Source organism: Ostrinia nubilalis, chromosome 3 (genome assembly GCF_963855985.1).
Source record: "Ostrinia nubilalis chromosome 3, ilOstNubi1.1, whole genome shotgun sequence".
Taxonomy (NCBI): domain Eukaryota; kingdom Metazoa; phylum Arthropoda; class Insecta; order Lepidoptera; family Crambidae; genus Ostrinia; species Ostrinia nubilalis.
The window spans coordinates 7,714,907-8,291,622 of NC_087090.1; the positions used below are offsets into that span (position 1 = coordinate 7,714,907).

General features: G+C 37.2%; 13 protein-coding genes across 27 annotated transcripts; 5 read left to right on the plus strand and 8 right to left on the minus strand.

Annotated features, from left to right (window-relative positions):
• The first annotated feature begins 288 nt into the window (after nt 1-288).
• On the plus strand, nt 289-10,377 carry LOC135088156 (LIM/homeobox protein Lhx3). The gene is made up of 7 exons (XM_063983042.1): nt 289-380; nt 2,238-2,412; nt 3,312-3,514; nt 4,007-4,190; nt 8,912-9,066; nt 9,503-9,688; nt 9,976-10,377. Exons 1-7 carry the CDS (start codon nt 290-292, stop codon nt 10,137-10,139), a joined length of 1,158 nt encoding a protein of 385 aa, XP_063839112.1. The 5' UTR covers nt 289; the 3' UTR covers nt 10,140-10,377.
• Nucleotides 10,378-10,410: 33 nt separating this feature from the next.
• On the minus strand, nt 10,411-34,568 carry LOC135087827 (protein phosphatase PHLPP-like protein). Of its 2 annotated transcripts, XM_063982636.1 has the most exons (8): nt 34,308-34,568; nt 32,282-32,873; nt 31,986-32,179; nt 24,116-24,357; nt 15,893-16,004; nt 15,698-15,817; nt 13,867-14,020; nt 10,411-13,497 (listed from the first exon to the last, which is right to left on the minus strand). In XM_063982636.1, exons 2-8 carry the CDS (start codon nt 32,805-32,807, stop codon nt 11,138-11,140), a joined length of 3,708 nt encoding a protein of 1,235 aa, XP_063838706.1. In that variant the 5' UTR covers nt 32,808-32,873; nt 34,308-34,568; the 3' UTR covers nt 10,411-11,137. The 2 variants fall into 2 exon arrangements, with proteins under 2 accessions (XP_063838706.1, XP_063838705.1); XM_063982635.1 differs by lacking the exon at nt 34,308-34,568 and having other exon boundaries at nt 32,282-33,109.
• Nucleotides 34,569-35,119: 551 nt separating this feature from the next.
• Nucleotides 35,120-41,104, minus strand: LOC135088294 (serotriflin-like). The gene is made up of 6 exons (XM_063983162.1): nt 40,937-41,104; nt 40,369-40,538; nt 39,841-39,974; nt 37,992-38,137; nt 36,239-36,433; nt 35,120-35,366 (listed from the first exon to the last, which is right to left on the minus strand). Exons 2-6 carry the CDS (start codon nt 40,451-40,453, stop codon nt 35,135-35,137), a joined length of 792 nt encoding a protein of 263 aa, XP_063839232.1. The 5' UTR covers nt 40,454-40,538; nt 40,937-41,104; the 3' UTR covers nt 35,120-35,134.
• A 3,518-nt stretch (nt 41,105-44,622) lies between these two features.
• LOC135088295 (dynein axonemal assembly factor 6) lies at nt 44,623-46,243 on the minus strand. Its single transcript, XM_063983163.1, has 3 exons — nt 46,002-46,243; nt 45,617-45,822; nt 44,623-45,208 (listed from the first exon to the last, which is right to left on the minus strand). The coding sequence occupies exons 1-3, from the start codon at nt 46,096-46,098 to the stop codon at nt 44,951-44,953; spliced, it is 561 nt and encodes a 186-aa protein (XP_063839233.1). The 5' UTR covers nt 46,099-46,243; the 3' UTR covers nt 44,623-44,950.
• A 1,159-nt stretch (nt 46,244-47,402) lies between these two features.
• Nucleotides 47,403-49,084, minus strand: LOC135087812 (probable 26S proteasome non-ATPase regulatory subunit 3). Its single transcript, XM_063982611.1, has one exon. It carries the CDS (start codon nt 48,986-48,988, stop codon nt 47,501-47,503), a length of 1,488 nt encoding a protein of 495 aa, XP_063838681.1. The 5' UTR covers nt 48,989-49,084; the 3' UTR covers nt 47,403-47,500.
• A 6,123-nt stretch (nt 49,085-55,207) lies between these two features.
• LOC135087813 (uncharacterized) lies at nt 55,208-65,028 on the plus strand. Of its 4 annotated transcripts, none has more exons than XM_063982615.1 (4): nt 55,208-55,489; nt 56,776-56,976; nt 57,816-58,010; nt 61,321-65,028. In XM_063982615.1, the coding sequence occupies exons 2-4, from the start codon at nt 56,851-56,853 to the stop codon at nt 61,819-61,821; spliced, it is 822 nt and encodes a 273-aa protein (XP_063838685.1). In that variant the 5' UTR covers nt 55,208-55,489; nt 56,776-56,850; the 3' UTR covers nt 61,822-65,028. The 4 variants fall into 4 exon arrangements, with proteins under 4 accessions (XP_063838685.1, XP_063838684.1, XP_063838683.1 ...); XM_063982614.1 differs by having other exon boundaries at nt 55,231-56,045; XM_063982613.1 differs by having other exon boundaries at nt 55,249-56,162.
• An 18,025-nt stretch (nt 65,029-83,053) lies between these two features.
• Nucleotides 83,054-452,030, minus strand: LOC135087825 (neural-cadherin). Of its 7 annotated transcripts, none has more exons than XM_063982629.1 (22): nt 451,945-452,030; nt 448,963-450,288; nt 398,617-398,628; nt 397,412-397,713; nt 396,448-396,584; nt 395,077-395,293; nt 394,158-394,326; nt 392,607-393,457; nt 392,295-392,486; nt 390,579-390,769; nt 386,378-386,567; nt 384,347-384,529; nt 377,890-378,079; nt 180,650-180,793; nt 107,276-107,391; nt 100,933-101,094; nt 97,311-97,448; nt 93,198-96,994; nt 92,194-92,432; nt 90,463-90,666; nt 88,656-88,883; nt 83,054-86,133 (listed from the first exon to the last, which is right to left on the minus strand). In XM_063982629.1, the coding sequence occupies exons 2-22, from the start codon at nt 450,245-450,247 to the stop codon at nt 86,030-86,032; spliced, it is 9,051 nt and encodes a 3,016-aa protein (XP_063838699.1). In that variant the 5' UTR covers nt 450,248-450,288; nt 451,945-452,030; the 3' UTR covers nt 83,054-86,029. The 7 variants fall into 7 exon arrangements, with proteins under 7 accessions (XP_063838699.1, XP_063838700.1, XP_063838697.1 ...); XM_063982630.1 differs by lacking the exon at nt 92,194-92,432 and adding an exon at nt 92,597-92,832; XM_063982627.1 differs by lacking the exon at nt 100,933-101,094 and adding an exon at nt 103,680-103,844.
• On the plus strand, nt 343,144-346,826 carry LOC135087582 (uncharacterized). Its single transcript, XM_063982310.1, has 3 exons — nt 343,144-343,198; nt 345,650-345,796; nt 346,656-346,826. The coding sequence occupies exons 1-3, from the start codon at nt 343,145-343,147 to the stop codon at nt 346,824-346,826; spliced, it is 372 nt and encodes a 123-aa protein (XP_063838380.1). The 5' UTR covers nt 343,144.
• Nucleotides 452,031-456,820: 4,790 nt separating the features above from the next.
• Nucleotides 456,821-458,461, minus strand: LOC135087829 (transcription activator GAGA-like). The gene is made up of 2 exons (XM_063982643.1): nt 457,696-458,461; nt 456,821-457,341 (listed from the first exon to the last, which is right to left on the minus strand). Exons 1-2 carry the CDS (start codon nt 458,384-458,386, stop codon nt 457,088-457,090), a joined length of 945 nt encoding a protein of 314 aa, XP_063838713.1. The 5' UTR covers nt 458,387-458,461; the 3' UTR covers nt 456,821-457,087.
• Nucleotides 458,462-458,944: 483 nt separating this feature from the next.
• Nucleotides 458,945-463,250, plus strand: LOC135087815 (geranylgeranyl transferase type-2 subunit alpha). Its single transcript, XM_063982617.1, has 10 exons — nt 458,945-459,056; nt 459,131-459,241; nt 459,391-459,506; nt 459,597-459,796; nt 460,124-460,285; nt 460,432-460,545; nt 460,638-460,864; nt 460,977-461,157; nt 461,256-461,581; nt 461,813-463,250. The coding sequence occupies exons 1-10, from the start codon at nt 459,054-459,056 to the stop codon at nt 461,957-461,959; spliced, it is 1,587 nt and encodes a 528-aa protein (XP_063838687.1). The 5' UTR covers nt 458,945-459,053; the 3' UTR covers nt 461,960-463,250.
• Nucleotides 463,251-463,288: 38 nt separating this feature from the next.
• On the minus strand, nt 463,289-466,044 carry LOC135087814 (exonuclease mut-7 homolog). Its single transcript, XM_063982616.1, has one exon. It carries the CDS (start codon nt 465,823-465,825, stop codon nt 463,291-463,293), a length of 2,535 nt encoding a protein of 844 aa, XP_063838686.1. The 5' UTR covers nt 465,826-466,044; the 3' UTR covers nt 463,289-463,290.
• Nucleotides 466,045-466,756: 712 nt separating this feature from the next.
• On the plus strand, nt 466,757-472,090 carry LOC135087817 (26S proteasome non-ATPase regulatory subunit 6). The gene is made up of 6 exons (XM_063982618.1): nt 466,757-467,184; nt 467,276-467,450; nt 467,663-467,822; nt 468,281-468,465; nt 468,773-468,948; nt 471,094-472,090. The coding sequence occupies exons 1-6, from the start codon at nt 466,907-466,909 to the stop codon at nt 471,266-471,268; spliced, it is 1,149 nt and encodes a 382-aa protein (XP_063838688.1). The 5' UTR covers nt 466,757-466,906; the 3' UTR covers nt 471,269-472,090.
• A 475-nt stretch (nt 472,091-472,565) lies between these two features.
• Nucleotides 472,566-497,529, minus strand: LOC135087828 (homeotic protein spalt-major-like). 5 transcript variants are annotated; one of them, XM_063982638.1, is made up of 9 exons: nt 497,385-497,529; nt 490,593-492,350; nt 489,525-489,704; nt 489,137-489,270; nt 478,730-478,825; nt 476,444-476,666; nt 475,405-475,583; nt 474,481-474,648; nt 472,566-474,351 (listed from the first exon to the last, which is right to left on the minus strand). In XM_063982638.1, exons 1-9 carry the CDS (start codon nt 497,425-497,427, stop codon nt 473,989-473,991), a joined length of 3,144 nt encoding a protein of 1,047 aa, XP_063838708.1. In that variant the 5' UTR covers nt 497,428-497,529; the 3' UTR covers nt 472,566-473,988. The 5 variants fall into 5 exon arrangements, with proteins under 5 accessions (XP_063838708.1, XP_063838707.1, XP_063838709.1 ...); XM_063982637.1 differs by lacking the exon at nt 497,385-497,529 and adding an exon at nt 497,254-497,363; XM_063982639.1 differs by lacking the exon at nt 497,385-497,529 and adding an exon at nt 497,063-497,138.
• Between the last annotated feature and the right edge of the window lie 79,187 nt (nt 497,530-576,716).

The following is a 576,716-nucleotide window of genomic DNA, read 5'->3' on the forward strand; positions in this document are numbered from 1 at the left end:
AGCGCACAAAAGATTTCAGATCTGAAATCATTCTGAAAAAAGGCTGAAAGATAAAAAAAGCGATCAGCGTCGCAGCCGGCGTAAGCGTTCAATAGGCTCGCGTGGAAATGCGAAAATCGCTTCGATCGATCTTAGGGTGGCACGCGTTGGGGATTGGTCGATGGGCGTGGTGGATTTATCGGCTAGTCTACGGCGACCAATGGCGGCGGCGGCAAAATGAGGGGTTGGGGGTGTGGGGTTCGGGGTGGTCTCAGTGCGCTAGTCGAATCGGGCCGGGGCGGTCGCCATCATGCTCGGCACCATGATGTACCCTGGCGCGGAGGAAGAGGACTTGCGAGTGCCCCCCATCCAGCTCGAACATCTACCCGAAGTGTTCCTATGTACGTAAAGTTTGTTGTGTGCCGTGTTAGTGTTGTGCTCCCAAGCCTTATGGGGCAAGTTTCAGTGATTTTAGACTATCGTCTGGGTGTTTACGAGTAGTACAGAAGGAATTCTTCAGATATGTTTAAAAAACGTTAAACTGGTATTTTTGGTCAAAGCAACAATCAACTATGACGGTGTTTCTCCATTAAACGCCTGTTAAGCTTAGTGCACATTAACTTTCTAAAAGTTTTTAGTCATAGTAATTGATGTAAAATACACTTAATGAACGTTAAAAAAGTATTCAAAACATGTAAAACTTTGTAAAAGTAGCAAAGCAATACAACCAAAATAGCAATAATTAATGTATAGACACATTTGTATGGTACATCAAGCAAATACAACTTTTTCGTACCTCATTTTAGAATTTTCTTTGTTTTTCTTAATCCCAGCTTCAAAAGTCGACCACTGTGCGGTTTTTGCACGACTATACGAGTACGAATTTTCTCTCGTTTGTCTTCTGTTTTGTCATCAATCCAGATTCCAGCCCATGAGCTGTGTAAAAAATAAAAAAATACTTTTTAGTTTGTTATGTTAGTTAGGTATTTTGCTGACACGGCGATAGGTATTTGCATTGAGATTTATTTAGACTGCATACATGACATGCCAGTTACCTACTTAAAACAATGTATAAGAATAATAAGCAACAAATTAACAATAATCACACTTTCTTCATTCGCGTTAAACTGTTAAAGCTACAGGACTTGTTCAATCAATGCAAATGGCGCGTTTCAGTAATTAGGATGTTAAGTTGGACTGAAAGATACCAAACTTAAATACCTACTTAATTTTATTTGAATAAATTTATAAAAAAACCTACTGAAACTGGGCAGCGCAGGACCGGTCGTTGTGGAAATCCTCGGGGAGGCCTTTTTCCAGACAGCAGACGTCATTTGGCTGAAACGATACAAATTATTTAAAAATATTTTATTTAGGAGATAGAGATTACGTCGTTTTATAATGTTTTGTTCTATTGAATAAACCGAACTTATTTACTTATTTATAACCAGTTTTGGATTTCATTGGGAAACTTATTTATTATTATTATTGGTTTTTGGGCCTTCATTCATTTGCGCCAGCTCGACCAGGTTTGATCTATTGTGGCAGCCCTTGTCTTTAGAGTTCACTGCTTAGTCCCGTTGAGTCTATAAATTTCCAGATTCTTTGGAGCGTGATATCTGCTATCTCATTCGGGTGCATGATGTGGCGCCCGAGATAGATACTTCTTTTGCTCATAAGCGGGCCGCATGAGCAAAGAACATGCGTGGCCGTTTCTTCTTCTTTGGGAAACTTCATAAAATTGATAATTTACGTAAAATGAACACAGTTTCCATTTACTATCTAACTGAAAAGATTTTGGACCATTTTAACCGCCTCTGTGGTCTAGTGGTAAGACCACCTGCTTCAGACGCAGAGGTCCCGGGTCCGATTCCCAGTGGGGGCAGATTTTTCTGTTCGGTTTGGTTGATTGTAGGGCTTGTTCTAAGACCACCATCTTACCTAAGTCTGTCGCCATAACAACAATGTTAACAGCATTGTTGTGTTCCGGCAGTTAGAGGTAAGATAGTCAGTTCCTCCGTGGTTTGAGGATTCCGGGTGAAACTCGCTTCCACCTTCGGCCTGATCATCACTTACCAGCAGGTGAGATACAGCCAAGAGCTTCCTCGTTGTGGATTAAAAAAAGTTTCATTGAATAATAGCTGTACCTAAGCTTCGCCATTTAATAAAATATCAATGTTTAATAATAATAATTTGTTTTATCATTTGAGTTTCCAAAACGTTTTCTTTCAATACAACAACATGTAAACATGTTGCAGCTAGTATCCCGAAGTGTGGCGGCTGTCATGAGATGATAGTGGACCGGTACGTGCTGAAGGTGTCCGACCGGACGTGGCACGCGGGCTGCCTGCGGTGCGTCGAGTGCCGCGCCATGCTGTCCGGGAAATGCTTCGCGAGGAATAACCAGCTGTACTGTACGGACGATTTCTTCAAGTAAGCCGCTTTAATAATATCGCCAATTAAAGATTTAGTGCATGGAGTAGTACCTAAGTAGGTACTGCTGAGATAGCGAGACACAGAGCCACGCTGGCCAGGAAATGCCTTGCACGGAAAAACCAGTACCTAGGTACTCACGGACGATTTCTTCAAGTAAGACGCTTTAATAATATCGACAAATGTAGACTTAAGCGCATGACTGGAGCTAACCGACTACTAAAGGTTTGGTGCTGCGTAGAGTGCCGCGCCATGCTGTCCGGGAAATGCTTCGCGAGGAATAACCAGCTGTACTGCACGGACGATTTCTTCAAGTAAGCCGCGTTAATATGAAGCTGGTACTACCTACCAGATGCAGATCTGCGGTCTTGAGATTTAAAGCCACCTTTCAACCTCAACCATAAGCAGTATTTTATTGAATCTCATAAAGAGCCATCCTGACTAAATAAATGTAATATCGGACTCACGTCATAAGCTAAATTCGAATGTTTGTTTGCGATAAACATCGCTCTGAAAATGTTTTACCTACATTGGAAAGCTCTCACAGTAGCTACGAATGACATGATCAATTCGCAAAATAAGTACTTAGAACAACACCGCTCCGCTGCACATTATTTATACTTACCTAACGTAGTGTAGCTGCGTAGGTAGTAGCGAATGCTAAATGATTCATTGTTGACAAATTCTGAATCCAGTTCTATTACCTATCTGCCTACTTATATTTAAGTTCAAAACACGTTGATAATGTTGGTTGTCCCAGACGAATCTAATGATTCAATGTCGTCTACCCCACAAACTCTAATGTTCTCATGCGTTAGATACCTGCACTCCTAAGTCCTACGTATATTTAAGTTCAAAACACGTTGATAATGTTGTTGTTATTGCGGCTGTTGTCCCAGGCGGTTCGGCACCAAGTGCGCGGGCTGCGGGCAGGGCATCCCTCCGACGCAGGTGGTGCGCCGCGCCCAGTCCCACGTGTACCACCTACGCTGCTTCGCCTGTGCAGCCTGTGCTAGAACCCTCAATACTGGCGACGAGTTCTACCTGATGGAGGACGGGAAACTGGTCTGCAAGCCGGACTATGAAGCGGCGAGAGCGAAAGGTGAGGTATTAAATTGAACTGGAACTTCTTGGGTGATGCGATGTTGAAACTATTGAAATATTAGCTTAGGTACATCTTACATAGAGGTTTTTTAGCGAGATATTGCGATCTTATTCCCGACATACAGAACTTTTCTTTCACCCTTTCGTCATTTTACAATCTTTTTATTTGACTTGCAATGTTCTTATTCCTTACTTAATTTTGCCAACTTTTTATGACCCTTTGTTATTTAACCCTCGCTGCAGGATTAAGGTGACGTGTACACTGATTTTTTGCACCTTCTTTCTTTCCAGTCAAATATTTTTTTCAGAAAGTTGTTAAATATCAAATAGACCGATAGACCTTATAAAATCACAAACCATACCTTATAGCACAACCATCAGATCTATGTGATATCCAGCGCCTTTCTCTTTTGCACCCTAGCGTTTCCAAAGGAAAGGTAGCCCGCACCAAAAAGGTCTTCTAAGGCTAAACTGAATTCCACGACAGGAGGCGAGGGTTCCCTGGACGGGGACGCGGCTAGCAAGCGGCCCCGGACCACCATCACAGCGAAGCAACTGGAGACCCTGAAGAGTGCCTACAGCAGTAGTCCGAAGCCTGCGAGGCATGTCAGGGAACAGCTGGCCCATGATACAGGGCTCGACATGCGGGTGGTTCAAGTCTGGTTTCAAAACAGGTGAGAAATAAATCCACTTATTACCTTTAACTATAACAAACAACAATGTTTTTTGTGTTTGACTGCCTTTTACCAGATGATAAAGGTATAAACTTGCCCAGGAAAATATCTTTAGTAGGCTCTCTCATGTGTTAAAGATTTAACCAAAACTTCGTATGGTAACGTGTCAAATTAAGCATAAAGTTTTCGTATAGTTTATGCTACACATATCGCTATTTTATTTTGTAAACCTGCCTCGTAGTTTAAGTACCCGTACACGGTGTCGAATTAACTTCTTCTTATCAGATTTGACACGAATTAGATATGCAAGGTATAAAAATCGTTACTTCAACCATAAAGAATGAATAAAGCGAGACATTCGAATCAATTTTGCATACATCGAGAATATATGGGAAGCGAGTTAGCACAAATGATTTTGAAATGGTCACTGACTTAACAAGACGTAAACAGAGATTAGAAGTTTTATGACCAACTAGAACTAAACAGTAAAACTTTAGAAAGAAAATATCAACTGGCACTGCCAATAAAAATTACATAAAAATTGTTCATGTGGAACTCCATAAATTAACAAACATATTATTTTTATTTTAGTTTCTAAGAAAGATTCTTTTAATTTATAATTTATTATCGAATAGGTTATTGCGTAGGCATTTCATTACAAATTATAATCGTGGTCATTTTAATTATTGAAAAACTTTTCAGTTTTGGTACCTACTGAAATTGCTTAGGGACACCGGAAATACTTCACTGAAAGATATCTAATATCTATAGCCATCTGAAAATGAGACAGATATAAGTAGACTTGTCGTAAAAATATTATTAATTTGAATAGCAGTAACAAAATGCTGGCAAATTTTTGCAATAGGCAATTCCTGGAGGTCATCTATTGATCGAATTTATGAATACTTCAGCGTCAATCGGTAGGTCACTAAAGCGTTCAATAGCGACAATGACACGGCCTTGCTGCAATGATGACCTTTGTCCAGCGTGTTCCTCTTGTTGAATAAGTACAACGGTTTTGCATAAAACATAGTCAACGCAGGTACTTACATATTTTTTGTTATGTTCTATACTAGGAGCAGTTATGATTTTCAAAATATAAATGGCACTAATCACAACGAGCTTCGTGTTAAAGACAGACTATCGTCAACTGTGCAACTACGAATACTGAAGTTCTTTGGTCACGTCTCTAGAAATGAGAACTCGATGGAGAGACTGGTAGTTCAGGGCCAGGTTGAAGGCAAGAGAGCACGCGGTCGATTGCCAACCCGCTGGATAGACGCCATCACAAAGGCCACTGAGTCCACCATGGTCCAGTGTACTCGCGACGCCTCTAATCGTCAGAAATGGAAGCACATCGCCAGGAGAGCTACCCTCAGAGATGAAATTACCACCATGTACCTCGTGAGCGCAACCACGACCACTCTGACAAGAGTGCCCGACTAAGAAGAGAGAATCACAACGTTGCGGCATGGCTGTCTCGTGTTGCAACTTCTATTCTCGGTCGCGTTGGTTAATCTTAAACTTTTAACTTAGGTACAATTGAATGTGTTGCTAGACGCTTCATCATGTGGTTTCACGTTATATTGAGACCAGGAACACCTTCCTGCTATGGAGACTCATTGACTATAACTTTTTCGTATAACAGCTATGTATAATACTTTAAAATACGAAATTAAATTAATTGGATATGAAGTATTTTTGTAACATTCACAACAACACATCATCACAAAAAAAAAGGCTTTTCGATCACTTTTCGACTGGTTTGCGATTATAATGTGCACTTTGCTAGACCTCCTGTACCTATTCAATTCGTAGGCATAGGGTAGAGTCACAGTCACGGCAGCGGTCACGGCATGCTCCGCCTCGCCTCGTAAACCAGCTCGTATAGCTCGTATCGACGGCCATTTTACGGGAAACCAAACCTATCGCATAAACTATGAATATACCAACTAAAGTCCTTATTGCTACGTCTAAATGTTTGTCATGGAACATTATTGCCAAAGCTAACTTAAGTGCTATAAAAATAACTTCTAGCTACAACTTTAGTTTCTAAGTGCACGTGGTGTCACAGTAGCGGGTACGGTATGCACGCGGCTTCGCCTCGTAAACCAGCTCGTATCGACGGCCATTTTACATGGAACGAAACCTATTGTGCGTTCACTGATATAAGAAAACTAACAGCTGTGGCTAACGGAGTTTTATGCTTTATGACTGAGTTTTTTTTAACAAAATTGTATTTTTAAAGATCTAAGTTAAAATGTTAAAGTGGGGCCTAGTACTACAACGAAGTACGTACGGCGATAATATTGTATAAGCTGTAAATATTTTCAGGAGAACGTTTTGAACTGTGTAAAACGGTGTTATCATTTTGCGTAAAAAAGCTCAACATAGAATTTTCAGTACACACTTAGTCCAGTAGAATTAGCTTTTAAATCGGAAATAATTCCTACAAAAGATTTTATTGTTTTAATGGCTTCATTGGTTGCCCATTAAGACTCTCCTAAGTTTTCGACTTCGACGGAGTTGTGCTTAAGTGGTGGGGGCCCCCGAAAGGGGCATTTTTTCGGTTTTCCGGTTATACCGCGTAAAGGACTTACCCTATCAAAAAGTGGTCTTCATGACGGTTGAAGGGCACTTAATCCTGCATTGAATAAGAACAAATTCATATGTTTTGGACAAACCGTTCTCGCGCTAAAGTTCGGCAAAGTAGAAAATATACGTATATTTAATGACCCTCTCCACGTCCAATGGTTTGTTACCCACAGGCTTCCAAGTCTTGAAAAGGGCCACCTCAACCAGTGTAACCCTATCAAGGCTTACGAGCTTGATGCACCTATCCTTGTTCGTCCCAGCCGTTCCTTAACTGCGGTTGCTACACCTCTTCCTGGCACTCACCTGAACGACTCTGTGTTACCTACTGTGGCTGCCCCTCTTCCTTGTGTCCTCCTGCATGACTACGTTGCCTAGCCGTATGCCTGGTCTAAGGTTCGACGCCAAAAATCAACAACAACAAGTTCATATTAAAACGCTGGAGAGTTTTTTGTTTGTTTGTTTGAACGCGCTAATCTTAAGAATTACTAGTTTGATTGAAATCATTATTTTTGTGTTGAATAGCTCATACATTGAGGAAGGCTATAGGATATATACAATCACTCTACAACTAATAGAGGCGAATCAGTAAAGAAAAATGTTGCAAGCACGGGAAATAGTATTTAAACTATTTTCACTCGTACGAAGTTGATTTTGTGGCGTCGAACCTTGGACCAGGCATATGGCTAAGCAATGAAATCGTACAGGAGGGTACAAGGAAGAGGGGCAGCCACATTAGGTAACACAGAGTCGTTCAGGAGAGTGCCAGGAAGAGGTGCAGCAACCGCAGTTAAGGAACGGCTGGGACGAACAAGGATAAGCGAATCAAACTCGTGAGCCTTGTTAGGGTTACACTGGTTAAGGCGACCCTTTACAAGGCTTGGAAGCATGTGGGTAACAAGCCATTGGACGTGGAGAGGGTCATTAATTATACGTATATTTTCTACTTTGCCGAACTTTAGCGCGAGAACGGTTTGTCCAAAACATATGAATTTGGTCTTATTCAATGCAGGATTAAGTGCCCTTTAACCGTCATGAAGACCACTTTTCGATAGGGTAAGTCCTTTACAAGGTGTAACCGGAAAACCGAAAAAACGCCCCTTTCGGGGGCCCCCACCACTTAAGAACAACTCCGTCGAAGTCGAAAACTTAGGAGAGTCTTAATGGGCAACCAATGAAGCCATTAAAGCAAAAAAATCTTTTGTAGGAATTATTTCCGATTTAATCATTTTTTGTGTTTAATTCTACTGGCCTAACTCAAAAATTTTTGATCTAAAACATACAAATAACTAGGCAAATAAAACTAGTAGTAACAAAATATCTTAAGTCTAAGTCTTACAGTATCTTATAGGTGTAAGCATGTTTAAGAAAGTGGTACACTCGCATTATTAAGTTTTTTTTGGTAAGGTAGAAAAAATTCAAGAAAACTTACCATGTCGATATTTGTTTAGCTTTAAAAAACTACTAGAACATGGATTACGAAAGAGGCGATTACCCCATTCCAATCATCCGGCGCGGCTATATCGCCGCACGCGCTCCCTACGGCTGGGCGGGGGCACTTAAATTAATCAGCCTCTTTGTCGGCCCCCGCTGCGTTAATAACAACACGCAAAACACACTGGGAGCTGTTTGCACTACATATTATATGATTATTTGTTTTAATCGAAAGCAATCGGAGCGGCAAATGTTGAGTAATGAAAAACGAGAGCTCGCGTAGCAGGTTGAGATAATATTTTTCTGCTCGTTATAATTTCATGAAGGTTTGCTTGTTTATTTTGGAGTTTGACGACACTCGTTTCTTACTTGATATAAATATTTGTATCAATCTAATTATCAACCTACGGCGACTCAATATTTACTTATTTGTTCGCTTTTCCTGGCTCATATTTTCATGGTGTACGTGTTTTTAGAACTGAATAGGTAATAATCTTGAACTTGGCTATTCTGTTCATCTATGCCTAATAATGCAGAACTTGGTAACTGCAATATGGTTCTCCATCAGACAGATTTCAAATATGCTCATTGCTCAATCTTTTCTAGGTAGAAGCAAGATAAGAGATAGTAAGACTTTTTAATTGAATAGAACAACAGGACAGGAAAAAACTAATTCCATTTCCTTTTTTTACCAGACGAGCGAAAGAAAAGCGTCTAAAGAAAGACGCCGGGCGAACGCGCTGGTCCCAGTACTTCAGGTCCATGAAGAGCGGCGGAGGATCACCAAGACACGACCGATTGCTCGACAAGGACGAACTCAAGATTGATCTTGACTCTTTCAGTCATCATGGTGAGTGAAATCTTGAACTTGACTGAATTTAACATAGACCAAGATATTGTTAGTTGGTGCTGTTTTCATATAAGACTCAGTCGACGCAAAAGAACTTTAATTGAATTTTTAAAAGATTTGTATTGGCTCCTGAAAATTATTGAAAGTTAATTGACCAGTTGACAAAAATCTATTAAGTATTACCTATACTTTGTAAGGGCTTTTAAAAGCTTTTGCCATAAATTCGGCTTATGAATTGAAACTTAATATGATGTCACTTGTCCGCCAATGGTTTTTTTTTTAAATACAACAATAAAACACAACTAATTAATATTCTATCGGGAAACACCTGGAGGCAGCACAGGGCCAGTCGTTGTGGAAATCCTTGATCCCTTTGTCCATCACTGGACGTCATTTGACTGAAGCGAACGAATTAACATAATATTCTATCACACAGAACTCAGCAACGACAGCTACAGTACGGTGGCTTTGGGCGGCGAGGAAGGCTCCCCGGCGGGCGGGGGCGGCGCGGGCGCTACGGGGGGCGCGCGCTATGCCGCTACGCCGCCCTACCTGCGAACGCATTCGCCACCGCACCCGCATTACCACTACCCTCCAGATCACCTCGTTTACACCAATATCGGTAAGTAAATGATAGATGAAAAAATACTTCTTTCAAGTACTCTGTTACTCTTAAACAATCAAAGACATGCGAATTGCGAACCTGCTGCTTGTAAAAAATATCAAATACCTAAGTAACTGAAAATTCTTAAAATAATAAATTATACTTTTGTACGCATAGTTAGTGCTTCTTTACCCGTAATCTGAACGGTCGAGGCAAGCCACCCATATTCGTAGTTATTTGATTGCAACATTTGTCCAGTAAGGCACGTTTTAATGACATTTCTTCATCAGCCTCATTTTTGCCAGGCCAAGCGATGAGCGGCGCCGGCATCGGCGGAGCGGGAACGGGCGGAGCATCCGACCTCAGCAGTTCCTCATCTCCCGCTGCCGGGGGTTATCCCGATTTCCCACCGTCCCCTGACTCGTGGTTAGGAGAGCCTCACCACTACTCGCCTAGGGGATTCCCCTAGCGGCGGCCGCCGCCGGCGCACGCGCCGCCTGTGGCTCCACTCCAAGCGCCCTACCCGCTCGCGCAACCGCTGGAACTAGTGGTCAAGAGGGAGCTGTGATCGCTCCACAGTGAGCAGTTACGGATGTAAATAAATGGAAACAATATGTGTATAGGAGAATGACCAATGCGAACGCCGCGCATGGACAATCGGTAAAGTAGGGTATGGTTATGATGTGTTCGCAGGTGAAATCCTCTAACAGTCGCTAGTCGTGAGAAGGAATGAGGGCATTTAGATTTCAAGTCAATTCAGCCGGTATATTCTGTAAAACCTGAAAATCTGACATGAGTAAATTATGTAATTACCCAAACATGTAGATAGAAGTGTAACTTCGTTTGTCTATGTTTTTTGTGTGCTACTGTGTTCATCTAATTTAATCTTTAGTGTCATCAAAGATATTTCATAACTTCTCAAGGTAATTAACACTTTCTGTTTTAGTGCAATGTAATGAGCGTTTTAATTTTTTGAGAATAATCATGAGCAGTGTGTACAGTTTCTTCCCACCTTAGATTGATTATTCACTTCCTGTAAATAAAATAATATGTGTATATGCGTGGTTTTAAGCACAAATAGTTATGTTTTAAACGCCTTAAAGTAATCAAGGTACACATTTTGTAAATAAATTATAGTATAAGCATCATGAATGTAAGAGACCTCTTACGTAATGTATAAAATAACTCTAGAAATAAAACCAAAGTGTTTTACTTGCTGAATTTTACTGTCATTTAAAATGTATTAATTCGACAAAGATTTATCACGATAACTGTACATAGAATTTTATTATGTGATAAAAATATAGTAACATACTAATTTATTTCCAAGTCCATCATAGTGATAAAATACTTTGTGCAAAAGATCTAGTCGACAGATGAATGGTATATAAATAATAATTATACATACTTACTATGCTAATTTAGTGGAAGTTTTATTTACAGAATTCATAAAAACTAACTTACTATTTACAGTTCCGTTGTGGCAACTCCCCAGTACTGTTGCATGCGGCCTTCAAGGTCTAGTGAGTCCTCAGAATGTGTACTTTTTTCTTGTATTACAGCGAAGTCGTACTCCAAATGATATGGCATAAGCCTTTGTAAGGAACCAAAGTACGCAGCGTTTGGTCCTCCATTGGGTAACCTGCCAGATCCAAATCTGAAATCTGGTTTTAGTGTCGTTCCAAAAGACCTCGCGCTACCAAAGTGTTTGGACAAAAACGGTACACCTTTAGATTGCTTTCCTGTCAAATGTAGCTGAGGACTGCTTCCCGATAAGCCCTTTAAATTCCTCAAACTGCTTACATTAGACTTGATACCTTTCGACAAATTGTCAAGTTCTTTATCAAAGAGCATTTGTGTATTTTGCTCTAACATGTACTCCCAGCATTTAAACTGTTCTTCTGAGTTGGGGTGTTCTTCTAACCTAGTATCATCTTCTTTATCTTCTTCAACACGCACTCGTATTGCTCTGGCCACTCCTCCTCGACAGCTCCTTCGTTCTGATGGTCTGTTTTGCGAACGAACGCTGGCATAGTGTTGATGGCTGATCGCTTCACTTGGCGGGCGATCGCTCTGTCCACTAGGAGAAGAACGGTCACTGCTAGGTTTTGGAGGAGAAGCCGAGTGACAACACGCGTCTAGCCGGGAACAGCAGCAGTCTGGCCTGCATACAGATTTATTGCCATTAGTTATTGTCTGCCTCAACTCGCGCATTAGCAAGTCAACATCCGACCTGTTGGTATCAAAGCGGACAATCATCACTGATATGCAATCTTCGACGCCATAGCTTTGCGCTAGATCTTGTAATCTCTTCGCTGCAAGAACAGGGTTTCGTTCAGCTCTGACTTCAGACACAGCTGCGTCTATACTCACTGCGTTCCAGAATCTACCATTGCCCATTATAAGGAATTCGTCATCTTCTTTTATAACTGTCTGGACGACATCTGGATCTGGCACCGTGCTAGGATACCGCGTGGAATATCCAAGACGTTTATTATTTTCGATTCCCAAACTCAAAGGCCCATTCCGTCTACTCAATACAGCTTTTGTATCGCCTACGTTTGCCAGCCTTAAGGTGTACCGTCTGGCGACATGGCCAAAACCATTTTCTGGTGGGTTCATAGGAGACAAGTGGCACATAATAAGACAAGCACCTTTCCTCTGGCCTTTTTCCTTCAATTCTCTATGAGCTGAGAGTACAACGTATTTCATATATTCATTAACAGTCTCTTTGATGGACTTTTCTTCTAGAAGTAAGCCCGGTAAACTTGATTGCAATATCTTTGGTACTTCCATATCAGTTTCACCATCGATGAGAGCAAAAAAGCCCTCTTTGTTGCAGAATGACGGTAGCCTGATTTGTGCACAACAAAGCTGGAGTGATTTGTTGGGGCACTCTGAGAATCCCGTCGCCCACGGAGTTCCCCCAGTCATTTCTTCATGGTAGCCGCTTTTCTGTGTCCACGGCAGAGAATTCTTTCCAGTCACATCTACTAAACTAAGTGGCCGTTGACACCTGTATGCATTAAATTGAGTGGGGTCTACTTGTAACTTTTTGTTACACGAAATATCTAAGAACTTCAACTGTTTTGGGGCTAGCAGTCTTAAATCTATACTGTCGAGTTCGTTGTGAGCGAAATCTAATATTTTTACAGAAGCGCTGCAAGCAAACATTGGCACTGAGCGTAATCTATTTGAGTGTGCTCGTACAACTCGTATGTGGTTTAACTGCGGCAGACTTTCAGGGAGTCGAGAAAACGAGTTTCCAGATAAAACAAGTTCTTCAATATCTGGCCAAAAGTTTATGCAACTATCTGGTAATATGGTGAGGCAGTTATATGCAATGTGTAAGATCTTGAGACCACGAAAAGCTGTGATGACTTCAGCTACGTCATCGGTTAAACAATTGGCTGTTAAATAAAGGCGTTCTAAGGAATACGATGATGCGCCTCTCGCAACTGGTAAACGGCTTAATCTATTGTTTGATAGGTTGAGTATGGATAATCTGTCACAGACTGAGAAGAAGTTTTCTGGTAGAGATTGTATACAATTATCGTGAAGTAGAAGTTCTTTTAATGGGGCTCTTAACCTTGGCATTGAGGGTATTTTTGAAATTTTGTTATGAGCTAGGTGTAACTTTGACAGGCTTGATAGTTCACTGCAGAATAAGTGGTCAGGTAGAGCGGTGAGTTGATTATTGCTGGCAAGAAGCGACGTGAGATCTGAGCAGCCACTCAGCCATTGTGGTAACGCTGTAAGTTTGTTGTGCGACACGTCGATTTCAACTAAATTAATAGGCGGTACCGTCGTTGTGAGGCTCTCGAGTTCTGTAATAGATGAATATGGATATGTTAGAGTCATGTACCTATTAGTGAAATGTACATACTATGCGTTTTTTATCCAATTTTTAACGAAGAAACGTAAAGAAATCATTCATTTAACACAGTTTTGTTCGCGCTAATTCTACTAGCACATTGAATCACATATCGCAGATATAAATACAAATTATGTAATTAACATTTTCTGAGACACAGTAGGTAACATCAAAAGTGTAGAGTTTGTAGAATCAGAATTCATTATATCATCGTTACATTTTCATCAGAAAATAACATTTAAAGTCATAGTTAGTTAACTATCTTTTTCTAGGTCGTGAATTATAATACTTATCTATTTATTATAACATGTGGTTGACTTACGATTGTGTGGAGCCTTCAGGGTCCTAAGACAAGCTCCATGCAGAGACAGATGCTGTAGCACGTTGTTCGCAGCGTAAAGCTCTCGGAGCCCTCGCAGAGCTGATACCACCAGCACTTCCACTGCATTGTGGGATACATCCAGTGATACTAGATGCTGAAACGATATTAAATTCTACTTAACAGGAGAAATTTTATTAAACACTTTGTGTACCTACACCTTTTTTGGATTTATTAAGTAATTGACTTGACGTAAAACGTTGATGTCTTTTGTACTAGAATAATAAATGTGGTGAAAAATACTCTGAACGAAGCTAGAAACTATACTTAAAGCTGTGAAGAAGTTTCATTTAAGGAACTGTACTGTACATCTCAATGGATATGAGCTATGTGTAGGTATGTAGTAGGTACAAGACGGAGAAGCGCGAGCAAAATGATTTTCAAAATTAATCTTTAAAACTGATATGGGGCCGTCCATATATTACGTCATTCTAAATTAGGGGGGGGGGGTGGTCTGCGGATGACGGTAAATGATAGATAGGGGGGGGGGGTGTTTCGAAATTGACGTCATTCTTATTTATTTATTTATAGTTTATTGTTCACGTACAAAAAGATTATTTCTAAAAAGAAATTTCTTCCAGCACACCTAGTAAGTGAGACTGCAAATGTGAGAGGCGGCTAAGGCGCGTACAATACTAAAATAACTCATAATAAACATACAATGCAACATAGATGTACACAAATACAGTAATAACTACAGATAAAATACTCTAACAATAATATTACATATAATACTACCTGCCCGCCCCGGCTTCGCCCGTGGTATTACATGTATTATACATATAAACCTTCCTTAAGAATCACTCTATCTATTAAAAAAACCGGCCAAGTGCGAGTCGGACTCGCGCACCGAGCGGCGGAGTAAGCGGTTTACGATTTACGAGGTATTAAAAAAAACTACTTACTAGATCTCGTTCAAAACAATTTTCGTTGGTAGTTTTTATAGTAATGTACATCATAAAATATGTTTTTTTTAGATTTTTCATTTTCTTATTTTAGAAGTTAGAGGGGGGGGGGGGGGGGGCAACTTTTTTCCACTTTGGAAGCGTCTGTCACGCAAACTATTCGGTTTAGAAAAAAAATGTTTTAGAAACCTCGATATCATTTTTGAAGACCTATCCATAGATACCCCACACGTATGTGTTTGATGAAAAAAAATTTTTGAGTTTTAGTTTTAAGTATGGGGAGCCCCCAATATTTATTATTATTTTTTTATTTTTGCATCAAAATCTTAATGCGGTTCACAGAATACATCTACTTACCAAGTTTCAACAGTATAGCTCTTATAGTTTCGGAAAAAAATGGCTGTGACATACGGACGGACAGACGGACGGACGGACAGACAGACATGACGAATCTATAAGGGTTCCGTTTTTTGCCATTTGGCTACGGAACCCTAAAAATAAATAAAAGGTGATTCTATAACCTTTATAAGTGTTTTAATTTTTTCAAACTGGTAATGACGTCAATTTTGGGAGAAGGGGGGGGGGGGGGGGGGTCATTAAGAAATGACGATAGGATGATTGTAGGGGGGGGGGGGTCTAAAATCTGAAAAAATCGATGACGTAATTTATGGACGGCCCCTATGCGCAAATATGCGTGCACTATACTGAGAATGATTTGAGTACTGATTGATTTAAATGAAATACAGCAGATGTGTGTGTATAAGTATGCGTTATAATGTACATTTTCCTTTGGTATTAAAATGATTTGGAAGAACCAAACAAAAAAACTTAAACACTAGTGGTAATCAAATAACATTTAGGTAACTTACTTCGTAGTTTCCTAGAATGATGCTTCCCTTGAGCCTGTTGTGCCTAAGATCAACGCTTGTGAGTGGTGCCCGATATTCCGTCTTCTGTTCTTCGTCCGGCGCCATTTGTGAGTTACTCAACTGAAAATCACACACACAAAATGTTAGCAACCGGCAATAACAAAAAAAGATTTCATTTATTTATAAACTACTTACTGCAAAACTACTGATTAAATTATTTGCAGCAACAAGGGTTCTGAGGCGGGGAAGCCTCAACACGCAATCGAGTGACCGAAGCTCGTTGTCACTCAGTCGTAGTTCCTCCAGCCTGTAAATAAATTATCAAAGGATTTAGTTAGTATACGGAAGAAGGAAACACCTTACCTGACCTTGCATATCATCTAAAATAGCATAAGTCAGAAAACAAGCGCTTCCCGATGACTCAAGTGCTTAATACAAACGGTTGAGTTAATTGAAATACTTTCATAGGATTTTAATTGGCTTTACGTTTCCGAATTGGAGAAAATATTTGAATCGGTACGGTGCCACTAAAACATTAAAATGAAATAAAATCCTTTAGACCGATTTATTAATGGTTAAAGCGTTTAATATATTCCCTTATTCACATAAAAGATATTTCAGCATTTTGGCTGCTAATGATTGCTTCGTTAGTTTTATTGATTTTGTGATGAACAAAAAACAGTAGTTATTTTAGTTAGAACGGTGTAGAAACCAAGTATTTTATACGTAATTTTTGAGAGTTCACTTTTTCATTTTGGTAAACATAGCAACCAATATAAAACTAGGGTAAACTGATTGGGCGCACTATTTCAGAGCTTGTTCTAACTTAAACTACGTAGTGTGCTTGAACCCCTGCATAGAACAAACATTTATATGGAAGTTCATCATCAAACAAGTTTTGCTAAGTTTGCTAGCTATTACCAAGCTGTTTAAACAATTCGTAATAAAATTGGAAATGTATTCGTAAGTTGATATACTTTGCTCCGCTAGAAACAATTGCATAAGTTTTATTTAACAATAGGGTTTCGAAGTATCGCACCGCTCTCGGACGAGACTGGCCATATGTTAATCCGTGGCCCACAAGCCCAGCCACCGTGACTGACGAAATTAAGAGTTTGAAAAGCATATTACTTTGCAATTACTTTTAATAAGTCCGGTGTTGAGAAAGCAAAAATAACAAAACATAGCTTCACGGAGTCATGGCCGTTTATGTATACGAGTATGTATGTAGATACTTATGTTAGATACTTAAGTACTATCCGTTAGTTGGTGCCATGGTTTTGCTAATTTTGGGGTCAGGTAATTTGCGTCATTGTTAATTAGAATAGTTTAAATATTACTCTGAAATATGGCTTTACCTCGCCTCAAACTTAATTAAGCTTCTACTTTAACATCTAGTTGACGCATAAACGCAGGTATGCATAAGTTAGTAATTTCTTGAAATCCTGTTTTACCCGGGGCAAGCCTTGCAACATGCGCGGTGTGCGCGGGAGAATTGTCTTGCAATAACAGATTTCCTTTCGCCAGTTTGCCTCTTAATATTTCAACAACCACTTGACGTATTCTTATCAACAGTACAGCATAATAATCCCCGTTTATTGTAATTTTTTTTAAGTAGGTAGTCAATGAATAAAATTCCTCCACAATCCCAAAAATAGTGGCTATGAGCTTGGGTGTCGATCGCTCCACTTTGAATTTCCGCGGCGGCGTTTTCCCTTTTGAATCGATTGCATTGACTCTTATTTTGACTCTAGATCATACTGCCGGATCTATTATTTATCAATAGTGACAATGTGAGAAAAAAAATTGTTAGGATTATGGTCAAAGACGTCCTAAAACTCCTGCGAAGTTGTGACTCGACGCTGGTTGTCGAGCGGCGTGAGCATTTTTGGCACCCATCGCGTGCTCCCCTATTTCATGTGCAAATGAGTATGAAAAATATCGCCGATACGTTCCTAGCTAATGCCTATGGCTTCAGCTATCTGTCACAGCTTAATTCGCTGATCTCTAAAGCAAGATTCTTGAAATTTTCATTATTTTATTCGTTAATGGCGAAATCTGGCCGCCATGACTTGAGGTCATCTTTTAGCGACTCCCTGCCATGCTTGAACTATCGGATCCAATCTTTCATGATGGCAAATGAAGGCTCAGACTCCCCATAAACTGTAGACATCTCTTCAAATGTTACCGTCAGCGTTTTGTTCCTCTTTTTGAGGAATTTTATGACAACTGTGTACTTCAATTTCGTACATTGCGCGGATGACTGAGACATGATGATGTTTACGAATTAATTACTAAAAGCGTGATGACGCTACTGAAATGAAACTTTGTACATATACTAATTAGGTTATTGGCAAATTAATTAAAATTAGCGCCAGTCAATAATAACACTTGAAGATACTTAGGCTCAAAACTTTTCAGCCGCCCCTCGTACTATACGGAGATGACTTCATGATTGTTTTACTAATTTCCTACACTTTTCCACTAAATTTGACAGCCGAAAAATCGTAAACTTTGATATTTTTTATTGCAAGCTATTTCAGAGCAGATCTTTAGTCAATGGTTTTTTACAACCATTGGATGGTCAAATAAAAAATGCCCTTTTTTGATTAAAATAATAAAGCATCTTAAAGGATCATCATTACTTTTAGAATTGTTATTGTTTTGTGTCAATGAAAATAAAAAATACAAAACGATTCAGTACCGTACCGTATCGTGACTAGCATTAAATGCTGCCCAGTTTTAAAACCGCTATACTAACATTGTTAAGCCCCAAATAATTCTATTGTTTTTTGCGATGGTATCCAATAAAAAAGTAGAATTATGATGATTCCTCATTATTTTTTTACAATTATATGTAGGCTATACTTATTGTTTTGTTCACGTTCTTGATAGCAACAAAGTGCCGCAACCCGCGTTTAAGCGATGTCACGCATCACACATAGTTGTAACAAGTTACTCTACATCCAGTGACAACATGTCACTTATCAAATTAACAACCCCGCAATTATCACGGGCATGAACCATTGAAACAGTCGCTCTTTTCAGCCTATTTACGTCTTACTGTACTACACTACATTACATGTAGTTCAAGTTAACTTAAGTTGTTAACCTCTTTCGCTTATTCAAATCTAAAAGAGAAGGCCTAACTCATCGCAGAATTGCTAAAATCAAGTGGCAGTGGGCGGAGCACATAGCTCGTAGAGACGATGGCCCTTGGGGCAGAAAAGTTCTCGAGTGGCGACCACGGGCTGGAAGACGTAGCGTGAGCAGGCCTCCTACTAGGTGGACCGACGATCTGGTAAAGGTCGCGGGAAGAGCCTGGATGCGGGCAGCGCAGGACAGTGCATGTGGAAAACCTTGGAGGAGGCCTTTGACCAGCAGTGGACGTCATTTGGTTGAAACGAGCGAACGAACTCATCTACGGCCAGCCTAAACCTTGGTCCTGGGAAACTATTTTTTTTCACAGTGGTACTTTCAAGACGATGATGATGAATGAATGTTTTTTCGAAATCCAGCCCTTATAGAGGGTGAAAAGGGTTGACTGTCCCCATCAGCCAGTGGGCATGCGCAAAGCATTTCCCGACGCAAAAAAAAGTAGGGATTGAAAGACTATATTTTATGAGTCCGGCATTTTGCCGCGAGAAAATGCTAGATCAGCAATTCAGCATATTAAATTTTTGATAGTTTAATGAAAGCTTCATGAATTTCCTTGGAAATCGTTACATTACCGTTATTATTAAAAAAAAACCACTCACTTTAAATCATACAATCTATTATCACGATTTCGTTTATGATACGCTAACCACAGTCACATTTGTGTATCACAGTTCCACAACACCATAAATTGCTTCCCGAACTCACCAAAACACAAAGTTTTTAAACCCAAAACTAAATATTATGTAATCCATTAGTCATCACATCAAGTCAGTAGACTTGCAATAGTTCAATAACCACATAAACCGGGTGTAATCTTTTATCCTCGTCGTGACCACTTGCATGTTCTTGGGCCATTATGGTTTTCGGCGCGTGCGATACAAAGCAAGCTGGTAGAGTAGCCCGAGTGCGCGCCTAGACTGACCGCGCTGCGCCCGCGCCGCCCCACTGGCCATGCGTCTTAGGACGCTTGCACATATATCCCAAAAAGCCGAATAATGTAGGTATTTTTGCACCAACTTATAAAAGTAGAGCTGATGATACGTGTCAGATAAAGTAATAGCTGTGCAAAACGCCAAGCGTCTCACAGCGAAATAAAAATAAATCTTAAGGCGGTGATACGGCAATCTTGATTTCTAAATGTCTTCTCCACTCATAGAAGAAGACTTCACTTCAACATGCAACGCAACGGTTTAACGACAGATTTATTGAAAAAAAAAAGGTACCAAAAGAGTGCAGCCTAAAAAATATTAGTCAAGGAACCCATAACGTCTAGTGTAAAAGGGTCTGTATAGCGCAACTTGGCGGTGTTACATACACACGCATTGTTGTCCATCTTATCATTCCCCGTATCTATGCAATACCGCTTATACCTATCGTTTGCCGTAACAAACCACCAATTTCCCTTTCAACTATTTTTCAATGTTTCGTCACAAGTTTAGCAACACGATGATAAGGTACCCTTTCAATTTTAAATAAAGAGTTAAAGACAACCCAATCAAATTCCTCATAAATCGTTCATTTGTATATTACCATAGTTTTCAGCTATGTGTTTGATAACTACGGGTTGCTTTATGTTTTCGTGCAGTAAAGGTTTTAAAACCAAACCAAAAATAAATCTTTCGAAGAAATCTTCATGAAGAATTTTGGGACAACATGTATGTATCTATTCTTTGATTCGTCACACTGACACTGGTGGTAGCTGGGCCTAAGACACATCCCAACAAGGCTATAGAAAAGTTTCATAAATGAGTTATGACCAATTTGGTTATTATTGTCCATAGAAAAGTTTGATGAGATAAATAACTAAATAGTTATATTTTTAAAATGGACTTAATAGACTTGTTCGATGCGCTCATCTACTCATTCTAGGTTCACACTAACGTGTGAAGTGCTAATTTTGGGACACCCTGTATAACGATGCAAGATGTTGCATCTCCATAGCGGATATGATGAGTAGGTAAGTGCGAGTACATACATACATTACTATTCATTGTTTATTAGATATTGTACCTACGGAAGCAGTAAAGGACGTCCAAACTACCACTGGTTGATTGATAAAATCTAATAATTACTCTGTGGCCATTCACTTTAAGGGATATGCCTTGTAGGATACCAATTAAACATGCTATAGCATGCTGTTTATGTAGGTAGGTAGGCAGATGAATGGTTGGATACTTATCTTTGTATCTACTTGGCTTTAAGTAGGTACAAATAAACGGTTCATAATAACTTTAGTACATATACCTACTTTATCGTAGGGAGTAGTGGCAGTTTTACCTCAGAAAAAAGAGTAATGTAGGATTGTAGGTACTCTACATTATATTCTAAAATTTTGCCTAAGTCCCACTCACATAACATAAGTAAAGTTAGTAAATTTGGCTTAAAGCCTCATGAAAATCACGAAAAATACTTTCCTTAAATTGTTTTGATATTTTTAAATTATTTATCAAATATAACAAATGTAAACAATAAATATAAACAGCAAATGGGAAATGTATATTAACGAATTTATTTTATTAATTGCAAACAGGGTTAGCTCATAGGGGTTGCGCGTGCGACGCGAAGTGAACGTAACGCGTCGCGCTCCGGCGCACTGATGTAGATAGCCGCGCCCGTTCGTACGTCTACGCAAGCACTCACTTATAAAATTAGCACACAACGGAAACGTATCTACTGGCGAACGCTAAGTTTCGTGATAAAACACCTACCGTGCTAAGTTAAAATATCGTAAGCAATTTTATTTGCTTGAAAAACCCTCTACTTAGAGCTACTACGCAATATACCTAGCATTCGTTGATTCGTGATTACTTTGATTTTAGGCTTTTTTAGGAACCTGAACTTCTCTCTATTTAAAGCCGCTGAAAATTGTTCAGTCAATTTGGTGGAAATGAGCGCCGCTTCTTTCTTTATCGTTCAGTCGTATACCTACTTCATATCTACCAAACAACCTGTATAGTAAACTTTTATATCAACTAAAAGTGGTACAGAATTCCTAGAACTACGGAATTGGAAAATTACACTGATTCAACCATGAAACTTTGAAAAAAGACTTCAACTTCTATAAATGTAGAGCTTTTTCGGGATACGCTTAACCAACCTCTGAGGCGGGCAAACGTACTCGTAGCATTGAACAAAATAAAGTACCTACAACAGCTATTCAGAGACAGTCCGGGCACAAGCAGAAGATACAACTAAGAGCAAAGCGCCACGCTCCGCCGGCCGTGCGTTACCGAATGGAATAAGTGATGGCCACATACGAATGTACGCCGGTATTTTAACTACAAGTTTAGGCGGATCGAATATTCTCGTATGTTATTTCAGTCAGGTATTTATAAGACGTTTCATTTTAATTTTATTGAGGATTAAGACATAAAGAGAGGTGGTAGAGTCAATATCATATGGATCATCGTTCGTTTCAGCCGAAAGACGTCCACTGCTGGACAAAGTCCTCCCAGGTTTTCCACAAAGACTAGCCCTGCACCGCCCGCATCCAGGCACCTCCCGCGACCTTCACCAGATCGTCGGTTCATCTAGTGCGAGGCCTGTCCACACTGCGTCTTCCGGCTCGTGGTCGCCACTCGAGAACTTTGCTGCCACAGCGGCCATCAGCTCTACGAGCTATGTGCCCCGCCCACTGCCACTTGATTTTAATGATTCTGCGGGCTACAGTCACTTTAGTTCTCCTGCGTATCTCCTCATTCATGATTCGATCACGCAGGGAAACTTCGAGCATAGAACGCTCCATCGCCCTTTGGGTGACCTTGAGCCTTCTTATGAGGCCCGTAGTAAGCGACTATGTCCCAGATCCGAATACCATCACCGGTTAACACACACTGGTCAAAGACAAAGATGGATCATCATGGAGGTGACAATAACACAAGTGTCGGTGACGACTGACTAACTAGCTGACTCGAGATTCGAGGAACACGGGATCGAACCCCGTCTCCGATAGACTATTGTGGTGAAGCACTCGTACATAAGCATAACAAACAAGGAGTTCCGTTACTAATTTGTATTACACAAATTCTTAAAAAAAAACACAAACATAGATACATCTGAAATGTATTTTGAGAACATTTTTATTCTAAAGTTGGATTAAACAGAACTATCAGTAATTGGAGTGTGTCATTGTACAAGTAGTATCATTAAGTTTTAATGTTATGATGACTAATAAGGATAATTTTGTATTAAAGGACGACATAACTCGCCGCAATCAAAATCGTTTATTTTAGCAATTAGAAATAATAGTTCAACATAAGCTTATTTATTACGTAGTTTATTTTACAGAATTCATTTTATACGCTAACTCGTATAAGTTTGCAACATAAAATGGTATAATTGGGCTTATATATTTTTTTTATGAGCACCACAAAATGACAATGAATTTATTCTTATTAATTAAATATTTAATTGCGCACATTAGCAAGTTTCAGACAAAAAGAAAGTATAATTATTATTATGAATGAATGTAGAGTCAAGAGGAACTCAAGGGGAAAAGAGCTCCTTCAGTTACTCGAAATACGTATGATCTACGATTATTTCTAGTATCGTATTGTTGTTATGTTTTTATTAGCAATTTAACATTTTCCAAAAGAATATGAAAACATTAATAACCAGAAAACAATAAATCCTAGAAATTAAATTAAGTAAGTGATTAAATTAAGTTAGGTGAAGGTGCCCTAACATCTGGTTTGAAAGTGGTTTTCTAAAGTTCGTTGAATTATGTTTTCTTATCGCATAATAAAAACATGCTCTTGTTGACAGGGAATCACTAAATGTTTTTACCAACATCAGAGTTTGTCTCTCCATTACGGAGTGGCCTAGGGCTATATTCAAAGATACCAACTCTATAACTTCAGACCATTTGACATTCCTTAGCTGGCCCATTGAAAAACCCCTCAAGGGTTTAAGTTAAATCGAATAAAATTATTTCATTTTATTCATCGTCAGAAAATGTCTGCACAGAAAGCAGTTCTTAAAGTAAGTCAATGTACTCACTGCGTCAGCTGGCATATTTCTTCAGGCAGATCAGTGATGCGATTGTCACTGATGTCCAGATGCATCAGTGCGTGCATGGACCACAGCTGGGATGGTAACGAGGAGAGCGCGTTGGTGCGCATTGACAGCACCCTGATGGCAAAGTCTCCTGCTGCGTGTTGCGCCAGCGCAGCGCCGAGGGTGGCCCGGCCACCAACGCCGCTGAGGTTCAGTACATTTGGTGCACAGAAAGCAGTTCTTAAAGTAAGTCAATGTACTCACTGCGTCAGCTGGCATATCTCTTCAGGCAGATCAGTGATGCGATTGTCACTGATGTCCAGATGCGTCAGTGCGTGCATAGACCACAGCTGAGGCGGGAGTGAGGAAAGCGCGTTGGTACGCATCGATAGCACCCTGATGGAGAAGTCTCCCGCTGCGTGTTGCGCCAGCGCAGCGCCGAGAGTGGCCCGGCCACCACCGCCGCTGAGGTCCAGTACATTTGGTGGTTGTGAGCTTTGGGTTGCCTGTAAGAAAATTGCCGATATACAATATTCCATCTTCAAGTTTTTAAATTAATTTACTCTCTGCTGTAATAAAGTGTGCCTACCTATGTTCCAATCAAAATTGTATTTTAAAACTTTTTTTCTGCTTATCACAAAAGTACCTTTTGAAACTTTTAAGAAAGGTCAAGGACAAATAAAACTTCACACACTTCTCCATCAATCGAAAGTGTATTCACGTATTGCCATGTGCGTTCATAATATGCGCTTGTTCATAACATACAGGGTATGATTATCATTCAATTACGTCGCTCATTCAATTATGTTGTGGTGAAAAGGAAAATGCTTTGTGCACTCCTTTTTACGAAGCACATAATCGATATGAGTAACTAAATAATTCATATCTATTCTCTATCTAAATTGACGCGTGAAGCGATAAGTTAAATAATTATTATGAACTGCAAAATATTCGAATTCTCTTGCAGTTTTAGCCTTCTTGCTCTCCTATACATGGGACCGTGACATGGGTGTCAAAACCATCAAATAGGCATTTAGGGACTGAATGAGGCTGTATCAAGACTCAAGAGCTCAAAATGGACAACACGCATAAGTTGTAATATTAAGTTAAATTATGACTTAATTTAAAGTTTAGATCACACACATTACGCTAGTTTTTATTTCACCTCAATCCATCCAGTATTACCGAAGATAGAGCCTCGAGAAGTTTACGGACTTTTTAAAATTTTCAAAAATTTCCAATATTCGCGCGTGACGTCACAACATGATTTTGCAGCCCCCGCACGTTAACCCATTTACCACTTTTTGTCTTTTTCCAACTAAACTAAAATTTTACCTAACTGACAACTGTTGTTAGTTGTCATCGTTCAATCACATTTCAAACTAGGCGCTATAAAAGTAACCATTATTATGCCACCTATTGCCAATTTTGTGCACTATGAAGCCATTTTTACATTTATGCACTTAAATATAAATTTTCTGGAAAAATAACCAAGTTTGTGTCTCTGTGCTAAATAACGAGTAAATAGTCCAGTTATTTGTTAATTTTACTTGGAAAGTTTTCCGGAATTTTGAAAATTGGTGAATAAATAGATTTCGCTATTGTTCTTTCCGAATTTTGTGACCTCGTTTATAGCCGCGCGCGCGCCCTCCTTATTGAAAAAAATCCGCCTTAAAAAATGTTTTTGACAACTACTTTTTTCATTTTATAATTTTTGGGACATAGACAAGCTAAGAAGCTTTGATAAAATGTGATAAATTTCATGTAATGTAAGTTAAATAGATTTAGAGTTGCGAAACAGTCAAATTAATGTACCTGCTAAATTGCTTCTTTTTTCTTTGATCATGGCAGGACACGCTGCCTGGTGTCCTAATTATGCTGAAGTATAAAAAAATCCGCGTTGCTGAAATATACATCTTTTTTGTCTTGTTTGTTTCTACATTACATAATTGTATCCTACTAATATTATAAATGCGAAAGTTTGGATGTCTGGAAGTTTAAAATAAAGTAAAGTAATGTTTATTTCTCACCAACATAACAGATAATATTATTATAACAAACAATCAGGAAAAACAAAAAGTAAGAATGTTGGTGGGTTGATACCTGAACTAGGAAGATTCCTGTGTCTCAGGTTTGTTACTCTTTCACGCAAAAAGTACTCAATATTATTGTTTGTAACCCAGATTAACATATAGGCTATAATTTATGCCGATCTGTGACACTAAATTTCACGCGAGTGAAGCCGCAGGCAAAAGCTAGTCGTGAAATAAATAGGAAAGTTTAAGGTTCTGAAACGTGGTCGCTTACTATGGGCCTCATAAGAAGGCTCAAGGTCACCCAAAGGGTAATGGAGCGGGGTATGCTCGGGGTTTCCCTGCGTGATCGAATCAGAAATGAGGAGATCCGCAGGAGAACCAAAGTGACCGACATAGCACGCAGAATTGCTAAAATCAAGTGGCAGTGGGCGGGACACATAGCTCGTAGAGACGATGCATGGCCATTGGGGCAGAAAATTTCTTGAGTGGCGACCACGGGCTGGAAGACGTAGCGTGGGCAGGCCTCCTACTAGGTGGACCGACGATCTGGTAAAGGTCGCGGAAAGAACCTGAATGCGGGCAGCGCAGGACTGTTCATTATGAAAAACCTATGGAAAACTCAAAGGTCTCTAGCCTTTGTCCAGCAGTGAACGTCATTTGGAACGACGAAATAGGAAAAATTTAACTATCAAAAATCTTCTCTAAGGCAGCATTTTTCCAATTTCGCAACGAGCGCGGCAATCACACTTAACTAACAGACTAACAGAGAGCATAGCGAAATCTATTTTAATTACCAATTTTCAAAACTCACGGAACACTTTCCAGGTAACCACGTTAATTTGTACCAAACGACTGGACTATAATTAAATTGATATAAAAATTTGGGTACATCTTCTCAAAAACAAAAGAACTGGTGCTAAAAGGGTTAAGTGACGTTTTGACATTTGTAGAGGGCCTTGTAGAAGGGGAGGCTATGGTGCTGAATGTGGATTAACTCGAGTGTCATAGTAACTTATTAGACTGCTAAGCTTGATGATAAAAAGAAAAATATTTTATTCAATGTACATAGTCTGGTCATAAGTTCTGTCATATGATAATAACTTTTGAATTTTGAATGAAGGTTTCAAAAACATTTTTTACTGAATTAGAATTAAAAAGAAAAAATGTGCTACAGTTCGAATTTTATTTTATGTGTAGTGGACGCATAAAGAAGTTCTAACTGCAGTTGTCACGTTGCATTGCTACGCGCCAAAGGAGATTTTCGTTGTGCTGAAAAAATTTAGTTTATCTTTTCATTAAATGATAGGTATAGGTGTACCAGAATCTCATGGCAAACAAAAATATTCTTCTTCTTTGGTTTATGGCGATGAACTTGCGTTTTTTCGCCACTGAGGGCACACTATTGGAAAAGTGTGTCTTTCATATGGCAAATATCTATGGCTTTATTGTCACCTGTCAAAGTAAATCAAGTGAACTGTCAGTCGCTGCAGAAATTTTGTAATCTCTTCATGCCTATTTGTTATTTTTGTGAAAAAGTCGAAAAAGCTCAAGCAAGTCATATTGTTTTCAATGTGTATTGTAAAATAAGGCATAATTCAAAGTCAATCTTTGATTTTAAAGCGCGTCGTTGAGTTGACAGTAAGTTGGATTGAAATTGGATACATTTAGTTTATTACCTAACTGCGTCAGAAGGAGGGTTTTTTTTAAATATTATTCTTATAATAGCTGCTTTATCGGGGGTTTCAGGTGTACCTCACAAATTGGTGCAGAGGAATGGTGAAAAAGTTATGACCATGTAAATAAAATTGAAAAAGATTTCATCAACTAAGATGTAAGATGCAATTTATAATAAATAACTCTTTATCTTGATCATCTATTAAAGAAAAGTGGAATCCTTGGAATCGTTTTCTAGTTCTGAATGAAGTGATTAGTTATAAGTATGATACATAATAAAATTAGTTACATAAAGTAATATACGATTTACTTATTTTTCAAGACATTTTCCTATTATATTACTGACGGGATTAGGTATGGTAAATGATAAGTCTTTATCAATGAAGAAGCAGAAGTTCAATTTCATGTGACCTCCATCTAGGCTAGTTTCCATCGTCACTCAAAGTTTGGCTGCGATCTCAAATTTGGGCTTAATTGAGGTATTTTTTGGGTGAGAGGCATAAGAACTAATGCCGTTTTATATCAAAAATTCATACTTAGAGGTAATCAACCAGGTACAAAGTATTTCCTTGTATGTTAGTCTGCCACTCTTTAGTAAGTCCCGAAATCCCCGCTTCGGCTCCCCTACTAACCATTCTAACCATTGTACACAGATAATATCTTACATGCAGCTTTTCATGTTACTACGTCACATTTTTAAAATCCGCGCGGAAAATCGCTCCTAGCGGAAGAGCGCACTTTGAGCTTGAATATTTCAGTCATTTTTGAAGATATCAAAAAAGTAAAAATACAGTATTCATTCTAATTTTTTGTAGTTTTTTTTGGCATCTTCAACAAAAATTGTGCGCCATGTCCATTAAGGTAGAAAAATAAAGTCTATCTACGTTGTCTCTCAACATAATGAAATTCCGTGAGTAGCCCGGCAAATAATCTGGGGCATGAGATTCCCTATTCATACCATGCATTCACAAACGTTGAGTGGTTAGTTTAAAAAAGTATTACACTATTTACTGGGACAATAGCACATGCTCGTAACCTTTTCATGGTTCTCATTACAAATGTTACGCAATTAAATAGCGTATTGTAGGTATGCATCTAAACGTAAACATGTCATGATACCACTACCTATTTACGCATTGTAAAGTTTGGTGGTGGAAATTAATTTGGTTTGTTTATTATTCTGGTCTCACAAGATACCTGAAATAAACACCTTATGACCAAAAAATATTAAAAGTAATATCTTTATTAGAGGTTGATACTTATTGAATTTATATTTTGCGTTCGAGATTAATAATGAAAATACTATATTATTTAGATAAAAGATAAAATGAACACTCTAGCTAGAGTGCAATGGGAGAGAGAGTACCGCAAAAGAAAAGATAAAATAATCTCTATAAAATCATTCTAATTTTAGTGCCCTAAAATTCTAACACTTAATATAGCAATGTTATATGATTTGTAATCTTTGTAAACATCTTTGTGGTTTTTTGACTAAACCTACTGATTGGACTGTGGCACGCGATTGTCTGAGACTGCGGTAAATTTTATGCTCCTATTTCATTGAAAAACAACGCAAGCGAATCACCGGTCTCAAAGGATGGTAATATTATTGCAGGTTTGTTGTTTGGATGTAAATATACTTTATGGTGTGGAGAATAAATAGTACCAGACATCGTCGAGTGATAGTGTGACTTTTCTTCTGGGGTTGAATAATTGAGCAATAGTATTTTTCATTAACGATCTTTAAAAAGTAGGAAATAAAATGTAACGATATCACCATAAAAACATTCACTGAAACATACCACAATATCATATCGTCAGTTGCAGGTTCACTTGGGGTAACTGACAAAATACAGTTTTTCAGTAGAGCCGTTTAAAGTTTTTTTTCGTCTTAAATCGGACATAACTTTTTTCCTATTTAACCTTTTTTGGATCTGTTTTTACAGAAATGCTTAGAATTCTACGCGGTTTTAGTTTAAATAAAAATAATTATCTAATATGTCTTAGTTAAGGAAATAAATTGCAGTTACACCAATGTATTTTTGTACTTTTGACAGTTACACTAATTTTACACCATACTTTTGGAAAAAACATAGGTCAAATTGGTGTAAGTACTGCCCAAATTAAAATAATTTGATGTTTTTGCTGGGTTTTGTTTACTTAGTTGCTGTATAATTTATGTAAAAGTATTAAAAAATAAGAGAATTCATGAAAAACATAACATTTTGTCGTTTTCTTTGTTTTTTTTTAATTTTATTAGAAGTAACTTTTATTTTATTCATTAAAAAATGTTAAAAAAGCCATGGGAATCAAGAATATATGTGTATTTAAGTTTTTTAAGACAGAAATATTGAAATAACTAAAGTATTACTGTGAAACTAAGTAATTTCAATATTTTTTTAAGCTTTGACTTACCAATACCGTATTTAGCTCTACGGGGCAACTTAAACTGAAACCAAAATGGATTTAATTTCCCACCTCTTTATAGCAATGTTGAATTAAGGTCATGAGTACTACAACAGTAAAAGTAACAGAGTAACAACAGGTTAATGTTAGCAACGCGCAGTGACGCCTAGTTGGCTGGATAGTTGCTCAATTTCAATTTTTTTTTGTTGAGCTAACTTTAACTTCTTTAACTGATACTGCTGGTATAATAATAATGTAATATGCCTTAAAACTTTCTAAATTCCAATTTATTTCATGTTATAAACCTTAGCAAATCAGTGTAATTGCAAAGTTTTGTAGCAAAATTTTTACATTATTACAGATACACCAATTCAACCTGGTAAAATTATTACAATGTCAGTTACATCAAAATTGTGAAGGAAATCTGAAAAGTTCACACCTGAAAATGTCCGTGTAATTGTATTTTTTTTAAAGCTAGAATTTTTTTACGTATACCATTCGAAAGAGCAGAAAAAACTAAGAAAAACTGTATATTTAACTCAAAAACCGTATTTTGTCAGTTACCCCAAGTGAACCTGCAACTGACGATATTTATCCTTCAAAAGCACGTTAGGTTCCAAGCTATCCAAAAAATCTTCACTTGCATCCTGACTAAACACGTCCAAACTATCCGCTTCTTCATCATCCATGTTCACTGTATTCCTTTCCACCATCACTGACACTGCACTAGTCACTGTGGATTTCTTACATCAGGTGACATATCAAAGGTAAGAAAGCTGGCTGTTTCGGTGCGTAACCACGGGGCCGACGAACTGCGATCAGCATTGTTATTATTCCCAAACACAGGGACCTGTCTGCGTCTTCAATATTCCGGTCACGGGTGTCGTGGCTTGCACAAATGGCATTATCTAAACGTCCTTGATAGACTCTGTAGAAGTCACGATTGTAGATGGTGAAGTTGTTTGCTAGCTTTCTGATTTATTCACATTTTTCGTGTTCTACAGCTTTGAAAATAACGTTTTGCATGTTTATAAGAGTGCTGCCGATTCGAGTGACTTTTCACTAATGCGAGTGACGACTGCAGTGCCTGTCTCCGCCCCGCTATCCACGGCGCCCGCGCACTTGGACATCTCGACCGTGACATTTCTTCAGGGTGATGCGCACAATTTCTAATTAACACACTTTTTCATACGATAATCGTTTATTTTGGTAGAGTCTAATAGAATAGCTCCTTAATCATCTACATTAGATCATAAATGTATCTTTCTCAAATGCAACCAAAATGAACATTATTGCTTGTAATTAACAATGCTTCTTACAATTATTAGAAGACTTTTCTGTCAGTTATTTCTCATTAATTGTAGATTAGAAACGGCAGAAAATAATCTTAATTTAATGCACTTTTACAGTGTGAAATGTACTAATGATTCGACTAGGTGTAAACATCAAGATGCGATTGTAAAAATTCTGATAAAATCTAGACGAATTTTAATTTCTAAATCAATTGGAGCTATTTTATGCGTTGGACCAATAAACTGTGAGATAATAACGATTGCCCCAAATCGCTGTTAAACTAATGACATTTTTATGAAAGTAACGATGAATCTATAGACTTTGTGACCGAAATATTTAGCAATTTCTCATATTATGATTAAAGTTTCACTTTTCACTGTTAGACAGCCCTATCTAAATGACGTAAAATTGCACATTGAAATGTCAAAGCTTAAACCTTCAGAAGATTTCCATCAATTTGTCGCTATTATGTTTACGGTTCGTTAGTTTAAGAAGTGTTCCGGAATCAAATCCCCAATCATCTGCAGTTTACACATACCGCGGAGCGCTTTGATCAAACGCAGATGCACCTACCTACATATCTAGTACCCTAGAAACTAGATCAATTGCATTATCTGAGCATTTTGAAAACGGTACATTAATATTCTTGTGTTAACATGCATTCTACGTAATCATTCTCTACACTCTAAGTACACGCTAACAACATAAACAATAGAAGGCCTTACCTCCTTCAACCAGCAGAACCACATGTTTCTTTCCCAAGCAGCGTTGAATCCAAGGAATATGTGATTCAGAGCAGCATCTCCAAGCGTGTTGTTGCCTAGGCAACGGGGTTTCACGCACAGCACAAGTTTTTGAGCTTTCGGAGGGCAAAGCTCGATACTTCCACCGCTTAACTCCAACATCTCCCATGAAGAGCCTGAAATTGTTAGAATACCAAGTAAGCACAAAATCTCATTTGTATGTAAATATATTTATTTATGGAGATTCTATATATTCAAAATATAAAAACTCAACATACCATAAGAATGTAATCGAGAACCGATTACATGGGCTGGCCTTGGTTTCCATTGCGGAAACACGTGTCCTTTCAAAATGTGAATGGTCCCAGATCTCAAGACACCACCGGAGCGATCGGCCGGGCCGGCACACCATTGCAGAGAATGCCGAAGCTCAGGATCGACTGCTAATCTCTGTCTTCTAGCTTCGGAGCTCCAGCCGAAAGTCACTAAGAAATGCTCCTGAATCCTTAGGGGATATTCATCTTGTTCCAATCGTCTTGATTTTTCTCCACCGATCTGGAGCCACAGGGTCAGTTCTTCTCCAAGTCCCAGTTTCTTATTGACTTCTTCGACGGTGGTGTTGAGGGAGACCTTGACGAGTTTGCTTGGAGCGTCAACAGCGAAGGGTTGGAGGCCGTCAAAAACGCGTATCCATCCGTATTCGTTTGGGTTTCTCGGTTTGAAACCGCGCGTGGATGCGAGCCGGCGTAGCGATTTGCGGCGGGCGTGGGGCGATGAGGTGTGCAAGCCGTCGTCGCAGACCATGGCGGCAGATGGTCGCGGGGACGGAGGCCGGCGCCGCAATGCCCGCGCGCCGGACCCGCGCCCGCGCTGCATTACAATTGGGTCGGAAAAGTGGTGGGGGTGGGAAACATGTTGCTCGGTCAATCGGGAACACGGTGGAATACAAATTGTCTCCGATAATGACATGTAAGGTTATTTTACACATCCGTTTCGGGATGCACGTTTTGGTGAAGAATACATTTTGCAAAAGGAATAAAGCAAATTATAAAATAAAATGTCTATTAACTTAACGTTCATAACTAGATTAGTCCAGTCATTATAGTAATTTCACCTCGGAATTCGAGATACCCAGCTGTAAGTCTGTAAATACTTGTATATTGACACCCTAAAAGTTGTCTCAAACCTACATATCAATATTGTAGAATACAAAATATTGATAATAGTTAAATACAAATAGCAAAAAATCCATAGGAAATGAGATATTTCCAAAAAAAGCGCAAAAAAAACGATTTTTGTGACCTTTGACCTTAAAATTTAATAGTTGCTTACACCCTACCATATGTAGGTTTTGAGACAACTTTTAGGGTGTCAATCAGCGTTGCCAGTTTTTTTTTTCGCTAAGTCGGGACTGTGGTACTTTTTGAGTGAAAATAGCGGGATTCTTCCGTCAGAAGCGGGACATAGTAAAAAAACGTATATAATCAAAGGTTTTCAAATATTTATCTTTTTATTTGACTTAAAATTACGTTTTCGTGACAAATAGATAGCAAAAGTACCCATAGAAAATGTATTTTAACAAAAAAATAATATTTTAAATCAGATTTACTTTATAGTTAAATTCGTCTTTAGAATAAAAAAATTAAAAAAGTTTTATTCTTTAGAATAATATGGCGTTTCATACAATAGTCTGGTGAAGTGAGTGTCTCTCTCCGAAAAGCGGGACCGAGCCTGTCCCGCGCGGGACATTTAAATTTGATTCAAAAATCGGGACGTCCCGCTAAAATCGGGACGTCTGGCAACGCTGGTGTCAATATACAAGTATTTACAGGCTTACAGCTGGGTATCTCGAATTCCGAGATTCTTACCTAATTTAAGCTTAAATGACTGGACTAGATATGTATTTTTGCAAAAGTCTTCATTTCTATTTTATCACAGCTATCATTTTAGCACATCTAGGCTACCCCTTTGATTATCAATCACATTTGGAGAAATTAAGAAAAAAAAAAACAAACAAAAAATAATAGAGGTGCCTCAACATAACTGACTTTAACTTCATTTGAAATAATGGTAGCCCACGCATAAATAGGGCAAGGAGTATCAGACATGGTTCCGCGCCAGCAAGCACCCCACCTGCTGACTCACCTGCCGCGTCCGTGCTGTTCACCCTCGACGACGTAAACAAAGTACAGACGACACGGCACATCCAACTAAACACAGTAGCATCTTAACTAGTAGGAATAAGTGTGATTTTGCAATAAAATGTATCTAGACTGACGTGCTGTCGATTGTACAAATGCTCACCTCCTAAGTCCCACGCTGGTTGTAGCAAACCTGTAACTTTATTGTCTTATTTACGGAAGGATGTGCTAGATGACGATTCCCAAAACATGATTTCAAAGGGCGACTCATAAGAAAGTTCTCGCACTCGACGCACACGCCATAGTCAACTCTTCGTTCCATTTTTCGCCAATGTAGAGCGAATTATTTCAAGGAAAATCTGCGATATTTTTCACTCGGATTCCTTATAACTTAAAACTTATCACGTATCTGTCTGTCTCAGTATTTATTTATCTCCGTTATCAACTTACGAAGTATCTGTCTGCTAATCTCACCATCTCACCACACACATAGTTCTTTTTCTGTACAGAATACCTAGCATTCCCTGCGTTCTTAGATCACAGATCAGCCGTACAAAAACAGTCTATATACGGAATCCATACTGATTCAGCGCTCTCTACAAGTTTAACAGAGACGAATTGATTCAATCATCATTTTATTTCTTAATACTCATAGTTAACTGCATATCAAACATTTTTATTGTTTTATGATGGTTCTGATTTATGTGCATATTAGAACTGGGCTTACATGCTGCTAAACCACGCAATTTGTCTTCAATATTAATAATTCATATAAGATTTGAAATATTTTAATAGGGAAAGTTAATATTACTTTCATTAATATCAAATGTCTCATAAATAGAGTCGCTCATAAATTAGGTATTATTATTATTAAATATTTTAGATAATTCTTTAAAAACATGATTTCAGTATGTCTCGTTTTAAAAAACTTACTTACTTTTTTTTCAATTTAGAGAAAGTTAAACAAAACGATGATCATTTTTAATCAATTTATTTCCAAGGGTAATTCTTATGTATCCTGTTATTGCCGCACAGACAAGTCGCGTTGCAGAATCCTTGAGGGCATACGTCAGCTAGCCCGACCAGTTCCTCGCAGTTGGAGTAAAAGTCACGGTGGAAACACGGGTTGGTGCAGAGTTTGTCAGCTACGCAGCTTTGTGGGCAGTCCTGGCATGGCATACCCGCTTTGTACGGGAACTCGGGGGTGGGGATAATGTTGCCACTGAAAAATATATGAACTGATAAAGCTGACGTAAAAGAGTTGAAAAAATCGAATGTCTCCGATTCAAATTGGCCATAAATAAATCTTATTAGACACAAGTAGACATCTATTACATACGACTCACTCGAGTCATTGATCATTGATCAAAGAGTAAAACTATAGCCTATGTATTTAGGTAATGTAAGATCTAAACGAAAGAAAAATCTTTTGATGTTCATTTCCCTAGCTAGAGAAGTAAAAACTAAACTAAGTGCGTATTAACGCACATAATTTCTATTTTAGTAGGTCAAAATTAGATAACTGAATTAACTAATTTATGCAAATTAAATGATCAAGTTACGTGATAATTTATTTTATTTCACTTGACAATGGTGCGTGAAATTTTTAACGTTGGCACGTGGGAAATAGTAGTTGCATTGATGATTTCAACCACATCTGCTTGTAGCTTCAAACAAGGCGCTACATAGGTCGATCTTAGTAACGCATTAGTTACAAAATTTTTAAAATAAAAAGAAAGATACAAAGGTGTACAATGTACACACGACAGCACATCAGGCTACCCATTTTTGTTGCTAATTCGCTCTTATTACAACTGCACAAGAACCCGCAGTGGTTACCTTGACGTGCCGTCGTCTGTACATTGTAAGCAAAAAGGTGCAAAATTTTGTCATTTGCTACGAAGTGATAGAATAAAATCTTGAATAGTTGACCAAAGTTTCAAAAAGTGAAAGCTTTGTTTAATCATAAAACTGATTTAATTGTTAACTAACTGAAACAGTAAATATACGAGAAGGTAAACGAATATTGGCAACTTCGGAACTTGATTTGAACACAACGTGATTTTATAAGTTTAAAAAGAAAAATATACTCACTGTGGACAATAGTGACAAACGTAGTTGTAAAACTGTCCCCATGGTCCCCCTGCACAATGCGCTATGCCGCAGCCCAGTTTATGGCTTGTGGCCCACACCATCTGTGTGTAGTGCCCTACAGCTTTCAGGTCGCGTATTGGCAACCCATACGTGAAGTTCTGGTATTCGAGGAACCAGCTCTTGAGAGCGAAGAACCTAAAAATGTAAAGACAGATTTGAAAAAACGCAGCATTTTAAAATTCTTCCGTAAGTATCTCTGTCAGACTAATAATGATAGAGGATCATTCGTCATCAGTCATATATACGAGTATATCATTATCTAGAGAGGAACTTACATGTCCCCTCTTAGGTAAACTATGTAGGTGTTTCACGTTGGTAGTGTCTAAAGTAGATATTTCTTAGCAGGCAGTGGCAGTAAATGAAACAAATGCAAGGGCATTTGTTTACATCTCAGAAGAACATCAGCCCCCCTAGACAAAACGCACTTTTTGATCGAATCGAAAATCGAATCCGTCAAAACTCCATACAAAAAAGGGGCTTTTCGACCACTTTTCGACTGGTTTGCGATTATAATTTGCACTTTGTCTAAACCCCCAGAAGTAACTTCATCTGTCACAGGATAAAAATTACCTACTAATTTTCAAGAATCTTTGAATGTTCGTAGCGTTTAAGCTTGGTGTGCCTTTAGATTGACACGACATCGTATCATCAACCATGCATTATCCTTGTTAATTATTTTTACATTTGTATAAACTTTACTGCATAATAACACAACAAAGGATTTTTTCATACGGTTAATTGTGTAATACGTTGATCACGTTTCATTATTTTGTTTTTCAAACAAGCACAATAATTGTTACTATTATTACGTTTAGAGCTTTAAGGTCACGTTAACTTGGCTTATTATATTGCTATCGGGATTGAATTGCGACATAATAACAGCCTTTATTTACATACGATGTCTATCTCACGCTTGATCAAGTCCGTTAATTTTCTTTTCAACTTGGACACATTAATGCCTTCAATTAAACTCGAGTCATATTGATAAAGTTGATCTATAGGAAAAAAAACTACCCATTCTATTCACTTTTATAACCTGTGAAATCTATAATTACTTTATCACGAATTTGAGCACTGTGTTTTTAAAATCGAAACATCGTGACGAGTTCTTACTACACAGGAAATCGAGTCAAACCTGACAAAAAACAGAGAAACAGGCCCGATAATTTATCTTTCGATTTATGGACTTAACTGAACCTTGGCTCATATTGACTCTTCATTGAATTTTTATTGTTCCTTTATGTTCTATTGATTGAAGCAAAAAATATAGCTGATACACGATGAACAGTTAGGTTCAACTCTATCATAGATGTAAACATTATGTTTTTACAATACTTAGGATGTTTCTTTTGTCAATCACCGTATTACGCGATATTAAAATTTACTTAGCTAATCTATTATTTACCTAGTCGTCTGATAGAAACTGTCACAAAACGGTAGCTATTGGATAATCTGTGACCATAGGATTTGGTCCTTTTCCTTTTTTTAGACGCGACGGAAATGCTTTGCGCACTATCAAGGGATTACAGCCGGGGGGCAGGTTGGGTTTATGTAGAGCAAACTTTCAACTTTAAAACGGTTTGATTATGTAGGTTTGAGCATATTCTTTAAAAGTACCGCGAATCAATTTATTTAATTGCACGACTCAAATGAATTTATCAATATACGCACATACTTATTAAAACTATCTTACCAAGGAGTTTTTTGGCTAGAGACGAACAAATTTTGTCCACAACTGCCAAGTTGCGGGATAGTGTTCTCTCTGGCGTCGTTGTGTTTCAGAAACACGCATCTGTCCGCATATTGTTGCGCTTGCTTCGCGGCCAATGGGTGCCATGACTGAAAATGAAAATAACTAAGAAATAAATTTTTACTAAGTTATTCTGCGATTAAGTAAAAAGCTTGTTAATGCCTCCTAAAGTCCTAACCAAGTTGTCGCATACGCCTGTTGAATACTGATAGGATTTATAAAAATCAAATTCAAATAGTTACCTAGTCGTCTGGTAGAAAGACACCTTGAGATTCGTATAGAATTTCGAACATTACATACCTACCTAGCATCTTTATGGTCGTCTATCAAAGATTTGAAAAAACCCTGAGCTGGAAAAGCTCCGCGTCAACGTAACTTATTTGAAGCCTATCTAGCATTCGGTTAGCATTAACAAAGATGTTAAAATTAATTAAGCGTTTTTATTTAGTTTTTTTAATTAAAATAATCAAGTAAATTAAAAACTAAATAAACAAATGAAAAACGTGGAGTTAATTAATGTTTACGGTTGAAGATTAATGTTCAGATTTTTATACTTAAATCTGCACTTTATACACGCGACCTTTTTACTGCTTAATCAGGATCAGAAAATTATTTATGATAAGGTTTAATTAAATTAAGGGCCGATTTTTCAATCGTCAGATAACTTTTAACTGAAGAATAAACTTGTTATTTTGACATATTTTCCATACTGGAACTGTCAATGTGCCAAACTTAATCTTCAGATAAAAGTTATCGGACGATTGAAAAATCAGCCCTAAGTTTAATTACTCTTACAAGTTATCATTTTCATTTTTCTAATATTCAAGATAGAGCAAATTACTGATTTATCTCACAGCTGAAACAGCGGGGATAGAAATAGACCCGTATCGATAATTGTATTATTTCCGTATTCGAGACTCTATTTGTATTATTATTGATTTTTATCACGTCTGTGTACCGCTTTCAATCAAGCCAGCCATTTTTAATGGAATATTAAGTTACTTTTGCACATAACTATTTACCCTGCCCTGCCCAATTGATTCGGCTTGCCCAAGAAAAGCATGCGGTTTACCCGTTACTAATTAACTAGAAAGTTAATATTGTAGATGTCGACAATAAGTAAGTAGTAAAATTAACTTGCAACATGTTGGCCAATGTTTAACCAAATCATTAAATCATAGGCAACTACTTTTATACAAACTGAATTATTGAAATATTATTTTATTGAGCGATAAAATAAATTTTATCGCTCAATAAAATAAGTAGAGTCATTGGACTTATTTTCCTAAGGAGTCTCGTCGTTTCTAAATGTTTCTGAAATATGATAAAGATACAAAAATAGGTACACTCAACATCAAATAAATCGCACCTTCCGCGACGTGAACTTTAAAGTTTTTCTTCTGACACAATCATGGTGCCCCAACGATATTGGTGTATACCTACCATAATTATGCGACTTGAAAAAAGACCTCACTTGGGGCTCACCTTTGGGATCAATTAGACCAATTTTTATGGTATTAAACCAAATAATGATCTCACGTGTCCTCTTTAACAGATGGATAGCGATTAATTTTAACTTAACAGTTTTATAGCCATAAAAGTTTGCTCAAGCGTCCTTTCTTCTAAAGACACATTTTTGGGGTAAGTAAAAACCTTTCCATTAATGAAATGAAGTTTAGAACTAGGCTTTTAAATGGTGCCATTATTGGTTGGAAGTGGGGATGCATACGTTTGAAAGTGCTTGTCGCGGGAGGTGCGATTTATTTGATGTCGAGTGTAGTTTGTTTCTTACCATCATCAACATGTTTGCTGCAGGAGGCTGGACTTTGGTTCGCAAGAAGTTATGGTAGAGCACGATTTTTCTTCGGACTATGGACCGTTTCGGATTCAAAGCGTTATCAGGAATTTTACTTGCTGGAAAAAGCTCTGAAAGAGTAATTAATTCACTTTAGCGTCGTGATCTTTTAATTTTTAAAATACAACGAATGATGGCGGGTTTGAATCCCGCTGGGGACAAAATTAAATGAGTGTTATGAATACGAGCATTTAAGTCATGGCCGTTTGTCAGTAAAGAGACTCGATAAATAATAAAATTGATGTGATAAAAGTTTGCACATCTTTCTTTGTTTTTTTTTTCTAGATGTTTAAGAAGAAACTGCTCTCTATGCAGAGCAAGTAACTATTTATTTAAGTTCAAGTAGGTACATTGTATTTTCGAAAACTATAATTTAAATGTGCAAAATCTAAGATTGAAACTGAAATTATAGCAAACGAGTATTAAGCATTAGTCAAGTCACGATAAGTTAATTAAGTTACTCACGTATATTATCCCATGTTCGTGAACTCTGCAGTACTACCATCACATGGAATAGTAGGACAATGAAGAACCACGTAGCACACGACATAATCAATCACTTTTTACAGTCGAAATGTTGACTGCGCAGTATATTTCCGATTTACTATAGGTACACCGAATCTAAATAAATATTTCTGTAAGTGTAAATTAGATTAAGGTTTAAAACTAAATTATTCGCATAATGGCACGATAAAATGATTGACAGCCGTGGATTTGAAAGGCCGTTAGTATAAAATTAAATGGGGAATGAATTCATCAATCAAGAGTCACCTTGCGGAATCAAAATCCATAAAATAACGATTCGTTGGTCTTCTATTGTAATTTCAAGCGGGAAGTCTTTAGGTAGAAATATGAATTTATTTACCATAGCGTGTCTAAATTATTATTGGCTATTTTATTAAAATGTAGCTCGTTGGTAGCTGCATTTTAAACATATTTAACTAATCATATTTTATTGTAAGTAGCTAGGTAGATTTATAACATATTACTAAAACTTTTTCAAAGAAAATTTAAACAGTAGCTATAAACTTACCTTCAGCACTTTTGTAAAATCATTAAAATTCAGAACAGTTAACTCGACATCTCGATCTCACAATGTAGCTTTAACCATTGAACCAGACTGTGCGTGTTTGTAATTTAAGTAGCGTCAGTTCTGCGTCCCGCGACCGTCTGATTTGGACTACACGACCGGACCAATGCTCCGGCTGCCAAATGATCCTTGATATTAATTTACTTAACGTAAACAAAAAATCTCGCGAAGAAAAACTGCGCGAAGAACGTAAGAGTACCTTACCTTATTATATAAATTGCAACTTTTTCACGCCACATTTTACCCTCTGTAAATGGCTACTACTTGCTTGTGGTTAGAAACTTAGAAACATATCGTAATGAGATAATTACTTACCTACCGTGTTTTTCTTTCAAACTTCTCGTAAACCGTTCTGCGGCAAAAAGTCATTACTAAAAACAATGCTTACTTGACGAAGGTATTTCTTAATTACTCTAAAATAATTTTAATTGCCGCATTTTATATTCACTCACTGCGTAATGCGTACAAATAAAACTTTTAACGGACGACGCTTTTTGTACAACTTTTTTCACCTCTTCCCGCCATAATTTTCTTTTTTTCTCTATGGCATTTTATTTTTTATTTTCTGAAAAATAAAATTTCTTTTTTCCAGCCAGTCCTATTGCTTTCTTTTCAGCCAGTTCTTCGCTTTACAGTTCTTTTTCATGAGATCACAACTCAAACCGTAATGAGCTGATTTTTTGGCGCCTGAAATGATTCAACCTAGTACTTAATATTAAATTTGATTGATCACGAACTGTTGATTGGTAAAACTCCATATCTGTGGCTAAAACAAATCCACTTAGGGCTTTGGACATCTATTAGGTACACGTGTGGATATAAAAATTGGTCTGTCCGGATGTAAACTTGTCCTGTTAAACCTATTTAAAATCATCAAAAAACCGGTACTTAGTTACATTTAAATACCTACGGAATACTAATGACGGAGAAAAAATCTTGAGGCTATAATAATTATAAGTGACCTTTAAATTGATGAACAGCCTCCTCTTAAAAGGAAAGTGACATAAAGATTGTAAATATCGAGCGATTACTATTAGGGACAAAAAAAGCTTAATATGGTCTACAAAACACTTTAAAAATAAACGATACAAAATACTTTATACAATACATAAGAGTAGGCGCACACCGTTGATTTTTAGTTGGCCGATAGTTGTGCCCGATTTTAATTTGTATGAAGAATCGGCCAAATCGAATCGGCGTAGTGTGCGCACTCCCATAAATGCCCATACTGATCAACTGCCCGACTAAACTATCGGCCGACGAAAAATCAACGGTGTGCGCCTACTCTAAGTGTTTACCTACCTACCTACTTATGTAGCCGAACTACATTGTAGCGACACATTTTAAAAGATCAGTAGATTACTTTTAAAACCTTATGTATTACATTTTAATCATTTTCCCGTTTTAAATACCGTTAAGACTAGACCTATTGAATAATTGAGAACAAGCTCCGTTAGCTTAAATACAATAATTTTGAGAATTCAACATAACATTTTCACTTTTGGGGCATTTCACGCGAAGCGGACAACGAAAATCAAGTCAGGTTTTGGATTTTGTTCATATTTGGATTAAATGTACTGCTACATGACCTGAATGGATGTGCATCATTATAATTTTTTTATGAAGCTTAGTTTATTTTTTATGAGCGTTCAAAAAATTGGTAAAATTTTAGGAAAAGATTTTTCAGAAGCTATTATGTACTGCTATTATTACATTTGATTAAAAATAAACTAACTGTTGGACTTTTGAGAATAAATAACTGTGTTTCTTACTGTTTACTACAAATTTGAAATTTCTTTTTTGTTCACATAGAAAACCGGAAGTAAAGTTTTAAAATCGAATTTTACAAAACTTCGGTATTTTTTAAATTTTAAATTTTTATTTTAAAATATACCTAGTAGTCTATAAATAACATGTGTAAAGTTGTAGAATGGAGTCTGTATTGGTTTTTGATTTAGACGCAGTACAGTGCGAGCGCGCCGCAATGAGCGTCATACTGGCTATCGACATTTGGCTACTGTATAAAAAATATTTGTTCGAAAATAACTGAAACATTAATATTGTTGCATGCATACTCTTAAATAATTATAATTTTGACTCGGTGAACTTTGTACCGCCTAAAAACAATGATTGTTGGCATTGAGATGGTATTACGTCGCAGACCACCCACAACTTATTGGATAATATTCTTAAAACATTACCCTTCTTTTTGGGTAGTCGGGATATATTAGTCCAGGGTGCCAGCTATCTCCATGCCAAATATCATTAAAATCTGTTCAGCCGTTCTTTGTTTTATACATAAAACAAAGTCGTGTTAGTTACACGATTTATAAGTCAATAACGGCTGGGCAGATTTTGATAAAATTTGATATGGAGGTAGCTAGCCAACTACCTAAAAAAGAAGATTAATATTTTTAGTGTAGGTATTATTCAATAAGATGTGGATAGTCCGCGACGTAATACGCACCATCTCAATGCCAACAATCATTGTCTGTTAGATGGTACGAAGTTCGCCGAGTCAAAATTATAATTGTTTAAGGGTATGCATGCAACAATATTAACGTTTCAGTTATTTTTGAACAAATATTTTTTATACAGTAGCCAAATTTTAATGTCGATAGCCAGTATGACGCTCATTGCGGCGCGCTCGCACTGTACTGCGTCTAAATCAAAAACCAATACAGACTCCATTCTACAACTTTACACACGTTATTTATAGACTACTAGGTAGGATATTCTAAAATATAAATTTTAAATTTAAAAAATCCCGAAGTTTTGTAAAATTCGATTTTAAAACTTTACTTCCGGTTTTCTATGTGAACAAATAAGAAATTTCAAATTTGTAGTAAATAGTAAGAAACACAGTTATCTATTCTCAAAAGTACAATGTTTAGTTTATTTTTAATCAAATGTAATAATAGCATTAATAGCCTCTGAAAAATCAGTTCCTAAAATTTTACCAATTTTTTGAACGCTCATAAAAAATAAACTAAGCTTCATAAAAAAATTATAATGATGCACATCCATTCAGATCATATAGCAGTACATTAGATCCAAATATGAACAAAATCCAAAACCTGACTTGATTTTCGCTGTCCGCTTCGCGTGAAATGCCCCTTTTATCAGATGAATCTGTGTCTCTACCATTTTGTTGCCTGATAAGTAAGTTCTTTTTTAGAAGAAAGCAAAGCTAGGCGTCAATTGCCAAGCTCCATCTGTTAATTTAAAATAGGTTAGGTAGTTGGGTCTCTCTACCAACTACTTAAATGTCATTAAACAATCTCCCCGACTAGGTAATAATGGTAATAGGTACAAATGGGCTTCTAGGAGATACATTAGATCATTATCGTCACAAACTAATATTGCGAATGTCAAATGCATTAAGTAGCGACGGCCTATTTCAATTCAAAACATGAATCTCATATTCAGAGATGTTCAATTGACACTGACTGACTAATGTAGAGTACAGTATCGTCTTCCCAGCAAATTGGCGCCTTGGCGCTTTGCCTGTTACGTACCTACAACTGACCTATACAATTGAAGCTTAATCGATTTTTAATCAAACATGAACAATTTGAACTGAAGAAAGCATTAGCTACAGAATAACTCAAAGTAGCTTTAATTTTTTATTGAATAACTAGGTAAGGTAAGTATACAATAGATTCTATCTACTAATTAACTAAATAATGTCACATACATAAATCATTAGATATTATAACGTATTAATTAGTACTTAATTGGTTTCAAAACGAATAATAAAACTGAAACACAAAGCTTCAGCATTGAGTCGTAAAAGAGATAATAACAGATAACAAGCTTCAGATCCGTAGATATCGAACATAATGTGAACTCATCCTGCCTTGGATACGCGATCTTGAACCGTATGTAGATTTGGCTATTACAATCTTTTTTCCCTAAATAAGTAGTTTTAATAACCTCCTCCTTTTTTGAAGTCGGTTAAAAATTAATAAAGTCAAACTCCCTGTCCAGTTTCAAGGTCAATACCAAGGTATCTTGAGACGAGTCCCAGGAAGCATTGGACGTGTCTGGGTTTATCTCGTGAGGGAGGGGCAGCTTGAGGTAGTACTGAGATGACGTCACCGTAACGCTGGTGGTGTCCACCGCTAGGTCCACGTTTTCTTTCTTATCGCCCGGCATTTTGATCCGCACTATAAGGTTCTCGCAACTGGCTGACGAAGGGGTCTTTGGGCCTATCTGCAAAATGAAGAAATAGACGTCAGTAAAATTCTTGCCTGCTTTTACCTATGTAAAAATCTCGATACCCTCATGGTTTGGTTTCAATCAGGAATACTCTGTAAGGAGTAGTAGGTAGGACTTCGTCTGAGATGTTCAAAGTTTATGTACCTACCTACTCATTCAGATAGAGTAGGTACTTAGTTAGGCATCAATAAAAGTAAAATAACACAATCATGTGGTCAATCACGATGGTGGTTCGTAGTTTAACAGTTTGACACTCTACAAAAAGCGACTACACAAGAAAAGATCGTCGTCACCAACGTAATCGTCTTAGGGTATAAGTAGGTACCTACCTATAATTAAGGCTTAAGCAAAGTCTACGACTACTTACATAAGTTACTAATAAATTGGAAAGGTAAAGCCTACCTGAAGAAAGACGTCCTCTGCGCTGACGGCTTGTTGATAATTCATTTTATATTCAGGCGTCTTTCGGTCAGTCACTCCTCCTCCGACGAAACTCAACTCCTCCGCCTCCTTCTCCTGCTGTAATTCGAACTCTTCAATGTTTTTTGGTGTGTTTTTGGCTACATCAGCGGGCGGTAGCTTTCCTCTGTTGGAAGTTATCTCGTAGTCTGTTGAGAAAAAAAACGTAAATGTATCATAATCGTTACAGCAGGATATTTGTTGTTTTAGATAGAAAACATACACTTCAACATCAAACCAAACAAGAAACTAGAAAGCTAATTTAGGCGGTCCTATCGCATAAAGCGATCTCTTCCAGACATCCTTTAGATATAGAGCGTTCTCTTACCTGTACTATTTAGGTCATTCCCTTGAAGTACCTCAGGTTCTGGTGGTCGCAGTAATTCTGCCAACTTTTCCATAGCAGCTGGTGAGAAGTCTGCCATTTTGGTTGGTAGGGTTTAGGAAATGCAATAGGTATACCTATGTATTTACTCGAGTATCGACTCTACTTAGTTTCAAGTATTGCTGATATCAATACAATAGCGGGAGTCTCAGGGAGTCTACTACGGGATTGTTTTGACTGTTTGATTGATCAATATGACATTACATTCGTACATGGTAACATGTTGCTATAGTTACCGCTTACCGCAGTCGCCTTCTCTTTTTGAACCGCCTAGCGAATGGCGATTAGACGCCATGAACGCTCAGCATGAACGTGGCATAAACCCAGTGGGTTGTAGTAGTTGTAGGTTCAATTCCAGATTCCAGACCAGACTAAAGCCTGGTCCGTGAGCACGTAGAATTTTGTCCAATGACCCCAAGCTACCCATCCTTATCACTCGCGCGTAATTATATTGCTGTCGCGACTGTGCGACGCGCGCCCGCAGTGAGTGTGCGAGCGCAACAGCAACATAATTACGCGCGAGCGATAAGGATGGGTAGCTTGGGGTCATTGGACAAAATTCTACGTGCTCACGGACCAGAGGTGGAATTGTGTAAAGCAATCGTTATCATTTGACAGTTCATAACGTACGATTATTTCAAACGCTTTGTTTAACTGACTCTAACGTACGTTATGAACTGTCAAATGATTACGATTGCTTTACACAATTCCACCTCAGGCTTTACACAAAATAATTATTTTTATTGGCGGAATTAAAGTCTACTAAACAATTATTTACTCTCTGGCTTATAAAAATTATTGTAATTATTTATCTTCTGAGACCAGAGGGCAACAGGAGAATAACAGTGAATATAAAAGTACTAACTTTCAATTCAATACGAAAGTGATAGGAACAGTACTGCTGTTCAGTCTATCATTGGGACCCTGCTGTCACATAACCTGATGTGAGGACTTGCAAATAATGAAAAAATGCCATGTCACATTACAATTTGGTTCAAGTTTGGATACCAACCTAACTCAATTCTTAACATACTAGTTTTAACTTGAGACTACGTTTTAACTTGAGTCCAAGCCAGTTTTTCCTTACATGTCAAATATGGTTACAGTTAACTGATTATGCTATACATGGGAATTGGTATCAATTTTAGCCCATACAAAACTGACTAATTTGGCCTAGGTAAAGCTGATAAGTCCTAAAATTACTTGGTTTGGCTGCAACCTTAACACTGAGTCCTTAAATATTAATTAATCAATCTAACTTAAATTCTAATTTGACCATTAGGTGTTTTGTTTGCAGTAGGTATAATTAATACAGTAAAGTAAATTAAAATAAAGAAATTACAATTAATTAGTAGCACAATAGTATATTTGCATATTCAGAATTAGATTGACAAACAATGTAAGTATGCACTAAAGAATTTCAGTTACAGACTAAATATGATTCAAGGGAAACCATCATCATCTTCTTCAGCCATTTCCTTAGCAAGCTCTAGGTCTTGCTGTTCTCTCTCCCTGCGTTCTTCAGCACTTTCCAATTCCTTGCCATAAGACTTGGGAGGGTATCTCATAGCCTTCACACTCTGGTTATGTAAATCCAAGCAAAATGATATGCGCTGATGGAAAGCCAGCTGAGGTTCCCTTGTGCAATAAATATCAGAGCTCTCCTTGTTGCTCATATATCCCTTTTCTGGGTCAAGAGTAGCCTCAATAACACCATCTCTAATTGCCTTAGCAACAATGAACTCTGCATCCTCAGCAGAATCCAGACCAAGTTTCCTTGCAATATCTTTTGGTGATATTCTTGAGTAGGACAAACCAATTGAGCGAATTGCAGTCTTGATGACATTCTGTCTGAGACGTAGAATCAGAGTAAAGGTATGGTCAACGCGGAACTGTGGGCCATAGTTCTCGAGGACTTCACCAAATCTTTGTAGATTACCAAGTCTCACAGCTTGAGTGAGCTGGAAGTAGGGGGCCAATGCCTTTCTGAGTGGTGCTTGTCGGAAAATAGCACGCTCAGGAATATCACCCAACAAAAGTTCCACAACAATGGCCAGTTTCTGAACTGTCTGACGGAAACCAACAGCTGCAGTTTGAGGGGCCTTCCGTAGGGCTTGCACTAAATGTTTATGAGCATCACTGTACTCTAGACGCGCTGCTTTAATTCTGCCCAAATAATACAAAAATCTTGCCCACTCATTGTTACTGGCATTTTCCGGGAATACAGACTTGCTTACTAGCTTATCGGCTTGATCGTACAAGGAGTAATGTAAATAATTTCTTAGTAAGCAATTTATAAGCACAGCTTGTCCTTCATAATCGTTTCTCAAGGTAGATGTACGTAGACGGGCATGCAGCAGCCCTCTGATCAAATCCAATTTATTGGTAAGTTCAAAAACACGAGAATGATAGAAATAGCACTTGGCGGCGATCAAGTCGAGGGTTCTGCGATTTTGAGCAGTCACTTTGCTCATCAATTGCTGTGAGCATTCAGTAGCTTCTTCTAGCTTGTTTGTATCCAGCAAACGTAGCAACACTAAAAGATGGATGTATACATCCACTTCAGGCGCAGGTGTTTTGGGCGCACTTCTGGAGCGAGGTGGTTCGATTTCTACCGCACCTGCAGCAGGGCTTTCAACAAAGGCGAGTAGGGTTTCCTTGTCAGAACTTGATGGATATAGTTGACTGATAATTGCCCGCAAAACATTTCCATTCAACTTCCTTCTTGTGCTCGGAAGAGAACGAAGAACTCTCATCGCAAATCTAGGCTCCTTCGATGTTACGGCTTTGTCAATTTGTCTTACATGTTCTCTCAAATCCTGAACACTGAGCACATCAGCATCTTTCTTGACTTCGCTCATTTCAACATCACTTGCTGCTGCAGGACTCTCCACGCTTTTCATTTCAACATCTTGCTCCACGGGGGCCATTTTCGTCGACAATTTCTCAAAATTTTTATTTTCGAGACAAAACAACCCGAATCACTAAAATTCAATTGTCATCCTACTGTCAAAAATATGCCGAGTAACGTCAGTCAAGTTTGTCTGTGGATAATTATTTTGTCTATGGTTTTTCTTTATGGTGGAGTAGTGATGTTGTAAACAAATAATGTTGAGCTCGAAAATGTCGATAAATTTTATGGCCTCATGGATAGCTTGTCCAAACATTGGAATCCAATCCAATAGCAATGGTCATTGATCGAAACAAACATTAAACGGCATAATGTTCTACTTTGAAATAATTATATATTGATTTATAATATTCCTTCGGAAAGGTATATTATCTTTATGATTATTTTTCCTCCTAGGGAATTCCCTGATTATAATGTTCTCACAACTTAAGATAATAAAGGTTCATACACATTTACACATAGGGTTGTCCTACCTCCATAGACAAGAGGCAAAACGTGACTTTACGTGACAGTTGTAATTTCGAAATCCAGCGAAGACGACACGAAGCGATGGGATTTTGAAATTACTACTGTCACGTTTTGCCACTTTTCAAGGGAAGCGGGAATTATCTATGCCCTGTGTATGGGTATTTCGCCAAAAATGGTCAATTTTGCCTAATTTCCTTGGCACGAATTTTATTTTTGTTTTTAACTATTTTTAGTTTCCCATTGCATTAAGTAGTAAAAACTAAGCTAATATATCTAGAAGGGGTGTCATAATTCGTTTTAGAAACAAAGTTATGAGGTCATACATTTTTGGTAGCCAAGGAAATTATTATAAATATTTTTTTCTCTAAGTTTTCTTCTGTGGTTTGCTTTTTTTTTGTTCGATCCATTTTTGTGTACTTTCGCAAGCAAACATGCCAATGAATATTATATCATTACGACCTTTTTACACAACTAAGGAAGATAAATGCAGTAGATTGAGTTAAAAGTTAAAAACAAGTTTTTCTATATCTATTCTGATACCTATTTCTTAAAATGTAAATTTTAAACTTATTCCAATAAAGAAATACTCAAAATTTGACTTTACGCCGAATTATTAATGGTCTTTTATAATTTCCTAGGTCATTTTATGCCACGGAAAACAAGGAAATTAGGACCAAAGAAATTAGATTTATGCCTAAAAGACACCACAGACAAAAACCTATTTACCCTATGCATTTACTATTTAAATCATGGGTTTACCCCTACAGACACTACATTTGTGTAAATAAACAATAAAATTAATCCATTGTTTAGTTGCAAAAAACCGTCCAAAGAAATTGACTTTTTAGTAAACAAAAACCCAAGGAGGGACCTATTTATGCGATTTGTCGCGAAACTGATCAACGACGTACTGTCCTGCCTCAATGGCCTCTTGGGACGAAATGGCCGAGTGTAGTGGTGCAGTGCGTTACATTCTAAGTTTTTTCGTTTCGTTACAACAATGGTCGAAACGAAGACCCAGGGAAATTATACTTTTGACCTGGACAAGAACTTAACTTCACTTTATTTTCTTCCTATAAGTATTTGACATTTAAAGTTTTTATTTTCCGATAGCCAAACGTTTCTCAAATGTAAAGAGAGTGCTATTAGAATTAAATTACGCTTCAATTTGTTATAATGAGCCTTCATTTTGGCAAACAACAGTAATGGACATAACAAGGAAATTAGAAAAACGACTTTTGATTAAGTTTTTCTACGGTATTATTTGTAGTTTCTGCTATTGTAATAGCAAAAACAAATAAAACTGTTGATGAACTTTCCCATTAAAATAGTTTTATACAGATAGATATAAAAAAACATGTGTTCGCCTGCCCGGACACAGAAAATTTACTGTTTCGGCGAAATACCCGTATGCTGCGTGCAAAGAATAAATGGGGGTATATAAAACCAATATGTTTCAGCGGGACTACTCGCCCGAAGTAGGTAGATAGTGTGGAGTCGCACTTCACTTCACTTCGTGCAACCTCGCTTCGCCTTGCCTGACATTCGAATTTTTTTTGCGCCTATGTCGAAGGGGAAGGAGAAAGTAACCGAGACGGTGTTCACACTACTATGTCTTGGCCAATTTCCCGCATAGTGTACTTGCGCCATAACATAAGTGCTCCGAAGTTAACTTGAGTTCACGTCGAGATATTCATCTATAGGAATTCAAACTTCGTTATAATTAATGAGAGAGCACAGCACATTTGCAGTGCAATGACAACCGCGTCGCCACTTGCACATCCTTGATTCCCACATCATTATTGCCTATCTATCATACTCTCTCTCATCCTCTCATCTGTGCTATCCATTGCGCGGCATAATATGGAAGAATGGGATAATGACGTGTTCCTCGCGAGGTTGCACGAATGTGTGGATACGCGCTTCGAACTTCGGACATCCCCAAAGTTTTTCTTGAAACGCCGAAGCAGTGAGGTGTTAAAATCGGTGGGTCTAGTAGAGCTAAACAAAGTGCACATTATAATCGCAAACCAGTCGATAAGTGGTCGAAAGGCCTTTTTTAGTATGGAGTTATGACGGATTGATTCGATTTTCGATTCAATCAATTAGTGCAACTTGTAAGGGGGGCGGTACAGTACAAAGGTAGGTTGTAGGTCTAAACAAGTGGCACTTTTTGATCGAATCAAAACCAAAAAAAGGGCCTTTCGACCATCTTTCGACATTACAACTGTCATATTTAACATTTAACCGCCTCTTTGGTCTAGTGGTAAGACCACCTGCTTCAGACGCAGAGGTCCCGGGTTCGATTCCCAGTGGGGGCAGATTTTTCTGTTCGGTTTGGTTGGTGGTAGGGCTTGTTCTAAGTCCGCCTGGCTAGCTACCACCATCTTACCTAAGTCTGTCGCCATAACAACAATGTTAACAGCATTGTTGTGTTCCGGCAGAGGTAAGATAGCCAGTTCCTCCGTGGTTGAGGATTCCAGGGTCGGACTGGGCCGGAAGGGCCCGGGTGGCTGATCGCAATCCCGAGGCCCGAGACTAGATCATGGTGATGGGATACTATCGAAAAATACTGAGATACACAAATTGAATTAAACAAACTATAAAAATTGATTACAGTACTAAAATAAAGTAAAATAATAAGTAGGTATTTACTAATCTATACTTATAATAAATCTGTAGAGAAGTCAATTCTGTACATGAAATATATTTTCAAAATAACTATTAGGGGGTGATTAGTGATCGATACTGATGGCAAAAATGCAATCAGTAAATTTTTGTCTGTCTGTCCGTCTGTATGTTCCTTATAGAAACAAAAACTAAAACTGCGATTGTGGTCAAATACCAGCCTTGTTATGCATTAAAAAAAAAAAAAAAAAAAAAACTAATCGACGAATTGTAATTATTCTTCATACTCCTGGGTAGGTTATAGTATACTTAGGAATTCCCACGGGAACAGGAATTACAGAGAAAATCCTTTTGTATGAAAAACCTAAACCGCTTAAGTTAGACGCTTGAAATTTGGCAGGCAGGTACCTTAGTAAACTTAAAGCTTAGTTACAACAGGATATTGCAAAATTCCCACGGTAACGGGAGTTAGCGGTATAAAACATTTGTATGAAAAAATCTAAACCGCGTAAGATAGATGAAGGGGGTAAAACGGGATCCACGCGTACGTATATAGTCGCGGGCGGCCGCTAGTAACAAATAATAATATAAAGCTAGCCAAACAATTTTTTTTAAAACAGTAGAACTTTCAGCTAAGCAGTTAATGACTCGATCGTAAAAGCGGCTGTTTTCGTCATCCTTGATTAGATCCGATTCTGTATTTAATACAGTGTGAGTCACGATAAAGTGCACATTATGAAATTAGGTGAAACTAGATCTATTTTTATCGACAAAAAAGAGGTCAAACATTTTTTCAGATTTTTTTTTAATTTTTTATAGAATTTTTTTTCTTCCAATTACTTATTGTAAAGAAAACGTAATAACTTTTAAACTAAGAGGTATATCCTGATAAAAGATGATACTAAAAAAATACATAAAATACTCAGAAAATGCCAACAAATAATAAAAACTAAACTGTTGAAACTAAGCTTTAAGTTTACTAAGGTACCTGCATGCCAAATTTCAAGCATCTATCTTACTTACGCGGTTTAGATTTTTTCATACAAATATTTTTTCCCGCTAACTCCCGTTTCCGTGGGAATTTTGCAATATCCTGTTGTAATTAAGCTAAGAAGTTTACTAAGGTACCTGCATGCCAAATTTCAAGCGTCTAACTTAAGCGGTTTAGATTTTTCATACAAAAGGGTTTTCCCGCTAATTCCCGTGCCCGTGGGAATTTAGAGAATTCCTTTCACCTCTACGGTACCTAAGCTACGTCCCTTCCAAATTTCAAGTGCCTACGTTTAGCCGTTTAGGCTGTGCGTTGATATGTCACTAAGTCAGTCAGTTTCTCCTTTTATATACAGTGTGAGTCACGTTAAAGTACATATGAAAATGAATTAAACTAGACCTATTTTTATCGACAAAAAATAGGTCAAAATTTTTTGAGATTTAAAAAAAAATACAGATTTTTTTTCTTCTGATTACTTATTGTAAAGAAAACGTAATAACTTTTAAACTAAGAGGTATATTCTGATAAAATAAAAACAGCAATAATGATAAATAACAGGCAATACTAAAAAAATACATAAAATACTCAGAAAATGCCAACAAATAATAAAAATTTATACTTTTTGAAAAAAATCTGCTTTGAAATTCGTGTTTTTTTTGGTTATTTGATAAATTTCTCCAAAAAATGCCCCTATAACCGGTGATTTTTATTACTTTGTATTATTCTCTATCGTATTACCTTTGTAAAACCAAAAATCGCATCTCTCTATCCCTATCACAACATTTGCTATGATCGTTTGAACTAAGCCTCTCTGGGCGCGCCATTCAACGCTTCGTTAACAGCGAAACTGAAAGTGGCTCTGGATTTGTAATTTTGATAAAGACAAGTTAGATTTCAAATAAAAAGATTTCGAAGTAAAATAGGCATTTTAGTTAAAATTAAAAACTTAAAAAAAAAACCCGGAGAGGCTTAGTTCAAACGATCATTGCAAACGTTGTGATAGGGATAGAGACATGCGATTTTTGGTTTTACAAAGGTAATACGATAAAGAATAACACAAAGTAATAAAAACCACCTGTTATGGGGTTTTATTTGGAGAAATTTATCAAATAACCAAAAAAACACGAAGTAAAATGCATATTTTTCTCAAAATGTATCATTTTTTAATATGTGTTGCCATTTTCTGAGTATTTTATGTATTTTTTTAGTATAGCCTGTTATTTAGTATAGCCTGTTCAGCATTATTACTGTTTTTATTTTATCAGGATATACCTCTTAGTTTAAAATTTATTACGTTTTCTTTACAATAAGTAATTGGAAGAAAAAAAATTGAATAAAAAACAAAAAAAACTTAAAAAAAAATTGATCCCTTTTTTGTCGATAAAAATAGGTCTAGTTTCACCTATTTTCATATGTGCACTTTATCGTGACTCACACTGTATTTAGATAACTTTTTGTCCTAAATTAAAAATTAGAGAAGTTATACATAAGCAAAAAGGATTTTTTATTTTTTGCTTATAACTTCTTTAATCTTTAATTTAGGGCAAAAAGTTATATTAACATATTTGTAGGCAAAGCAATTTTCTACAAATTATGACTGTACAATTTTTTTGTACGACGCATAGTTTCCGAGACGCACGCGGGCAACCGTAGCACAGGGGCCACGCTGCGCGGGCCCCCTGTGCTACGGTTGCCGCATGCCCCGCAACCCAGGCCCGTGGGGGGCCCGCGCAGGCTGGGGCCCGGCTGGCAAATGCCACCCCGACTGTATGGCCAGTCCGACGCTGGAGGATTCCAGGTGAAGTTCGCTTCCACCTTCGGCCTGATCATCACTTACCATCAGGTGAGATACAGGCCAAGAGCTTCCTCGCTGTGGATAAAAAAAAAATGCCACTAGTCTAGGGGAGCAGAAGAAACAAGGGACAAAGTATAAAAAGAATAAATATTTAGATTAAAAATGAGATCGAGTGGAGATATCGTTTTAGATTGTTTAGTTTAAAATTGTGAGCTCAAATTTGAAGCTCAGTGTATGAAACACATGTTTAGCAACGCGATCGTCACTGTCGTCTATGAAAACCATAGTAAAATACTATTGTCAAAATTTGTGCCAATGTGCAGCAACAGAACAAGGAATATTAAGTTCCATTCCGTTGTAATACGTCGTAGTTTTGAATAAAAGGTGTTTTATGTATGTAAGACCTTTTAGTGTGAAATCGTATTTTGGTTCACTGCTCCATAGATAAGAGAAGAGACAAAACTACTAGCATTGCCTGTAGTTGCTTAACCAATACTGTACTTGGGAAATACTGATAAAAAGCTTCTAATCACTAATGTTACAGTCGAAAATTATTGGATTACAACCATCGTATTTTCACAGAAATTGTGTGTGCCAAAAATTATAAGAAACGGACAAGCTTCGGCTGAAGGGGACCGGTTGATTCTTTACATAAAATTTCAATGTGTTCTGGAAATGGTTTGCAAAGAGGACGTGGTATCATGGTTTAAAGAATTGGAAAGCTATAAACGCATAGATGCAATGTGTACGTTACTAAACATGTGCTTGCCATTCGAATTGCGCTTTATTGGCACCTACCTGGAGGAGCTCGGTAAGCGGGACTTCCAGGAGTTGCGTGGTGCCGAACTGAGAGCCAACAACCCAACAGACCTTGCCGCCGACATCGGGGGCGCCAACACAGACTCCAGAACCCGACGGAAAATGGCCTTGTATGTGTCTTTGTTGCGCTCATGTAATTTTGCCTGTGCTACCACATTGTACAATGCCATGGTTAGCTTGGAGCAAAGTGGTCTGTTGAAAGATCTCTATGGAGAGCTATTGGAGGAGATTTTACTTCTGTATACTATGGCATTACATCATCCAGCATTCACGTTTGACCAGAAATCACATTTTGGTGAAATATTAGATAAATTGAAACTAGAAGACCAGAGGATAAATTTTCCAGAGCAGCAAGAGCATATAAATTTAGTGCCTGTGAGTGTATGCCATACACAGCCTAGTGTCACAGCCAACATGTCTGTCCCACCGCCTAACTTGTCTAGCTTGGGACCGCCACCTGGCTTAGTGTTTGTAAAAACACCTGGGGTGCAGGTCAGTGTCAATATTGTAAGTAGCTTTTCATCCCATTATTATGTCATTGATGTTTTTGAAGCTATGTCTATGTGATATCTAATTTAGTGGTCACATTCAGTAAATAAATGTTTTCCAAGGCTATTCATTTATCATTTCAATGTATCAAACTTCAGTTAGTTATTATGAAATCATAGTTATTTATTATTTAGTTACAGGACAAATAAAGACTATTTACTATAGAACATAATAAATAACCTCAAAATTGAAAATTGTCTTCAACCAATTTTGTTAAAATAGGATAGAGAAAACGCAATCCAATAATTTTTAGCTTCATTATTAGTTGTTTTAGTTCAATTTTGTTGGTTATGCTATAGTGCTGTATAAAGTCAATATTATTTATTAGCAAAATACACTTTCATATAGCATTTTCAACTCATCAATATTGAATAAAATCACAATACTTACATTTTTGTAACAGAAGGAAAGATGACAGATTAGGACAATATTTGAATTAGTGTTGTGGCCCTTTTATCAGGGTTTCATCTAACAGAAAAATGTTGTAATATTGTTATTACGAAATACCCTTATTATCTTATTCCCCTCACTAAATTGTTTATCTACATTATTTCAGCCGCCCAGTTCAGACGCAGTGCCTCAAGAGCTCAGTTCTCCACCAGTATTGACCGGGGCTGGGGGTGTAGTGCCTATGCTCGGGGAAGTCCCTCATGCACCCCCCGGCTTACCGATGCCACAGTACAACATGGGAGAATACATAGGACAACACGGGTGGCCTGCAAATATTATAGTCTCACCAATCAATCAGCCTTTAGAGGTAAATAAAAATATATGAAGCAATTGGTCAACGTTGAAAAATGTCTATGAAAAAATATCCAATTGGAATCTTGTTGGGAAAATAGCAGTTACTTGGACACTCATGATATAATATTGTTATGAAATAGTCTTATGTTATAGTGAGATGTTGTATTGCTTTAAAATGCTTATTGATTACTTAAATATTTTGCCCAACAATGTTGTAAATAAATAATCTAGTAATTGACACCATAGCATTGTGTTCATAAACATTTCACATATTGCTGTGAATAAGACCATGTAAACTGAGTGAATACTGCTGTTTGGATGGTCAAATAGAGGTCTAAGTTAAAAACATCATCTGTTAGTTTAGAGCTCTAATATTGGCTTGATAATGTCAAGCAGCCTGAACACCGTCGCTGCCAGAAACACTTATTTTTAAATACCTACATCGGTGACACTAAAATAATATTAGAACATGCCTCACTGCAACAATCTTTATTTTGTTGAATATAATTATCATGGATTTCGTAAGAGGCTAATAAGGGAGAAATGTGAACATCAGGTTACCCTAACTATGACCATCTCAGGAATATTTTATTTATGTAGAAAAAGGCAGGTATAACACTACAATCGCACCTGATGTTAATTGAATATAGCCCAAATCCTCCATTTGCCTTTAGTAAATTAGAGAAAGGTTGCTCTCTTGCAGTGAAGACAATCCGCTAGTTTAGGATGCGTGGCACGATATAATCTCATCGTCGAATAAAGATGACAGATAAAACGATATAATAGCCCGCATCCAAGGCTAGGCGATGATTATTTAATCAACTAGTAATGAAATTATTCAACCAACTTCAGGTAATAAACTACCCTCCGCCGCCGGGTCCGGGCGGGCCGACGTCGCCTCTGGTGTCCTCGCCTGGCGACAGCCGCGCCGCCTCGCCGCGCTCCCGGCGCCGCCTGTCGAGGGACCGCTCGCCGCCGCTGCCGCCCGGGCCGCCGGAGCCTCTGCCTCACCTTGCCGCCAACTTCGAAAACATGACTGTTGCCGAGGTAATTATTAAAGAACAACGCGGTCGACTTCACTGCGCACCTGGCGATCGTGACGTTACATCGAGGCTCTGGTACGGACGGGGCTAAAGGTACAAGTCCAAGATGAACTGCAGACCGCAGACTGCAACCGCAAACTGCAAACCTCTATGAAATCGCATGGCGGCGCGCGCCGTAGCTGCAAGCCGCTGTGGGGATTTCATAGAGATTTGCTGTCTGCGGTCTGCAGTCCATCTTAGACTTGTACCTTTACGCGAGTTGATGCGCGGGTAGGTGCGAGAAAGAGTCGCATTCCAGCAAGTTGCGCAGTTAACTCGTTCGAGTAATACCCCCCGCCCCCGAATCCGGGCGGGCCTGCAGGTTACTCAGAAAAACGTTTTCCGAAGCTTCGAATGTTGCCATTCCTTTTACGCAAAGCGAGATGCCAGCATGAACGACGGTGACAGATAGACGCGAAACTACGTAAACGGCGTTTCGGAGTAGTCTTCCTGGTGTCCTCAACTGGTGACCGCCGCTGCCGCCCGGGCCGCCCGAGGCGCTGCCGCATCTTGCCGCCAACTTTGAGAACATGACTGTATCTGAGGTAACTATAAACTACCCATCGCCTCCGGGTCCTGGTGGCCCGACTTAGCTTCAGAGGGGTTACTCCGAAAAACGTTTTCCGAAGCTTCGAATGTTGCTATCCCCCTCACGCAAAGTGAGATGCCAGCATGAACGACGGTGACAGATAGACGCGAAACTACGTAGACAGCGATTCGGAGTAGCCTTCCTGATGTCATCTCCGGGCGACAGCAGCGCCGCCTGTCGTGGGACCGCTCGCCGCCGCTGCCGCATCTTGCCGCCAACTTTGAGAACATGACTGTAGCTGAGGTAACTATAAACTACCCATCGCCTCCGGGTCCTGGTGGCCCGACGTAGCTTCAGAGGGGTTACTCCGAAAAACGTTTTCCGAAGCTTCGAATGTTGCTATCCCCCTCACGCAAAGTGAGATGCCAGCATGAACGACGGTGACAGATAGACGCGAAACTACGTAGACAGCGATTCGGAGTAGCCCTCCTGGTATGGTCGCCTGGTGACAGCCGCGCCACCTCGCCGCGCTCCCGGCGCCGCCTGTCGCGGGACCGCTCGCCGCCGCTGCCGCCCGGGCCGCCCGAGCCGCTGCCTCACCTTGCCGCCAACTTTGAGAACATGACTGTAGCCGAGGTAACTATAAACTCCCCCCCGTCCCTGGTCCGGAAAGGTCACTCCGAAAAACGTTTTCTGAAGCTTCGAATGTTGCCATCCCTCTCACGCAAAGGGAGATGCCAGCATGAAGGACAGTGACAGATAGACTCGACGAAACTACGTAAACAGCGTTTCGGAGTAGCCCTCCTGATGTCATCTCCGGGCGACAGCAGCGCCGCCTGTCGAGGGACCGCTCACCGTCGCTGCCACCCGGGCCGCCGGAGCCTCTGCCTCACCTTGCCGCCAACTTTAGAACATGACTGTGGCTGAGGTAATTATAAACTACCCGCCGCTCCCGGGTCCGGGCGGGCCGACGTCGCCTCTGGTGTCCTCGCCTGGCGACAGCCGCGCCGCCTCGCCGCGCTCTCGGCGCCGCCTGTCGAGGGACCGCTCGCCGCGGCTGCCGCCCGGGCCGCCCGAGCCGCTGCCGCATCTTGCCGCCAACTTTGAGAACAAGACTGTAGCCGAGGTAACTATAAACTCCCCCCCGTCCCTGGTCCGGGAAGGTTACTCCGAAAAACGTTTTCCGAAGCTTCGAATGTTGCCATCCCTCTCACGCAAAGGGAGATGCCAGCATGAACGACAGTGACAGATAGACTCGACGAAACTACGTAAACAGCGTTTCGGAGTAGCCCTCCTGATGTCATCTCCGGGCGACAGCAGCGCCGCCTGTCGATGGATCGCTCGCCGCCGCTGCCGCCCGGGCCGCCGGAGCCTCTGCCTCACCTTGCCGCCAACTTGAGAACATGACTGTAGCTGAGGTAATTATAAACTACCCGTCGCTCTCGGGTCCTGGTGGCCCGACGTCGCCTCTGGTGTCTTCACCAGGTGACAGCCGCGCCGCTTCGCCGCGCTCCCGGCGCCGCCTGTCGCGGGACCGCTCGCCGCCATTGCCGCCCGGGCCGCCCGAGCCGCTGCCTTGAGATCATGACTGTGGCTGAGGTAATAATAAACTACAACGCGGTCGAGTTAACTGCGCACCACCTGGTGGCCTTGACGTCACATCGACGCTCTGATACAAAACGGGGCGAACGTGGGATGCAGTTAACTCGACCGGGTTATACCCTCTGTCCCTAGAGATGGGTTTCCACCCGGGTAAAAACCCACATGAGGGTAAAAACCCAATAAAAACCCGTTTCATTCCACCCGTGGGTGTTTACACCGGGTGAAAACAAATAATTTTATAATTATTTCAATTGGTATCTTTTCTTTATTTTTATTGAATTTTTCTCATTTAAGTTTATTGATTAATAAGTAATAAGTCAAATTTAACACTAATATGCATTTATATCGTGGCCAAATCGTAAAATTGATCACGTTATGATGATGTGACCAATTATTTTATAAAATGGTGTTATTTTAAGAATCGTTGAACCAATTTAGAAGAAATTTAGTAGGAACACAATAATTTGTGATCATGGCAAGGACATGGAGGGGGGGGGGGGGATGCCAAAGATGCCAAACTCTCTCTTTGATGACATTACGGTATAAAGTTACAAATAACAACACCAACTACAAAGTACTTCTGCTTAAAAACTTGAAATCGAACCGCCCTTCCGCCACTGTAACGCATTGTAGCGTTTTTCAAGACCTCCTCTCCCTCCAGATTGCATTACGTAACACTAGAAAGCCCCCTTAGCAACAAATACCACTTCTCACTTTAAAAAAACGCTATTTTTGTTTTCACCCACCAGAATGGGTGTTAATGGGTAAAAACCGGGTTTTTACCCAAATCACCCAGTTTTAACCCAATCGGGTGAAATGGGTTTTTACCCACTACCCATCTCTATCTGTCCCTGGGTCCGGTGTCTTCACCGGGTGACAGCCGCGCCGCCTCGCCGTGCTATAGGCGAAGCTCAAAACTGCGTAGATGTGCAATAGTCGATCCCGACCACATGCAGGTACTGAGACACCTGACTAGTTAAAAGCATGGCAGCTGAACTAGCACAATCTCTTTAAATGGTAAGGTTTGAGTGGAAAGTGGCCGTGGATATGTGGTGTTTATATTTGCATAGACCCCGCCTCATTTGAGCACAGTGCTAAGCTCCGTATGCACAAACATGCTCCAACGTTTCAATTTCCACTTCAGATGCGACATAACATCGGCGACGAGAGGTTACGCGAGATCACAGCCGCCCACCACTACCGTTCGCTGGAGAAGCTGAACGGGGTGCGGCGGCGGGCCGGCGGGCCTGCCTACGGCCTGCCGCGCTCCTCCTCCGACTCGGGCTCCTCCGCCGCCTCCTCCCCGCCCGGCACCCCCGCCCCGCTGCGCCGCGCCGCGCCCGCGCAGCCGCTCGCCTTCCTGCAGTACCCGCGGCCCTACGCCTACCCCACCCCGCCGCCCGCCTACCGCCCGCCGCCGCCGCCCTTCGCCAACGGCGAGGCGCCGCCCTACGCCGCCGGGCCCGCGCCCTACGGCGGCTTCGTGCCCGTGCTCTACGCGCCCGCCAAGCTCTCCTGCTACAACTGCGGCGCCGCCGGCCACGCGGGCCACGAGTGCAAGGAGCCCAGCATGGAGGAGATGACGCGCGCCGGCGGCTACCAGCTCGACTTCGGCGGCGCCCCGCCCGACCCCGCCGACAAGTAAGCGCCGCGGCTCGGCCGATGTACCAAAGTGTCGGGTCTGTTGTGCGTAGCGACCCAGCCGGCGCGGCCGCGACCGGCGATCGAACCCCTCGGAATCGAAACTCGCGCTCGGACGATCGTAGGTCGAAGCGTTCGGTCGACCTATGATAAAGTTTCAACGTGCGCTTATTGGACTAACCGATGGACACTGGTGATTTTATGTTTAAGAATAATTGCATTTTCGATTTGTCTTTACGGCTGATTGACCTTTTACTGACGTTTTAGCCATCCAGTGTCGTGGGTAGGAAAAATTGAAGAGTAAATTTTATCGATTCGACAGGCAATATTCAAAATATTTTCTGATACTGTTCCTCCCTAGATCTGAAACTTATAATATTATAGAAGAAATTGTAATGATAATACTATACTTGAATACATATTATGTCATTAAAGTTATACATATTCTGCATAATAACATACTAACTAATCGTCGTACAAAATAAATATACTATCATAAGTCTAGTGGTTCCAGTTGCCTAGTTTGATTATTTATTTATTAACGTAATGTTATAAGCATAAATTAGTTATAGTCAATCAAAGTGAGACAAGTGAATTACAGCAATAATTTTACTCAGAACTAGAGCATAAATCGGAACTGCAATTATCTTGCGAACATACTATGGCTGCTAGCTGTTAGAATTTGGAGGGAATTCCATCTAAATTGACTTATTATGCTGACAATAACAGCAGCAGGTTGTTAGAATTGTACAAATGTTCAAATGAGCTTCGACGCGTAACACAGTACATAGATTAAATATGCTTATTTGCTGTTTTGTTTAAATATCATTTATTATTCTTGCCTTTTTATCTGATAAGCAATGAAAATGTTGAAAGAGAACAGTTGTTAAGTAAAATCTTTAGAAAATCGCGGACTCATTCAGACGTAAGTCATACATTGTAACAATTAGTGTGCCATATGCGTTAAAAGTTAGATTACGGCATTATTTGATCAGCGCTTTAACCGAGTGATTGACAAATAATGGTACTTTAATGATATTGTAATGGATTTTGGTATAAAATGTAAAAAAAAAGTTTTTCAAATTAACACTATAATACAGTGTGGGTTAGATATCTCGTATTGACTAAGTTTGATTGAAATGTAACATGATCAAACATTTAGTACATTTTGATTAGTACAAGAGACATATTTAAAGGTTTTCAAATAGTGTGATAAGTTTAGATATTGTTTAACTTAATTATAAAACTTGTGTTCAGTTATCGCTACAGTAGGGACATGAATGTTATTTGATCATGTAGCTTTCTATTGTGAAGGCGTATTTAAAGCTCTGCGTTTAAATATCTGCTGCTGTTGGGAAGGAAAAAGTAAAAAAAAAAATCTTACACTTACTTTATAAATAATTTTGAGACACTTAAATTTATTGGGGTACTCTAACTGAAGAGAGGAATGGAATTCCCTAAAATTCTGTGTTCTCCTATAAAAATAATCCACACAACTGTATGTTAAGACAATCTAAGAGATCATACCAAACTTGTACTATAGCCATGTGACTAACTTTAATGAACAGTTCAATTTGAAAATGAGACGAACTTTGTATAAAAGTAATACTGATTGTTTCCTTTGACCCAAGACTGATTTCTAACGTTAGTTAATGATTGGGCTTCTAAAATTTGTAATTATATCGTTTGAAAGTGACTAATGACTAGGAAGCCCCATACAATCTTGAATCACGGGACTGTCTACCCAAAAAAATACGTCAATATTGTCATTCGAGAGATCGCATCGCACGCGGCGTGATCCGTTTATGATGTTGAACAAGGGATTATTTTGATCAAGCTCACATGCAATGCTCTTTAAAATTAATGTTAAAATAGTCATTGTAAATAACAACATCTTTGTAAGTTTGGACACGTCACATTTGACGTGTTCATATTTGTAAATAATTCAGTTTATATTATGATTAGTTAATATTTAGAGATTGAGTATATTTGTAAATTTACTTTGTAACGATTCGAGTGTCCCTATAGAGTATATTCAATTGTTTCTCTATGATCACTGTCACAAATCACAATTTTGCATTTTTTAAAGTCCCCGTTTTGAGAAAGTTCAAATTAGAAGGGTTGTATAATTGTTTTTTGCATAATTATAATAAAAAATATGTTTTTGATTCGGGTCAGATGCGTCACGCGCATGGGTGGGAGTATTCGCGGCCGATCATTCGCTTGTCGCGCTGTCTCTTTCAGTTCCGGCCCGCCGCTCGCACGGTGGGGCGTGGCTTCTCTTTTGTATGCATTTAAGTGTGTCTACACACGCACCCTTTTGATTCTGTATTTATTGTATTTACATATCAATCTAAAAACACATCATCTCATTTTTAAAAGTTTCTACTTACTCCTACTAATAGCTACGATTTGGGTTGCCAAATCTAGAGTATCAAATATTCATGTTACTATAATAAATTCTGTCATAAGTTCAAAATGTTTTTAACAGAGAAATCACCCCCTCACCGTGAATCTATACTAAATCCATAACTATAATAGCATATAGAGTCTGTTAGTGTAATCAAGGGACTACTATAATTTTACACATGAAATGTCACTCCTTATGAAGGTTGTAAGTCCACGTAACGTAATTATTGTGTTATTTATATCTTAACAATTCTATTATGATATTTAAAACGAGTTGAATTTAGATTAAACCTAGAGGGAATAACTTAATAGTTGTATGTGTAAGTGCGCCTACGTAGCCCGCGGTGGTCCGGCAGTCGCCGCAGCGATCGCCGAAGCGAACGCGACGGATCATCCACGTAAAGTTAATCGTTGCAAACTTTCATGCAGCTTTATTTTTACTAGTGGAAGTATGAAAATATTTTTTTACTTTGTACAGAATGTTATAAATGTGATAAAATAATTTTTGACATAATTAGAAATTGTGATTTAGTAAGGTGTGTAGTTATTATAAAATTATATAAAAAAGAGAACTCGCTTTACTAAATAAATAAATTGTACTATCCTACAGCTATTGTATAACGTTGTTTTCCCACATTTTTATATTTGGGTACTTATGTATTCTAAGCTGTTGTACTACTAATAAATTTGAAGATCAACGAGCTCAGGAAAAAGAATGTTTCGGCCCAGTATTGTAAGACCTTTGTATCCCACCAATGCTGTGAATCATTTGCTTCCTGACAAATAAACAACCAAAATCTGATCTTTTTTTAATTAATTTCCTTTTTTTTTTACAAAAATACTTACCCCTAGACAAGCTTGAGTATCTAAACTTTTAATAATAGATATCGATTTGGAAATTACTTACTCAAGGTAGGTAGGTACTATCGCGGTCACCAACGCGTTAACACCCAGAGCTACTATCATTTTCACACACACTCCTTTATCGGGGCCTTCTATTTTTTTTAGTTACCTACCTAGTATCTACCTAATAGTTACTGAATGTATTCGTAATCATAAGTTATTTATTTATTTAAGTTCTATGTTATATCAATTCAATACAAACTAGTTGGTTGGTTATCTGTCTTCGTGTCCTTCAGGAAGGAACGTGCCGATATTTATTTTTATTCTACGCGATACTAAACTTCAAAAAAACAACAGGAAAGAGGATGTTATTTTTTTCTGCTGAATCTGTTCATCTTTAGTTTTACGATAGCTAGAAACTTGTAAATCAATTTTATTTCTAAGTGGAAGGACACGTTCGGACCGATGTGGAAATAATAGGTAGAAAAGAAAAAATATATTTTCACAGGAATTTAGGATCTACTTACTTGCATGTCTGCATAGCAGATAAGTCTCTGTATCAATTAAGTACGATTTGATTTTTTTATGTAACAAATCAATCCCTACCCGTTTTCAGTTTGTACTCAATACATTTTTCCTATCATGGAATCATTTCACTGAAACCCCTTTGACGCAAGTTCTGTTCTATACCTACTCAGTTGGGTCATCATAACTTACTTAGCACTAACAAATTATGACTTACCTAGGTGGCTACTTACTTTCAGGCAAAGTGGACTCAAGTTAAATTAGTATAATTAAGTAGGTACACATTTACAGAATACTTAGGTACAGTCGAGTTCATAAATATATTGGCAATGCCCAATGTTTCAAAATATTGTAGTGCAGTCAATACTGCGCTATCGCAACATGTTAATGAACAGTTTATATGATTAAATTTAATCGATGTTTGAGTTTGTATTGAAATATTTGATCGTTAAAATTCTAACAATATTTTGAAACATTGGCAGTGCCAATATGAACTCGACTGTACCTATTGCTAGGCAAGGCACGTGTTGTGGGACGTTTAGATATAGGTAGGTACTTCTTAAACGTACTAAATAACGTTATTTACTTACCTATCTTTTTTGCAGTAGGCCTACGTAAATGAGACAATTTTTCACAAAAAACAAAATGTATAATTTTACTGTAGGTACTTAATATAAGTAAGTAGAACTTTTAATTGTAATGTAGGTTACATAAAGTAATTTACCTGCACTCGTCGGTGTTTGTAGAAAAACTTTAATAAATTGCAGACAGTTTGCTAATTGAATAGTTAACCACTTTTGGGATCTCTATCTCGGGTAGGATCAAAGGGTAGAGTTCTCAGAATTTTACACTTTATCTGAAGCTTAGGTACTTACTTAACTACGCTGTCTGAAGTTTTTTGTGAACAACCTACAAAAGGATAGTGCCAGGGTCTGGACCAAGTGCTGCCCAGAATCAACCCATAGTGCATTTTGTTCCTCAGGCCAATACTAATGTGTAAACCGAAGCGCACTGCAATCTATCCCTGGAGTTAAGAGAAAAAAAGAGTTTTGTTTTGAAATATTTACATACAAAATATCATCGATATATACGTACTACGCAGAAGATTTCGTGATTTTGGCATTAAATAACACTCGCTATGTTGAATTTAACCATACTGCATCCGTACGCCTTACTTTAGTGCGACTTAGACATTCTTTATTAGCGATCTAGCGCTGTTGCAACAGTTTGGTTAGTTGACAGAAATCATTATAATTTCCAAAATGAAGCAAGAAGTTTTAGTTTTCTATCCTTGCGAAAAATCAATTTATTGGTGTATTACAATCGATTATTGAAGTTATTGTAAGCTAAAACTTCTTAATTCGACTTCTTAAATTAATTTCGGTCAACTAACCAAACTACTGCAACAGCGCTTGATCGCTTATAAATAATGTCGAAGTCGTACTAAATTAAGGTGTACGGACGCAGTATGGTTAAGTTCAACACAGCGAGTGTTATTTAATGCTAAAATTGCGAAATCTTATGCGTAGTAGGTATACATCGATGATATTTTGTATGTAAATAATTCCAAACAAAACTCTTTTTTTCTCTTAACTCCAGGGATAGATTTCAGTGCGCTCCGGTTTAAAAATTAGTATTGGCCTGAGGAACAAAATGCACTATGGTTTCATTCTGGGCAGCACTTGGTCCAACTTCCATACATGGATTGGCACTGTCCTTTACTGCGATTAATTAAACTAGGTAGGTAAAGACAAATAGGTAAATGATAAAATTTCAATATTAAGGTAAGGCACGTGATGGTGACAGCCAGACTCTATAATCAAGAATTTCTGTCAATAAAAGCAATTATTAATTTTCTGAAAATGCTAATTAACTACATAGTTAATTGCACCTTAGCGCGAAACGCGCGATTGCATGTGGATGTGGACCTCTATCGCGCGATTCGCAACTCGCGAGTAAAAACGCACGTCATGGACAGGCCCTGTAAACACTGAAAGTAATAGATAGCAGCGCCAGAACCATTAACAATGGTCGAGCCATCAGAAAATATCGAAAAGTGACCCACAACGAATTTATATCAATTTTATGGTACGGACAAAAAGTAACAATACACCGGCATAATCACTCATTTCGCTCAGATACCTTATCGTGTCGCCTCCCGGTCCCAAACAGCCATCAATCTTGGCGGGCACGTGAGCGCGTTACTGCGACATCGGCCAAATTGTATCGGTATTCTATTGTTGTTGAATCAAAAATATAACCTTGGTTTTAGACTGTTTGTAACCGTTGTTATTGTGTATACGACCCGATTTAAATTCAGAGTTTGCGGACATTCAACCACCAAACAGTTTTGCAACAAAAAATAAACTTAACTAGCTTTCGCCCGCGTGGAATTTAGTTTGTCACAGATCATTACAAATTAAAACCTATAAAATATCTTATTCTGATGTAAACAATAATACTGTAAAATTTCATCGAAATCTGATCAGTTTTTGCGTGAAAGAGTACCAAACATACATCCTTAGATTTTTTTTTTAAATATTAGTAGCAATAAGTAAAGTACCTACCTAGGTACTTAGTCTGATGCTGTCTACGATACTTAACTAGGCTTTTGGTCGCGCACTGAATTTAGTTAGACCTACATACGAGTTTCCCTCGGGAACTGTTAAAAGTGTCTCGCGATATAAAGTGGCTAAGGCTAGTTGCAATGTTTCATGAAAGATTTTACAGAATTGGGCCATTACTTAGTTCCTGAGATTACCTGTAGACCTGCCCTTAACTTAATATGGCTCGTGTATTGAAAATTAAGTGCAAAAAGATTAATAGTTAGGTAAGTACTTTACGAGCGGCACAGGACCGGTCTTTGTGGAAATCCTTGGGGGAGGCCTTTGTCCAGCAGTGGACGTCTTTCGGCTGAAACGAACGAACGAAGTAGGTACTTTACTTAGGTAAGTACTATCTTCATTAAGTTGTTTCAGAAGACAACTCATATAGGGTAGATTCTTTTGTTGGACCTAGACCAATTACCTACGACTCTATGCATGAGCTTATAAATGTAGAGTTTTGAGAATTTGCATCGTTTCGTGATAAGTAGCGGGCTTTAAACCTTTATATTTCAATAGTGCATGAAATAAAAATGTAATTTATACATAAGGCATTTATAAAGCGTTTTGTAATTGATACCTAAGTAAGTATACCGGATCCCGAAACGCTTGTAAACAGATAAACACCAAATTGCGAAGGCGGTGAGTGCGCCACATGCGACCTTCTTCACAATAAATTAAAAATTTAATTAAACTAGGTACCGAGTGGTCGCAACTGCTTGATAAACGCTTTTTACTTCGCTTGACTTTATTCATTAACGGGGGAAATTGTCTCTGGATTTTTGGCGGATGTTTTAGCAGTTTTAACTGTAATGTTTGTTTTTGTGAAGAAAACACTGTAATTATCTCTTTACAGGCCTTATTGGATTACCTACTCAATTACTTATTGTAACAAAACAAAAACAATGTTAACAAAATAATTCCTATAAAATGTAACTTACGCCGGTATTCACAAACATTACTATGAGGTCTCACAGTGCGCGTGGACGCACAGGGTCACACACGAACCAATCACAAGGCTCTATTCAACGCTGTGCGTTCGATTTGCTGCTTCACTTAAGCAAACATCGTTTGTGAATACTGGCGCTAGACTTAAATAGTGATTTTAGTGGAAAACTGGTGGAAATTCCTCCGGGAAATCACGACATTGTTACATTTTTAAAATAATTAATTTACTTTAATGTTTATTGTAGGTACTTACTTGGTAAATCTGGCCAAAAATACATCACAAACAAAGATATTTTTGTTAATATCATCTATGATACAGTGCTTACCTTGACGTGCCTACGTCCATCCATACACAGGTAATACTCGTACATGCGGCATTTACTTAGTCTGAAAAGTTTTTCTGAAGAGCGGCAAAGTTACAGGAGGCAGTTTGTATGCGAATCTTCTTATTTCGGGAGATGAGACGTCTGAAAGATTTAACGGAAAACTTATTCAAGAAAGTGATTAATGAGGGTTGAAATATACCTACGAGCTACGTTAGATGGAATTCTGGTGTGTCAAAAAGACATTTATTAGACACCATTTACTTATTACATAATTGACAGAAATTATGATTATTAATTTGAAACATTATTAATCTAAAGCTGCTTTATGCATTAAATCATTAGCTAAATAAATAATAAAATTGTCTACCTATTATTATTTCAGTCCGACATGCCACTGGATGTCGAAACTGCAACAGATTTGTAAATTATTAATTGTACAAATATTGTTTCAATGTTGTTTTTGGTTTGGCTGTTTATTTGTGGTTAACCAGCTATAAATCGTACTAAACTACGGCATAGGGATAGAATTAATATCTAAATATAGGTATGAGTATTTAGCATTATGTTTACACATACAAATCTGGTAGAAAATCAGGCTTTAGTTTTTATTTTCGTATCGTACCTATTTATGTAGATACGATTTGGTGTAATTTTTTAACTAGTACTTAGGTGGTTTTATGGGACATATTTTTTAAATTCCCTCCCTCAATCTTCACATAATATTCTACGAGGAGTTCGTGCTTTAATCTTTTGAACATGTTAATTTATTTAATGAAAAAATGTTTCGCTGTTTCCGCTTTTAACATTTTAAAACAAAAACAAGGTAAGTAAACTCAGGTTTCACAGATACATTCCCACAAATGTTTACTTCAAAGCGCTTCCATTCCTTTTTCGTCGTGTTACCCTAAAACCGCGAAAATTATGTGGCCGGACTAGAGTGCTCGCGTAGTGCTTGTAGTAAACCTGAAGAAATCTACTTTACTAGTGGCTCTAAGTGTATAAGCTGCAATAATATGAAATAGCTTGGAGCACCTAAATATATTGCCCTCGAGTTCAAAAATATTTCTATAGGTCATTCAAGGAATTCACTGTGCAGTAGTGCATTAAGTAAGTAACATTGTAAAAATAATTTGAATTTAAAAATCCTGAAGTAGCGTGAAGAAGTTATATTTAGTTTCTTAAGCCCTTATGACGAAAACGATGCTTGCTTATGTGCAAATCGAACGCACAGCGTTGAATAGAGTTCTGTGATTGGTTCATGTGTCACCCTGTGCGTCCACTCGCACTGTGAGACCTCATAGTAATGTTTGTGAATACGGGCGTTAGTCTCTACATCTCCTTCTTTCTATTGGACAGGAATACAAACAAACGTGCAGTATATTTTTTTTCATAAAAATAAATGCAAACTTTTTTAAAGAACGGGACGTAATCTACTCTACACACGTTTTACATTAAAAGTGTACTTTGTGTTACAGCAGATAGTACGGACTTAAATCTGTTAGGTAAATGAATTTAAGAGCGTTTACGCCGTTTGGCGCAAAAACAGTACTTTTTCAACTCGTTACAATCATTAACCAGTAATACTACAAATATGTTATAGGCATAAATAGTTAGGCAATTTCGTCGTCTAAATAGTTAATTGAGAAAATATTGCGATTAGTTTAGTATTTAAGAATTCTATCAAGATATGTCCACACAGGTTTTGTAAATTTCCACTTTAGCGTCAGTTTACAAGCTGAAATGTTTATAAAAATACTGTGAAAACGATTTAACAAACATTTACATCCTATAGCATAGATCCTTGGGCAAATAGTTATCTGAGAAAATTTTTAGATTTAAGCATTTTACAATAAGAAATCACAAATTAAAAGAACGTGAAATACCCAAAAATCAAAGTGATTTTTTCACCAATATTCTTCCTTTATTCAACATAAAAATAGCTTAATATAATAAAACAACATCTTCTTTAAAATATTTACTTTGAAACGATATTTAATTCATTGTTATTGTTTTGCTATAAACATTTGAAAACTATTAAAAAACGCCGCGCGCGAATCATTTCCAATGATGCCCCTTGAAACGCCGCGCTTCGCGTAAACGCTCTTAACACACTTCTCTTACCACGGTCTTATCAAATCTAGTTCCATATCGCGAGCGTTCAGTGTACGTGAGACTTGCGCTGAACTTCGTGTTATTTCAGGAAACGTAGTCGCGAAGTTCGCATCTAAATCACACCCAACTTATGACTGCAACTCGAAAGACAGCGTCGAGTGTTGTCAGGCTAACAGTTAAATATCGCTTGCTTACGAAAAATGTAGTGTAATATTGGTATTGATTGAGAAAGCTAGCCAGTTTTTACTGCTGAAACTTACTTGAACTTACTTACTGCTCTATTGAATTTGGCATCCGTGAGAACTGTTTTTTTCATTTGTTGGGATTCATTCCTATAAGCGTCAGATAGCAGCATATCTAATGACTGCCTCTTTTATCAACTACATAATTGTAAATATAAACGGATTTTTACCAATTGCCTCAATCAGGCATAGAATCCTGAACCTTAACTTTCTCTCCGTACCTACCACTACTCTATCGGGTTAATACTTAATACTGAATCATCTATGGCTTTCTTTTGATCAGTGACAAGCTCACTACGTGTTCTTGCTTCAGATAATGAAGCAATAACACGTATCTACCTAAGTAATTAAATTTTAATTAAAGTAAAACGCAGTGCTAGCTGCAGACTTGTGAGAAAAGTAGGTACCTAAGTTAAAACAAACAACTATTAGAAGATGAGCTTCGAAATACCCAAACAGACGGAGCCCGCAATTTCCGAACACTTTTAGTTGAAGATTCTTAAGTCTATAGCCGCACTCTGAATTAAATGCATCATTTTGAAGTAGATGCTAGTAGTTGAAGTTACTTTTAACTTAATATTAATGTATTTTTTCTAAATTCTAACCGCTTCTCATTTGCTTTGCTCAAATTCCATTTGTAAAGCAATTATGGTAATCTCTTGGTAGAGAATTTTAACAGTTTAGCTCGAATCTTCCAATTAAAAGTTTTCTGGTTTCAATTATAACATTACCTTTGCTCACTGACATAATGAAACAATGCACCATTTGCATTTTTTCAAAGATTAGTTTCTCCCACCTACTGCTTCTACATGAGATAATATTGTTGATATGAAATAATCGGTAGCAAAAGTTAAGATCGAAGTAAGATGTTTGGTTGATCGGGGAATTAAGTATAAAACCACCGTTATTAGGAATTGTAGATTTTTTGATAATAATAGGACGAAAGAAATATCGCACGAATAAAAGGAGATCGTAGTAAGTAAAGCACCAGATTGACAATGTAGAATTTTGTTTTCAATTTGTTCAGTCCTTAATACGTTTTCCTTTTACCTACATGTTTGCAAGGTTGACTTCATTTCACTTGGGGCATGCCAAAATACCAGTGTGTTGCCCAAAGTGCACTACCCGGAGGCTTTTACGGTAATACATAGTCAACTACCCCGACACTATGTGGTAAAGAAGCTGGAACATTTTCTTGGTTTCATTCCTAACCTAACGCCTAGTGAACCGATGCCTTAAGGCTGCGGGAGGTCATTGAAAATAACTTAGTCCACCCAGAAGTCCTGAGCTGTCCGCTGTTACACTCTATAGTAGGTCTGAGAAGTCCAGCAGTAGACTTCAAGATACATGATGATGATGATTGATATTGTATCCTACTATCAATAATAACCCACTTGAGCATTAATTATCCAAATGGAATTAATGCAATTTCAATTTGGATTGACAATTTAGGTAGGCAGTGTAAGTGCCGACCGAATCCACCATTATCCGTTCAATATCTTGAGCAATAGACCGATAGGACTTAGCTTTGTGTAATTCCATCCAGTTTGTAATCAATCTGTCAACAACGTGAGAGATAATTCCCATTCATTACTCTGATCGGTGGCCATCAATTACTACAAAGTACAAACCGATGCAAACCACCAGCAACCATATTGAGTGTGATTAAAAAATAATGGCAGATTACCAGATTATATAGGTATCTGACCGCGGTTGGTTCCGCGTGAAACAAGCGCGTTTGTTTGTTATGATATTATTATACAAATACCATAGTGGATTACCTATAACATAATTATTGCAGTAGGTAAGTATTGACTTGAGTAATAGATTACGAGTACAACTACAATGCTTTTAAAGCTAATCTTCAAAAAGTAACTAAAACGCTCTCTTTTACGAACCTTCTAGTAAACCTTACGTATTCTAATATCCTTGCTTTTGTTAAGGCATTTATAATTTTTTTTATGTACTATGTAAGTATGTACTAACTAAGTATTCTGTCTGATAAAATGATGCACGTGTCAAAAACGATATTTGTATAAGTAGGTACTTAGGTATCTATGTGAAGAATGTAGAAACCAGTGAGTAAGTAATTCCATTATTAAATAATCTTCATAGTTACTTTTGTTGACTCGTGCCTACATTTACGAATGAAATGATTATTGCTAATTTACCAAGATGAAATACTCGTAAAACTCTTGGACAAGTTTTATTACAAACCAAGTTTTGGCATCAATATGTATGGCAACGTTTACTATAGTTACTTACGTAGGTATAGTCTGTGCCAAGAGGCTAGCAATTTGGTTCATAGAATATGATACAACTCGACTGAAACTGATCAGGACTGTCTCAGTCATCTCAAGATTGCTAATAACGAGAAGCTTACAGACCTACTTCAATTATTATGGTTAAGTAAAGTACAGCCAGGCTTATTGATTTGCAAATTAGCATTTATCGCTGTACCTTAAGATAACATTCCGCAGACTCCTAGATTTTTTGTCGGCCGATGGTTTGGTCAGGCTGTTAATCAGTATGAACATGTATGGAATGGAAGTGCGCACACTATGCACGCCCGAAGTCAACCGGGCTAGGATGCGCGCCGTGATAAAATCTTATCGATACGACTTATCACGTAAAATCGATAAAATGTCGTGATAAACGCTTATCGCGGCGCGCATCCTAGGCCTACAAGAAACTATAGACTGACTAAAAATCTGTAGTCTTCAGGTTGTCTAAAAAGCAAATGCAGAATTCAATATAATACAACAACCTATACTTAGTTCAAACTTTATAGCTTACCGTTTTTATAATCTTAATATTAAAGTACCTATACTATAAAGACAGCAATATCGACTTCACAAGGTAGAGTTTCACACGTATATTGTGTTCGGTTTCCTCATAAGTGCAGGTCAGGAGGTTCTGACAGATTGTAATAATACCGCCTTTTGTCTAAGCTAAAGGGCTCCAAGACTATCCAGCTGCGGGCGAGTCTGTAGTATAATAAATAATTGAATTCCAAGAGCTGGCTGGCTGATAGAGATAAATTACCCGGGAACCACGACAATTTACTTTTAGGGGCCTCACCTACGGCCTACCACAAAATTGGGAAGGCTTATAAATAGCAAAATGGTTTTGTCTGAGGCTATGTGCACGCACAGTTTAGATAATATAATAGGGTAGGTTGTGCCTATTTAATTAATGTGGTATAGTAGGGATTCTTCAGATTCTATTATCCTACATTCCCTATTTTTGGAGGTATCTTTGAGATCTATTTCGATTTTAAATATAGCGGCTTAGTTAAGTAACCTTAGCAGTAAATTATCTCAATTTTGTGCTATTCTCTGAGACTTTAATCAACGATAATCAAACAATGGTACCTAGGCACCTACTTAGTACCACCCGTAAATTAAAATAAAAAGCAGTAAAGCTCTGTCTGTAGTGAAATGAGAAAAAAGTAAGTTACTTACCTATTATAGTTACAATGCTTACAATATCTTCCCAGTTCTTGTTGGTTATTTACCTAGCTACTTAAGTCTATCAACTATTCGCGTTTTGAATCCGGCCAAAATTCACGAGAAACGCTCGAATGTTACACTGGCAATTTTCACAAAACTCTTTGTTCACTCACCGCGCGAACATTTCAAAGGCCATTTAGCTAAACATGAGTGACCGATAAACAATGCCGGCTGATGCACTTGAAAGCTCTCGCCTTTATGTCCTTCAAAAACGCATTCTACCCGCGTACCTGCTATTAGGCGCCTAAAAACACTGTTACACTAGTTCTGGGATCACCAACGTTGTAACAAAGAGTGGTTTTGGGTTGCGATGACGAACTATATCGATAAAAACATCGATTTAAAAGTAGCTACCCCCAAATATTTCAGTAAGTAAATACTCACATAAGATATCTCGTTTTATTTTCTTTGCCTAATAAACCCAGTAGATAAACTTTTAAAGGTAAACTCATCTCTTTTGATGGAGTAATTTTCCTGCATTAAGTAGTTAGGTACATGTTTGTTTATTCAATCTTCCTTTTATCATAATAATTACCTGCCGAAAAAGAAGTTTGAAATGCGAAAAAAACCTTTAATTAATAATTAATTAATCGAATGAAAAAGCTGTATGATATTGTGAGCTCAGAAACGTCAATTACTTTTTAATTTTCAATTGTGTAGGTATTCGTAGTGAATAAACTTACATTAATAATAGAGTAGGTGGGTCTCGCTCGTTTCAGTCGAATGACGTCCACTGCTGGACAAAGGCCTCCCCCAAGGATTTCCACAAAGTCCGGTCCTGCGCCGCTCACATCCAGGCACCTCCCGCGACCTTCACCAGATCGTCGGTCCACCTAGTGGGAGGCCTAATTAAATACTTTTATTCATAATAAATATTATGTAAACAAGTCTAAGAAAATAAAATAACGAAGTAAGTAATAATAATATCTTTTCGAAGTGTACGGTCACCTCAGTTGCTGTCTGCTCTGTCTGTCAGTAGTCACGGTTATGATTTTTTAGTTTTCTTGCGATTGTCTCAAGATTTTGATTATCTACGACGATGATGAAAGGAGATGACGACTGTGTCCACTGCACAACCAAATAAATTATTTTAAAATCATTAATAGGTACACCGTTAATGTTATTTTAGGTCACACTAATTATCATGATTTTCCTAACATCCCTTTTCGATATGAGAGAGATTACCTTGATTTATATAATTCCAGTCATGATTCCAGTTTACAGTCAATCTGCTGGAGTAAAAAACCTCGATAAAACTTGACTTGTCCCGTCACTGGCCTTTAGTGCATGCACCACAGCTAGTGCGTTTTGTAGATAGGTAGGGGAGACCTAGGAGAGTTGTGACAATTTTTACTTTAGGGGCCATATCTCGCTCAAAAAACATACCACAGCTATAAATCATACAAATTAATGAAGCGCCGTTCCTTCTGTTTTCAAAACAATCACCAAAGTTAACTAAAGTATTAGGGTTTCTAAGCAAATCACCAAAATCTTCGACCACTCCCTCTGTCACAACTCTCCTAGCACCGAGGTAAGTTGTGACAGGTACCGAGGTGAGTTGTGACAGCATTGTATTTCATCTATTAGATATAAAAAATACCATAATACTCAATCAAGTATGATTTTTTAGCAAAAAAATACTTTAATCATCCTTTAGTACCAGTTAAAACAAATAGTTATAGGATGTCGTTACACAGATTGAGCCACATTTCTCCAGCTTTCATTTTTCTCCCACGACCCTGGATTTTTTTAATTATATTTTTTAGCTAATATTATAGTCGCTTAATACCTATAGTATTTTCTTTCTCTTCTATAAAAATAAAATAGTCGCGGTGGTATAATCCATCGACGGAGCTTCGCCTTCTGGGTTTACTTGATAAGCCTCTTTCTTCTTAATATATCTCGACAAGTTTAGATTGTAAGAGGTCGCAGCACATCTTAAACTTTAACCCTTTAACCTAATCACTTCATAAGCTTGGTCCTAGATTTCGACTTTAGCAAGCAGTTCCACTATATGGCTTTCATGTATAGTTATTAGGCATTCTGAATCAAAAAAGTAACAGCATGCAATTATACAAATTATGAACCTACTAACACACAAAAAACATCTAAAAACATCGTGGAAATGGCCCAGCAGAAAAATTAAGTAAGCTAGGAGAGTTGTGACAGCCTGTCACAACTCTCCTAGGTGTTTAAAATGACGACTTGGTTCGAATAATAATCTGGGGGCACGGCAGTGCCCCCACCAAGTCGAGCAAAAAAGCGGCACGGCCGTACCATCCTTTTCTCGAAGCAATTCAGGCCATTTTCGACCCCCTGTAACTTCGTTGTGGATAAAACTAGAAGACTGAATTTTCAGTAACCATGTAGGCATTGTAAAGACACGGTATATTTCAAATTTCATTCAATTTGAACCAGTAGTTTAAGAATTATAACGGGTCAAAGTTTCTTAATTTTGTCACTCACTGACTCACCGATCATCAAAACTCTAAGGCACTTCTAGCAAACCTAGAAGCTTCAAATTTGGAATATAAGTAGTGTTTGGTGTATGAATCAAGGAAAAACTAAAATATTTGGGGGCACGGTAGTGCAACCGCCAAGTCGAGTAAAATTTTTCAATTTCGGTCCAGTTTTCTAGATACATAACTGCTGTCTACAAAATACAAAAAGAAATGAGATCCCATCAAAAACAATACTTGTCAAAAAAACCAAGTCTCGCAACTCAGTTGTTCTACGGTAAAAAGTTGTGAGATCACAGCATGAAAACACGTGTAAATTAAATTATTTAGTGCGATGGCCAAGTCAATAATTTATGTAAAACGTTAAAGATTTCCTGGCCTGGACTTGGTATTACATGGATCTCACAACTTTTTACCGTAGAACAACTGAGTTGCGAGACTTGGTTTTTTTGACAAGTATTGTTTTTGATGGGATTTTTATTTTCTAAACACGATGCGCACACAAAAGATCAGTGCTACATTTTGAGACCTGAATAACCATGCAACTTGAGAAAAAATAACACAACAGTGCACATATACTAAAACATGATATAAATTGAAATAAAATTTTGAAGAAAAACTTACTTTTCGCATTTTTTTGTACACAGACGTCATATTTACGTAACCATGTCACATGCTCCGCCCGCAGGTACTTAGTCAAAAAGAGCGTCTTAAAAGCGACAAACAAGCATTTTTACCAGCTTCCTAACTATATTAAGTAAGGAGAAATCGGCCTTGTCACAACTCACCTCTGTCACAACTCTCCTAGGTCTCCCCTACTCGTGCGGTTGTACGCCATTGCCGCCTAAAATGCTGCGCAAAATTCAAAATCAATGGTGCTTTGTAGGTATTCGCTATCTAAAGACAGTAGGTATGTGTACCTATAGGCAGACAAAACTGAGGCTATTTGTAAGGCTTTGTGTGTCAAGATCAGATAATACACGTTGTATCTAAGGGACAGGTAACACCAACTTACAGTCTATAAGTAGGGGGAGTCCGGGAGAGTTTACCCGTCTTCCACTAAAATGCTCATAAATATTTCTATACTTACAAATTGCTAATTTTTATTAATTGTATCTTAAGCTACATTATTTAGCTATATTTTCTTCTAAGAAAGTTTAATACATCATTGTTAGTTTAAAAGTAATTAACAATTTTAACCAAAGTGATATTTGGCTAATATCTCCCGCCTGGGTGGGAGACTTGACCCCCCAAGTAGGGAGCCTTTACCCGGGTTTAAAAATAAGCAAAATAATCACTACAAATTATAATTCTATAAAGAAATTTAATCTTCTGGAATGAAAATGTGTAACAATTAATTCTTTAAAGTTTTCAAAAAAATCAGCGACGTTTTTTCTATTAAAACTGGTTGATCTGGATAAACTGGTTTCTACTGGGGCAACACCTGTAATAAATTTCCTTTATCAATGTTTCATACCTATATCATTTCTTATTACTGACAGATCTAAATTGCTACTGTTTATAGATGTTCCTTTTTATATTTGAAGCCTTTCAAATAATTTTGGATGATTATCTGCAATAAAAGTACCAGATTACCCTGGGTAAAGTCTCCTCCCGATGCCAGGGTAATGTCTCCCACCCCAGGCCAAGCTGTCCATTATTACATTTTTATAAAAAACTATAACACTTAAGTAAAAACTGTGTACCGTAAATGGTACTAGGATAATTACATTTACGATGTATATAAATTACATGCTGGAATCTATTCATAGTAAACAACTAAAATCAAATATCGAAAATTGAAAAAAGTTACTTTTCGGGCTCGAAAATGTGTTATCACTTGTCACTCCTAAACCAAACTGCCAATCACAACGGCAATGCGTGGGCGAGGTGGGACGCGCCTATGGAGTCTAAGAAGTGTAGCTACGTCGCAATATTTAGTTCCACAAAAATTCTATGAGCAGTGGCTATTGTCTCCCACCTGCTAAACTCTCCCGGACTCCCCCTAAGTAAATACTTTGTTCCAAATTAAGCTATTTATAGGTAATATTTCCTGATTGGGTACGCTTCCTACAATTTAGATGAGAACGTCAATAGCAATGCTAATGATAAACTGAATTATATTGGATTAAGCATTTATCGTAATAAGTGGGCGTGTTTCTATTAACTTAATTCCATCATCATACCATCTATTGAACGTTTATGATTAGGTATGCATTAATAAAATAAAAATAAATTATACCTAATATGTATTTCGGTTGGTGAGAATGTTTAATTTATAGATGCTAATTTATCAAGAAACTAAAAACTGAATGGGGAAAAAAAAAGGAAAGTTTCTATAGCGGCTAAATTGTTTGTGATAGAACTTTTCCCGGCTGATAGCTGATATTAAGTATAAAAAAGTGACTTAAAAAAAATAAGATAAAACTTATTTAAGCACAAACAATCCGTGACAAAAACCAAATATGTATGTACTGTCGACTGTGTGTCAGAGTATTCTTGATATAGTATTCGACTGAAAACGAAAATTCTTCATGCATGGTCCAATATTGCTTGATAAATTTTGCAAACGAGTAGAGTGCCAGATTTCTCGAACACGGGTGGTGCAGTGTTGTTTGTACCTATCTGAATTTCACAAGTAAAATGAATTGTATAACCTACCAAATTAAATAACACGTAACTTACTTACCTATTCCTTGTACAAAAAATAAGCTATAAGTAATTATCACAGGTCTTCATGATAGGTATTTGTAGGGCTTCATAATAAATAATTACTACTACGTATCTACTTAATTCAAGAAAACAACACTGAACAGAAGAATAGTTTAACCACAATGTGCTAAAATAAGATAATAATGGGCTATTCAATTTGCAATGTCTTTTGTTCGTAGTTCGTCTAGATTACCTAGAAAACTTGAAAAGGATTGTTTTCAACTTTTTCTTGTTCAGTGAATTCAGCAGCGTGAAGCGACAACGTTTTTTTTCTTCAAAACTGGAAAGGATGCTTTTTATTTACTTTTATTTTGCATAAGATGAAATACTTGCTTAATACTTTACTTACCTAATAGGCAGGTGTATGTGTTGGTCTACGATACAAATACAAGGAATTTTAAGAATAAAAGAAGAAGAAGAAGAAGAATATAAAAGTTTAGATGAAATCCAAATCCCGAAGTTTTATTTCAGAAGCTTTAAAAAGTTGCACCATTTATCGCTTTCAATTTTGACTTAATTTTTTGAAATGACCAGATATCGTAAAACGAAAATGTCCAAAGGCTTTTTGTATATATATAAACAGTCATTCCCAGCTTAGGGCATCAATCAATCTTAACTAAGTATCTCCTACTAAGGGTTTCAGAGTGGGATTAGGTAGTATCTTTAACTTTTTCCTACTCTAAATGAAACTTTTTTATACTCAAGAGATACTTTCCTTTTTCTCACACGAAAGCAAATAAATAAACCAGTACATTTTCCTTACCATTCCGGTATCAAACTGAACGCTGGTGTAACTCATAATAAAAATTATCTTGTACGTGACCCGAATATCGTTTTCCTAGTAGAATCTTGATTGGCTTGTCTATCCACCTATAATATCTACGTAAACCGATGAATATTTACCAAACTAAGGGAAACCTTATTCTTTGCACGTGCCAAGAGAAAAAGTTAGATGTAACGCTCTCCATGGGCTGTTAAATAACAATTCAATTCAACTTCAAGATAAACGTTGAAAGAGCTATTGAATAACCGGTATTTTATATCATAAAACATTTTTGATCGGAAAATTATTTCGCATTGTACAGCAGCAGCATTCGCAGGTACAATTCCTTCTGTTTTTTGTAATAATAAGCATAGGTAATAAAAGTGTAAGGCTGAGTTGCACCACCTAACGTTAACGGTAACTATAACGATAACCGGTGATTTTTGTATGGAGTTTGACAGATTTTTGATGTTTATCAAAATTAAAGTAAGTTGGTGGAACCCAGTGGTACAAGGTTTCCTACCGTAGGTAAGTAGTTCAATAACCTATGTAAAGGAACCCACCACAGGTGGGTCAAAGTAAACAAACAAACAAAATAGGCCTCAGAACATACATATTAAATTACGTGTGCCAGAAACCTTAAATTTTAATAGCATCTTGAAGCGATGGCAGAACAACCTGCCATGAAATGCTATAGGTAAATTCTACAAGGCAAGGTTTGGCATGTCAGCCCTTATCAAAACTTCATTAACTGGTTTTAAATCTACATAGTAGTACCTAATTAGTTCATTACAGTATTATGTAGTGGTTTAGGTGTAATTTATCAACCCTTTCACACCTCAATTTCGGAAGTTGGAGGTAAGTCCTTCTCAGGTTGAGGATTCCGGATGAAGCTCGCTGTCACTTGAGGCCTGATCATCCTTTTTCATCAACCGAGGTATTGACCAAGATCTTCCTCATTCTAACGAAAATAAATATCACTAACCCCACGTTCGCTATCGGCCTACTTAAACAAGAAACCATGCATTATTTACGGTGCGGGGTTTTTTCTTATAACGTTTCAAATTTCCATAATGATAGATCATAATTATTGCTTGTGTTAAATTGACTATTAATGACCACCGAATTAATCGACAAACTGTAGTTAATGCGGTGTGCATTATATTAGGGAGCGGCTAATACATAAGTGGGAATATTAATTTGGGTTAATAGACGATGCTAAGCTAATTTATGAAGGCATTAAGCCTTGTCTGCAATGCTGGGTAGTTGCTGACTGGCACATCACTCAAGTCGTAGCAACCGTAGCTCGTAGCATGTTAGTTCGTAGATAGCTCGTAGTAAATGGAAATTATTTTTTTGTTAGAAGTTCCAATTTTAATACAAGTTATTTGATTTATGCGTGTCTTTGAGTTATATCGATCATTAATTCGAATTCGAATCGAAGTATCTATCTTTAATTGTCTTTGTAATAAATAATTTGACTTAGCTGTCATTTCTCTACGTCCCTTAATTAAATATTAGGTATTTGATGTGACTCTATCGCATAAAAAATAATATCTAGAGGCCCTGGTAAAGGTACGATTGTTTGGAGATTAATATTAAACCTGTAGTGTGGATAAGACCTTATTGTTATTACAGAATCAATACTTACTTGAATGCTGGCCAAGGTTTGCAGATTTTAATATTTAGAATCCTTTATATCTTGCTTACATTATTCTAGTTTTGCATAGTTATGTAGGTACACGGGAAGAAGGAAATTCTAAATACAATAAAACCATCAAAATTTTTACATATTTTTATTCATTCTTTTATGTAATCATCAGAGTTGTACAACTAAATAATCACAGTTGAAACCAAACATAACTATATATAGATAATATTAATGTCTAAAATAAAACTTGAGTGCACCGGCAGGCGCGTGTTAGCACCCGCATACATTGTCTTTGTACTGGCGTTGTGTGCTCTGCGGGTTTTGTTTGCGAACAATTTCGATCTTATCCGTCTCTCTCACGCATGCCTGCATTCCTTTTGGTGTGAACGAGTCGAATATATCGAAATAGTTCCGCGGAGTATTGCCTCTGCTTTGCAAACGTGCGTAGAAGCACTTTACGACGCGGCGTGAAAGCCTTGGAAAATACAGAAATGCGTTCGAAAAATTACATTTGATTTGACGCTGCTTAACAACCTAGGTTGCCTAGAGAAATATCATAACTATTAGGGCTTAATATGGATAGAGATTAACAGCATTCTTACATGCTAGTAGTATTATTATACTCCCAAATGTCTAACTGTCATATCTCTGGCAATTTTCACGCCCTGCTCTATTACGCAGCTGCGAGTCTAGGTCTTAATATAATATCTTATTGTTATGTCATTGTTTTATCTATAATAAGGGTTTGACTTTGCATATGCTAATAGTTAAAAATCAACCGGCAACCGTCCGAAGTTATCACTGGAATATAAAGTCAGGCGCCGCCGCCACAGCTGTTGCTCGCGTTAATCACGAGAATAACTCGCGGGTATCGCTTTTTTCCCTTGTGACCATTTATAACGCGGTGTAAATAAATGAACAACCACGACGGCGACTTACGATAAAGGAGGCTTTTGGGAGTTTGTAAAAAAATGCGCCTGGACCTCCGCGGCGCTGCGGCACAAAATTGTACACGACGAAATTATATTTTTACTATCTTCGTCGTCGCCAACCGGTTTATTACATGAAATTTTCGCACAGGAATCCCTTTACGTAGAAGCGTCATGTATGTTGCGATTTTTATGCTGCAGCACCGACGGAATTAACTCTAGACACACGCTTAAACACTGCAGAGCTTTAAGACAGAACGAACCGAGCATAGTGTGCCGCATAGCACTTCCAAGGGAAAATGTCATTTATAAAATAGTCCAAAACTTACAATATAAATGTGTTGTATAAGACTGAAATACAAAATCGGACTGAAATCACTATAGTAGTTGTCTAAAATATATGTACGATATTGGCAGTGTAATGATATTAATTAACATAAAATAATGAAAACGTGATGTTCTTCCTCAGTCTAACTAGTATCAATGCCTACTTACGAATAGTAATTAACGAGAATTGCTTTAATATGGATGTATCTTAATGCTTATATATTTGTCCAGTGCAAACTAGAGGGTGACCTTACAGTAAGGTATTCAAAGTCTATAATTAAACAACCGAATTTACTAAATCTTAGGCTTTCAAACGCATAATAAAATCAGTCATTTTAACGCAATTCAGTATATTCTATAATGTACACTGATCGTAATTCGATGTCGATGTGACACAGTTGCTAGAACCACTTTTATTTTATTAAATTATTTAAATATAAATTCTTAAAAATTAATCTATAAATTAGTGACTTCTAACGGTTTCGAACAACTATCTCACGTCAAAATCGATAGGGTAATACTCTAGCACAACACTCTTATTAAGATATTGATATTTTCCTAGGTGCGACTAAATTTATATGTAAACATACGAATAAATAAAGTGCAAACACTTAAGACTACCGACATAGCTGCATCGATAATGCTTTAAATTGGCACAGTCCCATTCATACCGACACCGGCGCTCGCGCAGCTTGTTCATGAGATTCTTTCCTGAGTGGGACACAGGACCGTGTCGCGATGTAAAATTATTTTAAGTCTCGATAAAGGTGCATTTTCTTATAACTATAAACGCGTTTGATGAGATCATAATTCCAAACAAGTCAAATTTATCAGAGTATTAAATTATAATAAACTTATGTTGATCGATACGAGATTTTTATAAGTAACAACGCTCTGAAGCTGCAGTGCCGTCTATTTCTCTCGCCCATTCAATCTTCCCTGACACGCGTCACCCTCGCTGTCGTCAGTACTCACACGAACATAACTTACATCCATACACATTCAGTCCAACTGAAAACTTTCCACGACCCATGACTTTATAATTATCTACCGTAGATTAGTCATTTCCAGGTAATCTATATCTAACACTACACGGAGACATTAGGAGAGGAACACCAGTTACTGTACAGTTCACTTACAATTTAGAGTTGAATTATTTCAATAGGTTCATATTTAGATAAAGACAGGGGTTAGTGTCAGTTATTATTGTATTTACATCCCCCTGTCACATTTCAAATGAGCACTATAAACTCGATGTCCGAATGGACCGCTTTATCTATTTTTATTGTTATTATAAAATATAACCATATTCTCTTAACCTAGATTAATATTGATTTAATGCTTAAGGGCCATATGTTAAGTGATATCACGTAAAGCTGTGGACTTACAAAATACTCGTATAAATTATTCACATTTATAGCACACTATCTACAAACACCCACGATCAGATTCACGACTGGCCCTCCAGCAGAAATCCGCTTAACTCAGTAACTTCCAATAAAATACTGACTCATAATATGGCTAAATCGAATAATAACTTATATCAAATATTTGGTGAAGATATACGTTTAAACTTTATAAAAACGACGCAATTAAATAGTTACCTTAAACGAGTACTTAAGCTAAACATTCTACTACAAATAAAGTCGTATAAAATTGATAAGAGTTACAAGTCGCGGCCGTAGTTGAGTTGGGCTCGCTGGTTTATTTACAAAATGAAAGTCCGCGGTAAGTGGGAGTCGAGGAAGGAGTGTGGCTCCCGAGATAGCAGCTTTATGGCGGTTTAGTGGGAACGATAGTGGGAGACAATTGACTAAATGTGCGCGGGCGGCGCGGGGCGGGGCGCGGGGCCTACAGCTGCTCGTCCATGTCGGGCCCGTACAGGTCGGCCAGCTTGTCGAAGCGCGGGCCCCACGCGCCCAGGTAGTCGTAGTCGTGCACCTCGTCGTCAGTACCTATGGAAAACTCACCAGTTAATTCTACACATCTATCTGTTGCAATAACTGTACCTCTAGCATGAACAACTTTCGTCTTCGAATCGTTTGCGTATTCGACAAAATTCGATACTCAACCTTCGAATTAAACGATAACGTGACAATTTTGATTCTCAACATAAGTTTCGTGCAACCATTTCTCATACTAAGTTAACTTTACGACACGTTCACAAGGGCGCTGTTGTAGTTTTCGTACTAAATCTTTTGATGGCAATTCGAATACACAAACGATTCGAACTCGAAAGACACGTTATCAGTCGTGGTTTCCAAAGCACATAATCATTGCTTCTAAGCGACAACGGACACTGGGCGACAAGCGACAGCTCGGCGACTTGACGCCTATTCTTGTCAATTTCATATTATTAGCTTGTCGTTGCAACAAAGTCGCGGAGTCGCGACAAGAATAGGCGTCTAGTCGCCGCGACTGTCGCCCAGTGTGCGCAGTCCCTAATGGACAATCAGTCTGATTCAAGACCGCAATGTCATTAACACACATAACTACTGTAACGTCATTTGACTTGAGCGTTCCCTAACCATTGGATTATGAATTTTGGTAAAGATGTCTCACAAGCTTTCTTCTTTGGAGTAATGGTTTATATTATTATTTTATAATTCTATCTGGTAGTATTACTAAGTCGTTATTTTGCAAGATTTTTACAGTAATTTGAGTGTTATTTGCATGAAACAATCAGTGCCATTGTTATTGTTACTATGCCAAATTAAAAAAACTACACTTAATTATTTGATAGTAAATTAGATAACTATTAAAATTAGACCAAAGTTTAAACAGTCAAATTGTTTGTATAAAAGTTATTGATTTTTACAACTTTATTAAACAATAACAAACTAAATTTGTACAGGAGTAATTATTTACTTAGTACTTTTTGTTCGAATGCATGATCTATCAAGTACGCAAATTGTGAACTAAAATTTTGTTGTTCTCAGAAACTTTAGACAGGTCAATAATCAGACAAGTGGAAACATTTGTCTCTCGTGTCCATGCTGAGAACAAGTACGTGGTATCTATCTTTTACAGGACGATGGAATTCCAGCGATGTCTTATCAGTATTCGAAACAGAAGATTTTTTTTAAATGGAGTTTCTCTTTCTTTTTTGTTTCAGGCCAGATCTGGGATATCGTCTTAAAATGTAAGTCTACATACACGCCAGTTTACGCGGCGTCGGACTCCGCCATGTAACACGATTTACGGCGATCTCACCAAAGCACAGCACAGCTTGAGCTCATGCCACCCTCATTTTATATGAATAATTTACACGAAAACTGGGAGAACTTCAATTTTTCGCTTCATACATTGTGAATGAATCGCCTCTGGGCGCTTTCATAAATTTTAAAGCGGAGTCACGATCGAAACCATGCGATGTCGATGACGAAGGAACTTGGCGAGTTCGGCAGACTTTGGTGGCACCGAACTCGTTATTGTTCTTAGTCTACACCGGGTCATTCATTCCTGATAAAGCGGATTAGTGGACAGACGCCCCCAATAATCCTTTCTTGGTAAAGGAATTTGGGAATTGGGTTTTGAAACGGAGTGCAAAGGTTTGTAAGGGCCTTTGGTGACACAGTTTTAAACATTCAATTACGGGTGTCCGATTTCTTCTTATAAAATTATTTGATTTCCTTTTGGTGACCTACCAACTAATCTCCAATTTAAAAATAAGGCTAGTAAACCTTTATTTTAAATTGGAGATCCTTATTTCATATTGTTTATGTATTTTATTTATTTTACTTGGCAATTCATAACCAATTATAATCCTAACAGTACCATCGCCAACAGTGTTTGTTAACTATCAATTGCCTGAAACGGAAATGGATAGTTAACAGTGTGGCCGTGTGTACGTACATGGCAGCAGATATCAATAATGACATGCCTTCCTTCTTCCAATTACTTACTGATTGAGGGGTAATAAAACCCAACCAATTTTCTCAAGGTGGGGTAAAGAAAATCACTTTGTGAAGTTAAGGTAAGCTTGAATCAACTGATTATCCAGTCCAAAAAGTCTATTACAGTCCATATTCAGATAGAAAAATAAAACAATCGAAGTGGTTTGCTAGCTAAATCCAATGGCTAAATCTTGAATCAGATCGCCCAGCCCATAAAGTTATTGTTAGATGAATAAAAGAAATGAAAACGATATAAGATTTTAAATTTTCGCGTTCCATTTCAACTAAACTAAACGTCAAGCCGTAAGTACAGTAGCTAAGCGTCCACTTGTCGGTATCGTACGCAACGGACGCATCGTACAAAACACATCGTATCGGATGTGCGATGCGTACGATACCGACATGTGGACGCTAGCCTTAAGGCTGAGATGCACCACCTAACTTTGACCGTAACTATGACGATAACCGGCGGTTTTTGTATGGAGTTTGACAGATATTTGACGTTTGTCGAAGTTAAAGTAGGGTGGTGCAACCCAGCCTAACTCTATTTTAGTTGAAACAAAAATGATCTTCTTACTCACCAGATGCAAGAGACGACAGAGACCCAGCAGTACTGCCACCGCCCTCATACGCGTAGTTGCGAAGATCGTCAAACGGCGGGGCATTGGGATCGCTGTCGGCGCGTCGCTTGTGCTCCTCGATGAACATGCCCACGTTGGTCTCCCCTGGCAGAGGCACCCCCACGCCTGGGGCCACGCCCACGCCCACGCCCATCGGACCCACGCCGAGGCCAACGCTCATTAATGGATCTGGAGAGAACGAAGTTGGTTAGATTGCAACCCTGGGTAAGTTTAAGACAAAAAGATCCTAAATATCATTTCTTTTTTCTAGAGAGCCTGCTTATCACAATCCCTATCCTATATGAGTGATGAAATTTCTAAATTACTCCCTAGTAGGTTCCTAGTTACTCCGTATTCTACACTAGACTCCATGTTGCTAAATGACAGAAAAAAATACATAAGTACCCAGATCAAGCCAAGGTTATGACCTCAATTGTTCAAACTCACACGAAATAAAACGAATAAGAAGAATTGAAGAGACAGTCTTATATTAGCTAGACAAGATGAATGTTAGAATCATCAACGCAAAGAGAAATTGTGTTTGTTTTTAATTATGACAAAATTAATTCGCCGGCACAGAACGGTAAGTTAATTGTGTAATACGAGTAAATGTATACGTAAGTAAAATATCCGTAGGTTATCTATCTTTCGATATCTCCGTGGAAGTGTCATTACTCACCTCTTAGGGAGACGAGAACGCCGTCAAAACAGATCGTCCTAAATTCTAGGAAAAACGCTATCCATTTAGCGAGTTTCATGAAAACGGCGTTGATTAATGAAACAAAATTAGTTAAGGTACAGCGAATATTTACAAGGAAAATTTAAATCAAGTTCAATTAATTTAAGTGCAATCGATAATTTGGAAACGAAGGTAAACATGTGATTCAATTAAAAAACATTTCAATTAACAAAATGCTGTAAAACTGGAGCAATACACCTATGTCAACCTACTTTAATAAAATATCGCATGTCAGAAATATTCTCTGTTCGATATTCCATGAATGAGGAGCAAAGTATTAAGTTAGGTCATACTGATAAACGGGACCACCAGCCTCTACCTTTCTCGTTCATATCTCTATATTGTTTTTCAAATCACGAAAATATTCACGAAAGAGCAGTTTTCGCCGGGTTGGAGGAATATGAATGCTTATTGGATCCCCGACATTTGCGGTTCACTGACAAAACGTGACGCATCACTTTGTTACAGAAATACTTATTTTTTGAAATAAATGAATCAACATCCACAATAGCTATTTTCTTTGACAGTCAACATTATAGAACGGACATCCCAAGGTATCAACCCTAATGGTAATATAAAAGGATTTATGTATTCTTTTCTAACATAAAGAATTGAAGACATTAATAACTTATGACTAAGTGTTTCTCATATCACTTTAGCGAGAGCGTTATCGTAATGAAACGACTATACTCGGATGGATGATGTTTTACATAAAACACTTTATCTTATTACTGTAATCTTCATCCATACATTTGCCTGAAAATAGGCATTTGAAACCATTCACCAATAATTTCTAAAGCAAAAAAATAAAACACTATTCTGGTGTTAAAAACTCAATTAGGATTTTAAATCAACAATTAAGATTGGTTGCTTTGTAATTGATAAAAGTTAATCAATTGAGGAGGCAAAATAGTGACGTCATCGGCCTCGTATTGCCCTACAAAATCTATGGGAGTCTCGTTTTGACAGTTCATAAAAAGTACGTCAGTTGATTGGACCCTATTATTGAGGTAAATGAGTGATACTTACATGGCAGTTTCGTTGGTGCATGATCAGGCAAGGGTCCACCGATGGGTATCTGGAGCGGGGTGATGTCAAAGGCCGTCATGTCATCCTCGCCGCCGCCCTCGTCATCATAGTTAATGATGTTCTCTCTGACGTCATCGTCCGGGCCTGGGTATTTGATGTGAGCTTCTCGCCGACGGTTGTATACCACGAATACCAGCACCAGAACTGGTTGGGAGAAAAAGTTATTTAGATAATGATAAAATGAGTCAAATGTTTTACAAACTGGGTCAAACTATTGAAATTATTAGGCAGCCAGCTCAAAAAGAAGATTCCGTTATTTCCGTTCCATTCCAATAGCTCTCATCCCAAGAAGTGAAAAACGGACTATACATTTTTGTTTACTTATCCGTAAACGAATATTTTATTCGTCGACAAATAGTAAAATACCCCGTCTAACTGAGCTTTACTCAGTAGTCAGACGTTTTATTTAATATTGAAATATGTATAAAGGACGGAGTAAGCATCTAGCTAGAATGAAAATTACTGATCCGTATTTAATGACATAATAAAAAGGGCTAAAGGTATGTGCCTATGTAATACATAAAGGTAACAAGGTCGGAAAAGGGTGCTTAGTCGGCCTAAGGGGGAAATCTTTGAAGTTAAAAGTTGTTGAGTAGTCGTCGCACGTTCGAGTGTAGGGAATATGATCGATTATCCTGCGAAATGGAAAATCCGCTCTATTTCTCAGACTTAAGTATTAATTTTGTGTTATAAATGATAGATTTATCCAATGTTAAAGGAATTCCAATGTTAAGATCGCTAATTAAGCTGATACATTCATGTTAAATAAAGTTCGGGACTTTCAATTAAATCCTTAGACATTTTACACTGCGCTTCTAGTCCCAAACTAAGCAAATACAAAATATGATATTGCATGAAATACCAATAACACGTGAAAATAAATGATAAGATATTCGTTTCGCAAGTAAAAGTACATCCCAGTTAAACTGAATAAGTAATTGGCACTCTGAATGATGGTATGGTAATTTGAAAGTATGCACTCGTGTGAGTAATTTTATTACGGAAAGCAAATGGAAAAAGTTTATAGTAAAATTAATAAACGTTATTTACAATAATTCTACGAAAACAATTGTTGCAAGGAAATTGGCAATAACTGAGATATAGTTAAGGGCTGCTTCAAATAATTTCAATTTCCGATAGATATTTAATAAAGGAAAGGGCCCAAGGGACACTCAACGGAATAGAGCATAGAATTATGATGAAACAATTATTTAATTGTATCGATATCGGAATATCTCCTAAATTCCATTTCATCTAAACTTCGTAACTCCAATTTATCTACGATGATACTTCAACTAAAGTTACTGTACATACCTATTTATAAAATGAAACATTTAATTCTAGTTACACACAATGGAAATAACTAAAAATGTACGTGATCACTTAATACTTGTGACTAAAATGGGGACGGAACTTTACTATGTTGATTAATGAATATAGATTTTAAAATATTTTATGAAGCTCTATATTCGGTCAGCATCAATAATTTCGGCGAATTGGTTGTATTCAAAAGCGTGGCATAAGAATAATCATAAGCGACTTCATTAGAAACCTTTATAATATCTCTTTGTGTAAAGTATATAAATTTTTTACTGCTAACCAAATACAGCGCTGTTCTGTGAGAATGTTGAGATATATTATGGCATGCAAACAATGAATGGTAGTGCTCACCTAAAAGCAAAAATAAACAGACAATGATAGCTATAATGAAATCTCTGGAGGGCGTGATGATTCCGGAGGCCAGTAGTTCCAGCTCGCAGTCATGGCCGGTGTAGCCAAATGCGCACACGCAGTCGTAGCGGCGCGCCGGCTCGCGGTCCACGCACGAGCCTCCGTTCAGGCAAGGATTCTCCAAGCACTCGTTCACGTTGACGCAAGTCCCGCCGGCGCGGACCGAGCCCCCGGGACACCTACAAATCTTTACCTGTTCAACTGTCCACCGCGCACTGAGCCCCACAAGCATGCTCTACATAACTATACTACATATACACAAATACTATACAATGGAGGTTGGTGTGCGAGAGTGATAGTGCGATGATCTAGCGGACACGCGGAAGCGTGGCTAAGTGCTCACTCATAATAATGAGGAGGCAGACGAGGATCGCAGCCAACGCGCCCATGCTCAGCTTCAGGGTCCGGCCCTCTTGTACGAGCTCGCAATTCTCGCCCCAGAACCCTTCGGGGCAGTGGCAGCGGTAGCCGGGCTCGCGGTTCACGCAAGACCCGCCGTTCCGGCACGGGAAGTAAAGGCATTCGTTCTTGTCTACGCAACCTTTACCGTCGGGCGACAATACCAAACCCTCACCGCAACTAAACACCATTCCAATATTAGTTTATTAAATACACATATAAACATAAGCAGTAGTATTAATATAATATGATAGATACAAGGTCAGAGATAATTATATAAATAATAATGTAGTTAAAATAAAGCCGATTAGTATTTATAAGTACTTAAATAGGCAATAATCAAAATTATAATACTGTGTGGAACTCAGCGCGCACTTAAAAGTAACAATAACAAAATTGATAATTAATGAAGTTATTTATAATTGAGTAGTTTTTCAAGAAATATTATTTTTAACAAAAGCAAAACATTATTTATTTCAAGTATGGACAAAATTGTGGGAATTGTAATTTGAATTTGTCGATACGTAATCAAAAATCATACTTACGTGCATTCGTATTCATTCCAGAGGTCTACACAGACGAACGGCTCAGTACAGTGGACGTTTATGCAGGGGCTATTTGACGGGCAATTACGGTCCAGGTTTCTTGCCATTGTTGCCTGACCCCATTGCGTCCCATTCATAGCAGGAGGTAAAGGTAAGTGCTTGCCTTCTAACCTAATGTCATCTAAGCATCCCTTTTGAAAGTCTGCATAGACTTCAAACGTTCTAACGCCAGTATATTCGGCCTTTCCACCGGCGTATACGCCTTCCTGCTTGTCAACTAATAACCATTGATGACCCTCGAAAGTAAATGTTTCATTGTATCTCCTTCCTTCTCCGCCATCGATTTCTAATGTCGCGGCACTTCCGTATCGGCTGACGCGTGCTATATGCCACTGACCATCATCTACAGCGACTGAATTTAGCCAAACGTCACGCTCTTCGGTACGAAGCGAGTTCAAATTGTAACGGAAATGCAGTCGCGCATCCTTTACTTCTAAGATGCCATATTCTCGATTGTGTTGATCGCTTACTCTGAACAATTCACCATGTGGTTCACGAGTTCTGAATCTAAGTTGGATTTGAGTGCTGAATCGGTCTGGTTCAAAACTTAAAGCAAACTTTACGTAGCTCTGAGGTCTAAAGCTTGTAGGAGTTGTTGGCAAATTGCAGGATGGTCCAGTCCACCCCGGTTGGCACTGGCATCGAGCCTCAGAGAAGCTTCCAACACACGTTCCATGTTCCCAACATCTGGATGTAGTATCTGCTTGGTTGCAAATTTCTTCAGTTTGGGGACACCCGGCCACTGAGTTTCTGGACAAGCCTGGATGAGCTAAGTCATATAATTTGCTGTTATGGATGAGGTTTCGTATACAACCATCAAACCCTTTTCCAATGGGCATGTACTGCCAGTGATAATGAGTTGGATCGAAGTGCTCTATGTATAAACCACCAATTTGCAAAGGCGCATTGACATTCAAATATTCGTTGAAGGGTGGTATAGTACCAGTAGCTTGGCAAGTAGAATCGTCAAATTCTGGTGGTGTTCCATCTTCCATCTCTTGTATATCAGCAGATTTACAGTAATCAACTATCATCCGTACATTTTCAGTATCCCAGAAAATGTCTATCCTATGCCATTCACCATCGTCTAAGGATTTCTTGGTCTTTACTCGAAGCTCTAATGTACCAGATCCAAAGTCAATTAAAAGTCTAGGGTTTCCTCTTTCCAGTTCTACCGATATGAAATCAGAGACCATAATTTCTTCTGGTTCAGGTGGAACGATAGGTCCATTATAAAGTAGAACACCTTCCGATTTCCTAGTTATGAATTCAAAACTTAGATGGGAACTGTCACACATTTCCAAAGCAGGATACCATGCCCATCCGGTGCCACGGAAGCTTCTAGATGTTTGTTGGCACCTTGGTCCAGTATAGCCAGGTGGACACGAGCATGTTAGGCCGTATTTTCCTTCAATACACCTTCCACCATTGTAACATGGTGAGTTGCGACACGTTTCGGCTTGGGTGAAATTCCTGGCTCCACATGTACACTCAGCAATTACATCAACTCTGACGCCAACTAACGCAGTTTTATTCGCGTTAACCATGTAAGGTAAGTTGCTTATATCGAGGACATTAGTGCACGAACCTTCGCACATTTGATTTTCATACAAGCATTCGTCTATTCCAACCATCGTAATATTAATACCCACAGCCCTTTCAATTTCCTCTCTGTGCATGAGCACAATACCATTTAATCTTATCGGTTTATAATAGTGGGCCCCGTGTGCCGAAAACCGAATGTCAGTTACCGGAGGATGTTTCTTCCTCAATTGCACACTGAAAATATCAATATTTTCACGTTCTGTGTTGAGCAGGTCAGCTAATTTATCTTTGAATATATCCAATTTACTTCTTGATACACTAAGAATCTTATAATTCCACACTCTAATGAAATCTTCATCAGATATACCTGATATTCGTATTGATCCTGAGTTTATTAGAGCCTCGTGCGATATTTCTTTGACGTATACCGTAACATTAGCCGGTACATCTGTTTGTGTATGTTTTCTATCATAAACTTTGAATTTTAAGTGGTATCGACCTTCTCTAGTTTTGTGTTTCATTTGTATCATACCTGTTTCTTCGTTCAAAGTAAAGTTCGGATGTTCTGTACTCTCCCAGAAGAATTTCTTATCAGGTAGATCCCAATCATCCAGATCGTATACGTACACTCGTCCAATTTCTGTATCAGGCGCTTGCCCTTGATAGTTGTAGACAAGTATTTCCTTCGACCCTGGCTGCATTTTATTATCATTAACGTCGCCGATGACTACAGTCAGTGTGCTTGTTCCAGTCATCGCGGGATTTCCATGATCCTTGATGATAATGGGAATCAAATACTCTTTTTGTTGTTCACGATCGAATGATCTTAAAGATGACACAATGGCCATACCATCTCCATTGGCGCCTTTTTGGTCTTGTTCTACCTTAAATGAAGCTCTAATGATGTCATCCGCCCCCGGATCTAATCGGAATTGGAAAGGCGGGCCATTGCTCTTTGACCTGTCGTCATCATCAGTGGCCAATATTTCGGCTACCTTCTTAGGTGTAATGTGCTCCGTTAAAACAGGCCTATAGTCTTTTAAGAACGTAGGAGCATTATCATTGATATCTTGAACAATTACAGTCAGAGTAGCTGTTGCAGTCCGCGGTGGTACACCGTCATCAATAGCTAAGATTTTCACCTGATGGCGCGGGGTATCTTCTCTATCTAGAGAACGTTGTATACTGACAGTGCCTTCTTGATTTATTGAGAATTGACGCTTACGATCTGACGATCGGTCAATTGCGTAAGATACTTTACTCTTACCACCCTGATCTGGGTCAGTTGCCTTGAACGTCTCTAAACTTTTACCTACTTCTGCATTTTCATATACAGATACTTCTATGTTAGCTCTTTCAAATTGTGGTTTATTGTCATTTATATCTCTAAGTTTAACTACAACCCAAGAATAAGCTACATGATATTTATCGTTGTCATTATCTTCACCCTTATCATTAACTTGTATTCTAAATCTGAAACCATTACTTTGTAATTGGTCTTCATAATCAAGTGGTTGCACAATCTTAAGTGAACCAGTACCGTCATTATTTCGAACCATAGTAAACTTATCAGCACCATACCCACTGTTTTCGATCACTTTGTATTGGAACTTGTTGGTTTCATCCTCATCGTGAACAGTCACTGTAAGAATCGGCATTTCAGGCAAATTCGTTCCGTCAGTCTCATCGACTTCAGTGAACCATTCATCTTTTGTGAACTGTGGCGGCATATCGTTTATATCTTTAACTCGTATAGATGCTGTCCCCGTTCCTTTTAACCCCCCTCCATCCGATGCTACTATTTGTATAGAATAATCAGGCGTTCGTTCACGATCCAAGCAGCACACTGCAGTTTTAATAACACCAGTTTCAGGTTCAATTTCAAAAATGGGTGATCCAGTTTCTTCTTCTATGACATTTTTCTCAATTGAGTACCAAAGCTTCGCGTTATTACTTTCAGCTGGGTCATCGTAATCTATGGCGGTCATTGTCATAACAACCATGCCGGCGGTGCCGTTTTCTGTGACATTACCGAAATAAACCCCTTGTGGGAAAATGGGCGCATTATCGTTAATATCTTTGAGATTGACTTGGACATCAGCGTATCCGACAAGCCCTTCACCTCCTTCATCTTGGGCAAAAACTGTGAACCTCCATTGCGGTCGTCCATTTGGCTGATCGCGATCTAAAGGCTGTAATAAACATAATTTGGTTACATACAAACCTGGTAAACATTGTTATGAAATGAAATGGTAATTAGCAAAGCGAATTGTTAGGTATTCGACGGTCATTCGGATAGTCTCGTTACAGATATCCCTGTTCAGGTTATGACATAAATGTAACGCAATAAATGTGTGATTGCATTCTGTATGCACGTCACGCTCCCGCTCGCCGGTCGGCTATCTCTATGCGCGAGTGCATGCTCCGTACCGACAACGGGCATATTGTAAACCGCATCTGTGCATAACAGTCACGTTCGCTTGATGTTTTTTATTCAAACTAACTTACCTTCAAAACGAAAATCTCTCCTGTGGTACGATTGATGTCAAATTTGCTGTTTGAAGGATTATCGGGATCGATGCCTTGTCCAGTTAGGAAATATACAATATTTTGCTGTCTATCCTTGTCCCCATCGGTGGCCGTCACCTGTTTATACAAAATATATTAATATATCTGATACTTAACTATATGAAAAAAAAATGAAGTATTTGAAAGCATCTTGAAGGGAGGACTGGAAAATAATAGTATAAATTTTTTAGTCTTTCACATGAACGAGCTTTAGAGCTAGCATTTACTAATTGCCAACGCAATTAAAAAGATTTTACCTTATTCACTTAATCTGAGAGTCTTGGTTTAGATGAAAGGTAGTTGAAGTGTAAGTTAGTAAGTAAGTAGCTAGAAACTTGTGCCTAAACAAAACAGGGAATGCTTTTGTTATGAGCAAGCACACGTTGGCATACAGGTATGTTTATTCCGAGTTGGAAACTTGGCCTTTGTGCTTTGTTTGATTATCCAATTATATAGCAATAGTTAAGAAAGTTATAGGTTAGCCTTCGGCAACAAAAATATTGTTTTCTTGGTAATAATACGAGTAGAGTCAAGACGAGCTGCTCAATAATTTTATTATTATTCTAACTGTAGACTATTTTGATTACTTACTATAGGTATTATTAACGTTATTATATGATTCATCCATATAAATAACATGTTAACATTATACCACTGTCTTTGAAGCGAGGAAGTTCCAGGAAATACAACATAATAAGTACTCGTTATGTAGGTACGTAAACAAACATAAATTTTATTTGTTTCCTAATAAAAATACTGATTTATTTTTACTTCGTCATAGATGTATTATTATGAACCAAAATGATTGATTCTTTCTTTAGTCAGAACTTCGATTTTAGCAATTTAAGCTGAAAATTAATATTAATGAACTCATCTAACTTATCCAATTAATATTTAACTTGCTTGGTGACTTGTTATTTTTGTTTTTATTCATAAAGCAGCTATCGTCGACGAAACTATGCAAATTCATAATTTTAATAGCTGTACATAACGCGTTGAGTTATGAAAACTTGAATATTGTTGACGCCAAACTAAGCTAATTTAAACTGGCCATAACTCTTGAATGGTGTACCAAACACAGAAAAGCCGCCACAAAGTCGTAGTCTAAGCATAATAGAATTACTATTTTATAGTGGGTAGACGCCTCGGAAGTTTTTCAAAGTTATGAACCAGCCAACACTCCAGATTGTTTGCACCGGAGACCGGCGGCGTTGGGCCGTCGGAAGCACCGCAAACTTTCCTCTTTTTAAGGCTTCACACAAAGATAGCTGTGAAAGCGGTAAAAGTTTTAGGACACTATTTAAAGAGGGATAGTGTAAAGGCTCCGCCTAAAATACAGTCAATAACTCCGTGCGACGGGCAAGAGAACAGTAATTGTGAGTTATAGGCGGATTGCGAGTTTTTAAGAGTCTAGCGGAGACATTATTCACCGGGGTATTGATATAACGTGTATGTAGCGCAGGGAAGTCTCCAATTACGGTCCGGACGGGAGATGAAGAGGGTCGACGTTTGCGTAATTACTCGGATCATTTGCGAATCTCTCTCCAATTATAAAAAAAGCTTGTCACTACAAGCGACTTGGGACGAGGGCTTTACACCGATGCTGAATAGACATTTTACTGATTGAACATAAAAGCATCGTGAGGCTAATTTTGCACGAGTGATAATTCCACCTGAAAATACCCGTGAAATCATGTTACGTTTATTTTTTAGAGGAAAATGTGAAATCTTTTTCATCGCAATCCTGACTGGACGAAAAGGAAAATTGAAACATAATATAATTTGAGAATGGTTGTGGGATTTCTTTATGTGTTGTGGGTAATTTTGCGAACAATTGAATGAGAGGAGAGGAGTGTTCCAGCTGAGTGTGGGCGTTTGTTCAGTGGGAAGTTTAATGCGATTTATACTCGTAAGATGCATCTGAGCTAGTTCTGTGATCTCTGGCTTGAGAGCAATCGCGCGTGTTAGTAGTTCTTTGATGTGTAAAATGTGTTAGAGTTAACATATGAAACGTTTTAACATTAATTTGTTTTATTTACCTATAATGATATCTATTATTTAAAAAACAAGTTATTTAACTGTGCACGTACTTACATTAAATAAGTATTACAACATAAAACAAATTGGTACAATAACGATCTACCTAAGACCAAAGCAACGAAAAATGTCTAAATTAGTTTGCAAAAGTTGAGCAGTCTCAAATTGGCCTCAATACATAAACATGATTGTAGGTTTCATTAGAATTCCTAAAGTTTTGAGAGGCTCTTAAAACATAGACGTTTCGGGAAATCAAATGAAACAAATGCCAAGTTTCCAATGTCGTAATGAAAATGAAACACACAAAAAGCAAACCACTAAAAGCATTCAATTTACCTTTGGAGAATAGTAAGATAAACACAACATTAAATATACTCAACGTCAAATAAACCGCACCTTTAAAGATTTTCTTCTGACACAATCATGGTGCCCTAACAATATTGGTGTTATTTGAAAGCTCAATAAATAAACTTAAATAAAAACACATTTAATTTCTTAATAAACGATTAACATATACCATAAATGTGACTTGAAAAAAGACCTCACTGGTTCACTTCTGGGATCAATTAGACCAATTTTTATGGTTATAAAACCAAATAATGATCTCACGTGTGCTCTTTAACAGATGGATAGCGATTAATCCCAACTTAACAGTTTTATAGCCATAAAAGTTGGCTCAAGCGTAACTACCTATTTTTTGAAGAAGTGACTCTGGATCCTTCTAAAGACACATTTTTGGGGTAAAAATCTTTCCTTTAATGAAACGAAGTTTAGAACTAGGCTTTTAAATGGTGCCAATATTGGTGGGAAGTCGGGATGCATACGTTTGAAAATAATTGTCGCAGGAGGTGCAATTTATTTGATGTCAAGTGTAGTTAGTTAAAGCTATCTACAGCACGAAAGACCAACACCAACCACTAATACACCCAAATAAGTTATTCCCAGAACTCTGCTAGTTTAAACATTAGACATATATCTAATAAATTAACGCCATGGGATTTGATTAAAAGGAGTTTGGTAAGGATTTAAAAAACAAAAAGTCAAAATTAAAAAGAAGAATCAAACCATAAAGTCGTAATGTCCAACTAACAGAAAAAATAAAAACAAATGAACGTTGACGTAGACACGCTAGTATCATTGTTGGCACAAACATAGGTATAGGTATAACTATTAATGATTAATTCATGAACCTCTACCTGCGAACAGGGTTTTGGAAAGTCACAATTACCTAATGAAACCCGTCTATGTAACGTAACAGGAAAATTGACTAAACTACAATTAATTAACTTTTGAGTTTCCAATATTTGAAACTTTTTGCAAATAGCTAGTAGTAGTAAGAGTTAATCTGAGCAAGCATAATATTGTCATTCTCAAACAAAAAGAAGAATGTTCAAATTCCAATTCTTGAATTTATGTGAATGTTTTAATAAGCGATATTGACTTTATAACAATAGGTTTAGTATTAAGTATTTAGCCAACTCTCGTGTCTTCGTCAAAAAATAAAACAAAACAAACAAAAAAAAACCTGAATCAAGGAGTGGGGGAAGGGTCCGGTTTCTTCCAGCGCCTGCGTGACGTACACGCTGCGTGAAAACCGCGGTGGTAGATCGTTGACATCCAACACGCGTATGACGACGCGCGTAGAATTCTCGTTGCGCCCATCCGAAGCCACCAGCGTCAGCTCGTACTGTGCACACGCACACATTAACACACACATGCCATGCCACGCTAATACTTACTTAAAAAAATAACGGTCCACCTAAAGTTTATACAACTAAGTGATTTTATACCACTCTTTGATGGTCGCAAAGTTAAATTAAAGACAGACGTAAAATAAACTACGAGTCGTAACTTTGACCTTTTCTGCGAAAAACCTCCATTTTCTATTTGTTGTATTATTGACTGTCGCGTCACCAAGCGGTCGGTTCTCAAGGGGAACAAAAAGTGACGAAGTAATAATTTTAAAGTGCCCCTTTCTTAGGTAAAGATATTTCAGGATCGAATCAAACTATTTGTCTGATAAGAAAGGGTTTTAGGTACTTTGGAGGGCATGTAGAGCTTTTTGTCTTATCACCACGATAGATAAGTATTATTGCCTCTCCGACTATCTGGTATTGATTATTGCATTAAATATGGACCGCAATGGATTAAATTTTGTAGGACCGATTAGTTTGTTGTTAACAGTTTTGAAATAACCCCGTTACATCATATAATATTTATAACCATACGAAGTTAAGTTGTTGAATAACAAATTTGAGGTTTGCCGTTTATGATGGTGACCTAAAAACTACACGTTATTCTGCTGTGTTTCATTTATAATTCCCTCATATATTATGATAATTCACTGGCGAGGTCCGGTCGCTATAAACCAATAATGCCCTTTGGAGCTTTGCCTGTCACCGGCCTTTATGGGCTAACTTTATCTATGGCTGACAATTGTAACATGAACATTAATTCAAATTCCAAATTCAAAATCATTATTAGCTTGTCCCACCACCATTTAATTTTCGGGACAACATATTGGCTGATGAGAAAAAGTGATGTAAGAAACTCAGTTGCTTTAATAAGCCTAAGCTCTTCTTTATTTCAGGCATACCATTTACATGGTTTATAATACGAGTAAGTGCGACCTAGGCAGGTGAAGGTTATATTATCTTTCTAATAGTAATTAGAATTTGTTAAACAGGTAGTCCTACAAGAAATACTTTATTCAACATTATAATACAATTTCTCATAGAATAAAGTAACCTGAAATTTGGAACGTAAGATCACCTATTCGAACCAGGTAAGTAAATTATAAGCTCGAGTACAAGCACGGTCCAGTTTGTAATTTTATTCAGTTCGTGTATTGTCCACCAATTTATTATGTCCCACGCGGCTCACCACCCGCATATTAGCTTTATTTACCGAGGTTCCCGTTAAATATATTTCCTGGAATATAAAATGTATTCAGTTCGCGCCGTAAAATTCCGATTTGCTGCAGATAAGTTACGCTGCAATTTTATCCTCGGTTTTTACGGATACAGTTTTTTTATGTCCCTGTTTTTAATCACCGAAGAAAATAATTATTTATTGGCTAAATTGAGCTTATTTACTCATGAAACACAGGGGAAAATAGTATGTAATGTTTGAACATTTTACTTCCATGTGCGATGATATATCACATTCATGTTTGCGTAAAAATATTTGCTTTGTAAATGATGTCGTCATCAAAAATGTTTCGATGGAAGCCGCAGCGGATTAATCGGAATGAAGAAGTTAATTTACGCCGTGGGAGGAACTTTACGGGTTTTGCGCAATAATTGAAAAGTACAAATTTGAAACGCGCTCCCGGCGAGCCACCCAGCTGCCGAAGTTCCCGTCATTATCGTTATAAAAATGGAGGAAACTCGAGTTTCGTTTCGTAATTGTATTTAAAAATACTTTGGGTATTGACGGCGGCGAACAAATAAATATTAAGACGTTTGGTTGTTTAAAGAACATTATCATGCCGGCACGGCATTACGCGATCCAATGAGCTTCAGACGGTATCTCGAACGGCTCTGCTTCCATTTTCGGTTAGTAATTTCAATATCAAGGCTTCACTGAAACGCGACGAAATTCTAAGAAAGACGGAGAATAAGACATTTCAATTTTATGTCGTTGTAGTCTCCGGCATCTATCATATATCTTTTGGAAGCTATATGGGATATTGTGATTTATTGGTCCATCTAATTTTATTATGATTTATCGATATTAGGACATATCATAATATATTCCCTGGATATAGCTATCTGTATTAAGATACTTATATTGACCTGAAATACATATTTTGTAAACATTTTCCCATTGAATGAATGTACGAAATTGACACAATAATGTGCCAGGAAGATAAGAACAAAAAAAAATTGTTCATAATAAATCAAAAGTTGTAGAAACACGACACGTCGCATTGGTAATATTTCACGACCGCTTTCATCACCCATTGTGAGGTCGCATAAAAGAGGAAAGTAAAAAAATTCAAGAGTGCAAGATACTGTATTCGACGACGACCTCATTCTGGAACCGCAGACGGGCGCAATAAACAAGTTGGATGCAAATAAAACAACAAAAATACAACAACAAGACGGACACTAGCAACGGAACGATTCTACGAAACAAAACAGTGCCACAAACGAAATCCATGCCATGCAAAAATCAAACATCTAAAAAAAAAGTCGAGGCGAAATCTACTGCATCATTTCGATTGTTCATCGATTTGACGCCTACGGCAATCGACGAATCGATTGTGACCTGTAGAACTCGTTTGGGTAGGTTTCTGTCGTCTTCCTCGGTGATCTGAGTGCGGTAGGTGGGCCTCTCGAACACGGGCGGGTTGTCGTTGACATCTTTGACGTGGATAACGACCGTGGTGTAGTTCTCCTTCAGGTTATCCGACGCGGCCAACTTCAGCTCGTACTGTTCCACAATTTAGAACAAATGAACACCCAGAATATGCAATTTGAATTGGATTGGACTGTTTTATAATATGCCTTTGCTTTTGTACTCGCATAGATTTTGGTTCAAAAACCGCACTGTATTGAAATGTACGAAGATTTATTTCAGTGGTAGCGTCTGCATTTTAAGTAAAAAAATGTTAGTGGTAACAGACATCTACAAACCGGGTAAAATTCTAAAAGATGCTAGCAAATAAAATATTTTACTATATTTTTGCGGAACAGACTGTTTTAATCTCGCCGTAAGTAACTATATCATGAAGTAATTTAAAAGAAAAAGTTTAACGAAAGAAGAACGGACTGTAATTAACTTTATTAAAGTATATCCCAAAGAAAAGTCTTTGAACCAAGCACGGAACCACATTTTAACAGCTTAATTACAAAAACGTTTCACAAATATAATTTAGAAGTTGAAAATTAGTTGAGTTCTTTAAATTACTATAAAATTACGTAGCCTGTCTTTATGGCATCTCCCCATTTATTGTCATTTTGAAATAAGGAAATATTAATGGCATAATTTTTCAGTTTGAAAGCTTGTAAAAACATCGTGGTCGCTTGATGGTCGCGAATATCACAAGTTGGACTTCAAGAACCAGGTCGAATATATTAAGTTTTTGTTGTGTGTTAGATGGAATAATATTTTTTCGGTTTTCTACTTCTTGAAAGTATGTCATTTTTTATCAGCACTATAAGCTTCGATATAAAATGTTATACTTTATTCAATTGGACAGATTCTGACTGAATAACTTTTAAAACTAAAATCATTAACTCACAGAGTTACAACGGTAATTATGCCGTGACATTGTTCTCAAAATTTACTGTGACCAAAACTCTGTTTCCAAAATAGAAAGACTATTCAGCGACCCGTGGAAGTTATTGGTGTCATCTGTCAGTGTCGCTAAGTAATTTCCTCGGTCGAGGGGGACGTTAGTACCGAGCTGAATATCTGACGCATAATATCTACACCTAGTTTGAGCGATCTTCATTTGATGCTGATATTGCACACCGGTGGAATCCATCCAATATTAGTGTGATACTCAATTTCGACAATCGAATACCAGCATTATCCATTCAGTTTCTGAAGAGCTATTATCTAGCGAGGCTCAGGTGGACTTGCTCGGCTCTAGCTGCGTATAAAGACCCGCTAGAAGCTAGGAAATAACACAATGCAAGGCTTATGTAGGTATCTCGTACAGGCTAAAGAGATTTACTTATTCTTTTCAGTTTAAGTACGAAACACTGCAGTTAAAGGCTCTTTAAAGCAAATGTTGACCAAGGAAAAATCTCTACGAGTGGACGTTTTCTGTATAATTTTAGAGGAAAATTCAATGCGGAATGTTAAAAGCTTTTGTGGGAACTAAATACACTAATGTACTCAGACGATATACAGTTTTTATGGTTTTCTGTAAACGTTTTCAGTGCTTGTTATGATTGGCTGTAAAATAAGTTATCTCTAGCAACTTCCGTAGTTAGTAGTTTTAACGTAAAAACTATGAATCAAAGTTTTTAGTAACTTGTTCCCGTGAACGCTTTGCGAGTCTTCAGCTGAATAGCGATACAGCCTGGCAGCCACCGCTCACTTAAATAGGTATTAAAGATTAAATTATTTATCTCAGAAAGTTCGGAGGAACTTTGCTGAGGCCGTTACAAAGACTGGCGAGGTACAGTCTGCTCCGCGACGCTCCACCGCGATGTTTTTAAATTGAACCGCCAGGGGCAAAGGAAAAACGTCTCTTGAAACGTTTAAAAGCGTTTATTTTAGCGCGAAATTACGTTCAAAAGACTTCGAATCCTTTTAACTCGACTTACTTCCAAATACTTCCAATAACCGAAAATAGAGATGAGCAAAAAATAGTTTGTAATTTATTTACAAAAGTCTTAAGTAGGTATTATTTTGATGTGCTTAGGTTACCACAAAGAAAATTCAAGTGAATTCTAGATAAATTGGTGAAAGAGACTACTACTGCTCATAAATCAAAGCAATTTATTTACTTTAGCAAATTATTATACTCGAATGTTTATTGAAAACAAGTATTCGTTCGTAGATGTTTCGAGTGCGAGTGTAAAAGTAAAAGCCACCACTGTGTGTCCGCTATTACGTATTCAAGTCGAGCGAGCATAAGTTCCGGGGGTTGAAAACTGTCGAAATACTGTGTTTTCTTTTTGCGAAGTCAAGAGTTAGCACGTACTTTTACGTACCACATACATGAAGACCGATGCACTTTGACAGACCTCGAACTCGATCCTCTAACGCCACTGGTAAGTGGCAAATACAGCACACAAATACGTCCTCGTTTTGGAAAACGACAGGTCCCGCTTACAAGTTCCATTAGTGTTCGCGAACTCGCATCACAGTAATGTTTCCAACAAAATGTATAAAAAACTTTCCTTTTTCACATTCCCAACCCTAGCCGGAGTCGGATATAGATTTATTTCAACATTTATATTCCGAATACACTGGTGGCTCTTATCGCCTCTCTCAGGGACCATTTGTCAATATTAAAAGCTTCTAGTTGTTTTCAATATCTACAACCTAATTTTTTGCGGTTTTTATTAATGTTATATTATACACGATTAAATTTATTTGAATATTTTATCAAAGTCAGTTTTAAGCCTTTGTTAGATCGAATATCGGAATGACAAATTCATTGATCAGTTTTACAAAACGAAATTAATCTTTGTGTCATTTCGATTCGGAGAAAAGTAAATCTGCGAACCCAATTCCGTTGCTTAAATAATAACTCGATATCTGAGAACTGAATGACGATTTAATTTGTCAACAACAAAACAATATCGGTTTGTGCTTTGTTACGTTCCGAAGTAATGAAACATTTGAGTGGTATTCCGTCATTTTCTTTGCAGAAGACTCCGAGTGAGTTTGATTTGTTATTGAGTCGCATCCACTCTGAATTTCCTGTCGTCGACAGACAAAACTTCCTTTAAAATGGGTTGCTTTTGATTAATCGTATTTATATGTAGGTCGTACCTTATCTAATATTATGCAATGTTATGGTTCGGAGTCTTGAACATCCGATGTCATAAAAGTAAATGTAAATATTTACATGTTAATGCAATAAACATAAAGTAACACAGTTTGGATTTTTCATCCATTAAATTAATATGTATGTAAAGACAAACTAATTTAACTATATCTTTATAAGTAGTCCGTGCCAATAAACTTAAGAATTAACTATCGACCAAAAAACATAGAATACCTACTCGTATTTCACTACCAATTAAAGAATAACCAAATCAATAATGACATAGACAGACAGTTGGGTTGATTTCATTTATTTGCAACATTGATAAGTCTATTGGCGCGGACTGCACGTCATATCATTTTCATGAGACATGTAAAAATAAATAAAACCGTGCACACAGACTTAAACTCACCCGTTTCCTAGTTTCGTAGTCGAGCGCGCCGGCCACGTAGATGGCGCCAGTCATGTTCTTGACGGCGAACGCGCCGCCTATGTTCCCGCTCGTGATCTCGTATCGAATACGCGACGCTGCAATGGAATAAACACGTTAAGGTTACGTTACGTTAGCGGACTTTATGCAAACTCACTGTGCGACTCACGGGCATTTTCGAAGTTACATTTACACTTTGGGCACAGATTAGCTAAGTTTCGGGCAGAGAAAGCTTATACACCTTTAAGTGCTAGGGAGTTGTATTGCGAAGACAGTATCAACGCTCAGTTATACACAGTTTAAGTGAGTGTAGATAACTTTTAGTCGTGAAACTTTCAGTGGCAATTGATATTATGAGACAATTATAGGAAGGTATACACCTATCTAAGTATTCTAGATTTCATTATTATAAGCCAGTTGTATGTTACATAAACTTTTCCAAACGTTAGAGGAATATCACCCAATTATTACGTACATAATCACGGAAGACCTTTGCATACTGTCTCCATTATACTGTGGCACACTGTGCGCCGGTTACCGCGGAATAAATACGTTAAGCTGTTAATGGAAACTCACTCTTACTAGGACAATAGCATTTTCAGAATGGAATTTTAGGCAGCAGATACATGGTACCATGTGAAAGGGTAACGACCACACGATGCTTTAACTGTTCACGGCGTGATGCCATTTTGTCTAAAATATTATCGTAGCAAGACAGTAGGAAGTAGGTAGGTACAAACTGAATATCATTATTTTTTGAATAATGATGTGTATGGCACAATGTAATTAATAACATTATCCAAATTAATTATATTGTGCCATACCTCCACGATTGGGAAATTTGATTCTGCGAAATGCAAGTGGTTACTTAACATGAAATACAAGTGAAATGGTATTTCCATCAAAATTAGGATTACTAATGTTTGGCCAAAAAACGTTTCCCAAATTATCACATCGCAAACAACGTTTCGCAAATTTTCATTTGGCAAATTCTTATTTGGCAAAACAAACTTATTGCAAACTTTTAATTCGCAAATGTCGTTTTTGGCATATTATTGTTTAGCAAATTATTGTTTGGCAAAGTATGTTTTGCCAAATGTTTCATTTGGCAAAAATATTTCACGATAAACTATTTACAAAATAATTTGATTGGTGCATAGAATGGAATACAAATTAGCTTGTGGTTATTATTTTGTTTAGTGAGTAGTTAATATAAAATTTGTTCTAAATTAGTTTTCATATTTCATTCTTTTTATCGAAATTTCCAAATGATTTATTAACAATAGAGGTGATTCCCACCTCTATTGTTAATAAATCAATGGCCGCTGCCGCGGCACGCTCACTTCGCGCGTTAAGGGTCACTGTTCTAACCTAACCTAACCTACTATTTGTGCAATACCTACTTTCTGCAACCATACTATTTTCTGCAATCTCTTTGTTTTACATAAAAATCTCGTGAAAACCATGATCATCTATCTATCTGCCTTATGCTTTGATTAGTGGGTAACGGTGGGTAAGTAAGTATATGAAGTGTCAATTTGACCAAACAAATTATTTGGGATAGAATATTTGGCAAAATGAAACATTTGCTAGATAAACATTTGCCAAGTAAAATTTTTGCCAAGTAAAATTTTTGCCAAATGATAATTTGACCAAATGAATTAGTTGCGAAAAGTACAGTTGCTAAAAGTTCATTTGGGAAATGAAACTTTGGCGATAAGTTGTTTGCGAAGTGAAATTTGGCGAAAAGTAATTTGGCCAAACGGAAGGATACCTCAAAATTAATGTACTCGTATTTTCGAGTATTTGATATGCAAACATCGAAAATTACTCTGATATTAAGCATTTAAATCCACGAGAATTTCGAGATTATCAGGTAGGAATTTTGCAATGTTGTTAATATGAATTTACTGCTTGAATAAATGACTTTTATTAAAAAAATACAGATCATAATTGATTATATTGAAGTGATTTTTATTTAAAATAATAGGTACTTTGTTGCAAAATAAATTAACCTGCATTAGTATTCCAAACTGGAATAGGCAATCATAATTATATACGCCTGTGTTTGAATATTAACTTAACCAATCCGAGGGGATATGGCCGAAAGTTGGGCCGAAGCCGAAAGTTCAAGGGTCGATCGCGTTGATGGCACGCCACTATATCATAGCTCCTTCTTTAACATGCGCAGGTAGGTACTTTAACGAATTGGTTGGAGAAAAAATTAGGGAGATTTACCTAACAGATTTTTAGCAACGTCGCGTCGTTTGTATTCAATCTTGTTCAAGGTGTTCACGTTTTAACGTTAAATAAAATTACGGCTATTAAATATGTTCGATGGAGCTCTTTGTACAACGGTCAACTGTGTTTATTCGTTTGATATAACGATCAAAACTCCAAGGAGCAATCCTCAGCTGGGATTATCATTTTATCAGCAAGTTTTGTTTATGTAGAAAGTTCAATTTGTATCTAATATCTTCAGTTACACAAAGGAGTCATTTCAAAGGGTTCAAATTTATAATCTATATTTATGTTTGGGCCCCAATATTGCCTGTGGAAATTGTTTGTGGAGTCCGAAGTTTAAATTTTCGTGTGTGACATTGGGTGGTTCGGATGACGGTCGGCAGCGCACGTTCTGAGTTTATCTTGCTTAAATAATAATTGGATTTCCATTACTAGTAATGTTCAGGGTTTGTAGATAAGGGCCGCAAGTTGGAAAGGACTGCCCGGGCCATGATTGTCGGAAGATTGCTTTCATTTCAGCCAGAGTAATGTAAGGACGTATTTTTGTACGCCGCAAGTTACGGCCGGGCAGGTTGACCAATTTTTCAATTAATAGCCAATATTACCTCAGAATGTTGCAAATATTTTATGAGGAAACATTATTAGTGTTCAATATTCCAAACTGTAATGTATTATACTCGTAGCAAAATTGATTCCAAGGAAATTGTAGTCAGAGCACACTCGATCAATTACGACACATTGGATTGCCATTAATTAAAGGTGTTTTATCTGAAGCTCAAGTAAATACTTACAATCGGATTAGTATTGGGATAAGTATTAGGGGTTTGGATTGATTCAAAATGGGATCGAGATTAATGTGACTCTTTCAGAATGAAGATCTATTGTTTCGATTTCAGTATTCTTCGCTGAGCGTATAAGAATAACAGTGTTACCTATATGTACTTATTAACTAAAGTTATGGGAGTTGGTGGACGCAGTTATGGGGGGGTTGATGTGATTGTCTCATTACAACATAAGTAGTCGCTGGCTGAAGACAAACAACTTCCGGCAACTGTTACATAATGAAAGCCTTATAATCCTTCACTGTCAAAGTTGCCGTGGTCCCACAATTTTTTATGTATATTGTGTTTATTCTTGATGAACAGAGGAGAAAGACTGAAGAGTATAAGATTTCTTGAGGATGAAATTACGATAACACTATTTATTTATTTATTTATTTATTTATTTACACTTTTGCACATACAATTGTACAGTGGCGGACTTAATGCCAGGTGGCATTATCTGCCAGTCAACCACAGGTCGAGTAGAGAGACTATCTAGGTTAAGTATTTTTTTTAATAAATCGTTTTACTTTTTTGTTCAACCTCTTGGATGGAATCATTCCCGTAGCAAATAACAAAAATATTTGTTTGAGATACAATAACATTAAAACTTTTGCAATTTAGCACAGAGTAATAATGCATCAACAGATGATATTAATGTTTCTATACATTTTCGCCAGAAGTAAAATAAAAGAACCAAAAAGTTGATAAGGTCCTTACCTTTGAGGCTCCTTAGCCTTCGAACAAATAACTTTCCAAACACCCTCGTAAAGCCTACAGCTATTCATACTTGAAACATTTATCATCCGAGAAAGTAGGTAAAGCGAAAAATACTTAATAAGATAGACTTCAAAGACATTTCCTTTGATATTGGTGTGGTATTTTGAACTGTAGGTACTAATTTCCGCGACTATTTGGAAAAGAAGATTGGACTAGGTCAGAAAATAAGCGTAATTGCTGTTCTGAGCAGATGTCTAAATTTGAGTAAACACAAACCAAACCTTATTAAACTAGTTCCAAATAAGTGTTAACGGTCTACAAAAGCCTACACCTTAAATTGAAATAAATAAAAACTATGGCCTCATTAGTAGAAAAAGTATTGTAAAAGTCTTTGATTCCGAGGGAGCAAAAGTTTTATGCGAAACCTTCCAAAGTTTCACTTAGTTACGATTGATAGGAAAAAGATAAAAGATTTTTTTCGGCGATGGCAGGAATGAAATATACCGTCCTTTTGTTACTAGAACAGAAAGTAAAGAAACAAACTTGCTTTTACGAAACTTACCTTGCGGCACGAAATAACTAATTTAGGTGAATGGTTTTGGATTAGAAGGCCCAGATATGTTTTAATTGATTGACGATGAACCTAATTATTTTTTATTTTGTATCAGTTTCTTTTAGAAGAGCTTCACAAACTAATTACCTACTCAGCTATCAGTATTTTCTGTGGTTCATGCAATCGCCAGTAGCTAAATCAAAAAGTTTGAGAAAAAAATACCAAAAGCAACATTTTTCTGCTCTAGCTTGTCAACTTTTAATAGGTAGGCAATCATGAACCAGAAGTTTTGCTTGTCATCCCTATAACTTTGCTGTACAATTTCGGTCTAAATTATTGTATAGGTCCTAACCATATCAGAATACTATTACATTATTGTAATTACTGCTATTATTAGCATATGCCACTAGATTACAAGTTACAAGTATAACGCAAAGGCAAGTTCTAACAGTACCTAATTTAATTGCACATTATGCCTTCTACACTTTGAGAAATTTGCAAGCTTCCTACAATGTGAACCGCATTATTTCATAATGAGAAGTCATATCACAGAGCTACACAAGCCATAACGTGCGTGATAAAGTTAATATAATTAGGTGTGTTTTATGTGTGTGCTCGCGAGATACCGCGGGCCCTTGAGGCGGCGGCATTTTATTGCAACCCTGTGTTACCTCTACAGCGAATCTCATAATTATGAAGCCTATCATCGACTAGATCAGAGGAACGTATCGCTTAAGCTCACACATTAAGCGAGGATTCCGCGCGCCTCTACACACAGATAGATACAGGTTCTCAGAAAATGAGAGCGCTGCGAGTGAATCGATACGTAAGCAGCAACTTGTGATGATTTAGTCATGTTAAAAAAGGAACTACCCATTTTTGAAATTTGCATACATACAATGTCCACCATATTGTTGCTAATAAGTAATGATGGACTGCAATAGTATCAATGTGTACACATTACAAATTAGAAACAACACAGATTACATTCTAGGTAGGTACCTAAATTCGCGGTACACGCGGGATAATGAACGTATACAATATTCTCTAGCTAATTGGCCTATAAAGAAGGAATACCCCCACCCTCTCCCCTGAAATTCATTTTAGGGAACACGACTGCGTTGAGCGTTGCTACAAGTGAAAGGCTTCTGCTTTGAATTATTTTGTTTATAGCTCTTTAGCTTTTTTTTGCGGCCGTCAGCGTTAAAAAGCTTACGTCCGTTTTTCTTTAAAGCAGCATCCACAATGTACCATTGTAAAACGAAATTGCACCGTAATTTTTATGCACGTAAAAGATACACAAAGAGGCAGCCCACAATATCAGAATCCTGCACCGGTATAAATAAACCATCGAACAAATATATTCAAAAGTCAATCTATTGGCTTTGTGGAATATAAACTACGTATGGACCCAAAGTTTCTAAATTAAGCAAAGTCAAATAAACTCTGCTTGAGGTACCACAACTTGCGGCGGAGTGGGACAACTATCTATACTTATAATAAATCTGTAGAGAGGTCAATTCTGTACATGAAATATATTTTCAAAATAACTATGATTGGGTGATTAGTGATCGATACTGATGCCAAAAATTTAATCAGTAAAATTTTTGTCTGTCTGTCTGTCTGTATGTTCCTCATAGAAACAAAAACTGCTTAACGGATTTTAACGAAATTTGGTACAATTATTCTTCGTACTCCTGGGCAGGTTATAGGATACTTAGGAATTCCCACGGGCACGGGAATTAGCGGGAAAATCCTTTTGTATGAAAAATCTAAACTGCTTAAGTTAGACGCTTGAAATTTGGCATGCAGGTACCTTAGTAAACTTAAAGCTTAGTTACAACAGGATATTGTAAAATTCCCACGGGAACGGGAGTTAGCGGGAAAAAACATTTGTATGAAAAATCTAAACCGCTTAAGTTAGACGCTTGAAATTTGGCATGCAGGTACCTTAGTAAACTCAAAGCTTAGTTACAACAGGATATTGCAAAATTCCCACGGGAACGGGAGTAAGCGGGAAAAAACATTTGTATGAAAAAATCTAAACCGCGTAAGATAGATGAAGGGGGTAAAACGGGATCCACGCGTACGAAGTCGCGGGCGGCCGCTAGTAGACAAATAAATCTCCATCAATAATAGAAAAGAGGAATAAACGAGTACTTTTACTTAAAATTTGGACTTAAATAAACAAAGAAATAAAACATGTCATTAAAAACATTATTCAAGTTAAAATATTAACAAACAGACTTTTTAAATGAATATACAGGGTGTAAGGTAAATGGGTATATGAGCCGATACTAGCCCATGTTAACATGGGCATATAAATGGTATGGTGAAGTCAGAAAATTGATATTTTCATTTTAATTATTTTAATTTTCATACAAATCGGATTTTATAAAATTTATTTTGTATGAAAATTAAAATAATTAGTAGTGTCGGCTCATATACCCATTTACCTAACATCCTGTAGAAATCAGCTAGTTTTCGTCAGGTGAAAAGTTCTGTCGGTGAATAGTCCGTCTGTCGTCGAAACAGACAAATGCGAACATTCTGTCGGCGAAACGTCCATAGGTGAAACATTCAGTAGATGAATCTCTTAAAAACGAAACGTCCTATTGGTGATCAGTCTGACGGAGAAACGACTGTCGGAGAATGCTTGCAGAATCAAGAGGCGTATGTTCCGTCATAAATCGAGACGGCTTAATGACCAGACTAATGGCGGAGGAGTAAGGGCCTCCTTTGTCACGCGGCGTCCTTCTGATCGCTCGAGGCTACTAAACGCTTGCATTACGATCGCCATTAATATAAAACATACATTTACGTACACTTATCGTATCGGTTTATTTGGAGACGAAGGTCGTGATAGACTTGACGCTAAACATGGCGTGCTATGTTATTGCAGTTTAATACAAATCTAACGAAACAAACGATAATCAACAGCTTCACAATGCTACAAATTACACCAACAAACTAATCACGGATAAAAATTCGTGAATTAAAAAAAAACATTGTATCGTAATAGACTTATAAAAATCTAATTATTAATTGATAAAAAATTGCATACAGAACAAAATTTCTAAAAGTTGTTTACTTATAATCACTATTGAGGAAGGGGTTATACACATAATTGTTTGTATTGGGTTGAATGAGCACTTTCTGACGTGTGGCTTTTTTCTAAGAATCGAAATTTATTTATCTTCCAAAAATAAACATAACATCACAAAGCCAATACTTGAAATAACCGGGTTTGCCAAATAAAAGATCGAAGATGATTCCGGTTAAGAGCTTTTAAGACATTGGCCTTTACAGGTTTCGTGCTTTATGAGGGGAAATAAAAATTTAAAAGTTGGAACGAAACGCTGGAGAGCTTTGGCGTTCAAGGAAACCACCGGTGACTTTTTTTTAATTGCCATTTGTCAGAGAAATAAATGGAAGTCATAAATTCGTGCGGTGGCATGTCAAAAAATACGATTTTTCTTTCAACAGACGGAGTATTCAATAAAGGGATCGACGGTGGACCGCGGTAAATCACGTTGCCCGCGTACGTACGTACCTAGTATTTGTGGAGATTTTCAGCTTGGCGTGATGCGCGTTTTCTTAAGCCCATGATATATGACAGGCATCATTTCCCTCACCGTGATATGGGAATCACAAAAACGAAACTCAAATATTTTTCATATAAACCTGACTAAGTATGTGTCGCTATCAGAAGAATTTGCTTTGTTTGGATTTGGAGAAACATATTGCGAATACTTCAGTATGTGTTCTTAGATAAATATTCTTCAAATCAAATAAATTTTAACCTATCCTACTTTATATTAATGCTGTATAAACATTTAAGAAAATATAAACTTTAGTAGAATCAACACTAGAAACTTATATTTCTCCCCAAAGCATTAAAAAGGTATTACTCCAATATGGCTTATGGAATTTCCTCGGTGCAGTAGCTCTCGTGAAAGCAAAATGATATAGCTATAAATAAAACCGTTTTATAGCCGGATAATACAGCATAAAAGACTAGCGAGTACCCAGCCCAGCTTTGCGAGTACACAATTTGCAATGGCCGTAATAATAATAGTGCCTACCGAGAACAATCGTACGGACTTTCAAACAATGTATGGATTTATTTTAGTATCTAGAATACTTAACTAAATAGACCGCAAAAATTTACAACTTAAGTACAAGTCATTTCATATTCTTAAGCACCAATGGCACTACGAGTATTCAACCCTTTCAACTTTTTACTGAAGGAGATATTAATTTCTTCACCAACGAACCAAAATATTTCTCGGCATGAAAACGCAATGCGGATGACTGTATTATGTAGCGAGATAAGCAGGGTTATAAAAAAGTAAAACGTCGGGATTTCCCGGCATGTTTTCACGGACCAGCCGGAGACAAGGGAGTCATTTGGGGCGGAAATTGCAGGGAGATGGTCGACGAGAGGTGAGTTTAGGCTTACGGAGTCCTCGGTCAAATGTCAACGATGAGTAACGTGACCTCCACTCCCGGGACTCCTCATTTGTCTGCTAAGAAAGCGTCTCGTGATCAGCACATATACACTTAGTTCTGCACGTTCCAACTTCACGTATGGCCAATTGTTCACGACGACAAGGATTAAGCACCCGCGTTACAAGATCGTTACACTCCCAATGACTTAACTTCCCGTTACAAAACGATACTTTGTGTCGCTCTGCCGCGAGTTTATGCCTACGCAACATTTATTTCAAACTGTAAATAAAAAGTGTGTGGTGCGAAGATATTTTATTTCCACGTCTAAATTACGTGTGGATCCGAAGTGAAATAGCCCATCTTACATTGTCACCGCGCTTCTCGGCGCGCAATCGCGCATCACTACCAGCTTTACAAAACGAGCGCGGTAATGTTCCGTATTTTTCATAAGCGCAACGTGTCCTCAAAAAAGATACTCTCGACTGGGATCTAAAATAAAAAGTTTCAGTATACGATGCTCGCATTTCATTAGGCGAGAAATGAATGCGGGGAACGGGTCTCTGTTGTATAGAACGGTCTGTATACGTAAGCGGCCGACATATGCGAAGCTGAGCGCTTAGCGAGCGCTCTCGATATAAACTGGAAGACAGATAGAGCTTGCTCGAAATCTGGGAGACTGGTGGGATCATCTATCACAATTTATCCGAGTCCAAACAGACAATAAAAGATTGTCTCGGGCTCATTACGGGAGTATCGGAGCGGCGAGGGCGGGCGGTGGATTCGCCACGGTTAGTTAGCTCGCGATTATCCGCGCCGCGACTCGCCGCCCGCTTCCGTTGCAGAATTACGTTTTGCCAACAATTTATGGACACTTGCGTACGGTGTATGCAAGCTGCATACTCCCACTCAGCATACTAAAAATTCGCCTGCCAAGAACAATGAATGGGGCGACACAATTCTTTAACTGTTGGTACTAAGATGAAATTTTATATCAGGAAGTACCTACTAAGACTTTTTGGGTCAATTGTGTTTGATCTTAACACTCAAACACAAATCATTTTCACGCACGGAGCTGATTGAGATCTAAGGTAGGAATTAAACCAGCTTTTAAGTAACTCTCAGCACGTACTACCACTTTGTTTTGCTGGAGAGGCGCCAGGCGCGCGTCATTGAAAAACGCACGGTACCAACGAGTTCGTGCTCCTTCCTAGTTACGCAACGCAGTGCTAAATAATGAGTGCCACAAAACCGTACAAGATGCATTAGAGTTATTTTTTGTTGTGTTTTCACCGTACCAACGGATGTATACAACTGTGTTGATGGGTAATATTTGCGTTTACGTAAAAAATGTTACGGTCGTATAAGACCAAATTCCTTGGTAGCGCGCTTGGCTACAAAGAAACTTCTATTTCTTGTTCTGTTTCGATTTGCTTTTGTTTCGGCGATTATGAGCTAACTCCATTAAATGTAACGTATTTAATTATTTACAGTCAAACAAAGTATTGAAATGAAGTCTCCTCGTGGTGTATTTGTTCAAGACCGATACGCAATTATCATTTCGCACAAGTAAGCAACGAAAAAGAGAATGAGTATGAAATTGAGCTCTTAATGTACTCGCTTTTAAAATGTAAAGCAAATATTATATCGACGCAGATTTTGCTTACACGTAAGCTCCAATATTCATATTATAACGTGGATAAAAAATTCAATTTTCTTATCGTTTTCAATAATCTATTAAGATTGAAAAGTTAATAACGTTTTCCAATTAATTTTATAATAAGCCGTCATCAGTAAGAGCTATTGAAGAATCGCTTTCAAAAATAAGTGGTTCCATTATTCACTGTAGGCACAACTCAATGGACGTAGAGACTGAAATAAATGTAGCCATTTATTATTTCGTCGTTTGGTCACGATTCAATCTTATTAACTTTAATAATGATCATATTAGCATTTCGATTTTAACGTTTCTGTTAACGGTATTAGAGTACTAATGCCCGTATGTAACGAAGCTCAGCACTTTGTGCATAGATTCAATACAGATTGATAGAATTTGTAAATGACAGGTTATGCTTGAGCCTACTATTTGGGTATGGATTGAATCATTGACTTTCATAATATGGACCTTATGACTAACTACTAAGATTCTCTTGTGTTTATTTACTATTTCAGTTTTTCCTCTGGACGATGATTAAGTTTTTTCTAACGACTCCATTTGTAGTGAATAACAAATCTCAATTGAATAATGGTTTATGCCATGTTTAAAAGAATTTCATTCGTCACTCTCTTGTTTCGAAATTAAGATAGAAATGGGAATTCGTCTTTGTAAATTGAAGGTTATGCTAAATTGACGGCGCCGGTTCGAAACAACTCAAATCTCGTTAAAATTCGGATTGAAACAATCTATAAACCGAATAATGTATACAGCCGCGGATAACAATCCAAAGAGAAGTTATACTCTTAACATTGTAACGCATTTTGTAAATTCATTAGCTATTGAACGCCCCAAAAATAAATAAAGTACAGAAATCATTAATTCAATATTTTCCGAGGTAGATTGTATAGCGGCTGATAATATTAATTTTAGTTTAAGGTCAAATTGCTTATCCAAATAATTATTTGAAAGGTTTGGACATTAATCTCACCAACTGATGAATATTTGACTTATCTAAGCGACAGTAATTATTTTTATAAAATGTTTTCTCGGTTCTTGTACTCTCTTTTATAAAGTATAGGCAAAGATTTTAGTCCACATCAACGTAGTGCCTATATACTTCAATATTAAATTGAATGTCAGCAGTGGGAAGACAGGATTAACAAGCCTTGTGTAAACAAGGGCACGCTATCGGCCGATCAATGGTTCGTTGATGGAGCCGTTATACATTATGCATGAGCTTTGTCTAACGCGTCGACAAAGACACTCTACTAATGTTGACGCCCGCTGTCTCCGGGGTCCAAACTTGGAGACCCATAAAAACTTCAAAATACATCATACCTCGTTCCATAGTTTTCGACGTCTAATGTTGTTGTTTTTGCACGACGTGAACTGGAAGGAGTCGATGCCGGCAGCTGGAGCTAAAAAAATAACTTCAAGAACCAATACCTAGGTTTCTGCAGCGAATCGGGTCGACGCTGTTTTTATTACGTCACTCTACAAGCATAGTTACTTACACTAGCTGTTGGTAAATGTTTTATTATTCACACTTTGATTTTTATAACATCACTTTTCAGCATTTTTATTTTCTGTTTGGCTTACGTAAAGCGTGCGGATATACACGGATAATAAGTATTTATAAACGCTTATGACTCCCGTGCAATGTTCAATTAAAGTTCTGTATCCATTTAAAACCAATCGTAACAGACAATGGGATAGTTAAGTGGATTACTATCTGTTTAAGTAACCGGCATTTTCTGTAGCAAAATCAAGAGGTTAGTATGAAAATATAACAAACTTACGAGTTGTGGCAGAAATAGGAGAATAGATTAATATTCATTAGAAGTAACTTGCTGTCGATTTATAACACGTTCCATCTAAACGAGTTGCCTAAATTGTTTTCACGTTAAAATTACAAAGTTGTAGCCCAAGTTCTCGTAGTCCAATTATTGTGTACCTACTTAGTTACTCGTTATTTCCCTGTCAAAGTTTATTATAACAAAAAATGTCTTTGGGAAGATTTTATTGCGCATGTAATCCTGGGGTTTCTATGTAAATCTCGACAGGACTCCCGGCGGAGTTTTAATAGTCTCCTAAATACCTCCGAGCCGAGGTGAGCGGTTGGTACCGTCTTGTAATTTACTCGCGAGCGCGACTTCGAAAATATGCCTGCCTCATCCCACTCGCATACACATTTATTTACATTTTAAAATACATATGCTCACGCATAATAATCTCTCGACTTTTACAACGAACGAATTTCTCAAAAAGCTTGCGGTGTGTAATTGGATGGAAAGCGCCTCAAAGGCCCAAGGCGGAGTATGGAGTATACAGATGGTATTTAGTTACTTTAATCGACTTCACTCCGAAGTGGGTAACAAAAGATCGAGCAAGAGTTTAATTTTGAAGATCGGTATATGCCTACATAGTATTAAAGGTAAGCGGGATGGAAAAATGTAAAAACCAGCGGTGTTCAGTAAGTAGGCCCTAAATCAGGGGGATCGAGCATAGGGGCCTATTTAAATTCAGGCGAGATGTGTGAAGGAAGGCTCCGTGATTTATGTGGCCCGGGCTTGCTATTGTAAAAGTTTAAATATGAACGAGCCAGCAGAAGACCGGGGAGCACGCAGCTCACAGACGATTTAGGTAGTGGCCTCATTTAAATATTTCAGCTGTACCTAAACTAAAGAGCTAGACTTTTGTGCTGATAAAGAGATAGGAATTCTTTATCGCCATTATTACTATATACTTGGTTCCCTGAAAGTAATAAATAGCTACAGGGCGCGTAGAGTGGAAGTAATTAATAACTTTCCTGAAAATATCTCGTATTACGTGAAACTACTTTATCGTTTCAATATAAGTAAATCGCTTTTGCTCATGTTTCCGAGATGAGCAGTAAAATAGCAAAAGATATTCATTATAATACAGTTGGTAATGACGACATGATACAAAACAAAGCCTAATAAATACTTTTTTAATTATATCGTCAGAAAACAAAAACCAATCGTAATTTTGCTTGAAGACTTTCAAGCATACTCAACTATAATTATGATGTCCAAATTAATAAATAGTTGGGAAAGTATCATTATTCAACAAATCAAACATCTCAAAGTTGGATGCGCTCCGAATATATTGCACAGTAATATGTAATAAAAGATACGAGGAAGTTAGTTCAAGTTGAACATAACGATTATTGTTTTCGGTTACATTGGTTCCCCAAAATAGGTTATTGTTCGGTATCCGCGTGTAATATATTTTGAGTGGTCGTTACCTCGTAAAACAATTCAGATTAAATGGTTGGGCAATAGGTATCTTTCAACGAGTGAGTAAACAATTGCTCGTGTCGTATACAGGGTGTTTTGAGAAACTTTATCAGCGAATTTCAGACTGCTTCTTATTTGTACTTATTTTTATTAGTCAAATTGTTTATACTCATTTTGCTTTGTCCTACCTGCACCTATTATACCCAATGTCCCTGTGAATAAATTACTACTTGCTTATTCGAAATAAATACTTAAACAGTTGCTGAACTTAATAGTAATTACATATTCCATTCTGTAAAAATAACGTGCAATAGATGAGAGAAAATAACGTTTCTTGGTATTTTATTAATAAGAATTCACGATAGTGAGCGGAATGAGAATTCCACTGCGAAAGTTTCCACCAATCTCTTACACCCTGTATATTTAGGAAAGCCGTAGGTATGAGCCGCGTGGCACTTCGCTTCTGAATAATTCACGATTGCAGAAGTGTTGAGGCGTGTACGCAAACACCGTAATATTCGTTTAATATTTATATTATTACGCGCCCCACAAGCAATCCCGGCAAATACAAACATTCCCGTGCTAATGCCGGTAAACAAACTTGTCTCGCTAAGTAACGCACTCTTTTGATTACAATACCGGTATAGGGTTGCCAGGTGTCCGGATTTAGTCGAACAAGTTTGGATTTTTACGGACGTGTCCAGCTAAATATTTTCTCGTCTTTTATTAGGCTTTTTATGAAACTGCAGCGCCAGTCGAAAGTCGAGCGCACAAGTTTAACCACGACGCCACTGTCCTATTTACGAGGAGGTATATGATGTCTTTAAAAAAGCTACGAATAGCTATTAAAAAGGTAATATCCGGCTTTTATGCTAAAGTGTCAGACCAAATTAAGTACCTTTTAGTTTTTGGACCTGGTAACCCTACCGGTAAGACAACAGGATTATTCCGAGCACGAGGCGGGAATACGCGTAACCACGGCGCAAATAAATATTATAATCACCTATAACAATGCACGCATGTTTCGAGCAACAATGGGGATGAGAATAATCGCGTTTATTTACAAAGTGTCATTCACTTAATTCTGCTTTGGGGTTCGTATACGGATACTCGCGCTATAGTATGTTTTATAATCTATAGAAGTCAAGGTAAGTAGGACCTACTTCTTTCTATGTTTTCGGAATAGAATGGTGGTGAATCGGATGGAATAGTTCAGGGCGTTAACATCCCTAGTTATCAAAATCTTCTAGTATACCTACATAATTTACGTCAAGGTGTGACAAACAGCCATTTCAGGTTTGACAAGCGCTTACGTTTTATAATTTTCTAATTTATTGTCATAAGAATATTGTGAAATTCTACGTTGTTCCTACTCTTGTCCTATGTGACCTTTACCTGTATTAAACATGAGTCCTGTAAGTAACAAGACCTTAGCCAAAAAACATGCAAGTTACGATTCTTCAGCCAGACAGCAGGGATTTATTTACGTACATTAATCGTGGGTATGAAACAATGCATCGCGCTCGTCCGCTTATCCGATCGGAATCTGAACGGACACGATTGTTACGCATCATTCCCGAATTATCTCGCCGATACTAAACTCTGCATCCGTGAAATCGAATATGAAATATTCATAATGTATTCCACGTCAACACTGTAACGATTTTATGAATGTGCCAATAAACGCAATGAGCTCTTGCTCGAAAGATACTCTATACCAGGGATGGCAAACCATTATGGCATTTTTGCTAAAAAAAAAAATAAGACGCCAAAGACGTGCCGCCGTCATATAATACTTCCTACTAAATTATATCAAATGAAAACACTATTTGCTACATAACCAAAAAATGTTCCTAATATTTTATTCCATAGTGAACTTTGTGATCGGTGACATGCCCAAAATATTGTATTTATGTCGCGTGCCATCTATGGCATGCGCGTGCCATTGGTTCGCTATCCCTGCCTTAAACATTGAAAATTCACGGAAAATCTCTTAGGCATTCCATGCGAAATTCGTTGATCAAACAAATCAATTCAATTGAAATTGAGTCACTAAAAGAACCTTGTACAATGTTTGAAAGCTTTCCAAAAATTATTCACGGAAAATGAGGAATCGGTGGAAATCGTAATAGAGAGTATTACTTACAGCTAAGTCGACGGCAAGAGCCATTGTTTTTTATTATTGCGCCCGAAACAAAGCGGAGCAAGAGCGCCTTAACATCAAAGATAAAATGAAACCCCCATGTTGTGAGGCTTGGTCACGCCATCTTGAAGTTCCGTATTAATACAAACAGCAATTTTCGCTTGTTGTTGTAGTTAGAAATTTCGTTTCCATTCTGACAACTAAAAATAAATTCTGTCACGTGCGCAACGTTGTTTAACTTATTGTAATTGAACGCAAAATCTGTTACGCGAGCGAGCAAAATTTAGTATAATTAGTTACGGGGCCCTAAAAAGCAGAGTGAGGGGAGTAAAGAAAGTTGCTAAACAAAGCCAATAAAACGATAAAAACAGCGGTGAGTTTGTGAGGGGCAGGCAGCGGTCTTTTGAAACAACCAGGCTAAGCAAGCGACTGGAGTGCCTGATTATGCCACGCGAAAACAATTCCAACAAACAACTACAACTTTGTTATCTCTGGTCACAATTCCATGAAAAATATAACGTTCCGACCGCTCGCCTGATGCTCAGAGATCGAGTTGGTAATTCAAACTCATTTATCTTCAATATTGCACAGTGGACAGTACATCTGACTATAAATTTTATAGCAAATTAACATAAGATAACACAATGTTTACCATGATGTACAATTGTTTGTACAAAGACTTGTTGGTTAATTCTTATTGGGCCTCAATGGGAAGGCCTGTGTTCAGTTTATGTTGAGATAATGGTGATGATGATGAGTGAGGATCATCATCATATTCATCATCTTTTTACCATCGTACGAACCCAGAAAAAAGGCACAAAGGATCGCTGAGATTACAAACGAAGGCAGCAGTAGTAACTTGATGTGTTGTAATATTATAATTGATCATTTACTTGTACGGATTAATGGTCACATTGAAGAATATTAAGATTTTATTTCCATTTCATTAAACTTGATTCGTGCTGTCGAAGCGAGGGAAATGCAATTTAAAGATAAATTCAACAATGGCTCTTTAACACGCCACCGCACTCATTATTAATTTTCGTTATTATTGTTAGCGAATCGTGTAACTGTGAGGCCATCAACGAAATTGCATTAGTACTTTATTATTCATCGTATAATATATGTATAAATGTGTACATTATTACTCTTTGCTTTAATTTTTGGTTTAAAATTATATCGTTTACCATTTAATTGTGTGATGCCTGTTGCTGGCAGTTTTGCTAGCAATATTTTTTGATAGTAAAATTCTTTGAGGTTTTTCACTTTTTGATTGATATTGTTTTTAGTTTACTCTTGTGCTGTCTCTTTAAACTGTCTTGAGTAATAGGTATACATTTTCCTTTGTCTATATTGTCCATATTAAACTAAACTTTTTTAATATGGGTATCACAATTTCCAACAAGATTCAATCCTTGGCAAACTGCGCCGATACAGTAATAGCTTTAAAGTTCCAATTGGTTTTAAATTGCATAGTGATTGGTCTGTGTGGCGATATAGTGTGCGACCGAAATACTTTTAACCATTTAGGTATTCACTTACGGACTGCAAATTGAAACCTGTGCCAGGCCAGACAAATAAAGATCGATCTACACGTGGTTGGATTTGAAATAGGTATTTTATAAGTCGGCTCTTCGGATTAAAATCACTTTCTTTGTTGAGACATAAACAGTCTCATTATTAGTTTTCACATTAAAATCAGACAAGAATTTTTTTTTTACTCGGGATTACCATTAATGGGTAGGGAAATGTATTTTACTACGTACGAGTATTCCAGGAAAGTAGTAATTAAAATGAATATTATGTACTTTACAGCTATTGAAATAATTTTTGAGTTTGATTTAGTTACTACTCGTAACGCATATTTATCTAAGTAAGTACCTATATTACATCAGTATTAAAATCCTTTCTGCGAAGCGACTTCCACTTCTGCATTAAAGTTGATTAACGTAGATAACTAATCCCAACTAATATTATAAATGCGAAAGTAACTCTGTCTGTCTGTCTGTCTGTCTGTCTGTCTGTCTGTCTGTCTGTCTGTCTGTTACGCTTTCCCGCTTAAACCTCGCAACCGATTTTGATGAAATTTGGCATAGAGATAGTTTGAGTCCCGGGAAAGAACATAGGATAGTTTTTATCCCGGTTTTTGAAACAGGGACGCGCGCGATAAAGTTTTTCTGTGACAGACAAAATTCCACGCGGGCGAAGCCGCGGGCGGAAAGCTAGTTAGTTATAAATTATCATGATTATATTATTTATTGAAACAAACGTAGATTTTTGCAACGACTGTGTTTTATTTCTTTCACATGCTACCATAAACAATATTTAATACATATTTTGTTACAAAGAAGTTCTAATATCAATACCCCCACTTAACAAAATAAACATATTAAATTTAAACTGTGTTTCATTTAATTATTCATGACAAAACCTATTACATTAGTCAGTTGTAACGCCTAATAAATGAAGAAACCTATAATGCTTACACGACATTAATCCCTTTGTCAACAAGTCAGCAGGCATCTCATTTGAACACAAATATTTAATTTCAATAATCTCATCTTTAATATAATCTCTAATAAAATGATGTCTGACATCAATATGCTTTGACCTATTATGACATTGGTGACTTGTTGCCAAACTTAAAGCACTTTTGTTATCACAATACAAAGTTATTACATCTAACTTGCCTGTAAACTCATAAATATATAGCCTCTCTAGCAGCCTATCTATATCTATAGTTTTACAATCTGACATTTGGAACTTAGACAATAACTGCTCTTTATATTGAAGCTGATCTACAGTTATTACAATGTTTTCTCTATCAACATTAACATTCATGCCCAAATAACGTTTGACAGGTCCTAAGTCTTTCAACTTAAATTCTGAACCCAACATTTTTTTTAATTGTTCAGTTTGCAAGCTATTATTAGAAAATATAAGAAAATCATCAACATACAAGCAAATTATGATCTTAACATCATCATCAAATTTTGTAAACAAGCAAGATTCAAACTTACTAATCTTGAAACCTATGTTAACTAAACAATCTAAGTAAACTCTTTCATACCATGCTAATGAAGATTATGACTTATGGCTTCCACAAAACCTATCTCCTCCATATCTGCTGCACTGCTAGTGCATAGATTTGTGAAACCATACTTTTGTGGTGGTCTCCTCTGTCTCTTCGGCCTGGTATTTGGAGTCTGAGTAACTGGATTCACATCTGAAGTACTTGTTGCTTCTCCACCATCTGCACTTTCTGAAGATTGTGAGACTGTAGTTACTGTGGTTGGACAGTTCAGGGATTCTTGTTGTTTCACATCCCCCACTGAATCCCTATCCTCTGCACACACCACAGCTTCATCATTATTCAGGACCCAGATATTGTTGGAATCTTCATCTGAAACTGTCAGTCCTGTCTCTCCTTCCATCACAATAATATCTCTGCTGGTGGTTACTGCATTCCTTTTTGGATCATAGATGCGGTATCCTTTCACATTCTCGGAAAAACCCACAAGTATCTGTCTCTCCGCTTTTCTATCCCATTTCAATCTGCGTTCTTTTGGGATGTGGACCATTACGGGACTTCCAAATAAACGAATGTGACTTAAGTCAGGTTTTTTGCCATGCCACGCTTCATACGGTGTCATATTTTTCAAGCTAGAAGTTACACATCTGTTCTTCAAGTAAACAGCTGTGTTAGCTGCTTCAGCCCAGTACTTTTTCTCAAGTTTTGCATCAAACAACATGCACCTGGCCTTTTCAATGATGGTTCTGTTGGCTCTCTCACTCACTCCATTTTGTTCTGGCGAGTAGGCATTCGTTCTTTGATGAACTATTCCATGGGTCTTCAAATAGTTTTCAAATTCTCTACTACAAAACTCACCACCATTGTCTGTGCGTAGTACTTTTATCTTTCTGTTTTGCTGATTTTCTGCAAATGCTTTGAACTCTTGAAAATACTTGAACACTTCATTCTTATTTTTCATGAAATATATGAATGTCATACGGCTGTAATCATCTATGAACAACACAAAATATCTGGCACCTCCTATGGATTTCGTTTCCATTGCACCACAGACATCTGCATGTACTATCTGTAGAGGTTCTGCACTTGTGTTACTTGAATGAGGAAAAGGTAGTCTCATTTGTTTACCTTCACAACAGGTTATACACTTCTCCTTTGTCATGTCACTAATGGTTGGGTAAGAAAAACCATTGACTAAGCCGTGCTTCATTTTGTTCATGTCACTACCGTTGATATGAGCTAGTCGCCTGTGCCATAACTCTGCGTCTACTACTGCTGATGCCGCTAATCCACAATCTTCTTCCTTTGTCTTAAGCTTGTAGACTCCATTAGTCAATTCTGCAGTTGCAACCAGTACATTTTTCTTGTTTCTGATGTAACAATGGATTTCATTGAAGTTAACTTTGTTCCCATTGTTAATCAATGCACTTACTGATAGCAAATTTGTATTTAAACTTGGCACACATAGCACATCTTTGATTGTCACATCGTAGTCATAACTGGTAGTTATCTGTACATCTCCGGAGCACACAACTGGCACTTTCGTATCATTTGCAACAGTTATTTCTGATAAACTTGGAGAAAAATTCGCGTTGTTTATCCAATTCTTGTTAGCTGTCATATGTGCGCTGGCACCAGAGTCAACGTACCATTCAGTTTTATAGTATGTACCATTCAGAAATACCACACTGAATGCATTGGTTTCCTTTTTCTTTAACAACGGACACTGATTTCGATAATGCCCCTCTTGCTTGCATTTGTAACAAGTGATTTTCTTAGTTGATGAATTATTAACTGTCACTGTCTTTCTGTTGACACATGACGGACCTCCATATTTTTCCGGCTTAGTGTTGCCAGCGAAAATTTTGTTTTTCGCTGCAAATGCTGTTCCACTAGTACTGCCTTCAAAGTCACTTGCAACTTCCATGTCGAGCAATTTTGTTTTGATGACATCTGCAGTTATCGAAATCCCCGAATGTTCAATTGCCATAATCATTGGAGTATAACGTTCAGACAATCCTGCCATTAATAATGACCCAACCCATTCATCAGTAATTGTAAAACCCGTGCCATTTAACCGTTGAGCCGTTTCGACTATTTGCGTTATGTAGGTAGCCATTGAGTCGCAATTTTCGAGTCGTATGGATATCAAATGTCGAAGTAGGGTTATTTTCCTTGAGAAACCAGAGTCATCGAACATGGTCTTCAGTGTATTCCATAATTCTGCCGAGCTCTTAGTGTTCTTTATGTGCACGTACAATGCTGGGTCAATCGTCAATATTAGCTTTGCCTTCGTTTTTGCGTCGTCTATCGGTTTTAGTTCAAAGTCATCCGTTGGCTTTATATACATAACCATGCCTTCTAAAACCAGTAGGTTTTCTGCCGCAAAACACCACTCGTCGTAATTCTCCCTGCCTTTCAATTTTGGCACATTTGCAATATAGTTCGTAGCCATTCTGTTTCCGCAAAAATAACGTAACACAATTTATCTATTTTGTACTAAAATAAATCTGATAAAATTGTTTAGGCCCATAACCTATTGAAACAAACGTAGATTTTTGCAACGACTGTGTTTTATTTCTTTCACATGCTACCATAAACAATATTTAATACATATTTTGTTACAAAGAAGTTCTAATATCAATATTATTATGTAGTTACCATGTAATAGCAGTAATAGTGCTTAATAGAACTCTCATTTACAATGCCAAAAAAATTCACAAACTTGACATTTCACTAGAAGAAATCGATCTACTATTAGTGAAAAATGAGAAGCCAAAGGCAAGTTTCATTTGAGGATTTTTTATGTACCTAATCATGTATTATTCATGGTCTTTATTGGAGTCTGTTTCGATTGCTCTTTCCATTCTTTTATGGTACCTATCAAGTGACTAGTGACTAGGTTTAGCACCTCTAGGTTTAGTACATGCTTAGTTTAGTGTTCTATGTTGGTTCTAAGCTATAACTTCAACTACATCGACTATTAAGAGATCATCAAGTCAAACATATTCATTATTGATAGTATTTTTTTTTATCCACAACGATATTTAATTAAACTAAATTATTGACTTACATGTGAATTCACGCTCTCATACGGTATTAATATATCATTACATAATATACTTAGTAGGTATAGGGTTCTCAACTGAGCTGAGCAGCCATACAAGACCATTAGTACTATGAGTATCTACGTATTGTATTTCCTTGATTTTAACATAATGCTGATATTATCCTCCCAATTATTGCCATACGATACAACAAACGTACTTGCTTAAGTGAAGCAGCAAATCGAACGCACAGCGTTGAATAGAGCTCTGTGATAGGTTCATGTGTCACCCTGGTGCGTCCGCGCGCTCTCATAGTAATGTTTGTAAATACGGGCGTAATATTGTGTGTCGAAAAGTGCGTAGTTTCCAGATGCGGCACTCATTGATAAGAAGTTTGGATTGTGAATTATCTGGATCTTTTGAAAGAATTTGAATTAAGAATCCTTGTGGACATGTATTAGTTGCTTTCCTAGACGTGCACGTGTGTGTGTGTAATATCGGCGCTAAGTATGGAGCCGTTGTATTCCCTTTTACTACGTCATAGTGGCTCGGAGCAGGTGAGTGAAATTACCTAAATTAGGTAGGTTAGTACCTATAAAGAATTTGAGTTTGAATTATGAATCCATGTGGACATGTAGGTATTGGTAGCGTTCCTACACGTGCACGTGTGTGTGTGTAATATCGGCGCTAAGTATGAAGCCGTTGTATTCCCTTTTACTACGTCATAGTGGCTCGGAGCAGGTGAGTGAAATTGTCTAAATACTAATAAAGAATTTGAATTTGAATTATGAATCCATGTGGACATGTAGGTATTGGTTGCGTTCCTACACGTGCACGTGTGTGTGTGTAATATCGGCGCTAAGTATGGAGCCGTTGTATTCCCTTTTACTACGTCATAGTGGCTCGGAGCAGGTGAGTGAAATGGTCTAAATACTAATAAAGAATTTGAATTTGAATTATGAATCCATGTGGACATGTAGGTATTGGTTGCGTTCCTACACGTGCACGTGTGTGTGTGTAATATCGGCGCTAAGTATGAAGCCGTTGTATTCTCTTTTACTACGTCATAGTGGCGGAGCAGGTGAGTGAAATGGTCTCTGGCGGAGTGTCGGGCGGTTTCCGGCAATGTACTAAGTGCACCTTAGAGCTGGGATCGACGCTGTCTCGCCTAATGTCTATTTTCGTTTGGACGCTAATAGACACTCAAAACAGGCGTTGGTACATAATTTTTATGTAAATAAACTCCTACTTGAACAACGAGAGAAAGTTAAATTTTATTAATTCGTCTGTAAGTCTTTTAGGCAAATTAAAAATTGAAATACTTTATTTACAGTAATTGAATTAAAAGATTGCAATAAACATCGTTCAAAAATCATCGTTTCAGAAATGTTTGCTTAACAAAACATATAGTAAGTAACTAAGAACCTACTAGGAATATTTTAATAGTACAAGCTTTTGCGTTGCACATTTGATTACTTCAGAACCAAAATATTTCAGTTAGAATTTAATCTGTTAATAAATTGTGAAATTGTTACAGTCCGAGCCTTTTTACAAGCATTGTTACAGTACAAAATAGCACATAATTACAACTAACATAAAGTAAGTACCTGCTAGTGTTGAGATTAATATGCTAGTATGTAGATAAACCTCGTTACGTAGATTATATTAATATTGTTACTAAATTAATATCTAATAATGATTTAATGTAATCTCAACATTCTAATTCAGAGATTGAAACTGTAAAGAGGCTTTCGAAGTATATTAACATATTATATCATAATACTATTGAGAATTGTAAAGAGTTTCTGATTGAGCGTAATTTTATTATTGATTTTTTTTGGTACTTGGCTGTTACTCTGTAAGAGTGTGAGATTTTATGGCAGAACTTAATGTAACATGGTTTTAGCATTACGTACTCGTTCCTAACTTTCACTTAAACGCTGACGTATGTGATGGATGGTGTTTCAGATGTATTTTTGAAACTAAAATCGTAAAAAATGGTAATTGATCAAAAGCAATGAGATGAACGACGACTACGAGATGACGACTACTTGATATTTTAGGGAAAAAGGTTTTTTATTAAAAAATCATTGATTTCCAAAGTAAGATAAGAAGTTTGATTGAATAGGCGCCCTGATTTTGGGTTATTTATAATTTATCGACTTTTATCGTTTCATGTTGTCATACTTAAAACTACCAGCTCTTTATTTTCTTTCACGATATCTAATAGAAACAAGGACGCAATAAAAGCGCTTTATTAAGGAAATATAGCATTTGCGTATCCACTTTACGACTTTGCTCCCCACCACATTATTCAGAAACACCCAACCAACAGCAAAATAAAACGTCACGAAAAGTGAAATAAAAAACTGAGTGAAACCAGTGTGATATGTTCCGGCCCAATCGACTATGTTATATGACATATCGCGCAAATAATGTTTGCGAAACTGTTCTGTAGTTTCACGATTTTTACACGTCACTCGAGTGAGATTCAAAAAAGGTTATCACTGATTTATGTAATGTTCACTCGTTCGTGTGGGATTCAGACTAGGTACTACAATTAGATTAGATTAAAACATAACAAATGACGGTACGGTTTTTATAACAATTTTTTTATTACATATTATCCACAACGAGGAAGCTTTTGGCCTGTATCTCACCTGATTATTGAGATGGATAAGACCGCCTAAATGTACCTTGTGTGTTCCTTTGTGTGTTTATTTGTTTGGTGTGCAATAAAGTGTATTTATTATTATTATTATATTTGTACGCTTTGGAGCTCACGGGTCAAAAGTGGCCCGGTCCTTTATAAGGCTTGCGTGGGGTACAGATCCAACACGTAGAGGCCGTTTTAAGCGCAAAATAATCGACAAAAGTGAAAATGGTGCACATGCTGGATCTAGTCTCTGACTATATCATGGGATGTAGCCAGAGACCATCCCCAGCCTGTGCACAGGAGCTATTGCAGCTATTGGAGAATGGACTAGGGTTATGGATGAAGGATGGATGGACTGGTTTCTGGGCTATGGATGGAGACTACGGGACACCTGCCTGGTTCATAGTCTCGGACTGAAAAAATGGCAGGCGGTGACTAGCCAACGACTAAATGCCCCCCCCCCTGGCGTCATGGGTCGTATAGACCGGACTGAGGGGCAACACTGGCGTCTGCCAGCTCAGGGGTGTAGTGAGGTGTGCTGCGCTTTCTCCGAAGTTACTCGCGGCGTTATGCCCTTTAACACTTCCACCCCTGGAGCATATAGCTCTAGCGACTCCACTCTGGCCGGCCGGTTAAGGCAAGCCAGAGGTGAAAGTCCTGCAGACCCTCTCGGATTTCACTTCGGCAAGCCGAAGACGAGGGTCTTGACCGACTCTCGGGAGCACTCGGATTAACAACTGGCCCCGTGGTGTCGCTACTCACCAACAGCTCGCCACAAAGCTGCCCTGCCCTTATTATTATTATTATTATTATTGAGAATGGGCTTGAGAATCATTACCTATTCGAACTTTTACAGGTACATAGTATGATATACCTGCTATGTATGTATAGTTCAGTCCTTAGAGGGATCTATTAATATAACAGCAACACATTATGAACGTTATCTATCGCTATTTGCAGTTTGTCTTAGACCCCATATAAAACATAGCTAAACGGTTATTTCGGCACCAGGTAAGCTTTGGTTGTAATAATGACCCGCAAAGAATAGTATGTTTTTTTGGGCAGTCTGTTGTTTCATAAATATATACCTAACGTTCGTGTGGGATTTCCATAAATTGAGGCAAAGATCGGACACTTAGATTTTCTTTTGGACCATTTTTCAGGAAAAATCTATTAAAAACACTTTGCATTTTAATGAAACTTGAAATAGTCTTTTGAATACAAAAATAGCACCCGTATAGCGTTAAACCTCTTTTAATGTCTGGCTCCTCGATTGGTATTAAAGAAACTGATGAATTGTTTTTTGGCGCATAGAAAGAAAGAGTGAGTGATCGGAAAACGTGCTGAAACTGCACAAGATGCAAAACGTGAGTAACGAGCTACTGTGACAGAAAAAAGAAATCAAAACCATGTTGTCAGTCTAGGTTATTTAATATTAGTCACATCTACGAAGATCCCCTTCCCTGGGCTTCGAGTGAGCCCGCCTGATTGCACTATGTCTGCTCTTAATTAGTTTCTGTCGAAGCTATTCCGAGCGATCCGTCCTCAAAGAAATTACCGCAAGGCGCGGTTCTAACGGACTTCAAAAAGGGCTTCGAGCTCTTTAAAATTTCATTCAATAACACAAACAGCGAATCATAAATCTAAGTTTCATTATTAAATCGATTTCCAGATAGTAAGAAACTTACAAAGACTCGATTCTTAGAATCATCCCTTAAAAAATCTTTCTTAAAAATATCGTAGCTACTAATAGTTTGCGAGAGAAACGAATAATGATTTATTGTAAGAATCACAATAACATATTTCCTTAGATTATTCATATCTCTATTTAGGCATGGCTATTGTCGTAAGACAATATATATTGAAAGATACCGAAGTTGTATTCTTCGCCTTGATAAGGGTAAAAATAACAAGTTGTGGCGTTTCCTAAATCAAAGCTGAGTGTAGATGGTCTTTCTATACGCTCGGAGTGCTATATCTTAGGCTATAATTAGGTACTTTAACATGTTTTATGAGTGATGATTCAGCTTTGCGCTCCATAGCCACGATGCTATGAATTACGGTTTAGCCCCCATTGAAAATAATAAGCGAGTGGAATTTACGACAATCCATGCTGTGTTATTGAACATCCAGCATGAATATAATCCCATTATAATCCCATTCAACAGGGATTCGCTATCCGAAAACTATTAAATTATACCACTCATTAAATCACGTCAATAAATCATCTTGATCCACGGTAGATCTCGTATTCGATACAATAATAATTCAAACAATTAATTTGACTAGTGAAATGCGAGATTGACCCACTGTAATACCATATTAGTCTTCGAGATAGACGTAATATTCTAGATTGTGTTGCGATAATTGTTTTGATTGTATGGAATTGATTTAGGATTAGTAATAGGTAGTTATTGTATAACCTAATAAACTACAGATAAATTGGAACTTCTAAAAGATTGATCATATCATCCATCATACACATGACGACTATGTCAAATAAATCGGTAAAGCTTCTAAAAAGAGGTCAGATTTCAAAATACGTTTTTCAGTTTTATATTTTTCCCAGAAAACCCGTGAATGTTCAATAGCCCACTCATGCGTCTACAAATGCCATCTGCATTGGATTGCGGCGTGACATCACTTTGTTTTGACGCGCGACAGCTAAGCACAATACCTACATATTTTATTTCACCGGGACGGGCGTGTATTCCACAATTTGCATTTCATATTTGTTACAATTATTCTTTCTGCGTGCTTGACATAAACATTTCTGCTTTGTATTTTCGAGATAAAGCTACCCAAAATTAGCGTGCGCTCGTGAATATGTTCGAAAAAAAAAAGAAACTATCACAATGAAGCAATTTTCATCCCCGCATTCGGCTTAAACAACGAATCCGTTTCGTGTGTCGCAGTCGGTTAGTACTGGCAGTCACATTATAGCCACCTGTGTGAAAATGTATGGGTCGGACACTACAACCGAATGCACAGGACTATAAATCTAGTAGACACCGCGGTAACTGGTTCACGTTAACGTTTAAATATAGTCGCTGTGCTATAGCTAATAGTATTCTCGAAGATATGTTATGAACTCTAGTCTATCTAGGCGCTATATTTCGAGACGAAGCCTATCCCCGGGGAGAGACAAATGATATTTCATGCCGTAGGCTGTAAAAGTTCATATATTCGGGTTGGCAGAATTGTTTGAAAGAACGAACGTAAACTTCCAGACTGAAAAGGAGTATGTTAGGGTGGGCCGTTGGTTAACTTATTGATTTAAGTTTTTAAAATGCTTTTGAAAAATTCACAATGTTTTAATAGCAAGGCAAGCTCTCATAAACGTAAATTGAGGCCATTGGAATTATGAACGAGCGTTCCTAGTGCTAATATAGTTAATTTTGTATCAAACAGGTTAACAAATTGAAACTGGAGTATATTTTCAGTTTAACATTATAAAGCACAGTTCCTGGAAGCTTTTCCATTGAATCAAGCAAGCGACAAAAACGTAATTATTCTGAGAAAGGTGACGGTTCTTTCATTATTGGACATTGCTTTAATGCATTGTAAATTTCCTCGATGACATAATATAACGAATTGTAATATTTTTATGTTACCAGTTAGAGTTTTACATATTTTTATGGGAATTCGTTGTTGTTGATATTCAAACTGTTAGCAACAAAAGTGTTTCTATAAAAATGAAACTTATAACCAATAATGGCAATTAATGTATGTTTCCGTGGAATATTGTTGCAACAAAAAAAACCTTTTAGTTGCAATTTTATTTATATTTCTATTCTTGTTTAATTAAAAAAGGTATTGATGTAGTAAAATATTACTGGTTTCTAAGTTTTTACTGTACATCTATAATAACGAAATTCGGTAGGCCATCATAATAAACCTTTGATCGTAAACGTTGAATGAATCTGATGTAGTTTTATTGCACGTCACTGTCAGTAAAGTTGGAGGTTAATTAACCCCATTTTAATGTAGGTACACAATAATGTATATCGGTGTTGGATGTAAAACGCTTCAATGTCAGAATATACAGAAAAGAGAAGAGCGTTTCATGTGTACGTTGATATACGGGCCACTTAGGCCAATGTCCCTTGTAGGCGCTCGAGTGTTTTAAAACGGGCCCAACAGACATTTTATTTGATATATGAGGTGATAACAAATACGTGATAATGATCTCATCTAAAGCACGGTAGCGATGCACTATAAATATTGGTTAGTCAGCCCTAACGGCCTTTAGGGCAGCGAGGGTTGAAAATATGACCCAACCTGCATAGAAATATGCTCTGCTTAGTTATTACAGGACCACAACTCTATGTTTTCGTTTATTTTCCAACCATTGTGTGAATGCAGTTAAAATACGTCAGTCCACTGTTTAAGTAGCAATCAATTCTATGTTGCAAATAGAAACATAAACGATTTATGAACGACGCACCATATTTTATGTCAGAAATCACAAATGATTTATCTCTGCTGTGTACATACCAATTACGGTAAACCAATGTGAAATCCCAAAGTACAATCGAGTAACTGCAAACATTGAATGTACGTTCGTACAAATTGGTTCAAGTGGTCGTTCGGGTGTGATCGAATAATTTCACGTTCCATTGAAATAGTGCGGTGGTTGGAGGCAAGAGGTTTTATAGCAAAGAAACGAAAATGGACAATGTAGCGGGTCCGGTGTCGGATCGGTATGCAAATTAATACGCGCCTCGGAAGGGCATGAATATGCATGCGCTCGCTGCGAATAATATCCGGGCGGCGAGCGCGTGCGCCTCTGCTCGCCCTTCGACTTGTATGGCGAAATTAGCTAAATTGAGCACTACTGTCGAATGTGAATACGTGGGATTAGGACGAAGCGGCTTAGATAAATAATTAGTCGCGGCTGCCTCCGACAAGATATCAGTGGTATTAATTATATGGAACACTCTCAAAGCTCTAATTTATGGATGAAAGTTTCGTTGGAAAGAGTTTATTACAGCGTAATTTTTTACACAAAAGTCCTATGGGATCAAAACACACCATGTTTGAAGAGCTCATAACATTTTTGGGAAAAATTAACTGTTTTCAGTTCCTCATTTCTAAAATAAATATTTTGCTCCGTGCAATACGACTTCACTTTGTTTTATATTCCACTAATTTCGTATAACGTACTGAATACAATATTAATAACATAGACTATAATAAGTACAAAAGAAAAAATGAAATAAGATCTCCCAAAGGACTATTTACTAATAGATCATCCTTAATGGCTAATATTATATGTAAGACAACATTCTCAGAAATGTAATGGAGTAATAATAATTAACAAAATAATTAACAAATTGTAACTTTTATAAACGAAAGTTACAGGACTTACAGGTCAACTAACACAATGTTATATGTCTCGTAAAATGTGTAGTCTGAAAATAAAGTTAAAAACCTAGACCTTTTATTTTCTCCATCAATATTTGCTCATCTTACATTTATTTTTATTTCTGTGGCTCTCAAGTACGATGGTAGATTTGAAGTATAATGATAATATCGCTGACGAAACCTACTTTGCGAACTAATGCCGGCCTATGTCAATATTTGAAGTAATTTATGCCCAGTTAAGATACACCCAAAACTTTATAGGCGGGTCAATAACGTTATTGCTGTATTACAGACGACAGCATGTGAAGCTAAACATTGTGGCCTCTTATGTAGTAGGATTAAGTGCTGTTTTGCAATAATATTGTGTAACCTAATGTGCTGTCGACGGTACATAATAATTCATAATTGTTATTACAGCTATCATCTGTTTTCTGAGTGGCACAGCTCTTAATACCTAAGAAAATCTGAACTAAGATCTTACGCTGTTAGTTTTTTGTTAAGATAATAAATTACTGAACTTCTAATGTGTTATTAAGTGAATAGACTACAAGAAACTAAATAAATTAATACTGAGGACCAATACAACACTTATTTTAGTGTTTTGTTATTACATAACTACTCATTTACTCGTTATTCAATGTTGGCAAAGGTCCATCCCCTCTAAATATTACTGCTTTCAGCTTTAGCTAATAAAACATAAAGCGTTATAAGTGTTTCAACTGAAATTATTTTAAACCTTTGTAACAAATAATTAAAAGAAGTCAGTGTTTGTGCTTCAAATCTGCCGAGTCAACACAAATGAACCTTTCATTTTTTATGTACAAATCTCCGAGCCAAAAAAAATTGTTCCAAGTGAAATGTGTTGTAGAGTGCCAGCGGCTGAAATAGGTCGGCATTTAGTAGAGCGTCAAGGGTATTAGGTGGCTGAGTAAAAATTTATTGAGAATAACCGTAGAAGCATGCGGGAGTGGAATGTTTGAGGCTTAATTGGGGTCGGAGTAACGTCTTAGGACATCGCCCGCTGAGTGTGCGGGTCGCGGCGAGGCTGCGTCAGCGAATATGCCGCCCGCCTATGCGACTCGCCTTTTGCGCGATACTGCCATATACATATACACACACACGCGAGAAAAACTATAGAATCACCCTACTTGTTCCGAGCGATTGTAAGAACAAAAATTGTACCATTTTAAAGGTAATAATACTTTAAATTAATATCATAGATAATTACATAGTCAATCAGTTCTTAAGATAGCTCATAACAAAACACAACGGGGTGATTCCATACTTTTGCTCGTAAGTAATAGTTCATGGTTATCAAAACTGTCAATTTTTTGAGTATTTGTGGTATGAAATTGACTTAATCTGAGGTTTAACTACAGTATCATTAACGTAAGTTACTTATTTATTCACATACAGAGCTTGCGTTAATGTTATTCAGCTTTATTAGACAGAAAAATTTACAGTTTCGGATACTAGCATACAGGAATACTCATAGTATTCCTCTAGATCTGTTTTGTTAGTGTTTTACTATTCTCTTTCACTATGACCAAACGAATTCGGTTCTCGCTAGCAGAGGGAGATGAAAGAGATTTGCCAATACGTTCTCTTACTTTGTTTTATGTACCCAGAACTTCCAAGCATTACTTACAAGCAAAGCGCTATTTGAAAGGAATGAAATGAAAAGACTCTCACCTATCCTTTTTTCCGTCTTCATCAACATTCTTACTTCTCACCTTTCTTCATCCTTTCATCTCTACGCTGACGACCTCCAACTCTACGTGCAGGCTGACCCTTCTGAGATATCTGATGCGGTTTCGCGGCTAAATGCTGATCTACACAATATCGCCGATTGGTCCGGGAAGTTCGGTGTGAGGGTCAATCCTGGCAAGTGTCAGGCGATAGTGCTGGGGAGCTCCAGGCAACTGGCTAAACTGGATCTGGGATCGGTCCCTAGTGTTGTCTTTGACGGAGTTGTCGTTAACTTCTCTCCATACGTAAAAAATCTCGGACTCTTCATTGACAGCACTCTGAGTTGGTCCCAGCATGTCAGGGAAGTCAGTAGGAAGGTGATCGGCTCAATGCGGGCACTCTACCGCTTTAAAAATTTCCTCCCTTCCAGCACTAAGACCTTACTTGCTCAGTCTCTGATCCTGCCTATCCTCGACTATGGTGATGTATGCTGTACGGACATCTCACAGGAACTTTTAAACAAGCTGGACCGCCTCTTGAACAACTGCATCAGATTTATCTTCGGTCTCCGCAAGTTTGACCACATCTCACCTTTTCGCTCGCAGCTTGGTTGGCTTCCCATCAGACAGCGTAGATATCTTCGTTCCCTTTGTATGCTTCATTCAATTCTTTTCAATCCTGACTCTCCATCTTATTTAAAAGATAAATTTCAGTACCTCCACTCCACTCACAATAGAAATCTTCGCTCTAGTCAGTCTCTTCAGCTTGCCACCCCTCATCATAGCACCGGCTTCATGTCCAACTCTTTCTTAGTCTCCGCTGTACGGCTCTGGAACGGCCTTCCGGCCAATTTACGCAAACCTTCTTCCAAATTTACTTTCAAAAAGGCTCTGCGCAAACATTTCAAGGAATGACCTTTTTCTCCATTTTCTCGCTATCTCAGACATGAGTGATGTGTACATCTATAATATTATTATGTTTATGTATTTATGTGTATGTCTATTACATTTATTTGTATTATGTTATTTATTTTATGTAATCTTATGTAAGTAGGTTTATTATCAAAAATGTAAATTTTTTTGCACCGCCTTACTCTTTCTGCATGACCCGTGGTTGACTGGCAGAGAATGCCATCCGGCATTAAGTCCGCCACAGTGCATTTGTTACTTTGTGTGCTGAAGTATAAATAAATAAATAAATAAATAAAAGAAAAGCTTAATTCTGGTGGTGACTTTTCCAAGTAAATAAATCAATTTACTTATTTCTTAAATGCATACACATTAAGTGTCAATCAAGGGACACAATATGTAGGTATAAATAACTGCAATTAATTAAAAAATAAATTAAAATGCGTATTGAAACATCAGAATCTTGATTTATTCTCCAATTAATATAGATTTCGTTGAAATTTATTTCGGCTGGAATTATAACTATGTATTTTTAAAGCCTGTAAACCTTTTAAAAAGAGGCTGATAATAGTGTCTGAGTTTCTTGCGTTGCTTCTTCTCAGCACTGGCCCATTTATTGTCCTGAAGCAGTGGTAGGGTTAATACTGGGACGCGTAAAAGTTCTTTTTTAAAGCCTATTTACAGAAATAAAAAAATATAGTATAAACGTACGACGTGCTTTTATAGCACGAAAATAACGCATTAAGTATGTTCCTAATTACAGCAAACACGGTTTTACAATCTCAGTGTTGTTGTCAGTTAAATGTCATGTAATTTTAATAACATCTAAGTACCTATTATTTTTAGGAAAAAGTTTTTTTATTTGAAGTTGTGAAAAAGTAGAAAAAAACATTTTTTGTAGTTGACATCAATCTTCATTTATGTTCAAACGTAGATAGACAAATTTTTAACTACGTAGCATACTATTAATGGACAATAGCCGACAAATAATATTTTTTTAACCATTATTCTACAACTAGAAACTTCTTACTGAAAGTGAAAGCGAATACTTTTTTATTTCCAAACCAAACCAATTAGACCCATTAATTGAACGACAAACACGCCACGAAAACACTGGCAGCTTGTATTGTTTGGACACGTGTACGTTTGTGCATCATCTTAGCATTTCCTGGCTTTCGTTTGCTCGGTCCAAGCCGGATGCCGGGCGGTCCCAGCATTCCGTGTGAACGATGCAGGTGCCGTCTCGGCTTTAAACGTGTTTACACAATTCATTACTTACGACGCTCCCGGCAAATAGTTTCAACGCCATCTCCTGAGGCATCCGCTTTTACTTTTAAAACTGGTGCACAGAACACTGTTTCATTTTCGCCGGGAGGTTTACAGATTCCGCGGAATGGGCGGGCGGTTTTTGGTGAATAAATTGTACCTACACAGCGATGAACCTTAACTGAGATTTTATTTTCAAAAGTTTATGCAAAGCAATAGCATTTAAGGTATATAACTTGTATAAATTCAAATGCTTGTCACATACAAAAAGTGGTGTTAATAAACATACAAGTATAAGTAATATGTTTACTTTGAACGCGAGTAATATTATAAATGTATAACGTCACATCGTTAACCGTCAACAATAAAACCGCAACGTACGAGTATACGTCTCGCTGCGGGCCAATATTGAGCTTATTGGTATGAATTTCATAGTAATGTGCCAATCGAATTACATCACAGGGCTTAAGTAAGGTGACCATAATTAAAATACATACAGTATTTGAGTTCTGTTTTTAAAAGAATGCATTGCATATTCCCACATCAATTTTACTGCAGCAAAATCTCGAATCTGACGTTTTTCCTCCATGTTAAAATTTTAGTTTCAATTTTCTGCTGTGTGAGTTTCAATTATACGGACTAAAGTGAGCCAAAAAGTTACTGTTCCAGTTAGGTAAATCCCCATCTAGATTATTCCTGTGGGATCGAGTCCACCGAGAACGCAATTCGACGACGGCCGGTCAATTACGCGCGCGCGCCGATATCTGCCTCCGATTAGAAATCCCTTAATGGCTGACACTTCTCTTTCATTCCAGTAATTTGAAACACGTGATCCGCTTTTCAATTTAGCCGCGAGCTCATCAAAAGTATACAGCAAAACTTTGATTTGGCGTGCAAACGTTCACTTCTTTGCGATGGTGAGGTGTTCACAAAGTTTTTATTCAGCAATGCAATACTTTTTTGATGAAAAAGTTTTGTGCTTTTTCAGTTTGCCTCAAAGCTAGTCTTGTAGTTGTTTATAACGGATCTTATTGAAAATAAAATCTTTTGGTTACAAAAGTTTTCCAAACTCGAAAGCTTTTATTGGTCGCAATTGTTTCAATTTGAGCGAGTTTCAATCAGAGCTTTTAACTGGTAGTCCAGTCAATAAAGCATTATAGATGGAAATCCGTGGAACACAATTTTTGACTTCGGGACTTTATTTAGACTAGTTAGGAGGTGAACATAGCAAAAGTCCCCGCCCTTAGCCCTTGAGCCGGCGGGGTGAGGGGGGTTTAAAGGTACCACTTTTCGGTTTTTCGCTTAATCCTCGGAAACTATGCGACCTAGTGACATGACTACTATGAACCAAAAATAGCTTATTCAATTTGCTACAGGTGAGATAGTCAAGTTTTTCTATATCTTGTATAGTTTTTGCGGCATCTGTTCTAGAAGGTCTGTAATATTGGAAATTTTATTTTTGTCTTACATGTTCCCATCAGGAGAAAATCGACTAAATCAACATTGAGCAAATATTTTAGACGTGCGGAAGCATATTAAGCCTAGTTCCAGGTAGAGGACTGCACTGTGCGTATATTTAGACGAATCAATTGGAGCCACTTTTGACTCCACATCACTCAAAAACTACTGTGCATTAACACTTCAAATTTGGCACATGTGTTGAGACTTGCAAGATAAACATCAGCTTCAAATTTCATAAATATACCTCAAACGGTTCTTTAGGTATTGACGTCCAAAAATCTACATATCTGAACTACAGACCAAATTCTAACAACTTCCAGATGACCTTGAAGGTTCAAATTTGGCATACAGATAGGTAGATGTGTAAATACAAAGGAACAAATAAAAAACCAGTAAATTTTAACATTTTACATTTTTAGATAGATTTTAGTGTTCTAAATGTCGATTCTTGAACGTCAATACCTAAATAACCGTTTGAGGTATATTTATGAAATTTGAAGCTGATGTTTATCTTGCAAGTCTCAACACATGAGCCAAATTTGAAGTGTTAATGCACAGTAGTTTTTCAGTGATGAGGAGTCAAAAGTGGCTCCAATTGGGTCGTTTAAATATACGCACGGTGCAGTCCCCTCCCTGGAACTAGGCTTATCATGCTCCCGCATGTCTAAAATATTTGCTTAATGTTGATTTAGTCGATTTTCTATTGATGGGAACATGTAAGACAAAAATAAAATTTCCAAAATTACAGACCTTCTAGAGCGGATGCCGTGAAAACTATAAAAGATATAGAAAAACTCGACTGTCTCACCTGTAGCAAATTGAATAAGCTATTTTTGGTTCATAGTAGTCATGTCACTAGGACGCATAGTTTCCGAGGATTAAGAGAAAAACCGAAAAGTAGTACCTTTAAACCCCCCCTCTCCCCGGCGGCTCAAGGGCTAAGGGCGGGGACTTTTGCTATGTTCACCTCCTAACTAGTCTAAATAAAGTCCCGAGGTCAGAAATTATGTTCCACGGATTTCTCTCTACACCGTCGTTAAAGCATTCATTGACTGGACTATGGGCCAAAAATGGCACCACCGGGAATAGATTGGCACCAGATCGGCTGTGTCTGTAAGGACACGGGAATTGACGACGGTTAGTCAATTACCGCCGACACCGATCCCGGGGTCCGATTAAAGACCCTTACTCGCTGACAGATCGCGTGCATTTCACTATTTTTAAACTTCGAACCGATTCTTTACAGTGATTTGATCGATTGTTTTTGTTGATTAAGGTAAAAATTTCCGTTTGGTGGAAATTTCCAAAACAAAATCTTTCCCGTGCCGTCCTTGAAACTTCAGTATTTTGCTCATCCAATAGCAAAATGATAAAATCGGTTGGAAATTATTCAAGCATTATGGTGAATTGAAGAGTAAAATACTTTTTCGAAACAAATAATCAACACAACATTTTATCAGAGTTGTAATATAAAGGACAATGTTCGTTCTCCATACATTGTTCGCCTAAAAACCAACAATTTTGACATATTACTACCCGAAAGCGAAATAATACGATTCTGTGTGTAAGAACAATGATTCCTGCTGGACACTTGCCATAAAATTAATGATTAAGAATATTAAATCACAGCGATTTTATAATATGTCGTTTATGACCATTGAGTTATAATGTACTACGTACTAGAGAAGACATATCAACTAGACTGTTTCTGGCACGCAAACAGGTCCATGGACCGAAATTCAATTAGTATGTGCTCAGCGGTTGCTGTGACAACACGCTTGTTGTGCAGTTTTGTTTTTTGAAATATGCCATCCTATAGACGAAAATACTGTTCAAATAACTCCAGATACATATTAAGTAAAAATCAAGGAATGACTTTTTACCATTAATTTGTACATTTATGCACTTTAAAACACTAATTTAATTTTTATTTGTTAATTACAAGGCGTCACCGCGGCGGCAGCCATTTTACGAAAATTTCAAAGAATAAAAATCGCAGACTTGACACTGACGCATAAATTAGTATACGAAAGGAAGGTTAAATACAGCAATAAAAAGATTTTTTTAAAGATTATAAGCACTTTGTATTGCACAAATTACTAATAGTCCCGTCCAGCCCCTTGTGTTAAGCTAAATAAGCTTGGGTTACGGGTGGGCTCACACAATAGTCGTGCGGCATCATGGATCAAACTTGTTTGAATCTCACTGCTGTTGTTCGTATGCGACTGGTTAGTTAGTAAATCACCCTAATTATTGACACCTAGCTCACGAGATAGGCTAAAATTATAATAATTGTACAGTGTGTCTGGTCACCAGTGTCCGACCCGTTAGGGCGCAATAATATGATCAATTTAATCGACAAATCCAGTATTAAAAAAATACAGCTATTTTAATTTTTTTAGTTTCTGAGTCCGGATGGATTCATTTATTTACCAAATCTACCGATGTACAGGACCTATGAGTATAAAAGTGATTCGTTCGACAGCTGAAAAAGTAAGCAATACGTTGTCATCAAAAGCTTCCATTTAAATTTCTTAGAAACACTTGAACTTAAAAAAAATGATGCTTCTTTTTAGATTTTTCAATGTTACAAAAAACATTTTACATTTTTAGATGCACTAAGTCATTACCTGATAACTAATATAACTTGGCTTTAAATCAACTAGTCTAGGTGCTAGCTACACAGGAGATGCAGCGGTGAAAAGGAGAGGTGGGAATAGTCCCGTAACTTCTACCTCACAGCTATTATACGTGTACTCAACCACTGAGATAGTCAACAATAGAGACTGGAATGAAGGCGTGGGTCATCCCTAGCTTTGTTCCTACCAAGACGAGTGGGAATTTTTCTAAAATCTCAAGATGGACTGACTGAAGATAGCAGGAAGACGCTGGGTGCAGGCCACTATCAACTGGGCGATGTGGAAATCATTAGAGGAGGCCTTTGTTCAGCAGTGAACGTCCAGTAGTTAAAATGATGATGACGATGTTTCCTTACAGTATCCAATTCCATAGGCAGAAACTAAACGTAAACGAAGTGTCGCCTCTGTAATGGTATCATTATCTTTAACTCATAATATTTCGTGCGCTGTTGGATGACAGTTTTAAACTAGAGATGGGTAATTTTTTTATCGAATTAGAAAATACCAGTTAACGATTCTCAAGGCGATTATCGATTACATTCGATTTTAATCGGGAAGAAAAATAATTAATGGCTTAAGCATCAGTATGAAGCCCATACTTACGCACTTGTAGCACAAGTAACACGATTAGCCTCAGTCCCCTCAGTTGTGAATTCGGAATCGCCAGTTGTAAATTTCTAATCGCATCACAGAGTGAAGTAACTAACACCAAAAAACGGCAGAGCGAAGTGATTTCGAATGTTTCAACTGCTACGTTTTGTCACTTGTCTAGGAGGGCTAATTTTAGTCTAAGGGAGGGGAGCTTAGATTACATTACAGGAAACGCACAATATAATAAAATAATGTAAGTAGCTGAACCTTTTTGCTATTGAGCACCATGAAAATTTAACACAATTTAGCCGATTTGTTTATTTTCACAATCGATTCACAATGTTTATGATGAGGCGACCGCAGGAAAGTCACTATTCGTGCAATCCTATCAATGAAGTACGACATTTTCTGGTGCAGATTTTATCGCCATAAATTATGAAACTTGATAGTCATGGATTTGACTGACAGCTGTCCGTCAAATTCCCGCCCCGCACCCCGCACTGTACATATTTTGTTCGCGATGTCTGTTCTATACGTAGTAATATTACTTCAATGTTTATGACAACATGGCGTCTAATGTATTGTGTGAATGTATGAACACCGATTCGCGAAAAATGTTTTGTATTGTCGTCACGCCGAGTCGCAGCCAAATAGTATAAAATAATAGAACAAGTTTTAGAAATACAACTCGGCATTCCACTTTTATAATATGCCCACATATTGCACGTAAATAAACAACATGAATCGTAGGTTGTTTCCACCCTTGTCATCTGACACATGAAATAAACTCCTATTGTATTATAGATATCGAAGCCGAATCGTATATAATAATAGAATGGGTTTTGGAGATCACTCGGGGTTCCACTTTTATAAAATACCTACATATTGCATAAAAATAACACGAGTCATGAGTTTTCTTTTCACCATTTACATCTGACACGAGATAACAAACTCCTATCTCCATGACTACCGTCGTAGTCTATGCCAAAGACTACAATATTTTAAGCAAGAAGTTTCAAACCTTAGCGGCTACGGTAACCCCTGGGCCACATACATCATGATAACATTCGGTCGACACCGGAACGAAGTCTTGCGATTATGCAAAAAAGCATCGTATTCTAGTGCGGCTATATCACGTTCAACCGGGGTTTTAATTCGACTAAAGTCCTGACTAAAGACTGGAAGAAAATACGCCGCATTGTATGAGCACTTCGTGTTCGTTAAAGCGGCTTCAGATCTAGAGCCCACATAGTTTTCTTTCCAATAATATCCGCAAGTAGCGCTGCATGATCTTTACAACAAAAACGGCAATAGTTATTAAGGTGCCAAAATTATATGATTACTTTGGCACGGTATTATACACGTTCGAAGATTTGTCATTTTCATTCATTTCATCATCATCATCATCATTTCAGCCACAGGACGTCCACTACTGAACATAGGCCTCCCCCAATGACTTCCACATCGCACGGTTGGTAGCGGCCTGCATCCAGCGCCTTCCCGCTACCTTTATCAGGTCCTCGGTCCACCTTGTGGTGGGTTGACATTGCAGAATATGACTTTTGATAGGTTCATCATAGAATTCGGCGGGGATATCCTCACGGAGGAAGTTCGTAAAAGGGCGGAACAAGATCTTATAATAATGCAAGGCCGAAGCTGTAACGCGCGTGCTCCTACGTGTAATCCGGCGAGTATGCAATAAATAGTAATGTCTGGTAAATAGTGGTAATACGTATCGTTCGTTCGTTCGTTTCAGCCGAAAAGACGTCCACTGCTGGACAAAGGCCTCCCCCAAGGATTTCCACGAAGACCGATCCTGCACCGCTCGCATACAGGCACCTCCCGCGACCTTCACCAGATCGTCGGTCCACCTAGTGGGAGGCCTGCCCACGCTACGTCTTTCGGCTCGTGGTCGCCACTCAAGAACTTTCCTGCCCCAGCGGCCATCAGCTCTACGAGCTATGTGCCCCGCCCCGTCTATGTCTATATGCGCTACGATTACAGGGTATCATTTTGCATAGTCGCAAGACTTCACTCCGCTGCTGTCAAATCAATGTCGCATAATGTTATCGCAATGTGTGTGGCCCTTGGCCAAATCACAGAAGCTTGCGAAGAAAGAGCACTTGAATGACAATGAAAATCAGGGTTACCATTTTGTAAGATCTCCTCACTATTGAGGGTAACAAAGTAACATTAATAATCTAGCCATTAATTACATTTATTACCTTTACGAGAAAGTAAAGCAACATGCGGTTTTATTTTAATTTGTAAAATATTTGTAACAGTTTGTTCCAAGTTTAGTTTTACAACAGTATTGCTGTTTCAGCTGTCACTGTGAAGCTTTGGGAAAATAAATAAATAGAAAAAATATTAACATAAATATTTATTTAAGTTTTTATGTTCATTATCATAATATGCCAATTTAAGTTACACTGTGTGACAGTCTTTGACACTAAACAAACTCTTCAGCTTAATAATACCTACCTACAGGGCGTTTTTATAGTTACTCTTGCTGATGAAACAAGAAGGGTTGATGATTCTACTACTGAAATACAACTACTTTTCTTACAGGACCAATATCAAATTCTCAAAAAAATTCACATCCTCGTGATGGTGATAATTTCTATGGAGAGGTTTTTTTTTATATTCGGTCTCTTGGGATAAGTTATTCCATTTGAGCAGTAGAATTAATCCTTTTTATTTGATCACATATAAAAATAACACAAGTGTTTAGGAAAACTTCTTCTTTGGTATGGTATCACTACGGAGTTATAATGTCGGCAACTCTGTATCACTGACTTGTAACTTTCAAACAGTATGAATAATAAGGGCACCACATTGGTTTTCTTTCTGAAAAAAGGCTTTCACTTTTAGTACTAACCCTTTAGCACTATTTCATTGAAATAAAAATACAATAAACGCACAGAAGACTGAAATTGAGTCAACTGACGTGACATTTATAATTTGTTGACATTATGACAGTTTGACAAGACTAGGGATTGAAAAAGTTTTAATTGAAAAAGTAAAATGACAATTTATTAAAACGATTCACAAGGATATAATCGATTAAAAATATTTATAAAATGTTCTGATACTTGCCTGTAGCGATTATCCAATCCTGGTTTCTACTGAAAAACTACCTCGTGGCAAGATTTTAATAAAATAATAAAATCTTTATCTTCTCTTTCACAATCTATAAAAGTTCATTAAAATTTGGTCTATTATTATACATGTGCTATGAATGAGGGTTTTCGCGATTGAAAAATCCGCGAGATGGCAATACGTAGACGCGAGGTCCAAATGCTGCATGATTGGTGGATTTTGACATATCTGTCAATGTCATGTCAAAAATAACCAATCATGCAGCATTTGGACCTCACGTCTACGTATTGCCATCTGGCGGATTTTTCAATCGCGAAAACCCTCATTGGCATAGATTATGAGAGACTGGCAACTATACTAGGTTATAACAAACCGGTTACTACGTGCCTATCGCGCCGGCATCACGCTACGCTACCCGATATGGGCATAGCTCGAATCCCGCGCGAGCTACACCCCGCGCGCCGTGCCCCGCTAACGGTTACAGCGCTCTAGAATTTTCGATCGGCGTCCCGCCCATAGCCGCGACGCATCGATCGCCAGTACGCGTTCGCGCTCCGCACGTTACACGCGCGCGCGCTGCTCATAAGGTTGATATATGTTTCTCACACTTCAACTGGCATTGGATTCAACATCGGATTCTGACACTTTTACAGTTATGATACCATGAATATCAGTTTATGGTCCTAATTATTTTTATTTTATTTACGACCTTCGACCAGTTGGACACTTTAGATAGCTTCTTGTCAAAGTGTCAATATATTTTTAGCTTTTAACGCAAATCTAGTCTTCAAAGCAGTTTAATCGATTTATTATATTTTCAAAATCGATATTTTATTGTCTATGATGGCCGCAGGAACATCACTATACATGGACTCCCAGCAATAAAGTACGGTAATGCCTCGTACAGATTTTATCGGCAAAAAATATGGAACTTGATAGGTTTTAGACCATGCCACGCACCAAAACGTCCGGAAGTTGTAATAGTATTATAGAATAAACGTTAAAAGACTTATTTATTTAATTTTTCAATGCTTAAGTGTCCATTAGAATGAAAGGGTGCTTAATGTATTAAAAAAAATAGAAAATAATTATGATGGGCTAATGTTTTTGGGCGGTTTTTAGGCGGTTTCTGACAATGTCCTTTGATAAAATACATCTTTTATCTACCCAAGTTTAAATATAGCCTAAGGGTTTTAAAACAATTAAAACATCTAACATCAACACTAATGAGCGGTCGGCCACGTGCAGTAAAAAAGGCCGATATCATAATATGTATCAGTAGAAAACGAGATTTCAATTAGGGGCTTGTTCAGTAAGGTGCTTTAATTAAAGTTGTTTTTTTAGTGGAGCCGGCGGAGCGGGAGCGACCCGGGCCCCACTATTCATTACAATCGGGCTACACATGCCGATGTTAGGTTTAATTAGTTTTTGTTTGAGGGCCGGCTATGTGCTTTAAAAGAAAATTGAAAGTGATAGCGACTTGGATGAAGTGATTGCCTTTGTTCACTTTCGACAAATTAACTAACTCTGTGCTCATCAGAAGTAAGTTACTTACTTACTTTAAAAAAATATTTCCGCACTCGTTTTATTATCACAAAATATAAATAACTCTTATGAAATATAAATAAAATACGGTTGTTTTTTATTTTTAGAGTTATGTTTGTCGTGTCCAGCTGAAAATACTAACGAAGCTTCTGCCGGAATTTTATATTTTCCACGTATTTACTAAATGCTACCTACGTAAAGTTTATCACGTTTTAAGGAGATTAGTTGTTGGGATTTACGCTAAAGCTCCTGTAACCACGAGTAATTTTGCTTGGTGTGCACATACACTTGTATGATCCTCAGGTTGACTGCAAATATTACTTTGATGATATGATATAAGTGGATCTTGAAAATTTTTATGAGATATTTACAAGGTAAAGACGACGTGTTCCCAAGTAATCTTCAAAATTTTATCGTTTCGAAGAAAACAATTTGGTAAAGCAGTAAATTAAATTTAAGCCTACCTGAATTTCATAAGAGATTATTTAGAAAATATTACACTTAAGTTGTCGAAAGCTATAATTCGCTAAAAGAGGCTTGGGGAAGGTAGATTACCGGCGTTATAAAAATAAGGTGTATTTCATATTTTACCGATGCTAGGTTGCGCTCGGTGGTTATCTTGGCATTGCCGTGGTCTCACATGAATAATTAGGCGGCAAGTCGAGCCCACTCGTCGCCGTTAAAAAGAATTATTTCGGCTAATGCTCGTCCCGGCTTTTGGCAGCGCGCTCAGCAATTTGTCAAAGCCCCAAAGGCGATGTTTATTCAAACGAAGAGATTTTATTGCAACGACATAAATCTTCGCGCAAAGACGTGATGGAAGTGACGTGAACTCGTAATCGCGCGACAATGTCACTTTCCTCGACCCTTTTCCTATTCGCTACGAACTACAGCCAACTTTTACGTGTAATATAAAGTTTACAACTCGCATGGCTGTAACATAAATTTTAACGGAGTGTTTTGTGATAGTTTATAGCTAAGATTTGCTTTTGCTGCAATATTTTGTGACATCGTTTCTTAAAACATTGATGTCGACTTCGAAGAAAATTATCTATTCTCTGTTCTCAAGTAACTTTCATTTCTCTGAATTTTATAATTAACCTCTTCAATATAGCCTTTATGCACCACCGATCTTAATTTCTAAGGAAAATTGGTAGAGATAGCTATATTTTTTCTCTTTGTACAAGAACGTAAGTTTTTATAAATAAATAAATTAAAAATATGCCCTGGAATAATCCACACTGCATATCAATATTATGTTTGGTCCATTAACGCTGTATTTGAACGCAGAGCACGCAGATACCCTTATAAAATTAAAATACGTATTGCGAGGTCTGGCGTGCGGGCGCAGTAAGCGAGTTATTAATTCAACCGGCCGGTAATCCAGTCGGGTGCGCGACCGCGCGACATGTCGTTATCATTTCGGACATTAATAAAACTCTATCCCGACGTTTCTAACGAGCGCACGAGCGCGGCAAACTTCGCCCGCGGGGACATATTCGAATTTCGAACGGCAGATGGAGCGCGCGGCGAATATTGACGCGACTAATTGTCGACCGCGCGAGTCGAGCGACTCCAACTCGTTACCCCGCACGATCACTATGAGACACATATGACGCCATCTCGATTAAAAACTGACGGTATAAATGATGCTGTCACGTTTCAGGCGAGCTTACCCTTTTCAACCGAAAACTGTGGTGAATTGTATTCACATTTTATTTTAAGGCAGGAAACATTGTTTTTAAATTTCGGTGTGCCTGTATTTAGCTTTTACTTCCTATCATTTTTGTGGATGATGTTTGTTAGTGTTGTGAATCAATAACGGATTAAAAAAATAGAAGTAACAGTTAAAAGGCCTATAGTGCGTTGATGTTTAGATGCCATTACATACCTAAATCGCTATGTAGTTTACAGTAGGTCTCAAAGATATACTTTATCCCTAATAATATGCCTTATCTACTAATACAGTACCTACATACACATTTTGTAACTGACCACAAGGCTTATTTACATTAATGTAGCAAGGAAGGAACAGAACAAAGGCAGTTTTATAGTAATGACCGTATAATATCCCCGGTTCACATCATGATCAACTTTATGGTCAAAGGGCTTTGAAAAGATTTATTATGCATAAGGTCTCACATCTAGTTGGTAGGATTAAAAGCCTATTCGGTATTTTAAAGCACTGTTCGTAAAGGACAATGTTCGTTCTCCATACATTGTTCGCCTAAAGAACCAACAATTTTGACATATTACTACCCGAAAGCGAAATAATACGATTCTGTGTGTAAGAACAATGATTCCTGATGGACACTTGCCATAAAATTAATGATTAAGAATATTAAATCACAGCGATTTTATAATATGTCGTTTATGACAACATGGCGTCTAATGTATTGTGTGAATGTATGAACACCGATTCGCGAAAAATGTTTTGTATTGTCGTCACGCCGAGTCGCAGCCAAATAGTATAAAATAATAGAACAAGTTTTAGAAATACAACTCGGCATTCCACTTTTACAATATGCCCACATATTGCACGTAAATAAACAACATGAATCGTAGGTTGTTTCCACCCTTGTCATCTGACACATGAAATAAACTCCTATTGTATTATAGATATCGAAGCCGAATCGTATATAATAATAGAATGGGTTTTGGAGATCACTCGGGGTTCCACTTTTATAAAATACCTACATATTACATAAAAATACCACGAATCATGAGTTTTCTTTTCACCATTTACATCTGACACGAGATAACAAACTCCTATCTCCATGACTACCATCGTAGTCTATGCCAAAGACTACAATATTTTAAGCAAGAAGTTTCAAACCTTAGCGGCTACGGTAACCCCTGGGCCACATACATCATGATAACATTCGGTCGACACCGGAACGAAGTCTTGCGATTATGCAAAAAAGCATCGTATTCTAGTGCGGCTATATCACGTTCAACCGGGGTTTTAATTCGACTAAAGTCCTGACTAAAGACTGGAAGAAAATACGCCGCATTGTATGAGCACTTCGTGTTCGTTAAAGCGGCTTCAGATCTAGAGCCCACATAGTTTTCTTTCCAATAATATCCGCAAGTAGCGCTGCATGATCTTTACAACAAAAACGGCAATAGTTATTAAGGTGCCAAAATTATATGATTACTTTGGCACGGTATTATACACGTTCGAAGATTTGTCATTTTCATTCATTTCTTCATCATCATCATCATTTCAGCCACAGGACGTCCACTACTGAACATAGGCCTCCCCCAATGACTTCCACATCGCACGGTTGGTAGCGGCCTGCATCCAGCGCCTTCCCGCTACCTTTATCAGGTCGTCGGTCCCCCTTGTGGTGGGTTGACATTGCAGAATATGACTTTTGATAGGTTCATCATAGAATTCGGCGGGGATATCCTCACGGAGGAAGTTCGTAAAAGGGCGGAACAAGATCTTATAATAATGCAAGGCCGAAGCTGTTACGCGCGTGCTCCTACGTGTAATCCGGCGAGTATGCAATAAATAGTAATGTCTGGTAAATAGTGGTAATACGTATCGTTCGTTCGTTCGTTTCAGCCGAAAAGACGTCCACTGCTGGACAAAGGCCTCCCCCAAGGATTTCCACGAAGACCGATCCTGCACCGCTCGCATACAGGCACCTCCCGCGACCTTCACCAGATCGTCGGTCCACCTAGTGGGAGGCCTGCCCACGCTACGTCTTTCGGCTCGTGGTCGCCACTCAAGAACTTTCCTGCCCCAGCGGCCATCAGCTCTACGAGCTATGTGCCCCGCCCCGTCTATGTCTGTATGCGCTACGATTACAGGGTATCATTTTGCATAGTCGCAAGACTTCACTCCGCTGCTGTCAAATCAATGTCGCATAATGTTATCGCAATGTGTGTGGCCCTTGGCCAAATCACAGAAGCCTATGCGAAGAAAGAGCACTTGAATGACAATAAAAATCAGGGTTACCATTTTATAAGATTTCCTCAATATTGAGGGTAACAAAGTAACATTAATAATCGAGCCATTAATTACATTTATTACCTATACGAGAAAGTAAAGCAACATGCGGTTTTATTTTAATTTGTAAAATATTAAACCCCTCATATTTGTAACAGTTTGTTCCAAGTTTAGTTTTACTGTTTTGTTAACAGTATTGCTGTTTCAGCTGTCACTGTGAAGCTTTGGGAAAATAAATAAATAGAAAAAATATTAACATAAATATTTATTTAAGTTTTTATGTTCATTATCATAATATGCCAATTTAAGTTACACTGTGTGACAGTCTTTGACACTAAACAAACTCTTCAGCTTAATAATACCTACCTACAGGGCGTTTTTATAGTTACTCTTGCTGATGAAACAAGAAGGGTTGATTCTACTACTGAAATACAACTACTTTTCTTACAGGACCAATATCAAATTCTCAAAAAAATTCACATCCTCGTGATGGTGATAATTTCTATGGAGAGGTTTTTTTTATATTCGGTCTCTTGGGATAAGTTATTCCATTTGAGCAGTAGAATTAATCCTTTTTATTCGATCACATATAAAAACAACACAAGTGTTTAGGAAAACTTCTTCTTTGGTATGGTATCACTACGGAGTTATAATGTCGGCAACTCTGTATCACTGACTTGTAACTTTCAAACAGCATGAATAATAAGGGCACCACATTGGTTTTCTTTCTGAAAAAAGGCTTTCAGTTTTAGTACTAACCCTTTAGCACTATTTCATTGAAATAAAAATACAATAAACGCACAGAAGACTGAAATTGAGTCAACTGACGTGACATTTATAATTTGTTGACATTATGACAGTTTGACAAGACTAGGGATTGAAAAAGTTTTAATTGAAAAAGTAAAATGACAATTTATTAAAACGATTCACATGGATATAATCGATTAAAAATATTTATAAAATGTTCTGATACTTGCCTGTAGCGATTATCCAATCCTGGTTTCTACTGAAAAACTACCTCGTGGCAAGATTTTAATAAAATAATAAAATCTTTATCTTCTCTTTCACAATCTATAAAAGTTCATTTGGTCTATTATTATACATGTGCTATGAATGAGGGTTTTCGCGATTGAAAAATCCGCGAGATGGCAATACGTAGACGCGAGGTCCAAATGCTGCATGATTGGTGGATATCTGTCAATGTCATGTCAAAAATAACCAATCATGCAGCATTTGGACCTCACGTCTACGTATTGCCATCTGGCGGATTTTTCAATCGCGAAAACCCTCATTGGCATAGATTATGAGAGACTGGCAATTATACTAGGTTGATATCAGTGGGTCTAGTCAAAATGCCATCGCAAACCAATAGGAAGTTTTCACTAATGTCAGTCGCCGCGTCACCAGTAATTCGATTCGATCGGAAAATGGCAGCCAAAATGCACATTGAACCACCAACGACGCGGCGATATAAAAGTTCATTCAATATCGAATAAAAGTTAAAAAGTGTCTATGACTTTGCGATTGTTTTTACTTTTTTTAGCTTTTTTTTTTTAAATTAGTTTCTTCCTTCTTTCTGCTCTCTGTTTACGTCTATGCTTCGCTGTCAAAATAACTGTCATAACGACATCGCGATACGGATTTGTCAAAACAGCCTTAGGGTGGGTTGCACCATCTTAGTTTAACTTTGACAAACGTCTAAAATCTGTCAAACTCCATACATAAAACACCGGTTAACGTCATAGTTACGGTCAAAGTTAGGTGGTGCAACTCACCCTATTGTTTTTCGATCGAATCGAAGCTTATCACCGGGGTTTTAGTAATCGCAATGAAAATGGCGGGTGTTGCGATTCGATTCGATTTTGATTGAGTCTTAAATGCATGTTGGCTAAGCCTTTGTATGGGAAATTTCAATCCAGTCTTTCGATTATCGATAAGTAGGGCTTTGCGATTCGATTTTTTGCCGTTTGACTAAGCATTTTTTGTTATCGACCTCTTTTGCGATTTGTTTATTTGTTTGCGACTGGTTTGCGATGGGTTTGCGATTTTAAAGTGCGTTTTGACTAGACCCGCAGGTGATCCGTCTGCTCATTTGCCTCCTGTCACATAAAAAAAAAATATATATTATGTTTCTCACACTTCAACTGGCATTGGATTCAACATCGGATTCTGACACTTTTACAGTTATGATACCATGAATATCAGTTTATGGTCCTAATTATTTTTATTTTATTTACGACCTTCGACCAGTTGGACACTTTAGATATCTTCTTGTAATAGTGTCAAACTGTCAATATCTTTTTAGCTTTTAACGCAAATCTAGTCTTCAAAGCAGTTTAATCGATTTATTTTATTTTCAAAATCGATATTTTATTGTCTATGATGGCCGCAGGAACATCACTATACATGGACTCCCAGCAATAAAGTACGGTAATGCCTCGTACAGATTTTATCGGCAAAAATTATGGAACTTGATAGGTTTTAGACCATGCCACGCACCAAAACGTCCGGAAGTTGTAATAGTATTATAGAATAAACGTTAAAAGACTTATTTATTTAATTTTTCAATGCTTAAGTGTCCATTAGAATGAAAGGGTGCTTAATGTATTAAAAAAAATAGAAAATAATTATGATGGGTTAATGTTTTTGGGCGGTTTTTTAGGCGGTTTCTGACAATGTCCTTTACGGTTATAACCGTAAATATTTCGAAAATGTAACAAAGTGAAATCTTTTCGAATATACAGAAAGTGAATTCTATCTGTTTCTAATCTGGCGGATCGGTTAAGACGCTTTTAATAATGTGTTTGCCTTGTACATGATTGTGTCGGGGATAATCCAGCTTACAGATTAATAGGACGACGGTTCGCCGCGGCTCAGCTGAAGCAAAGACCAAGAACACGATTCAAGGCAAAACCACGGTAACAATATACGGGTAGATACGAAACTGCGACTCCGAACACCTTATTCCGCCTCACGAACCCACGCTACGTTTTTATGCTTATCCGTTTCCTACTCAAATATAAATTATACGTAAATATACGTGTAGTAAGGTAAATAAAACTGTTACGACTCATAAAATGAAGATGGGAGTACTTTTTTGTAAAACATACATCGTGTTAGTCATCCTATAAAAGCAACTAATGCTGAGTATACTTAGGCAACGAAGAAGTTACATTGCGTAAAACTTTATATTATTGAAATACACGAGTAAATGGAAATTATTTCCAACTCTTGCCAAATAATGTCAATAATGTCAATAATGCACGCTACGATGCACGATGTAGCAGCTCCTCGTAGCCGCTCCGCTCCGCCACCAGCTCGTATAAATAAACGTAGCAATACGTAGCACCGTAGCGCCCTCGTAGCACTACTATGCTACTTCACTTTTGCGAAGCGCCGACTTTCTTAACGGAAAGTCTTCAATAAGCATCTCCGGAAATATCGGTAGAATTTCGAATTACAAAAGAGACCTATACAAGCGGACGTTTATTATTTATTTGAAAATTGTGAACCATTTTAATGGAAAGCTTAGCAAATGATGTAGGTTTAATATTTCGCGTTCAAAACAGCGATTAAATTATAAGAAACCACCCTGAAATATAGATTTTAAAAGAACGAACAGGTTTCAATAATTATAGACCTATATTGCATGCAAGGAAGAAGTTTATTACTGCACACAATTACCTTCGAGAAACTACATCTGATGTGGGTCTTCAAGAACTAGTTATGCCAGTAATAGAACCACGAGAAAACCGCCTTCAAACTAACAACAAATTTAATCAGAAGAAAATATAGTGGACGTAAAAAATAAAGTTTCCAAGTCGGGACGGCTTGACAGCAAGAGTTGTGGAAGCGAGTGCGGCCGCCGACCCACCACATCGCGCGAGTTAAACTCCTTATTGAGTTCATCATGGAATTACATCGTTCCGCTGATTTCAACAAACTTCAGCTATAAGAAAAAAACAAATTAAATTGAACCACCCTAAAGTTCTTCACTTAGTATAATGCGTAAGTTCAAAATTAAGTTACATTGTTCAGCGAGTCTCAGAACGAAATCATAATGTAATTTGTCAAGTGTCGAGAGGAATGTACTTACAGGGGCTTGGCACATAAGTTGCCACGTTACGGTTTCAAGAGCGGATCCCAAAGCGCAGAAAGGCGGTAATCGCGTAATCCTAGCCTATCGTGTTAAAATATTCTGAGTACATTTTCTAGTGAATTAAAGGACAGAAATCAGTCACCGAATGATCAAAGGAGTTACCGTCACACTAAACGAGTTAAGGTGTGCGATACGTGAGGCGTTTGCGAAGCGTCAAATTTCAATTTCGGAGCCAAGCCAACAAACATGGTATTCAGTATCTGTGGCTTGGCTGTGTGGTCAACCACAATTAGTCTTATATAGTTAGATATCTGGCTCGTCATCCTTGTAAGTGCTCTCAGTATGTTATGGTACGAGTAATTACTCTCAAGCGTTTGAGCATGCTTTGAAACTTGACGAGATACGAGTACGTCATGCATATTACACAATATGCTTTCCTATGAAGTTGAAGATGTAATAAAATGAGCACTCTAACTTACTGAATTTCGTGTTCCATTATGCAGCAATATTAAATATCTTAAGGATTTACATGCACAATGGCGAGTATTAACTAAAGTGCTGTTCGCATCGCCGGTATCCGGTAAATGCGATCGCTGCTTGGAGCTCACACAAGAATGCCCTGAAAGCTGTAAAGCTTATCCACACAAACTGGATCTATCGATGACAACACGGTTTGCATGAATAAACCTGTAAGCGAACGCAGCTTATAATAGATATTTCGCATTTTAATACCGGACGGTACTTGTTATTAATACCGGTATTATGATTTGTTTTGACGCCCGCCGAGCTGTGGGCGAGTATGGTGTGTAGAGTCCTAATACATAGTACTTATTTGTTTACAACTTTACACTATGAAATGAAATAGTCACATCTCTGAAAGCTGGAATTCGCTAGCTTTATTCAATATTCTAATATATAATATATAAGCCGTGTGGTGACGGCAGAGTAGAATACATTTGTCACCAACCCCTACTCTTCCCGCGGGTGTCGTAAGAGGCGACTTAGGGACTACACATCAAACAGAGAACGGGCAGCAGCGCTCTCTGAAAAACATCAATCTTTTAAACTGCGATCTCCAACCCGCCTGCCTAGCGTGGAGATTATGGCAAAACCCTCCACTATAGTGGAGGAGGCTCATAGTCCAGCAGTGGACTGTAAAGGGCTGTTGATGATGATGATGATTCAATATTCTAATGCTAGTGTAGTGCATCCGTAATTATCATTTTGTGGAAAGAAAACAGAACCGAATTTATGGAGGAAATGCGGGCCAGCGAAATTATATTTGTAAAGTAGCGCCAATTTCATTTTCCGAGGAACAATCGTTGTTTTGCGTTGGAATGTCGCCGCTAATAGGAATATCTGCTTTTCTGCGTATTGAATTACTTTGTTAATAATTATTACATACAAATAACAGTAAATTATGGTACACGTGTATAATATAAACGTGAGTATTCTATACTTTAACTGGTTAATTATATCCAGTCTTTTACGTTTACTACGAAAACGACGACTATTTGTATTTGAGAAACACCGCAATTTTCGTGTTACCAATTAAAAGGGACTTGTTAAAGTTTCAATATGCTTACATAATGGCGTCAATTAATAAAGAAATTATGAAATTACCTACTGGTACAAACTGTTTACTTAGATGAGGAACTTAAACAGAAAATAATTTCTTCCTTGTAGTTGGATTTTAGTTAGGTGTAACTGTTTTTAATGAATAGGTACGTAGCGGCGTAGTTTAGCACGCTTCTCTCAATACACTCTATTAAAACTTATGCGAGCATACTCCAACATGTGCAAATTACACAATATGTAGGTACTCTATCAAAACGTTTAACTTCATAAAAAATACCATATCACAACGTGATTGAATATTTTCTCACATTTAAGAACCGCTTAATTTCTTTTTATGACACCGCCATCGTTTCTGCTTGGAAGTTTACTAACGATGTTGTTATCACCCACAATCCATTGGAATTGGTCTCCAGGGGGCTTTCCGGAAACGTTATTATGTTTTGGGTTCCAGGCGGAACCTTCGGAACCTTTTTTCAAGCCATGAATCGTGCCAATCGAAGGCTGTTCTAGGTCAACCATTCTTTATGCCACGATCTAAAGACAGTAGTTTTTTTATACTATTGACTTATCATGTTTTTACGCTTTAGCAGTTCAAACAATTTTTATGCATCAAAGGGGGAGACGTCGCGAACAGAAGCTAATATTGTTTACCCTTTCACACATAATATCAATGGCCAAATGACGGGCATGTCGCGCAAAAACACAAACCTAAACATTTTCAATCCCAAATATGAATAGACCGTTTGTTTTTACGCAAATGCCAAACAGCGACCTTATGATGTTGGCATTATTCTGTACAATAGAAATGTATATTCAGTTGCGTGAACGAACATTGCCATTATTATAATAATATCAATGCTTATTATGTAAATATTATTTGCAAATATTGTATTATTATCCAGCAAAAGATCTTTTATTTTATGAACATTTTATACCGTCCAATTTACTAACGAGTTTATTTATTTGTAATGGCTTGACGACATCGTACCGAAGGTTTAGTAAGCTTCAATAAAATTGCTGTTTTTGTTTCATTAATTAAAATAATGAAGACTCCCCGCTGAGCAATATCGGATAGTTGACGGAGAAACACGACGCTTACACAATAACTTGTCGTGCTCGTGCTACCGCCGGCCAAGTTAAAGTCAATAAGCCACAGAATATTGCATCGGGTTCCTCCAAAGTGGACCTTAGGTATCAGCAACATAGGATATATTGCATTGGTCGGCCTGCCAGTCGCCGGTTCGTAAACATTTGGGATGTAGTTTAGGATGAGGTCGGCAGGATAATTTTCTCGTGCACAATTTTGGCTCGAAGACAGAACGGTAACTGCTATAAGATGGACGACAGTATATTTTATCCTACCAGTTGAACATGTCTGCCCGTGGTTTACTACCGCCATTTTCTTTAGTGCGGGCTATTTATCGGGAGAAACTCAGTTTTATACTCTTGAGTGAAAATAATACTTATTTATTCACGAACAAAAGTAACAAGCATTTTCTTCTAGACACCCACGGTGTAAATGGAGATATACAAATAATAATATGTATTTATAAATTCAAACAAAAAAGCAATGTGGCTGAGAACTGAATCTTATACGGTTTCAAGTTCGAAGTAGCCGGTTAATACACAATTTCAAATCGCAGGTTAAATAAAATACAAAGTTTTTAGACTTACTTACTACGTAAATAATGCGTATATTCGTGTCGATATTTACTTATTGGAATAATATGTCATTACCATTGATAAATCTGAATGTAAAACGTGCTCATGTACAAATAGTTTGCAATCATCGCTGCCGTGGTTTTGAATGAATTGCCCGACATTTAAATTCAAACTTTGAACTCTATCTGAACAGCAAGCTTTTGAAGGCACTATCGATCGAGGCCATTGTCCACAACCTACTTGCCCATGAATACAACTTCAAAATAAAGACATAATCCAAACAAATAATTGACGTCTGAACCTTTACTAAAAATCTACGGGCAAAGTTGTATCATTGTCCTTTATTGATTTTAGCGCCCATTACTTTTATACTTTTGGCTTTATCCACAACATAGTGGCGAAAGGGAATAAGTTAGAAAGACGTATCGCTGTCCCCTGAGAGGTGGTGGTCAACGGGAATAATCGAGTGGGCGCGGACAGGCGCGATCGCGCCGCGTCGCAGCGAATTAGCGCGACAATCACTCACCGTGACGTCGCGGGCCGCTTGACCCCGCCCGATGCAATTAATGGAGAACTATTTACCCTCACACTGATCTCGAACTCAAGCTGACCTGGATGTAAGCTCAAAGCGATTAAACGCCAATGGTAATTAGCCAACTCCGTAAAACAAGACTCTTTTTGCTCATGTGCAGCCAATATAAATGTACTTATACCTATCTAACATTCACTTTGTAAAATCGGAAAAGCTTTTGTTATAAAATTGTGAAGCGAAAGAATTGAAAAAGGAAAGGCAAACATCTGAAAACAAGGACAAAAAACGTTTTTTATTTCATTCGCCTAAAGGTCCCGGGATTATAATTATTAATTGCCACTCTCTGTTAAGCTTTAAAGGACCGGCAAAAAAAGACAAATGGATACATTAAATTACTCCATATAGCTTTTAACGCGCTGGCGACGGCGACGATTTGAGCACATAAGTGGACGGAGGCACTGAGCGATTTATCAAGCATTTTGGGGGAGTTTCCTTAATTTATTCCGTTGTTAGCCGCGGTTGACGTGGTTTTATCTTCCATTAGTGGCGGGCGCGGGCACACTGTACATAATCGCGCAAGTTTAAGACGAAACCAGCTATTACACGAGACACGCTCGCTTGGGCGCTTTTATTGATGAACGTTAGTCACGACCTAAAATGGTTTAACCTCTCAAGTATGGCAAGATTCATGTTTTTTTCACATAGAAACGAAACTAAGTTACTCTAATAACTCTCATAGAAATGTCTACTCAGTATTGGTTAAGACTTAAGACAGCTGGAAATGAACGATTAGACAAGTAGATCTTACTACGCGTGACATGTTTAATATTATGTTTACCAACATGTAATAGTCTTAACGTGAATATTACTAGTCAATCAACGAGACATGTAGCAAAGCGTTAGAATCAATAGACGGTAGTGTCTGCCAAACCGCCGCACTCGATAAATTACGATCTAAGAGTCCCTCTGTAATTGATAGGCTGTGATTGCACGCTGTTCAGAACGCTCCAGGGCAGGGTATGAATGTACAGGCGGCGGCACAGCTACCTTAATACAGTAGCATCTTGTGTACTTGTAATACGAGTCATTTTGCATATTTTATATGTATGTGACGGTGAGTACAATCACTAAAATGATTTCATTCCAAATTTTACGAAGCATCATATTATACAGGAATTTAAAAACTGAATTGTATTTAAATGCCGGATTCGATTTCTGTGACAGAATAAAGCAAACTGAATTTCACCCTTAACCACATAGCTTTTATTTGAATTTTACGCAACAAAGGATATTTTTATACATTTTTAATTAAGAAAATGGTTGGACATATTAATCCATTTTAACATAGTACCTACTGTAGAGTTCACATTCGTGTACACTTATAAGAAAAACGGCTTTTAGGCACGAAATCTAATTAGGATGCTCGATAGTACACGCGCTCCTGATTTATAGCATTAATTTAAAGACACCCGTAGATCAGAAAATCGAGTCGTCTTACGCGCTTTTATTAAAAAAATGATATATTTGCTTTCTCAAGTATGCAAAGACACGTTGATGGATGGGAAGGTACCGTTTTACGGGGAAAATTACAGACTTTTCCTATATTAAAATTCGAGCATACCTCAGCGATAAGTGTACTAAAATGACTCAAGACGGCCTAGTCAGTCAGGTGGAACGCATTAAATAAACTAAAAAGTTCGATTCAGCCTAATAAAAAAGCAAATGAGGTTTTTAAACCTGGATCATTATAGATAAATAAGTGAAATCATCAAAAACATAATAATATCATTAGGCTAATCCCATTTACCGTATGGTGTTAAATCCGCCACGCTTGTGGCTCTACCGGAACCGTTCATCTAGCAAATATAATTTAATCCCCCAGAAATGTAGGTTTATGGTGGCTGTTATATAACTTTTTTTACTACGAGAATAAAGATTCAAATAGAGCTGTTCAATCAAAGTTCCATCATAAAGTTTGTTTATGTTCAATATTATTTATTGTTTATTATCTTCAGATCTATTTAACACATAATAATAGAGACGTGTTTTTGGGTTTTACGCTCACCGTTACCAAGTTGTAAAGCAAGATAAATAGGCCAGTGTGCTTACCATGAGTTTACGTTAGGTGTCAAAAAATCTATGAAGATTTTATTTCTTGAAAGTAGCCGCCAGAGGCGCTGTACAATATGTCATACATTTAATGTAATTTTTTACGCAGTCGCTAGCGAGCACACCTTACGTACTCATGGTAAGCACACAGATCCAAGAATTGTTCATTTGTAACAGAATTCTAATTACTGTAAGCTTAACTGTGATATTGTTATATGAAAAGGCAAAGAAATAAGCGAGAATTTAATCCCGAAGATCGATGTTGGCAGCAATAAGATATAAGAAAGAAAAACGGGTTATCGTTTCACGTGTGACAAGCGGTTCGCGTGCTCCGAGCAGACAGTGGTAATAACCAATTGTACATTTATATTAATTAATTACAGTAGACGTGAGACCATCGGACCCGTGTGCAGTAATTAATGTGCCGGCGATAATGGCAGTTATGCCGGCGGAGATGGTCATCAATAACCCCGCAATCTTGACTCTACTCATTTATTCAAAGCCGCGTCGTTTTTGGGGATCCCATTCCGAATATAACAATTTGCGAGCGCGAGGATTTCAAATGCTTTTAGAATATTGATCGGTCAATCCAATACATTGTTGTTTTATACAACTTAAGCCTTCAAAAAAGAGGATTTAGTGCAGCATTTTTGACAGGTATTTTTGCGTACACCGATTTCACTTTGATAGCTTACTGGCACAATAACGCTAAAAGCAAAGCACTTAGAATAAATATTTCCGTTCCGTATTAGTTATTTCTTCAACAGCCAGTACCAGACCAACCTTGGACGTAAAATTCTCACAAAACGACCTCCTGCTTATTTCGTCCAGTCACTGTCTGTCAGTTTTTACAGTATGGGTCTGGTATGGTCTTTTGTTAAGCATTACAAACTTCTCACGATAAAAAGTCGAATAGAGATCCCTCTTTTTCTTTACTCAGATAAACCAAAAGACTAAAGAACCCTTGGAAAAGGGGCGGATTCGTTCTTGCACTGTATTGTAATTACGATAAGGTTAGCAGTCGACGCTAGTCATTTGTTTTAGCCCATTGTTTACCCGGGAAAATGAAACGTCGCTCGCCTAATAGGCGCGGCTAGACAGAACCAGAGCTAATGCTCGCCTTAACAACATTAGACTTAAGAGAATTTATAATAGTTTCAGTTTTGACAAAGACGTGAATTATGTTAAATGTTCTCAAGTTGCCTACAACGAGGTTCGGGTCGAATGTCGCGACTGTAAATTTGATATCAGCTAATAAAGCGTTAATACAGCTTTACGGTACCTATTCTAAGAACGATTTATTGAGGTGCTTCAACAGGTCGTGGCTTTAATGTAGCGTTAATTTGCGCGTAAAAAGGCTATCGCAGGTATCCAACGGTTGTCAATTACTAATTATCAAGGTGTTCGCAAGATTACGGCTGTGAGCGGTGGGCAATCAATTGTTCAGTGGAAGTAATCTCCATTCGTTAGGCTAACGAGCGCGATGTAACTGCGCGGATCTGCCGATCTAGTCCACTTACTGCCAGACGTCCTGTTAAATGACGCGACACATTGTTGCTTGAGACCGTTATTATCTAATTATTATAAGGCGTCTGCCACTCAGAACCGTTGAATAGCTTATTTATTTCAGAGCCGAAGACTGAAGCAATTTGGGAATTTAGAAGCGCCTGATGGGATCGGTTAATCACTTTCCTAATATTTTCCAAATTGGTGCTTAGGACCACTGACGGACTCTTTATTATCTTTGCCAACGCTTAGAATGAAGTAAATTAGGTACGTAAGTAACTGTAATATATGTTTGGCGTCTCAGATGATCATTTTATTGCTTATCATCAAAATGTATTAATAAACTTTTATTAAAAACAGAATTTACAACATTTTATGACAGTATTCACTGAGCATCGCAAAAAGCTGTATCACACAGCTGGACTAAAAAGCCAACAAAATCCTTCTTTCTTTCTAAGACGAGGTGACATTTTTCATTTCGTGGACCCACTTTTTATCGTGGGACGTTCTGATCCCACCTGTAAGGTGTCAAAGCCGACCGCTGGTCCCTGGGTGTAATCATAAAAAGTTACAGCTCGTGTGTTTATGTTTACAGTAGGTGTATAGGGACACCGTACATGTGTGTACCATTTTTGGGCCCAAAGCCAAAGCAAACACCAGCTCGGATTACATATTATTAGAAAGTAAGTAAATACGATTTTGTATTTTTCTTTTAAATGATATACTTAGATTTAATTCCACCAAGCGCTTTTTGTTTTTATTTGAACTAAAGCGTCGATATTTTTTATGAAAAATAATAACTGAAAGGCGTTTTCGGTCATGGACCTCTAATATCTTAAATATAACCTAAAGCATTTCCAGTTAGTGCGCTATTTCATAAACTTCTGGTAATTTAAAAGGAGGCCTACAAAGGGGAAGTTTTCCCAACTAAAGGGACCTCCAATAGCTCCTGGATTAATGACAGGCAGTTTGGAAATAATCAAATAAAGTCCTTCTAATCCTTTTACTATTTATGAAGCAAATAAACGTCTTTAGTGCCGAAATATCAAACGAGAACTGTTACTAAATATTGTATTTATATTGAGTGAGTAATTAACAAAGTGCTAAGGAATGAGAAAGTTCTTGGAAACGATTTTACTATTACTACGCTGTTGATTAGTCCGACTGAATATACTAGTTTCTTCCCACGGATTCGCTCTTATGTATTTCGTTAGTCACAGAAAGCATTTATCACATATCCTACGATTCAAACCTTCGTTAAGTTAAAAATGAGTTTATCTCATACAAAAAGTATAAGTACACATGCTCGTATAGGGATACCAACATCATCCATCCATTCTTTAACCCTTTTCAGGTTTCTATATTAATAAGGTACCAAATACGTCAAATTAGTTTAGTATAGTAATAAACAAGCATATTCACGAGTTCTTTCGCATTTGTAGTATAAATTACAATATTGTCTGTAGGTATTTTTCACTTTCACTGAGGTAGAAACAATACTCATTTACCCAAAAGGCAGTCAAATTGTAATTTAATAGACAAAGTAGGTATACGTAGGCCATCTTTTATCACAATAACTATGTAACTACGAAAAATATCCAAAGAGAACAACAATGAAAGTTAAAATTACATTAGTGTTAAACAATGTGGTTAATGGCAACCATATTTGCTCAACTAACTTCAGAATACGTTACTAGTTTAACAAGTTCGCAGATAGAACTGAATAATTGTTAATCATAGAACTACGGTATTACGGGTATTGCAGGACGGACGCACTGATTACGATTCCGATGATATTGCCTTCCAATTAACCCTTTATCGGGTGGTGAATCGATGCTACGTTATTGTGAACTTTCAGCAGGTGATATAAGGTTCAAATCGAATGAAAATTATTTTTCGCCATAATGGTTGAACGTGCATACCATCAGAAACACAAAGGTGATTCAGGAAATCGATAATTCAAAAACCGATATACGCTGTTTCAGGCTCTTAAGGATATCGATCACCTCCGAGACCTATGGTCTCTAATGCCACTTGGTGTCCAAACCAATTTAACTCCAAGAATATTAATTACTTGTTTGCTTTTGACAGCACAATAGATTCCATGCAACTTCAGTTAAATGGAAATACATTGTTGCACTAACTATCGAGCGAGAAATCTTTGTTGGTTATAACGCGAAACTAAGTTGCATTTAGTGACACCACCGCGTTATAACCGTTATAAAATATTTATTGTATCACTACACTAACTATGAAAATGAACAGAGAGCGTAATTTATACTGCAACATAAACATTGCTGCAAGATACGGTAGTGGAGTTGGAATACGATAAAAATCTAATTTGTCACGAATTGCGTTGCGGTTGTAGGTGTGCTGTGTTCGCGCTTAATTTTGTTGTGGGATTGAATAGGGGGTTGTTTTAAAACGGGGTTGAATCAGGGTGCTCCAGAGACATCTGTCGACGACGCTTGGAGATTTTAATACGTACGGATAAGAAAATAGCGGCAAAGACCTCGGGGCGCTCGCGCTCGCGCGGAGCACAGACGTTCGCAGCATAACGAATGGCAACGAGTCAAATTAAAAGCGCATTGTGATATTTATGTAGGAATACGCTTTTGTACTTACACAAAATGAACAAAACTGTCTTAATACTAATACTGTCTTAGCTTTAAAATGAATAAAATGCGACTGAGCATTATAGAGTAAAACAGTGATTTAAAAAGACCATTTAGGTAGTTTACTTTCTCATCCTGCCATTATATAAACAGAACTCCATTAATATTAAAATAGAAAACTGGAACATAATATATCTCTCCAGCACGACAAGCGATCATGCCTTCTGGTAATTTATAACGCCGCGGTGCGTACACGACATAACGTCGTATATCCTTCCCGCTATAAAATAATAGAATGTGTAAGGCACTGTTTCATACCCGAAACAGCTGTCACTGTTGTGTTTAGAAGTAAGTACTTGGCCCTTTATGGCCACGTCGGGTCGAACACAATCGTAGGTACACCTTCGAGTTATAAGCGCACGTAGTAAGCTTGTATGATTTCATATTCTGTTTGAGACGAAGTTAAAGGGTCAGGACAAAACGTTTAATTAGATAATGTTTTGTGGGCCATGTTAGGAATTAAAATAGTGTAGAGATACCCCGTTACATGTTAATGGCTGAAGTTAACACGTGCCTCAATTTATAGTTTATTTGATGGCTATTTATATTTGTAATTAGACGCGTAGAAGTAAGAGTATAATAATTTCCGATCGTATTTAACGTGTATATTTTATCCAATCTATCGTTGTCCTGCAAGTCAACATAATTATGTAGTGGATAAAACAGATACTTGAAATAGCTATGAAAGGGCAATGTCATTTACAAAAGGTAATATTAATATTACCCACACAATGAAGACGTTCAGTTTAAATTGTATTTGGATTCCTGAAAGTAATTTTATCTGATCGATTTTTTAATACAATCGTTTATGGGTAAACCATTGACATTTCTTCACAAATTTATTAATAGGGGAGAAAGAAAAAATATATTTGTAGAGGATAAAGGCGGATGAATATAATGGAAGATTGAAAATTCCGACTGGCCGTAACATAAGTGGGGGTGCTCTAGTCGCTTGAACAAGATTCCACCTTTCCATAAGTTCTCCGGCATCGAGTAGAATTTATAACTTCCCTAAAAGGACCCTCTAGCTTGTTCTTACATCAATTATAGCAATAGTAATATCATAAAGCAAGTTTACGATAGTTCACAGATCAATAAATAAACAATGTTTTATTCCAAACAACTGTTCCGGGATAATCAATTTAGACTTAGCCGTTACATTAGTTAACTGAATTCTTGGACCAAATTCGAATTTAATTGATTGATACAAATACTTTAGGCAGATCTCCTTACGGCAGTGGTTGCGATACAAAGGACCCTTTGTTGAACTCAAGTTGGGGAACTAAATATTAGACTAAACTAAAATAGAATTTGAAGAATCTTTTATCTTTTACTTGAAACTTATGTTAAACTTATGAGTAGGTAATTCTATTGAGTGTCTTTGAAGTTTAAATTGATTTAATGATTGTCATAATAATTGTTTTCACAGCATCAATTTATTGCGATTGCAACATATTGCGACATAGGCAAATGTGTAATAGTGTTGTGGGCAAAATGTGAAATTCCTTCTGTATTAAAGTTTGCTTTTTCGAAAACATTTTTGTGCGCTCGTTATGCATTCACCGAAATATATGGCTATCCTGCGTCAAAAAACTCAATTTCATTATCGGGCAGCGGCCGGTAAAAACAAACGGCGGGACAGCTACGACCTAAAAAGATTTACGATGTAGTAAGAGAATATTTTATTACACTTTCCATTTCCAAAATACATAGACCTCGAAATAAAATAAAGTACTAGTTCTCCGAGGTAGCATCTTCAGACGTCCGAGAATTCTCCTTCATAACAGATTGCCGAAGCAAAAGCTTCATTTAAAGTATTACCTACCTTGAGTTAATTACACTCAGCGGCACGGAATTTGGCCCAAGCCTAAACAACCAGATATGAGGCCAAATAGGTATTGTATACCTAAGTTTCGTGTGACATGTTAACAGAACATTTGTTTTTGTTAATTTAAGAGGCTAGATTAATAAAAAATTGCGTCTGTTTAACTTTTTTGACTCTAGAAACGCATTTCGTTGTTGGAGCGTAAAGAGTACGGGTGAGTTTAAATTCGGTATTAAATGTTGTAAGGGTTTGGCGTTTTGTTTTTTGTTTCTAAATTAATCTTAGGGTTATTCTCGTTTCTATAATTTGAGAATAATGTCCATTACTTCAGCTCAAGTTGCTCAAATAGTGTTGCTTAGAAGTCAAGTGTGTATGCAGCGGGAGATGGCTGAAACTTTGAATTTATAGCGTACAAACTTAAGATACACGTTAAAAAGGCATGACCAGATCGCCTTTTACACAAGAAGACCAAGAAGTGGGGAATTAAGGAGTAAATCAGCTCGCGATGACCCGATAATCGTGCTTGCAATATCAAGAAATCGGGTTCTCACTACGTTTGAGATACGCCAGCGTTTACAAACAGCAAGCCCAGTGAATGTTAGTGAGCACACAATAAGAAGAAGTATGGAGGATCATAACCTGCATACTCGAAGACCAGCTCGAGGACCAGAACTTCTCCGATACCTCCGCGAAGTGCGACTTACGTTTTCTAGAGAACATGCAAATTGGGCGCAAGGCTAATGGAGTAAAGTTCTATGGATCGATGATTGCAGAGTCACTTTAAGAGCTCCAGACGGCCGTGTAAGTGTATAGAGAAGGTGCGGAAAAGAGTTTCTACGCAAACAGACAGTTTTCATAAAGAGTTTACTCCATTAGTCTAACGTACAATTTGCATGTTCTCTAGAAAACGTAAGTCGCACTTCGCGAAGGTATCGGAGAAGTTCTGGTCCTCGAGCTGGTCTTCGAGTATGCAGGTTATGATCCTCCATCCTTCTTCTTATTGTGTACTCACTGACATTCACTAGGCTTGTTGTTTGTAAACGCTGGCGTATCTCAAACGTAGTGAGAACCCGATTTCTTGATATTGCAAGCACGATAATCGGGTCATCGCGCGCTGATTTATACCTTAATTCCCCACTTCTTGGTCTTCTTGTGTAAAAGGCGGTATGGTCATGCCTTTTTAACGTGTATCTTAAGTTTGTACGCCATAAATTTAAAGTTTCAGACATCTCCCGCTGTATACGCCCTTGACTTCTAAGCAGCACTATTTGAGCAACTTGAGCTGAAGTAATGGACATTATTCTCAAATTATGGAAACGAGAATAACCCTAAGATTAATTTAAAAACAAAAAACAAAATGCCAAACCCTTACCACATTTAATATCGAATTTAAACTTACCCGTACTCTTTACGCTCCAACAACGAAATGCGTTTCTAGAGTGAAAAAAGTTAAACAGACGCATTTTTTTATTAATCTAGCCTCTCAAATTAACAAAAACAAATGTTCTGTTAACATGTCACACGAAACTTAGGTATACAACACCTATTTGGCCTCATATCTGGTTGTTTAGGCTTGGGCCAAATTCCGTGCCGCTGAGTGTATATTAGAAACTCTGGGAGAATTTGCGACTGTAATGTCATTATGAAAAGGTACAGGAAAGGTTGGGAGTTTAATAAGGCGAAGGTTGAGGGGCGCGTTGGTGGCGGAGGCGAAATTCCCTGATATAATGTATCGTAGCAACTGTGCAAAGTCATCGATCAAGCGCTTAGCACGGCGAGGCACTGGCGTCCATATATCTGTACCACGGCGTCGGGGCGTGTTTCCAACTTTCAATTAACAACCCCAAGAAAAAAGTCGTAGACAACTCCGAGCCAAGGAAATACGGCTTCAAGCTATAACTGGATGGCAAAGTAGTTCTTTTTGATGTTGTTCAGCTGTTTCCTTCCACTTTACCACACAGGAACTCCTAAGGAAATGGTATTTTAAACACGCATACAAAAGGTATATTGAAATGTTACGAGTACCTAAAGCAGTATATCTTAAAGGCCAAAAGTAGAGCGCAAATCATGTTTACAATCAATATTCTCAACCGCAAGCGAGTAACATGAGTGGAAAATTAATAAAAAGCACTGGAAAGTTAAACACGTTTCATACGATATTGCATTTACGCAAGAAAATGATCGCGCGAGTAAAATTGAGCTGACATCATAGACATATTGAGGTTACCGAAGTAAACGAGGTGCAAGATACAGTGACACCGCGCTAAGAGCGTGTGCAATATGTGCTATATTGAAAGTCAACGAGACGTGTAGATGGTCTTTCAATTATGGGAGTGCAGGGTGAAGCTGCAAATCTCGTGTCAGCACAATGGATACACGTTCATTTTCGGCGCTTCGTGTAGCCGTAAAAGTTCTCTGCAACTTGTACATGTGCCAAACTGTTCCTCAAGCTCAAGCCAATGACAATTTGTGAGCTACATTCATAGATAGAATTCATTCAGAAATTTCAAGTAACTTCGAAGTCTCACAACCAACTTTTTTAATAAAACGTCTTTGTCTTTGTATGAAGAAAATTTTAACTGTTTTCTCCTTATTATGAAGCGAAAATTGTTCTACATTTACTTTAGAAAGTAGCCCTAAAGGAGGGAAATGATGCAATCGCACCCAACATAATAAGTAAATCGATTTCGTTTTAACACCCTGTACCAATTTTTGCATAGAAATTAGAATAATTAAAATCACAGCGGAAACTCGAACTACGTCTACAAAGAAAACGGACAAAGCGACTCTATACAAAGGACCCGAACAATGGCATAGAAAATAAATACTCTATACAATACATTTCGCCAATAGCTTTTTGTTGTACATTAATATTTTTGTATCATGAAGATTAGCTTAATTTTCAATTGGAGAACGAAAAAGTAATATCGTCGTATTTTTAAAAGCAATGCAGGGTTGTCCCAACAATTAAATTGTGGGATGTCGACCGTTAATTCTTTTTGTCACGGTTCATACATTATTTTTTGTGGTATGCGAGAATTGTACCATTGCGGTTTTGTCAGCGACGAGTGTTTCGTTAATATACGGCTGGACAGAAATTCTTTGTTTATTTAAAATTTATCACAGGTGCGCCTTGTTATTTGGCGATATTTTATATTACAGATGAAAAATTAAGGTTGAAAGTAAAATACGGCTTTAATTAATTGGGCTAAGCAAGCAACCCGGAACAATCAAAATTTAGTAGTTACATAACTTACTTAAGGCCGGGTAACAGAGAAAATGGCGAAAATGAGGTTTTCATTTTTCATTTTTGAGGTACTAAACAGTAAAATAAAAGGCTAAGATTTTTTTTGGGCATAGTTGAGGATATTTTCTAGGGCTATTAACGGATGGAAACACGATTTGATGAAGTTGACTCGATAGAATAAATTCCCAAAGTTACCTCTATTCGTTCTCTAATAATGGTTTTATTTTTAAAATAAGCGATTTGAGATTCTGAATCTTTTACTAAACTAAAGTTCAGAAATAACTTGAGGGCTTTTAACGGATGAAATTTTTATATTGCGTCTTATTTAGTTACTATGTTAAAAAATGTGGAAAAAATCGCCCATGACGGCTTGGACAATCTCAATCAGTCGCGCGGTGGCGCTTACGGAGGACGGACGCGTGCCAGTTTTTTGGCCGTGACAGTTCTCGATATGTCAATATTTTTGACAATGATGACTTTGATGAGTCACAGTATAATAATACCAGTGTTACTGGAGAAAGCTAAAATTTTTGATAATTAAGAATTCTGAATTTTGTCTACCTATTGAAATTTAAATCGTTGGCATCCTTTTAAACTAAGACTCTACTCATGATACATTCCTCAAATATGAGACAAAACCAATGAGTTAAAATTACATTTTAATAGTACCTACATACAATCGTCTTCACTCTTTAGAAGAGCACACTGACACAAATAAATAATAAAAAATTGGGTCAGTGGGTCAAATATAGGGGCAGCTGCACGTCACTGAAAGACGATTCTGTTTACTCGGCATCTGGACTGGAGAACATGAATCCTTGCTTACAGATGCAGATGTAAATAGAGTTATAATTGGACAAATTTTACATGAAATGTTTAACAGAACTCAGTTAAAAGACACATACATGGAATACCAATAAGGTTGCGGAGGGAAAGCTACCTATTATAAACTAGCGGCCGCCCGCGACTTCGTTCGCGTGGACCTCGTTTTACCCCCGTTAGATATGATGTTTTACCTCATTTTACCCATGTTGATAGATGGCGTTTCACGGTTTCCCCCGAATGAATATTTACGAACGTCATACCGTAGTTTGTCCAGTGCTGTAGATTTTAACCAATGACGATAGATGGCGCTTTTAGACACGACTTATTTATTTATTGAAATTTATTTGCCACATATCGTCATAAGGTTATAAACAATAATACTGTAAAGTTTCAACAAAATCCGTTCAGTAGTTTTTGCGTGAAAGAGTAACAAACATCCAGACATCATGACATCCAGACATCCAAACTTTCGCCTTTATAATATTAGTAGGATATTTCACAATCCAAACTAATATTAACTATTTAGCATTTACTTACAGTAAATATTAGTTTGGATCGTGAAATATTTAAAATAAAAAAAAGAATAAAACAAAATAGGGTTTCAAATTACCTATCTATAATCTAATATTATAAAGAGGTAAAGTTTGTGTGTTTGTATATTTGTTAAATTGTAAGGGGTAATCTCGGGATCTACTGAACTGATTTTAAAAAATCTTTCACCAATAGAAAGCCACATTATATCTGAGTGTAATAAGTTATATAAAAACCAAAAAATTCCACGCGGGCGAAGCGGCGGGCGGAAAGCTAGTTTATTTATAATTATGTAAGAGCATAATTATTAAAGTCGAAGTCAAACATTCTTTATTTGTGTGGACCTATATTAACGAGAGATTACAAGGCGTCAAATATTTCAAGAAAAAAATTAAAAACTATTATAAAGCTAAATTTTGCTCTCATGGAGCCTTTAACTACTCTGACAAATTAAGACTTAGAGAAGAAACTAATAATAAAACTATTTAACTGTCCTGCAATGAAAAGCTTGATCGGGTACAACACCTCAAGTTATTTCAGAACTTGATTTCATTAAAAGACTCCGAATATCAAATCGCTTAGGTATCTAAAGTCAAACGATTCTGAAATGTCAAGTGGACTAATGAATAACCCATTAAGATAGTAGCGCCCTCCTGTCAATGACATACCTGGAACGATAGAGTTTTGAACAACTAATAAAAATGCTTTGTCCTAAATGACTGACGGATATCGTAGAGACCTGAAAGTTGGAAGGTGTGTTCTTTTTATGACGTAGGCATCTCATAAGAAAAGATTTTCCGAAATGGGGTCATGAAATGAAGGGGGTGAAAAAAGGGGGCAAAGTTTGTATGGGACAAAGTGATTCCTTGGTTCAATCTACTTGAAATTTAGTTTAACAATACCTTAATATAATTCATGAAAGACGTGTGGAACGGGTAGAAAGTAATTTTGGCAGTCATTTTCTTCGAAGTTGATATCAATACTACTCAGTGCCTTTGATTTAATAACTTTTTATTTTTACAAGTGTTTGAAAACTCCATTTCAGATTGTGTTCAATGTCAAGTCAAATCTCAAATTGAAATGTCTCAATCTCAATGAGGAGACTCTGTATTTATTCCTAGAATTCCCCAAACACCGTCAAATTACCCTTTCGAATTCAAGACAGTGCAGTTTCCCATCAGTCTGCTTCGTAATGACTATAAACAAAGCTCAAAGTCAAACTCTAGGGACCTCTGCTTAAACTCCCATGAGTGCACAGAGGTACGCAGGTAACCGCGTGTGATGCTTATAGCAATTTTCGATAGGTACAGAACCCCGTACATACGTCATACATATTATAGAAAGAAAACACCCAGGCCAATACAAACAAATATGTTTCTGCAATTTTAGTATGATATTTTAATTTATTAATAAACAAAGAGACTGAACAAAATTGATGCGTACCTATACTGATTAATGTTATTAACCACATTCAAAGCTTCGTGAATTGCAACAACTATAATTAAATTTATTATCCAAGCTCTAAATAATCGCTATTAAGAGTAACTTATCATAAAAAAAAAATCCAATCGCTCAAGCTCCCAAGGGCCTACCGATAGGTCGGGTGACGTAATCTTGAAATTCTTTAAGCCGGCGCAGAACTTCCAGAAGGTCGGGCGACGCCACGGCCACTTTGAACAGTGTTTACTTCTGCAGTTATATTTTATATTTATTCGATTCTAGAATATATTCCCAAAAAGTCTGAAAGGTGTTTTAATTTGTATCACTTGGATATGATTTCTATTAGAAAGTGTTGTGAGTGTGACGCTTGAAGGGAAGGAAGTCAACCTAACCTAACCAACTGCGTATTTCTATACTGTGTAGCTGGAAATTGTGGCGGGAGCTCTTTGACGCGTTGTTTTCGGCGAAGAATTGCGCGCGCAGATTTTGACAGCGCGAAATACCTACTTTAGAAGAAATACCAAGCCTTAATTAGTTTCTACCGCACTTGGTGTCGCCAGTTTGAGATTGAGCTAACACGATAAATACTTCAGCTGACTCCACACACTGCTTGGAATATCTTGGAATTCGCGGTAATTACTTAGAAAATTCTAAAAGCTATGGAATATTATGAATATTTTAGGAGTTACTAAGTGGATGTCGCATAAGAATGGGTTTATGCAATTTTCATGAATATGAATTAAAAATTACATTAAATTCAACTTCTGAAAGCCAGACAAAAATCAATTTAGGTGGCGCCATATTATGATTAAAAGCAACCAGGGAATTTCCTAAATCAGTAAATCTGTCTTCCACTGCTACTTATTGGTTGATTACTTGTCAATATTACGTCATAGTGCTCAAAATCTCTTTACGTTTTTCTTCTGTTTTTTTTTTATCAATAACATCAAAGAAAATAGTGTTTTGGTGTGTTCGATAAACACTAATAAATAACCTAAGTATAGTTTTCATAAACTAGTCGTATAGCTCATTATTAGTTGTATCCATCAAGTTGGAAACTATGCTGTGTGAACTTAGCCGTTACTTTAGCCTGGAGTAGGTCGAGCCTGAGGACCTGCGTAGTATCTCGCCGAGCCAATATTGTTTCAAGATACTAATTAAACGTAATGAGATATTGTGTATGCTTCGAATACACTCCGTTTGAATCCGAGCTAACAATGAGGCTCGAAATTGTAGTAAGCGTTACCATGCATATTTGGCCTGAATTTGTTTTAACTCAATTACAATTCGTAATTATAAAAATATTTTTTAATTCTTTGGTGTAGAAAACGTAGATTGTAAATACAATGAATAAACTAAGTTTTATCAGCATTATTTCACAATTTTTAATTTGATGCTGCATAATGCGCAAATAATGTAAGAAAAAGCAACTAATAGCAAAAAATATCAGGAACTAGTCCAATGTGAAAAAATATTTTTGTGTTGAAATTATCGAGGAACGCTTTAGGGTATATAACATCATCCTACAGCCAATAGGGGCGGAGCAGTGAAGAAAAATGTTGCAAAAACTGGAAATGTTATTCAAACTATTTTCACGCGTAGTCGCGGGCACAACTAGTAAGTATCTAATATGGCTTCTTATGGCTCTTGAAAGCAATCATAGCAAAGTTCCTCAAACTTGGCCACCGCAATATTCAGCAGCAGTGCAGTGCGAGTTTCAAACACCGCGCTATCTCTAATCAATACGATTTGCTAATCGATTTGTGGTCATTATTGTTCTACGATGTGCAGGGTCTAAGTTCTGGATACGACTTCCGTCTAGAAACTATTAACACACATAACACAATAATATTGATTGCTTCATTCCATTCTTCCGTTACGATATTGCTTAGTTACATCTTGCATTATGCTTTCCAGAAGCTATTGATTTGGGTTATTCAATTGTATAAAAATTGCTTTCCATACAATTGGATAATGAGTTGAAAAACATAACCCTCCTTGTTTGTTATTATGATTACCTTACTGAGATTTGTTACTTATGACGTCACCGTGAGCGTATCCATCACTTTAGACTTACTTTTTAATCTAAAGTGAAAAAATATCCGCGCTCTATCGCCGCCATTTCTAATTATTGCAACGAATTATTTTCCCTATGCACTTTAATTACTAGCTATTATCTAGTAGGGCGTCTCCTGAGACTGCAGCTACACAGTTTACTCAGCTATCAAGTCTACGACCGAACAAGTTGTAATTTAGTATGCAAAATGTATGTGATTTCGCGCGTGATGTACTACGACAAGACGAGCGCGAGACGTACTTCATTTGGACTTTCAAAAGCTCGCTGACAAGGCTTTCTCCGCTGTAATAATATTTAGGAAGGTGTCAAAAGACGTATTTGTTGAACGATCGTGTTGAGTTGAGTGGTGTTCAATAAACTACCCGGATATTTTGTGCAGACAAAAGTTGGACACTTCTGACATTTCAATTAATAAATGCGTTTTATATCATACAAAATTAGATGTCGTAAGTATCAAAAGTTAACAAAAATAAGGAAATATCCAAAATAATCTGTTCATGAAAATGTATTTGTTGCGTATTTATAACAACAAGATCGAGGCAATGAAAATGAAAATTATTATTTATTCAATACTAGGAATCTTCTTAAAGCATGTAAATGTTTAAACTTCTACACATATCGCATGGATTCTAACTGTAGTGTCGATTTATAACTCGAAAGAGCATGCCAAGAATATGCAAGCGCATTCTCGCCCTATTCTTCGACAATGGAATACCGATATACCTACTTATATTTCCATTTTATTTTATTTCCCAAAACAGCTTATCGTATCTTACACTTTTTCGTAGACTATTTCATAAAATATTCCTAATCCAGTGAAGCTGAAAATGTGATAAACCGAATTTTAACATCGATTTCAGCTCTAAAACTAAGTTGTAATAAGCTCAAGTAATTCAGGGACATTAAAATAGACGAGTTTCATTCTTATTTAATACAATGACTGATAAATTTGTATTCTGCCCTTTTTATAGTAGCCCATTTACATTTAAATCTGCGAGGGGCTTAAATGGAAACTTTCAGTCTCGCTACATTATCTGCGTGCCTATTCGCTTGTCAGAGTTCTCCAACTTATAATCAGGATAAACTACGATGGATTTGAAAATACCAACTTTACACAAAATTGGAACTTTAATTAATTACGCAACTTATAAAACGACATTGTATTGACAACATCTAATTAAGACGTTAATGCCAACTTATAGAATTAATTAGAGGATCCCATTAGGAAAGAAACGCGCGTTCTTCAGTTGAAAACAAGGTAATGTGATTTCTTGGAAATGAAACGGTAATACTCGTACTTTTCATGATATTCCTACTTTCTCTTACGGTTTCAAGACGCACACGTCTTCATTACTATTACGAGAGGCTATTTGCAGTTTAGTGCCTTTCTTTGTTCCAATGGTCACATTTAGCAAAAACAAATACACAACCTTTGGGTCCGAAACGACGCCGCGACGTTAGAATAATCTCTCTAAAACCGCTACCGTGAGTTACTCGCAGGATCGGGGTTAAGGCGGAACTCGTTATACGTAGTGTTGAACTTAATTGTATACTCCAAAGAATTAGCAGGAGTAATTAATTGAATGCTACTGTTCCAGAACGCCTGGATAACTACGGACACTTTTTTAGATTTCGGATAGCGATAAACTTTATATGCTAATTTAATTTGTACGTTTAAAGCAAATTATGACGAAACTTTTGGTCTAGCATTTGTGCCGTTTTATAAGCCCAGTGAGTCTGCGCTGAAAACCTGTATAGATAGGCACTAAGTTCCAAATATGATTAATTAAGTAATTAGAGGTCTTATCTAAGATAATGTCTATGATTGAAATCTACATCAAACGGCTGCGGTATTTGATCATAGACAGTTATTATTTTATATCTGTTTTGTATTTCGTTCAAGATTTGAAATTAACAAATCCTTTGAGCATTCAGATTACTCACGTCACGTGTATCGCTGTCGTATCAACGCACCGTTTTCTCAGAAACCAGAGCATAAACGTTGTACGAAGATATTATAGCTTGTTCATCAAGCTTCGTTATTGATATAAAGCTTGTTACTTACAGTCGGGATCTAGCTTGAATAAGATACAGCTTAAAGTCATCATATATGGAACGAAGTGATGTAAAGCTAGGTACTTACATTCGTCGTGATCTTTGGCGGTGACGGTGAGGACGGTGTGTTGGATGTCCTCATTCTCGTCGACCTCCGCCTCATACAGCTCCTTGTCAAAGTACGGAGGGTTGTCATTCTTGTCCGCGATGCCGATACGGATGAATTTTGTCACTATAACAAAAAAAAACATAGTTTTAGCTACGATTATAAAATATTTAAAATTAAAACATAATATATCTCACTAGTGCTTCTAACATCGCTAAAATGAACCTCCCCAAGGAGCTAAAGACTTTACCGAAGTTCGCTCCTGTTTCAGCTAAACTGAAGCAGTTTCTAACTTTGAATGCACGATATGTGGGAAATCAACTGTTATATTATCAATATTGTTAGCAATTTCGAGAGAATACCTGCAGAGTTGTTTTATCAAGTGTTAGTCGAGTGCAAACAACAATTTTCAAGATAAAATATCGAGAAGAAAAAGATGTTACGTCTATAAAAATAACTGACACGAACAACGATAATAATTATTAACACAAGAAACGGCAATCTCTTCAATTCGGAAAGATTTATGCTACACAATCTTGAATGAGATGACCCAAATGAGTACTAATCTGAGTGCTTCCGAGGAAGCGTATCGAAAAAAGAAATCTAGACGGAAATTGCTTTCGTTTGAGGCGCTCTTTAACAATGATAAATTAGGGCCCCGCTGGGCTGAATGTCCGGCGACTTTATTAAGTAAGCATACCGTTTATTTTGTACACACTGCGCCAATATAAACCTTCTGCAGTTGACACAAGTCCGTACTAATTTCGCCGCATAGAGGCGGCAGTTCCGCTTTGTGTCGCCTCGGTGGCATCTAAACTACGTTCCCTTATTTCGGCTTCTGTAACGAGTTGGTGACAACAGTCTAGTTCGACGCTAGACTATATTACTACTCAATACTGAACATACTCTGGTTACTAATATTTTCGTAGAAACTGCTTCTACCAACACCAAAGTTCGATTATCAAACTTGTCCATTATCGTCTAGTCTGTAGAGCCTGTCGATGTAAATAGTTACAATTAGAACTGATTGAAGATTGTTCCAGAGTTCACAATTTATCGACTAAGTACTTGTCTTCCAAGTTGTCAGGAGTTTGTAGTTTGTAAAGGATGCTTACAGTAATAAATGTACCCAATTCAATTCGAGAATCTCATCACACAAAAAACATTGATTTGACAGTCTTAAAAGAAATGTTTTTCACCGATAAGGATTCATTATACCTACATTTTGTAAATATTTACATTGTTATTTTTCTTTTCATTTCGCTTAAAGTGGACTTGTTTACTTACTGGAATTTCGTCCGGCTCGTGATAAGTAATGATTTTTTAGTAGGTAGCAAGGTACAGCTAATTTTATCTTATTTTGTTTTTGTTATATTTAGAGGCAGCAAAAACTCAATAGCTTTCTGACGTAATCCTTAGGAGTTTAATAAGAAGTCAACATCAACAAAAAGTGGTAGCATTATCCGGGCTTTAAAGAAGCATTAGCGGCGGCCATTTGAGGCTAACGCATGTCGCCCCTCTCGGATCAATTTTTAACCACATCCTTGACTTTTGTTTTTCGTCGTAACTCCAAAGTTGGGTCGGTACGGCCATAAAAACTAATCAGCGACGTTAAGCGGTGCCCTAACGACACTGGCAGCGAGTTTTGACAAACACGCGGGGGCCAGTCCCTGTAACTTTAGCGGGACAATTTCGTTACAAAACTCTCCCGACGCTCCAAGTCCCATAAAAATACGTCGACATCTCGTTGTTATAATTAAATAATCCCACAGCCCTAAAATCATTCCGCTCGAAGTTAAGAACACGCTAAGCGCTGGAAAAATGTAGCAAAAATTACGGAGATCCGTAATTAATAAAGTTTTAACAACTTTTACAAATGCCCCTGTTTCTATATTATTTTGTGTTTTATTAAGTTAAACATAATGTCTTTGATAATTATGTTCTTTTGTTAAGATAGATAAAAAATTAATACAAGTAGCTGCTACTTTACTTAGTACATTATGTATGTGCCTCTGTTAATAAACAGCAGGACTTGAAGGAAACAAAAGAGTCTTAATTTTTATTGATGTCACAAAGTTAGAAGATGAGGCAATATAAATTGCTTACTTACACATTTTGGCAATTCCATAGGTACAAACAAAAAGTCTTAATAAACGATCTATTACACGAACTGACTTGAAAGTAAAAATAAACAGCAAACGCAAAAATGTGTCGAGATTACGTATAATTTTCCAAACAAACATTGGAAATGCGGGCGTAGTTTTTCATTCAGTAGGTGCCTACGTATGCACTTCGAAAGTTCATTAAAAATTTTCTTTGGAAACAAAGGCTAATTAGCGCGTAACAGAAGCACCGCGCGGCTCTAAAGAAAATTGTTGATTGTATTTGCTTGTTCGCTGTCGGGTGTGCTTACGCGACAAAGTTTCGCTATCGACGACTATATTAGAACGGCAATTTGAAACTTACGTCAAAGAAAGTATTGCTCAATAGCACCATTGAGCTACGCTAAGTACCTTTCCACTTCAATTAAGCACTGGAAGAGTTAAAGCGACTGCTAATTTGAAAGCATCAAAATGAAATAAGACCAAAAAGATTTGGCACTACGTCAGATTCATTATTATTATGGCCAAAAGATCGTGAGATTTGCTTCATTTTGATAGGATTTATGCATTCCAACGAAAATATCATAGCTAAAATTTGAACTGACAAAATAGCTGAAACATTGCCAGGAAAAATATCATAGTCTATAATTCATACGGCGTAATTGTTGTGTGAGATAAGAGATAAAAGCAATAAAATGAATTATTACTATGACCACACATTCTATATTGGGAGAATATGGTTAATAAGCTGTTATTCGATTATTTTAGCCTAATTGTGTAGACGGCGTCTGTGCAGAGTTTGATATGTTTGTGTTTGACCAATCGAGCAAGTATTAACATTAGTATTCCCCGTGCAGGGTAATCAAATACACCGCCACGGCTCCGTAACGAGGCTATGTACAAACATCTATGCCGATCTACGCGATCGAGATACAAAATCAACCAGCTACTCGAAATCGATACATTCTTGTCTAAGCACCTAAGTTGGTAGATAGCATGAGTTATAGTATAAAGTCGACGGAGTTTCATGGAACTTGCAATAGTGATAGGTAAAGCTAGGAAAAGGTCACGGGATACTTTTCATTCCGATTAAACATTGTGCTCCCGAGGGAAGAGCGATAAAAGTATTTTGTGAGCTGAAGGTAGTTGTCAAGTGCGGGATATGTTTTTAAGTTTTAAAAGATACTGCTTCTTGGAATCTTCTTTACCTATATTTTTACACAAGCAAAATAATTGATGGATAGGAGACGACGATGTTTTGTGGAGGAAGACATTTATAAACAACAAAAATACTGTTTCAGGAGTTTGTAGTCGCATTAAAATACATGATGTATTTATAACGTTTTCTGTGTGGGAACACAGGAATTGGGTAATATGTTTGAATGAATAACTCATTATTTTCAAAGAAATACGGAGCTTTGCCGCAAAGAAAATGGAAAATAATATGAAAACTGTCTGCCTGATTGGATTAGGTAGGTACAACGTGTTCGTATCATTTGCTAACAATATTACAACACAAATAATATAGCAGTACATTTCCAATTATATTTCGTTTAATCTGAAGCAAAAATATTTTTGCGGCGAATGATACAGTAGTATTATGTTACTCGAACAAAAAACTTAGGTACTATCATTGTTTTGCGATATTATTTTAGAGATATTATTATATTTAATGAGTAGGTCTACTTCTGCCGAGGCGAGATTTTTAATAGAATTTGGTATAAGTAGTACAGAATTTACGATAATGGACAACTTACGTCATCATCAATCAGTAGCCAAGCGCCATTATGTATAGATGAGACCGCGTGCGGTGACGCCAGTTGTTGGCACGTAGATCATCCCCTAACTTTATGTTACGATCGGAACCTATATTAGAAACCGTATGCCGTGCCATGTTGTACAAATATAACACGACATGACAAGGAACATAGATCATATCATAACATAGTTTAGAACTAAAGGGCAAGTAATGGATAGGTGTTTACTATGGTTTAGAAATAAAACGATATACATAAACACATGCGCAGTTATCTATTTCAACTATGTATTGTGCTATGTACAAAATGTTAATGTAACCCTTCATGTAGGTTTCTAATGTCTGTCTAACATAAATACGTAATATCCAAAAATTACTTTAACTACAATCATATTACGTTATTTTTACGTGCGTGTTTCCGCGGTATGCGCACGACATCCATTATCACTCAAAGTCACGAAGACAAAGTTGGAAGGCCATATAGAGGCTGGTGTTCTAAGATATTGCATAATACAGCGTGCCTATCGGCTCAGGAAACGTTCGGCGATCGGATCTCAGAACACATTCATATAGTCGGCGCTGATAATGAAATTCTTTATCAAGAGGTGCACAGAGTGGCGGGACGTGCCTCGGAGGCGGGGAGTACGCCTAGAAACAATGGGCGCTTTTATGCGGCATTTTTATTTACTGTCCCACTAAATTTTTATCAATTTTTTAAGCGTTCCTGACGCAAATTTAGAGCAAAGATAACGTAAGCTTCAAGTATTTAGATTTAATATGCACCGCGCAAACCGCTAGCGGCTCGAAACAATAAATTTATTAATGCCTCAACTTAGTACGCATGATACAATGTAAAAAAGACTTAATTTCTAAATGGAATATAATGTAAATTAACATAAAAGTTAATAACATTTGTAGTCACGACCTTCGTGAAGATTTATAATACGCGAGTTTTGAGTTAAAGAATAGACGTTAACAAGCGTTTCCATTTAAATACGCTGAAATTATGTTACATTCCAAGGTTAGACAGACGAGACTCATCGTCATTTACGAAATTAAAGTCTAATTGTATCACAAGTACAACTAACAAAGGCACACATTGTTCTTGTGTATTACAATCTCGTTCATCTAGTATCGCTTTAGTATTACACCAACAGCCTACTTTCTTTATCCGATTTAACCCATTCAGGCCTAACAAAGACTTTGTTTAGTCTCCACAGACTAACTACCGGTTCAGCTGATTTTAGTGCGACCAGGCATTAGCCGAGCTTGAAAACAGCACGGGCCCCAGGGGAAATTCGGGACTGTGTTGAAATTTAATCAAACGAAAACACTTTCAAGAGTACACAAAACCATACGCCTCTTCTAACCGAGATGTCTTATTAACGCCGCAAGCTCAACTTCGAGTTCACTCAAGGGTGTGATTTTATGTTAGGAATTGGTATTTTCTATTTGGTGAGAAGATAAATAAAATCATTAATAAAAGTGAACTGAATTCATCTTCACGATTAGCAATATTCCCGGATACAATGCTCCCCGAATAAGGTAGTCTACGCCCTGAATTCTCAGGGAGTAAAAATGAATATTTATATTTGCACATTTATTATTTCCCCTGGCGAATGTACTGGCTTTATTCGCTGATAGGGCTGCAGCATAGACATCTCTCGTCCGATAAACAGGAGCCAGAGCCTCGTGAATTCTCGCCTCGGGTCGGAGCCGAATTCGTGAAATCCAACGCCGCTGATCGTCTTATCTGATCACTCCGAACTACTTCTGAAGATAAATGGGGATTGTTCTCTTTCAGCCGCGATTGAAAACCTAACGTCGGTGTAAAAATCTATTCTGTTCACTGATGGTGAGTTGTGCTTCACACCTGTTATTTTGCTTAACTAGGGAAGCGAAGAGCTCAGTGTTTATGTACCTTCTAGATAGGTAGACTTCAGTAAAACTGACGAGATTCCATTTTGATTTAAGAGGAGAAGGAGAAGCGATGACACGTTATGATAAATTATTTTTATGTTCTTTGACTCAATCAGATGAAAATTGCAAAGCAGCAAAACATGCGACATCCCATCATTATTAAAAGTTAAGGTAAAATTCAGTTACGTTGTCATCAATTGCTTGCCACAAATTGTCATGTTCACGCTTGGCCATTTTTGGCGCCATGCATGAGACCATTCATTACACGTTGAATCCATTTTCAATTATAAGTACGGCGAGCTTTTTTGCTTTTTGGCTTTCGAACGTTTCAGCGTTTCGCTTTTTGCGTTAAACGGTGTGTATCGTAATGGCAACCGAGAACAATAAAACACGCGTCCTGTAATAGATTTTCAGTTTTACACATTCCTGTAAGCTCTATTAAACGTATCTATTTATATTTATGTTCGCCTCTTTGAAGCAATATTATTTTCACCCAATCAAGCTGATTTTTTCAGGAAAATAGTCCATTGTACCAAAATAAACGCATAAAGGTTTTTGTATTGTGTACAGCTCCCATTATATTTTTTTCTGAATGACGGTCTGCTTCTATAAAGCTAAACATCAAGTCCGAGTTGCTGGAATGCACCATTAGCGGGCAGCTGAAAACAATCCGTTTTGTTCGTCTAATTTTGAAGACCGACGTGGGCTCGCGGAATTGGATTACGTCAGCCTGGGCTGCACGAGGCTCCTGCGCGCGTTATTCGACGCTTTACAACTTCCGAAACGGGTCAGCAAAGTTTTAATGGTCGAGTGTAAAATTCCTTAATTGGATTGATGACGAGGTGTGCCGCGACAGCCTGTCACTGCCTATAAACTCCGCAATCGCCCAAATCAGAAGCCGTCTTATCCGCTCTGACACTTGCACCAACTATTTATTCTCAGGAGCTGAACCGACTTTCGGTAATCCTTTTCGTGAAGCGACTAATGACTTTTGAAAGAACCCAATACGCCGGGGATTGGATGGATTATTTACATCTTATTCTTTGTCTCTATTAGCTAAAGACGAAAAGATGTTTTCTTTTGAATAATACCGACTGGAGGCTTAAGGGACCGAAGTAAATCATACTCGGAGATAACAAAAGCGATAGCTGAATATCGCAAATCGCGTGTTGATTTCCCACAGGATTGGTATGGACCTCGGTCATTGCCAATACTCCAAAGAACCGGAGGACAGCATACGAATGTGACTTACACGATAATTTATTCACTTCTTACGTGTACTACATATTACATTGAGCTTCCTTCCAGACAGCTTGCGCGTTTGCGGCTAAATCTACTTATTCCCGCTTTCCCGTATCTAAGGCATTTGAAGATATCAGCGAGGATTTGAATCAATATACACATTTTATGGGAAGAAATACATCACCAAAACATACAAGAATAAGAAAATGCCAACAGTGATTTGAATCCATCCTGTGATATTTGTGTAAAACCTTTTTCTTTTTTTTTTTTATTTGCGTGGGCTGTATTTTTGCAAAAGAGCATTATCTTGATAACTTCCTTAATGAATATTAAAGGAGATAAATGAAGTAATAATTGAGTTAAAAAAGGCACAAAATAAGTTTTCGTCATTCCCTTGTTAAAAATATACTAAACAACCACGGTCCAGCGTCTAGTTGCTTCGGAACTCTTATCACCTATACTAGAAGTTGGAATCTTAGAGCAACTTATGTGTGCTAGACGACTACGGCTTATAAAAGTTAAATACAGTCTTTGGAAAGTTGTCGCTTACTAAACAACGAGGAAAAATTTTATGAGGAAACCACCTTAGTATGGTTTCGGTGGCTTTGTGTAATGAAAGTTACTCAACAGGTTTTGTAAGACTGTTATAATTACACAGGTCTAAATATAGCTCAGTTAATTAAGAATTAGAAGGTATTTTCAACGGAGAATATCTCAACTATTATAACATAAATCAATCTTCGTCTTAGTCGCACAAATAGTAGTAAACAATACTCGGATCTACGAGTACCACCTCGAGGAACGCCTGTCGGCTGACTTAAACAGGGCAAAAGAGCAAGACAAATTTACGGATCTTGTATTCCAGCACTTCAACAGCGAGCGATAAAGCTAGCGCCTTAGATTTCCAATATCCGATTTGGGACATCGGAGAGCGTTGAAAAATAAACTTGTGTACAAACGCAGCCGTTAACACACAAAGAATTCGATTTTTATCGCCACAAACAATGAATCCACAAAACGCGAAATCTTAACATTGACGTTTTAAAGAAAAATAGCCCTCAAATGGGTGGAGAGAATTGGATTATTTAAAAAACAAAACCCCAAAACCAGAGTTTTGGATGTCAACAAGGTGATAAAACACAGGCGGTAACATTTTTGGCAATAAATGGAAAATTGTGGACAATTGAATAGCTTTTTGAAGGAAAAACAATTCCTTTTGAGGATACACTTCTTACGGAACGCAATCGAATAATATTCAGATGAGCAGGAATATGGGAAAATATTATAGAATTTCTGGCACGAGTAGCGCCCCCGGCGTCACGGTTAGGGTTGTTACATTATTATTTTTGCAATAGTACGACGATAATTGCACAATGTTGTTGCGTGGAAAGCACATTATTAAATTATGGAATTTATATGCAACGATTTTCTTTTCCACGAACTGGTAATTGGGTTTACCTACCTTCTTTCAATTCAGAGACTCACGTGACTTCTACTCGCATCATGTGGAAGAGTTTATTTACAATGTTATCATGAATAAATTAGGTAGGTATACCTATTATAATATATTGTTATTAGGCATTTACCCTCGTATACAGTTTCATATAAATCAAACATCTGAAATATTCGTTTAATAATTGTTTCAACCCTATTAGGCTTATAGTAATTGGGAATAAAGTGTGATTATTAAAATTATGTGCGTACTTACGTAATTTATTTCATACATATATAAATCCGCAAAAAATATTATTTTTTTTCATAACAAACAAATTTTAGCATCCAACTCGTATTGCAGAGATGAAAAAAAATTTTAGCTTCATGAAAAACAACTTTTACAAACATAGAAATAGTTCGCAACTCACAAAAATTTGCTGTTCATTTAAATATTAAAAGTACCTCCTGTACTAGAATCCACGCGCAGTGGGTCAACAAGCCAAACTTATCTTGTTATTAGGAGTGGCTAGAGGCTTAAGCTCTAAGTGAGAACAAGGAAAGTATTTTCACCAATTTTCATTCAATTTCCACAAAGCCACTGGAGGGTTCTAGAATATAAAGTCACTGATACAAAGAATATTCGTCCGACCGACTCCGTAACATCGAAGGCTGATTATTTTCCACGTTTTATCAAAATGTATACAGACCTACTTCGACATTATCTTTGGAATGGTAACAGCCAATTTGAAACGTTATTTAGTATTCGACAAGAATTAAAAACAATAACGTTTTAACGTTGTACCAAGTTGCGGTCTTTGTTCGGTGAAATAATTATCCTTTCATCTGAATATCTACTATGAGCGAGGTTCGCCTCTGTCAAGAAATAAATAACAACGGGTAAATTATAAAGATCAAACAAATGCAAATCAAGATGAATGAATTTATAATGTAATCTTGTGCTTATTGGATTATTATGTAGGCGGAAAGTTTGACAAACCTCGGCTTAGTCGGAGGTCTTGGGAGTTTTGAGTGAGCAGTCGGAACTACGACGGAGGCCCGAAGAACTGGATAATCCAATTATACAGTGATCCACGCAGCGTATGGGATTTATGCCACGTATCCACCTCAAGGAAATCTAATTTACGCCGAAAGGGTATTATTTGCGCAAGGTCTGTTCGGGCGACGGCAAATAGTTTTGCTAGTACGACCTTGTTCAAACATTGGTACTACGGCGTGGTACCCTCTTCAATATCTGGACTGGTCATTGTGGTCAGGGTTAGAGAAAACGCGAATTCAAAGCCGTAATTCTGCACAATGAAAGCAAAGGGCAAAGCTACTTGTGTATAACTTGCCTCAACCGCGGGAGCTAATAGTTTAATCCGAGATTTAGTTAAGTTATTAATCTTAGTTTGTGGAATAACGTCTCCCTTATTAATGCATCTCTAGCGTTCACTTAATAAGTCTCAGTTGATGTTTAATCTTAGTAACTGGCTAGACCACAAAAAAGAGGCGTGTGGGTCGCTCTAAAAGGTTCTGACGTCCTCTTGACACGTTTCCATAATGATGATTCAGTAGATTGCAGTAATTACCGCAACTGTACGAAATAATTGCGAAGAGCTCTCATTGTAATGATTTATTAATAACATACGTGCTGTATTTGCTACTCGAAAAACAGGAATGCGGAACATTTTATGGCTTTTGGCGCAGAGTGTGCAGGAGAGATTATGCACTTAGCGTCATAATAATTCAAGATAAGTACGAAGAAAATAATGGAACGGACGTTATTGTAGGAATATTATTAAATTTATTTTATTTTTAAAAAAATACCTGTTTCATTACAACAATTAAAGACCGTCTTGATCAAAATTATATTTTGCGAATTAGCTGCTAAACTTGTACCAGAGAGGAATGAACTTAATAGTTCTTATGAGCTACGTAAAAGTTGTTTGAAGTTTAGCTCTGAATATAAACGAATCAAGGCCCGAGTGAAGAGGCACTAACTAGGCAGGTAGGTACATCTATCACACATTTACACAACATCAGGTAAGAAGAGCGGACAAATACCTGCCTATAGGCGAATAAAAAATCTACTTATTCCACGTCATGTTTACCATTACAAGGGAACAACAAAAAGTACCTTTTTATTGATATTATATTAGAGTGTTCGCCTTGTGCTTATCCACCCGAATGGAAACTCTACGAGATATTGTAAAGGGCAATCGCTGTTTATTGGAAATATTTTTACGTATCCTGTACGATACTTATTACTTACGAATTCAGGTGATATATCATCCGCAAAGGCGTTCACTGCGCAGCTACATGAAACTATTTCAGCCATTTGTCTAACATTTTCTGAACCTGGTAACAGTTCGTTTTAAAATTTTCCACGCTACTAAGAATACGCTTGTGGTATTTGTGAATAATACATATAAGAATACACATTTGCAGTCATGATCCGCCTTCATTCGGTGTTATATTTTATCAGTTATTCAAGAGGTCGTGACTTATTTACGGCGGAGGGTTCGATAGTATCGGCCAAATAAGTGAAGATTCCATACCGCTTATTTATTCATGTTCATTTAGATTTGATCACATTCTCTTATCTTCTTTATAAAATGGCGTATTTTATAGACTACGTAATAACTTTGGCATAAGACGAAAATCGATGAAGTTTATGGACTATAATAAATAATGGGAAATCAAACAGCTTTGTGCAATTTTTGGTTCTAAGCTGTATTATTCCGTTCTCAGAATCGAATAATAGGCGGCGTCTTATTCGGTTTCCCGAGTCAGGGGTCTGCGCAGAAACAATGGCAACACCAAGCTTGTGTTTGTTTCACCGCAGTAATTCTATTTTCGGTGCCCGCCCGCCTGATGAGGCAGGGCGCGCACGCACTTTCGAATAAAACCTCTCGTTAGCGCGTCCCGCAAGCGGTCGCTTTCAATAGCACGTATTAGTATAAGTGGGTTCCGTCGGTCGACGATTGGCCGATTGTGTTAGGGCCCGTGTCGATTACATCGCGAACACCGGTTCCCCTGAATTGAGTTATTGTCCCATCTGAGGCGGGACCCGAGCGCAGGTGCCTCCGACCGTTCCCGTTTTTGACGCGATCAAAATACATGCACAGACCCATTCCGGGCTGTTACGACTGGAATAGTTCCCACGTACGCGTCGTTTTGCACAGTTTGCGTTTATGTGAGCTTGTTATCATAAGTTGGAGATGAGTTGGTCGAGTTTTTTGCTGCAAATGTAACGTAATCCTTTTTCATTTGCGGGGCATGTTCCGAACAACAGCAGCCGAATTTTATCGTCGTTGTTCCAAAATAAAAGAGATTCTTTTCGGCTAAACCAACCACTATGAAAACATCTGTATTACACTCTTGCAGTGATGTCATGAAATATCACAGGTATTTGAATTGCGGACTGTTTTTAGGATATTGTAGGACTTGCACAGTCACCCTACGGAATTTAGTTAGGGATTTAAATATTGATTGCATAAGTATGACTGTCTTATTATTTTCTAAAACTTATAAAAGATTGAAGCTGGTGATTGACCTAAATATTGAAATTCAACTGTTTTTAGTCAATTTAATAGTTACATAAGTTTGAATCGAGTTTTGAGCTTAGTTTCAAAACACAAGATAAACTATTCAAATAAGAATCCCTCTGAAAGTAAATCTATCACATTTAAAATATGAAGATAGCTGAATCAACAAATATTTTTAAGGGCTCTTATTGAGCTAAAAATAAGTCGACCTTCTGCAATGTGAGAATCAATCAAAGAAGATAAATAGGCCATGAAAAATACATTTCAAGTAGAATGTAACAAAATTGATGTAATAATTATATCATAAATATTTCTTTCATTTCTTTAACATCTAATCAGCAAAGGATTTAATATGTGGATTAAACACTTACGTAACTATAAAAGACATTACTTTATTAAAATCTATAGTACTAGTATTATAAATGCGAAAGTAACTCTGTCTGTCTGTCTTGCTTTCACGCCTAAACCACTGAACCGATTTTGATGAAATTTGGCATAGAGATAGTATGAGTCCCGGTAAAGGACATAGGATAGTTTTTATCCCGGTTTTTGAAACAGGGACGCGCGCGATAAAGTTTTTGTGACAGACAAAATTCCACGCTGGCGAAGCCGCGGGCGGAAAGCTAGTTTGTTATATTCTTAGACTCAACATGTAAGAAATAATATTATTACAAAATTAAATGATAACTTCTATCTATAATTTTATAACGAGTAGTTCGTTAATAAAGTTCCAACCAAATTGTAGTGTCTAAAGTGTTGAAAAGTTTGTTTAAAGTTATCTCGAGTTCTGACCAACTTTAAGAAATTAAAGTTTAAAAAATTATTTCACTTCAGATAAAGTGATTTTAGTTAATTTGAACAGTTAACACAACTGTTAAAAGAACAGATGTTATTTTAGACTAATAGAGTTCAAATTCGCATGAAATTCGAAATCAAATCCTACACAAAACCTTGAAGATTAGTGCCAATTCGTTGGGAATTGGTATTCTAATGCTTTAAAAATACGCCTCATTCTTCTTCCTTTCTTTATTTTTGCGTACAGTAAGTAGCAGTGGATAACTGTCACTCGCATACAAATTGAAAATAGGGAAGTGACACCGGTGCGATTACGTGCACGAGTGTACGGTAAAATGTATACGAATTCTATTACGCAGTATCTATTGTTAGCAACAATATTGATTAGGTAGGTACGTAATATTAGGTAAAGTTAGAACCGGCATTATACATTACGTCCCTAATTAATATTGAGATCAAACTCAAATCATATTTCATAAAACTGAGCCGAACGGAAACTTTTAAATTAAACAGTTAATTAAGCTGTTAGTCCCCAAAACTCTTGTCGCGGCACAGCCTCGGTTACTTGCAAATTCGAATCTGTGTTTACATATAAAAGCTGCTTACGCTCCGGAATATTTCAAGACAAATTTATTTTAAAATATACGGATTTCCCGCGGCACCGGTGCTTCGATATTGATAATTTCCGCAATAAATCTAAAGTGTTTTTCCTTATTATGTGGAGACGAGGTCGGCGCTATTCGACGGTAATAAATTTCGGCAGTAATGAGGCCCCACACAGTTGAATGTTAAGAGTTACACCAACAATGGACTTAATGACTGAAATCCTTCAGAAGAACGGCACACAACTTGATGTAATAAATAATTACGAAGCACTTACTTCCTACTTCAATGGTTTTGTTAAATACATTTTTGTATAAGAATTGCTAGAGACTCGTGGGTCACTTAATGGTAAGCGTATTACATTTGTAAACTGAGTAAATAATCCCGGAACTGAAGTAAAATGTAAAGCAATTTTATGTAAAACGAAATACTGTGATTAATTAAATTTAAGCCCGAAAGTTGGGGTGTCTTTGCCTCTGTCATCCTATTTCACATTCCGTTGCAACTCACGACTTCCGCATTAATGGCGAATAAAACCACTTTTATTTGACTTTTTATCTTTCGGGAATTAAAAACGTGAAACGGAATGATATTGACATTTTCAGATTATAAAAAAAGAAACATAAACACAACCAATTAAAACTCTATTCCCGGTTTATATGTAGTTCAGCATTAGTTGTGACCGAGTGTGTTACGACACTGATTTATATCAGTATAATTAATAGTAAAGACATACCAAAAGAAACAATACTATTTAGAAACACTAACAATCCTACATACTAACATTTCCAGAACGGTGAACCATATTCTCGTGTATTATGGCCTATGGGTCAATTGTTTTGTTATTGCTTCTCCTTTGTACATGTGAACTGTATACGAGTATTGTGTCTCTGTGATACACCTAATAGGTTAATTTTCATTCAAGCTTTCAATCCGCTGTATTGATACCTGAGATGATAGCGTTGTGAGAAGGGTCGTCCATTCAATTTAATATCGCAGAGTGAAACATAAGCCGAATCATACTCGTAAATACGTAGTACCAACAGGTGGTGTGAAGACTTGATACATTTTTAAGTAGATACGATATCGGATGCATTACTATCCCCGTTCGCGTGGAGTTGTTTGCCGCAGAAAAACGTTAATGCGCTTCGGTGGGAAACTGTGCGAAAGCTCGTTTCTATGATATGGTCTGCCAAAGTGGTGAATTAAACTTTGCTTTGTGATAGATATCTGTTCGAAATACGCTAATGAAAGTTTAGAATATGATTAAGAAAGAAAAAAGAAAGAGTGAGGATTAAATACTTATTTAGGACCAAAGGAGTCAAAATAAAGTAATAGGAGTCAAAATCCACTAACAGACTTGTTCTTTGCTTCAGTTAGAATCTAGTTTAGAACTTCACTTCAAGACAATGAGTGAAATACTAATTGGGAACCGATCTAGCGCCTACGAAATTGCTAGCACAGCTAGTTGAGCAAAAAATACTCTTACGCACTTTCAAGAATACACGTGAATATTTCTTTTCACATTAAAGTTTTCAGGCACGGTCCTACAGGTAAAAATCAAAGTGCTTTTAGTAATATCAAAGTAAAACAAGAAAAAATAATTTTCTTGAAGTTGTTTACAGTCTTCCATTATGTGTACATCCATCCGAGGACTGTTTTCTTTGGTTATTGTTCCGGACAAAGAACTCTCGTCCTCTCTCTTCTATTTGTAGATTATGACGTGGATCAAGTGCCAATACTGTTCTATACTTAAGCTACTTTAAATTTAAGGAAAACCTTAGAGACTTCAGTTGCTAAAGGTCACTGAAGCGTCATAAAAAAAGGTGGAGATTTTTCTACAAACATAAATACCGGAATTGGTGGCAAACAAATGTTAATGCATTTTCCTTCCCGTAATTATGATAATCGCTCCCTAACGAGATTATTCCATTTCCTCGACGTTGGCGCCTTGTTAATCCATGATTAGATACCTACTTTTTGCCATCCCTACTCTACAGAGTCCAATACGTGTTATTTACATACAGTTTTGGGTAAGACTTACCCTGTAAGAGATAAGTTACAAAAAAAATTAACAGTGAATTCAGTTATTGATCCCGAACTCGATATCATATTTATGTATTTGTTCACAGAAATGAAATTCCACGTAGGTAGGTACTCGTATTTGATCTTTTTCTGCCACTTCAATTTATATCAAAGTGACTTTGCTTAGTTTAAAGGTTCAAGCTTAATTAAGAAGTTATAATTGCTTTTATTAACCAATTAAAATGAAGTTCTATATAGGTATTACTAACTGCAAAATCCCAACTAATATTATAAATGCGAAAGTAACTCTGTCTGTCTGTCTGTCTGTCTGTCTGTCTGTCTGTCTGTCTGTCTGTCTGTCTGTTACGCTTTCCCGCTTAAACCTCGCAACCGATTTTGATGAAATTTGGCATAGAGATAGTTTGAGTCCCGGGAAAGAACATAGGATAGTTTTTATCCCGGTTTTTGAAACAGGGACGCGCGCGATAAAGTTTTTCTGTGACAGACAAAATTCCACGCGGGCGAAGCCGCGGGCGGAAAGCTAGTGAATAAATATAAAAATATAACAATGTGTAGGTTTTTGCAAACCATAAAACACAAATACTCATTTCGATTCTGTTAATTAATATGCTTCCTGCACAATTTAAAAAAATAAATAACATTCGAAATAATTCTCATAGGATTTATTTTCATCGTAACATACGAATAAAACATGCCCAGTTATCGGTGCTTATTGCTTGGGAATTCCCTCAGGAAATAATTGATTGAAACGCACAAGAGCGTTTTCTAGTTACAAATAAAGTACACGCTTCCAGTGCCAAGTTGTATCTCATTTTTTAAACAGCACTGCATCTAGCTTGACCCCATCTTACTCGATACAAAGAGTTGCGAGATAAGAGCGCAGCAAGCTGCTTCGAAAAGCTACTGGCAGATTTTAAAATACATTGGATTTATGCGAAGAATACAGACGAAAGTAGGGCTCTATTTTGTAACCTTGGGTGCCTTTTAAGAGCGGATGTACGTAGAATATAGCACCCAGAAATCATTTGGATAGGATTTGCGAGAGCTCCTAGCAAATCGAATGCGGAATGAACCATAAAAGAGAGTCGTAAACGATCTACACCCCTGTAGTTAGACACTCCTGTTTTGCGGAAAAAACAAATACGACGGATTCGGCGTGGCATGCCGTTTATGCCGCTCCTTTGAGATTTCAGTCACGGTATATTATTTCTTATTAGTAACGGATGTGGCTGTACAAATACGCATATTTATTCGCAGATGTACACCAGATTACTAACTATCCTATAAAGTCCAGAGATAACGTCTCCGTTAGGTTTGATTTAAGATGAAACGAAAGGTTACAATAAAATTTTGCTATATTAAAATTTTGGTTCGTTAAAATTTATAATTTACTTTTAATGATTATACCTACCGTCAGTAGACATTTTTATCCCATTAATATTAATTAATTTCGTACCTTAAAGGGTTTAATAACTTAACACGCCAATTTTCTTAACCATTAATAATCCACCTGGAGTGATTTTGATACTTGCGAACTTAAAACAATTTAGCGAAGAAGAGCCGGGAGCAATTTTAATTGCTTCTAATTTCACCGGAATTCGGGCGACGTTAACGAATTTAGTATTAATTAATTTTTTTACCCAGATAAGTGCTGTTTGTGAGTACCCAAAAGATTTTCAGGGGGTCCACCATATCCGGGCAAGGAGACGTGCCAGCGCTTCACCGCATGGCGCGCTGACTGTCAATGCACACACTTAGCACAACACCACGTGAACTTTGGGCACAATCACTGTTGCACTGGTCATTCCTTGTGCGTGGTAGCCGGCTGGCATGAGAGCGTCACGCGCGGCGCGGGCGGCCGCCTAGACGGTCACGGCGGACTGCCGCGCCAGCCCGCCCTAGCAGCCTCCCCGCCTATCGCTTGCAGACCGAGCGTCACTCTCAAACAAGAAAACACTCCCATCCATTAATCATTGATCATCTACTAATACATCTTCAATTATTACTTTCCCAACAATACTATTTTGCAAAGTTTTTTCAGCTGGGAATTCGTTTGTTTCAGAAATGTCTGCCGATTTAAATGAGATTATTTTTTAAGCTCGGTTTTGATTTAGAATTTTGCAAATGACTTTAAAGTTTCACGAAACTGTAATAATGGGCTTAAATAAAATTTGAGAGCTTTTACTTTACTGAATACTGATTAATATAACGAAACGAATTTGTAGCTACGCATAAATTTCGATGTCGGTAAAGTTGTTTGTAAATGCTCGTATATTTCAAGGGGGTAATATCCGGATCGCTTGTCTGATCCTGAAAATTCTTTTTGCAATAAGTAAACGACGATATTCCCGAGTGTCTTAAGGTACTTTTTATCCCGGGAATACACAAAGTTTCGAGGAAACGCGATAGTCTCTCTGTATTAAATCTACAGACAGCTCAGCGGCAAAAGGTAACCTTTGCTTTTAGTTTAATCAAGGTTTGATATGATCTTGAGTATATGACACCCTAGTTATTTATGACGTTATTAAAAGTATTATTAATGATAAAACTATTCAGCAGTGATAGATTTAGGTAAATGATTTTCCCATTACGAAATCTAACGCGAAATAATTTGGAGTGTTATTCCAACGTATTCCATCTAACGCAGTTTGAGTAGTAAAACGGCATTACAAACGGCACTCTATTTGTCAATTTGGGTGTTCCATTTAAGTGGCGATGTGCCACCGTACCTGCAAATAATCAATTAGTTAGAAATTAATGTACCGTAGAGTTAGAGCTATCAGAGTAATTAATTTACACCTTTCCGGGAGGTCCTCGATTAAGGGTCCTTACGATGGGCCCGGCAAATGTATAGTGCTGGAATCTGATAAGATTGCTATTAATCACCGGGCGAATTCCTATTGCGAGTTCAAAGGGCGTTTATCGTAGGCATTCAATACTTTAAAGGGTTTGAAGATACGAGCATATCTAAAGGGACATCGTTACTGGACATTTGATAATGTAATCAAGTAGTTCGTTGATGTTTAATCGTAAACTAATTTCAGTGACTGAAACACAAATTACGTTGAATATAGATATTTTCATAATCTTTGTGAATCAGTGATTAGGTTTTAAGCCCAAAATATTATTTAAGCTCCATAAAATTAGCTAAATAATTTACTCGACTGCCTGATACAATAAATAATTTTACCAATAAACGGGTATGTTACATATGTACATCTATTGACTAGGTATACATAATTAGCAATAGACACGAATGTTGTACGAATATGAAAATATTGTAACTCACTGAAATTCTCAACTATCTATATTTTAACACGCGATATTCATAAATTATATGATTATTCAATCTGTGGAAATTCAGCAGCCGTCGCAGCGCAGGTGGAGCTGTGAGTTTGCTTAAACGCGAATGCGCTCTTATCAAGTATGCACCAGGTCATCAGACTGCACGGATTATGACAGGTAAGTCATACATTTTAAACCGGTTATTCAATCCAAGCCAAGCCCGTGTTCGCGGGTTCTTGGAATAAAATGGTTCGAGTGAAAAGGGAAGCACATTTTCAGACGAGTTAAACTTGTCACTCCTTGAAGGATAACTAACTAAAATTTAAGCTAAATTTATGACACAATACAACGTAGAATATTTAGGTCATAGAAATCACAAAGCTTGTAATACGTATAAAAACATTGCGCAGTAGTATTCAATGCGAAAATATTTTTGCGGTCAGTATTAAATTCCGAATATATTCGAATCCACTACAGCTAGTAGATCAAGAGCATTCAATGGCATTGTTCTCTTTGTATTTAAACTATTTCGTACGTACGTCCAATATAGCTTCGTATGACGCGACGATATCACCACAGATGCCCACGGAGTCTGGGTTCTGTTAATTTAAAAAATAAAAGCCCCGCCAAGAATGTCCCAGAGCCTGTCTGCATACAAAACGATTAATTAACAAGATCAACAAAATTTCGTAAACGCAGAGACTACAAACAAGCCGGGCGAGTATAAACACAAAGAAAACACCGTCAGGTCCAAAACGAAATATTTGTGTTAATTAATTGTGGTTTTTAATATCATTATGTTGGTTAAATTCGCGGCTTAAATAATGGGTCTTCAAACCCTAATACGATTAGTGAAATTATAGAGACCTTCAAAACAACTGGGTATTAAACAGTAAAATCTGTCGTAGCAACAGTAGCGTCTGTCTTTACGAGTAATTATATTGATTTAGAATAATTTCTTGTTCTTGCTCATCATTCAGTAAATCTTCAGGTTTGCTACTAAATGTAAGTCTTTATAATACAATTTCTCAATTTCTTCTTAAGTTTAAGAAGTAGAAAGCAAAGAGAATGAAGTTACATAATCAAATAAACACTGCAATTAAGCATCATTGGGTAAATCGAAAAGTTACGGCGCTCGGCGTTAAGTTTATATGGAAAGTTGAACGGTACACGTTCAGGGCAACAAATAAATCTAAGCTAACTTTATAAGTTTCCGCTGCAAATCTCGTCCTCCACTTTCGTACTTCTAAAAAGGAAATAATTCAAACTTAGTTTATGGTTACTTCTTTTTTATAGCTGTCCAATCTTCTTAGCGATAAGACCGCGTGCGCCGTAACTACAAGTTGGGTTTTGTGTTTGTTTGTACCGATTTAGTTAGACGGAGCGGTATACGATTTAAGTGCTCTGCATTTGAAGAATAAAACAATAAACTTTGTATCCATCTCTAATCATAAAATAGTATTTTTAGGTATTGTCTGGGATTGAAACTAGACTCTGAGTAGGTAAGTATTGCATTTTAATTATCAAAAAAGATTGATGCTTGTGTAAAGAAGAGTATGATTTTATACTACATAAGTCATTAAAAATGGTCAGTCAGGTTGTTATTTAAAAATACTTACTATATTTTATTGGTATTATTTTCCCATCATACTATGTAATAACCTGGCCTTACATATGCTTAGGTAAAAAGGGCACATGAATACAATACACATTAATAATCATAAGCGTTCATGACTCCGGATATACTCGTAAATGATTCTGCTCATCAAGGTAACACTTGCTCCCGATGGAATTTGAACTGCGAAAAGCGTAGAAACGTGTAGGGAGTCCAGAACGCGAACGTCCAGGCCAGGTAATGAAAGAGTGGAGGATTTTGAATAATGATATTTAAAAATCTCATGTCAGGTTTCCCTTACATTATTCGCGGAACTTTTAAACCTTTCAACAATATTGAGTTACCTACTTCTTTCGCTTCGTTCCCGGGCAGAAACGTGACGACCTTTCATGTAATGGTGTAAATAAATATATTTACTAGAAAAATTTCCAGTATTTGCACAAACCGTTCTTTGTGCCTCGTGCAAATAAAGGCGCTTCTATATTGACTCAGGCTGGCGTTATTGTGTGGCGGCGGCGGTGCGAGTTAGTACTTAAGTTTTTCATAGAATTGACGCAGAACGTGTCTTTTTTATGGTTCCGCAGCCAAAAGTGAACCTTAAAAACTTTTTATGACTCTCTTCTGCTCTTTATTTGTCAAGTCAGAACTTTGGTTGTTTTTTAAAGCTCATATTAAAACAAGCAGCAACAACAATCAAGCACAAACAACAGTTAAGCTAAGCACAGAATCATTCAGTTATAAATTTCTCGTAAAAAATAAAACATTGAAAAGGTTAAGTCATGCGCCCACATGACATGACACATTTATTATAAAATTCCAAGAAAAGTAGAAATAAACGCGTACTCTGATTCACACTTGATAAAATTCCTTGACTTCGCACGAACTCGGGTTTATTAACAGTCGTATAAAACCAAACTCAAAGCAAATAACGGCCTCTTTAAAGAAAATTTACAAAGACTTCATGTACACAAAAAGCTTCTATGTAATGGAGTTTATATTTATTTCTTCGTCATAAAGACTTGAGGCTCAGAGTGAGGACACAATGTCAAGCCTTACTCACTGACGTTTCATTATCACTAAATAGAAACGTTTATTATTTTCATTATACGAGAACAATGTACAAAAGAAATGCACGGATAAAGTTTAGGGGCACTCTCCTAAGGTTGTTACTTGACCCGTACGAAATAAGGGTACGGCACGACTATAAACGTTGTTATATTATACATATAATAATGATATAACGGACCACGCCAGGAGGGTGGTCACTGTCGCAAGTAAGTGTGCAATGGGATTAAAGGGTACGATACTAAGAGCTATTTGCATAATGCGAAATAGGTTATTTTACACAATTTCTTGCGAAATTATAGGCGAAGGTTTTTGCTGCCAAGATTTTAGATCTGACCTGAGCAGTTTTTACTGTTTGTACACTTTTGTTTTTAAAAATTAACATTTCATTAACAATTTTCACTGCGATCTAAACTGTTTGATTTCTAACGTAATTATTTTCGTTTCTGAAATAGATTTCACAAGAAATCATGTTCGATGTTACTAGAGCAAGTTAGTTGTTGGCATAAAATATTGCAGAACTAACTTTACCGAGAAACTGTCAGTCCATTCAAAGTGCATAATAATTATTATAAATGCTCGGATCCGACTCTGGTATAATATATAAATTATAATGGATACCTACCTATTTAAATTGGTTTTATCTAGACACGAGGTAGCGTGTCAAGCCAAGTTCAAGTAACAGAACTAGCGAGCAGCACGGTGTGTAATATTACTCTTTTCCGCAAAAGCAACGTAACGAGTTTTGAATAAAGTAATTAAAATAACATATCAGCGATAGTTTGACGATAATCTGGTTTTTTATAAAATTAAAGTTTTCTTTTCTCGCGAAAGAATCGAGTGTTTGCTTGTTATTTGATATTATACTCAGAAGACGAGAACAAAAAGAGAACAATAACGCCTGCCGCTCCATCGCTTCGCTCTCACAATATCTGTCTACGCAATATTAAGACAGATAATATGCAGAAACACTTAGCTCTGCGCAGTGCCTTTATTAATTTACGTACTAGACAAAGGAGATATTTCGCTTTGTAAAGGACCTGCACAGTGTGGCGAATCGTAATTACTATGTGCATTGTGTACGAGCATTTAACTTGCAGATTTTCCCCGCAACTAAGTACGAAATAAGTTGCCTACTTTGATTCCGTTGCAACAACTGTGGGCGTCTTATGCTAACCGTCAGGTAACTAGACACATTTAAATTAAAACAGAGTGATGAAAAAGGATAGGTATTTTTATACATGACAATTCACTATGTGTAATTTTTATTGTAATTTGCACACTGCCCATCTGACCTTTTTAACTTCGCAACGCGTTAAGTCCTTAGGGTCTTCGAAAAAGTTCTTTTACTTTTCAAGTCTATCCAGGGAACTTTCTATGAACGCCAATAAGGTACATTTAGTCTTTGATGAAGTATTATTCTAAACAACTGTACCTAAACTGTACCTGGCAGTACCTACCTGGCAGTCAAACAGATAAATGAGTGATCTAAAAGAGGTCGTACAGAATCATAAAAAGAAACTATGTATTTGACTAAGATAATAACTATTATACTTATTTGGATACAACTACGTGACGTGACGCGCGCCCCATAATAACGTTATTAGCATAGATGGAACTAACGACATTAACGGCGAATTACTCATTAGTGTAGCTATGTTGCATATTATACAGAAGCAGACCTCGATAATAGCTGTAAATTAATTATGAGACGCACGTGATGGAAAGAAGAAAGCCCAATAGTTAATGTAATAATTACAACAGCAATGAGATTTTATTTTGTATTTATAAACGTTGCGTCTTCAGCCATTATTACTTGTATTAAGCTACCTCAGCAAAATTGCCATGTCTAATGTCTATACATTTGACAGAATAGATTGAAAACTCTTTAAAGTCAATTTTATTTTTAAATATCGTTGCCTTTTTGTCATTAAATCGAGAGAGTCTATAGAGGTGTCAATCAAAGTTACGTTAACATTTTCAACACAGGCAACGAAATTGAACAGCCCCCCTAGACAAAACGCACTTTTTGATCGAATCGAAAATCGAATCCGTCAAATTCCATACAAAAAAGGGGCTTTTCGACCACTTTTCGACTGGTTTGCGATTATTATTGCACTTTGTCTAGACCCACTGTAATTCTTAAATATCTCGTCGAAATATGGCGGCTGGGGCAGAAAAGTTCTCGAGTGGTGACCCCGGGCCGAAAGACGTAGTGTGGGCAGGCCCCCCCACTAGGTGGACCGATGATATGGTGAAGATCGCGGGAGGTTCCTGGATGCGGGCGGAGCAGGACCAGTCGTTTTGGAAATCCTTGGGGCCTTTTTTCGGCAGTGGACGTCATTTGACTGAAACGAAATGAACGAAAGAACGTCGAAATATGGCAACCCTATTTATTATATGCCAAACCGTAAACAGGCATGTCCTCGCAGTAATATAGGTAGTGACGGGCAGCGGCCAGCCGGACACAGCAATTTTCCTCTTCCGCTCACATTTTATCTGAAGCCGGCGAGAGCGAGGCAACGCGCCGCGATTGTAGCCGGAAAATCAATTATTTATCGGTAGTTTCGATAGCGTGAATGATGCGGGGCGCCGAATCGGTATTCCATCGATATTATGAGTGACGATATGTATTCTAAGAATTTGAACATACCAAGTAGCCGTCTTAGCAATGTCTATCACACACAACAACCTCTACAATGTCGGTCTTAATTAACACCTGTTGTGACAGTAAAATTTTACAGAATTCAGGTTCTTTTTTAAGTTCGGTGACTGTATTTGCCTTTATGTAAAAAGTCAGTGACTTCAATAAATTCCTCGATCCCGTGTATTGCAGTATTGTCAAAACTATCTCAACTAGCGTAGCCTAAAGCTGATGAGTCAGTGTATTACAGCGGTGGCCAGCAGCCGGCCAGCCGCATCAATTCGCTTTTCCCGCACATATTTTTTCCGGAAGGCGTTGAAAGCACGCACGAATCCGCCCTTTGCCATTGCACTGTTTGTAACCACCTATTTATTTTCATTAATGTCGGCTATACACTCCTTGTAACATACTATCTTGTAAGTGACCCGTGTTACAAGTGCCTTATAAATACGCTAGCCTTTTGTCTGCAGCCGCGCACGCGCTGATTTCATGACGTCATAAAAATACTATAGCCCATCCCTCGGGGACCGTCCTGGGATGAAAAGTAAATGACGTTTTGTTAAAATGTATCTCCCCATTGGTGTAATAATTTTTGAGATGTACAGACAGACTAGAGACGTAAATTCATTGCATTGTCTTTTGTAGGAGTAATCTACGTTTTCAGAAGGTTTACACATCATTTTTGTATGTTCGCTGATATTTAAAAAGTAATTGCTTTGCTTGCATACATTTCTGTGGCTGGCAGATTAAGCACATGGAGGGAAATTTCGAAACATGGATTTGTAATGTACCAACCCGCATTAGTCTCGCGTGGTGATTACGCCGCCCATCAACAGCACTGCACTGCTAACTCGGTTTCAAATGAAGTCAGCGCTTGTGTTAGTGTGACACATGACGTATTGTGTTACAACGCATGCTACTCTACAAGTTTCGAATATTCACAACTGCTCTTTTCTAGTGTTTGCTAGTCGAAAACTGTGTTCAAAATGTTACTCCAGTTTCAATTGGCAAAAGAATTGAAAATACATCCAACACTGTTAGAGCTAAATACATGTAAGAGTTATAAACATAATACACAATTACGTATGAACTTTAAAGTTCCGTAACTAAGGTCTCTAAGCGGCTGGGTACATAAATCCCAATCCAATTTTAAATTAAATTAGAGTGCAAATATGAAGATTCAAAAACTCAAACAATCAGGTAAGTTACTATGTGCATTCTAGGTAATATAATTAATAATTTCCTGTGCTTTAGTAGAGCTTTAAAGCTCGCTGTAGGAAGCTATTAACAGAACATTTTAGGTGCTTCTCTGATTTTGAACCGCACTTTGAATGCAGTTCAGTTAGCTTTACGCTCGTTCACGTGTTAAATATGTAAAATGCTAGATTGAAACAATTTACGAAAGCTTGCCTTTATTTCAACTGCTAACCGGTATCTAAAATATAAATATTATCATTCGGTAAAGATTTGTGATGGAAGGTTGAAATTTACATTGAGTCAATCGTGTTATTAGAAAAAGACTATGTTGTCTTTAAAACCGTAGTGTTAGGTTCATCAAAGACATTCGAAAGACAAACTAATAAAACGTCACTGTTCAACGAGCGTGTAAGTTTTATTAGTAATGGGGATATTGTATAGGTTGTGGCACGTCTGGTACTAATATATTCTGTGGTGGTAGTTAGGTAGTTTTGATGTCGACTATTCTAGAATATAAGCCGAAAAATATTGCCGAAGGATACGAAGCGTGGATAAGTTTCCCGCGCGCCGGCTCAGCCGCGCTTACGGCTAAATTAGCCAACATCTTATTTGCGCACGAGCGTATTATTCAAATCGGCGCCATATTGAGATGTTGCTTTGGTTTCAGCTCCAGAATAAACAATGAATTCCTCTGCCTTTTGATCCTTCAGCGAATCCGATAGGATTACCATTACAATGTGTGCATGCAAGTATGCGGATCTTACTAAAACACAACACAAGTTCTCTATCCTGTTTACATGACTTTTATGTTAAAACGGTATGTGGCATAAGAGGTATTTAAATGTGATTGTGGTTATTATTTTATAAACGAATCCACAAGTGTCTTTTTAAAATTCAAAAATGTTTTAATAGGTTCGTCCTTTATTTGTTACCAATTGGAAAATAATTATAAGAATTAAAAGTTGGTGCCTATTTTCAGGCTTTTTAAGAAATACAGTTTAAATATAATAATAGCGAAATAAAATTTCTTTATTCTTTCAGGTTAAAAATAGAAAATGAACTTTAAAGAAACCTTGTACAATAAAGTCATAATTAATATATTTAAGCGTATTGTGCTGCCTTTTGGAGCTTTTGGTGAACTCAGCAAGTTTCCTCCCGCGAGATCTCCGACGTTTTATGGTTCACTTATTTCAACCTCCTACAAAGATAATTTTTAGGCAAACATTTTTACTTTCATCCGAACTTGATGAAAGTTGGATCTTGTGAGAATATTTGAATTATTTCTAATTCTTGTTCTATGGGTTCGTGAAATTTAATTTTATAAAAAATATCTTCTCGGAAAATTCTGAGATTGGACTTGATATTTTTACAGGTAGGCCTACTTTGGATCTATTTGAATACCTAAGTAAGAAAATTATTACAGTACACATTTTAGTCGATATTTACCGCAATAAATACTTTCTATTAACACCAGTCCAATGACTAAACTAATGTATTGTTAGAGGGATCATAATATAAAGAGCACATCATAATGTTTCCGGGGCATATTCACGGCTCAATAGCGACTGCATATCACACGATACCATAGCATCGTTACGCAAGATAATGCCAATGTATGATTAATGGTGAGCCGCCGAAGTTTCAGCGGCAAAACGAACCCAAAAAAGGGCATGCTTGCAAACGGATATTATGTAGCCCTACTACATACAAATTACGCGTTACGAAGGATGCGGGTTCTACCCTTCCCTTATCTACATTTTTAGATAGATACCCAACTGACAATCTGTGGGCCTAATATGAGTTATTTACATGCTGCATCGAGCAAATGATAAATTGGACTTGCCGGGTTCCCTAATCGAAATTTCAGCGCATTGCGTCAGAGTGAGACTTCACTTAATTCAAAGTAGAGGAAAAATCGATGGCGTGATAGGAGTTTGTATGAAGTTGGATACGAGATGAGAACACGGCTCATTAAACTTCACCCATCCACATTTGCTTACGTCTCGATCCAAGATATTCAGGGCAACGCAACGACACTTGTTCGTTTTATAGACAACCTTATAGTGTACACTATGTTCTCCCACCTCCAATCACCACTAATTGGTTGTAACCTCTAAATAAAGTTGTGTTTAGTCAGAAGTAAATATCCTATACGAAAAAGGAAAATACTTTCATGAAATATTATTCGGGTTTTATCGCGCCTTTTACTGATCCTTGACACAGAAAGTCCACGTTTCTTTATAAAACATGAGTTTATTGGTTCTGTAAGCAGTAATCGACTAGTAAAAGAATTTTTTGTAACGAGTCAAAACATTCCCAGAGCCGTAGTAATAATGTAAAGAAAATATATTTTATAAGAGAAATGATAATGGAACAAAAATCATGTTCTCTATGAGGATAATTAACTATGGATAAGAAAAGCCCGGGTGACATTTGCTTTATTAAAACAGAGGAGGCGACAACTTTTTTGCTATTTCCTCTCGATTTAAATGCAAATTACAAGAGGGAGGTTGCATTACGTTCCGTCTTCGGCGGTCATGAGCTGTCACGAAGGCTAAATTCATATTTATGAAAATATTACTCTGTCACATTCGCCAGTCACAAGGTGTAAGACAACAATCTTTGTACAGGTGTTACCTTTTACAACAGGAGTTTAAATATTAAAACATGAAATAGGTATGTAATATTCACTTCGTGGTCACAGAAATGTATTAGCGGCCATGGCAAAAGGTACATTTTCAGCACAAACTGTTACTTTCTTGGTATATTTTACTTACTGAAATTGGACCGGTAATTTTTCTTAAAAAGAAATAAAATGTTATTGGATGTTCGGAAACCTTTTTTTAGATTTGGACCCGCATACGAATAAGGCTATAAATGTTGATCAGGACAACAAAAACAATTGACCGAAATGTATTACTGGGAAATTGCTGTTAGCACAAAAGCATTTATCGCCTCGTTTTTTACTATAAGCTCATAGAATATGTTGTTAACGGCTGTCATGAATGGGTAGTGCTTAAAAACTTGTCCAAAAATCACACCTAATACAACCAGTAATCATCAACAGTTGCTATGAAACTGCGTTTATTAAAACTCTGTTTCCTCTGTTTTGTAGCAGAAAAATCTATTCTTGACTGAAAATGGTAAAGTCAGAAGGCAGAGAAGCTGCCTAACTTTTATGAAATAGTCTTTTTAATATGATTAGGTTCCTTATCCACACATGATAGAACTTAATACAATACAGATTGAATTATTATGTTAATCTCATATTATGAAAACAAACAAATACTATCCATTTGCCACAATGTGTTTATTAAGCATCGCTTTTGAACGTGGATATTTGAAATCCTATTGAGAGCGGTACAATGAATGTTGACTCCACCTCAGTATTATTTCTTGTGGCGTTCGGGGGCCAAGGCACTTGAATAAAAGATTCGTAGGTATATTATCCCAGGCCCGCCGGAGCACAATAGGGCAGCGACAACGCACTCACTGTAATTCAGTGAGCGGCCTGGCGAACGCATTGTATTAATACGACAACATGCTATATTATACCGCATAGACCTTCTAATTTAAAGGTGCGCTCGAAATTTTCCGTATTCTCGATTCACAACTTTTGGTTCAATAATCCAAACTTCTGACTACTTTCCGATCCAACCAGAATACCAAATCAGAATCCCCGAAGATTAGGAATCACAAAAGACTCCTCATAGATTCCGCACCGGTCGGGTTTGCCATCACAGAAATCAGGAGTCGTATCTAATTCGATCGACTTGTAGAATTTTAATATGCGAACTGGGAAAACTTTCATGGGAGTTATTCGAGTGTAAACAATGTTAAACGTTTGACTGATTCGATTTCAGTTCCAACTTAACATAACATCAAAGAAAAGTTGAAGTCCGCAGAAAGTTATCGTACTCGTACGTTTCCAAAAGTTGAGGGCTATAGGACGTGGAAAAAAATATATTCCCGTTCTTAAATAGTTGGAGGGTAGTGGAATAAAGGGACGGATACAAACGCCCCCCGAATACACAAAATAAGTCCCCATCCTGATTCCGGAACTGGAGTATAGGCAAATGTGACCGTCACGAAAACGACTAAGGTCACGCGTCAGTGGCCTGACATTATTTGTCAGAGTGGATCGGAAAGCAATTTCGCCTAACTCGAGACTATTTGTCACATATAAAACGTGATCTATGGGGTCGTATCGTCGTACATCAATTGGGCCATATTGTTACTAAAAGAGGTAGTTTTTTAGGTTTAAACCTCTACCACATTTAAGGGTACGGAATCGAATCTCGTTTTGAGTAGATTGATTGTGATGTTTGTATTTCTGTGTCATATAATATTTCATTGTATGCTAGTTGCTCTCTAACTAAATCCGTATTCAACTAGAAACGTAGGAAAAGGTAGCCCAAAATCACAAGTTAAGCTCAGGCTTAAAGCATTGCCCGACTGTTCGAGAATATAGGAACAATTCGAATAACACAGCAACAAGAGTGCCGTCAGATGATGCCACAGCAAATGGATGGGACACAATGCACGTCAGCTCCGCACAATGTCATTCAAGCGCGGGTTCCCGAGCCGACTGAGCCGCCGATTTTGAGAGAATTGGAATACCTCAAAGTCTAAAACAATACCACCTTCTTGGAGAATGGCCACCAAACGGAGTAGTATGCGGTTAGTTTAACCACGGCCCGTCCCCCGAGGACGGCCACCGCAGTACATAGGCAAACTTAAATTGGAAACCTACTTGTTTTTGGCTATCCAAAACAAATGAATCCGAATCGAGAGACAAGTTAATAAACCCTTGTCATACCAGGAATTCGAAATTAAATAATCTATGAATAAAACTTCTCGGTACGAGGAGACTTTGATTTTACTTTAATAAGTTTCATGAAGTAGAAAACTTAATTAAATAATATCCAATCAAGGCAATCGAATAGGTACTGCTTTAAGTAGGTATTATAATCGTCTCATTTCCTTCTTTGACCTTCAAATTTTGATGAGAAGGAATATTAATTTCGTATTACGTAAAATTGTGATGAGTACGGATTAAGTTAAAAAAAAACCGATGTTCATCATCTAATTGTGAAAAACAATGTGTGTAATTTAGGAATCAATTCAAATAGTTGGTTAAATACCTATCATACTTCATTTGCTGAAGTAATAGTATCGCTTTAACTACTGGGTTAGGTATACGAGTATTCTCGTAGTTCCGAATCAACAGAATCGAATTTGCACTGAAATCCAAATCGAACCAAATTGACATCACAACGATTATTGTAACTCCTCAACCAGCAAATGCCAGCGGCGTTATATCTGGATGCACAGATTGTTTCGTTAGTAATTAATTTCAGTCATGAACACGCCGTTCAAAATTTAACGTGAAACATGATAAAATCTAAAATTGAAAGGTTTAATCTTGAATCTTTGTTGATTTTAAACTTTAGATTCTGTTCATCCTTAAAGTTATGATTAGTAGGTACGTAAATATCATAATATAATTCTATAACATACTAGCAAAATACAAGTTATTCATAAAAATATATAGGCTAAAAGAAGGCTGAAAGAAATATTACGTCAAATAAGCAGATTCAACCAACTCTGTTGAATCGAGTAAACTCAAAATGAAACCGTCGATATCTATCCACCGATTTGGATACAACGAGGAAAGTTTTGAATCGTATATGGAACTCTATTCCACGTATCTTACAGAGCACATCCAATTACATCACAGACAAATATTTGTAGGTAAACATGTTCTATAATTGAACTAACACCGCAGCACCTACCAGCAGCCGCGAACGTGTTTTATAAAATACGCGAAATTCAGTATTTACTAATTAATGTTTAGGCTTACTTTGAGCGACTGGAGCTTGAGTGGCTTCCTCGGGCTTAAGTGATATACGCGCAGCCACACTCATTAGACAAGATCAAACAGTAATGTTGCCGAACACTCCTTCATTAATTTCACTGCGTAAAAGCCTTAGCAAAGTATGTTAACTGGAGCATTTAGACGCGCGGCTGACGTGCTGAAGTATTCAGGAGACGTATGGCCGCAACCCTGATATGACGCACGTGAACTATCTCCTAAATATTTACGTGTGCTGCTCATAACTACACATACATTATGGATGACCTTTTAGATGTACGAGCACACAACGAACCTAAATATCTCACCATTAATGTTCATATCAATAAGATGTGACGTAATGAATGGTTACAGAAAGCAGTTGACACACTTTACGACGAGTGAAATCTGAACCAATGCCTTGAAAAACATTTGGCAAGGGATCACCCGACGTTATGTGGATGAACTCGGTCGGTACCTACCTACTAAGCTAGAGGAAAGTAGAAACGCAACCATACGAGGGCAATAATGGCAGACATCGAGATCGTGTTGCATCTCCAGGATCTAGGGGCTGGAGAGGTGCCAGCGTTACCACGCGTAAAACAGAACGACATCGGCCTACTTCAGACGCGGGAACAAGCCCCAAGATTGATAAAACTGCTTCGCGCAGTAGCGCTGCCATAAAAGTTTTTGCATACATTTTTTACTTGCGATTTCACCGTTTAATCGACAGAATGTTGTAGTTACGTATAAAGCGAGTACACAATGAAATTTTAACGACTCACGTGTTTGTGAAAATTACTTGTGATTTTATTACAATTGTTCCCAATTTCAGTTGCGAGCAATATTCCGAGTACAATCATTTCCGACATGAAATCGCATGTTCGTAGTTAACGTAGGTATTACTTATCAATGTTTTCAGATAGGGTTTCGTATGTGTGATACGGAACAAGACCATGTGTAAGGAAAATGAGATTGTCACACGGAGATGAAATTATCAGTCGTGAGTTCAGTGAATTGGATAAGTTTGCCCCCTGGGCAATACGCATTGGAATGGTATTGAAACTGTTCAACGGCAACAACATGCGGTGCTCGCCTGTCCGTAAACGTGTACCGATGTTACGTTACTACGGTAACAAAACAAAACTAATCTATCCAGTCACTTGCTTTTTAGACTCGTGCTACAAGGGTCATTGAGAAAGATGTAGCACAGTGCATATTGAATTCAACGCATACATCTATTAGTCCTAACTCGTTTGCTTAAACAAATAACCCACTGCTTGCATTAAGTTCTTTGTAGAAGCAGGTAACCAACCACCTACGGCACACATCGTGTCAAATCAATTTGCTCGTAGTTTGAACGGGAGATGCTAATCTAATATTGAAATTGTACAAGCCGCGCGGTTCGGGAATAAATCAGGAACGGTACAATTGGCGATAATTTAATATGTCGGAAGAAAGGGCGCGACAGTCGCGTACACACGCGGATATTGAGCGGGCGCGCCCTAACGAGCCACTTATGGGGAAAAATCAAATTATTCTGCATTCAAGTGAGGAAGAATGATACCATTATGCCGGGTGAATAATATTAAACAGTCAAAACGATATTTATATTTTTGAAGGACTTTATAAATTCATCCATGTTGAATTTATACCGAAATAAGTATTTACCAATCTTAATAAAATAATAATGGCTATTCAAATTAGCGTTTATTAAATAAGTAACGCAACTTCTAAAACTTGGAATAAATTTTAAACACTTGCTCATTGTAGATTCGAGAGATACTCTACAAAAGACCAATTTATGCAAATACTACTTCTAAGAAGAGAGCACATGAAAACTTTCAACTGGAAGTAAAATTCCAGGAAATTTAAGTACCTAATAGAAGTTACTTCAAGAAACTGTACCTACGCTAGCTAGATTCCATTATTTGCCCGCGACTAAGCTTCCTTTACGCATGTTCGCGTAGAAACGACGGGTTTTCCCGAAATGCTTTTAAATGGCAAGAAACACAAAACTGAGTTTCCAAGTTTATTGCGATAGCACACGACTGCACCATGCATTTTTAGTTTTAAAGTATTTTCTTTTAAACTTCAGTGAGAAAGAAGATGAAAACATAAATAAAAACTTTACAAGCGAGGGCGTTTCATTGCAAATCACTTGAGAGTAAAGGGAAACGGGCGAGTGCTATTTACTTATGTCTAGCTAGAGGTATTACATAATTACCTACGTATTTTGGTTAAACGGAAACAATTTGCTTCCCAATTATGTGTATTGGGGATCGTATTGATGTGACACGTAAAATATTAGATCTTTATATGATGAAGTGTATGAAATGGCGGCGTATGATTGAGCAAACCGACCCCGAGTAATGGGATAAGGCGAGGCAGAAGAACAAGAAGACAATGTGATGAAGTGTAAACCTAATTAAATAGCGTAAAGATAGTACCCACAAATTATTATAGAAATGGGTCTTAAGTCTAATATAATCAGCCCATTCACACTTAACGAAGTGGGTAAACCTTTTACAATAAGACGTCTTTCCGAGAACAATTTAAGCTGTTCTTGCGAAATAACACAACGTAAGAAAATATGGCTCCAGTGTTCCAACCAAATAATATTAGTGAAGTGTCTTCCGGGCCTTGGGAAATACACGTTGAAGGTATACACTATAGTGTTAATAGATTAAATACGCGAGTTTAGAGGGAATAGTTCGGAAACAATTTAACAGTATCATTAGCGTTTAATTGTGAGTAAACGTGTGCGTTATCGGAGCGAGAGCGCCGCAAGGCAAATGTGCGCGGGCCGCGCCTCATTAACTCTAATAGAGCGACATTAATCTATGTTGATGAAAGTAATAATGAGCTTCATGCTTCTCAAATCGATTCGGATCACAGGTCTTAAGGTTTAGGTTGTGCAAGGTTATCGAGTTCAGAGGTGTAGGTCGATAACGATCGAAGAGTCTTCTTGAGATGAACATTAAATACATTGTTTATTCAAAGTAAACAGAACACCAGACATTTTGTTGCTAAATAGCGCCTATTACAACTAGACGCATATTTAGCTTCATCTCGTAAATATAAAATAGCAATAAAACTTACATGTTAGTCCACTTTGTTAAAAATATCTAATAACTGATAACGTAAGACACTTTGAACGCTATTTCAGACAAGAAAACCTTAACATAGTTTGTAAAGTTGCAGAGAAGTTATCGTGTAATCTATTTCCATGTATAAACAACTAAAACAAGACCCAAAGGCCTGAAACTGTCGAGACTATTCGGACAACATATGGCATTAATATTCCGCGCACTTGTTTTTGCGACAGCGACTCGCCCCATCTGGTCTGAGGACGTTCCAAGCTGTTTTCAGACTTCTTCGCTTGTGTATTGTTTTTCGAGATGTGCAGACTTGTCCGCTATATTGTGATTTATCACTGCAGTTCAGTTGCTCAAGTGTTGCGAGTTCAGAAAGACTCGTACCTAAATAGGTGTATAACTGTAGTAGGCACACAAAATTGTACGATTATTTAAAAGTAAAACAAAAAAGCGCTACTATAGTTTAAATAAACTGGCCAGCTGGTGTTTTAAAAACTGTCGCAAACTTTTTCTGATTTGTAATTTTTGCTGCATTGTCGGGCGCTAGTTTTTCCGACACATTAGTCAGTGTGCACATTGCCTGCAGCCTCTCTTCTCGTATTTCCGACTTTTTCCAGTCCGCTAAAAGAACGTCAACGTCAAAATAAAACTGGCCCATCTGTCCACGGTTCAGTGTTTCATATTCATAGATTAAAATATTCCGCTTTATGCACTCATAACTACCGAACACGAAAGCATTTTTTCATTTTCCAGTTACTAACTTTGCGAACCTCACTAGGTCTGTATAAAACATGTTTATTTAAGTTTAATTCTATACCTTCGTTTCGAAATACCGTTGGTGCGCCGAATAATTTTATGGACCCTATATTCAATAGAATTTCGGACGCTTTCGTATAATTCTTGGTGCACATCTGAAGTATTTCTCAAGATTAAATATCATAGAACTATCAAATAATTTGAGTCGGGGTTACGGCTGTTTAGTTTAACTGGGACGCACCTCTTGGGCAATAAAATTGGATTAATGTTATATTTTATTGCGGATCACTTTCCTATTGTCGTTTTATTACATAATCTGAACCGTCTACAGTTAAACTAATCCTTTTTGTATGTCTCTAGTTATGTTTGTAATACGTTTAATTTATAAATAGTTACCAAGCAGTTGCAGCTTGAGACAATTAATTTTCTATTGTGCTGCTTATTGTCATTGAGACTTACTCATTAATATTATTCAACCAGCAAACTAGATGCTTGTGTTGTGAAATATTTTTTTGATCACAAACATGGAAAATCAAATTTGAAATATAATTCTGGAAGAAGCAATATTATCGACGAAGCAGTATCTAGCTCAAATTCCTGCCTATTATGTAGCAAAGGCGTGCTCGAGTAACCGAGTTTCGCTCGCGTCATCGCGCGACGTACGAAACCACTGTTTTCAGTTAAGTGCTATATCAGTTCCGCCGGTTTTCACATTTTCGCATACCGAACTTGTCGCTAGGGGAATTCTAGTTTCACCCGATATTCATAAATCATTTTACGCCCTAAAACTTATGACGTTCAAATCAAACATTTATTTTTACGTTTTGAAAATGTTTGAATATTTAACTTTTAGAAGAATTAGTCGGGGATTGGAAATTTCCGAAAAACTCACTGTGGTTCGGTAAACCTCACTTTAAATTTAGATTCCACGAATTGCAGAACATCGTTGGCGGTAAATAAAACCAATTCAATATTGGTTAGGCATTCATGAAACGTATGAAGAATGTCGAAATAAATCCACGAATAAGTCATACTCGTATATCATCATATGGGTATTTGGCAGTGTAACGCCCATCTCTGATTTCATCATTAATTAAACGGAAAATCGTAAATTTTGTACGTTTTTAATTATAAGATGAAACAAATCCTCGTCAAAGTAAAATTAATTTCTGTTTTTCATGTTCATGATCATTCATTATGGTAAATAAGTCATTCTCAACAAACAGCAATACCTTTAGTGATTATTTAACAGAATTAATTAAAGTCCCGTCCAGTACAGTAGACGACTTAAACCTTGACCGTGAGAGATAGTGTGCGGTCCCAAAACGAAAGGTATGAAAGTCAAAACTATGCAAATGGTAATGAGTGGCGATGAAAAACAAAGATCCCCATTGGTATGCGGGCCAGATGGTTTATCAGGGGCCACCAGGTGGGACCACTGCGTTAGTATAACGACGTAGGTACCGGTACCTAAGCTCGTCTTACTTTGATAACAGGGATAACAATGGCTCCAAAAAGTAACCGGGCTACTCGATTTCTATAAATAAACGTTGATAATGCACAGAACAATACGGCTATAAGTAACTTATTGTAATTTTTTTTCTTTATTGAATAATAAGAAATAAGAGCTTTGATTATATTCGGTTATTTAAAAACTTACCTAGGCTCCAAAAATAATAATAAATAATTGTAGCGAAAACTTAGACAAGAATTTATTTATGGGGACATTTTCTCAAAGTCAATAGATAATTTTGCTCCTTAGTTATTAAGTCGTTGTTTTTATTTGATCGAGGTGTATTTTATTAACTGCCACGTTCCGAAATTGCCTTTCTTTTTTAGACTTTTACCTCACTATGTGCCTGTGTGCACGACACATTCGCTGAGTGGTAATAGCCGTAATTCTTGGCATACTCCTCTAGTTCTACCCTCTATTTTATTCCCTAGTATTTGTCAGTCACATACGCACAGCGAAATATCACTGGCTATTAAAAGCAAATGTATGATACGGACAGATTCGGTAGAACTTGAAATTCAGTTTACGAAACTCTATGCTAAAAGGTAAAAGCTAAAATTATGCAAAAGTTTGGTCAATTTACTTTCTATTTAGTTTGTATACGATGTACATTTCGCTTTTACTAGGTAAAGAAACCGACTACGGCTGCGGGGGGCAGTCTAATTTTACCTACTGAATTGCTCCACATTTCTCTATTCTACATAGCACCGTAATGTTCAGAGGTGCTAATTGACAAAATTTCCTCTGAATGGGAATAATTTAATTGCTTGTGTAAAAGCACCTATGAACAGATATCCAACAGCAAAACTGTTTCAAATAAATGATTCGGCAAGCGGATGTGCAAGAGTGTACTTACTGTATAACACACAATGAACTGCGTTTTTAATTAAATCTACTGAAGGCCGAGACAGACGTGGCTCTGACGAGGGACTAAATGGACGTAGAACTTTTAAAAGTTACGTGTGAAAAACGTTATAGATCGCCAACCGATAAATTTTTTGTCGCTTACTTTATTTAACATCCACTAGAACGACGGCCAAAGCAACGTGTATCCACAACGTGCAAATAGACAATATGGAACAATGTTAGACAAAGCGGACGACATACAAAAAATCTGACACTTTTTGTAAGCACTGTGGGCGCTACGAATAGTACCCGCGTGAAATATACCTACGTTCCTTTACTTTTTAAATTTAACGAAGCCTTTTACCACTACACTGCAAATAGGAAAAAATCTCGTATAGGCACAAGTTTGGGTACATTTAGGCTGGGTTGCAACATCTTACTTTCACTTTAAAAAACGTCAAATATCTGTCAAACTCTATGAAATACCGGTTATCGTTATATTTATGGTTAAAGTTAGGTGGTGCAACTCAGCTTTAAAAACTAATATTACCGTAGAAAGATATTGACGTGCACACGTACTTTCAATATGCAGTCATTCATTGAATATTCCGCGAGTTAAAAAGTGTACAAACTCAAACCTAATCTATACGATTTCTCGAGCACGGGCCGTCCCGCGCTAACGCCGCGTATCGACAAACGCAAGGAAATTGCTCCCGATGCCGGGAAATTGAGCTCCTCGGGAATACGAAGCCGCACAAAAAGAACCATCTTATCAGGGAATCATAAATCATGTAATTTTTCAATCTTTGGAGCAGTTGGAAAGGGGCGATCATTTACTCCGAATTGAAACTACGTACTATAAAGTTTTGAACAGACTTAAATGATGGTTAGATCCTAACAAACTACCAATTCTAAGAAAAATCAGTTGCCTGTTTGGTGAGCACATTCATAGGCTTCAATCAGACTGTCTGAAAAGAAATAGAATTCTTCTCACAAGTTGTGACGCGCAGACAAAGATAAATACCAATCTTATTCCCTTTTAAATAACATTTCGCATACTACATACAACTAAAGTACGAAGTAAGTATTTATTAAAGATACGTTCTTAGCAGCTTTAGTCTTAAGATCCGCAGGCATTCAGCTTTCGAGTATTGTTTAAGGACTTACCGTCAGACAATTTGTACAATCCGTAGAAATTCCACGTTGTTGTTAAATTTACATAAAGTGACTAAGTTTTCACAATTGCAATTTAGTTTGTCGTCTTCACTGTCGACTAAATTATAGTCAAGGCATAAATAGGCGGGGACTATTTAACAATAAACTATTTGCTCTAAATCGTTTGAGTGCGCCCTAAATTTAATTGTACCGCTATTAAGGGGCTCTCCATTAAAATAAATCACAGTTGTGCAAATTAGTGACACTAAACGCGATACGTCATACAACTTATGCAGTACCCACAGGGATGGTATACTGTGAAGGGTCGAAATGGTAAAATAACCGTTGACCTAAAGTCGGCACACTGGCTGGGTCACAATAAAGGTAAGATACTTACTGCTAATTAACGGGACTTAGTTGCCGCTCTACACCGTAACTTCTAGTCTAACGCAGCCTGGTTATGAACTAAACTTTGAATTTTAATACTCCGATGGGTATTAATAAAAACTTTATTAGTTAATATAAAACATATGGCACTTAACTCAGGTAAGTAGATTAAATTATGTTAAAAGTTATAGTCATTAAACCTCAACAGCGTAAAATAAATGTTTTACTAGATTCATTTAAACGATTTGACAGCCAGGCCATTTGCGAGGGTGGCGTGTGATGTAGCAACCTAATTGTATGACAACTCATCATTTGTGACTTTAAATACAATACAAAAATATTATTATGTACTAATGACACTCAACGCGCACTCACTGTCAAAGCCTCTATCGACAAAATCTCATGTAATGTTACATGAAAGATGTTTTCAAACTTGTTTTTAAGCATAACTAACGTTAATGGAAAATTCCGCATCCTTAAAAGTAAAAAGCAATCGTTCAAAACAAGCTGTGAACAAAACTAAATAGTGTCTGGCAACATAACCCGATTAGCTGGAGGAGACGGCGACGCTAAAATATAATATTTTAAGGGGAAAATTGTGAGACGTGGAATGGCCGTCAAGTGCCACGCAACACAAACAATATTGGATTTGGTAAAACAATGTTACAACAAGGGAATTGAAATCGGTTAGCGGATTGATTAATGGAAACTGGATTGTGTATGACAGCAAGTTTAAAATTATAATTTTTTTAAAATGTCTTTAGAGCGATTGAAATTTGTGACGTCAGCTATCACAAAATTGTTTGGTAGTTAGCTTAGATTAAATATGATTAATAGGTATTAAATATTTGTGGTTATCTAACAATTATGTTTTGCAAATGAATAGAATTTTGCTAATATTGCATTGCATTGCAACCATTCATAGTTTTCGTTTAGTAATCACAAACAGTTGACTCGAACATTAAAGCTTTAATTAATATTGTTAAATCAGCATTTACCTAATTAAACTCTTATTTGTATTATGATTATGTTAATACGTGTCTAAACTGGTAGGTACTAATGCAAATGTGTAACAATTTTAATGAACGACAAACGAAACCTATCCGATAAGTATTGGCGGGAAGTGGTACGTTGGAACAATAATGGATTGGGTGACACAATACGGCAAGAGACCACTCGAACTGAAGTGGGCGGTAAATTGATTAGAGCGATGTTTCATCACATTAACTTGTATCGTACTACAGTAAAATCATTCGGATTCTATAGCTCGTTTCATCCACGAAGACGCGCCCCACCATTCTTCCGCTAATGTTTGAGTGTTATCGGTACACGCTAAATCATCCATGAGTGCACACGCACACTACAATAATGACGCTCGGATTGCTCGGATCAAACTCCCCGCACCTTCGCTTCCCAATTCAAAATTGGTGGGGCGCGTCTTCGTGGATGTAACGATCTATAGCTAAACTTGTAAGTTTATTTTAAAAAGCTTTCTTGTTACTAGACCAAACTTTCTCCTATAAAATGAGTTTCTTAATTAGCTTTAGGCAGTTTCAAACCTACATCAGGTTGACAGAAGGGTTGTGGTTGAGATAAAACTAAGCACAATCTTTGGCCTAAATATCACATCAACATTTGAGCTTCGTGGAATTTTTCCTCTGAACCACTCTGAACCATGTGACGATACATTTTAAACGAGTAGGTACCTGCCATGTTAATTTTGTTTCATATTATATTACGTTTTTTCTATTTACGTGTGTTTTATCGAAGCGTCCCGCCCCATCTTTGCACGGGTACAATGTAATACATAATAAACCTTCGTCTTGAATCACTCCAAGCATATTGCTGAAAACTGCATTAAAATCCGTTGCGGTCTTTTACACTATAAAAGATTCAAAAGCGCACAGAGAGCGGGGGTGTCTTTATAACACTATGTTAGAATAAGTTAATGTTTAGATTATGGACAGCGAATGCCTTCCGTTTTTTTCATTAAACTGTTAAATTTTATATAATCAAAATTAATGTATCAGTCCCGTATAAATATTAAAGGGTGTGAGGATTAAAAAGAAATATGAGCGAAACAGTCTCCACCCGTGGGTCCATATCTTGAGTTATTGCCCCGGACAAGGATTCAACTTTAGGAAACTTAGATGGCAGATAAGATACCCACAAATTTATGGTCCTTGCAAATGGCATAGTAAAAAGCGGAATCAAGTCTTACATATTTATCTACGTGTTATATGTGATATTTTTGCTACTATGTTTTAAGACTTCCCAATATAATCGGCCGTAAATCAATTGTATTTGGGGAAATTTTTATAAGCATGAAAATTACTGAAGACTAACACCCGTATTCACAAACGATGCTTGCTAAGTGAAGCAGCAAATCGAACGCACAGCGTTGAATAGAGCTCTGTGTATGGTTCGTGTGTCACCCTGTGCGTCCATGCGCACTGTGAGACCTCATAGTAATGTTTGTGAATATGGGCGTTAGTTATTAACAAGAATACTGGCAGTAGTTTCTTTGAAGTGAATATAAATCGTGAATGGATATTATAGAGTCAAATAAAACCACTAACCATTATGATATTTACTGACGATCGTACAGTCGATTCGTTAGCTCGACTCTAGGATTCTTTTTGCAATATTTCGAATAAAGGTTACCTATGTGTTCGTTGCTTACGCAAATAGAGTTTTTCAATCGAAAGCCGGTCAGCTCTTTGGTTTACCCAATTAAAACGCTCGTTTTAGGCTCAAAGCGGAAATACCTAAATAATATACACGGGGTTCATTTAACCGGAGCGCGAAGCTATTGATATTAATTATAATATCCACATTAAACGCCTAAAATTACAAATACATTCCAATAGGACAATTGTTTTCAATTTAAACAAGCAGTGAACATTTCAAAAATATTTTGCATTTCACACTCATCGACAACTGTTCAGAGAGACTCGTATTTGAAATTATGCTTGAAATTCGACTTAAACTCAAGCATAAAATTAAATTTGAGTTTTATGTTGAACCTTAATGTTTTTTAAACTTTATTAATCGGCTCAGCCATATTTACATTTCATGATTTCACGTCATTATACACGGATAAAATTAAAATAAGCTTTTAATAAAATTACGAATCATACGCCGACCAAAATGCAAAGACCACGGCCGTAATGTTGTTGTTCGAGATTAATGTAATTGCAGCTTGTACTTTCAATTTAAATTAAATTCCTGATATGAAACGTGCAGCATTACCTACATTCCCAGTGAGGTGTCCAATTAAAAGGCAGCTTTATGACGTCACAGATTGGGCGGTTTGTATGCAAGGAACAAGTGCGCTCGCATGACAATTTTAATTGTAATAAATATCGAAACGTGAAGAAAGGCACATGCATTGGCGACTGACCGGTAGCTGATGCTTGTTCATGAAAGATATACAAACATATCTGAGTGATTAGATGCTCGTAGGAACATATGTATGAGCCACAACATACTTCCTATTGGACTTTCAACCCGGTAGAAGCACTGAAATATCCGTTATTCTATCTCGGGAAAGGCTTCAGTTTGACTGTTATTGGTTTAGTGGTTAGAGTTGTACTTTCTTGACTCGGAGAGTTGGGTTCAATTCCCAATTGTTTTAGTTCCTGGTTTAATAATGAACATCTCATGCTTGAAAGAGTATAGTAAGATTGTGCCATGTGCTTATTTGGACGTTTACCTTATAAGTAACATAAAATTAATTAATATAGAATGACGTCATGACAAAAATATCGCGTGACACAAGAGCGGGATAACCACGTAATCTGCAGCTCTTCGTAAAGCTGGAATGTGAGTGAATAAGGTACTCACACATGCAGAGTAAAAAGCATTTACCAATTAGACTGGAACAACGAACAAATCATCCAGTTTTATTTGCATAATTAAGTAAAATTGGTATTTATTTAATATTTCATGGATGGTACTAATGAATTATATATGATTTATATTATGCCAGTCATTCAATATATGAAATTAAGATTGGTAAAGTAAGATAGAAATTACACTTGAACTAGATATTTGTTTTGAATTCAGTCTCGAAAATCTAATTACTTTTAAATTAACTGCAAATAGGTTTGAAATAAGTACTTAATCAAATGAGTTAGTGAACTAATGATATCAAAATAATGTGCTATTTAAAATCTACTTAATACAAGAACCCTATTTTTAGAGGTCATGAAAAAAATACAATGGTAGTGATAAACTGCCCATTATCCGATGCCCTCTAATTTTAAAAACCTATAAACGTAGTCAATTTTCCTATCGAGCACACTTTTAATCATAGTCTGTGTGGGAAGTATTCGTAAAACATAGCCCTGCATCATGTTATTAACAAAAAGTCGAAACGAAATATTGGTTCGGCTATGGGGTGCGGAACATCTAAACAACGCTCGGCGTCATATATGGCATCCAATTTTACTGGTGTGCCGTTTGATGTAGCTTTGTTTCACACTGGCGCGTCTCTGGGCGTGTATCGATTGGATAATTTTTTTTTTCGTTTTAGTACAACTGCATTTAAGAATAAAAGCTTTTAAATTTTAAATACACTTTAGTTGTATCTCAATCTCAGAGCCTTGGTACTATTACAATACAATTTAGCACCAAAGTGCTCGAAAAGACAAATCCAACAAACCCAAACTCTAAGTTAATAAGTTTCTAATAAAATAAGTTTCCACCGTTTCGTTTAGGAATTCCTATGGCCACCTCTTGGCTCCATCATCAGCGGGACCCTGGACATCATCTAGTACTAAAGTGCTCAAAAAGACAAATCCAACGAACCCAAATTCGATGCGATTCCGCCGTTTCATTTAGGAGTTTCTATGGCCACCTTCTGACTCCATCATCAGAATAGCTCAATGGCACCGTAACATTGCATTGTCATCGTACTTACATAAGTATACCAAATTTCAGCTCAATCGGTTGAGGAAAACTGGTCTTAAATTCAGTTGTAAATAAATAAAAAAACCGGCCAAGTGCGTGTCGGACTCACGCACAAAGGGTTCCGTACCATTGATTTATGATTTTTTTTTTTAATTTAAGTTATTTGTATGAAAGATTACGCGGTAATAAGCGGTTTACGATTTACGAGGTATTAAAAAAAACTACTTACTAGACCTCGTTCAAAACAATTTTCGTTGGTAGTTTTTATAATAATGTACATCATATGTTTTTTTTAGATTTTTCATTTTCTTATTTTAGAAGTTAGAGGGGGCGGGACCAACTTTTGTCCACTTTGGAAGCGTCTGTCACGCAAACTATTCGGTTTAGAAAAAAAGTATTTTAGAAACCTCGATATCATTTTTGAAGACCTATCCATAGATACCCCACACGTATGTGTTTGATGAAAAAAAATTTTTTGAGTTTCAGTTCTAAGTATGGGGAGCCCCCAATATTTATTATTATTTTTTTATTTTTGCATCAAAATCTTAATGCGGTTCACCGAATACATCTACCTACCAAGTTTCAACAGTATAGCTCTTATAGTTTCGGAAAAAAATGGCTGTGACATACGGACGGACAGACGGACAGACAGACATGACGAATCTTTAAGGGTTCCGTTTTTTGCCATTTGGCTATGGAACCCTAAAAATGGATTGTTTATATCGTTGCGTTGGTGATCGATGCGTGCCGTGATAACTTTTATCGACGTCAAAATGTATGGGAAAAATCGATAAAATGGCGTGATAACTTCTTATCGCGGCGCGCATCTTAGGCCTACTTTACAAAGCCCAAAGGCCTAGGTTACAAAAACTGTTGTTTTGGGTTCTGGAAGTTCTGGAAGCCAGAACGTAATTGTCAGAACGCGTTTTTCAGCGTGTCTGCTGTATCTTTTTGGTAAATAGTAGGTCCTGGATTAACGATTAACGGAATTAGGACAATTTAACGGAAGTTAACGAGTCCGTTAACATTTTTTAAAGTTAACTTAAAAGTTAATCCGTTAATAGAAATGTTAACTTCGTTAATTAACGATTAACGGATTAACGAGTTAATGCCCAGCTATGAAAATAAGGATGTCATTTGGAAAACTGTTTCGGAATATTTTAGGTAGATTCCCTTTTTTGTTTTCGTCAGAAGGTAAATAAAGTAATCTTATACTAACGACCGAAGATCAACCTACGCTTTTCTAAAAATATCTGTATAATGACGTTAAATCTAAATGATTAATAAAAGGTCAATTTTTCTAAAGAAATTTCCCACAGTCAATACATCATTCATTATACGGTCACTGCTTCAAAAACAAAAATATACAAGAGTTTCCTTCAAGGAGCCATCCGAAACTTCTTTTATCAATTCTCGGTAGCGGATGAGACGCCCTCGCGTAGGTAGTAAGTAATGTGACAGTTGAAATGCCTAACCGTATCAATATCAGAAAGGAATACGACTCAGTGCTTCGGAGGGCTCATTCGATTGAGCCATGACACACGTGCCGGGTCAAAGCTCTGATAGCTGGTGTTTGCCCTCAATGATGACAGACACACCTTAAAAAAGCCTACATACAGTTCTTTTGATCAAACGAGCATATGATCAGTTTATAAAGTCAATTGATACTTTGACGAACTTTTACGTTCATTCAATCAGTATGAGTATATTCGTGTAAAATTGCCCTGAAAAGGGGCAACATACAAACAAGGGATTCTCGACCGTGTGTCAAAGGTTTAAAACATCGATCACCTGTGATAAATTCTGAAATACCGATGTGTGGTCGCGGTGCGCGTTAAAAGATTAGCTGTGGCAGGCATTGTTAGCTCAAACAGATTCAGTGATTGCTATCACACATCGATTGTGTACTCGATCCACGGATGCCGCAGGCCCATCTGCGCCGAGTGACGGCCATCATGCCGCCATGTAGCGTCATCGCGCACGATTTACACACATACGATCGGCGTGACATAGCCAAAAGAGAAAGAACAGGGCTATTTGAGCCTTTTTCTCTTGCTGAAGCAGAGCCTGCGAAACTACTTAATACAACGTTGTCTCAGTAATCTGTCCATCATTCTCATAAACGAGATGCCGCGACAGCGACGGATACACAAAAATAGCTAAATGGCGTGAGCAGTACCGCCGCGGGGACAGTTTTTACCGATAAATACTTACTGTACTGTACAAGATGTCGCACTTTACAGCTTAATGAACCGTCATACAAATCACAAAAGATGACATGTTGTAATAATATCGACTGATTTATTTGGATTGTGGATTCCGTTTCTCACATTTGAAGCATCACTGTTTTGCCGTCACGTAGGGAATGTATAGAATTCGTTTTCAGTGCTCCGAATATAATACTATGCAAAGGCAAAATAGACGCGTGTTTCCCTTTGTGAGTTTGTAAGCTGTTGAACATGCGCAAAAGAATACTTTGTAGTCATTCATTACTTCGTGTTATGTAGCCAATTTGAAACATTAGTTTGCCACTTAATATTTTCTGGGTATTTAGTCAATGAAATGGATCTGACATCTGCGAGGTCGTCAGTTCCACCCTTCAGGCGTTGTAGACTAAAGATTAAAATTACAGTGAATAACTTAGGCTGAGTTGCACCACCTAACTTAGACCGTAACTATTACGTTAACCGGTGCTTTTTGTATGGAGTTTGACAGATTTTTGACGTTTGTCAAAGTTAAAGTAAGATGGTGCAACCCAGCCTTAATGTGCTTAATATAAACCTCTTCATTAGAATTGACAAGCTAGCTTTCATAACATTTCGTGAGTCTTATACCTACATGTCACAATTTAAGTCTGAGTAAGTATGAAAGTCAATGAGAACTTTATGTAATAAATTACCCCCACTTGGTTGTTTTTAACCTTCATTTTCATCATTCCCATGTTTTGTTATTCTCCGCTTTAGACAATTTATAGTCAAGATATAAAAGTTTATGATATAGTGTCAAAATAGTTCGCACGTTGGTCCAATAAACTCCAGCTCCATTGTATTATGAGGTGGCAGGAAAAGGCACTCCGACGCCAATAACAATCGAAAACCAATAAAAATATTGACAAACACGAAGTTGAAACGTTCACAGGAAAACGCCAGCGTTAAAACGAAGTTCAAGTTATCGATTTAACTGAAAATACTCATTTTATAACTTGTTGCGAGCAATCGCAACGTTAAGGTTGGGATCATAAGTCGAAATTCATAACTTTACAAGACAATAACAAATGTGTAACATTAAGTAATCTTATTTTTAAGGACGCAAATTGTTTATCTACTTATCCCTCAAAAAAATCCAAAAGTCATTTATTGATGATAAAAAAAAACGAAACGATTATAACAGCAAACTTAATATACACGTTCTGGAGTTATTTTAACAGTGGAAAACCATAGAAATGATTCTAAAATAGCAATGAGCAACAAAGTGTTCCCTTTTGATGTTACCTCCATATACGCAAATTGCAGTAAGTGCTCACGTAGGTGCTGCGGGCTCGGCACAATGTATTCCTGTCATTAGAGGATGGCATGCAACTGTGATGTGGCATTTCAAGCATTCAGAATTATTATAACACAGAAGAACAAGAGACAAAGTGTGTGGAAAGCATTATGTACGACAAACAAGTTTCAAAGGAAAGTCAGACTGAAAACGAAAACCTATCAATGTTAAATCAGAAGGTACGTGCCAAAACATTCAACGTATCTTGCATGAAGAAATAAGTAGTCCAAATTCATAACTTTAAAAGAAAACTAAGTGTTTTGGCAAGCGGCACAACCGATAGCCAAGTTTGATAAAAACAAATATTTCACGATAACGAAAAGTGGGATCTGTCCAGAAGTTAAATCATCAAGGTGGGATATTTGCAATTCGCAGATTCTCTTTTGTTTCAACCGATTACGTACGTGAAATGTGACTGCAAAATGTATTTCTATAGCATCCAATGATTTTTATTGAATGAGATTACGCTTCGTGGAGTTTAATCCCAATGGAGCAGATGTACCGTAATAAGATTACGACTTGCCTAGCAAACAGAGGGTAGGTAATAAAATACTTTAGAAGAAAACCAACAAATCCAACAACCGCTACATCAATCAGCAAAGTTGCTGTTTGTTATTCTAAACAAAACAAAGTAACCAAAGTTAGCTTCAACACCGTCCAAATTTCATTAAAACATCAACGTGTGTTTAGCGAGGGTTATTATTTATGCTCCTTATGCGACATTCGATGACGCTCTGTACAACGTGCTTAATACAAGAAAAAAGATAATGTACTTACCTTAAAATATTAAATACTTGCTTTATAAAGCTGTTTTTACAAAAAATAACTCGTAAAGTATTTCTAACAGGCAAGGACGACAATTTACTACGAAACTGTAGGCACTACTTAAGCTTTCGTCCTACTAATATTATAAATGCGAAAGTTTGGATGTCAGGATGTATTTTACATTTTCATGCAAAAACTACTGAACGGATTTTGATGAAACTTTACAGTATTATTGTTTATAACCCAGAATAACATATGGGCTATAATTTATAACGATCTGTGACAAACTAAATTTCACGCGGGTGAAGTCGCGGGCAAAAGCTAGTATTTCATAAAATTAATCGGCATGTTTAGATTTCCAAAACAAACTATCGCTGTTGGTTGGTTAGTTACTAAATCCTTTGTTACGAGCATATTTTACGGGCTATGTTTTCATTGTTGCGATTCAATTTATTAAAAATCGGCTATCAACAGCAGCAAATTGTTTAGGTTGTGAAAATGGCTATTGCCGTTTAGTTTATTTTATGAAGGTTTTAGAAACTCTGAAAAAACTAATTAATCTTTTTAAATTAAGTAAAGATTGTTAATCAAATACACAATCTTTGTATCTCAATTAAAACATAATACTTATTAACAGGACAAGTGACAATCAGTTAGATGTACGCTCACTAAAATGAAATCTTTGAAATGTCCAGAGTCCTTCTGAAATAAGTCGACATTATGATGCCAGAGCTTGGTAGTCTATTAGAGCATGGGTACTTAATGAGCCAACTATATCTATTGTTTCTACTTGGATGAGACTCAAAACCTCCATTAGGTATAATATAATAAAGAAGAGTCATGTAAATGTACCGTATTTTCCATCGTTGCACACTTGTACGTTTGCATTAAAGAGTGTCTAATATAATAAACAAAGTAAGATACAAATGGTGCAAATGAAAAATACCTAGAATTTTGAAATTGTTATTACATACTATAAAGAAATGTGAAATCTAGAGTGGTTCTACATGAGAAATAAATAAATTCTGGGAAATATTTTTCATTTATTCTGCCACATAAGTACTTAGTCTACGCGACAACGAATTCTCAAATACTTGTGTTTAATATCCAAGATGGCGGTTTTTACAGCAAAATAAAGTTAAGTGAGATACACATGAGGGATGAATACTTAAAGCGTGCATGATTAGCAAATCTGAAACATTAACCATTAAGTTGATAAAAAATGTTCTCGAAAAATGAAGGTTCGATTTTATGAAGCTCAAATTCTGCGAAGTAATGGCATACGAGAGACTAAGTTGTAAGCTGTTACTCAGCAAAATTTGATCCCTATAAGTGAGATTATTAAGATTTTTTTGCTAAAAAAGATCTAGGAATCGGTCTCTTGGCTAGGAAATATTAGGTACTTATTATTTTAATGGTGCATTTTTAGCATTAAACCGTAATTGACCGAGACTCTTAAAATATTCTTCTGTCTATACTTTAGGTACTAGCTCTCACCATGAATGACAAAATAAGTAACCGGTAGGTATATCTTTTCGGATAAGCAAGGCTGAAAGACGCAGGATCGGTCGTTGTGGAAATCCTTGGGGGAGACCTTTGTCCAGCAGTGGACGTCATTTGGATGAACAGAATGAACGAACAAAGGCTAAAAGAATCTATCACCATCATGGTACCATTTTGAGATATGAAGAGACGACATTAACAGAAGGTTAAATTCCAGTCATGTCTCAAACTAATTCCAGCTACTTTCCAAGATGGCAACTATTTCTCCATTGTAGATACGTCTTTCACAGTACACTGACTAACTTGATAAATGAGTTACATTAAGAATTTAAAGTACTTAATAAAGTACTAAATAAACAGTTCCCTCAAATGCTCGAACATTTATCATTCTTGTATGTAGTAATGACGAAGACTTACGAGCTCTTTTCAGAGCTACAAAAGTAATATTTTTCTCAGGTAATAAGTAAGTCAGCATATAAATAAGTTGCTTTGTTTTGTAAAGCTTGTTCGAATAATTGTCACAAAATTTATGTTTTTTGATGCTGTATTCTACTTACACTTGTAACTTAATGACTATTCCACGTTAGACTCAATTTTGTTCTTGTACAAAATGTATTTTTAATAGTGTAAGTTAAACATGAACTGTTGGTACACCAACCTTTCCAAATAAATAAATAAATACTTATAAAAACAACTCACGATATGTTCTTTCAACGTATCCAAAACGGGCAAGCAAAATACATATTTTTAAATAAATGCTAGTATAACAGGGCACACAACTGGTTCGCAAAAAATAATTACATCCGCACAATTCCCGCACGCCACCGACATAGTTTCGGCCGGCACTTTAGCACCGCAAAATACAACAAACTTGTTAAAAACCAGGGCCCGTTCAGTGCTGGTGCGTGGATATTACGGTCGTTGGACGACGTGCTTAATTACTTTCGAAAAAAACAGATACTGCACACGAAAACTGTTAATCGTAGAGCTATGTTTTTATGTCATCGACGTGACACGTAATCTTTTTTGGGACACAAAAGGAGCAATTCGGTTGTTATTTAAAAGTTAAACATTATCAAATGATACAAACAAATATCATTAGAAATAAATTCCAGAATTACTTCAAGGGGAAAGCACTCCAAAAGCTGACTAAATCTGTTATCAAAGCGCCCTTTTTCCAGAAATAGAAATAGGTACTTGGTATGTTTTGAAACCGTCTTTGAATTTGCACAGATTATTTTAGATAATAAGATTAAACGCAAACGAAATTATTATGAGAATTTCATATTAATTAACGAACATTATCCGAGAAATGAGCTAATTAATACACAAAAACACTCCACGTTTAAATTGAATAAGTATTTTGTTTTCACGTAAAATAATAAGCAGATTGTAAATAATGTTACCAAGATAAATAAAGTGGTTTTTTGCTTCTTCTCAGTGAATGAAATACGTTACTACACAAAATATTTTATTTATTAATAAGACGCCTATATTTTGAAACAATGTTCAACTATGAATCCACACTGAAGAATAAGATTCAAATCTGTGATTGGTTCAAATATACAAATTAGACTAATTTCAGGCTCAAAAATATGCTTGAGTTTAAACCAAGTTTTGAGCTTTGTTCCCAATACGAGACGTCTAGTCTCTTAACTCTTTCTTTGCATATTAGTGTTTATCTCCAAAACTTTGTCTAACTTTGCAAGAATATGACATTAAAGTAATTAAGAAGTTACCAAAGCAATATCACTACAAAGGCATCAAATATTTTCAATTACGCGATAAATTCACTCTAACTCCTTTCAGCTCTTTGACTGTATGTTTACACATAAAACAACAAAGACAAACATTTCAGAAAGCATTAAAGTGTCAAATGCAGATCTGCCAGAGACTTCATCGATTTCAAAAACGTGAAAAAGAAATTACTGCAAAATAAATATACCCTTGCAAGGTTATTTATTGTTCGTAAAGGCGCGTTCTAATCGAAAACTCGCTGTTGTTTCAGACTCGCGGGCCAAATAGTACTTATTTAGTTTATGTATGAGCCTTAATCACGATTCTCGCACGTAGTTCGCGTTGTGGTACCAATAGGGACATGCATTACAGCTTTGTTTGTTCTAACGCGACTGGGAATACCACGCGTACTAAAAAACCGGGACAGGTTTCGCTTTTAAATCTTTGGTCGATCGAAGTCCGTGCTGATTTACTGACCCGACAAAGGAAAGTTGGTAAAAAATTAAATTTTCACCTTACCGTACAAAATGTCCGGCTACAAGTAGACTTCCGGGCATCGCCGCTGAGCGCGATCGATACAACTACATATTATTGGCGCTCGAACTATCAAACTACGATGTTAAAAAAATCTTTTCTTTTTGACACCTTGTACATAAATGATATCGATTTTGAAAGGTGCGACAGACGCACGCGGCTGAAATTGTACCAGCGTCATACATTTCCATGCTACTGACATCCGACACTTCATCCTTATGTTATTCTGAATGAGAAAGATCCCTAATGAGTAGACAATCTAAATTGTGACGTTCCTTTCTTTCGACTTATTTTTTTTTTGTTTAACGACTTTTGAAGTCTACCTTCATCTGGCTGGCCAGTCCACTTTCCAATTCTAAGCCCTGGCGACCCTAACCGCGACGCACAATCCACACGCGGTCAGCGGCGGCGGATCGTTTCGTTTAATTCTAACGTTCCGCGTGTAACCTAACGTACAAAGCCGTAACTAGACTGTCTCTGTTCTAGTTTTGGTTTAGTAACGCGTGCTTTGCAACTGGCACATTGTTTCATTACAAATGCATTATACGATATTATTGTTTGATATCGCGCGTCGTGCCATCAAAAACACGTCTGCTGAACCTACGAGTAAACCGCAATTTTTTCAGCAATATTATTATGAATTTTGATTATTATCTGTCTTCAATAATTAGATCGTCTAGGATAGATAATACTGTCAAAATTATGATCAAAGAAATATTCTAATTTATTTCTGAAAACATCTAAATCTTTCAGCGCTGTTTATTTTAGCTCTGAAATTCGTTTTGTTGCGAGTTAAGGCCATCAAACAGGTTCGGCTTAAGGAAATCACATTGACACAGACACCTCCGAAACGAAATATTCGATTAGAGGGACTCTTTGTTTGTCCCCTGGCCAGTCCAATCCCCTTATTTTGTAAACTTTTTCTACAAATCTTCTCTTTGAAATGGCGAACGCGAAAAGGGCATTAGATGATTTCCATACCTACTGTCGTCGGTGGCAAAAAGAATTGCCGTGGCCAACCCAGGACTGGTTAAAATAATAATTTGAAAAGATTTTACGAAAAAACTATTTATTGTAAATCATTCTAGGTCTAGCCGAAAACCATTTTTGAGGCCAGAATCCTTGACGTCCTTTTTATATATTTTCATTTTGCCATGAGAGTAATGGAGGATTTCAATCAATTCTACCTCAGTCAACGATCGCTGCTTCGGTCCACTGACTAACGGAGCTTTCCACGCTAGATTTGCTATTGGCAGTCTTTTCGTAAAAGCTCTTTTACTCCACTGGGGATAGGTTCTATAATAGAATAATCATCAGCTCATTTTTCAAGATTAAGAATTTTACGTGTGCTATAAAAGAAATTCTAATCTCAATATTTTCAATTATTAAAGCTAAGTACTTCCAAATATTCCTTTCAAGAAACTCACAAACCATTTATTCACTAAGTGGACGGAATGAGATGTTAAAATATTAAGCAACATTTTACTTTGATTGCCAATGAATTTAAAGGGTATTTTAATTCGTTAACAGCAAAGACACTTAGCGAGTTTATAGCTCGTTAGGAGGGATGACGAATAATGAAAATTTAAAGGTTCTGTAATTACAGACGTACAATAGTATTCCGGGACGAAACGCCTCATTCCTGCGTTCGGCTGAATGGTGGTAGGCGGAAATGGTCACAGCATCCGGCCACAACAATCGGAGGCCGAATGCGCCCGTTGCGTACTTCACGCATAACACAGCCTTACAACAAACAACATAGAGCTCAAAATGGTACAACATCACGTAGCTTGTCAACTCAAAAAGCTACGCGATTTACCTTTGTGCCGATTCCGATATGAATTGGTTCGGAAAGGGAATCAAAGCAACGATACATTTTGATTGAAGTTGCTCCTGACAGTATTATTGTTGAATAATCAAGGTCAGGAAGACAGAAAAAAAATCATAAAATACAAAAATCATCATGCCAAAAAATAATGAAACCAAAAATGAAAGAATCGACTGAGAATATTACACAACAATTGAAATGGTGTGCTAGGGGTTAAAACTTAGTATGTACGGCGGCAAGTCATAGGCCTGTGTGTTATGTTTTCGAAAGCTGTTTTCACAATTCCGACTAGGTAGTTATCAAAATTTTAGCTTAGCTGAAATATTCATAGCTCGGCCATCGTAAGTTTAGTTGGAAGTGGTGTAAGTTGAACGCTTAGGCAAAATACGTGTTTGTTTACGTGACCCACTTTGTAAACAACGGCGACAGGTATCCCCGAGCCAAGATATATGGTTCACGCTCCAATGTATTTTCCTATCGATATGTCATTTGATATTTTTGCAAAAAACACTTGTGATTTCATGAAAAGTGCGGCGAAATTAGGCAGCTGTGAAAAAAGTTTCTATCTTCCGATCAAAACATTTACATGTTGTAAACAGTTTTTACGACTCGTTTCTTAACCCTTAACTTGGTAAAGGTTAAATAGGTAGACCACACGTTAATTTTAAATTTATGCTTGGAAGATACGGTGGAAAACCAATGAAAATATTTTTCTCCAAATACTGGTTAAGGGTTAATAAGACTCTCTCTGCTATCGACATCACGTCCCGTCTTTCTTTGATGCTTCAATGGATTGGCATTTTCAGCGAGATATCAGAATACACAGGATCGATTCTACCATAAGATTCCCGGTAGGTAGCAGGTTGCACTTTATTCCTATAGTACATCTATCACCATAAATACAAGTACAAATACTCAATCCCTATAAATGCATAGCTGGGCACCGTTAATCAAATAGTTAACTTCGTTAATCGTTAAACCGTTAATAAAAAAATTAACTTCGTTAAACGTTAAAACGTTACATTTCGCAAGATTTAACGCAAGTTAACGTTAATCGTTAATCCGTTAACACATGATAATAAAACGAAAAAAATAATTGTACGCAAGGTTCAAATAATTTCGACAGCTTGTATCGCGCATGGAATTTATTCCTCTTTTATGTTTGCGCTACAAGCTTTCGAAATTATTCGAACCTTGCATAAGCACAATGATTTTTTTCGTTTTAGTACAACTGAATTTCAGAATAAAAGCTTTTTAATTACTATAATTTTATTTTACACTTTTTAGTAGTATCTCAATCTCAGAGCCTTGGTTCAATTACAATACAATTTAGCACCAAAGTCCTCGAAAAGACAAATCCAGCAAACCCAAACTCGATTAGTTTCCACCGTTTCGTTTTGGAATTCCTATGGCCACCTCCTGACTCCATCATCATTACCCTGGACATCATCTAGTACTAAAGTGCTCGAAAAGACAAATCTCACGAACCCAAATTTGATGCGATGCCGCCGTTTCATTTAGGAGTTCCTATGGCCACCTCATGACTCCATCATCAGACCAGCTCAATGATACCATAACATTGCATTGTCATCGTAGGTACTTACATAAGTATACCAAATTTCAGCTCAATCGGTTGAGAAAAACTGGTCTTAAATTCAGTTTCAAGAGTTGTCACACACATACTAACAAGATAACACTGACAGTTACAAAAACTGTTGTTTTGGGTTCTGGAAGTTCTGGAAGCCCGAACGTACTTATCAGAACGCGTTTTTCTAGCGTTTTTCAGCGTGCCTGCTGTATCTTTTTGGTAAATAGTAGGTACTGGATTAACGATTAACGGACTTAGGATAATTTAACGGAAGTTAACGAGTCCGTTAACATTTTTTAAAGTTAACTTAAAAGTTAATCCGTTAATAGAAATGTTAACTTCGTTAATTAACGATTAACGGATTAACGAGTTAATGCCCAGCTATGTATAAATGTTAAGAGCATTACATTTTAAAATAAACCTGTTTCATTAGCTTAAGTTTTCAATGTTATTCAGTTGATAATGAACTTCGAAAATACCCGAAAGCGAAAGAGCTTAACAAAATATCGGGACTCGGCAAATAACGGCCCAAGAACAGAAGCGAAACATTCGCAAAATTACCGTACAACAGAGCCATCTACCGACAACGTTGGCACTAGGGATGTTTAATATCAAACAATTCGAAAATCGCCCAAATGAACGAAAGGCGCGCGGCCACTGTGCCACTCCGTTTCGTGTAATGATTTAATCACCTCTTTGATAGAGAATATATTTCATATAGGTACCTACCTGAATAAAATTTTGTTAATTTTGGTGTTTAGGTATTTAGTATATTTTTCAGTTTTCACAATCAAGAAAATCGATTCTTCGTTAAATAATGGTAACTTTGCATGTTAAATACACTTTATCTAAGCTATATTTATATTGAAATCGGTATCGGTATTACTTACTACAATAATCGGTATCAGTATCGTATCGGCAGAACGAATCGTTACATCCCTAGTTGGAACTTAACAATTTGTTCCATTAACTTAATCGGGAAGTATATCGGGTATTTACTGCAAATTAACCGGCACAAAGGGATTTGCATCACAATAACCACTGGCAGTTCACTGATTGTTGCGTATAATTAACTGCACAAATTAATACGCTTGTTTTTGTCGAGTCGAGATCTCTTGGTGCATAATGATGCGGAATGCGGGAATCAATGCGGGAATTTTTACTGACCGGATGTTTGAAACTTGAATGAAATGTGAGATAAATAAAAATATATTTTGAAAAATGGGAATATCATTGACTGAAGAATTGGGGCGCGTATCTCTTATGTTTAAACTAGCACTAGCACTTACTTTCTGATCCAGGCTTAGATCAATAAAACTTTATTTATCTATGAATCTTACTTCATGGCGTACTATTATAAATACTCGTAGTAGCTAGGTATCTTCTAAGTTTCGAAAAAAAGTTCACAAACTACCAACACGCGATGTACGAACTTTATCTATGGTATGTCTGTCCTGAAACCATAACTTGACGTCAAATGGCAAAACTTACCGCAGAATTTTACTACGCAAACAAAATAGCAATTCCGTAATTTTGACCAATACTTTCCCGTTGTGTTTAACTTGTAAGTCAATATCGGATAAAGTTTATCGAGGCAAGCATACCGTCGGCAAACAGAGGGCTCATGGGAGGCCCATGGTTATCGGTCACAGCCGCTCACGGGATTACCCACAATACGTGAACGAACGCCGCTGTGTCGAGGGTATTTCTGTTTTGGGTTCCGCAGACAAAATGATAGTATTATTGACGATAAATCATTTGTATTTTTGTAAATTTTCATGTTTAAGCATCTTTGGACACATTTTTCATGATTTGAAAAATATACTTAGGTACAGCAGAGCAATGATCAGCATCAAATATAGAATTACAATTTGACAAAAATAATATATGAGGATGTTTGTAATGTTATAGACGTAGAGATAGAAAGAAAAATAAACTAATATGAGTTTTTTACGTCTTCAATAAATATGAATTGCTCTTACAATTGGAATGTCTAGAATCTGACATTATTAAGTAGGTACATACAGTCATATTCCTTGCTTGTATAATATTATCAATTTTGGCTACGGAACCCAAGTTATTAAGATGATATCCACTTACTTGTATATGTAGATTAATAGTATTATCCCTCTCGAGTTTTGGTTATTTTACCATTTCCAATCTGATGTCGACGTAGCGAACTCCCTTACCTGAAACAAAATAACAAATCGATCAGTAGGTTAAAGGTGCGTATTCCTATTGAGATAAAGGTTATCTCGATCGACGATAATGAAACACAAATTACACCCTTTGTGTTACTCATGAACAAAATACTATAATTGGATACGAATAAGCCTCGTGAATAAAGGATACAATCTTTTGACGTGACCCTATTAAATTCAAATGAATGTAGATTCGGTGTGTGGAAAAAAGTAATGAAAAAAAAAACTTTAGTGCCTTGTAAACAAACCATAAAGTTGTGGCTATTTTAAACATGTTTGATGTTATAAACATGGTTGTTAAGCAATATTACCACTGTCTATGGTTTTATTAATGTTTTTATTAGTTTTTAACCAGTGAATTAAAAAAAAAGTTGAATAAGATAATTTGGTTTTTTTTAAATAATTTATTTTTCGGGAAAAGCAAGGCCTTTTCTTGAATTTCCTTACATGTGCTGCCATCTAGATCACCTTTTTAGAAACACTTTTCATGAAACGAAGTTAGAACCACAACGAAACGTTGACACATTCTCACCGATAGGGCGCTGAGCGCTGAAATCTAACCATGCTAGATTCAGCAGAGGAATCAAAAAGCAACCCCTTGTTTCACGAAGAGCGCCATCTAGCGCGTGGTGGCGGGAATCGCTCAACACTGTGAAAATGGTTTGGAAAATTCTGTCTGTGAGTGGCGCGTTGTAGTACAGAAACGTTCAAATAGGTGGCGATGTACAGGAAAACTTAGAAAACGCATTTCCACGAAATGGAAAGTGTTCATAAAATTGTTACCAGATAGGTAATTTTTGTTTTTATACATATTTCAAGATTTACCTACATGCAAAGTTTATGTGTACTCTACTAAATCTTAACAGGTAATAATAAAAACTCATTCATTGGTAAGTTATATTCTCCCACCAAATAGGTAGGTACTCTATTTTTATCTGAAGAGTAATGTAGGCAGGCCTGAAGAAATCACGATAATATTACAAACAAAAGAAGAAGTCTAGTCATCTTACAGTAATTAGGTTTATAAAAACCTCCGAACGTTATACTTCGCCTAATCCCATCAAAATCAGACGTTTTTCATTTGCATATAAACAAAACCAATTCCGTAATAATGGAAGCGTACACACGAATTCGACTTGGAAAAATAAAACCTCGTTAAGGAAACAATTCCCATCACAATTGGCTTTATACCGGGCCAATAATGTGTTCGTCAAACAATTTTCAGCAATACAAGAATGCTCCATTTATATTTTAGGCAGAAATTCGTTTGCGACAACAAAAATGTTTACGTTCCACTTTTCTATTGATAAGGCTTATTTATGAGTTATTATTGGAAAGTGAATTTCTCAAGATGGCGGTAACTGTACCTAGTGGATGGGAAAATAAAACTAGCAGTTAATCGAGCGGTAAATAGTCCCAGATACTAGGCCTTCGACGAATACACGAGGTCGGGTTAGTGAGGAAGATACTTAACCGGAGAAAAATATTTTATAAGCGACCATGTAGAGCAGTTTGTATTACAATATTAAACTGGTTGTAATAACTGCGCTGTATTCAGGGACAAAGTGCATAAAGGGCTAGCTTTAACGTAAAAAAAAAAATAACTAATTTTATTTTTGCAACTAGGCTATTAAAAAGCACTTTTACACGTCCAAATACTTCGGCACAATAAATGGGACAGTGCTGAGAAGGATCAACACAAGAAAATCAGTCCCTAAGGGTTTTTCCATCGTCAGATATCTTTTAACTGAAGAATAAGCGTGTCATTTTGACATATTTCCCATACTGAAACCGTCAAAGTGCCAAAGTTATTCTTCAGTTAAGAGATATCCGAAAATTGAAAAATCGGCCCTATTTTAAAGTGATTGTTAACTAAAAATAAGAATACTGATTTAATCCTGAAGAATTGAAAGAATAAGACTCATTAATTTCTCAAAAGATGAAGTTATGAAGTGTGTTTTAGAATTGATTTATGAATTTTCATTTTTTTCAGCTCCCAATTTCAAGATTTGCCCGCTCATTATACAAACAACTATTCAACGTTACTTTGCATTATCATAAAAATATTAGATTCGAATTCTCAGTCTTGTCTACTCTAATTTTAATGAAGTTGTCTACTACAGATCTTGTAAGTTCTTTGAAGAGATTGTTGCTATAATTAACAGACCACAGACAGAAATAGAGTAAATATTACTACAAAACGTTACCATACTATGAAACCTTTTATGAATATAAAGGTTTGCTGGAAGTCTTTGTTTAGAAGACACATTAAGGAAAGTAGATAAGTTTATATAATATATTTTTCTAGCCCTACCAACCACGATCAAAACTTTGATAAATATGTCATGTTATAGTCACGGGAATGACATTTATCTGATAAACGGTTATCATCAACAACACTTCTTCACATAAAAAGTACTGGACGGATTTTGACGAAACTGTACATTGTGGGCTTTTTTTAACCGACTGGGCTGATTTTACCATCTTCGGATAACTTTTAACTGAAGAATAAGTTTGGCACATTGACAGTTTCAGTATGGGAAATATGTCAAAATAGCAAGTTTATTCTTCAGTAAAAGTTATCCGACGATGGTAAAATCAGTTAATTTATGTGAGTCAGTTAAGTTAAAACTAATACGATGGAGTAAATATAGGATTAGATCTTTTTAACACGTTCGCCGTCCACAAATGAAACAATATTTAAGCGTCCATTTGTTCAATATCATGCGGTGGGTACACTAACTGTCAAATCATTTATCATTACAATACGGTCAACATAATTTTCTGCACCATACAAACCGCAAGCCTGGCAATCCAGTCATTTCAGTTGATTATTATTATCATTAGCAAATATTCCACTGGATGTCGAGATTCATTAACGTAACAGGATCGCGTGTAATTAATTGTCCGTGTAATTTCCATCCCGCTCTGATTGGTTGAGGTCGCAATAGTGATTTTCCTGTAATTCCGAGTACAATACATACTTGTTTCGTACAATGAGTAAATTATTAAAACTAAAAGAACGTGTTGCACCTACTAAATACACGTTCGTAATATAAAATGAGTGTCTGAGAAAAAATAGGTACTTACTGAAAAAAACGTTAGATTACTGAACTTTTTTCCATATTTTTTCAAGTTATTTAAAGAAAAATCCGTATTCTATCATAAGGCAAATAAAATATTTGTATTTAAAATATTTAGACTTAGCACAGAAATAAGTTCCACCTACCCTTACTTAATAAAAGTTACACCCTAGTTGAACTTTGGCTTAAGTTGTCATTTAGTATGGAAATGACATTTTAATCCGGAGTTCATCCTAGGTGTAACTTTTTATTAAGAGGGTGTAAGTACGATCATTAGTATTAAGTATAATTACCGTTAAAATTAAGTTTTTACTACATTTAATAGAAATCATTACAAACAGAACCTGAAAAGGCCGGCTCATTTTCAATTATGTGAGATGTTTAATTAATAATTATATTATTAATCGAGTTCCCAGTAAATGTACTTTATGGTAATTTTAAGTTAACAATATTCAGATAAGTATGTGCCATTACTGTGTGGTATTTTCGCTTTTTTTGCTTTCGTCAATGAAATAAAATATATGATCGGGTCAAATAGTTCTATGGTACAGTCAGGGGCAAGTACGATTTTACAAAAAAACATTAATTGCTGCCAAAAAAAAAATAAGACTGTATTTTTTGGAAAATTTATTTTTATAAAAACTTTGCTGTGGCCTCTACTTAACCCATTTAATTACCTCGTATCTCCTGGGAAGAGAGTCGCAGGATTTAAATGGCCACAATGGAAAAAATCAGGTCAAACCAACATCGATTTACAAAAACTTTCATTTTGGAAGAGAAACTTGGGAAGTAGTTAATTCTTCCATAAGTTTATACAGAGTTACGTCAATATTTTATTGCTTTTACATTAAATATTTTTTGGGATTGAAGAATAGAACCTAATTTTCTTTGCTTTTGGTTCTTAGAAAATATTTTTATTGCCTATACCGGTAAATAATGGCGCTTTTATGTAAAATGGTATATGAAAGAGCATAAACGACATTTCGATTAAGCTTCAATAATATTTCAGACCATTTGTGAATTAATAACTAAGAAAAATTGAGGGAAATTACAATTTTCCCACATTTATTTGCAACTAGCCTCCGCCCGCGACTTCGTACGCGTGGATCCCGTTTTACGCCCTTCATCTATCTTACGCGGTTTAGATTTTTTCATACAAATGTTTTTTCCCGCTAACTCCCGTTCCCGTGGGAATTTCGCAATATCCTGTTGCAACTAAGCTTTAAGTTTACTAAGGTACCTGCATGCCAAATTTCAAGCGTCTAACTTAAGCGGTTTAGATTTTTCATACAAAAGGATTTTCCCGCTAATTCCCGTTCCCGTGGGAATTCCTAAGTATCCTATAACCTGCCCAGGAGTATGAAGAATAATTGTACCAAGTTTAGTTAAAATCCGTCAAGTAGTTTTTGTTTCTATAAGGAACAGACAGACAGACAGACAGACAGACAGACAAAAATTTTACTGATTGCATTTTTGGCATCAGTATCGATCACTAATCACCCCCTGATAGTTATTTTGAAAATATATTTCATGTACAGAATTGACCTCTCTACAGATTTATTATAAGTATAGATATTGTTACGTTAATGTGTATTATTATGTAGTTTTTGTTTCACATTAATTTGTTAAAATCACAATAATTATAAAAGCTACCGTAATTAACTTTCGTATAGCGTAAACAGCTCTACAGGGGAATGAAGAAAACAAAATAATAATAATCATTGTGCTTACATGTATGTACTAGTTTTAATCATGTTTAGGTAAATCTTGAATAGGTATTGTTTGCGTAAGACGAACTCATGTACAATAGAGGAAACGATTTACTACAATTCCCAGAATTTCAAATGAGCTGGAATTGATATTTCTACTTCTAAGTACAGAATGGTAAGTCTCAATCAATATTGTATGCCATAGGAATCATATAACAAACATTATGCAATACGTTTCCATTTATATCTGTAATTATGCGAATACAAATAGAAGAGCTAGTGCAGAAATGAAGTAAGATTTTCCCAATTTAATATTGCACTTTAGAGATATTCTCAGCCTACGGTTTTCTATGCGAATACAGGCATCCGATAAACCTGTTTTTTTGTACATTCGCCTCATTTTACTTTTAATATATACTTTATTATACTTCCATCAATGCGTAGGTTTGCTCTAGAATTTTTTGTATTAATTAGTTCGTTTACAAGTTTAATTTTATCTAAGCATTAAAGGGTCCAGAAATAGCACGAACCAATTCTTCAGTTCATAGCACAAAATTATGTTAACAAATTCAGGGAAAACCACTCATTCAATCCATTCCGCGAAGACGCAAGAGAAAAATCCGAGAAAAGTTTAAATTGTGTGTGTAGCGCCGCACCCGGTACTGCGGTGCAGATACATTATTTGAATTAGCATTGCTGGATTACCAGTGAGGAGCGCTCGAAAGCGTTACGGCCCACATTCTGGTTAACAAGCATTCAAACGGCCAATATACAGAGCTACTTAACGTAAAATAAATGGAGGAATGAGTAGAATTGTGCTGGGAGGCCAATTAGGCTCGCTTTTTGTATCAAGAGCAGACGGATGGTAATCGGATTATGGCATGATGCTGCCCGCGACAGGTGGGCAGGCCGCACCGCACTGCAGCGGACGCGGCTGCGGTCCCGCTCGCGTCCAAATTTGATAATTAATTCGCTTGTACGCTGTAAGCACACTTCAACAACGTAACGCTCTGTAAGCTGTTGTACAACCATCTCTCAAAGCGTGTGTTATTTGTTTTACTGTAATCTTTGCATACCTACACATAAACATCAGCTCTACACGTGTACATATTTATCGTTTAAAGATGTAATAATGTCATCTTTCACATACATCTAGGACAAGGTAATAAGATCTAAGAGGTACCAAGTACTGCTGTTCCCGGTAAATAAAATAACACAAAAATAAACTCATCTTCGGGAATAATAACAACATATCTCTTTTATAACAGATGCAGGAAATAGAATGGTTTCCATGCCAACACGCAAATCGTTTCCAATTTATAATAAACAAGAAAATCCCAGGTGATAATGCTTATGTAAAGCGATATCTTCATCGTTGACTATCTCTAGATCCGCTTGCTCGAAGGAAACAAATAAATCTTGGGGATAAGTTATGCGGACAATACTTTATGGGTGAGTCATCTCGGAGAATGAAGTTTGAGTGTAATACAAAGGAGCGCATCAAAATTCCGCATGCGAGCGGTCTGAGGACTAAGGGGAGGGAATGTCTTATTAAATCCCATATTATGTAGGCACCGGCACGCAGATCCGTCATGTTTGGACACTATGACGATTGCCGTGCACACTGGACACGGGCCCGACCTCACAAAGGGCCAAATTACATCTCCCCTGGCCCTTTGTAGCCTCCGCACGGGTGCCCCCGAAGCTTTGTAGTTCACTCGTGTTTATAGATATCGTTAAGCATACCCGATATGTATTTCATTGAGCAATCAACATCTAATATTGCCTTCTCAGCTCAATTACCTCCGCTATTCATTGGACTGATGAGCAGATCGTAAATAACCATAATAAAACGATAGAAATAATGTTCATTAAGTCTATTGAAAATAATATTGATCAGAACAAGGATAATGTGACAAAATCAACAATTTTAATGGGAAATCATATTTTGATATTGTTGATAAACATGGCTTATAATTATAAAAGTAAATTAAAATTTTATACTCAAAATTACTTATTACGCGAATTCATAACCGTTGTGTTTACATAGTTAATCATAATTTTAGCTCCTGCCTTGGATTTCATGGAACGGAGATATTAACGTAGCACAGAGCCGGCAAAATACATCTGTCCGCCTAATTCCTTATATACAAAGGAAAGCAAATTCATAAAGGTGCACAATTATAATGCCCCCCAGAGTCGTGTACGTTTGAAAATTTGCGTTTAAGATTTTCATAGGGCTTGTTTTTGCACGAATTCATTTACTAAACGCTAAAAAGGCGGCTAGAGTCTTGCGGTAGTGTTCGTAGCTTAATGAAAGCCACTGTAGGGTTACGAAAAACTTTAAAAGCTAGGCTCAGGTAGCTCAGGTCGAGTGCGCGTCATAGACCCTTGACCTGGAGCCGCGACATCGCGACCTAACACTCCTACAAATTGACGATTTTTAGCACCTCCCGACCTGAAAGCAAGGCACTAGCGTATCTTAATCTAATATTAAAACACATCTGTTTCCTACATTGTTCTTTTGGAGCGCGACGGGTTTGTCTCCGAAATGCATTTCGGAGGGTACAGTCGCAGCGGAATGCATTTGGGATTTCACGAGATTTGTACAGAGTAGCATGTGTAGAAATCATTACCTCTCCTCGTCTTGTAGCAAATGAATGCACTCTCAAAGCTACTCACATCATTCAGCGCGATAAACATAGTGGTAGATGTTAACATCACTAATCTAGTAACATGTGAAGTCGGTCAGTAATGTATTCCGTATAGCGACAGATATTTCATGAAAACAATAAAAGAGAAACTAAAAGATGGACTATTTGTTTTATTGAGGTCCATCTGGACAGCGGATAAGCGAAGAATTATGGAGAGCGCTGCCCGTATTTATCTTGCTGGCCACCGGGTCCACTGTATTATTGTATGCACAGTTTATCATTATTGGCCGAGAGCAAACATCAATATTTTTGTGTGAGTTACAAAATGCACAGTTCATGAACGACCTTTTTGTGTTAACATCATTTCCACAAATCCATTAGGGTAGCAGACAAATAAAAAATATTGTGACAACGGCTTGGCAGCATCAAAGTTATTATAACCACTTACGAATATTATCACTTCTAGGAATAAAGCTTCAACTTTCCACCCATTTTGCTGCCATACATAAATTCTTTTAGGACTTTGCTTTATCTGGTCGCATTTCGTGATTCACGATTCCAACGAGAATTTGGTATTTTCGCACATCCCTACTTAAATAGGTCGTGAATTTTGATAGTGAGTACTTATTTGTATTTATTATCGGCTCAGGTGAAACCAGACCTGTGGCTGCCAGCCCGGCAGCACAGATATTAATTATCTTCAGAAGTTAATAATTAACTTTAAAGTTCCCCGTGTTCTGAGTTTGGCACTCCATTCGACGCTGTACGAAGTAAATTCACGCTTGCAATTAGGTGTGTAGAATGTGGATGGAGGCTCGGAAACTTATATTAAACTGAACTAATGACTATTAATATCCATAATTAAGGCTTGCTCGGGCCTCCTGTAATTAAATACACAAACGTTTATCTCATCTCTCACCTACATATACATACATAATATAACATAACGCCGCTAGCTTATCTTAGTTATAATCTAATTAGTTATTAAATCTTTAAACCAATCTGACAAAAGTTTTTAATTTTTATAAATGTACAAAACTGCCAGCTTTTACTTTATTAGCTTTCCACATATCAATAAAACGCCTGCAAACAAGAAAAGCACCGCAGTGACATTTCAAAACAAAGGCGCTAGACCAAAGAAAATACTTGACATCAAATTGCGCGCCACAATATGAGGCAAAACAGTTGTTCCTGTCATCCAGATGCGAACAACAATTGCAGCACGGCAACAATTGTAAACCACACAACGGCAGACTAAAAGTATAAATGGAATTTATAAAGGGCAGGCGAATGAACCAGTAAAACAATTTACTCATGACGGAACAGGCTGTGGCACGCTCATTTTGCGCCCAACTTTATTTACGTTGGAGAGTTGTGAAGAATAGTTTAAATTGTCATCTAGGATGCGAGAGAAAATGCAAAATGTTATTCAGAAAGTCTCAAGTTAATCGTCTGTTTAAGATAAAATGTAGGTACTTTGTTGGACATTCTTTCCTTGAAAGTTATTTGTGATTAAATAACTTAAGCGGCTGAGCTGTACCAAAACAATAGAGTTAAAACATAGTTACAATGGCAATAATGCGTAGCATTTTTTAAACTTTGTAACAAAGATGGAATGGATGGTGGCTAAGATGGAATCCGTTGCTGTCTGCAAGTTTTTTAACTTTGAAAAATTATGTTGTTTTCCAAAGAAGTCGTAACTTACGAAGTTAAATGATGGATTCAGCCGTCTATTTTCATTTTAAAAATTGTTTAGTGATTCTTATCCTTTAAGCTTTAAATAACTAATAAAGAATCACGTAGGTAGGTAGTTACTTATTGGAACATATTACTGTGATATTACCTACGAGTAAGTACACTCGTTACGTACGAGCATTAGTGTTTACGTGGGATGAATCTCAGTAATCTCATTATCTCGTCCACGCAAATTAAAATTTTAATTTACAGACACTTAGCAGATTTTGGAGGAAAAACTGCATTCACAGTTCCGCCGACAAATTAAACCATAGTTCCGGTTAGCATAAGCTGGTGCGACCATTTGTAAAGTGTGCGCGCGACGCATTAGGAAGATTAAAAGTTTTAAAAGCAAAGAAGCGGCCTCGCCGACGTACTCGTACATCTACGCTACTATACGAGCTATGGTGTGAATTGGTGTGATACCCAAATGTTGTTCTTAGCGGAATATCTGGCTAACTAATTGTGAGTTTATGGACTCTGGAGGAATGTACTTGGTCGTTATCACGTCTGTGCATATGACAATTTATGTTTATGGGAAATTTGTGATGAGCTACTATTATGGTCGGGGCAGTATATAACCCATAATTATATTATTTGATACTAATCACCTAAGTAGAAGTAGACCAAAGTCATTTACTCGTACAACTATACAATCTATATCTATATATATAAAAGAAAGTCGTGTTAGTTACTCCACTTATAACTCAAGAACGGCTGAACCGATTTAGCTGAAAATTGTCAGGGAGGTAGTTTAGAGCCAGGAGAAGGACATAGGATACTTTTTATCCCGTTCGAAATTAAAAAAAGTCTGCTTATTTATTGCCATTAAGGCGGAACAAAGTTCGCCGGGTCAGCTAGTATATATATAAAAGAAAGTCGTGTTAGTTACTCCACTTATAACTCAAGAACGGCTGAACCGATTTAGCTGAAAATTGTCAGGGAGGTAGTTTAGAGCCAGGAGAAGGACATAGGATACTTTTTCATCATCATCATCATCATCATTTCAGCCATAGGACGTCCACTGCTGAACATAGGCCTCCCCCAATGCTTTCCATGTTGATCGATTGGTAGCGGCCTGCGTCCAGTGGGATACTTTTTATCCCGTTCGAAATAAAAAAAAGTCTGCTTATTTATTGCCATTAAGGCGGAACAAAGTTCGCCGGGTCAGCTAGTACATGATATAAGCGACTCAGAACCATTCAATAACTAATCGATCGAGATGATTGCATGTCTCGAGTGCTGCCAAAGCCGACATTTGAATTATGGCAAGGTTCGAAATTGCGTATCTATTCCATTCCATACCGTTCCCTATGTCTTTCAAGATAAAGTTACAGTTAGATAGTTCTAAAACTCGACTACTAAAGTCTATTCTCAGCCAATGCCTTTGTTTCGGCACTTATCATAACGAACGGCGTCTTGTACGCTGTCTCTGATGATATGTGACCCTGGGCTTGAAGATGGAGCGCGCTTGCCTAGAAATTGCCCATTCGCTCTTGTTTTGCAGAGCCCCAGATTATATATGTACTAGGCGCACAGGCTGAATTCCACTCCTGCTCGTATGAATGATAAAGTGAACGGTTTAGTCCGTACAAATGAAATGCCAACGATATAGAGATGAAATGTCGACCTACGTCTTGCATGGGTAATTTTCGGGCGAATAGTATGTAGATTCCCGATTTCGTATTTAAATGTATTTATGAAATTACTGAGCCATGAATAACGGAGACATTGTCAACCAGACGATGTCAACGATTAAATGTAGAGCCCGGTCTACACAGGAATGATGAAATTGATGCTTTCTCTTTTATAGCGTGGTAAAATATTATATTGTGGATGTATAATAAAACGCATAATAAAATTCGAATGACAGCTGTTTTGACGAAATAAAAAACGCATACATACATAGCCGAAATTGTTTCATTTACATTGGTTAATGAAGTTAGGTACAGTTCAGTCTGGGTAATACATAGTAAAATAAAATAAATAATAAAATTTTAATGTACATTTGACTTTAAATGCGGAATTTATGAAACGTGGCACAGAATAAGCGATAGCGGGGGATAGGGGGACCTGAATAATTAATAAGCACTTTCCAAACATATTCGTAAAATTCATAAGCGCGTGTTAGAAATATTAACAGTTCCGAAAACTCACTTTATTTTAGAAAGTTACTTAATGATTTCTAGGAATAACGGTGTACTGACTTTAAGACGAAAATCATCTTTAGCATCTAATTAGGAAGATATTCGCAAAGTAGCTTAAATTAGACATTTCACAATCTCGTTCATAACTGTTAGACTAGCAAGTACAGTCGACGCAAAAATAATTTGTTATATTACACTAGCTGTTCCGCGACTTCATACGTAAAAATTGTTTTAATAATAATTCCCGTTTTCGCAACATACCTATTCGCTATTGGTCGTAGTGAGATGTTTAATAGATAGGGACCAGACAGACAGACTCTTCAGTTTTATAATATTAGTAGGTACAGATACCTATGATAGTATAGAAACGTTACAGATTCGGAACTTAGTTCCAAATATATTGTTGGCGAACCGAATACGAGGAAATGTATAAATTGAAATTATCACAAAGCGACCGGAGAGCGCGGCAGATTATAAGTTATGGTGCGGCTGACCGCCCCATAAACGTTACTCTGATGTGTCCTCATTGAATAGACCGCTGCTATATCTCATTTGGACAGCCACACGCCTTGGATTGGGATTTTATAACGCCAACGACACATTTATTGGTGCACTTTTTCTGTACTAATATTATAAAGCTGAAGTTTGTTTGGTTGAACGAGTTAATTTCAGGAACAATGGTCTGATTTGAAAAAACTTTTTGTGTTGGACAGCCAATTTATTGAGTAAGGCTACCATCACGCTACGCCCAATAGGAGTAGAGCATCAGTGAAGAATATTGCAAAAAATGGGAAAATTCTCAAAAAATATTCAAAACTATTTTACTACTAAGTCGCGACCACAGCTAGTACTATATTATACAGGACTAAAGGTACTTGCAAATACTAAAATTAAAAGTACTTTTGTTCGTTTACTTCTTTGTTACGTATGCACGCCTAAATAGCTGGTACAATTTTCTTGATCCTTCCTGGTATAGAATATAGAATAGATTGATCCATTGGAAAGAATAGAGGCAAACTTTTGTTTTCATACTCGGAATAGGGGATGAAAGTTAGTATGAGTTAATTTTTTCACAAGGGATTTAGGTATGAATTTCCATTTAAGCTTTGGATTAAATACACTGTGGTTTAAACTGGCTTTTAGGTCTGTTTTATTACAGGACGCGCATTTTTTTAAATTTATCAGTGACAGGCCAAATCTACAGGAACAAATCCGCGTGCAGAAGTTTAAAATATTTCTAATTTTGATACCAAATTGTTCACATACCCCAATATTTACGGCTGTCTGATCTAACGTCGGGTGGCACATTTTAAATTGCATACATTTGAGAGAGCTAAGCGACAGGCAGCTGGTCAATCAATCAATGGCGCAATGAGCACGCGAAAACTGACAGTGCGATCCTGATCTAGAATAAATGTAGAAAGTTACATTTAAAGTAAACAAAAACACTTCGAGGAAAGTTTGCATCAAATATGACTTTGATATCCATTAAGTCACAATATTGAATATTTCATCCAGAATTGAGGGAGCATTCAAGAATATAGAATTATAAAATTAACATATTTTTTGTGCATAATGATCAAAGGGAAGTTTACAAGCCAGGGGAAGAGGATTTTAAATAAGAGTCGCCGATTATACGAATGGAAAAATATCGAGTCTCAACGGAGTTGTTTTTTATCAGAAGCTAAAAGTGTCGATCAGTTAAATCCCACACCAGCGATTGAAGCGATGAAGCTTATATCCGTCTCAATGTATTGTATGCGACCTAAGGAAACTCGGAATATGAAATTTCGCTCATTCATTCGGACCGGTCGGTATATTTTGTTCTCATCAATCTTCTCGATAAACGTTCGAAATTCAGATTTCAAATTGCCCAATCCACGTTTTGATTTTTTAAATTACGAATCGTAAAATTCGTATTCAATGGGTAAACAACTTCCGACTTTTTGATAGGTAATTTGAGCGTTGGATTATAAAAAATAAGGATGCCTGAATTCAATAATAAAAATGTTTTTTGTATTTAGAACGCTTCAACTTTCGATTGTGAATTACCGTTCTATTCAATTATATTGTTTTATTCTTTTAGATATGTAGCGAGAGTAAAAAATATGTTATTCCAGACTACCTACCGAGGCCATTCGAGATTCAACTAGTCAAAATGATGGCCATTACGAGGGCCGAGCGCTCGATGAGCTAACATTTACCGTAATAGAAGACTTACAGTTTTCTGTATATTTTATGAAAACTACACTTTCATATTTTTAAACATCGGTAGGTGTATACCCAATATTGCAGACTAATCCAAATTTCCTTTTTAAATAAATTCATTTTATTCTTCTACTAAACATTTTTTTTATTTGATTAGAAGATATCCGTAACCTTGTTTCATAAAATCGGAATAAAGTATCGCATTACTTAATCACAAAATCAAGGAAGGAAGATAAGGAAAACAAACAACGTTTCTAATGATTTTGATTTTCAATAACAGTTTGTGTTTTCAATTATCTTTTTTATAAAAATCGTAGCCTCAATTTTTTAAGATAAAACGGAATAAATAGCAGGATTTTTATAAGAGATTGAGAGATGAAGCGTAGTGAAATGATGAAGACTCGCGCAAAATAATAATAGTTAAAATAATAGACATATTACTTAATAAACTTACCTATTATGAGCCGAAGGAGGCTGGCGGCTACCAGGCCCAGGTCCGGGGAGTTAGCCATGGATCACACGCGCGCGCACATAGTCCACACCATCAGAGGCCATCACTTCGGCCGCGCCGACCGCTCACGTGTGACCGTGCCCTAACTTATCGCGGTGGTACACATTGGTGACGTATCACTCATGGTTATTTAGTCATTTGTCTTTTTTATGTATCTGCAAAATTGATGTATTGATAAGAGACCGTACCTCGCGCCTCGTGTGACCGTGTCCTAATAAATTGTTAAAATATTGCAGTAGCTCTCATTCTGAACTCAAGATCATGTTTTTCTATGGATTTTTCTTAGTTAAATGTAGCCAAAGGTTTATTTAGTGAATAGGTATTATATCTTTCTCGTTTGTATAATCGCATGTTCATGGGGATGGGAGACTGATGTTTTAAAGAGATACCTTATTTTCTCAAATTGCTGCATACTGATAAGTGTTGCTTCATAAACTTCACATTATAAAGGACGATATTGCCAAGTAGAGCGATTTAATCGCCCCTGCAATGTCGTTCTCTAGCTGTCTACACCGCACCTCCCACCTTAGCGATCGTCACAGTCGTGGAAATTAATTAATTTTCATTTATGAGTGCCTAACGCCCGCATTCACAAACATTACTATGAGGTCTCACAGTGCGCGTGGACGCACAAGTTGACACACGAACCAATCACAGCTCTATTCAACGCTGTGCGTTCACTTAAGCAAGCATCGTTAGTGAATACGTAAAACACACCTTGTATTAGTTGTAATAGGCGTTATTTTACAACAAAACAAAAAATGCTGGATGTTTTATGTACAGACGTCGATACCGTCATATACAGAAATATAGAACAACCATAAATATCAGGAATTGGATATAGTAATTTCAATATTCATACATAAACCGATACATAAATATTTGTAAAACAATGGAATGCAAACTTTATATCCAGCTTTTATGATATATGAAAAGTTTATTAATTACTGGAACTATTATTATCAGGTATCGATATTGCTAAAACAATGTTTATCAATTGATGGCATTCACAATTAAATTTAGGTTTTATAATTTTTTTTCGTTAGTTAAACCCTGTAACTTTGTCAAAGTTGTTTACGTGACATTGGTGAAATCGTGATTCTCAAAACCTAGTCGTTGCCAAAATAAAAGAAGATGTTTCATTGTTATTAAAGTAGGCACTAAAATTAGTACAATAAGGTCTAAAGTCATTAATTGCATTTCAGCAAGACATTGTTTACTCACGAGGATACTCATCCAACCATTCACAGCGAGAAAGTTGGCTAAGTCAATAAATCATTATAAGATAACAGATAAATATTGAAGAAAGCTGCTTAATTGGAATCCGTATTGTTGATTAATACGGGGAACCTAGATTAACGAGCCAACTCAACAGTAACTAAGGATCAAAGATCCTGCCAAGTAAACATGACTTGGGAAAACCGACTGCGTAAAAACATATGAAAAAATACACAACTATTAATGTCTCTGTTGCTTAGTGGTAAACGTAGACGTAAGTCGTGAAATCGACTCCCACTTCAGGATATTTTTTCTTTCAAGCTAAATAATTTTGTCACTTTTGTTGAAGAATGTAAGAAGTAATAAAAAAGTATTTATGTCTGTTAATATCCATTTTCTAGTCCCATATAAGCTATTCTTAGATTGGTACTAGTGGCGCCGCATGAAAGGGAATTAATTTATTTCAACAAGCGCGATTACAAATGTAAAAACCTCTTCAACATACAGGTACTCCAATACTCGCACATATTTAAATTCAACCTTTTATAGCACGTCAAGTGCAAGCAAAAGCATATGGTGCCGCACTGTTTGGAGTATTCCACTGACGGACCGTAATATTGCATAATAACTCATTCAAAATTGGTGAAACTTTTTTAATTTTCGCCTCGGAATAAATGCAAGCTTTCCAGTGATTTATTTGGGGGAGCGTGACGTGAAAGTAGGGTACTATATCTGTGAAAACGTAATCTCCTTGGCATTTATCCTAATTACAAAAGCATTTAGCGCTTATCGCAAAGTTTTATCGTAAACTTTGCGATAAGCGCTAAATGCTTTTGTAGTAACGATGAGAGGTAAAAGTTTGAAAGTTTTAAACACAAAGTTTAGGCCACTGTTATACACGGTAAGTGCACCTACTTGGTAATAAGGTTGATACACGAAAGAAACATTTACTTCTAGATAGTTAAATTTTTTCTTTACATTTTTTCTTTTGTAGTTCTTAAATTATAAGTTAGTGTATTGTACAATTCTTTTTATCACACAAATAGCAGCAAAATAATCTAGAATCTAGGCATTTTAATCCACAATATTTCACCCACTACATCCTTGCCTAAGGGTCCGAATAAACGAAGTACCTAATCACAGTGACAGCAGATAGCAGAATACTAATGTACCCACATAAAATAGTACTGAAAAGAAAAAGTTTTATCTCGTTGTCATGGCAAGAGATAATAGTATTTCTTTATCTGCAAGCTCGAGCAGAAAAAGAAAATTACGTTGTCTCTAGCGGGTCCAAAGGAAATTAGAGGGCGCGGGGTCGAGCTGGTCCAGTTATCAGTTAGTTAAAATGCAAATTGTTGTCTTTTGTCTGGCCGATCGGCAGCGCCGGCGCAAACAGCAAAAATGCTAAACATTCATTTATAAGCGAGAGCGGCCACACAGCGTGGCCCCTCACGCAGCCACGGTTCGCAGCACCAGCTTGTCAACTGACGATCAACATGCCGCGAGTAAGGATGTAACATTGAGGGAATAGATCGATTAATTATAATCGATTTTTCAATAGGGTGCCACGATGTGGTGTCAGCATCACTTAGTCAGCTGGCGCTCTGTTATGCGTACGTTTCCGCGAGTGCGACGAAAATATTTTCCCAGATCTTCACGAGCACACCGGTTTTACAGCCCCATAAGTATTAAAGCTGCAGTTTTCAAAAGCTGGCGTCATAAATATACACTACCAACGTTCTGCTTTCGTACACCTGCCCCTAGTGCTTAATACAGAGCAAATATTTCAGTACAACTCAAAATATAAAGCTGCGTCGCTTTTTGGCGACAAAAAGCAGCAGCAACTTTAGATAATATGGAAATATACGCGTAGTCAAAATATGTATTTGACAATAATGCCTAACAGAGAAGGTGATAATATTTAACTGCATATTATCTACAACTATACCAAACATGTAGATTTTCAGTGTGCTATTTTGCTTCAATAATTGAGGCAGTAATTATTGTTGCCAGATGAATGCACGGCTTAGTTACTGATATAATTATACAGTATTGCACAGAACGGAAATAAACTATAATTGACAACCGTATGATTATATCTGTACCTACAATACATCGGTTTGTCATATCAAAACATGGTCCCGTTTGCATTCTCCTAACTTGCTCAAACTAACATGTTCTCGCTTAACTGATTTTGCCCGTTCAATTATTGTTAGAGCAATATCTGCACGATTTCCTTGTTTGCCCGAACAGCCACAAGGTACTTCGAAACATCTAGTTCACAAGTTCAATAAATAGAAGCATTTGCCGTCAAACTACGGGACCTTAACATAATCCGACAATAGGTAACGCTCGTGCACCCGCGGAGGGACACGAGTGTGGGCGGTAAAGAAATTTTATCCTTTTAGAGCCTATTGAATGGGGGCTCTAAATCAGTTCCTTCCACATCTGAGCGTGGCCCAGCAAAATAATATATTCGGGAAGTTCGTGAACAAAATACAAACAGGCGACCCGCCTGGAGTGGCTGCCGGCGGGAAGGCCGAACAAAGCAGAGGTCGTGACGGGAGCATTACGAACACTTCTGATTTCATTTTCGGTCATTATGCAGATCAGGTACGGGTTTCGTCCCTCATAATTGCAATGAGCGGAAACACGTTTGATAGCTGTGTGTTATAATACAATTACCCACCGTAATTTGAAGAACCGTTTAAATAGTTGTTTACGAAATACAGTCCGGCTCTAAATTATCTGTCAGAAGCATCAAATGAATCTGTTGCGGTTTACAAAGTTACCTAAACTTCGACGAAATAAAACACCAAAAGTAATAGTTTCGACGTGAACCTCTCCTTCCATTTACATAAATCTCGGTATTATTATAAATTGCACCATTCCGCTAAGTGTCTACTAAATAACGGCGATGAAATATTAACGGTCTAGGGTAACATCGATTATAAAATTTAATCTCTCATCTTACGCAGTGGGACATCTGAAATTCTTGGGATTACTTAAGCAGCGCGGCGTTGCAAAACTTTCAGGATAATTCACAGGAGGATCAGAAGTGTGGATAATGCCGCGGCAAAATAAATCAGGGCTTAAAAAGTGTTTAAAGGGGTGCGTCGCGGTGATTTGTGTGGTGGCGGGCGGCCGGCCAGGGACCTACTCGGGGCGGTCGACTAGTAAACATCTAGCTTTTTAAAAATAGTACTCAACCTGCATTCGTTCGAAATTCGAAACATGAATCCATGTTTCGGAGATCGCCTTACGCTAGTCGATCCAATTAAGCCATTTCGGATGCCTGTGGCGAATTATTAGTGTAACATCGGAGTAGTTTATAATGTCTTGTGTGGGCGTGTCCGTGTTTCATACTACCTGTTAGACGAATTTATTGTGATACCAAAGCGCAATTTGTCAAAATTATGTCTAGCCAGAGCTTTTCTTCGCCTCGTTTTTATGTTTTAGTAGAATGCTCCGTTTGTAGAGTCGCCTGATTGTAAAAGAGATTATCCTTGTTCGTTAGACATCTCACTCAGAAAACACAGTAAGCGGGTACTTAAGATGAACTTGGGATTATGTAATTTCTTTTTGAAATTAAAACAATAAAATATCAAGATAACAATACCGCTACCCAGAAAAATATTAATAAAAGATTAGGTTTGGTTTTTAGAAAACGGGCGAGTTATTTAGATACAGCTTCACTGCAGCATACAAAGTGTTCATAAATATAAATCGGCATACCGTAATGTAGTATTTTGAAAATGAAAACGGAATGAGCGCGTAAAATGAGATGAGTAGGTATGTATTTACTCGATATCATAAACTCTTTGTGAACTCCTCGATCATACAAACGAGATTGACTATAAAATTCCCTTTTTATAGAAAATCGATGAACGATAAAAATGAACTAGAATGACAAACGCCTTTAGGAGCAACCAATTACGGACACTCGGGGAAAAGGATAAACAGTTTTGATTATGCTTTGCTTTTTATTTATCACAGGATAGTTAGAGCAAGCCTGGCTGGAAATTAAATGTTACATCAAAAGTTGAAGCTCGAGGAAAAAGATAATTAAAAAGGATGTTGATGCTGGCATAAAAAATGTGTTGAACCGCACCCCACGTGTAATGTCGGACCGTGAATTTACTAAGACAGCGGCGCGCGGTACACTATGTTACAAAAAGATAACACGGGATCTTTTAATATTTACTTATCATTACTACACTAAGTACGTATATGTATACGAGTATATACGGTTTAGTGAAACCTAAACAATGACATTATTTAAATCTTCACTTAACCTCCTTCATACTAGATTCGGTGGTGGTTTCATAATCCAGGGAATTTTAGTTTAATTTAGCCGACTTAAATGTATGCGACCGGTCACGCTCTGAGGGGATTACGGCCGAAAGCTGGTACAAAATTGTGTCCCATCAAAATGCTCAATGTAATATGGGACCAAGTTTTATGGTGTTACCGATATAAATTTCTCCTTCTTATACAAACAACCCTTATTCTCATATCCCATTAATATTCCTTAACATTGTTATGCACGACGTTGACTACGCCTCTATAGTTGGCCATTTTTATAATTGAAATCTCTTCTACAAATGTTGTTAATGTGTACTTTATACTAATTTAATCCAAAAATACCCATACTTACTGTACGGGTACCGTATTGAAAACCTTTAAGGTCATTTTGTTCTTGCTCAATATCTACATTATTTTCGGTCTTTATGTATCACTTTAGTTGATCACTCATCGGTAAGTCAAAATTATCAAAAGCTCTTATATTTACAGATTACAGAGAAAAATGCAAAAATTTATAATGAAACAATTTGTAATATGATCACACTTTTACATCAAAGAGAATAATTTAGCGAATATGAAAGCTTTCTTTCAACTTGAAAGCTCAGTTTGTATTTGAATCCAACTAATATTTAGTTATGATTACATCAATATACAAGTGGATTCAGAAAATTAATACAATAAAGGCTCCCCTACGGAGGCAGAGTAGCAGGATTGAGATGTATCGAGAGGGAATTATTATTACTCTCTTAGGGATTAAATCGGAACCCTTGATGCGCCGACCAACTCACACTGGTGCGGTTTTTTTAAATTAAAATCTCCCTAAATCAAAGTAAACAAACGATTGCGGCGATTTGTTTGGAAAGCCTCGTCCGAATAATCTCTTTAGAGCCTTCCAAATACATTTAGTTTTTTCTAATTTTCCTGGAAAACAGGTCAACTTGGAGAAATACCGCAGTCGCGAAACATCAAAAAATATTTCCGCCACTGTACAATTTTAAACGAAATGTTCACTGGCGGCCGTAAAGTATACGAAAATGTTATTTTTAAGACGTGGAAGCAAATAAACTACAATAGACGATTGTATGATTTAACGTGAAATGCCGATTTTGCGCAAACAAGTATAACGAATACTTACCTTACTTTATCAGAGTGGCATTTACGAGGTTTATTCAGTAGTTCAAGTTACCTATCATGTAAATGAAAAAAATTCAACTAACTGTTAACATTCATTCACGTTTTCAAGCTAAGTAGACGGAATTCCAAATTGGCCTGAATTACATTAACCTAATGAGAGTAAAATTTGAATACAAACTATTCTTGAAGATTATCATTCTAGAAAATAAAAGACATTCTTAGCTACCAATGTAGCAAGTCTATGGTAAATTATACAACGGAATTTATAAAACTGACCCACTTCAAAAATTCTAGCAATTTTAGATCGTATAAGTACTTTGAATGTTAATATTGAGCAAATAAGTAGAGCAAAGCAATACAAATTGGTAAATTGCTTAAATAATTTCCAGTTTCTGTGTATTTCTGTAGTAGGTACTACAGGCGGCTAGAAATACCTACCATGTGTTATTTTTTAGATAAAATATTAAATTCAGAACTAGAATGTAAACCGGAGTATGCCCTCGAGTATACGCTTGCATGCTTGGAGAAATGCACGAAGCGTGCAACGTGTAAGCGCGCAAATACACGTATTCACGTTTACATGCATCCCCAACGCTGTGCATGTAATTTAATATTCCCTATTTTAGTCGGTCTATCGACACAGAGTTAGACTGTAAGATACTATGAAACTTCTTAACATACATATACAGTAGGCAGTTTATTTTATAGTACCTACTTACATTTTACTTGAATTGAATAGCTCAGGATAGAATATAATGCCAGACAGCTACCAGGATCGCTGGGGAAAGAATATATGTGGCATATCTTACTTCTTACTAATATTATAAATGCGAAAGTTTGTGTGGATGTCAGGATGTTTGTTACTCTTTACGCAAAAACTACTGAACGGATTTTGATGAAACCTCACAGTATTATTGTTTACTTGAATAGACATGATTAATATAAGGTGTATTTAACATTAGAAATGCAACTATTCAAGAGTATTATATTTTATGTAAATACATAACTACTTACATAAAAACTTTTCTAAACAATATACATATAACTAAAACAGGTGCATACTTCTATGTATATGTATGTATACGTATACAGGAAAATAAAGGCACTAGTCAGCAGCGAACGCCAGCCATTTTATGACTTCACTCCGTCACTCACTTGTCAAGTTTTATCTCTAAGGAACTCGCATACAGGGTGAAGACGACCATATGATAACAAATGAAAACAGGTTATTCTAAAGGTGTATTTAGAATATTAAATGGCTGAAATGTATTTTCTCGGAAAATAAAAAATAAAAGATAATTGAATATTGAAAACATTGTAGCTTATTTATAACATGCTCACGGCATTGACATAATAATGATGAAATATATTATTATTGCAATGATTTATTAACTGAAAGTAAAAGTAGATACAAATTATGCGAAATTCGGAAACGTGATGTTCCTGTCGAACGTAAATAATGTCTAAACTTATCAATGATAAACATCACTTAAAATATTGTTATTGGTTTTTATAGCGAACAGAAGCGCACCTTCTAGGTAGGTATAATGCGTAGTTCGAAATATCGTCTTGATGTCGTATCCACAAGCTTTAAGTAAAAATTAAGTACAAGCACACTTCCACGTTCTATTTATTCTACAAAATGCGCTTCCACCGCTCCGATGGCGGCCGCCGGAGAACGCTTTGTGTAGCCGCGAAGGGACGACTCCCTTGGCTGCCTTACAAAGGCTCTCGAGTTATCAACCGCCGCAGACGTACGTTGCTTTACACAAACATAAAGAAAAACTGACATAGTTTACTGAATCGAGCTCAAAGTATACGAGTAGCTTAGCTCGACCGCTCCTAACAATAAGCTTCTTAACTTAGGCATTAGCCTGCTACATGTACATATTAAGGCGCGTTACCTACGTTCTGTGTCACACTCGTTAAGCCACTCGGACGTGCGGCAAATCTCGGGAACACCGCAACGAGGTTGACTACTCTACTATTGTTTTTGCCCGACCAGCGTGAAACAAAGGACGTATATAATGAACTCTACACTCTGTGCGTTTGTGCCCATTCGATAAAACGTCCCTACAATACAAATTTTCAATCGATGATTTCAATGGATTGACTGACCTAAAAAAATATTATCCTAACTGAATAAAAACATTATGCTTAAAATCGTGAAGCGACGAAATGATTTACACGAAAAGTAATTAACTCGTAACTTTAAAAGGGAGTTTGAAAGTCGATCCTCGGACGAATGGTCCAAGACTTAATATTGATTTATTATGAAGCAAAAACTGTCTTAAAAAAGATGATAGATATTAATTCTGTGACGGATTATCCGCCATTTTCCCATAAATACAAAGTGTTCTAAATCAAAAATCTAAGATTAGAAAACTCGTCGCATAATTTCATTTTTCTCCTGGCCGGCTTCCAGATTCTAAATTCATGGTGCTTATATGAAATGTCAGTTTCGGTTTTCTTTTGTCTCATCTTGGACGGCTCCTGTTAATATTGGGAGACTATCTCATTCCATTTTACTACTTAGATAAGTAGTGACTTCATGTTGTAAGTCAAGCATCAAGTTTTTATGGCATTAGTATTATTTCTTTTGACGTGAACTTGAAAGTATTACGCAATAACGCTGTGAAGTAAACAAGATACGAATAAAAGTTATCTTATTGACATTATAAGTATTTTTATTTTATAGAAGTCCTTTTAAGGGCGTTAGTGAATCGATCTTAACTGCCCAAGCCTATAAGGAGGGCGTGTCTTGTTTGTGACTGAATTGAGTAATTCTGTCAACACATTGTTGACACGAAACGATTGTCAGGCTATTATTCTGTTGGTTTAATATTATTTCTATTTTAGGCGAAATAAGTTTATATTTACACGTTCTGCGCCGGTTATTATGTATTATAATAATACATAGGTAATTGTAATACCATCAAAACAGCGTAAGCAAACGACCGTGAGGGCTTTGCTTAACCCGTACATAGGCCCGCCAATTGGACTATTGTCGTGGTAATACCCTAGAGCAGGGGAGCTAAACCTGCTCACACATCTCCTAATAGCTAAAATGATTAAAGTCTATTAAAAAAACATAAATATATGCAAAAATCACAATCTGAGTACTGTCAGTCACCACGGATACAAAAGAGTTCCATAATGAACTGACCACATTGCATGCCGTGGCAGCCTTTAATTAAGACAACACTTAGTTCTAAGCACTTTTAGTTATAGTAATTCCATGTATGCGTGTTTGTCCTAATAAATAAAATAAATGAAAATTCTAATAATATCTACTCTACCTATCGAATTCGTTCGAGTTTACTGTCAAAGTATTTGCCAAGTTATCTCTTACACCCTGTATTCAACATGTCAAGGCCACTGATCGAAAAATAGCTTTTTATCTCAGGCATACAGCCGTAAATAGTTTAGGTACCGGATATTGGACCAGGCTTCTCGAGCAATATATTCATTTTCTTTTATTGTATTCGAGTCATTAGTTTTATTCAGGTACTATTACACAGACCTAACGACATACATACATGTAAGTAATATTGGAAACTTAATATAACCGAACATGTAAAAAAAAGTCTATCAGTTAATTCCCCAGAGTATGTTTACTTTTGCGGGGTGGGAGAATGATAAACATACGTATTTTACACATTAATTGTTTTTCTTTGTGTCAAAGTTTATATTTAAGTATTTGAATTTAGGAACTCCGTATTGTTTCTGAGTAATTATCTTTGATAGATTGACAGTTTAACTTAGTAAATTACAGTCTACAACATCAAGATAATGGCAAATGGCAATAATAAATGTTGTTTAATGAATAAAAATATTACTTGAAATAATGAATATTTAAGTAAGCATACGCTCTAGTCTAGTCTATGAGTAGGTACCTAAAATGCAAATAAGATCTTATAATTTAAAACTATACAATACTTACGTAGGTATAATAATAAACTAAATCATGTCATAAAATAAGGATCCGTGCTGACAGGCTCGCCACCCCTGCCTTAGGCGTTAGCATGAACCAGGGCTAGTGCTTAGTCCTTAAGCACTTCTATATCACGAGTGGGCGTTATTACGTGCTTTTGCATATTAAGCACACCAATCACACTTGAGGTGAGCGTTATTCATTTGGTTGAGATTAGTCTTACACAGCAATAATGACCCAAATATTGTTCTATTTTATTTAATATTAAGTTGATTACTTAATTGAAGCAGTTCTTAGTGTTTAAATAGCCTTTCTTCTACTAACTTTCTTGTAATAACTAGTGTCAGTCTTAGGGACCTAGTCAAAGTAACTATTGACATTTTTAATTTCGAAATTACTTCACGGAGCGAATTAATACAAAAAAAGTTGCATGCGAAATACAAATTTCGAAATTTCAACTGCCACGTATCTTTGTCTGGAGTCAAACCCGTACGTCTAACGGCGCTTATTAACTTAAAGCTAATATCAATTTATGTCCTTCGTAGTAGAGCTTAACTTAGCTGTTAACGAACGGTTTTCGCAATTTCGAACGATAAATAAATTGAGTTGAAAAATCCGCGTGGGAATTCAAAGGAAGTCAGTTATCTTAGCGTTTGATAAAGCAATTTTAGTATGCACTGGAACGTTTCAGGGAATTGAAATCTTTATGATTTCCAGTCACGAGTTAAAGTCGAATAATACCTTTTTTATGCTTCACTATTGTTTCAGTCTGTTCGTTATTGGGATTATGAAACATTTTAAATACAAACAATTTATTCGTGGATGATTTTAAATTACGATTTGAAGTATGGGTTAATGATTAATTAATTATAACAATATTTAATCGTGCGCGAAGCTCGTATTATCCTAGCTTACATTTGAAACCTATGAACGCCGCTATATTCGATCCTTTCAACCTTGTTGTTTATTATACATTTTCACATAAAAACAAGATTAGATAACATAACCCAAAAAAACCTATAACAGGTCGTTCTAGGTAAATACAAGAAGCCATGAAAACTACTCGCAAATAATGAAAAAGGTTAAGCAAATTGTATTTATATGGAATCACTGATATCATACGTGTGGAATCGAATGTCATGAAACTAACTGTACCGCTGAAAGTACCGATTTCCATCCAAAATGACGTGAATCAGCCATTTTCGAAACGATGCCACGCTTCCAGTTTTGCAGGCGATCACGATCCGACCGGGCAAATATACCTTGTTAGGAAACAGCTTGTTGCAAAATCCTAAATCCTATCCTTGTTTCTAGTTCGTAATGTATACGAGCAGCACACACGCAGCGTGAAACCACGACAGTTTGGGAACTACGACCGCCACGGTTAGCGAGTTTAAAAGCCGGCTTACAGCTAATGAATACTTTAAATGTCCTAACGAGATTACCTTTTTCATTCTTTGAATGTTCCGCTTTTAGCACAGCATATTAACAGCAACATATTTATATATTTTCACGCACAACATGCGTATTACTTTATATTGGCTCTGTGCACGATTACAGCGCCAACTAGCGTCCACAACTTTGTGGGCTCTGTCACATTGACATTTAGGTCGTCTATTTGTGAAAAAATATCGAAATGAAAAAATAACAAATATTTTCGACTAATATATTGTTGTGATACCACGATTTGGGTGGAAAAAAGGTTTTGTAATCATTTTGGTCATTCAAATCAAATGAGGTAAGTCCAAAAAGTGTGTTTAATTTTGATTGTGTCAGGGTTTGTTTACTTCATTTATAGTTGTAGTTTTACAGTAAAACGAAAAGAAAAAGCTACTTTAACGGTTTCATTATATAACAGTAAATATATTTAAATGTTCCTGTATCGCTAGTAATAAATTAAATATCGTTTTCAGATCGAAATGAGTATTGTTTTGAAGACCGGGTTTGTGAGTGTTACAATATCAAATTCCAACCACAAACCGTATTTAAAGGAAAGTTGTTGGTATTGGCTGGACAAGTCCGAGATGTAGAAGAATTAAGAACAAAACAAGGGCAGAGTTCAATAATTCACGCTCTCATCATAAGGCAAACATCTGTGCACAACAACTACTGTGACTCATTTTTGTACTACCACGTTGTATAGTCTAGTTATTTCCAAATTGTAAACGGCTATTAAACCAGCCCTATCGAAATACAGTCCACTCTTTTATTTAAGTTCCCAGTAGGACCCTTTTCATGCGATTAATGAATGATATTAAAATGTATTAAGAAGAATCGCTTTGCCATTGACAGATACATCTGATGACAGAGCTTACATTATTTCTACTTTTGACCACCATGAGCGCTGCGATAGATTATGTTACCCCCACCTAGTACTTCGCACCCAGCGAATAAGTTCATTTTCCACGGAAAACATAATAAATTCAGTATTCTGGTTTCCACGGAAAACAATTACTAAGACAAAGCTCATTGTAAATGGCGGTCTTTCGTGTTACATCACGAGTACAATTTAGTGATTGCAACCTTCTGACTATTAAGCCACGGTTCTTTATAATACAAGTTTAATTATGGACTCATTATTACATACCCACAAGAGTCATTTTTAACAAATTCGGGGAACTAGGGTCGGCTTTTCAATCGCCGTCGCCAGATAACTTTGATCGTCTGCTCTGAATAAAATTGACACTTTGACATGTTTTATGGAAAAGCTTTCATTTTGTGAATTCTACTAAAAATATAATTTTCGTAACAAAATTTATTTTTAATATCCTATTTCAAATTCAACGCACTTAGTTTCCAAAATGAAATACTAGGAAATGAGAGTTGGTTTTATATTTTTTTAACGAAGAAATGAGTCACTAAAATTTCACAGGTATACCTACCGTGTATACACCTGCAAATGTAGCTCTACCTATAAAAACACGGAATGACAAAACTGGCACGACTCCAGAAACCAACAGCACTGTCGGGTCAAGCCATTTTTTTATCTGTTCCGTTGCGGGTTTCATAATTTGCATAACTTGATCATTCAGGACAATTAGTAACAATTAGCCATGTGTTTGAAGTTTTCGTGTACGTTCTGCACATACGAACTAAATTTTCATCAACAAGACACAGAAAATCAGAATACAGCTCAGATTCAGACTAAATTAATGATTAGGTTACAGAGCCTAGATACGATTTCACCGTTAATATTAAATGTAGGTAGATTAATAACACAATTTAAGGATCATCCATGAGATTCATAACACTCAGTAGGTAAGTAAGTGCTCGTACTTAACTTCTGCTTTCCTTAAATGTCTTCATTAATTTCCATCTAATGCGTCAATTAGTCTACAAAACAAAGACGTAAATCTTCAAATTCAATTAGTCTCATACCCAAAACAACTGTCTAGAAATATGTTCCCTTTTAATTTAATTTATTACAATAATGTTCCTTCAGAAGGCCTCGGAGCTAGATTAATCACTGCCCGCATCGCCCCACTTATCCAAGACCTAGAAGGAATTACTTCCCTCCCCTCATTTATAGGGACTGGCAATATCAACATTGACATTTTTAAAGATTGTAAAGTAATTAAAAAAATAAAAGGTTTTTCTTTTGTTTTCATCATAAAAAGTATTGGGTACACTAAGGCTGGGTTACATCATATTACTTTGACTTTGAAAAACGTCCAAAATCTGTCAAAATCCATACAAAAAGCACCGGTTTATGTTATTATTACGGTTAAAATGTGGTGCAACTCAGCCTTAGCGTATACCATACGAGTATATGTAACATACCTACTTTATTGCGATTGGTGGCAATGCGAGTTTAATCAACTGAAACTACTTACACATTAATTTGTACTTGCTCGTTAATATCAAATCTAACAAGGAAGCAAGCACACAATTGCCACGTCAAATCAACACGGGCTTGTGACGTACCCGCAGGTTACATGCCAAAACACAATTATGTTCTCATCAATCAATATGTACCCACATTCGAGTACATACTTGTACGCGATTCAAATTTTATTACATCTCAATAACTTTATTACAAAACCACTCACGCCCGTATTCACAAACGATGCTTGCTTAGGTGAAGCAGCAAATCGAACACACAGCGTTGAATAGAGCTCTGTGATTAATTCGTGTCACCCTGTGTGTCCACGCGCACTGTGAGACCTCATAGTAGGATGTTTGTGAATACGGGCGTCAGAATCTGAGCAAAATACATACTGTGAAATTAACGAAACATCACGCTATTTTGTAGGTACTCGTACATCAATAAAAGTATTCAAAACAAATATGCATCGAATAATATGAGGTGAATTACGCTGCATTTGTTTATAAAAACTGCTATTTTTTGCATGCAAATACTTCAGTGAATGCTGCGAAACAAGTCCGACGTTGCGTGATCTGAATTTAAAATGAAAAATAATTTACTATAAATGGTATTTCTGATTAGTAAAACTATTGAGTATCATATTGAAATCGGGTTATACAAAATTATTGATTATTTAATTGGTACTTCGTAGAATACAGCAGGTACTATTTCATTTCGTTAATTCATTTGTTCGCTAGCAAAGGAAAAACACCTACCTACCGTTTCTGACAGTGATCCATCGTGACGTGGGAAAAAGCCTTCGCAATGTCGTCCAGACCTACGTAATAATATCGTCACCCGACATTACTTATACTTCATTCGGAAAGATAAAATATGCTTAGTGTTAAAGAATGAACGGGACTCACACACGCATTATTTGATTACGGGAACCAACTCCGATACCGGGATATTTTGGGACAGTTGCCAAATTATATTAAAACAACTGAAATTACCTAAATTCAATACCTATGTGTGTCCTCGCAAACAAAGTACAGGCTTTCACAGGATATGCCTAAGCTGTCGAACATTTACGTAGTGTCAACAACTATGTAAAGTTGGTAGAATAGTTTAGAACTTGGTTTTGCTTTGGTTTAACTGAATCACACTGAATTAATGAAAACAAATGATGATCGTTACTTCGATTAGATTACAATTGATCGATTTGATCCCGTGCGTTGAATTTTAAAATGCCCCGCTGCGGCCGAGCCTTCTTAGCAGTAGCTAAAATCAGGCCCATAGGTCTGCCCTGGGCGATACGGGAACTGATCTCCTCTCTTACATTACGTATATTGTTTCGCAGGACTAAGGCTCCAGGGAGATTTAGAGTACGTATATAGACACATTACATTCACTAGGGATTTAGTACATTCGACCTTACATCCTGTCGAAAGAATTTTCATAAAATCACTACCTTTTCTTCAGCTTATTCAATCATTTCTAATAATAAAAGGCTTTTATTTGTTTGTTGATAATGGCATCCTAATGAAAAAGGAATATTGAATCTACCATCTGAAAAAGCCATTACGAGTGCTAATGCTCGCGAGAATCCGATTGGATTATACTAAATGTATAATCGCAATGTGCTGAAGACCAACCGAAGATGACAAAAAGGGATTTGCACTTCATTTTTCACTTTCTGATATTTTCATTTGAAGAGTGTATTACTTACTTGGAAAAAAGTCAACAAAAACATCACTGAAGATTCAGATGATACAATAGCGAGAATGTTTTAAGGATATTGGTTTGTTTCTTTCATACAGACGGAAGAAAGACATATTTAAGGTGACCACTGAACACAACAGCGACCTCTGGGAATACGCGACACAATAAGGGTTTGGGTAAGAGATTTAAAACGCATTATTTGATTGGTTCTTTCCGTCCCGTGTCGGTTTATAGCTTCATCCCTGAAACCTAAAAGTTTCCCGCCGGTAATAGAAATGGAAATGGAAAACTAACAATATCATAAAGGCTTTAAGACTCCGCGGAACGTTCGCAACACAAACATTATCGATAGCATTTTATGAATTGCAATAATAATTTCGAAATAAAATACGAGTATGAATAATTCCGTAAAACTTCACAAATCTTTATCGATAAAGAAGCATACTTGGTAGTATCAACATGCCTAATAGGCTAGAACTGCGGTGTATTAAGCGTGTAATGACCCATTTTATGCTTAAATATTTGAACAAAGTCTAGTCTAGAAAGGTCAAAGGTCCCCTCTAATTCGGTCGGTTCAATGTAAACAGCGATATTTTCGAAATTGGGCTACCTTTAAAATATTAATCAAGTCTGCTATACTTTACGTTTGATTTATTAATGACGGATCACGGAAATAGGTAAATAAGACCACAGATAATTTGTGTGCCATAAATAATGTAGTGGGGACATCGGGCAGTGGCAGTGCCAGACCCGCCGGCTAGTCAAGTGCCAGTGCGAATGACAAATTAGGCTCTTGTGGACGTCAGCCGTCGAACGTCACGCCCCGTGTGATTAGGATAATGCTCTATTTATACAGGACGAAAATACGAAAATTAACTTCGTATACGCATAATATGTCACTTTCAGTCTCTGTTAGAATATTACATCCAATAGTTTTAGGAGATTTTTTCCGCGTGGTTTATCACAAATATTAGTAAGTTTAACTTGACATTTATACGTGTATTATAGTAAAGCAAAACTTTGCAACATTTCATTTTATTCAGCTCTACAGATGCCAATCATATGCCATATAAGAGACGAGTGTCAAAAATGTGTCGATGCTTGTAAAACAGTATTTTCCTGATGTTTTTTTGTTGGTTGGTGAGTATTTTGGTACTATCAGTCTTTATTTATGGTTTGAAATCTATTCAATGTCATATTGTCATAATCATCCTGTATAAAATCATTCGATCGATTTATAAAAAAATCTTAGGAAACGAACAATAAAATTACAACCAGACAAATGATTTTTGATCGGCAGTTAACAGATATCTAATGAAGCATGTAATTAATGTATGCCGTTGTAAATAATTGACCTTGTTTATGTAACCTAGAAATTTTGGAGGGATGATTAGTAGGTGTAAATAATTTACCTCGTTTATGTAACCTACAAATTTTGAAGGGATGATTAGTAGGTACCTACACAGCTGTAGGTACTTGTATCATACTACAACTTGTACGTAACAAGGCTAAGTTTTTATACAGTAATTCTTATTCTTATTACATTTGAAAAACCACTAAGATTAGCATATGGCAGAGGCCGAAAGCATAAAGTTTCTAATATTACCATTCTCATAACTTCAGCTTAGAGCTCCTGAAAAACATGGTTTTAACGTTACACTGTTCATAAACAGCTTTGATTTACAGCTCTAAAGTTTGAGCTGGTGTACAATTTGGTGTTATAATAATTTCAGAAGTTATGAACCAGCGTATCACTTCAGACATCTCTATTCAGGGAATTCAGTTTAATAAAATTATGGCAAAACTCTGTAACCTGGAGGTAACAAAGAATTAAGGCCAATTTCTATATCACCTTACTTAAAGTAGGTATGAGGTATATTTAACCTAAACCAAATCTTATGTTTAAGTACAGATATTTGCGACACCGTCCTATTTAAATAACGTGTAAAACAGATTTTTAACATAAGCCTACTTACAAAATAATTGAATTTGAATAACTTTGATTTACTGATTTACTGGAAATCCATTTAAAATGCGATTTAAACACGAATGAAATTAGGGTCGTAGCTATTTATTTAAATAATTATAATATAAACTGAAACCTTTTCTTAGAAAATTAAGAAAGGTTTCAAATTAAGTTTACAATTATTTAAAATTAATACGAAATAAAGATGGTTTAACCCACTGAATCTATAAACAGATATTACGAGTAAAAAAGTAAATCTAATCTAGAAGTCCTTCGCGGAATCACAAAATAAAAGCAGTTAATTGGAAATAGTTCATGAGAAAAAGAGACTGTGAATAATTTAATTAAAACAAGGCAAGGTAAAATGCTTTGTTTGAATAATAAAGGAAAATCAGGGTTTTACCATTATTTGTATTTTAATGTTGAAAAAGATTTAGGTATTCACAGTTTTGCATGAATGAAAAAATGATCAAACATACCGCTGTTTGTAACCTCTATAAGTTATTGATATAGAACTAGTAAGTACATAATACTTATTAAGTACCTACCCAAATACACGTATACCAAAATATTTTACATAAACTCTACCAAGCCTACTCTAGTTTTCATCAGAACGAAGACGTCTTTGCGTGAACAGCTGTAGTGGAACGTCTAGGCGGTTAAACATAATAAAATTTTATGTTTCTTATTTCGCAAAAGTCCTTAAGACCTACAATTACAATAAGAGTTTGAAAAACCTACATCATAAAAGTTATGACATAACTACTGTGAGAAATGCTGCTTTGAGTGCCTGTGAAAATTCAAAGAGGCAGGCATTCAAAGTACCTATAGTATCAAATCAATATTTCATTACCCTTATCGGGATTCACATGTCTTCATTTTATGAGCTATAAAGGACTATAATACCTACGTATCTTCCGACTGGGCCTTGAATAGAATCAATGCCAGTCCCTATATGAATACCATTATACACATCACAATATTCTTTAATCATATTGCCTATAACAGAACGATCGATACAACTAAAAAGGCATTGAGCGAAATATAATAATACGCAAGATTATCGTTAGAAATATTATATTTTCTCAAACATTATGTACCCAAACTACATTTATTATTATATTTTGTCCCAATTTTCCTACAAGCATACTCAGAAATTCTAAGGAATTGGCATCTCTAATTGGTATAACAAGTTATTCGGATAAAATTCCTCTTTTCTGCTAACCAAACTCTCTCAATAGGTTTATCGACGAAAAACGTATTTACGTTTATATAAAAATAGGTCTATCGACGTGGATATCCTCTCGGAAATCTCCGCCCTGTCAAGTGAAAGTTCATCGGTTCGGGTGGAAAATGATAGATGGAATCCCGCCGCTCACAAAAGTAACGAGCGGCCGCGGCGAGCGCGAGAAATGCGTGAGGTCAACCGGCTGACGGCGGTCACATGTCGCCCAATGCCCCAGCGCCAACAGATTACGGTCACCGCTTACAACTTTATTCAACCTGCTCCCGTCCATTCTAAAGATCAATAAAAAAAACTCACTTTGATTCCCAACATCCCTAAGACGATTGCGGGCCGTACCTACCCGCCGTAACGCGAGCTCTTTGTACGAACTTTCTTTAATCTCCTCTACCTACCTGCAAACTGTGTATTTCTGTCGGTGTTTCAATTAAAAGTTTCATCAAATTTTTGGTGTCAAACTGCTAAGTACGAAAATGCCGAGGCCAACAAGTTGTTGCCGCAAGTTCTCAACTTTGTTGATAATAGATAACAATGTATACGTAGCTGAGGACTAACACCCATACTCGCATTAGCGTTACTTCAGTACACTATGTGAACTCATGCGGAAGCAAACATTTCGAGTGTGAAAATTTGAATTGGATATGTTTGGTTATTCGCGGTAAACTATAAAGACACCCGACAAACAAGGGGAAAGGGGGTCAAAGAAATATTTTTATTCAAACTTCCGTCAAATAGTCCATAGTTATTCCGCTTAAACCGATTTCCCCGTTTCGAATACGCATTTCCACCTTCAAATAATATTTGAAAAGGAAGGAATGGGGGTTAAATGGCGATATCTAGCACATTTAATGTAAAAGGTGAGAAATAGAATGAGAAAATTACCATCTCCAGTCGAGTGCGCACGGAGCATTTAGGCTCCCTGATATAATCGGCCATATTTAAATTCAACAGAGCCGGTAATAAATTTCCCATTGACGACGAGACGAAGAATTGAACAAAAACGGCTCTTGTTGAATTCGGGGGCCAACAATAGATAATTTATCGTGGTTGGTTCAAGAACGCTGGGTTCTCTATCCGTATCTGCTTAGTGCAGGCAGCCGCTCAGACTTACCCATGATAGCTTTGTTTAGAGTTAAGAAACTAGAACAAGATTGATACCTCCATAAACTACCCTCATTTGACCGCTTTTAGAATCGCATCAAGCCACATGCACATTATTATGAATATTGCATTATACGATTTTTCGCCTTAGTGTTTTTTTAAGTACACATTACGGTATTTCCCATGGGGACTAATAAAGCTTCATGATGCTCTCCGTAAATTAAAATTTCCCGGAAACGCAGTAACTATTATACCAGCGCAATCTTTCTACTTTAATATTACTTATATTATATCGTGTTACTGTTTAAACTGGTTATTACATCCATTTGTACTGAAAATTCGTTTCATTGTTTACTGTAAACAAAATTATATGTACTTAATTAATTGCGTTATTAATGAAATTTTAAAGATATTATGGCGTTCTACAACAGCTACAGTGAAAATTACATCGTGGTAAAACAATTTCCTCGGACAATTTGTTCACTTTATTAGCTTTAACTTCTTTATAGAGAGCTTCTGAACACCCTGCCTCATTTTTGCGCTTATTTCGTTTTGATAGCCTTATAAACACAAATAGAACTGAATAAATCTGTGGAAATCGGAAAAATATTGAGTTTGCCTGTTTCGTATTACGAACTCCATTTGTTGTTATATTTCATTTTGTTGACAATTTCGACGGTGTGTTATCTTTGTTGTCATTCCATCAATTATTATATTATTTTTAACTTTGGTTCAACAGTTTCCTTTGAAATTTTATTTCATAAATTTCATATCGAAATTATTAAATTCGAATGCACTGATCGGAACAATAATAGCCGCCAATATTTAATGCCCGATAACTACACCATTAGAACTAATCAGACACCAAACTGGCATTCGGCGCGATACAATGGGAGCCCGCGACATGACCGCATTTGGTTATCAGCGGGCAATACAGTACCATACAAGCGGCAATAATTACTGCCTTAGAGGCTAAATGGCATACTGATTCGCCTTTATCACCGGCGATTGTTGTGCCGAGTCGCCCATTCAGAGCCCGCCGCAGCTTGAATCCCAGATAACTTTTGACCCGGATCTAGTTTTTCTATGGACGAAGGTAAACGAAATTTTAGTCACGTCCCGACGACATACTAGCGATTTAATAAAGTACTATCAGTTATATTGACTCTGTAGTCCACAGGGAATTTGGTGGGCACTCTATCATCGGGATGTTAAGATGTTTTTTCGGGTGATTGATTGGTTTTCTTGCTTTCATGGACCTACGTTATCTGTACACACATAGCAAGGTAATTCTGTCTTTTACTTATTTACAGTATGGCTTTTTGTAAAGGGTATGATTTTATCTATCTTCAAATAAATAATATGAAACAACCAAGATATGTAGGAGAATCAGAGTGACTGACATAGCCCGCAGAATCGCTAAAATCAAGTGGCAGTGGGCCCCGCCCACATAGCACATAGCTCGTAAAGCTGATGGCCGCTGAGGCAGGAAAGTTCTTGAGTGGCGACCACGAGCCGGAAGACGTAGCGTGGGCAGGCCTCTCACTAGGTGGACCGACGATCTGGTGAAGGTCGCGGGAGGTGCATGGATGCGAGCGGCGCAGGACCGGTCTTTGTGGAAGTCTTTGGGGGAGGCCTTTGTCCAGCAGTGGACGTCTTTCGGCTGAAACGAACGAATGAACCAAGATATGAAACGCTTGTCTGAAAAGTGTTTCATCATTGAATATCAAACAATCACATTGGTAATTGCAACTAATAGGGATACATTTCGGTGGCAAAAATATTGTTTTAAAAAACGTTATTAGAATAAACGTTAATTACACCTCTATGCCATTGAAATTACGTCCCTTTTACAGTCGAGTACACACGTAAAATAACAATTATCATTCACAGACTCACTTGTGTTTGAGGCTCCAACTTAGAGCGTGTTTTAGATAAAGGACCCTTAACTTAATTGGTTCGTCAATTTAATTACTTTTCGTGTTAATAACTCCTCTCACATAAACATCCAAATATATTGAATAATAAACCAATCGTGGGTAAAACTGAACAATTACATTAAACTGGTTTAGTATTAATTACCGTGAAAATTTGAATTATCCGGCATTTACTATTTAAATTATTCGGTGCAATGTCAAACGGTCATTAAAATGGTACAAATAAAGCATCGTTTTAATTAACATTAATGAAGCTATTAACATTAAAAGGCCGATGTAATTGTCGAAAAGAAAATTTATTATTCTCGAAAACAATGGGATTTTGCGAAAAACAAATACATTATCTGGTGTGTTGTCAGTCGCGGGCCGTGGCCCAAGAGCTGGAGAGATATTTTCCGGCTCGAATTTTCACCGGGAGTTGGTTTTTCAATTTATTTCCCCGTTTTAGCCGAGTGACGCCGTAATTACGCGCTGGCGCGGTGCGCCGCATAATCGGCAACCTATCTTTTTTCCCAAAATTTGACTTTACGGTTAGCAACGCGATAGCGGCAAACATGTTAACGTATGTGTATTAAAATTCATCCGATGATACGTATGGCAAACATATTCAGTATTCGTTTTTTGTGTGCATGCTCTGTTGGACTGAAAGTTCACGCTCGAATTACAGACGCGCGAAATAATTAAAATCGCCGAAACTGCAACGACAGGCCATGTTGAGTGTCGAGGAGTTGATGGGTGCATCCGCTACTATTTTGCAGTGTAGGTATTGAGTAACAGAAAAATAGTAAAACTCCAACCTAATTTCAGAAGAATAAGAATAAGAATAAGAATAAGAATGTCTTTATTCAGCATAATTATCATTTAAGGTATACAAAGCAAGAGTAAGTACATAAAAAAACATAAAAACATAACAGACAATAAATAAAAACATATGCTGAATAGGCGCCCGCTCAGCAAAAATCGCGACATGACACAAACGTCATGCCGAGAAGCTGGTTTTCAGCGGGAACCAATTCGTGATGAGGGTTGCGCGCCCTTCTGGTTAAGACCTGTGGCCGAGACGGTTTAATCAGACAGTTATAGACAGGTTAAAGGCAAGCTACAATCTGGTGACACAGTCCCTGTCTCGTCTGTGACACAGTGAGCCAGGTCGGTCTACTGGCCATAAGGGCGCGCAATAGGGGGCGTGGTAGTCGATAAAAATTACAAGTAAATTCAAAACAGACAATGATAAATTTTCGGCTGGTTGTCATGGTCTACCTACATCTTCAACAAGCGCTATTCTCCGCCAAACGCAGCCATGAGAAATAATAAATTAAAATTAAAATAAAAAAATCAAAAAACAAAAAAAGTGTATGTGAACGTTTCCGTTTAAAAATTGATCGAACTGAACACAGTGCCAGTGCCGAGTTGCAAGATTCTTAAAAAAAAAACAAAATTATATAACTCAAACATTTACAAAGTCAGCTAAATTTACAAATAATACATGCGCAAAGACAAGCCAAATCAATTCGCAGTTGCTCCAGAGGATATTATTTAGGAATTTAAAACAAAGAAACAGAAGGACGACAACAAGACTAACACAATTAAATATATTATGTTGTGCTGTGAAATTGGCAACGGTTGCAGGGAGTGTCGTGCTCTGCGGGGTGTGTATCCAAACAAGAAAAAGATGAGAGAAACATAGAAGAAAAAAAAAAAAAAAAAAAAAAAGTGTCATTCTAACATTTCTATTAACCTCACATTTAATTTTCACAAGTTCGCCTCATGCTTTTTATTTTTATTACGCACGTTGTGCCACGTTAAAAAAAAGGGTGATGTGGCGTATTTACTGGTCCCATACAAAATCGAAGAGAGAGAAGTCAGTCATGTAACATAGGTGAGGGCCCAAGCGCGAAATATTGGGCTCGTGGTTTGCGAGAGTTGCGGGGCCGCCGCCAGTAAATTGAGGTGTGAGAGAGGAGCAGACAAGTTCGGCGGGCATGACGCGCATGACCTCTCGGTGAGCATTTGTGCCAATGGATTACGTAATAAATGTTTGTTAGTATTGTGCGCTAAGGACTAACCATGTAATCACGGCAATCCCGTCCACAGGGCGCGCCCGTACGTCGGCTGGTACGATACCATGCTGAAACGGCCCTCGCGAGCCAATGGTCAGCTTATTTGCGATGGGATCGACCTGCCAACCCCTGCGAGCGCGTCGACGACATACAGGTAAACGTTGTACTGCAATCAGCCTTCTGTAGCGTGAGTAATTGGTTTTTAAGTTTTTTCTTAAACGTGTCCTTTATTTGTAGATTGCGCAGTGGAGGTGGCAGGTCATTCCAGCACCGTGTGGCGGCGAATCTGAAAGAGCCGCGAAACGCCATAGTGCGGTGCTTCGGGGTATCAAGGACGTGTGTGCAAGCTCTTCTGGTGCGTCCTTCCCCATTTCTGGCCCAGACAAGCTTTTCGAACAAGTATTTTGGCTTCTGCGTAGCGACGACACCAAACATCATGGTTGCAAGGTGTAATCTCCTACGAGCCGCCATTTTCAACATGTTTGCAGCGTTGAGAAATGGGGTGACGTGTGCTCGAGGCGGCACCGCGAAGCAGAAGCGGGCACAAGCATTTTGCACTCTCTGTACCAGCCTGGCTGACCTAGCCATAAGACAGGGCCCAAACACAGTGTCGCAGTAGTTGAGCTTGCTGAGGACAAGGGACTCACACAGGGTGACTCGCAGGCTCTCACTAAGGTATGGTCTCAGTTTATACAGCACCTTGAGACGGTAAAAGCAGCTCCTAGCACATTCGGCAACATGAGTTTCGAATCTCAACTGACTTTCGACGATGAGTCCCAGGTTTCTAACTTTGTCCACTCTCTCAATTTGTTCTCCGTTTATCTGCACATCCAGAGACCCATTCCCAAGTTTGCCTATGTTCTTAGGAGTCCCTATTAATATGAGCTGGGATTTTTTAGGGTTAAGGCTGAGGCCATTAGAGATACACCAATCAGATATTCTCCCTAGGTCATCGTTTACCCTGATCACAGCTGCATCACACTTGTCTGGCTCATAAGGGAGGTACAACTGCAGATCATCTGCGTATAGGTGATAGTGACAGTGTCTGATGCTATGTATGATGTCTGCACTGTATAAAATGTACAGGATTGGCCCCAGTATGGAGCCCTGGGGGACTCCACAGGTCACCATGTGAGGTTGCGATCGAAGAGAGATACCATCCTCTCGCCTAAGTTCTACGTACTGCTTTCTTCCTGTCAAATAGCTGTGGAACCATTTTACAGAACCGCTATCAAGACCGTAGTAATGCAGTTTGGACAGCAGGAGCGCGATGTTGATAGAGTCGAACGCGCGTGAAAAGTCAAGCAACAGCATGATGGAAACCATACCCCGATCCTGAGCAGCCAGTAGATTGTCAACCACATCGGCGAGAGCAGTTGCTGTACCATGCCCTTTACGGAACCCGGACTGGTAGTGTGGAAGAATGCCCTGTTTTTCAAGATATTGCGTGAGTTGATCACACACTACTCTTTCCAGTATCTTTGATAGGCATGGTAAGATACTAATAGGCCGGAGTTCCTTTATTGTGGTTGGCTGACTAACTTTTGGTAGAGGTCTGACTAGGGCCAACTTCCAGCTCTCAGGAAATGTGCTCTCGAGAATAGAATTATTCACCATGCTGGTTATAGCTTCCAAAGACTGAGGCAGAGTGAGCATTATCATGTCGAGGGATAGGCCGTCATCCCCACGCGCGCTCGATTTAAGTCTTTTGATGGCCTTTAATACCAGGTCCTCACTAACAGTGTGCAAAGTAAAGGTCGATGCGTCAGTGTGACTATGATACTCATAATAGCTTAGCCGAGATATATCCACCTTCCCTCCGCCAGGAATGTTCAAGAAGTGTGTGTTGATTAAGTCAGGGTCATTGAATGATGGTGGAAGTTCGGCCGGTTTTTTATTATCTGGCAAGACAGTACTTTTAAGGTTTTTCCATAGCTTCTTTGAGTCGTGAAGGTTATTATTAATGTTTTTGGTGAAAAAGCATGACTTTTCCCGCTCAATGGCCCCCAGAACTAGGTGTTTCATTGTTTTGTAAGTTGCCTTAAGATCTGAGGAACCAGACTTTTTATATTTTTTGTGGTAAACGTCTCTGATTCGGATCATATCCCCTATGGTGTCAGTTATCCATGGGTGCGGAGGTCGCTTGAAGTTCCGTAACTTCATTGGGGCATGCAAATCTATCAGACCCATAACAGAGTCGGTAAACGCCACGACATAGTCGTTGACATTTTTGGCATGTTTGAGACTATTCCAGTCAATGGCATTAAGGTCCTGATTGAACTGCTCAAGGATTATGTCTTTGAAGGGTCTGTAGGATACCCGCCGCGGCTTGATCTTTTCCTTCTTGATCTTAAACTCTCCCAGAAGCATGGCATGTCCACCCAGATCAGGGGAGTGCCTCACCACCACCTTAAGAGCCTTTACATCGGCGCATATTACGTCGATGAGGGTGCTACTATGATCAGTGTGATGAGTTGGTTCGGTCACCAGTTGGGTTAGGTTGAGGCTCTGGATGCACTGAAGGAGCTGTCTGCACCTGCTGTTGCTTACGTCGAGGAGGTTTATGTTGAAATCGCCCAACAATATTAATCCGTCTGCTTTGGTGAAGGACGTGATGGACTCGGTTATGGCGTCGAGGAATGACTCTACGTCGAGCCAAGGGGGTCTGTAGGCTGTGCCCATGATAATGTTTTGGTTAAGAAGGCGCGTAGAGAGCCACATCTGTTCCACTGACGAAACCGTGCTTGGGTGAGGACACAACCTCACGTTCAAGCCTCTGCGGATGTAGAAACCCACCCCTCCACCACGTCCTCCCTTGACATGGTCCGGCCTAGGAATGTGTCTGAGCCGATAGTCAGCAAGAGTTGGAGCCCTATCCTCTTCCCCCCTCCTCAGCCAAGTTTCATTAATTGCCACTATGTCTGGGTCCAAGTCCTCCATTGCTACTATGAACTCCTCGTGATTGGTACAGAGGGACCCCGCGTTGAAAAATCCAACCAACAGGTTACTTTTCAACCCCTGGCCTGTGACATATTGGAACAGTTGAAACTCAGATACATTTTTATAAGGACAGTATTATTGTGAATAAAGAGAATGCAAATAGTGTAATTAATTTTTTGTAAATAGTGATTGGTACATGTAACATAATATTTTAAAAGTAATAATATAATTAATTGGAACAACTGAGAAAAGTCAAAGCTTGTTATCATTTTGAGCTCACTCAATAGATAAGGATTACAAAAGTAGAGATAGGTAAGCAGTCTTGAACTATTTAAAATAACAATCATTATGTAATTAGGACTGACAATAAATGTGTATATAAGTTCATGGAAGTATTCATTTTTACAGGGACCGACGAGTCATGGCCCCGAGAGACCGAATACTCTTGGGAGGTCGTCGAGTGTTCCGAGCGAGAAGGCCTGGGACCCATCACTCCTGCGAACGTATACACGTCCTCGTCTCGTCCAGGAGTACTTCCACTGTTGCTTACGACACTCCTCACGGGCCCGGTAGAACAGCTGGCGATTGAAGCGAGTCAGGCGCTCGTTGATGTACACCCGGCCGCCACCCTCGCCCGTAGCGCCGCGACGCACGCGCGCGGCCCGCAGCAGGTCGTCGCGCAGCTGGCGGCGCGCCAGGCGCACCACCACGCGGCGCGGGCGGGCCCCGCCGCTCTCGGCCGGGGGCGCACCCACGCGCTCCGCGAACACGACGTCCCGCTCCTCCAGGGTCACCCCGAGGCGGCCGGCGAGCACGGCGACGCTGTGAAAGATGCTCTCGCCCTTCTCGTCCGGGAGGCCGCCGATCTCCAGGTCCGCGAGGAGCGCGTCCTGGTCGCGGTCGTTGAGCTCCAGCTTCAGCTCGGCGACGGTCCGCTCCAGCGCCGCGACGACTCCCGACCCGGCGCCGGTGCCCGCCTCCGTCTGCACGCGCCCCACCGCCTCCAGCCTCTTTTCGACCTCGTCCAGGCGCTCCGCGTTCGCGTGCCCGACGCCCGTGAGGCAGACCTCGATGGTGTCCATCCGCTTGTCCAGTGCGCTCGTGCGGCTCTCGCAGCGGTCCAATCTGCCGGACAGCGCCGACACCTCATCTTTGAGCGCGCCCATCTGCTCCCTCAACGCCTGGAGCTCGGAAGTGAAGACCTCTCTGAAGTGCCTGATCTCCAGAGTGAGCGCCTGGATGTCCGACACCTCGACGGTCATATTAAGCGCAGTGTCGTTTTGGTCGCCGTGCCCCTGCTCCGGCAAGGTGGTGTCCAGCTGCATGGGGCTGAGCTCAGAGGCGCCGCGTCGCTGCGTGATGTACTCGGGCGAAGCTCGGACCGGCGTGTTTGTATTGTCCGTCTTGGGCTGACGACTCCTACATGAGACGCACTTCCAACTGGCCCGGTGGTCCCCGGTCAGCGTGTTGTAGAAGCGCTGCTCGGAAACTCCAGCGCATTCTAAATCGTAGGAGTCCCGGCACAAACTGCATACCAGGAACCTACGGTCCTCAATCTTCTTAAAGCAGCCACTGCAGTTCTTATTGCTTTTCTTCCCCTTTGGCGACATTTTGTTGTATTAAATAATGGGATATAAAAACAAAACAAAAAATAAAAGCAAAAAAAAGAAACAAAAAATATTTAAGTTTTGAGGTTTGAACCCACAGTCCCTGCGACTATTAGTGTTCGCTAGTCCCACGGCTACCCGACCGCGCTACCGTGTCACTTATGTGGCGGGCGAAATTTGACACCTATGTAGACAGTGGCACGGACGGTCGTTGAACCGATCAGCTGTGAGTTCAATGTACCCGCCACAACACATATGATAATTGTTTGCACCGATCACTGTCAATCCATTTAATGTCTCACAGTCGCAATTTCCCTGCACTTCAAGTGTTGCTTCTATGCGTGACGCGACCACAACACCCCGGGGAATGCACTGACACACAGTTTGGGCGATAACTTGCGTTATTTTATTTTTAAAAGGCAAAATGCAGCGGAGCTAACGTAAACGCGGCCGTCACGGATACCGCCCCCCGCGCACCTCTCACCTCAGAAGCTCCATAATGTAAAGGATCGAATTCGTAAATTGGCATAGAACGTAATTGAGATTAACACTAGTGACTAATATGCCGAGAGCCAGTACCAGCAGATGGCAGCCGAGTAGACAAAGCTGTTGCCAAATTTACATAAATTCAGACATCAGCGAATCGTCAAATGTACATTCTCCCTTCACTGAATACGATGCTATCTATAACTGAGAATATAAAGAGTATTTATTACTTTTTAATTCTTCCCTAAGAGGTATAGCCGGTCTACAAAGCTTGATTAAATTGCGCAAAGTGGATGAGAATTAGCGACTCGAGTTTTGACCCCATACCGAAAAATGCTAAGAAGGGGAAATGTTTACATGAAAAGTAGATAAAGAGGCAGCATTAAGTTAATTCGATTTAGGATCGCATTTTCGGGACAAAAAATACGTCTCGCTATCAACATTTATTTCTCGACAACGGTAATGAACTACGTATAGCGAGAATGATAACGTTATAAAAACGCAGCGCAAGTTTAACATAATTTTACGGGAGAGTGGGCTCGTTGGAACTGTTGCCTGCTGGGATACGGGAGACGTTCAATTCTGCCCGCTATAATGCCGCGATAAAGGAGATTGAACTTACTTCGTCTGTAACACTGTAATAAGCACGCCTTGTTCCAACGCGAAATTCGGCCAAGTACCATTTCATTCGGAAACTTCAATGTATTCGATACAACAAAAGAGGAACAACAAGATTCACATTCAAGAAGCGGCTAATCGTAGCATAAAACAAGTAAAGCGCCAATAACCGATATGAATACATTTATATTGACACATCTATATTATTCAGTTATCACATAATAAGGGACGCAAGAAAACACATTTGAGACCGTGAATGCCCATTTAGATTACATCTATGAGTTCTTCGGACTTCCTACCAACACTGGCTTTGGAGCTTACGAGTATTATTCATCCGATATCATTTCGTTTGTCTACCAAAAATCTTCAGCTAGATATTTTCCTACTGTGACAAACTTGGTTATTTTCAAACAACATCGTATTAAAACATTTTACAAATTTTATGCCAGCCATTAACAACGCCTATTTTCTAAATCCTATTTACAAATTAAACATTATAAAACCCAATCTAATAGGCGTCTACCAGAATATTATTTCTTAATGGGAGCATAATTACCCGAGGGACTTAACGTGGCAACAATTTTATGGGGTAATATTTTGCGCGTGGTATCTGAACTTGTATTGGGGGATGATTCATGTCTTGGCAGATACTCGGTCATGATGCATAGCTTACGCATGATCGTTGGGCAAAAACAATAGTCTTGAGTACACGGAGTCCATTAGGGAAAATGTGTTTATGACAAGATCGGTGAATGGGACAGGCAGCCGGGTGCCTTTTGGGTCGAGAGGCCGCCTGAATCGGCCGGGTCACAGGCACAGGTTATTAATAGTCGGATCGTGGCCCGGACTAAATGCCTGCGGAATTATGGCAACTAAATATTGTCCGAATTCACGATCGACGCGACCAGGAGGGCCCTTGTAGAATCGATTCCGAATCGTAATTTCGGTTATTAGCATTCATAAAGTACGGCTGTAATGTTTATGTACCGGTTGCTAACCGGATAATATCCAGTTAAAGCTGGAAGGGGTTGAGATAAACACGGATATTTTCATTAAAAATATGTAGGTAACATTTTTAAAACTATACCAAACAGAACAATTCACGGAAATGAGGCATGTGAGCGCTTTTAAATGACGTTTTCCTGAAATTATGAACAAATTATGATCTGAAATGATAGAACCTATAATTACTGCTGGTTCAATTGCAATAAAAAATATAATCGACATTTGTAAAGTAAAAAGGCTTTTAGTTGAAGCTAAAAATTTTCAACATGAAATAAATTAATTCTGTAAGTACTAGTACTTTGAAGCAAAAACAAATGGAATACAATCAAAACATAAAGCCGTTGTCAGCGAAATAAAAATACAAAATAGCACCATTTACGTAGCTTTAATACTTATTAAAACAGATGGAGAACAGAAACGACAACACTTAAGGTAAGAAGGTTCATATTACGGTAGCGCTTTATAATGTTATGCAAATATTTGACGGAGAATCTCAACTTATTGCGGGCTCAGAAGCCGCGCCAGTGGATTGTCATTCTGCAAACACGGCTAAACTCGCCGCCGAATCAAACCCATCAAAGAAGATCCAATTCAGCCATATCACCCGTCGCGAATTAGTCGTAAACTGGCCGACATTTGCGCTTCTTACTGCCGACGTCGTAGAATGGACATTTTAGCGCCAAAGTCGAATGCATAAAACCGCTCTAATCGAATCGACACCGACCGTTTTGAACAGAATGCTAGCGCATTTTTACCGGCGAATTCCCGTCGTTTGGCACAGACAGTTTCAATCATGAGCACTTAAGGGCGTTAGTTTTCAGTTTTACTATTCCCGCATACCATACAATCCACGCGTAAGTGGAGAGGATCGGTAATATGCAATAAAAGAACTTTGGATTCAATCGAATTCATCGCAACTTTGACTGGTATTCCCATTCTGAAACATTGTATTGCTCGGGAAGAGTGCAGCTGTCCTAAATCTAATTTGGAGCGACCCGGAAAGAGTGCCGCCGTACTGATTCAAAAATCCGTTCGGAATCGGCTGGAGGATAAGGAATAAAGGTTGGAATTTAATTTGTGAAGTACGATGTAAGTTCACCTGTGGGGAATCGTTATCGTTGGTACTTGTCGGCGGAGAAACTTCTGCACATTTATGTGACGCTCGACCTTAACTTGCGTCAACTATCTTAACCACGTAGCCGGTGCGGATGAGCGCGGGCGAAACTAGGTGGAACTTTTCTCCATACGCTACGTTATTGCCTGACGCGTTACGTATATTTCAATACACTATCGCCTGTCCAACATGCAATAAACTCCGGTGCATCCCGTCGCTCCAATATTCAATATGGTACGTCATACACGTTACAATAACGTCTTATAGTAATAAAACTGTTTTTCTTCTAAACTACAGTAACGCTCAAGAAACTTCTTCGAAGCTACCACTTAGGTACACTACGAAAATAGCACAACTGTAGCAAAAATGGCAACTCACGCAATATATCGAGTCCATGAAAGGGGAAAGTAAATGAAATATGTTGTAAATGATTCATGATGTGTCGTTTAATAACGTCGTATTTTCCGTCTAGCCCATGAACAAATGAAAAAAGCAGAGTAAGCAAGGAGATGGAAAATAGCGGATGTTGTACGGTTCTCGCGGCTGCCCATTAAACGGGCTCGGGCGGGACGGGAATTCAAGCTAAAAAGAGAAAATCTACTGAGCGGACTTGAAAGATATAGCCTCGCTGCGTAAATTGCCGCTCGCTGACAACTACTTGAAAGCGGATTAGTGTAGTTAGATTTCACGCTGCCAACAAATAGAAGGTTCGCACTGGATGTGTCATTACCTACTTTAGTATATCGAGACCTTTGTACCTCTGAATTTAAGCAAATATCCATACCAAAGTTTGCCCTTTGTTTTCTGGTTAAATAATTCTGTGATTGTCTCAGCAGAATCTATGAGAGACTCCAGATTTTACAATTTGATAAATACCTTAGATAAGACATAGGCTAAGTCCACGCAAGCGAAGCTACGGGCAGATTCTAGATAGTTTCCATAATTAAAGACCAAAGATCCAGTCACGAATTTCGCACTGGTCAAAATATTTATAAAGTTTCCGATTCACGCTCCAATAAACCGCGACGCTGATGCAATCATCGTGTTGGATAAACCAATTTCGGACAATATAAATCAATGGAAATTAGATTTACAAACAGAGATAATACATTCTAGAAATATACAGTTGCGCTAGTTACTTTATTCTTCGTAACTAACGGAATAATGTTGCTAGTTGAGGTCATGTGTCATGCACAGTCGAAGCTTAGGAAGTTATTTTGCGAGTTGAAATACGCATTAGTAGGAAATCTTAGGGAAGTTTCGACAAGTTGGAATTATGAGAGACGCGGCCGGGAGCGAATATTGCACTCATGCGCTTTGAGCATTTATTTCAGAACTTTGAAGAATAATTTCGTTTACGAAGTTATTCGTTTTAAAGGCTGCGGTATCTCATTGTGAATAGCAAAATGCTTTTCCGAGCGAATATTTGTGTGATTTATTCGAAGTGGGTAAAAAGCGCAGTGCTTGTGTGCTTATATTAAAACTTGAAGCATGCAAACATTGCTCCGGAAATCGTTCACAGTCCGTTTAAAGTCAAACACCAGCAACCGATTGCGAGTGGAGAAAGATCCGAATCGAAAACATGGGAACGAAGTAACCAACACTAGTATAAATCTTATAGTTACCTATCGACGTGCCATTTATTTAGTTTTTCGCCGTTACCTCTTCACAGTCGGAGATTAAGCTCTCCGGTATTTAGTTACCTAAGTGGTCGGTATTTACTATGTTCTTTATTTAAGTGGTTAGTTTGTTATACTCTTACTTGTAGTTAATGCTTCGTTTGAGCTGGAAATAATTTACGAAACTAAGATAAAATACAGGTATTTTATTTTTATATTAGGTCAAAATGACTGAGAAAGAACACGTTAGGTTATCTTCACCAAAAAGCCTTAATACAAAATAGTGTTTTATTAGGAAAAAGAATAATATAAAACGTACCATTCATTGTGTACTTACCATTATTCCACAAAACAAAGAGACTTTCGTATAAAGCTGTATTCTCACTGAGTGCTATTCTTGCAACGAACATAATAATTCAAGCGTTTGATTGATAATGCAGGATGTCATGGTGATTATTGAAAATGTTTCAACAAACGCAATATCGATTGAATAATTAGAATTTGCACTGAAATTCAATGAGATAATAGACAAAAGTGACATAGACTGCTCTATTCTAGTGAAAAATAGATGCTGTAGAATCGTTTTCGAGCATTCTTTATAGTGAACTGTCACTATTTTGTTACTTTTTACAATGATCTTTAAAATAATTACAGTTTTTTTACGAAATAAGAGTATTAAAGAAGATTAGGAAACCTGAAATAATCTGATCGCTACTAAGTACATTCATCATCACACTGTTGTGAATAAAAGACCAATTAAACGAGGTACTTATGGAAACACCTTTAGCATCCAACTGGAGCGCGTTTTGGACAAGGATTCGAGATAAACAATGGAGCATTAGTCACAGAAAAGGGCCAAGGAAAAATGGAAACGGAGTCAACGGTTGTAGATAAAGCGCGTATCGGAAGCCTGCTGGAGAAAACATCCGCTCCCGTCATACCATAGAGGAACCCCATAGGCCAAAAACATATTCGAATTCGCCTATATTTGTCTCTCTCTTACTCGAGAACGCTAGCGTGATTGAGAGAGACAGAGCCGTATATAGAAATCGTTTTCCAGCCACAGGGCTCATTAGAAACTTGCGGGGAAGTTTCGTAATTTAGCCTGGTAATTACACGGTAATACTTTAAGGATAAATTTTGCTCTCCTCAAGAGTGCTACCTACGGTTATTAATCAGTGTAATCCAACACACTCAGACACATATCTCAAATCAGTAATTACAAAACTTAATTATTAAATTAGTCCGTAAGTACGGAAGCGTAACATTGAACAAGACTGACAAGTAATTTTCATATTTCAAGATAATTATGTTAAATTTATTGAACTTGATACTTTCGAGAGACGCTTTATTTCTGGACTACGTAAAATTATCCTTGTTTGACGGGATCATCATATTAAAGGGCTGAAAATCAATAGATATCATTTTACCGCTTTCTACAAAGTTGCAAACAATTAAGTAAATATTAAACATTATAATCGTGACTTATATGTATAAACGATTTCTATTTATTTAAATAACTTGTTTATCTCGAAGTACATACTCGATTCCCAACGATAAGGCTTCTTCAGTTGTCAACTCAACTTATATTTTGTGTAACTTATATTGTAGAATATTATAATTGTAATAATATACGAGTAGCACGAACTCCTACGTAAATTGAACATGTGAACTGACATATTTCAATCAAATTATAGTATTGACATACAGAAAATAATCTTATAACCTTCATATAGCACAGCTAAATCACAAAGCCCCGTAAACTATGGTATTGGAAGTCACGACTCTTTGTTAAAGTATAATAAAGGTCATAGCATTATATAGCATCGCAAACATCACAATACATTATGATAGTTGACATAATTATTATTGTGTGGACTTGAGGCAGTGATGGAGTGTTAGCGATGTTTGGAGTCAACCCAACTTCCTTTTCTTTTTGCCGATAATGTGTGTGGCGATGTAATGTCCGGCTATAGAAATAATATTAAATATCTATTTCGTTCGAGTATAAGTAAGCATAATTTTATCACGTGTCAATCGATAAAAATTTATTACAAAGCTTAAACAGCAGAATGGGATATGGAACATTTTATAAAAATCATATTGGTAAATGCAGCAAATGAGTAATAAATTATTATGATCAATACGAGGATTCTACAATATTGATTTCTCAAATGTAATTTGATTTTATACATTATGTAGGTAGAGGTATACAAAGTCGTTTACATGAAATGGCGTAAGCAGCTAGAGGCAAACGATAAAAAGGTTTTTAGATGAAATTGTTTACGACACTTTCATTATGCCTTTTATTATTATTAATCTCTCTGATAAAGAAAGAAAAATTCCATAATATATCATATTACTTACAAAAGCCCGGATAATAATTTGACTATCAAACCAAACCCGGTGACATGTCTCCACTTAAGCGTCCAATCTCACGCGCCATAATACTTACTCGTAACGCAGAAATATGCATAAATTTCTTTGATCGATGAATTGTTTATCGTCTAACAAGATTTCCGAGAAAAATAAAACAACGTCTGACGTAAACATCCCATTACATTGACAATGTTGACATATCAAGCGGGCAGCGTCGGAAGGAGAGAAGAAAACATCCGCTCGTACGCAAACGCGTGCCATCCCCTTGCTTTGGCAGAACGTTGCTGTGGATACGCCCTTGTCTCTAAATAAATACGTCACGTAATATAGTAATTATTACTCATAAATACGCTTTGAAAACTGTACTTTAATTAAATCGCGTCACATATCTGCCAGCGGTATAAACTTAAGCTGCTTTCTTAAGCTAGAACATAAAAGTGAACAACTTTGGAATCTTAAGAACGCTACAGTTCGCATTTTATTTCAAACCGCATCTTTCATAAATGGCAATCGTTTAGATAATATCACTCGTAAAATCATATCGACTTAAAACAACGTTTCGCTAAAAAGTAACATTAACCACACGTTTCGCAGTGAATATTGAGAGCGTTGTCGTTAGTAAACCGCGCGGCGCCTCTGAAAGTCGTAAGTGTGACCCGTGGGAGAGACCGAAGCGCCGTCGATACTATTTATGAGGCCGCGGACTCAGACGTGCCTAATGGTAAAACTATGTGAGTTGTAAAGAGTATGCAAAAATTGGGAATATTGACACAATATTACGGGGTCTTTAATACAGCGCAGGCCTCAATGTCGTGAGCGTGACCCTCGGGAGCGCCCGGGCGCCACAGATGCTATTTACGACGCCCCATGTTGGAACGTTTGTCTTTAATCGGTCATATCTTTTCAAATCGAAATACAAAGAAGTCGGTTGAATAGTCAACCAAAGTTTTTTTAGGTAGAGATCTAACAAACAAGCATTTTTATTGCGTTGCGATCGTCATTTTTTTATTATTTTGTTTATGGCGTAAATTGGAAGCACAGTCTACTGCACATCAGTACCTCTAGTAGGAAAAACTTTCGAGTTCGTTTCGTTGCGTATTCAAAGTGTCATCGAAAAATTTTGTATGAAAAATTAAACAGCGCCCCCTATATTATAGCCGCCTTAGGGGGCGCTGTTTAATTTTTCATACAAAATTTTTCGATGACACTTTGAATACGCAACGAAACGAACTCGAAAGTTTTTCCTACTAGAGGTACAGACTACAATTTTTCGTTGAACAAGCGCTTTTATCACAACTACATAAAATGCCACAGTGTTTAGATATTTGTCTTGTTGTTAAGAATTAAGAACGTTTCTTGAATATTGGCAATATTCAAACGATTCTTTTAACGTCTTAAGCCGGCTCCAGTATCGTGTTTTATTTGATCGAAATTTCAAAGTAGCCGTTCATTTGGTAAAAATAAAGTACGTTTTTTATTAAAACACCAATTTTGTAAAATACAAAAAGGCCCTTATTAATTGTAATTTAATATCAGCGATCAAAAGGAAGTTACTTTTAATTCCGTAACAAACGCGACAGCTTTTCCATAAAACGTGATGCTTTTATTTAAAATTATTGGTTAATTTACATTCGTGATGAGATTGCCCATAAAAATTATACATTTTCTAGCAAAAATTACAGTCGTTTACGTTACGCTAGTGGTTCAATTTTTTTTCTTACATTGGTTTAAAGTAATTCCAGAATAAATACTTACTTCAACGCTTATTGGATTAATCATTGGCTTCGATATAAAAATAAATGACAATTTACGAGTAGCTCTATTAAATCCTTAGTTTTACGATCGAACGTCTAGGTTAGCTTAATAATAATTCCAAATTCTATCCACCAAAAAGATTTTCATAATATTAGCCAATTAGGTCTGCAAACAAGTAGTCGTAACGACCTAAAAGAATACAATTAAAATCTTATTAATGTAATATCTTAGTAAGGAGAATAAATCACCATCTTGGCAAAAGATTTATCTGATATCTTCAAAAGCTCACGAGTTTTATGGGAATTCTTTGTTTATTTGTCTTGTTCTAATTTACTTATGAAAGTAGACAATTAATGAACGTCATGTTTTCTTAGCGATGTCTGACGTCACAGTGTTACATTATGTTAGTGAGAATTCAGTCGTTACACATAATTAACACTGCTCGTAAGCAAGCAAACGTGTATTCTAAACGTATTCATTAATCAACTTAAGGCCTCACGAAAACTCAGAACGTTACGCATGTTAACACCTTTAAAATGTAATAAAATAATACAAATTAATATCAAAATCATCATTGTAATAAATCACAATGCCCATTGAAGTAAAGATTCCAAATTCAGAAGTAAAAGTACCCTTCAACAGACCATCAGTCAACATAACCGGCATCATAAGGTTCACAATAGGCGCGATAAGTTCGCAGACAACTGAACGCCGACAAAAGTTCGATTTGTACACACAACGATAAACATTAGAGGTGAAGCCACCAAACAGGCATGGCCGCTCCAGCCGAGTTGAACAAATTCCTATCATTTGTTTCCCGAACAAGAGAGTAACTGCTTAATACAGGTCGACCGTGTGAATTATAAAGGTTTACGTGACGCGGCAGCCATGAACGGTTACTCGATAATAATTAGCTCGAGCCCATAAATAATTACGCATGCACAACCCGGCGAAACTCCGCCCGGTTTACAACGTCATATTATAAAAGCGTACGTCTGAGATGAACAAATATAGCAGTCATTATCTCTTAACATTCGTGCGGCGCGGGCGGAATATTTATTTGCGAGATCTGTTGTATCAAATCAAGCCTTTTGCAGTTCGGTTAAGCTTTAACTTTTAATAACTCTAATTTCACGTTGCCAAGTGAAATACATACTCTTGTTTAAAACGCGACATAATACATTCGTCGTGCGGAGTGTGGCATATAATATATTTTGAAATAACTCACCAGGCGGCGGCGTTCACATTTCATAAGGGTTAAGTGGATTGGTGGATTCGACGTTCCTTTTTCCCCGATATATTTCCTGATTTACATTCATCAATTCAAGAGTAGTTGCATAAAATAAAATGAAACTAAGTTTCAAAATGTTTACGTAGCACGATACGTACATTTTCGAGTACCCAAGCTTATACCGATATTTTAAAATTCATATCAGTTTTGTTAGGGTTTTGTGAATACAAAAGTGAGCACTGTACTATTCCACTGTGGAAGGTCTACTTAGGTAAGAACTCAAAGAGATAATCCTATGTAGGCACTTAATTCTGAAGCGAATAAATCTCTCAATGGAGCACTTATTATCTCCGGCATATAATGGTGGTCTCGTTGATAGCACTTGTTTTTACAGGAGAAATAAAGGTTCAGCGATTAAACATTAGCACATTTTTTAAGACAGTGATTTAATTTCATCCAGCTCCGGCTTAAGATTTTTTATGAGAAGCGTTTAGAGATAAGATACTTATCTCCCGCAGCAGCGCAGCAATTCCAACCTTTTGTGCAAACAACAAAAAGATTTCGCCTTTATGATTCGCTATGATTTTCCATAAGTCGTGCGACGTACTAAATAGGCACTTGGCGGAAATTCCCTTTCTGAATTTGAAAAACAACGAGTGCGGCTGAATTCGTGCCTCAGGGTGTCGGTTGGGTGTGTGTGGCGCAAGGAAAAGTTTCGTAATCCAGTCCCTGATGTTAGTCGTTCTCATAAGCCGCAAGTTTCGATCGCCATCTCTATAGTTGCCTCCTAATTAGATTGGGAGAATGAGCTCCGACATTGTGCTACATATGCACACGCTGCGGCACCTAAGTAACTGTTCTCTGCCGGAATAGACGGCGGACTAAGTGTGTCATCTTGAATAAACTCCGCACGAGCGTCTCAACTCTCAGTGCTCGCTGAAAAACTTACATTTACATACATATACGCAAACACTAGGTAACACTGGCTTGTATCTATCTAACTTAGGTACCTACTCTACCTGGGATCAGTTAAGCACCCAATTACATTATATTGACATGTTATTAATTTAGTTCGATATTAATTCCAGATTGGATTATACCAATACAGATCTATTACAGACTAAACCATCCGTGCACAAGAGACCTGTGTTAAATTATGTAAAGGAGATCATCGAAGTCGCTTTAAGAGACATAATTATAGAGCATATCAAGTATATTATAATGATATCAGTGTAACTCTTACATAATGTATTGAACTCTCTTGATGAAGGTATCCTTTGAGATTCATTGCCTCAGAAATACCTAATCATTGTTTTGCAGAAGATGAAATCTCGTCTACTCATAAAATATGTAATGCCAATTTACTTGTGACACAAACTACACTTTTTGTAGTCTATATTCTCAGAGATCTGCAGGTAATAATTTTGGCACTTTCCCAAATTCCTGAGGTTCGATAGATCGTTATAAGGCCACGGCCGCGACGAGAGCCGGGTCCTAAGCGTCATTACGGAGCGTCTTCTTCCTTTTACCTGAGAAACTTCTATGCTAATTAACGGCTGTCTTCCAGTGTTCGGGTCAGTGCATTAGCATACCCACTGCTCGATGAGCCCATTTGTAAGCGCAAACTTCCCATATTTTAAAACTGTCGGAGCTGGAGTTCGGACCACAAAATAAAACAATCCGAAAATTCCTCACTTAGTTATTAAACGTTTTAATATGCACGAGCACAATTCTCGACCCGTTCAAAATGTCACAAATTTGGGACGCGATAAAAAAAATATACAAACGCAAAATGTGTGACGTGCTTAAATGCGATTTTCGTAAAACCCAGTGAGTTGCGACACGCAGCTGACAAACACTGGAAATTGGCGTGCGAAGCATTAGATAAGAAACGTAAACATGCTGACATTATTAACCAAATTAAGCTACATGAGCATACAATCCTGATTAACATTTCTCTAGTATGTGAAACCACAATTAGTCATTATTAAAAAGGTCGGTAAAAATTTGGTAAGTAGATGTATTTCAATTCTGAAAATCTGGTTTCACGCTCTGTATTAACTTAATTATGAGTTTATAAGCTCCACTTTTCAAGGATTTAAATTACCAGGTTAAGTATCGGGATAACGTATACCTACTAATTGCTCCTCACTTTGTTTTCTAATAAAATACTTTTATTTATAGCTGTATCCTATCAAACGAATCCTGGTCATTCAGTGGCCGTCACTTTATTAAATACGTGTGGTGTAAAGTAAATTGGTAGCCATAGTCAATATACAGGGTGACAGGTAAAGCGATACATTCCTTGAAAGGGGTTAAAGTAGAGCTTATTTGCAGTCATTTAAGTCATATGACACCATGTCCGAAACTTGTTCATTTCCAAGTTATTCAAGATTTAAGTATTTTTTAAAAAATCTCCAGTTTTTATGTTAAAATGTACCCTTGTAATGAAGAATACGGAATAATGTTAACTTTTTGGTTGTATTCGTATAGCTAAATAATAAGATTGACATTTTAAATTAAAATTTGCAAGAAAGAACCGTCATTACTCAAGTAAAAGCTAAAAAACTATGTATTATTTTGCAAAAAAAATATGTTTTAGGTAATTAAACGAAGAATTTCCAAGAAAAAATGTATGGAATGTTGTGTACAAATTACAGAATTTAGTTCCTTGATTTATTAGCTATTCAAAAAGGTACAGGTGTTTAACAAACACTACTTAATTATTTTTTTACTAGAATTTAAACGTCTAGTAAGATACTTTCATAAAAAAATTAATAAATAAAAAAGTCACACTAACATTACTATTCTTGGGTCTCAATAAATGAAAAACTTAGTATTTTAATAATAATTGTATCACCTAATTTTATTTAGGTACATTATTTTAAGTCCTGCTCAAACTGTGAGCCCCGTCTTCTAATACAAGCTCGTAGTCTGATTCTCACTTCTGTTTTTGTGACCCTTGTTGTCAAACTTTGCTGAATATCTTGAGGTGCCCTCTGAATGCGCTCACGAAGCTTTCACACACACAGCACACTTTCGGCTCAGTGTACGCCAATGGATGGATCAACAATATCCACTTCGTTGGATTGGGCGATGTGGACCCATTCCTTGGCCAGACAGAAGTCCGGATCTGACCCCTTGCGATTTTTATTTATGGGGTCACATGAAGTATCTCTTGTATGTAACCCCCGTAAACAACGAGCAAGAGCTTCGTGAGCGCATTCAGAGGGCAGCTCAAGATATTCAGCAGTTTGACAACAAGAGTCACAAAAACAAAAGTGAGAAACAGACTACGAGCTTGTATTAGAAGACGGGGCTCACAGTTTGAGCAGGACTTAAAATAATGTACCTAGATAAAATTAGAAGATACAATTATTATTAAAATACTACGTTTTTCATTTATTGAGACCCAAGAACAGTTGTTAGTGTGACTTTTTTATTTATTTATTTTTTTATGAAAGTATCTTACTAAACGTTTAAATTCAAATAAAAAAATAATTAAGTAGTTTTTGTTAAACACCTGTACATTTTTGAATAGCTAATGAATCAAGGAACTAAATTCTGTAATTTGTACACAACATTCCATACATTTTTTCTTGGAAATTCTTCGTTTAATTACCTAAAACATATTTTTTTTGCAAAATAATACATGGTTTTTTAGCTTTTACTTGAGTAATGACGATTCTTTCTTGCAAATTTTAATTTAAAATGTCAATCTTATTATTTAGCTATACGAATACAACAAAAAAGTTAACATTATTCCGTATTCTTCATTACAAGGGTACATTTTAACATAAAAACTGGAGATTTAAAAAAAAATACTTAAATCTTGAATAACTTTGAAATGAACAAGTTTCGGACATGGTGTCATATGACTTAAATGACTGCAAATAAGCTCTACTTTAACCCCTTTCAAGGAATGTATCGCTTTACCTGTCACCCTGTATAACATTCACAGTTAATACTACGCGGTCTATTTGGCTTAGCTATGCGTGCTGTGCGGTCGGAAACTAATGCATGGGTGGTAGGTTTGATAAATTGTTCATATTTATTATATTACATTCGTAGTTTGGCTCATGACCACAAAATCACACACATTGTAATTTACAAATCAAAATGCAAATAAGTCAAGGTGCTAATTACAAAATTAGAATAAACGAATACCTGGAGATGAAATTATAAATCTTCTTGAAAAGCTCTTTTTGTAGTTGCTTTGACGCGAGGGTGTATTATAAAGACTATCATTAACCTTTATAGAACATATTTTAAACCAGGGTTGTGCCCGTCAGCTTTTACCGCCCACACGATGAAAGATGAAGGGAATCGTTAAGTACTTAAAGCAAAATTGCTTGAAAATCTAAACAGGTAACGATTTCAAAGTAGCTTACTTATAGAAAACAGGTTATTGACTACAACTTCCTTAAATATGATAGCTCTGTAGATACCTACTTAAAAATACAAGACTTACTAAATTCATAACCATTCCACTACAAAATTGTTTTAAGTTAATAATAGAAATACCGATTAACAATTCAAGTGCTGCAAGTTGAATTTACGAACTCTTATAAAAGAATAAAGAGTTCAGAGCTGTAGGTAATGAAATCCCTAGTGTGTTGTAACAACATTTGTGTCTCTATCAACCGGACGTATAAGACCAGCTGAACTTTCCCGAAGTCCCGAAGAACAATAAAGCTGTCCACAAGATCCTTCAATAGAGACGGAATTATGATTCCCTCTGAGCACAGATAACGAAAATTTTGTTAAAAACATTTTTTACTGTAAGTACTAAGAAATTTAATTTTCTTCGATTTTCCCGCCCTAATTTGTTTAGACACTTTTTATGGAATGAAGTTTTGTATAAAAAGTGTTTGCTTGAATTATTGCTTAAGTCTGACTAGATTGTCTATAATTAATTGGCCAAACAAGATATTATTTCCACAACCTACTTTGTTACAAATCACTGTCTTCAAGCATCCAATAATAAATATTTTGAAATCCCCATAACACTAATTCTTCGAAATGTTATTGATGGTTGATGGCATTTAACGGTTCGAGTGGGTACTATTCACATTTATTTGTGAGACGTCAAAAGAAAATCCGTTACGGTTTCTCGCAGTTTTTTGCACGATTTCACAGGAGTGCTTGTCAACACCGTGACATAATTACGTAGCCGTGGTAATAGAGGCCCCATAACTTCCAGTGCCCTATTCCCGGAAAATATGTGTATTGAAGATCACTTATTAATGTTAAGAACTTCCTAGTTACTACACACAGTAGCCAGATTTAAAAGTAGGAGCTAGAATAAAAATTGTCACAGAATTGGGTGCGCTGCGGTCCCCGAAAAAAACGTCAAATCGCGCAAACAAAATGCGCATTAAATAATGAAAACGCTATAACGGGATTAAGCGATGTGGGTATTAGTTTGTCCACCGCAAAAATCGCGGGCGTCGCGGATTTGCAAAAAATCCAACTTAGTTGGTAATACAATCACCAAGTTAGCAAGCAATGCAATGAAATAGCAATATACCAACGGAAATTCAGGACATTGAATAGAAGCACTAACAGTAGCAGACAGAAAAGGTTTGGATGATATTTTTGATGAGAATCTGGAGGCACTAAGCCATTTAGTGCCGGCCCTGGTGACATAATGGCCAACCCCAAGCGCATTGTCACCAGATACGCTAGCCTCAGCCAGGCCTATGCTAATAATGCGTGACAAGGTAACACGTGTAATGGCCGAGTGCGACGCCCCATCTTAAGATAATACCCATAACTCGGCGGACTTTGCGCAGTTTCCCAGAGATATCGCATTAGAAGCAGGTATGTGGAGCCTAATATTATACAACAACATTACAGAGTAATCTAATACTCCACGGTTTGAATGTTAAGCATCACGTGATTTCAAAGCAGCTTCAAACGAGACAGAAAATAACAATCTCAGAAGATAACGTCGACTGACTCAATCTGTAAAAACCCTTTGCGAAGTTTATTTTAAATTAGTACTAATAATCTCAAGGGCAAAGAGGTGAAACGGTTCCTGACTCTGAATACAATTAAACTGCCAAACTTTCCTACTATAAATAAATCTAAAGGTTTTTTTAAATTAAGCGCGGCCACTTGGCGACTTTCTCGAGAAAGTGCCGACTGGTGTAGGGCTCACAATAGGCTATTATAAAAGGGCACTTATTTAATACAATATAAACGACAATAACGCTTTGTCAGGCTACTTGTCGGTGAAACGACCCTTCTCAAGATAGCTTCCATAACATACGCAGGGATGTTTTCGTTCATTCATTGGACGTAGTGCCAGCTATTTCTCTCTATTGTTCCGACAGTTCTCCAGCATTTTCCTTATCCATGGCCTCTTCAATATCCCATTCGACTTTCGGCGCGAGGTTCGGTGAGGTATCATTACACCCCATGCAGCTGTTACACTTTACGGTCCAACTTACATTATACTAGCATCATTGTAAACTTCGCCAACGATCTGCAATTACGTTCTAAGCACGTTCATACTTTGAATTTGACCGCAGCTAAATTATACGTCTGTTGCTTTTTTCATAGTCTTTAACCGTTTGAAACACAACTTTTATTTTACGTAGCTAAGAAATGGGTGAAGAATTTAAAGTTTCAAATTCTTTAGAACGAAACGTGCCTTATTTTTCCAATTTTCATTGGATCAAACGTAAACCCCCACTTTGCCTTTATTCTCGTGTCTTATAGTGCGAATCCTACAACGACAAGATAAAAAGGCAGATCTATTTATTCTAAAGATAGGACTTACCAATGTAACTGTCTAAATCCTGCGTAAGCATATGTCTCTTTTATCTGGTTAGAAAGTAACTTAGTCGTAAAATAAAAGGTTTAGAAAAGTATTTTGATACTTAACCAACCTTAAAAACCAACTGAATCAACGAAAAGAAAATGTTTTAATGGAAGAAAAACGCCTAAAATATAGTGAAACTTCAGCAATAAAAATTCCCAGAAGTCTTTGAATTTGCAAACTTAGGTAAAAAGTAAAAAAAATATACCTTACCTATCTACGTTTATATCTACAGACTTTGATACCGGTGCCCTATATTTCTTTGCGTAAGCGTAAAAAAGTGTGCCAAAAAGATATTCTATTTTTCCGTTTACCGGATTATCATAGACCGCAAAAGGAGCTCTTTCATGTCAAAATCCATTATCCTGTGACAGGAGTTCACATTTATGTGGATAACAATACCTTTTGTTTCATTCGACTGGTAATTCGTGTTACAATGTAGGGACAGCGAGGATCAACTACAGTCAAAAGGATAGGTAACGTCTATTTGGGGGATTTACCGAATAAAAATAGACGAGCATCCTTAAAGCAGGGACGGAATATCAATATCGCCATAGTAATAAAGTGATTTAGCCAAGTATGTAAATCGAAGTAGGCACTAGTAAGAAGCCAGATGGGACAGACTTCTAAGGCTATTTTAATATTATCAAAAATCAAAGTGTGCTCGGGTGTTTCATACATTTTGAAACTATGCGAAGATCTTCAGCATAAAATGCGATCGATTACCTATACAAACAAATAGTACTTGTACACTAGTACAACGCTTAAGAACGCTAACTAGCTATTAAAAACGAAACTACGAGTTAAGACGTATTGCAATTTCGTCAAAACAGGAATGCAGCTCACGAAATATAACTACTCTTTGCAACAAATAAACGAAGTCTGCCTTTCCGAGTAAAGTTAAACTGTCTAATTGTTCACTTCATTTTAATCAAAGCATGCAGAGGTAAGGTAAAACACAACATTGTAAAGAGAGGCTTCTCTTTTTGCCGCTGCCAGCAATATTTCCAGTCCATTTATGTTACGTAACTAACAGCGGGCCTGGATTTGTTTTGGTCGCAATTTAAACAAGATAGCCCGTGCTGTGTCGTGACGGTATGAGATTTAACGCCGTCCAACGGTGCGAGTTGTAAAATGGGTATTAAAATATTTTGCTGATTATGCAACTTCCCCGAAATAGGTACTACAGTTTACAAAGTATGATAATTCATTTTATTCAAATTCTGTTACTTACTACTTTGAGATGTGGGTTCTAGCGTTAGGCAAAGGTTGGTTAGTAACATGTTTTTTATTGCATACAAAATTCTGCTCTCGGCTACACTTATAGGCTTATTATAAGATGCTTATTCATACACACTTTCTCCTCGCAATTACAAACAAATAAAATCGTTCGAGCCATCAAAGTTGGCTACTTATTTTCAATCTGAACATTTTTAACTTATAAAATACGAGTATATTTGTAACGATCAAGCACACGAAAAAAAAATATAGCTCTTAGCAAACAGCGCAGAATAAATACACGCATGGATAAGCCAAAATACATATCACTAAGCCCTCAATCACGTGTGCTACATTCGATAGAGGAAATTCAGAGCTTAACTTTAAAGGTATACAGTTTTGGAATAGCTGCACCAAAAATTTATGCATGGAGGCCATATTGGATTCCCGACGTGACCACCGTTAACCGTCAGAGCCGAACTGGCGTTTTTAGAGGCCTATTGACAGCTCCCCCGGCCTTTGACATTCGCATTATTAAATTCCTAGTATAACACAACATAATAACCGTGACAGCTTTTTCATAACCCAATACAAGTAGGTATTGAATATTGAGTGTCTACCGATAGTATATTAAATTCTGTGTGAATCAAACAAAGTTAAATAAAACGTCGATCATTTTACTTTAATCCTTTTCCCATTTTCTTTTATTAGTATAATAACGAAATTAGGTACTTATTTCTATTGTTAATTAGAGGAAAATGTTGATGTATGTTTTGTGCTAGCCAAAACTCAATAAGCAGATACATTTGAATCCAATAAACGAGCAGATGTGCCATCCATATTAAAAGTGATGACGCATAAATTGTAAATTTTCACAATTCAATTACGCCGAGCGGCCATTCATCAATTGGGCGCAATGTCAAAATAATGGCCCATCGATACTACCTACTACTAGTAATCAAGTAATCACATTTCACTCGTATGACGGTTGACAAATAGCTATTAATGTCCCAAGCGAATCCGATTAACTCGATCCGCGCGCGGGACACTCCGAGTGTTCGCTCAATAGCTAGTTTATTAGCAACCCAATAAATCACTTTTCATGTCAAACAAACCACCAATCAACTGAACATCGCTCCTTATCGAGACAATTAATTAAATTCGAGACAAAAGTCGTCACTAACTTTATTACCCGACGCACTATCTCAATAATTTATCACTGATGTATTACGTGAAACGTAGAAGGTTGAGTATTTTCTTTTGTTTAGCTAAAGAGAGCTCCAAGCATTGAGTAGTTAATAGATTGATGCTATTATAACGTAGGTATCATTATTTATTGTTCAGTGGATATTAAAATTATCCGCGAATAATTTATTTAACTGTTCAATATATGCATTCGTATTAATGATAATCACTTAACGCAATAAAACCAATACAACTATTGATTCACGCTTACATAAATTCTCGAAGAAAACTCTCCAAGTCGCAAAGTTTTATAATAACGCCGTTGTAAGAAAGGATTTCACATTCTAATGAAACGGACAAGCTAAATTCATTTGTTCGGAGCGTGCTCTAATTTACTTACAGTTTTCCTCCGCGTCAATTTTTGGAAAGGCTTTCACGTTGTTTATGGAAGTCAACAATTTCTTAGCTCGCATTTGTGTACACTTCGTATGTAATATCGACTTTATCTATCCTTACAAAACACGAGACAGTTCCGTGACTGACAGACAAACAACTCGAATAAGCCGAGGGGGGAAAGTTTGCATCATTTCTTTTTTGCAGGACGCACAATGTCATATCTCGACAACATTTAATAGTGATTCCCCGAATCTTAGTCCGTGTCATATAAAAGAAAATAAAGTTAGTTACTCAGTGACAACTTTGATCTTTATCACATTAGAAAGTACCTTAGTCAAAGTTGTTCCGACTGAGGGACTTACTCAAAGTTGAGATGGGTTGTATTTTCACGGCGTACGAGTCAAAGCGCACAGAGAATTTTCCAGTACTATTACTAAGATTTTTGATAAGAGCCAAATGCAGTCATGTATTTTGCAATCAGGAAAACTAAAAGAAAGAAATAACTAGGTATTGGAAGTTTTCTAGATTTTCTTACATACCAAGTTAAAACCCTTTCTAGTTAATACTAACAGGTAAATGCAGTTAGCACGCTATATCTTTAGAACAAGTTCCTCATTGGCAACAATCTCATTTCCTCGAACAAACAAATTAATTCGTTTAACCGAATTTAACAGGCATTCAACAGTAAAATCCGCTGTGCAAACTCCTTAAGCATCCAAAGCAACAATGCAAGTAACAATTCGTTCAACTTCATCAAAGTGTAGTTGGATGGGCGCCGGACCCAAGACGTTTGGAAAATACAGTGCGCTCTACCATTGTGGCGCAAACTTCTTCACAATAGAGATATACTCTTAGTTAGAGCCAAAACCAACATTTAATGAAGTGCTTTGAGAATGCCATAAAAAGGGCTCTGTTCAATACATCCACCATTTTGAAGGCAGCCGAGCAACTCAATGGATACTTAGTCTTGATAAACGACTGCGCGGGGTATTTGTTTTAATACACTTTATATCTGATAAATACTGAAAGCACTTGATATTATAGCGGGCTTTATGACCTATAAAAGCGATCACTATCTAATTTAACAAAAGACTATTAATATAAATAAGGAATAAGTCAAATGATTAATGATACTGCCTGTTTCAATCATTGATTCGTTTTTCAATTATCGAAATAGCATCAACTAGAGCGTGCACGGCTATTTATTAAACTTGATCCACACTGCAGCTGCAAACAGTGAATCGAAAATAAATAAAATGTATTATATTTGCAAAATACTCGTATATAAACTTTACAGCGCAGGCTCACGCATCAGCAATGTATTTTATAGGACATCCATTCTACTGATTTTGGCACTTATGAATGTGAACGTAAAAGCGAGACTACATTGAAACAAAAATCATATTATTTGAGATATTAAGCCACTGAGTAACGCGTCCTGTAGGTCAAGATAATGAACTTCTAGGACGTCCATAATCTCTTTGTTTGTAATTAAGGACATGAGTTCTTATCAGCGTATAAGCACACAGTCTGCAGGTAAGTAAAACGACTTAGACGTCTTTATCTAAGCTTTCTAAGCTTTTGCTTTTATTTTCTAAGAAATTGGAATAAAGACCAAATGAGCGTCACTTTGAGCATATAAAATTGTATTTTACCAATATACGAATCAAAGTTCCTGAGACCCTAAACAATAGTAAAACTAATAATGGAACTTGAGTATGTGATATCCTAAACAAATGAAAAATTTATATTCGATGTAGAGTCATTTTAGGATAGGCCAGAATCCCTGCGCCAATTTCAAAGTCTATTGGCAATGAAATAAACAAGCATTGATATTACTCTTTGTTGGTTCACTCTGTACAAATTTGATTTCTGTAGATACGTAATTAGTGCTATCGTAACTGTAATACGAGTACTAACTAGCAACATTTAATGTATAATTTCGGTGTTATATCATCAACTTTGTGTTCTAGTTTTTGTAGCCCTGCGTGCTTTAGTGCGGTTTAATTTTCGCTCGGATATATTACAGCAAGGTTTGATAAGTTAACAAACATACATTACCCCCGGGACACCTCGCTTGCCGTCAAAGCATATTCTGATTCATGAATCATCACTTCGCTATACATCTCAATTAGAATATTCCCACGAACAACAGTTGATTGAATAACTTTTATTCATCGTGTAACGTACAAAATTGGCATTTTTGATATATTGTTGATATCGTTTCAATGAAATCGTGAATTCCAGGAATATGGGCGTCTACCTATTTAAATTGAATAATGGACATTGTTAAAATAGTACGTATGATTGTTTTTTTTTTTTCGGAATGTGTGACTGGCAAATCTTATAAGGTCATAATTATTTTTATAGAACGAGCAAAATGTCTTGTGGGACACCTGATGGTAAGTGATTATCAGAGCTTATTGACACGTAGAAGAGTTGCCAATGCTTTTTTACACGAATTAGGTAGGTATAATGCTAGTTTTAAAGCACCCTATGGTGGACTGAAATTAACCTTTGTGGTTTTATAGAAACTAATAATAATTGTATTAAAATGATTCAGCCAAAATGTGAATTAATAAATTGACTGCCACTTGACGTTACCAAGCGGCCTAAATTATTCCAACAAAATAATGAACCTACATTTTGTATGTTCGATCAAGAAGAAGTAATTTAGTTAGTCAGCCTCATAATAATAAAGAACATGTCAAAATGATTTACGTGCTTCAAGTAACAAAAGTAGTAGGTTGACAGGACAATTAATGAGTCAAAAGATGAATATCTCCTGAATGCACTTCTTATTTAGTTCTTTTAAATGGCGACTCAGTGATTCAGAAACTTTTTACGACTACGTGGAATCTTAACCGTGGATTTTCCTCCGCATATTCACTTTTCCATTGTGAAGTATTACTTTGATAAAAGTATTTTTGAAGTGTATACTTTATGAAATGCAGACTGAACGGCATTATACAACAAAAGACCCAAGTTAGCCCCAAAAATCCCTGGCAGCCATTTTGCGTCTATTTCTCTAAGATTTTATCGCAAAATGCTAATTTCTCTTTCTTAGAAACTCAAATGGATCTTGTGAAGTATTTGGAGTGGCCCTTGTTTATTTACTATAAATTCATTTTGAAAGGGTTCATTTTTTGTAGAAACTTTGAAATGTTAACCAAAAAACAGTGAAAATATTTTATAAATCGTGTAAGAAAAGAAAGTACAATTTATGTAGGTAAGTAGGTATATCAACTCTAAAAGAAATATCATGTAGAAGAAACTTGTTTGAAGAAATTTTTATATTTTATTTAATGATAAGTAGGTAGCTTAATTAGGACCGTACGAGTACAAGACTTTAAGACTTGTTTAAAATATCTAATGCAGAATTGTAATTTGATTACCTTAAGGGTTCGAAATTGATAGATGATTTTTATTTATTTATTTTATTTGACAGAATAGCTTAGTAATTTATGTAGATCTAGAGAATTTCTGTAGAACTTAATACCTCTACTGATAGCATATACGAGTAAATTAAGAGTTCTTGGTCTTCATGTAAACTAGTAATCGTGAAAATTAAGATATTATTATAAAAGCATTGTGCGAAGTCGCAGGCCCTACTTATTTTTTTCATAAACGATACGGTCAACGAGGTGTACTTATCCAACTTACTTACACTCTGTTCACGGAATAATCTATCAACACGAGATAATATACTAAAAATATCTCAATATCAATAGTTGTCAAAGTTTTCGTCCACCTTTATCGAAACTTTACCGAACTTTTAGTTGACACGTTAATAATATACGAGCACTATCAAGTGTGATTTTCAGGGAGCTTTTTTATCCACTTCAAGTTAACACTGAATTATCACTGATCACACGCAAATCCAGATTAGGGGGTTATCCAGTGAACGAGGCGCGAGGTTCGGCGGTCGGCTAGGGCGGCACACGCGCTTTCGCTCCGCAGGGCGGCGTGCCACTGGCGGTCCGCGCCGCCCGCCCTCGCGCACCGCCGTCTTACACACTGACATACTGAATTACTATCCCGATTAATTTATACACACTTAATTGAATTGATCCTTGCTCAAGAATAGATAAAATTTAACTGATTTATATTCACGTGTCTGAAACAAACGCGCGAAAGTTTGGTATGACGCGAGCGACGCGCGAAGCTGCGCCTAACAACTTGAAACAACATCTAAACGACATACATACCACTTTTTGAATCTTTTAGTTTTGATATAAAAGTCAGTGAGTTACAAAATTTATATAGGTATTTGTGTTCTAAAATGTGATTTGAAATAAATTGGCCCGTAGTTGTAGACATACAAGTTTTCATTCATTTTACTTTGTTACAAAGACATTGTCTTATTCTTATTTAAAGCTAGCAAAAAGTGTTCGGCAATGAATCGGGAGAAACGTACCGTATAGTTGTTTTTCAGGGACCATGAGGCATAACGAAGAACTACAGGCAGTAAACTGGCACACTGTTTTATGGATATTTGATAGAACATGATTCATAAGAATTGCTAAAACGGGAACAGATAAAATGCCAGATTCGGGTGGTAATTCCTTTACCTACAGATATTATTTCTCTAATATAAAACAAAACATTTTGTACCTACGAATTTAGGAGCTTGAAGTAATGCTTCCAGATTCGATGATTACAATAAAATACCGAAATAACTATTTCTCGACTTTAAGCCCATAGCTTTAAGAATAACAAGCAACTTGTTTCTGCCTCACGTTTGGGTATAACCGTTTGAAAGCTTTGAAGTCATTGATACGCGTCCAAATGCGTACCATCCGACTATTGAACTGAAGCCGAAGATCAGAATACTTTGAGATAAGTAATCCGTTTTATATCCCAAGCTAAACTCTGGTTTTAATCTATATATTATGTACAAAGTCACATAAAATAGGAAAAATCCTTTGGTGTAGTAGGTGGCTTAAAATTGAGATTCATAATATTAACGTTAAACAGAATAAAATATCTTATCCTAATTGGCCAATATTTACAGATTATCAACTTAACAAACAAAAATAAAGTAATTTATATCATGTACCTACGCGTAACATAACGCTTTATATAATTAAACGAATACAAACGGTCAAGTGCGAGTCACACATTCATGCGTGTAGAGTTATCCGTATATTTTCATCCATCCCCATCATAGACTTTTATTCAGTTAAATAAAATTCATTTCCTTAGGTTACCGGCAATAATGAACAATTTTGTTATTATATAAAATACAAAACTATTCAATACCGAGATCGTCTAGGCTTGGATTTTTACAATTGTTATAAAAATATGTATTTCCCAATTTCAAGTGAATCGTAAAGGTAGATTATAAAATAAATAAAAATTGTAAAGACTTATGAACACATAAGTGATCTATAAAGGGTCCCTTTTCAAAACACACTTGGAACCCTAAAAATAAATTAATGAGCTTATTAAATACGAAAAGGAGGCATTTTTCAGGTAGACACAGATGGTTCTGCGAAAAAAAATGTTGGACTGTGTGTGTTATTTACCGCAAGTGATAAATTTACAAAGGCTACTTTCATTCGTACATATTAAAAACGTAAAATGATACTTTGGTCTGAGACGAAATAGGACGAACATAGTTATTTATTTATTTATATATTTATTTATTTGTTTATTTATAATTTATTTATTTATTTAATTTATTTATTTATTATTAACCGGCAGACAGTTGTGACTGAGTTTGTTGCGGCGCTTCTTCTCAGCACTTGCCAAATGTTGGTCTCGAAGCGCTGATAGGGTAAAAAGATTATGAGACATGTAGAGGCTCCTTAAGTGCAAAATATTTGACGATTTGTAAGCACTATATAATAGTCTATTCAAATAAAGAAATTTTGACTTTGACTTTGAACTAGCAAAAAAAATTAAAAAAAAACATACGAACCGAATTGATAAACTCCTCCTTTTGTTAAAGTCGGTTAAAAAGCAGACCGAATTCCATTACCTACCTCATAAATTTCAGTTTAGTTATTGAAGGTAAAAATATGCATATTAGTATGTACTATGTCGATATAACAAAATCCACGAAAATCAATGAATAATAAAGTAGTGTTTTTGGTGAGAAAATATTACGCTTTTACAGCTGTATCTTTTGAAGTGTGTTATCTAACTTGATAAAAAAAAACAATCGGGAAAATGTAAACAATTTCGATAACATTTTAATAGAGTCAGAGCTAAAGTAAATTATCGAAATATTGTAATCAACTCATGTGAGTCGAAGAGATAGTGTAGGTGTTACAATCAACTAAAGTTATTTTTTAAAACTTTACAATGTAATTTTAAATTACAAACGATTACAAGATTTAGCTTGAAAAATCTTAATTCAATAAACAAAGCTTCTAAATAACTAGGTAAATATGTACTTAAAAACTAAAGCAGATGCAATTTTTTATGTTCTTCTTCATTGTCCTTAGTTTTTTTCATATTAAATAATTAATGCAGACCAAAAGGATTACTTTTTGCATCTATTCATTTCCTTAAAGTTTTGAAACGAAATTATTATTATAGATAGACTGCACCTAAAAATCAAAATGTAGGTAAATCTAAATTAAGAAACGCGTTTTATTAACGTTTTATAATTAACGTAGAGGGGCAAATAAATGTCAAAAGAGCAAACAAACCGAGTTAGTATGAGGTCGCAAGTCGCAAGCGTAATATTGTTTTTGTCTCTGAGGCGCCTTTGATCTCGTGCGTACGCTCACGTATACGGTTATTGGAAATTACACACAGGAGTAAGTAAATTTTGGCTTTTAATGACTACATAAAACCGTTTAGGCTCAATATTGTTTCAAAAATATAGGCATTTTAATTCAGAAACACAAATTAAAGATGTAATAGATATTATTTTGTTAACGTGTCGAACAGTTTTGTGTATGTGTTATAGTCAAACCTCGAACTTCCGGCACTCCTAGGTTTGACTAGTCAATCCTCAGGTCTGACTAGAAGTCTTAGTCAAAGCCCAAACATTTCGGCCTTTGACTAAAGAATGTTAGTCAAACCTAGGAGTAACTAATTTGGTCAGGCAAAGGTCGAAACTCAATTTAATGAAATCGGGGTTTGACTAGTCAAACCTCAATTAAGACTTTAAACTAAACTATACTTTATTCTGATCTTGAACTTATTGCATAGGCGTTACGGTCGGTTTTCACGTGCACGCGCAGCTGTCTCTTTAGGTAAAGGTACGAGTAACTAAACTTATTTACTGAGGTTGTTTGTCAGTGTTTCTAGATCGATCTTGAAATTACTAATTTTTAGGGTTCTGTTACCTTAAATTAAAAGATAAAGAGTTAAAACGCAACCCTTAGCGACAACCTTTAGCGAAGTCATAGTAGACTTCGCTAAAGGTTGTCTGTCACCAAGCGCGTATCTCATGAATCATTCTCAAAATATTTAGTTTTTTATTCACCTTAAAAATAAATAGTTTTAGTTATTATCTTGCTGTGTACCTACTTGCATCGAATAAATATAGAGGGGCTCCCATACATCAAACGTGACTTGTTGCAGTTTTCTACTCGATATTAAAACGTAAACAGGTGAACCCTTGAAATATTATTTAGTTGCATATCTATTTTAAAAATAAATCTTAAAATTAAAATAAAATAAATATTTATGGGGGGCTCCCATACAACAACAAAGTCTCACGGAACCCTTCGTGAGCGAATCCGACTCGCACTTGGCCGGTTTTCTATTTGCCGTCTACTTTTGACCGAGTCTGCCAGTCGTTTCTAGGATTGACTAGGCAAAGCCCGAAACAGATTATTTTAGTTTCGACGTTTGACTGAACAGTTTAGGCACTTCTAGGTTTGACTTAGTCAAAGGCCGAAATAAGAATTCACTTCGGGGTTTGCCTGAAGGCCTTGGTCAAACCTAGGATAGACCAGTCATTCCGCGAAGAGACTGCATATCGACCTTTGACTATGACATATGGAATATAGGTTTTGTGAAATCGATAGTGCTAAGGTCAGAAGAACAAAGGAAGAATTAAAAAATTATAATATTTGGTAAAAAAGTGTTACATGTCACTTCCTTTGGATTTGCTGTACCTATGCCTTTTGTCGTTTCCGTCTGGCGTTCAGCCTAAAGTCATCATCATCATCATCATCAACAGCCCTTTACAGTCCACTGCTGGACTATGAGCCTCCTCCACTATAGTGGAGGGTTTTGCCATAATCTCCACGCTTGGCAGGCGGGTTGGAGATCGCAGTTTAAAAGATTGATGTTTTTCAGAGAGCGCTGCTGCCCATTCTCTGTTTGATGTGTAGTCCCTAAGTCGCCTCTTACGACACCCGCGAGAAGAGTAGGGGTTGGTGACAAATGTATTCTACTCTGCCGTCACCACACGGCCGGCCTAAAGTCATAACCGAGCTTATAAGGCTTGGTATTTCTGCTAAAGTAGGTATTTCGCGCTGTCAAAATCTGCGCGCGCAATTCTTCGCCGAAGACAGCGCGCCAAAGAGCTCCCGCCACAATTTCCAGCTACATAGTATAGAAATACGCAGTTGGTTAGGTTAGGTCGACTTCCTTCCCTTCAAGCGTCACACTCACAACACTTTCTAATACAAATCATATCCAAGTGATACAAATTAAAACACCTTACAGACTTTTTGGGAATATATTCTAGAATCGAATAAATATGAAATATAACTGCAGAAGTAAACACGGTTCAAAGTGGCCGTGGCGTCGCCTGACCTTCTGGAAGTTCTGCGCCGGCTTTAAGAATTTCAAGATTACGTCACCCGACCTATCGGTAGGCCCTTGGAAGCTTGAGCGACTGGAAAAACATTTTATGATAAGTTACTCTTAGTAGCGATTATTTAGAGCTTGGATAATAAATTATAGTTGTTGCAATTCACGAAGCTTTGCATGTGGTTAATAACATTAATCAGTACACGCATTAATTTTGTTCAGTCTCTTTGTTTATTAATAAATAAAAATATCATACTAAAATTGCAGAAACATATTTGTTTGTATTGGTCTGGGTGTTTTCTTTCTATAATATGTATGACGTATGTACGGGGTTCTGTATCGAAAATTACTATGAGCATCACACGCGGTTACCTGCTTACCTCTGTGCACTCATGGGAGTTTAAGCAGAGGTCCCTAGAGTTTGACTTTGAGCTTTGTTTATAGTCATTACGAAGCAGACTGATGGGAAACTGCACTGGCTTGAATTCGAAAAGGCAATTTGACGGTGTTAGGGGAATTCTAGGAATAAATACAGAGTCTCCTCATTGAGATTGAGACATTTCAATTTGAGATTTCACTTGACATTGAACACAATCTGACATGGAGTTTTCAAACACTTGTAAAAATAAAAAGTAATTAAATCAAAGGCACTAAGTAGTATTGATATCAACTTCGAAGAAAATGACTGCCAAAAAAATTACTTTCTACCCGTTCCACACGTCTTTCATGAATTATATTAAGGAATTGTTAAGCTAAATTTCAAGTAGATTGAACCAAGGAATCACTTTGTCCCATACAAACTTTGCCCCCTTTTTTCACCCCCTTCATTTCATGACCCCATTTCGGAAAATCTTTTCTTATGAGATGCCTACGTCATACAAAGAACACACCTTCCAACTTTCAGGTCTCTACGATATCCGTCAGTCATTTAGGACAAAGCATTTTCATTAGTTGTCCAATACTCTATCGTTCCAGGTATGTCATTGACAGGAGGGCGCTACTATCTTAATGGGTTATTCATTAGTCCCAACTTTATGCCACTTGACATTTCAGAATCGTTTGACTTTAGATACCTAAGTGATTTGATATTCGGAGTCTTTTAATGAAATCAAGTTCTAAAATAACTTGAGGTGTTGTACCCGATCAAGCTTTTCATTGCAGGACAGTTAAATGGTTTTATTATTAGTTTCTTCTCTAAATCTTAATTTGTCAGAGTAGGTAAAGGCTCCATGAGAGCAAAATTGAGCATTATATAGTTTTTAATTTTTTTCTTGAAATATTTGACGCCTTGTAATCTCTCGTTAATATAGGTCCACACAAATAAATAATGTTTGACTTCGACTTTAATAATTATGCTCTTACATAATTATAAATAAACTAGGTTTCCGCCCGCTGCTTCGCCCGCGTGGAATTTTTCGGTTTTTATATAACCTATTACACTCAGATATAATGTGGCTTTCTATTGGTGAAAGATTTTTTTAAAATCGGTTCAGTAGATCCCGAGATTACCCCTTACAATTTAACAAATATACAAACACACAAACTTTACCTCTTTATAATATTAGATATAGATAGGTAATTTGAAACCCTATTTTGTTTTATTCTTTTTTTTATTTTAAATATTTCACAATCCAAACTAATATTTACTGTAAGTAAATGCTAAATAGTAAATATTAGTTTGGATTGTGAAATATCCTACTAATATTATAAAGGCGAAAGTTTGGGTGTCTAGATGTCATGATGTCTGGATGTTTGTTACTCTTTCACGCAAAAACTACTGAACGGATTTTGTTGAAACTTCACAGTATTATTGTTTATAACCCAGATTAACATTATGACGATATGTGGCAAATAAATTTCAATAAATAAATAAGACGTGTCTAAAAAGCGCCATCTATCGTCATTGGTTAAAATCTACAGCACTGGACAAACTACGGTATGACGTTCGTAAATATTCATTCGGGGGAAGCCGTGAAACGCCATCTATCAACAACGAAGTAAAACATCATATCTAACGGGGGTAAAACGAAGTCGCGGGCTGCCGCTAGTTTATAATAGGTAGCTTTCCCTCCGCAACCTTATTGGTATTCCATGTATGTGTCTTTTAACTGATTTCTGTTAAACATTTCATGTAAAATTTGTCCAGTTATAACTCTATTTACATCTGCATCTGTAAGCAAGGATTCATGTTCTCCAGCCCAGATGCCGAGTACAGAATCGTCTTTCAGTGACGTGCAGCTGCCCCTATATTTGACCTAATTTTTATTATTTATTTGTGTCATTGTGCTCTTCTAAAGAGTGTAAGACGATTATTATGTAGGTAGGTACTATAAAAATGTAATTTTAACTCATTGGTTTTGTCTCATATTTAAGGAATGTACTATGTATCATGAGTAGGGTCTTAGTTTAAAAGGATGCCAACGATTTAAATTTCAATAGGTAGACAAAATTCATAATTCTTAATTATCAAAAATTTTAGCTTTCTCCAGTAACACTGATGTTATTATACTGTGACTCATCAAAGTCATCATTGTCAAAAATATTGACAAATCGCGAACTGTCACGACCAAAAAATTGACACGCGTCCGTCCTCCGTAAGCGCCACCGCGCGACTGATTGAGATTGTCCAAGCCGTCATGGGCGATTTTTTCCACATTTTTTAACATAGTAACTAAATAAGAGCCAATATAAAAATTTCATCCGTTAAAAGCCCTCAAGTTATTTCTGAACTTTAGTTTAGTAAAAGATTCAGAATCTCAAATCGCTTATTTAAAAAATAAAACCATAAATAGAAAACGAATAGAGGTAACTTTGGGAATTTATTCTATCGAGTCAACTTCATCAAATCGTGTTTCCATCCGTTAATAGCCCTAGAAAATATCCTCAACTATGCCCAAATAAAATCTTAGCCTTTAATTTTACTATTTAGTACCTCAAAAATGAAAAATGAAAACCTCATTTTCGCCATTTTCACTGCTACCCGGCCTTAAGAATACGCTCGAAAACCCTACATAGATAATACCTATAGCTAAAATAAATAACATTATATTTATTTTATCTACGTGTATTAAGTTATATATTTTATAAACCAACAAGCATTAAACGGACCCGCGTCGGTGGTCCGGACACAATCTTACGACAACGTGAGGAGCTTAAGTGATCTGCACTACACCTACAAACCGGCACGGGACGCAAGAAACAATACGGACTTTCTAAAACACGATCGATCCTATCACCTCCCGATCTTCCTTTGTTAAACGGAGACAAAATCTGCCAGCTAACGATTGCGATCCAGTCGCTTTACCGTGATATATTTCCCAATAAAATATTCCTTTCAGGTAACCATAAAACAAATACTCCCGTGTTGCCGGACCTCGCCCGCTTCTGCCTTGAAAGCCCTCAGTCAAAGTAAATAGCGGTCCATTAGACCCAGCCGGCGCTGTCAGTGCTGGACGCTTCTCCCAATGCGAAAACAATGCGCTTTACGCTTTTTGTATCACCGGACACTTGGCGCGATTCAAAGGTAGAACGATACGTCCCGATAAATGCTGTATCTACGCTCCAGGTGTTGTTTGCCGCGCTCACAATACCCGCTCGATCGTACACAGCGCCGCCGAACCCGTAGCAAAGTTTTTTTTACGAAATTTAAACAAACGCTCCACTGCTCGCAGCCTATCCTATACCGACAACAATATTTTTCATTTTTAACCGACTTCAAAAAAGGAGGAGGTTATATGTTCGACTGTATGTATGTTTTTTTTTTTCTATGTATGTTCACCGATTACTCCGTCAATTGTGGACCGATTTTCAAAATTCTTTTTTTGTTTGATAGGGTACACTTCTGAGGTGGTCCCATTGTCACCAAGTCAGGATCTGATGATGGGATCCTAGGGAAATCGAGGGCAACCCCCAAATTTTATAGGCACGTATATCGTTTTTCAAACGTTTTCTTAAGTTGTTCAAGTATTTGCTCCTGGAAATCATCATATCATATTGATAAGCTGATGATAGAAGGTAAAACTCTTTAATGTTTAGGAGTTGGAGGGTAATTCTTTTAATTTTATAGATAAGTATAGTTTCTAAAGTTATTCAAGTGTTAGCATTAGATAGTCATCATCTCATCATGATGAACTGGTCATGGTACGTACAACTCCTTAACGCTTAGGAGTTGGAGGATAATTCTTTAAATATTATAGGTACAAATAGACCAACAGTTGTATTTTTTCATGTTTTTAAGGTGGGCTGACGGTTTAAGGTCTTTTTAGGTTGCCGATATGGTAACCTGTATTTTGTAGGGAATATTATTTTACACTTGACATGAAGAATATAGTCTCAATGTACTGCCTACCTTCAGTGGTAATACGTGGTACAATAAGTTAACTAAAAAGCAAGAAATAAGTTAATTTTTATTAAAAAAAATTAAACCGACTCCAAAAAACATACACTAAAAAGTAGAAAAATAATTACTAGGTAATTACTTATTTATTAGGACGAATTAATATTTATGTATACCATTATTGATACTTTTGGAGTCGGTGCAGGCAAACTTCACACGTTTCATAATCTTGGCACCGACTCCAGAAGTATCAATAATGGTATACATAAATATTAATTCGTCCTAATAAATAAGTAATTACCTAGTAATTATTTTTCTACTTTTTAGTGTATGTTTTTTGGAGTCGGTTTTATTTTTTTTAATAATCAATCTAGCTGACGCTGAGTTGGATTACTAACATTTCTTTGGACGCCGATCCTGGCACGTATTAGAAATTTTCACAACTTTCGAGCATATGGCAAGTATTGGCAAGCACGGTTCATACCTGTCCGTTACACAACATATTATAAAGTTTTATTAAACTGAACGCTTTTATTCCTTTTTAAATTAAAACGCTTTGTGAAATTTTTACTTTATCTTAGTAAAATTTCATAAGAGAAAAATTTGTATAAAAATAAAGACAATATATGAGCACAATTTCCCAACATAAAACACTACAATAATGTATAAAACTTTTCACTTGTATGTCTATAATAAAGAAAGATAAATTGGTAACAATATTCCAACAATGCCGCTTACACTTTCGGCAAGGTTTATTGAATTTTTATGGTTATTATTCTACATAAATCATTTTTACGAGTTTACGCCAAAACAAGAAAAAAGTTCATTAAAATGTTAAACCCGATATCAGTCATTATAGAACAAACTTGTGTACCTATATTTAGTTGATAAAGATAATTATATTCCAGGACCCGACGGATGTTAAATGATAAGGGTAACTTTCCTTTCTTTTACACGGATTTTTCCATAATTACAGGCTTTTATCGACAAAGGGGAGCTAACAGTATCATGTGTGTTTCGAACGTCGATATAGCTAACATAGGCTGATAACGATGTATGGTAGAATTTTGATGTAAAATTCACTTTGAAGGGAGCTCCATTCATTTGATCCTTCGGACGGATTCGGCCGAGATGTATTATTAATTCAATAGATTGTACTTACCTCCATGGACACCGTGCTCGTAGCGCAGTAAACACCGCTTCTGATCTCTGACTTCACTTACCTGAAACAATATTTGGGATCCATTAGAATATCTATTTATTTATAATAATATAATATTATGAAATTGGTTTTATTTCAAGAAAGACATTGAAAAGATTTTGACATTCTGGGTAAAAATATTTTGATATAAAATTAATAAGGTAACTCACTTCGGATAAGAGGATTAGAAGAAACGTATACGAGAGAAACGAATAAGAACAATATTTATAATAAAATAGGAAAACTGTTTGCAGTGTGCCCAATATTTGTTAAGTTAACCTGCAGTTTTATCTTTTTTCTATTGAAACTCGAAAATTGAATAAGTAAGCAAACATTTATTTTCTGTGGAAGCAGGTAGACAAGAAGAGAAAGAGCATTGATAACAATAGTACGAAAAATATTTTCGTTAGGTTTTCAAATATTTTCTCATTGTTCTTTCAGGTCACATCCTTCCCAATTAAAAGCTTAATTACTAACAATACGGTCCATTTCGTCCGGATGCAACGACAACGTATTGACAACCAGCGACTGGAATCTAGAGCGATGGCAGCGGCCGACGGAAAATGTGATGGAAGAACAATAGCTGCAATGGAGTCTTCCAAATCATTATTTATTGTTTCGTTAACGAGCTCCAAGAAACGCCCGGATCCGGGCGCTGCCCGCCGGCCCGGAACTCAACTGCTTATGAAACTACGAGACCCACACACTATCGACACAAAATTCGACCCAAACTGATACTTAAACAATTCAAATGTAATTAATGCTTTCGGACAAAATATAAATGGTCTCATTATCCATTCACGTTAGAAGCCTTTAAAACAATACAGTGCAACAACAACGCTAACAGAAGGTGCACAATATTGCTACAGTGAATGTGCAGCCTCATTAATAAAAGATCAAATATATTACGAAATCCATTAAACTTTCTAGTTCTGAACAGTCCAGCCAACTATTCTCTTATGGGAATCAATTACACTTGTAGATTCGCAGATCTGTTGAAAGGGCCCCCAATTTAATACCCACAAGTCCTAAACGTCAGAAGGTTTATATAGGATTTCATTGTCTGTGCAAATACATGAATTCAAAGCTACAATGTGTCCCCGTAAGAGACAATTGTCGAATCAACATTTAACTTTCTGAAGAATATTCGTGAGTATGTAAATGAATGTCAAGTCTATATTACGGGAGCGAAAAGTTAATTCCTGTCGAGATTTAGCCACAATCTAAAGAGTGATCTTCACAAAGCTAATTTGTGTTTGTAAATGGGGAATGTGTAAGCGAATGTACAAACAGCGCACCCCCTATTAGGTCGAGGGAGGCGCTAAAGGAAGTAGGTAGATAACGTTATTAGAGTCTGATAGAATTGCGAGATATTAACCTTGTTATGCAGACGACGGCCGTTTCCTCCCGGTCCTGGTAATGGCGGCCAACAGGCTGTCTCGCCGGCCAGAGCTATGATTACACGCCTAAAGTGACTTTTAAACGATACGCCATTGATGACCGCCACGGAAATTAGTTCGATGCACCGTAATTATAGAACCACAAGTGAACTAAAACACATCTTTTGTCGTTACTCTGGTAACTGGTAAGATGCTTCTAAATTATATACTCAACGTTTCGCAAACGTACTAAAAAGATATAATTGTGTAAATAAAAGTGGAAGGACTTTAATATTGAGTATTTATAAGCAGTTTTAAAAATAAAACAAATGACATTTAGACCATACTTAAAGAATGCCTTAAATATATCTATACAATTTAAACATTGAATATCGCCTTTTCAACTACAAATTACAGGTACGTATCTTATGTTGCTAATGATTCTTAAATTATTACTGAAATTCTCATTAAGTTCTAATTTCTTTCATTAACATTAGTAGGTAAACATTCACTTAAGTAAAAACTATTTCTTAGTAATTATACCTATTTGTTGACCTGTTCAGTAGTTTGCTGTTGATAATGGAGGATTGTTTTGGACAGAAAACTAGGTCAAAACGTTTTTCCGTACCTACCTGAGGCGACAAAACTTCGGCTCCTCCACGCTTCTTCAATGCTCTAAAAGTTTTTCAATTAGCAATTAGTTAATTAAAAAACGAGCGTAACAGTAGGCGACGGTAAATCGCACATTGCACGATTTAGGACGATCGTAAAGACATTTTACACGCATCGGCGACTGAGTGCCGAGTTCGTAATTCGTCGAGGCACCCACCGAGACAGGAATGAGCTAACTTTTCGGAAAGACTACGGGCGAATGAGAAAACATTAGGGAAGTTGCTGCCAAGTGATAGACAAAAACGGCGAAATATATGTGGGGGCTTAGCGTGAAACACATCACTGCACGGTCTCAAGATACGCCGTGAATAACAATATAAACTCCTGCAACTCGGCTGAAACTTGACGTGTGATTTATGTATATAAGGTAAAACTTTATAAATTATACAAATTGTCGTAGTTATACGAGCAATTAGTCAACTTCCACCAAACTTCTATTCGCAACAACTGTTTTGGGTTACGAAGGCATTAGGGCAAAAACATTAATATTTCTGTGTGTCCAACCAAAGAGCTTAGCAGAAAATTTTGAGGAACTCTAGGAAGTAGTATAACTTAATTGCGAATGCTGTGGCCAGGCGTAAAAGCTGTTTCGTGTAAATATCTCAATAAGCCAAGGAAGGGCCATGGGAAAAGCTGGCATATGAAACATGTCTGGCACCCGCAGACGTAATAAGCAGCGCTCAACTGAGTCATAAATAAAAGGAGAGCTGGCATAACAGCCGCTTAAGGCACGTCATCGGCAGCTGTCGCAGGCGAATTCTGACGCGATCCGATAAAAATATCTTCATCGATCGACCTGAGCGTTTCCGACTTAGTATGTAGATGCAGCATTTTCCAGATAAGATTGTACAGAGCTATATTTTTAGACACTCTCAATGCAAAACAAACTTTCTTTCTATAATGGTAAATGGCAGACGCTTCTCCAGGGGAGACTATTTTATTTTAGAATTTCACCTCTTTCGCAGATTTCTTAGCAATTTATCAAAAAGATATGTCGGTGGGAGGAAGAGGCGACGATGACGCCGCGCGCGCCCGGTACACGAGCTCTGATAAATCATCACCCTCGAAATGAATTTATCTCTTATCGAAGCGTTATTCTTTTGTCATTTAACGTACTGGAGTGCTGAACCCGTAATTTGTATGTTTTCTTTAGCCGTTCTACAAAATAATACGCTCTCTTCTGCAAGTGTTACGAAGTAAATATTTACACAAAGACCGAAACACACAAAGGCATTTGCAAAAGCTCATTCATGCAGAAGTTGTTCACAAGAAAATATTTATCGGAAAGAGCTTATGACAAGGATATGATAATGTTTCTAAAGTATTAAAAGTCACTGGACGTCGGGGCCTTCATAAATATTTAAAGAAAACCATAGGGATTTAACTTTCACGACCGAAATATGCTGCGCAAATTAAATATGTATGTAATGTAAATTCAGCGGTTCTAAAATTCATTTCTCTTAAACCCCATAATTATCACGGCTTAATTTGGATGAAGCTTAGATTAAAAGCAAGAAAAAAAATTGTACTTAGGTACCGACATTTATTATTTTCTCGACATGAGTAAGCAACGATAATAATAAAATAGTTCTAATTTCAAGGTTAGTAGTCAATAAGTTTTCGTGCCGGTTGAAGCCCAGATATTATTTGCTTTATTGTGTTCATAGCCTATTGAAAGACCTTTAAATTATATTCATTCATAACATTCCTACACTACTTATTTTCCCACTTTTGCCGTCAAAGGGCGGATCCATTACGTAGTTTTTCAAAATTGATGTTTTAGGAGTACCTACCTACATACGAGGCGAATACCTACTGTATTTTTGTCTATTTCATAAAAGAGAAAGAAATATATCAAATAACATAGTTGTACGCAATATGTGGTTCCTTTATAGATACCGCCAAAGAAACTACCGAAGTAATCGGAATTCATAGCCAACAGTTAAAAAGTTTGTTCCAAGACTAAGCACATCAAAGGGCCGTTAAGTCTGAAGTTAGGCTTACATTGATCACGTTTGCTGGCAACACTGAACTGTCATTCACCAAGCGAGTGTCGAACCTATAGCCTTGAGCAATGTCTACCCGGGTCCCAGAAACACCAATTAAAGAGGTTAATTAAGCTGAGCGAAGACCCTTGTTAGTTGCGAAGTCTTAAATGATAACAGCGCATGTACGTCCGCCAGCCGTTCTGAACTTGAGTAATGGAAGCAAACTTACAAACGCTTCTACCATGGATTACACGCGGACGCACGGATCAAATAAGTATGGTTTCAAAGTTGATTTGACGAGCCAATCAATTAGTCCGATAGGCTCATTCGACGTCAATTTGGTTATGGTACTTTGTAAACTAAGTATGTAATTATAATGTTTTTACCTACCCTGTTTATTAAACTGAACTAAGGCAGAAAAACATCAATAAACTCTCAATAAGATTTGTTTGAACGGTTTTCAAGATAAATTTTACTTTTAGCAAAACATCTTCGTTTCGGGAAATCCTATTGTCATCAAATAAAAATATGACGAATACAGAACTGTATTGATTGTTATGATTATCCTATTCTATTATGTTCAAAGATACACGTGTATTTTTATGACGCGATTCGAGGCTAAAGCTTGTTATTAACTAGTTTTAATTAATAATCAAGTAAACAATACGCGAAGCTAGTTTAAGCGGGCGTTTAAGCCTCAGCACGTTTCAATTTTCGAACTTAGTTGGTAGCACATTGAAAACGCTACAAGAGAACAGTCTTGAGGGGATGATAGAGAACGTAATAATAGATATTTTTATGATCCGATTAATTAAAAAAGAACTCTCAGATTTTCTCAAATTCAAAATGATTCCAGGAATCTTTTCGTTTTCTCTTCTTAAGAAATTTTACGGACTTCAACGAATACCTATTTGAAAAAAAATAGCCAGAAATTCGCAAATGCCAATTTAGAAACTTCCTTACATTTACATTAGGTATTTTTTATTTAAAGACAACGCAATTTTCTCTCATGAGAAATGACTGGAACGTATGGAGACCCGTTGTAGTCATCAATCTATTCAATTTCGAAGACGAACTACGTAAAAAAAATACTCCCACATTAATGATGCTGTGTGATTGCTGGTACAAAGATGTAATTACTTCGTGGCCGTGACATTTAGCTAAGTAAGAATCTGTTTAGCAAGAAATTAAGTTACATCTGTCTTTTCAACCTGTCAAAGGTTACATTTGCCAGAGCTGGTCAAAGCGTATTATTAACAAAACATCATCTCTACCAACCACGCGCTTCAAGCCCTCTGTTTTACCTTTAATATTTAAGTAATCCAAACTCAACCGTGCCATACTTTATAAGTCGTATCGGTTACCTAACATCTAGAATGTTTTACATAATACCAGGCTGAAATGTTGGACGAATTGAGGCCGCGGACTTTTCTTCAAAGGGTACTCGTATTAACTTCAGCAAACTATTGACAACCCCAAATATTATGAAAGCTAACATTCGCCTATCGCTCAATTTATTTGTTTTTGCTACAACTCTCAACTCTCTCAAATGAAGAAAGATATTTATCAATCTGTACTGTTGTTGTTTAATAAATCTAGACTTTATACACCATTTTGATGACAAAAGCTTATCGAAGTTTATAACAAGATCAGTTAAATTGTTACTCTATATTGTTATTTCTAAATACGAAGATTCTTAGTTTAAACATTACTATGGATAAAATTAAAGATGACACTTTGTAAGGCAGCTGTCTTATTTTTTATGTACCGAAGTAAGTAAAGTTTATGAAAATAGGTTTAACAAAATAGAAAGAATGGCACCTTTCTCATTTTCAGAATCTCATTTCTTTAAGGGAACAACGAAGGTTAGTAAAATGAGTTTTCTTATTTTGAAAATTCCCAATGGGCCTTAAATTATAGGACTTTTAATACCTAGATGAATAGGTCTAATATGTCAGCATAGAGATAAGAATCCTCTCATCTCAAGGCATGTGGCATGCGATTATGTTTAAAAGCGTACGCATATGGAACAAATGAAGTCTTAACTCGATATACGCGGCTATAAAAAGCTTTTAAAATCAATATTCCCACGACGAAGTGCCTAAATTAATACGGAACGATCGATGTCTCCACCTTTCTCGGGTAGATACAGGTACCGGTACTGACACGTTGAATCAATGAATGGAAGATTTTCAAATAATTGTGAAGATGTTTCAGAGAATTATTTGGTGTGTTTGTAAAAGGTAATTAATCTTTGAAATTAATTATCCAATTATGAAAATTTTACCAATGAAATATTATTGGCTATGTTGTTGCTGCTAATTGTAAATTGCGTTTGCAACCCTTTTGTGGTGTTTTATAATAAATAATTAAAGAGTTTAAGAGAAAATGTTGTTTAAAAAATCGGAAAATTTGTATTCAGAGCGAATTACGAATTACTGATAAAATGTTTGTCTGTTACTACTTAGGTACGTACTTTTGTTATAAAACCAAGCTGCAACTAAAAGTCGAGTTATTAAGCATCAACAATTTTTCGCAGTGACTATCCGAAGCGGGGAAAAGTCTGATCGAAAATTAAGCAAGATAAGTTACACCCGTGCTGAATCGCCAGTAATAAGGATATATCAACGTAGCTTTCGACACGTAATAAAAAGAATCGAGTCTCGATTCTCGATTGCATTAATTGAATGGACATACAAGCTCACCGCCTCATTGCGGAACCATTTCGCTTCAAATTTTATTGGCTTTTAAAAACAGGCTCATAAAAACGGCTCGGACCAATGGGTGAAATAGTAAGGTAAAATGATTACAGAGCAACGTTTTATATTGGTTTTAATCATTTTACCAAAGAGACATTCCAGTTCTGTGATCAAAGCAGATTTAATTAAAAATCTCGCAATAGAGGGCTGTCTAAATTCCTATCAAGGAAGGACGAGATTTTCCTTTTGTAAGCGAAGATTTAATGAAATCCCATTTGGTTTTAGGTGACCTACAGTTACAAGTTTACTGATTCAATCACACTTTGGGCAAATTAAATTAATGCTGCTCCTGCCGTGTAACTTACAAATCAAATAAGTCAATAACGAGTTAACAGCCAGAATTGACAAGGTAACCCGTTAAAGTTGCCGGTTTTTGAACTTGTTTTTTCCTTTAAAGTTAATTGGTCAGTTACTTAACTAATCCTAATATCATACTCGTACGAATAACGAATGTTATTTGAAATAATATTAACATTAGAACAGCAGCAGTACCTACACAGCAAAACCCCTGATTATACATAATATTTTACATAATATGGTGTTTTCGTAACCCCGTCGAGTTTGGAAGAAATTTTACTGAATGAGCCGTTAACCAATTTCAATATTTTGTATATATGTTTAGAATTAGGGTTGTATTCACCGATTGAATCCAATTTATTCAAGGTATATATAACTTAACAAATACGCATATATTCTCGCAATTTCTTCAACGAAGCCGCATATTAAATTAGTCTGGACTGAAAGGAATGAAATAAAATGTAGGGGTGAATCTGTAAGAAAGTAAAGGCGAAAAAGTCTTGTCTCGCGCGAGCCAGATCTTTAGCCCCGTTACCAAATTTAGATAATTTTTGAAATTATAAATAAATTGTATTTTGTATTTGAATTAGCTGTAAATCCACAAAGCTAGCGAACTTATAATCCGTTACGCTTCTCAGAATAATCAGAATTTCAAACAATAAACCCGAAAGTTTGGTAAAGCTAAATATGTAGGAGGGAACCAAAACCAGTAAATCCAAGTTATAATGGTCATTGTTCTGCCTTTCCTATCTAGTTTCAATCTCACTGGTAGGTACTAATTCTAGGTAAAGATTAAGCCACTTCAATAATTATATCACCCAGAACCCTCCTCAGTATTCTTTGAGTCAGCGCAATTTATTAATTTCAAATCCGAGGACTTCTATTGCTCTGAACATTTTTTCACTCACAAGTCTTATTTTTTTTAAATTAATCTTATAAAGCTTTTCTTAAAGAAAATACACTTCCGAAATTACTGTAGGAAAACACAACTCAATAAACTTTTGCATGGTGTAAGCGTCACGTATAATGTATCCGACTCTTGTAATGACTTCAATGAAACTAATTTTATTGTAGAGACGCATTTACAGAGAAATGTGAACAAATAACAATTCCCAGAAGGGATGAACAATGGCAAATAACTGACGACTATCACCAGGTTTAGTTCCTAACAAAACAGTCAAACTGCTAATAAAACCCCAAAGACCCTTCTAACACATAATTGGCTTAGTGTACCTAGTATAATAGCATGAATATTATCTTTTACGTAGTACTTTGTACTTTTACTGCTAGCTATTTGTATAATTAGATACATTCCAACTTTTACGTATAAGAATCGCAGACTTATCTTTTGTAAAAAAATACATTACACTGTAACACACGTATCTAATAGCTCTGGAACGGCGCTCCACAAAACGACATGCACGAGGTCCATTTTATATTACCCAGCGATCGAGAATAAAAGATAAAACATCGATATCATAAACGATGGCAAAGAAACTATCCATTTGTAATATCGATACATTTTTATTACGAAATATGATAGAGTGAGCTGCATGTGCAAGCACAGGCGTGTCCGTGTAAGATAGGAGGCATTGTGCCTTATTTACGAGGGCCTTTCCTTGGCAGCGATGTCAACCGTTCACGGTTAGACGACGTTAGTGGGCGTGAACTGCCAACGCAAATTTATCGCGTGCACCCATACCGAGTGTTGAACAGCCAGATACTGGTGTCCGAGTAATAAAACACCACTTCAATGCGTACAATACCGTACCAACCTCGAACCAATCTCGAAGATGCGCCGCGAAAACTCGTAAACTTCCCACTTTTAATCGAATAGACAGGTAATGCCGACAGTCTCCCGGGTAATATTGCAGCTTTATGTTTGGGGACAGTAATAAATACCAGCAAGTAATAGTGTTTGGCTTTGGCTTTTCTTTTTTATGCGCTAACGCCCGCAATAATTTACTGCAAACAGCTGCTACTCGAACCTTTATTAGGAGTAAAAGAAATACATTGTTTACTCTCTGTACTAAATCCCTTGAGACTTTTTCCAGGGTAATGGAGTTCAAGCGATTCTTTGAAGATGTAATCTCAAGTTCAAGAGCGTATTCTTTCTTAATCTTTATAGTGGAAATCTTTACGGTTATTTGAGATCACTTTGTAGATGATAAAAAGTGTAAATAAAAGACATGGTGAACTAATACCCTTTAAGATTGGGTTCTTTCCGATCACGCAATGAGGGCTATCGTTTTAGCGCTCACCAGTTTGCGCCACTGTAGAGTAAGGTCCTGTCACTTGGTAGTAGCGAAGACAGTGGCACCAACTGGTGAGCGCTAAAGTGGTAGGAGGACTATCGCATTTGCACTCGTCAAGATGGCGCCACTGTAGAGTAAGGTCCTGTCAATCGCCAGGGGTACCAACTGTAAAGTATAAAAACGATAGCCCTCATTGATTTAATCAGATTCACCTACAGATTAATTTATCCCTCAATAAACTTCAGCTTTAAATCTCTTTAACTTTAAGATCTTTATCGTGCTCTTTAGTAAGCCAATGGCCCGGCTTAAAATTAAGCATTCGCCTAACGGCTAAAGGAGTCCTATTTTACTTAGCTACAAATAAATTAAGAACATATTTAACACAGTTAAGTAAAATACAAAAGCGCCTGCAACGTTTATCTCAGGCTGCGATATACGTCTTCCTTAAGTGTCTTCTATTGCAAATAACTATGGTTCACGCAGAATTGCACTCCTAAGAACCAATTAAACTATGATCTTCAAATTAATTAATGTCTTTCTAAGAGTTTGAGATAATAACCTTCCAGTTGCGCCAGATGTTGACGGGTATAATAGCCAAGTTATGAATTTTAATGTCTGCTCGACGAAAATCGGAATGAATATTGAACACAGTAAAAAAAGGAAATAATTAAGCCAGAAAAGGATGTTTCCGCCACGGAATGGCTCAGCAGCGCTCCAGAGAGAAATTTACGAGGAACACTGAAAAATAATTAAGATAGAATCTCATTAGGGAGGTACAGTGTCCGTGCGCCACGTTAGACGAACGGCATTACAGTAGTCCAACGCATCCTGGGAAATCAATGCAGACTCTATAAATTGCTCCCGTTTCCAACGGAGACAGAAATAAAAATGCAAAATTCCTCTTTTGAAAATTTAATAAATCTACCTAAGACAAATGCAAACACAGCTTTAATGTTATCGGAGAGAAAAAACAGTATATTCCACTTTGGACTTTATCCAAATAGGAAAAAGGAATGAGCACTCGAAACAATAGTAACACTAAGTATAAATGCGGAATGCAATTAATTTTTATTAAGATCTTGAACCGTGAAAAAAAAACTGCTCTATGCGGGTTATTATAATTTACTCGATCAGAGGCCTTGAACACAGGAATTGTACATAAACAGTATTATGTATTTAGACGGTAGGATATGTTTTATTTACTTAAGACGGAATGCTAAGGAGATAATCCTTTGGGACGCAAACTGCCGGAGGGCAGCATCACACGCCCGGGTGACGTTCTCTCAAAGGGACTTCCGAGATCACCAACTAACAGTCAGCATATTCAGAAGGACGCAAGATACCGTCGAATTTCCCTCATGCACGCTTCAACAAATACCTTGTTAGCTCAATGAATGCGCAGTAGGCAACAAACGTATTTGCTACAATCGTTGCAGGTGAGGCATGTGGGCACACAAACAGGCGACCGTGTACCTGTATAGTTCTGCAACACGTTTATACTTTTGTTGAAGGAATTACTAATTTTGAAATAGGTAACGTCCATGTCGTTTTACGTAGAAAAGCCGCACAGAGTATGAATCCATTGTTTGATACAGTAGCACTTAACAAAATCGCCAATGCTCGCGCGAGCACGGTAATTTGACATGTGGGATGCGCGGAATGCACGTAACAAAGTACCCTCCCCCGAGTGCGCCGGTGCAAGCATTACCAATGGATAGCAACGCCTTTGTGTACTCATTCGAATGCCGCTCATATCGGCCGCTGCCACACCGCGATGCCCCAATAGCACCAACAACACTCCATATTAAAGGCCCCAAATTGCAGTTTAATTTATTCCGGGCGTGTCTCGGCAACGGAATCGCAATAACCGGGAAAACAATACCACCATTTATTGAGGGGCGCTTTGATTGCACTCATTGCTAGCTCAAATACTGGAGCATCAACGGTCGGAGGCTCGCCCGCGGCGGCTGATCCAATTTTTGTTGTAGCTCCCGCGAGCTCCTTAGCCTGCCTTAGCCTCGTGAGAATTAGTCGCTGAATATGAACCTATAGATAAAAGGTTACAGCTCAGCACTATCGACCGCGCCGGCTTTTCTCCAATTTCGGAACGTGGAGAATGGACAGTAAAGGAAAATATAGATCCATCGCATATCGTATTCGAGCCGAGTCGTCGTACAAATTGCGAGTCGGAATTGATTGAATACCCTCCTCGCTTAATCACACCTATTTCAGTATAACTGGAGAGGTTTCAACAGTTTATACAGAGGTACGGTGTATGACTTTTCAGTCATATTCATTTTAATCAGAGATTCTCGCGCATGGATAATAATTATTCATTACTTTAAGGAAACATTTACAGTACATAATATCTAAATTCAAAACTACATTAAGCAGAATAAACAATAATAAAACTTATCGTACAAATATTAATTTTTGCTCACTTCTCTGACCAACGTAAGTATGTAATTACAACAGGGCGTTAATTATATTTTCCGCCCTTGACTTGTTAGTGCTCTTCATTTTCTAAAGCTAAACCCAGCTGAATATTTACTGCCAGTACATTATCAAATCAATGAATAATGTATGACTATGTTTCAGTTTACATAAAGGTATAACAAAGTTACTGGCTCTTATCGAGTCTCTAATTAAAGAGCTTTTTGTTGTTTCCCCTTTCACAGATTGGACCTTACTTAGAACAGGAATATTCAAAGAGCAAAAAAGCGAACCTTTCCCAGAACTGTAGAGTTTAATTAAACAACATAGTAGACAACTTAAATATTTAACTGCGCGTTATTGGTAATGAATTACCAACACACTAACAACAAAAGATACAAAAGGAGTGATAAATTCATTTAATTAATGGCCGGATACATTTTTCCATTATTGCATTAAGTACATATTAAATTCCATAATGAATATTCATGGTGAAAATATTCAAACTATATTACACGTTACCTATGTTATAAAAAGGGGTTAAGAACTAATGGTACCCGTCCTTTGGTAATAAATCTTTGCTGTCTATCGTAATCTGGATTAGAAGTGTCTTCAAAGTTTAAGGGCGCCATACAGGAAATACTGACATTATGTATGGAACATAGATCAGCAATAGAGATTAGATGGCCTTAGATTTTCCTCTAACAAAAATCTATTTTTAAGGATGCCTTTGAAACAATGTATCACTAGTAGACTTCTTTCTGGAATTTAATAATCGTTCTCAATATTGGAACATTCCAACATTACCCTAAGCTCGAGAAACAATAGAAACACCAGTTGTGGCCCACAGAAACATTAACAAAAGGCAACTGATACCAGAAAACATTTTTCAGCATATACGCAACTCCTTTCTGCTCGCACTTTGCTGGTTATTGTGCAAAGTCATTACCCACTTACCAGAACCATCTGCAGAACAAAATGCCATAATGGGAATAATAGGATTCCCGTTTTAGAGAAAGTACAATACAGTCGCGAAAATTATGTGAGTTTGCATGCAAAATAGCAGGGCCGCATTAACGGAGGCCGGCGGGCGCAGGAGTGCCCGCCACACCGCCTCGCTGCCGAACTAAAACTTCCAACCATTGTTCCCAACAATCTACCTATAGCCAGAATCTTGTGTGCACTTGGCAAATGTTTCACACTTCATAAATTCTGTCTCGCCTGAAACTTGTATCGAAAGTTTTAAAGTTTACAAACTGATACAATGTAGGCGAGCCCTAAATGCATTCCGGCGCATTTAAGGCCTTTGTCGTATTTTGATGGCGGAAAGACGAGGAAAATATGTAACAGATCGTCGGAGGGATAACGAGTGAGTCTATAAAGGCTTTAACTTAATATTTTAAAGAGATTATGGGTCTTGTGTGGTTCCCGATTTATCTTCTTAACGACTTCCGTTTGTCGCGGGCTTCGGAGCGAGCGGCCGGGAGGCGAGGCGCGGCGGCGCGGGCCGGCTGATCGCGCGACCTATCCATCCACACAACCACTCACGCGTTTGTCGTCATTTTTCATCCCCGACATGCATATTCAACACAACAATAAATCATCCCGAGCCATCCCCGCGCAGCCAAACGAAATGACCTACTGTACTGTCGCTAGCTGGGAAAATATCGCACAAAAAGTGTAAGTAAACAAACGAAACCACCGAAATACAACGTTAATAATTACCCACCCTTTCGAGTCGTTGATAAATAGCGTCATTATTATCACCAGCGCGGTGAAAAATGGTTCCCTCTTGATATTTATTCAAATAGCTAGCCCACGAATATTCTTTTTATGAAGCTCATGATTTTTTTTCTGCTTTTCCCTTTTCAGTTCTACAATCGCTATTGGGATTTTATTAAATAATGTGGGATAATGCGGTGTTGTCACGATCTGATTGAATTCGAGTCAATGAACTGTTGCATTAGTATAGAAATTTTGTAAGTGGCTTTATTAGTTGATTAATAGTAAACGAGTATTACAATTAGTTTTCTCGTTTCCTTTATTCACTTGTCTTTGTTATCTTCGATTGGTTAAATTTAAACCAACCTTCTGAAGTTTTTTAAAATACAACCTCTATAGATATCTTGACTTTCTGAAATATTCTGCTGCGATGTAACACGTACATTTAAATCTTTTTACGATTAAATCTTTTTGACTGTAACTTTTTGCAGTTATTGAAAAATATTTTGTACATTTATAGGCCCAAAATACACGCGCAGAGTTAGTGAAAATGATAGTTTCGGAGAACGTGCCACTAGTGGAGTAAACATGGGTCCATCAAAAACCAATCGGATGGCTCTTGAAAATCCGCAAAAACGTGTTTCTATTTCACGATCCTCCGGGACGATATACGCTTTCAGAATGGCCTATTCCATGTTTTTATTGTATTGTTATTTGTTTCAATATATCAATCCCATGAAGATTGCCATAATGGAATGAGTCATATACCCTTTTACAAAAAAACTAGCCATTTTTGGTGAGGGATCAGTGATTTGATGGATATGGTCGTTGATAGATAAGTCACACAATGCAATCAATAGTACCTATAAGGTAACTATTACCGTTGAGAAATATTTGGTAGTCAAAGATATCTAGATAAAGTGATCAGACTTAATAAGACTTTGTTACTGTGGTTATTAAAACTATAGTTACAACTTACATCCTAAAACTACCTTTTAGTTTTGGCATTTCATTCACAGCATGTATTTCACAGTCTGGTGATAAATATAGTGTTATCTATGCGCGGACGGGTTAGCTGCGGAATAATTCTAAATTGGCCATGTGTCATAGAGCAGCGAGTGCGCGGCGCAGAACGGACGTGCTCTCGTTAAATCCGCACATTACTGTATGTGACGTATTCCATCGACGTAGGCCACCGCGCCCGAATTTCCTATTTACATAATTATTGTCATACGCGTTCAGGACACAAGCACGAATAATTTCACTAGCCATCATTTTAACAGCAGCTACAAAAGTAATAACACACTCATTTAGTTTTAAAAGCTTTTCAACTAATGCCGTTACATTTTTCACAAGTAAAACGTCAGACAATATTAGGCACGTAATGGCCTCAAGCTGCGTTTACGATTTCAAATTTTACAGTGACGAAGCTTGTAACTACCGAACAATTTTACTGCAGTAGTTGACGAATTTGATTACGCTCTATATTTCATAATTTCCTTTCTGCTCACTATTCCAATGGATGTCGACTTTTTTCTTAAAACTTCAACCCGACGACACGATACGGACCGGAAAAAGTTTAAATTATTCGAAAACAAAGAGTCCAGAATAACAGAGATTGCTTGTTTAAAGAAGTTTTTCCGCAACGAATTATTTTATGTAGGCATGTTGAGGAACCTGGATAAAGCATATTTAAACCGAGGCTTCTGTGGGTCTGCCTTAATCTACGTGAAGAATATCCGAAAATATTTTATTTACCTACGTAAAACTATGTAAAGTGTTTTTTTCCTTTCATCTACATCGCAAAAATATTAGTAAATCAGATTTCAGTACTATTTTTAAAAGTAAATTTTAGTAAGAATTTGATTAACATTATTTACATGTAAGTAGGTAGGTACTACATTAACTCAAAGCTTTCATGGTTTAAAAAACATTTTATAAAGATTACTTAAATTTAAGCAAAGTCGTAATTTGGGTTTTAAACATTCACTTACCAATAATTTAGATGTTTTTTCGTCTGTGGAGATCAAGGCCTGGCTGAAATGTCGCGAATATTATTAGGTACTTTGTCGTTATGACAGTATTTTTTCAGGTTGAGGTGATTCTTCGAATTCATTGTGATCGTAGGATATCACTTTGCTGGGATTTGAATATTTTATTTCAACATTGATCTTGGTATTCGAACAACTTTGTCCGTTTCTTTGGACCCAAATCTATTATCAGGGCTATTTGTCATGCCATGGCTTTTGTTTTTGACGCTTTCAACAATAATCGAATACTAAGGACAGAGCCTTACTTTTTATCTTTGTTCTGGTCATTTATCATTTGATCCAGTATTCTAGAATACAACTATGTCGTCTACGAGACTTGAATACCTACTCTAAGGCTGAGTTGCACCACCTAAATTTAACGGTAACTATGACGATAACCGGTGCATTTTGGAATGTTTATTATACTTTTTCTTTGACTTTACTTACATAAGCTAGGCACACCTCCTAGATTGAATTATCGTAATTCGATTGAATCCTATTCAGGCATCTACGAGACAAAATATACAGCAAATCTCTGTATCTAGTAGCACGACACATTATTTTCATTATACGAATCATATCAATAAACATTATGACTATAAATGTTACGGATTAGCGACAACATGAATTCATTTGATACGAACGAAACATTAAACACAATATTATGTTATTTTAATCCGAACATTTAGCATTAACGTTTTCGTGCTAATTAACAATTATAAAACCATGTCACGTATGATGTGAGCTTTATCATTATTTTTTAAAGTGGTGTGAAAACGCAAAGCTTATTACGGACCTTCGTGTATGTTTAAATACCATGTGGCCGTCATGTACCTACTGAAGTGACATTACGTGTTGTATATTCATGACACCTGGGAGTGATTTCACGAACGTAAACCAACAGTAATGAGTCGTGACACTGCTTGCGTGCTGTCAGGGTTACCCATATCCACAGAATAAGTAACTTTGTTACGAAACAACTATTTGAACGGTTCATTTCTCTCAAATCAGGCACTAGAATTTTAACGTAACTTGCTGAAAGCTCAATAACAAATTATCCTTAGGAGTTGCTAACATAAGAATTCCAGCGATAAAGTGTGCCGTTTTGCCAAATATTCTGTATCAAAATATACATTCTAAATGTGGCATGCATAATTCATATTTGCGCAGAGAGCTTTCTTGAAAAACGATGGCTGGTAAATACTATTTCCGACTACATTAAAAACTTTATTGTAAGCCAACCAAGACTTGGTTGGGTATTTTACTTCCCCATTGAAAATGAGCACGATGACAAAAGCTGAGTGGGGTACATTTTTGGCACAATATTTATTTTTTTGTTATTTATATTATTCTTTTTTTCTTAGGCCAAATACATTATTTCTATTTCTCCAAGTTGAAGTGGCAAATCTGGCAGCCCTGTTCTGGCTCTGTGGGCAGACGATTTGTTACTCGGATCTCGGCAGGGGCGCTGCTCTCCCCGCGGCTCTAACATTAAGTAAGCGTAGGACGATTTAACGGCTTACCTGCGATTACACAAATAAAGCAGACTCTACAAGTGCTTAGACACGCCTGTTTGGATTATGACTAATTCAGAAACGAGATTCCGTTTGGTGCGACGATTCGCGCGGATTATGAGGGTGTTGATAACTTAATGAAAGTGGGAGTGTGAGTGATGCTCAACTAACTGTTAGGCACGTACCAGGGATATGTGGGACTAGACCAGAAATGTGGGCAACCATTCTGGAATAAGTCTAATGGGTTAATAAAGTTCAATCTTCATTTGTTTGTATTTATTTAGTAAAATAATTGATAGTGAAATGACAAACCATTTTCAAAGGCCTGCATTTTTGTCCTTTGGGACTATGAAAATCTAAACGTATTAATTATCCGATTTTCCTTTTATCTCATTTTCAGACGACCTTTGTCTTGTGGGCCTTAATAAATTTAATTATTATCTTCAATTAATCTTCATTTTGTGATGTTGCGGCGTTAATATCATTACAACAATTAATTAAGTCTCCTAATTGTAGTTTTATAATAATAATCCTTGGACATTTTTACACTGCGCCGCTAGCCCCAAACTAAGCAAAGCTTGTACTATGGGTACTAGACAACGGATTTAAACATACTTAAATACTTTTTTTTTGTAAATATATAGGTACATATTATACATAGAAAACACCCAGACCCGTCACAGAAATTAAAATTCATCATTTCAATTTCTGCCCGGCCGGGAATCGAACCCGGGACCTCTCGGCATAGTAGTCCGTTCTGAACCACTACACCAAACGGCCGACAAAGGCCGACTTTTAGATAAAGACAATGTCTGCCAATGCTTGAATTTTCTTGCCACCAATACACAGACAAAACGTGACGCGTGGTAAAAATTCTTATATTGGTGGTGGGTATAAATTCTTATATTTTTTTGTTTTGGGTTTCTGCCGACCCAATTCTGACTCAACGTATAAATTAAAAAACATTATGTAAGTTTATTCTGAAGTACCTAATAGGTTATAGAATTTTAGTAAGACTTTGAAAGTCAAGTCAACCTTGTTATTTTTATCAACTAGTCCGTTACTTGACGTAATTTCGTAAGTTCCGATCAGTAAAAAAGGTTTGAGATCGTTTTTGGGAATACATGTTCATAAGTAAGTTAACCAGTAGTTGTACAATAAGGTAAATTCGGAGAACTTCGTGACTGTGAGAGACTCTTACCAAGTTCAACTAATGAAACGAAAATACACAAAACGAGGTATATTTTCCCTCGGGGCTCGTTAATGGGCCGCAAAATGAATCGTCACAATAAGATTAAATAGAAAAAGTTGGGGTTGTTCCTAATTAGTTTAACAGTGAAGTAGAAGCGGCCGTCAAGGGTTATCCGGAACGAGAGAGACGTCGAGTCCGCAGCTCACAACTTTGTTGACCCAAGGTACAAATGCTCGATAGTCCGTCTGTCGACACTACTAATGACATTAAGGTTCGACAATCATATTAAGCTATTCGCCGATCTGTAACTTTCGAGGGAAAACACGGAGTGACACTGTAACGTTGCAGGTTTTGCAGTTTTTCATAAATTGTTTTTCTTGCTCGATATTTGGATTTAGGATACCACTAGCGACATCTATTGGCGTGCTTTAGAATTAATTTGCAATAGATGGCGCTTTTTGCTCAGTCAATTCAAATATATTTTATTGAAACATTTCCTAATGTTTTTATTTTGATTATTCTATTTTTTAATGGAATATTTTCAGTGTTCTGGACATTGTTTTCATCATGGTTTTTATTAGTGTTTATTTTTTTAAGCGGTGAAACGGAACGTCTCGCGACATCTCTATGACTCGCGGCTGTCAGTTGAGCTGTCAAATCACTTTGGAATTTTGGTCGATCTTGCGCAACCGCAATTTTATTATTTTCTGGGATGTAATTCCCTGTGTTTCAAATCGTGTGATGCAGAATGCATCCACGATAATTTCTTAAAATATTTTAAAAATGAACACACATGAGGTAAGTTCCCGTCGGAGAATTTATTTATTTTTCGTGATTGATATTTTTCGTATTCCAGTACGTGGTATTTCATGTGATCGTTTCTTTCAGAAATTCCCTAAATCCTATTCGGATGAGGGTATTGGGTTGCTGAAGACTGCGAGTGAAGTTTAAATTAGCGAGCAGTCTTCGTAAGTATTTGTTTCCCATTGCGGGTTTTTTCATAACCTAATGCCACGTTCCACATGTGATGCTGACACTCGTATTTTTCGTTTCAGATGCGGGATATTTTACATTTTATAGACATTTTAGATATTTCAATATTTCATATTGATTTCTCATCATTTCGTATAAATTATTTCTCCTTTCTAAACTGCTGATCTCTTCGCATTTCCTCCTTGTCATCAAACCTCTGTCTCTGCAAGAGTTTGTCGAGGAGATGCAAGAGCTTCATCTGGCACTGCGCGCTTGAGGCCGTGGAGGACGCTGCTTGTAGCCTAAAAGTGTGCGAGACCCGTTGGACCCCGGAAGAAGAGAGGAACGTTCAGGGTAACGGCTTATAACCGCATGGCTTCCAAGGTACCCACTTTTCCATCCTTCAAGTAGGAGTATTTCCGACCTGACATCGCGCAGTTATCTTAACTAGTAGAGTCTTTTAATATTTAGGCTGAGTTTTAAGAAATTTGTAGTGGCAATAATATTCACCAAACCGAACCTAATTAACGACCTTGAATCCCTTGAGGTTGGCACTATCTATTACAGTAGTTATAATATCGTAATTGTTAACTGTACCTGAGCTTACGAGATAAAATAAATTGTGTCAATTGAGAGGGAGCTGTTTTATTTACATTTTTTTAATTTCATACAAGGAACGGTAACTCTTATAAATTTCTGCAAGCCGGACAACCTCTTTTTCACGTGCAGACAACTCACCATCTTCTTCGTCTGCACCGGTGGCGGTTCAATTCCAGTCACCAAGCCGCCAGGAAAAAATCCTTTCTTGCAACACGGACTTGAGTCGTGACATGCCCGCAAACCGCGTACATTATTGAACGCGCCAATACCCGTAGCGAATATTTTATCGATATTTTGAATACTAAATTGTGCCCGAAAAGACGTTTCGTATAATAACACGGTATTTTTGTCTTTGCGCCAATTTAATATTCGTAATAAAATCACGGCTAAAATGTTATTTTTACTGTACAAATACGACATATTCTTAGCATTTGAGTGCTTTCTTAGCTATTTCGATTCGTTTACCTTCAACTATACTTTACTTTGCACTATAATAACAAATGTTATTTTTATTTGATTCAGAGCTTCTTTACATACTTGTGTGGGTTCTAAATTACTTGTAAAAATATTTTTCAAAGAGCCGTCTTGGAAAGACTAGACCCAAACAACAACATTTCGCCAGATATTTACAGATAAGATTTGGAAGCATTTTAATGAGGTAAGTATCACGTTCAGTTGTTGACTACGTTATCAAGTTCTTTATGTAAAGTATTTTTAATATATAATATATTTCTTTCTTCCCAACAACTCCGATTATGTAACGCTCATACCGTTTTTTCTCCTAATTCACGTTAAAGACACTAGTAATTTAAAAAATGAGTCATCGTACTACGCATTAAAGCTTTATTTACAGTTACAGAACTGGTCACCTAAAATTGAAATAACTTAAACGAGAATTTAGTCCAGTAATTAAATGCTAAAAGTCCTGCAAATACTTTAATGCTAGCGTTACAATGAAAGCGTCCCTTAAATTAATCTGTCATAGTTGTTTCGGAGCAAGAATCTGCAGCTCGGCTACTGGAGCGGGCGATGGTCTGACACAAACATTTAAACAAACTTGAACAGTTTTAATTGAAGCGCCCTCGTCACGGGTCGCCGAGACGGTACGCCCAAAGTGGTTACAATGTATAACTATTTACTACTTCACACTACTCCCGACCCGACTGTACCTACGTAGATCTCACGTTTTCCATTAACCAAATTGCCTCAACTTTACTCACGCATTAATGAACTCATAACAAACGTTTGTCGTAATTACCTCCGCCGGGTTGAAGAAAATCAAACTTAGCTTGTTTAGTGAGCTCGAAATTCTAACCAGTTTTGAAACAACGCGCGGTCGCGTCTATGGTAAATAAGTATGGTAGAAATAATTAATTAGCGCGCTCTATGTTTCGGAGTCTTATAAAGTTGAGATATTTCATAGAAAAAGTAAGTTTGAGGGTTTTGGGAGTTGCAAAGTTTTGTGCTAACTAATGGAGAGGCGTCAACACGCAACTGTGCCCGGTGGACGCTGATTAATTATGTAAATTAGTCAAAGGGGCTGCAGCTGTCGATAGGCCTGCCGCGGGGCCAACAAAACGTCGCGCGCCAACTTCCAAATACGACTTCGACTTGGTTTCAATGGTCAGAGATCGATCTTGTAGGAACCATTGAGTTTGGAAATTCGCACATGTCATATTAATGGAGGTTAAACAATATTGTTCAAATACAAAAGGATCACATTTGGATTAACGGTACATTGTAGTGATGATTGGAGCCATTTTCAACAAAAATGCAGCCTAGTAGGCTGTTGACTGCCCGAGCACTGTGCGATGGATTTTTTCAAATATTTCAGTGCTCCTGAAGAGCACTCGTTCATTTAGTTAGAACGAGTACCTACTTACTATTCATTTTAATATTTTATTTTATAAAAAATCTCGAAAAGCTCTGCGACTAACCTATTTACAGTGTGCTACAAAATTATCTCGTTATATATTCATTTTTATGTCCCAAAGTGAACAAAAGAGACCGATAAATACAGGAGCGGTCAAAATTGCAGCTTTTCTCGACTAAATTTATTCATTGTTATTAAACATGCAAGCTAAGATAAGAATATTCGTTAAAAATTCAGGTTCTGCGGACTTTGCAAGTGCGGGGTTCTATTGGAACTTTTCAAGTTTTTAGCGAAAGTTTTTAATAAAAGTGATGTTATTTTTATTGCTGCTCCGGCTAGAGAAAATATAAGTTCTTTCATATCGGGGACGGTTAAAAATGTTGAGTCGTTATACCATTGAAGTTTACCGTTTTGGTTTACATTTCAAAATGGCATGTATTTTTGGGAGCAATAAAAATAATTTATTAGCATGGATGTTGGAGCTCAGGGCCTTTCGGGGATCACGTCGCGGGCACACGATGTTTGTTATCAACAGGCAACAGCCAGAGACAGTCACGTAAGGCGCACGGAACAGTTGCCGGCCGCCCAACTGTTCCCGCCGATCTAACACGGCTAAATATTGTGCCTTCAGATGGCTTATATTAGTGGAACACCTATTTTGTTCCTAAAACCTAACAATGCTTGTAATTGTTGTAACAATACAGCCGAAATTTAAAGCTGTAATTATAACACATGCACGTAATTAAAGTCGCATTTAAAAGATAGAAGTAATAATAAAATAAAAATAACAAGTTATTACAAAAACAGTTGTCAATGACATCATGATACAGAAATGGTTAAAAGGTTAAATTATCTCAAAGGCCATAATAACAAGAAACATATCGAGATTATAGATAAAAGCGCAACTAAGTAAATACAATATTTTCAATACGAGGGCCGACAGCGGCGAGGTCTGGTGAAAGGCTTTTCCATATTTTTTCGGTATCATCAATCAATCTCCTTGGAGACTTTGGTAGAGATCTTAAAAAATACAAATGATAAAGATATAAATAGCACTAAAGAAAACCGCCGAGCCTTTGTGTTACAATAAGATTTCCCTGTAGGCCAAATTTTGATTTGGAAAATACATTTATACTCGTACAATACAATCAGGGCGTTAATTGTTTTGTACTAACCTAGTGACATGATAATTTAAAATTCAATGTAAAGTATCCCAGTCACATTTTGCCTATCCAAGCTACCTGAGGGATAGATGAGGGTCCAAGTGGAAAGTGTTCGAAGGTCCATTATGAGATTTGCTTAGGAAATACAAACACAAAGTGCCATTATTTTGTTTGCATTTGTAGATTACGTGCTCGAATTGGAACTATAGTGGTTGTTAAGAAAACGTAGGTACCTTAAAATGGGGTGAATAATAACAATAATTGTGGTAATTGACTAGTTCATATTCTTGTCAATTTGTATTGAATTTTAAAGATAATACAAAGATCCTTCTTCCACTGGCAGCTTAGAAACACGAATAAAAAAGAAAATCATCTGTCAAAACACTAGTAGGCCATGGACGCTATTGAACTGATCGTCAATTGTTATCAACGTTTTAAAAATAGTAATAAACTCGTACATTATGACTGTGGCCTGTTTTTTTTTACTGGCAACTAAGAATCATGAAAGAAAAGAAAGTCAGCTGTCACTTTTTCTAGTAGGTAGGTCGTATTCTAAATGAAATTCCGTAATTGATGAAAACAATTGAAAATCATTTTTCCGGGGTGTTAAAAAATCTGTTATTCCAATCAAACAATGACCAGTAAAAATATTACTGATAAAAAAAGATATTAAAACGCAATAACTGGACTTATTCTTAAACTCGAACTGGTAAAATGAAATTTTATTTAAAAAGTGTTCGTAGCTAAAACCTGTCGCTTGCATGACCACAATTACAAGTAGTCTATTATACGTTTCCAGCCATAATCTCAGGAATGTGGAGCAGCTCGGAATTCGTGAGGTCAACCAAGGAATGCCGAGGCGAACCGAGGTGGCCATCCATGTATCAATTAACATTATTATTGATGACGTAACGGTAAGTATCCCTGGCAGTATAATTTCCAGTATTTAGACAGACCAAAGCGAAGGTTTGCGGCAGTAAAAATAAAGTGGATCCGTGGAAGGGACCCAAACACTTAACACGTGCCTACGGTAAACATTCGAGTAGACTTTGCGAATTTCATTCCGGTCGGAAGAGTCGCAAAAGGGTCCACTTCTCACACTTCAATTTAGGAAATAGATGAAGTAATCAAAATAAGAAGAGTCCTTACAAAATTAATACTGATACGGGAACGCTTTAACTGATAAGGGTCTCATGAGCAAGTATCTTCAATGAAATTGCGATAAATAACGAAGGTGAATGTAATGTAAAAGCATAGATAGACGTCAAACTAAATATAGTGACATCTCACCAAGTGGTTAATAGGTGCTCTTTTGTAATGAAAATATTAAATCTGATCTGTTGTACTTAACTACTACAAATAATAATTGTAAGATTTTGTTTCCGAGCAAGCGCTAGAAAATAACCGGACGTCGACGCGTCGCCCCTAGAGACCCTATTCGATCGAGTAAAACTATTCGATCAATGGTTAATGGTGTAAAGTAAATCCCATTTGTAACCTAAGTAGCTGGCACAGTTAATTTGATATGGCATAGAGGTCTATCAATCATTGACGCAAGCTCTGTTCCGCTCGGGGCGCCGACGCCCGCGCCGCGCTCATTCATCACACTTCGAATACTTAAGTGCTCCTCCTGCAACCAACCCTTACGCCCAGTTTTATATTCGATACAAATAATATCGCGAGATTGATACACACTCGTTACCCACTCGAGCGATCCCAAGTCTTTATCGACTCAACTCTTGAACACAAGCGAAGCATTTGTTTTCTGAACGATCCGATAATACGTCACTCGATCCAAATTATTGAAAATGGAAAATCATTTTCTCACATGACAATACTTTATTTTTTTACATAAATAATTAAATAGCATTTGAAATGAAAATTGGCTATCAACAGAAAAGCACTCCAAAGCTTTGAAATAAACGGCAATCAATTCACTAGGTGGTTGGCAAATAAATATCAATTTCGTAATCATCGCCGACCGCAACCGGCTTGTACGCAGGTTGTACTGAACAGAGGGCGTCGTAAACTAGTGGTGATCAAATTTCAGCACTTCGACAAGGAGCCGATGGGATCGTCATAAAAGTTAGCGAAGAGGAAAAGTTACCCATAGCGGCGATGGATACGCCCTCATTCCGCCTTCTTTACACTTGACTCGGGCGCGATCGCGGCCGCCATTGTTCGGACGCCGCTACAGTTTATGCTTGGACAACGCGCACCGGAAAAGTTATTGCAAAAACTATTCCCCAAAGCAAAATCACGACACAATTCCAGCGAAAACATTTCATCTGGCACTGCCTGTTTTATACTAACTTTACGACATCGATAAATGTAAGGGCATTCTTTTAACGATGATAATATCATTTTCTTTTACGGCTATAAATATTAGCGTTACGCCTTGATAACTTTTGTCGCGAGCGGGAATTAAAGGCGGGAATGTTTATTAAAAATGTAGATTTATACAACCTCGTGATGTTGTATGTAAACTATGTTATCCCTATGAATGTTCCCTGCGGTAGGGAAGATGACGTAAATCCCTTATTTGCAGCAGACAGCGGCCGACGTGAGCGCGACGAGGGCAGCCGAATTAAGGCATTCATCCGACCCGAGCGGATACACGTCTTTATCAAACACGTTATTAAACTCGGCAGCTGTGAGATATCCCAAATCGATCTGCTAAATGGACATGTCAATGAAAATTTCCAATATTATATTAGTTACAAACAATGACGTGTAAAAGTTTTATTCACCTTCATTAGCGTCATTCAAACCTTTTATACGAATTCGAAGTAACCTTTCTAGATTTCAGAAAATATTCCTCCGTCATACCTATCTAAAGATTGAGCACCTAACGTGTGCATGGAAATGTAATATCCCGCCTGCAGCTGACTCATGCCTCCACTAAGATGTCGATGTGAGAGATTACTAACAATGGAATCTTTTTGAATCAGCCCTCCAAAGCAGTTGTTCAAGTCAGATGTGAAGCGCAGCAACTCTATTTGATCGCAATTTGGGCTAAACCCGGTGATTGCCACATAAGCTGGCGAGCGGGGGTCGAGAGTCTGCGGCCAAAACACTGCATCGCGGAGTGCACTATCTGCGAGTGGTATTTAGTTTCATACAGCAACTTAACAATTTGCAACATGGCAAACCTCTCGACTATTGGCCGCACGAACACCCGAAATTCACTTCACGGCATGTGAAACATTAGTGCCGTAAAAGGAAATTGGTAATGTATTTTAGCTTAAGAAACTTTGGAATATTAACTTACATTAAAACGTAGGTAAATGTGCTCGTGGTATAATATTGTGATGCACATTGTTTAAATCATAAAGTTAGAGAAAGAATTTTCGATCGCACAGGACGTGTAAATGGGAAGACGCATTAGGGTAGGGTTAGGCTCAGAGGAATGCTATTATCGCCATAGTGTAGGTACCTATTCTGAATTCCTGTTTGCACTCTAATACGGGAAAAATAACTTTTCATTTTTCATTTCATAATTTCATGGTGATGTAATGATTGCGTGATCATAAAAAATATAATCACGTTTTTATATTATACTTTATTATTCATCTGGTGCCAACAAGACTGCATTGTCAAATTCAGCACCATTATTTTTATCCCACAAGCGGTAATGTCGTATATAAAAGACATAATAACAGCGCGTTTCATAACCCCCAGATGCGACAGCCCTGCGCGGTAACGACCCACGATTAATGCTAGTTGACTCCTCCGCCCCACTGGCAAAATGAATTCTATCAAACCTAGCAAATAAAATAGAGGACCGGAAACAATATCCAAGCAATAAATCATTCTCGTGCGATGTAATTTTCCTAAATAAACAGCCTTGTCGGAAGCATAAAGTGTAATGCCACATGGTGAGAAATTTTCCATATGTCTTGGGGGTGTCGATTTGACTCCACCGTTAGCCACGTCCACCTTATAGATATGTACCTTGCAGGTCGTACTGGTCTTCTGTTATAACTCTTATACCGAGCAGCTCTACCTCTTCACAAACTTAACCCTTAATAAGGCAATGGCAATATAACTCATGATCCAAAAAAATTGGACTATCGAGTATAACGACGATCCATTGTTTCAGAAATTGTCAATGCGACGCAGCAATATAACCGGTCCGGTCGCTCTTGACAACCGTCCTGCAGAGATTATTCAACCAATCACTCAACTAACCTCGAGCATGCTCGATTGGTCCGTGTTCGACATAGCGGGGTCAGTAAAATTTGTTCAGACATTTTAAAAAAATTGTCTATTGCATTTCAAACTCTATTGTATTTCAATATTATTATATTACCTACACTGTACACTTTACACGACTTTATGTAATGTCAATATACTTTTCAATAACCTTATATGACCGTGACATTCATGGTCGACAGACTTCACTGCACCGTTTACAAATTCGAAATGTTGCGTTGAAAACAAGTAGAAAAAGATAACAATAAAGTTCAAATATAAAATAAAGTAAAATCATACGAGATTTAAAATACAGAAGATAGTAATTGCACGTATGGAACGTAACACAGGAGTAATTTACCTAATTCATCGGCAATTGAATTCAATTTTCACTTAGCGGAAACTAAAATGAGTTTGATATGAATACGAAAATTATTACATTACACATTAATCAAACACCATAATGGCAGGATATTAGTTTGGGAATAACGCAATTTAAAACGTAATTGCGCAAACTGTTACTAAAATAAAAATGACAAAGTTACTCTTTGCTTTGACTAGGACAGACGTTTGTTTATACATTAAGAGGAACATGGGTTTAATTGTGTTGGTTGTGCTCATATTGTGTCAGTTTAATTGCTTATTAAGTCAAATTAATAAGAACAACTTCGTAAGTACTCTTATTAAATTACATGAACATTTTACTGTCAAATATTACAAAACAAAAATACTTTTTCTAATAATAATTTCTCTTAGGGCCCGTATGTACCTTACTGGGAGGTGTTCAAAACATGCAAGGGGCCAAAACCGGGCAATTGTGGCCTAGCCCAAATTGCAGATGCAAAAAACATGTCGGATGTGGTCTTTCATTTGGAACTAGCTAAAGAATGCCCTATCACAATGGTAAATAATGGTATTAAACCCATATAATAAAACTTTAGAAAGTGCAACTGTACATTGATTAGAAAAAAACAGTAGGAATGGCTTTAATAAGGAGTTATAATTTAATTTGTAAGGTCTGTTTAAGTGTTAGATCTTAAAAAGTATCTAGCATATTTATTCAGATATTTTTCATTAATTGAAATATAATGTATTCACGAATATGAGACCTAAATCAGTAAAACTATTCCTACACGTACGGAGCAACTAGGGTTTCTGCTCGAGCTTTCTCGAACTCGAGAAAACTCGAGAAATTTGGCTTCATTCGAGACGAGAAAAAAATTACCGGAGCTCGAGAATTCTCGAGTTTCGATTTTGAAGCTTTAATATTCTTGAAAGCCTATTTTCTTAGACAAAATTAAGTTTTTAATTATTTAATAGGTCAACTTTGCTTTAAGACTGGCCTAGGCTTTCCTTTTTTAACTGATTTGATTTGCAAGTAATGATCTTAATCGAAACTAAGTAATAATAATGTTCACCAACGAGTATGATATATTACTTATTATGTATTTTTAACTCTGACTGATGTAAAGACTGAAAAACTTGTTAACTAGACAGTTACCTTACCTAACAGACGTTAGGTTAGGTACTCGTGCCTCCTCGTAAAGTTGATTCAAGTCGTTATCTGTAAGAAATTTAAAAATTTATGAAAAAGTTTTTTTTGTTCATAAAAAAAACTATTTATCGTAATTTTGCTATTTGGACTTGTGTTCTTTAGAAAACAAGTGATTCAATTGTAGCTCCAGATTTTTATTGTTATTTATCCTTAAAGTAAACGAGACTTTTAATGACTTTTGTTATGATTATTATTAGTAAATATTAATTATGAAAGAAGATTTTATTTTTTGTTTCTTTCCTTACCAAATAAGTGGTACCTACTAAATTCTAATATTAATTGTTGTGCATAAAAGCACAGAATAATAATAAGTACCTACTACGTACAGAAGTTTTACTTCGCGAAGGTATTTAAAAAAATGTATGCTCAATGTCATTAACAATATGGTGTAATTTAGCCTGTCTCAAGAGTCAAGCACCATTTTGTTGACAAACGTCAGAGATCGGCACTGCGCCGAAGCTATAGGGCTGACTTCGGTAAAATGATGTGACGTGAGGTGCCAAACTGCGGAAAATGGCGGAGGAAATACATGATTTAGCATGAATTATCATGAATAATATTAACTACTTATTTACCTCTCAGTGTCTTGAGGCAACTTAAAAAAGTACATTCTGTGTTTTTATTATTATTTAGGCAGTTAAATTCTGCACAGTATTTAGTACACCATTTTCTTTATTTTCTTCCATCATACACAAGAATACGCGTGCGTGAGTCAATGTTCGCTCGTATGTGAGGCCTTGTCGAATAGTATCCTGTAGGTGGGCAATCGTGCGTGTTTTGTTTTCGATGTAAACTCGCGGAGATGAACAGGCCTGATAAAAGTAGGTATATTAGATTAAAAAAACCTGTGTTTTTATTAAATTTCAACCGATTTCAGCAGTTTTCATTAAAAGACTCGAGACCCGAGAAAACTCGAGACTTTGGCCTCGAGAATTCTCGAAACTCGAGAAAAAAAATAAGTCGAGAAATCAGAAACCCTAGGAGCAACACAATTAATAGTAGGTATGAATAGCCCAAATTGCCGTCACACTGACCGCTATCAACTATTTTTCTACTGTGGTTTGACATTATTTCAAAGTTATATTTATAATAGTAACAAAATTCAAATGACAAAGTCCAATTTAATAACCTTTATTAAATGACTCGAATACATATAATCATTAGATTCAAATTAGAATGGTACATTCAAATTTCAAATTCTGTGTTAACTTAACGTGTCGTTTCAATTTAACGAATTTCAATTTAATGTTTCATAACGTAAAATATAATTTTGTAACGATTTCATGCAATGGTAATATGAGTTTGACACAAAATAAATGAATGGAAATTCAAAATTTGTATTTTACGGTTTACCGCATCATTCCACAGTGTAGCGATTAACAACAACTGTGTAATTTACTCACAGGTATGTAGATTGTCGAAGCTTTAGTTAATATTACCTAAATCACAATAGATTCGAAACTGAAAATTTGTTGGACCAAATAATACTAGTATTAAATACGTGAAAGTGTCGAGGTTAGATGGATGAGTGTGTGTTATAGCACACAAAAACTACTGAACAATTTTTGATGGACTACAGTTACGTCGCAACCTATAATAACCCATACAATACATGCTGACAACAATGATTAAAACTATATTATTGAACTTCACTGATATTATCCTTTCTTTTGTATAGTTAATGTACAGAATGACATTTTATACAGTTTTATTATACGATGTATACATAGAACAAAGCTACAACGAGAATTCAAATGAAATAATCAGTGAAAGATTAATAACAAGTTGTTTTTTCCCAGGCTAGAGTCACTATAAGCTCTCTGCAACCGAGTAATAAAACTAAAAAGTTATTCAACTACGCTCTGGATAAGCCCTGCCAGCATTTTGTCTTGGGGCCAATACTTATTAGTTCTTTTAATTTGAACAACAACTGCAAGATTAATAAGGTAAGTCCTTTTTATACTGAAAAATCTGATTTAACAAGATAATTAAGATGACACGACAATATCACAAAATCTTAATGACAATGGTGTGAGTGAGTAGCTACTTAATTAAAGCGTACATAGGCGGACTGATTTTTTATTATTTTTAGGATTCCGTACCTCAAAAGGTAAACTAACTAACTCTTACAGGTTTTATGCATAACAAGGTAGGATAAATGGAGATCAAAAACTGATCACAGACAACAACGGCGAACCTCCTACTTACCAATAAAATTCAGAAAATGACAGCTAAAATGTGATTTTGATGACTTAATTTTAAATTGGTATTCTATACCAGTGTTCACAAAACCGGTAACTGCAACATAGCCAAAAAAATTAATAGGCAATGACTATAAAAATTCATCAATGTCCTAGAATAAATACTAGTAGGTACTCCGTCAGTGTGCGTGATACCTTAAATTGTTTAATGGCTTTTACAAAGAAAAGTGTAACACCCATCCACTATTCTACACAAACGTGCTCAACTAGTTACACAAACAGAATCGTAGCCAAGTTTAAATTGGAATAATTTATAGAACTAATTTTATACTGGTCGTATCGAATTCCGAATAAATAGGACCATGCCAAGTTATTATATCACTTGAATTTAGATTAGTGTTACTCCACAAAGCCAATAATCTTAATAATTGATATAAACCTAATTTTAGCCTCGTATTATGACGAAGTAATTAAAACGAAGTTCTATACAAACACAGGCATAAATTGATATCATTGATTACCTTATTTTAATTTGGCTTTCGTTCTATTCTTGGTTTGGTTTTATTCATAAGGTGAGTAATAATTAAATACTTTTTGTTCACAGGGTGATTACGATATTCATCTTAATATGTTGGAGAAATCAACGATGTTCCTGGGCCCGAGTTTTTTCTACGGCACCTATGAGTTCAAATTCATGGCGTTCAATAAAGTGAACAATTTCTTATGTGTCGAATCTTTGATAAGGATTGAAAAAGCTGACAAATCTAAAATATAATGTCGTTTGATGATTTTCTTTACCTAATAATATATTGCTTCTAATCTTCAATAAACTTATACTACCTATATTATGTCACAGAAAAGTACGATACGTATTAAAGTTTAGCCGTAACACGAGCAAAAGCAAACTAAACGAGAGGGAATGGTGAATTTGATAGAAAAATCCTCAATTGAAAACCGAACAGTAATTCGTTCGGAGCGCTGTCCCCGGCGGGAATGTTATTTTAGAGATGCATCTTCCTATCCCCAAACCGAGTTTCGAAATACAGCACCTATTTGACTGTCTATTTCACAACACAACGTTCTAGCAAACTTTATTATGAACGTAAGGTGCCCGCTAACAAATGGCTTTAAACTGATACTGAATCTCAGCTCGCTCGCTGCCCGAATTGCGGCGAATCTCTCATAAACGTACATTCGCCGCTGCTGTTGAAATCATTATGATGGTTATCATTCATTCCTATCCGTTCTATTCCCTCGGCATCCGCGAGTGTCGTCAGAGTTAATAACCATATAATGTAGTCGGCGAGGCGGATAGACGCGTAATATAACTAATTTCCGTGTCGCGATTAAAACTCGTTATAAATGGTCGCCGGGGAGAGCGCGGAGCCTGTCACCATTACCGCAAAAAGAGGAAAGGGATTCCACGTTAAAACGCGCTGAATTTTTACGGAACAAGCGCCCAGTATGCACAAAATAGCGGCGGCCACAGACTCTTTTTATGAAGCTTTATTTAGATAAAAAATAAACGGTACATACGACATGTTGCAAAACTTTTTGCTGTTCCTCATTTTTAGCAAGACAAAAATGTTATTATCTCCGAAACTCATTTTGACGTGGAACTAGCTTGCTAAAACTATGGAGTTAGAGTGAAATTGTAAATAACAACTTCCGCCGTAATAATACAAAGCGGTGCGATTACATTTCAACGTTACTTTTTTTGGGAAATTAATAGCCCGTGTAGAGTTTTCCTTTTCATTTTGTCCGTAAATGTTATTAAAATTGGTGAGAAAAAATTAAATAACGTGTTTATTAGAGTCGAAGGTTTTAATTAAGGCTTGGTATTTCTTCTAAAGTAGGTATTTCGCGCTGTCAAAATCTGCGCGCGCAATTCTTCGCCGAAAACAACGCGTCAAAGAGCTCCCGCCACAATTTCCAGCTACACAGTATAGAAATACGCAGTTGGTTAGGTTAGGTTGACTTCCTTCCCTTCAAGCGTCACACTCACAACACTTTCTAATAGAAATCATATCCAAGTGATACAAATTAAAACACCTTTCAGACTTTTTGGGAATATATTCTAGAATCGAATAAATATAAAATATAACTGCAGAAGTAAACACTGTTCAAAGTGGCCGTGGCGTCGCCCGACCTTCTGGAAGTTCTGCGCCGGCTTAAAGAATTTCAAGATTACGTCACCCGACCTATCGGTAGGCCCTTGGGAGCTTGAGCGATTGGATTTTTTTTTTATGATAAGTTACTCTTAATAGCGATTATTTAGAGCTTGGATAATAAATTTAATTATAGTTGTTGCAATTCACGAAGCTTTGAATGTGGTTAATAACATTAATCAGTATAGGTACGCATCAATTTTGTTCAGTCTCTTTGTTTATTAATAAATTAAAATATCATACTAAAATTGCAGAAACATATTTGTTTGTATTGGCCTGGGTGTTTTCTTTCTATAATATGTATGACGTATGTACGGGGTTCTGTACCTATCGAAAATTGCTATAAGCATCACACGCGGTTACCTGCGTACCTCTGTGCACTCATGGGAGTTTAAGCAGAGGTCCCTAGAGTTTGACTTTGAGCTTTGTTTATAGTCATTACGAAGCAGACTGATGGGAAACTGCACTGTCTTGAATTCGAAAGGGTAATTTGACGGTGTTTGGGGAATTCTAGGAATAAATACAGAGTCTCCTCATTGAGATTGAGACATTTCAATTTGAGATTTGACTTGACATTGAACACAATCTGAAATGGAGTTTTCAAACACTTGTAAAAATAAAAAGTTATTAAATCAAAGGCACTGAGTAGTATTGATATCAACTTCGAAGAAAATGACTGCCAAAATTACTTTCTACCCGTTCCACACGTCTTTCATGAATTATATTAAGGTATTGTTAAACTAAATTTCAAGTAGATTGAACCAAGGAATCACTTTGTCCCATACAAACTTTGCCCCCTTTTTTCACCCCCTTCATTTCATGACCCCATTTCGGAAAATCTTTTCTTATGAGATGCCTACGTCATAAAAAGAACACACCTTCCAACTTTCAGGTCTCTACGATATCCGTCAGTCATTTAGGACAAAGCATTTTTATTAGTTGTTCAAAACTCTATCGTTCCAGGTATGTCATTGACAGGAGGGCGCTACTATCTTAATGGGTTATTCATTAGTCCACTTGACATTTCAGAATCGTTTGACTTTAGATACCTAAGCGATTTGATATTCGGAGTCTTTTAATGAAATCAAGTTCTGAAATAACTTGAGGTGTTGTACCCGATCAAGCTTTTCATTGCAGGACAGTTAAATAGTTTTATTATTAGTTTCTTCTCTAAGTCTTAATTTGTCAGAGTAGTTAAAGGCTCCATGAGAGCAAAATTTAGCTTTATAATAGTTTTTAATTTTTTTCTTGAAATATTTGACGCCTTGTAATCTCTCGTTAATATAGGTCCACACAAATAAAGAATGTTTGACTTCGACTTTAATAATTATGCTCTTACATAATTATAAATAAACTAGCTTTCCGCCCGCCGCTTCGCCCGCGTGGAATTTTTTGGTTTTTATATAACTTATTACACTCAGATATAATGTGGCTTTCTATTGGTGAAAGATTTTTTAAAATCAGTTCAGTAGATCCCGAGATTACCCCTTACAATTTAACAAATATACAAACACACAAACTTTACCTCTTTATAATATTAGATTATAGATAGGTAATTTGAAACCCTATTTTGTTTTATTCTTTTTTTTATTTTAAATATTTCACGATCCAAACTAATATTTACTGTAAGTAAATGCTAAATAGTTAATATTAGTTTGGATTGTGAAATATCCTACTAATATTATAAAGGCGAAAGTTTGGATGTCTGGATGTCATGATGTCTGGATGTTTGTTACTCTTTCACGCAAAAACTACTGAACGGATTTTGTTGAAACTTTACAGTATTATTGTTTATAACCTTATGACGATATGTGGCAAATAAATTTCAATAAATAAATAAGTCGTGTCTAAAAGCGCCATCTATCGTCATTGGTTAAAATCTACAGCACTGGACAAACTACGGTATGACGTTCGTAAATATTCATTCGGGGGAAACCGTGAAACGCCATCTATCAACATGGGTAAAATGAGGTAAAACATCATATCTAACGGGGGTAAAACGAGGTCCACGCGAACGAAGTCGCGGGCGGCCGCTAGTTTATAATAGGTAGCTTTCCCTCCGCAACCTTATTGGTATTCCATGTATGTGTCTTTTAACTGAGTTCTGTTAAACATTTCATGTAAAATTTGTCCAATTATAACTCTATTTACATCTGCATCTGTAAGCAAGGATTCATGTTCTCCAGTCCAGATGCCGAGTAAACAGAATCGTCTTTCAGTGACGTGCAGCTGCCCCTATATTTGACCCACTGACCCAATTTTTTATTATTTATTTGTGTCAGTGTGCTCTTCTAAAGAGTGAAGACGATTGTATGTAGGTACTATTAAAATGTAATTTTAACTCATTGGTTTTGTCTCATATTTGAGGAATGTATCATGAGTAGAGTCTTATAGTCCGATTTTTAATTCGACGGAATTCTGACAGCTGTCATTTTTTGACAATTCAGATGTAATAAGCCTTTTTTGCTTTGAATTATTAATAAATAATATGAAATGAAATTTCATCAAGTACAACTTACAAGAATGAACTATTGTTTGTTGTGTCAATTCAATGTACACTAATTATTATGTACATTTTAGAGTTTAAATAGAAAAAAACGTGTTTTTAACACAGTAAAACAACATATTATCATTTACGAAAATATGTATTGATCATCAATCATCATTATCGTCGTCATAATCAACTTGGATTATAAAATTGGCATCTTGTTAAATTGGTTATTTTATGAACCTAAGATTTTATTAACAAAAGGATTTTCATAAAAAAGGTTTGTAACCCATGGATTTTTGGCCAGGGAGTCCAATAATAGAAAAATAATTTCCCAATTTTTTTTGTAACTTCAAAAATATGATAATAAAAATTCAAATAACCATTTTGAAATGATCAGTACATTTTTAAGCCTTAGTTTTTCAAGTGAAACCTTAAATTCAAAAAAGGGTTATTTTTTAATTTGTGAAAATGCTCTCCATTCATAATGGGAATGTTTCAATGTTGACAACACTTCTGAAATGTCAAAATTCCGTCGAATTAAAAATCAGAGTTTAGTTTAAAAGGATGCCAACGATTTAAATTTCAATAGGTAGACAAAATTCAGAATTCTTAATTATCAAAAATTTTAGCTTTCTCCAGTAACACTGGTATTATTATACTGTGACTCATCAAAGTCATCATTGTCAAAAATATTGACATATCGAGAACTGTCACGGCCAAAAAACTGGCACGCGTCCGTCCTCCGTAAGCGCCACCGCGCGACTGATTGAGATTGTCCAAGCCGTCATGGGCGATTTTTTCCACATTTTTTAACATAGTAACTAAATAAGACGCAATATAAAAATTTCATCCGTTAAAAGCCCTCAAGTTATTTCTGAACTTTAGTTTAGTAAAAGATTCAGAATCTCAAATCGCTTATTTTAAAAATAAAACCATTATTAGAGAACGAATAGAGGTAACTTTGGGAATTTATTCTATCGAGTCAACTTCATCAAATCGTGTTTCCATCCGTTAATAGCCCTAGAAAATATCCTCAACTATGCCCAAAAAAAATCTTAGCCTTTTATTTTACTGTTTAGTACCTCAAAAATGAAAAATGAAAACCTCATTTTCGCCATTTTCTCTGTTACCCGGCCTTAAAATGGGTCAACATTTTCTGATGAATTGAAATAATTACTCTCATTACGAGTATATCATTTACAACGAAAAGCATTTAAATATAACTTTACTTAAAAGCCCAAAAATAATATCATATTAAATTATTAAGTATGTGTGTAGCTGAAAAAGTGAAAAAAGGCTAATTGGGTTATTATTAGTCTTAGAAGCCAAACTTTATTGTGCTACATCAAATTTTTTATTATAAAACATCTCACACGTTCAAAAATCTTAGGCGAAAGGCTAATTAAGTTAAGTCGACTTACCGTCACTAATTAATCAATTATCCATGTTTATCGTAACGAGCATTTCATTTCAATGAACGAGCTTTTCGCCGACGCTTAAGACCCATTCGACAACAAAGTAAGCGTGAAATTGGATGGATTTTCCCAGTTTACAGCAAAAAGGGCTTAGTAAATACATTTTTAATGAGCTGTAATAATTACGTAACAGATGACTCGTCTTAGAGTAAATCTGGGAGGTAATGGGGCTCGGTGGCACCTGAGCTTACCGCGGCGGCGCTAATTACGCAAAGCACAATATAAATTACCTCCAAACAATGACGCCCTCCCGCCCCCTCCCGGCCAACGCACTCGCTAAAAGGTTGGCCAACATTATATAAATGGCGCTAACGCCTGTTTACGCCTGTCCGCAACAGATCACAAGAAACAGCCCAGTTATGGTAACAAACTTCTGCTACCCCACGGACTTGGTAATTACGAAAAAATAACTTCGGCCTAAAGTGACATATAACGACATTTTCAGTTTTATCTTCCCGTTTGAGGTTATTTAGGGAGGAATATTGGCGACGGGTTAGAAATAACTTTAAGGTAAGAGCGGAGGAAACGGTGTTGACTTAGTAACAAATTCACCTTCCTGAAACGTTTTTAAAGAGAAAAATATTACACGGACCAGATAATTTACGGAGGAAATGATAACTTCAATGAAAAGAAAATTAGGGAAATGGAGATTCATTCGCAATCATGGCTGACATAACGTTTATAAAGACTTCTGATAGTATTAAATATATCTGATCCTACTTCACCGAGATTTTTAATTTACAAACAAATGAAACAGAAACCAAAACCAAAAAGTGACTGTGCAAATTATTAGTAAAATCTTATAGACCCTTACAATCTTCTAACTTAAGATGCCTCGATTTATGTCGAGTCAGGAAGTTAATTATTTTTAACGGACAATGAGTTGCCGAAATTGCCTCATTATCTCGAAATGAATTGCCATTTTTCAAGATGTAGGTTTTAAAATGGCCTGAAAGGTAGGGATCATTTACCTACACCTTTTCCTCTGCTTGTTTTGAGCGTACATAGTTATAACGAACCATTTCATTAAATACGAAGATCTATGCGAATATAAGCCTAATAAATTGATTTAAGTGTATTCAGTAACGTTGCTCAAAACTTAATTTAAATACGAATATAGAATCAACTTCATTCAGTCATATCGTAATTTGAATTAATGCTTGAATCTGATTCAGAATGCGAGCCTACATCATCCAGGCACAAACACTATCGACGTAAATAAGTATGTTTATCATCCAACATTAAACGGGTCGGCCGCCATATTTGCATGACGTACCCACTGCAACTTGTTCCAGCTTTGTTAGAGCCATGTTCCATTCTGTTAGCATTTTGGCAAGACGCCTACACTATTTACAAAACGTATTAAACTTCACCGCGACATTAACTAATGGTTTCTCATAACATGCCGTTAGAGGCCACTATAAAAGACGTTTCGGAAAATGTCGTACGTCTGCGGGATAGGTAACTCGCTTGTTTATTCACATCGGCTACAATTGGAAACGAGGGAAGCGGTAACGCGTACCGACATAAAATACTAAGTAAAAGCGTATATCGCTGCATTACGGTTGCCGGTAATGTTGTTATGCATGTTTGGAATAAATCAGCTCTTCGCTTGCTGGAATTCTTAAAGCGACGAAATGCGAAAGAATGAATTTCATGGGAATAAACCGATTGGTTTGGAAGCAGGTCATTTAAATGCGTGACCCATCATTAGGTCCGCGTGGTGGGCCGGGCGGACCCGATGGGCTCGCATAATCGACCTGTTAACATTTCGTCGTCTGCATAGGCACACGCCGGCAAGCGTATTTGCAGCAGTTTATTTTTACTGCGCACCTACTCGAATTTGGGTCTACGTGACCGCTCCTGGAAATTGAAATTGGTAAATGGATTTCCAGTTATGCCAGGTGCGTGATGCAATGCGTGAATGTAAAGGTGGTCACTCACTGTGATTATTCGCGTGTAATGTAACAATGCTGAATATGATTTTGGGCGTTATGGCAAAGGTTTACGCCGAAAATCGAATTTTGCTTTGTGCTCATGGTGAGTGAGCAACTGAATATGATAAGACTATTCAACCATTATACGAGTAGGTATATATTTAACCCTTTCAAACTGATTGAAACTTAAAATATCAATTTCACTAAAATAAAACGTAATATTTTTTTTAATTAAGTTAATGTAAACTTACTGTTTCAGGAGCAACGAACATTTTACATACCTGAAAAAAAGCAAACAGACCACTGTAATGGTTATAAAAACAAACAACAGTAAAAATCATAGCAATGACTCGTACAATAAAAATTCAGAGCCTCTGCTTTTGTTAGTATTCAAAATAGTTGATATGTTGTACACTGTCTATTCATATTTGCTGTTGGTATTGCATGCATGTAAATAAACAGAATTTACAGAAAACTACCAGATAGTAAGGTAAGTTAAATTTGTGTAATTATAGGAAACAATTAGCGAAACGCGTTCCTAACGACCAAAAACATATTTTAATTTACGCGAGCTCACAAGAGAGGGTTTGCCCGTAATGAGACAAGCTCTACTTTATATTTCCTTGAGTGATGAATGAAAATCAGCAGCGTTCCCGCTTTCAGAAAACACGCCGTTAATTAGTCCATTCCAATCTTTTCATTTTGAAAGCACTCAGAAAATACTCGACTAAAATACAAAACGGTCTGGGTCCGTGCTCCGTGTCACTGATAAATAGCTGGTGGGTGAGTGCCCTTTTTAAACTTGTACCCCTCTTAAAATCCTCTCATGCGAAACTATGGTGCTATACGACTTGGCTACTCCAATTGTTTGCCTTAAAGATCCACTGCTCGAGACCGTTGATTGACTCGTTATCTTACGCAACCATCAACTAGAGTTGTGAGCTTTATGTCCATTCCGCACTTTCCAAATTAAAAAAGTCTATTTGCACTCGGCTAACAGAAATACGACCGTAATAAAATGTTTTTTCGTGGCAATAAGCGAGCATTTTACAGCACATGTCTAATGAATTTTTCGTCAAAGCTGAGGGATCATAAATACACAAAAATCTAGTAATTCTTCTTTGTACACGTTACATTCTCATAAGTTCTTCGAGCCGGATATTTTTTCTCAGTTTAAAGTTCTCATTACTAGATAATGATCATAGACACTTACAAATAGTAATTTATCAAAAAGTATTTATTCAAAAGCAATTCTTATACACACTCACGATATTAACAAATAGTATTTGGTGCTTGTTTGCAACAATCAAACGAAGTGTAATCCATTAACCATTATCATCATTAACAGTTAAACAAAAACCTATTATTGAGTGCAACCCTTAACAGTAGTGATAGATTATTTAGAATCATAAATAATAAATAAATGCCGCATGGCAAATACCCTCATTGATAATTCAAAGGTATAAAGGTAGTATTTTACTCGTAAATATTCTACCCGGTGAGGTATTATTCCTTAAGCCCTTCCTTTGCTTTTATTTGTTATTTGGAACTACATTTTCGATACAGTTCAAAATACAAATTGATGATTATTTTATTTCGTAAGCCTCAGGGATTAATGGACACGTTTGCTTTTTTAAACTTTCATCGACGCAGATATCGATATATAAGTTTATAAAAAGACTAAAAAGATAAACTGTAACAATATTCAAGTAAGTACTTTCAAAGGACGAAGAACAATACCTTGAAGAAATAACTAAGGTAAAGGTATAGACGAATGGAAATATAATCCGCTCTTCTGATTCGGATTGTGCTCGCAGCCAGGATGGAACTTAATGATTCGGTGGACCAGTAATCTCGATCGGCAAGAAAATAACCGTCTGCTTCGATCTAGCAAAGCTATTGAGATCAGATAGACGAGCAATGGACAACACGCATAAGTTGTAATATTAAGTTAAATTATGACTTAATTTAAAGTTTAGATCACACACATTACACTAGTTTTTATTTCACCTCAATCCATCCAGTATTACCGAAGATAGAGCCTCGAGAAGTTGGCGGACATTTTAAAATTTTCAAAAATTTCCAATATTCGCGCGTGACGTCACAACATGATTTTGCAGCCCCCGCACGTTAACCCATTTACCACTTTTTGTCTTTTTCCAACTAAAATAAAATTTTACCTAACTGACAACTGTTGTTAGTTGTCATCGTTCAATCACATTTCAAACTAGGCGCTATAAAAGTAACCATTATTATGCCACCTATTGCCAATTTTGTGCACTATGAAGCCATTTTTACATTTATGCACTTAAATATACATTTTCTGGAAAAATAACCAAGTTTGTGTCTCTGTGCTCAATAACGAGTAAATAGTCCAGTTACTAAAATTTGTTAATTTTACTTGGAAAGTTTTCCGGAATTTTTGAAAATTGGTGAATAAATAGATTTCGCTATGTTCTTTCCGAATTTTGTGACCTCGTTTATAGCCGCGCGCGCGCCCGCCTTATTGAAAAAAATCCGCCTTAAAAAAGGTTTTTGACGACTACTTTTTTCATTTTATAATTTTTGGGACATAGACAAGCTAAGAAGCTTTGATAAATGTGATAAGTTTCATGTAATGTAAGTTAAATAGATTTAGAGTTGTGAAACAGTCAAATTAATGTACCTGCTAAATTGCGAGTTCTTTTTTCTTTGATCATGGCAGGACACGCTGCCGGGTGTCCTAAATATGCTAAAGTATAAAAAAAATCGCGTTGCTGAAGTATACATTTTTTTTGTCTTGTTTGTTTCTACATTGAATTACATAATTGTATCCTACTATTATTATAAATGCGAAAGTTTGGATGTCTGGAAGTTTAAAATAAAGTAAAGTAATGTTTATTTCTCACCAACATAACAGATAATATTATGATAACAAACAATCAGGAAAAACAAAAAGTAAGAATGTTGGTGGGTTGATACCTGAACTAGGAAGATTCCTGTGTCTCAGGTTTGTTACTCTTTCACGCAAAAAGTACTCAAAGGATTTTTTTGAAACTGTACAATATTATTGTTTGTAACCCAGATTAACATAAAGGCTATAATTTATGCCGATCTGTGACACTAAATTTCACGCGGGTGAAGCCGCAGGCAAAAGCTAGTCGTGAAATAAATAGGAAAGTTTAAGGTTCTGAAACGTGGTCGCTTACTATGGGCCTCATAAGAAGGCTCAAGGTCACCCAAAGAGTAATGGAGCGGGCTATGCTCGGGGTTTCCCTGCGTGATCGAATCAGAAATGAGATCCGCAGGAGAACCAAAGTGACCGACATAGCACGCAGAATTGCTAAAATCAAGTGGAAGTGGGCGGGACACATAGCTCGTAGAGACGATGGCCATTGGGGCAGAAAATTTCTTGAGTGGCGACCACGGGCTGGAAGACGTAGCGTGGGCAGGCCTCCTACTAGGTGGACCGACGATCTGGTAAAGGTCGCGGGAAGAACCTGAATGCGGGCAGCGCAGGACTGTTCATTATGAAAAACCTATGGAAAACCCAAAGGCCTCTCGCCTTTGTCCAGCAGTGAACGTCATTTGGAACGACGAAATAGGAAAGAATGTAACTATCCAAAATCTTCTCTAAGGCAGCATTTTTCCAATTTCGCAACGAGCGCGGCAATCACACTTAACTAACAGACTAACAGAGAGCATAGCGAAATCTATTTAATTAATCACTAATTTTCAAAACTCACGGAACACTTTCCAGGTAACCACGTTAATTTGTACCAAACGACTGGACTATAATTAAATTGATATAAAAATTTGGGTACATCTTCTCAAAAACAAAAGAACTGGTGCTAAAAGGGTTAAGTGACGTTTTGACATTTGTAGAGGGCCTTGTAGAAGGGGAGGCTATAGTGCTGAATGTGGATTAACTCGAGTGTCATAGTAACTTATTAGACTGCTAAGATGATAGGTATAGGTGTACCAGAATCTCATGGCAAACAAAAATATTGGAAAAGTGTGTCTTTCATATGGCAAATGTCTAGATTATGGCTTTATTGTCACCTGTCAACGTAAATCAAGTGAACTGTCAGTCGCTGCAGAAATTTTGTAATCTCTTCATGCCTATTTGTTATTTTTGTGAAAAAGTCGAAAAAGCTCAAGCAAGTCATATTGTTTTCAATGTGTATTGTAAAATAAGGCATAATTCAAAGTCAATATTTGATTTTAAAGCGCGTCGTTGAGTTGACAGTATGTTGGAGTGAAATTGGATACATTTAGTTTATTACCTAACTGCGTCAGAAGGAGGGTTTTTTTAAATATTATTCTTATAATAGCTGCTTTATAGGGGGTTTCAGGTGTACCTCACAAATTGGTGCAGAGGAATGGTGAAAATGTTATGACCATGTAAATAAAATTGAAAAAGATTTCATCAAGTAAGATAGAATAATTGAAATGCTGGAAGAGCAATTTATAATAAATAACTCTTTATCTTGATCATCTATTGAAGAAAAGTGGAATCCTTGGAATCGTTTTCTAGTTCTGAATGAAGTGATTGATTAGTTATAAGTATGATACATAATAAAATTAGTTACATAAAGTAATATACGATTTACTTATTTTTCAAGACATTTTCCTATTATATTACTGACGGGATTGCTACCATGTACCTTAGTTTTAAGTTTCCAATATTTCGGCACTGTTGCAAGCGCCATGGTCACGGAGTAACTGAAGAAATTAAAACCAGACATCGTTCAGATGAGCGTTCAAAAGACCTGAGATTTAAAAAAATCCCACGTTTTGTTTAAACAGTAAGCGAATAAAAAGTAACTTGAAAATGGAATACAAAATGATAAGGTATGGTAAATGATAAGTCTTTATCAATGAAGAAGCAGAAGTTCAATTTCATGTGACCTCCATCTAGGCTAGTTTCCATCGTCACTCAAAGTTTGGCTGCGGTCTCAAATTTGGGCTTAATTGAGGTATTTTTTGGGTGAGAGGCATAAGAACTAATGCCGTTTTATATCAAAAATTCATACTTAGAGGTAATCAACCAGGTACAAAGTATTTCCTTGTATGTTAGTCTGCCACTCTTTAGTAAGTCCCGAAATCCCCGCTTCGGCTCCCCTACTAACCATTCTAACCATTGCACACAGATAATATCTTACATGCAGCTTTTCATGTTACTACGTCACATTTTCTAAATCCGCGCGGAAAATCGCTCCTAGCGGAAGAGCGCACTTTGAGCTTGAATATTTCAGTCATTTTTAAAGATATCAAAAAAGTAAACATACAGTATTCATTCTAATTTTTTGTAGTTTTTTTTGGCATCTTCAACAAAAATTGTGCGCCATGTCCATTGTATTGAAATTATTTGGAACATTTCAATGCTTAATAAATAAACGGTCTAGCAATCAATATTCAAGCTCCGTAGCTAGTATTTACTGGAGCGTAGGGCGTGAGACTAGCCCAAAAGTACGCAAATTGGCTAACCCTTGTCTTAAACGGATGGGTGAAACGAATGGAACTATTACCTAACTCCAATAAGGACACGTGTTTCAAAGACCAGTGAATATATCTTATCGAGCATTTTAACATTAGCTATCTACGTTATCTATACTAACAATTTATCAGTTTTTTCTATTTTCAATTTTACAAATTTTTGCATTTGACCTTGAACTAGGATATTAGGCTACCTTTTCTCGTAAAAATCTTTGAAGAGGGTGAAGTAGGAGATGAAAGTTTGTGTATGGCGAACCCATCATTCCTCAAGTTAGAAATATGAAAATTCATATTTATGCTTTTGGTAACAAGTAAAGAGTGCTTCAGAATAGTTTAGATTTTACGAGCATGTTTTGATAGCGGTTCGTGCGATAGACTTTCTAGGACACAACGAAATCCACTCAGGCGAAGACGTGGGCAAAAGCAAGGATATAATAAATAAGACTATCTTACTATCTAATTTTGTTATGTTGTCACTTTAGCTTATTACGAGAAGACTCTATCGATATTTTGCTCTAAAGGCCTGATGCACTTCGCTTGTAGTCACTATTTTATCCCTGGAAATGATATTAGTATTCGATACGCCATAAACCCGTACTCGTCGTAGCCTACAGAAAATGGAACTGAGAAAACTTGAAGACTACCGAACTAATAAAGTAAAGAAAAGTAGTTAGGTACCATTGCCATATAAAATAAGTCTTTCCAGTATTCAGAAAGTAAGCCATTAAAATAGTATATAATTATTCCTGTACTTGACAACGTAGACGCCTCAAACACCAAAGCCTAATTATTATAATAAGGACTTCAGATTGTAATTGGTCGGTCTATTCAAATTACAGTTCGCCTCAGTTCGGTCAAGTTATTTCAAGGCCCAATTCACTCTTTGTATGAGAGGAAAACAAACTAATTAAAAAAAATAGACTTCAATAATAAGACCTAGATATTCCGACATTGTTCGGCCAATATTGGCCTGATTTCAGCAATTTATGTGGGTACCGCTTTTATGCGTCAAAGTAAGAAAATCCCTGACATCTGCGCAAAGTGGTAAAAGCTCGTCATAAAAATAAGTACATAGCCACTTGCTTCGGTTACTTACGTAAGTACTATATAAAAAAATATAAGACAGCGGCCGTTCAGCCTGTAGGGGCGATTGCCAATTCCTATACAATTTCAGAAACGTTGTACTTTCTTGGGTCCCCACATAAATCACGGAGCGAACCGCTTGTTGCATCAATACTGTCTGCGAAGAGGATTTTTCTTTATACGGTTTGGATAAACGGCGGGCAATTGAAGCCATATATTCGGTAAATGATATTTGGAAAATTGCTGCCGGCTACATTACTGCAGTAATATAGGGATGTTTGGAATAATGTCACACTATGAATAACACATTTTATAATGACGCATTCATGAACACACACATACCAACTTTGTGTAATGAAGCTGACACAATTCTGTAACCAACTTCCAGGTACACCAGCAGAATGAAACGCGTTGACATGGGTCACAAACAAACAATTGATTGTAGTTTAACCCCGCTAACACCGGAGCTCAAAAGGTAGGTACTATAAACTAGGCTTACTTTCAGTTCTAGCCTAGTTCAACATGAAATACTAACTAATAGCACAGTGTAGATTAGCAAAGGCTTCGGTATTAACGGACTGCGCATTAAACACAATCCATTATGACCTAATATTGTTATGAAGGATTTATTTCGCTGGTTGTTTCATCTCAGCACGACACGGGTCGGATTTATAATGACCCACTTTTGGAGATTTGTACCGCGTTTAGCATGCAAGACCGCGATAACGAAATAAGACGAACTTTTATAATTCAGCCTGACTTTTCTCGGTTTATTAATATAGCTCGCTAGAGATGAAAGGGATGATTTTTTCTAAAAATGCGACGTCAAATGTAACTTATTTGCACAGTAGGTACCTTATATGTTTACTACGGATGTTTTTTGATAAAAATACGGGGCAATGAGGCAAGTAAGAAGAAGCGACGTGCCCCTAATTCTTTTAACTACTAGTATAAGGACACAACACAAAAGAAATCAAAATTCATCAAGAAGTTTTCGGTTGCAAAGACATTTAACGAATCGCCTTTGTTTTAAAGGTAACGAACGAAGTATTTCAACGAAATCATAGTTATTAAATAACTAATATGCCTAGTTTAAAAAATAAAAGTTACAAAATTACGCCAAAATTCTTCATAAAGGTGCTGGTTTTTCAACCATGTAAAATAAGCAATTTTTGTGCTGTTTGTCCTAAGAGGCGGTCATGTCAGGCCCGCGAATAATTCAGTGATATTTCGCTCGGTTAAGGCGCCGATGTCCATTTTGTGGAAAGCGATTACGCGAAGGCCACCATTCTCCACGAAAACGCCATTTTTACCGCACGATTAGTTTCTCCCAAATCCCAGTACTATAAATAAGGTTACGGTTACTTAATACTTACAAAAAACTTATCAAGGGAGAATGGTACTTTAGAGATCAGTGTACCGAGAAGCCAATATGTCAAATAACCGGTGGTCATATGTTAACGTAAATTTAATTAATAATTTTCTACTTCAAGCTTCTCACTCAGCATCACTTCTCAAGTAATTTAATTTAACATTCCGAAATATAATACTCGTAAATACTCTCTAAAATCTTGAAGCTTGTGACATGGTATTGAAATTCCCTCCTCGTCTAGTCATTTCGAATGTCTGGAAAAATGCTTGTACCGTGACAGACAGACGTACTACTCTAGTGTTACAGTATTTTAAATACGCGACGGCGTCAAACGATCGCGGTAAGAATTCTGCAACGCGAGAACGAATAAGAGCTTTAAAAGTAAAAATCGCACAAACGCTTAAAGAAAGGAAAAGCACATAAACACAGTATTACCACAGAATACATAATAGTAGCAACAGAAATTGCACTCCTTTGTGTAGGATCAGATGCCGACATTTTAACGGTAATAATAATAATGCAAAATATCCAACGCACATGGTGAATATATTGGTGGTGCACCTTACTACTACGCTGACAAGAGCGCATTTTTTTTGTGTTTAGAATTGATCTACATCACCGCTCAAGCGTCAGGGTTGTATGAGCAAAGTAAAATAAATAAAAACTTAATTTTAAGAAGCATGTATTGTATTTACGATTAGAAAACTTTAATTAATCTAGTGGAGTTTGTATAATCGTACCATCTCTAAAGTACCTATTAATAAACTTCAGTGTTGCGATAATTCGAAATTAAACAAACAGTTTTAAAAGGTGTAGTGTCGGATAATAGACACGGTGAAGTAAAGTTAATGTTTTTATTAGCTAAAATAATTTTTTGCTATAGTTTTTTGTCATAAGTATTTCAAAATAATTTATTATTTAAAAAGTGTAGTTTTTTTTTATTATTTAAATCACTATAGTTAATTATTATTCCTAAATATTACAATTTTTCATTAAAGAAGAATAACAGCGCTATTGGAACAATAAACCTTGATTGCGACTATGATCGACCGAGCGTGTATAGATACGCGCGCGTGTGCAAACAGGCGCGTGGCGGCCCGGACTGATTTGCAACTTGAAGTTGTCGCGCGCTGTAGGTAATTATCTCGGCCGGCATAGGCGAGTGACGGAGGCCTGGTATTACGATCGTACTCGTGGCAATAAGTAATCATAAAGGCCGTATCTCATATAAGCAAAGTGCCTCGCCGTTACGACTTGCGAGAACGTGAGCAGAAAGAACGCGACACGCGCTTATTGGCACACCTGCTTACTCGCAGCGTTTAACTGCGTGTTAAAATAAAAATATTTGGGTACCATTTTGAGAGAAAATATTTCTATTGATTCAGCGCTAACCCTGCCTGCCTTGTATTCATAGCAATAAAATAAGACGAAAAGACCAGCAAGAAACGTTTAAAGCAATCCGATGAACCACAAAAATAAAACTCATTGAAGACGGAAAATAAAAACTCAAGAGCCGCTGCGATATTTATTTGATACCCAACCCAGCTTTCACCCGACGATCCAATTCCTTAGGCGTTAGAGGAGGACACAGACATTTTTTATTTCTTATTTTATACCTACTAGTGTTTTAGAGTCCCGGAGAAAATCTCGTCGAAGTTTCGGGAGATTACGGTACCTTTTCTCAAAGTAAAACCCACCCTCGGAAGTAATAGGTTCGTAGCTACTCGTATCAACATAACATATCGCATTTCAGATTCAAACACGACCGGGAAACTATTTCAACTTATACTATATCTGTTACGTAGTACATTACAAGTGCACGTGAGCTGAAAATGGTAGTGGAAAAGTGGGTAAATTGAAGACGGCTAGTTGTCCTATATATTCTAACACCTGCTGCGGTGAAACTGCGAATTTCAACGAAATTAACCGGAATCTTCGGGAGATAGCGAAACGTACCATTTTACGATCCAGATAAATTAATGAACAACTTTACCGACGCAGACATTCCTCACAGATTTAATCCGGATGCTTTCCGTGATTAGATTCCTCTAGTTTTTACATGGTAATTAGTTTTGACAAAACAATAAAACAATTTTGCGCAGTATCTGCATATCCTGACGGATATTTATTTTGAGAAAGTTTGGGGATTATAACCAGCCATTATTTGCGAAGCAAAAAGATGAACAAAGCAGAATTAACAGTAACTGAACAATCCAACTAATTAGTATTCCCGGGCGACACCACGATGCGACTTCATAATTTTCCTGCAAAACTTCAAGCAGTTCCACTCCACTTTCAACGGTAAGAATTTAAACAATCCCCTAATTTTACTTTCAACAATCTTATAACTTGACTCACCCTTCCGGGCTCTATTAAATATTATCGACTGGGCGATCTGGAGCATTGTGGACATAAAAAACACGCTGCCAAAGCGAAAATTTCTTAAACCAAAGTACAAATTTAGCGATTCAGAGAGTAGGTAGGACCTAAGTATGGTTGCAAGTTATATTATGTATAATAGGTATATGTAACACTGTAACAGTAATTCAGATAAAAAATTCACATTCATACATATTACCAATAAAAAGAACGTGTATTGACTAACGTCCACACATGAACACAGTTTATAAAAGTTCATGACTGATATTGGAAATTCTTTTCAACAAGCGAAAAAACCGTTCAACTGAACTCAAACTTTCGACACCGATGATGTTAGCACATTTGCTGTACCGGCCATCCGAACAATTCCATGAATGTGAAGCAGTCAGCTTGACAAATTCCATTTTGAAACAATAAAGAGCTTCAGTGGGTTTATTCTCGGATAGACAGTTGAGCAAACTTAGCTGGTGATGGCACAATACTTCGGTGAGATATTTGATGTAAGGAAACTTTGGTAAAGTCGACGCCGATAGAGTCTGCTACGAATATTGCAAACAAATACGATTGAAACATTAACACCGGTATATTCTGCTATTATAGCTCGAAGTCTGACTAACCTTAGCATTGAATGTGCCGAAATCTGGCATAGGCCGACAGTTAAGTGTAAGTAGTTATTTCTGCACTTTATGAAATCAAGGTAAATTTCTATTTCAGACAATCTTTATCACATCATAATTAATGTCACAAGTTTTGATAAATTATATTGTCGCTGACTGTACGTTACAAACATAGGATGTGTATGTGTTTGTGTGTAGATGTTTCTTCCGTCCTTCTTCACAAGCCATTACGTAGCTCCGCGTTCATCGGTCCTTTCTCCCGTAATTAACCCAGCCTTGAAAACTTTAAACATTAGCTAATTTACCCGACGGGACCGCGATCCTGCTCGGTTTACATGCACATAGGGATAGCATCTGTTCTGATTTTACTGGATATATCAGGACTATGACTCCCAACTTTTTGCTTAACATGAAACTTACTTGCGTGTGGACGAGCTCTATGTAGTCAAGTGAAGATTTGTAGTGGTTTTTCTAAAATGGCAGGGTTTTGTCATGCTTTATAAAATGTATACATGGTATTGGTAGCCCTACATGCACATAATGTACGTATACCATGGCTTACGGTCGCAGAAAAAACTTAATCTGCCACCTAATCTAACAATTTATCTGCACTAGCTTTTTTCAACTTGCGTTTTAATTACCACGTTTATTTCCTGGTATAGTTAACGGCATGCAGAGATTACCTTTGTTGTTGGCCGTTTTTATTAAAAACATGTTTGTTTTATAGCGTTTTTCATAAAGTACCTGTTTACGAGTGCATAAACAGCGTACGGTGCTTTAAACAGCTAGCTTCTGATCGCGGTTTCACGTGAGAGGTTTTCAGTTAGTTTCAGATATATTTTTTAACAATTTGTGTTAATAAAACTGTTGTGTGTCAATGATAGGTATTATATTATTGGTGAACTCATTTCAATGAGATAATTATGGCGTTAGGTATTCGAATTTCACAACAGATTATCTGCTGATATCGTTCAACAATAAAGTAATTAGGTATTGCAGATACAAACGATAATTTCGCACGACAAAGCGATTGCTTGGCGACAGGTAATTACATAGAAATTACTGAACCACAATCAGCTATCAGGTTGTCATTGTGCCAGACAACTTAAGTAAAATGTCTGCAAACAATATTCGAGTCTACAAAATTAGATTAGTTTAAAAATATCAGTTTCATACAATACTTTGTTTAAAAGCTCCAGTAGATTTTGTGCGCTACTTTTGCTCTAAATAGTGAACCAGTTTAATCCTTAGCAAAAGTTTGCCGGAGTATTTTCTCCAAAATGTTTTGTTCGATCAAGACAAAAAGTAGCTCGGGCTAACCCCGATGTCTATCACTGCCAAACAGTTCAGCGTTCATAGAAATTTCAAGATCAAAGATTTATTCTCGTGTAGATCGACCGGAGCTAGAATATCTGTCAACTCCTAAATAGATTTGATATGATAAGAATAAGATAGATTGTTCTCGTAACTTATGCCCGGGATCTTTGTTTCTAAGATGAAAATAATAATAGATCTGAGACGTAAATATTGCCCATTAAGTGTAAGCGAACAATGGCGGAGTGTTTTTACTGGTGGAACATTATCAATCATAGCATTCCGTGTGACATAAGTGGACCCTCTTCATGCGAGCTCAAACTTCCATTACTCACAAGGCCACACCCACTTCTGATACGTCATATACGTTGACAATGACATACTAAAGCTGCATCCACAGTCACATCACCTGCAGCGGATTCAATACTAACAAATACCTACACATAATTAATAGAGAAAAGCTCCGAAGCGACATCATACCAACATCTGAAGCTGCCGCGTTAATAACAATTTCTATGCAAAAGCATAATTATTTCAAAGCGCCATTTATTCGGTAGAGCAGTCGGGTTTTAATTATTTTTACCTTATCATCTCTCCCAGGTTGTGTTCTTTTTGACGCGTTACTTCCACCGCATTTATATGCAATTTATCGTTGCTCATTACACATGCAGTTATAAGTAACGCTACATTTAAGTTTTATGGATCTGATTAATACCCTCAATCCATTAAAGCGCTAGCGATGCGAGCACGCACATTTTTTAAACTGTTACTATCTAATGGGCCAAAAGGAGTCGATCGAAGCTATTTGAACGGCTTAAGTACTCATAAAATATCATTCGGCTGCTAATATTTCAAAAGAGCGTATAGATTTATCACAATTGATGTAATGAAAAATCTCTTCTTTCTTTCCATTAACCTCTATTATGTCTATGGTTTGTGAAAGAAAATAGATTTGAATAGGGCCAAATGCTGCAGTTAAAGAAATGAACTAAGAATCAAATCGCAGACAGTGGTTTTTTCAAACAAAGTATCTAAGAACAGCAACAAAAGATGTTGTCATAACAACAAACAAAGCAATTTAGTCGTTAACACGGATGTTGCAAATTAATTATTAGTGTTTTTAATTAGGGGCCTTATTGAACGGTCCGTTGGTGGGATGATGGCGAAGTGGCGCTCACCCGACTAACGATGGTTTGTTTTAATTAAACGCGGCTGGCCTTCCAGTGCGGACTCGGTCTTTCTTTTATAGCGTCGATCCGATGCGAAAAAGTATTTAGGGCGACTAAATTCATTAATGGCGGGAAGTATTCGGTTGTATACAGGGTGACAGGTGTAAAGGACGGGTTGCCAAAAACATTAACATGCAAATGTGTATTTTTCAGGACCTTATACTTAATATAAATTAAGTATCTTGTATGAGACATAATATTATTTCTGAAATTCCTACCTCAGAAATGGCTTTCATTATAATTTTAGAAATAATTAAACGCATTGTTTAAAAAATAGGGTAGATTCACGAAGACGATGCGCATCGTTACGTCACCCTACGAAAATGAAACGAGGTAGAAAAAATGCGGCAATATCGTAAATTTTCCGGGATGAAAATTCACAGATTTGCAACTTAGACGCATGAATACATTGTTGAAGTTTTTACCAACCTGTTTTTACACCCGATATTTAAGTGCAAATGTGCGGGCGTGTGAAGGGGGTAGTTGATTTTTATGGCGGCCGAAGGGGGTGATTCCTGTTGCTTATGGCGCATATAAACCCCCTCGCGTCGGTTTAGCAACTCCGCGAATACTCCAGTCGCGCTTGAGCCAGATCGCCTCGGAAAGCTTTCAAATTACCGAGATTCGTCTCGTGAATAGCTGTCGTAATGACGAGGAAAATTCTCGTACAAACGATGTAATATTATAAATAGCATTATTTAACGACGCAACATTAATTCCGCCCGATCCGGATTTCTGACTATTGACATAGAAATTCAAATTAACAAGAGCTGCCTGTGCAATTACTTTGGTGTCGAGCTTATTACAATACAATTTAATAATGGATGTCTTGGATAGGTCATTGGGTTTAACAAATATTTGTGGTGTAAATATTTCTTTACGTTAAAAAACACCTATTGCATAAAATAAATATTATTGTCTTTCATGATCTTCTAAACAAAAGCACATTGTTTCAAAATGACACAATCCTATTTTAAACATCCTAACTAGAATAACATTATTATACACTTATTTCAATGTACTCTACATTAGAGATCTCAACAGATAATCATACAGCTGATACAGCCAATTGCATCTTTGCCAAGCAAGAACTCCCCAAATGTAAATACTTATATTATGACAATTTAAAAGCACGTAAAAGTGAAAAGCGGAGAACGCGAAATCTTGCGAATTCTCATGTTAATGGCGTAAATGAGTTACGCACGGCGAGTTCGCGAATTCCGGGATACTTTTGCATATTCCTAGAATTCTACGGTTAACTACCTTCCTCGGAGGGGTTGTGTGCTTACAGTGAGCGAAGACGATTCTGAATATTTTTAAACTTTGCCCTTAAACGCAAAATGATGGGTTTGCTTGGGTAATTCAATATCAAATTCCGGATTTATTTTTATTCGCTCAACTTTTGAAGCTTCAAGATACTACATATAATAATATTATTCAAATGTAAGTATCTACTTTAAGGAGTAATATAAAACAAAAAACGGTTAATTCTGTAGTGGTGCTGTATTGTTATTATTGACATCATAACTAGACTAGGTCTTCAAATGAAAGTTACGAAAATGTTCCTTCAAGAAATCTTACAGGATTATTCACAGCGCTTGACTTTATTTATAGTTGAAACAATAGTAGAGTTGTTTCGATGTGTTCGTAAGATTCAACTCGATAAACATGGTCGTAGTTCACCACAGTCTTAAGTCTCGTAAACAACAGAGCATCGAGGATAAAGTTTTCTCGATAGAAATAGTATTCCCAAGATAACAATAGAATGTTGTATAAAATGCCTACACACACAGATACAAGATACGAAGGTAAGATACTACATACTTTGTACGTCGGTATTTGTGCCACTATGTGAAGCAATTTAAATCATTCACACGGGGGTACACATAAGGAGCATAACAGCTATGCAGATTATAAAATACCTGCAGTAAATTAATTAAGAGATAGCGGTAAGCCCGCTGTCAGTTTAAGCATCCAGAAATTAAAACTATATAGTTCTCTTAAATAATGTGAGTAAATTGCGATTAACCAAGGAATTACTTCTGCAAAACATTCATTTTAGCCCTAAAAGCTTAATCCTTTAACGAACTATGATTAAATAGTGACTTTAAAATAAAATTTAAACAGTTGTGTCGTTTAAAACCCACTTCGTATTAAAACAGAGACAGGCTAAATTTAATCACTCAGTTCCTCCGCCCCTTTTCGTATGTGATATTTTGAGTCGAATCGCTACAGAAAACTTAATATGAAACACGTGTAAATCTGCATTTAAGCAATTAAAAGCCCTTTGAAACTTTAAGCCGGCAGCTAGTTACTGAGTGCGACTTGTGGGTAAGAACAAAAAGGGTCTGAGAGCTCTCTACAATCCCAAATCTCTAAAACATTATTAATTAGGAAGAATATAAGTCTGGGACCGTAAAAGCTTTAATTCAAAGAGAAGTCAAAATCAGATTTCATTTATACAATTTGGGCTTGTTACAAGTACTTTGAAAATTACACTCTTACACTGCCTGCTGGTCGAAAGAAGTCCTTTGTGTGACTTATGGTACTTACGTAATTTATTACGTTTGTTACAAATTGTTCTGGCCTTTCCCGTTTCACAGTTTTAATAACACTTTACTTTCTTTTTACACAAGTTAAATTCTAACGTTACATGCAAATCGGATTGTTTGAAAAAAATATAATTTTGTGCTTTTGAGGTCAACTTAGGTCGTCGGTCCAATTAGATCGTATCAAACGTCTATCATGTCAAAGTCTGACACCTAGTTTGTGACCTTACAATCCAAGTTATAGAAAAAGAACAAAGATATCTCATGTCGCATTTGGTATCTGAAAACTCATTTACAAGATGTCGTGACAGATAAGAAATCAATTAGGCTTGAATCACTGTTCAATCATTGATTAAATCAACATACAATTTCGGTTGAATCCAATCCCCTGTGGCTCTTGAATGAAATTGGAAAGGACCTTTTAAAATAAATTAAAATCTATAGTAGTAAAAAGCGAAGAGACATTTTAAATTCTAGCTATAAATTGTCCACCTGCGGAGGCTATAAAAAGTGGCAATAAGAAACCACGTGGTCGGGATGCTTGCCCAAGGATGGCGAAAAAGGTGGCTGGAGAGTTAAGCCGCTAGACGTTTTATTTTTCGACCCATTTTACAACATTAACTATTGCAACACTTGAAGAAAGTTCCGCTATTTTTAAAAGGTAAGTTTGACTAAAAGGATTAGGTCTACTCGTATTTACCTACACTAACATAGTGCTTGTAAACAAAAAGATAGCTGTTTAATAAATAGTTATATCAGACCTTTCATCGTATAGCTAAATAGGTTTACTGCAGGGATTTTATAATTGCCAACACTGCAGATTTGTGTCAACAATCAAGTGTAAATTAGCCCTTTAATACCCTAAACAAAAATACGTTAGTTTAAAACTCATGTTAAAGTACTTAAAACATTATTTATTTACGATGCTCTTGAAAACAGCTTGTTATAAAAAGTTTGTAATGGAATCTAAAGCATTTTAGTGTTCACAAAACATTTTGTTTTCGTTTACGAACAGGCGATTTTAAAAACAATGAAATAAAATTTTAATGGCAAACGGCACAGCCCTACTAGATTAAAGATCCAGATATTAATCTCGTAGCGATATTACGGCATTGTTTAGTAAACAGCAATATTTAGTAGTGTCGTGACAGTAATCCGGGCGGTGCAGTCGAGCGGCGCTCATCACAAATTCTAGGGGGCGCCACGTTAAATGTAGGCCACGAAGTTCCCACCGCCAGCCGGAATATTGCTTTGTCACTTGGCGACGTCGCAGCATCCTAAGCCCAAGTAATTGGAAATAGTTGAAATAGACGACTCGAAGCTACATTGCATCGACCTGTCTATCTATAACTACAACCACAGCGCCTGTGTGCTTCGGACGGCTTTTATTAAGCGTTTTTTACCGGTAACTCAACAAGCGACAGATGTAATAAAACGGGAACAAATAAAAGTAAGTGGTCCTGACGGCTGATAAAGTACGTACACCATTATTTTCGCGCCATGATTGGCCGACGAAAGCTGGAACGCAAAATTCTTGGCACTGAATATTCTTTTAGCATTGTGTATACGTCGGACTCATTTGGTTTATTGCACAAAAATAAGGAAAGGGGGGACTACGTCTCGGGCATTTGCAATTCTATTGTATTAAACGTCGTTTAGGATGAACGCAATAAAACGTTTTTCTTTTTTATCGCTCATGTGTTCTACGTAATTAAAGATAGGGCCGGTTCTCACGATGATAAGTAAGCCCCATCGCCCGTGCAAGGACATTGTTAATCCGTTTCTGACCCTGCAAATCTTTTAACGCCTTGATCCCATGAAAATAACATCCAGTAATTTGAATTAACATTACATTATAAACGTTTAAAACGACCCTAGTTACATAACCGCGCTTAAGCCGATTTACGCAATTCAAATAAAACCAATGGGCACTATAAAGTTTCCCCCAATTGGGCCTAAAATAGCTTTCCTAAATCTGTCGTCCTACTGCCTATTAGAAATCTGCGGCGTACAAACGAAAAAAAATGAGGTAGCGCAAAAACCCGACAAGAAACCAGAGCAGTCAAATTAAAAAAGTCGTAATAAACGATAAGTGCCACCGGGGGACGCGTGGCGAGTGGGGTAACCGCAAAGCGCGAGACGGAACTTCGGAATAAAAGAATTTCGTAGCGCCTCCCGTAGCGCCGTAGCGTCGTAGCGCCCCGCAGCGGCGGTCGACGACTCGCGCCTTCATTATTATTGGATTCATTGTTTTTCGCTTGACGCCACAAGCCATGTTATATAATTTCTTGAATAATTCATGAGAGCATTCGTCGATGATAAAAACGGCGGTGTGTAATTTGTAGAGAATGTTTCACCTTTTAAATCACGGTCCTCCCTTCATGTCGGAGGCAGATTGACGTACACATTTTCTTCGAATATCCGGTATACATAATAGCATTACGGGAATGTTCTGTCGAAAAAACGACGAAATTGAAAATATCGACTGCCTGTCATGTCCACGCATTATAATGGAGGACCTACTTCACATTACATTAAGCTGAGTAAATCATTACATTGATTGGTAATAACGTGATTGTGGAATATGGTAAATGTAAAACCGGTTTATTACGTGAAAAGATCGGAAGCATTGAAATACTTATTTCAATTGGAGCTTTGATTTCAAATACCTAAATGGTCTCAAATAATAAATCATTTCAAGAACAGTTCAAAATAAGAAAATTAAAAACGCAAACAATACTAAGAAAACGATACGTCATCTACACGCGTTCAATCGTGTATGAAATCCCAAAGAAAACGGGCGCACTGGTCTTGATACTGTGGCATTCGGGCTCAGATTTGTATGAAATTGGCAGTTGCAAACTACGACCGTACCTATACATACATATGTAAAGTCACACAAATTGAAGTCAAACGATGCATGTTCCCACACCGCACCTACAACTTACCGAACACAATTTATGTGTAGTAATAAACGAAACTAGAACATTGAAGCATGAACTTAGTTTGGCAAATTCGTTCCAATTTTCGATTCATTGATTCAAGTCAATCGATTAAATAATACTCATTGGATTACCTCGTTTGGGGGTTCAAACAAAATTCACTGGAAATAAGGGTAGGGTTATTCGAATTCGCACGTGTAATCTTGCCTGTTAGAATTGGGATATACTCTAAAAATATTATTTAAACTCATGAAATGTGTATTGTCATAAATAGGTATGTACGAAAATTCAGATTCCTGATTGTGATCCCTGATATTTAGAACTTGATGGTTAATTGAATTGAACTATCTTATCAGACCAACAGATATTCAATACGCATTCAATTACAATAATGCATGATGGAATCGTCCGGTGTAAATGGTAATAATAATGCCATAAGGCGATTATCAGCCGTGGCATGTCAATGAGATAGAGATCGCATCGGCGGCTGTGTTGATTGATACCGGCCCTCGTGTACACTGCCTAACTAATCCAATACGCATTTAACCGAACAAGGCAAATATTAACATACATAAATACAGGACACAACACGAATTACTTAATTCTTTAATAATTCAAACGACCTTTTCAGAGCACGCATACAAATCCCAAGCCACTCAGTTTGACGATAAAACATTATGTTCATTGTTCTCATAATGAACATCATAATTATGTCGCAGATTAAAGAGACATCACGTTTATGAATAGAGCTATGTAAACGGTTGCAATTAAATTGCTGAATTCACAAACCTTATTAAACTTTATTCGCATACATATTACATTTTATATTACTTTCGCCGGTCAATTTTACAATAGTTGAACTGGAAACGCATATTCTAGCAAACATGTAGCGCAGGTATTAAATGCAACGTAAAGCATGACAAATAAACGTTAAAATGTTACTCGCGTTCAGTGTAGAAAATCCCGATGGAGGTTGTAACCGCGAAATGAGTGCTTTATTTTAAAATCTACAACAGCTACAGGCTGTACGGCTGTGGTCGGATTACGGGCCATTCTGTGACATAATTGGCACCAATATAGCGAAATGGCGCTGCGGGCTGAGGCACTGGCAAGATGCGCCGCTGATCAGTATGCGCCGCGCGCCTCCGCCACCACGACCGCCTGCAATATGCTGAAATTGCTACGTGGCCCACACATTCCTACAAAATCCACAACAAAAGCAATTCATTAAAGCTCATCAACGACAAACAACCCCACAATAACCATGTAACACTTTAATACACCAATTAATCATCGGTTCCGGTTGATTCAATAGTTACCTGAAGTAAATACAGCATCCCAAAATTGTGTTTGTATTTCCGGCACGTAAGCAAAGTAGCGATAATATGAATTTACGGTTCGGGTACTCAATTCGACGTTTTGTTACGTCGTATGAGTTATCAGAGTTCAATTGTAATTATGATACATTCAAACATTGTGATAAAGGGGTGTGCTAAACACAGTGGTGATCTAGAGCCGCTATTGTGCACGTGAGATAGATATAGGGATGAGTGGCTTAACCGGATTACGGCCGGAGGCGGTGGCTGATTATTCCGCAGCTTGATTTACGATGACGCGATACGGTAAGGCGTCGCCGACCTGCTTACCTAATAGAGGAGCGAGCCCGAAACGGACAATTTATAGTGTCACACATACCGATACAATCAATTCCGGACACCCGAGAAAACAGTGTGAAATATGAGACCGCTATGTGTCAATATCTACATCAAAGAGGGTCAGCACCGCCCAGACTGGTGTCCGACGTTTCCCGAGTCCGCCCTCGCAGCGGGCGTTTCGACAGGACAGAAAAAGTAATTTAAATGCGGGTCGTACTAGTGATTAGCCCGAAAACTGGAGAAGAGGCACCTTGACCCGCCGTACCTACATCTGCGGACGTGAATGGAACGCCTTAATAACTTCACCCAACTTTTATCTCTGCACTTGGGATAAAATTAATAATACACAGTGAAAGTAAAACAGCTGTGTCCTAAGTTAAATTAATATCCACCACATTAATGTGGACTTCGCTACACAAATAGAAGTGTCCCGTTCGTTGTGGGCGGCAAATATCGATTTAACTTCAGTCATAAAGTAAAAGTTGACACAGCTTACTATTTAATCTGCTAGAAGAGAGTCTGGCAATCCTATATCCATGGAATTGCTAATAAGTTAATGCTCCATTGCTAACATAATACATATGAACCAGTGCCGCTTAGTTGCGCTACATCAAACGTATACTCGTAAAGGCTTTAGCGTTTATCCTTTATGGAACGGGGAGGGACATTGCCTTTGAATCTTTGGTAATCTGTAATACAAATTACGGTACAAATAACGTCTATGGCAATTTAATGTTGCCTTAACCTTTAATTTGGGTTAAAAACATTAGAATCCTTTACCAGGAAGGTCGTAAAGGTACAATTTATTGTACGTACATAATCAACATGAGAATCGGTTAGAAGATTATAATAGAACGGTACATTCAAAAAGGTTTAAAACGATTACGTAATTGTATTTTATCAAATAAACATGATTTCATATTCATGAACGAGTCACATTTTTCTGAAGCTGTCAGTGGCAGAAATAATGGGGGAAACTACGAAAAATATTGCAGATCTTTTATTATTGGAGTTATTTTATTTGTATCCGCTTCGTAATTTTCCGAGATTAATTCGTTGGTTTGGCAATTCTTTTTTTTTTTTGTTTTGTTTTTGAAGTGAATAATCCTTTAGGAGTGTTTCCTGCTTATAGGAATTCGTATGAACATATGAAATCGATTAATTCCTAGAAGTTTATCAATAGTTAGTACATAATTTTACTCTACATAACTAATTCAAGAAAAATATCTAAGAAACAAGTTATTTTTGTGCAATACTCAGCGGACAAAAATTTCTTAGCGCTGGGTAAGAAAATCTACTTCTATAATCGTGGTGATTATGTTGAAAGGAATAACAATGAAGAATGTTCACTAATTTTGTTTTTTAGCTTTCTGTATTCTCTGTTAAAAATAAAAAATACAAGTGAAAGAATTATTTCGATACGTTAATTAGTTTCCAAGATATTGAATTTTAAAGGTGCGGGCGGCGGCCGGCCCGCCATTTTATGCGCGTGACGTCATATTACAGTGACTGGCTCAAATTTGTATGGGTGGAATCTTGCAAACTGAATTAAGACCCACTTCCGGACAACCGATTAAGCTGAAATTTCGCATACACATGTAATTTGGATGACCATGCAATATTATGATGACATGGAGCTGATCTGATGATGAAGCTGGAAGGTGGCCATAGGAACTCCATAATAAAACGACTTAACTCCATCGAGTTTGGGCTCGTTCGTTTTGTATTGACGAGTACTTCAATTATATATAGTAATCAGGGTCTGATGATGGAGCTAGAAGGTACTTCGCAATAAAACGACTCAATCGCATCAAGTTTAGGTTTGGTTCAATTTTAATTTCTGTGATGGGTCTGGTTGTTAATATGTATAATATGTATGTATTTACAAAAAAAAATGTATAAAAGTATGTTTATATCCGTTTTCTAGTGAGCGGACACTGTGAATGTACGTCACGTGGAGTCACGTGACCGTTCAGCGGGACTCGATATTTAAGCGAACTTTGAATGCCTATAAAATCATAACTACTTGGTATTTTTGAATGAAATAAAAACAAATGTATATGTTTATGTAAAAGCTTAACTGTAACATAGGTTTCAAGTGATTTTGCATACCTAGTAACATTCTCAATTTCGTATTTAGTACCCCTTAATGGCACAGGTTTGTTCCATTACTTATAACACAAAGCGAATGACAAGTTCGTTCACAAAAGGTTATTTTACCTACCTACCTACCTAATTGGGCTAAATGGAGGAAAGTTGAATGATAAGCTAGGTAACGGGAACTTTGCGACGGTACATAAAGACATATTGTGATGTGGAACTGTATGGAATCGTGCTCGAAATACATTAGTAGGTATTTTGTCATGAATAAAATTACTTATTTGGAGTTAGAAGTTCTTGATAGGTACGCCTACCTACATAGGTAATCTGTCTTGAGCACATAAGCAAAATTATGGCTTCATTTAACGAAAAAAAGTCATAAAACATATGTAACAAGACTTGTTCTTCCTAATTACATTGTTTACAAAGAGCCAACATGTTTTACGCTGTTCGTCTGTTCTGTCTAAGCGTGGGTAAATCTGCCTTTGGTGAATTCCAGAGGATTATGTTTGTCACTACCTATAATAACATCGTCACTATTTTGTTCTATTTCCATCTGGTCATAAGTAGAGTATAGGCCAAATAGTCTATTTACCTCTGAATTAGACATAAGTGCAGCTGTAGTGGAGGCTAAATAATCTGATGATTATGACGTTACTGTATCGTATACACAAAACAAATGAAAACTACAATATCATCACGGTAGTTGTGTCGGAATTGGTCCGTGCCGACGGAGTGCTGTCTCACGCCTCCACCTAAAACGCTTAGGCTAGTGGTGTTAAATGACATCACTGTATCACATAACAAATTAAAACTCCAAAATCATCACGGTAACGTTGTCGAAATTGGTCCGTGCCGACGCAGTGCTCTCGTCACCACCTTTCAACGCGTAGGCTAGTGATGTTAAATCACGTCACTGTATCACTAAACATTTTTTTATTGGCGGTCAAGCTGTAGATCCTGGCTACACGGGAGTTGTAGCGGTAGAAACGAGAGGTGGGAATAATCCCGTTTAAACAAATAAAGACTCAAAAATTTTATTCACCTACCTGAATTGGGCTGGTTGTCGGAATTCGGCCGCGCCGACGGAGCGCCGTCCCTCGCCTCCACCTCCAACGCATAGGCGCCCTGCTTCTCCCTGTCGAACACCACCTTGGTGAAGATCTCCCCGGTCTGCATGCTGATCTCGAAGAAGTCCTTGCCCTCGTTGCGGGGTGAGTCCACGATGTAGTAGTACACCTGGTGAAGAAACTTTTTGGTTAGGCACGTAACGTAAGAAATGTATTTAAAAAAAAGTTTTGAAAATGGAATTGCAAGTCGCATTTTTTTTTATTACTCGTACGATTTTCGCATACAGCCAGTGTATAATTTATATTATATCAATTCTTTTTTAAATGTGTAATTCTCATCAGTGTCTTTGATCAGTGTGCTTACCATGAGTTTACGTTACGTGTGCTCGCTAGCGACTGCGTAAAAAAATGACATTAATTGTATGACATATTGTGCAGCGCCCCTAGCGGCTACTTTCAAGAAACAAAATCTCCATAGAGATTTTTGACGTTTTCGCTAGCGAGCACACCTAACGTAAACTCATGGTAGGTACACAGATCAGAATCATAACTAGTCTAGAGAGAGATAACATAAAACCGTGCCAAACTAACAAAGCTTTGTTTCTATGACAGTTCAACTAATATAAACTAAAACTAATAGAAGTCCTTGTGTTTCTTTTTTTTTCACTTATGTTCCAACTAAGAAAGGAATCCAGGCCCTGTTAGGTAATCTGTGGCCATGCTGTATGAAAGAGTGTAAGGATACAGTCAAACAAAGTAAATAAAATATGAAACACAATTAAGTTGTTATGTTTGTAAAAATAAGTTCTCTTTTTACATAATTTCAAAACAAGAACTTCAACGGTTGTCAATAAACAGTCGACGGGGTTTCAAGAAAGTTTTTATTTTTCGGTAAATCGAAATGTAACTTCGTCCTCGGAACTAGTTCAAGTCCATTCCAGCGGGGCTGTTTTGAACACGAGTGAATGTACGTAGATACGAGTATAACTGTGTATACAGGGTGGAATTTTGTAATGCCACCTGGAGGGAAACTCTTAATACTGTAGATAGAAAGTTTTACTCAAAGGAAACATTCCTTTATTTTGGAAAAGAAAGAGAACTGAATATTTAACGAAAATTTTCGAAAAGTTATTGCCATACCATTTTTGTAAATAAATGAAATAATTTAAGATTTCAAGATTTTTCTTTCATTTGATTTATCAAGTTAGCTATAGAGATTTCATCCCTAACTATCGATGCAATAATTAATTTTTAACAGATTTTAGTCGGTTCGATCCTTGGATGTAGCAAGCGCATTTTCGAAAATCTTTGAATGCAGTTTTCTTCCTTTTCAAAAATAAAGGAATGTTTTATTTGAGTCAACTTTTCTATCTACAGTATTAAGAGTTTCCCTTCAGGTAGCATTTCAAAATTCCACCCTGTATATGCCGTCTATTCTATCGCTCTAAGCGAAGAAAATCCGGGATACGGGAAGGGAAAACAACCAGATACAAACACAGGATTTTTCAGCAAGTTAAAATAAGTTCGATTGATAGAATGAAGGTTTAAATGTAAGTTAGTTTTCAATTGTATAGGATTACATTCAATCCTCGAAACCGAAGTTTAATCAACACGGTTATATCCAACTGTAGATTTTCTGTCAATATCTTCCATGCAGTCAGTGTGTACTTGCTGGTAAAGGATTTTAACTGGTAAAGAACTGTTTACGTCAGTTTACCTTCAAGTTGAACGTTTCAACTGTTTATGCAACTTTTCAGTTATTATTCATGAAAAATATTTGACAGAATTAAAACTGTAAAGTTTGTGAAGATAGGCTTGTTACTTCTTCAGGCAAAAACTTCTGGACGGATTTTGATGAAACCTTTCAGGTAATATCAGACTAGCACATAGTAACTTTAGATGAAGTCGCGGGCAAAAGCTAATGATAAATATTATCTCTAACATGGAGCCTGTGTGAAGACCGTCTATAGCAAAGTGAATGGAACGGCCTTTGCGAGATAACTTAGAAACTGAAACTTAGATACGCCGAACTTGGTCACACTTACCTACCTATGTGAAATCCTGTTCTTGCCTTTCGCTAATGTAAAGTAAATATTAACGCAGATCGAGTAGGAGAATTTTATAATCTGATTGTTTTTAAACCTCTTGAGAATGAACAAATATTATGAATGTTTAATGGGTAATAAAGCAAACTATGCTTTTACTCAAATCTGGATAAACTCACTAAGAACATTCAAGTTTTAAAGGCACTAAAATTGAGGACCCACGAGTATCCGCGTCTTCGCATTCTGGCATCATGAAAACTTATAGAACGATAGCAAACTTTTACGATGGCTATGAATTATCAAAACTGTTCAGTTCCACTATCAAAACTTTGAGATATTTCATTAGAATGAAAAACTTGTAGAGACAACTTTAAGAAAATTTCAAAAGTTTCACCCTATATTTTACTAATCATGTCAGTCAATACAGAATCTATGTCAATAATCCTGAGGCCAACAATCGCCTCTCGGACGAACTTTATCAACTTTCCTAAGAACTAAGTTCAAAAGGGTTAGAAACAGCCCTTTTTCATGTTGTAGGTTCGATCTCGCAATGGTTCTACCCACACATTTAATCTCGATGTTTGAAGATTTCAGTACATCAAAAGATTTATTTGGTCTTAAATAATTATCATTGCAAAGACACAACTCGTAGTATAGGATTTTAAACTTTCACGTTCCATATGATTCAAATAGAGAATAACGGGTCTCAATGCTATATTTTTATGAAAGGAGTACCTACCTGCTTACAGCCTTAAAGAATTACGGGTCTCAGCTCAATGCGATATTTTTTATGAAGTGAGTATAAGTACCTCTTGAAGATTCGGCTGCGTTGCTACAGCCGTGGTCACAAGTAAGTCAGTCTCAGTTACCAAGAAACGTTTGTTCAGCGAGATCTCAATGCACTATAGTTGCAAGTTATCTTAGCGCGTTCGCCAATACCTAAGAAAGCTCTCATAGTTAGCAATTCAAACATGCAAGTGGGGCAAGTTAACGCGTATAACAGTTGCTCTGCACCAGCCACTTCGAGTGGTGAGCTCTGCCCGTTGAAGTACATGTTTGAGTAAGTACGATCTTCGTGTGTTACCTGCGGTACGTCTTGCAAACTTAAACGAAAACTTTGGAACAATACCACCGAACTAATTAACGATTCCAATAACGAAGAGGTAGCGAAAATCTGAATGCTATCTTAGATTATTGACAAATTTTCTTATCACATCGATGCCATTATGAAAATCAATGGGTTATTTAGCATTTACGCCATGTACCTACTATATTTAATATGTAGTTTCTGAAATAAAGCAATCCAAGGAGTAGTATTGCTGTTACGAGATCGGCGTGTAAGTATTCTGTGTGTATCGAGAATAAGTTCTAATAGTGAGTTGGAGAACAGTGGTACCAGTGAGGAACGTAGTTAAAGACTTAAGACGGAGGGTAGAGCAATTAGTCTGACAATGAACACACACCCACATTCAGTTTAGTTCATTCATTCACTATCAGGCCACTTAAAACTGTAGCAAAGCCACTAATACGGATAATATTGCGAAATTAAAAAATATTGCCCGATATAGGTAGGTATATCGAATTTCCAAAGTATAACTGTGTATACAGGGTACATAAGTTAGGATTTGTGTTCACTTGTTTAAAAAATGAATATTTTTTTAACTGCCTTAAGTACTTATCACTATTAAATAGTGTAGTAAAAGCCGGGAACATACTAGACATGTTTCCTTTCTCTCGTATACTTCAAATAGTAAACACGTTTTAAAACTAACACATAGATCAACCTGCAAAAAAATCCAGGCCAAAAAATATTCTTGAATGGCAATGAAATAAACTGTCTGCATAGGCATGCTAAACGAAGGCAATCTATTTAATAATTCACAATCGAAAGCAATCCAAAGCGCAATCACAACGGGCGAGAATTGCATTTTTGTTTCCACCGGCACGTAAATTATAGACAATGTAAAATCGCAATGGTAGCATATTTGCACAAAATATACACTGTGCGAACATTTCAACGTTTGCGTGTGCTAATTTGCTAGCAAGTTCCACGTTGGCTTTTGAATGCATCGCTACGGTTAACGTTAAGTTTAGATGCTACGGTAAGTAAGGAAATGTAAAGATAAGATAAGTTAATAACACTTTGGAGATGGTTTTTTATTCTCGAAGACAAAGAATACCTAGTGTAGAGTCAGTCAAAAAAGTCGTTAGACTCGATGTGTTAAATATTTAAGAGAAACAAAGTTTTATCATTGTTCATTGCAGATAGACATGTATGCCCCTCATTACCTAATTCACAAATTATGATCTCTCAAAACCGAATTCCTAAAATTCTTTTGACTGTATATTTTGCAATACCCGAAGATTTCTAGTTTTTAAAATATGCTTAAGCTTCCAGGGTTCACCCTATTACCCTCACACTATTCATGCATAATACATAAGCTGTCAAACTTTTATAGATCTCCCATCTTCTCATATTACCGGTAGGGCGCTAGATGTACATAATATTTACAGCCTCTATTTTTTATCGCCAATATTTCAGTGGAAATCTTTAGTTACTATCGAAAGTATCATTTCCATACATAATACCATGAAACTGCATGCACCTAACTATCCAGTTACGAATAGTAAGTATATGATAATAATCTATACTTATAATAAATCTGTAGAGAGGTCAATTCTGTACATGAAATATATTTTCAAAATAACTATCAGGGGGTGATTAGTGATCGATACTGATGCCAAAAATGCAATCAGTAAAATTTTTGTCTGTCTGTCTGTATGTTCCTTATAGAAACAAAAACTACTCGACGGATTTTAACGAAACTTGGTACAATTATTCTTCATACTCCTGGGCAGGTTATACTATACTTAGGAGCAGAGTAGTGAAGAGAAATTTTGGGAAAAGAAACTGACTGACTGACTGACATATCAACGCACAGCCTAAACGGCTAAACGTAGGCACTTGAAATTTGGAAGGGACGTAGCTTAGGTACCGTAGAGGTGCACTAAGAAAGGAATTAGGAACGGGAATTAGCGGGAAAATCCTTTTGTATGAAAAATCTAAACCGCTAAAGTTAGACGCTTGGGCATGCAGGTGCCTTAGTAAACTTAAAGCTTAGTTACAACAGGATATTGCAAAATTCCCACGGGAACGGGAGTTAGCGGGAAAAAATATTTGTATGAAAAAATGTAAACCGCGTAATATATGTAGATGAAAGGGGTAATTTTACCCGTTTTACCGCGACTTGTGGATCGGGATCCACGCGTACGAAGTCGCGGGCGGCCGCTAGTTTAATAATAATTATGTAAAATGGTTAAAAAGCCATCTGTATAATTAGGTAGATTCTGATGTTCTGACATTATTTTATAAGAACACATAAATATTGAGTTATTATAATGAATACAGTGTTTGTTTGTCAACAAGGATCGACCGCTCTTTGTAATGAATGTTTTACCACACACGCCAGCATTGTACGCCATAAAAACAAAGTATTTTAATTTTTAGTGCCGCATAAATTCCATGTAGTAAGTAACTGTCATAATGAAATTTATTTACTTTGTAAGCGGCAACTACAGTAAAGATCACTAATAAAGTCCTACCATTCGTATGTAGTATACATATTATATTATGTTTTATATTACGCCTATCTATGAGATACTATAGGCCGTATATCCATTAGGCAACTGCTTACAGTTAATCCGGATCTCAACAGCAGTAAAAGCAGCTGTCAGCGGTAAGAGTTTAATCTATGCGAACAAAAGCATTCGCGACAGACTACGATCAATATACAAGTAGGTATGGTAGTACTGTTTTAGGCCTGAGATAGTTATCACAATAGCTATTATGTATGATGCTTTGTCATTGACAAAAAATTTCAAAGTTGCATTGGATATTTCACTGTTTTGATAGGTATTTTCTTAAGAGAATGGAACTTTTTTTGCAACATCTGTCTTCAAGCTCTCCTGCAATTTAAGCTTCAGCCAAACGAACGCATGCAGATCGCGATGGCAGGTCGCGCGTCCTGTCATTGGCCTATGCACGCGCAGTGATCGCCATCGCTGACGTGACCTGCACGCGTTGGTTTGGCTGAAGCTTTAGGTAAGTATCACAACCATAATCGTTATAGTAGGAGAATCTAAGATGAGTGAATAGATCGCCTTAAATATCAAAATATCACTTAAGGTATGATTTCGTAGCCGACTCGACATAGCAGCTGTAGACGACATGTCACATCTTAATTTCTGGTTTCCACGTTCTCGTATTACTATGAAATAGCTTACGTTTTGAGCGACACGTCAACTGAAGGTATTTCATAGAACTTCAAACTTGTACCAAGGCCGAACGCTGTCAAAGTTCGGAATAAAAAGATGAATTCTATCTCACTGACCTGGTTATTCGGGAACGTTCCATCCTTGTCGATGGCGTTGACCTGCGTGACCTTGGTCCCGATAGGCTCGCCTTCCAGCACCGTCTCTTGCTCTCGCTCCGTGAAGAGTGGGATCTCATCATTCACATCTTCCAGCTGGATGTACACCGTTGCTTCTGAAGCCAGTTGTTGGGCGCCGTTGTTCTGAGAAAAAAAGTTAAGATGAGAAAAACGTACTGGCCGTTTGATGAAAAAAAAATTAAACAAAGATGATGTAATGTGTGTGTAGGTTAGATTCGGAGTTTGAAAATGAACAAAAGATATTTTCATCCACAAATAAAATCAAACTACACGTGCACGTCCATAATGGTTATTTACATGTCGCCCATTTCACTGAAAATAACGTTATGCATAAATGTAACACATTCACGTGTCCGTAAAAGACAAAAATATATTTGATATGTTTTTTTTTCTCCGAAATAAATACAAACACAAAATGCTAACGCAGTTATTTATTCGTCAATAAAACTGGATTTTACAATACTAAATTAAAAATTTCAATACCTAACCTCATAGCCAGCTAGCCTTCATTCAATTGAAAAGTTTGAATATGCAATTAATTTCATTTCGAATATTTTTACTGTATCTAAAACAAACAACTCCAAATAAATTGACCGTAATAAATCAAAACAAACGAAAATATTTACTTACGAGTTATTACAACGGTTCATCGGTATAAATGATTTCTTGATTAATTTATTTAGGCAAGCAAGTCTAAAACACTTCGCTTTATGATAATGCTGCACTGTCGCTATGGATTAAGTGCACGCCGAAGTTTCGAATTTTATAATGCTTACTTAAGTATCGGCGATTTTTATTAATTTAATTAATTGAGTCATATCATAGCGGCTGTCTTTGGGTTGTGGCCTCAATTAACAATCCAAACAGAAGTAGAAAACATGAAAAAACACTTTATTGTCTTGTCCTTATTGCTTTCGCTCAGCAATTAACTAAACATAAACATAAATGTTCCACGGCAGCCCTCAGCCGCAATTAAATTGTGTTTAACTTTGTCCGACTACTATTCTCGCAAATCAAAGAAAACAATTAATTAAGCAGCTCTCAAAGGACTACAAAGTTTTGCTCTAATTAAGTAAAGCATTTAAACATATTTATTTCTCTACTTTTTAGAAATGGCATCAATCTCTGTTAACTACGTAGATAAATAAACAAATCATTTTTTTCTGTCTTAGATATGATTTCTTACAATTTAAAATCACGTGTCCACTGTGAATGGGATACATTAATACCCGTATGGAAAAGATAAAGCCTTGAAACAGTCGTCAAAACCTTTTATTAATTTACAGTTCTGTTTTACCAATCAAGAAAATATATTTGTTAAGTCATATTTAATTACAGCGGCAGTGTTTATCGTAGCTTGAACGGAAACCACAAAGATAATTACTCTCTACTTTATGAACACCTACATACTCGTATTGTACGATATACTACACCAAACTAATTAAGCCCTTGGCATCCTTTATACATATCATTTATTTACCTACTATTCCTTGGAAAATGTAGGCATACTTACCCACTTTTAACTTTCTACTTATGAAAGATATATAATTATACTTCGTGGTAGTATTCTACATTTCCCCCAACAACTTTGAAAGGAAAAACACCACCAAATACAAACAGAGCGTAAGATTTTGTGATATACCCAATCCGAAATACTTTCCTTTACATTGTTATCTGGTAATGAACATTTTATTACCTACTAGCTGATGATGATGATTATACTTACGTCCCCTATTTTTTACGACTCGAGAAGATAAAAGCAATTTTCTTAATTTTTCCGTGATGCCTTCAGCAGAAATACGCTTCTCAAACTAAGTTTTTTCTTCCAGATAAACAAAATGGGAATTTATGTGTACATAGATATAGGTACTTATACTTACATTAATAATTGTACTGAATCTTTCATAACACTGGCTGAAACATAGGTAATATTATACAATGTCCATTTGCGTACTAACCAAACAAACTCACCTCTACACGAATGGTCAAATTGTATTCCTTGATGCTTTCGTAGTCCAACGGATGATTTACTTTTATGTCCGCCCAAGTATTCCCATTGTCGGCTCGTTGTTGCAAATAGAATGTATGGAACTTATTGGTCTGTGCTGTCGATCCTGGCATCAAGCGGTAGAACACCGTCGGATTGTTTTCTATTCCCGAGCTGGAAACAGAAGAACCGTTATAAAATCGATTTTTACTCCAATATGAAAAAGGACAACTATTACTGAAACATCTACTATGGGCGCTTCACACATGAGCAGGTCGACATTAATCGGTATTAACTCGATATGCAGATGAGTGTTCGATTCGGCTTTCATCAAAATTTCGTTACACTAGTGTGTTTGCGAATCGTTCGACCGGTACTTTATGAAAGCTTTTTTTTTTTTTAAATAGGAATACCTACTGCTGAATGGAATCTGTCGACCCACTCATATGTGTAGCGCCACTTACACATGACGACATTTAAACAACTCTAAATCAAAATATAAAAAGTTGATGGTAAAGGCATGAACTTGAATGAATTTATTAGTGGATTGTGTAACTCAATCGAGTAACCAATTTAAGTAAGGTCAAACAAAAATTTCACATGTTAACTACAGCGATTAAGCGGATGAAGTTTTCACGAAATGATGAAAATCCCAAATGAATTTTAAATTTATACCGACTGTGCCTTTTGTTTTATTTTTATTAATTAGTAACAGGAAACTAAGAGTTATTTGTTATCCATTAGGTTGGTACCCAAATCACTCAGTGCTATAAAGCAATATTTTATTTTTTATATTTGTGCAAATTATTTCATATTTCATTCAATTTCGGAGAAATTAGTGTAAATAAAGTTTTTAGTATAAAATGTATTAAACCTTTTTACAGGCTTCTGTTAGGTACATTTTATATTTTGTAATTTCCAACAGTGTCTAGTTTCGTTTACCTGAATAAAAATTAGTTACTCGATAACAGTTACTCGATAAAATATTGATTAGTAAAGTGAGTTAGTAATGGTTTCGTCTCATAATTTCGATGTGAGTCAGAAATGTGTGGTTTAGGACGAACAGATAGACAATAGAGACGTGAACATCGGCCAGCACACAACGTGATCGATGCACTATCCAACTAAAATGCAGTAGTCGCTATATCGTGGCCCGTGGCACAGTGATGCACATTCATAATATATAAAATAACGCACACCCGGTATGTTTAACGTAGATCAAATGAACTAAGCAATTTAAGGCTGGTTTTAGTGTCACGCGGACCGTCCGGTGCGGACCCGCTCCGCACGGCCAATCTGTATGAACTTCAGGAGTAGAGTAATGCGGTCCGGAGGAACCGCTCCGCTCCCTAGCAGTTCATACAAATTGGCTGTTCGGGGCGATCCGCATTGACAGTCCGCGTGTCACTAAAACCAGCCTAAATAAAGATGGCTTCACAAGATGTACAAGAAAACTTAGCCAGTCCTTAGGAATTGGAATATATACATATAGCAACTTTTACTATGACTGTTAATACCGGAAGTTAGAACATAAATGTAATATAATTTCCAAAATCCAAATCCAAAAAGGAAGCAAGGTAATTTTGTTTAATAATCTGGAATATTAGAAACATAATGGTTTTACATAAAGATGATGTAATTCAGCAACTTTTACGTAATTTTAAAATTATTAATTTTCTTGTACCTCCCCTAAAAATAAATTCAGCGCTAAATAACACTGAAAACGATTTGAGCCCCCTTTTTGATGTTTCCCTGATGGGTACCTACATGATTACTTTAATCACAAGAAGAATATAATTTATGAGGTACTGAAAATAAATTAAATGTTCAATTTGATCGACGTTCCATTGATCAAATCTTCCAATTCTCAACCTCAGTTACTCAAAAAGTAATGCATTATGAGAAAAGGTCGATTTAATCAACGTCCTAAACACCGAGTCTTTTTCAAATAATGACCGCGTCGATTTCATAAACTTAAAATAATAAGCGCTATAATTTTCATCAAATGCTTAATTTCCGATTACAACAAAAGAGCAAAATAATTGTACCACAGCTAAGACAACAATTTCAACATTAAATACATACCCAATTCGCTTATGATCTACCTAAGCTACCTAATTTATAAACTTATGTAGGACTCAACAATAACACTAAAACCTCTGGCAAACAGTCAGGCTGCATTACTTACTACACAATCAAACTAGTTATCTTCAAATGAAAACATCGCGTTTTTCTTAATCTTAACCTAGTTGGGTGCCAGAGGCTTTAGCATCCAGTTCAATTCATTCAATATAACTATGTACCTAACTACTTCAGGATTTCAATAATTAACTTTGTTTATTGCTAACAATACACCTAGTCGTAAGTTTAAGATTTTTATAACAATAAGTAGAGTCATTTTATTTTTTCATTTCTAAAATTACCTATCGAGATAAATCGGTTAATATGAGAATACTTGCTTTCTAATTGTTTTTACGTAACGACCCTTACAATAAAAGGGATCCTTTCATCTTAGAAAGTTACTCGATAACAGAATATTTTTGAAAGCTAAAACTTCAACCCAATAATTAATTACTGGGCTACATTTAATTTGAATTAATATAAGCTTCAAAAAAGCTTAGTTTGTAAAAACGCCGGTACAAATTGTAAGAGAGACGATTTCAGGTCCCGTGATAAGTTTGGCTTTTTGATCAATAAATTCTACAATTCATAAAGATTCTTGTTACCATAAATATAAAGATAATAATTTGTTACCAAACTAAATGATACCTACGGTCACATTACAAATCAATGCAAGCTCTATATTTTGTTCATACAGGAATCTCTGACAAACAACAATAATATTCCTACTCAAAGCTACATACTAAACATAAAGATCTTGGACATGCTTTTTGACTTTAAAAAATCCATATAATCTTCATTTAAATGGTAATGCATTGATGCCTCAGCCTACATGCAATACAATAGACATTGATTCACTTATTGAAATAATAAAATTGTCTTCAACGTTTTTAGTAATTTCATCCTGAAATATCTACCTATAAAAATAATTGAAAAATAGATGTTTCAGGATATTAACTGTTGTAAGTCACTTAACATCATAATAACTTATCTAAATTAAAACAGCGAAGCAAGTTTTTTATTTAAATACTACGTTAAATTTTAACTGATAAACAAAATGTACGCAGATCAGGACAAGATCGTAAGTCAAACCAATCTTGCTTTATTCAAAAGGTACTTGAATTTAACTAGGAGCAATATGATCATATTCATTTGCGCAAAGCACACAGCTTTCCAAACGGCAAATAGAAATGTATGTGAAGCGATTTACAACAGTTAAATATTTTTTAATAGTGGCCAATAATTGTGAACCCCGTTCCATGTAAGCAGTGAGCCCTTATGCTGGTGAACCACGGTACCCGTGTAGTCATGACGATGCAGCTGAGTTACGGACAAACACATTTCTCGACAAGTCACCAGTGACATTACGATAATTTGATGACGTCAGCGGCGCACAGTTAACATTGAACCCTTCTAACCTCTGTCATGATCGAATTTATCAAGCAAATTAACTTTGGATTGAAATGTGATTATGGCAAGAATATTTTTTCTCAAAAATATTTACTGGATGAATTCGAATATGAGAGAACAGCAGAAAAGGATCTGACAAATATGTCACTCGTTCTAGCTTCTGTCTCCCAACAAGCACTTTTTTAAATAAAAATGGGTCTTATCATAACATAACATGTGCTCTACTACTTGTTTTACAAATATTGTGAGCCAAAATACGCTTGACGAGTGTCACATTTGTAAAGTTTGCGCACGCCGCGACGCTCACACTGCGTGCAGGTGACGGGGCTGCGTGCGGTGCCCGTGCCGAGTTTACACGCACCTTGCTTTCACGGACACCACTTTGGCACCCACGGGCAAATTCTCTCGAATGAAGATCGGGCCGTACACCGTGTGATCCCACACGGGGGGATTGTTTGCGCGATCCACTACGTCTATCTGGACCTCCACGGTTCTGGACAAGGGCGGGAAACCCTTGTCTTGAGCCATAGCCTCCAACTTGTACGTTTCTCGCTACCGGGGATAAGTCGATGGAAACAGACAAAACCACGTCGTTAGTAGTGTTAAGGAGTGGAGGTGCGGCGGGCCCGAGGGCCCGCTGCGCCTTATACCAACCTGGCTTTCACACTGGTCACTACGGTACCCACTGTGACATTCTCTTTGATGTGAACGGGGCCATACGTGGTCATGTCCCAGATGGGGGGCTTATTGTTCCTGTCTACCACGTCTAACTCAACGTCCACGTCCGCCGAGGAGGGCGGCGCGCCGCGGTCCGACGCGCGCACGCGCAGCCGATACCTGTCCCGCTACACATACACGGGTCAGAGGTCAGCGGGGGAAATAAACATAACACAACTAAAACATAAACACATCGCTAATAAACAATCAAAAAAATACTAAAAAAATCTACTGTCTCTCACATCCATTTTATGTTTTCATTGGCTGTTAAGGATGTACTCATTAAATTATAATAACAACCTCGCGATCTTCGCACATACATACGGTAAGCAAAACTAAAATAAAAATGAAAGAAGATCATAGATATTTTTGTAAGACAAAACCAGCCGCTCCGCCTTCCACGCACAGGCACCTTCCATACTTACTTACAGTAACACTCCTTAATGTAGCCAATATTTAGATGGTGCAAGAAAAGAAACTGGAAAAAAATGTTTCTGATATTTTACAAGTTTGTCTGTACATTAAGAAAAGACGAACTGTACATTATTTATAGGTATTACTTTGTACAATATAATTAAACTAAACTAATTTAAATAAATCAAAATAATTAAACATAAAGCAGGCAAATGCATGCAGCTCTGCATACAAGACATGGCGGAAAGGTCAGGTTGTCGCAAGAAGGTTTTATGACCTCGTATTTCTACAACGAAACGACACTCATTGAAATGAAATATATTACAAACGATGGACGTTACGATCGAACTGTACAAATTTTGCTTTTGAGAACGTTGCCCCTTTCACAGAAGGAATATGTCACAACTGGCCAGATGGCCAAACTGCCCGACGGGCAATCTGACCATCTCAATCATTAACTAACATTATAAATATTAATAGATACTGGTGCCCTGTAAAAAATTTCACAATTATCATGATAGTATTTTTACAGTTGATGAAACATGAGTAGTCGTCATAGACAACAACAAACGTGAGGGGGCGGACATCGAACCGCCCCCGGCAAAACAAAATCTGAGATTAGTAACAAAACATGTACGTACATATAATACTGATAGGTATTCAAAAGCGTAAGCTTCATCAAATTAATCTGTTAATTACAATAAAATAAACTTCGAAACTAGATTGTGCGGAATATACAGAAGTGCTGATACAGAAACTGTACATGTTTTAGAACTAAACATAGGTCTTCAACGGTGTGAAATATTTACAGCAGTTTGTTACTGTCATGGGTATTATACACAAGTCGTATTTATCGGTAAGATAAATAGTTATGCAAGATGGTGCTGCGGAAATAAATCTTAACGAAGATCGAGTGCGGAGCCGGCGCTGGCGGCAAATGAAACAAATAGTGCTGCAAGAAGAACAAGCCGCCCCGCGCCCACCGCGCCGCCGCGTTCAATGGACAACTACTCCTCACAGCCAGGATTGACCCCTCTCCACAGCAATTTACAGCAGCGGTAATTTGGAACTATTTACACTTGAATGAACTTAAAGTATGTGCCAATTGAATCCTAGGGTCTGTAGGTAGCACTCATCCACCAAACTTTATTAGTAAAGTTGATCTCTTTCATTCGTCACACTTCTCATATGCTCACACGGTGTCAAACTATTCTAGGTTGATTTATAAAGTATACTTACGTCCAAAGGCTTCTTGAGTACGATCCAACCTGATTCAGGTTGGATCTCAAAATATTCAATATCGGCGGGGTTAAAAGGTGCGCTCAAAGTATAAACTATGGCGCCATTATTGTCGGCATCTTCGTCGGAAGCCGATACTCTTAAAATATTTGTACCAATACTGGCGTCTTGTTTTACATTCTCCACATATTTCTGGAAGACACACAACAACATTGAACAACGCGTTCGACTTAAATTAACCATGCAAGTTATCAGCTAGTTTGTGTTGGACATGCATTATTGTGAGTTGACTACTATGTACAATTTCCTTACTTGTCGGTCGAATAGTGGAGGGTTATCGTTTACGTCAGTAATTTCAACTGTGAACGAGCAGACACCTTCCAGGGAGGGTTCTCCCTGGTCGGTGGCCTTTACAGTCACCGATACAAACTTTCCATCATCACCTTCCCTGTCGAATACTTTGTTAGTGGACACTTCGCCAGTTTCTTCGTCAACAGTGAATTTTGTCCCCTTCTGGTTTGGTTGCTGTACTATCGAATATTTCACTTGACCGTTGACGCCTTTGTCTTCATCTGTTGCGTGTACTTTTATGACGGGGCTGCCATTTGGTGCACCTTCTTCTACTTTCGGGAAATACGTGGGACAGTCTTTGAAGATAGGTTTGTTGTCGTTTACGTCTGTGATAAAGACTACGACGACCGCAGTCGACGTGTGTATGGTAGCGTCGCCATTGACACAGCAAGCGCCATCGTCCATCGCGGTAACATTCAGTTCGTACTTGTCTCGGTCTAGGGATATGCCTTTGTTGTGGAGTCGAATTACACCGGTAATTTCTTCGATGACGAACTGTCCGGAACTAGTGCCGCCACCGACGAATCCGAATCGGACATTGTCACCATCTTTGTCCGAGGCAACGACTGTGGTCACCAGAGTGTTTGGGCCAGCATTTTCGTCGACATTCGGCGTGTATACCTGTTGTGAGAACTTCGGTTCTTCGTCGTTCTTATTCTTGGTGTAAACTCTGACGGTGGCGGTTCCAGTCTTGGCCGGCTCTCCCTTGTCTTTGGCGGTGACCACAAACTCGTAATAAGCGTTGTTGTTGTCAGCATCCAACTGCTTGTTGTTCGTTATAATGCCATTGGAATCCACGCTGAAGTGATCATCTGAAACATTATATGCACAAATATTATACTAGCTGTCTCTGTTTAGGAACTATGTTTATCTGGATATTGTCGATAAAATAAAGTAAAATAATAATTGTATTAATTCTTGGGAATACAATAATTAACTGAGATAATATAATTTTGGATTTATGGAATAAATGCTATTCCGAATAATCCGAATTGCAGTACAAAACGCAAGCTCCACGATAAGAGCCATCTCGTGTCGGCTCAGAACAACTAAGATCAAACGAAATCCTAACAGATGGCGCTAACAGTCCCTTTGTAAAGTATTTCCTCAATAAACGCAAACATCTAAATCTAACATCTTCGCTACGCTACCTTTCCAAGATAAACAAATCTATTGATTCTCGTAAATACAATACTCGTAATTGAATTTAATTAGAATCAACAGATTTACGGCCCAGTAGGTACATTATATTTTTAAAAGCTTTCAAAAAGCTTCCATCCGAGATTCCGAGTATTTCCTTCTACTTTATAAATGGGTGTGTAAACAGTGTTTTACTCAAAATGATGTAAAAGGAGTGTATTCATCTTTAACCGATTTCAACAAAAAAGGAGGAGGTTCTCAATTCCGTTGGTATTTTTTTATTAATTAATAAATAAGTATGTGGATAGTGTGACTGTTTTTCTAAACAATTGATAATTTCCATGTACTTATAATATTACTAAAAATAATCACCTGAAACCAAATACTCGATCTCTGCGTTCTTCCCGGAGTCGGCGTCCATGGCTTTGACCTTCAGGATGCTGGTGCCAAGCGGGATGTCTTCATCTACGTTATGAGCTTGGTAGTCCGGCAGCTCGAACTTGGGAGCGTTGTCGTTGACATCTGTCACTCGGATGGTGAGCTGGAAAGTGGACAGGATAGGGGTTAGTGGTCTGGCAATACATTGATTGAATAGACAGGTCGGAACTAACGCTGCGACTCATGTGTGGCGAGGTACAGATTGACCGCCAATAATAACTCAACCAGTGAAGGTCAAGTTAAGTCTTTAGACCCAGAATGAAATAGATCAAAACTTAGAAAGATTTCATGTGGCAAATCTTGAAGAAATAATAAACGGACAGTATCTAATAATCATATTATCATCACCAACTTCTACCCGCAAATACGCCCGCGCGTCGCCCGCCTCGCGCAGGTAGATTTCAGTCTGTTACATTGTAACATGGTACAATGGTAGGTTCCAAATACAAAATTTTACCCCCTTCAAGGATTGTTTTGCGACAAAAGCCTATTTTTGTCTATAAACCTACACCAATCTCTCTCTTCGCGAAAACTATTTCCTTTCGCGTTGGTTTCCAGCGGATTTGAGCGTTCTGCTTTTGCAACCTTTATCAGGTCGTCGATACTATGTGTAGATCGAGTCGACTTTTTGTGATTGTTAAACATCCATACAATTAAAAATACTTCTTCCAAATTAATGTTCCCTTCCATCTTTTTAAACTCCTACACACTTTTACAAAGTATTATTACCTACTTAAATCTTACTTGAAAGGTCAGAAGGAAACCATATTTTCGATCCCAACAAACTTTGCTAGAGAACTTGAGCCTAACGACTAACGACGTTCTATACTAAGAACTCGGCAACTTTACTTACTTCAACCGAAGTTGAGAAACCTCCAGAGTCTTCTGTCGCGGTCACCACCAAGGAGTACACGTGAGGCTGCCGTAGGTCTTCAAAGTCGAGTTCCTTAGCCAGCTTTACAATGCCAGAGGTGGGGCCGATGTTGAAGGTGCCAGCTCCTTGTCCTTGAGCCTTCAAGGTGTACCGGATTTCACGGTCGGCGAAGGACTTTGCTTTGACCGAGATTATGCTGGAATAGATAGAGAATGAAGATGAGATATTTGTCAGATCTAAGTAGCTCAGATGGAAGAGTCGCCCGGCAAGCGAAATGTCGTGGGTTCGATTCCCGCCTTAGGCAGTTCGATTTTTTCAAGTTATTTATAATTTGTCAGATTTATTAATAAAAACATCATTTAAGTAGGTACTGTACCTAAGTCGTAGGCGAAGTGGCAAAAGACAAAAATGTATCATCCCCAAATGATGCGAACTTTTAATACTTAAAATAATGTTTGAACGCTGTTATTCATTATTATCAATCAAAGTAATTACTAAAGGCATCAGACATTTTTTTATTCCCAAGTGATGTGACTTTAATACTAATGAAGTCGGTTAAAAATACTTTTCAACGTGATCATTTATTATCAATTAGCTACTTACAAATAAGTATTTTTAGTTAGAAAAACTTGATAAATTGACAACATGATTTTCATGATTGATTATCCTTTAAATACATTCGTATAATATCGGCTTTCCATTTCGTGGAAGAGCCTCGAAAAATATTGACAAAATCACCAAGCTCAATGGATTAGTAGTAGTTTGTTTAATATTAATTTCGTAAATATCATAGAGTTACATAATACAACGATAACACCTATGAGAATTCACATACATAGGCGCATCTCAAAACATGTAGGAAGTTTTGTCATCTTTTGAGTCTTACGTTACCAAAATAACATTATTTGCCACCAACCAATTGAATGTGTCACACAGAAACCAACCGACAATTTACGAGTCGTAAGAATCTGGGTTCGCTAACAAGCGTTTATGAATTGAAATTGCTTCCTAAATACTTTCCAGCTCAACTCTCCCAACAATTTATCTTGATCGATATTAAACTGAATACCGAGGCACAATACAACTGAAACGACCGTTTGTTTCATAAACAATGTAACAGCTCTCCATAAAAGCGAATATTCACAAAATAGATAATGTAATTTCATAGACTTTAGTGTCCTTTATTTAGGTTGCTTTGGGACATGAGAGAGATGCAATTACTCAAAATGCTCGTGTACATGCGTCTTTTATTATTTGTCTAGTTAGTTATACTTTCTACTATTCTTTAAAGGTTAACGTTTATCACTCTATCATCAATGTATATGGTATTATAAAAGAATTTGAACTTACTCAGAATCCTTTTTCTGGTTTTCAGCGATTTCGGCTTCATAGCTTGGTAGGTAGAATTGAGGAGCGCGCTTTCCACCGACGATGCTCAATCGTTCCTCTGGCGTTGACTGGAACCTCCTTTCGTCTACTCTTCCACTCTGAAATTGTTTACATACATATTTTATTTATATTTTCTAGCTTTTTTCATATAATTCCCTTTGTGTAACATATCTTAAATCTACATTTCACAAAGGGAGATGTCATAACTAGTGTTAATCAGTCATCATGGATGTCTCTTTTAAGAGGTTCACTACACTACGTACAAGTCTTTTTATGTAGCACATATTTGGCAGGTATCAGATATGAATAACAATCGCCATAGTTAAAAATTTTAAGATGCGAATTTTTATCTCATAAAGTTATAACCCTAAAGTCATAGGATTACAACTGAAATGATGAGTCATTTACTCATTCATGATACCACATGTGCAGCATATTAAATTACTCATTAGTAAAAACAAGGTTTCTTTCTCGGAACTGCCAAAAAGAAATAAAATGGGTGTACGCACGAAGAAGGGCTCAGTCACATGGGGATATTGGGTCAGTTGTCTGTGAGTTCGTTTACATTAAAAATTAATAATTTCAACGTGGATAGAATACGACTGTTAAGGATAGTGAGCTGTTTGCAAAAAAAAATACCGAAAAGATAGCACTATTCAGAATTCGACATCATTGTTTTTTTCTTGAAGTCAACTTTAACCGAATTTTATTTATTTATTTTTTCTTTCACTTTTGAAAATACAGTCGCTAGCATATTATAGGTACAGCTAATAACAAAACATATGTAGTTGCTCTGAAACTTTCGTGATAATAACTTATAACAAAAAGTTTTTTGGTTAAATTGAGTGGTATATGAATCTGATGACGACTGTCATAATAAAGCTTCTTTTGTTCCAATGTATGTGTAATCCTGTATCCAACTCACCTGATCTTCAGCCTTCACATACAGCACGTACTCCATATCCAGCTGAAAGGGGTCTGTTCCCCTCGTCCTGACGACGCCAGACCTCTCGTCCACTTCGAACCTGCCTCCAGTCCTGTCCCTCACGATGAAGTAGTGAATATTGTGGTCCGTGTCAGGGTCACGGGCTTGGAGCGTGAAGACTGGGGTGTTCGGAGCAGCATTGAGTTGCACCACTGTCTGCATCGGCAGCGGTCGATTGATGAAGTAAGGAGGCTCGTCGTTGACATCTTTCACGTGGATGATCACTCGCTGGTTGTCCGTGTCTGGAATTTTTTATGATGCAGTTTTAATTTCGAGTCAGATGGTGAAGGTCAAAGTAATATGGATTAGGCTGTTATTATCCAATTACCAAAGAGTTGCGTGACATTCTATTTTTGGAATAACTACAACTGTTTCATGACATCTAATTTTAGATGAGTTTTTCATGATTAAGGAGCGGCCAAAACACTAGTCAAGCATTATTTAGTTTGAATTTGAATCAGATCTAAGTTATTAAAAGACTGATTTGGGCCTTAACTATTTTGATACGAGCAAATCCAAACACAGCTAGAAAGTGGAGATAAAACAATTTACTGGAACGCTTACAATGTACTTAACCACTCTTAAGTTTCAGACATCTGCTCGTTTGCAGTTTACCAATTTAATTATTAATGACAGTGAGTCACGTAACAATTGACTTTAAAGTACAAGCTACTGTGAACATTAAACATAACAATGTAAGTTTGCAACCGCTGCAACCGTTGTACCTATTTAGCTGAGTAAAGTCGTTGACAATTTGAAAACTCATAGCATTCCGGTAAAATAGAAATGATTTTCAACTGTTTTCTTGTGAAACAAGTCACAAATGTTGCTCACAAATTCAGTCGCGAACCCTACAGTCATATACTCGTAACTGAAACAACATTGCTTAGCGACCGTAGTGTGAGCACTGCAAAGGAGCAATCTAAAATGTAGATTCCGAAATACATATTCAAAAATATCACATAAACGTCGAGATATTCCCAAAATATGGGGCAAAATGTTGCTTATAAAATGACAGTGGGTTGCTTGAACGAGTACCTACTTAATTAAAAGAAATCTAAGAGTATACAATGTCGTTTCAAGGACTCTTTTTATTTTCAGTAGAGCACTTAGTAGCTAATTAAACTGTAAAAGTGTATACTTACATTTTAAGGCCACTGGAATGTTAGCATGGAAGGAAAATAGGTTAATTCATTAGTAGGAAGAAAGAAACCATCACCAGTTTATCTAAATACACAAGAAAATATTCTCATATCAAAAAGGTTTGAATGCCACTCTCCTAAATAAAAAAATAAAAAGTTTACATTAAAACTCACGTGCGTATAAACTTGCTAACAAGCTCGCTAAATAAAAAGAGCTCTCATTTAAAAAATAAACATCAATCTCATGATGAATTTAAATGTGCGTCATCATTTTATATTTTCGCGTTTAAATTTAAAAAAAAAAATTAACATTTTCTACTGGTAAGTAATCACCTTTAACTCGTAACTACCTACATACCTATAAATAGTACCTTTTAATAATGAGTTTGCATACACAAGTTTACATTTAAAATCTAACGAAGTTAGTAATATTATTGTCATGTGAATGAAATTTTCTTTTTTTAACCTATTTACAATCATCGCATTTCACTTGTAATAGACCTCCACATTATTTTAGGCATTACTCCGTATTATCTTACACAAACAAGAGTCATTATCAAACATTGCGTCTAGCGTTGTTATATCCTGCTGGTATCCTTTTTGTCCGAGGATTTCCTCAAATCCCCAGTATAAATCCGCAGTTTGGTGTAATCCTATTCTGGGGATCTAGTTTCGGTAGTAGTTTCACACACAACTGAACACCACAGTACATTGACCTGAGTAGCCTGTAGATCGCTTATCAGTTACTGAGTTACTGAAATTAATTAATTTAGACCGATGGATGATTTTGATAGCGCTGAAAAATTGTGTTTTGTTTTGAATTATTCAACAGCCACAAATTTGGGGAGAAATGGTGTCTGTTTGTATTTTCAGCTCCATTACAGAACGAAAAGTGCCGTTGGTTTACGCGCATCAACTAAATAAACATCACACAACAAGGAAAATCAATTTTCGGCATTGTATTTAATATTCATCATGGTGTATTTAATTTGGCTTCATAAAATATTAATAAAACCATCAGCGCATTTAAAACATTTGGTTTTTAAATGATGCCGCATTTTCAATTACACACTTTCGGTGCCAACAATACAGTGGAATGTTCATAAAAATTGTACGGACGTTTTAACAACCACCTACGCATATTTTCGCGGTTTTAATAATCTGTTGTGTTAAAATATTGAGTTTACTGACTAAGGTATAAGATATAGGACGCAGATAAACAGTTTCACATAATTCAAGATTGTCTGGCAAACAACAAAGGGGAATGGCCCAGTAGGGTGCATCTGTAGATTCGAGTAGTATACGTTGGAAGTGAGCCAAAAATCCTGACATATGTATGTAACAACAGGCATAACCACAAGTTTTCTCCCTAAAGCGACTAGGTATTCGGTTGACTGCTATTTGTTTTGGGCATCAGCCCACAGTTCTTTTCGGCATTGATTTGTTTACGCAATGCTGCTGTAAAGTCGTTTTATTAACTTTGCATAAGTACAGTTATACAGGTATATTAAGAGAACATCGAATCTAAACATTGAAGCACAATAGATTGAAAATCCATACATGAGATGAGCTGCAACAACGGCCAGTGGAAACTAACAAAATAAAAGATATTGCAGTTCAACCACAGTGCATCCATTCGGTGTAAAATTGTTGCACTCTATTGTACAAATTTCAGTTGTGTTCGATTTACCCACACGGCGCTATTTACGTATCAGGCACGATTTTAGATTTGTACGTTCTCGAGAGGAAGTGGAGAGCGGGGAGCCCTCCATCCCCTAATGCCCCCCATTTGGCGGCCCGCCAACCATTGATAACAAGAGCCTGCACAATAACTTTATCATAACCAATCCGAATCAATTCCTCATTCTCATAAAAGGATAAGTTGAAATCGAAAACCTGATCAGGATCAGGTATGGTAGGTACGTTTTTAATTAAATTTTCGTTTCGGATTGGAGGTAGTAGCACGGGCGAGCGTGTTGCAAATTCAATTTTGATTCCTTGATTGTTGAGAGAACAGAGACATAAATGACATTCGTTGGATCCCGTGAAATATGGCAGGTTTTAATATTGGTTGCGAGGTGTGAGGGCAGGGGTCGTGGGCGGGCGGGCGGCCGCCCTGGCGCAGGGCGCATGCGTACACTACGCCACGACCGCGTGTTTTCCTCGTGGCATTCACCGTGCACGTCACCACAGATGAAAATCTGTTACTACTATCTTTAGTTCAGCTGTGTCGGGAACTATTGTGATAACGCATTTCACTTCTGAACGTTTTACATGCCAGCTGTTTCATTCGTGTTACAGCCACTCGATATGGTTCATTCATATCATGATTTAACGGTATTACATTTGATGTCCTTTTCAGAAATAAATATCCTTTTAATATCTTTATTTTCAGATGCAGAGGCAGAGGCACAATGTATAACTACATACTGTACTGTTATGAATATGTTACGGTTAATGTGATAAATTGAAAATTATTAATAATAACCGGTTATTATGAATAATTACCGACAGTCGCGGTAAAAGTGATAAATTAATCACATTTAACAGTGATTATTTAATAATTCAACCTTAGTACTAACAAATTTCTTAAAAGAGAACAACATCTTGTGTACGTGCTCGTGTACAGCCAAACTTTTGAACGTTTTGATATCATATATTAATATAATTTGGCATAATGAGTTTGGAATGTTTCTTGCATAATATTACTTTTCCATGATGCCTATAACATAATGTTTTGATTTAAAGTGAAAAATAGGTTAAGGTGCGGCGGGGGTGGCCCTTGGGCCACCCCTAAGCCGCCTATTTAGTTTTATACACACATAAATGACCTCATATTAATCACATTAACCAAATCATGCGGTAATTATTCATAATAACCGGCGATTATTCATAATTTTCACATTTATCACTTTGACCGTAACAAATATACTGACTTGTATCACTAACTGATTAATAACGAAATGAAAAATAATAAACCAAACTGTGATTTAACTGCACATTTAAATAGACCATACCTACTTATTATTATTATAACTGTAAGAACGGAAGACATAACTTAATAAAGTTTATCAAATTCCAAGGTCAATGGTCATCATCACACCACATCGCTCTTCAAAGTTTTCACACAAAGAAAGTACGATTAATCACTGGGGAGACCATAAACAAACTCTTGATTAATGACGGCTCTTCTCAAAGGAAATATTTTAAGGACAATGCTTTATTCTCGCAGGACATCTCTATTCCATCCTTTATGTGCCGTACAAAGGATAGTGCGATCGTTAGCGGGCGCTAAAAGTGGAACTATTTTACGTCGACACGATAACGGTATCAAAATTCTAGAAAATCCATAATGTGCATGCAAAGAGGGTATTAAATCTAAAGCGTTCAATAGGGTATTGCGGGAGTGACTGGCGCTGCGCTGGCCAGACAATGAAGCCATGAAACTTTAATAAGTTGGATCTACCTAGACTTTACGAGACTGATCTACGAGCTGGAACGTAACACCGGTATACGGATAGGACCGTAAAAGGAACACTGATTTTGTTCGGCAAAAGGTGGCCTTTTGTTAAGGTGACTCCAGTGGACTATAAGATTCGATAAAGTACAGGCGAGTTAAGGATCTGTAGTACGATAAAACGTTTATGTTGAAAGTGTTTAGCTACTATTTTGGCAATTAAAATGCACTGTGTTTTGTTCATGTAACTCTATTCTATCTGCAATGCAAACTGCATATTCGAGAGAAAAAAGATAATATATTATTATGTGCATGATATGCACTCAAAGAGAAGTCCTACATACACACAGCAGGGGTAGTAAACACCGATATTGATGGGAAGCCACGACAGAGCGGCACTTTAAAAATGTTCTCTTACCTCTCTGGAATACCGCCATTTATACGGTTTACTTGGTATTAAAATATTTTATGGTAGAGTCGTGGTGTTATGAAGATGATATTACGCCTCTACAGGCAAAACATCATACTGCTCCTACGAGCAGTATGATATTTTGCATTGAATAAACATAATATTGAGAGATGAAAGAAGCTAATTTTAACTCGTCAGTGTCTCTACATTAACAATTTTCAAATACGTATTTAACTATGAGGGACAAGTACATACATACATAATATAAAATCGAAATCACAAACACGGTAATGACATATCAAGATCAATAGATCTCAATAACGTTACCTTATTGGACCCGCCAAATGGAATTTGCCAACTTTTACTCCACCAAAGGTGGTTTTATATGACACAAATGCATAAATTTCCCCAGGAGTTGGGATAAGGTCTCGGTCTTTCACGGGCACTTCGGGCTCCAATATTGGGGACAATAAATTCTGCAGAAATCTGCATACTTGCATAACCTGGACTTACGGGATGCCATTACTCTTGTGCCCGCAACACTTCACACTGCATTTATATTGCACTTTGAAAACTGTCTTCACGTTATTGTTATGAAACTGTTATGAGAAATAAATCTTGCATTTTGGTAAATACCACTTTAAACATTTGAATAATACATAAAAGAAAATAGTCTGCCCCACTACGAGTACACCCTACCTGTAATCCATTTCGCCGTGAGCGAAGCATTTTAACGAATTAAATGAATTAAGCAATTTACTTTTTACGTGGTAGTTATAAAGCCACTTTAGTCCCTATGTTTATTACTCCCCAAAGCCTAACAAAACAATAATTGTGGAACGAACCCCTAATTATGATTACAAAAGTTAACGTTTCATACGTTAACTTTTGATAGAGCATTAAAAGAGATTTATCATCAAAAATGCATGGGCCATCAGGCATATACACGAAATGATATTATGATAATAACTTAATAGCTCCCCGATTTGTTTTTAAAAACGTACACCCATATTACCCGTAAAGGCCACAGACACACACAAATCGTTAAATCAATACCCATTACAATACGTATTACGTAGTTAATTAAGCTCAAATTCCCAAAGATAGTCCTAATCAAGAGCTAACATGAGTGTAAACTATTAAAACTTCCATTAATTTATTATGACATCAAGGGTTCCCTTGAATCGGGACACTACAGGTATCGTAAATTTAACACAGGTAAGGCAAACTTCGTCAATGGAATTTAACCGAGTTTGGGAGAGTGGCGATCTTTACTACTGTAGTACGATACCCTTCCACATCAGTTGCCGCAGCTCCGATATTTACCTGAAAACAAAATAAGACAGCGTTAGTTAACGTAAATAACGAACCTTCTTAAATAGAAGCTCCGTTGCGAAAATACAGGCAGTTTCATTAAATTTACGTTATAAATTACCGTATTTGCATAATTGAAATCAGCAGCGGTGCTCGTCGCCAACTTACTTTGCTACTATTTTAAATATTTTTACCTAACATAGCAGTGTTTTTTATTATCGCTCCAAAAATAAAATAATAATATTAGAATGTAATTTGAATTATTTACGACTGAGAGGTTAATCCAATACAAGTGGGCTTCGAATTCTCTGGCTTGTTCAGGACGCTTGTTGTGCTAATGGAATGATACATTACTTGCACAAATACGAATATATTATGAAGTTCTGCTGCCGTATGACTAAGTTATGTTTTATTACTTAGAAGACAAATCAGTCCATAGGGTGAAGACTGGAGTAGAACAGAGACATATCAGTCAGTGTAAAATTGCACACTGCATGGCTACTGAACAAAAACATTATACACTAATGCGTAGCTATTATTAACGTGTTGCGGCATACCAGGCCAATGGAACTGTTTTAGCGACAATTGTTCGCGACATACCGTTAATTAATGTCAGACCAATTAATACGCGTAAAATGTCACACCATTTTATGTCACGAATTCAACGGCGTAGACTAATGCAGTCCAAATAGACGGATAATGAGAACATCACATCTTTGCTCTCTGTAAATATCACTTTGTATGCCAAAATTCGTTCCCATAGAGCAAGCCATTTCAGCGTTGGATGCCTTTGCTCATTTGTTACCGAGGGTCATTTCATTCATATCTGTCACTTCACCCCGCTTCAAGTAGGTAACCTGAAAGCATAGCGATATTTTTAAATTACCGTGTCCCCTGCGAGGCTTGGACAAGAGAGAAATCGTCGTTTCAACGGTTGAACTTTAGATCTACTTTGCGCTACGTAAAACTTACTTATTCGTAAGGTTTCCGTAGATTATGGAATGGATCTGATGCATTTTTTTTACATAAAACTCTACTGCCACTAAACAAAGGTTTTATAATAAGGGGCATAATTTGAATGAGTAAAATGTAAAAGCATTATTGAAAATACATTGTAAGTTAAGGATCGCGTGTGGCGGTCAATTTGTCGGGTCATTGGGGGCGCCGGCGACGAATGGGGCTCCGGGCAATTAAAACAGCGATGCATGGCTTCATTAGACACGATACGGGCAAGGGCCATAATGCCGACTCACAAACTTACATGCAACTAACTTTAGACTTTCTAATTTCTGTCAGTAAATGGTATAAATTATAGGTCTATTGTTTAACTCAGTCAGTGCCTTAGGTATAGGAGCGGCATGGGAGGGATTTTTGTAACGTCAAACGTCAGCGAGACTTCAGATTTCCTTGAGAATTATATGCTTACGTCACAATATGTCAATGTCACCCCTCCCGTGCCGCTCCCATACCTCAGGCACTGACTGAGCGCTAAACCAAGGTTATCTATTTTCTAATAAAAAAGACAATTTGTCTCATACCTATACTGCACGGTTCTGTAACTAACGATAGGCTAGACGGTTTAAAAACTAACCCAAACAAAAGAAATAGCCCACAAAAACTTACCTCATTTCCAATACCACAGAATAAGTAATAGTACCAAGGTACAATACGAAAGAAGTTCCAAGAACATTCTATAATAGAATCTAATAAACTTCATAAGTTATATCCACAGTGTATGGAGCATTGAAACACGAACTAATCCGAGAAACCAAAATTTATGTCTTTTAATTTCTTGGTATTTTTCTTTAAGATTCCTTTTCAGGATTCAATTACGGAGCTTTATAACTTCAGAATGATAATATTATCACTGTGAAACATTCATTAGAATGTCGTATAAGTTATGATTAGTTAGTTGTCTTAATGTTATGATTAAGTATTACTTACGAGTATTTCAGTCTACACTCGACATAATAATATGTATTTGAAAAGCTTATTAATAATTTACCATAGGTATTCCCAGAACAAACATAACGATTGAGAAATAAATCAAATAATACATATTCTTTAATACCAAGTAAATGACAAGAAAAAGCGAGTTCAAATACAATCGAAGTGAAATATCGGGAGTTTCAGTACCAAAACCCACATCACATCGGGGCAATAAAGCTAACTTACTGCCTATAATCTAAACTTTTATGCCCACGGATCCTTTATTCGCTTTGTTTTAGAGGCACATTGGCGGCAGCTGAATTATTGTTGGAATCGTCCAGTAGCGGATTGACCTGTTTTTTATCGCCACAGGTTGACCTAACTCGATTTCACAACAGATGTAACAATTAGGTACAAATAAACAGGCAGCAGTATATTTTCGTACAAACTCACCATTCAATACGACTACTGAATAAATGGTGAAAGACGTCTATTACAAGCGTAAGATAAGATCTTAGTGTCAATATTTCAAGAGCAAAATAATAACAATTACCTAGGTACCTATTTGTATCCTCGTGCCATTTTTGTCCAACAATATTAATCTCCAGTTCCTGATATTTCTCGTAGTACGTCGTAAAGATTTAATGGAACTGTTAAACTTGTTTTCACGAAGTAACTGGGATGGAAACGTCTTTTCCCATTTTCACAATCAATTTAGTCGTGATTAAATCACGAAAACATGTTTTGATGTGCTGAAACATTTTAAAGGCGATCTAAAGGCTTTTAGAACTATATAAATATTTCATAACGTAGAGCCCAATTTCGGGACTATTTTGCGACCAACCCGCCCCGGGCATTAAAAGCAGGTCGGTGGACAGACTCACAATGAAATTTAATTTAACAGGACTTTCAGATGTGTAATTGAAATTTAACAAACTCAAACGAGAATCTGGAACATTTTATGTAAGTACACATCGCAGGGTTTGGAGGATGCTTTGTATACCTGAATAATCGTGACCAATGAGCAGTAGAAAGGATTCGGCAACGGCAAAGCCCTTAGCTTTTTGAAACGTGCATACTCATTTGTTGAAATAGCGAGCAGATACGTATTTTGAATCTAACGTGCATTGTATCGTGAAGTGAAATAAATTCAAAAGCTATAAATGCAAAACTGTTTTTTCGCAACTGATAAACGCCCTGGACATCAACATTGCTCGGAATATTGTGTAAAACTTTCAAACAGATACAGTTCATTCAGTTCTTATTTTCAGTCGTTTCGCTCTTAGGATCTTTTTCAATGGGATAATCGAAGAATACTGAAATTTAGAGATCCAAACACGATGACCTGATTTAAATTAGGTATGTTATGTAAACATGAAATACGGGTTTATTAACATGCATTCAGGCAGTGCGCTACAATAGACAACGATGTAATAAGTTATTCATAGGGGATGGTAGCGAGCGCGTCGGAGATAGAACACACACCCAGTTTCAATCACGTCCAATCAATTCATCACACAGTGGAGGCTTTAGGAGGTGTACTATAGGTATACAGTTCAGGTAACGACATGGCGACACCTCAACTCTGAGGTAGTGATGCGACAGTAGCCAAAATCCACTCGAGTCATTCGAGAGAAAAGGCAGAATTCGCTTGGTAAAGCTATCCACTCAAGTTCACTGGACTCTACCTCTGTATTTCTTTTTGCGTTAATTAAAACATAAACTATTTTGATTAAGCACCGTTTTTTCGGGTTGCATACGCGTAGATAAACTCGAGAATCGGGAGAGAAAAGGCAGAATTCGCTTGGAAAAGCTATCGATTCAAGTTCACTCGACTCTACTTTTGAGTCGCTCTTTTGTTTTTATTTTATTTTATGAAGAAGTCTAATACTTACTATTTTCAAGAGTTTTGAGTGAAGACTCGTAGTGTCTTCCAGCTACTTGGCCCGTGGACCAAACTAAAAGTGGACCGAGTCGCTGGAAGACACCTAGTACTGAATTGATTGAGTCAATGGTCGAGCGAATCATTCGATCACTCGTGTAGTAGAGTGCTACCGACTCGACTAATATTTTGCTACTCGAATGACTCGAGGGAGTAAAATAGGACACTAGTCGCAGCTCTAACCCCTGGTAACGTGCCAGGGTTTAGCTAGAGAGAATACTTTACATAGCCAGACAGGTACCTACTAATTTTATTTTTATTTATTTATTTATTTACACTTTTGCACATACATATGTACAGTGGCGGACTTAATCCTACTATAATGTTACTCCTACGTATAAATTTTACTTAAAGGATCAGAATACTTTTATTACACACCTATTTTATGGATCTTAATTCTTAACGCCCACACAATTGGCGTAATAAGGCAAAATAATCTAAATATAAATAAAATTAAGGCTATTCACTAATTACCTTTTCATTAATCGATATTTATAATTTATGAGAGTGTAAGTAAATGCCTCGGTCCAGTAGTTTCTAACTTTCTAGCTTGCTGCAATAATACTATTGAGTTCGAAATGAGTTAAATATGTGGCTAAACTAAAGTTTTAATTACGTTGTAAAATAGTGATTCAAAGGATTTTTTTGCTAATTATTAGCAATGTATCGAATCGAAACCACAATCCCATGGTAGAGCTTAGATACTGAAGTTTTAAATTTTGAAACAAGACATAAATAAAACATCAATCGAATTTGTCGTGAATATTCAACCATTCCAAGAACTGGAAACCCGATCAAGTTAAATCGAGACAACCCACATTAGATAATTTTGAGAATTAACACGAGATTTTACTTTGGGTTGTTCTCAATCAAAACAAAAGAGCTACCTTTAAAAACAAATGTTATAAAAATAACATCGTTTTGTTGCTATTGTGTGTTGGAATGTGCCTTTCAAAAAACGCATGAACAGCGCTATGCAAGCAATCTAAACACTTTAAATGCGTCAGTCACACTTAAATGACGGACACCGTAGGTAGATGTTATCAAAGGGTAGCACAATAGCCCACACATGACACGTCGAACAAAGAGAATGTAATGTACAAAAATACATGCCAGTGGACATCTGAAATGCCTGGAATATTCCATACAATTAGTAACACTCCTCCGTGGTCCGGTGGTTAGTTAGATTATCTTGATATGGGAGACCTGAGTATGATTTCCAGATGGGTCACACGAATTAATAAACAAAAGTTACTTTGCGTCTGACACTAAAACCTATTATACATAGTCACCAATTAAAATTACTAACAACCTTCCAAACAAACGTATTATTAGGATTAAACTAAAATACTAACCCAAGTAAATAAATTAACATTAATTACTATAATTTTCACTGCTGGACAAAGGCCGGCTGAAACGAACGAACGAACGAACTATAATTTTCATTCAAATAAACCCTTAACGAATTTAGTTGATTATTTAGTTGACCTTTAACGAATGAGTAGGTTGCAAATAAATAAATCTCCATTTTATCCTTTATTTTGATTACAAAGTAAAACATTTATAATAACATCAGCATCGGTGAGCTGAATTCCCAGTATTGTAATAATACGCTTTGGTTTCCCCTACAGTTTCACCTCAAAATCTACATAATAAAATTATTACTCAGTAAAGTAAATACTAAAATAAATATTTTTCATCATAAAGAACAATATTAGTTTGTTGTCTGGTTTGAAAACATTTAAGTGCGTTAAGTAGAACGTCATATTTATAGAACAGTTTAATGGTGCCATCTGCTGCTGTTACAAATAAAATAATGGCCTACTTTTCTTAGAGAATCATCGAATGTATCCTAATGGCTTTCTACTACTATTTCTTCAGTGACGTAATGTTATCGTACTAAACATGTCAAGGAACCAACGCTACCAAAGATTATCCGGAATACAACGTCAAATACAAATTGTGGGTTCAAATTCCGCCGCTATTTGTTCTTATTTAATTTTTATCGAACGTTTAACCTAAGTTGTAATACATCTAGCTAGGTGATCTAGGTACTTATGTTTAAGTATGTTTCTGCATCAATTATCCACCATAGGGCGATTCAGTTTAGCTTTCGGCCATGAAATCGGTGTGATTGTGGAACAAAATCATAATTTCGATTTTGTCGACCGACAGCAGCACATTTGTCAACTCTTTTGTGATAACAACTTTCCATGAACAATTTAACAGAGCCATACGTAACAAAGGCACCATTAACGAATGGTACCGCAACAATACGTTTTTCAGTGAAGTACCGTAACATACAAGAACATTATAATGGATTATATTACAAAAATCAAAACCAAAATGTTCCTCTTTATTTGTTACCATTTCAGATAACTTAAACCGTGTAATCGTATAGATCGTTAATGCAATTTCATCGGGCGTGTATTCGTCTGAAAATGTGTGTAAACAGTAGTTTTAATTATAAAATACAGTGGCCAATTTCTTTGTCAAGCAAACACTTTTTATTTCCTAAATTCCTATTTAGCATTGCGCTCTCTTGCCAGTTTATTGTTAACACCTACACTACACTACTTGAACGCTTCATGACTACAAAATCCGGTCAAACGAGAATATACGACACCTCGCAAAGCTTTAAAAATTCCTCGGCAGCTAGTAGCTACGACCGTTAATACGTGCAACAGATAGTGCCGCGAAATATTAACATAAGTCAAGATATTTTAACATTGAGGCACCTGCACAGGTGCTCTAGGCACGTGCCTTGCTAATGACATACGTCCAGCAAGCAGCTCGCTCCAGCTAATAGTGGCACCCGTTCATTACCGAGCGAAGTACACCGTAGTAATAGCACACTTCTGCGTACATCCCCCGTTACTGCCGACGTAATAGTACTAAATTATCAGCTATGAAATTGCTTACTTGCATCGCCTATCAATTCCGAGAGCTAATATTACTAAGCGCCATTAAATGAACCTGTTACGCATCGGCAACTGTCAACACCAGATCCAACATATTTTTTGTCGAGACGGAAAGCATCTGTTTACAGCTGTTTGAATCAATTACGACAAAATACGAGTATGAATGAACGTCAATCTAACGTTGCAAACAGATCCCAAAAATCACCATTCGTTAGCGAAGAATGCTTTAAAGTGTCGGCATTATGTTCACTTCAAATAAACCCGAGTCGTTGCAGAAAAAACGAAAGTATTTGTAAAAAAAAACTAGTTACTACAAAGTCGCTATTTCTGTAAAAAGAACCCTAAAAATGAAATTGCGAAAGCGCCAACTGCATTAGTTATTTCGGGACCGTCGAAATTGGTTTAGCTAGATGCGAAAACGCGGATCGAGCGCCATGAGACACTTTCATTACTGTTGTGTCCGGAGTAGCCCGGACTCCACAGTTCAATGTCCGGTTCTCTATTTTTAACGCGCACTAGCTTCAATACGTAAACTGCACACGTGTTCGAACGAACAATGCGCCGTAACCAATACTCTCTGACCTTTCAGTAACGACTGCTCTATGCTAATAACGTTTCGCAAAAGTATTAGATTCGCACGAGGCACCTCAGTTACGGCCAGTTTAAAGCACTCGGAATTTCCAGTCACGTATCTGGGTAACTCTCTTAATGAAGCCATTCAAGTCATTAGGCAGAAACTCTTGATGCACCGTTGGCGCTCCACCCACTTAGCTTAAGCTTCTGAAGAAAAATGCACCGGCTACTTTTGAACTGCACTCTAAGTTCTAATATTATTTCATATTTTTCAGCTCTATAAGTTCACATTAATTTCTTCCGAGATTTTTCTCGGAGCTACATAGACATAGGATAGGTACTCGTCTTTTCATAAATATTTGAACTAATTTGAAGTGCATCAAATCCAATAAAAAAATATATTCAATAAAACGTAGTCACATTATATTTGACTACAACTTAGCTTAAAGCTGAAATAATTCATCAAAGTTCAATACCCTTTGTCATTCTTAATTACCTAAATAAAGTTAGAATAATTTTTATACAGAATATCAATATCGACCAAATGTGAAAGCGCGTCGTCAAAGCCATCGGTGAAAATCGAACAAATGTAGGCATGGTTACCCATTGTATTGTACGTACAATACTGTCCCTATTTTAAAAGCAGTCTATTCTAGTGCATTTTACTTTGTATCCGTTGTAAGTAGCTACGTATTTTAAACAAAGGTGGAGCCCACCTTTTAAAACCGGACTGAAGTACAACTGAGAACGATAAATTAAACCAGAAAACCCCTGAAGAGAAACTAAAAACCTGGGCGTGATTAAAAGTCTAAAAAGGCCTTAAAATTTGAGCAGAGCGGTGGGATAGCTGCGGATAATAGCCGAAAGATAAGCAATTTGTCTGGCAAAGGAGGCGAATGCAAAAGTTTTCGCCCTCGCTGCGCTGAAATCAATAACTCAGTCTCGAGAATAAGCCTCGCCAGGCCGGCTGAGTTGAGCCCGCCTAGGTGTTAAGTAACCCAAACGTTACGAAAATTAATTAGGTTTAGGTAGCTCTCTTAATGCGCGCATTAATCGTAACTTCAAACTATGATCTCACGGTTAGTCTTTGTTTAACGAGATATTGGATCACGGGTTATAAATTAGGGATTATGTATTTTGTAGCTGTGGTGGTGTAATACATTTATGATTGGCACAGGGCACTAAGTAGACTAGACTGGTGGATTATGGTAAGTACCTACCTACTAAAATTACTAAATATTGTACACAGATTAAAATTACTTCAGGTGGTTGAAGTAGAGACATAATATTAAATACAATTAGCTAGTCTGGCTACCTACTCTGGTATTATATTGATTAAGTTCGAAGTAAGTAGTTGTAAGAACCTATTTCTTACTTCAATATAAGTAAATAGTACTTAAGCACTAAATAAATGTGCTCTAGCCTCTATGACAAATTTCGGCCTACGCAAAAAGCTTAATAAATATCAAATTGCGGCCATTTTCCATGCGAAAAGCTGTAGCCCATAAGAAATAATTTGTAGCAAAATCATAACACGATTTATGGTGACGTTTAATCCATCAGCCTGAAAACATGAAACCGTAAAATCCAAACTACCGCGTTTATTATTGTGGCATCTGGTACTTACAAAATACTACGGTCATAAATAAGTAGTTTCACTCTTTTTTCTTTGTTTATGGTTATTTACTTCCAACTGGCTTCTATAGGCCGTTATTGTCTGTAATATTTCGCGTTTATAATTCACAAACAATACCTAATGTAATCCAAATTTCCCATCAGAATTTCGTTACCTTTGTCACTTTATTTACCAAGTAGGTACTTAAAAGTGTCAGAGCACTAATCTAAGACAAGGTAGACAAGTCTTTCTCAGGTCACTTTCAAAGTGTTTGAGTGCTCTCTTTATGAAACATAAAATACAAATACCTACTACCTAGTTTAAATATTCTCAGAAAGAAGTCAAACTGTACTCCAAAAACAACTCAATTAAATTATGTAGTGAATCTGGGTAACTTTAGCCATCAGTCAGTAATATAATTACGAATGTTAGGCAGTATTGTTTCGCTTTGATTTTATTTTTCAAATAAGCTTTTTATCTTTGACTCCTTGTTCGCAAAGCTTGTTTGAAATGTAAAAAAGTCAATCAAAGTAATAAAAATATAATAAAATCTTATAATTTATTAAAAAACTAAATTCGCAATTTTTGGAGCCAATGGCTAAAGTTACTCAGATTGACTGTGTAACTTTCAATTAAAATTAATTTAAAACCGAATCAGTTCAAGCAGAAGCCGGTAGGTACTTAATAAGTTGACCGATAAACCAACCCTCTCAATGCGACACCACCAATCGTGGACCGCTCGCATTTAATGTTCGGAACACGCCCACGGAACAAAGGCACATGAGGAAGGAGCAACTTCCTAAACTCATCAGCTGGCCGCCGGGCACGCCCGGCTTTACTTGCGACGAAACTTTCTTATATTGCCACAACTTCCTGCTTATATCATAATAAGTGCCCGTTAGGAAACGCTACGTGCGATATATCATATCTCGGACTGAGGAACAAGGTGAGAAGATAAGTTTTGAAAGGGTTAATACTAAGAACTTAAGAAGCATTATCGGTCAAATATAATTTGTTAAATATTTCATTCTTAAATCGTTAAATGAAAGTGGTATTCTAAAATTACGCTTGCATATTGCATAACAATAACATACCTGCCCGCAAATCCCAAAACTGATTGCATAACCGCGCTATTGATAGGAAGTTTATAAAATGGATACGTCTTTCAGTATCGAAAACAGGTCACAATCCAATCATAACGACATATACCTACGATCTGACATTTTCTATTTCAGGACAAACAGTATGAAGCTGATTGATGTTAGCAATGAAATTCAGTTTAAATTTAAACATCTGTTTATGTGTATAAATCAATAAGCATTCACTTTGACGAGAAATTACCGGGAAAGTGCAAATACAGCTGTATAAATACCGAAGCTGTTTTATTTCTACGGTTCACCATTTTCTTTTTAACGTCATCATAAACTTTAAAAACGTTTTCTTCTACTGTTCGTATGGGTCAGACTTAAATGGATTCTGATAATTATGTTTCGTTGTTTGTATTGCACGAGAGCACTCCCAACACATTACCAACACAGTTTTGTACAAGTTGTTTGGGAGGACGTCAATAAAGTGGCCTGCAGCGGGACAACAGCGACCGATGGCTAAATACAATTAATTACCGTCGAGTTAGTTCCGAACCAATAGACTATGGCAAGCCAATTTGCAGTGTTAGTCACCGAATGCGAGTTATCAATTTCTGGGTAAGATTGATGTGAAACCAAGGATTGGTTATTTTAGAGTTTGCCGGTAAATAAGTACCTAGGTACTTACCGATATTCATAAAAAATCTTCGTAAAAGATCACATATTTTTTTAATTCTACAAATTCGTTTAAAAACTTACGTAGTTATGCCGAATTTGACAAATTTTCGAGTATTAAAGTTATGTATGTACTTAACTTAGTAATATAAGTTTGTAGTAAAGAGCCTAGAAGCATTTAACGACCGTCGATAACGTCGATAACATGATAATACTTGATAACGATAACACCTACGAGTAACATAAGATGCCACTGTCTTCCTCTTGAAGTGCTGCATGCTGTCATCTCTACTTAACCTTTAACTGGTGACATGGTTTTTGTGTAACGTAACTGGTGACGTGCGGTCTGAGAGGCCGCTACTGTATCAGGTATATAGCATAGAAACTAGGTAAGGTAGCATACCACAATCTTTAAAAACAGTTTCTTAGCATATAGAAGAATAAAATGAAACTAAAATAATAAACTTTAAATGTCATTTTTAATGCAGAACTTGCTGTTAAATTATATGTAGTAATAAAAATGAAAAAACTAGAGATGAGATCGATAATCACAAACAAATAAATTTAAAACAACAAATTATAACAAAAACAGTATTTTTTATTATAGTTCAAATATTAATCAATTTAAAAAACATAATCACATGTAGGTAACCTATCATTTTAGAAAACTGGCAGTGGTGAAACTTTTGTATATTTTATTGGCTGTCAGGGCATTTATTGTTTGGCATAAAGGTGGACCGTCATTTTCACTTTCTGACTGATTCTCGTCAATTGGTCCTTCATCTTCAAAAACACTTTCTTCGGCTTCCGAATCATGGTCACTTTGCTCCAGGACGATGTTTTCAGGAACATATTCGGCCTCCGACTCACTTGAGTCTTCCTGTTCCAGATATTTTTCAACTTCCGAATTTTCAAGTCGTTTCATAAAGTATGGCACTATATTCCCAACTAATGACCCTACGCCTCTTTTTGGAGGTATATAAATATCAATTACAACTAAAACCTGTAAAAATACGAAAAAACTGTATGGAAAAAATGTTACATAACTGGTGACGTGCGGTCTGAGAGACCGCTGCTGAACTTTACATCGTTATAACTTGCCGATTTGGAGCTGAATGATGCAAACATTCTTCTCTACGGCGTAAATGCAACTAAAATCGAAGCTACTGAAGCGGTGAAACATAGGAAGCACGGGGAAGTGGCTGAAACGAAGTTTCACTGACGCCGCCCGGCCTGTGAGACCGCTTGTCACCAGTTAAAGGTTAAGAATATTCAACTATCACACAGTTCACATGTCTTCATCGCACGGAACACAAATGCCGTTCAGATATTTCTGCTGGTAACGATTTTGCAGCATTTCCACACCGTTTACGGACTGACTTACTGAACACGACTAGCGACTACGAACGAATTTCTCACAGTTCTTCATTTATTGATGTGCAAATGATGGATTTTCTTAGAATACTTACCAGATTAGTTAGTTTAGCATAAATCACATTAAGACTTAATCGTAGTACAAATCGAACAGCAGCATTAGCCAAATTTATTCCTAAAATAAATTAGCAATAATTACAGTTAACATGTTAATATTAGCTAAATCACTGAACTCGGCTAGTTAATTCGCAGTTTTATGCTACACAAACAAACGCGTCTAACTAATTTAATTCTAACTCACTCAATGAGTTAGGTATAATTGCGTCTACGATAGTAATTAATTAATGAAAATAAAGTTCACATTTTAAGGTACGAAATTGCCATATTTGCTCAGTTAACTACTATTGTCGATAAAACTGTTCAAAAGTAAATTATCAGAATGAACTTCTAAATTGTGAAGATATTTAAACAAACCTTCCCTGCAAGTTCAGTGTAAATAAGGCTAATGCAGTAAAACAATACAATCACAAAGTATATTGTCTATTAAATACCCATGTAGACAGAAGGGGTGTCTAGAAAGGTGAACATGTATTTTACAAGTACCATCAAGGTATGTCTCGAGTCCTCAATGTTAGGGTCACCACTTGCGGAACTTTGCTTTAGGATTGTAGAGCTTATTTACCTAAGATTTAAGTTAAATTGATTGTTTTGACATTTTGAGATAAAAGTCTATTAAGTTAGACTGTTACACACAAACACAACTCTTTAAATTAATGAAGACATCATATTGCATAGTGATAATATTATTATTATGGTAAATCGATAAAAGTTAGAGCTCGCATCAGTAGTATACTACAGCTACAGTCCTGACAACAGAGGCTATCAATAAATGTTAAATCTTCAAATCTATTGAAAGCTACTTCATTACTAAATCAATAGAATACCTATGTTGAGTGTTTAATTAACACCTGTAGAACCTGTAATTAAGTGTCACATTGCATGTTGTCTCCACTCTGAACAATTTAATACAATTATGTCTATTTACTCGTAATAAATTTTGCGCCATATTTCATGAGAAAATCTTTATGCCTATTTTGATGGATGGACAGCCCTAAAGTAAGTCCCTCGCAGACGCTTCAAAAGGGCGTTTTACGTAGAATGCGTGCACTGACGCCGGGATACGATCCCAACAACCATTCTTCCAGAGCGAATCACTCCCCACCCACCCTTGCAGATAGCGAGAAAATCCACACAACTTTGCAAAATTGCTACGAAAATATAAAAGGCACGTTTAGCTAACAGACGAGTGAGCGAATGAATTTTTCAAGATATTGTAGCACCCGGCCATGTTTTTTAATTTTCTTTGTTTCAAGCGTTGATAGATAGGCCAGTAGAATTAAACACAAAAATTGATTAAATCGGAAATAATTCCTACAAATGATTTTTTTGCTTTAATGGCTTCATTGGTTGCCCATTAAGACTCTCCTAAGTTTTCGACTTAGACGGAGTTGTGCTTAAGTGGTGGGGGCCCCCGAAAGGGGCGTTTTTTCGGTTTTCCGGTTATACCGCGTAAAGAACTTACCCTATCGAAAAGTGGTCTTCATGACGGTTAAAGGGCACTTAATCCTGCATTGAATAAGACCAAATTCATATGTTTTGGACAAACCGTTCTCGCGCTAAAGTTCGGCAAAGTAGAAAATATACGTATAATTAATGACCCTCTCCACGTCCAATGGCTTGTTACCCACATGCTTCCAAGCCTTGTAAAGGGTCGCCTTAACCAGTGTAACCCTAACAAGGCTCACGAGTTTGATTCGCTTATCCTTGTTCGTCCCAGCCGTTCCTTAACTGCGGTTGCTGCACCTCTTCCTGGCACTCTCCTGAACGACTCTGTGTTACCTAATGTGGCTGCCCCTCTTCCTTGTACCCTCCTGTACGATTTCATTGCTTAGCCATATGCCTGATCCAAGGTTCGACGCCACAAAATCAACTTCGTACGAGTGAAAATAGTTTAAATACTATTTCCCGTGCTTGCAACATTTTTCTTTACTGCTTCGCCTCTATTAGTCGTAGAGTGATTGTATATATCCTATAGCCTTCCTCAATGTATGAGCTATTCAATACAAAAATAATGATTTCAATCAAACTAGTAATTCTTAAGATTAGCGCGTTCAAACAAACAAACAAAAAACTCTTCAGCGTTTTAATATGAACTTGTTGTTGTTGATTTTTGGCGTCGAACCTTAGACCAGGCATACGGCTGGGCAACGTAGTCATGCAGCAGGATACAAGGAAGAGGGGCAGCCACAGTAGGTAACACAGAGTCGTTCAGGTGAGTGCCAGGAAGAGGTGCAGCAACCGCAGTTAAGGAACGGCTGGGACGAACAAGGATAGGCGCATCAAGCTCGTAAGCCTTGATAGGGTTACACTGGTTGAGGTGGCCCTTTTCAAGACTTGGAAGCCTGTGGGTAACAAACCATTGGACGTGGAGAGGGTCATTAATTATACGTATATTTTCTACTTTGCCGAACTTTAGCGCGAGAACGGTTTGTCCAAAACATATGAATTTGGTCTTATTCAATGCAGGATTAAGTGCCCTTCAACCGTCATGAAGACCACTTTTTGATAGGGTAAGTCCTTTACGCGGTATAACCGGAAAACCGAAAAAATTCCCCTTTCGGGGGCCCCCACCACTTAAGCACAACTCCGTCGAAGTCGAAAACTTAGGAGAGTCTTAATGGGCAACCAATGAAGCCATTAAAACAATAAAATCTTTTGTAGGAATTATTTCCGATTTAAAAGCTAATTCTACTGGACTAAGAAGGATACTTCTTGTTTCTTCTGATTTTCAACATGAATAATATTTCAGAGGCGGTTTAACGAACTATGTCAAATTTTTTTGCTCGTCGTTTATTAAATAGGTACATGACCCGTATTACTACTGATAAATATTTTGATATCGAGTAGAATAGACAGACACATTAATTTACGTTTGACAAAAATGACCGTATTTATCAAAACACCTATAATTATTAAGTACATACACGTCAATCTAGAATTACTATTTTACCAAAGTAGTTACTAAATTATTCAATGTAAATCGAAATGATAAATCAAGTAGCCAATGTCACGTTTACAGTAGGATCAATATCCAATAATAGCCTCTATCACCAGAGGAATTAGAACACTCTTAAGAATTAGATCGCTGTAGACGCGTGAAGTGACAACACGCGCCGTCTGAGATTGTGAAAGAAAGAATACTCGGGCTCACTAGCATGCCATTGGAGGTTGGGATAGGTCTTGGCTCTACATTTTTGTCGATAAATAACACATTTATCAACTACATTAGATAGATGTTTGTGCAAGGATTCTAAACACACTAACATGACATCCTGGCAACTTGGTTTCATGTCAATCTTTTATTGCATTATGTGGAATCATGTCGACGACGACTTAATATGTCGGTGGGTCGGCGGTTTCGGTTGACGTGCTTTCTTCCATACGGTACTTGGAGCAAACCAATGCTACCAGTTTTTAGAACTAACTTCCTTACATGTGATTGCCTTATTGACTGTGACATTGCAATTTTATTTTTATTTCAATCAACCGGTTCATTGCCGGGACAAAGAATTTTTCTTGCTTGAGAAATAGCAATTTGGCCCAGCGGATTTCGGAGCGCCAAGTACAAGAGGACAAAGCGAACGTAATAAACCTCTTCCATGGAACGAAAATATAAACAGAGGTGGGTTTAAACATAATATAAGTATTTGAACGTTCCTGGAACAACTGTAGTCACAACGTCTTTAATCGATAGTGATCAAATACCTGCTGATCAAATGTTACGTTAACAGCGATACTATATTTAAACGCTTTGAAGATACATTAATGGATAATTAATGAATATTTAACTTTTTGACATTTTATAATTTTTATTAAATTTAACTGTTTGACATTTTATAAAATTGACATTGTATTTATTTGACATTTAGAAATTAATGTATAATTTATTACTATTTAATTAATTTTTAGTCTGCACTCTGTATTAATTTTAACTGTGGAAACTTTGCTGATTTCTGTCCTATTTTTTTTGTGTGATTATTTGTCTGTATATCAAAATTGTTTGTTTCCCTAATATAAATAAATAAAAATAAATAAATAAATAATTTGCGTTATTATTTTGTATAAGTACAAGCGTAGGGCTTTCGTCTTACAACAAAGGCTTCTACGCCACGTTTCCAAAATTATCAAATAGGTAATTAAGTTTTCATTAGTAGGTATGAGAGCACAGAACTTTGGTACAGCTACCTATTAATTTATAGAAGATTCTGTCTAGCTAGATTCAAAGTTCAAACCTAAATACTCAAAGCAAGAATCTTGATGAGCATTTACCTATAAAGGTCAGAAAATACTGAGAGTCTCGAGATATCGAAGAAAGAATATTACTTCAATCCAAAAACTTCTTACATAAAAACCGGGCACACATACACTAGGTACCTACCTATATTCCACAAAACCGCTTCCTCCGTCTTCTTATGACCACCGTAAAACAAAAACCTCGTGTGGTGTGTGTAATTGGATTTCTTTTTGATGTTGCATGCGATAACGCAAATTGTATGGCCAACGAATTGCGGCAGGGGACTGAACGCTACCACCTTAGAGCCGATGCTTTACGTCCACGGTTGTATGAAAGCTATTATTGGAAATAGCCCTTTGACTGAAGTGTATTAAGAATACATTAATGAAAACAAAAGAAGTAAAGATTACTTATGCGTATGTATTACATATTTTATTGCTTCTAAATTCACCGAGTATGATAAAAAAAGACTCCGAGCTTCTATGAAAGCGATTAATTTCCTTAGCTGAATTTAATTGGAAATTAATATGCGCTTCAAGTCAAGACGCACGGCCTTCCTACACAATTTAGATCAAAGGAAAATCGTAGTTTAGACGAAGACGTGACACTTCCTTTGAGCGTTGAGACTGACAAGCGTCTCAAGTCTGACGAAACTCGCGTAAAACTCAGATCAGCGGTGCTGCCGCGAATGATCGTTCCAAAATCACTGCGAACCCCACAAAGTTACTGGCGATAAAGACGGGTTTCGCTTGAGACGATTGAGTTAGCAAAGTAATACGGTGCGGTTGCAGAGCACAGATCCCCGTGGACGAGGGGCCTAAGTTTACAGCGCAAACCGTAAATTTCAGCGCTTTGCACAGTTCAAGATACGAGTAACTCGCACGTTCATTATGCGGTCAACTTGAATGTTACTAGCGCTGTACTAATAACTTTAAACTTCGTGTCAAGCGACCGAAACACTCCTGATTTTATACTGGAAGGATCTCGTTAAGTCAATTAATTTTATCGTCGATTCGCTACTTGTTGCTTGAGCCATGTAAATTCGGCGGAGTTGTAAAATATCGTTTGCTTTTGGCAAGTTATAATTTCTCAAATACAATTTAATAATCTTTTCGTGACTTCAATAATCGGTTTGTAGTTTATTAGTAGTAGGTATTTGTCAGGTAAAAGATAATTAAAAGATGATTTAAGAAAATGAAAACATGCTATAAAATAAAATAATTATTACCTAATTAAGTTAGGATAGTCATTATACAAATTTAAAAAATGAAAAAGCTAAATGAGAAAAAGAAGTCACCTTACTGTAGTATCATAAGGTGTCATTATTACCCGACTGCCGATATGTTTTGTATGCATAAATCACACAAATGCTACACTTTACAATAATTGTTTTTAATGATTTCCTAGGAATTCTGACTAACGCCCTTTAAATAAGTATAGTTTCTAAAGTTATTTGGATCAGCTAATAAAATATAACTAGTAGGAAAAATATTTACGCTTAACATGGGAAAATATAGTGTCAGTTGAGACTTAATGTGTAAAGCGTGAATGCACTTTTTTTCGGAGTTATATTTTTATATTAAAAATAATTGGCTTTTAAAAACGGTATTGTGTAGGAGTACAGTAAGTGGATGTACTTTACTGGAATGAAAAACTTCCTATTTGTAATCTTACTTACCTAACCATTCTACTTTAATTTGTACCAAGTACAATGACATAATTTCAAGCTATGAATAACAATGTTTAATCTATTTAGAATTTAGAATAATTATTATTTGTTTTTCGTTAGTCCTAATTCTATTCTATCTGCATTATCATAAGGTCAACTGGTTGACAGACTGCCCTATGGAATTAAGTCCGCCATTTGTAGTTTTTCGGAACAATAATAATGATTAAATAAATATATAAAATTAAATTGGTTTCGGCTTTTCGTATTAAGTAGACATTATTATATGAAGTTTTACTTAAAAGCGTCATAATATTTATGCTCTATATTCGCTCTTATATCGGAAATGGTATCTTCTAGTTCGAAGATATCAAAACTTCTGCATGCTTAAATAATAGTTTAATAAATTGTGTGCATTAAATTATGGAGCTACGAAAAATCATTTTATTTCATTTAAAATACCATAATTCATTAAAAATATGTAAAGAAATGGTAGTCACATATCAAATACCATAAAATATTAAATATTTAAGCTTAATTATCAATTTACCCTCGCATAATACCTTACTTGGGTGTTCCGTTACGACCTATGAAAACCTATAAAACTATTTAAATTGTCATTTATTACCTTGGTTTTGTAGTTTTTTTAAATAAAAATAGACTTACGACCTGAGTAACTTGCCTAAGACGAATATTTGAGGGGCGTAAAGGACTTTTTATTGTAATTTTGAGGGCGTAAAGGAAATCTATCTCAGTAAATACAGCCCTAGTCCAGTTCTTCAATACCTCTTCGGAAAATGCTGTAAATTCTAAGCACTTTCTTCTTAGGTCATATTTTAGTAGCTCAAAAAACAAAAAAGTTACTGTCGAATAAAAAAATAAAAAATCGTTTTTTGCTTCTCCTGAAAAGTCGTACTTTGTCCTTTACGACCTTTGAGCCCAGAGGTATCGATATCATGTTCCACTAACGTTTCTATGGATACGCGATCAATTTTACGCTGCGACGGGATAGTCCCTGTCTCATGCCTTAAAGCCCCCTTAATCGGCGATTGACACATTAATTAGTTTTGAACAGATTCGGACTTGTGTTATACAACATAAATCTACAGTTTAATTGCATCCTAACTCACCAAAATATCCTATGCGTCGAAAGCTTCGTAACTCGTAACATAATAACAGTTTTTTTCTACGATATTTTAAGCTAAAGTCCAATTTCTTATTGGCTATGATTTATACGTCAATTTACTGACTGCAAATAAAAACTAAAGTATCGTGGACGGTCGTTAGTGGAACGTTGAGTATAACTCTCCTCGAATAAAATCGACATTTTGTTGGTATTGGAATTGAAATGAAATAAAGGGGCAATACTATTTTCGATGTGCAAACCGCGAACTAATATGTTATCGTATCCAGTATTTCTATATTTACGGCGGACGGAGCCATTGCAAGTGTGGTACGTGCAGTCTGGTGCGGTGCTGCCCCATGCAACAACTGCAATGCGGAACCGGGGCTATATTTCATTTTTAGAAGCGAACGATCGCATTAAATAACTCCTATTGTTAAAATTCTACTTTATTACCGGCTTAACGAAGTGTGATGATACTCGGGATACCCGTACGAGCTTGAATAACATTTGACGAGGGGGTCAAACGGAGTTATCTTCTAACCGCAAAACGGACGCGCAATTCTAACCCCTTGAATATTGAAATATTAATTCCATTTTTATGTGTCGTAGAGTTCAGTTTGCCGGGTCACGTTGAAGTAGTAATATATCGTCACAGACATTTTGGATATCGTTTTGGCATGCGTCCAAGAAAGAACTGATAAATATGTACCGTAAGAAATAGAAGTGTTTTGATGTCTAGGAGTCAAGAGACAACTACGGAATGTCTTATAAACATTCCACGAAATGTAAATACGTTCAGAAATTCTAGACTAGACCAAGTGCGATAAGAGAATTGACGCCAAAAATTTCGTGAACACAATAAGTGTTTACGGAGAAAAAGTATTCTTCGAACATAAAGGAATCTAATCAACAGTACAGTAATATAATATTCACTAAGAAAACTCATTTTGCTCCCTAAATGCTTTCTCAAGTTTCTCTGTACTTTGCGTCAACATTTCAGCTATTTGCCTACTCTGCTACACAAAGACATCAGAATAAATGTTACATTTCCGTGAGCGATTTATCCGAGTTGACCTCTTCGGAAAGCGCTGTGAGTCGTCCTCGCACTGTATGTCGGTCTGTGACAGTCTACGAGTATTAGGACGTCCGCACACGGTCCGTCGGGCATTCGTAGAGTTCACGGAATGTACCTACTGTGCAGTTTGAGATAACGTCGTGTGGCCCGCTTCTCTCCAGAACAATCACGCGAAAATGTGAAATATAAAATGTTTAGTGGATATAAAATTTCCAGTCACTGATAAAGTGCTTATACTTACATGCTTATTAGTAAGTGACTGGTTAAATTCGTTACTTTATAACAAAACATGATAAATTAATACGTTTTATGTTTTTCCGAGAAAGTTTCTCCTGAGAAATCCTGGAAAAAATCAAATGATAGATAGAAAGATGGTGAGACAATTTATTCTGTGCGCAGCATAAGGGATGATCGTCATCAAAAATTTATGTTTGCACACAGGATCGACTCCGTGACGTGCCGTATACGAAGGCTCTTAGGTTAATGCGTGCGCTCGACAATATTTCCCAAAGATTGTGCCCAAATATATCACTCGCCCCTCGATAACGCTCCCGTGTTTCCGCTGACTGGACGTTAGGTATCTTCACTGTACGCATCCAAATAATAGCATTAAATAAACTATCCCTAAGCTCCGAACTAGTACTCGTATACAGACGGAATGAAAGAGCCTACTAAAAATGCGGCGTATGAATCCTTCAGAGGCGACAAAAAGCTTAGTAATATTTTTTAACTTTGACTTACGCCTATTTTTGGGAACTTTGTGCTTCCCAGCAAAATACCCGACTTTACGCAAGTATCGCGCAGTAATAAATGCTTAAATATTTCCTAATCCCAACCAAGCTACGCCAATGTTTACGTCGTCACCTCGTAATAAACGTATATTAGCGACTCCGTATTTCGGTTAATTGGGTGTCCAAATCACAGACATTTATTAACGTCTCGAATGAATAACACAACACGCGGACAAATGGAAACAAATGCTTTTCAACTTTAAAGCAAACACGACAAGTTGGTGGTTCCCATTTAGCTGTGGAAAACACTTTTTGAAAGCTCAAGGTAACAAGACGGCTCTCATACGTCGTGTGAGAACAGGTGTTCTTCTGTGAACTTTAACGTAAGCAAAGTCACTCGTAAAGTAAGCGTTTAAACTAAAATGTACGAAGCTACAACATTTTCCTATTTGAGAGCTAAAGTTTACATTATTCACTTTTAGATTTAATATAAAGGTTTGTCACTGTGCCCCGGGAGAGCTGAATGCATTGCTTTTAAAATTATGCTATTAAAATGCAATATGTTTAGATTTACAGCCGTACTAAAGCGATTAGAAATTTATACACCGCAGACAGTGTTGCATGAATATTACCTTAATAGAGGCATTCGGTCCCTAATTGTTTCGAGTCCAATTAAGTCCATGCAAATAGAATCGATACCAATACAATACAACACTTACAAAGTAATTAAACGCAATTTCAGACAAGATCTAAAATGTTAACAATAACAACTCGAGCACGAAACTATTGATTGTATTAGTTTCTTAATAATGAAGCTTTAGATTAATTATCTTGTAAAGTTTCTAATTAAAGCCGACACTCTTTAAAACAATTATCGCGTCTTTACCTACATCAATCAACTAACAATATATTAAAATGTATTCTATAAAGATAATATCTTATTGAAGTTCAATACGAACTTGAAACTAGAGCTAAACCAGACGTATTTACTCCAGCCAATAATTCAATCAATAGAAGCCGTAGAAATGAAATCGATTGGAAAAAACAAAACCACATCACTGCTGATAAAGTTCAATAAGAAGCTGTTATAAGCAATAAGTTATCTCGATTGCGAGCGAGAGTTTAAGATCGATACCAAGCGCACCGTCTCACTGGGTTCTCGAGTCGACAGAACCGCAGGGTGCTCTGATGCGAGATAAAAGTTACGATACGAGTTACGATCTTTCCTCATTTTGATAGTTTCATTTATGGATCAACTACACCGCATCTAGGGAAGGCGTTTCTTTACGAACCATGAATTACGACCGCCTTCCACTGATTTGTTGTAAATACGGTCATAATGACCTTGAGTTATCGTACCTCCGCCGAGCCCCGCGATCGATACGTCCCAAAGCTGCAAAGGTTCAAATATTCGCCTAATCTTGAAGACTCGGTTGCGTGTTCCTTTCAAACATTTATCATTACAGACATCGAAATTAGTGGGATTCCTATACAAGTAGTAATTTAGAAAAGGGTCTGAAAAGAAAAACATCAGCAATACAAGCCCGTACATTTCTTGAAAGATTCGGGTATTAAGTTAGAACCCACGTGGGCAGTTCGCGTAGGTGTTTCGTTAAAATTTAAAACCGTCTGAAATTGAAAAAGAAACAGAAATTCAATTAACTAACTTCATAGAACAAAATTTTTCGCGAAAGTAATATTTTTGTTTCAGAGTTAGTAACTGTGAAACAAACAATAAAAGCAAGCATGAAATGCGATCACGAAATTAGTTAATAAAATGTATTAAGTGCGATGTGCCTTAGCGCCTCAGAGGTCTTAGCACGTTATCATTGCGAGGAAATATTGCAGACGGAGGTTGAGCCACCCTTACTCGATGCTTGCGGGGCGGGAAAGTATAGCACGGGGCGTGAGGGGGGAGCACAAAGCCGCGGCCGTTGACACGTATCTCCCGCTCTGTTTATGTATCCCATTGGATTTTTTCCCCATGCGTTTACCGCGAAGCGTAAAGTCGACCGCTTGGAGTTGGACCGTTTTTAGCCGCGAGAAGAAACGGTGCAATCGTTCGAAATTTAACTGCCGTGACTTAAAATAGTGTAAGTACCTAGTACTGTTAGTTCGAGAACGAATTGAATGATTGTGAAACAGATTTAACACAGAAAACTTAAGTAGGAGGTAATCCTCTTACTTGGTGCTTTTAAGTAAAAATGCCAGAGTTCGCTTTTTTGAGAAAATATTCACTGCGAAGCGGGCTATTTCTAAAATTCTGATGTGTGCTGATTTCCTAACATTCCCAGTGAATGCGAGCTAAGCGACAAAATACTAAGCAAATATACAATTTGAGAGCCAACGCATCGTCAGCCAGAGTTTTGTTTGTTTATTTTCACCCGAGAAATAACCACACTCGCATTTATTAATGCGGCCCTTCTATTATTTACGCTACATCCAAACATAGCCGTATTAGTATACCGAGAAAGGATGTAATGATGACGAGACCCGATCCTCTACGGAGAAAAGATTATTCAAATAAACAATCGATGCAGAGTGACGAGCAATCGTAGTCGCGCGTGTCTCGATTCTTAAAATCGGCTCAGCAATTATCTTTGAAGTTCGAATGTCATCGATAGGTCTTCAATCTCCATCCAATTTTATCGCGATGAGATCTTTCATCTCATAAACTATGAATGCAAAGAGGATTCATTGACCTTTTTATAGCCTTCGATATTGATGCAGACGAATTAATAATAGAGTTGATAATCTAAATTAAGTAAGAATCAGCATTTTTAGACAATTAGTGGCGCCATATGCCGGGGCCGGGGGTTAGTTATCTACCGCTGAGCAATTGTTCAAATTAAGCGATTAAACGACAGCACGCCGAGTGGCGCCCGACGCGGAATGAAACGATCTCATAATAGGTAATAGCACAGCAGAGATGAGTGTACAATGAGAAATGTCTTTCACAGGGGAGTGCTGGGTAATGACAAGTTTATGTTGAATGAAAATTTCATAGACTGCACGTTGAAGTTGTTCCTTTAATGTTTTTATGGCATTCTGAAAAGGAGTTCAGCGTGATTTCAATTTATTACTTTTTTAAAAGACTACTATTAAATGGTAAATAAACATTAAATTGCTTGTGTTTGGAATAAGTTCATCAAAGAGAATCGAACCCACGACCTTTCAAATCGGCTCCGATGCCCTACATCATCATACGAGTATAATCGGTATTGTTGTAATGCAATAGGTATTTAATTTTGTATCTTTTAAATAATCAGGCATGCCATTTTCCTGTAAATGGATAATTCATGGCCCGCCACTGTTTTACGAGTAATTGCCAATTAAAATTGATATTTCGACTTATAAATATGTAGAACTAAAAAGACATTATTATTTTTTGACAAACCCCCCACTTAGGGGGGAAAGGGAGTATTGAAGTTATGAACTGAAATGCAAAAGAAATAGTATACATTCTGTGATAAGACAGGCATACTTAATTGTTAGTCCCCGCTTATCAAATATTATTTGACCCTTTATCTACGAACATGGGACTATAATTTATAATAACACGTGATGTGACTCTATCACAAGAAATAATTCATACAATTCCTTCAGATCTTTGAAGGTTTCAGTGTAGGTACTGCCCTTTCGTATATTAATGGTATTTTCAGGTCGTAGGCGGAGTAACCATTTAAATAATAATATACCATAATATCACACATTATGTAGAGTCTGTTCGCTTTCGCCTCTCTCCTCAAACTTGAAATTTCACTCATACACATTATATTATTACTGAATAGGCACACGGGAAATGAAAATGTTCTACCCATATCAATAGACCCTTGCAAACTTAAGTAACTTAAGTAAGTATCTTTGTCAAAGGCTAGAGTCCTAAATAAATTATGTAGTGCGACCCAAGGTACTTACAAGACATCGAGTCTATGATTTTAGGGTTTCTCAAGTATTTAATTTTCCCTGAAGGTCTTTTTATCTAGTTCATGCTAAGACATTAAAAGCGTCATAATGGATTTATTTCAAGTCTATTTAGATAATTATACACGAGTAAACTACGCTTTCAATACCTTAAAAAGGATTATCCATTGTTGCCTTTGATCATAAGATTGTTTCAATATTACTTGCGAATATGATGTTCATTGACATCCGCCATTACATAATTCCGTATCACAGCGAAAACAAACCCTGTTTTGTTTGTATCAAAACTAGAAACTTCGTGGTAACACGTAATGTTTGATATCTTTAACAAAAGATCCCTTCCTGGTGTACGAGTGAGGTTTGTCTATCTATGCGAATGTTAAGAGAAAACTTTGAGATACCTATTCTACATGTCATTCCCGTGTGCCTATTCCTACTAAGGCTGAGTTGCACCACCTAACTTTAACGGTAACTATAACGATAACCAGTGATTTTTGTATGGAGTTTGACAGATTTTTGACGATTCTCAAAGTTAAAGTAAGATGGTGCAACCCAGCCTAAGAGATAGCTTTCCTGTACCGTTCAGTAGCTATCAAACAACTTACTTTACTTAGATGCCAGAAAATTTATGTATATGCGGGGAATACATTAATAGAATAAGTTAAATAGGTACAAGTTGAAATTACTACACGTAGTACAGTCTCTACAGTATTCGCTCTACATTCACAAACGGAATTAAACTCAGATATTACGCACGCATATTACCACGTACTGTAGGGGATTAATTAGACAGACCTATGAAGTTACCCTGGTAACATTTGTAACCATATTAACAAGCAAATGTAAACATAACTACGCGAGAACCTACAGAAGATTTAGGTGTGTGTAAAGATAACTATATTATAAGCTTTCCGCCCGCGGCTTCGCCCGCGTGGAATTTTGTCTGTCACAGAAAAACTTTATCGCGCGCGTCCCTGTTTCAAAAACCGGGATAAAAACTATCCTATGTTCTTTCCCGGGACTCAAACTATCTCTATGCCAAATTTCATCAAAATCGGTTGCGAGGTTTAAGCGGGAAAGCGTAACAGACAGACAGACAGACAGACAGACAGAGTTACTTTCGCATTTATAATATATTAGTTGGGATTAGTTGGGATTGTATAGTGCGAGGATAATCCCTGATGCATTGAATGCATTGTGTAATAACCACGCATCGCACACGCCATCAAGCCGTGTCAAACGTGCTCAACAATATCACACCTATGTGTTACCACACGCAGAATGCAATAATCTCGCACACATACCTATGCACATATTTGAAGCTCGAAGCTCTGAATTACCCGAAATTGATGCGATAGCCGGTTGAGTTACGAAACAATTACTGAGCTAAACAATAGTTTACATTATTGAGTAATTTGTCCCGATTAGTGAATTATCTCTAATGGGAGTGCCCATCTTTAACAATGCTATTGTACCCACAGAATAGGCAAATTTCTGAACTACAAAAAGGTGTGGAGCACTATTTTTAAAACAGGTCGTTTGTTGAATACTCAATGGCGTACAATAAACCAGACACACGCGACGCAGCCGATGCCGCGTGTAAAAAAAAGATAAAAGAGTATTATGCTACCCAGATACACATATAGATTATCTCAGTCACATTACACAATTACATCTCCTCACGATGCTAGACTCTATGTTGAAGTGAGTACCGACCGCGGAGCTATCGTCGCTCCCGATCGTTAAACGGTCACGATTTTACTTTTGTGGGAACATTTCGTAGATATCTAGTCCACTATATGGCACGAGTAAAAGTAATTTTCCGAAAAATAAACACCGGACTAAAAGACCCTAACGATTGCTAACGATCAACTAAATCTTGGATCGTTAACAGTTTATTAAAGCACATAATTCCTTTGAGATACACTCCAAATTTTATAGAGCAACTAAATTTGTCACAACGTAATGGAAGTTCTCTGTAACTCAATATGACAGCATAGCACTAAAATCCAGCTACTACATCTTTCCGCCATGTTGCCTGTTAGCTTTGAATGACGTGGCATTTAAACCCCCAACAATATCCCTTGTGTGGCAACTATTTTTGCGGGAATAGTGCACTAAATTGCAACATTTCGCGCAACTGCATTATTATTAGCGGCCATTTTTAAGAACATTGAGATACTTAAATGTTTCTTATAGAATACAAGTATTAAGAGCACAATTTTCTAAAACATCAATTACCCATATTGCCACTCTAGAACCTTGATAAATTAGGCAGCCTCGATACTTAGGTTTCTCTTTATCTTTATAGACAGTTCCCCCGAGTTTCGTATATCATTTATGAGTGCCAGAAATTCTAGGCCACCTAAGAGTAAGGATCTGTCTCAAAGACGAATAACGGAGGGCACATTTGGGTGCCTGGATAAATACCTACTAGCTCTGAAATTTTGCCTCGGTGTTACTTTCAGCGCGTTACAAGGTTCACTTTTTAAACGAAGTAAGATAAGCTTTTGGATTCTGGGAATGCTTTGTTGGTTACATGTCTGTTTGACGTTTTAAGCAGGTGGGTTGCCAATTTGCTCAGATAAGATAATACGGAACAACATCCATTGTGTTTCACTAAAATACCTAAGCTTATTACCGCTCTATTTATTCATATTACAGCTTTATCAGTTTTTCAAGAACTTAATAACTAACATTATTTGAATAACCTTTTTATTTTATTTTGGCGTCAAGATAATGCTTTTAATGAATACATTAAACAAGTTCGATTTACAACAATGTATAACAAACATTATTTGCCATTTGCAAATCCGCCAACATTGTAGTCCAATCCGAAAACTACGCCAGAAAGTCGTCCTATTAATAAGATTATTTCAGATTACCTCATTCAGACTATTGATCTCGTTTGCCTCGTGTTTACTGGTAACATTATATTTTTCGCTTCCGTAAATTCCCTCATATTGCTCGGTATTGGGATTTGGGACTCATTACCTCCTCCCACAACGTGTCAGAGACAGGAGCGCGCGTGGCAAGATAATTGCATAATTATATGGAACTAGCTTTCCGCCCGCGGCTTCGCCCGCGTGGAATTTTGTCTGTCACAGAAAAACTTTATCGCGCGCGTCCCTGTTTCAAAAACCGGGATAAAAACTATCCTATGTTCTTTCCCGGGACTCAAACTATCTCTATGCCAAATTTCATCAAAATCGGTTGCGAGGTTTAAGCGGGAAAGCGTAACAGACAGACAGACAGACAGACAGACAGACAGACAGAGTTACTTTCGCATTTATAATATTAGTTGGGATGGGATATAGGATAAAATAGATAAATAAGCAAAGAAATGTAAGAATATTAAGCTTCTGCACGACTTTCTTTTCTATTTAGTTGAGCAGCTGTTCTAGTTCAATAGAGTCCTAGTATCACTGCGACCGGTATCGATATAATAAAATTGTGATTGCCACCAATTTATAGTTCGCCTCCGAGTCCTATTAAGTATCACAGTATCTTTTGGGGAGCGATATCTTACATCCTGTGGGCTTAGGATTGTTTGAGATATTACTGTGTTAGTGGTGGCAGTTATAAGAGCTTCTTTAGCTTTAACCAGAGAGGGTGGTAAGAGACCTGCGCACTCAAGGCGGTAGAGTCAACAGATGGGGCGAGTGTTGGCGAATCCCAGACGATTAAGTTCGCTATCGGGCTTGTTGTAATAACCAGTAGTAGGTAAAGACGATAGCATACGTATCAGTCTGTTAATTTTGTCGCAGTTACGTAGAAATACGTATTCAAAGCTTAATTGGCTACCACGGTTTACGAATGCACATTTTACACACACAAGAAATTTATGACCTTACGCATCCTTTAATTATGATATGCTAAATATTTGTATGTATAAAAAATAACTAAACGTTCAGTTTTTGTTAATGAAATGTAAAACTGTAGAGTCAAACAGTGGCAATATCGATCGCGTCCAGTTTCCAGGTGAGCTCACCGCGCACCCGGCGGTAATTGAACCGCGGACTTCCTTCCGGAGACGCGCCCGCAATCATGTCCAGCGGTGCAGCGACAAAACGGGATCATGACAACAAATTACCTTTTTTGTTCGCTTATGACAAACGCGAACCTTTTACTTTACCGTAAATGGCAGGATAGACAAAATCATTTTTCTTTTTGTGTCCTCAAACGTTTGCTTATTTACATTAGCTATAACATTCTCTCTTTGTACGAAGAAATTCGTACCTACAATACAATCTAAAGCAGAAAAATGTATCCAAACTTATTATTTCCACACAACTTGTTATGGGTAAAATCATGTTGTAAAAGTCCGGTTTGTACTCAAAGCAAAGCAAATGTTTAAGAGAAAAATCTCAACTGCAGCAGTGCGCTGAGTGTACTGAAATAGAAATCTAATTAGCTATGAAGGAGTTAAAATAAGCTTACGTATACTACTAACGCTCCGCACAACTTCTTATAGGATTTCGTTTAGAGTTGGAGAACTTCAGCATAAGTTTTGTGCACACAACTTCGCCCCTGTCTTCCATACGGTACATCATGGGCTGTTCAAACATCAATTAACATGCATTGTTTATGTATTATTTGGAGTCAGTTTGTTCCCTCCGCTTTACAAACAGTCAAGATGCTTTCCAAAGATTATTCAACTGTTACGAACGTGTCTGACACAGAGATAATATTGAGATATAAATGGTCGTCGTGATGATTAGAAAGATAAAAGCATCTTCTAATTTCGACATTAAGCCCTTTTATTAGATAAAAATAAAAAGGTAGAAATGCACGTTGTTATTTTATTGAACTTTCGTTTTAAATTAAAGGTAAAATTGTTAAACATTTACAAGCGGCTGGTGTCGGGTGAGCAAATGAGCTGCGAGTAATTACCGGTAATGTTTGTATCATCACAATATCCTGGCGTTAATGCTCTCGTAACCGTAGCTGTACCGTATGTCGCTACAGTTCCGCCCCATTGGTCGCCGTCATAACTTTACGGTAACGCTTATCGTCAACGCTATCGAACCGTAACGACTTTGATGAGGTGACCAGCCGGCGCTATCTTGGCAATTGTCCTGGCGACATGTGCAGATCGATGGTGGCATATTTGCGCCGCCTCCTTTAATAGGGCTGTTTCACACTAGCAGTAGCATGTCTCATCAAACTGTTATTAGATAATAACCCAGCTGCTCACTATCTGCTCTCTTAACATCCGTTTTATTGATATTTCAAGCCTTAGAAGTCTGTACCGCCTATGCCTAATTTCCATTTTCCGCAGCCTCTTTCGACAATTTACACTCACTTCCCTTTTGCCCAATTTAATAAAGTAATAACGTCTCACCGCTGTTTGTTTCTTTTTTAATTTATGCAAAATGTAAATGACATCTGTGTTACTTCCAGGCCATTTTGTCATTGCCTCATAAAAATTTGAATGAAATATGTCAATTCTCTTTCAGAATAAAATTGGGCACGACAAACGCGGAGAATTTAAAAAAATAGAAGTGATTGTGCAATAACGTTTTGTCACAACGACGAAACCTAAACATAGATTTCAGATAATCTTATGTTTTATTCAGTTATTTCAAATGTCTCTATGCTCCACAATGCTGGGCAAAGGCCAAGGAAACTCCTCGTGCGGGCGTGATACAACAAGCAGCATAATTTCAATTACAAAAACCAATATCGTATCTCATTCGGAATACGGTGCATAGTATGCACGTTTCCATCTTGTGGCAATCATAGACACAATTCAATTTATTCAAGTTCCAATTCCGCTGCACGCCCACAACACGCGGCCACTCATCTATCTACATGAAAAAATAAACGAAAGCCCGTAACTCGATGAATACGTAATAGGTTAGTATTCACACGGTATTATAATGGTCGAGAGACCACAATAAAAGACGGGATTTGTCCAACCATGTTTTAAGATGATGGAACGTAAACACTAACGATCCCATCGAGGTTTATTCGTTTGAAATGTAATTCATTTTGGAATATTTTAATATTTTATTATTCTATTTTTGCTCCCTACGGCGGCTACGGCTTTTATAACTCGCCAAATAGATACCTACTCGTACCTACAATGTTAATATCGCTTCGCAAAATTTTCTTGGCGGACTGTACTGTTCAGTATCAAATGCTCTTAATCAAACTTTACGACATCTCACTTCCACAAATTATTATATGGAACAATACAAACTATAACTGCCTTCCCGAAACACGGAGACCCTCAACAAGCAACTGCGCGTAAGAAATCAATATTGAAAAAATCACAGGTCAACCCCACAAGATTATTTTCTATAGTCCATTCTGTTTTTAAACGGACCCACTAATCTTTGACAAGGCGCACGTGTGGCGCGCTTGTTCATATGCTCCGGCGGCGCTCGCATTGTTTGGAATTTCTCGTTCAATATGGGGCGTAAATATTTCGACAAAGATCTAAAAGGGAAAGCCTATAGTAGTCGGAACAAGAGATATCCGCCGCTGTTGTTTTAGCCGAGGCAGGTATAATGTGGGCATAATTAGATTTTAATCATAAGCCCTGCGAAGGCTTAGTTGGCGATCCTTATCTGTACTAAAACAAAAGCGGGTATGCCCTAATTTAGTGATGCCGACTGAAGAGAAGTTCTTCGGAGACAATCAACATGTCATCTAAGTTAGAGACATACAGCGTTGTGTATTAATAAAAGCTCCTACCTAGGTAATGATGAAGTTTATCATTGAAATACGAGTGTAGCAAGCACTTGAAATCTATTTCTGGGTATTTTACATAAGTATGTTCATTTAATTAATAGAAATTCATAAGTTAGCATAATTATATGCTATAGGGTCAAGTCGCCTGTTTGCATCCACCACCCTATTTGCTTCCAAAAAACGGTTCTCTTTTTTTTTCTTTTTTTTAACGCCTCAAAACATACGCGGGCAGAGCCTAGTAACATAAAACAAAAGAAAAGACTATGAAACTATGACGTACTATCTGCGGGCGAGATGCGCGGGCGCAACAAAAAGGCGGCAACTGCAAGGGATTGTCGCACACGTGCATCCGCCCGCCGCTTGCGAAGTTATTTTGGGATGCACTAATAAACTGTAACACTGCTTCTTTGGGCATTTTGAACTGAGCTTTAAATGCTTTATGGGGGTTTTCATTACTGGTTGGGATTTGTATTTTTTTTTAGACTTTAGCGCCATGTTATGAGTTTGTTATAGAAACTAAGCCTAAGGTTTTGATAGGTACAGAAAAATATCTAACACAGTTTTATGTCTAATGGGTAAGTTATTTTGCAACAAATATGTGTGTAAAATTTAGGTGATACCTCCAATGTAGTCTGGTGTGCCGGCAACTGCAAAATTTTAATATACACAATACACATACGTAACGTAATGCAAGCAATGGTATTAAATTCGACTCTAATTTCAGAGTAAATTAGGCATTCCCAATCAATTGACAGCTGAAAATTGAAATACTGTCGGCGACACAAATCCGTCAATACAATTTGAATGCCTATGCCTGTAGATGCATAAAGTAAAATATGTATCGAAATTACGCAAATGTTTCTTTTGTTGATCTCTTAGTTATTTTGTGGTTAGCTATTTACTATGTAAAAACCTAGCACCACCTACTTAAAAAAATAAATCAAGTAACCTGAAAGTCCCGCCCGCACCTATCACACCACACATTCACAGATAAAACAAAGATAGCTCTACATTATTGTTAAGTTCAATTAATTTAATACACTCGAAGCGGCATCGTTTATATTGCTTTTGAAATCATTGTAATTTGAAACGTTTTGTCTTATCTCGGTATCAAGAAATCGAAACGATACAAAAAGATAGCTTAATTACCCGCCTACAATCTCCAAATGTCATCCATTGAAGGCCCTCAATAGTTGACGAATTAATTAATACCTTCTCACATAATACATGGCATCGGTCCGACAGCCGGTTGTAGAGCTTTGAATAAGCTATCCTACCAAAACTTGATTTAATAACGAAACGCGTTGAGTTATTAAGAATCATCGTTTATGCTTATAAGATAAACACTTTTTTATCGTCTCGCGCCGGTTCGTTCTCTTCCCTTAATTATGATATCAAAAGCCGCGTCTTGCTCGCTCTGACGCATGCACATGCAGTATGCGCGTCTCTTTCTAATCGCAGGACAATCTCCACCCGCGTTGCATCACAGCCTTCGTCGATTAAACACGTTTCTATGCGCGGTCTCGTATTTTTACGTTACGCTATCCTACTAATCTCCGGCCCTCGTAGAAAAAACAAAATATCCCGCTTCTATTTAGATTAGAACCTCGTGAGAGTACAGTGCGATGACTTGCAATACTTTCGAAGCTAATAGACAGGTTCAATTACATACCGCAAACACATATTTCATAATGATATCTGATGATGCATGAATGTATAGAGTGTCGACGGTTTATTAGGCGGCTCGATAGCGATCAATCGACAATGATGGGATGGATGGAATATCCGTGATTTACTCCGCTCCCGCCGCTTAGTGGCATGAGGGCGTGAGAACGCGGAGTGGCCTCGGAAGCGGCGCGCACGCAAATGAAGTGCAATCTCGCTTGTGGTGAAGATCGCAAACTCGGTTAGGGAAGAGGCAAGGCGCGGATCGTCGGTCACGATTGTATTGTTGCAAATAATTCCATTAGATCACTGAGCTCAAGCGTCTCTAGCCATCCGACCGAACCGTGGCATTGTATGACGATAAACCGTGAGTTTACCCGAAATACCAACTTGATCAATAATTTGGTAAACCGGTAGTAATCACCTAATGACGTCTTAGTAAGAAAATGGTTTGAAAATGTTTCTACAAATTGCTCCAATTAGTTTTTATTTAACTTAACACCTAATGTGCAGTCGACAGCACATCAGATTATATTTTTTGCAATATCGCACCTATTACAACTATAATAAGATACCTCAGTGTTTAGGTATCTTATGATGTGCTGTCGTCTGTACATATGTTTTGAACAAATAAATGTATTTTTATCGTTTGTTAGGATATTTACTGTTTTTTTTTACTACTATTATATTTACTGAAAACTTAATGGACATAGAACTTGAAAATTAACCAAGTACCTACTTACTGACTAACAACGTCAATTCAACGACAGTTGATGGTTCTCGTAGCCTAACTTATGAAACTAAGTTCCTGCATGATCAATACTATAGTTAGTTCATACTCGTCTAACTAGCTTTTAAAACCGAAACTCTAGCAAACTTTAAATAGGTCGAGGCATTCAAGCTGACCTTTAAGGTAACTGACTCTACATGTGTGTATACCTTCTAAGAAACAGTAATCAAATAGAAATAACCGAAATTAAAGACCCGAGTATCTCACAGTCCCGATCTATCACTCACGTGCCGGGTTAAAGGCTACGGCATGATGCGCCAGCGCATAGTTCACACTTGTGCGTGAATACATTATGATTTCTTTATACGATGCGTTTCCTGTGTTTGTGTCTATGTTTAACTTTTGAACTTTTTTATACACAACATAGACAATGGTGTTATAAAAAGTCATTTAATAATTTTGTCCCTAAAAATGAACTCTGAACCCCATCCTAAACTGCCAAGACTCCAAAGATTTAGGTTTTTCTTGTGCTTTTGTAAAGTAAAAGTGTGTTGGATACAGTCTTAGTTAGTAAATTGTATTAGCAATGTCATGTACATTTTGTTAGGCACTCAGTTCCGAAGAGTAGTCTAAATTAGATTTGAAAGGATTAAATGGGTTTGAACCAGTACGTGCAATGAAAAGGTTTCCTTGAGATTTCTTTTCAGTCTCATTCTACTCGTACTGGGTAGTTAGGTTAACCCTCTCGCTTGAAGATTACACACAATAGTACACAATATCGTGTATGACTCACATAATATGGTGCACTACCCTGTCAACGTGTAATTTAATACACTTAAAACTGCTTCGTGTTCGATGTAATTTATAAAATGTAACCGTGGGCACTGACTTATGTTACGAACGAATTTACTACTTCACTTTAAAAAGAAAGGCAAAATTTTCAATATATCTACTTGAAAAATCACTCTCCTTAATGGTATCGTTGTGATACGAGTACAACAGCATGTACTTACTTAGGTTTTATAAATTCTGCAACGAAAATTACACTAACGTCCAAACCTATTCCAATATCCTATCTATCATATTGTTATACAGCAAGCATGTAGGTACTGCTTGTTTACCGATCTGCTGAGTGTTTAATTGTGAGACACGTACTAAGTATTTGCTCAACACTTGACCACAGATCCAAAGGTTAGCTTAACCCATGTACCCAGCGAGAGCCGATGGGAAAGGCAAGGCCATTACATTACATCCACGCTCTTTCTAAGTGCCCTTTAACACGACACCGACTGACTTTCTTGTGTAACGTCACGTGCAACCACTTGTCATGACTCTACAACCTATCCCATAAACGATACCAATAAAATTAGAAACAGAGCTTCTTTTTCATATTATTATTTAATCTTGGGATTTAGAAATCAGCGGGCGAGGTAACCCCCGCCGGGCCGAACACGAATCGATCGTACGCACAAGTTCTTACTCCGATACTTCTAAAGGTCAATATCAAACACAAATTACTCATCTAATGAACGATTCCACTCGAGCCCTCAGTAATTTGTTTGTATCTGACCGTTTGTTATTAATCGAATTACTTTATATTCCTAACCGTAAATCATGGATAATTTATTTACGATTCTAACATCATGTTGAAAAATGGTTGTGAATCACAAACATGGCAGTGACCACTTTGTGCAGTTAGATATTTAAGTCCCAGAGGATGATCTAGCGTGACGACCGCAGTCCGTGTCGAAGTATGTTTAAGTTTCGCAACCGAGGCTCTAATCATCGGGCACGAATCGTCAAAATGGTTGATGCACGACAAGAGCATCAGGCGTTAACGGTCCAGCATCACCCGCGAATCGGGGCTGCGTCGGACGGACGGCAATCAACGCGCTTACCTTAACGAAAAAGTAATTGCATCAATTTAGCGGCCACAAATCCCGAGTGCCTAAATAACAGTGTTAGCCGACACGTTTTCCCAAACGATTAATCATATGGTTCTAGCATCAGAATTAAACAACGACAAGTTATTAGCGGGAAAGGTGCTCTATAAAAATGTAGAGTGATGAATTGGCCATCCGTGTCAGTAATTATGATTCTATGATTCACGCGGCGGAAATGGCGAGCATTTCAATGTTATTTAGCATTCTACTGTTATTTATAAACTGTCCAAACTGGAGCAAGTGTAATCTGGGAATGTTTATTCTGGGGATTACCTAACTGAAAGTTTACACTGCTCTTTACTGCTCTATTGTCCCCATGACAAACGCTTTAGGTCTTCTCCAGATTCCATTCGTATATTCTTTTGGATAAGTATAAAACGAATTCATAGGCTGGTTGAAATGCTTTAATTAACAACATTTTAACAAATTAATATAAAGCATAATAATAAATAATCATAATGAATGTCATAAACAAACTTGAACAAAATGTTTCTCCGTAAACTGCAAATGCCATAATATTGCCAATTTACACAAGGCATTATTTTTTAAATCGAGTGTCTTATTTTTTACCTACATTAACTCTTTGAAAGAGCCGACATTTTATTTTGTAATTGTAGTTATTACATTCCCCAAAGGATAATACACACTAGATTACCGTAATTAAATAACACCCAGGAATTCCGCGAGAATTATGAACAGGATGAGCTAAAAGCTAGGTATTTTTTCTCTTCATTTAAGTCTGAAATGTAACATGCAATAGCAGTGACTACAACTTTTCTCACGGGTAAATATGAAATAATGCTGTTTGCACTCGTAAAATTCTAGCTAACGTCCTTTTTAATTCTAAACCCTTTATTTATGAGCATTCTTATTCCAATACCATTTTAAAACATTGTATTTCTACTAGCTTTATGAATCAAAAATGTTTTAATGGTCCGTTTATTACATAATTTAATTCGCCGTTTGTTCTCTGTAGTTGAAAATGCAAATTATCAAAGTTAATTAATTATTATTAAACACTCAATAGGGTAAAACATTGCGGTTTGGGTCCGACCACACAATCATGGTCGAAATTCCGCACTGCAGACATATCTTTGATGAGTCAATTTGCTTTTATTCAAGTACATTTCGATTTTCGCATGATTAATTTTAATTTGCTCCTCAATAAAACCAACAAGGTCCAGGGACATTCGCAGTGAGGGCCACGGCCACATTATTGCCCTCGGAGTATTTCCCCCGGGTGACAGAGTGCTAATAATTGCACCTTACATCCCTGAGGTCTACTAAATCTTAATAAAACAGAGAACATAATATACCTACCCCTCCCTAATCTGTATTCAGGATCTAATAAATTAAGCACACGTTATCCTAGCTAGAAAGATTCCGACGAAAACACACGAATAACTCAAAAGTACGTTTACCTTTAGCCATAAAAGAACATTGTATCTATAATACCAAAAGAGTACAGAAATGCTTTAATTAAAATGTGAGGGCGCGGCCAAAGCAATGCAATGTCTAGCAGCTATAAAGCGATGTATGGCTAATATTAGAGGCATTCATCCACCTGGCTTAGTGAGTAATTTCGTTTTATACAGCTCCCGCGACCTCCCGACCCCACTCCGAGGCACGACGCGACGTCCTACTTGACACGGCCTGATAATGAACCACATCTACCTATTAAGTAAGAAAACACTTAGGTACACGGTACACGAGAAAGGGTGCAATTAAGCATTTTAATTGAATCTTGGATGCCCCTGAGTTTTAGACGTAATGAAGTTCCTGATCAATTTGAATGGAAGCTTACAGTTAAGATCCGCATACTTTGATTGATTACAAGAAATGCGTAAGCTTTAATAACCAGCAACGGAGTCCGATTTAATCATTGTCTTGATAAACTTTTTATAATTACAGCTTTGCAGCCGTCGAAGTCAATAGCAACCCGAGGCGAGTGAGTAGCATTATTTATTAAACCCAACCGTTTCTATGTAGGGCGGTGAGTGCCGCAACTCGCTAATACAATACAAGAGTAAAGTCCGAGTTAGTATTCGAGACGTCTCTTATAACTTTAGCGAGCCTGCTTAACGTCGAGGGGAGAACTTACGTCTGGCTCTAAGTTCTAACTATGAATGTCAATCGTAGACCTGGAGTGGTCTAAAGTGCCCTCATTGCGAAACCGAACAATGTGAAATGAAGTGCATGCACTGCGGAGCTGGCACGCCCTAGGGTGATCAAATTGCGACTTGCGAAAAACACCCCTTTGTGGGTTCAAATGGCACAGAGAAGCAAGCTTGCGTAATAATAATAATAAGTAGGAAAACTTTTTTCTTTGTTTTAATTACCTATTCATTTTAAAGCCCATCCGTCTAATTTTCTCCCGAAATAAAACAGAAATAAATCAAATAAAATTCAACCAAATCTATATGTAAGATATAGTAGAAAATATAATATTGTTTCAGTTACATAATTTTCAGTAATAATGCCGTGCAATATTTCGAACGGGCCGAACTAATACAGGAGTCATGAAATTTTGTGAGGTCAGAGTCAAAATTGGAGCTGACGCGAATATGAAACGACAGAATTGACGTCAAGTGATAACAGTTTATGGGTGATGTCTCTCTTCGCAGAAATTCCTAACCAAACACACGACCCATTTTGGCCACGAAATTGCAATAAACATGAAGGCTGTTTCTCTACTAATAGGTAAGTCCAAAATGGTGCCGTAAAATGTAAGCAACAAAGCAACGAACACACCGTTTGTATCAAAACATTATACGAGCAAACAATGTCATGACTACGAACTCAAATTGACCGTAAAACGGAAACACATGTTTTAACTTTTAATTGGCAAGCACCCCTTTGTATTAACAAAGGTATTGACTATGATGAGGTGTTTAATTTTGCACCTGAAATTCGTAAATTCGTAATACAACAATATGCTACGAATTCAATTATTACTGTTTGTTTAAACACAGAAAACATGAACACATCAGCAAATTCAGTGAAGTTTCGGCATGGAAAAGTTTTTTCTAACTTTTCGTTAAAATTTTCCTCATTTGAACTCAAAAATGTTACAGAAAATATTCGTAACATGCGGGTTGAAACCGCGTTACGGGTACCAAACATAAGAAACCATTCTCATTCAACATAACTGAGTTTTCCCTAACAATGAAAAGTTTCCTTTTATGCCGGCTTCCAACTCTTCGTGTACCGTATCGGCACGATGCTGATATTTGAGGATGAGGTCACGCGAGGCGTGTAAAACTAACGGCAGTACTTTATCTCGCACCCTCGCATCGAATATTGATGGCTGGCCACTGGCGCACCGCAGTGCGATTGACGGGATCGTTTGCCTCATTAATTGAGGATAATCGGTGCTGTAGAGCTTTTTGTTGTTTACAAGCGATTGTTCATCGTGAATTTTCTAACCCCACCAAAAGTTATAGCGAAAATATCAAAGTCATACCAGACCATTTCACATAACGGCCAATGTAAGTGGCACCAATCGTATCCAATCTAGTTGAACGCATACAAGACACTTAAAAGCTTCAAATATGGATAGGCCATTTGTTACACGGCAAATAAACGCGATCTCACGTCAGTTGAGCGTGTAAGAGCATCGCGACGATTCCGTTTAGGAAGACGAGCAAATGACCGCAATCAAATCACAATCATAGTGAAAGCCCACAAATGGACAGCCAGATCGTGGCACTGACACTCTCGCCGATGCCGTGATGTTTGCAAAGCTTTACACATCTAATTATAGGTGAGAGAAGTGCACGCGTTACTCGCACTCACGAGTCACGATGTAAGATCATTGTTTAAGATATTACTATGTAGTTTGTCGGTGTACCACGGAGAAGAAAACAACTGTTGATAGTAACTTGGAATCCATGGAGTTAGATTTTCCTAATTCATTAAAAAAATTAAGGCACACGATCCTAAATTTTAGAAAAGAAGCTTTTTCGCATCATTTCAGAAGTAACTTATTACAAATTCCCCATTTCCAAATAACATCCCACATTGCAAACCCCAGAAATAATCAAGGCCGACCACACACAATAGAGTTGTACATTTATTAAGATAAATGGGGTAGGGCGAATAAATTTTATTAACTTGCGACTCTCCCAACTCTCCGAAAATAAATAAACCAAGCTACCAATAGGTAAGGGAATTTGAAAAGGTTTTATTTTACACGATACACGTTCTATGTATACTTCTGTTTACTAAACTCGAAATAACAACCATATTCTGTAGATGTTACACGCAATAAACCCTCTGCTTTTTTTAGTTTTTTCCCAAGGGCCATTATGTGTCATATCAATTAAAATTGTTTAATTGCTACTAACCACACAAGACGCATCCTCATCAGCCGAGAGAAAGAAACAAAATGACTTTAGGACGAAGGGAAGTTCAACTGTCATGCTAAATTAGTCGTTTAACAAATTGTGATTATAAATACAAAGCCTACTTAGTCTTAAGTAACAAACAGCTTAGCCTCAGACTATTAAGCAAGCTTGCAGCTTTAAATTATCTTCTAACTGTAATAGAATATTCCGCGGCAGTAGTTAATTAGACGGGTAATATTTTTCAAAGCTACTTGTTTGAAGACTTTTTGCTAGTCTGGGATTATTTTTAATTGATCCATATCCCAGCCTCAGAGGAATTTCGGAATATGATAGTTCAAACCAGCTCTAACTCGAGCTGGTTAGCGGAGAACAGATGTGTTCATAGGCTGGGGTCAGTCAGGCATAGGAAGTGCGCATACGTAATTGCGGCGGACACAATGAGGGGAATTGGCCAGTGCGTCGATTGTTGTGCGACCGACGCCCGCGCCTATTGCCATTGATTGAATGAATGAACTTAACAAACTGCGTAACATAACAAACGATACGGATAGTAACCACTGCGAGTCAACCATCACTGATGTCCCCTTTCATTTACGTGTTTGCTGCATTATCTATAGCTAGTTAAGCCCTATTTAAATAAAATACAGTAAAAGGTTAACCCTCGTCATGAAACATACGTGTCCCTATGTACTCCATCTTAAAAGAACCGTATAAATTGGATTTCAGTCGACTGCACCCCACTCGGATGTGCCAATTTCTACCCAACGAATCGCTAGATTACCGCCGTCGCCGGTCGCACCAATATTAAATTCATCAATTCAGTAAACGCCGAGTTCGTAAACGAATATTAATTTCGACACTTCAACCAATCGCAAAGAGATTTAGGTTAGCACAGATTGTTATCTCTACGGTAATTTGTTTGTTCGACTGTTACATAACGTAGATTTATTTGCAAAATATTCAATATCGCTTATTTTCGGTTTGCAAGTAACAAAGCACAAAGTGAGTGACCGGAGCTGATGTTATTCCGCTCTCCGATATGCCACGCTTTGCAGCTTTGCTATAAAAAGTGTTTTGCTACAAGTGTTCAAAGAAAGTTAGGTACTTTGATCTTTCCGTTGACGACTCGACGTTCACGGTTTTTGTCACATCTATGATCATACACTCGTGCAGAAATTCTAATTAGAATATTGCTATTAATCCAGAAAAAAAAACATTACAGAAGAAGTAAATAGTTAGTGCATAAACATTACTTGAATCATCATCATCATCATCATCTCAGCCATAGGACGTCCACTGCTGAACATAGGCCTTCCCCAATTCTTTCCATGTGACTCGGTTGGTAGCGGATTACTTGAATGGTTCTGGCATATTCAACATCTCATAAAATCCTCAGATAATAGAGTAAACAAAGACTCATCTAGCCGGAGTATCGCAAAATTGATACTTTCTTAAAGGATACCTTCCCTTGCTGTAACGGGCACCATCTTTCTTACGGGATTAAAATGCCACCCTCGCCTCACATCGCACCTGTTCCGCTTTATTGCTTCAGAAGTATTATACATACTTACTGAGAGAATTACATGAAAAAGAACGCTGTTATATTTCTTCATCGACACGGAATCAAAAGCTATGTACTGAATAGGATAACGATAACAGATCAAACCTAACGAGAGTTCCTGAAAATCTCTTCGAATCCTTTGTCGATTGACGGTTCAAAGAGAAGCAATGCTGCAAGAGAAGAGAATTAATTTGCCAATAGTGCTCGCTTTTCAACAGACAAAGGTACTTTGACGGAGCTCCCTCGAGTATCCAGCAATGCTCTACAAGCAGCATTGCGGGCTTGAGCTCAAAATTGTTTCATCTATGTTTATTTTTGGAGCGCGCAAATATTGAAATGATTTAACTAAATATTATACAAATTACCGTCCGTCCAACGTAAATAAGACCCTGTCTGCTCTCTATTATCTATTGAAACATCCCATACAACATAATAATGATTAGATTCCTAGAGGTGCGGGGTGTTCTGGCAATGGTGCCTCGGGCTCGGCCACCCACCACGGCTCGCTGTCTGTCCAGAATGTTAATTAAACAAGTCGGATCACGATTTATTTTGATAACACGAGATAATACCAACTGGGATTTCGAGTTTCCTGATTTTGGATAGAGTTTTAATGTTTGTGAATTTTCGTCATCTTTAGAATAATCAATAGTACCTAATTATTAATGTACGAGCAGTTTTGATAAATTAATTATGGTACGGAGATAGACTGAACCTAAAAAAAGGAAGCACCTGGTTAATTTGCCGCAAAAATTCTTGAAGGTGGTGAAATAGGGAAAGTTTGCATGAAGAACGAAAAACTAGTAAGGGGCGAAAAACTCATATCAATTCTTCAGAGTTTACGATCGTGTTTAGAGCAAGACAGATCGAAATTCACGAGTGCGAAACCGCAAGCAAGAGCTATATCTGATAAAAAACCTGCTTGAATTAACGTTTTACCGTTTTTCTTTCAATATTTGAAAACCGGTCAGATACGTAATTACCAACGAATATCTAACATTCTATAAAAATACTTGATCATCATCGTCATGATTGTCACGGCTAGATGGAATTGGCTGAGGCCGTGCGACAGGTCCCCGATTATCCACGCATTGGGCACGGTGGTCGCGAGCGCAACCTGTGGCTGCTACCATTCGACGCGACAATGCACTTGCGCGTAATGGGAATAATGGGAATTCCACGCGCACCGATGCCACCTCGTGCCACTTTTGATTTCTGACAGCGATCTAGGAACGCGCCGTGGAATCCGCAATGAGTTTTTGTAGCAATCATGTCGGCTGGAATGCGACTAAAGAAATGCTTCACAATAAACACACAATGTGAGGTAGAGACCAAGCAAGATAATCTCGTAAATTACGATTCTTGTTGACACCTTTAGCTCCGAAAAGTTAGATTAAACATGTTTACACTTTTATTAGAATTACGTGTACCTACTATATTGAATTAGTAAAAGTAAACTTTGCATATTAATTGGTAGTCTTATTGGATTCTGCCAAGATAACTTCAATTTAGAAAACAATAACAATTTAGATTGTAACGAAAAAACAAACAATTTCTTTTGCACAATTGGACCGTTTTAGATCGGAATTAGCGAGCATTGCTTGCGGATCGTTTCGAGCGAACCTAACAAGTTCTAATTTGTAAATAGTCACTAGGTTAACGATAACGAATCACAATGGGAATCGTGATGGGAGCGGGCCGCGGTGCCGCGGATGCTGGTCGTGTCTCGTGACCGGACCTGTCGTGTTCATGCTCCGCTGCCTCTGCACCATTCGCTGTGACAGGTGCGTGGTGAACTGCATTGGATCGGAACTTACGAGAGCCCACCGTAATCACAAATGGGTTTTACTTTTAAAGTGATTTGGCTATTAGAGATAAACCCATCGAGCGGTACCCAGATATACTTATATAATTTTATCGACTATCATAAAATCGAAATGTGTACGATCAAATTAATGGCAGTTTTAACGATTTCGTTGTTAAGAACCTGAACGTTAAACATGTTTGCTCTATAAAAATTAAATGAGGGCAATATCAGACAAACATGACATGCAAATACAAACGACAATTTTGTCACCGGTCATTGTTAATATTTGATCAACATTGGAAATCGTATGCGTATAGAACTTCCAAAGCAAATAGCGTGCAAGGCAAATACCACTAGCGATGGTGCGATGTTCTATTGTTTATGGTTTGAACAAAAGAATCTGTGAAATAATTCAACAGCTACGAAACAATCTAGAAAAAGGAGTTGGTGGTGCAATCATCTTAATTAAAGTCGGGACGTGACCGAGGGCGAGGGCTGCCCGAGAACTTCGGAAGGGATGCACGCCCCTTGCACGACTGCGATCGCTTGCTCTCATAATCCCGATGAAGTAATCATTTCTCGAATAGGTACCTACTACTTCCTTAGAGTTGTGCGGTAATTTTATGGCGCTTAAGTTTTATTCATCGCGGTTTTAGCGGGTGTTAATTAGGCTTGACTAATGCTAATGAGATTCATAAATTAAACATTAAACTACCTAACCCCTCGTTTTCATTGAACTAATATTACAAGCAGCAGAAACATAATAATGTTTGTGTTTATAACTCTGGATAAAAAGTTGGCCGAGATATCAATCGAGAATATTGAAGCATTTCAAAACAATACCCATATCAATTTCCAACTCGTTTTGCAATAACAAATATTCAAACGATGCCGATGTTATCAATCTGGCATAAATAAGTAGGTAGTTTGTTTTTTGTAAACAATGCCCGCCATAAGATACTCCCACGCATCCCTATTCTTTCCTTGTCATTATCCCAATTCTCTCGATAGAGACATTAGAAATTATAAGTGGTACACCTGAACAAAAACTATAAGGCCTCTGGGGGAAAAAAGTAAAATAATAAATGTGATGCGAGACGATTTGCTACAGTTCGGGCGCGCCATGTTATTTTTATTAAAGTTTTTTGTAGAGGCACGCGTTTATTGCTTTGCGTCTCGCATCTGAACAAAAATTATACTGCCTTGGTGACTACAAACGGTATTCGTTTATAACTACACTAATTCTAACTTTTTAAACCTTTTTTCTTTAAATTGATCCACACTTTTGCATTTACATTGATGATTTGATGCTTGATGATTCATAATTATACCTACTCGGTGCAAGTATTTTGCTAAAATATCTATTCTAAGTAGACTAGAGTAGGGCCATAATAATATGATTATGCTATAATCTAAAGCTAAACTCACCTCCATTTCCAGCGTTGGTGATTGTCACCCAGAAGTCAATGGTCTTCTCAGGTCCCAACTCCTCATAGTCCCACTTCTTTTTAACTTTCACTACACCACTTGGTTCAACGGTAACCCATGGATTTTCGTCCCGAATTTTAAATGTCTCGCGGTCGGTTTCTTTTTCAAGCGTAAAAACTGCACGTCCTTCTACCTCACCGTCAGCTTCGGTGAATTCGATACGTTTCGTCGGACGGACTGCACGAGTAACGCGACGCTTCTCGCGGTGAAGCGTTGGCAATTTCTTTCTATTGCGGATCACGAATTCGAGAAAGACGCGAGCAGGTCGGCTCTTACGCGGCGGAGAGCCAGTGTCGTGAGCAAGCACCCTCAACTCCGCCTCGTGGCTGTCAGGTTCACCCGCCAAAATTAACTCCCCCGTCTGCGGCACTATAACTGCCAGATTGCTCGGGTTAGTCAATGAATAATACACCCGATCGCCGTCAGCATCGTAAGCGTGAACCGTGCCAATACTAGAGAATCTCTGCCAATGAGCCGTACCATTCGGACCATTTTCATTAGGTGTCCCATTCACAGCAAAATAATAGATCTCTTGCTCGAAAAGGGGCTGGTGGTCATTTTCATTAGTGACGTCGATCCGGACGGGCAGGCTGACTTTATTGGCCCCGTGAAGGTCCGTCGCTTGAATAACCAACTCGTAGAAACTCTTTTCTTCAGTGTCCAGCGGTTCTGTAGCGATAATCTCTATATCGCCCTCCGTAATGACAGATTTGACGGCAGGAATTTCGTGTGAACCTTTACTTTTATCTCGCAGCGAAAACACGGAGTCTTGGTTCCCCTTGAGAATTTTGTAGGCGATGGGGCCTACGTCGACTAATGCAGTAGCCTTGAGTGGGGGAAGGTCAACGGCAGTGCCTGCTGGCGCATTTTCGGGAATCTCTCCCCGCAGGTGGTCAGCACCAGCAAAATGTAGCATCGTCCTTCTGTCCACGACTAAGAGGTGGATGGAGTGGGCGGCGCTACTGTATGGCGTTTGCTCCAAGACGGCGAGGTTGAGCGGCTGATTAAGTAGCGGTTCTAGGTCAGCTGTGGTCATGAGTAGGCCGTCATCGAGGAGTGTGAAGAAGGGAGCGTACTCGGGGTCAAGGAGCGTGTATCTGGAATGGTTGCCGGTGAAATGTCGAACTGCGTGCCCGGGCCGGACATCGTGCGGCACGAGGATGAGCGCGTGTGCTATGCTCAAGGCGCAGAGCAAGGCCCCGCCTGCTAGCACAGTTCGCGCCATTATTGTTGTGAGTTCCTCTCAGTCAGTCCAACATCCCATGCCTAGAATAGAATACATCGTTCAGTGTAAATAAATATTCTTCAAATATTAAAGAGCCTACTTACACACCTATTGGATGTTATGAATATGAAGATAACGTGGTGACAAAATGGCAGAGCTGTTTGTTTATGTTAACCTACAGTTAACTCCAGATCGGACAAGTAGGTACCTACCTACCTACATACATATTTAATCACCTACCTACTTGGATATGTGTTTTAAAAATATTCACTGCTGGCTTAATTCTTACTGTGTTGCGTTTTTTAAAGACAGAACTTTATATATGTACCTATATGATAACTAATTAAAACATTAAATTAATTAGGTATCCAGGTAGGTAAGTACTCGTACTTCTAGTCTTTCATTATTATTATAACTTGAGGATCCATCAATAGAGCTAGAAAATATTACTTACTATAGGGGCAAGAGGTAAACTATGGGGTCAAATAACACCTCAATAGGTTACAGGTAATTTAACATTAAGCAAAATAGTAAGTCTCAAATCTTTCAACAATTAAAATTCTAAATCACGTAGGAGAGAGCAACGCGTAAAACCGATAGCGCCGCGCTCTCTCTGAAATTCAAAATGCCCAAATTAAAAAAAAAACCTTAACTACGAGGTAATAGGAGGTGGGTATTCTAATTAACCGGAAGATATTACCTACCTAGTTAAAGCTTCGTTATCGCGACGAGCACTAACATTGAAATAATAAGATTGTTAATTATCTTAGGTGGAAAGTGTGGAAACCTCAGATCAAAGTTCTATGATCTGAGGTGGAAACCTATCACAAAATTCCAAGACAGAAGCGTAGGTAGTCAATGCTTCATCATCAGCCACCTGAGGGCAAGTCAAATCAACTCTGATTCTGAGTCAATTCTGATCTAACGTCCTAACCTGTGCCTACCACAAGCTAAATGAGTGTGTGAATAGACGAAAACAAATCAGTTTCGAAAGAACTGAATGACAGTAAACAGGTAGGTATGTTTTTAATTAACTATCTTTGCAATTATGTGTGGCATGCGACAGGATGACGAAAACGCGCGCCGTCGGTGCACGGCGGCCGACGCGTCGGTCCTAGCGCGGGCGGGCCGACGTAGGGCGGCAGGCAAGGCGCACACACGCGAGCTTTATTTAGGCGGCAGGCGGCGACGCCGGCGTCTCGCGAGCCGCGCCGCCGCCGATCAATACCCCCGTTGCGCCGTCGCGCGACCTTTTTCTGAGCCAATCTCGACTCTCTGCACGCTCCCGTTCACGACACCATCAAATATTCACACACTCATTTTGCTGAATAACACAGCTCACGCTATTTCTGCATACCCAAACACCGTCTTCCAATTCTCAAGATTCGACGCAATCCTACTCTTAACGATGTGAGATATCACCACCAGCCAGCCAATAGTTTTCAGAACCAGCCGTTGTCACCACGCTATTTCACATTTCAGACACCATCAAACACCACTACACGACTAATTAACAACATTTTCATTCACCAATTAGAAACAATCCATGATTAACCTAAACTTCGATAGTAAACATGTGATCTGAATGTAAACAAATTAAAGAAATCCCGATAAATACGAACTCTACCACACTCAAGAAGGTGGTTAATCACAATAGAACTAGGTTTTAATTAAATAGTTGCTTTCAAAATACGTACTTCATGAAAGTGATACACTTTTACGATATCGGAACGTTTGACAGATGCAGTCGAAAAGAGACATACAGTCCGCACCCGACAGCGTCTGAACGAGACTGAATCGCAGCCGGCCGCGGCGCGCGCGCGTATCGAGCGCGCCCCGCCCGGCCCGCCACCCCCGCGTGACCACCCCTGTCCCGGCCCGGCTCCTACAAGCTTTGCCACCCCTCCGCAAAGCTGCATGCACTATAATTCCCCTTTCTTTTCTATAATAATATCTCATATTTGGCAATATGCACCAAATGCTGAAATCATGCGTGGCGTTACGTTACGTTTTTTGTGTCAAGTAAATATTTTCGTTGTAGGAGTAGATTTACACAATCGTGTTAAACTTACTTAGCTACAGCCATTTCTGCTTCTGTACACAGAATAATAAAAGGTCATAGACTCCCTCAAAGAGGTCAATCAGGGATAAAGAGCTACCTACCTAAATTACCATATCTGTTATGACATGAAAAATTAAGTTAAAATCAATCTCTATTATGCTATTAATATGGTCATCGCGTCGATAAAATTGCACTAGGAATAAATAAATACTTGCTATTGGATTTCAATGCCTAAGTATTTTTGCACACTTCAGACAACTTTATTCTTATTGGAATTTACTCAACTGAACCTAGCTACTGCCAAACCTTCTGCATGCAGCTAACGGTCCATGGCGAGCGGCTGCTTTCAATGCAGCGCTTCAGCTGCTGCGTCGTGACGCGGCGGTTTTAAATAATTGAATTCAAGGGAAAATTAAATCGTTTAAAATCTCCTTGGTTGTTGCGATGTTTACCTACTCCGGGCGATGTTACCTGCCCCCCTAGACAAAACGCACTTTTTGATCGAATCAACAATCGAATCCGTCAAAACTCCATACAAAAAAGGGGCTTTTCGACCACTTTTCGACTGGTTTGCGATTATAATTTGCACTTTGTCTAGACCCACTGCACTTATGTAGGTATTCTGTGGTAGGTTAGTAACAAAGTATGTTGGTAAGGTGCGATTTCGAATGCACCAGGTGCGTTGGAAATTCAGCATTATTATTATTACCATTAAAATGTCGGCATCTGATCCAGATCAAAGGAGTGCAATTTCTGTTGCTACTATTATGTATTCTGTGCCTGCACCAACTTCCACGGAATAGGAGCTAGTGGGTAGGTAATTAATTTGACAGGTTCAATGTTTTTACTGATTTAAAATCAAGTGTACAGTGGGCCACAGTTCCAGTTACCCATTTCCGTTTTTTCTCCCGCTCTCATCAAATGGCGATTCTTTGCGATAGAACGAGATGACATGACCGGAAATGGGTCCTACCTATTAGAAGTGTGTCCTGTAGCACAGAATACATGTGGAATACATAATAGTAGCCTGTAGCTGTAGTACCTAGGTACGTCAATAAGAATTCCATTTGTTTTGTGTAGATGCTTGCTTTTATAAATAACTAGCTGACCCGGCGAACTTTGTTCCGCCTTAATGGCAATAAATAAGCAGACTTTTTTTTTATTTCGAACGGGATAAAAAGTATCCTATGTCCTTCTCCTGGCTCTAAACTACCTCCCTGACAATTTTCAGCTAAATCGGTTCAGCCGTTCTTGAGTTATAAGTGGAGTAACTAACACGACTTTCTTTTATATATGTTACGGTTAATGTGATAAATTGAAAATTATTAATAATAACCGGTTATTATGAATAATTACCGACAGTCGCGGTAAAAGTGATAAATTAATCACATATATTTAACAATGATTATTTAATAATTCAACCTTAGTAGGTAACAAATTTCATAAAAGAGAACAACATCTTGTGTATGTGCTCGTGTACAACCAAACTTTTGAACTTTTTGATATCATATATTAATATAATTTGGCATAATGAGTTTGGAATGTTTCTTGCATAATATTACTTTTCCAAGATGCCCATAACATAATGTTTTGATTTAAAGTGAAAAATAGGTTAAGGTGCGGCGGGGGTGGCCCTTGGGCCACCCCTAAGGCGCCTATTTAGTTTTATACACACATAAATGACCTCATATTAATCACATTTACCAAATCGTGCGGTAATTATTCATAATAACCGGCGATTATTCATAATTTTCACATTTATCACTTTGACCGTAACATATAATATATAGATAATAAAATGATATGTAAATATAATTATTATTTGAATATTTTAAAAGGTCACCTTACTAGGTTTACTAAATCCTGTAATAACCAAGGTGAACGGCTGACGGCGACGATTAACTGACGAAGAATGCTTTTAGCATTTGTGATTTAGTCCATCCTTTGTACATTATTACTTGTGCAATAAAGTTTTTAAATGAAAATAAAATACTAAATTCACTCCCAACCTTTGTTACCTTTATTAATCTAAGCTCCCAACGACTTTACTTAGATAGCGATTTTAAGATAGGTGCGTGCGTCTACTAGGTACTACCTACCTTTTCTACCTTACTACGTTTTGTTTAGGGTTTCTGATTTCTCGACCTATTTTTTTTCTCGAGTTTCGGGAATTCTCGAGGCCAAAGTCTCGAGTTTTCTCGGGTCTCGAGTCTTTTAATTAAAATTGTTGAAATCGATTGAAATTTGCTAAAAACACAGGTTTTTTTAAATCTAATATACAAAAAAACAAAAACCCAACTACGTAAAAATGAACTGAAAAGATAGGAACAAGACAAAGTGTTCACAAATGCAGTCGAAGGCATCAATGACTATTTTTTTTTGTTGGTGATAAGTAGTGGGTGATAAGCCGTGTGGTGACGGCAGAATAGAATACATTTGTCACCAACCCCTACTCTTCCCGCGGAGGAGGCTCATAGTCCAGCAGTGGACTGTAAAGGGCTGTTGATGATGATGATGATAAGTGTTTGATGCTTCCGACTGCATTTGTGAACACTGTCTTGTTTTTATCTTCTCAGTGCATTTTTACCCAGTTGGGGGTTTTTTTTTAAATATTTTTATTTTAATCTTTTAGTTAAAGAAAATACATTTTGCAAGCTATTTAAAAACCCTTTATTTTGATACCCCACTCGATAGGTTTGAGATATTTTTTTAATACATATTATAGCGCCAAAAATCGGCCATGTTAATATATTTACAGTTAAATCAAATCTAACGATAGTCTTTAGTGACACTCGCCGGACTGAGAGGAATCGATTGACGTGCGAATCATAAAAATCGACCCCGGAGTTTGGTCCCTATAGTGCTTCAAAAAACATACATACATAGGCTGTTAAACACATTATCACTCCTTTGCGTCACGCAGTAGGGTAAAAAAGGAAAGACTAGACCAGTCTAAAAGAAACGTTAACCTATTAAATAATTAAAATCTTACTTTTGTCTAAGAAAATAGGCTTTCAAGAATATTAAAGCTTCAAATTCGAGACTCGAGAATTCTCGAGCTTCGGTAATTTTTTTCTCGTCTCGAATGAAGCCAAATTTCTCGAGTTTTCTCGAGTTCGAGAAAGCTCGAGCAGAAACCCTAGTTTTGTTACATTGTTGAGTGATTATTTTATCATTTCGTGTTCATCGCAAATTTTAAGTAGGTACGTTGCGACAAGCTAAGAGTAAGACATTAATTACGTACATACATACCTTATCATAAGGTATGTACGAAAACAACAGAAAATAGAGTAAGTGGTGCTAAAATGCTGCTTTTACACTATGCGGAAATTAGCCGAGTCAAGTCAAAAAAACAGAGGAGTGGGGATGAAATTCATTCATAATTAATTCATCCCCACCCCACTGTTTTTTTGACTTGACTTGGCTAATATCCGCGCAGTGTAAACGCAGCATAAGCCTTATATTTACTTACTCTAATTTCTGTTTGTATGTACTTACTCTAAGGTTGACTAGAAGATATTGTGCTCAATGTGCAATGAGTATTGTATTGTCGAAAATACAGGGAAATCAAGCTGTATCGTAGGTACCTATTAGGGATGTTATGGATATGGTAGTTTCGGTTATGGATACGGTTAATAGATATAGGAATAATATTATACCGGTTTCGGTTACGTTTTTTTTTATTTCGGATATCCGAATGTTTCGGTTACGGTTACGGATATCTGTGCTTTAGAATGCAATTTGCAATAGTTGTCCAACACGGTTCATTCATGGCCGCACACTTTATATCGAATAAAAAGTAATAAAACAATAAAAATTGATACTAGATGGCATTATAAAGGTAAATCAGGCTGTTATGCCTTTACATTATAATGCTATACAAAAAACAATTTAAACTGCCTACATCCGAAACTATCCGAAACTTTTGAATCGGTTACGGTTTCGGATATTTTTTTATTTCGGATATCCGAAAGTTTCGTTTACGGTTACGGATACCCATAACATCCCTGGTACCTATACGGTACGTAGGTACATGCAGTGTGTTTGACTCATAAACACTGCTAGATTTGTTCAGTGGCGGCGTAGCATGGCTTGGCACCCGGGGCGATCCTCTCCCCCCCCCATAGTAGCTGGGGACTAAGGCACCCCAGAATGGTCTGGTCTGGTGCCCCCCAGAATTTTTGGGTTACCGATTCGAAGATGACAGATGTTGTTAGTACGAATGAGCTATATGATACCAATCGGCCCGTATCATGACAATCATGACCGTCCTTGTCATGCAAATGCGCTAGTGAGTACTAATCTGAGCGACTGTTGTCACCCCCTGATGCTTGGCACCCGGGGCGAACCAATGATTTCTTTCTAACTTCAGTTTGCTACAACCATGTCTCCCCCATTAAAACTATACACATGATTTACATAAAACCGTTTACTTATTTTACATAATTAGAGACAGCCTACTTAAGCTATGTCATAATATTATGATGGAATTTGTAAATAAAACAAAATAATTTATAGAAACAATATATTATCAAACAATTTTTTGTAGACTAGTACAAAAATAGCCAAAGCTAAAGCACTGAGCAACTTTTTTGTGACTTAAAATTAGTAAATAAAATAGGTATACATAGTTTCATTAATTCTCATAGTATATTCATAAAATCTTCAATATATATTCTGTACAATATAATAATATATGCAAAGTGACAACAATAATTCTCTTCTGCACTTTGTGCATAATAATTGACAAGGCAACTTTAGTCACCAATAAATAACAACTAAATGGGATGAGTGAACTGCTTTGGACCTATATTGTCACTGGAATTCTTATATCTAATTTCTTTAATTGTTAATTGCTTCCCTTGATGTATTCTCTGAAGATGACTTCTCATATCATAAGATCTGGAGAATGATCGTAGACAAACAGGGCACTGTGTTTTACCAGCGTGAGAGTCCTTGTGCAATGTTAACGATGTAGGATGCTTGAAGCCTTTTGGACACAACTGGCAGCGAAACTTAGCCAACTCCGATTCTATAATGAAAAAAAAGTAATGTTAAGTTACATAATAATAACAATTACTCGAAGTTCACAATAAAACATTAGTTGGAAATACTTAATTGTTCTATAAAACCTTGGTAGTGGAGTATATGCTTGGTTTTCTCCATTAGCTTCATGGCAGAATAACATGGTTTTAGTGAATTATAAAAAGTGAGTTAGTATGCAGTAATTTTATAAAAAGGACTGACTGATGTAAATTACGTTAATAATTGTGAAAATTAAGTTTATATCATTTAGTGATGTTATTACATTATCTTTCGGCATGATAAGCCTATTTTTTAAACTATTATTTATGCAACATAGTGAATTTATAATTAAATAAATTACCTGAACTACTCTTCTCAGACAAATCTTCCACTGAAGTTGACTGATTATCCACCTGCATTTCCTCACTAGCCGCAGGTTTTGTCTTGCTTTCATCCACTTTTGAACTTTCAGGTTGAACCTCAATATTCTCATTATCTTGAGATGAAGTTTCAGGAGTCACTTTAACCAAGTTTGCCTGTGGAATGTACTCATCTTTACTGCTCTGTACAGGAGCTAAGTTTATAGGCTCATCGGACAGCACCGGCACAATATCTTCAGTAAATCTATGAGACTTCGAACTTAAGTCTAAAGAAGTATCATTCATGCGCAACTGGCCTTTAGATGATTCATCCTCCGCATTATCTGTTAAACCCTTGACTTCTAAAAGCTCAGCTGTAATTAAAAATGATTCCAATTGCTCCTGAAATATGTTTACTTCCCCATGATACATGAAATTTATGATTGCATTAAGGTCTTCGTACTTGAAGTTTCTAAATATTATCACAGGATGCTGGCAAGGGTTTTCTTTAAAAATCTGTTTGAAATAATTACTGCAAGCAGACAGTAACATTTTGTGAGCCTTAATTTTACCACCATCACAACACAGGGTTACATCAACCAAATCATTTTCGAAACGTAACACGTTGAAAGCCTCCGTAACATGGGTAACGTAATTGTTCCAGCGCAAAGAAAACTGTGGTGCATTATTCATTATATTGGTAATTAATATTTCAACAAAGTATTGTAATCGCCCTAAAATAATGAGGAAAACTTAACTTTTTTGACAGCTGACTGACAAGTCATCTTAACTTTTTCCATAGAGTATTTTCAAATATTAGGCACAGATATTTTATTTTATACAATGCTTTTAAACTATTATGTTGCATTTTTTACTATAAAATTATCACTTCACGGGATTTATTGCAACAATATCTATTTTAACGGTAAATAATATTTACCCTGCCGACGTTTCGGCTCGGTTGCACGAGTCATGGTCGCGGGCAGACTGAAGAGATAAATTGTTGCAATAAATCCCGTGAAGTGATAATTTTATACAATGCTACCCTATTGTAGAAATCTGAGGAAAAGAGACTTTTATTTTTATTAGTTATTACGTTCTTATCTGTTCATAAACTTACGCTCAATGATTATGATTTATTTTTACTAAAGTAATTTAATTTACTTTTAGTGCTATATTTAACATAATCTTTGCATAATTATTATTGTTAAAAAGTAAACTGTTATGTCTATCAATTTGACACTAATGACATTGCAAATTGAGCAAGTTTTTTGGTTGGAAATTGCTGCTGAATGAAAGAAAATAGTATCAATTTCCCAAATTTCACTGTTTCAACTCTTACTAACAACTCATTAAAACAATGGTAATGTTAAAAAAAATTACGTAGTAGTATTTATTGAAAGTTTTGGAATATTAGCTAATTATTTAACTTTGCAGCACGGTCGTGTGAAAGTTCGAACAACTGAAGAAGAAATAGCTCGTAAGAAGAAGGAGCGCCAGGAAAAGCTTAAAAAATTCAAATATGCTATGCAAAAAATCCAAAGCAAGGTAAGCTTCTATTCAAAGAAGATTAGAAAATCTATCAATGCAATATTCATCAGTGTGTCATCAGTTCTTTGTAACTTCCTTGCTGTAATCTAACTTATTGCTAAAAGTTTTACCTTTACATGTTTTCCTAAAACTTCTATCATTTTCAGAGGAGTCAAGGGGAGTTAGACAAGGAGTTATTGGAGTTAACAGGCAATGTTTTATCTGGAAATCCAGATATTTACACTTTGTGGAATATTCGGAGGGAGATATTTACAATATTTGTGTAAGAACTTCTATACAATTTGATATATTGGTGCAATCATTAATAGTTTTTGTATGAAGTTAAATAAAAATGAGTTTATTAAATTTTCAGAAAGGATGATGCTATGCAGGAAGAATTAAGTAGTATGTTTGATGCTGAGTTACAGTTGACTGAATATTGCTTGAAAATAAATCCAAAGTCGTATGGTGCATGGCATCAGAGAGAATGGGTGCTCACAACTAGGTCTGATCCAAACTGGGCCCAAGAACTTGCTGTTTGCAATAAATATTTAAAATTTGATGAAAGGAATTGTAAGTAATATCAATTTTTTATAAATTATAGGCTACTGCACATAATCACTGTTTTTATTGTAATTTACATGCCATTTCATTGACAAACAATACTTACTTAAAAAACTGACTCAGAATATTGTATCTTAGTTTAAATTCAGTTAGTTTTAATACATAGTAATATGTCATTCATGGAGTATTTTTAGGTACGCTGTCTTGCCTTCTCCTTTGTCCTTTCAACGGCAAATTACCAAAAAATTGCATTAATAACAACAACCCAATTTGTGCTGCACATGCAACATCTACCATAATTTTTATGTTTCATGATAAGTATTATTTTTATTTCAGTTCACACATGGGATTATAGAAGATTTGTAGTTAGCAAATGCAAACCCCCACTAAAGGATGAGTTTGATTTTACTACAGAAAAGTTGCATGATAACTTTTCAAACTATTCTGCTTGGCATTACAGAAGTAAAATGCTTGTAGCATTGTATCCTGATTTAGAAGGTAAAAAATGTCTTGTTTGAAATTGTTATTTAAAATATTTGTTTATGAAATTAAGGGCTTAACATTATCATTTTAGTGTAAGCAAATAAAACTGGTCCAGTTTCATAAAATATCCGAAATTTACAGCTAAAATCTCTTTCTTTCAGGAGGAAGGCCTATCGAAGATAGCCATCATAAACATGAGTTGAAAATGGTGCAAAGTGCTGCATTTACAGATCCTGATGACACTAGTGCATGGTTCTACCAAAGATGGTTATTAGGTGATTTTCATTTTTCTTTTATGTCACAAAATTTTTGGAGGCATCATAAAATATACCTTTGCATTGTACAATAAAAAACTTGAATTTTTCAGGTGCTGTGAAGAATAGTAAACATTTAGTTGTAGTTACTGTCACACCATCAAAGGCCACTCTGGCATTTAACCAACATGTTTCCTACGACCATGTAAAGGAAAAAATAAACATAACTTTCAATAAACTACCAGTGACTAGTAATTGGTTATCGTGTACTGAAAACCAGTATGATAACTTGTGGATTTTTAAACATAATGAAACAATATTAGATGATATGGAAATAGAGGTATAGTATAAGTTTCGTTGAAGAAAAACTAAATACTAAAAAGTTTGATTCACAGATATCAGTTCTTGTCTCTACACCATTGATATTGGAAATCTAATGTTATTTTTTCCAGGTGCATTATGATGGGGATGATGGCAAGCAAACTATTACATGTATGAGAGTGATACCAAACACATTTGTTGGCAAAAAAAAAATTAGTTTTCAGAAGAACTACTCAGAACCTGTGATAAAGGAACTGGAAACACAATTAGATGCTTGCCGGCAGCTTCTTGCTTTAGAACCAGATAACAAATGTTTGTAATTTAAAAATTCTGAGATATTTTATCATATGACATCATATATTTTCATATAAATTTTGTATAAAATTATTCTAAAAATGTTTATATTTCAGGGACATTGTTGACTACAACTGTCTTTCTTTATTGCATTGATGCAAAGCTCTATCACAATGAAGTTATTCAAAATTTACAAACACTCAAAAGTATTGACAAATTACGTGATGGATACTACAACGATTTAAAAACAAAATGGTGCATTGAAAACCAACTGTATAATGACTTTGAAAACAATAGTATTTCATTGAAAATATCTTTTGATGAGAAGATAACCAGTCTTCCACATTTGCAGTACTACAGTTATTGCGAAAATGTTGATTTGTCTGATCAGAATTTATCTAATAAAGTGCTGCCCTCTTTAGTAGTGCTACAAAATTGCAAGGTAAGAAAATCAATATTGAAAGTCAAGATAAATGAATTATTAGCCTTATACCTCACTATCTAGGAATCTTAGATTTTTTCTCAGTAACAAATTGGCATAAAGAGAAAGCTTTATCTTTGAACTGTGTCTAGGTTCAATAAAAATATCTAGCTATGCAACTTTAATGTTAGTGCATTCAGAAGTTAGTAAAACTATGTAATATGGTATAAAATATATTTTATTTACTTTCAGAACTTATCATTAAGGAATAACAAACTTACAACCTTAAGAGGATTCCCAAGTTTGGAATTGGAAGTATTGGATTTACAAAACAATGATTTAGATAAGACTGAAGTGGCACTATTACAGGAAAAACTGAACTGCAATATAATCTTTTGATTAAATTATAAATATCTAGATAGATAATTTGTTAAATGTTTTTTGTGTTGCAATCAAGCACAACATCCCACTATTAAGCTTGCCTTGACTTTTATTCTGAAATATATTATTATGCTATCTAAAATATGTATAATCAGTGGATATCCTGAAATACCAAATACTGGTAACAAAAGGATTCCTAACTATATTATGTACTGAATTTTCAAAAATTTTCACCAATTGCCTTTTTTATCAAGAAAATTAAATAGAACTTATGATTAAAACTTATAATAATGTAATGACAAATTCTGTAAGCAAAAGTTATGTTATTGGTGATTGGAAAAATTACCTTTAAATTAAGTTGGACATAGGTACAGGCGACATTATAAGACTATGTACAATTTGTTGCAAAATATTGTCTATTACAGATACATAAGAGCCAACAATGTTTAGCTTGATTTATCGTCATCTGTACTTTAAAATTTTGCCATAACATACTAAGGAAATAGACATGCCCATATTAGGAATAGCACTCAAATCAAGAATAGATTCATGGCAGTAGTTGGTAAAGCATTTACATTTAATTTAACCATAATGTACAAGCTTATGTCTATAATAGGTTCAAGCCTATGCTTGAACCTATTTTTTATAATTATATCGTGTTTTGAGCGTTATTACCTAATTATGGACCACTTACAGATAGTGAACATATTGGATTCTGATCCCTAGTATGCTATAAACATAACAACAGTAATACAAATATCTATCCTAATAATATACTACTTAACTAATTAGATATTTATTATACATTTAAAACGAACCAAAGAAAATTAATTATCACTAAACTACTTTTTATACACATTATTGCCTTGTTTCATGAGTGATATGATATATTTCTTTGGATCTGTGTCTGTACAAGTGTTTGGACTGGATTTATTGTTTTTAAATATACTGACATAGGTTGGCTGGTGTATTTGAAAGATTTAAGTACAACTAGACTAATTGTTGTTGTAAGTAGTATTTCATTTAATATTTTTTGATATATTTTATGTTTGTAAATAAACATTTACATGTTATCTACTTAGCTATAATGATTTTTGTAACTTGGTAAATAGGTGGAAATAATTTATTTATCATCAGTATCAATACTATGTTACATAATGCTGTTGCTATCCTAAATTGACACAATTTATATCCATATGCAAATGAATTTGTAAATTTTCTTCAGTTACTTTTAAATGTTATTCACATAATGTTATGTTATTATCACTTAGAATGTATATTCTACCTCAAATAAACAAAATCATTTGTACATCATCTCTCTCATTTTGTGCCACCACAATTGGTTCTATTTACCAAAAGGAAAGTTTTGTTATACTAAGTATTGTGTCACTTACAGATTTTGATAGTTCATCACTATCTCTAAACAATGTCCCACAACTTTCACACAATAATCCTGGTTTGTTTGATGGTGAATTAACATTTTCAATTTGGATTAATGCCCCTTTTTTGGTTTTATAAGAGATATTGTTTGGTTTTATGACATTTACAACTTTGTATAGATCTTCGTCACAATCTGAGTCACTCAGAAAATTATCCAACTCGTCAATATCGTCATCATAGTCACTACGGTGGTTATTTGGGTAAGAACTATAATTCGCTCTAGAAGCTTGATATTCCTTACAAATAGCTTGGACTTCATTTGGACTTAACTTAGTTAATTCTTTATCATTACATTTAATACAAAACTTGAAAAGATCACTTTGCTTAATACCTACATTTAAAGAATTAAATACTATTTGTAGTTGATCTACGACAATTCCTTTACCCACATTAATTATTGAGCTTTGAGGAAAATTCACATCAGGGGTGCCCCTATGTTTCGTCAACAAAATGTACCTCTCTTCGCTTGTTGCCAAGTTAACGACATCACACCATAACATTGTTTCAGGAAATACTGTTGTATCTATTCCACAATATCTTAAGTAAGCCATTAGATGGGATATTTTTGGTTCAATTAGTACCTTTACTTCATTAGTGGTTCTTGAATGGATACTTGGCATGAATGGAGATGTTTTCTCATAAACTTTGACTTTCTTCAGTGATTTCTTCTTTGGTTCTTGCATTGCTACATTGCAAATTTCTTCAAAATTTATACCTTGCTCCACACACAAATTTTGGAGATATCTGTATACTTCTACTAATACGTAAGCATCTAAAGCAGCATAAAGTATTTGGGTTTTACGTAGAGGTCTCAGTTCCCAGTTTGAACACTGTTCTGATTTTTCAAGAGGCAATCCAAAACAAGATTGAACCAAATTGCTTAGGCTATTGCCGGTTTGCTCATCACAATTTGGCACAGATAGACCACTGTTAAGGAGATTTCTCCAAAGTGTGGACAGGTCTAACAATCCTTCACCTTTTACTTTGATATTTCCTAAGCTAATAACAGATGCCTTCATTTCTTTTAAATCTTGTTCAAGTCCAAAACCTAGTTTTATTATTTCAGCGTTGTCTAAGAATGTTTTGTAAAAAGTATACCAGAAACTAGAATAAGATTGACTGTTTAACAGTAAAGCATCAATGAGATAAATGTGAGTGTATGTAGCCACTTGAATTAAGGCAACTTGAGATTGCTTGGCTCCAAAGGAGGGTTTCCATTCACAGTCAATACTTACGAGACTACATTGGCTTAGTAATGTCATCAGATCATAAAACTTTTCACCAGTATCTATTAATACCACATGTTCTTCAGGTAAAGATAACTTATAATATTCAAGTGTGCTGTTCTCTACTGTATCCCAATTTTCTTCAACTGGTTCTTCGTTTATAGTCATTTCTCTTAATGCCAATGGTAAGTTGTCTGCTGGTATATTTAAGTAATCAGCCCATTTACGGGCTTCGTTTTTGTCATAATCCATCAACATGTCAATGAACTCTTGAGCAGATCCTGCATTTTGTCTCAGGGAATCTTTCACTAGGTCATCCCATACAGAAGAGCTAACATTATGCTCCTGATATTTTTGGTGAATTAAATACCTTAGACCACCTGTAGTTCGGTTTTTACTGAGATTCTTGCAACTTTCAATTGGAATATTAAATTTGTTGCAAAGCCTAGCTACCAATTTTCCAAGTGGCTTGTAATGTATTTTTTCATATTTTACATGACAAATTTTATTTTCCACAATATATTTTTGTGCAAATTCCCTCAAATTTATTCTTTTATCAAGTAAGTTGTCCAAGTATTGCAATAGTTTATGTACTTGACTAGGGCACTCAGTCAAGTACTCGTCAATTATATTTGTCTTATCTTGTAAAATTAGTGGGAAAAGCAACTCTTCAACTGGGATATCTTCAGATAAATCCATAGCTATAACAACTTGGGATGCCAATTTGCAATTATCATTTTTGATCATATCTTTCACTACAGGAATTATGATTCCTTTGATTGTTGGAACATGATAGGTTTTAATAAGCAAGTTAAGAAAATTATTACTTCTTTGCTGTATAGCTACATGAAATGCTGGCAGTTTTAAGGAATCGTCCGGAGTTTTACCCCTTCCAATTGACCATTTTTGAAGGGTTTCTATAATGAAATATGGCAAGGTCTTTTGCTTGCAATCTTTGACATCTTCACTTTTAATAACAAACACTAAACCAACTCTGAATGGATCTAGAACGTGTTCGAAGAACAGTTCAACGTGATTTTCGAGAGTCGCGGTTTTCTTCCATGTCTTCCAAGTGGTTTTTAACTGTTGATACCAGAATAGAGTATTGTCATCCAAATTCACATTCAGTCCTAATGCACACAAAGAATCTTCTATGGATGGGACAATCTTAATAGATTGATTCTTTCCAACAAGCTGTTCTAAGTCTGGTTTACTCATGGTGAATCCTTAGGGCGAACCCAAAGCTGATAAAACCATTGAGTTTACAAAGGTCTGTTCGACTTGGTGTAATTCAGGAAGTTAGTAATTTAAAGTCTGAAGAAGAACAACTAAATCACTATAGTATTCGTGGCTGTTAAACTGATGCTTGTGCTTAAAATCTTTGGTGAAAAATAGTAAAATTGGTAACTGACTGACCTACCTTCCAGCCAGCCAGAATTATTGACATTGACAGTTGAGATTGAGAGTGATTGACAGTGACAGAATAAGTCAGATTATCTCCAGAGAGAGTATAACAAGATACCCTGCAAATGCCAATAAAAAAAATATGTAAAAATAAAGGTCCTAGCACACACATCAATTTGAAAGGGATCGAGCGGAAAAGAAAAGAAGTCTTTCGCCTAAGCTTTCACATCGGCGCGCCGAACGACGAGACGCGAAACAGCGAGCCGTAAGCTAGTTGACCACTCATGTGCATGCATCGTGCGCGTGCGACTGGAGATGAAACGCGAATGAATTGGAGACATTAGCGCAATCGAGGTCCAGACTTTGCTTCTGAGCCCCGATTACGGTAACTTTTAACGTTTCCAATCCAGACACGCTTCTCGATTCTGCGATACGATTGTCCTATATATAATATACTCTATGACGATTGGTCAAAACCAGAGAGCAGAAATCTGGTCAAAACAGCTGACGTACGCTGTTGAACGACCAATCGTATCGCAGAATCGAGAAGCGTGTCTGGATTGTAGACGTTAAATATTACCGTAATCGGGGCTCTGATTAATCGCCTCAACTCTCACTGCGCGCGTTGCGTGACCTTTATAATGGTTTGAGTTGTTATGATGGCATGTCACTTGTTCAATGGCACAGTCTATCTACTTTATTCAGTCTAAGCCGTTTGCTTTTTTTTAATCTGTGCAAGAGTGACAGTGCGTTTATTTTTCTGCGTTTTTTTTGTGCTGCGTTTTGTCGTACGCTTGCTGACTTGTGATTTTATTTTTGTGCAGTTAATTCCTAGTTTTATAATAATAACTATTGAATTTTGTTTGTATTTAGTAAAACTTGAGAAAAACCAACCATGGAACTTTCAGCAGAAGGTAAAACTCCCGAATATATGGCCCTGGCTGGTATAAAATTTAAGCTCAGTCTGCCTGAACTAAAAGATAATGCTCAGCTGAAAGAACAGCTTCTTCAGGGAATTAAAGAAGGGCATATGGCTCCTTATTACAAGGAAGTGTGCACGGACTTGGGCTGGCCATTTGATCAAAAGTTGTATGATGAAATGGCCAACGAGAATCAGGACAGGTTATCAAAATTCCAAGAAGACGATTCAGAGACTCCTGTTTGGCAAGATCGGTATGTTTTAATTAAATTAACAAGTAAAGACGTTTTGATTGTTATTTATTGTTATCTATAGCAATTTTAAACAACCTTTTTTTTATTTCAGTTTGGACTACCTTTGTTCAATTGGTGACAAAGAAGCAGCAACTGCATTGGCGACAACAAAATATGAGGACTCCACACTTACCACCAACAGGCGTCTTGATGCTATATTTGCTATGTTCAGAATTGCATACTTTCATGGTTGCAATGTTAAAGATATGGGCAAGGCAATTAACAAGGTACAATAACTATTGAAACATGTTTTTGTTGTCTTTATTAGCTACCGAAATTCATAACATCCGTTCTATTCTAGATTGAGCTATGAGATTTTCAGTGAGATGTGAAGTTATTTTTAAATCTGCTCATACCTAGATTTAATTATTTAATCAGGAATAAAGCTAATTATTTCAGATTAATATCTTTGTTCTCATGAAGATCATTTCATTCACAGGCACATGAGCTTGTAGACAAAGGTGGTGACTGGCGTTCAAGGAACAAGCTGAAGGCGTACGAGGCGATATACTGTCTCTCTGTGAGGGACTACAGTCATGCCGCAGACCTCTTCATTGACTGTGTCTCCACTTTCGAGTCATATGAGCTGGTTGATTTCGGTAAGTTATGGATTTTTTTTTGTTATTTGTAAACTAGTGACTAATTTTATTTTTGTACTGATGCTTTGTCTCTTTACTGTGTTTCTACTTTTGAATCATTATGAGCTGCTTGATTTTCATTGATTATTTTAATTTTCTTGAGTTATTTTTGGACAAACAAAAATTATCAAAACACGTCTCAATATCAAATTTATTGCTTGTACTGATTCTTCGTCGATAAAGATACTGTCCGAGTATGAAATGTTTTAAGAAATATCAATTGCTTCAATCAAATCTTGTCCACTGCTGGCAAAAGTGATTTCATAAAGATTTCCACAACAACCACTGTCAGAGGCATAATCATAAACCAATCAATCGTCAAATCAAATATTCATGTGTTAACATGCCATTCATCGTTCAGCCACAGGATGTCCACATGCCATTGCAATATTAAAATGAATTATAATTACAAATTCCAGGCACAATAATCCAGTACTGCGTGCTAGCATGTGCACTAGCACTGGAGAGACACGCGCTCCAGGCGGCCCTGCGGCGACAGGGCGCGGCGGTCCAGGCGCTGCGCTCGCGCTTCCCCGAGCTTAGGGAGTTGGTGGAGTCTCTGCATGAGTGCAGATATGCTGACTTCATGAAGAGTCTTGCTTGGGTAAGTTGATGAAGAGAGAATCATAAGATAGAACATTGGAAAATTACAGTCAAAACAGCCTGAACGTTAGGTTAGTGACCTAGGGCTTTTAAGGATGTAAACAAATAATTAATTTGTATATTTTCATTTACCACAGAGACAAATCTTCTCAGGAAAAAGAATTCATCATACACTTTATTGTCTTGTCACAAATTGACGCGTTTTTATTAACGTTTATATAAAATTTATTATTGAGATAACTATGGCAAATTTTGAATAACTAAATAAATGTGTCTGTCACTGTTTTATGTTTCTTGTACTCTTCTAGGTGGAGACCCAGATCTGCGTGGACCCGGTGTTCCGGCCTCACTACCAACACTACGTGCGTGAAGCGCGCATCAAGGCTTACGTGCAGCTGCTTCGTGCATACCGCTCGCTGAGCTTAGACAATATCGCGCACACCTTCGGCGTCACGCGCGAGTTCGTGGAGGAGGAGATCTCCAAGTGAGTGCTTTGTGGAGCAGTGTTAATTAAAGCTAGAACGAGAGCAGCAGTCACGGCGCTAGATGGCGCTATACACAATGTGCATGTCATGTATACGCACTACCTCATCAAGGCATACGTGCAGCTGCTGCGCGCCTATCGCTCGGTGAGCTTAGACAACATCGAGCACACCTTCGGCGTCACGCGCGAGTTCGTGGAGAAAGAGATCTCCAAGTGAATGCCTTGTAGAGCAGCGTCCACCTCAGCTAGAGCGAGGGGTGCGGTCCAGGCGCTAGATGGCGCTTTATCCATATTCTATATTCGCACCACGTCAACAAGGCCTATGTGCACTGTGCAGCTGCTTCGTGCCTACCGCTCGCTAAGCTTAGACAACATCGCGCACACCTTCGGCGTCACGCGCGACTTCGTGGAGGAGGAGATCTCCAAGTGAGTGCTTTGTAGAGCAGCGTCTAACCACGGTAATACTATCTATACAGTATTCCAACTCGGCCATATTTTTGAAAAAAATGTCAACAGCCCCGCGGTACGTCACGGTATGACAACATGCAATAGGGCTGCTTACCTACAGTACCCATTCTAATAAAATTACATCTGTCTACTTAGTTTCTATCTAGTTTTGTGATTGTATTTTTTTTTATTCAGACAAACAAAATACTTTGTGAATGGAATAGGATAAAAATGCGTGTTGTTTGTGATTAGTAGATTTAATTTAAAAAAATATACTAAATTAATTTTGAATCTACTAATCATAATGAGTACCTACTTAATGACCTGTTACTTTAATTTCAGGCGGGCGAAATCGTTGGCAAAAGCTGGTTTTATACAATATATAATTTTCATTTCAAATCAAACTGACTGAAAATTACAATTTCTGACAGTTAAGTAATGACTAGTTTTTGACAAAGATCGTAAATGACGGTCAGTCAAAATCACCTTAGTCATTTTCAAGACTAGGCCATCGCCGTCCGTTCGGCACATTCGCGACACCCCTAACTTTTGGATTTCGACCACGTCCCGAGATTTGAAATTCGAAGGAAAGCTCGCGTTTCGTCGGTTTATATGAAGTTACAATACTGTATGATATTATTACCGTGGTCTAACTAAGCTAGAGCGAGGGGTGCGGTCCAGGCGCTAAATGGCGCTTTATGCATGTTCTACGGTCGCACTACGTCATCAAGGACTACGTGCAACTGCTGTGCATACCGCTCCCTGAGCTTAGACAACATCGCGCACACCTTCGGCGTCACGCGCGAGTTCGTGGAGGAGGAGATCTCCAAGTGAGTGCTTTGTGGAGCAGTGTTCATTAGAGCTAGAACGAGAGCAGCAGTCACGGCGCTAGATGGCGCTTTATGCATGTTCTACGGTCACACTACGTCATCAAGGACTACGTGCAACTGCTGTGCATACCGCTCCCTGAGCTTAGACAACATCGCGCACACCTTCGGCGTCACGCGCGAGTTCGTGGAGGAGGAGATCTCCAAGTGAGTGCTTTGTGGAGCAGTGTTCATTAGAGCTAGAACGAGAGTAGCAGTCACGGCGCTAGATGGCGCTTTATGCATGTTCTACGGTCACACTACGTCATCAAGGACTACGTGCAACTGCTTCGTGCATACCGCTCGCTGAGCTTAGACAACATCGCGCACACCTTCGGCGTCACGCGCAAGTTCGTGAAGGAGGAGATCTCCAAGTTAGTGCTTTGTGGAGCATTCTTCACTAGGGCTAGTAGAACGAGAGGAGCGGACAAGGCGCTAGATGGCGCTAAACGCATGTTCTACGTCTGTGTGAATCGCGATATCTCGTGATACAATGCTACGACTAATGTCAAGTCTCGTCGTGCATTCACACATATGCCGCAAGTAGGGAATGCTATTGTTTTTATCACCTTTGTATAGTTTCGCAACTCGTATGCAGCTACTTCCCGTATCAAGGTGTTTCATGAATCCAGACCTTAGTCAGATTCTCGATATACCGAGTGGGTGTGGCCTACGTTCACGAATTTTTTCCCTAACTCGGATGATTTATATAAATGCTTGTGCTTGACAGACTAACATTCGCCAAAAAAAGATCCAGCATCCATTGTACTACCAGGAACTACCAGGCAATTCCATCTGCAAAAGTTGAACCATAAATATCTTCTTCCCACAGCTTCACAGCCGCCGGTCGTCTACAATGCCGCATCGACGCCGTCGCCGGCTGCGTGGTGACCGGAGCGGGCCGCGGCGCCGACGCCGACCGCTCGCAGCTGTACCAAGCGACCATCCGCGAGGGAGACTTGCTCCTCAACCGCGTCAAGAAACTGGCCAGTGTTATCAACTTCTAAACGTTGGGTACGCTTTCAATAGTTATTATTGTAATGTAATTTTAGTAAAGCATGTGTTACTGCAAAGTTCTGCCGCTAGAGTGCAGCACTAGCATAAAGAGTTTTTCACAAGTGTCGTTATGAGCGTGATTGAAGTTGCAAAAATCATTTGAGTTTAAAATAATGCAAAAGATTAATTATCAATACGGTAATTTGATACGTTTTCACAGATAATTTGTTGAGAATGTACGCAATATGGCGGCTTGTTTACTGTTTGTGCTAGTGGTGCCCTCTGCGACGAGTTTTGCGTAATATTTCCCATTCAACCGTCTGCTACTTAAAAGCGCCAAGAAGTCCAACAAAGTAATCTCTTTTGAAACTAGAGGGCCAAGGTCCAATATAGGGTATCATCGTCCATAAAACATCTCTATAGAAAGTTGGATAAAGGGTGCTAAAGGACCTGGATACATGATACATTTATTTACCACTAGATGGCGTTAAACCGCAGTAACGCAAGACTGCTATATTTGATCACTAGATTCCAAAGGATTTCATGAATATTTAAATGCAATATTGTGTAATGCTGCCTGGTATATTTAGAATTCAAGTAATTTTAAATGCATCATTCTACGCAAGTAATAATATTAAATAAATACTATTCATTTCTTGGACTTCTGTGTTAGAAATCACAATCAATAGACAATTTTTGTTCAAATATTACTAGAAAATTAAAATTGTATTTACTAATTGAATGGCTATTTAGAATTAAATGTATTAACTTCAATAGTCACTACAGATGTTACTAAACTAGGTTACTGTCTTGTAATAAAACATTAAAATGTCTTTGGTTTTTTAACTTGCTATTCCATATTCCTTGCTTTAGAAAGCATTCTTCTCAATTGCGTAGATATTAATAGCCTCTTTACTCAGTATCAAAATATGTGTTTTTTAATGTGCCAAAATATGTATACAGAATGTAGGTTTGGCAAATATATACGCTCAAGTTTACGGGCTGTGCTTTTTAGTTCACTATCAGTAAAATTCTCTTCAGGGAAGATTTTAAATCACTAAAATTTTAGCCCAATTTGCCACTAAGTAGGTAAACAGTTTGATTTTTTAACATTGACGAGTGAGAAAAAGTAATGAATAAATATCTTTCGGATCTCATTTCCTGGATAAAAAATGTATGATACGAATTTCGGAGTTGATCTGACGTCACTGTTAAAGTGTTTGTCATTCATTCATCCTGGTTATGTAAAAATTTGCAAACAAAACAAAAAGGGAGGCAGGTGACAGGGAAAGGAAAACAAAAAAGAAATTATTATAATAATTGTTTTTTTTTTAAATAATTTGAATACTTTTTGGACATTTACATAAACATTTAATAATTTACAATGATTATTTATACTGACATGACATGACACATCATATTCATGACTAATACTACTCTCTAATGTCTATTTGCAACTTGAAAATTAATAACTTGTAGGTGCTATGAAAGTTTATTCTAGACAACTAAATTGTTGCGCTAGGCCTATCGCCCGCAAGCATCCGTTTAATACTAAGAGTGTATGCATGATTTATAAATAATTTAGTAGGACATTTATACACAGACAACTTATGTAATCAAAATATAAAACACTTTATGAAAGTAATTCAGTGTAAACTTAGTATCAAACCGACTATCGCGACTAATCAAGCATTGATAAAATGCACATTTGGAAAGAAATGTTCATATGGACACGTTTGGGTCAGTCAGAGAGTGCCGGCGAAACTACTTAATAATCGTTTAAGTTTAAGAAGTCATACTTTGCCTTACACCAGTCGCTCTCTTTACAAAGATATGTTGAAATATTCTAAAGCAACATTATAGCTATGACTCTAAATACTTACAACTATATAGACCTCAAATGCAAATACTTTTTTAATTTACATGATATGAATATGTCATTAACCTCTGTTACAATAATTAAATGTATCTATTGAACGCCTAACACATAGGCATATCAAATAGTAAGTAGGTTTAGAATTTCCATAAAAGTTGGTACACACCTACTGGTGGCAAAAGGAGATAGGTCTAACAATGATATTTGGAGTACATCAATCACTTCAAGCCAGCAGTTCTCCTTTTATAACCGATACATTTGGTTGGAATGTGGAGTCAAAAATCATGCATATCGCCCTCCAGTTGTAGTTGCATAGTTACAATAATAATATATTTTTATTACAATTTAAATTGAAATATATACTATTTACGCTCATCATCACTATTATACAATTTATTTACATTAAAAGATATAGGTATAAGATACTTTAATTAATTTTTGGGATAATTTAATAATTTTTGATGTCATAGCACATTAGACTGCATCTAAGATAGGTGATAGATAGATAATCCGATAGTCTCTACCAAACGCCGTCCAGTACACAAGACACAGCCTCTAAAATGTGCACTATCACAGAGTAATGACATAAACGTGGGGCTCCTGCGAGCCCCCGATTGCCCCAGGCCCGTACTCGTGCATATAAGTTACTTAACAATAATACTAGGCGTATGAAACACGTGGAATAACAATTCGTTACATAGCACTACACTTTGCACATTATGCTACAACAGACACTCGCTTCGTCGTAAATTATCAGTCCCTTATTTTCATAAACGCTACTAATTTTGTACAATATTAACATGACACTCGAGGTGACGCCGTCCGCCGGTTATGGAATGTTGGGGGGTCGAAGGTTTAGACGGTGAGGCCTTCTGTGCGCGCGGGGGGCGGGAGCGAGGCGAGGGGGTGGGGGTGGTGGGGCGCGGGCGGGGAGCCTTGCGCGGGCGGCGGTGCGTGCGGCGCGTGCGCGGGCGGCGAGCGGTATTCGCTCTCCTCGCGCATTTGCCGGCTGCGCTCGGCGAGCTCTCGGCCGCGTTCGGCGAGCTCGCGCATGGCGGCCTGGCGCTCATCACCGCCCTCTAGTGACGGAGGTCGCTCCAAAGGCGACGCCGCGCCGGGGCGGGCTCCTCCGAACGCGCCGAACCCGAGCAGTCCCGGGAACTTTCCAGCTACGCCGTTCTGGCCCGCGCTCTGCTGTATCACTGATATTTCATTCAGCTGTTGGAGGAAAAGAACCAGAGGTTAGTTGAAGGTAGGTTTTGGTAATGTTAATGAAATCATATGTTTTAGATTCTCAAAATAACTAATTAGAAACAACACCTAGGGGCGCACAAACATGTAACGTACCTTCTGCTGCATGCCGTTAAGGAAAGGCGCGGGCAGGTACGGGTAGAAGAGGTCGGGGCGCCGCAGCAGGTCGTGCGGCTCGTGCAGCGGCCGCGGCGGCAGCTCCAGCGACATGCGGCGCCCCCGCCTCGAGGCGCCCCCGCTCCACATGTGCGTCCCCATATGCACCTGATAAACAAACATTTAAATTGAAGATAAATGACACAAAAACGACGACACGAATTTAGACATTCCCGACAGTCATAATTTGTCCATGAATACCTGACGTTGAGTGATCGGTTAGGTAATGTGTATGCGCATATTTTGCTCTGGATCTTGTCAACAGAACGGTTTTTTTTTTATAAATCGGTATATTCTCACTACTGACAGACTGAATTATTTGAAAATAATAGACTGATTGCCATAAATAAAATCTCCCTAAAACCAATTTACGTATTTCGTCATCTTCATAAATCTATCGGTTCAGTATTATTTATGTACAAACATTGACTCTGTTTCTAAGAATGACGCATTCAACGATTTTGCACCATAGCGTTATCTGTCCTTATTACACAAAGGAAATGAATAGTAGTTTACGGCAATAAACTTTTGAAATAATTACATTTGGTTAAACGGCATAAAGGTTTCGATGCCAATAGGGCACTGGCGGACTCTTTAATAAGACCGCATGTAAATTACCTAATGGTTATCTTTAGTTACATTAACGACTACCCTACATTTGTTGACAAAACTGCATCGTTAATCATACCAATGTAAATTAAAAGAAACTAGGTAGCTAAACAGTGAATTACAAGACATTGTACAGGATTGCGTCATCAAGATATGCTTTTAGTTGCACGCGATCATTACATATGTAACAGGTCGTGTCTCGTTGGCTAGAAAACTTGGACGAGCAATGGTGAGTTTCTCTCATAAAATATTTACCTTTAGGTTCCCTTTGGTGGTGAAAGCTTTTTGGCAGACCGCGCAACGGAACGGTTTGTCACCGGTGTGCGTGCGCATATGGATCTGCAGGGCTGACGACGAAGAGAAGTTCTTGCGACACACCCCGCATAAATGCTTGGACGACGCCGGCAGCGGCGGGTGAGTCGGACCACTTGGTACTGTAAAAAATACACAAATTAAATTACACCGCAAAAATAACTGTAAATCTCTCAATTTATGCAAGCTTTTTTAGATTTCAAGATAGATAAAGTTGTGATTACAACATGTAACAAGCTCGATGCCTATGCAAATTATACAGTTAATGGCAGTTTGTCCCTATAAATGACGGGTGGTATGCTAAAAGTTACCGTGTTTACTTCATAAGCGAACTGATTGATATTTAGGAGGGAAAAAAGTATTGAGGGCATGCAAATCGAGAGGTGTAAGGCGAGTGCTGCCTTCTGTGAGCTTGTTAGGCGAATAACTAAGTGCTATAGGAGCGCGTTCCTCGCATACTGGACCACTCAATTTAGCGGAGTGTGTAATAGCGCGTCTAAGTAGAGGGATTGCGTGGTTAACATTTTATGCCCATTTTTAGCTTTTTGATTTGAGTCTAGCTGTAAAATGTCATTGTCTCTTTAACGTAATGAAATTTACTTTCTCTTCCTCCAGAATACATACTTTGTAGGTATCCAGAGTACTCGTAGATGCATAAGTTTTGCTTTTTATGCATCTGCACTCTAGAGATACTAGATTTATTCGATAATGATTTGCTACCAGCAGATTTAAAGGTGACAAAATCGCATTTTAGGTACTACTACAAGATGTAACGGTGTTTAGCTTGTCACTTTTGTATGCAGTATTGGTGCATTAATATGCGAATGCGACATTTTTTTAAAGTACCCCTCGTGGTAGGCTAAATATGCTTGTTTTACGAGTGGCGATTCACCCTCAGCGGCGGGGTTCACCGTTGGGTTGGGTTATTGATGTCTTTTGTTTTTAGAAGAAGAGCATTAAGGATCAAAAATAGGTAACTTACTGCTCGGTCGCTTCGGCATCGGTGGCATATCGATAGGCGACGGGTGGGACATCGGCGGGGGATGCCTTGGCGGGGACCGCTTCAGGTCCATCTTGTCTGGGGACGAGCGCCTGTCAGGGCTGGGCTCGCGGGGCTCATCGCCCTGGGCGGACCCGGGGCCCTTGTCGAAGCCCGGGGGCATGTCGCGGATCTTGTGGGTCAGCATGTGCTGCTTCATGTTGCCCTGCAAAGATAGAGAAATTAGTGATTGAATTTTTGACGTGTAGTGATTGTATTGATTAGTGTCTAAATCTAAGGGCTCTCGCCCACGGCGACTTTTGCGCGCGACAGCATCGCTACTAACGCGCGCTAGTCGCATTTGCAACGCACTACAGAAGTGATGCCAATGCGCTACTAGTATTATATTATCTGTGGTGCTACTAACGCGCTACAGCAGCGCGACTGATTCGCTACAAAAAGTCGCCGTGGGCGAGGGCTTTAAGTTGCACCACCTTACTATAACCATAAGTACAACCATAGCCGGTGTTATTGTATGGAGTTTGACAGTCTTTTAACCGTTGTTTGACAGACTTCACGTGTGTTATAGTAAAGTAAGATGGTGCAACCCAGTCTAAAATATGGAAATGTTTTGCCAAATTGAGAGAAAGGCTCTATATTATTAAAGCAGTGGGTTATTTGAAAGTTTAAGTCATTTAATATTGAAATAATTAATTTCTAATTAATAATTCAATATTATTTAAAATCTCTGCCAACGATAAAATAACGGTTGACAATAAAAGCATAAGTGATCGCGTTATTTCGTTGTTTCTATAATTTTAATCAGCTCTACTTTTGGACTTGATGAATTTAAATCGCTTGCGCATAAATTATGATTAGTCCCAATGATACCGATTGCCTGTAAGGCTGCTCTCTGACACGAGATTTTTATTACCTGCTCGCGATTCACATACAGGGTGTATTGTTTCGACCGAACATTAAGTGGAGATTAAATACATTAAGCTTATTTATCAGGTTCACTGTTTTTCATGTTTTACATAAAGTGGTTTCATGAGTCATCAATATTACGGAAAGTTCTAGGCGTTTTTGTCTTATACTTATTCAAGACTTTTTAATTAGTCATCCATTTGTAGAAACACTCTGTATGTTTGAAATTCTCACTCTATATTTCATAAACTTGTTTACATTTAGATTTAATCTGTTGATAATGAGTAAAATTATTCAAAATAACAGTTAATTGGTATGACATGTTGTTAGCTAATGTGAAATATTTCTTAGAAATGATGAGTCTAATATGTCAATAAGTATCAATTAATGGTGTTATAAATATCAGATGACTGCTGACAACGTTGCTTCTACTTTTCCCTTTCATTACACAAAATGTTGAAGCAAAAGGTACGAGTGATAAAATTAAAGTTGCATACATGAACATTATTATAAAATACACGTATACATAAAATATACATACACATTCCAAAAAAACAAGACAACAAGCTAGATAAAGCCATAATATGGTGTTAGTTTACGCACATAATTACAATTATAATATAAAGATGAACAAATTGGTAGGTAACAAAGATGAGGTACTTAAAGCAGCTTAGCCTGTAGGTAGGTAGAGCCTTATCTCTTTTTTTTATTTATGTCGTTTCTTTGAATTTCTGAACTAATAAGATTTTATCGATGAGTCGACTTTTTTTATTTGGATCTAAATTGTTTAGAGCATATCACTTCTCTCTGTCAAAAAGTTCGATAAGTTTACCCAAAATGAATAATATTTTCTCCCCAATAGAAAATACGTTAATAGTTTTTTAATTATTATATTAAAAGATGAATTTTAGATTGAACGTTGGATTTAAATTGGCCAATAATGTAGAGTTATCCCTATGTTTATATGTATGTTATGTACTATGTAACTTATTATGCATTTTTGAAGCTACTCCTCAGCACAGTGGGCATAATGTAGCCATTGTCAGCCACAACGGACCACTCTACTACAAAATGTAGACAGTAAATTATTGTTTACAGTTGTACAAAACCGTCACGCCGTGTGCTGAAGTTGCGCCACACTCATGCCAGCTGTGTGCTAGAAGCTTAACGCCCGTATTCACAAACTTTACTATAAGGTCTCACAGTGCGCGTAGATGCACAGGGTGACACACGAATCAATCACAGAGCTCTATTCAACGCTGTTCGTTCGATTTGCTGCTTCACTTAAGCAAGCATCGTTTGTGAATACGGGCGTGAAACTAGTGTAAAGTAAAGGGTCGGTCAGGCGTCGCCCGTTCATACCGGATAGACGAAGGCGTTCCAGAAATCCAAAGCAGTGGCGTGCGGAGCGCGGGGTGCGCGCGCGCGCCTACCGCAGCGGCAACCGCCGCCACTGCTCTGGAACCACAAACACACGCAATGTTACACAACCATCGAGTTGCCACCTTAGGAAACAACAGAACATCAAAAACAATCTTATTAAACATTCTAAAATAATTACATTTCGGTGGCAACTCTATGAAAGTGTAACATGTCCAAACACACAGGGAATAGGTAAGATGGGCATTACGTGGACAAATAGTTAAAAATCTAAAACACTTTACTCAAATTCTAATTGGAGGCAACCCTACAGAGTGTAGTCCAACACACATACAATGAATGGGGAGTGGATCAAAAGGGCTATACTACGAACATGCGAAAAATACATTTTGAGTAGGGTGCTAAGTTCGATGCGATTTAAAGCCTTTTTCTGAGCGAATAGGAACACAATAATTTCAAGTTCTTAGCTCATTATAATTATGCATTTAGAACGTGTTTTAATTGCATTTAATCTTGCTTATAATACTCTACTTACACCTACGATATAGCAACTGATGTGTTTCAAGATTTTGTGGTAGGCACTAAAAGAAAATCCAAGATACAATCCTGCTAAAAATCAGTAACCTTATCATTTATTTTATGAAATAATTAAAAAGTAATAGGTTAACCTACAATGAGTTAACTTTTAATTTATTGTAAGTAGGATAATTTTTCGATTTTGATAGGTTACGCTTCTTCTAAATGTTGATGTTACCTAACAATTTCAGTGTCGTCAAAACCTTAATGATATTAAAATCACATTTGATTAACAAATATTTATTATCTTTATAAGAATCTTTGGAAAATAAAATATTAAGCAATATCCGGAAAATCTTCCATCTATTTCCATTTTTACGACGATATCGTCGTGATAAAATCGAGTTATTCATCTATACTGATCTAATTATTTAAGTTATAGTGGCATTGGTAATTTGAATGATTTATAAATGAGGGCAGACTATTGCAGAAGTAAACCTATACATTAATAATGCTGGTTTTAAATAATGGTGATTTGTATTAAAATATGAGGCCATGAGGTATCAAGAACTTTAGATGTCGGCTTAAACGGCAATTCGTATGCGTCGATGACGTTTTTATTAATAAAGTGAACTTAGTCGTTAAAATGCCATAATATTTGTTTAATACCAACCAGCTTTTGTTATCTTATTGTGGATTGATATTTGATGGTAATACGCGAATGTCTCTATTAGTTGGTATTATAATAAAACAGTTTGGTGGCACGTATTTGCGTCGTATAAAGGACATTGTCAGAAACCGCCTAAAAAACCGCCCAAAAACATTAACCCATCATAATTATTTTCTATTTTTTTTAATACATTAAGCACCCTTTCATTCTAATGGACACTTAAGCATTGAAAAATTAAATAAATAAGTCTTTTAACGTTTATTCTATAATACTATTACAACTTCCGGACGTTTTGGTGCGTGGCATGGTCTAAAACCTATCAAGTTCCATAATTTTTGCCGATAAAATCTGTACGAGGCATTACCGTACTTTATTGCTGGGAGTCCATGTATAGTGATGTTCCTGCGGCCATCATAGACAATAAAATATCGATTTTGAAAATAAAATAAATCGATTAAACTGCTTTGAAGACTAGATTTGCGTTAAAAGCTAAAAAGATATTGACAGTTTGACACTATTACAAGAAGATATCTAAAGTGTCCAACTGGTCGAAGGTCGTAAATAAAATAAAAATAATTAGGACCATAAACTGATATTCATGGTATCATAACTGTAAAAGTGTCAGAATCCGATGTTGAATCCAATGCCAGTTGAAGTGTGAGAAACATATATATAAAGGCACTAGGTCTCTATCAGAAGGAACTCTAGGGGTGGAATCTCCATAGGCGTGGGTTAACGGGCAAGGAGATAATATCTTGGATGGTCGACAATCACTTTTCCTACAATTTAACGTTCCACCAAACTCAACACGCTCTCCTAGATAACCTCGCAGCCGCCTGCTCACACTTGACATGACACAACTGAATGACAGTTATCTTTTTCTGCGCATCAGTCGGGTGTTACGTTTAGGAATCACAAACCTTCCGCTCTACAGATTTATACAGATAACATAATATTAAGATTGGTACTATTAATCATCAATAATCATTTGCAGCATCTGTGTCCGGCGCCGACATATATTTTTTTTTTATGTGACAGGAGGCAAATGAGCAGACGGATCACCTGATATCAACCTATAGTTCCAAAATACTGGACTGTCCTGTCGATGACATTGACAGTGGGGCGCCACCGTCAATACCGGATCGCTGGTTCAGATTTTTGCCATGTTGGAAACCATATAGTTGAACGATGGTAGCGCCCCCCTGTCATTGAGTTTGGTGGGACAGTTCAGCGTGGGTCATCTATAGTATAGTTGCCAGTCTCTCATAATCTATGCCAATGAGGGTTTTCGCGATTGAAAAATCCGCCAGATGGCAATACGTAGACGTGAGGTCCAAATGCTGCATGATTGGTTATTTTTGACATGACATTGACAGATATCCACCAATCATGCAGCATTTGGACCTCGCGTCTACGTATTGCCATCTCGCGGATTTTTCAATCGCGAAAACCCTCATTCATAGCACATGTATAATAATAGACCAAATGAACTTTTATAGATTGTGAAAGAGAAGATAAAGATTTTATTATTTTATTAAAATCTTGCCACGAGGTAGTTTTTCAGTAGAAACCAGGATTGGATAATCGCTACAGGCAAGTATCAGAACATTTTATAAATATTTTTAATCGATTATATCCATGTGAATCGTTTTAATAAATTGTCATTTTACTTTTTCAATTAAAACTTTTTCAATCCCTAGTCTTGTCAAACTGTCATAATGTCAACAAATTATAAATGTCACGTCAGTTGACTCAATTTCAGTCTTCTGTGCGTTTATTGTATTTTTATTTCAATGAAATAGTGCTAAAGGGTTAGTACTAAAACTGAAAGCCTTTTTTCAGAAAGAAAACCAATGTGGTGCCCTTATTATTCATGCTGTTTGAAAGTTACAAGTCAGTGATACAGAGTTGCCGACATTATAACTCCGTAGTGATACCATACCAAAGAAGAAGTTTTCCTAAACACTTGTGTTGTTTTTATATGTGATCGAATAAAAAGGATTAATTCTACTGCTCAAATGGAATAACTTATCCCAAGAGACCGAATATAAAAAAACCTCTCCATAGAAATTATCACCATCACGAGGATGTGAATTTTTTTGAGAATTTGATATTGGTCCTGTAAGAAAAGTAGTTGTATTTCAGTAGTAGAATCAACCCTTCTTGTTTCATCAGCAAGAGTAACTATAAAAACGCCCTGTAGGTAGGTATTATTAAGCTGAAGAGTTTGTTTAGTGTCAAAGACTGTCACACAGTGTAACTTAAATTGGCATATTATGATAATGAACATAAAAACTTAAATAAATATTTATGTTAATATTTTTTCTATTTATTTATTTTCCCAAAGCTTCACAGTGACAGCTGAAACAGCAATACTGTTAACAAAACAGTAAAACTAAACTTGGAACAAACTGTTACAAATATGAGGGGTTTAATATTTTACAAATTAAAATAAAACCGCATGTTGCTTTACTTTCTCGTATAGGTAATAAATGTAATTAATGGCTAGATTATTAATGTTACTTTGTTACCCTCAATAGTGAGGAAATCTTATAAAATGGTAACCCAGATTTTTATTGTCATTCAAGTGCTCTTTCTTCGCATAGGCTTCTGTGATTTGGCCAAGGGCCACACACATTGCGATAACATTATGCGACATTGATTTGACAGCAGCGGAGTGAAGTCTTGCGACTATGCAAAATGATACCCTGTAATCGTAGCGCATACAGACATAGACTGGGCGGGGCACATAGCTCGTAGAGCTGATGGCCGCTGGGGCAGGAAAGTTCTTGAGTGGCGACCACGAGCCGAAAGACGTAGCGTGGGCAGGCCTCCCACTAGGTGGACCGACGATCTGGTGAAGGTCGCGGGAGGTGCCTGTATGCGAGCGGTGCAGGATCGGTCTTCGTGGAAATCCTTGGGGGAGGCCTTTGTCCAGCAGTGGACGTCTTTTCGGCTGAAACGAACGAACGAACGATACGTATTACCACTATTTACCAGACATTACTATTTATTGCATACTCGCCGGATTACACGTAGGAGCACGCGCGTAACAGCTTCGGCCTTGCATTATTATAAGATCTTGTTCCACCCTTTTACGAACTTCCTCCGTGAGGATATCCCCGCCGAATTCTATGATGAACCTATCAAAAGTCATATTCTGCAATGTCAACCCACCACAAGGTGGACCGACGACCTGATAAAGGTAGCGGGAAGGCGCTGGATGCAGGCCGCTACCAACCGTGCGATGTGGAAGTCATTGGGGGAGGCCTATGTTCAGTAGTGGACGTCCTGTGGCTGAAATGATGATGATGATGAAGAAATGAATGAAAATGACAAATCTTCGCACGTGTATAATACCGTGCCAAAGTAATCATATAATTTTGGCACCTTAATAACTATTGCCGTTTTTGTTGTAAAGATCATGCAGCGCTACTTGCGGATATTATTGGAAAGAAAACTATGTGGGCTCTAGATCTGAAGCCGCTTTAACGAACACGAAGTGCTCATACAATGCGGCGTATTTTCTTCCAGTCTTTAGTCAGGACTTTAGTCGAATTAAAACCCCGGTTGAACGTGATATAGCCGCACTAGAATACGATGCTTTTTTGCATAATCGCAAGACTTCGTTCCGGTGTCGACCGAATGTTATCATGATGTATGTGGCCCAGGGGTTACCGTAGCCGCTAAGGTTTGAAACTTCTTGCTTAAAATATTGTAGTCTTTGGCATAGACTACGATGGTAGTCATGGAGATAGGAGTTTGTTATCTCGTGTCAGATGTAAATGGTGAAAAGAAAACTCATGATTCGTGGTATTTTTATGTAATATGTAGGTATTTTATAAAAGTGGAACCCCGAGTGATCTCCAAAACCCATTCTATTATTATATACGATTCGGCTTCGATATCTATAATACAATAGGAGTTTATTTCATGTGTCAGATGACAAGGGTGGAAACAACCTACGATTCATGTTGTTTATTTACGTGCAATATGTGGGCATATTGTAAAAGTGGAATGCCGAGTTGTATTTCTAAAACTTGTTCTATTATTTTATACTATTTGGCTGCGACTCGGCGTGACGACAATACAAAACATTTTTCGCGAATCGGTGTTCATACATTCACACAATACATTAGACGCCATGTTGTCATAAACGACATATTATAAAATCGCTGTGATTTAATATTCTTAATCATTAATTTTATGGCAAGTGTCCATCAGGAATCATTGTTCTTACACACAGAATCGTATTATTTCGCTTTCGGGTAGTAATATGTCAAAATTGTTGGTTCTTTAGGCGAACAATGTATGGAGAACGAACATTGTCCTTTACATTATTTTGTTGACATACTCGTGCCTACACTACATCGCAATGTTGATAATTATCACAAGTTATGATAATATTAAATGTTAATTTCTGATATTTTCATAGTTGGGTGTTTATTTTCTTGTTTACTTTTATGTTTCTTTTCGTAAAAACTTGGTTATATCTTTAAAAAGTAATTCCTCTCAACTTCATCTTTTTCAAAAATAGTTTAATTTATGATTCATATTTTAGTTAAATGATAAAATTTGCTGTCAGACTAGTTAAGGTCATTGATCCACAAAAAGTTTATGTCTTAAAAAATGCAATATTAATGTTTGTACTGAAAATAAAGCTTTTTAAAGTTACGAGTATCACGTTATTAGGGAGGTCTGTTTCATAATAATGTATTTAGTCGAGAAAAAGTTTGATAAGTAATTAGAAATTAAGTCAATTAGGATAAAGGTAGTTACCTTTACTTATGCCTGTATTTTGAGATATTACTAACGAAACGACGCATAATTACGCTACACTGAATATTTAATAACTATATTAGGCAATGTAGAGCTGTAGTTCGCATTAGGCAACCTAAACCTTATTTGGCGTATTTTAATTTATAGGCCTAAATGAATTTCAACAAAAAGGTGTAGTTTAATGCATAAATGATATACTTTAATAGGATAAAGCACACATATTAAATGCATAAACATTTTATAGACATAACTCGCGCTCTACATAATAAAATTGTACGGCCATTTAGTTTAGGATTTACTTAACATTTTTAATATTAATTCACAAGCGTGTATAAAATTTGTAAGTAGGTAAGTTTTTCTGAAGTCTGTTGGATCTTGGGTTGTATGAAGTACGGTTTGAATCCTAAAATAGATGGCATTGACAGATTTGATTGCGTTCCACACTGCACGTTCCGCGATTCAATAAACGGGATGCTATGTAGGTAGGTAACTATAAAGTTCTAAGATTGGAATAATCGATAAAATTGTTTGTCGCGTGAACTTTCGTCGGTACGGGTGTCGGCGACACTTATTGTAATTTTAAATGTGCTCGTATTCTGATACACAGCTAGGAACTTATTCGTGTGACTGCGGATAAGGCGACGGTTCTAATATTCGCAATGCTTTACAGGGTAGCCATAAAAATAGATTTCAATCTATTCGACGTGTCTTTCAATATCTATAATTGAATGCTGACGACGCGCGGCGACGCGACAAATCGATCAATTTCCCAAAGGTTTTGTTGCGGGACTACTTCTCGTAAGTGACACTTGCTGGAAAAAATATTTTCTTGAATTACGTAGTACCGCTTGTACTTATTTTATCAGAGCTTATGTAGGTACAAAATTACGAATATGCAAAACTGCTGCAAAAATTTGATATATTTAGTTTAAAGCTTTAAAATAATGCACTGTCTCTACCTGTTATTTTGAGCAACTGTGTTGTCTATAAGAGATTCCTTTCTAGCGATAAAACTACCTGAATTGTGCCGTACAACTAATTGTAGGTATTTCATAATTGCTTATTTTGTGTGTTGTGTTGTATAAAAGAGATTTTACTGGTCGAGTATTAGCCGGTTCCGTAGAATTTAGAGGTTTTGTGTGGTTTGAGAGAAACTGACGTTACATGTTAGCCAAATCTAATTTTACAGTTCACTGATACTAAATTATAACACGAATTAAAATAAACACATAAGTTTTATTTCAAATGCATTGTTTTATTAGTTGATAAAGCTCATTTAGGTATTTGTAAAATATGATGTGAGAATTCAGGACTTAAGTGAAAACCATCTGTTTACAAAAATAGGCTTCATTAAAAATATTTTTTTAAGTTCTTGTTCCTTTCAAAATATATTTTTATAAAGCGTATTTAATTTACGGCTTTATTTTACGTGGCGGCCATCGAAAAATGTTGCAAGCAACGTGTCAAAGTAACCGAACATAAAATGTGTTGATAATCTTTATTGATATCCTTAACTTTAAGTGATATTTCTTTGTTAAGTATTTATAATATGCTTTTAAGGTTTTAACTTGGGCAACTGATATTAAACGTTATTTTTATATTGATAACATTTAATAATGCCATTAATTTGTAACGTGCTTTACTCATGTAAATGCAGGAAAACATAACTTTGAACTTTCACAAAAGCTCTTTTTTGTATGAATTTAACAGGTGTTTCATCCATTAATTTCATTATTCATGTAGCAGACTGTTAACTATAGGCTGAAAAAAATCATTATTTGACTTTTCAGCTGCTGAAAATGTAAGTACTAACTTACGCCCGTATTCACAAACATTACTATGAGGTCTCACAGTGCGCGTGGACGCACAGGGTGAAACATGAACCAATCACAGAGTTCTCTCGATTCAACACTGTGCGTTCGATTTGCTGCTTCACTTAAGCATTATTTTTATATTGCCGTTTACTTAGCTATTGTAACTACTATGCTACGTAATAATACGAGTATACGGAATATGCACTTCTTCATAATGTCCTTTAAGTTTTCTTTATTATTTTTATTGTTTATTGTAATATATTTGCATACAAGTTATAAAGAGATATCTATACTTTGATGTTCATAAGGAAACTTTCACCATAGCAATGCAAGGAACATTTACAATTATCGTGCGACAAGCATGTACGAGGCGAGCATTTATTTACCTGTATTAAATGGTACGCACGCATGTTTATTGCAACTGGCTGAAGTTATCTGGGATTTTGGGTCACTACGAATGTAAATCATAGGTACTTAACTGTAGGTATATTTATCAGAGAACTTAATTAAAGTTGCCAGAACGATGGCATCGCACTGCGGTTTTAAACTTTACACAGCGGTTCCGTCGTAAATAACCTATATTTTATTGATAAGCGCTGGACACTTTCGGTAACATACGAAAAATGTTACTTTGTCAAGCATAAATAATCTTTTTATGACGAGGAGCGTAGGTAAAGGCTCAAGGATTTATAAGCAATAAATATTTTACGACATGAATTAATATTCCGATCGTTTTCCGTGACGTTGTTTTTATGACTTATCATTTTTGTGGCGCGACGCGAGTGCGGTGCGCCAGCGCAGCCTAACTTTATGCGCTTGAAATATTGGCCGAACTGAGTATAAAACTCGGACGCTATAAAAATGCACTTAGCCACAATTATTTATTATTTTATATATTGAATTAATCCTTCAAGCGTGTAATTGCTTTAATTTAGAGCTCGTTTTATTGTAAAATGTCATTGTCAATCAATAAGATTTGCTTTTACTATTTTAAAATAACAGTTTATACCGTCGTAGATCAAATAGATTAAAGTTATTCAACTATAACAAGTACGAGTGTACTAAGCCGCGCAAATGTTATGTTTTTGATTGTTCATACCCATTATTATAATAATGTAGGTAGAGCAATATCATTAGTATAATTTTAAGTAAGCAATTAATGATGACTACTTACACTATTATGTTATGATCTATATTATATGAATCGCATTAGTGTAAATTTTACACCCACTTTATAAACAACTTATTGTACCTAATTATAATTGCTTCAACTAAATTAATATGTTGCAATTATTACAGTCATTCTTCTTTTTATCAGAACAATGAATAAGTAAGTCACTTAGTTGAACATTAGTAACATTGTCGAGGTTGAAGTTTTAGATCAAGAATTTCAATAGTAAATTGATGTTTTGTAGTTATTAAGTATCTTTTTATTACACTTTTGAGCCCGTAACACATAAAATATCTTATATGAATTGTCAAAAACTCCAGGATGCCAAGTTATAGAGCCATGGGTAGCGACTTTCACGTATTTTATACCATTGTAAACGTCTGTTTACTTTCGTGGACATAAATTGGTAGTTGAAAGGTTCTTTGGGTCAAATGAACCGAAACATTTCCGGCTGCGCGGTTGGCAGTTGGTAGAATAACGTTGAAGTCTAGTTAAATATTATTTGTTCTTATAATATTATACTTTTGGTATCATGGTTTAGAAATAAAGAAATAACACATCAAGTATCCAGTGCTATTAAGCTATATAATATACATAAAATCGAATAAGTAGTCCTATCAGAATACCCAAAATACCTAGAGCATCTACTTATACCTATCGCTTTGAATACAAAGTAATAATCTTCAGCGAGACAATTAATAGAGATTCTAAATTCCCCGTATTCCCGCTCGAATATTCCAGGAATTCGGATGTTCGCAAGTTCAAATTTCAGCGTAAGTTCACCGAGGGTAAACAACACCTAAGCGACCGCACAGTTTTGATTAAATCGAAGCAAACGAGCCTACAAGTTTGCGGAGTTGCTTGTCAATTACGGCACTCGCAAGACGCGACGCGAACTTGTGTCCACTAGCGAGCAGTAATTACCACTTGCAAAATTAATGCACCGAAACTTGGATAAAATGAAACCAGACTAGCGGAGTGTACGCGAAGTTCCGCGCTGCACCGAACTTGCCGTTGTCTAGCGTTAACTTCGCTTCGACACTACCTCCTCCCTCTTGTTTACCCAGCGCGAACTTAGGCACTCATGTACTTTATCAATACTTACATTACATTGTTTCAGTAGGTACATGAATTAATAATGTATGTAAAATTGCTCACGCTCACAATATAAGACTTTAAAACGACTTCAATGTCAATGAGTCTGCCATAGATTTTGAGGAAATTAGCGGATATATCGTAAACACGTTCTCTATGCTATTTGCGTAACAATAAAGTATGAACTGGCCTGCAGCCAAACTCACTCAATATTACGCGTCTTTACATGATTATCATTTTAGTGGCATTGTGATTCCTATGTTCGCTCTACATCAAAAGGCATCGACGCTAACTGGAATGGACGCTAAATATCTCTCGGGTGTAAAGAAAGATGCGTGACATACCTTTGTAGAAAAACCGCGATCGCAGACTGTGCACTTAAAAGGTCGTTCCTTGGTGTGGCTCCGGTAATGAATCTCGAGCGCCGAGTTGCAGGCGAACGTCTTGTAGCAGATGTTACACGTTGTGTTGCCGCGCACTGTACACAAATAAATCCACCGTTCAATACTAACTCAATGTCACTAATTGCAAGGTCGGAACGCACGATTACACTGTAGAAGAATGGATGACTGTCAAGTTTCTTCGAGACATAACTGTTCAATTGTTAACTTTCAACGTGTATTCGAGCGCCCGGTATCGAAAGGGTATTAGTGTTGGTCGAGGTTGAAATTGAAGGAGTGGAAGTTTGGGCGACCGGGGCGGACGAAAATATAAGGTCCCGCTAGCGCATACCTGCGGGAGGGAACGCAAGTCCGAGCGGGCTGAAGGGCGAGCCGCCGAGGGCGCCGAGCGCGGCTAGCGGCGCGGGCGGCGACGGCTGCGGCGAGTGCGGCGGCGGGCGCGGCGGCGTGGACAGCGCCGACAGCGCCGGCGACGGCGGCGAGCCGCGCGCGCTCCGCCCGCTCTCCGAACCTGTCGCCGATGGGAGGGAAGCCGTTGTGGTGATGGTTTTTACTTCGCATTCGGACGCCGAGGCGCAGACGGAGAGCGGCGAAGTTCGACGATCCTTCATATCAGAGTAGTCGTCGAACTCCCGAGTAGCGGGATCGCGCTCGTCCCGGCCGCTCTCATCGTCGGTCCCGCGGGAGTCCGCCCGTCGGTCGCCGGGAGTGGACGGGGTGGGGAACAGGGGAGGTGGCACGGGACGGTAAGGATAATCGTTGACGTCGGGCCCGTTGTTCAATGATGGAAAACCGTTAATTTCAATATTGCGTGTCGGATCGTAAGGAACGTTAACGCGGTCACCGGTATGTAGACGTATATGTTGGTGTAAAATCGTAGGATCGGCGAATTTCTTGTGGCAAACTGGACATTGATGTAGCATTTGAGCGGGGGGCTTTATGCGATGAACGCCCATATGTGTCTTTAAATTACCTTTGGTCGTAAACGCACGGCCACATAATTTACATCGGAAAGGTCTTTCACCAGTGTGCGTTCGATAATGCATCTGTAGGGCACTTTTACATGAAAGTACACGATGACATACTATGCATTCGTTAGGATCTGAAAGTTTATTATCTATGTTATCTACCATTTGTTGTAATTTTGATGTTTCCGATGTTTTAGTTATTTCTATTAGACTTTCCCACGAGTTGTCATTACTACCCGGCCGCGGTAACAAAGAATTATAATACAAAGGGTCCCTAGACAAGTCGCCGTCAACGATGTTGTGCATATTGAAAGGAGTAATACAACCCGAGGATATACTGCTAGGTGGAGATTGAGGAAATAGAGGATATGTAGGAAAAGTACGAAGTCCCGTTGCTATTGAAATTGGCCCAGATATCGGTGAATTCTTACTTGAGAGATTTTCCGGTTGGTCTGGATCGGGCTTCATGTGTGGACTTTCTCTGCCAATTTGGTCTTCGTTGCTGTACTTTGAGTCCATGCTGCAATCATCGTACGGTGACGTTGAGGGATATCTATCTTGTTCAGCGTCTTGTGCAGTCTCATTTTCTTCGGGTTCGCGTTTGGGTGACACACGGTCAGTTTCTTCAAAACTGGAATCTCGATGGCTTTCTTCGTCTTGGGGTTCAGACTTAATTTCGGATGAAGATCGAGAAGGGCTCGGCGCAGAGGGTTTACTGAGATCAGCCGGAGCATCTTGTTCTTCTCGCATTGCGAAAAGTGGATGGGGTGGAAGAGGTTTGTCTCCAAGAGGACGCGGTGGCAGTAAGTCATGGTGCGGTGGCCTGTAAAGCGGCAAGCTTGGCGGGAAGGGAGCTGGTCCACCCGGGGGAAACTGCAGTGGGTGAGGTGGCATGCCGGGAATCGGCCCCGGTGATAGTTGTGCTAATAATGGTGGATGATATTTATCCAAATGTTCTGGAACCGGGTTAGGATTCATTTTTACATGAGGGAATTTTGCAGTATGTCTTTGGAAATGAACTTTGAGATTTCCTTTGGTCGTAAATCGAGATCCACATACATTGCATTTGAAGGGTCGTTCACCAGTATGAGAACGAATGTGAATTTGTAGCGCCGAGTCGCTTCCAAAAACTTTTCCACAGTATCGGCAGCGATGCTTGAAGAAAGGTTCGTTACGTCCACCAGATTTTCCATCGTAAGGAGACATTTTTCCAGATTTTCGAAAAGCTAGTTCATCGGCAAGATTGTTCGCTAGTAATCCTTGCGAAGCATTGTCTAATACTTCTTGTGCTCGTTTTTGTAGCATCTCTAGCGTGTTTGGTTCATTTAGGGACGGCGGTGGATCATTGTTCGTGATGATCGATGACGCTAATGATGACGATATGGAGCTATAGGGCGGATGTGTCATCATGGGGGGAGATGAAGTTGGAAGTTTGGGAACTGAGAGAGGTTCCGTTTTGGGAGTGAGATGCGCATGGGTTGAGGGCAAGCTTTGGCTAGAGGGAGGAGTGGGTGCAGCAGGAGTTGGCTCCCGTGGCGGACGCGGCGGCGACGGCGATCGAGCGGTGGGCACAGGGATCATCGGCTCCGGGTCACTCGGCGGAGGACTCTGCTGGTCACTTTTTCGTCGTGTTAACGAAAGCTGGTTTTGTAGTTGGCGTATCAATTGAAGTTGGAATACTTGTTGATGTTGCAATGTAAATAGCGTGCTCTGTAATACAGCTAGCTCATGTAGGGCTGCTTCATTATCTGCGTTGTTCGCCATTGCAGTAGCAGCGAATTGTGCTACGGCTACTTTCGTATTTTGTAACGCTTCCAAAGTGACGTGGCCAGCAACGGGGAATGGCAGACCGACCGGTGGCACGTCAGCTTCGGGGACTTCAGCCTCGCCATCTTCGAGGCTATTGTTGTTTTCGGCATCTTGTCTATGCCGCCTCACTTGTTCTAGTCTTTTATTGGGGCCATCCATTTCTTCATCCCCTGACACGACCATCTCCTCGGGGTCGGAGTGCATACGCTCTTCCCCCATTTGAAGCGCTTTCTCATCACAAAGCCTTTTGTGATACAGAAACTCGTGAAGGCTCTCGAACTGTTCCTGGCAGCGCGGACACATGTGCGTCTCAGGCCGATCTCTGACTTCATCCGACGCATTGTTTATTTCTTCCTCCGAACACGATCCGGAACTCTCACCTAGAACAATGAAACGCATTGTTAATACCCCTGGGTTAACGGACTACATTTCAGGAAAGGTGTTACTTTCCCCTCATTTATTTTAGTTTAAATTGTGCGATTGCATGCTATAAATTTTATGTTCTGTTAACTATTTAAATACGAGTACAGTTAGATAAGCGATTATGTGGTGTAATGGTGTACAGTGTGTTGTGCAATGAGTATTAAACGTATAAGAAATAATATCGTGTTTGTAAAATCAGATCAGGTTGTTTGAACCGTAATAACATAAACTAAATCTGGTTTAAACAGGTAGCATAAAAATATTAGTCCATTCTGTTTTATTACGTAAAATTATTTGAACTACAACAATATTCTAAAACAATTTATTTATACCATAAAGTGGAATGATTGCGAGTATTTAGAATAGAAAGCTTCCACTCCACAAAGCTCAAGTTACGAGATACCGAGAATATGGGGTTCCGCTATTCGACAATAGATGTCGCCAGTTGTAGGATTAGACGAAACGAGGTAAACGGTGCGGCCGATGTCTCTATCATTTTGGCGAGACGCAACGGTAGCTCAGTTATATTAAATATAAGCTGAAGGACTATTTCCTAAAGCTATTGTAACAATATTAAAATGTTTTTATGCTGTATTTATGTAATTGTATGTGAAATTGTGAATGTACCCACTGCAAACTCGTTAGCTTTACATCAAACCCTAGTGGTTTTTAAAGCTATCTAAATGTAATTGTCTCAATGTAACTTTCTTTAAGTTGTTAAATAAAAAAAAAAAAAAAAAAAAAAAGTTGTGTAAAAGGATCAGCTGGGATACAATTAAGTAACGTTTGAACTGTTGAATTGAACTGGCATTTGAGATAATAATTATTTGCATGTCTAGCTCTATACAGTTGAGACGTCATTTATTATGCCTATTGATTAAATAAGAAATGTGAATTGTCGTTTTTTATGTCGGTAATTGGAGTTGTGACTTATACAAATGGGATACTACGGTTTAGGTATTTTAAAAGTTGGTGTGTTAGCCAATTAATTAAGTTCAGTAGTAATTTAATATTTTACTGTTACAGCCTTTTTTTTTTCTCAATTATAACATAACATCGTGCATCGTCATTAAATAGGTACCTGTTTAAAGTTTTTTTAAATATGTAATAGGTATATATTATATTTCATTACTTGGTTAAACGAATATTAATTTAATTTTTATCAAAAGTATTTAAAACGGATTTTTTTTAAACTTTTATCAAGTAACTAAATTGATAAACGTTCCCAAATAATGACTCAGTGTTAACAAGATGGAAACCTCGACACAAAATTGTTAAATATTTATTATAATTATTTCCTTTAAATACTGATTTGGTGAAGTAGAGCCTAAATACTATTGAAAATAAAATAGTTCTTTGTAGAAAAAGCTCTCTTTCTTCAAGCAGCTTTCAAGATTATTTTAAACAAGTCCACCTAAGTGACAAATAATTCTTAGCCCTGATTTCGTTATGTTTATAATGGCATCCCATAGAGCATAAAAGGTGAAAAGTATTTATATTTTTTTTGTTATAACAAAGCAATAAAGTAAAAATAAAATAACAAACACAATACGATTATAATTTACTACTAATTGTCTATTAATATTTTATCCCTCAGTTACAAGTCAGTTTATGACGAATGTTTTGATAGGTATATTTTTTATAAAATAATTAGATAATTTTTACGGCTCTTCTGACGGGCTTTATCACTTCAAAGTTCACTTTGTGAGACTTTTGATAAGTTTTTTTAACCCCTAATGGTTCTTGACATTCTATTATTATGTCTTTCATACTTTTATTGTCTCCAAGGTAATAAAAGTAAATAAAAAGATGATCAACCTAGAATTTTTTTCGAACAAGTTTTTTTATTTTATTTTAATGTGACTGTTTTTCAATTGTAGCTAATTTTATCTTTTATAATTTGCAAACAGGTAGTAGTGGAAGTAAATCATTATTTTTGCTATTTTTCATTCAAAGACTAAACCTACGTGACAATAATTTCTGAACGAGCTTTCTGAAGCTTTTATAATATTTTTAAATAATTTTAATACGTCACGCAAAAATGAATTTAAATATCTCGTGTAATAGAAGTGAATAGGCCTAGCATTGATTTCCTACAGATGATTATTATAAATCTTTGTTACCTATTCCTTTAATAGATAGAGGCAGATACATACAGATACATATTTCCAAAGGCAGGAAATAGGAAATGAAACATTGTTAAAAATAGGTAATCATAAAAGAATTCAAATCAGTTGATTATCATATTTTATTTATTTGGTTTTTGTATCAAAGTTCATTCTGTGCTTGTCTGTTTTTTGCCCTCTATTGTTTAAAAGTTATTCTAATGAAATTATACGTAAGTTAGTATTATATTATTATGTGCCAAGGGTGCAACGATCGACCTTTGGCTGTTTCCAGGTTCACCTCGAATATTAGCATTTTTTATTTGCTTTGTTACCTCATATTAACAATTCAATACCGATTACAGACATAAGTATTAGAATTTATTCTTTTTAAAACTGACTATGATACAGCACCTGATTTTATACTGTGTACCATATTATAAATAATTAATAGATATGGACTTATCTGGGTACTATGGGGTATGGGAATGGACGGGCCAAATAACAAAATAGAAAGTTTTTAATATCCCATAAATTATCATGCTGTTCATGAATTGTCAGTTATTCATATTGTAAAGCGATTAAGATAGCCAGAAGTGCCCCACCTCTTAATAGGGCTATCATCATAGAAATTACATATTTAACGTTACAACTCAAAATTCGCTTGGCTCAAATCAAACTTTCTCCGCTTTAATATTTTATGTGCGATGTTTTTATTTGTTTTCGACATAAGTATTCGGATTTTCGAAAGTAAAAACACGGGCTATTCGAAGTAAAACCGCGTGCTATTCGTTTCAGGTGGACCCTTTTTTGTCTAGTTGTATGATGTTTTGAAATGTGAGCGAAAAAGTGAGCACCGACACAAAACAGTCCCATAATCCGGGGTAATGTTGCGGTGAGGGATTAAATGTCTCATTTGTAGCGAGATGCCGGTGTTTAGTGTTTATTTGTAAGGAGAAGGATTAGTGGCGTTTGTGGCGGTGTGCCGGCGGCTCAAACGCTGGCCGAGCAGCCGCGCTACGCAGATTCGCTGGAAATCCACAAAAGTGTCATTGTTCCCGCGTGCCGCCCGCGTAACAATGGTTACACAATGTTTGCCCAAAATACTTCCCGGACCTGTTCATGATAACTTCAAACCGATGCGCATATTTTTCAAAATGGACAGGTAACAATAGTTGTGCATGTAAGGTGTAGTCATAGTCAACTAATTGCAATCGATTTTGAATTACTCAACCTTCAAATTGTAAGATAGTAATTTACACCTGTAATTTATTAGCTATCATATCCTTACAGGTGCTTTTTAACGTAAAAATGATGATATTGTTTCCGAAAAATAAAAGACTGATAATAATAATTGCAGTGTAATAAATATGAACTGTAAACACCTATCAAATTAAGGTAACCCGTAGACAATGACAAATAATAACAAATGAGAACATTAATGGTAGGATGTATAAAATATAAAAACCATTAAACTGTTGAGACGTTATAATTGTGAGTCGGATCTAATTAATCTACTTACAGAAAGTCTATATTTCAAACATAAAATTTAATTATTATTCATCATTCAAGGCAAATGGACGCAGTATGCATATCAATCTTTTATTTTAAGTACCGAAGAGAACCGGACCAATAACGAGTTTTCCGAATTTATTAGTGCGACAAACAAACAGTCGTATATATTTCATAAGAATATGAACGGGCAGGTTATTTCAATCGTTAGCAGATAAAACGTCTCTTAATATTTTATAGAGCACTCATAAAACTAGCAATGAGATAAGCGGCGATGTAGCGGTCGTAATAATAAAATTTGACAGTGTGTCATTCTAATAAAAGCCAGCGGGTCTCGTCTTGGACCGCGTATAAAACCTTCAAAATATTTTAGGCGAGAATGCGACTGTAAATCACGTAGCTCACTGTACTGTAAATAACTGTAAGCCATCATTTACAATATTACAAACACATAACTTATGCCCAAACATTTTTACAAGCTTTCTTCCGGAAATGTTGAAACAATTAAAGAGCTTTTCATCCAAAGTTAAAATGATAAATTGATGTTGTTCTTTCTGAATTCTTTTAATTGTGTATTTTGTAATTTACAGTCATAGAATTCAGTCGCTCATTATATGTAGAGACAATTGGCAATTAAAATATCTTTAAAACCCGGAAGAGTTTATTAATTAAGTTCTATTAGCTACTGCAATAAAACGTGATTTTTATTAAATGCTACCTCATAGACGTCTAGATGTAGAACTTATTAGGGATGTTTTATGTGAACATAGAAATCACAATAAATTTCACTGACTCTATGTAACTTTCTTTGACCTGGCCTGCTTTTTATTACAACAGGACATTGTCAATAATTAACCAAAAACGTATTTAACTTCACTATTAGGAAGCTAAATATTTTCATTCAGTTTTTACTCGTTTAGTTTAGTTTCCATATTGAATCGGTTTAAAAACCGTTTATTTACAAAATGTAGAGTCACTAAATGCCAAGAAAATTTCATTTTCTGGCTTGTAATTTCTTCAGGCCTATTTTAAACTTAGATTGATTGGTTTACCTTAAATCCGCGCATTTTATACCGTGATTCTTCCGGGGTCCATTGAAAACTTAATCACAAACCGCTTTTCCCGACTACGTTTCCCGAGCACGAAAACTTAACACTGCTAGTTGAACGAGAGCCCGTGGAAATATTTTCTACGAGCGGCAACGGGCCGTGGAGTGTGGGGATTCACTGCACTGTTTACTCACCGCGCTGCAACCGAGTTTTAGTGCTCACTCTCTGGATGCCGAATTTTATTGTCGCTAACTGAATCATCGTGTGTTATTAAACTTATCGAATCACGGTGTCACTGTGTGTGTATCGTAAGTGAGTTAGGTACCGATGGAGACGCGTCGGACGCAGGCTGGCTTGACGCGCGGCATGGTGTTCAGCGGCGGGGCATGGCACGGCACTCGCGTCACTGTCTCGCACTCGCGGCGCTCTAGCCTCGGGAGTGCGGTCGCGGGCTGGGGCCGGGCGCACCAGTCGCCATCTGAAGCGGGACTGAGCGCGAGGCGGCGGGCGGCGGGCGGCGCGCGCGCGCACCAGGTACACGGTTATGACAGGAGGCGGGGCCGCGCCCGTCTCATAAATCAAACTTCGCCCATTCGCACGCGGCCGGGCCCCCCTCCTCCATATTCCATATTCGGGGCGGGGCATATTTCATAATCATAACGCCTCATATTCATAAGCGATGTGTGCCGGCCGGGGGGCGGCGTCGCCGCTAGATGGCGCGCCGGCGAAGCCTCCCACCTCGCTAATTGAAGCTGCACGTCATAAATTCATGTTTGCGGCCGGTTATAACAAGTGACTAATGAAAAGCGAGGTTTTGATAGCCGGCAATTGTTTTTATTCTGAAGACTCGGTTATTTGGTAGAGTCGTGTTTATTTTCACTCGGTTAACTCTTTTTAATTAATGTTTGCTTACTTGAGTGATTAAACTAATTTCGATCGTAATTGTTTTTATTAATAATGTTGAATTACAAATTCAAAAGAGCCAAAATGTGAATGAAAATTCCTTATTTTCAAATTAATAATAAAAAAATATAAGAGTACTTAGAGACATTTGTAAAATACCACAATAACAATAAAATATATTCATAAATAAATTTCTAATAATTCAATCCTGGTTATTAGTGTCACCCAAAAAGTTTTTGTAGAGTTTCATGAACTTTAAAGTTCTTGTACAAGCTTATTATAATTTGCCATTAATATTTTTTCGTAAACTTTGCAATAATAAAATAATCTAAATAGAACAAAAATATTACAATGGACGAACTTAAAGCCGTTAGAAATTGTCTACCAGTAAACATTTAAATTATAAAGTCGTCCGTTGAACCCTTTCAGTGTTCAGTGAGTGTTTTCAAAAGGGTGTCGAGCACTTCTGTTGTTTCTGGATCAAGGTCACAGATACGATTCTTGCCGATCATTCGTTACAAAAAATGGTTTTTGCAGACTCTTTTTTCAATGCGTGTAAAAATGTAAGAGTGCAGTAAAATAATAAGTTTCTGTAGTTTCATAATACTTAATTATTTTTATTTTAAAAGTTATTCATATGATATGTTTGTAGTCTGAAATTGATCCTGAAAATCTATTTAAGTAAAATCTTATTGTTTGGACAATCAAATAATAAGTTTCTGTAGTACCTATTAAAAAGCTATTTTTGAAGACTATTCATATTACTTTAGGTAGGTACACTTTAAAATTTTATTGTATTGAAATTACAAAGATATCAAAAAGAAGCTCAAAGCTTTAAAAGCTTAACTAAATGACAATGTAGAGTTCATAACTTTATTGATTTTTAAAGAAGTAGCATCTTATCCTTGAAATTACATAGGTATTAAAATGAAGCTGAAAGCTTGGCTAGACGACAATGTAGAGTTCATAACTTTATTGATTTTTATAGAGCATCTTAAGATTTTCTTAATATTTTCTTCCAAAACAAACATTTCAATTTAAATTCCTCCTCAGTCGATACTTGAGTATCATCCCAAAGTTAAGCCACGTTAATCAGGGACGTAGTTAGCTGGCTGCGTGACGAATCGGCACACACTGACACCCGTAACTGGAACGCTACGACTACTCATTTTCATTTTTTAACGAGCCCGTAAAAGTTGCAAGTGCGTGACTGATTTTGGGGTTGGGTTCCGTAGTTTTCTTGGCGTTTCAACTAAAAAAAAATACTTTGAGCCTTCTTATCGTTTTAGTTTAGTATACTGAAAAAACGGTATATGTAAATTGTGTCTGCATTAAAACAATTTATATAAAACATACCTTTGGACATAATAAACTGCGCCTTTACTCCCAAACTAAGCAAATCTTGTACTATGGGTAATAAAAAACGGATTTATACTTAAATTCCTTTAAAATTGTTTCAGTTATCACACTGAAAACTATTTGGTGCATTAACACAACTTTTAGTAGCACACAAAAAGTGCATGACTTGCAAACTTACACTTAACTTGTAAAAAAACTAGTAACAATAGAGATTTCCTATTTTCAGCTTTTATTTCCTCATATCCAATGTAGAGCTATTTATGAAACAACAAAAATAGTTCAGCGTCTTAACTACAGTCAGGCAAGGCATTTAGCGTTTTAGCTCTAAAAAGTGTAGATTGTGATTTAAAAGTTAACTGTGTCTATTTCAGTACTAACTACCCGCTTACTTTTTAAGGTTGCCTGGTTATACCTACTATTTTTGATGTTGATGACATATGAATGATTGTAATAGAGCAAGTTTGCTTCGAAATAAAGTGTCAGCTTTTGGAAATGTTTAGTAAGTAGATAATTAATAACAATAAATACATTACAGTAGAATCTCTACATTATTTTTAAAATTTGAGTGGGAAGTCTTTCAGTTACGATTTTATTTGGCGTGTACTTAAAGTAAAGCAGGAATTAAATTATGTTCAATTAGTTGAGATTCGGATAGTATTCAAAATTAGCTGTAAGCCCAATTTCAGATAATTTCACCGTTCCATCCCAACCCAGTGGAACCCTAAAAATAGGCCGGGAGCCATGTCAATCGCTTTGTGTGCTTTAAATTAAATATACGCTATACGTGTGACTGCATGCTCCCGCCTATATTAATGTGGTAGATCCGAACCTGCCAGTCATGGTACCGACAGGGCCGACCATTCGGTACTCCAACCGATTAATTTAAATGTTTTTTTCTTAATTTAACCCAATGGATGAATTAGCTACCTGAATCGGTATTGTTGCGTAACAGAGATTATGGGATAACAGTCGGTAGGTACTGTAGGCAATTTTGGTTAGTAGTCTTTGAACGATGTAGAGATGTTTGGACTGTCCACCGGTAAGACAAAAAAAAAACAAAACAATAAACTGCAATTAGTTTTTTTTACTAACTAATATTTTATTCTACTTATCTCGACTAATATTGTAAATACTAAACTAAACAAGATGAGTGTTCTCTCAAGAGGAACTTATTTAATTGCAAACTTTAGTTCATCTTAACTTTCATTCTGTATTTATCTTTAACTATCATTTGCTGTGGTGCAGCAGCTCAGAAAGTCTACTTATTTTAAAAATGAATAAAAAAACTGTTTTAATTGAGGAATCATCCCAAAACTATGACGTGGCAGTTACTAATAGTTTAGCACGCACAGTATGTGGTACCAAATTACCGTTTTTTCTTAATTTGGGCAATACAATAAATTGGCTACCTGATTTGTTATTGTTGTTCGATGGATAGATTAGTGGATGGTATTGTAAAAAGCTTCGTGACTCTACATTTTGTTTTGAAAGTTTAATGATTACCACAAAGAAGACATGATGATTCCATTTTTAATTTTATTAGTTTTAAATAAGGAATCGTAGCAGCAGTAGAAGGACTTGTGTTGTATCAAATTAGTCTCAATGTTATGCCTGTAGACAATGTGATATTCGTTATAGATTTCGATTAGTTAAATTCAGCATAACATCTGCTACTTTGCATCTAACTTAGAGAATGAGCAAAGCAGTTACGAAATCGAATCTGAAGTCTCCGAAGCACCGAATATTTTTTCTAAAAAAAAAATACAATCATATTATGACTAAACCAATTAATAATAATGATTCATAATTTTTGCATCATTATTAGATGTGTGAAGTCTATACTACTATAGGAGTATTATATTAGATGCCCACCTATTTATTATTAATAAGAATCATAGCGATTTTTATAATTGCAAAGACAAGTAAAATGTGTGTAATGAACCAATTTGTTTGCAATCTTAACTTTGGTAAAGCGCAATTTGGCCTCTTTCCGATTAAAATGCCAGCATTTAATTGTAATTGAGGCTACTTCGTCATGTAGACACGTATCTACACACAAAACAAATAATTAAATTAAAGTTTTAATTAACTGTCAACGCGGCGAGGGGGTTTTTATGTCGCCGAGTCTTGCATATTCATTTCGCTCCGGCCACTCGGGATGTGCCCAAACTCCGTACTCACAATACAGACCACAGATTGGTGCACATTTTTTACTAGTTTACCCCATTTGCAACAAGAATGCATTCTTTGTTTAGTTATCATACGTTATTCGGCGGATTACGAAAGGAATTCATTAGGATTTTATTACTATTGGCGAAGAGTTCAAAATGATTTGAATAACAAAGTATCTGCGGGCTGCCATATTGAATTTAAAACTTCAGTTTATGGACAAGAGAAGTTTTGTAACATTGTTCGTTATGAGTTTGGTTTTACGAGTAACTTAGAATTTGAGTGCAAATTAATGTTATTGGTTCGTGAAGTGTGGGTATACACCGAATATTTTAGAAACTTCAGTCAAAGTAGTTATGTACTTTCATTGTATGTGAATCTGTTTTCTGTCTGTGCTGATTGATTTTTAAATAAATCTACTTATTTTCCTTTTAAAGTTGCTGTGACTCTAGTTAATTAAATGTGAACAAATCGTTAATCTTGAGTTATGTCAACTCATACCTTACTCGCGACTTACTTTTTACTGCCAGACAGGCATACACTCTCCTATTTATAGATTACATTAATAGCACCATAACTCCATCGAGAATAATTAGCTAGGCGCTATGTTGTTGTTTTTAACCTCATTTGACTAAATAATTCCTGTTTATGATGACACCTAATCCCATATGAATTAATGCGAGTTCCCTGAGCGGTACCGAGCTGTTATTTCAGATCCATCAGCGTGGCTGTTAAACCAAAATAGCCCAGTAACACTAGTCACATTCGATTTAAATATACAAATTTTTGAAAATGCATGTTTATCTAAGCAAAAGCTCGCGTCCCTCGAAAGCTCTTGTCTAACGTTTATTTTGTTTGTGGTTATTCTTATAAAATGTTACCGTGTTCGAGTTAAAATCTCTCGATCGTCAATCTTGTAATTATTTTTGATATATGGTGCTTTCAGGTTTTGGTGTTTTCTATTTTCAGACCATTTTCTACTTTTAATTACGATTGTTTGATATTTGAATATAGTACGAAACCATGTTTATGGTTGTAAAAGAAAATAGTGTAACTGTATAAAGATTATACTTTCTCGTGCATTTATTTTACGAAGGCAAATGTTAGAGCGTGCAGTATATTTGTAAGCCATGTAGAAAATGCCAGTCCGCAAAAACAGGCAGCATTTTTTGCGCGGCCGTATCCGCAATAGGTAAAGCGAGGGTGAAATTTTTAAATTGAACGTCAAATTTATTATTTCGAACGCATAAAGGTTCGGACAAACCAACGCGTGCAGCGATGGCGATAGCGATGGCGACCACTGCGCGTGCAAAAGTTGTTTCACACTGCCGCGACCGCGATGGCGATCACTGCGCGTGCAGGTTGTCACTGTCACCACAACTGTCACGCATATTGTCAATCACGCCTATTCGGCAAAATGGAAACTGAATTAAATGATTTGTTTGGAGCTTTTGATGCAATTGAGACAGTGGAAACACTTTTTCATTCAAGTTTATTCAGGCGGCCATATAGGTATTATAGAATGAGACAGGATTACATGCGGTATAGGTAGTAGGTATTGGTTACTCATAACCAAGCTATATTTCTGGCTTCGTTTGTTGTAGTCCCTAGAGCCCTAACAATACCTTTTAATTAGATTTAAAGAAAGGTTTGATAGGAAGGAGGACTGCACTAAGGCTTTCTTGGCCTCAGTGGGGGAAATGAAACACAACGCGGACGGTTGATATCTGGTTTATTACTGTTAAGCTATTGCTATATACAAGATTTACATAATGTACACAATTCAATTCAATGTGTCCAGTCCAATGTGCCGTCGGTGTAGAGTGCCTACGGTGCACGTTCGTTCAGGGTTCATGGGCCAGTCGGCTAGCATGTTGTAGGTCGCGGTCGATGCTGACGTGCTCGTACAGTATCCTTGTGGGCAAGTGGGATTATAACCAATTCATCTTTTTCCTTGAGGGAAAAAATTTGCCCCCATTACCTTTTACCATTGTCGTTCTTATCGTTAAATCGCACAAAACTACACAGAACTCAACCACTCAACACAACATCTATCTTTGATTTTTGGTGCAACAGTCATCTTGACATTTACTTTTTTTAAGGCAAAGGAAATTACATTATGCACCCAAACCACAGAGTACATAATAGTCCAAATATCTTTTTTGTCTTTAATAATAACCCAAAAATACAAAAAAGACATCAGTTTTGATCAACTAGGTATTTCTAGTGGCACTAAATTAATGACTGAGACGTTTGATGACTTTAATTAGGTTTTTATTTATGGCATACTTAGAATTGCTCTAGGGCCTTTCAGAAAGCTGCAGACATGTACTGTACATTCTCAATTATTTTGTTCTGCAGATAATATCCCAATTTTATTTATGAAGTTGAAGAAGCAGGTTCGCGAGAAAACTAGAATAATTTGTTTATTATAAATAAATTCTGATATTGATACTTTATTCTAAAACCTTTTTTATTATTCAAGTAGGTCAGACTAGTGGTATGTTATGAATAATTCATTTTTAATTGTGTAAAAACTTTTTAACAGATCCTACTTACTATTTATTACATCGATTTTAAAAAACAGAAACGTCACAGTATCAAATGTCGCGATGATCGCTGATCGCTGCGTGCAGACGCTGCATAGATCGCCGCGACCAATGACAGGACGCGTTGATGTGAACTCATCGCTACAAATTCATACACGCTGTCTGGTCGCCATCGCCATCGTCATCGTGCACGCCGGCTGCACGCGTTGGTCTGGTCTAACCTTAAATGACCGGTGGGCCGGCGGCTGAGTGGCGGCGAGCGGAGCCGCGCGTTCATAAATTTGAATATGGAAGTGAGTTCTAATGGCGGCGGTGTTTATTTTTACTGCACCCCCAGAGCCGCACGCCCGAATGCGACGCCGAATTTATTTCCATGCATTTTAATATCTCCCTCTGAATAGCTATTGCCATTTTCACGCGGTTTTATTGCCGCCTCTATAGGTATGTTACGCTCTTTGTTTTGTTAGGCGCGCTTTACGATCGAGCGCTATGGACAATATTGGTTGCTGAAGCCTCGTAAGGCGGGGTGCGGGTGTAATTAGCGGAACGGTTACTGCGCCGATATAATGAGTGCGGTAATCATGTAAATTCGCTCGTTTATGAAGTGGATTGTGAGGAATGCTGAGGTGGTGTGTGTCAGAATTAAGTCATTAAATGTAGACGTTGATTGATAGGAGGTTGTAGGAGGGCACGCATCGCGGAAGCTCACGCAGCGCGCTCACGAAAGCGCCACTGTTGAGAGGTACAGTCGGGGTTGTTTGCGATGGACCTTATTACGTGGGTCTCAAGGGTAATTGTTCGGGTGGCGTCATGTGCGCCTGGGTACGCCGCGGGCGCTAAACTCGCTTGCGCCGGGAGCCCCCTCCGCGTTGACTTAACGCCTTGTTGCTGTTTGCTCGTCTCCACCTCAAGGGTTAGGTGGTTTGTCAGGCAATCAACAAATAGCAAAGCATCCAGCTCGGGATAATTAAGTTTGCCTTATTGCACTGACTTGTACCGTAGTTTATAACTAAATAACATACGCTACATTTCTGCTGTTTTAACCCAAACTAAACCTATTTTTAAAACTGTAGATCGTGTTAACAATACGTAACGTTCAATCATTCTTAAAGCAATTTCAGAAATGGCTTTGGGTTTAAAATACTTACCGTAGCCAAATTATCTCGCACGCATGCAGCGCATTATCTTAATATTAAAAATTGAGACGTTGACATTTCGATGTCTTGTATTATGGAAAAAATATTGCTGACATGGCTTACAAGTGCCACTTAACATGTCAAAACAATTTGAGCGCCAGTGGAAAGGCTTCGCTGCGTGCGCGCAGAGAACACGTAAATTATAGAGATTTCCAACTACATGCTACGTAACGACAAGCGACAAGCTGTTTCTTATGACTTCATAATTTTTTAATACTGTTTTTTCAAAATTGCCTGCGATTATTTTTTTATGAAATTGTTGCTTGCAGAATTGACATTACGAGGAGCAGTAATTTTCTTTGACATCGTGTTACATTTGCGTCATAATTGCTTTTTTCTTTCACCATTTATGTTTGCTTAACACTTTAATTGCAGTTTAAAGCGTTATTAAGTCATTTCGAAATGAAAACGGACAGCGTAGAAAAGTGTTCGCAAGTTCTTGGTTACAGTGGTTTCAGTGAATTAAAATAAAACCTTCAAATAACGGTCAGAAGGATGTGTATTAGGCGAAGTTAAAAAATAAATCTTGCGTAGCGGCGAGCGCTGGCCGCCACTATCTCCTGAAATATAAAAGTGTCCGGGGGCACTCTGCGGCCTCCACCTCATATTTTGTTATTTTATTTATATTAAAAGTAATGGTTCGCCGCGCGGTATAATGCTCGAGACAGTTTTTGCGCATTTTTCTCTTTTCTCCGTGTCGTATATTTTCACTTAAATGACATTGGTACGTGACCCCTCTCATCTTTGTTAGTTTTATCGGCGCGCGGGTTAACGGCGTGTTTTCAGCGCTAAGTAGGTTTTTAGTGTGGTTTCAGGCGAGTTTAGTGTTAGGCACACATTAAGCTTCGTTTGTTTGTCAAATAGGTTTATAAATAGGATTCTATGACGTTACGATGTGATGAAAGAAAGTATACCTAGACATGATGTAAAAGCTTTGTATTAATGCCTTCTATGAATAACTGTTCAGCATTAAACATTTTGACTCCTGCAAGAAGCATATTAATTGCAATTCTTGTGCCTATGCACAAGAATTGCAGCAGTAGTTACCTACTAAGAACTGCAATTGCACCAGCATATGTTTGACCTAGTAATATGCGAAATGTTTTCAACAAATATAATGTATGCAGCAATGGCTATTTCTTGGCAAGCGAGTCGCAGTCTTTATGTCAGACATGAGCGCTAACAATGTGTATCGAGCTGCCGCACAGCGCCGGCTCATCCGGCGCACTGTTGTACTGGCATAAATTTACCTACCATAGCTTTATGCTATCATAAACAAGAAATACAGACATCTTCACTATAATGTAACGTCGGGGTTGAAAGCGGACGAGGTCCTCGAGACATTTTGGTCCTATTGCGCCGGTGATAGGGGTCAAATCTGAGTACGTTATAAGTGCGGGTTGGCAGCAATCTGCACAAGCAGACGCGAGGTGCAAGCGAGGTGCTGTGGTGGTATGAAGTGCGTGCGCGCGGGGTAAAGTGGACCTTAATTCGAGTGGGGCAGGGCGGGGTGGCCGAGCTGGTGTCGCGGCGTTGCGGCGGCGGCGTCGCTTTTCCGGGGAAGGCGCTATCTCGGGTGCAGCGGGCGCGGCCCCCCCCTCGTAAATAACGCGCGTTGGCGAGCCGGCGAAGCGCCCGTGCCAGATTCTACAGCTAGAAACAGTTAAACGCTCATAATTTCGTGCTGGTTAAGCTTATCTTTGTCTCGTGCACGAAATTTCTCTGTGCCGTCCCCCTCGCGCGTTTTCGTGGACATATTTTATTTGTTGCAGCGGAACGCTTTGTCGCGCTGGGGCCAAAGTTATAATTGTCGTTCGACATACCAATGCAGTTTGTGCATAAACTTGCTAGGATGTTACATTCTTGAAATAAGTTTATGTGGTTTATGTTTCAAGCTTTGTTGTGGTTTAGCTATGTACTTGTACAATATTTGTTCACACTTAGGTACTTACTTAGCTATGTCTTGACTGAAACCTAAAAGCTTTCTAAGTGCTGATTCAACGTATTGTAGTAAGTATAAACTATGCGATAGATATTGAAGTACGATGTGCATAATTCTGTATCGTCTCTACCCAGACGAGACGACAAAGACAACAAAATCTGAATGTGCAAAGAACACTTTCACCCCAACACTTGTTTACTCAATGGAAAAGTACTATTTCAAATTGGCCACCCGAGACTTTGACAGGCTGCTTCCTTATTCTTATTTATTCCGTCTAAATTTATGCATAAACCTCAGTCCCAACTTTTCATGTAGATATACGCTGAAAAGGCATCCGAGTGGCGTGCGATAGTGGGGGCGGCCCCCTGCGGTGTTAAGCCGGTATCATCCCGCCTTATCGTGGCGCGCGGTTTCATAATAATTTTAATACTAGCATTGCATTGCATTCGGATTTTCATAAGCGCTTTTCGCGCTTTCCCCGTCGGATGCGACTGCCCTCGCTCAATCTCAGCGCTAAAGGCACCCGGGAGCTTTTTCAGTTTTATACCGAGGTTTATTACATTGAAACGGAAAACTGATGTTTGTTTTGTGTGGGTGGGAACGGACGCGACAGCGTTTTGAGGTTAACAGATGGGGGAAAATTTTGGAGTGCTTTTCTGTTTAGTAGGTAAGTTAAATAATAATTATTTAAGTTTAGCTTTTCAGGCGAATATTGTAAACTCTCACAATCTGTTAATGCTTGCTTTCTCGTCAAGAATATATTTAGATTGAACTCAAGTTTTAAAGTATGCTCTTAACCAATATGCCACTTTATTGAAGTAATTCTTAAAGGGTGCAAAGCTTCAAAGTCAGTTTGAAGACGTGATGAAGTGTTTTAGTTTGAAGGTAAAGCGTAATTAAATGACTTATAACTTTTTTAATTTACTTTGGAATAACATTGAGTGCATATTTCTCTCACCCCATATCATTAAAGATTAATATCATCGGTATAGCACGAACAACATCTTACTCTAATTACGTGATGCGAGATCGGTCAATTTGGCAAAATGGTTATAACAAATGACAGCAGTAATACAGGTGGGAGAGGGCATTAATAGAGCAGGTAGGGCGGCGCCTAACGAGCGTTTTTGCGCCGCATGATGGATGGGCGCGCTTCCGTCGAGGACCGCACTCCACTTCCGTGTGTGGATTTATCAGCATTAATTTCAATGTTACAAGATGTGCTGCGGTGATTGTTTTTTGGTGGTTTCTTTTGATGCTGAAGAGCTAAATAGTGGCAAATATCCATATTTCTTTTCATTTGGGCTCTGGTGGTAGACTTTATCCCTCTATACGTTCGTTCGTTTCAGATAAATGACGTCCACTGCTGGACAAAGACCTCCCCCAAGGCTTTCTTTAATGATCCTGCGCTGCCCGCATCCAGATTCTTCCCGCGACCTTTACCAGATCGTCGGTCCACCTAGTAGGAGGCCTGCCCACGCTAAGTCTTCCAGCCCGTGAAAGCCAAACTTGCGTTGATAACTACTTTAAAAGTATGGAAATGTCATTTAAACCAGTGTTCATTGCGTTTAACTTTTTTGTAAAAAGGCACTAAGTTTTGCCATAGGTGTCTAGCAAGGCTACATTAGTTCTACAGCTTATGGTGCCCACAGCATAAAAACGTATCATTTTCAGTCATGTGAATTACAGGACAAAAAAAATCATATTCACTAGAATGTGCGCGTTATTTGTTTTATCACTACCCTTATTTACGCTGTTTACTTTTTGTTACGAGCATAAAATGGAAAATTACGCCAAGCTCCCTGACTCAACGCAAGCAATATTGAAAATATCAATATCCATTACTAGTCTACTTGACATTCACAAGTGGTCTTTAGCCCTAAATTAACTCGACGAGTTGGCTTTTACATTAAAATAATAGCTTTTTAATGCAGCCTACATTTTTTCTTATCGATATAGGTAACAACGTGGCAAACTGCGATCAACTTTAAACATGTGCCAGACAAACCATAAAACAATTTAAATAGCCATTTATGCAAATAGAAAATAAATTCGCGACCGAGTTAAATATTCCTACAGTTTTATGCAGGTACAAACAGTTAATTGAATTTATAACCACGTCCCAAATGAATATGAGTTGCTAGCTCAGTGCCAAATAGTCCAGGAGCTATGGTGCTATTTTCTTCAACAAAAATTCAAATCTATTGGTTTGGTTCAGAGAGCTTGTAAGGATGTCTGAAAGATATTTCTTTGCGATTATCACCGCCTAAATTGTCCTAATTTAAATTGTTTTGTTTAGACTTAGAAAAAATCTGTTTGAATTTTCAGGTTCCAAAATTGAAATACTATTTCGCTGTTCAGTATCGGTTTTACGGTAATTTTTGAATCTTAAGTATCAATTAGGAATATAAAACGAGGAAATATACTCACAGAAATAGGAGAACTATACCTATTACTGTCAGGAGCCCATCCTCTCGCCTATGCGTTACAAAACTAATGATGGCTGATTACGCATTCTTTGCGCCTCCATCGAACGGTGAGAACCTCGTAACATAAATTTTGCGTATTATTTACGTTGACAAGCGTGCATTATGAAATTATAATCAAGTGTTTATTATGCTGCCGTGCGCTCGCGCATAGACGTGGCCGCACGTACGATATCTGTGGAAGTGGATGGTTGCACGGTTCATTTTGACATTACAATTAGGTATTTACAAAGTAGTTTTCGAGGTGCTTTCTCGTGATATTTTCCTCTTTGTATTCCGTGTTGGGGCCGAAAACCAGTGTTCTTAACTACGATTTACGAATAAAAATCCTTCTTTACCATAAAAATTATGTGGGATTTTTCGTGTCCAATTTTCGTTGCTATTTGGACGAGCATATTTAGTGGTTTTAGTATTTTTAATACATTTTTCAGTGATTTCATATTTGGTTCAAGTTTGGTATTTGGTACAATCGGTGAAACAGCTGACCCATAGCTTATCTATTCTGGCACATGAAATCATCGCGATACGTCTACGATCTCATTTCTTGATCGTATGCAGGGTACGTACAATTTACTATGTCACTGGATAACATAGTAAATTCTTACCGCGATGCCCGTGTTCTAGCTGTTCGAAATCTTCCATTTATGTTGACAGTTTCAAGCCAATGTCGTGTCAGGAATCTAATAGAATGTAATCGATTCTGCCCGTGTAGGTACTTATCATAATAAATTGCCCTATTGTCCTGTTTTGCTATTATTTTATTGAGTTACCTTTCGCAGCAAAATGGAAACAATTCTATATTTTGAGAACAACCGGGAAAATATCACGGGTATTTTATTTTTGGTGACGACGAAAGGTCTTTTCAATTAAGGTTATATTTATAAACATAACCTTTTACGATTATTGGGTTTTGTCGACGGATTGATAGCAGTTTATTTTATATGGCGTACATTAATAATGTTTTGATGACATTATTTCCATATACAAAGAAGATAAGGGGCCTAAAGAATTCGCAAGGCGTGGGTAGTTTGTTATTGTAAATTGTCATTCAGGTTCTTAATATTCGTTTAGTTCATTAAAATATTCAATTATGTCTAGACCGTTGTGAGTCTTACTCATTCTAGGTATCAATTATAATGTACAAGCGAATTTGAGTTAGTACAAGCCTGCCTAGTTCCGTGGATAGATTCGCGAGTCGAAATAAAGCGGGCCAATCAATATTAACACGCCACAAACAGCGTAAATTGTTGCCTAATGCCATGCACGCACACACGCGCAGCGTCCGTGAGTGGCGCCTACGCTATACAGGGAGTTCTGAGAGTGCTCTTGCATACTAAGCAACTTTTTAAAACTGTACTAGTCATGCTCTGATCTTGTACTGATTTGCAAATTCTTATACTGAATAAACATTGACACGAGTTATATTGTAAAAGTATGTTTTAGTGTAGCTTAATAGAGTGCGGTGTAAACGACGTACTTATGTAACATTTCGTGTTTTGTTCTGATAGGAAGTGTATTGTGTTTAATAATGGTGACAGTTCCTGATAGTGTAAAAAAAGTAAACACGACTCCATGGAAGTACAACCAAGGTACGTATTATGTTTCTACCTGTTTATTTAAAAATAAAAATTACATCATTATCCAGTTTACAAATTAATATTTGTGGCTGCTAATGTTTCAACGTTATCATTTTAGAGTGTGAAAATAATGTATGTTTTATAATTTGCTGTCGATACCTAATACATTATGCTGCAAATGATGTTTATTTGAAAAGGTGTTGTGTTTGTGCCAAGATTTGATTACGGACGGCGATAAAATCATCGCACGCCTGAGGAGCTCAGGTGTACTGTAACACACTGTATCGCATATTACATTTACACAAGGAGCACACAAGTGCACCCGCTATAGCGAGCACGCACACAGGCGCGCTCTCCCGGCCTGTAATAACTCGGAACCACAATAAATCAATGTGATTAATGTCATTAAGCACTGTGTGCCGGCCTCTCTATATTCCGTCAATATGCACTGTTTTACGACGCGCCGTGCCACGATAATTAGTCAGCTTTGTTAGGACCATCAAAGTTATTACGGCCGATCCCAAGTCTAGAGAAATTGGAGCAATAAAAATATGTATACGACTGGCATCTGCATTTCCAATGGACGATGTAAACGATCGCCAGCGTTCGATGTGACATGTTAGATGAGATCAAAGAGAATTTATAACGGAGCGTTCATAAACACGTCACCCGCGCAAAAATGATCTCTGGTGTATTTCAAGCTGAAACGTCGCGGGTCGCGGCGGGTGAGATTGATAACGATTGCCATTTCTCGGTTGGATTTCCTAGTCGCATGTTTATCATACGTCTGTTTGATGGATAGGTCGTAATTATAACGATTAGAACGGCATCGCAAATCATGGGAACGGCGAGGACAGGCTGTGCTAGTTGACATCGTTATCGTCGCTCGCATCTCGATTGTTGGCTCGGGCTGCGTACGGTTGTGCTGGCCAGTTCATACTTTATTTCATCTCTCGTCCACGGCGAATGATCTGCACGATGCGTGGTTACAATGTTACGAGTGTATCGATATTGTGGCCCATTTAGATTGTGGATACAAGACAGTCGGCTGAGGGACAGGCGTCGCGCATTGCCAGTGCTGAATTTGAACGAAGGAACGTTTTGGATTACTAGTCGTGTATTCAATGCGATTGTCCTAATTGATAGTGTCCTGTTGGTGCATAATACGATACGTGGGTATATTACAAGTATAATATTCATAGATAAATACAGCGTCTTCTATTAAAACTCGTAGTCTTTCTTAGTCTTTAGTGCATAAATTTATAATGTAGGTTGGTATTCGTAAAGCTGATGCGATTCTTTCTTCCATTCCATTTCTTTATTTCATTCTTTACAGTGCCTTAATTAAAATAGCTAGAAGACGGCGATGATTCTTCTTTTTGCAACAGTTAATGCATATGTTGAGGTATAATGTATATTTCATCGTCCAGGAATTAGTTATTACAGTAGGCATTTCATAGATTATAGAAGCATGTTTTGTTAGAGAAGGCCAGTGGCCATTGTGGCTAAGTCGCAAATACCGATGACCATTTCGGTTGCACGCCTTTGCTACAAACTTCGCAATCAAATAAATATTTCGGCACAATTAAGAAAACGCCGCCGAGGGTAGCACTCGTGACAATCGACTAACAGTCTCCCGTGGAGTCTCCGTGCGTTCATAAATTTTGTAACAGCTACTACAATGGCTAAGGAACTCGATTACAGGTGAATGTTCAGTGGCATTAAGATAAGGCATTAAAAAGAAAAATTACCTATTATGAAAGCAATTAAAAAAAAAAACATAAAACAATTTTATTTTGAAAACAAAACATAGTTTGTAAAAATACGAGTACCTACTTAAAAATTAAGAATAATCAGTAGTGTTCCGCTACAGGGGTATACAATTTACATTTGTAGTAAGTACACGTAGAAAGTTCTACAATCAAAGAAAACTAAAAAGGTTAAATAATAAAAAAAATACCGGCTAAAAAGCAAGCATGGCGATATTTAAAAATTAAAACAAAACTAAATCCATAAACTACTGACTTACATAACAATACTTCAAAGTTGCTAAATAAATATAAATAAAGGTCACGAACCTAAAAACGGTGAAAAGTCTAGAGCTTTGACTAGAAGTAAATTATCTTTAAGCATAAATTACGAATGTGAAGGATGGCGCTCTATGAATATGTAACAGGTTTTCCGATAAGCGAGCGGCGCGACGCAGGCGCAGCTAGCGACTCCACGCGTTTCCTTGTGCGTGCTCTCGCTCTGCCCACATCCGCTGAAGTATTTTGTTTATTGCTAATGCGATTTTATTTTTTATTGCTTTTTATTTATCTTTATTCAGCGATTGCGGTTTATTGTATTAAAATAAATAAGAATTCTTGACTTTTTAATTTTATTCGAGACGGAGTACACGACAGTGCCGCGAGGAGAGAAAGAAATAAATTTTAATAAGCGTTTCTTTTTTAAAGGCGTGATTCTTCAGTTAAAAGCGATTTATTTTTTATATAAACTTGAAGATAAACCGTATTCATTAGAGATCGACTGGAAAGGGACTAAAATAAAAATAAATGTGGCAAGTTGGTGTTGTCCCTGAGTTATTGTCGTTAATCAGCTCTCCCGGAGGCACGTTGATTGGGCCCTCGTTTGGTATTGATGACCGGCTTTGTTCCCTTTATTAACATTTTGCTTAATTATATTAATCATATAAATGTCTGTGCCTTGATTGTATATTCCTTTGGCGTGCCCTTATGTAGGTATCGTTGATTACTTCCACCGTTATTTAAGTATGCGTACGGCGATTGGTTTAATGGCACATTATCATAACTATTACATATTATTAAGTTTAGCTGTCACTTTGTTTATTACTAGCTACTTCAATGGCGTCATTCGTAAGCAGGAACTACTATCTTTATGCGTAAATAATAGGAACAGTAACGTGTCCATTCTAAACTCATTTAGTTGGAAAAGTTCAGTTCATAAATGTAGAGTCATAGATAACATCGTTGTTTCTAAAGCTTAAGTAATTATTACAAGAAGCTTTTTCAATTAAGAAGCAATATCATGATTCATTGATATGACTATGTGACTATGTTATAAATTTTATATTTATTATTGTAAATATTTAGAAGAAAAAGTAAAATGCTCCACTTTTTTTTTCAATAATTGACAGTACCTAATTGGGTTGCCTATTATCGTGCTGAGCTAGATTGTTTATTTCCCCGTATAACGGCAGACCATAGCCATTATTCAACGTATTACGAATTTATTCACGTCGAGGTATTCAATCGTGTCTACTCAACGGAAGTACATAAATAATGTTTATCGATCGATCATCGGTAAGGTATAGTGACACACTGGTTAGATTTATGCCTTCATTGTCAGCGCCGTAAACTAGATCTCCATAAAAAGGGACATTTCCTATTTAAAATTTATATCAAAGACAATGGTTGACAAAAACTCGGCGCCCGCTCGCGATGCGGCGAGTGGCGCCAACTGCCAAATCACTATCGACCGCGCGTAAATTACGCCTTTTTACCTGGATTCCTGTTTTGACATATTTAAGGCATTAGTAATAATTATGAGTGCTCCGTTTGCCTCCATAAGTGAATGTGTGCGTGCCAGAAAGTTTTGACACTATCTTAATGACGGACGTCGGGTGACAATAAATATTGTATCGTTATCGGTACGTTCCGAGCGCTAAGCGCTCATGTCCTGAAATAGACCCCCCAAAGTGGCTGCCTCCGGTGCTGGCGAAGCTTATGAAAACAAGGAAACAGTGAGATATTAGTCCTGCCTGACAGCAATAGGTGGCTAATTGCGGGAAGGGTGCGGAGGCCAGAGGGTCGCACATCTGCTGTTGTTCTCCGCAGCGTTTGACGACCGTCTGCCAATAGTTTTAATTGCAACCCGATATCTGCACTTTTGTTATTTGCCAGAATTCACAATTTTGCAGTTGCATCATGGCATTATCCGTCTCTTAATCGTGCTCATTCACACGCAATTTATTTGCCACGTGTTTAGGATTTCATTTATAAATATTATTTCAAACTATCTAATTAGTGCAATTTTATTCAACAGAAAGAGCCTCACGTTAAATAAATAATGCCAAAAAGCCTCCCCTTTAAAAAATTAAGTATTCTGACACGAATAATTCGACCGAAACTTTTCCAACATTCAATTTACCAAATCAAAATGGAAACCACGATGTGCTTTAAATTAACAATCGCATATCAATTGGAACACTTAAATTGATATGCAATATTTAATTCATAGCGCTGACACTAATTGCTATCCGAAAAGTGGAAACGTTTTCCATTCCCGTTAGATTTTTTCCAGCGAATCATTTTGAAAGCAAACCGAAATAAAAACGCAACGTGTTGACGTTAACAGAAAGCTTCATAGTGGGAATGGGCTGATCAGAAGAAAAAAAGATGACCGAGTATATCCGAAAACCGATCATGTGTTTCGGGTGGTATGAATAAATCAGATATAGCGAGGCGCCCGGGGACTGCGCCCTCCCGGACGAGTTATAAAACCTTTCAAAAGGTGAGCTGAAAGAATCGCGCGTAAAGAACAGGGGTTTACGACAGCTCATTCAGTCATTAGACTGATGCCTTTGTTTATAACCAGCCGTAGAGTTGTCGCCAGATAAGATCAGTCCCGGGATTGTGATTTTTTATGTGAATTTTGACAGCGTGGAAGGTACGCACTAAACTAGCATTATTTATGGCGAGTGCGGACCTGGCCGGCCCATAAATTGGATGTCATCGAATTAAGACAAAGGCTAGCTCGAATCGATAAGTGGCGTGATTAGGGCACGCCTCATTGTTCTGACGAGTGCAATACTGATATAGCCAATATTTTTCCTCTTTTACGACTCCACTTCGTGATTGCTTGGCTTATGTGTAGCTACGACCTGTGTATTTATAATTGTGTTTCGTTTCGTACTGGGCATCTGGGTAGTTTATTTAGTTCGTTTGTGGTAAATGAATTTATGAAGAATAAACATCCGAAAGCTGCGTACAATAGGCGGAAATAAAATTTATACCCCTTAATAGGCTTCGTTGAGACGAGGGTGGACGAAATACGTTTAATGATAAATCCACAAATGAGATTTGCCGGACGCCTGGCCACTCAAAACCGATGTCCATTGTCACTGGACACTCTCACCTTACATTACACAGATCAACCAAATATGTCACGATTGATGTCCATATCGATCGATGTACGGGGTGATCACTTAAGAACAGAGTTTCATATTTTGTGATACGAGGTCGGATCTAAGCTTATTTGTTTTAAGATAGTGTCAGTAAGTAATACCGAATGCTAGTTCTCTTCAGCATTTTCTTTCTCTTGGTTGCTTCTTATTTTCTACGGTTGTAATATCTGAAATCTAATTTCAATAGGGGTTCATCATGTGCATTAATAATGCTCAGTTCCTGGATAAGTGGGTTTGTGAATTTAGTAGATAAAATAATTTTACTCAATAAAAATCAGAACTTCAGAAAAATTAAATCAAATTGTGTAGAATGGAATTCTAAAACTCTGTATACTAGTAGTCATCAAGTAGGTCATAACTTGACTTGTATTGTTGAACTAGATCACCCTGTAGATCGGTGTAGGTGGTGATGATTGCAGATGGACGGGTCAGCAGCTGCGCGGTAATTAAGAGGTGGCTGGAAGTGGCATGCGCGCGCGCACAATGCCGCTCAATTGAATGGGAATAATCTTTGCACCCACGCGTCTTTGTGATCGTGGGTGGACCGATGACCGGACGCTGGACAACGGGGTGGGTGCTCTACTTCGTTTTGTTTGAAGTTATAGTTTTGTATTGTTCTTTATCTGATGTAGGTTATATCTCAGTTGTTTCAATGTTATTTCTACCAATGATTTCTACAGTCGAAACCTATTTGGCACTACTTTTCAACTAAAACCATTAGTTTAAATTAAATGTCTGATTTGTCAAATAATACTCAATTATTTATCAATCATAATTTAAATGCTTTTTTCGTCCATAATTGACACGGGAAAGGGAGTCAAGGAGCACCACCTACTCACTATTTACAATTTTGAAATGTAGAGTTTATAGCACTTAATTACCACTTTATTCAGTCTTGTTACTACTGTGGATGAGTAGAGCATCTTTCACGCCGTAACCGGCCCCACAAAAGGCGTACAATTATTGCAAAAATTGCCGTAATGATAAATTGGTGACCGTTCCTAATGGCTACTGGGGCACGCGTGATCGACCCGGGCTCGAACCCGAGCCGTCATAACGTCCTCGAAACACAATGCGACTCTTTCGATGATTTATCTCTTAATTGTGCCAATACGGACATTCCTTTCCGTACTTTTATGTTATTGTCGTCATATTTCTTTGTGGGTTTAATTTTGAAAACGATATCTGTCGTACGTCACCTGGATTGGTTTTCGTTTTCTCTGTTCATTGCTTGCCTGCTGACAGCACTCCAGTCTTCCAGGAAGAAGTTGGCACGCAGAAGGAAAATCATTGTAAAACTTGCACGTGTATATGGAAAAAGGATCTAAGACTCTCCAATGTACCGTACTTTGGATGGATGCCAGGCATTTAATGATGTGGATGAAAGCTATGACGAAGTGTGGTAGTGGGTTGCACTAGAGTCTAGATAAGAAATTCTTCCTAAATACTTCCTACAAGATTATTTTTTAAAAATGGTTATACGGATTTACCTATACTCGTACAAGTGTATATGTGTCTATTTTAATGATTAAATGAAAAAAACAAATAAGGTGATAATTATTGGTTACATACTAAGTTAGCAGATAGAAAGTTTTGAATTTAAAGTGTGCATTACATGCTCTAGTGACAGTCTGCCTATCCGGCCCCAAGACTCGTTCGTATTCCTTACCAAATCGAACAAACCCGTTCGGCGAAAGATGACAGCGCTGGAAAAAATCTCCTCTGAGCTTTTAATTGAAAATAATTGATCAAACTGATTGGTCCTTGAAAGACATTGAAAGTTCAGCCATAGCTTAAAAGTACCTACCTTCCTAAGAATTAAAATATATTAATCTAATAAATATGTAAATTGATCTGATGAAATATAACACTTTCGACTCTACATTCAACTTGGCTATCGTGGCAAAATTAATGTGATCAATGGTCATGTAATGTTAAGCGTGAAGGGTAAATTTAAGTTGCATGCATACCCAATTTAATTTTCTCCCTGAGCATTACTTGGTTACTGCGTCTTGCTTATTTGGTGATATCCTTATGCTATCAGACGCTATGGCCATGAATTCATAAACCTGAAAATAGGTTTTTATTTGAACTGTCTAGACTTCAGACGATTGTATAATTACATATCAAAATGTTCTTGGTAACAATTCAAATAGGTACCATTCTAGAAAACACAGTGCTGATATCTCTAATGACAGTAATATGTATTCAAGAAATGTTCATTTAGCATTTTTGATATTAGCACCAATTATATTATGGATGCAAATTGCATAATTGTTCTGCTATGCACAGACACATCAGAAGGTGATGATTGAATCACTATTAGCATTCTAGGGAAAAATATAAGTAGAAAATAGAGCACTCGGATATTAGTGAAAAAGGTTGAATAATCGGCTCCTTAGTCAACTAATGTCGCTTCAGTCATCCTACGGGATGAGGTGACTAAATGATTAATTTAATTATTTTTTCTTAGTCAACTCATCATAATTTATTAAAAAAAAATGTATTGTATTTTATTTGAAATTTAAATACACACGCGAGCAAAAGTCTTGGGGAAACTGACACATCATGGTTTTGTTAATCTGATTAAAAATCGCATTAATGTACTGATTTTTTTCGTGACCATACAAATCATAAAATACAACAGTGGGATAAGTCACCCGATTCAAAACTTTCATTAGGTCAACTTATCCCTCAAGATAAGTTCGAGCAGCCTCAGTTGACTAATGCTGGATTTCTATATTCAATCCTAATCCAAATCCGTCCGTCAACTGTCTTAAATATGTTTTTGGGCAAAATATATACGGTTTTCGATGTTTTTACATTTTCATGTTGTTCATAAGTCTATTTAAACAATATTAAAGTGCAAACGCATCAAAAATATGGATATTACAGATTCAAATTTGACAGTTGCAATTCGGATTTGGACACGGATTGAATAGGGGAAACGGGCGTAAAGAGCCACGAAAACACTCGGATATTGGTGTAGACGGTGGAAAAAACTATTCGGTGTGTCATATCGGGCATGACATAAGTCGGGGCCCGCCATTTGTCAACACAGGTTGTAAAGAAAACTAATAGTGGCTCCTTTGGCAACATGTTACGACTGTTTTATCATTTTTGTGCGAGCGCAGGGGTGGCCGAGCTTTGGAATTATTTATTAGGTTTTTTATATCGTCTGTACTTTTAAATAGATTTTTGAAAGTGTATATGTTAATGTGTCGTGCTTCTGAGATATTTGTGCATTGAATTACTAAAATAAATACGTATTGGATATTCTTAAGTTTATTATCATGGATTTTATTGTTATGTTTTTTTTTTCAACTCACATCGTCATTATCGTGTGCAATGTGCATACGCAATACTCTAGTTTAATTGGTTTGATGCTGTGTTTTTTTAATCAAATACAAATGTAGATTGCATTCAATAGAAAAGTTGTTACTTCTTCAACAATGAGGCAGGCCTCACGCACGATCATGTAAGGGATTTTTATTGCTTTTTCAATACATTCGAATATGTAATGGTTTTTGGTTAGTAGATTGTAAAACTTACCAAAAAATATGATCTTACTATTGATCAAGATTTTTAACATTACTTTTTATTAATAAAATATCTGTCATCCGAACTGTTTCACAGCCCTGAAACCGCCGAAGGCTCGTAGGGTCTTCGCCTGCTATCGATATCAATGTGGGGGAGTTGCGCTAATATTACAGTTATTTATTGTAAATCGCTTCCTTGTTGCAGTAAAAAAATAAAAGACAATTGTGGCTTTTTGCTTTCCTGCTTGCTACTTAGAGAAAACTAATGTTTCTAACGAATTTTAAAACTTCTTTCAGTTCACTCTACATTTCTTACATGTAGTTTTTATCAAGCTAAAGAATTAGCCGTAGTAATAAGTCGAAAGAAGGTCTGACGACGGCAAATCACGCGTAACAGTTGTAGCCACTTCAAAAGTCACCCTTATTTCACTTAGAATAGGAGTAGAATTAAGGAATTAATTCAAGAAATACAATCAAAAGGCAGGTTTAGATGATGGTACATCAAGGAAATCACTGCAGCACTGATACATGCGATTTTGCAACAAAAATATGTCGATAGCACTTTCACTTTAGAAGTTCATGCACCTAAAAGCACACTGTCAACTAATAAATTCACTCATATTATAAATTAGTTGCAGTGTAACAAAGCATCGTCATTCGTCCCCATAATTTGGTATCAAGATTCAGCAAACATTACTAACTTAATAATTTGATAGTATAACAGTGTCATAGAGTCGGCCGATGGCAAGCAGACGTTCAACGCGAGGGGAGCGTGTTTGCGCGCTGCGGTATGAATAAAGATATTCCGTTATTTGCACTACAGATGTCATGTAATGTCATTGTGTAGCACAATATTTAGTGTAAACACGGGGAGAGCAGATAGCATCGCGACTCGCATACAAATAACGATTTTTACGACAGCAAAAAATACGCTCGGCTAATAACAGATTTATACAAAATTATTCGCGATTAAGCAAAGATTAGCCGGTCTTACCCTAGAAACGACGGAATTGTGACAATAAAAGTGACAGATTTCAATGGAGTTTTGATAGTAACGGTAAAAATGTGGTTTTCATGGTAAACTTTTTTACTATAATAAACGAGGGTCACGTTTTTTATCAATACTGTTTATGGTTAACTTTCCTGTGAGAGCAATGATTTTTTTTAAGTAAAGCACTATGAGATATATTGCTTTATTTTATTGTTCAATTTTCAACAAAATATTTCCTTAAGTTAATGCAACGTCTCCATAACAATATCATGTTCATATCTCTTAATAGGCATAATTTCTCACACCATTACTTTCATTCCCTATTTCACTCATCACTCCCTCAGGTTTTCCAAAAAATCAAGGTTCAATCTAACTCTATACTAAAGCTTTATGCTTTAAGGGTAAAATTGTACCAAATAGAGAGAGTGTTTATTTATAGATTACACATCTTGAAAACTGTCAACCCAATGTTAAATCACTCCTCCCTGTATGTGTAAATCACTATAACGCCACTCTATAGAAAGGTTTCGGTGAATACTTGATTGTCAATTAAAGTCATGTGTCATAGGATAGAAAGGCCGCATACGAGCTGAATATTTTACCGCGTGTCTATCTAAAACTCCTAAATTGAACTAATAACTGAAGTGAACTCGCACATTCCAAAGTTAAATTGGCACATTACCTTTCGAAATGAAACCGCGTAAATTATGTACGCCTCGCTCCTGTCACGTGAAAATTATTTAGCCCGCATCGGAACACCGATATGGTGTTAATAAAATCATGTCAGTCATATGGAATCGGGACAAGCCCAACAAACATGAGCCCTCCATTAAATGATAATCCTGCCAATTTATCGGCAGAGCAAAAAATGTTCGGCATTGTGTCGCGAGTTGTCGAACACGAAAATTATTTTATATAAACACATTGAATATTCTCGGGCCGACCTCCCCGGCCGCGACCCCACGACCCGCTCGTCATCTGCTGACATATTTTTTAAAATGGGGCGACGCGTAATGGAATAATAATAAACAAGAATTTTACTTTTTGGTCATCACTGTGAATCAAAAGCGGAAGGGGTGTGAACATATCGGCCGTCGTAGAATGTTTTCATTGTCGTCCAACCGACCAATACTGTATAATCAACGGTTGGATAAAATGAAATGGAGTTCGGAGCCTGAGCTATTTGTCGCATGTTTGACGGCAATAACAGGGTTCGCCGCGCATTAGGCCCACCATATGTCGGTCATATCAAATTTATTTCTATTATTTTATTGGTTTGGTCAATGATTACTTTCATTACCTTTATTGGAAGTCACTGAGTGAAGTCAAATTTATGACCAGCGATAGCTTGATTACTAAAACAAAGTGAACTGAGTTCGTAATGGAAATAGATTGCTTTCACGGTTTATTAAAATTTGAGATTTATTCAACAGCGCGTCTGAGGGTTTCGAGACCCGATTCTTTGTTTACTTAACACAAGTGAATAACTGTTAAACTTAAGCTTGTACTTATTTATAATTTTAATACATTAAAAGACTTGCCCGTCGGGCATGGAGAGAATTGTAACTCCATTAAAAGGAGGACAATGGTGGCATCAAGGGAGCGGGCTTAAAATCATCCATTTAAATAACGTTTTTAAATAAATACGTCGCAGATAATAGGAACAATGCAATATTTTGTCAACTGCCGACTCGGCCCGGCAGAGTGCACCACTGCGTGAAGCGGAAAATCCTCGGGATGTTCGAGGACATTTTTTGTGGGTTAATATCCGCGCGACATTGTCATGCGGCCATTTAATACATCATGTAACACAATACTTTAAATGCGACTAGATTTGTGCAAATTCTGAAATTGTTACGCACGCTGGTTTTGTATGAGACTATTGGATTAATATGTCTCGTTTTGGCCGAGTTGACGTTCTCTTTGAAATGTAACGTTGTCGTATTATTTTTTGTAGAAATCGCTATGATCAAAAAGATATTTGTTCAACTAAACGAAATATTTCTGCGATATTCATTCATTCAGTAAAAAGATGTCAACGAATAAATACGCTGAAAAAATAAATTGGATTGTAATGTTAATAGGGTTTTACATTTCCTGAAAATGCAATTAATTGACTACGAATACTTATTATTATACCCGTATTATTGATTACTTAAATGAAAGAGCGTAAATAGTCATAAGTAGGTACTTATGGTTTACATCTTAATTCAAGTATTTGATAGGTAAGTGACAGATTGTGGCTTATAAAATGAAGGGAAGTTTTATGACGTCATTGTTTTATTTGCAGGCCACTTCGTCCACCCTCGCAAACGACGATCATTGAATAGCTTCTCTGAGCTCCGGCTTTGCCTCCATTGAGCTGCAATAAAACAAGATATGACAAAAATATCAGATTTCATAAAGCTTTGGTTTCGTGACACATAATATTATATTTAAAGGACATTATTCAGCCTTTTGTCCTTTACGAAGTTTTATGTCGTCAAGTGTACGTGTACACACTATGCGACATTAATTAAATTTCATTAATAATATTCTTGGTTGAAGTTAAATAAAAATGTGTTTTGATTACTTTGTAATAGAACCGGTAAAATGCGATTGGTAGCACGCATTGTAGAGTTCCCCGCAATTCGCAAGTAATTCACAAAATTTAAAAATGTAGAGCCCTCTTTCAAGTGTATATTTTCGTATAAATTATTGTTTTCAAATATGTATATAAATTATTATCTCAAAAGAGTACCTGCAAATATGTCGGATGATGTCTCAGTAATGAAATAGAAATTCTATTTAGTCCGTCAGACAGATTTCAACTTGATGTTAGCACTGTTATTAATTATTTGATTATGAACAAAAAAGAAAAAACACGGGTCCAATATTTTTTTATTATCAAAATAAAGTGTCATAACCGTTTAGAAATTAAAATAAAAATTAAAATAACGATTTAAGTGTTTTTAAAAAGCACCCAGTGTGTACGCGCACCACTTATTGTCGGGGACTAATTTGACAGATATTATTGGTAAATACCCGGGACCGGTTTCAATGAAGAGGAAATAACGACAATTATGAGCGTTAGTTGGAACCACAATGGCGACACTTTTTGTGCACCGCTTATGTGGAGGTTAAACAAAACGCGGGCACCGTGCTTTCTTCATATTTGGCTTGGGATCTTTTAATTAATTCTTGGAGATTGACAAAAGGTATGAAAGAAATAGTGGAAAACGGGTGAGACGGAAGTTATATTTTATACTTGCTTGATGATTTTGACAAATAGGTAGGTATGCTAGCTCGATTCGGCTGCTTGCGTAGATTTCGTTATTCAGTGCGTCCATATTAGGTACATGTAAAATCGGAAGTATTTTCATCCTTTATTTTTTTGCCGTAACTGCAAAATGTGTTAGATATCTATATTATTAGATGATCCTCAAATAAAACCCTATTTCCACCCCCTTTTTTAGGTAGTCTATTAGTTATTTTCCAAGTAGGTACTGTTATGTAGCTCTCTACCAAAAATGTTGCCAATGTTGTAGTTTTAAAAGTTTCGTGGAAATTCAGACCTCTGGCACTGTATTCTATGTATGCGGAACCCAAACAAATCCTGACGTTGCCATTTAGCGATGGTAATAAGGTCTCAATAACGAGTCGTTTATGATAAAATCGCACGAAATTTCTCGCACGGTTCAGTCAATGCGAGATGTGTGCTTGTTAGTTCGGCCCACTCGTTACGATGTTAACACGCGTGACGCGGTATCACGGGCGGCGCACGCGAGCCGACGGATTTGCACCTCATCCTATACGCACGTAATTATAAAAACCTGAATATGGCTTGTCAGTAGTGTTGTGCATAATCGATAGTGTATCGATTAACAATCGATAGTTAATCGACGCCTAAAATAACGAATTGATCGATTTTGATATACGATTACCTATATCGATACCAAGATAAAATATCGATTATATTTATCGTAAAACTAAGATCGATTTAATGTCGATTCAATCGATAGTACCTGTTTACCAAGATAATTTCGATTTTTTTGCAGTTAAACTAAGATCCTTATTATAGATTTAGGCTAAATTGTACCATCTTACTTTAACTTTAACAAACGTCCAAAATCTGTCAGACTCCATACAAAAATCATCGGTTATTGTTAAATTTACGGTAAAAGTAAGTTGGTGCAACTCAGCCTTAATGATATAAACTAAAATCGACTTTTGTTGGGAGGACACAATCGATTATTTGATAATCTATTATTCGTCAACGCTACGTCCGAGTATCGCACAGAAGACGGCGCGTCAAGCTAAACAATGTGGCATCTTATCTACTTGTAATAGTTGTTGTTTTGCATGTCTGATGTGCTGTCATGTACGTAATACACATGGTCGTGATATAAACGTTGTTTTACGTGCCCTCGAGAAAGTTGCTTTGAGCGGTTCTATGATGTTATTAAATTAGATGATACATTCAATAGGTTGTTTTTTAAATAGGATATTGAACAATGGCTTGTCATAAAAATATTAATTAATTAATGAGGTACAGATAAATAATTGATAGTCTTCCCTCATCATTGTCCTGAATTTTAGCCTCCCTATATCAATTTCAAGTGAGAGAACTTTAAGCTTAGATCATCAGTGTATCGGGCAAGGTAGTTGTCGTCTCACATTATAAGATTTTAGTTTTTGAGATGCATATTTTTTGTCTTCACGACACTAAGTCTACAAAATGTAGAGTCACTTGAAGAAGCAGGGTAGAGCAGTCGTCCGGCAAGCAAAAGGTCGTGGGTATGAGTTCCTTCATTTAATAGGCAGACGATTTTCTTAACGTGAACAAGCATGTCCTAGATGGTTTTGATTGCCTGATGGGAATGACGTTCAAATTGAAAAATTGGAATAAACCTTTATAGATGCTAGATTGGCTTATAATTATTTTTACTAGTTACTAGAGGCATAGAGATGCCTTCATACTGCCTCAAGTTGAGTTGCGTGAGGAGGCTGCGTGTGAGGGGCACATTCCCGCTCGCGCCTCACATCGCCACCCTAATTAATATAAAATCTCAATTAAATCGCAACACATAACGAGGAGCGGAATTTTTACACTCTACTTAATATATAGCCTGCGTTTTGTCGCTGAATAAGCCAATATCGGCGCAATCGCAGAACACGTTTGCCGATGTCGTGTGTTACCGAAATAGCACCCGTCGAAATAGAGCAAAATGTATTTTAAAAATTTATTATGCTCAATCCGTCGGGGACTGGTTTGCTTTAATAAATTGATTGTTCCATTACCGTGTACTCACGCATACCAAATGCGAACGTGATTTTTAAAGTTTAACTTTGTTAACGAGTTTTCAATATAGCCATTTTGAATTTAACTGTAGATTTCTAACCCTGTTCGTTTTAAAATATGTGGATTACTCATATAGGATTTAAAATCACTTCTCCAATACTTTAAAAAAATGTTGATAAATGGTGGAAAAGATTTTGAGCATCAGAATCACTCTCTTTCGAATCGGACTCTGTATAATATGGAACAGAATGATTGTCTTAAGGTAAACATACTATTTTAATAATGTCATTTAGCTTAATTTTATATGAAACTAAAATAATACTAAATATTCATTCGTTGTAGCTCATAAATCAGCAAGGTCAACGATTTTTAGATTGCTTGATTATTATAATATCCATTAACTAATCGGCGTAGTTTGACTCTACAAAACATAGTGCCTTTTGAAATATTAATTATAGCGCGTTATTATTTAAACATTATGTCCGATTAGTAGCAGAACTGGTATCATCTTAAATTATGGATAGTAATATGATTTTATGTGTTTGTGAAGATCAGCAAGATTAATTTATGCAATGTAATTTTTGCACGCGGCTTCGCCTGCGTGAATTTTGCACAGAAATACTTTATTCCCTTTTAAATTAATCAGTATCGGTTCAGTGGTTTAAGCTTGAAAGGCGACAGACAGACTGAGTTACTTTCGCATTTATAATATTAGTACGGAAGTAAAGGCAGGTTACCGCATTACAGATGAATATTTGACTTTGTTTTAGTGAAAATACTCATAACTTTTAGATCTTCCCAATAGCTTTTCTGCGTCGTCCTTTCTCTATACTCATTTCTGATTTCATTCAAATTTTCCTTCCATTTTGCCTAATTTCCTGGAAATTGATTCTTTCCGTTTGAGGCTTTCATGTTACTTAGTTCATTCCAGAATATTATAAAGATACAGTATAAGCAACTGAATTATATCCCCAGGTGTCAATGTGCAACCAATGAATTCCAATTTCGTAAGTTTAGGTTGATATATTTTATTTATTTATTATGTATATTAAGGAGAGATAAAGGATCGCATAATAAAATATGTGAATAAATTTGGAGTTTGTCTGCTGACTGTAAACAAATACAGCCTTAATATGGCCGCGTGGGAGCTTTGGTATTTCCGTGTCAAAACTTTGTTGAAGTTCTGAAAATGTAATTACAAATACAAAACATCTGTAGCGAATTATATAATGACACTGTTGCAAGAGGCTTAGGTTTTACTTTCACCATCATTTTTGTTAAATATCTATTTAATATGATAGATTAATTTGTGTTGATAGCATGACAAATAGGGAGCTGTCTTAATGTAGAGCTTTAGAACTTCTTCTTGTAAAAGGACGCTAGAATATCCAGAGGTTAGAGTTTTTTTCAGCATCGTATTCAGCCCGTTTTGTCAAAGAAAACAATAACAATAAAATCTTTTCTCCCTTTTATTCTCCTATGCTTAAAACGAAAGGTTCCTCGATGTTTTCTATAAAATATTCATAGTAAATAAACACAGCTTCAATCATTAGTGAAAATGAATTCGAAATTGGGGTTATATTCTCAAATTACACCGGCTGGTTGAATGGCTGGACTGTTGACGATGCTTTTAATGGGCCACGCGAGCTTCGACCAAGTTCCGAATTGTAATATTCCGAGTTCAGATTACTTATTCCGATAGGAACTCATCTCACCTTTGAACAGGGATGGACTTAGTTAATCGTGATACGAAATAGTAAACCGAACATTCGATTTATCATTAATTAGTAAAATTGATTTAATTTATTTTGTGTGTTAAGAGTATAGTTACTAATTCTAAATTAAAGCAAAAATAACTCAACTTGTTTTTGTTTTGATAATATATTCCTCTTATTCCTATGATATTATTTCAATTGTTTGATGAATTAACTCTTCAAGAAAAGTTGGCATCTGATAGCCAAAGATGGAATGGACCGAGCGTGGAAAGGAAGTCAGGATGATGCAGGATATGCCCTTCAGTGGTATACCAGGTTAATATTATTAAAATATGCTACTTTGTGCATTTGACAAATGAAACTAAAGTAACTTAGCCTCCAAGTCCGTCCCTGTAGAGGCAATGGCATAGGCCGCGGCGGCCACACGCACCGGCCAAGGGCGCGGGGGGCGCGGTTCATTCATGTCGTTAGACCCTCTCATAACTTAGAGCCTAATTTATTCCTCTGCTCCGAAGCCAGTTTGGTACCTTCCCCGTAACGCCTCGCCCATAATTAGGTACGTGTGATATAAAAAGTTGTTAAATTATCATAAAAATTGATCTCACAGCAGGAAACCTTCATTTTAAGTATTAATTAATTTAAAATTCATTATCTACATCAACAGATTTCTTACGAGTTTACTTTTTGGTTGTCCTTTTGTGCGCACTCTTTTGTTTTTAGGAACTTCTTTGTTTATTAACGCCAGGCTCAAAAGATTAACAGCATTAAGAAAGGTTAATGACAGTGGGTATGATATTAAATTAAAATTAACGATAGCAAAACTTGAATACTGATCCAAATGTTAACGTTGAAACATTCTTGATCACAAAAAGATTTATTCGATTTAATCAATCTAATCTTTCAAGCTCCACATGTCTTGATAAACATATTGTATGGGCGCGTATAATTTGGTAATAGCCTTTCCCATTCATAAAGCCAGTAATAAAAGAAATACTATGTGGGATGCGACAATGGAACAAGTAAAATATCAAATTACAAATGTCGTCAAAGCGCTCGCCCGTCTCGGGCTTGAATCAAAGTTTTTTCTCTGGATATTTATGTTTGTCTTTAATTTTTACTCCGCCGCTGTCCATTTAATATTGAACGCGGGTCGCGTTAACGATCACTATATAAAATTTTATTTCAACGGATCTCTCGTTGCTTTTTGTATATTCAACACGTCGTTGGCTTTACTTTTTATTAATCGCTTATTATGCATAACCAAACAGCATATTTTATTTGTATTACGCAGTTTCAACAAGTATTAACGCGATGAGTGTTGTATTAATATTACCTCTAAATACCACCATTAAAGCTTATCACTGCATTCAACATGCGAAGTTGGACGTTTGAACAAATGTTGGGTTTTTATGATGAAAACAAAATAAATAAAAACTAAGTGCTTTGAAATAATTAACGAATTCATGTAGGCGGCATCGTACTCTAAGCAATGGTGGCGATAAAAAAGTAATTAAGACCATTTTTAATATAAATCCCACTTTCTAATGGGAGCGGATGGTGAGAATCAATTCTTCAATTACCAATACTGATTTGAATGTGACACTCATTTAAACTGGAATGGTCACTTACATTAATAAGCGATTTCCATTTCAATTAAAGATACACGCATATAATTTATTTTATACATATCCATTTAAAAGAAGTAAATGCTCAAGATTAATATTTTGCATTAAGATAAGGCGCTGTTATAAACTTGTATTAGATCAACTGTTCTATGATTTTAGTAGAAACGGATAGATAAATGTCGAAACTCAAAAAGCAATTATTGAATGGGTCACATTACTCATTTAATAAATTCCAACTACTTTACAGCTTCCTGTTCTACGAAATTTATAATTATGACATATAACACTTACACTTATAACACTTAGTAGCTCTACGTAGGCTATTTGGTATTGGCATGAAACTTTTCAAAGTTCTTCACGAATTTAAAAAAGGACATGATTGACAAATCAACAAAAGTGTGATGACAGTAAAACAAAGTGGACAACAAGGTCGCAAAGATTCTCCCGTGATATCTTAAGGAGAGAGCAGGCATTCGTGTAGGCAGATACGGCCGCAGCCGCCATCGCCGCGCCGACATCTACACACATTAAATATATCCATTTAATGATTACAATTTCTCGTTATAATTTATTTAGGACGAAGCATAACAAGTTTTCGAATCAAATATGTCGCCCATAAAGATGCTGCCTCGAGGGTTGGACCTCGAACCTGTTAATGCGATAACGAGCTTTTGTCCCGCACCGACCCACCGGCGAAATGGTCCTTCGCCTCCCGACTTAAGAATTAAAACCGGTCGCCGCATCTCCGCACCGACCGATCATTTAGAACCCGCTCCGACGATACCCGCGAGGAGAGAAAGGGTTTCATGAACGAGTCTCGAAGAAAAATGAAATATTTCTTCTACTGAATAAATTAAAGTCGATAATCCAATTCCGCGGAGGTCGCTCTAAGAGTCGTTCTTACGGGGTCCTTAGAAGGGAACGGATAGATCGAGATCGGCGGGAGAGTGTGAATGAGAGCATTACGATGGAGGAGCCGGTGCGGGGCGCGGAGAGGTCGTTGGATAATTCTTTATTCTTTATGAATATGTGAGCTCGTTATCTCTGGCTGACGCGGCGGTGCAGTGTGCGTGCATAGCGCACACAGCGGCCTAGCTGGCACTAAATAATACATAGGTATCGACAGACGTCTGCAAAGAGCGGCGGGTACACGACCGGATCAACATACGGCATCGACGGCAGATTGAACGATAGTTCCCGAGGAACTGGTTATCGTTATGGGGCGACTGGCGGATGAAATTTATTGGCAGCGGGCTGGAGAAATGTAGCGAGCGGAAGGGGCTTGCGATTTTAATTAGGTAATGAATGTCGATGCAGATCTGCATATCGCTTTAACGGCTAGATTTATCCATTCGTTACCTGTCCGCGTTTCAAACGCTAACTAAATTCCTAATTTAATGATTTTGTGCACGCATAGACCGAGCATGATAGTAATCGCTACTCGTAACTCAATATCAGTGCCAGTGTACCTGGCCGATTGATACTGAAACTTAACATCGGTTTCTGATACCGCTACTGCTACCTGAAGTATGCGAGAGTAAATGTCGCCCAAGTGCTCCAGGATCTATTTTGGCAAGAATAACGATCGTATGCCTCAACATCCGAGGCCATTCATTTGTTCTTTTTAAGCGTTTAAATAAATAAAAAAGTATGAAAGGGGATCCTTTGGACGGCACATTTTTCTTCAAAATTGACGTTTTTCAGAAGCGGTCGGTTTTTAACGTTTTAATTAGGGGCGCACATTACGGCACGCCATCACGTTCGCCCCTCGCTCTTTGGCTCACATTTTTGTATATTTCGGTCTATTTGGGGAAATTTTTATTTTTCGACAAATGTGCGCTATTTTTGTGTCGCGTGCAGCCGGCGCGGGCGCTAAATCTCTGTGGGAAACTCGCTCACCGCGGCTCTTGTCTTCTCTATTTATGATATTTTGATTTCTGACAAAACACATTTTTACTCGTATTTGACATTCGAGCAGGGGAGACATTTTGAACATTATCTGTAACAGTTACAGATTTATGTCCGGTTTTCGACGATATTCGTTTGTAGCAATATTTTTGTGGTAGAGTCGGGAATCTGTGGTGATTTGTTAGCGTCAAAAATGATAAACAATTAAGTCTAAGCGTGTGTATAACGATGAGGAATGCCATCTGGCGTGTTTATTTGCACTGAATCGCTTATACTCCATACGTTGTCGGAATGCTTACTGTTTTAAAATGTAATTTATGTGTCACGAGCTAGCAGGAAACGCATACCTTGATGGATAGTGTCGACGAATGACACCTTCCGTCTGTTCGTTAAAAAATAAGCCCGATTCTTTCCATAGTACGCGCGCGCTCGCCTGTTGTGCCTCACTTAACGAATACAGTATTCAAAATAGTACCGCTAAGCCATTTTATCGCATTTATGTCTAATTAACTTTAAGAATAAACCTAAATCATATGCAAGGATACACAAATACTCTACATGAAACCAATGGAATTATATTAATATGGTATAGAATATTCAAATTTTTTGGTGGTAATCTAGACAGATGAGTAGCCTCCCAGAATTGTAGAGAGCCCAAAAAGTTGATACTGTCTAAAGTTTTTCAGTAGATAGGACCTTGTATGCACTTCTCTAATCATGCACTGCTATGACAAGACTAGCATTTTTCCAATCTATTATCACACTCCAAACCAGCTCTTGACAGCACTGCGACGCGTCACGCCACGCCACGTCATTTGTCGTCATTAATGATGACGCACGGCGGCGCTGACCTCGCGCCATGACCCGCATCATTATTCTCCTCCACGTCATGCAAAGATAGTGCGGTTTTAAATTAGACGAACAAAATCGCGCTCAAAGCGAACGCTCGAGTTCGGTTCAATGTGTCTCCGCGGTTCACGGGAGTATTCCCATCTCTCGTTCCTACTGCATCAACCCTGTGTTGCATGGAACTACAATTTCACCGCCGATAAAAACCCAACCAGTGAAGGCTGAGTGGTGGTGGTCAGTTCCCTAATCAACTTATCCGAGGTATCTCTTTGGATTTTCAAAATGAGAATAGGTAAATATTGAGCTGTATGGTTCCGAATATTATAGCCCTCCTGATGATTAGGCGCCGCTAGGTGGTGGTTCCATAAGTCTGGACTACTACTAAATAACTACATTTAGTTGCACTAAAAGCAAAATACCAACCTACCTGCCTTTTTTGTTCTATAAAAAAATCTATGTTTTGCTAGGCTAGATAATTGTAGGTACCTCTTTGGTGTGTTTTTTCAACCGAAAACTAATTTTATTAAAAACTCATATTATTTGACTAAATAATAATACATGTTATAAATAGAGCAATAAAGACGCGGGTGACTCTACTTCGTTCGAAAAACTAGTTAGGACTGTATTAAAATAACATGGTTAATTACCTTTAATTAACTACTAAAATGTAACAGTGTTTCATTCGCCATAAACGACCATGTTCTCAGGATATTACAGGTAATTTAACTTCATCGTTGTGCCGTTGTTTATTCTTCAATGTGCTACAAGGTGACAACTAATAGGCAGATGTCACCATTAGCTTTCTTTTCTCGGAACATTTCGCATTATTTTTGCAGTTTCTAAACCACCCACTATGAATACGTGCACAAATGCCAAAAATCTATATTTGTGTAATGATATTGTATTGAGTAACGACGACAAACCATTCATATTGTGTTTTCTAAGACTGATTTATGACGATGTGCAACCGAACAATCGCACCATTTTGACTTACAGTACCGAGTACGGTTTTACTGACTACCCTTTAGTCCGAGCTGAGACAAACCCTTTCAGAAACGGGGTAATAAACTTTTATTATTATATTTGCAATAGTCGACAAAACAATTTCGTGCACCCTGCCGATCCGTTCCATAGTCGCGCCAATTAGTCATGAGCCAGAAAAAATGTTAAATATATTCGAAATTTACAAACAAAAAATGAGACGTTCTCAAAATTTATGGCTCAACCGATGGTCAATAAGAATTTTTTGCTATTGTTTAATGTTAATAAAATTTTAACACTTTGAAAGGTCGTCTCTATTACAGTTCTGCGTAAGATGTAGGTGCCCATTATATTATCAGTGGTGGACAAAGATTCGAGCTTCTATCTGAACAAAGCAGGTAGCTTAAGTTTTTTCATTGCGCAACTTTGTGATTTTTTTAAGTAACGTGACGTCAACATGAGGTGATTTAAGTGGTGAAGGTTTGGCTGATGAGAGCATGTTGTGTGTAACGTGGCACGCGCCTTAGACACATGATATGATATTATACTATTTCTGTGGCGGGATACGGATGCGGCCGGGTGCATGCAAATGGTGCGTGGAGATGTGTGACGTAGCCTACGCCTCGCCTGCCACCCTCGGCAACGACACATCGACTGCTGTGGAGTCGAAAGCTTAACAATTCGTTAAGGCTTGGTATTTCTGCTAAAGTAGATATTTCGCGCTGTCAAAATCTGCGCGCGCAATACTTCGCCGAAGACAGCGCGCCAAAGAGCTCTCGCGGCTACACAGTATAGAAATACGCAGTTTGGAAATACGCAGTTGGTTAGGTTAGGTTGACTTCCTTCCGTTCAAGCGTCACACTCACAGCACTTTCTAATACAAATCATATCCAAGTGATACAAATTAAAACAACTTTCAAAATTTTTGGGAATATATTTTAGAATCGAATAAACATAGAATATAACTAACAAAGTAAACACGGTTCAAAGAGGCGTGGCGTCACCCGACCTTCCGGAAGTTCCGCGCCGGTTATAAGAATTTCAAGATTACGTCACCCGACCTATCGGTAGATCCTCGGGAGCTTGAGCGATTGGAAAAACATTTTATGATCAGTTACTCGTAGTAGCGATTATTTAGAGCTTGGATAATAAATTATAGTTGATGCAATTCACAAAGCTTTGCATGTGGTTAATTACATTAATCAGTACACGCATCAATTTTGTTCAGTCTTTTTGTTTATTAATAAATAAAAATATCATACTAAAATTGCATACATATTTGTTTGTATTGGTCTGGGTGTTTTCTTTCCATAATTTATGTATAACATATGTACGGGGCTCTGTATCGAAAATCACTATGAGCAATAAGCATCACACACGGTTACCTGGAGTGCATTACCGCAGCAAAAAGCTTGCCATCTTAAATGAACGGTATAATATCGAGGTTTCGTCAGTACAGTTGCGAACAAAGGTGTTTGTGTAGTGTAGTTGAGTTGAGAGGTCAGATTATTGAAATAATAAAACGAACATTTTATTTTTTAAATACATTTTAAAAATAATTTACATTACAGATAACAATGAGAGGATGACATTGCAAGGTGGTGCCAGTCCAGTCTTAAATCCGTTGATATATGCTGCATCTGCCATGTTTTTGGCTAAAAGATTCTTCTATCTTGCAGTTTAGACTTTTATTACAGACCTCAGACAGTATTTTTGGAAAACTTTTACGCATGGTGGAGGAACGGACGCTCTAGAGACTCAAGTCTAGAAGGAGTCACATGAACTCCAAGTTTTAAATCCGTTGACATCTGCTGCATCTGCCATCTTTTTGGCTAGAAGATTCTTCTATCTTGCAGCTTAGACCTTTAGCTACAGACCTTAGACAGTATTTTTGAAACATTCTTACGCATGGTGGAGGAAGGGACGCTCTAGAGCAGTGGTTCTTAACCGGTGGTCCGCGGACCACTGGTGGTCCCTGGAGGCATTCCAAGTGGTCCACGATGTGCACTTGCACACCTTGGTCAAAACAACTTTTAACTGATTTTTGCAGTCAAACTGGTTTTGACCGATTATGAGGTGGTCCCTGACAAGACAGAAATTTGGTAAAATGGTCCCTCATGACTTAAAGGTTAAGAACCACTGCTCTAGAGACTCAAAACTACAAGGATACACATGAACTCCAGTTTTAAATCCGTTGATATCTGCTGCATCTGCCATGTTTTTGGCTATAAGATTCTTCTATCCTACGGCTTAGACCTTTAGCTACAGACCTTAGACAGTATTTTTGTGAAAATTCTTACGCATGGTGGAGGAAGGGACGCTCTAGACACTCAAGTCTACAAGGAGTCACATCAACTCCAGTTTTAAATCCGTTGACATCTGCTGCATCTGCCATCTTTTTGGTCAGAAGATTCTTCCATCTTGCAGCGTAGACCTTTAGCTACAGACCTTAGACAGTATTTTTGTGAAAATTCTTACGCATGGTGGAGGAAGGGACGCTCTAGAGACTCAAGTCTACAAGGAGTCATATGAACTCCAGTTTTAAATCCGTTGACATCTGCTGCATCTGCCATCTTTTTGGCTAGAAGATTCTTCTATCTTACAGCTTATACCTTTAGCTACAGACCTTAGACAGTATTTTTTATTGTTTATTTGTGTCAGTGTGCTCTTCTAAAGAGTGTAAGACGATTGTATGTAGGTACTATTAAAATGTAATTTTAACTCATTGGTTTTGTCTCATATTTGAGGAATGTACTATGTATCATGAGTAGAGTCTTCGTTTAAAAGGATGCGAACGAATTAAATTTCAATAGGTAGACAAAATTGAATTGAATTTAAGCTTTCTCCAGTAACACTGATATTATTATACTGTGACTCATCAAAGTCATCATTGTCAAAAATATTGACAAATCGCGAACTGTCACGGCCAAAAAACTGACACGCGTCCGTCCTCCGTAAGCGCCACCGCGCGACTGATTGAGATTGTCCAAGCCGTCATGGACGATTTTTTCCACATTTTTTAACATAGTAACTAAATAAGACGCAATATAAAAATTTCATCCGTTAAAAGCCCTCAAGTTATTTCTGAACTTTAGTTTAGTAAAAGATTTAGAATCTCAAATCGCTTATTTTAAAAATAAAACCATAAATAGAAAACGAATAGAGGTAACTTTTCGAATTAATTCTATCGAGTCAACTTCATCAAATCGTGTTTCCATCCGTTAATAGCCCTAGAAAATATCCTCAACTATGCCCAATAAAAATCTTAGCCTTTAATTTTACTGTTTAGTACCTCAAAAATGAAAAATGAAAACCTCATTTTCGCCATTTTCTCTGCTACCCGGCCTTAAAACTTTTCTGTATACCTAGTTTTGACACGTCACTGATAGTCGGCAGATGTTTGTAATTAAGCTTGGCATTGCTATTTTACTTGGACCAGTATCTGTGGTAGGTATTTAGTTTGATGCGTTATTTTCATAACAGTGTAGCTGCACTTATTATAAGTACTCACAGATAGGATGTTACTAAAATGCATAATTTTTTCGTTAGAAAAGTATTGTACTCATGGCCGAAATTAACACGAAATAAGTGTCACTTTAGTAATCACATTATGAACATCAAACAAAAAAGGTACAGCAGCCACTCTAAGGTTTTTCTTCCTATTCGTTTAACAGGACCAAAAATTTCTTTTAATTTGCCGCATTATGCAAACTGCCATTCCTTTCGTTATTCTCCGGTTTTCGATTCCATATCCGAGTGAAATAAGTTTTTGTCTCGTCACGACACGGTTCGGTGGCTCCTGCGTCGTCACATTGTTTCTCCGCAGCCTGCGGTTTACAAAACTTACCATATTGACGTCACACCGCTTAAATACAATTTGAAAATAATTCTATGTCACTTTTTGCCGAACACCACGATAAGTGAAAGTGACTAGAGCGAGTTCCAATTCTTTGTCATTGTAAATCACCATCTTTGTTATGCTAATTTGGGCAGATTTCACAGCTTTTCGGCAAGGGCTCAAATACACTCATTGTTGCATCGGCAATGGATGTGTGAATCGTTCTGGGAACTGGTAACACTTTTGTTTTCGTTTATAGTGACAAATAGGAGGAGCAGCGGATGGTATTGGTATGTTCGCGATCGTTAGCCTGCTCAGTGTTCGCGGCTACCCGGCCCGGGCTCCGCATCTAATGAGCAGGCGTGTTCGCTTCAATTGCACACAGAACTCTTATTCACTGGCAATTTATTTCATTTTTGCCTCTGTTAGCGCCTTATTGAGCGTCTTTTTATCTTATTGCCTTCGTGGGTCTATAATACACGTCCTGTTACTTGCAAATGAGACGCACAGAGAACTTGTAAACGTTGGCGCGGTCATGATGTCGCTGTGAATAATTATTTTTTTAATGCTATTTTTAATTAATTTTTATTCTGCAACATGGCTTGCCTCTTTCGAGGGTGCACTTTTTTATTGGTCTGCTATTTTTATATTGTTGTAAATCAAAGTATTCATTGGGCGCAATATTCAGTTTGACTCGACGTTAATGTTCTAAGAAGTTATGGGTTATTGAGGATATGAAGACATTTGCCAAGACTATATTGTTATGAGTGGAAGCGTCGTTATCATAATAACAATTTCTGAGCCGATGCCAAATGCCTGTCGCACACCGCTGGGAGTGGGTTGACCTTAAGATTTGCATCAAAAATATAAACAATAAATTTTCGTTACGATTGTTCATCGTGTAAATCATACAGAGTGATGCCGCCATGGAGGAAAGATATGCGAAAACATTCATGAGTACGAATCTAAATTTGTTTTAAGTTCGGTGAACTCAATGACTAAGTGTGTGTGCAAGTTTTGACTGCGTAACAATTATTTTATTAATTGAATAGATAGAGATACATAGTACACTTAAGTGTGGTCCTAAGTATCAGATGTGAAACTAATAGAGCGATATTTATTCAAACTTAATTTAGTTTAATTCTATTTCACAGACAGGTGTAGAAATAATTAATGTATGGGAGGCTTTCAATATCCTGGCGAGATACTGCCGTTAATTTTATGTTAATAACTAAACCATGTTTTAGAGTAATAGTCAGATTAAGTTCTGTCTAGATAGACTGGTAAGGCCATAAAATAAGTCGAGCTTGAGACACGTTTCTTCTTGCAGGAAATCATGTTTTAATTGCTGTTATTTCTCGCAAATGACTAGACATAGTCTTAATGTATTTACTATCTTTATGAAATGAACACAGTCGTAAAATGTTGCTATTATTTTTATAACTTTAAAACATGAAATGTCCAATAAAAAATTGGAGGCGAGGACGTAATTTTTGCTTGTTTTTTGTAAGTTTTATTGCGTTTGGAGCAGTGGGGTAGAACCGTAAATTAAATAAAAGATCCGTCAGTTCGGGAAGGAGTAAATCAAGCTGGACGGATTGCCCCAATAAAAATTATAAGACGCACAATGGTCCAATGTGCCCCGACCATCAGGAGCTGTAAACTCTCCCTATGTTTGTTTATGGTGCACTAAAATATGTTATAAACTAGATAAGTATAATCTAAATAAACTAACGTATAATTAGTATCATGATATTTGTGTAGTTCTCACAAGATGTTTTAGTAGACATTTTATTGACAAAGTTTTATGATGCCCTCGACTCTACAATGTGTCTATTTTTAATTGAGGATAGTTACTTAATTTAACTGTTATTTGTTATAATGACTAAAATATTGAACTGAAAACCAAAAGCAAAAATGAATGATTACTTATATTAAAGCTTTATTTGTATGATCTTTACAGAACGAGGTCATATTTACATGAAAATGCTGGAAGAGAACCAATGCTGCTTCACAATGGTAAGTATTTTACATTTAACTTCGTATCTAATGTAACTATCGATAAAACTTTATTAGGAGATAGGTAAATCAGAAGAAATAATACACTTTCCTCCTCACCGTTGCATCCCAATTCCCAACTGATTTTTAAGTTATTATATTTTGCTAAAATTGCTATCATTTGAAGAACTAATAATCAGAATAAATGAACACTATGGCTGGGATGCACTATCTTACTTTAACTTTGACAAAAGTCAAAAATCTGTCAAACTTCATAAAAAAACTTCGGTTATCGTTAAAGTTACGGTCAAAGTTAAAATTTAACCACGTTTTGAGCCACTCCTTCAAACCTTCTTGTCTCCCGCTGAAAACAAAATATTAGTTTGGGTAAGTGACCTTCATGGTTTGCGATTTCGTTAAAAATTAAGAAAAACTCATGGCATAATGGGAACAAATGAATGTGCGGTAATATTTCTTTGTTCGCCAGCCAATGGAGCGCGGGCACGTTGACGTCTTGCTGGGCTTTTTGTATTGCTCTTATTATACTTTTTTGATGCATTTTTTGGAAGATCTTATTTGTTGGCTCAATACCCGGTCGTAAATCTGCGGGAGTATGAGAATGGATATGTGCAGGTGCTCCAACCCTTCTCATCATTTGCCTATTATATAAAGTTATATGGTCGCCGCCATCTTGCGATTTGTTATCATATTTTAAATCAGCTGCTGCTGAAAAGAGCTTTTATGTCAAGGAAAAACATATTAAGCTCGTAACCATATATTACAAAGTTACAACTCATATAATTTGATAATCAGTGTTCCGTAATTCTGTACGTGTCTTAACGTCAGCTAAACTACTACATTATCAACTAATTCGGTTTTGCATTACAACGTAGATCCAACGAGCGGCATTCACGAATAGATTATTTTCGTCAGTCTACTTTTGTATTTAGAAGAAGATGCCCCATTTATTACATTCACAAATGTAAATGAACGCTTTCGAGGTACTCGTTTACGTGAGAATATTTGTATTTATTTTATTTATGGCAAGCTGAGAGCGAGGGAGATGTGTTTAAATATCTGAAGATTTAAATACGGGCTCACTGAAGCAACTCGGGAATCCATTAGGTTAATATTGGTTATCTTTTGTACGGATTGCCCTTTTGAGTTAGATTTAACGTAATTAATTTGTCAGGATTCCGGCGTAAGTGCAGTTTAGTCGCTGTCTATCGGCTGATTGTAATTATAGCCAGTTATAGTCAAACTCAACTTGATTCGTTCAAAATACATACTATAGTGGTACATTAGGTACGTGTCGCTGTGATAACTAATAATAATACTTGTTTAACTAGTTCAAAAAGTTATGTCAACATATCAAACTTTATGTGATGTGACAGCTTTGAAAAGTTAATTTATGAAGGCATTCTGGGAAGAATATTTTCGTTTTATTTGCGTTAAGATTTTTAAGATTCATGAAAATTTACGTAAAACCCATATCTGTATGAGCATTGGTTCGGACAGGCTGAGTTATTACTATATAAGCCGTTCTTTCTGCTGTCAACTTTTAAATTTATCGTCGTGAATTATTAGTTTGTATATTCGTGACGATTACACGAGCGCTAACGAATTTATGTGGCGCATGTCTTTCACGCACTTTGCTTGGGTTATAACGTACGAAATCAGTATTTTCAGGTCTTTATTAGTTTTCAAAAGAACTGTGAAAGAGGATTTGGTGACGGTTATAAAGTGTATTAAGGAAAGAAATGTTTTTATAGGCACTTCGATGTTGTCTAGAACAAATGAATGCTAAACACCGCGAAATTCCTTCCTACACACTTCGCATGTTACGTTGTTACGCATTCAAATAATTATTTAGACTAGAGTTATCGTTCTCGTTTCAGGTAGGTATTTATAAAAAGATTTTGTTGAAGATCTGTATTGGATTATTTACTGAATGGAAATTATTTATCTTTGCGGTGCGTATGAGTGAGTCTAGCTTCTGACATTTGTACTTCAACACGCGTCGACTCGCTGGGCACTTCGTAAAACATAAATATTATCATGTAGAAGGCCATTCTCGATCGGAATTATTTTTCCGACTGCCGACAGTTATTTCATATAAATTAATGGCGCGAGTCGTCACGGCGCAGACGCCGAGCTCTATTTATAAACTGACGAATGAGACTCGCCGAGCGCACGCGCACGCGTCTCGTCATATTCCAATTACAAATAGCTGTCATCGAATCTACATGCTAAACGTTTTCTATTTGTAATTTTATAAATTTTTCAGCATATTTCAGATGGTTTGAATTAAAATAACGCTAAGAAATGGCGGTAGAGCGTTTTAGATAGAGCAACGGGAGTGATAATCGCTGTGGGTGTGAATGAAATGAAAGTTTTCATGTGGCTATGTGCGGCCGTGTTTATGTGGTGGAGAGATAAAATTATGAATTATGATATTTCGGGCGGGCGTGCGTCTCGCTTACTCCTGAGGCGGCGAACGGCGCGCGAGCGAGATGTAGGGCGGCGCAGCGCGTCGCGCCGCCGTCTAAAGGGTTATTATTTATGAATTATGACGACGCCGCGGCTCCGTCGGCGGTAATATCGTTATGAATATGCTGAACTCTGCTCGCCCATTGGCTTAAAACACATCCGCCTTTTGTGCGGGAACGCCTCCGGTGGCCTTTTTTGTTCCTTTATTGACATTCAGTTATGCACATTGCGAGTGGCGATGCACAAACTGTAATATTTCGCCATGGAACAGAGATAAGTCGGGCGAACGAGCGGTCGTAGCGAACATTTGGGATGCAAATAGGGTTGACTGTCGTATGTAAACGAACTTATGCTACTGATGCGGTATAGGCGCCCGCTATGAGGCCCACTCAGACGTTTCCTGCATTATATCAATTTGCATTTCAGCAGGGTTGCCTATCAAGCTGCAAATGTAACATGCCTACAGTTTGGCCCAGCCCAGAGGGCTTTTTGTGTCACGGCTGTACAATGAAACAATGGATGTTTTCATGTCAAGAAATTGATGGTATTAAATACATTCGGAAGCTCTGTTAACCCAATTTTTCCAATTGGAAATAATAACTTACCTTGAACATTACCAATACTCGTGAACTTTGGATGATAGCTTTTAAATAAGGATCCAATAAGAATCCAATAAGATCTTCTCACTCTTGAGCTGGTTGTTACTGGTTTTGTTCTATTTAATATTTTGTAGTACTACGAGTAAATAGACTGACGATCTTTAATAACCTTACAAACACCACTTAAAGCGAACTTAGCAATGTCTACGGCGTAGGCTGCGTAGACTACGCCACCGTCTCATTCCTAGAGCGCTCGCCGCAAACAATTCGTAGCTAGTTTAAAACCACGAATCGTTTTTCGTGTTCACACATCGCGGAATACAGGATATATTTCCGCGTACCGGGTAAACTGGGTTGTCCGATGCGTGGTGTGGCATTCACCTTGTTGGCTCGCGGCCAGGAGCGGCTATTATCTAACTGCTCGACAGTTGGTCAACCGAAGTGCGGCCGCTGTCGAAATTCGTAAAAATGGAAATTAGCAACGTTATTGACAATCGGCAATGTGCAGCGATGTTCGTTAGAGCACTTTTGAATAATTTTGCAGCACTTACGTGACTCAACCTAGTACATTGTTGTACTGAAGCAGTGGTGGGGTAAAATTATATCAGATCGCATAAAAGTGTGTTGCTTTAGCGATAAATAACTTTTATATCCCGTAGTCCCGTTTAAGATATTTTTTTTATTTTATTTCCCACAACATTACATACTACAAAGTACTATATTGCAAATATGTTGTAATTTTGGAGGAGATTCACGACAAATTTTTCATAGAGCTGCCACGTGTACCAATAGCATGAGCCAATAAGAATTATCCACTTAGCTGGTAGTTACTTAAGTTGTGGAGTTTTTTAAATTGAAAATGGGCCTTTGATAAAAAACAACTGGAACGCTTATAGTTCCTACAATATTAGAGTAGAGACATGTTGTGCATTTTGTAGAGCTTAACAGATACATTCGAGTAAATAACGAAGTGTAAACTTTCCACCACATAATTACTTCATATTCCAATAAGACAAACCACCAATAGAATAACTTCTGAAGTATGTAACGTATACACCGCAAGCAAGCGTGTCCAATGAGATGCTTGGTTAGCTTTACAAGTGTGACCATTTAGTAGGCAACAATAATTAACCACGCCTATTAAATCGTCGCACTTAAAAACACTAATTGCATACTCGTCACTTATTCATTAATGCCCAAGTACCGTGAACGACACGTAATAAAGCAATTTCCTCGTTACCGAGATGCCGCGTGCGCGGACTTTCTGGGAAAGCTGCGAATTTATCAAAATTAAAATACAAAAGCCTTCTCTGGATGAAAACCGGTAATTAAAAAAGAGCATGCCTGGGAAATAATTGCCCATTGTTGTTAGGGCACCCGCAGTGCCGGCGAGTCGCGACTGGTCGCAATGCGTAGGCATTAATCAAATAAGCATAGCTGAAAAGTCGCATTTGGAACAAGTTTTTGTGGCCGTCGCCTGCAGCCTCCTCCGTCGATTCATGAGCTCGCACCAACGACTTGACAGTAAAGCGGCCGACCGACTCAATGAGTAAAAACGTTAACTGGACAAATACTGGAAGCCAAGTTTGTTATTGGCTTAATGTCATATACCTACCCAAAAAGTATAAGTTCAAAAGTGTAGATTCCCCTTTAAGGTGCACATCGGCGAAAGCTCAAAAGCTCGTGTATGCTACGACACTGAAATTCTTTCAATATGACGATTGACGATAATGGCAGTACACAAGCATAATAAATAAGTAAATCATCTTTCAGTCAAAGTAAATTGCTATAGTTACTTAGGTATTTTTGATCGTAGCAAGAGATATTTAAGAAGTGAAAAATGCTAATGCACGGCCACTGTAATCCTCAGTCTGGACAATGTTGAAATAAATAGTAATACCTAGTTAATAAAATGCTATCAGTCCTAAAGTTGTTTTTGTGAAAGACTCGTATATTTTATGAATATTAAAAGCCATTTGTAAAAATGGTGTCCCATTTGTTTTCCAGTAAAACTATTGAAACTACTTTCTACAAAATGTATTTTTTTTTCAGACAAAGAATAAGTAAGATAGTTATTGTGTGTCTCGTCTCGTCCCACGTAATAGTGTAATTCTTTTGAATGAATCCACTGAATTTGTGCTAAATTATAACATTTAATTCGGTTATCTATGCGTGTGACACCGAACAGGTTGCTCAGACGCCGAGCGAGGTGACCTTGGTAAGGCGAGCTACCCACGCGCGGGTTTGTCGCGAAATCTATGGCCGGTTTAGTAGAACAGACAGTTTGTGTGCTCTGCGCCTTATGCTACGGAGTCACTTAACTTTCGGAGGTCATTGGTGTTGTTTTGATGTTATTGTGCTACTGTCTGTTGAGAGAAATACAAATATTATTCTTTTTTATCTTGCAAAAAACACTTTTATTTGCATCCTAAATAGACACATTAAAGAAATACAAATTCTACATTTCATACTTACGTAAAAGATGCCCAGTTCATATAGGAAGTTGGAACTGTTAATAAAACTAACCAGTGCTTGAAATGGCGAATAAGTAACCATTGCAAGCATATAATTACTAATCTCTATCTAGTATAATGTAACGTTACGTAGATAAAGACGAGCATAATTAGCCTAGTTGCACACGAGCATTTGAGTGAGCATGAGAGGCCTTTGCTCAGCTCGGGCTAAATTACTAAATCTACCGCACACCAATTATGTATCCTCAGCACTACATACCTTTATACACCATTTTATTATTTACCACATTTTATTACGTACCTACGTCATTGTAGCTAATAGACAGTAATTACATGAACACCTAAATTAGATATTCTTTTCGCATCGGTAATTTTATGCGTCAAGTGTTCCGAACAGCTCGACTAGGGCGATGTCTGTCGGAAGTTAGCAAATTATCACTGGCTCGTAAAATTAACGCTCCTTATCGATCAAGAAATGATTTCAGAATTAAAGCCCTCGCTCGAAATTGTACATTTCCATGCGTGAACAAAGATCAAAGTCGACTGACGACGTGAGGTCGACAGGACGAAACTTATTTAAAACGTAACAAAATGTTTTCAATTTTATTGCTGATTTTATGTTGAATTCTTTAAAAATGTACGGTAGGGTGCGTGAGCTGGCGCGTATGAGTCCATACTCACACTAGTTCCGTTCGAAAAAAGTCAAGCGATAATTCGCTCTACGCGGAGGACGGTAGAGCGCAAACCGGCGAGTCAGCCGGGAGAATCTGAAATTTGCCTGCTGGAAGTGGCAGTTCGAAGATAAGATCTCACGATGCCGCAATAAAAAGCGCTCGTACCTCGTCGTTGTGTAATGTGCATTCAAATTGCATTGTGCGAGAACTAATTCGCCTTAGGCCGATTCGCATGTTACGATAAACACATGTTTCGATTAAGTGCGCTAATGTCGACCGCGCTCATTACCCACCCCGGTCATGGCGTCTATGTCCGCGCTGCGACGACGACGCTCCTTGCTTCTGCCGCTAATACCCATGTAATTATTTAAAATTGGCTGTTATAAAGCAGCTAACGATCTGCAACCAAGGAAACCTTTACTTTGCATTGCATTTCTACATTAACATTCGCCGCGATTCACACAGCTCTATTACTTTCAAATTCACAATAGACAGTATAAATCCACAATAAAATATGCCTGCATCATGTGACTTAAAATAAAAGTACTTAAGATAACACTCATGCGAATGTTATTGTGCTTAAGAGGGCGCTTCGAGGAGAGACAAACGTGGTCCGCGAGATAAGGGTATGACAAAAGCTATTGTTCTGTACACCAATTACTCGTGGCCCGCGAATTACCTAAGCCTCATATATAAATTAACCGGCGGCAAACAGCGGAAAGATTTCTCTAGCTATACGCCAACACAACAATTATTCGTAAATCACTTTACTATATGTTGAAATTTACGAGAGCTCGGACGGCGCGGCGCCGAGCCGAACTTTAGCGGCGCGCGGCTCGCACGCGAATTCTAACTGCCGGCGGGCGGGGTAAGGTCGACTTTGAGCCCGCCGCGCGCGCCGCTACGGCCACGAAATTCTGTAGCAAAAGAGAATATGCATGGCGATTTCGTGATGAATATTCATTTCCTACGGGGCATGAAATTTATTGTGTTTTACATTTATATTCAACTCAGCTGTCTTATGTAACGGTAGCGGCGCGGGATTAGCGAATTGTGAACGTTCACATTACGATTGTGTCGCACGACTCTCACTCGTGAGCGGTTAATTTTAACCGTCCTTAATAAATTAATGAAAACTCCGCGTGACTTTCTAATGACGCGCAGTTGCGATCGATTACCGTTACCTCCGGATTAGTGAAATCATGTACCGAATAGAATAACTATTGTTTGCTTATCTAAAAGGAAAATAGCTGTTTGTTATGTGTTACTAAAGTTAATGAAGGTTTTCATTACACATTATTATTGTTCTGTTAGTTGGCTAAGATTAAGAAAATTCTGATAAATTGGCAATATCTCTGATTCTCTAAAAGCGCAATTAATTAACAATAAATCTGTTACAGTCGGTGTAAGCCGTTTGTATTCGTGAGGCAGCAAAACATATTAATCAATCATTAAGAGTGAATTACAGTTTAATATAAATGTAGAGCTGCGTAACACACAGCATAAAATAAACTAATTATCTTGTAGCATTATAATTATTTGCAAAGTTTGTTGCATTTCATTTTTGAATGTATCTTCTCCGCGAATCATAAATGTGACAAATAGGGCTTTCTCTAACCGTGACTCTATGTGACTGCAATCAATGTTCGTACAAATGGCTCGAGGTAGCGTTTATTGGACCCTAACCTGGCCGGCGCGGCACAGGTGCTCAAATTATTTGACATTTGCAATAAAATTTGGGGCGTAGTTAGTCATCGAACCCGTCGATCGACACACTTGGCACCTGTCGAATATTTCGCGCATAAATCCATAGCCCGGTCGATCGCCGCTCGCCTGATGGATTCTGCGCTATATTTAATCAGCGCGCGACACGACTCCGCATTGTTCTCGCGATTGGATTGCTGAGCCGTCTATCGAAACTTATTTTATGAGGCGTTGATCGAGATCCGATATATTGAAAATGCCATCAATTACGATATGCTAATAAATCAGTCGGCCAAAATAAACCGCTTTCGCACTGCTTTTGTTGGGAAATGGCTTGTATTAATTACTCTCGTTCCACCGCTGATTATAATTTGTTGGTCTAGTTATTTGTGAAGTCTCTATGCTGTTAGTGCTAAGATTTTCTTACGTCCATTTTCTATGCTAGCTTTCTCCTTTCCGACTTCTCTGAAAACCAGCAGTTGTTCTAACTAACGAATTTTTAATATTAAGTGACAAATTACAAAATGTATAAAGCAAGTTTTTCAAATATAAAAACGAAATGTGACTACTTCTGCGAAAAATTACGATAAGCTTAGAGGGTTAGGGCGCGCGTGATAACTGGGCGGGCGGCCGCTTTTCATATTGCGGACGCCCCAAAGCATACCTGTAAATTAGTCAAATACCTACCTACTTCAGTCCATTCTAAATGAAGTTGCGCAATTATAATCAAAACAACGCTAAACTCATTTCCAATTTTGAAAGTTCGAATTCGGTTACGCGCGCAGGTATGGGCGTGCGGCGCTCGGGCGTGATTGCAGCGGCCGCGTCAAACAATTGATTAGTCGCATAAACTCGGTTTGGCGCGCGCTAACGATGCATCACCCGGCTGATAATTAAATTGTAAATTAGCTAAGCCGATGCTAGCTCGCTGCTGGCTGCGGTCGGCGGACCCGAGCAGCCACGCCGCGGTTTGCTCTTTGTAAATGCACTATGTTATTTCCATGGTAACATTGGTTAGTTGCTTTGCAATACCGCAATGTTGCTAACATCTGGAGGAGATTTTGTTTTATGGGAACCTGTTGTACTTAGGCCAGTTTTTCGAATTTTGATTTTTTGAAAAATAATGGTGATAGTTAAACTTGTCTAGTGCTGTTATATTTAAAGATCATTTAATTAGCTACATAATTCATTCATAAAATTGTGTATAATTTTTAAAATTTGGGCATACTAGCTGCTAGAAAAAAAAAGGGAAAACTGTCCTAGGTACAACAAACCAGATGTACCTTGGACCGTGTACGTTGTACCTATTTAAATTTAAATAAATGCTTATATTCGCTTCAATTTGTTAATTTTCTGTTAAATTATTATTTGAAATACCAATTATTACAGTTATTAGCAACAATATCTAGGTAAAAGTATTTTTTTAAAAATATCCTCATCCATATTTTTTGTACTAATTATTTTTCACAATTTTTTGGCAACAAATCACTTAAGTTTAAGCCGGCTCTCCAGTCCATGTTTAGCCTTACACAATCAACAAAAATATGACAATATTCAACATTTTTTCTAGAAAATTTTGGTGAATGTTGATATGTTATGTCGTGTAGGACAAAATACGCGCTGGAGTGGCTTTAACTTGCAACCTAGTTTTTTTTTATTTCTTATCATTTAACATAAATTCTAGCAAAATATCCATTAAAACCGCTTTATCAACAAAAATAATGTTAAAAAAGTCATATGAAGATACATTAAACGTAAATTTAAAAAACATTAGAAATTAAAAATATGTATATCAAAAACAGACTTTAAATTGCTATTTTGAGGTCTTCGGGGCATTGTTTCTATAACAGTATAATATGTTTTTTTTATTACAATAAAATTCTCATCAAAACTCATTAAAACATAATGAAAATCAGTGACCAAGGTACATCGCTAGTTGGGTGGTCAAGGTACAACATTACGAATACTTCACTTAATAAGCATAATAAACCCACTTCCATTTGAGCTTAGGATCTGAAACTCATATCGTCTAGTAGCTAGATATATAAAGATTATGTTCTAACTATAACCGTTTTGTCAAACATGCAACATTTTTCATAAATTGACATGAAGTAAACCTCCAAAATCTTACTGCGTCAGTGTAAAATAATGTTTTGCAGCAAGCTTTTACTTACTTTGTTTAGCATTACTAAAAATGATTTTGTGACTTGTTAATTAAAAGAAGCAACCGTTAAGGCCATTACTCATTGTGCACTCTGTTTTTTCCGTATACCTAGTGACATCATATTATACAAATGAATCAAATAAAGGTCCATTTCCAGTTGAAATATCAAATGCAACAACATTAAAATTAAATCATATATCTTACGTCATAGAAATGCTATATAGGACTGAGTATACTATAACCTAATGATACGCCTGAGAAGGTTTCTCTGTTGCTGCACTATGACTCTACGTTGTTTATTATAATCCTCCAATTAAACGATAATTCATAAGTCACAGCGCAATAACCCCGAAAACACACAGTCGTCATTCAGATCGCGCGCTGATTGCGAAAAATTCAATCTTGTTTCATGGAAATTTAATTTAACATACAAAATGAAAAGCCCTCGCGTATGAATCGGCGCCGGCTCACTGACTGCTCGCCTGTGTTTGTGGACGAATACTGCTTTGTGTGCATATTGTAATCAATTGTCGAATTGTATCAATTTGAACTCGCAATTTGCAATTTTGACGTGCACTCGTTAATTCGTTAGGCGTCTGTGTGCGGCAGCGCATGATTTGATATGATCATGTGGCGTGATTAACGATGCATTATTAGTGTTAGAGCTGATATTTTACACCTCTATTTTGGGTATTAGCGGATTGTGGGTTTACATTAGAGGGAACAGACTGCGTCGGTAATTATCGGCACCGAAATTTAGGTCTAATGCGGTATTAGTATGTCACGGTCTCTTTGTTATTAATTTGGTTTAATGAGTATGTTAATAGCAGACATAATGGACTTCACACGGTTGTTTTTTTACTTTTATTTACTACATGACTTCACAGACTCTGGACTCTACCAGTTTAAATGATAGTTGTGTGGCATTTATAATGTGCCAATTAATTGTGCTCTAACCGAATTAGTCACTCAGTAGTATGAGAGCAAACGACTGTCTCCGAGCGCAACAAACTTGCATGGGGCGTGTGCGCTACGCCCGCGACTTGTCGCACCCGCTGCAGCACATAAAATATATTAATAGCAGTCCGTCGGCTTTGCGCACGTCGCACCTATCGCGGGGAGAATTCGCGTGCCGATGCCTTGTCAATAATCGTTAATAGATATTTCAGAAGACAATGCAATCCGGCTAAGTATAGCCCGTGACTAACGTCCCGTCAAACGCGGCGCGGCTAACGCATGCCCCACTGTGTTAATCTTATTATGGCGGGATAATTTATTTGCGATGCTACCTGTTTGATGGATATCGTTTGATTTTGTCGCACCACATGTCCAAGTTTTAACTGAGCCATAAATTTAATGGATTCTTCTTTGTTAGTTTCAATTGAATAATGGACGGAACTGCAACACTATTCGGCTGATGCTACTGTTTGAGTTGACTTTTTGATTGTTTCAAGTGCCAAATTGGAATTTAATTGGCTGTTAATAGAGTTTCATACGCGAAAGGCTTTTCCCAATATGATTTCTGTATTCTGGGCAACCCTACTCAATCGTGGACCAGGACCCTCCGTGTTACATGTAGGTCAATAGCACACCACATTTTTTGTAAAAAAAAATCGATGATGGTCAAAAGTTATTGCTTTTAAATGTTAGTCGTCCCATTTTTTTTGTTAAAAACAAAGGTGCGTTATAGTTATTTATATTAATCTATTTTTATCTGAAGATAAATTTAATGGTCGTCGTAGATACTCGCGGTGCATTAGAAAAAATTGCAGAGGACCCATATGTTGGCAGGCGTCGGAAGTCGTAACTCACTGTTATGAAGCGAACGACACCAGTTTCATAAACATTGTTTTTCTTCGTTTCGCCCCTAATATTTATATTTATCAATCCATCTACACGTTTATTTATAGGGCAAAATAGCGAGCTTCCGAGGGTGCCGGCCGTCATCACGATTTATTGTTTTCTTTAGCCGTAGTCCGGACCCTCCAAGTCCTTTGTGGGATTTCAAGATAGCCCTTATTGACCAAAGATTAGTTTTTATGAAAGATCGTTCAATAATACGTCCGGGTGGGCACTGCAGGGGCTAATCAATCGGAGATTAAAGTACGAATGATTTATTAAAATCTAATTGTTATGTTGGCTGATGCCTGAAAAGATGGGGAAGCTAGTTTTGCCTATTGTTTATCTTAAACTGTGATGATGATGAAATTGTGATTAAAATAAAAATAACAATCGGGTTCAAATGAAAAATAAGAACTGGGCTACATAGTAATTTCAAATTTACACCTCAGAATATATAGCCAATAAATCTGCGATTAAAAGAGCTACAAACCGATTCTCCTACTTTTTTAACGTCAGAATGAGTATGTAATCTAATTTAGTCTTATTATTAGCGTTGAATAAACATTGCTGTAAGTCCGCACACGTGGCCTCGATAGTGCGCTATGTTTTTGTGAGCGAGCCCCCAGACGATAATTCATAGTATGATCTTCTGCAGTTATAGTAAATCAGGGAGGATTTTTAACTTTCGCCATCTGCGGGGTGACACGTGCTCGGAGTTACTTTGAAAATGTGACTGTCAACATATAAAATGTAACTACATTTTATATTTGTGCTCGTAGCAATCAAATCTATACATATCATGTATGCGAATGTAACTTTATGTTTGTCTTTTTGTTGCGTTTTCACGACAATAAAAGCTCTACCAATTTTGACGAATTTTCGTACAGTGATACAGTGGACCTGATAAAAAGGACATCAGTTGTAAGGGCAGTCATTATTTAAAAAAACTGAAGGGTTACAAAAATGAGACTCTGAAGTCTTGGTAGGTACCTACCTACATATTGAAATAACAAACAAAAGCTTCAATCTAAGCCTGAAATTGAATCCAGTCTTAAGCTTAGTTCTGTAATACGCACCTAAATAATACTTAGCCGTTTCATAACGTCCCATACAACCAGTGTAAGTCACGCACCGGCCTGACTGGCTAATGTCGTACAACTAATGTTACGACGCGATAGTGTTGTGCGCAGACGCAGATTTGTATCTTTTGAGTTATTATGCTATTGGCAGAGCCTGTGCCTGGCCCGCCATTACTTATCAAATGACGTTAATTGGAGGATGGACAGAATGTATGGACGTGTAATATGAAATAGAACCGTCTGTAGGTTGGTGGTCGTGGAAAGGAGAGAATAAGGACGTATTGGTAGAGTCTTTAGAGCAGACGATAAGGGGCACAGAAGCAGACCATGGTGAACCTGTTGCATGTCATCAGTACCTGTATAATACGAAGGATAACTTTTTAGTACCACTTTTGCCCATCGATAAGGTAAGGACATAGACTTGGGTTGAGTTGACTTGTTGATACGAAAAAAAAGAATGATGATAATAATACGCACTGAATACCCACAAGTACTAATATTGCACAAAGAAGGACCAGATAGGTGGCTTACCCTAAAAACAAAAAGATATCTTTATTCTTTTGTCAACAACACTAGTTGCTAATGCACTTTTTATCGTTTTTAGTAGGATTTACGCAAATGAATAACAAAATAAAGCAGCAGGTGACAGCAAACAATGCTTCGTTGTCACGAACAGTGAAATCTTATTGAAAGAATCACACTTTCTACAGTATTATGTTTGGAAGTACCTACCTAAGCGGTTCGAACACCGAAATAGGAGCATTTCCTTAAGTTATTTAAGTAGCTACAAGAATGTTAATTGAAATAGTCTATAACTCTAAACAAACTCACTATCCCGGGGGAAATAAACGCAATTGTTTAGGCTATTTTAGTTCTGTTTAAACATAAGTACATCGGGAAACGCAAAATCGTAGGTGTCAATAATGCTATTTGACTCGTGCGCTTAAGTAATAGAGCGACCAAGTATACTTAATCCTTTAAACAAACTTTTGTTATAAATCGAACGGTAAAGACTTTTTCAACGAATAAAATTTGATCAGTATGATTTACTGATCAAATTTTATTCGTTTCGTAACAGTAACAGCCAACAGGTTACGTAATTCTTTTTATACGTATCACCTTATTACACTATTGCGTTAATACTTTATATCAGTAATTTTCATGTTCATTGACACAAGCAGCGATACCGTTCTAGACAACGTTTTGTATGGAGCATTGAATTTGCTTTATGGAAGGTGTCTTATCACACAGTATTGAACTGACCATTATCATAGCGGCTTTGCATAGACACGACACTGCAGCGTGCTCATACAATTACGTTACACATTGGTACGTGCAAAAAGCAATTTAGTAAGTATAGGCACTAATTTTTGTAAGTAAATGATATGTTTTACTTATCTCGGAATACTGTATTAACTTACTTGTTATTTCTAAATTGAATTTGTATGTAAAATACACGACAATGTATTTCTTATGCATTTCTTCGAAAGGAAATTACATTATAAGCGACTAATTTGAATATATTTGTAGCAGTTATCGTTTACTGAATTTTAAAGTGTCGCTTTTTATGACGTTATAAGCGATAAAGTCTCAAAAGTAATTGCATTTACAAATAAAGTACACAATTTTAAAATAAAACATGTTTGCTACATTACACACGTCATGAGTACACTTTTGCAGGAAAATAGAGTGAAAGTAGGTACAAAATACATAATAGTATTGAAAAACTTTGACAAGTAAGTCGGAAAAATTACCCCAAAACAAAGTTTATGACGTACCTATAGTCCTTCTAAAGCATCTTAAAAAATAATACCTCATTCAAACTTTATCAGGTTTTAGTAGGTATTTAATTCACTAAACTTATTCTTACATTTTGTTAGATTGCGATATGGTTTTACAAGTTAAATCTTTTTTAAATGACATCTACCAAATTAACAGAAGAATTTTTGGAAGAATATGGCACGACTGTGAAAAGCAAGTATCAAACAGTGTTACTCGTATAATGATACAAAGCTCCACATCTCAAAACTTGACATATTTATGTACACAGTAGGTGCAACGCACGGGACATATGGCGAGGCAATTTATGAACTCGAGGGCCCATTACCATTTTAAATATTATTTTTAGGGAATTTCGTGTCAGATCTCACTCGTCGCCGGCCCGTATTTTAAGAGATGTGATCCTCTGATTAAGTCGCCCTGATATTTGTGAAGCAGGGCGCGTAGGATTTTCTGTTAATTAAAGGAAACATAACGTGTAACATATTATTTTATAGCGTAGTACCATTCAGTGTGTGGGTACTTTCTAAGAAACTCGTTGTTTTTATACGGAACTGGTTTACTCGACCGCCTCATCTTTACTAAACAGACAATCTGGTGACATTAAAACAACGTTATAAAAACAGTTCGTAACCAATTTAGATATGATTTACGACCTAACCTGAGAAAAATTCCGTAAGAAATGCGATACAAGAGAGCATTAGCTAAAGACGTGTCAACGCATTATCATTATATCAATATATTAAAGAAAATATAGACTGACCGCCGTGGATTGTCATGAATGTTAAGAAACTGGTTGGATATTAAATATATGGTGGGCACATCATAAAGATATTTCGATGTGAAGCTATTCGGAGCTATTATAACATTTATGGATCGGTATTTGTATAATTAACGGCGGCTGTCAAAAGCAAAAAAAGTTTGTTTAATGTGGCGAGATGCTTCACAGCGATTGTGCCCGGGCAATTAATAGTTCACCAGAACTGAATGCGGCTGGTAGTTGTTTAAAGCAAACAAAGCTGGGTCAACCGCGCAGTTAAAGTTTATGAAACGGAAGCCGTCGAGCGCCATGTGCGTGCACCCCGATCTGTCAATAACTGACGATCGGCGCGTGCGCACCTAATGGTAAATGTCACAAAACTTTATTTCCAGTGTTAACTGCCGTTTGAATTGTTTATGACAACGAAGAGTTTAGGGTTATTAAGCTGCTGACATTAGAGATTTACGTTATTTAATCACGAAAATCAAAGGTTGAATAAGTCGTAACGTAACATTTTGGTGTCATTTATTTCGATAGATCAACTAAGAAAAATTACGAGTTTGATTCAACTCCTAATAATACACCTGCTCTCCCAAGAGCGTTCAATAACTACTGAAGCTTATTAAACACTCTAGCTACAAACTTTCAGAGTCATAAGGCTACCTATTAAATCTCTATCCATAAAATCCTATTAGAAACCAATATTTCCCAGCAACATCGCTTGTCATGGGATATTCATAGCGTACATCGATAGAAGTATTGTGTCAAAGGTGCGCAGTGGCTCGTAACGACCGGACATTGCGGTGGACACCTTGTGTAGCGTTTCTGTGATTCCATAATGGAAGAAGGTCCAGAAACCTTGCTACATTATAAAGATGTATGAACCAGAATACAATAAACAACATAGTTTTAGAGATTAAATACATTTTGACTTTGACTTTGACTTTGATTCGCGCCGCGGTCTATGTGAATCGTGCTTAAGAGTTTCAGGGAAATTCCTGTAGAAAGGGCGCCGTTACCGCACAACTAAATACCTATGTCGGGAGAAAGTTAAGTGAATTTTTGGCACATTTTGATATTGTCACAATATCTAGTTTCATTGAGCCAAGTCGCTTGATGGATGTTGCTTGACATTTGGTATCTTATTAATACAAAGCTTCTGAATCTGACCTCTATTATGTTGCAGAAGTGCTATTGTGTCACAGTGCCAGTATCAAATGCAATTGCATTCATTTTATTGTAGAATATCTCAATCAAATACATTAAATAGAATTGCAAATTTACATGCAGGTACTTTAACTACGAGTTGAAAATGTAAAATTCTTATTAGAAATCTGCGGGTGTCTATGGGCGACGGTAATCACTTACCATCAGGTGATCCGTCTGCTCGTTTGCCTCCAGTCACATAAAAAAAAAAAAATCGTGGAAGTCTTATAAGCAAAACCTTAACAATCCAAGCACTGCAAAGTTTGGCACTACTCAAAACATGGATCAATTTAAAATTAGTTGAGGGTAGAGCGTGAATTTTTCATGTCTACATTGGCATTTGTAGATATCGATATTGCGGTCATGGTTCGCGCTCTCATAACATCAAATCCGAAATTTCCTTTTGATAGAGCGGTGAGCATCACGATCCAAGGGAAATATAAATGCTGTCCACAGGCGAATATGCGGCAATCCCTCACACAAGTGGGTAAGAGGACTTGAATTTTTAATGTTACACTCAGACCGCTGCAAACCGTAACAGTTTTCTTGTCATTGGTAGAGTGGAGATGTGAGATAAATTTTGCAGAGTGGCCCCATCTTTTCGTCTCACATTAATGTTTAATGCAAACACGGGTACACGTCATACGTGGCGTGTCTAATGCAATTTGGGTACAAAGTATGGAGCTGCGCTTTGAGAAGTGGCCCGCTCGGGCCGGATGCTGTTGCAAAATGCAAATTTAATGATACAATTTTTAAAACTTTTTACAATTTATCTTGATTCATGTAACCGTAAACATAAGTATTCTTTATAGAACTACAATCAAATGCTACTTAGTCTAAAGCAATTCAAAATCAATAAAACCGCAGAAATTCACTTCTGTTCACCTTGAAACAGTGAATTAACTTCCTCATAGCGGCGATGATAATGGCAAGACTAAAACAATAACGCAGTTGTATTAGTTTTTATTTTTCGCCTGCGCCGAAGGTCGCGTAACAATGCGCTAAACAAAGTTGACGCGATTCGTCTCGCCATATAATTTCAGTAATCAAACGCCACGTCACTGCGGGCGCGGTCCACAATCGATTAAAGCGTTCCATTTCCGGCGTTTTTATCGAATAATTATTAGAAAAATCAAACAATCAAGGACTCGTTTCCGTCACTAGTAAGATTTTATAATGAAAGAAATCGATTCATAGCGCTGTAGATAATCTGTGGGGACAGTCAACTGTGACCGCTTCCTCGATCTTTATTTCTTCGACGATTTGTTTTTACATTCGACGTGACGGCATAGTTTTTTCTCGGTTGTCGTCTTGTTGGGCACCTGCCCGATGAAAGCACCGGTGGTTTAATTATTAACGATCTTTTTACACGATTTAATATTGCGACTTTGGGAAGTAGATCACCTCGTTGATTACGAGATTCTTTTTGTTGTAGTTTTTGAACATTATGCAGTGGAGCGTTACGTTATTTTTTTTATCCGTTACTTTACGTTCGCTATGGTGGACAGGAATTTTGAATGGTGAAATATGGTTGGTTTAATTAATCTTCTTTGTGTGGATAACAACTCTGGGCCGAGAAAATAAGCCGCCATAATTATCCAACATGGCGTAAAGAAACAGTGACTTTTTGGATTGGAAATCAAATCCACAACCAGAGTTCCAATCTCTCACCACTGAACCACGGAGACTGTTTAAGTCGCTCAAGAAATACTGAGCATCCCAGGATATGCACTAACGATTGCACGGATTGACAACATTATTTGATCATTGCTCAATCAATGCCCCTGTAAATAGCTTTATAAGAAAAAAATGATAAGGATGTCGGTGGCAATGATCATGAAAGTGTCAGTAGCGGCGCCCGCGCAGCACGGCGCCGGGTGTAAACGAACACGTCGCTAATGGACGATTAGCCTCCCGCCGCTAATTATTAATATTTTATTTTTACGACCCGCCTCTACCCAAATTTAACGACCACTTTCCGGCGTCTATATAGGTCTGATATTTTGAAATGTTAATATTTGCTCTCCGTTGATTGAAAGGTCAACGAGTTGACGACGCTCAGCTCCAACAGGCCTATTAGCACGTGATATAGAGTTACAAAACTATCTCGTATTATATTTCGATGATGGAATGATGATAATTTGAACGACGACGTTATTAATATTAATGTTTGTGAAATATGATATTGGTCGTCATATTAAAAGATGGAAAACGAACATTATATTTTATTAGGTAATAATTTAATAAACGCGATGGGGAGTCTTGTTTTCTGCTAACTAGTATGTTAATCGGCTGCGTGCGGATGTGAGCACGTGCCCTACATCATTTTCATGCATGATCTGTCAAACTTATCCCAGATGTCAAGGGTTGACGTGGGCCGTGACATCCGCGTCGACCCGCGGATAAACCATTACCAACCTGGACAGTTAAAACCACGTGAAACTTAAAGACGCAGGGCACTGTTTGCAACAAACTTATCGAGTGACATGTTACTTTTCTAACAGTGAATCCTTTCGGCATTACTTTTTAAACAGCTTAAAATATTCTTGATACCCCTTGAGATTCATCTTTAAACAAGAGTGTTTAGAGTCGTGTTTCATGTGAAAGTCCGATCATAACTTCAACAGCGGAAGGAATAGCTCAGTGTGTGGCTCTACATTTGTGTTATTAAATGATTTATGGAGGAGGATTACAGCGAGAGTATACGGCTCACGGAATATGATTTGTATTGGCTTTGTGTTTGGGATCAGATTCGTGTGCGTTACGGGGACGTTAATCATGCACGGTAGCCGTGTGTTGATCTCGATGTAATTGAGTTAACTGACGCACTGATGACTTATTTGACAGAGTGAGTCGTCTGTTTTACAGTTGTGTATATTATAACAGCTAGCGAGGATTAGTTCAAATGTTTGTTGGTTGAAGTAACGTTATGACGTGGGTAATATTTAGATTGGAGATCACGTTAATTGAGTTATTAAAATAGCTTTTTTCAGAGATTACTATTAGGAAAATATGTGCATTGTGCAACCCAACGAGTTTCCTTATTAATTGTTGCTAAACAGTGAAAAATTTTAAAACTCTATTTCATAAAGTTTAGACGTCATAAAATTGCAACAAAATTAGCTCGCCGATAGTTATTCAGAACCAATTGCACTTACTTAAAATCGACTATTTTCAGTAAGTAATAAAGCAGTCCAACCACATGATTGTAGAGATGGATTTAAAATCCTAACAGCATATTATGAGCTGCGTCATAGCGCAAAACTCTGCCCCTGCTTTCGAATCGTTTCCTTCGAATCGAGTGAACATTCTCGGTCGATCCATCGATTCATTGCGCATTATTTCCCCGATCGAGATATCAAATTGATAAGTGAGGCACATCGCGGCGGGGCATTATGAAATTGGCCGTACGTTAGACGCCGTTACTTCCGATAAAATATAACCGGCTTGCCCGCTCATATCTGTCGGAAAACGAATAGCCACAGTGTGGACTTGCAGTACGTCTAAAGTTTATTATGGCGTCTATAAATTAAGTATAGTTAGTTTAATTTTTAGAAATCAGCTATTTTCACCTTGAAATAGGTGAAAATTAAAATACCGCTACCCTTAAAATATTTCAGGTTTACTATTTCAAAGATAATAAGGACGTTTTGAATATTATAGAACTTTCTATTTTAGTTTAAGAAATTTACTCTAGCATATTTCAGTACAATTAGACAAGGGAAATAATAACAAATAGTAAAAAAAATGTTTCACTGGGTATTGGCTACACTATGGTCCAGTTTTTCGTGCAATAGTAACCGACTCACGTCTCCTCCACACCCATCATTTTCGACTATCAACTAATCAATAATTTATCAATCGATTACTACCATTAGTTCAAGTTTGATATACAGCCACGACCTGTTTATAGATGTTCGTCATGAGTAGTGATGTATGATAATGCTTTATGGGAAATATTTTTAATTGCCGGTTTATGGTGTGACTGCGACGTTATGGAAATAACTGATAGAGCAGTAGGTCAAAAATAACGCTGCTATAAAACTTAAGTATCATTTTAGGCATATTTTATTAAATTATGATGAGTATTTCGTAAAAGTCTACACTCAGTTTTCGAAGTAGCTACTATTTAATGTAATGGCCTGTTAATAAAGATTACAGTCGTATATCGTATCAGTTTTTCGAGTTAACGTCAGTAAAATATTTGAAGAGTTTCCCGGAGATGGAAAATTCTATTGGTTTCTCGATCGGTTTAATAAAGTTTCGAGTGGTACAGTAAAGCGCTATATGGCGTAATGAATACTGCCCGATTCAGTGGTAGTATCTCTCAGTACATCTGATGCGGTGCAGTATATCGTGGTAGGGGTGGGTAGTTGGAAGTCGGCGATCGGCCGTAAGGTCTGAGATTTATGCGCTCATAACGCGGTTCCTCGTCCGCCACCGTTCAAAGTGTTCAAACGTATCGATTTCATTTTCGGCTTGCATTTTTAAACTACAGTGTTGTGTTCGCTTGAGTAGTGCTGTTATAGAACATCGAATGAAATTAAAATTTAACATTTATATTTTGACGTCCTATAAAAACATAATCCTTAATCATCTAGCCCGTGTTGAAGGTTTTATTTGTTAAGAGGAAACAGTCGAATTTTTATAATCTTTCTATGCTTAATATCTCCAGAGTAGCGTGGCTCACTCCACTGGACTATCTTATTATTAAGGACCTTTGTAATATTATTTTGTATGCAAAATATCGTAATCATAAATAATAATGTAGGTAAGCCCTACTGTGCAAAATATTTTTCACGTGTAAAGGCGAATTACGATCTATTTTCCTTCATAGTACAGAAAATATCTTCCAACATTCGATGTTTCCACAAATGTAAGGAAAAGTTGTGAGAAAATCAATTAGCTTATCAAATTGATAATAAACTAAATATGGTATGTGAAGAGGTTGAGGAATGTTATAGGGTCGTAAAAATATAACAGGTAATTAAAAATATGAATAAAACATTAATTTCAGGTAATTGAATAGAATTGACTTAATTGGGTATTTCTTATGAAATCTCAAAATTTGAGATTTTTTTTAAATTTCTTTTTTTTTACATAAACTTAGATATTTTTTGCAGAGATCAGAAAAGTTACTTTTAAAGATCTGTCCAGGGGTATTGGTCTTCCATATTTTTTTATATTACCTATAAAAAATGAGGTTTAAAAAAATTAATAAATGAGGGAATGATTAACGGAGTGAGGGAATGATTTATTATTATATTATAGTAAAAAACAACATGTACAAATGGCATATTGGCATGCTTTAAGTTTTGACAAGTATTTCGGGTATTCACTAGTCTAAGTTTTTACTTGAACTTTCGCTTTTTCCTTTAAATATTTTAATCTTTCTTTTTCCCGCAGTTTTTTCAAAGATTCAGTATTATTTTTCATTTTTCTCGCCTTTTTCTATCGTACTCTTTCTTTTTTATTTATTTTTTTGCATCACTCAACTTCTTTTGTCGTGCTATTTTGCTTCCACATACATGCACCTCTTTTAAATTAAATACCAGGAAATACAAGTTACATGAAATAAATAAGCCTAGGCGCAGACCATCGATTTTTCGTCGGCCGATAGTTTAGTCGGGCAGTTAATCAGTATGGGCATGTATGGAAGTTCGCACATTACGCCGATTTGATTTGGCCGACTAAATAGTTGAATACGATTCCCAACTGCCTTCCGACTAAAGTATCGTCCAACTATCGGTCGATAGCTTGATCAGACGGCGCTCCTCTACGCGCGCGCAGACTGGCCGATTTTTCGTCGTCCAACTCGGCCGATAGCTTCAGTTTGCTCCTCGTTTTTGGCGGGAAAGGTTATTATTACTAATTAATTGATTTAACTAGTTATTACTCTCGATTTCACTTTTTCATGATCATTTCCCTTTCATCATCATCATTTCAGCCACAAGGACGTCCACTGCTGAACATAATCCAATGACTTCCACATCGTACGGTTGGTCCCGGCCTGCATCCAGTGCCTTCCTGCTACCTTTATCAGGTCGTCGGTCCACCTTATGGGTGGACGTCCCACGCTGCGTTTTTCGGTACGCGGCCTCCATTCCAGAACCTTGTTGCCTCATGCCGTCAGTTCTGCGTACTATGTGCCCTGCCCACTGCCACTTCAGCTTGCTAATCCGTTGGGCTATGTCAGCTACTTTAGTTCGTTTACGGATCTCCTCATTTCTGATTCGATCTCGTGAAGAAACACCGAGCATAGCCCTCTCCATAGTACGCTGTGCAACTTTGAGCTTCTGTATAGGGTCTATAGTGAGAGGCCACGTTTCCGAGTCATCACAGGATGAACACGGACAAAACGAAGCTTATGTCGAACGTCCATGTTGCGCTCGATTCTTGAGATTGTTGACAAGTATGTCTACCTCGGACAAACGATTCAGCTAGGTAGGTCCAATTTCGAGAAGAAGGAGGTCAATTTCCTTTTCATGATGTATAAATTTGAGATGATTTTTATTAAACTTTTATCTTTTATGTAACAATCTGAATTTCGAGCAGTTGAAGCCGCAGGCATGAGTTAATTTGGTATAGAAAAAATTATAATATTTCTGGGAAACATTCTACGCGACTGATCTCTTCAACAGCTCTCTATCGAATGAAGCAATCGGCCCGATTTTAAATCGGCGGTCTGCGCACCCACACCCGATTCAACTGTTTAGTTGAATCAGTGTGAGCACTGAGAGCCCAACCCAACTAAACTATCGGCCGACTAAAAATCAACGGTGTCTAAACAATCTAAAAAACCGCAGATTACTGGATAAATCATTCCCTCACACGACCGTCATTCCCTCACTGCACTTAGAAGTGAGGGAATGACTGTGAGGGAATGACGAATTTTAACTTAAGCTACAAAAACACCGACACATAACCTCAATTTGCTTGTTACATTTTTAATATGTATTTTACTCCCAAAAACGCATAAAACCAACAAATTTTAATGATAAATATTAAAATGCTTAATACATTAATGTAACGTGAGGTAATGATCGTCATAAATTTAACATTTAACAATTTTACGCAAAATATTTTTTTACACGAACTAACCTACTGTTGAGAAGAAATTGCCATCTTGAATCATTTGAGAGTGTATCCAGGTACTAAAAACTTAAAGTTGCGTTACTAAATATCGTTTGACACATTCAGAAATCGAATATTCGTAATAGGATGAGGGAATGATTTTATTTGGCGGGACACATTTAAAATCGAATCATTGTTTTTATAAATTTGTTGTTGTAAGATGAAAGCTTTTATGGACAATAACAAACATCTTTCTTACATATTTGCATAATTTTATTATTAAAAATATTGATATATTTCAAGTTAATAGGCATTTTAGTAATAATTTTGGACTAAGGGACAAGGTGAGGGAATGATTTTCACGGTAATAAAGTAGCCATATCTTTTTTTTTCTTTAGAGGTAATACGTTTTCTTTTTATGCAATAGTGGTATCGACAGCGTACATTCAAATAAAAAAAAGACTTATGTAATTTAATGCATGTGACTCGGCACTAATGGCTCGGGAATCAAATTTCGCAATTTGATGAGAAATACCCAATTAACTGATAAACGTTGACATCAACATTATTATTATTACTTATAGATTCTTTATCTCAATTTACGAGTATTCTTTGGAAAGTAAATATTAGCATAGTGGGATATGTGGGATTTCAAAACCATAAAAATTTTGATCGTCATTATGTACTAGTTTAATTTGATAATGGTCCATCACGAATGATTAATTATTCGTAGAAGTTACTAAATTATTTTTCGCTACATTAAAAGCAATTTCAGTTCCTATTCATCAAATGTACTACAGATGAATTTCAGTCAGAAAGACTTCACTCTTGTCTTGTTAATGGCGTAATTGTTGCCACTTCTTGAACTTCCAAATGTTCACGTCACCATCTTCTAGTTCATCAACTGCGTCAACATCGGTCTTCGATCTGCCTCGAAGGACCAATAAACAATTCAGCTGACTTAGTCTGAAACTGAAAAAAATACATTAATAAACCTGAATCCATAACTCAAGAGATCACCTGCTTGCTGTCTGTTCAACATAGTAGATGAATGCAGCTATTATGTAAACAAAGCATAATGCCTGTTGTCTCGAACATTTTGTTCGGCGGTGGGCGTTATCGCGGGTAACTAAAAAGGTGTCGTTAGTAATGGATTTTGAGACATCATAAAGATGTCAGCCGGCTGTTACCAGATTGTGGCTATCGCGTAATAGAGCGCGGCCGATACTGTGCGCGCGCGCAGTAAACTTTTACGTTTACTATTTTTTACTTTTTTCCTTTACACTTTTAATAATGCCAAAAATTTTATAAGCGTCAGTAAGTTTTATCGTTTCTTTAATGAATTCTTCATTCATTATTACATGCATGAAATTCTCTCGGGTGTGCTGAGGGGTGTAGGTTACAACCTTCTTGGGTTATCCTACGTCTATAATTAACACATCAAAATATACCTAGTCTAGCAGAAGAGATAGTACTTTCTTCAATAAACCTAAGTACTCGTACAATTTACCTAAGAAATGTCAAGGCAGTCTACAACACATCAGTTGCTAATATCTTAAGTACCTAACTATACAATATTTCCTTAAAGCAGACGTCTTCTTCATTAGTATTTGAATGTACAAAAGCAATAACATCGCAAATGTTAATTACTAACCACGATTCGTTTTGGATATCAGCATCGTGAATTGGAATATTGATTCATAGTAATACCTAAATTACATAGTAATTTTCCGCAAGGCTAATCATCTATAACAGGTGAATGACAAACCGATATTTTACACAAGATAATCCTACCTAGATTATAGTTTTTGTAAATTTTAAAACGGGTCAACTTTTAAAGTTTTCGTAAGAGTTTTCCTGCACACCGTACCTTTCTTTAATCTCTTCATAAGTCACCAAGCAGGCATTGTCTGTGTTATCTGTAATTTTTGATAGCCACCAGTCACTTAACACTTCAAATCGGATGGTTCCTTATTTATTCTAATGGTGAGCTGGGCCTTAAAGAGCATTCCACTAATCAAGCAAGTGCACTTTCAAATGAATATGACGCGTACTAAAGTAATTGATAGGCACTTATACGACACGCTCGCTTATTTATCTATATTTTATTCGTTACTAATTAAACCTACAGCTTTATTGGATGTGTCTGAGCACATAGTAGCGAATTCATTAACTTTTAGTATGGGTGGGACTATTCTGTGTAAATTAAGTCTGTGTTATTTTTAAATTAAGCTTTTCTTCTAAGTACTTATTACTCAAAACGAAACAAAGACTTGTCAAATAAGCAAAAAAGTTAAGTCTAAACATAGACTTTATACGCAAAACCATGAAAATTATAAGATTAAACTTTCTAAATTATTACATCGACAATTTGATACAGACAGATCTAGGCACAACAAAGAAACAATGTGGTTTCATGAAAAAACGGGCACAAAAACATTTTTATGACAAACGACGGAAGCTATTATGTCATCGCTCGATTCGCTGCGTAAAAATCATATTCGTATGACAAAAAGGCAATAAACATTGGCATTCGTGAATCGTAATAAAGTTTATTGATCGGCGAGTTTGCATCGCTGTCCCCCAGCCGAGTTTCTGCTTGATTTGTCGCTAGCATCGGCAAGCGGAAATTTTAATTTATGCGAGGAGATTGTTTGTTTTTATGAGATTGCCAGTTTTTTTCCCAAAAAAATTCGAACTAGTTGAGGAAGTTACGAAAATGCTTTATCTCAGCGATTGTTTAAAGAAAAACGGATGAACAGCATCACGTTTTTTGTTGATTTCTCTGATAATTTCAACGTCAATATTTTTTTAGTTCGTATTCAAGTTAATTATTTCGCGTGAATCATTATTGGACTACTGCCTGTTGCGGTTGCGCAAATTTATGAAACGCACGAGAAATTATAGTAATATTTTCTTAGTTTTTATTATGTGTGTATTATGTAATTTTAGCTCTAATAGTTTCACCATGAAAGAGGTTGACATTTCTGTGATAGTCGGTTTATTAGTTAAAATAATACTGTGATTATAATGAAAATAAAGAGACTAATATTCTATTATCATAGCCCTTCCTTTCAACACAGAGTTAACACTCAGTTCAGTCTAACTTTTTTATGCAGAACAAGGCAGGTATTTGACCGCAACCGCACCGGATGGGTGAGATGTTGTCTGGGGTGGTATATCTGCCCTACTATTATTATAACTGTATTACGAATACCTAGTCTATGTTGTTAATACCAGGTGGTGCTTAACGTAACGTTTCATCATCTGCGAAATCGAACAGCAATTTGTGTATCTCTGTGAACGGAAATTCATTACGTTGACAAATGAAGCTAGTCAGCTGACCTGAAAACAGACCGAATGTGATTTGAAACACATATCATTCGACGATATCGGAAACTAATAAATGTAACGACAATTCGTCGCGGGTGTATTTCTAATTTACGAACGATGACGGAGCGAAACCTCGAACGAAGCGAACTTTTTTCTTTCAATTAAAACCTTTTATCTTCCGGATGATTTATGACGTCTTTGCTATACAAAACCTTGGCTGATTGAGAAATAAAGCATAGATCATAGGTAAATCATTATTCAAATACTGCTGCAGACAAATCCTACCTATGGCCCTGAAATGATTTGCTCAGTAATGTGTTGAGTATGTAGAGCTACTTACGCCGTTTGCCTCTTTTGCACGACTTTAATTTACATTTTTACCTATCAATAAGTTTTTACGTTTAAATTACAAATTGCGAAGCTTTTAAAAATGTAATTATCACAAGATAAGGATAAGATCAATACTTATTCATAATAATCGTTAAAAAGTTCAACCCTAGGTATGCAACCGAATCCAAGAATTGACCGGTAAGTATCGGAACTTTTTTGTTTCGTTCCACCATTTTTATAGTTCTTAAATACTTAATTTGTTTTTGTTTGGTTTATAATGAAGAGTCACTGATAACAATATCGATTGTTCGAGGAGGGCGGAAGTGGAAATTTGAACCCTGGCATGGCGGGCTGCGACCGTGACTGAACCCACAAATGTTTCATAGACGTCGCCACTCTTTGCTTTTACATTGTTTCCTTTGTTTCAATAGACCAATTGAAATGCTATCTGCTTGACCTGTCCTTTCAATTGAGTCAACGTTCACACTTTTTAGACACTATTTGCCACAGTCTGTGCTCTAAGATGAACAATCTCTTTCCCAAGTTCACAGACCCCGCTCCGTAAAATATTGAGTCGTTCCCAGTATCGTATTCAGAGTTTGCACTAGACACTTGAATCTTAGCGCTAATATCTGGCGTCTTAGCAAAATGAGCGGAGAGCGAGGCGTGTCGTACAACCACTTATCTAGATCCGAGCATTCCGAGAACAGAGGGCTCTGCTACCAAATATCATGACTGTCGTCTTACAAATGAGAAAATTTCGCTCTAATTATTTATGAATGTGTTATCGTCATATCTCCGGAGCTCACGATCCGGCCTCCGAGCGCACGACACGAGCAAAACCGCAATTAGCAAATGTGGCTTTCTTTGTTCTCCCTCGCACGTCCTGCTCGCCACGTCTATGTACCCGCATTTATTCGCGGGAAGAGCTGTCGATATATCGTTAATAAACCTCCATTACTTTCATTAAGGGCTATCAGCGAACAGTGGTCGTATCGAGACGTCGGCCGTCATGCCATCGACACATAACAAAATTAAACGCGATGACGCTATCGAAGCGCGCGCATCGGCCGCTCGCCGCTTGCCGCTGCCGCTATCCGAGCGTTCACTTAATTGCAAAACGCGAATGGATGTCGATAATATATTTTAATCTCTGCGACCAGAACCGACGCGACATCATCCCGAGTAATCCTAAATCTCGTTATGGAAACGGTTGGAATACCTAGGCATCTATAATAAATTACGTTACAGATTATCGTATGATCCAATCGTAAATTAAGACAAGATACATAATTAAGGTGAATAAATAAAATGGTTGGCATTTCGACGGGAGCACGTTCGATTCTGCTTTGCGATACACTCGCCATTCTGAGCTATCTGCCTCTCTTAATAAAGTGTAGTTTGATTCGTTACATTTAATTGCGATTCAATCGCCAACAATATTGAGGAGCTGGAGGAGTGCGGAGGCGGGACGGGGCTCTGAATGTCACGACAAGATTTTTAATTACGTCGGAGATATCATCTAAGAACTGCGTTCCTACTATATGCGACACATCGTGAAATTACAATTCAATAATTATTTCACTGGCGCAAATCAGAGATACCAAAATATTTTTAATTAATGACAACTTTACTGCCCGCTCGCATGAAAGCTCGGGCGTTGCGTCGAAGTGTTCGAACTTGATTATATTCGTGCGCAGGAGCGGCCGGCTTCACCGAGCCCAGTGTCGAATATGATCCAGAGTTTATTTTCGTGTCTCTAATGCGTCGACCGGAGGACAATTAAAAATACAAAAAAAGTGTACCGTTTGTTTCAGACATTCATTGTCTCCGTTATTAATAAATTCATTTTACTGAGTCGACGTGTATTTTATTCGCTTTAAGTGGTTTCACATTGTTTTATATTTATGTGCGGTTATTTTCGGCGGAGACATTATAATGCAGTTTGTGGGGGAAGATGTAAAACGGCTCACTCTTGCTCCATTAAGGATATTTGAAACTTTGAGAGTGCACTCATAAATTGACTTTTGTAGGTAATAATACACGTTCTTAGAATATCCCATTGTTGAATTATGAACACTTTTTTTTCATGTGCATTCTTAATGCTTATGATTGTCACGTTTCCATATCTTTGCTGTAAACAGCCCCAAGATCTAAATAAATAAAACCTCGAAAATTTTGTCATGTCATTAGTAGTGATACACGTAAATTACAACTTAACGAGATTATCTATCAAGAAGTACAATAATTGTAGGAGTGACTATTCAGGATCTTCATCATTTTCAAGCTCTTTGAAGACGACACCTTCTTCAATATTGTTCGCAAACATGAGCACACTAACGGTGGACTTAGTTCGCTAGTTTTCGCGTCTAGTCCGCGAATGTGTAGCTCGCCTAGAGGATCTGAGGCGGCACGCGAGCTGGCCGTCCATCTCGCCCGCTCACTGAGTACATTCCCGTGTAAGTTTTTACACCTATTATTTTATGTGTCGGCGAGTAAAGTTCGGTACGTGAGTTATAAACTCGCTCGCCTCTCTCGCCCCTACTTTATAGGTATTAACGACGTGTCCGAGAGTTTTCTTATAAATAAATTTGAAGGGTAACAAGGCTCGCTTTTGTCGGATTAGTAGAGTGGATCTTGTTTCACTTTGTTGCGTAGCCTATCTTTTTTGTAGACAGGAAATTCATGAGCGATATGCCCTTTCGTGTGAGGACGGGGATTATTTTCACGGAATGTATTGGCGATGTCGCTCTCGTGAACAAGTATCACACGCTGCTTCGCTCGAGAAATTACAGCAACTACACGGATATAAATATGGGGGCATTCGCAAAATGTTACACTTTCCGTGAAGGTTTGATGTAAGATATAAACTAGATTGTAGACTACATACTGAGATTAAATTATTTTCCATATTGTTCACATGAAGCTATAAAGTCCGTATGAATAATATTTTTTCATAGAGCTTTTAGTATCATTTACAGGTCTAAATTGATTAAATTAATTAATTTTTACATTATTTTATTTTATTTAATAAAATAGGCTGAAAAATAATATATGTATAATCTAAAGTCATAATTATTATTTATATTGTCAATTAATGTTAAATTAATATGGAGAGCGGGGATATTCTACCACAAGTATTTATTTACTTAAAAGAATTCCTCGATCGCAATATAGAAATGTAAAAACACCTGGTTATGAATAAAGAAATTTGAATTTGAATTTGAATTTTGACAGGTTTCATGGAAAATTTAGATATGGGTTGTAAGCAAGAATATTTTGCAAAAACACAAACGAAAGCTCTATACTTGTTAATCTTAGTGAAACTAATTATAATTACTTGTAGGTCAGCTAAAAGCTTGTTTATGCTTGCATTTTACCTCAAATAACACAAGAGTTACAATAGCCAATCACAGTAACACATTTTACACCCCAGCCATACTTTAGCCTTACTTTCAAAAGTAGCGCCATGTTTCAGCATATCTATGCCAATATCTGGTCTGAAATAAAGTCGTGGGGTAAATCAGCGGTTCACGTGACTCTCACCCATAACGCGTCGCGCGACTATAAAGCGGGGAGTATGAAGCTAAGAGCACTACCTTAATATCAGAGCTGTAAAGTAAATGCACTACTGGAGGACAGGACGTGCCTCTTGATACTGGTGAACACATGGGGATAATGTGAGTACAGTTACATTATTATGATGGGTGGATTTATAAATGGGATTATGATAGAGCTCGATAGAGATACGAAAAAATTAAAAAGTAGGTACATGGTCATGATAAGATAAAGTAAACACAATGATTAGAGAAGAGGACGAGAAGAAGTTTAGACTGAGTGTTTCACCTTAGAAAACTCTGACAGTGAACTGACATTAATTTTTTATTTTTTCTTGTAAAATCAAAAATATTAGCTACCAGTCCGACATTTTAAGACACATCTCTCAATTTCCATGATGTCCTTAGTATATATTGCAATTCCTAAGCTTCTAATTCTTGAAAAGTTAAAGTAGTCGGTAGTAGATGCTTTACCCGTAAGTAGCTTGTAGAGTTCTACAATACACGTACAGGATTAGGATCAGCTTATTAGCACGGGCCTAAAGACTGATAATGAATTCGGCCGCCGCTTAATTTGTAACGTTAATCAGTACAATAGGGACGGCAAGAAATATTATCTTGCATAAATCATGGTAATGAGCACCTTTCGAGCATTTCGTATCGCCATTAATTCAGATATCACTGCGGAAACAAACGTCGGTGTATTTATACCATCTGGGGCACATGCGCGCACCGGTAATCGTTAACCCCGAGGTGATATTATTTTGAATATCCATTTCCTTTTACATTATTCAAATCGTCCTTAAGTGTGCGCCCTAGAGTTCAATTTATAATCGTTTTCTATAACCTAACGTGAAGATGTATGACACGAATTTGAATTCGGAACAGATATTGTGGAGCCGCGGGCGACGGGCATGTGCGCAAGCGCACCTTGCACCCAACTCTATTAAACATTTAAAGTTAACCAATTGTTATATTGATTATTTTATTCCATTTTACAATTTGTAATAAATCGGTATATCGCTGGACATTGGAGCACGATTATGATTCGTATTCCACCCATTAGTGCCTCTATGTTACTATCTATTTTTGTACTCGAATAATTAATTATTAATAATATTGTTTGATATAGAGTAGTCCACTATATCAATGCTGGTTTAAAATTTACACGAACGTTTTTTACCATAAGTAGATTCATCTATAAAAGTATAGGTCATCAAGTTCTGCATCTCCGATACAAAGTAAGGAGTGAAATACTAGTTCTCAAAATGGTACAAATAAAGCGTGCCATCACATAATTCTGAGGGTCTCATTTTTGCATCGGAACCTGTTATCCTTCAGTTGACCGAGGTCAATCAAGCAACTATATCCAACTATAAATTTCTTTTAATAAGACACAAATGCAACTTTTTCGTTTTTGTTGGCGAAGAAAATTTAAATAAAACACTTTTATCAGATTCGACAGGTGGACGGGCTTGTTCGTTTTGCCTCCGCTGTAGGTTTCGGATTAGCCGGTAACTAATCGATTGTCGATACGGAAGGGGAAGTGTTGTTTTATTGTCCATACTAGTTGATATTGCTATCTGCGGTGCATACCACGTAATTGTAAACGAAGAGCGATCGAAATTAGACGACAAAAAATGACCCTCAACATCTTTGTTCGGTTTTTTGGTCACTAGTTGAATTACTTTGAAGAAAGTTTGGAATGATTGACTAAAATCGTTTGAGGGGAAATTAAATATCTTCCAAATAATAACATATTAAGTGCAGTGCAGAAATAAAACGAATTCTAGTTCTACAGCGAGAATAAGTTTTATTTAGAGGTAGGTAGTCAGTAAATCATAGTTACAAAAAAATTCGAGGTTGCCTTAAGCCTACATAACATACCTACTCGTACACTGCGTCTGATTCATTGTCTAAGCTTACTACATCAAAATGCGAAATCGTGTTCATCATTCACCGCCAATATTTATGGATGTCAACAATAAACTCCTACCGTTCTTGTACCATTGTCAAAACGTATACCAAGCTTTAAATGATGAATGGTTTGGCCGCTCAGTGTTGCAGGTTAATTATAACAAGTGATTAAGTGTTGATCGTCCGCCGTATTTCATACGTCAAAACAAGGCCGGACGAATCGACGTCTATTATATGTTGTTGGCGCCTACGATATCATTACTGTCATAGTCGGGGATGGCTATATTAATATTCATCATTGTTCAATCAGCCCTGAGAGCCCACCCACGGCTGTGTCGATGCAAATACTCACCATTTTCCCCACCATCAGTGAAGCCATCGTCATACTAATTTAACCCAGCTCCGGCTACCAATGGACTATGCGCAATAAATATTTAAGATTAATCTGATTGGGTAGTACAGCTCGTTAGAATACTAACGATCGTTAAGGAACTGTTCTCTGTCCGAACATGAACGTCGATCGCGGCGTACGCGCAGACCGTGCGAGTCTTACGTATTTCTGCGAGATTTTTAATGCGTTTATAAGTGCGTTAAAAGGTTAATAAATAGCTTTAAGTATTTTACTGGCGGTATTATTGCTTGTGAAGCAATCTGTAATCATATGTTGGTTACGTAAATTAATTCACGAACTTACGTTTAAATAAGATTCATCATCAACAAATTTGTACACGGGTGTATATCTCCCAGGTTCCAAAACACCTACACCATTTCAGAACATACGGTTTAAAATTGATCTGACAGGGACTCGCAATCAAATCGATTATTTGTGTCAGAGATGATAATCTCACGGCTACATTGTGCAAGAAGTCTCTAACAAAAACTAAAAATCTCAACCCTAGTCAATATTCTTAAATTATGCCCTCATCTAAACTGTATTTAACAGAAAATTAATTACTGTGTCCCTAATTGCAACCTAATGATGTTGGAAAAAGAAACTTGATATCCCAAGCAAGAGTTGACTTATAATTATTTACAAAATTGCCTGTGGGTATTAGTAAGTGATACCACTAAAGGTCCTATCGGCTTACAAATTGTATATCTAAGATCGATACCGAGCGTAATGAAGAGGGCTTACCATTTAAATACATTTGCATATTAGAATGCGCCCGCTCAGTCGTCTGCGGGTGGACTGCAGTGTAAGTCTATCTAGGCATAACGAGCTATCACTGACCTTATATCTGGTGACGTAATGTGTGAGTTGAGTGGATTGAAATGTACTAGTTACAAAGGCGATAAGTTACAAAGTGGAAAAAATCCACAAATCAAAGCTAGTTCTGCTTAGCAGCAGCAGTTCTGAAAGAATATGCATTTTAACGTTACACATTTTCCCTAATAGTCCTAGGTTTCATTACTCGTATTAGCTGTTTGTAAGTACTAGGTTTAGACAATCTGAAATTACACTCACAAATCGATTCAGACTCGAGCATAGATTTCAAGGCTGTGACTGGTGACTGGCGTTTTAAATATTGTATTTCAAACAATTATTTACAGGATGATTTGGTGTCCAATTTTCAGCATTGCGTCTGAAGTTTATAGAAATACCTATTCAGAACAAGACTGACTGACTCTGTTACATTTTCTTATACTGTCTTCTTCTCTTGCACTAAGATGACTTTGTGTATGGTTTATATGGATTAGAATAGTTATACGCTTTGGTTTTCAGTTGATAATTAAACCGCTTGAAATCTATCGCATTGTAAGTTATCACGACGACCATAGCCTCATGTATGTTCCTACCCCCGACATACATACAAAGTGCTTTCACGTATAGCATGGAAGCTAGGTCGGAGCGATGCGCTGCTCGATAGCGACACCAATTAATATGCAATGTCGGGGCACTCGTAAACTAGTCACGAACATATGCCAATATGCTGGTGCAGTTAGGCAGAGGCTATTTGTATAATTCGGATGAATTGCCCGATGAATTGAGCGCCATCTTGCCTCTATCTGATGTACGCTCCGCCTTATCCACAAATTCGAATAGAAGTTTCGGAATTACGCCAATGTGTGTGTAGTGTACGAGTACGTTTATAGGTTCTAGTGCTTCTGATGTTGTTAGCATAATATTAAGGTTACGTGTCTGCTTATTAGCATTACTAAGCTCATCTTAATTAAACTACTATTTAAGTTTACCTATACACGATATAAGTGCTAAGTGATCGTTACTGGATTATTATCTGTATCTAAATTGTTGTTTAACACCTTGTGGCTGAGATAACGCTGCAAAATATTTTAGCTGTAAATACATTGTACTAAAGCTACAAATTATAATAAAATAATCCAGCCTTATAAATTGATATCGTTGGGTGTAATCGGCGATAACTCCGTTGTTATACGTCCAGCATTCCATCTATAGCAGAACTTTATCTTGTTTCAGGCAATCGTTCGAGTGAACATTACTGAACTGGACCCTTTCATTGCGGGGATGGCCATGTGCATTACAGGAGGTATCTGATCCCGGGCCTTTTGAGGCGTGCCCATAGAGCTATGTTCGAGTAGATTTCGCTAGGTGCATGTTTTGATACTCGTACTCGTATATTCACTGTGATGATCCAAACTCGCTGCCATGCTGTTGCATTATTGTCTTCAAACAGTACTTGCGGCACAATGCAGTCAAATAAAATTCATAAATGCTTAATTTTGACTTGTAGGCTTGTAGCATAACTACAAATACGCTTGGCTTACTGGTAATTATTACGAAGAAAGCTGAAAATCTACAATAAAATGGATTTAAAGTTGGTTGCTTGCTTGTGCTAAATCACTGCTTGAGTTTTAATGAAATTGTGAGTGTTTTTCTAAATACGAGCCTTAAAATAAATGCTCTCAAAATGTCATAGCTTATACGGGTTTACTTTTGATACAGTTCTTTTGCTATGTTTACTTCCTAACAGCTCTATGGTTGGGTCCTAATAATTACATTAGTAGTGTTAGGCCGGTGTATGGTAATGCGGTATCGAGCATCGAGTCGCCGCGGTATCGGCGTCATCGAGCGCGGCGCCGCGGCTGGCAGCCCTATTCACGAGCGCTTGGAAAAGTTGCCATTTTATGATAAATAGGTATCACAGGTAGGTATAATAAAGAGATATAAAAAGAAGGCGAAAAAAAAGTATGTTTCACAAAAAAAAGAAAAATAAAATATTTTAGAAAAACGAATTGACTAAAAATGGTTTTTGATACTTTTTAAACAGGTCATATTGAGTATTGAAACAATATACGAGTAAGTATGCAAGTGTGATTCAGACGTACGATCGATACTTTTGTCTCTCGTTGTTCAACAAGATAAAAAAGGCTTTTCCAAACGAATAATGAATGAAAATTCACTTAGACAATTTTCTTCCTAGAACATTGAAATCGCGCCAGACGTTCAGTGAGTCATAAAGTGATTATTTTGCATTCTTGCATCGCATTAGTGGCTCTCAAGGCCCTATGGGTAAATAAGGCTCTAGAAATGTTCGATGCTAATTAAGTAAGCTATTATTTATTCAAGTCTGCAATATTCAAAAACAAGTGAGAACCAGCTCGAAGTGACTTTTTCACTACTTTGAACGACTATCTGGGAAACCAACAGTACAATAAACATGAGTTTAAAAAATATACATTTATTACAAAGATGGCAGTTGATGCACGTGTAAAACATCTCAGTAGCGTGTATTACTTGGCAATATAACAAAAAACCATTTGCAGAAAGGAAATCAATCAAGATATGCCAGTATAGACGGACGGGAGTAGCAGGTAGGTGCCGTACAACTGACGTTAAAGCTCGCGAACGCACAGCATAATAATTAGTCATTAGAAAGTAGGCAGCGAGGGCCCGGTGGGGGGGCAGGGGGTGGGCGGGGCTCGTCTGTTTCAGCTTATCTGAAATTACATCTTTTATGGGCATCCGCGATTATTCCGCGCTGCAGCGACTTGCGGCGCGGCACCCGCCTGGAAACAACTCCACATTACCATCGGTGTTCTACATAATCCCTACTATTGCTTTTTATGGAATTGTTTCTACTTTCGCTCCTCGATTGTCCTTTTGACACTCATCAACTACCCTTTACGCCTTCACAACCACCGCATTACACGTAACACTGCTCCAACTCGCAATCTCCACTAATCGTCATTTCTTCTTGAAACAAAATCTTAACGATCCCTTCCCATGGGAACACGGGAACGGGTGAATAATATGGTTGTTTGTAACAAAAGCGGCGCTATAACAACAGACAAACAATTCAGTGGAGCTAACTTGAATTCATAATCAAGTAATTTATGTGCACGGCGAATAAATTAGCCGCTCAAGCCCGCGCGCCGCCCATAACTTACCCCAATAAATTGTCCAAAGCGGGCCAACTTCATTTTATCTCCAAATACTAATAAGTACTAGCATTACGTACACGGGGAACTTTTTATGCCTTTTTTATTCTTCCACTGAATATCTTCCTTGATATGACCATTTTATGGCGTTGCGCGATAATCGACTGATAACAAGGCAGCCGTAAAAGCCGACTTGAGGGAAAA

Coding starts and splice junctions, on each gene's coding strand:
- LOC135088156 (XM_063983042.1), top strand. CDS start 290: ATGCTCGGCACCATGATGTACCCTGGCGCGGAGGAAGAGGACTTGCGA. Junction 2,413..3,311: donor TGTACGGACGATTTCTTCAA/GTAAGCCGCTTT, acceptor CTGTTGTCCCAG/GCGGTTCGGCACCAAGTGCG. Junction 4,191..8,911: donor CAAGTCTGGTTTCAAAACAG/GTGAGAAATAAA, acceptor TTTTTTTACCAG/ACGAGCGAAAGAAAAGCGTC.
- LOC135087827 (XM_063982635.1), bottom strand. CDS start 32,972: ATGTCATTATCGGAGACAATTTGTATTCCACCGTGTTCCCGATTGACC. Junction 24,358..31,985: donor GGTTCTGCTGGTTGAAGGAG/GTAAGGCCTTCT, acceptor ATTTTCTTACAG/GCAACCCAAAGCTCACAACC. Junction 16,005..24,115: donor GAGATATGCCAGCTGACGCA/GTGAGTACATTG, acceptor ATTTATTTACAG/GCTGGAGGAACTACGACTGA.
- LOC135088294 (XM_063983162.1), bottom strand. CDS start 40,453: ATGTCGTGTGCTACGTGGTTCTTCATTGTCCTACTATTCCATGTGATG. Junction 39,975..40,368: donor ACGAACATGGGATAATATAC/GTGAGTAACTTA, acceptor TTACTCTTTCAG/AGCTTTTTCCAGCAAGTAAA. Junction 36,434..37,991: donor TCTAGCCAAAAAACTCCTTG/GTAAGATAGTTT, acceptor TTACATTTTTAG/GTTCTTCGCTCTCAAGAGCT.
- LOC135088295 (XM_063983163.1), bottom strand. CDS start 46,098: ATGGCAGACTTCTCACCAGCTGCTATGGAAAAGTTGGCAGAATTACTG. Junction 45,823..46,001: donor GAATGACCTAAATAGTACAG/GTAAGAGAACGC, acceptor TTTTCTCAACAG/ACTACGAGATAACTTCCAAC. Junction 45,209..45,616: donor CAGAGGACGTCTTTCTTCAG/GTAGGCTTTACC, acceptor TTCATTTTGCAG/ATAGGCCCAAAGACCCCTTC.
- LOC135087812 (XM_063982611.1), bottom strand. CDS start 48,988: ATGGCCCCCGTGGAGCAAGATGTTGAAATGAAAAGCGTGGAGAGTCCT.
- LOC135087813 (XM_063982612.1), top strand. CDS start 55,527: ATGGTTTGCAAAGAGGACGTGGTATCATGGTTTAAAGAATTGGAAAGC. Junction 56,977..57,815: donor CAATCAATCAGCCTTTAGAG/GTAAATAAAAAT, acceptor AACCAACTTCAG/GTAATAAACTACCCTCCGCC. Junction 58,011..61,320: donor AAAACATGACTGTTGCCGAG/GTAATTATTAAA, acceptor TTTCCACTTCAG/ATGCGACATAACATCGGCGA.
- LOC135087582 (XM_063982310.1), top strand. CDS start 343,145: ATGTCGGATGTGGTCTTTCATTTGGAACTAGCTAAAGAATGCCCTATC. Junction 343,199..345,649: donor AAGAATGCCCTATCACAATG/GTAAATAATGGT, acceptor GTTTTTTCCCAG/GCTAGAGTCACTATAAGCTC. Junction 345,797..346,655: donor ACAACTGCAAGATTAATAAG/GTAAGTCCTTTT, acceptor TTTTGTTCACAG/GGTGATTACGATATTCATCT.
- LOC135087825 (XM_063982627.1), bottom strand. CDS start 450,247: ATGGCGCGAACTGTGCTAGCAGGCGGGGCCTTGCTCTGCGCCTTGAGC. Junction 107,392..180,649: donor CGCCAAAGATCACGACGAAT/GTAAGTACCTAG, acceptor ATTCCATTGCAG/CGTCGCGTATTCGATACGAG. Junction 88,884..90,462: donor TGCACCAACGAAACTGCCAT/GTAAGTATCACT, acceptor CGTTCTCTCCAG/ATCCATTAATGAGCGTTGGC.
- LOC135087829 (XM_063982643.1), bottom strand. CDS start 458,386: ATGAATAATGCACCACAGTTTTCTTTGCGCTGGAACAATTACGTTACC. Junction 457,342..457,695: donor GTCTGAGAAGAGTAGTTCAG/GTAATTTATTTA, acceptor TTTTCATTATAG/AATCGGAGTTGGCTAAGTTT.
- LOC135087815 (XM_063982617.1), top strand. Junction 459,507..459,596: donor GAGATATTTACAATATTTGT/GTAAGAACTTCT, acceptor TTAAATTTTCAG/AAAGGATGATGCTATGCAGG. Junction 460,546..460,637: donor CTACCAAAGATGGTTATTAG/GTGATTTTCATT, acceptor TGAATTTTTCAG/GTGCTGTGAAGAATAGTAAA.
- LOC135087814 (XM_063982616.1), bottom strand. CDS start 465,825: ATGAGTAAACCAGACTTAGAACAGCTTGTTGGAAAGAATCAATCTATT.
- LOC135087817 (XM_063982618.1), top strand. CDS start 466,907: ATGGAACTTTCAGCAGAAGGTAAAACTCCCGAATATATGGCCCTGGCT. Junction 467,823..468,280: donor ATATGAGCTGGTTGATTTCG/GTAAGTTATGGA, acceptor TACAAATTCCAG/GCACAATAATCCAGTACTGC. Junction 468,466..468,772: donor TCATGAAGAGTCTTGCTTGG/GTAAGTTGATGA, acceptor GTACTCTTCTAG/GTGGAGACCCAGATCTGCGT.
- LOC135087828 (XM_063982637.1), bottom strand. CDS start 497,320: ATGATTCAGTTAGCGACAATAAAATTCGGCATCCAGAGAGTGAGCACT. Junction 489,705..490,592: donor CCAACCGGAAAATCTCTCAA/GTAAGAATTCAC, acceptor CATCGGCGACAG/GTTCGGAGAGCGGGCGGAGC. Junction 475,584..476,443: donor GATGCCGAAGCGACCGAGCA/GTAAGTTACCTA, acceptor TATTTTTTACAG/TACCAAGTGGTCCGACTCAC.